Below are 576716 nucleotides of genomic sequence, written 5' to 3'. Positions count from 1 at the left end.
ACCTTTTTGGGAGACCCAACTAGGAGGCATAAAATCAGCTTCTTCGGAGACCTAGTTTGAAAGGAGGATCATTGTTCATGCTATGCACTCTACACTTGAATCAAAAGGTTGTTTTTAGAGGGGGTGGGTAAAAGTTGTCCTGAAATTGGCATCCCAGACTCAGCTTTGTTGACACCTAATTCATGGCTGGTGCTGGAGGAGACTCTTGAGAGTCCCATGGACTGCAAGAAGATCAAACCTCTCCATTCTTAAGGAAATCTACCCTGAGTGTTCACTGGAAGGACAGATCCTGAAGCTGAGGCACCAATACTTTGGCCACCTCATGAGAAGAGAAGATTCCCTGATGTTGGGAAAGATTGAGGGCACAAGGAAAAGGGGACTACAGAGGACGAGATGGTTGGACAGTGTTCTTGAAGCTACCAGCATGAGTTTGACCAAACTGCGGAAGGCAGTGGAAGATAGGAGTGCCTGGGGTGCTCTGGTCCATGGGGTCATGAAGAGTCAGACACGACTAAACGACTAAACAACAATTCATGGCCATACCCTCCAACATGTTGGGACCCAAAACTGGGATGCACATCTTTCCAGCCATGCTCCTGCACGAGTCACGTGACCTGCATGAGCTCACAGAGTCCAAATGATGCAATCTTTTTCAGAGTTGTGCTCTCACACAAGAGCACGGTGCCCCCAAAAATGTGCATTTTGGGGTGCTGCATGGGATTGTGGCCCTGAATAAAGGACTTTTATGGGGGGGGGGAGATTGCGGCACACAATCATGTGAGCTCATGGCACCCAAAATGGCCACTGTGCTCTCACACAAAAAAGGGGATGTCCTGGTTTTACCAGGACACTTGCAGGGTACGTAGTACAAACTGCCATTTCATATTTTTCTTCGGAAGTTTCCTCAGAAGGGTGTCAGGTGAGGACATGGAGCCATGCCGGCTGGAGTAGACCAAAGGCCCACTTAGTCCAGCAGCCTGTTCTCAGAATGACCAACTGGGTGTTAGAATTCCTGATCTATGATTGCAGTCATGGGATTTTTGTCTATCACATGACAGTGTATGTTTTGACTCCACAGAGTGGGAAGTGACGGAGACAGGATGTTTGTGTTACCGTGTTCCGTGAAGTGGGACTATTGTCCTTTGTTCTTTTTCTCTTTGCTGTCTGATGCTTGAGAGAGAGGGAGCCATGTCACAGTGCTCCGTGTGTGTTTATATGTAAATAAAGTAGATTAGCCAAAATGCTGAGTTGCTGAGGTCTGTTACGCAAACTGCTAACACTCTGTGGATCCCTAAGTGCGCTGGTGTCGTTGGCATCGGTCGCTGTGATGTTCGGGCTGAAGAAAGCTTATGAAGCTCCTGAGCAATCGACCAGGAGGGAGAGAACATGCCAGTCTGGCACGTGTCTCTGCCAGGGTCCTACTCGAGTGTAGGCTGAACACTGGGTGCCCCAAAGGTAAGCCCACAAGCAGGCTCTGAGTGCAACGCCACTCACCCCATTTGTGATTCCCAGCGGCTTGGTATTGCCTCTGATGCTGGAAGTACTTACACAGCCATTGTGTCTAGGAACCTTTGGCAGAAAAGGTGCTCCTACAACATGATGTGACTTGTGGGGGGAATGTCACCTGCCCAGTGCTGAGAAGAGCTCCACAGGCTCTGTTGGAGACTCCCCACTTCAGAGGGGGCAACTGGGGTCTGATGGCCAGGGTGGGAGCTTGGCTCCTCATCTGCTGCAAAGGTGAATGAGTATTTGGGTGAATGATGTGCAGTTTTTTATTGTGGTTGGTGGAGACCTAGATTAGATTTTGTTTAAGACTCATGGTTTTTGGCTGCTACTGGTGTGGAACTATCTTCTTCCCTATGTAGCTAAGAGATTGTCAGGATCAGTCATTGTTAAGAGTGCACAAGTGTGTGCGCGTGCAAGTGTGGGAGGAAGTGTGCAAGTTGAGGTATGGTTGTGTTATTGGGGATGGAATCTGAACATGGACTCTGGCTCGACCCTGCATGATTCAAATCACATTTTGTGCACTTTGATGTTACCTGTTTTGCTATTTCATATACTGTGTGTATTGTATTTCGCTTTGCTTGATTTCCTTTGTAAACCACTTTGTGGTCTATTCTGCTGAAAAGCAGTATACAAATACTTGAAATAAATCATAAACACAGAATAAGTTCATCCAGCTTTCCTACCTCTGAAAATCACCGGAATCAGCCTCCCATTTGGCCACCTGCAGTAGCATTTCAAATCAACCTTCGACTCATTAAAGAGCTCTTGGATCTATTAAACTAAATTGCAAAACATGTACCGGTATTTTTAGAACTTCTGTTGCTGCTACCTTAAGGGAACTCCTTTGCTTCCTTCTTTTCCTGTACCAGGGATAGGCAAATCTCCCATTTATTTGTCTCCATGCCTCTCCCCCCCCCCAGTCTTAAGTTATGTTCCCCACATGGGGAGCACATCAGTGTTGTTTTTAAGTCATCGTGAAAGTGCATTAGTGAATTTCTCCTACTGTACAAATTTTTGTATGCAGTTTTGCAGAAAACACACATTTCGGGAAACACCTTTCCCTAATAAAATGCGCCCTTAATGATATTTCCACTGATACATACATTTTAGGCATACTAGGATATGCATCATCATAAGGTATTTTTTAAAAAGGCAAAGGACTGCCGGACAGTTAAGTCCAAAGGCGACTATGGGGTTGTGCCACTCAACTTGTTTTTCAGGCCGAGGGAGCTGGCATTTGTCCACAGACAGCTTCCTGGGTCATGTGGCCAGCATGACTGAACCACTTCTGGTGCAACGGAACACTGTGAGAGAAACCAGAGCACACAGAAGCACTGTTTACCTTCCCGCCAAAGGTGTACCTATTTATCTACTTGCACTGGTGTACTTTCAAACTGCTAGGTTGGCAGGAGCAGGGACAGAGCAACGGGAGCTCACCCTGTCTCACGGATTCGAACTTCCGACCTTCTGATCGGCAAGCCCAAGAGTCTCAGTGGTTTAGACCACAGTGCCACCCGCATCCCAGTGAGAACAGGATGCTGGACTCGATGGGCCATTGTTCTGATCCAGCAGGCTCTTCCTATGTTCTCCCACAAAAACACCCCTTGGCAATAGACTAAAGAATGGAGCCAGGGCCATTCAAAGTAAACTGAGGGCTCATCCACACTTACCTGCCTCCACCCCGTGCTTTCTAGGCACAGGTCTGTGATTTCCCAGTCCTCATCCAAGCACTCCTCCCCCCCCCCTGCTTTCTGCAAGAAAACCTGCTCTTTGATCCTGAATCAGAACAATGGCAATGGAGCTCACCCTGGCTTGCAGTTTTGAACTGCACTCCTTGCTATCGGCAAGCTGAAGAGGCTCAGTGGTTTAGACCACAGAGCCACCCGCGTTCCCAATGTGCATCATCATACACATTGCTTGTTTGGGGAAGTGCATCAGAAAATGTAGAGAAGTGCAAATATTGAAGGACACCTGTGTTTCAGCTTGTAAAGAGACCCCTGAACATTAGGTCCAGTCGTGGCCGACTCTGGGGTTGCGGCGCTCATCTCGCTTTATTGGCCGAGGGAGCTGGCGTACATCTTCTGGGTAATGTGGCCAGCATGACTAAGCCACTTCTGACGAACCAGAGCAGCGCAAGGAAAGGGCCATTTACCTTCCCGCCAGAGCGGTACCTATTTATCTACTTGCACTTTGACATGCTTTCGAACTGCTAGGTTGGCCGGAGCAGGGACCGAGCAACGGGAGCTCACCCCGTCGTGGGGATTCGAACCACCGACCTTCTGATCGGCAAGTCCTAGGCTCTGTGGTTTAACCCACAGCGCCACCCATGTCCCTGTGCTATTGTTTAGGCAAAAGCAAATTAGGCAGGTTTGCCTTTAAATGTGCACTGTATTGAATTCATCCCCCATCACTATGCCACACCCATTATTCTGAACCTTGACTCCTGCCTGTCTCTGGTCTGTGTTTCCAGACCCTAAAGTTGCCCAAATATATCTCCTTCCCTCTAGCCCATCAAGGCCACCCACATCTCAGCTTGCCCTTCCAAACCTTCCCCAAATGCAGAAAATACGAAAGGCGCAGGACTGGTGAATTTCCAGGGAAATATCTTGGGAGCACAAGATAAACCCTGGGATTCCATCCAGCATCCTGGAAATGCTTGATCAAGTGCCAGGAAGCTTGAGGCAAGCCAAGCCTCGTATCTGGGACCCCTTGGAGGGCAGAAAGGGGGCACAGTGCAAGATAGCAGGAGAAACCAGCCTGGGCAGATTTAGAACACATCCCCCCCCCCCGGTCATTGAAGAGGAGCTGCAGTGGGGAGAGGGAGGGAGAAGGTGGTGGCTGGTTTATTTTTCTTTGACTAGCACACAGCACTCTTCAGTGCTTTCCACCATCCTCTTAAATAAGTAAAAGGTCATTTCTAATGCACCACTGACCATCCCATCGATTTGAATGAGCACTGAATCCCCAGCTCCCACTGGCATGTGGAACAAAGAGGATTTGTGCGTCTGATGGCCTGACCCTGTGCGTGTTTGCTCAGAGGCAAGTCCCATTGCATTCAGTGGATTTACTTCCACGTAAGTACGCACGGAGGTGCAGCATGGGTGTGTGTGTGCATGGGTGTGTGTGTGTGTGTGTGTGTGTGTGTGTGCATGTTAGGGGGAGAGAGACAGATCATGTTACATAAACCAACTAGCCTTGGAAATGAAAAAAATAAAAAAGGTGAGTTTCATGGTCAATATGCCCTTCATGCTCCTCTCATCATGCCGCCACCCCCCACCCCAAAAAAGATAACCAGTTTGAAAGAAACAGAATTACAAGATGGATCAGTGAGCTGCATATACCACTTTCTTATTCAGAAGCATTGCCATTTCCTGGTCATCATTGTTTTTGCAAGGGAAAGTGTTCCTCCAGAAGCCATACTCAAAGAATCATAGTTGGTGTAAGGCTTGTAGGCCACCAAGTCAAACTCCCTGCTGAAGGAAGGAGTCCCGGACTAGAGTAGCCTCCCCAACTGATGGCAGCCCAACTTTTGCTTGGAGACCTCCAGTGAAGGGAAGTCCAGCACCCACAGGTCAAAGTGCTCCATCCAGGAGTTTCCTCAAATGTTCAACTAAAATCTGCCCTCCTGTGAATTAGCTCCATTAGCTCCAGTCCTTCCCCTTAGAGGAACAGAGAATCCCACATAGGAATGGCTGCTCAGCTAGGAGGCAGAGGCAGATTTTACTCCAACCGTACTGGAGAAAGTTGGAGGACGCAGGATTAGGATGGACTTGGCTTGTCTGACTGCTGCTTGTAACAGCAGAGGAACAGACAGACATTGGCTCCCAGTACATTTCCGAGCACAATTCAAAGTGTCGGTGCTGACCTTTAAAGCCCTAAACGGCCATCGTCCAGTATACCTGAAGTAGCGTCTCCACCCCCATCGTTCAGCCCAGACACTGAGGTCCAGCTCCGAGGGCCTTCTGGCAGTTCCCTCACTGCGTGAAGCCAAGTTACAGGGAACCAGGCAGAGGGCCTTCTCGGTAGTGGTGCCAGCCCTATGGAATGCCCTCCCACCAGATGTCAAAGAGAACAACAACAACTTTAGAAGACATCTGAAGGCAGCCCTGTTTAGGGAAGCTTTTAATGTTTGATGCATTACTGTATTTTAATATTTTGTTGGAAGCCACCCAGAGTGGCTGGGGAAGCCCAGCCAGATGGGTGGGGTATAAATAAATTATTATTATTATTATTATTATTATTATTATTATTATTATTATTATTGCATCATATGTTCACAGCTGCCTCTCCTATCACCTTAGGGCAATTGGAATACATGTGCTTTTATTTTATTTTATTTTATTTCCTGAATATAGAACTTTGCATTTGGGCACCCTCATAAGGGAGAATAAGTGCACGAACTTGGCAGGAGCACTTTAGGTCCAATCTACATGCCTCTCCTCCGGGCCATCTTTACCCAGGGGTGCAAGGGGTGTGGGGCACCCAGGTGCTGAATTCTGGGGGGTGCCAGGCGCCTGCCACTGTAGCCACCTAAGCTCTTAACCTTCTACCTGTTAGGAAATAATAAGCACTTTTGATCAAGCTAGAAAAACAAAATACATATATACCTAGACATTAACGAAATGTATATCTACTGTTTCACTAAAGGACTTTCGACTTTGTGCGCTCATTTACCAAAGACGCGGTACACCAGCGGCGGCACTTGTCATTCAAAACGGCAGTGCTTGTCAGATGAGTCAATGATGGCGCTTGTCATTCTCAACAGCGCCGTGCACACAAAATTAACTCTTACATCAAAATATTGTTACGTATTGTATTGAGCTGCTATGGGGCAGCAGGGGCAGCGGCACCTTTGACACAACTGATGTTTCTCCTGAGTAGATGCCTAAACAATACTTATAAGTTTAAGTGTGGTGGTGGGGTACACTTAAGTATACGTATATTGTAAATAAATGAGCAAATAAAAAAGCTTGTTTCTTTTCCCTCCCTTCATTCGTAAACAAGAGATAAGGCGTAAGCGTGGTGTCTGACATAAGCATAATAAAAGTTCATTTGGGGGCTAAACTAAATTTGGGGGCGCCGGGCAGATCTTTGCACCCCGGCGGCACATATGCTAAAGACAGCGCTGCTCACCGCCCTCCAGATAAATAGAAGCAGCATTGGGTAAGATGCAAAGCTTTGGCTCTTCAAAGTCTTCCATTCCCAGCAAGCCAAAAGCTCTTTCATTGCAACTTGCAATTTCCTTATGCATCTCGACATTGGGGGAAAGAAAGCACCCAAACACCCTAAAGAATAACTACCCCTATGGGTCACTTATGATCTGGAACAGGGGTCGGCAACCTAAGGCCCATGGGCCGGATATGGCCCAATCACCTTCTCAATCTGGCCCGCGGATGGTCCAGGAATCAGTGTGTTTTTGCATGAGTAGAATGTGTCCTTTTATTTAAAATGCATCTCTGGGTTATTTGTGGGGCATAGGAATTTGTTCATTTCCCCCAAAAAAATATAGTCCGGCCCACCACATGGTCTGAGGGATGGTGGACCGGCCCACGGCTGAAAAAGGTTGCTGACCCCTGATCTAGAATCAGCTGACACAATCTCTTTTAGATGCACAAGGCTGCCTCCTGCCTGGTTGCTGGGTGGGGAGGGAGCGAAGAGCACGACAGACTGATTGAGACATCTCATCGATATTCCCAGTCCGTTAGTGTTCTGTTCTCCAGCTGGCCTTGCATCCTCCCCCCCCCTTTTTTCTCCTGCCTCTGATGTGCCCCCAGGTTCCCAAGCAATAATACAAGCTACGAAGAAGAACAAGGCCAAGCTTTTCCTCCATTTCCCCCACCCAGTGACTCTGTAGCTTACAGGGGATTGTGGCCTTGCCCAGCCAGCTTCTCTGGGAAGCCAGCAGGAAAACCTCAACTTCTTCTGATCTGGGGAGCAAAAGGAACGTCTTGAATGCTACATTAGGTGACTCTGCTACAAACAATTTGCTCTATGAGTGTCCATTATCTGGTGGGGCTGAGCGTATAAAAGTGTCAAAGGGCTGTAGCTCAGTGGAAGAGCATCCGCTTTGCATGCGGAAGGTTGCCGGTTCAGTCTCAGAGAGCATCTCCTGGCAGAGCTGGGAATGTTACCTTTCTGAAGCCTTGGAGACCTGCTGTCAGTCAGTGTAGACAATATTGAGCTAGGTAAACCGAAATGGCCTCAGACAGTATTAGGCAGATTCCTATGCCACTATGTTCTTCCAACAGATCAATAGATGACCAACACAGGTTTATATTTTTAATCACACAACCCCACCAATATCTATGCTGCCTTCAGGAGTCAAATGAGCATGGAGCATGCAATCAAAATTCTGACTGTAGGGTGATACCAAAAGCATCCAGGAAATTCATGTGCACACATGAAAGGTGTGGGACCCCTGACCATTAGGTCCAGTCGTGACCGACTCTGGGGTTGCGGTACTCATCTTGCTTTATTGGCCGAGGGAGCTAGCATATAGCTTCCAGGTCATGTGGCCAGCATGACTAAGCCGCTTTTGGTGAACCAGAGCAGTGCACGGAAATGCCGTTTACCTTCCCACCAGAGCGGTACCTATTTATCTACTTCCACTTTGACATGCTTTCGAACTGCTAGGTTGGCAGGAGCAGGGACCGAGCAATGGCAGCTCACCCCATCGTGGGGATTCGAACCACCGACCTTCTGATCGGCAAGTCCTAGGCTCTGTGGTTTAACCCACAGCGCCACCCATGTCCCCTAGTTGCGCCTATTTTGGCTTTTTTATTTGGGGAGCAATGTGGCCTCCAGACCTCTCTGTCTGGCCCTTAGGACTTTCCCAAGCCACATCCTTCAGCAGCTCTACTTTGCTTTCTCCTTGAGTGTATTTGCCTGGCCGGAATGTACTGTCAAATTCTGATCATGATTCTTGCTTGCCTGGTTGGCGGATGAAAAGATGGGAGCCTAGGGTATACAAGGGCAAATTTTACAGGAATTGCTCAGTCCAAGCGTGATGCTTATAGCTTGACAAGGAAGCACAGATGAGATGACTTTTGTCCAGTGTTCCTGCTGCCACCATTGTTCTTCCTTGCCATTCTTCTGTCTCCCTTCCTTCCTGATGTGGCCGTCGGACTTGCCTCGCTGCCAGAAAAGGGACCTGACACAAAGCACAGCTAATAACAAGGCTTTATGAAACTGTCATCGCTCTGGCGCCTGCCGTTCATTCATCTGATGGTAGCTGTCATCCACAACCCTGTCCTGCTGCTAAACCTCCTCAAGTGGTTACCTTGAAGCATGTTTCATAAAAGGCACCATTGGAACTGCAAGATGAAGACAAGAGCTCTGGGCTAGGCAGGTGGCTTCCTGGGTGGGCTGAAGATCATGGGAGCTACCAGGTCTGCTTTGGGATGGAGTGGATGGTTGTGGTGTCAAGTTCCGGAGCCCAGTCCTACTTCTAGCAACCAGCAGGAGGCCCTGGCAAACTTCCCAGCTCCAGAGGGATAGCGGCAATGAAAGTTGCAAGCTCCAGCAGTAGCTCTTTCTCACACCCTTGCCTGAGTGGCTGCTTATGCATCGCTAAGAGAGAGCACGCTAAATTGCATAAATGTATATATGATTGCCAACATGCCTATGCATCTGAGCCTATCTTATATTTGTAATTAATTTATATGTTGCACTTTATTGATAGTTCATTTTATGATGACTTTCTTGTGTTATAAACTTCATATAATCAAACAACCGGGTGGTTGTTAAATTCTGAAATGGTTCAGCATTTGACTGCTATCCTAACAATGTATTGATTTGCATTTTTGTTCTTCTGCTGCCGGACTCTTTGAGCAGATTTTTACAGAAAGGTGGCGTGCAAATTTATTTAATAGAAAGAAAGAGATAAAATTTGCAAGTGCTAATTTATATGCATTTAGGGAATGTTGCTCTAATTCACTGAGTCATAGAATTGTAGAGTTGGATCGGACCCTGAGGATCATTTATTCCAAACCCCCGCAATGAAGGAATATGCAGCTGTCCCATATGGGGATCGAACCTGCAACCTTGGTGTTATCAGCACCATGCTCTAACCAACTGACCTATTGAAACAGAAATACAATAAATTGTGGGGAAGACCGTGACCTGAAGACCTGTGTGCCTGCTGAGTCTGCTGTCCAGGTGCTGATAATTAAACTTCAATTCCCCCCATCCAACCACCTCTCTCTTCTTTGGGTTCTCTGTCTTTAAAGTGGAGTTCGACCAGGCAGCCCTTTGAGTAGTAGTAGTCGCCTTCCAACACCCTACAACAGGCTTCCTCAAACTTGGCCCTCCAGATGTTTTTGGACTACAACTCCCATGATCCCTACCTAGCAGGACCAGTGGTCAGGGATGATGGGAACTGTAGTCTCAAAACATCTGGAGGGCTGAGTTTGAGGAAGCCTGCCCTACAAAAACCAGGTAGCTCCAAATCCAATACACCAGGCCTCAGTTGAGGGTTGTCTGAGAGGGAGGGCAGGGGATTTGGATGAAGGCAACTCCATCCGCAGTGACTTCCCTCCCCTGAAGAACAGGGCTCTGAGATGCTGGCACAGAGGGTTTGCTTGGGATGGGAGCCACATCCTCAGAAGGCTTAGGCAGCTTTCGGTTAGTGGCCAGGACTTCCTGCGGGCCCCACAAAATGGCCGCTGGTATTTTATTTTCCCAGAATGCCCCAGTCTTTGTGTTAATCTAGGGTCGTGTTTCCCAGCATGGGGCCCATGCAGTGGCGTAGCGTGGGTTGTCAGCACCCGGGGCAAGGCAAGTAATTTGCGCCCCCTAACCCGTGGATTTCCGCCCCCTAACCCCCAGATGTTGCACCCGGTGCAGCCGGCCCCCCCTGCACCCCCCACGCTACACCACTGGGCCCATGCCCCACAGGGGGACAGTTTAATTTTAAGGGGGCAATTTGAGAATGAGTTATTAACAGCAAATGACCTTTTAGGGATCCTCCACATGAATAGGAGTTCACTTTTTGAATAATAAGAATTATATGTCATGGGCGGTGGCATCATGATTTTAGAGATGCTTAGGTGGGGCATGGCAAAAGAAGGGGGGGGAAAGGTTGGGAACCACTGATCTAGGGCATCCTTTGTGGAATGGTGGCGGCAGATGATGCACATTCCAGAAGAAATGACAGTCTCTCTCCCACTGTCTGAAAAATTAAGTAAAGAAGGGGCTCAAAACAGTGGTACACCTCACCGGTGCCCTGCAAAAGAAAAGCCTGGGTGGCCTTGCCTGCCTCTGGATGCAACCATTAAAAAGAAAAGAAAAAAAATCAAAAAGGTTAATAAATGGTTAAGTGGTTTATTGAATTGTTTATCAATAATTTATAGATCCCCATAAAGTCCACCAACTCTTTATTACCCTCCTTTTTTATAACCATCCATAACTATAATTCCTTTGACTCTTAGCCAGGTTGCTTTTCTTTCCCTCTCTGTATCAGGTATTAATGATCTGGAAAGTTCAAAAACTGCTCCACACACTCATTAACCCTTTAATACTTGCCTAATATCTCTCTCTCTCTCTCTCTCTCTCTCTCTCTCTCTCTCTCTCTCTCTGTGTGTGTGTGTGTGTGTGTATTTTAAAGTCATTTTGACAGTGTTACCGTTTATTTGGAGTTTTTCTACCAGTTCAACCCTACAGGAGATTTCACAGTTTAGGGAAATTAAGACAGGCAGAGGCAGGCAGGAATCTCCTGTGGGTGAGCCAACTCACAAAATTAAACCTTGCCAGTGTTTTTTGGAAAGGGAGTGAATTGCAAATAGGCGAAAGGAGTCATCAAAATATACAGGGACGTATCCCGCTCGGGATTTGTTTTTATTGCTCCGCTGCAGTTGCGGAGCTGAGCTCTATTTACTACATCATTCTTCTGTACCTTTTGATTATCGTTAAAGGAAATCCTTTATAGATTTTTGGGGTTCCAGGCATGGTGTGAGATGGCTCCATCTCTTTCAAAACTCTGCAATAAAACCAGTTTCATGCACATCCCTTGACCAGCAATCACCCAGAGAGACCCTTTGAGATGTGAGGTGGAATGACGACCATAACTCCCATCCCCTCAAATTGAGGGGAGAAGGTGTCAGGTAGGGGTAAAATGGAAGGGGCTACCCCAACACCTATCGTTTGCTTATTATAATGGTCACTTCTTCTCAATGGACCATACATCTCACAATTTTTAAAAAACCTTTTGGCATCATGACATCACAGTGAGGAAGCCAAAGGTGCAGCAAAAAAAGAAACAAACCCTGAAGTACATTTTTAAAAGGCATATTTCAGGGGGGCTGCGGGGCTTTATCGTGCGACACCACAGAAATGCAGGATGCGCGCCACGCCCCCTGGGATGAGCGCCCTGAGATGAGTGCCGCTTCGGGTACCAGAGCAGGTTGCTTCACCTCTGGGTGCAGGATCAGTCAGCTGCCTGTTGCCGATGTGCCCATCTGAGGAACAAGGACCTCCCTAGAGTAAATGGATACTTGTGAGGAAGTTGCTCCTCAGGGGTAGACCAGGCTCTCGGGCAATCTGCAGCTGGACTCTGAAAGCTAAGGCTTTAAAATGATGGGGAAATGTATTTTCACCAGCTCCTTCCCAGCTCCAGCTCTATCTCTCTAGCCCAGAGGTCAGCAAACTTTTTCAGCAGGGGGCCAGTCCACTGTCCCTCAGACCTTGTGGGGGGCCAGACTATATTTTGAAGAGAGAAAAAAATGAACGAATTCCTATGCCCCACAAATAACCCAGAGATGCAGTTTAAATAAAACCACACATTCTACTCATGTAAAAACATGCTGATTCCCGGACCGTCTGCGGGCTGGATTGAGAAGGCGATTGGGCCGGATCCGGCCCCTGGGCCTTAGTTTGCCTACCCCTGCACCAGCTGGTCACTGAACTCTTACCCCAGTGCCAGACCACCCAAGAACAGAGTGAAGCAGTCGACCATGGTACTTTCTCAAAACTTTCAATGTGCCTGTTGGCCCAGACAATGTGACCATCCTTGCATCAAGCCCTAACCAGCCTGGCTCTGGGTTAAGCTCCAATATCTGAAATAGCCCAGTTGGCAGAGCAGGAGACTCCTAATCTCAGCATCATGGGTTTGAGCCCCACATTGGGCAAAAGATTCCTGAATTTCAGGGGCTGGGATTAAATGACTGTCAGGGTCCCTCCCAACCCCAAAGTTCTACGATTCTATGACTTTGCCCACTTGCTAAACCCCACTCATGTACCCCACCTTCCAGAGGTGGGGGGCTGCTATGTTGTGGTTGCCCCCTGACACCACAAAGGCCACCTGGCTCCTCCTTTGCTGTCTTCCAATTGCCAGCCAAAAGCTGTATTACTCCTGAGTGCATTCAATGAAATTTAATTTCAGAGCATCTTAGCTCAGTTTTTTGGGTTGTTATTTAAAAAAACTGGTTATTCTGCTGCTGCTTCTGTTAGTGGCTTTTTGTTTGTTTGTTTTAATTCATTTTAGCTTATTAATTGCAACAGTTAATTGTAGATTTATTTCATTTAATTTTGGAAGCCGCCTCAGGGGTTTCAGGCAGAAAGAGGGTAATGCTTTATTGAATAAACCGTTAAGTCAATGTAAAACAGCAAACACCTATTTTGCTGGCAGTCTAATCTGTTTACGCTTTCTTGCGATCTAATAAATGAATCCTCTTTGAATTTGATTTCAGTGAAATTGAGAAACTGTCGGGAAGCTGGCACTTGTCCCCCTCCCGCAGTCCCCCCATGCTTTCAAATTATTTGGCTAGAACCTTAAGAACCAATGGTTTCCTGTCTTCCTACTGAGCAATTGCATCCAATGTCTTCCTGTAGCAAAAAGGTGAAAGGAAGCTGGAAATTCAGGACAAGAGACTGGCATAGACCTGTGGAATGCAGAGGGCAAGTCCCAGATGCCTCTTTCTTGCCTGCTTACTGCCCTGGGGCAATAATCCAGCCAGGGCTGTTGCTGAGGCCACTGGTGTAGTATGGGGACTGTCAGGGGGCTGTTGCCCCGGGCGCACAATGGGGAGGGGGCGTGAACCAGGTCCCCCTGAGATTCCCCCACCCAGTGCACAAGAGAGCGCCCATCAGTGGCAAGGGCTGGGCGATGTGCAGAGGGTCTCTTTGCCTTCCGCTCAACCAGCCTTCATCCCCAACGAGTGGCCAGGGAGAGAGTTGAGTCAGCGGCAGTGTTGCCACCCTTCTCCTTGGCTGGGCGACACCGAGCAAGGATGCTCCCAAGGGAGCATTCTCATGCCCGGCCAGGCCAGGTGCAGCAGGTTCCCTCTGTGCCCCACGTCCCGCCCCCTTCGAGGGCATGCCCCAGGCGCCCACCCTAGGTAGCTGGAGCATACACTCGTCCACTGGCTGAGGCTCCTGCCTGGGACCCTCTGAAATGAAAGCCAGCCCCACCACAGTGGCCTGCCATTGCCACCAGGTGCCCCAGCCTTGCCCGCTCTGCCCTGCCTCGCATATCCTTGGAAGCAGCTGCAAGGAGAGGCCTGTGTTGTGCCCCCTTCCTGCTTCACTGTCACCGTGGAGAGGCAGCCCGCCCGGCTGAAGACAGACGGTTGTCTCTCCACTTTAATTTCGCTGGGCCAAACTGCAGGATGGCAGCAGCTGCAGGAGAGAAAGCAAACAACACTCAGTGCTATAATTACATATGTTAAATATATACATATCTGTATCTCTCTCTGTGTGTATCCGTGTATATATATCTCCAAGTAGTCTTTCTTCCTCTAGGTGTTACAGATGTACCTGTCACAGGACTATTTTCTTTGCTTCCTCGCTGTGGATGTGTCGCCTTGGTAATGCAGTTTCCACTCTGCTGGAAAGGGGCAGGAAAGGGCACGCAGAATGATTCGGGGGCTGGTGGAGCAGCTCAAGGAGAAGCTACAATCTTTGGGGCTTTTTAGCTTAGTAAAAAAGGGCACGGAGAACATAACGGAGGTGTCTAAGATGATACATATGATGGAGAGGATGAATAAGGAGAATTCTGCCTCTCTCACAACACTAGAACCCAGTAGTGTAGCTGCATGTTGGACAATTCAGACCAAAGCAACACATAGATGCTGGTGTCTTTTGATTTCTTCCGGTGTTCATTTAAATTACCGTATATGTTGCCTTTATGGATAATTTTACCTCTTGTGAATCACTTCGGAGGTTTTCTACAATCAAGAGCACATACATTTTGTAATATACAATAAAAATAAAGGCAGGACTTCATCACACAGCTCATAGTTAAACTATGGCATTTCTTCCCACAAGTAGGGATACCTCTTAGTATAATTAGTCATACTCCCAAAGTCCAAATATGCAGACAGCTGTGTCAATTTAACACATATACAGTATAAAAGCAGCAGTGCATAGCATAATATCAAACTTATCAGGATTACCCTGTGTAGTTTCCTGAGCTCAGTGGTGCTTCGATCTGATTGCATAGTTTTGCTTAATTTGTAGATTTGACTTGTAAACCACATTGGGCTTTAACAAAACAACTCCAGCTGACTGAAATACAACCTTTAGCTTTTCACTAGAAATGCATGCACAATCTTGTAATGAAGTGTTATCATGTAAACTGTCGGTGTGAAGGAACCCCAACAAAGAAAAGGAAAGACGTGTCCAGCCTCTGTGTGATGGGTGCATTCTCTGACTTTAAAAATTGGTGACCTCTGACATTGGTATCTGGGCTGGCATGGGCATGGCAGGGCACACCAAGGCTTGTGGCACTGCTTGACGCAGATTCCTTTTGTTCTTCTTATTTTTCAAAGCTGTTTTTGGTCAGGGAACAGCCAGCCAGGCATGTGCATGCCCATACTCTTCCCATTTTATTATTTTTACTTTTAAAACCAGTCACTCTTTTCTACAATAATAAAATGGCGCTTGGTCCCAAGGAAATGCATTTAGCACCAGGGTGGCAGAGCAAACCCCTTTTTATTCCTGTAGTCATGATGGCACTATGATCTAAGTGAGTTTTAAATGCAAAACTGCATGTGGAATTTTTTAATTCAAAAAGTCAGGCTTGGAAAACTTTTTTTGATAACCTAAACAAAAACACAGCTAGTGACCCCTCAAAATTCACACTTCTCTGAATTTTGCTGCGCAGTTCTCCAACAGAAAGAAAGGGAAGGGAAAAATGAGGATGTTAGCAGAATGTGTGCATAAAAAGCGTGTTCTCACTAAAGGAGAGCACGTGTTGCGGATGGGTCAGACAAAACACCCTGTAGTAATTAGGCGGATTGGTTTGAGGGGCCTACTTTTGGCTGGAGTTGGTGTTGCTGGGGCAAATTTGATGTTGCAATTTTAGGGGTGGGGTCAGAGGTTATTTAAGTGAGGTCCACAGCAGGCTACTTTCTCTTTCGCTGTGGACATCGGATCTCCCGCCCGCCCTCCCTTGTTGGGCTTGCGCCTTGACCTTGCTTTGCCTGTCATGGGGTCATCTGCATTGGTGCGGGGGCCTAGTAGGAATTTTCCCAATTGGCTGATTCGTGTGTGCCTTTTGGGTTTTGCCTACTGCTTAGCAAATCGTTACAACTTGTAAGGTTGGCGATTAGGCATTGGTTTAAATTGGTTGGTGGAGGGGTATGGATTGGCTGTGCCTGCCCCTCCAATGAGGTTGCTGCACAGGAATTCCATTAAAGGAATTCAGGGGCTTACCATCCTTTCGTCCAAACCCCTGGAATCGGGTTTGGGCCGTGTAAGCCCCTAGGACACGGGTGTCAAACACAAGGCCCGCAGGCCAAATCCGGCCCGCCAGACCTTGTCATGTGGCCCGTGTAGCTGCCAGCCCGCTTCCTCCTGCGAGGCGGTGCGCTGTGGGCGGGGATGGGGGGCTGGAAGGCGGACGGTGGAGAAAGCGAAGGCGCTCCCTTCCTGCGCCATTACACAGCCGGCCTGAGAGAAAATTTCTGAGGCGCGGCGGCCTTCGTCCAGTTTCGGGGGGCCATAGCGGGACTTTGCCCTCCCGGTGGCCTGGAGCATCTGGAGCTGGGGCGGCGGAGTCGTCGCCGTCACTTCTTCTCCTTCTCCTCCGAGGAGGAGGCGGGCGAAGTGGCCAGGGTAGCTGGCGGGAGCGTGGCGGCGGGGGCCGTGCTGCAGATGGGCATGGTGGAGTGGGGCCGAGGAGGGGTGCCTTCGCCCTCGGAGCCCGACGCCCAGGAGGGCCCGCCGAGAGCGGGAGGCAGCGGAGGTGCAGGCGGCGCGGCGAAAAGGAGGAAGGCGGAGGGGAAGGCAGGCCAGCAGCTTTGCTCCGCCGGAGGCGCCCCGACGCTGACGCCGCGTTTCCCTCACGAGGAGACGGGCAAGGAGGTTGCTGAGCAGCTGCCGCCGCCTCGCCTGGGCCAAAGGGATGGCGCACCGCCTGCGAGGTGAGTCGCCGCCCGGCCGGGCCCTTCTGTCGCCCTTCCCGGCTCGCATCTCTCCTGTTTCACCTTATTACTTTTATGTTACTCGCAAGTCTTCTGCTCTGAAGACAGATGCAAATAATCCGTTCAGCTCCTCTTCAATCTCCTTTCCCACCTTTAGCACACCTTGTTGGCTAAAGGCTCTACCACAGACATGTCCAAAGTCCATTTCGGGGGCCTAATCCGGCCCCTTCGGCAGTTTATGGGGTAAAATCCTCACAAAACCCCTCAACAACTTCAACCCTAAAAAAAAAAAAGCTCAACAATTTCAATCCTAAAAAAAGCGCAACAACTTTGGTTGGCCCTCACGGCCCTTCACTTCATCAAATCTGGCCCTCCTTGAAAAAAGTTTGGGCACCCCTGCCCTAGGAGCATGCGGGGAGAAGCTGAGGGTCTGTGTCGCAGCTCCGCCTATCCCCGAACTTGTTCCTCCACACTGGCTTCCGCTGGAATCCGGGAGCCAGTGCTGTCCCCAAGGCGGGGGGGGGGGACAGCTAGTCGTAACCAATGCCTAAGCAACCACACACAATTTGTATGCTAATAAAGTTGTGGCCAAAATTATGCCAAAAACCTTAAACAAAAATTATGTGTGATGTGTGAGTTATTGGGGTTAAGGGTGTTTTGGGGACCTCAGCACGCAAATGCATGTATTAATTAAAATAGCATACAATAAAGCATTATTTGGGGCGAAAGTTCTTGCAAAGATGTATATTGGGCTCTGATCAGCCGTGTGGTGCAGTGGTTAGAGTGTCAGACTAGGACCTGTGAGATCAGAGTTCAAATCCCTTCACAGCCATGAAACTTGATTGGGTGACTTTGGGCCAGCAATGTATCTCAGCCTAACTCACAGGGCTGTTGCAAGGATTAAATGTAGGGGGTAGAAACTACATACACTACCTCAAGTTCATTGGAGGAATGGCCCAATATACTAAATATAATAATACAGCGGTACCTCGGGTTACATACGCTTCAGGTTACATACGCTTCAGGTTACAGACTCCGCTGACCCAGAAATAGTACCTCGGGTTAAGAACTTTGCTTCAGGATGAGAACAGAAATCGTGTTCCGGCGGTGTGGCAGCAGCAGGAGGCCCCATTAGCTAAAGTGGTGCTTCAGGTTAAGAACAGTTTCAGGTTAAGAACGGACCTCTGGAACAAATTAAGTACTTAAGCCAAGGTACCACTGTAAATACACATCATTTACTCTGACTTTTAAAATGCAAATTGAAGTAAGAACATGTCAAGCTTAGTTTAAGACCGAAAAACTGAGAAACGGAGAGAAATACCTAAATTATTAGTCAGTCCGTATCCTCAACTAGCTCCAACACAATCCTGGAAGGTGGAGAAAAAAACTCTCTCATCTCCATCTCTTTTGGGCTGAGCCTTGGATATGTGACCAACTGGCACCTGCACTGTTTGTTTCCATAATTTGGTACCAATGTCCTAAGAGTCTGTGGAGAGACATGGTGAACTCACCCCATCCTTGCTGTGCTGCTGGATGTGTGTGGAAAGCGGGGGGGAGAGAGCGGGGTTGGCGACTGCAGAACAGATCAGGCCTGGCCACGTTTTGTGGCTCTCCGATACTGCAGACTTTGTATTATCCTTCAGGTGGTAAATTGTTTTGGGTTCTTTTGTTTCCGTCGTTCAAGCAAGCTGTGAATCTGACAGAAGGACAGGCAAGCCCCTTGCCAAGAACAATATCTACCAAGCAGTCCATCATTCCTGTTGGGGATCTTTAATCCTGCATTGGAACAGCGCAGCAAATGCCAATCCACTCCACCCAGAGCAGAAACGGCCCAGGAAAGGTTTTAATGACTAATCTGCTGGTGCTGAGACAATATATTTATATACTGATTCATTATTATATGGATATTTTAAAATATTATCCTTCTTCATGCAGTAGCCTCTGGGTGGGTTACAATAAGGTGTGTGGGGTTTTTTGTGACGCCTCCTCGCCAGCAAGGAATACCAGTATCTTTTTTTCTCCTGCCTGTGGCAGCCATTTTGTGCTAGCACCCCAACACTTTTATGCAGGGATGGGTATCGGCACCTCATTCCCCACCCCACCCCCCAAGCACTGGTGACACTAGAAACAGAAGTAAGAGCCAGCGTGGTGTAGTGGTTAAGAGCGGTGGACTCGTAATCTGGTGAACCATATGAACCTGAAGCGTATGTAACCCTAGGTACCACTGTATTATTACATTTAGTATATTGCGCCACTCCTCCAAGGAACTCGAGGTGGTGAACTGGGTTCACGTCTCCACTCCTCCACATGCAGCTGCTGGGTGACCTTGGGCTAGTCACAGTTCTTTGAAGTCTCTCAGATGAACAAGGACCCCTTAGGAGACAAGTGTGCAACCCAGCCAAGACTACCAGTCTCTCAGCCCCACTCACCTCACAGAGTGTTTGTTGTGGGGGAGGAAGGGAAAGGAGAAGGTTAGCCGCTTTGAGACTCCTTCGGGTATTGATAAAGCGGGAGATCAAATCCAAACTCTTCTTCTTCTAACTGGAATAATCACAGCATCCAGTGCCCTTTTTAAATGTGTTGGTGGGGTTACTGGGTTGTTTTGATTTTTATTATGCATTTTGTGTTTTTATATTGTGATTTATTTATTTTTAGTTGTAATTGCCCTGAGACCTGTGAGTATAGGGTACTGTACAAATTTAATAAAGAATAACCACTAAACAGCAACCAAGAACATTTGCAAACATCACATGATCAGAACCCACAGCACATAGTGCCCCAACTAGTTTTGCAATCATAAATCAGCCCTAAGCTCCCTTCAGCCTACCAAAGGCCTGGCCAAAGAGGTCACTTTTTAACTGGTGCTTAAAATAACGCCAAAGCATCTGGGGCAGATTGTGCCCAGGTCCTGTCTGTCTCTGCAGCCTCCTCTCCTCGTTTCCCCGGACAAAGAATTCTCCTGTGGTGGCCCATATTCTGAAGCCACTATCTTTGTCACACACAGCTCAGCATCTCCCCAAATGGACGGGATCCCTTCCAGGACCGAGTTCAACCCTTGCTAGTCCGACAACACGTCTCTATGCAGGCTGCGGGCTGGGAACAAAAGGGCTGGCTTCATTATTCACAGAGTGACATCAATGTCCTCTCCGCAGCTATTTATAGACTGGCTCCTCCAGGTTGGCAGGTCACCAAGCCATCGCTGTGCATTGGCGAGTGCCAATTGTCTGATCATCTGTCTTTGGAGTCGGTCACGCTGAGGCTACACAAACAAGGGTGTGGCTGCTCACTGGGCCCCATTGCTGCCAGCCTGGTGGTCTTGGCTGGGTCACACACTTGTCTCCTAAGGGGTCCTTGTTCATCTGAGGGCTTTCTTTGCATGAAAAACCCATGCCATGCATGACAACTCTATCACCTCCATTTTCCCATCATGCCTTGAGGCTTCCAGAGGGGCACAGGGATGCAACTGTTAGTTCCAAGTCCATTCTTAAGGGTGGGGAAATGGGGGCACAATTCCTCTGGGGCCCCCACATGGAGTGGGACACAAGGACGTTGACAAGCAGTGCCCTAGAGAAAACTAGCACAGGAAGCACTGAGAAGGAAGGAAATTGTTGGCTCTGGGCATCACAGTCTGGCTAATACATAAAATCAGAGATGTGTTGCGTAGGAGCAACTGCAGAGGCTACACACTTTCTAACCTTAAACTTCCCACCAACAACAACCAATCCCAGATATTTAGAGGTTAGTTGTCGGGATGATTTGTAGCTCAGCAGTCCCAGGTTCAATCCCCATCATCTTGAGGTGTGGCTGGGAAAAACTCCAGTCTAAAATCCTGGAGGGTCACTGCCGTTCAGCGCAGTCAGCTAGATGAACCAATTGTCTGATTTGGTGTAACGCAGCTCCTTATATTCCTTCCTATGCTCCTTTGTGGTCATTCAGCAATGGCAGAAAGGAATTCTTGACAATGTCAGACAGACTCTACTTTTCTGATGCTCAGAGACTGTTCATCTTCAGCAGGGCAGCTGGCAACCACTTGTCCTGGCTTATCAGTCACTCAGCAGCTGGAAGTGTTCAATCAACAAAAGATTTGGATATGGCATATTACACACTTACACCTGGGAGGATAGGTGGGCTTAAGTTAGGTCGTTTGACTTGGCAAGAGGCCATAATAAAAGTCAATATCCTAAAATGCATAACACAACATCAAGGATCAGCAATAATGGCCACTCCCCACATCAAATGGGGGGCGCCTTTTGCGTGGTCGCACGCAGCCCCCGGATCCCAGTGTAGTACAGGCTGGCTTCACCCTCCCCAGGCTGGATACCTGGAGGTCTCCACCTACCTCAGCTAATCGCCCAATCCCACCTGGGGAGGCATTGCCAGGGAATTGGCCAGGTAGGGGGAGGGACCGCCCTGCCCACACAACAGAAGGTGAATCTTACCTGTGAAGCATCAGTTGGCTCCAGAGCTTCTCCCACCCTGCCCTCCTTCAGTGAAGCCTTCTTTTGCAGGTCAACCTCTTCTCCACAGGTACGCGGGTGCTGCTATGTCATGGTCGCTGTTGAAGGACCGGAAAGGAATTTTCCTGCATTGGCAGGTTTTGCCTTTCCCATAGCAAAATGTCACAACTTTGGCGGTTTCAGGCCTTGGGCGGAATCCTTTAGTCTATCTTCCTAAATGGGGGGGGGTGAAGCAGTGACCAACGCCCCCCTTGCGGTGGTGATCCCAGTGTTCCCCGTTAAAGGGGTCTTGAGGGGAGGCGTTGGCCATACGCCAAGAGGTTGTCATTGCTCTCCCCTGCGACGGTGGCGAAACGGGGAGTGGGTTCTCTGCTTGAACATATGTTCTCCAGAGTCAGCCCAATCCCCACACATTCTGGATAACCCTGATGTCTCCCAGATCCCCAGCTGGGGACCGGGAAGGATAAACGCCCAGTGCCTGAGCCAAGGTCTCCCTACATCTGAAACTTAATAAAGTTGTGGCCAAATTTAATCCCATAGCACGTTGACATTATTCCGCTCAGGGGTCACCTGGGGTTGGGGGGACTCCTCCTGTCCATGCAAAAACAAAACACACATCTCACATTTCCAGCATCATCTTACAACCACCACCAACACCAGTTGTCAAACTTACAAACTTAAGCCCTGCACAGTTTGGGATATTGTTTTGTTCATCGCTCCCATTCATTATCAGTCCCCTAATGTACGCAGCTTGTGTGCTTAAAAATACCTGCAGTTAGATGCAAAGACATAGGTGATGCCTCATGTACCTTGCCACTCCAACCTGGCACCGGCTGATTAATGTCAAAGCGCTCTCTTCTCTCTCTCCAGCAAAAAGGGTACATACTGTCCATGAGCAACTTTAAACCAGGCATTTGATGATGCTGTCATGGAATTCGATACGAGCACGAGGCCATTTTGGACAAGAGCAAAATGCAGACTCTATTTTTAAAACCCTTTTTTGGCAACATCAAACTGACAGCCATGCCAGGCAATCAGGAGGGTGGCTGCAATCAGTTGGTGGAGATATTTGTCCCTTAAGAGAACTCCCCCCCAAAAAAAGGTGCACATTTCAGGCTTCTAGAAGCACATTCTGTGTATGTATTTATTTCACCTGTATGACATCCTACCCCTCCAAGCTGCTCAGAGGAGTTTGCCAGCTGCTCTCCCCCCAACCTTTTAATTTTCACAACCAGCCCGTGAAGCTAGCTAGCATGATGGTTCCTGACGGGCCCAAGATCACTTCTTGCACTTCGTTGCTGAGTGGCTGCAGCCTAGTACTCCAACCGCTAGGCCATGCTGTCTCTCTGTGCAAGTAATAAATGGAATTCACTGAAATCTATTGGGGGGAATGATTTATGTGGAGTTTGCAAACCTATGAAATAATGCAAAACTGGTGTGCCTGAAAGGTTTTTGCAGCATGGAGGCTAATCAGGTGACATTGATGTGAAAAGCTCGCAGCATTGGGACTCCTTAGTTTGGAGAAACTTAAATGGCTTTAAAAGAGGATTAGACGAATTCATGAAGGTGAGGGTTATCAGTGGCTACTAACCCTGGTGGCTGAGCTCTGCCTTCACAGTTGGAGGGAGCAAAGCTTCTGAGTACCAGTGGCTGGAAACCACAAGAGGTTAGAGGGGTCTTGTGTTCGAATCCTGATTGCTGGTTTCCCATAGGCATTTGGTTGGCCAATGTGAGAACAGGATGCTTCACTAAGTGAACCATTGGCCTGATCCAGCAACCTCTTCTTGTGTTCTCAGAGGTTTCAGCGCTGAACGAGGGATTTGGGATGTTATCTCAGAGCCCGTATAAAGATGATGGCCTTCAAATTTCCACCATTTTTTAAAAACACCCTTTCCATTTTACAGCCTTTCATAAAAATTTCATTTTGGGATTTAAATTTCAGTTCAGCTGTAGCCGGGATTAGATGTTACGTCCTGTGGTTGGAAAGAAATATCGTGAAGAGGAGAGCGTGGAATTAGTGACTGGAACAGAAAAGTCCCCTTAAACACGTTCTTCTCAATTAAAGCTAAAAGGGGGAGGCTACCCCCCCCAGTCCCAGTGAGCGATGAGGGCGGCCTTTTGAACAAGCCAGGCGATGCCTTCATGAAGCAGAATGCCCAATGGTGGGGCTGGGGGGGGCATCGCGGGGGGAGGAAGTACGGAGAAGCGAGAGGAAAGCAATTAAAGCAAAATGAATTAAGAGAGAGAGATTTTTTGACTTGCCTGAAACATTAAATGGGCTTATTTCTTCAGCTGTGATAAATATTTAATTATCTAAAGTAATTGTGTTAGGGGATTTCACAAGGCGCCTCTTTGGGTTCTTTTTATTTCATTTGAATTTTAGACAAAAGGGAGTGTGTGCGTGCGTGCATACACACACACACACACACACACGACTGTTATAGCCTCGCAACTGGCAAACCTGCATAGCATCTTCTAAACTGACATCCCCTTATAATTAGGAGGAATTGTCTTTTCATACCACTAATCGGAATGGGCTAATTACTCAATGAATATTTAGTGTTTTTCATAGGCAAACATTAAGCAGGGGTGCAGGCTTTCTGGAATGCCTAATTCTGAACCTCGCCATGCCAATCCGAGGACATGGAAGCAAAAAGGCCAGCTCTGGGCTCAGGTCTTCCTGGCCTTTGACCCACGCCAAATGAGGAAGGGTTCCATGGCTGCTTTGTATTATCATTGGCCTGTGTCTAAAGCTCAGCCTACTCAGCATAGACCCTCTGAAGTTAATAGACATTCCTATTTTCATTGGAGACATGTTGGCGGGGACGTCTCTATTTTCATTGGAGAAATGTTGGAGGGTATGAACTTAGGCCCATTGATTTCAATGGGTTTGCCCTGCGTAGACATTTGCTGGATGTGATCCTATATTATTAGTAAAATAATATTAATGTTTGCGTCCTACCCTTCACCATAAGGTCCCAGAGTGGGTTACAGCTATAGAAAGATAATGCAGTCCAATAATACAAATGAAGACAGACCCAAATACGATACATAACAACAAAAGCAGAGAGTATATCGTAAGACACTCACAAGAGTAGTTCAGCTCTCAGAGGCCAGAGAGAAGAAGGGTGCCTTCCATGAATACTCAAGAGATGGTGCCTGGTGCACTTCTATAGCGAGGGGAGAGATGGTCCACAAGGTATTGAGATCCAGAGCCACCTAAGGTTTATAGGTTAAAACCAGTGCTTTGAACTAATTGGCTGCCAATGCAGGCAGGTCAGGGTCAATGTTATATGTACCAGTATTCTGGTCCCAGTCAACAGTCTAGCTGCTGAATTCTGCGCTGGCTGCTGTTTCTAAACTGCCTTCAAAGGCAGCCCAAGGTATGGTAGGTAAAGGTAAAGGACCCCTGGATAGTTAAGTCCAGTCAAAGGCAACTATGGGTTGCAGCACTCATCTCGCTTTCAGGCTGAGGGAGCTGGCATTTGTCCACAGGTGACTTTCCGGTTCATGTGGCCAGCACGACTAAACTGCTTCTGGCACAACAGAGCACCGTGTCGGAAACCAGAGTGCATGGAAATGTTGTTTACCTTCCCACCACAGCGGCACCTATTTATCTACTCACACTGGTGTGCTTTCGAACTGCTAGGTTGGCAGGAGCTGGAATAGAGGAACGGGAGCTCACCCTGTGGCAGGGATTCAAACCACTGACCTTCTGACTGGCAATCCTAAGAGGCTCAGTGGTCTAGACCACAGCGCCACCCGCACCCCTGAAGCAGCCATCCCTCTCTGCCTAATGCTAGACCACCCACCCCTTAAGACAATGCATTGCATCTCTGTCACTCTTCACATCAGTTTCATTGGGACATGAGATAAAAGGTATGGTTTAGTACATTTAAACCCTACTTTTCTCTTAGGGAGCTCAAATAACCATATGTGGACCTTGGGAGATGGCAAACTCTCCTTCAGTGGGGGTGTCCAAACAGAGGTTGGATGGCTATTTGCCAGGCATTCTTTATATGTGATTGCTGCATTGCTAGAGTTTGGACTAGAAGACTGTTTGGGACTCAATCCCACTCAATCCCAATTACAATCTGTGATTCTATGACAACTTACGGGTTTTTGCCACAGGTCACATGCCTTACCATTCAGCTGTTTTCACATACATCTTCTAAGACAGGTGTGATTATGGAGAAAGCTTTTGTTGTTGGGGGATGGGGTTGCAGAAAGTGGGGACTCAGGTCATCCATGTAGCATGTAGAAGTTCCCAGGTTTAATAGCCACTATGCAGGTGGGGCTGGGAGGATTAGAAACTTTGGAGAGTGGCTGCCAGTCAGTGTGAACAATGTTGAGTTAGATGGACCTGTAGTCTGGCTTGCTATAGAGCAGCTTTCTGTGTTCCTATTTGTTGATGAGAATAAGGGATGAGAGAGAGAGAGAGAGAGAGAGAGAGAGAGAGAGAGAGAGAGAGTGGCGTAGCGTGGGGGGTGCAGGGGGGCCCGGCAGCACCGGGCACAACATCTGGGGGTTAGGGTTAGGGGGCGCAAATCCACGGGTTAGGGGGCGCAAATTACTTGCATTGCCCTGGGTGCTGACAACCCACGCTACGCCACTGGAGAGAGGCCTCCATTTTAAAAACATTAATGGGGGAAGGGTTCCATTTCAGACCAATGCCAAAATGAAATTATTGACTTTTCAAAGTGTCAAACGTCAGGTTATGTTGAAGTTCAGTAATTGGAATTTTCTTTGGGAAGAAGACAGGAAGGGCTGGTTTACATTGGGTCCATGATGTGAAGGGAGGGACTTAACCCTTTCCTCCCAAGTTGCAGCTCCCACCCAGCCAACATTGCTGTTTGCTGCAGAACAGAGAACATATGGGCACAATTTTTCTAACAAAATTTCTGTCTTTCATAGCAACAGTCATAAAATAAACAATGTTGTTGCTACACGAGTTCCTTGGTTCCTCCAACAGTATCATAATTCGTGCTTCCCATGGGGATGTTTAGTGAAACAAATTATGTGGGTTTTCTTTTTTTTTCTTGTTTATTTATTCCTTGCTCCTCTAGTGATGAAGTTCTGTAGTCTTTTGTTGCTGTGTTACCTGGGGGGGGGGGGGAGGCAGTGTTTTCTTCTGTGTTCCCTGCCTTTGTACGAGCTTTTTAACCAGCAAAAAGTACAATGCAGGAAACCTGAATCTTTCAAAACTTTGGATCCACAAATGTAATTGCTTTCAAATATTTATTTGCTCAGGTGAATCTTCACAGAATGCCTTTCATTTACTAATATTACATGTTTCTGCAACGTTATAATTAGAAATGAAATGGTAAGCATTTGCTTAAGATGATGTGACACGCGTTGAAAGCTTTCGTTCATTCAAATTCCAAATGCAGCACCTGTTCTCTGATTTATTATTTCACAATATGTGTTGCCCTTGAGTCACAACTCGATACCAACACAGCACCTTCATTATCCCCAACCCTATCTCCCTGTCCTTAAAAGGGATCTCCATCCATAATTACTCGAGAAAACTCCCATTATGCCTAACAGAAATCTGTAGGACTCCGCGACCTCTCGTTTGGATGAACAGGACTTATGGGGGTAGTTGCATACGAAAAGGTTCAGGTTTGACAATGGCATTTATTTCTAGTTGGATTGCTAACTACAAAGCCACCTAAATGGTGTTCCACTACAGGACATGGGGCTTATGTATCATTATGAAAGGCGCAGCGCATCTTTGTGTAGAACGTGTGACAGTCGCTTTGTTTCATTATTAACAAGCTGTGTTCCAGGCAACAGAGACAATAGAGCCAAATTGTACGGTTGTATTGAGCTGTCTGAGTCCTGTCTCCCATTCCCCGCCAGTCTTGGGCAGACCTCATGTCCTTGAGGTGGCTGTTCTCATTTGGCTGAATCCATGGCTATACACTTAAACTTTCATCTCTGGATTAGAGAATTCGAGAGCTTGTCCGCTTGCGATTGTTCCAGCTAGCCAGGTTCTTTATCACAAAGCTTTTGCCACTGGATAGGGGTCCAAGATACAAGATGGTTCCAACTGGCTATTCTTTGCGATTCCATAGGTGGTGTAGGAAACCTCCTATAGGTAAAGGAAACCTCTAAATGCCAAATGGTGAAGATAAACAGTGGTTAGCCATCCCATCTTCATGGTTTGCTTGTGAGCTTCCAAAGGCACCTGTCTATCCGCTTTAGGAAACAGCAAGCAAGATGGACCTTCTGTTTTATCGTTAAAGGTGGTTTCTATGCTCACTCACACACTTCAGCTTTCTGCCCCGAAGCCTGTAATGAAGATATTGAACACAAGAGGTCCCAAGAGTGATCTTTAAAGAGTCTCTCTTAGTTTCTCTCTAGTTGGGGGGGGGGTGCCTTTGTCTTCCCTCATTTATCCAGCATCACTTTGAGCTGTATTTCAGGCATTAATCCTTTCCTCAGTAATCTTCAGAACGTTTTAATTCTATTTTATTTAGCAAGATTTATATGCCACTTTGAATATATCTTTTTTAAAAATCTCAAAGCAGTTTACACAAAATGTTGTAGAATATTCATTAAAATAGCAAGAATAACAGAGTAGGCATGATAAAAAAAAGATCAAAATATAGCTGAAATGAGCAGAATTTAAGAGCAAATGGGCCTCATAAAATTAGTTGTCTGGGTAGGTTTGCCTAAACGAAAAAGCTTTTATTAGCCTTCAGAAACAGTACGACAAAGTTCTCTGCCTAAAAGCAACAGGCGGGAAGTTTCAGAAAACAGGAAGATGATTTCTTGTAAGTATGAAACATTATGTGGTATTTGTAAAAGTGCCATTACCAAAGATTGTGGTGGCTCGGTGAGCATATTTGGAGTAGGGTGACCCCAAGTTTTTGAGGGGTTTAGGTGCTAACAGTCACTGTAAGGTTGGCAAGCTTCATTATCCCCAAATTACAGCTGGGTTGGGTGAGGATTACAGGACGCGGGTAGCACTGTGGGTTAAACCACAGAGCCTAGGACTTGCCGATCAGAAGGTCAGCAGTTCAAATCCCCGTGACGGGGTGAGCTCCTGTTGCTCAGTCCCTGCTCCTGCCAACCTAGCAGTTCGAAAGCACATCAAATGTGCAAGTAGATAAATAGGTACCACCCCAGTGGGAATGTAAATGGCGTTTCTGTGCACTGCTGTGGTGTGCCAGAAGCGGCTTAGTCATGCTGGCCACATGACCTGGAAGCTGTACGCCGGCTCCATTAGCCAATAAAGCTAGATGAGCGCCGCAACCCCAGAGTCGGTCACTACTGGACCTAATGGTCAGGGGTCCCTTTACCTTTGCGTGAAGATTAGTGGGCGAGATGAGATCATCCAGAGGGAATGCAGCCTTAAACCAGGTAAAAAACTACTCAGGCTCCATCTAGCTCAGGATTGTCTACTGCACTGGCTTGGAGTGGCTCTCTGGGATTCCAGGCAGGGTGTCCTTCCCAGCTCTACCTGGAGATGCTGCTGCCAGGGATGGAATCCAAGACCTTCTGGAAGTAGGTGGTTTACCACTGAGCCATGACCCTTTCCCATAAATGCATCGCTCACCTAGAAAACTGCCTTACGATGAGTCATTGGTCCTAACTACTCAGGGTTGTTTAATTCAACACGCTGAGAGGCTCTGCATGGTCTGAGGCACAGAGATTTTATTTCCCCCAACCATCCCCTGCTCCATGATTGCAGTCATGGGATTTTTGTCTTTCACATGACGGTGGATGTTTTGACTCCGCAGAATGGGAAGTGATGGACACAGGACGTTTGTATTACTGTGTTCCATGAAGTGGGACTATTGTCTTTTGTTCTTTCTCTTTGCTGTCTGATGCTAGAGAGAGAGGGAGCCATGTTGCAGTGCTCCAAGTGTGTTTATATGTAAATAAAGTATATTAGCCAAAATGCTGAGTTGCTGAGGTCTGTTACGCAACTGCGCAAACTCTGCGGATCCCTAAGTGTGCCAGTGTCGGTTGGCATTGGTCGCTGTGATGTTCGGGCAGAAGAAAGCTTTTGAAGCTCCTGAACGATTGACCAGGAGGGAGGGAACATACCAGTCGGGCATGTGTCTCTACCAGGGTCCTACTCGTGTGTAGGCTGAACTCCTGACACCACACACACAATTTCTTTCCGACAGGGTGAGGATTGAAGCGAGGTCCTTTTGAATACACGCTGTCCTATCTATGGTCCTTGGCCCATCTCACTATGGCTGGGTTGAGGTTTGAATGAAGGGCTCCCTGAGTTGCTCACAACTCCATCGTTTTACAATCTGCTAGTCCTCAGCGCATTCTCTACTCAAGCCCTGGAGCAAGCTACCTGCTACCTGCTACTCAAGCTACCTGCTACTCCAGGTAGACTGTACTGCACGACAGGGGCTCATGATCTGGCAGCAGCTTCTTCTCCCAGCCACCAGACATGGGAAGGAATATTGAGGGGGAAAACAAGGTTGAGCACCATTTCCATTGTTGTTCCACGCAGCTCTTCTTCTTCCATGAGCCCTTTTCTTTCACTCCACCCCTCCCCAAAGAAGCCCCCAGACAACCATCCCTTGCACGCTCCAGCTCTTGCTGCCGGAGGTTGCCGTGACCAGGGGGTCTCCTCCTTGCCTCGCGACTCAACGCCTCCAGAAGATAATGGGATGCTGGCTTGTGAGTGCCAGAACAGGTGCATGATAATGAGGAGATCAATTTTAATTATGATTTTAATTAAACACCCAATCCAGTAGGAAATATGACAAGCCGGCAAGAAATATCAAGTTTACAAGGGGAAGAAGAAATGGGAGGGAGAGGGGAAAATATTTCGTTTTTTTAAAAAAAGACCGAGGGGGAAAAAACAAGTTCTTGAAAAGCAAATGGGAAAGTGGGGCTTGTTGAAACAGGAAGCAACACTTCCCTCTCTGTAGAGAGTCCAGCCTTTTAGGAAGGTGACAATGGACTCGGGTGGCGCTGTGGTCTAAACCACTGAGCCTAGGACTTGCCGATCAGAAGGTCGGCGGTTCGAACCCCCGCAATGGGGTGAGCTCCCGTTGCTCGGTCCCTGCTCCTGCCCACCTAGCAGTTCGAAAGCACGTCAAAGTGCAAGTAAATAAATAGGTACCACTCCTGCGGGAAGGTAAACGGCGTTTCTGTGCGCTGCTCTGGTTCACCAGAAGAGGCTTAGTCATGCTGGCCACATAACCCAAAAGCTGTACGCCAGCTCCCTCGGCCAATAAAGTGAGATGAGCGCCACAACCCCAGAGTTGGTCACGACTGGACCTAATGGTCAGGGGTCCCTTCACCTTTTAATGGAGATTTGGTAGCCCCAGATGCAGCACTACCACTGGGCAGAGTGAAGCAGGTACCTCAGGCAGAAGCTGCTGGAGGGGCAGGGAGCAACAGTAAAGTGTGGAAAGGTAGGGCTGGCTGTGTCAATTGGTGGGCTATCCTGTACTTCTCAAGCCAGCCTACTGCATCTCAAGGGCAGGGGAGAAGGATGCTCCATTGGTGACATTTAAGTTAGCTTCAGTAGCCATTCAAGTGAGTTTCTGTACCTGTCTTTCATCCATCCATGGGCAGCCCCCCTTTGCCAGCAGGTTACACATCCTTCCAGGTCGTTGAAGGACCTGGATTGAAAGTGAAGGGAATGCCAAGGGTGAGAAGCTGGATCTCTCCTCTCTTTGATGCATGGCCCTCGCTTAGGTGTCTAATGTGGCCACAGCTGCTCAGAACAGCTTCGAGAAGCTCATCTGTTATCTGAACACGCCTCCCCCCCTTGAAGTGCCACCACCAAGCTATTGATTTAGCCATTTAGGCTCCTACCGCCCCTTTTCTCCCTAACTAATGAGGCCATTTGTGACATGGAGCGGGGGTGGACAAGCCCCTCACCTGACATCCATCATGCAGGGCCAACTGTCTGTCTAGACTGACAGCTGGGAGGGGAGCTCTCAGTGGAAATTCCACAACTGCCTCTCCCCCCGCCCCCCATGTTGTTCTGAGTACAATCCTAGACTGGCAAGGCTCCAGGTGGCTACAGATATCAGCTATGTTTGGAGGAATTCTGCGGAGCAGCAGAAGGCAAGGAAGCAGAGAGGAAGAGGTCACACTTGCGCAGATTAATGCAAGCATCTATGCACGCATACTAGGGGAGTGCGCAGTCCCCTAGATTCACCTTGTACAGTACTTGTGTTACACACACACACGTCCGTTCCTGAGTCACACTGTGCTCCCTCCACTTTGAACTGTGTTTCAGATTCTTAGCTGCTCTGTATAAAATGAAGCACTATATTTCCATTCACTATAATGGGGGGGGGATCTAAAAACAGCTACAATTCCCCCCCCCCCTTGTGCAAAAGTAGGTGGAATTTACAGGCACAGGAACCAGCCTGCCAAAACTGCAGACAGATCTGTCCAGGGGCTGTTTGTGGGGGAAGCAAAAGGGATTTACATTCTTCCATAATATTTCTTGCTGTGAAATAATTAAGAGGTGGACAAGGAGACACATTCTTTCTTGTACTAAAAACTCTGCAGCTTCACACTGGCCTTTCTTAATGGTGGTAGTTTATCCTCTGATACATCTCATGGGACTCCCAATAAACATTATTATTATTATTTATTATTATTATTATTATTATTATTTCCACCTCACATTTTTCTCTGGTAGGGACTCAAGGCGGTTTACAGATTATAAAAAGAATAGCAAAAAAAAACCCTATATTTTAAAGAAATCATCGCAATGGTGGGCTGTCTAGAGCTAAATAATTTAGAAAACCGTGGAAGTGGGGTATGTTGAAGCAGAATGAAACATTTAACTGTGCTTCAACAACAACAACAACAACAACTATTCAGTGCCTTCCAGGCAACATTTTGGACAGCCTCACTTCTTGCAAACCCACAGACCTAGAAAAAACATAGAGAAATATATGAAATACAGAGCAGAATGGCCCAGTAACATGTCATGAGGCTTTCTGGGAATTCCAATCTGACTCAGGAGAGGGTATTAGTAACACACTTTGCCTTGGGAAGAGGAAGGACAAACACCCCAATTTGCCTCGTTATTTGGCCCCAGACAGAGTTGATGCACACCAGCTTAAGCATGTTTTAACTGCCTTGGGTTCTCCACCCAGGAATCCTGGGAAGTGTAGCCAAATGATTGTGGCTGAGAACTCTGAGCTCGTTTCCAGAATTCCAAGCCCCAAGTTCACCTTGCAGGGGATGGCTGTGTGCATGGCATAGCATTTCAAGCCAGAATGATTGTGTGGTGAGGACATGCCCCCACTTGCTAAGTGTCACTGCAGTCTGCAAATTTTCCAACTTGCTGCCTTAACGCTGAATGGCAGCGGTGCAAACAAACCTCTTTTGCCTGGCTGTCAAGATTAGGTGGCTCCTTGATTTATTAAAGCCTTCCCTGCCATCTGTTTCCCATTGCAACGCGAAAGGTGCAACAGGGCGCACGTCCATCAGATGGTGCAATAGCCAGATCAGTCTTTGCCCTGGCCCAGAGCTTCAATAGGGTCACTCCATTTGGCACCCAGCTGCTCTCCACCCCTCCATCCGGCAATGGGGTTTGCTGCACTACCACATACATGGAGGACCAGTAATTCAAAAGCAGGGAAGATGGTTATTTTACTTGTCTGGGAGTGACGCTTAAAGCAAACGTCCAGAGCAGAGGGAGGGACAGATGCTCAGCTCTTTGAGTTTGGAGAGAGACCCTTTCGCTCACCTCTGAGGACAGGCAATTGTTACAGCTGAGAGATAACCCACGGATGAGAGAAGCAATTTGTCTGTGCGGGAGGCTGACAAGGGCTCCTTTTCTCCCCTTGCAGATACTGCTCACTCAGAAATAAAAGGGACGCCCGCTTACATGAAAGGCAGGGAAGACTGGTACTTTTTCTTGCTAAGGTCTCTCTCCCAGACTGGAGTTTGCTGGCAATTTGTACAAATGACACCGTTTCCTGCCAAAAGGAAAAGGAGAAGAATCTTCCCCATTTGCGCCCCTTCCATTTCTGCTCCATTCAAGTCCTTTTTGTCTCCCGCTTTCTGACTAATTTGCGATGCTTCGGGGTTGAGCTATGTAGCTGCAGGGCAGGACTGGTCTTCCACACTCAGACAGTCCACGTGCAAGGAAGGAAATGAGTGGAGTGCCGCCACAATATTGCATTGGGCTGGAGGCCCATTAGCAGCAGGAGGTTGCTAATTTAAGGGTCCAGACTGGTTGCTTGGTGTCTCATCAATAGGGGCTAACTAACTGTTGAAAGACCGTCTCCTTGCAGCTGGAGATCTCTTTGGGGTGTATTGAAGGAGATACACAATGGAGCAAAGAGAAAGTGACCTCCCTGGCTACAGTAACATTAAAATAAGGGGGTGGGCAGGGCGATGTGTGTATCTGAGAGAGAGTGAAAGTGAGAAAAAGAGAAAGCAATTTGAAGTTTGGAGCAGAGAGTCTGAAAACAGCTTGGCGATACAGAGTTCCTCTTGTTTTAGCTCCACATATATATATATTAGCAAATGGAGTAGATGTACACTGCAAAGGCACCACAAGTCTCCAGTGCTCCTTCCTGCAATGAACATGAAGTCTGATGGCACTATACTGAGAATAGTTCTTCACTTAGAGAAGAAGGACGCATGCAACAACATAATCAACATTAAGACTTCTGTCTCCAGCTTTTGAAACAGGAGTGCATGTGCCCTTTCTCCCCAGGGTCATCCCTCTGACTATAGGATAAAAATCCAAAAGGGGAATTCCAGGAGCTCCCAATGTTTTTCTTGATGGTGGCTTGGACCAGAGACAACCTCCATATGCTGTTGGCCCAGCCAGGATGCCCAATGATCTGAAGTGCTTGGAACTGTTATTCCAAACATCTAGAGCAGGCATAGGCCAACTCGGTCCTCCAGATGTTTTAGGACTACAACTCCCATCATCCCTAGCTAACAGGACCAGTGGTCAGGGATGATGGGAGTTGTAGTCCAAAACATCTGGAGGGCCGAGTTTGCCTATGCCTATCCCTGCCTTAGGCAATCAGTACTCAGGACAGCCCACCACACACCACCCTGATGAAAAAGATGTTATCTCTCACTAGTTTTTTGTTTTTTGTTTTGTTTTTAAGGTAACCTATCATGTATGGGCAAGCTCCCCTTTTCAGCCAGAGCTTCTATAGTGGTCCTTTCTCCCATTTCGCTTTCATCCATAGCCCCGCTCTCTGGGAAGTTTTTCAAAAACCAGCTACAGCAGCTGCTCCCCTGGTGTGGCTCTGAGTCCTATTTTCTGCACAAGTGATAAATGAAAGACTTTAACCTCCACTCAATCCTGCTGTTTTTTCTCCTTGGGAAAAGTCGCTCTAATAAAAAAGAAACTCGCCTCCTGCGTTTATTTTAAATACACCTCCTGAAATTTTGGGCTGTAATAGATGGTTTCTTCCTCATTTTTCTCCCTGGGCGCCTCTCTGCAGAAAGCGTCCTCCTAAGCCGCTTACGGAGTTCTCCATTTCGCCTGATTGAGGGATTAAGCAACAGAGATGGAGGAGGACTCTTTCTGGGATGCTCTCGTCAAAATTTCTGGGAGATAATGCTGTAGATCACAGGGTGAACAGGTGATGGGGAACAGGCTGCTAAAAGTCAAGGAGTGTTTGGAGGAAAAGGGGAACGACTGCAAAGGAACAGGACAGAGAATGGGGAAGCCTTTAAAGCAGCGGTTCTCAACCTGTGGGTGACCAGGTGTTGTTGGACTACAACTCCCATCATCCCTGAGCTCTGGCCTTGCTAGCTAGGGGTGATGGGAGTTGTAGTTCAACAACATCTGGGGGCCCACAGGTTGAGAAAGGCTGCTTTAAAGACAGGTGCAAACGGGTTTTCACAGAGCCAGCTTGGGTGGAAGAAACAGAGACTCAGGTCCCATCTGCACTATCCATTTGAAGCAGCATTGTACCACTTTAAACAGCCATGACTTACCCCAAAGCATCCTGGGAAATGTAGTTTGTTAAGAGTGCTGGGAGTTGTTAGGAGACGCCACTTACAGAGCTATGATTCTCCAAGACACCTGACAGCAGGAGGTTGGTTTATATTGCAGATATTAATATTGCAATTACTTATTATTATTATTATTATTATTATTATTATTATTATTATTATTGAAACAATAGGATGGATAAAAAATGACTTCTCTTAGAATAAATTTTTTCCAGACATAAAATATGGTTTCAAAGCTTTACTAACAGAACTTTCTTCAAACATACACAAAAACAATGATACATCCAAACAGATCTGAAATCAAAGGTTTTTCTCTCCACACAGACTCCATTACAGCCTGGAGCTGTTTCCTCTTCAGGACAGAGATCATTAGCATGTATTTTGTGTTCTGTGACTTGATAGAGAAAAGATTCTCTCAAAATGCTGATTTGCAACTGAATATCTTACTCATGTGATCTAAGGTTAAACACCATGTTACAGAATCAGCAGAGATGAATCAACAGTTAATCATCAACTTGGTGGCACTTAGAGAGATCCTAGTTTAGCTCTATGGAATTTCCCATGCCCCTTAGCAATAAACATTCAGACCCATTTTCCATTTAAATGTACAATTGAACAATTATACCTAACAGTTTAGAGGGCACAAGGGAGGCCATGTGGCAGACACAGCTCCACCCACTCACTGCTGGTGCTGTCCCCTCCCTTTGCCTATTGCCACTATTTCAGCTCTTCCACAGCTGAGCCATTGTTTCCAAAGAGGCTTTGGAGCCTCAGCTTGGGTACTTAGATTCAAATGAAGGAAGGGAAAGGGGACTAAGGGAGTTAGAGGAGGAAGCACCCAGCTCTGACATATTCTGCCCTACATGATCCTAAACTGGAGCATTTGTTCTTCCCTTGGAAGGGTCTTCTCTGCTTTCGGCCACAAAACACTAATTGATTTATTTATTTTTAATAGCTCATTAAATGTCTGGGTGCTACTTTGGCACATTTGGTCCCCCACCCCCGATAACTGCAGCATTTGTTGTGATTTGCAAGCGTGGATCACAGATGCAACACCACAGGGCAGAACTTTAGCTCTCCCAGGGCCACCTCAATGCCACACTTTTCATGATAGCTACTCCACACATTCATCTGCTGTTGCTGTTACGTTATCAGGTGGTTGCCGTTGCTATACCATATTTCTGGATGAAAGTGCTGAACATGGAGAGCTGGCTGAGATCCAAGACGTGGTCACATTTTGAGTAATTCATGATGAGAAACATTAGTGTACCACAGCTTGAGTAAACAGGCCTTCAAAAGACATGTGTTAACTGGATTTCTCCAAACGGTGGATGTGTGGGAATGCATTACTGCACGTTGTTGCTGTCCACTGTAATAGCCAATAAAACACCTGGGAGCTATAGTGCCTACCTTGGGAAAGAGTAGAGAAAGGGAGCAGTCAACACAGAGATTGTAAGGAGAGAAACCTGCTGAAAGTGAATCTATCTTCTCCAATGAATGACCTGTACACTGAAAGTGTTGACCTCCTCCCTTGGCACTGAGCGGAGGCTGCTGTTTAGCTCAAGGAATGGCTTCCTGCTGTGACTGTGTGTGCGCTGTGATGTACGCCCGAGGAGAGGCAGGTGCCCCTGCTGTTACTTCCATAAACTCTATGTACTGTAAATAAGTAATGTTGTTTTGATGGGGAAAAGAAAGCAGCCCGCAGCTTTGTCAGTTTAGCCTGCACCTTCCTGTCGATGTGTTGGCCCTGGCTACAAGAAACACAGAGCCCATGAGGCTGTGGTCATGCCGACCTGCTAAGGTTAAGGATCTGGTGGGTGGTGCAGAATTATTTATCAAGGGAGAAAACAAAGTTGTTACAGAGCCAGGTTGTTCCCTCAGTTATAGTCAGAGTCTACAGATTTGAACTGTGACAGGTAGGTAACCACTTGGCCCTCCAGAAGTTGCTAGATTCCAACTCCCATCAGTCCTACCAAGCAGAGTCAGTGGTCAGGAATGATGGCAGTCCAACAACATCTGGGCAGGGGATCACAGGTTCCTCATCCCTGTCAGGGACTGGCTGGACACTGAGGAGCGGGTACTGGGAGAATGGGGATGAAGACTGACTTGGAAGAAAGGATCAGTGATCTGGGGGAGCCTGTAGCAGCCAGAAGACAAGAGTCAGAGGCAGGAGAAGGGAGATAGGTTAGGCCCGTTTAAAGAGTTTCCAGACCACCTCTTCCTGCCCCCACATCTCTTGCTCTACTGTCTCCCAGGACCAGGAGAGCATTGAAGAATGAGAAGGAGAAGCAGGTCACATGCAAATGCACTCTTTGCCTGCTTGCGCAGAGCTTGGGTGAGCAAGACACATAAGCTGAGGTAGGGGGCAGGTCCTCTCTGTTGTGCCAACTACCTCATCGGTTGCACACCTAGGCAAAGCTGAGAGCCGTAGGACTGGTGGACATGTCTGTTGATAACTTGCAAGTGTAGTTTTAACAAGAAAGAGTTAATCCTTCACTCTGGACATGCCTTGCTTGACAGGGAGGTGATAATCCATGAGCTATAAGTTGGGGATCATGGGAAGGAGAGAGGATTCACAGGACCTTGGAAATGAAAAAATTAATAGATGATAGACAATCCTCACTCACCTGCAAAGGTGTGGGATGCTTTCCTTCAGAGGGCAACCCTAGTCTGATCTGAGAACCTGTGTATGAAGGAACTTTGTGGGTAGAGCCAAAAATTCTGATGTGGACATCATCTGGCTGGAGTGTGAGGCGGAAAGAGCATGCGCATTGCAGGCAAAGCCAGTCACCCCCATGTTTCTAGCAGAGCCTGCATCCCACTGTGTTCCTCACAGGTGACCCCCATGGTAAATATGAAATTCTGTTTTGAAGGCACACCAGCCTGGACCTACACTTATTTGTGTGGTTGTGGCGGCAGCATATGGCGCAGCAGTGTACAAGTGTGTGGGAATGTGCCCTCACCGTGCTTGGTGTGCAACCTTTGGAGGACTGGCAACAAGGAGAATTGGCCCTCAGGGTCAAGGGAATCTAAACTGAGCTGCATAAAAGTCCCACATCTGCATCACCAGCTCTTCCACCCCATCCATGACCTGTAGATGATACAAACATTGGCTTTGATTTGGAAACCGCTTTGTATAATTGGGCAGAAGAGGTTTAAAGGGGCAGGCTTATTTTTTTTTCAGAGGATGTGTCCAAAAAGTCAGGAACACCTGACAAAAGGGGGTTGAAAGGGCAGGATAATGGGCCTTGTAACATTATGGTCTCCCAGGACACAATTCAATACACTCAATTATCTCCTCATCAGGGCCATTTTGTCAGAGGATATTGCCCTGAGGAATCAATTAGATTATATATGTGTAGCATTAATATTTTCACAGAGAAAATCACTCAACAGAATGTGTTAAATATCATTTTTGTCATTCCCACCCCCCGCTGCCCCCTCCACCCACTTTCTCCTCACCCACTAGATCCCCTGAGGGCGATTTTCCCTTTTAAACCACATCAGAGATGTGAGGAATCCTCTCAATTTCTGTAGGGATTTTCAGGCGAACCATAGCCCAGTTCCTAGTAGCAAGCTCCAGGTTTTAGAGGACATGCTTCGTATGAAAGACACTGCAGTAAAATAATTTTAAAAGCATATAAGCAAAGCATGTTGCAATATAGGCAGTGCTCCTGTGCAAGCTAATGGTCTCGTTCTTGGAATGGTCTTCTGCTTTGATCTAGTAAGCTGCATCTGGTGGGATAATGGCCTCCTCCCTCCCTCCCTCCCTCCCTCCCTCCCTCCTTGACAGTTGTGACCCCTTGCTTCACCTAGGGAGGGGGGGCTGGGCACTCTCTTTTATCGATGCCCTCCTTCAGCCATGTCTGACAGTAGTATCTTTGCCTCAAGGGTAGCTGGGAGATGACATTTTCCTTTCTCACGAGCTTCCAGTGGAGCACCCAACTCCAGGGCATTGTGGGAAATTAAAATGGTGGCTCAGAGACTCTGCCACCTGGTGTTGCCAGGGGCCCAGGTGCCAGGGACTGGTGCAAAGTTTTTTCCTTCTTTGCTTCATCTGCTGTGGGGACAGGGGCAGAAATCCTAGGGGTTGGGTACACAACAGCATTGTTTCATACCCTCCAACATTTTGTGACAAAAGGTCACCATCCCCATCACTCGCCCCCCTCACTGCTGACCCCTTCCTCACCTGCCCACTCGCTGCTGCAACATGCTCACTCACCCACTCCTTCCCCCCCTCTTGGTTTTGCTGCCTTCTGCCTCCTACTCCTACTCTGCAGCCTCAAGAGACATGGTGTGGCCTAGAGTTGCCTCCAGGAAGGTTGCTCCAGCCTGTGCCACATCTGGAAAATCGGGGTGTCCTGAATTGGAATCAGAAGCCGGGGAAGCTGCTGTCAATTTGGGATGCTTGAACCTTCCTAGACCTCGTTAGGGCTGGGTCTAGACACATCAAAGAGGTGACTCGGTTAAACGCGTTGCCAACTTGTACAGGGAAATTCGTTAGGGAAAGACGGGACGCCGCAGCGCCATCTGGTGTCACGGTGTTGTATTGCATATACAACGCTTGTTTCTTTACCAATCTAGCTGAGTCCCAGGAATTCTTCCTGAGCCACTGTCAAAACTGGTATCGTTCTGGGCAGACTCTAAGTCATCATATATATTATTTGTGTGCGAAAGCAGAAAGGGGCCTTGTGTGCTGCTTATAGAGCCCCTCAAACCTCAAATTCCTGCCTATCTGCCAGTGTAGCAGGAGTGGGGCGTCTGATCTGGTTCTGGCATCAGCAGAGAGCCTCTCCAACAAGGGGGGGGGTTGCCTGGCAACGACACCTGTAGAATGTTAAGCCGTGGCCTGTCAAGGAAGCAGGAGGGAGGGAGGGGGAGGGAGAGATAGAGAAGGGAGGGGAGGGGAGAGGCAGCTGCTGCCACAAATGCTTTGGGAGGATGGACATTGACAGTTAAGAGTGAGGAGGGCAGGCAAGCAGACCTGCTGTTGGCAAGGCAGGTGTGACTTTGGAAAATTACCAGCCTGCACCATCTTGCATTTCTGAAGGCATTTCCCCACCTCAGCAACCCCCACCAACGTGTAGTGATGGGCAAATCTTCCTATTTCCATTTCTCTCCCTTTTCTGCTCTCAAGTTCAGTTTTTCCTCTTTGTTTTCATTTTTCAAGAAAAAGAAAAAGAAAGATTTCAAATGAAAGTGGGTAAGTCTTCCCATGTGCCTTTTCCCTGAAACGCACAATTTTTGTACACAATTTTGCCCTGTTTATTTGTGTTTGCAAGCAACCTTCCTCTGATTCTGTGCATTCTTCTGCATTACTTTCTGTGCATTTCTGCACACACTTTTCACCAATGTATGCACTTTCCTGCACATTCTTTGGTTGCAGAACAGCATTGCAAAATGTGAGGAAAGGGTGTTGTTCGGTGGAGATGTGTTTCGGTTTGCACATACGGCTCGAAAAGTGTGAATTTGGTGAGTTCGTATTAAAAAGCAAACCAAATGATTTTCCTTTCTCTATCCCTACCTACCAGTAGACCATATCCCTAAAGTAGGGCTTAATGTGAGCAAATGTGGCACCTCCACATATTTTCTGTATCAGGGCTGGCTAGGAACATAAGACCCTGACTGGTGGATCAAGCCAGAAGGTGCCCATCCAGACCCTCCAAATGCCCCTATTTTGCAAGCACAGCCCCAGATTTACAGAAGCCTTATTCTCCATTAACATGTCTAGGAAATGTGAGATAACAATATAGTGCTTTGCTGAGCATGTACAGAGCACCTTGCCCTCACCACTAAAGGTAAAGGTAAAGGGACCCCTGACCATTAGGTCCAGTCGTGGCCGACTCTGGGGTTGCGGTGCTCATCTCGCTTTATTGGCCGAGGGAGCCGGCGTACAGCTTCTGGGTCATGTGGCCAGCATGAATAAGCCGCTTCTGGCGAACCAGAGCAGTGCACAGAAATGCCGTTTACCTTCCCGCTGGAGTGGTACCTATTTATCTACTTGCACTTTGATGTGCTTTCAAACTGCTAGGTTGGCAGGAGCAGGGATTGAGCAACGGGAGCTCACCCCATCGCAGGGATTCGAACCGCCGACCTTCTGATCAGCAAGTCCTAGGCTCTGCGGTTTAAGCCACAGCGCCACAAGTACCCACAAATCCCCAAAGGGTCATGACAGCTCAGCTGGGCACAAAGGGCTCTATTTCAAGCAGCAGGCCAGCGTCCCTGCTCCTGTCAGTAGACCTACTCATGAGCAAACACCCCGGCATGAGAAGTTCTAATTAAGACACACACTAAGTGGGAAATCCACATTTTGAAGCTCCCTTGGAAATAATTTCTGATGTCACCCAAGCAATTAACGCAAACCTGTCCAGCTGAGACTTGCATTACAATCTGCAAAGGGATGCTCACTAGTGGTGCAAGATCTGCTGCAAAGAACCCTGGTGATGTTTGCCTCCCTGCCAGCCTTCGGCTTGTTGCGAAATTTACCTTTCAACAAAAGATACCTTCATTTTCAGGAAGGTGATTGGGGAATTGCAGCCTCCAAGAACAGAACCCCTCGAGCTGCCTGCCCTGTGTGAACTCCGGTCTCTTCCCTTTACATCTCCTGTGCCGTTATTTTTTACACTCCTAGTTACATTTAACTCAAGTCATAATATTTTGGAGCACGGAGCTCTGTGGCACTTCCACCAACGGGAAGGCATTTGGCTGTTACACATTTCAGGGATTTATGGTGTTGGCCTCAAGAAACTTTGCCTCACAGGCATTGTTGTTGTTGTTGTTGTTTTGGGGGGGGGGGGTGAAAGATGTGTATGGAGAGTCACATGGCCAGGCAACTATTGTGACATAATTGTAACTGTTCTGTACAGTGGTACCTTGGGTTAAGTACTTAATTCATTCTGGAGGTCCGTTCTTAACCTGAAACTGTTCTTAACCTGAAGCACCACTTTAGCTAATGGGGCCTCCTGCTGCCGCTGTGCCACTGGAGCACGATTTCTATTCTTATCCTGAAGCAAAGTTCTTAACCTGAAGCACTATTTCTGGGTTAGAGGAGTGTGTAACCTGAAGCGTATGTAACCTGAAGCATATGTAACCCAAGGTACCACTGTGTTGTGACATAATTGTAACTGTTCTGTACACTCTTTCCATTTGTTGGGATTTCTTCTTAAAGTGAGTGGCATCTGCCTGTTTCCTAGAGACAGAACAACTTGTTGCCTGAATTATGGTGCATGTTACCTTTTGAAGCACTTTTCATGTGGCTTCGCTTTTAAATATAGTCTAGGGTGGACTTTGATCCTTTTAAATCATTAACCCCCTTTGACACTTTTTGGGGGAAAACATTTTTCTTGCTAACCCTGGCTTGGGCCTGGGTACCTGCATTCTGTAAAATCCTCAACCTATTATGACTCTTCCTTTCCGGAACACAAAAGTGCCATAGAATCCAAATCTTCACACGAACCTTTGAGGCCGATCAGGCTGAGAGACTTTTCTCGGGGACACCCAGAGTGCTTTTCTTCCTCCGTGGCTTTTCAGGCCAATGAACGTTAGTTAAAAGTTTGCTCGGCTGGCTTTCTAAAATAATAATAAATAATAAACCCCGGCGCAAAGAGAGCTTTGCTCTCGGTGAATGTGCGCTGCTTTCCTGCAGATTCGTCTCTAAGGAGCTAAACATTCCAGGGAGCTTTCTTTCTTCGAAATTTGATGATGATGCTGCTGGTGGTGATTATTACAGCAAAATCAGAGGCAGGAGGGAGGAAGAATGCACTGGGAGAAGCTACTGAACCTGCTCTCCTCCAGGTTATTTTCCAGATCAAAATCACCTGCATTTCCAACCATCTGGGGAAATATATGCAGGTTCTTTCCAGTATCTTGCCACTTATTCCCCATTGCCTCCCCATTCAGACTTGCCATACTGCAGACGGCATCCTCAAGTCGTGACCTGAGATTCTATTTTGGGGGACACATTTCAGCATGGCACAATGCAGAATTATTCCCCCCCTAGTCTTTGCTGGACTGTAAACACAGATGGCAGCCCAAACTTTGGGCAGCCTGAGGGTCTCTCTCAACATCAGCAGATTTGGGGGCATCCTTAAGGGAAAAGACTCTCAGCTATTTAGCTAATTATATTAATACCGCAAAGGGCCATTAGGGTTTTCACTCTGTTCCATCTCTGTCTCAGAACTGTAGCTACACAAGGCAAGGATGGGCAAGATTTTTTAAAAAAATCATATTGCCATTCATTTTCATGATTAAAGATGGAATGCATTTCATTATCCAGTCATACCAATTGCATTCTCCTCCCACTTTTATCTATTTTGCTATTCGCATTTACTGTATATTTATATTGTTTTGTTCCCACCTGCTTCTCCTAGTGACCTCTATTCCCCACTCCCACCCCAGATGCCTTGGACTCTGCAGCATTCCAGGGAATTCCGTATTGGGGTTTTTAAAATGTATCTATACAAGCAATCCCAATTTTTCCTCTAATGCAAAGTTGACTCCACTGCTAGCCTTACCAGTTATACCGAGGACCTTCCGTTACAATGGGAAGGTTGAACACAGCTGTCCAGTCCAAAGTGCAACTTGCTCCCCAGCCCCACTTGCCTAACCTCAAGAGTTCCTGCCTTGAAGGACATTGTCTAATTTTCAAGGCAGTGGAGGGAAAGCCCAGGACTTCTCTCTGTGTTGGCTAAGGGACAGGGTCCAAATGTTTGCATATCTTTTCCAAGGATCCTGGTGCCTCCCTGTCTCATTACTCATTTGCTGGATGCACAAAATCCTCCCAGCTTTGCATTTTGCATTCATGGGAACTGACATATGGCATAATTTTTTTTTTTAGGAAGTTCTTGCGGTTCCCTAGGCAGCTTTGACGTGGTTATTAATACTAACATAATTTCGTGATGATTAGAGAACACAATTAAGGGCTATTAATAATGACACAAATAATGACATTTTAAGGCCTCATTTTAATTTGAGTAATATTTTGTCTGGTGGTATTTAAGCAGCTCTGTCTGGTGCAATTACCGCGGTGCCAAGGTGCAATTGCCTGATCACCCTCTCAATCACAGCCCCCTGTCCCTTGCAGAGGAGCTGACAGCTTGTCAAACTACCCAGTGGCTCTTAAAGGACTAGAGGACAATGGAGAAGCTACACTAATCAGGGTTGCAAAGGAGAAGGCATTTCCTCTTAGCCTGTTGCAAAGATAGAAGAAGGTGCACCCTGACATAATTTTCCCTGCTAATAAATCTCTTCAAAGCACAGGATTTGAACCTGCCCTAACTATAAATACCTCATTATATCTGATTCCTCCTGTCTCTTTCCTGGGGAGGCCAATATTTTTTGGGTGGTTTTTTTGTGTGTGTGTTTTTTGGTCCTGGCTAGGGAGCTCTTAAGTTGGGGAAATTGAGTCTGGCAGTGCGAAGAGCAGAAACTAATTGCAGAACATCACCCATAAAACACATGCCTCGTCTTTTTAAAATAAATGCCTTCAAAATCTTTCTGGCTTGGGAGAAAGCTGTGCAAAGTCAGGGGGGGTGTTTTCCCTCAGAAGACAGACTCCGGAGGAGCTTGTGCTCTTGACACCTGTCTGCAAGCTCTGCTCACTTTTGCACTTGCCGGAGAACTCTTTGCATGGCTGAGATTGTGTAACCCAGGTCTGGACCATCTTCCCTTCCATGGGAATCCATTGCAGCTTCAGTGGGCCCTGTCTGGCTCCATTCTCCTGGCAGCAGAAACCACCCATATTGCAACTGATAGGGATTGGAGGAGAAACTCAATTCAAATTTACATTTAAAGGTGAATCTATCAGATTCGCATTTTCTGAAATGGTATGAAAACTGAAACCCAGCCATCCTTCAAAATTATACCTTCTCTGAATTTTGCAATGCAGTTCTCCAACCAAACAGGGCTTACCAAAAAGCATCAGTTATGGGAATGTGTGCAGAATAAAAGACTATGTAAGTGAGGGGGGGAAAACCATACAAAAATGCAGCACAATAGGAGAAATCGCTTGCAAAAATGTGTACATTAGTCAAAACTGCATACAAAAATGTGTTTGTTAGGAGAAAGTCAAACTAAAATCCTGAATAATTTAATGAGGGTTTTTTAAAATAAGAAAGTACAATTTGCTGCAGAAATGCACAGAACTGAACTTAAGATTGGACAGTTGAGGATCTGAGAGAACCAAAACTGACAGATCCTCCCATCCCTAACAGCCCATGAAAACCACTTCTAGAGCTGTAGGTCATGGCAGTCCATTTTTTTGGCACCTTAAATATCAACAACAATTTTGCATTATAAAAAGCACCTCTGTTGTTCACGTGCAACAAAGTTTTTTACTGTGGTAGCCCCATGTCCTCCCCATGAGGAGATTTCACCCCTCCCATATCCAAGAATCTGCTGATGTGCTCTGCTGATTCTCCAGAGAGGAGGGGGCAGTTTCTGCTCTCTACTTATTCCGCTCCAGCCTCAAATCAAAGTGTCGGAGAGAGAGAGACTGAGTGTTAGAGAGAGATCGTGTGTATAGATAAGGTTGCTACTAAGAGCAGCTGCAGACACTCAGTGCAGTTCAGCATTTTCGTTTAGACCTCATTTAGCTCTGTATATAGTTGTGTATTATAGCTGTAGATAGAATAAACAAGATATTCTACAGAGCTGCTCTCTGAGTCGTTTATGCTCTGCTATACTCTGCTATACTCTGCTGTGCGACGACTGTCTTCTTGTTGGAGTGAATCCGGTGCTCACAACTCTAAGCTGTGAGTCCACAGCACTTTGACCTGTTCCTGTGTAGAAGGTGGTCTCTGGAAGTGCTACCCCAGCTCGCCTGGCCCAGTCGGGGCTGAAGTGGATGAGTCCAGTCGGTGGCACTGGCTCAAGGGCGATGCTGACAGTTCACGTGCAACAAAGTTCATTACTGTGGTAGCCCCATGGCCAGTGGCTGTGCTGTGCTAACATGTTCACCCTCCCCAGAAAGAGATTCAACACTGCAAGCTCAAATGCTGGAAATGGTCTCGCTCTGACGGGGAGGCGCATTGTGGCTCAGCAAAGAAGGGGTTAAAGGATGCTGCTTTTTTCCTATAGTCATCATGCGGCCTGTGCTCATCGCCCCAGAAGAGAGGAAGGCGCCAGGCTCAGCGGAAAAGGTTGTGCTACAAGCTCTCTGTCGGGACGGGAGCTGACGCTGCTCGATTGGGTGGTGGTTGGGCGTTAGTTTGTTGTGATAGCTCTGATTCTCTGCATTGTTGCTCATGTTTACTCTAATCCCTCAAGAAGTGTCACGAAAGCCTGTAGCACCAAATGTGGTGGGGAGTGTTGAGGCTGCCAACGTTTCAACTGGCCTCCATAGCTGTGGCTTTAACAGTGACTTAATGTGTAGACACAGTGATGAATGCATTTCTCCATGCCAGGAAAAGCATCAGTTGATTCCCGCTGTGAACAGCACAGGAGCAGGCCAGGAGGGCAAAGGGGGCATCACTTAAGCTTGCAGTAAATAAATAAGCGCAGCCCAGTATACCTGAAGGAGCGTCTCCACCCCCATCATTCAGCTCGGACACTGAGGTCCAGCTCTGAGGGCCTCCTGGAGGTTCCCTCATTGCGAGAAGTGAGGTCACAGGGAACCAGACAGAGGGCCTTCTCAGTAGTGGCACCCACCCTGTGGAACACCCTCCCTTCAGATGTGAAGGAAATAAGCAGCTATCCTATCTTTAAAAGACATCTGAAGGCAGCCCTGTTTAGGGAGGTTTTTAACATTTGATGTTTTATCGTGTTTTTAATATTCTTTTGGGAGCTGCCAAGAGTGGCTGGGGAAGTCCAGCCAGATGGGTGGGGCATAAATAATAAATTATTAAAGTTGTTGTTGTTGTTGTTGTTACTATATTATTCTTTTGCAAGAGAAAAGGGGGCTCATCTGTCACTGACACCCATGGCAAAGCCCTATGTGGGAATCTGGCCACAGAGCAGAAAAAGCAATTGTCGAGCAACCAGAAGTGACCCACAAAAGCGAGCCAAGCTGCATGTTACGAGGGCTGCATTGAGTTTACAACCCAGCATGTCATTTCCATTCCACAGATAGGAATTGGGAAGAGCATATTTGTCCCTGGCCACTGAAAGAATCTGGTTGGAACTGAGTCCACTGGTCCCTCTGGACCTAAACTGTTTCTTACGAGGCCTTTTCTTCCTTCTTTCCCAGGTAGGGCAAGGAAATCCTGGGCTCCGCATGTTCCCTGCCAGCAGTGCTGCTGTGGGTGGTGTGGTGGGGGGAGGATTTTGAGCGAGAAGACAAGAGGCTCTGCGATGGCAACAGGCTCTCATCCCTGTTGCTTAGGATGCAAGCAGCGTCGCCTCCAAAGCCTTGCAGCTGCGTGGAGCAATTCAGAAATTGCCTTGTTGGACGACAACGTGCCAATTTCTCAAATCTAAAGCCATTTCCAGTATTACAGGCTGTGCTGCCGAGCCAGGAGGGGCTGCTTCTTCGGGGAGCTGAAATTGAATCTGAGGTGGCTATTAACCCACATTAGCACAGCACGGTCCCTTCTAGAGTGCTTTGTGGGGACGTGCATGTTCTCTGAAGGGCTGGGCCAGATCCAGCAGGGTGGAGAGCAGGAGGGGGCGGTGGTGCCTGAGCCGGATTTCTCTTTGAGACAAAGCTGGGCTGCTGGGGAAATGGGGACCAAGCCTGGAATCCCAAAGGTTTCCTTCATGTCCCTCCCCTGGCGAAGGGCCTGCCAATCTGAGATGCTCCAGTTCTGTATCCCATTCCAATGAAATGAGACTGCCCTTGGCAGTCATTGGGCATGGCAGCACCCCAGGCTACTTTATGCAGCCATCCCATATGCCAGAGTCACCTAAGGATTTGCTGTGGTGAACATGGTTCTTCATTCTTTCAAAGTTTCATTTATACCAGTGCCGGCTCTACCATTGGGCAGAATGAGGCAGCTGCCTCAGGTGGCAGATGTCAGTGGGGAGCAACAGCATCCCTGCCATTTCTGCTGAATCCCCTCAGTTGCCTGCCCTGCAGCTTCTAAGCTAACCCAATGTCCTCAGGCATGGTGGAAGGTGTTGCTTCATTGAGAGTGTAGAATTAAGACTCACTTCCAGCCCGATTAGGTTTTGTATGGGGTCTGGGATGAGGAGGGTGTGGTCTTGCCCTTTGCCTCGGGTCCTGAATGGCTCAAAAGTGGCTTGCAATGGCATATAGAGGACTATATTGGTATCTCGTGGCAGCCACATTTGTCCCACAACATTTGATGGCGTAGTCTAGACTCAAGGGAGCAGAGCATCTCGCAGATGGGCTAAAGGGCTGATCTGCAAAAGAAGGTCCCATCCTTTGATCCGGCACCTCTACACATCCCAAGATGTGGGGTTCCCGGCCAGAGATTCCTAACCACTAATCTCTGCTGCTATCCTGCATGGGTTGACATGAAAGAGCGGTGGAGCACTGACAGAGACTGCTGAGGAATAGGTTGGATTCTTCCTTCTCCTCCCTGGAGAGCGTTTAGAGCAGGATGGGTGAAAATTTAAGTGGACCCAGCCTTTGAGGCAACAGGATTGGCCAGATGACCTCTTAAGGTCACCTTAAGTCATGTATGCAAGGGTGCCTATCACTGGAAAAGAGGGTTAAGGTAGGGATGGACAAATGTGTCAATTTTGGTTTCTCTCAATTTCTCATTTCCCCCGTCTTCGATCCAGTTCTCCACATTTCTGCAGCAATTTGCGAATTTAAAATTTTTCAGCATTTGAGCAGAATTTTCTCTTAATATAACCTTTGTCCTAACTTTTGGAGGCAGTCTTGGCCAGTATACATATTTTTTGCAAGCAGTTTCCCCAAATGTAATGACATTCTGTTTGCCATTTTCACTCCGGATGCATTCAGTCAGCACAAGGATTTCCACTTGTGCAATAGAGCTCTCTCTTCTCCTCCCCATCCCTGTGCCCGATCCCCTCTGCAAATCTGCTTCAGGAGAGTTGGGAAAAGCCCCAGATTTAGGGGGTGACGTGGGAGCAGATAAAGTGGCAAAGCTTTGTTGCCCAAGCACAAATCCTTGAGTTGATGAAAGTTGCCACGTAGCTCTACTTTGGACGTGACCTCCGATATGCAGTAGAACAATGGTACTCTGTGCTCTCCCCACTGTGCAAGCAGTTTAACAGAGCGGCTGCACGCATAGCTGGGCACCTCCCGCAGAACACTGTTGCAACCTCAGATCCCCACAACCCTTCCATCAGAAGAGAGGAGGGTACTGCAAATGGATTCCTGGTGCCCTGCTGTGCATATGGGATCCTCAGTTGGTGATTCCATGATCCAGATTACGCTAATCTGCACCTACCAACACTGGTAAAAAATGACTTGTGAAACTCCATCCGGACTGCAGAGCAATTACCTGTCATTAGGAGAAAACCTATTAGTGCCGTTTCCCTGTTCTGCAAAAGAGCTTCCCACCTGCTGTGAGGATGCTGCAAGAATGGGGAGAGGCCAGGAGAGGACCTCTTTAAGGGCTAAGGATGGAGGAGAAGGCCCATAACATGACAGCAGAGGCAGCATAAGGAGAACTCTCTGCACAGGCTGTTTAGGATGAGGAGCTTACATGGCTAATTGCTGACAGGGTGTTGCTGTCAGCAAAATGTTTCACTTTCGTGTGTGTGTATGTGTGTGTGTGTGTAGGCATATATGGAGAGAGGCACCGAGAGAGTGAGAGAGAGGTATTTAAGGCATCGGTTAGTTAATGAGTGGAGTTTGATTGATGGCTCAGCAGCTTTCACAGTAGGGGAAGCCTGGCCCAAGGCTATTACCACTGCGACTTAACTTGCTTCCTGGGTTTCTTTAGAGCCCAGGGCGTGTGCATGCATGTGGGTGTGCTTGCACACGCACACACAGATACTTTGCGCATTTGAATTCATTTAATGTAGCTCCTTAATCGGCTGCAATGTTCGCCAAAAGCGAAACACCATGGCTTAAAAGACAGGCTTGTTATCACAAGCCTTATAATGAGGGTGCAGAGACAAAGATGGACCCTGCTGTATGTTGAAGACTTCTGAGGTTACCAGCTTTTTCTGCAGCTATTAAAGAAATCACAGTTGCAGAAGGACCATACAGCTCAGAGAGGCACCTTATAGTGGCAGGGTGGGGGGAAGGAGCCATTGTCCCCCTCCAGTGTCTTCATTTTTAACAAGCCCTAACTTTTAGGACTGATAGTCCTCGGCACAGAGATAGTGGCCACAAATTTAACAGCTGATCCCAGGCAACTGGAAAGGATGCTACGAGGGCATCTCTCACCCCTTGTCTTCCACCAGCCTGTTCACCCATCCCCAGCCTGCTGTTGGGCAGGTCTTTTTTCTACAACAGGTGCGGGGAAGAGATGGGCAAGCACCTTGGCCAGTTGAGTTGACAGCGTTGGAGCAGATGGTCAGTAGAGCCAAATGCTCATATGTCAGAGGTCCATATATGTTGGATTTGTGATGGGGTGGGTCTTCATTCACATCAATAACTGGTAGACTCTTAGCCTGGCCTACCTTATTGGCTTGTTGTGAGGACAAATAGGATAAGCCTATGTACTCCTTGTGGAAGGGTGAGAAAAGAGAGTCATATATAGACATCTAGAGCACCCTTCCCTGAACCGCTGCCACCCAGATCTTTGGGGGTTTTAAAAAACAATTTTATTGAAGGTTTTTAACATACTGAGCACTAAACTAGACCCTCTAAGTGTCTCTATTTTCCAGGGACAGTCCTGGATTTACAGAAGCCATTCTGGTTTCTGATTTGATCCCAGAATGTCCCTCTTCTCCTCAGGATGTCCCTATTTTCATCAGAGAAATGTTGGAGGGTATGGAGTTATCTGACCCCTGAACCAAGGAGATAAGTAACCATTCAGCCTTTAGAAGACATCTGAAGGCAGACCTGTATAGGGAAGTTTTTTTAATGTTTCATGTTTTCTTATGTTTTTATATAAGTTGGAAGCTACCCAGAGTGGCTGGGGCAACCCAGTCAGATGGTTAGAGTATAAATAGTGAAATGAGGATGATTGTGGAATGGGACCTCCTGATTTTCATCAAAGAAATGTTGGAGGGTATGAAAACCCAGCACATTTCTGAAAAGATATTAAAAAGAAATATATCCAAAAAGAAGAATGACAAAAAAAGATGTTTTGGACTACAACTCCCATCAGGCCCAGTCAGCATTGTTGGGGAAGGCTGACCTAGATGTCCTGGGGCCAAGACTTGGAGACATTCTGCATATCCGTGCAATACCCTGATGAGTATTTGCAAAAGAAAATAGTTCTGCTGGTTTTGCATGTAGTCTTCCTGGAACCTGGTAGAACATGCTGGTAGAACTCCCCCCCCCCCCAATTTAAATGTCATAAATGAATACAGTTTTACTGCAGCCTTCCAGCATTTCACTCCCCACAAACATTAGAATGGCCTTCATTTTAAAATTCTCTATCTTCCTGCAGAGCTTATCAGGCCCAGTGGCGAGTTCCAAGCCTGATAGCATCATGCCAGACAACACGGCAACCTCTGCCAGGAACGCTGCAGTCCAGCTCCCAAACGAGACAACCGCATTGTCTCTGCTGCCAAATAGGTGCTGCTGTTGGCAGGCTGGCTCCAGGGCATATTACCAGCACACACCAGTAAACTTTCCACCTAGGCAGGCATGTACACTGCAGGGTCCCACGCATGCAAATGCATTCAGCAAGCACATAGTTTCCAGTGTATTTGAAGAGTCACTCCACATGGGGAAATGAATTGCATGCCGAACCTATTTTTCTTTTGCATCGTCAAGGATGGCGCACACAAAAATGGTTGCTCAGAACAACCCCGCTTGAGCAGAACCAGCCACTACCCAGTTCTGCCAGAGCCACCTCTTGGAGAAGTGAGCAGAGAACCAAATGCTTCTTCAGAAAAGATGGGGCTTGAAAATCCAAAACCCATTTAAGCATTTAGTTGGCTCCAGTGCCCTGCCTGAACAGCATCCCAAGTGCTGCTCTTGGATTCATGTACCCTGATCAAGATCACTTGGGGCTTTGTGTTGTTCTGTTTCGTTGCCTTAACCCTTGCTTTTTGCCTTCCTTGGACGTGGGTGGCACTGTGGTCTAAACCACTGAACCTCTTGGACTTGCTGATCAGAAGGTCGGCAGGTTCGAAGCCCTGAGACACAGTGAGCTCCCATTGCTCTCTCTCAGCTCCTGTCAACCTAGCAGTTCAAAAGCACACCAGTGCAAGTAGATAAATAGGTATCGCTACAGTGGGAAGGTAAACAGCGTTTCCGTGCGCTCTGGTTTCCATCACAATGTCCCGTTGCACCAGAAGCGGTTTAGTCATGTTGGCCGCATGACCTGGAAAGCTGTCTGTTGGCAAACTCCGGCTCCCTCGGCCTGAAGCGAGATGAGCACTGCACCCCATAGTCACCTTTGACTGGACTTAACTCTCCAGGGGCCCTTTACCTTTTTTCCTTATTCTGATCAAGATCACTTGGGGCTCTGTGTGGGTCTGTTTCTTTGCCTTAACCCTTGCTTTTTTGCCTTCCTGGTTCCTCCCACAACTCCATCTGGAACGGAATGGTTACCAGCTAAGAGCCCTGTAATAACTTCACCCAGAAGCAGGTGTTTCTCCTGCACTGTCCAAGCTATGACCTTGCCACAGTGTGTTGTGCCTTTGACTTTTGGGACCCACGATTTCTCTCCTTGCACATTAACACAAATCGCTGGTATCCTCCCATTTGGGCCCTTCTGTGTACAGATGCTCTACAGATGTGCTCCTGGGAGGAGAAGCTGCTTTCTCTTAAGTGCACACCTGAAGTGTCCTTTGGTCTATTGAAGCTATTAAATACCGTATTTTTTGCTCTATAAGACTCACTTTTTCCTTCCTAAAAAGTAAGGGGAAATGTGTGTGCGTCTTATGGAGCGAATGCAGGCTGTGCAGCTATCCCAGAAGCCAGAACAGCAAGAGGGATTGCTGCTTTCACTGCACAGCGATCCCTCTTGCTGTTCTGGCTTCTGAGACTCAGAATATTTTTTTCCTTGTTTTCCTCCTCCAAAAATTAGGTGCGTCTTGTGGTCTGGTGCGTCTTATAGAGCGAAAAATACGGTAACTGCAGGTGAATGGTGTGAAAACCTATGGAATTCTCTCTCTCTCTCTCTCTCTCACACACACACACACCCACACACACACACACCCCAAAGACCAGCTTTAATTTTTGTGGGGGGGGGAATCTATTATTGTCTCCCCTCCCCTCCCCTCCCCTCATCTCTGTCCACCTTATTCAGACAGGCCTTTGAAAACTAAGGTCACATAACGCTGATCGCTAGGCTGCTATTGGGGCAAACTATATATTAACTGCTGTTCCTAAATATGTTTTAATTATTGCTCGCTCGTCTGTTTTTATTCCCTTGAATTTTATAGCATTGCATTTAAATGTGGGAAGCCGCTTTGAATCCCAGCTTGGGAGAAAAGCAGGATATAAATACTTTAATTAATTACCGGTAATCAATCAATCAATCAGTCAGTCAATCCTCTCCCCCCACATGGTAAGAGCAGAAGAACTGCAGACATCCTGGCGTTGCCTGTTCATTCTGATATCCTGCAGTTCTTCGCGGGAGAAAATAAAGCACTTCAAGCAGAGCAGGAGAGAAACAACAAAATCCATTCCTCACCTGATTCATATTTATTTTAATAATAATAAAGATCTGACAAATGTAATCACTTAATTGTGCAGCTGCATTAAAGCATTGTGTGGAGAGAGAAAACTTATTCTCAACCCCCAATGTTGTCTGATGAGTTACGTTAAATTATGCAAATAGCTCTTAAACAGGAGATGGTTTCTCTGGGTTTTTATTTCATTTATTTCATTTAATTTCCCCCTTTTTCTTTTGGAAATGCAATTTGTTTTTCAAATGCTGTTAATGTACCTATAGGAGAAAATGCCCCTGAGGTGTGTAGGGAAGGGGGAAAGTCCACTTTTTGGATGCAGAGATTCCAAACTGGTTTACAAGCACATATGATTCATTTTCAGACCTTTTGAGTCCTCTTCAGATTATCTGTTTAATGAGCATTCATCTTGACTTGCTTACATGGAGGTTAGATTATAGTCAATCTTTATTGAGCATCTGTTCTGATTTGTTTGCAGGGAGGTTATACAGCAAAGAGCATTCATCCCACATTTATCATGATTCGCTTACAGAGTGTTTGTACATCTACCCATTAGTCATTTGTGCATCCCACACCTTTCAGTGCATTACTTGAAACCCTGGAGAGCTGCCACCAGTCAGGGGACACAATACTGGACCAGTGGCCTGACTCACTGTAAAGCACTATGCTCCTCGGAGCTGGCCTCTTCTGAAGGTGGCTATGACATGCATTTTGAGTACTCTTATTTATGCCCCATTAACAGATGGGACGGGATGTGGGTGGCGCTGTGGGTTAAACCACAGAGCCTAGGACTTGCTGATCAGAAGGTCGGCGGTTCGAATCCCTGTGATGGGGTGAGCTCCCATTGCTCGGTCCCTGCTCCTGCCAACCTAGCAGTTCTAAAGCACATCAAAGTGCAAGTAGATAAATAGGTACCACTCTGGCGGGAAGGTAAACAGCGTTTCTGTGCGCTGCACTGGTTCGCCAGAAGAGGCTTAGTCATGCTGGCCACATGACCCGGAAGCTGTACGCCGGCTCCCTCAGCCAATAAAGCGAGATGAGCGCCGCAACCCCAGAGTCGGCCACGACTGGACCTAATGGTCAGGGGTCCCTTTACCTTAACAGACGTGACTTTCCCCTAAGGAATCCTAGAAACTAGCTTGTAATGGATGCTGAGAATTATAGCACTGTAAGGCGGGAGGGGTGTCTCCTAACAACTCTTGGCACTCTTAACAAACTACATTTCCCAGGATTCTTTGGGGGAAGCCATGGCTGTTTAAGAGTACAGGCAGCAACAGGTTTGCCTGGGGCACCACATGCACGCTTATGTGGAACGGCACATAATCGGAACACCCGCTTGAATATGCCTGCAAACACTCCATTCTGCCCCTGCCCTGTTCCACCCCTTTTAGTGATGTTTTGAGTCATTTCTAGGTTGGGCAAGATGTGTGCATGCACAGTCACGCACCTATCAGATGCCCCTAAAACCATTGCTGCCTGGTGTGTGTATGAGAGAGAGTGAACCACATGTCTGGTGTCTCTGCTATCTGCAGCATGAATATGACTCTTCCAGTTTTTCTTTTCTCTGTTTCTTGTTTTTCCAGTCTTAAATTTAGTTCTCCACATTTCTGCAGCCATCTGTGATATTTTTAATCCTCTCAAAGGTTTGTCAGCATTTTAGTGCATTTTTTCCTTAATATGCCCATTTTTGTATGCGGATTTGACTAATATATGCATTTTTGCATGCAATTTCCCCCTAATAAAATGCATTTTTGTGTGTGTGTTTTTGCAACGGTATGCATTTTTATTCAGCCTTTTCGCTAATATGCATTTTTGTAGGCATTGTTTGGATGGAGTACTGAGGAAAGCGCATCTTTCGCAGCCTAATGGTGCTTCAAATTTGTGCATTGGTTCAAAATCTAGTTCCTCATTAAAATGTGAACAAGTAGTCCATTTGCCTGAGTCAGAGCCCCAAGAAAAGCAATCCAATAATACCAGCCGTGCATCAGGAGCATGGCTCTTCCACAACCCATGTGGCTGTTCTGTGGCACCCACATACCTTCCTTCCTTTACTTCCTTCCTCCAGGTCAGGAGAGCTGCTGGTACTTCTTCGCCTCAGCCCAGAGAAGCCGCTTTCTTCCTAATCATTTATGATCTGCCAGAGGTTCGGGTTTCATTTCCACCCAGCAGGAAAAATCAATCATGTTTAAATTATTCAATTAAAAAAAAAGAAAAAAGATGTGTTGGCTGACAGTTTCTCTTCCTCCGCTAAGCAAGCAGGCACCTGCGAGAGGGAAGGAACATCCATCGCACGAGTGCCCATTTCATGAGGAGGCATTGTGGGGTGAAGAGGCCACATAAAGAATTGCACTCGCTCCGGGCCATGAATGGGCAGGCTGGTTCCATTTGTCTGACAGGGAAAGGGATGTGCCGAGGAGCAAAGGGAGCTGTATCCTCCATCAGATTGCAACACTACCAATGATCTTGAGGAGCCATAAGTCCTGGACATCCCTGCCTCACCAGAGGAGGCCCCCACACTACCTGTCTGGGTCCCTGACCAGCTCTCAGATACACCCCATCTTCCACAGAAACAGAGGAGATGGTAAGTCAGGCAGTGTCCTGCTAGCTACCGGTAAGGCTTCTCAGTGTGGGATGTAATCCACTGGGAGCAGTCAAGTACAACATTCCTTGTTTTCCTAGAGTGGACATGCAAGGGAATGTTTGGTCCAACGAGTCGAAACTTCCTGTTCCTCCTGGCCTGGAGCATCCTTCCTCCTGCATGACCTTTCCAGATCTGGTAAAAGGACAAAGCAGGCTGCCACTCTCTCTCTTTTCCATCTTCCTTTCGTCCTGTGAACCGCTGGACTGCTAGCCTGCAGTCACTAGGTAAATCTCCCTTTTGGGGTAAACCTGTTTGTTTATGTTTGAAACTTTAAGCCTGCCTTCAGGGATCACACTGTGCTTTGCCAGATCGTGAGTAAACTTTCTTTTTTGTTACTGATGAATAAGACTGTGGTGTCTTTATTCTTTTAGGAGGGATCCAAGGGGTCTTACCAGGAAAATATTAGAACACATTTCAATCTGGACAAGCCAGATTGAATTGAGTATTGTCTTAAGGAACTCACACATGTTTGCAACACGTTTTCTGCGGTGTAAAGGGGAATGCACTCTGCTAAGAAAAGGAACTTGCTAGCACAATATATTCTCTCCTGCCACCTTGAACATTCCCAGACTCAGGAGGAAGGGAAAGTGCATGGCATCACCTGCGTGGATCAGGGCCTGGTTGAAAGCCAGGAAGGGGTTACAGTTTTGCTGAAGCAATGACTCTCGACCACGTTCCAGGCTTCCTAACCTGGTTCATTGGACGCCCGGCCCTAGCTCCATTCTCATCCCTTACACCAGAGGTTCTCAGACTGTGGTCCACAAGCTCCATTTAGGTGGCCAACAGGAAGAGGCTGCAGAAAGCCAGGAATACCTCTACATGGTTCTGAATATGATTCCACACCCCACACCCTTCTGACAACAGAGATAAGGCCATTTAGACCAGGGATGGATTTATCTGACAGCCTAGCAAGGATCAGGGCCTGTGATTTGTATAACATTAATCTTCCACCATAAAATGTGCCATTCTCAATGGTCTCCCTGAGGTCCCCTTGATTTTCATAATACACCCCCAGTTTTGACAATAATGAATGGCACTGGGAGGGGTATATTAAGCATTCTGCCAATTTCCAATAAGTCCAGGGTAGGAGGGGCTGGAGGGATTTTGAGACTCATTGCCTTACACGCCGTTCTTCCCTCTATGGGCAACTGGTGTGGTTTTTTTGCACCCATTTCTCATAATACTTTCTTCCTTGGAATCCTTATTCTGTTTGCCTCTCCTCTGCCCCACCCAGGTCTGGGCCATGTCAGCTTCATGTTGCCTGTGTCTCTACTACCTTGTGATTTCTTTCCTACTCCATCCTTGACTAGGAAAGAAATTCAATTCAGTTCTACCTAATTCTCATTTTCCGAAACAGTATGTAAACCAACAGCAGGTTTTTTTCTTTGTAATATTTGCACATGCAGTACTCCAGCTGAGTAAAGCATGCATTAAAATGCATATATTAGTGAACATAATATATCACAATGTGTTATACTAGGGGAAATATAAATAATAGTGGAAATAAGCTTTGCAAAAATGTGCATATTAGGCAAAACTGCATGTACAATATGTGTATATTAGGGGAAATTTGCACTAAAATGCTGACAAATGCTGTCTAGTTTTTTTTTTTTTTTTTTTGGAAATATGCAACCTGAGCATGCTAACTTCTATACCTGCATGGAGAACAGAACTAAAGTTTGGAATAATGAGAAGCTGGGAGAAACTGAAATTGGCATATTCGCCCTTCCATCTCCCCGATACACCTTCTAAATCCCCAATCCCTTCCTGCTTCCCTGTTTCATCCTCATAAACTGACTTGAAAGCTCCTTGAGGCTGTGACTCTGCCAGCCACTCTTCTGTTCTGTTCTCAATGACGAACACGCAGTTGGCTTTGCTTAGATCTGAAGAAGTTGCAGTGGACAGAAATGACTTTTATGTCTTGCATTATGTGGAGGAGACTTGAAAGAATCTTGACTTAGGGCAGCGCTATGCGATGGAATTTGAGACCATCTAGCAGAATGTCAATTATAAATGTGTAAGACTTTCCCTTTATGCCATAATAACACAAGACTCACAAGCCAGTCACTATCCCCCCCGCTTTGGATTCTCTCTCTCTCTCCTCCTGTGTTTCGTTCCTCTTCCTTTCCTGCCGGCTGTGATAAATCTGTGTTGAATGCTGATGAAGTCCGAAGTGCAGTCTGATCACAGGCACTCCATTCGTCTGCTAATTTCCTCAGATCCAGAGCTGTAATTTCTCTTGCAGATTGGGCAAGGATGTAATAAATGCTTCCTGCATTTCCTTCCACAATCAGATTCTGCTTTGCAAGGGTATGTGGCAAGCAAGACAGTTGTAGATTGTCATCTTTTCAGATGCATTTAGACTTGGAAGGTGCAGAACTGGAGGTCACTCAGGGAACAGCGTTGGAAGATTGCAGCCCAGGTGTGACTAGGCTCCCACAAGTCCTTCTGGGCTCTCATGCCAGCTGCTGTCAACATCAGCGATGTCTGCTTCTAGACCCAGCCAGAATTGCCATAGGATGCCGGGCTGATGGGGCTATGCCTGTGCTGCGCTGACATAATCCAATAATGATGGATTACTATTATTTTTATTATTATTATTATTATTATTATGGCTCCTTACCCGCCCTTCACCATAGGGCTGCACAGTGGGTTACAACAATTTGAAAATAGAATATTTAAAGCAAATTGCAGCTGCAGCAATAATGTGGTCTGCTCTGCAATAGCTATGCTTTGCCTCCACAGCTGGAGGCAGTGACGCTCCTGGGAAACCAGTTGCTGGAAACCACAGGAGGGCAGAATGCTGCTGTTGTGCTCAGGTCCTGCTATGGGCTCCCAACATGCATCTGGGTGACCACTGTGAGGGCAGGATGGTGGGCTAGATGGGCCACTAGTCCGATCTAGCAGGATCTTCTCATGTTATTATGAGTGGATATTGTGGGTGGGTGGGTGGGGATGCAAGTAATATAGTCAAAGGCCAAAGAGGTGTGTCTTCAGCATACAATGAAACTATGTAATGCAGATGTCTAGCACACCTCTGTAGGGAGGGAATCTTTAGTCTGAAACATCTGGAGGGCACCAGCTTGAGGAAGGGCAGTCTATTCATGTGCAATTTTGCAAGCACTTTTTTAAAAAAAAATTAAATTCATTTCCTTCCCATCCTTCTCATTATATGTTTGATATAACATTGTGCGGATGAGTACTTTTACTATGTAAATAACTTTGTCTCATTTAAAAAAATAAATGATTTCTTGGTTTCTTATCTTTGTTACTTCTTTATTTCTTTATAAATTTTCATTTTATATAATTTTCTCTTTTTTACCTGTTAAGAGATAGTACATAATGTTTGTATAGACATGCAAGTCTTTTAATTAATAAAGAATTGATAGTTCAAAAAAATTTTAAAAATTCATTTATTAGATTCCTATATCACCCCAGTGGCATGGCGTGGGTTGCTGGTGCCCGGGGCCACACTGAGGGAGGGAAACAGATGGAGAACCCATGCGTGTTCAGCTGCCCAACAGTGTCCCACTTCATCCAGGAGATCACAGCCACAGAGATAAGAAAAGAAGAGTCGTTCCGTTGTCTTGAGAGGTCACTTCCTGGTTCACATGGAGAAGCCATTCTCAATGGGGCCCAGCCATGGAAGTGCACAGCAGTATTGAGGAAGCACTGGGTGTTGAAATTTTGCACCCCTAACAATTTTGAGCCGAGGCAACCTCTCCTGTGCCCCTGCTACGCCACTGCACCACCCTTCCTCATAAGATCTCAGGGCGGTTCACAGAATAATTTCAGCTAAACATTTCCCACCAAATTTATTCAGCTCATTTCTGGGTCTCAATGGCTTGAGTAGAGCAAAAAGGTTGATGCCATGATAAGGAAGTTTTAACAGAAACATGCATTTCCACCCCAGGTTCTTTGCTGGGAAGCTGCAGTGCCTTCGCAGCACATTGGTGAATCCTTCCAGGAGACTTTGTTCTTCTTCCCAGAGTGCAGAGTCATCTCCCACTTTGTGTTGGCCAATTGGATCTTGCTGACACAAGTCTAAGCTGCCTGGGAAGGCCAGATGATCCGTACGCTGCTGTCCTGCCATTCTGAGGCTCTCTGGATCTCAGCAATTATTAATGTGTGTTGGTGGGCAGATGGTTTGCTTTCTCGACCAAGCCAAACTGAACAAGCCTCGCCTCTTGCCTTTTAACAGAGAACATCAAATCAAAGGCTCCTAAAAGCAGAGTGGGTTAAATATGGGAGCAACCTATCACGTTTTTGCCTCCACCGTTCCATATCGGTTTTTAATTCCTTTAATTAATGAGTTGTTTTCTTTTTATATGCTAGTGTTTCCACAGTAACAGCCCAAACCTAGAGCTCAGCAGTTGGGTGAATAATGCCAAATTGTGTTTAATGCATTCATCTCTCTCTCTTTCTCTCTCTCTCTTTCGCTTTCCCTCTGTGTTTCATTTCAAATACATTTCTCAGTCACAGGAATATCTTGGCAGCCTTTTCCTACAGCAAGACTGGCAAGCGGTGTTTCTTTATCCTTTTCCATTTGCATTGCCTTTAATTTATTTTACCTTCTGGGTGGAATAAGCCACTGCTCCTTTGTCCAAGCTCTGACCATCTTGAAACGGAGTCTGCAAGCTGACTCCATGACTACAATATTAGCCTAAATTTTGTATTCTTTTGCTTTCCTCCCCGCAAACCCCAAACCCACTGCTTTGTGTAACATCTTTCCCAATGAACAGTTCTGGCAAACTTGGATCCTTGCACACTTTTGTGACATTTTGGTTGGTTCCAGTAAAAGTAGTGCCCAGCTGTGGATTTGGCACTAATAAATAATGAAATCCTATATGTGTTTATTTGGAAGTTAGTCCCATAATGTTTGGTGGAGTTTACTTTCTAGTGAGCATTCTTGAATTCTGTGATAAATGAATAGATGTAAAATGATGTTTTGACACACAGGATGTGAAAACAAGAATGTGTGTGTGTGTGTAGCAGGGATGTCCTCACACACAAACAAAACTCACGGCAATCAACTAAATGCAACCAACCATGCTCTAAACTAAATGCAACCAACAAAAACAAATAGACAAACAAAGAGCCTATCCTCATAACACACACACACAAGAACTCTGCACATATGCTAAGCAAAAGAATGAAAGATCATTACTGACCTGTGGACTCTATGAACTGAAAACAGAGACATTGCATGTACCCTTGTAAACTATGAAAATCCTTTAATAAAAACAACTTTATAAAAACCTGGCAGGTATGCAGCCCTACTGTACAAAAGGTGCCTGTTTGGGTTTGTTTTGTTTTTATAAAAAAAAAGAAGATACAGTGGTACCTCGGGTTACATACGCTTCAGGTTACATATGCTTCAGGTTACACACTCCGCTAACCCAGAAATATTACCTCAGGTTAAGAACTTTGCTTCAGGATGAGAACAGAAATCGTGCTCCAGCGGTGCGGTGGCAGCAGGAAACCCCATTAGCTAAAGTGGTGCTTCAGGTTAAGAACAGTTTCAGGTTAGGAACGGACCTCCAGAACGAATTAAATACTTAACCCGAGGTACCACTGTACATAGGTAAGAGTTGCATCCATTGCCTTACCCACTTTTGCCTTTAGCCTTGCACATCCATGGCATGCAGCCTCCAGAAGGTTTCCCATGGCCTTTGACCTGAAAAGGCTTCCTCATCCCTGCCTTCTGTTCCTCTTACCTCTCCAGATTTGGTTCCCATCCTGCTTTGGCTCCTCTGAACAAACCACCTCTCTGCTTTAGCCACTGGATGCCAGCTAAATGGATTGCTTAACTCCCAGCTAGACTTGATGACAAATCCCACTTTTGTTGTTACTGGGCAGCCAGACCCCAGAACACTCCTGGGGGAGCAGGCAGGAGGGAGGGAGGGATATGTGCCTGCCAGCCAGGCTCTTGACAGGTACCTCCTTAGAAATACAAACAAGCTTGATGATCATGTCAGCATCCGGCTGCTCCTGCTGGTATCATCAACTCGCACTTATTACCTTCGTTAACCTCCACAAAGATCATTTTATCCCACTGCGTTGAGGAATGTGAAACTGAAAATGCCCAACTGCAGGAGGTTTTGTTTCAATGCCTTCTCGATATCTCTCTCCCCAGCCCTCTTCCTGTGGTATTGCTGAACATCTTAATCAGATGGTGTGTGCGTTTAATTATCCAAAGTATAGGTTTTATATATTTTTTTTTCATTCCTACGACTACTTAATCTAATGGAAACACATTAGGCCTTCCAAGGTCTGCAGTTTTTCATTTGTAATTATGACTTCTCTTAATTGATGGCGACTCAGAGGTTGCGACTGTGGGGGGTGGGGTGGAAGAAAGATGGAGAGGGCAGTAGAAACATAAGGTCCCCCCCCCTCAGACTTTGGAGTCTGGTCCCTGGACAGCACACCGTAAAAAACAAACACAAAAACATAAAGGACCCCTGGAAGGTTAAGTCCAGTCAAATTCGACTATGGGGTGTGGCGCTCATCTCCGCTTTCCAGCCAAGGGATCTGGCGTTTGTCAACAGACAGCTTTCCAGGTCATGTGGCCGGGCCATGATTAAACAGCCGCTGGCGCAACAGGACACCATGATGGAAACCAGAGTGCACGGAAATGCTGTTTACCTTCCCGCCACAGTGGTACCTATTTGTCTACTTGCACTGGTGTGCTTTCAAACTGCTAGCTCGGCAGGAGCTAGGACAGAGCAACAGGAGCTCACCCCTTCAAATTGCTGACCTTCTGATCGGCAAGCCCAAGTGGTTTAGACCATAGCTCCACCTGCATCCCTGAACACAGAGCTACAGGGGAATAGGCTTGTCCATGGACTGGGTTATCAATGACACCAGGCTGGGGCCCTGCAGTTCCTTTGGACTAGGGCTCCCATCAGGGCTCCTTGTTTGCAGGCATCTGTTTGGCCAGTGGGAGAAGAGGATGCTGGACTAGATGGGGCCCCCTTGGACCTGATCAACCTGCTGCTTCTGTATGGCTCTGCTTATGTTCTCAAGCAGCACCTAACAATGTTTGGAACCTCGCATCCTCTCCATTGGGCAGCATTGTGGGCACCTTGCCACCGGTCCATTCTAGCTCTTCTTTTCTTTTGTTGCCTCAGCTGGATTAAACCTTGCAGCTGGGCGCATTCCATTCCTTACCACTGGCTTCAGGATATAAACGGCTGGGAGGAAATGACCTGATTTCTCCACAATACAGTATTTATTGCACAAATAATCGCTAAGGCCAGGAGCTTAGTCAGGTTGCAAGAGGGATTAGACTAAAGCTGAAATCGATCCAGAACCAATAAGAAGCCGGGGGGGGGGTCAATGAATTAACAAATAATGAAGTAATTAATACTGAATTAATGGTTGCCTCACCTTTTGTTGGGAATGTGAGAAAATGAACAAGTGAATGGCTAACTCTTTACCTGCCTCGTTTGTGAAGTTCTGCACCAGGTGGATTTGCTGTAGTTTATTTATTTTATTACACTATTTGCCACATTTATATCCCACCTTCTTCTGCAAGGAGCTCAATGTGGCATACATGGTCCTTCTCCCTCCTCATTTAATCCCCACAATAACCCTGTGAGGTAAGTTAGGGTGAGAGGCAGTGAACTTCATGCCAAGGGAGAGATTTGAACCCTCATCTCCCAGGTCTTAGCATGACACTGTAATCGTCCTGATTCTCTAAAACTAGAAACAACAAAAACCAGTTAACAACATCTCTAAATTAGAACAGGATAATTTTAAGTGAGTACAACAAAGGACTTCTGGTGCATTTATGCAGACGCTGTAGATTCCAGAGTGGGGAACACACTCGTTTTGCAGGAAAAGAATACTTGCAAGTTCAGTTAAAATAGCTGATGTGGTATATATTTATGTCTCAGAAGTTAGGGTCTCTTTGTGCAGAGGCTGCTGCTTTCAGTGTGCAGAAATTCCAGGCCCACCAAAGGAGAAAATGACAGACTTCTTTTTTTCTATACCAGCATCGGTGGGCCGTTCCTCCTCGTCGTCCCTCAAACAAGTGACTCTGCTCTGACTTTGGCCGTCAGAGGAAATATGCACAATTGCTCTGTGAGTGCTGCTGACGTCCCCTCCCGCCTGTCTGCTCCTGTTAACGTGACGCTGCTTAGTCCAGGCAGCAGGTTGGAAAGGTGCTCAGCATGGAGGTACGGCGCTATCTCTGAACACTGGCCTGTCTCTGGAGTTCAGGGCCCACCAAGCCTCTTCCACGGCCTCAGCCATTAGTGTCTTGTGCTCCCTGCAGCTGCACTGGAGGAAGAGCCAAGCAAAGGGGCATCGGCCACTACAGAAATATTTCTGCCTGATCTGCAGCAGTGTAGTGCTACCGGTGTCTGCTTCCCACCTTTTGCAGGGTGACGGATCAGATAATGTACGCTAAGCAAACGCACAAACAGCATGCATCAGGGTTGGCACAGAGCAGTGAGGTGTAAAAAAGGCAATTTGAAGTGTTCTAGGGAAACGCCGGCCTCTCTGCGATGCTGATGGATTCTTAGGAAGGTGCAGCAAGGAAATGTCTGCAGCTGCCCTGGGAGCAGGGTGAATGCAAGCAGCCTAGGGCTGGGTTGACCATGATGTATGGAAGCTGCGGAGTGGAGCCCAGCCACATGGAAAGGGAAAGGGGCTGTTATAATGGGCTCATCCACACTTCTTCTTAACCCATATTTTGATCATAGTGTGTGCCAATTAATTCCACCCGGTCCAAGTGCTTTTCTTGTCGTTCTGCAGCTGTGCTTTGCGAAAAATCCGATCTTACCCATTGAATCAAATCTTATCAGGTGCATGAAAAATCCAAAGAGGTATTTTGCTTAACAGAGGTTCAATTCAGTGGGTAAGGTCAGATTTTCATGAGGTGCAGCTGTGGAGCAACAAAAAAAGCACTCAGACGCAGGAAAATTAATCGGTACACAATCCGATCAAAACATGGGTCAAGCAAAAGAGGGGATGAGCTCAGTGTCTGCAGCTGTGAACTTTCTCAGAAACGAAGCACTTCAGATGGGCCTTAAATTGTGTCTCTGGGAGTAATTCATCACAAGGCTGGGTGGACCATGATTTCAGCAATTTCTGTGCCAGCATTTCCCAAACATCCAATAACTGGAGTTAGAAACACCCTTCAGAGAAGCCTGTCCTCTATGATTCTGCATGAGCTGCAAATCTGAACTTGCTTCCTGAATGGAAGGAAGCAAACACACAAGAGCCTATGCAGAGAGGCATCAGGCAGCCTCCTCTCAGGCAAGTGATCATGCTGTGTGTCTGCATTAGAAGCAGATGGAACAGCAAAAAAGGGGCAGAATTACATATGCATACCAATGCTGGTTGAGAGGGAGGCAGCCAAAGCAAAGCAAGCGATCCCACAGAGACACAACGGGCAACCTCTGTTGTGGACGAGCCACTACAGGAGCCTTTATTATTGGTTTCTCAGGGCCCATTGGCTGTTCTCTCTGCATCCCATTTGCAGGAACAACTGTTGTCCTGTTCTGGCATCCTGAATCTAGTGTGGGGGATGAGGGTTTTTGGAAGCCTTGGCTGCCTGAGGACTGAGCTCAGAGCAGGAGAGGAGCAGTCCAGAAAGTAGGTAGACTAGGAGCAGTTTCAAGACAAGACATCCAATCAAAAGCAACTGGAATTGGGATGCAGGCAATGGGTAGAAGCAATACTAGGGAGTATTTCATTCCAGACTTCCATGCAAGTCAGGGGAGCTGTCCAGCAGTCGTGGTGCTAAGCAGGAGTTGTGCAGAAGGGAGCTGGACTAGGAACAGATTTAGAGAGGCTGTTGTTTGAGCTGGTTTCAGGCAGCAACCAAGAGTTTAAGTTTTGATCTCCTTGGCAGATTTGTTTTTATCTCTGTTGTCTATTTTTATTCGATTGCGCTGTTTGCTAGCTTTTAGCTGCAACTGGCTGCTGTTTCTTTTACCTATTCTTATGTTTCTATTTGTTATTTTATTGTGTTCTCGTGATTGTTAGCTGGTGGGCATTGGGGATGGAGAGGCAGGATATACATTCTCATAATGAAAGATGAAGCCTGGCTGCCCGTCATTCCTGGTGCATCAGCAGGTTCCCTGACAGCGCTTATGGTCATACTTCCTCTAAATGAGTAGGTTTATGACATGGTGGGGGTGCCCCATAGCGCCAAGAGAGCATGCATTGTTGGGACCAAGTTTTGGTTCGAGGACTGTTCAGTCTATTCTTGAAGATCCAGTAGGGATTGGGCAAGTGGCCAGTTCAGGGTGGCATGTCCAGTGGAGCACATTAGCTCCCCTGCCACATATTGACAGTAACCCTGGTTTGGTTATTTTTCTAGTGTCTGATGTCAGGGGTTCTCTGCAGCTATCCTGTCTCTCCCTAGCACTGGTTCAGGGTAGACTCCCCTTCTAAAGATGAGGTATCATCCAGTTCTGGTTCTCAGAAATGGCAGGTCCTGAGAGTTACACACAGATGGGTCCAAAGCATTTCTAACTCAGCGTGCTGTAGTGGTTAAGAGCGGTGGATTCGTAATCTGGTGAACCATGTTTGCTTCCCTGCTCCTCCACATGCAGCTGCTGGGTGACCGTGGGCTAGTCACACTTCTCTGAATTCTCTCAGCCTCACAGAGTGTTTGTTGTGGGGGAGGAAGGGAAAGGAGATTGTTAGCCGCTTTGAGACTTCTTAAGGGGGGTGAAAGGCAGGATATCAAGTCCTCCTCCTCCTCCTCCTCCTCCTCCTCCTCCTCTTCTTCTTCTTCTTCTTCTTCTTCTTCTTCTTCTTCTTCTTCTCCTTCTTCTCCTTCTCAGCCTCAGTGCTCTTGATTCTTCCCTGGAAGGCAGTATGTGAGCTAACTGCCTTTCTGCTCCTTGGCCACCTCCCTTTTCTGTTGTAATATTTATCAGCCACAGCTAGTGGCAAGGCTGAGCCATCAAGCCAAGGCTGCTTGCGATCCAAGAACGTTATGCAATAGTGCCGGTTCACAGAGATGTATAAAGATGAAGCCGCCTGCTTCTCCCTAGAGCAGAGAGGAGTCCTCAACTCTGTGCAGGCATGCACGCCACGGCCCCCTTCCATTGGATACCAAAGTTCCTTGTTAGCCTGGCAGAACCGACATCTGTCTCTTTTATGATGTCGGTTTACATTGGGAAATTTTCCGGGGAAGCTCTTTATTGTTAAAAATAAAAACCCTGCTTATAAGAGTCTTGGGATTTCGGCAGACGAAGCTGCTTATTATTTAGAAATCACACAACTTTCAAGTTTAATAGATTGCTCGCCTGCAGCCTTCATGGATTTTTACTGACACAATCTGAATGGTTGTTGCATATACTGTGCTGTTAACAGCATAAAACGGAAAAGGGAAGACGTGGGCTGCCTTGGCCAGCCAGGCAGGCAGAAAGCAGCCGCCTCATAGCCCTTGTTCCAAACTTAGACTTCAGGGCACACAAGTTTAAACACTTTTAATTATACCAATAACCTAGTTCCTGCTGGTCAGTTTCTCAGAGTCAGCCTGCAGCATGCAAAGCCCAACTAATCTCTTCCTCTTGCCCTTGCTCTTCTCTTGCTGAACCCTAGAAGGCATCTAGCTGATGATGCCAGCACATACCAATAAAGCTGCCTTTATTCATAAGTCTCCCAGGCTGAAAACAGGAACAGGTAGAGAGAGCCCAGGGTAAATGTACTAAAGCTGAAGGCATGCTTGAATAGGAAGACCAACAGTATCCCCAGGCCTCTTTGTCTGCAACATTTAAAATTAAGCATGGATGACAGTAGGCATTCCTGTTAATGTTGTCCCTAGAAATCTGACTAGCTAATCTGAATAATTGAGTGGATGCACCCCTGGTCCTAGGAACAGATGCGGTTTTCAAGATGCAGGTTGCTGGCTGCCAACACCATATATATGGGGGATATTCAGGCTTTCTTCTTATAGGAGCACAAGGAATTGAGAACATGAAGAATAAGATTTCGATGTGCAGAATTATGGGCCTAAGTAGCCAATGATACTGCTATTGCAGATCAGGATGCATTAAGAGTTTGACCCACATTATTACAAGGAAGGTGAGAAAAGCTTCCCAAAGCCTGCTGCAGTTTAACGTGGGCGCATCAGACAAATCGCTGGATATATGTTTGCAAAGCTCAACCATTTAAATCCACCTCATTTTAATTGCAACTCCATTGTTCAATTGCTGTATTTTATTCCACCGTTCCTCCAAGGAGATCAGAGTGGAGCAATGGTTCTTTCCCCCATTCCAATTTTATCCTCACAACAGTTCTGTGGTATAGGTTAGCTGAGAAAGAGAGATGTGTGGATACTGGCTAATGGCAACCCCACAAGCTTCATGGCTCAGTGGGAATCTGAAGCCAGGACTCCCAGTCCTATCCTAATGCTCTATCCATACAACCACACTGTCTCTCACCCGTTGTTTTTAGGATGGATTGATATTGATGATGATGATGTTGATGATGATGATGATGATGATGATAATTTATTATTTATACTCCAGCCATCTGGCTGGGTTTCCCCAGCCACTCTGGGTGGCTTCCAACCAAATATTAAAAACCATACAGCATCAGACATTAAAAACATACCTAAACAGGGCTGCCTTCAGTTGTCTTTTAAAAGTAAAATAGTTGTTTATTGCCTTGACATCTGCTGGGAGAGCATTCGACAGGGCAAGCGCCACTACCGAGAAGGCCCTCTGCCTGGTTCCCTGTAACCTCACTTCTCACAGTGAGGGAACTGCCAGAAGGCCCTCAGTGCTGGACCTCAGTGACCGGGCTGGATGATGGGGGTGAGGACGCTCCTTTGGGTATACAGGACTGAGGCCATTTAGGGCTTTAAAGGTCAGCACCTACACTTTGAATTGTGCTCAGAAACATATTGGGAGCCAATGAAGATCTTTCAGGACTGCTGTTATATGGTCTTGGTGGCCACTCCCAGTCACCAGTCTAGCTGCCGCATTCTGGATTAATTGCAGTTTCCGAGTCACCTTCAAAGGTAGCCCCACGTAGAGCGCATTGCAGTAGTCCAAGCAGGAGATAACTAGAGCATGCACCACTCTAGCAAGACAACATTGTGCTAACAGACTTCCTGCCTGCCCTCAAAATCTCCTCCAAACAGTCCCCCAACTATCAGGAGCAGATTTTGAGGGGTCATGGTGGGCTACATGGAAGAGTAGAGGAAAATGAAGTTCTGCAGTGTAAATGAAAGTATGTTCCAGTTGTCCATGGACAGCATTGGATAAAACCTTCAATCTCACCAATATAAAGCCAGGGTGAGTGCGGAGGGATGGAATATAACCAGTGCTTTTTTTCTTTAAAAATGTTTAATGGTACTCTCATTTTGACTCAAGAACATCACCATTTTATAGTTCAAATTGGGAAAATTAAATACAGTAACTGGACAAAAGTACAAAGACTCACAAAATGTTTAGGGGTATGCGTAGCCCTGCGTCCTCCCAGGGGGAAAAAAGCACTGAATATAACAAATATGATGACTAACTGGATTAAAATGTGGCAATTGGCCCTACAAATGGCATAATTATGAAGTCCAGCTCAGGCAGCTATTTGCTTAGATTTAAATTTCCATCATACTGATGTACAGTTTTAATTTTGTAGATAACTATGTGCCATAATAAAACACAGAACAATAACATCAAGATAATGGAAATGTTTTGGCTTCTGCAGTCCTATGTTTTACACAAGAAGGGAATGCAGTGGGACTCAGTGGAGGCAAGATTTCACCTCCATTTTCATGCTCTGTATTTCCCATTTCCAGTGAATCGCAAACAGTTTACATTAAATTTAACTAGCTTCCAGTCCCCTTTGCCTCTGCCTGTCTTCTATCTGAGTAGGAAGGAAGGTTGCAGACCCCGCAATTAGGAGGAGTGGTGAAACTTTCATGGGAGCAGTGAACTGAAAGGGACCATCAAGGTAAACAATAAACTCTCCTTTACCTGGCTGCTCTTTGGAGACATGGGTGAAAAGTTTACCTATCGTGTTAAATTTACATCACTGCATCCCTTGCACTGGAATCTGTTCTCGTTGAAAGTGCATCGCCCCACCACCATTGATTAATTAGGAGTATCATTCATACATTCTATTATGAAAACAACTTGCAGAAAAGGCTAATCAAATAAGAGAAGCCCTTTGAAATGAATGGAGGCTGCTCTTCTTAAGATTTATTCATAAGGCATTGCACCTTGTTCTGCCTTGGGTGTTTAGCGAGGATGATGGTTCCAGCTCCTCTAGCTAAGTCCCTTCGAGATAAAGGATGGGGATCTTGTGTCCCTTCAGATATTGTTGGACTCCCAGGAGCCTTCATGGTCAGTAGTCAGGGATGATGGTGGTGGTGATGGGAGCAGGAGTTCAACAATATCTGGAGGACCTTTGGCTCCCCATCCTTGTTCTAATTAAGGGGCCAGCAACCTTTTTCAGTCATGGGCCGGTCCACCGTCCCTCAGACCATGTGGTGGGCTGGGCTATATTTTGAAAAAAAAATATGAATGAATTCCTATGCCCCACAAATAACCCAGAGATGCATTTTAAATAAAAGGACACATTCTACTCATGTAAAAACACGCTGATTCCCAGACCATCTGTGGGCTGGATTGAGAAGGCGATTGGGCCGCATCCGGCCCCCAGACCTTAGGTTTCCTACCTGTGTTCTAAATAGTTGGACATCACCAACCTAGCTACCTTTAACTTCCTTCTCTGGGCATTAAGTAATTGCCAATATCAACCAGTTCCTTCAGTCTGCCTTCAGAGGACTTGCTTTCAAAAGTTCCACACCATTGGCCAGCTGTGAGTCCCAAATGAGCATAAAAACTTACCCTAAGAACAGAGGAAGACCTCCTTCTGGATCAGACCAAAAACCTATTTAGACTAGCATCCTGTTCCCACAGTGATTATCAAAATGTCCCTTAGGATGGCTGCCGCAACTGGGTAGGAACCTCTAGGTTCCTTTGCTCCTGTAAACAGAACCCAGCCTCCATGAACCCATAGAGAGCTCTATCCTCCAAGAATTTGTTTAAAAAAGTAATGGACCCCTGACCATTAGGTCCAGTCATGGCCGACTCTGGGGTTGGGGAGCTCATCTTGCTTTATTGGCCGAGGGAGCTGGCGTACAGCTTCTGGGTCATGTGGCCAGCATGACTGAGCCGCTTCTGGCAAACCAGAGCAGCACACGGAAACACTGTTTACCTTCCCGCCGGAGCAGTACCTATTGATCTACTTGCACTTTGACATGCTTTTGAACTACTAGGTTGGCCGGAGCAGGGACTGAGCAACAGGAGCTCACCCCATCGCAGGGATTCGAACCACCAATCTTCTGATCCGCAAGTCCTAGGCTCTGTGGTTTAACGCACAGTGCCACCCACGTCCCTAATAGTTTGTTTAGGCCCATCTTAAAGTTATCCAAGCCAGTGGCCATTGTTATGGTACATCCTGTGGTTGCGAATTCCACAATTTTACTGTGCACTGTGTGCAGAAACACACCCTATTGTCTGCCTGAATTTTCCATTTTTCAGTTTCACTGCGTGGCCTTGAGTTCTAATATTTTGGGAGAGGGAGAGTTGCTTTCCCTTATTCACTTTCTCCTCACCATGCAGAATCATGTGCACTTCTATTGTGCCCACCATTCTCACCTTTTTGCAAAGCAAAATTATTCTTTTGCAAACAGAGAGGATATATATATATATATATATATATATATATATATATATATATATATACTGTAAATATTATTTTTCCGCAGGAGAATTCTTCCATCCGATTGAGAATTTGGGTTGCCCTTTTCAGAAACTCTTCCAGCTCCAAAGCATCCTTTTTTGAGGTGTGGCAGCCAGAATTGTACACAGTATTCCGAGTGTGGTCACACGCCACAGATTGGTATAAAAGCATTATGATATTGGCAATTTAGTTTTCATTGCCTTTCCTAATGATCCTCAACATGCAAGAATGCTGTGATGTTTACCTGCACAACTTTTGCAAGATGAGCACAGTGACCATCCGCAGGAGTAGTAGCTGGCTGATAACACCATCCTTCAAGCTTTGCTATGCTAATTCAGCAAATGTAGCAGCACACACACACACAGATATACACACAGACCACTTGCTCCATGTGGAGGAGCCCTAACTTGAATAAATCAGTAGGTTTCAGAGTATCCACTTAGGACTCTCTAGGAATCAAGGTGTGGGTGTGTTGGGGGGGGTGTGCCCACTAATACATGTTGAATTAGCATAGCAAAGCTAGGAAGATTGTGTTTTATCACCAAAGTTTGAACTAGTGGTAGCACAATGTCCTACTCTTGCATCCATTTCATCTTTGTAGAGCTATAACACAGACTATAAAGTTAAAGGTAAAGGGACCCCTGATCATTAGGTCCAGTCATGGCCAACTCTAGGGTTGCAGTGCTCATTTCGCTTTATTGGCCGAGGGAGCCGGCATACAGTTTCCGGGTCATGTGGCCAGCATGACTAAGCCGCTTCTGGCGAACCAGAGCAGCGCACAGAAATGCCGTTTACCTTCCCGCCGAAGTGGTACCTACGTATCTACTTGCACTTTGATGTGCATTTGAACTGCTAGGTTGGCAGGAGCTGGGACCAAGCAACGGAAGCTCACCGCATCGCAGGGATTCGAACCGCCGACCTTCTGATCGGCAAGTCCTAGGCTCTGTGGTTTAACCCACAGCGCCACCTGCATCCCATGCACAGACCATACTTGTTGTATTTTATGGGCTTTTGACCTGGCCTTGACAATTATCCCCCCTACATCCCATTGTAAACTTGCGCCAGCCTTCTTAAACCTGGTTCATGGAGTTGTAATCCAAAACATCTGGAAGGCACAAGGTTAGGAGGCTGCCCTATAAACATCTGCCAACCCGTCATGCACCTAATGAACTGGGTTCTAGTTTACAAAATCATATGCCATTCTAAACCCCTTAGGCAAGTGTGGGCCTCCAAATGTTGCTGAACTACAATTCCCATCAGCCTTAGCCTGCAAGGCTAATGGCCAAGGGCAATTGCAGTTGCAGTTCAGCAACATCTGGAGGGTCAAAGGTTCCCCACACCTGCCTTAGACTTCAGTGTATTGTGATGGGAATGTTCTTATAGCTTTCCTATGTGGTTAGACTTTGAGCACTCAGCGAGCCCTATTGCATAGAGAATGAAGCATTCCATTCAGCTAAGTTCTACTCAGAGTCAGAGCAGACCTATTGCAATTAACGGACTTAAGTTAGCCATGCCCATTCCTTTCAATGGGCCGAGGATGCAACCCTAAGAATTTTACTGCACAGTGTTTTGGAATTGCAAAGGGGACCTGCTTGCATTGCCTGTGGTTTCTTTTGCTAGTCCTCTGATCACATGAGGAGCTTGTAAAGGAGTGGGGAGAAAGCATTAAGACTGGAGAGTTGGAAAGAGAAGCTCCTAGATTAGCTGGCATGGGAGAAACTCTTGTGTTGAATTTGCCATAGGAACACAGGAAGCTGCCTTATTCTGAGTCATACAATTGTTCCATCGGGTTCAGTATTATCTACACTGACTGGCAGCAGCTCTCCAGGGCTATTAGTTAGGAAGTCCCTCCCAGCTGTACTTGGAAATGCCATTGTGGAATGAACCTGGAATCTTCTGCATGCCAATCGGATGCACTACCACAGAGCTACAAAGGCCCTTCCGTTAGTCTCATCCAGTGGTTCCCAAACTTTGGTATCCAGCTGTTTTTGGACTACAACTCCCATCATCCCTAGCTAGCAAGACCAGTGGTCAGGGATGGTGGGATTTGTAGTCCAAAAACAGCTGGAGACCCAAGTTTGGGAAACACTGGCTCGTCAGTCTCAACTGGATCTTTCCTTCATTCCTCACTGCTTATTTCAACTCCGAACAATATTTGGCAGTGAAAAGTTCTCCTGCAAGAAGTGCAGACCACTTTTCCCAGGGACAGTCACAGATTTACAGAAGCTGTCCCGGTTTCTGATTTGATCCCGGAATGACCCACTTTTCCTTAGGATGTCCCTATTTTCATCCATGAAATGTTGAAGGGTATGGTAGGCTGACCCTGTTTTCATTGGATAAATGTTGCAGGGTATGGAGTTATGCAACTTCTGAGCCAAGGAGATAAGTAACTATACATCCTTTAGAAGACATCTGATTAACTGGAAGTCAGTTTTAAATTTCTCCTCTATAAGTTTTATAATTGTGTTCAGTATCAGGAGTATATATGATGATAATTCTAATAAATCTTCTTGTATCTTACAGTGTGGTGGTTTGATTTTTCTGTTATTTGTTTGTTTGATTGCATGTTTGTTTACTTGTATGTACGTCTGTTTTCTCATAAATGTATTTATTTTAAATTAATAAAGATTTATTATTATTTTTTAAAAAAAGAAGACATCTGAAGGCAGCTCTGAATAGGGAAATTTTAAAATGTTTAATTATGTTTATATATGTGTTGGAAACCTCCCAGTGTGGCTGGGGCAACCCAGTCAGATGAATGGGATGATGATGATGATGATGATGATGATAGAATAGCACGTCCCTATTTTCTTCGGAGAAATGTTGGAGGGTATGGAAGTGTTGGTTGTTGGTTTTCATCGTTACCATTTTATACCTGTGCCAGCTTTGCCTTGTCCGCTGAAGTTTCCAAAGGCCAAAACATTCCTCCGTGTGTGGTTTTTTTTTTTTTTTTTTTTTTTTGGAGCTGGCAGGTTGCTCTCCTATACGGGCTCCTCCTCCTCCCGGTTTCCTTTTAATCAGACACTTCAAATGGTAGCCAGGAGATGCATCTGCAAGTACCACTTTCATGTGAGGTGAAGACAGGAGTGCTCATTTTCAGAAGAAAGCATGTTTATGCAAAACATTTTCACAAGGTAAGGGCTACCTGGACATCAAAGGCTACATTTGAAGAGGTGGCCAGCTGGCAGTTAGATATCCGCTCGCCTGACTGCAACACAAACACGCAGGGGGAAAGAGATGGGGGTCTATTGGAGGGTCTTGGAAATCGGGGAGGGGGGAGATGACGGGTTGAAAGAGGAGATTAAAGGCACAGCAGAAGAGGATGAACACGGAATATTTTTAACTAACAGAAAAAAAGTTTTTTGTGCAATTGACAGACGATGAAAGGGAGACAGTGAGGAATTATTAGGACGGAAGATAAGGAAACAGTGGAGATAGGAAATAATTATTTTGTATCTGTCTTTATAAATGAAAATGAAGGGCATTAACTTAAATAGGATTTAGATATTTTTCAGGGACAGAAGGGGATGAATTAGGGAGCGTTCAGATAAGGCCGGAAAATGGTTATTAAAAGGTCGGGGGCCTTTGAAACTGACAAGGCCCCGAAGACCTGACAGAGTCTTTCCAAAACGTATAACAAGCTGTGTAGCAGGAATAAGGCTGTCTCAAGTTTCCAGGGGATGTTCTTAGGAGATTATGGGTTTGAACGATTGAAACAGGGTGATTATTACTGGAACATTCTGTGTCTGGGAGGAAGCAATAGGGACTGACACACACCTCACACACCCTTTTCCATGAGAAGGAGAGATCAAGTTACTGAGGAGGCCAATTCCAGCTTGAAGTCTCCAGTGCATGAAGGAGCACACAGAGAAAAGAACATCCAGGTGGAAATTGATCTCTAGCCATTCATGAACATCTGGTGTAGCCTTCAACATTTTTGCTTCTCCTCTTCTCACCTCTCAGCAGCCATTCCACCTGGTGGAGAGAGAGGACCAAAATGTTCTCTCCATCCCTTTGGTTGAAAGACTATCTGACATCTGACCGCCCCCATCCTTGGGCTGGTCGTTATAAGAACCACTTGGTGGTTCAGTGCATGGAGTTCTTGTTTTGTTTTCCTCTCCCCTCCTCACCCCCTTTTCCTTTTATGTCTTTCTTTTAAGATTGTAGATCTTCAGGTAGGGACTATCATGCTTTTTTAAAAAAGTGTAAATCACTTAGTATATAGTAGATGTTTTATAAATGATAGGCGGTGGCAATAATAATAATAATAATAATAATAATAATAATAATAATAATAATATCTAAGCAGATTTCAAAATAAAAGAGAAATGTGAATAATAAAAATGAAGGAGAAGGCAGTGATGTATAAATGATTACCCCATAGAAGGCCATTAGTAACCAGCCATGCCTGCTGTTCCTGGACTCTTCAAGGTCTTTCACTGTGACATGAAGTTGTGCTACCTGAGTCTGCAAAACAGGCAGCCAAGGGGGAACTTGGCAATGAAATTCACAGAGAGCTTTTTTAAAGCAGGGGCATATTTTAGACTCTCTGGAGCCCCAGAGACCAGCAATCAGGGATGAAGGGAGTTGGGAGACCAATTCCAGCCTGGAAGACCCGTCCTTGTTTTGTGTGGATGGAGACCAACTTCCTGCCCCTTCCCAATCTGCATGATGGATGGGACCAAAACAATGGGTGCAAAAGCAACCGAGCAGCTTTAAGCCATACACCAGAGGTGGGAAACCTCAGACCCAGGGACCAAATATGGCCCTCCAGGTAGCCTTCAGAACTCTCCCCAAGCAGTGCTCCTTCCAGTCCTGCTTTCCAGCCTCCTTGAGCATTTCTGCCTGGTTGGAACATGTCCTGATCGTTCCTTTCGCTTGCCTAGAACAGGGCAACAGAGAGCAGCATGCCTAGCGTACAAAGAGGAAATGCACATTGATTGCTCCACCCTCTCTTGCTCTGACCCTGCCCACCACTGTCATGTGGAGCCAGGAAGATTGCTCAGGAGGGAACATGGCCTTCCGGCTGGAAAGAGTCCCCCGCTCATCTTGCTCATTAAGAAAAAGTGCCCTTAAAAAGTGGCAAAAGGGAGGCCTTGCAGACAGTGATGCAGTCTGCGTTTTTGGTGCTTGGGGTGTGCATGTGTTCGCCTGGAGCGGGCAAATGTATGCATACCAGGGGCAGAGCATGGAGGGTGAACAGAGCCCTCCAACACTGGTGCCAGCAGATTCTGAGAGGGTGCAACCAGACGCCTCCATAGCAAGTGACCAGTGGGGAGGCAAGCCGCACCGGGACAGGCCTTTGGGGTTTGGAGGCTGCCTCCTTCTCCATGTTGGTTGGGCGGGCTTCTCCCTGCAGGGACTCTGGGTGGGCAGGCAGCACAGCGTGCTCCTGCTTGGCTCCAGTGGGGGGAGCCCTCTTGACCGACGCGGAGCCGTACTCTCTCTCTAGGAGGAGGCATTGTCCCAGCCCTCAGAATCATGTGCCTGGGGCCAGTGGCGTAGCGTGGGGGTGCAGGGGGGCCGGCCGCACTGGGCGCAACATCTGGGGCTTAGGGTTAGGGGGCGCAAATTATTTGCCTTGCCCCGGGTGCTGACAACCCACGCTACGCCACTGCCTGGGGCCACCACCCCCACAGCCCTGGTCCCACTATGCCAGTGCTTGCAGTCAGAGCGGGCAACCTAGACACTAACCCACCATGGCCCTTTCCACAGCTTTCCCAGGGCCCTGGCCTTCCTGCCCATGCAGAGGCCTCCAGCCATTGCAGCTGATGTCTGGCGTTCCAACAGCTGATCCTTCTTAGTCCATCCCCCTGCCTCTCTCGTGGGGCATCTTTGTCTGTCTGTTTGTCTGTCTGTCTCTCTCTCTCTCTCTTAAGGTGACCAGGAAGGGTTGCCTGGGGTGGGCATGTTTTATATAAAGCTTCCCCCCCCCCAACTTTCTGCTGACAGAAATAGATAATCAACTAATACCTTGAAGGAGGCTGCCTCACAATCCCTGCCTTGTTGAACAATTCAAAGCTGTTGTTGCTGCTGCTGCTGCTGCTGCTGTCCCCCATCCCGCTTTCTTCCGTCCTAAGCCAGCTTACTACCTGTTTGTGAGCCTTGCCCCTCATTAAGTGCCTGGCGCTTGTGTCCGTGCAGGGAGCTAAATGATGTCTTGGTGTAATCCTCCGCTTAAAACCTAGACGGGCAAAGCTAGCCACACTCCATATGGCTGCTTCTTTTGAGGCAACAGGATCAGCCTCGGAGTAGGTGACTCGGATACTTTTATTTATAATCTTGCCTCACTTCCCACACTCTCTGCTGCCCTGCATTTCACAGATACCCTCGATGCTTGCAGACGGAGCTGCTTATAAATAAATATGCTGCAATGGCAAATGGCTCGGTTACATTCAAACACAGGTGCATGTCATCCACAGAAAGGCCGTGGTGTATGGGGGAGGGCTATACTGGGGGTCTGGATTTGGGGGCCAGCCAAATGGGTTTTCTCAGGACAAATTGGGCTGCACAGACACTTCCAATTCCACATACAGAAGCTGGCCAGATTGGAAGGCGAAACTTTTTTTCAGTTAGATTTTATTGAGTTCCGACATTTTTAACATATACGTACAATTAAAGCAAGGGACGCGGGTGGCGCTGTGGGTTAAACCACAGAGCCTAGGACTTGCCGATCAGAAGGTCGGCGGTTCAAATCCCTGCGACGGGGTGAGCTCCCGTTGCTCAGTCCCTGCTCCTGACAACCTAGCAGTTCGAAAGCAATCAAAGTGCAAGTAGATAAATAGGGACTGCTCCGGCGGGAAGGTAAACGGCGTTTCCATGCCCTGCTCTGGTTCACCAGAAGTGGCTTAGTCATGCTGGCCACATGACCCGGAAGCTGTCTGCGGACAAACGCTGGCTCCCTTGGCATATAGAAGCGAGATGAGCGTGCAACCCCAGAGTCGGTCACAACTGGACCTAATGGTCAGGGGTCCCTTTACCTTTACTAATTAAAGCACAATTTCATCTTTTCTCTTATTTTCATTGACTTCCCACCCAGTTTTCCATGGAGTCGTAGTTTCTCCCCTTCTGCTGCACCCTATCTATTAAATCATAACCACAGTATTATAATCGAATGGCTTCCGTTGCTCAAAGCTCAAATCCTGCTCGTGAGTTCATCGTACTATAATATGGAAGGTGGAACTTACTTAAACAGGCCAGGCATCCTTTATCACATCTGAGAGTAGCAGGAGAGCTTAGCAGGCACAGAGCAAGCCATGCCTGCCACACACAGCTCTCTCGTACAACTTTTTCTCATCACTCCCGCTACATCCCACCCAACCGCCCTCTGTCCAATGTTAGCGCCGGCCCCTGCCTGGGTTGTTGTCACTGCCGAAACAGGATGACGCCCCTAGCTGGAAGAGTGGAGGGAAGTCAAATTAATTAATCTAGCTGTCCTTTCATTAAGATGGAAAGAGCTCTTTATTTTCCTTCCCATTTCAAAGATAGCAATCACATGTTCATATGCTTCAGAAAAACCCTTTGAGGAAATTAGTTTGTTTATTTATGTATTGGTTTTCAGCCTGCCTTTCAGGGCACAGCCCTCCCCAGACAGCTCTCAAAATTAAAGCAACATTAAAAAATAATAATTAAGTACCGTACATCAAAAACAGCTCCACCCTCAGTCTAAAAGCAGCAGTGGTAGAAAACCCCAGTATGTCACATTTCAGCAGCAAGCGGACTAAAAACAAAATGTCCTCTGAGTGAAATCCAGTACAGATTGGTGCCATACATACCTCTGGAGGGACAGAATTTCAGGGCTTGAGGGGTCACCACTAAAAATATCCTGTCCCTGGAAACTGCCAGAAGGATGGCCTTTGAGTGGCAGGCCATGAAAACAGGGACTCTGAACTGAAATAAATCATTCTGCTGAGTTGCTCTGAGATGACCCCATGGGCTATCTTTCACTCACATTCAAAGCTAGTTCACACCCAGGCAAGCACCTCCCTTGATTAGGACTGATTCACACATGCACATGCTTCACTGCAACAAGAAGTTATGAATGGCGCATGTGAATGGACCATCCACAACCAACAACATGCAAATGTTCACGATGTTGCTAAGCCTGCAGGTCACCGCTGAAACATATACTTTGCACCCAGAAGGTCCCAGGTTCGGTTCCCGGGATCTTCAAAGGAGCAGGTGACATGTAGTAAGGAAGACCTTCACTCCAGATGCAGAAGAGCTGCTGCCAGTCAGTGTAGCCATTACTGGCCTAGATAGACCAATGAACTGACTCAATATACAGTGGTACCTCAGGTTATATACGCTTCAGGTTACATATGCTTCAGGTTACAGACTCTGCTAACCCAGAAATAGTGCTTCAGGTTAAGAACTTTGCTTCAGGATGAGAGCAGGAATCGTGCTCTGGTGGCGCGGCAGCAGCAGGAGGCCCCATTAGCTAAAGTGGTGCTTCAGGTTAAGAACAGTTTCAGGTTAAGAACAGACCTCCGGAACGAATTAAGTACTTAACCTGAGGTACCACTGTAAGGGCAAATATCAAGGTTGTGCATGTTGCCTCATCCTTAGCCACCACACATAGGCTCCTGCTCACAAGCTTGCAAAGATGGGCTCTGTGGGTATGGCCCCCAACACCCCAGACTCTCACACACTTTCAGTTGTACCCTGTAACTGAAGAAGTGTGCATGCACACGAAAGCTTATACCCAGAACAAACTTAGTTGGTCTCTAAGGTGCTACTGGACAATTTTTTATGAGTATGTGAATTGAATGGGTGGAAGGGGGGTGGAGGACAGGCGGAAAGAAGAGCTAATTTGTCCGTGGCTAGGGGGCACAATCTGGATGGTTCTGCCAGGGGCGCAAGATCACCTAGCTATGGTTCTGGGTATAAGGCAGCTCCCTGTGTGATTTGAACCAGGAACCATCGCATTCTTGATGCTCTCTCACTCACAAAGAGGGAAAGATGACGAAACCACAACAGAAGGGATCTGTGAAGCACCGTTTGCAGTGTAGACATGCCCCGAGACTCAGATAAAGGATTTAAGAAGCTGGAGGCTCAGGGGACCAGAGTAAGCTACCGGTAATTGTAGAAATCCTACACCGTCTTCATCCCTTTTCCGTTAACAGGATTACTGAGTGCAAACAACATTAAGGGAGGTGCGCCGCTCGGAGAGGAATTGCCGCATTCGTCCTGGCGATGGAAAGCCGCCGTGCCGGGTACCCATGCGTGGTCTTAATGAGGCAAAAATAATACCATCTCAGCACTGCAAAGCTCTGCTCAGACCTGCTCTGGGGAGTGTGGGTCCATGTCCCCTTGCCAGATGGCGCATCATGTCACAACGTGATTGTCTCATGTCACGCAAATGAAAGAGACGCTCTTTAAAAATGCCATCTTTGCGATATCTTGAGGAGGATTCAGGTACGGGGACGTGGTTTCCGTAAGCCAATTATCCAATACAAACAGTTGATGAAGTGGCGTTAAATGTCAGACAAGCTTAAACTGGATTTAATTTTTTACATTTTGTTTAAATAAAAAAAAAACACTACATGAAACGTTTATTGCTTTTCGTGCATTTAACGGACTCGGTTCTCCTCCTCCTGCCCCATCCCCCTGTTTCCCTGCATTTAGCTATTTATGACAGTGTGTAACATTATACCATTTCCATATGCTGGAAAAGCACAAAAATACCAGGGGCACAGCTCTGTATGCTGGCTGAGAGATAGCTGTCCGTTTTTGTCCCACAAGGCATGAGATATGATGTTGTCAGAACATCCCAGGCATGCCACCGGTAGAACACTTTGCAGACAGAGCTGTTCTACCCGCCCCAAAATTGGGCAGAGCTGTGACTGGGATGTAGATTGAATGGGGGGGGGGTATACCCTCCACTATATCCTTGAAACCCTGGCCACCCCACCCACCCCAAGACCAGGATTTTACACCAGCCCCAGGCTGGGCTTTGGACACTTGCTTCCCATTGCCTTCAACTTACAATTAGTCCTGCTGAGCTAAATAGGTCTTATTTCAGACCCGCCAAGTGTCCCGATTTTCCAGGGACTGTCCCAGATTTGCAGAAGCCGCCCCGGTTTCTGATTTGTTCCCAGAATGTCCCGCTTTTCCTTAGGACGTCCCTATTTCCATAGGAGAAATGTTGGAGGGTATGGAGTTATCCCCAAAGGTAGCCCTCTATAGGGAAGGGTTTTTTTAATGCTTAATGTTTAATTATATTTTTATATATGTTGGGAGCCGCCCTGAGTGGCTGGGGCAACCCAGTCAAGACAAGTGGGATATAAATAGTAGCATCATCATCATCATTATGGAATAGTATGTCTCTATTCTCATCAGATAAACACTGGAGGGTATGTTATTTCCCTGCCAGCTCCCATTTGTTTTACTGGGTCTTATGCAAGAGATCCAGTTCATGCAATGGCTGATGCCCTTCATTCCTGAAGCACATGGCTGGTTGGTGCTGACCTTTAAAACCCTAAACGGCCTCAGTCCTGTCTACCTGAAGGAGCATCTCCACCCCCATCATTCAGCCCAGATGCTGAGGTCCAGCTCTGAGGGCCTTTTGGCGGTTCCCTCCCTGCAAGAATGAGGTTACCGGGAACCAGACAGAGGGCCTTCTCGGTGGTGGCACCAGCCCTGTGGAATGCCCTCCCATCGGATGTCAAGGCAATAAACAACTATCTTGCTTTTAAAAGACATCTGAAGGCAGCCCTGTTTAGCGAAGTTTTTAAGGTTTAATGCTGTCTTGTGTTTTTAATATTCTGTTGGGAGTTGCCCGGAGTGGGCAGGGTATGAATAACAAATTATTATTATTATTATTATTATTATTATTATTATTATTATTGCTGATAAATGGACTGGTACTCATTCAGAATATGTCATAATGGTCACATCCTTTCCGATAGAAACCGTCAGATCAACACTCCCCAGATGAGTGAAAGAGACCAAAAAATAAAAATGAGAAGCCATGAGAGGTTTTTGTACCCGCAAGCCTTTGCCACCAGAGTTCAAAAGACCAATCTTTACAGAAAAATAATTCTAAAGGAGAATTTTTGATGTATATTACAGTCTCTTGTGGACGACTAGAGTAGCTGCTGGCGAAATGTGCCGTTATGCAAAGGCAGAGCCCGATTACTTAAAAGTGTCTGCAACTCTTTGATTAAGCCGTGTGTGTTTTATTTTATTTTTCCCCTCCGTATGACACAATCACAGACCAACATGGAAAATATCTCGCCATTATTGCTGGGCGATGAGAATCCCTCTTTTTCCTGGAGAGTGTAACTAGATCCTTTCAAAAACAAAGAGGGAGGCATCTCTCTTTTTTCGTGAGCCACTGCCTGCATATTAAAAGCATAATTTAAAACGCTCTACGTGCAATCGGGATATTGAAACAGAGATTGGGAGTTAGCAGTGTTTTTAAGAGCCAGTGTGGTGTAGTGGTTAAGAGCAGTAGATTCGTAATCTGGGAAACCGGGTTCGCGTCTCCGCTCCTCCACATGCAGCTGCTTGGGTGACCTTGGGCTAGTCACACTTCTCTGAAGTCTCTCAGCCCCACTCACCTCACAGAGTGTTTCTTGTGGGGGAGGAAGGGAAAGGAGAATGTTAGCCGATTTGAGACTCCTTCAGGTAGTCAAATCCAAACTCTTCTTCTTCTTCTTGCTTCTTCTGCACTGTAGGTCCACAAGCCTTGGGATTCACCAGGATACCAAAGTTTGGAGCCTCCAGGAGGATGGCTTGGCTTGCCTCCTCCACCCCGGACCCCATTTTTGCAGCATAATATATAAAAAAGAAGAGTTTGGTCGCTGGATTAGGCCACAGTGGCCAACCAGATGCCTGTTATGGGAAGCCTCCAAGCAAGACCTGAGTGCGGCGCCAGCACTCTCTCACACTTGTCATTCTCAACAACTGGTCTTTAGAGGCTTACTGCCTCCAGCAGTGATGGTAGAGCATAGCTTTCTCCGCCATGGATTTGTCCAATCATCTACAGCCAATACAGTTACTGACCATCACTGCATCTTCTGCAAGCAAATTCCATTGCTTAACACTGGGCTGTGTGAAGAAGTCCTTTCTTTCATTTTCCCTGAATCTTGCAACATTCAGCTTTGCTGGATGAAGCTGGGTTCTAGGCTTCAGGGAACTAGAACCCTATACTAGAGTTCGTGGGTTCTGATCAGGGCCGGATTTAGGTTTGATGAGGCCCTAAATTACTGAAGGTAATGGGACCCTTTCTATGTCCAGGTGTCCTTTGTGAACAACAAATTACTGCTGTTTTTTGTGTTGAATATATGCTATATTGCAATTTATAGACCTAATAGGTCCATACACTGTTTCTGTATGTAGGCTTTATTTTATTTGTTTTTTATCTTATATTTTGGAAATGTACATCCAGGGGTTTTTTTCCTTTAATTTTTTTTTGGGGGGGTCCAAAAGAGTGGGACCCTTAAGCTATAGCTTGTTTAGCTTATATGTAAATCCGGCACTGGTTCTGATGTTCTGGAAGAGGGAGAAGAAGAAAAAGGATCTTTTTATTTTTATTTGATTTTACAAGTACAAAATTTTAACAAACCAAATGTGTCTCCATATATAGAGATTACTCTGAATCTCACGACTTTCCCCCACCTACTCCATGGGTCTTATTATCAACTTTTATAACTGCATATTATTCCATGATCTATATTTTATATCAATCTATATTATCCATGGTATTTGTTACATTACAAGTGAGATCAAAATCCTGCTAATGTTTCCATCTGCTTGCAGTAGTCTCCTAAGAAACTTACACATTTTTCTTTTTTAAAGTTTTTGTCTTCTTGGTTCCGGAGTTTTCCAGCCAGCTTGGCCATTTCAGCTTAGTCCATCAGCTTAACTTGCCATTCCTCTCTCGTAGGGACTTTATCTTCTTTCCATCTCTGGGCTAATAGCGCCCAAGCGGCTGTTGTCCCATGCATAAAAAGTCTTTTCTGATCCTATTCCTAATAAAAACACTTCTGGTTTATTTTAAACAAAGCTTATTTTAAGTATTTTTTAAAATTTCATTATATATCATCTCTCAGATGCACTTTCTGCCACTGTACATAATCTTGCACATCTCTATCATGTACCTCCCCTTATTCTGCCTTGTTCTAAGATAAGGTAAAGGTAAAGGGACCCCTGACCATTATGTCCACTCGCAGACGACTCTTGGGTTGCGGCGCTCATCTCACTTTATTGGCAGAGGGAGCCAGCATACAGCTTCCAGGTCATGTGGCCAGCATGACCAAGCCACTTCTGGTGAACCAGAGCAGCACACCAAAACACCATTTACCTTCCCGTCGCTGTTGCATTCCTGTTACATCTGAAAACCACAAACCATTGTTAAGCCACCACAGTGTGTTGCTTTACCTCAGTGGACTGCTGCTGTCAAGCAGAGATAGAAAGCAATAGTGAACATGCAGCTCCTTTGTACATACAGTATGGAAGCACAAACCATGGTGTGAGTCCATAAATATGGTTCATGCCTATGAGGGTTTGGCCCGATATACAAGTCACAGTGTGCAGCTTTAGGGCAAGTCAGTGGTGGAGGAAGGGGGGTGCAGGGGGTGTGGGTCGCCCCGGGTGTCACCGCTGAGGGGTGTGTGTGACAAAATGACAAAAATATGAGTTTTAAAAAAGAATAATAATAAAATTGGGCTCACGAAACTTTTTAGTTCAGTCCAGAAATGTAACGAAACACAGCTGGAACTGGGCGCTACACCACAGGGGACATCACCTACCATGGGGCCTACAGCGTGCCTGAGCCACGCGTCTCTCCTGGGAGTGATGTGGTGGCTTGGACACCTGCAGGCTCCGTGTTGCCTAAACAGCCACGGGGGACTTGTCTCTGCCCACCGCCTCTGCCTCAGCTGCCCCACAGCTGAGGGGGAGGCTCCACACAGCGTGCCCTGACCCCATGGGCAGCTGGCCCTGCCCCCGGCTGCAGGATGCACACGCTGCACTGGGCACCCAAGCAGCTAGCTACGCCACTGGGGCATGTAAGGCATCTCAGTTCTTCCATTTGCAAAGAAGAAATAAAAGTGGCCCTCCCGTCACACCAGTGATTTGAAGGTAATAAGGAATATAAAGTGTTTTTCTCCTAAAGTAAAAGAACGATATAGTTGGAAGAGGGAAGATGAGAGTCAGTTTTTACTATCGTCATCATTAATCTGCCCTTCATGCAAAGATCCCAGAGCAGGTTACAACATTAAACTACAATATTAAAAACAGTTTAAAGCAACCTACAATAACAAAAAATAATAATAAGGTGGATCCTAAAAATACACATCTCAAGCGTCAAAAGCCAGGGTAAAGAGATGCGCTTTCGGCATTCGCTGGAAGCTGTGCCAGACACACTTCTGCAAGGAGGGACAACAGGGACGACTGCAGAAAATGCCCTCTCATGGGTTGCCTCTGAGGGCAGAGAAACTACTAAGAGGGCACTTTCTGCCAATCGCAGCAGCAAAGAGAGTCTGTATGGGAGGAGGCAGTCCTTGCAGATAAATGTGAATTAGCCTTTAGCAGCTGAGATGTTTCATACTGTAGACTAAGACAATGCCCATCCAACAGACCTGTCAATCCATCACCAATAAATGTAAAATGTGTCCCTTCAGGCAAGACCCAGAAAATCAGCCTGGCCTTGGAGCCCACCCTGGAGGTCAGCACATCCTGGCTCTGTTCATCACCTGCCAGTTGACTCTCCTATCTCCTGTGTGCAAGAGGCAGTGAGGACATCTTAATTGCAGTTCCTGGCTGCCTCTCTCCTTCCCTCCGCCCCTCCCTACATTGCTTCTGCCACTCAGTCCGCTATCCAACTTGGCTGAGATAGGCAAGGGACATGGCACTCCGGATAAGTGTATTAGCAATATGTAATCTAGGCTGATAAGGCTGAGCGTGCCACTCTGTGTGAAAGCTGTCAAACCATATCCCCCAGGATGGGCAAATGGCTGCAGATTACGAGAACTTCGGGAACTCAAACTTGGAGAGAGCTGAGCTTTCCTGCACAGTTCCGCTTGCTTCGAAAGAGGCTTCGTGGCTCTGGGTGCCTCACCCTCCCGTTGACAGCTGCAGGGCTTGTTTAGATAGTAATTATCCTCCATTTGTGCTATAACACTTTCACATATGCTCCCATTGCTCCTCCAGCCCCTGTTTTCTGGTACTGATCCCTGGTAAATTATTGCCCTTATCTGCCCCCCTTTAGGAAACCGAGGGGAGTATATTTTGGAGAGGCCTTGTTAAGATTTTGTCCACATGAGCTAAACGCGTTGTCGGCTTTTAGGATTGTTCAGGATTTAAGCCCATCCCTGCCAAAATCTTCAGAGGAGGAACCTTGGCATGGAAAAATGGGGGCATCACCCCACAAGGGCATGTCTCTGTCAATGCAGGCACAGGAGCACATGAACACAGAGGTGCCACATTAGTGCACAGGTGCGCGACTCACCTTCTCACACGCTCCCACTTTTGAGCTCTATTTGGAATAGTCAATGGATTCTTCAGTCCGGTTAAGATGGCGTCAGTTCAGAAAGCTGGCTGCAGAAGCTCCGCAGATCACATCAAGTTTTAATTGGTTTGAACCAATTGTTTTATCGGCCTTTTATAACTATGAGCCAGGATGGCTAGATGAATGCTTCTGAATACCAAATACAGTGGTACCTCGTGTTAAGAACTTAATTCGTTCTGGAGGTCCATTCTTAACCTGAAACTGTTCTTAACCTGAGGCACCACTTTAGCTAATGGGGCCTCCCACTGCCGCCGCACTGCCACCATGCAATTTCTGTTCTCATCCTGAAGCAAAGTTCCTAACCCAAGGTACTATTTCTGGGTTAGGGGAGTCTGTAACCTGAAGCGTCTGTAACCTGAAGCATCTGTAACCTGAGGTACTACTGTATATGCATGTGATTCACACCTGGAGTGTGATTTTGATGGGAAGCAGAATTACACTGGCTGACTCAAGCTCTGTGCATTGAAGCAAAGGTGAGAATTAGGTGTCTGTGCATGTACATGTCTGGAACCTTCCATGCAGTTGAGATCCATGACTGATCAATGTTTCAGGTGGTGCTGAAGCATCTGTTCACATAAAGGCGGCAGTTGTTCATGGGTCCTGCTTGTGGGCTTCCCAAAAGGCACCTAGCTGGCCACACCGTGAAAGAGTATTCTGGGCTAGCAGGGGGCCCTTTGGCCTGATCCAACTGCAGCCATGCTCTTCTGATGTTCATTTGTTAGCCATCGATAACATATGGCAGGGCAACTGTGTTTTTCTAATATACCCTTAATCGACAGCAAAAAGGCTGTCTTGGCTTTTAAATTGGCAGAGGATGGGTTGTTGCAAAGAAAACTAATAAAGTGTAACAGCTGGAGGAGAGCCTGCAGTCAAGAGGGGGTAGTGGGTGGGCAAGAGCCTTTGGATGTTGCAAGCATTTTTTTCCCCTCGATCTGTGAAACATTGGACTATGCTCACATGCACAACATGCATTTGGAGCACATTTAAAGCCCATGGCTTCTTCTAAAAGAAACCTGGGAATTGTAGTTTGTTAAAGGTGCTGGGGGTATAGCTCTGTGAGGGCGTAAACCACATTTCTCAGGTTATTTTGGGGGAGAGAACACTTGGGAGCTTTTGTGAAAATGATTACTTACAGATCAAGAAAGGGCAATTGAGATGCAATAGCCAGCACATATTAAGTCAGGGTGGGAATGTCTCCAGCCAGGGCCTCTGTCAAGCACCCCCAGGGGTTTTGTTATTGTTTAGTCGTTTAGTTGTGTCCGACTCTTTGTGACCCCATGGACCAGAGCACACCAGGCACTCCTGTCTTCCACTGCCTCCCGCAGTTTGGTCAAACTCATGCTAGTAGCTTCAAGAACACTGTCCAACCATCTTGTCCTCTGTCGTCCCCTTCTCCTTGTGCCCTTCATCTTTCCCAACATCAGGGTCTTTTCCAGGGAGTCTTCTCTTCTCATGAGGTGGCCAAAGTATTGGAGCCTCAGGTTCAGGATCTGTCCTTCCAGTGAGCACTCAGGGCTGATTTCCTGAAGAATGGATACGTTTGATCTTCTTGCAGTCCATGGGACTCTCAAGAGTCTCCTCCAGCACCATAATTCAAAAGCATCAATTCTTTGGCAATCAGCCTTCTTTATGGTCCAGCTCTCACTTCCATATATCACTACTGGGAAAACCATAGCTTTAACTATATCTATGGCAAATGGCTGCAAAAGGGCTGCTCTCTCCTGTGCTGAGGCACCACGTATGTGTGAGGTCAGCCCAGAGCTGTCCAGAGGCAGGTGCTGAAGTTCCTTGTTCAGCCATTGTCAGGTGACTCAAATGGGCCAATAGGATATGAACATACATCCCCCACGCACAGGAGCAGCAGTACATAGTAATAGCACTCAATTTATTAGGATCACTTGACAGTCACAGAGCAGATGTTTATAGAATAAATTCAATTGGCAAAACGCGCTGAGCTTTAACAAAGGATTGTCAGCCAGCTGAACTGCAACCTTTAGCTTTTAATTAGAACTGCAAGAATCTTGCAAAAAAAAAAAAGTGTTACCATTTAAAGCGCTAGTGTGAAGGAGAAAACCCCCGTCAAAGAAAAAGAAAAAGAAGCCGCAACCAGATTCTGCTTGGTTGTTTTCCTCGTTCTATCACATGCTCTAGCTTAATCCATCACAAGCAGTAGGGAAACTTGAAAGCCTCTTTATCACCTCATACACTTGTGGGAGCAAGCGTGAATTAGCCGGGCGCTCTGGGCAGATGGCGGGGATGCAGGTGGCGCTGTGGGTTAAACCACAAAGCCTAGGACTTGCCGATCAGAAGGTCAGTGGTTTGAATCCCCGTGATGGGGTGAGCTCCCGTTGCTCAGTCCCTGCTCCTGCCAACCTAGCAGTTCGAAAGCACATCAAAGTGCAAGTAGATAAATAGGTACCGCTCCAGTGGGAAGGTAAAGGGCGTTTCCGTGAGCTGCTCTGGTTCGCCAGAGGTGGCTTAGTCATGCTGGCCACATGACCCGGAAGCTGTACGCCGGCTCCCTCTGCCAATAAAGCGAGATGAGCGCTGCAACCCCAGAGTCGGCCACGACTGGACCTAATAGTCAGGGGTCCCTTTACCTTTTTACCTGGGCAGATGACATCATTGCTCCTGGTCCTGGGGGGTGGGGAGGGAATCCCAGAGCTGTTCTCTCCTGTATATCTGCTCCATTGCACCCCTGTTCTAAATGACCCTTCCTGATAACACCAAGGCGAAATAAGTTTCGAGGGCTCCTTGCCTTGATGAAATGACCACTTAATTTATTCAAGCCCTTGCTAATCAACTTGGGCCTCCCCTCTACAACCAAGATCTCTGCCACAAAATAAAGATGAACACCCCCCCCATGCTCGCCATGTTTCAGCAAGCCCAGTCATACCAGTACGTGTTTGGGACGGGGGGCAGAGGCTTCTCACAATCCACACCACCAGCTGCCAGGCAGCCTCCTGAACTTGGCAAGGAGCCAGCCAGCTTGTTCATTATGAATGTGCGATAATACTCCAGCCTACCCTCCGACAGCTATATTGCTTTTGCAAGGCTGACAGCAGTAATAGCTTGCTCTTGCCAGTTGACTAAGCAGATCTGACTCAGGAGGCAGGGATGAGCTGAATCAAGGTGCCTTCCATCTCCTACCAAGCCTACCGGTGCCCAGGAGGTTTCCTCCAAATGGAGGCTTATTATTTTTATTTAAAGCTGTACATGTATGAGCCAGCCAGCTTAACAGGGATTGCTTTCCTAACATGTCTCTCTCTCTCTCTCTTTTTTTTAAGGAAAGGCGTGTTCTGTGTCACCGCACGGAAGTGGGACTGAATTGAATCAAATTGAGCCAGATTGTAGGTTTCCCTTTGCCTTGCTTGTGACTTTCTCCAGATCCTTCACAGTGCTTGCCCTGAAACAACTGTCTTCATATGACACCTTGACGCATTTGTTCCATCTGTGGGTTTTGTGAAGTTTCTCTAAGGCGCCTTAATCTTGATGCGCAATGGCCAGCCAGTTGAAGTAAAACTTGACTCATGGAAGCCTAGTCAGCTCATGGCTGTTTCTGAAGGCACCATCCCAGAAATACTCCTGATTCTGCTTCCTCCAGTAGCAAGAGCCCTATTAGTGGAAATGCAGCAGGGAAGACATTAAAGGCGAGAGTCTTTCCTTGGTATAGAGATGTAGACAGGGTTGGGCATGGGCAGAAGGTCTGAGCCAAGAACCAGGAGTTGCAGGACAAACCACAAGTTAGGGCCAAAGGAGAAACCAAGAGGTTGAGGAGACAGCTGGAAATCAAGATGCAAGAGTAGCCAAAGATGCAGGAATGGGCCAGAGCTCTGGAAGATGGTGTTGGCAGAACAAGTCTCAACCCTAGGTGGGTTGAGCTAGCCTAAGGCTGGATGAGAAGCTGCCACCTACAGGTCAAAGGTTCCCCAGATGGGAGCGCTGTACACAAATCCAGCAGATCCTTGTAGATGCTTACAGAGTTCTCACCGTCTCCATTTCTCACTTGAAAGGACTGTGGCTCAGTGAGAGAATATCTGGGTTCAGGTTCAAACCCTGGTGTTTCTAGTTATGGCTGGGAACTCCTTTCTGAAACGCTGGAGAGCCACTGTCTGTCAGTGTAGACAATACTAGATAGACCAATGAACTCGCTCAGTATTTGGCAGCTTCCTGTGTTCCTAGGAACTGAATTCACTGGTCTTGTTTCAGAGTATCTCCAATGCATGAGCAAACTGCTGGTCTTCCATGCTTGATCTCCAGATCTCTGTGTACAAGTAGTTGCCATGACTTTTCACTTCTTGCTGTTCAGCTGTGTCTCCCCCCCCCCCATGCAGGTTGCTACTAATCCAGACACAAGTATGCACTGTGTACATTGAAGGGACACAGTGCAAAAAGGAATCGTGATGCTAAGGTCATTTTCTGCATTGTGCTCCATTGGTGTGCCCCAAGAGACAAAGTGCGTTGAAAACCTGATGGATGGTTGTTCAAACGAAAGGAACAGATTGAAAGCCAAAGCAAACTGAGCAATTAACTTGAGAAAATGTGGTGTGTTAAATTGGAAGGAAGGTGGCATGAGACTCAAGTCACCCCATTTGGTATCAAGCTGGCTGGTTGGGCTTTGCCATCACATTCTCACCCATCTTGCTAGTCTGTGTGGCGGTTTGACTACAACCCTGGAGGCACACTCCATTGTCTCTCGAGATAGACAGTCGCCATCAACAACAACGTCAGAATGGGAACCAGCAGAGCAGAGCTTTCCAAACTTTTCATGTTGGCGACACACTTTTTAGACATGCATCATTTTGCGACACAGTAATTCAGTTTTACTAGCAAGCCGGAGGTTAAAGTAACCTCTCTCCAGCCCTGGGAGGAACACAGGGAGTGTTCACACAATACACCTACACACTGCAGCCGACACAGTAATGTCTCACGACACACAGTTTGGAAAGCTCTGCAGCAGAGAATGGGGACTGGCTCCAAGTGTTAAGTCTTTGCCTAAATAAATAAATAAATACCATTAAATGCAAATGTTCTAGAGCTTGGGAAAGTTCTGGAGCAAGTAAACCTCTGAAAGTTTTTTTTCTCAGTTGGTTTATTTGCTGAAATACCACCATATTCCTAAATTCTGCATACTATGATCACAAAACCATATGCTCTGTGTACTTTTGTTTCAGGAAATTCTGTGCCCAGGCAAATCCAAATTCTGAAATGGAGATAGTTTCCCATTCTGCACTGTGTACAATAATAGTAGTAATAAGACAATCAGAGGGCTTATTTGGTTATCATTTCTGGCTGCTGATATCTCACCACACATTTTTCAAGCAGCTGTTCTACAGCACTGAGGAGTAGAAACTTGGTCATTGTTTTTTAAAAAATGAAAAATTATGATTCTCTAGTGGAAATGATTCTCCCTCCATACTGTGGTTGAATCATGGCAGACGCAGATGATGGATTCAAGCAGACGTGGGGCATGGATGATAATTCATATTTATTTTTTGTCTTAGGGCTAGAAAGTGCATGATATTCAAGGCCAGGGGAGCAAGTGTTTCTCTTGGGCGGTGATGTGCAAAGTTTCCCACCAACATTTTAAAGCTTTTTTTTTTAATTTAAAAACAACAGCAGCAATTAAAACAATCTTTCTGAAGCCTTATTTGCAGTGTTTCTTCTACACTATCTGCCTCTCTCTGCCGTTTACTACTCAGAACCAACCCTTGATAGAGCAATTGATATTTGCATGCGATGACATGTTATTATTTTCCCTTCTAAATGACAGTGATCTCCGAAATTGGCGGCTGAAGACATTTTTGTTGAACTTTTTAAAATGACATGATATTTTCCATTTGCTCTAACTGGGTGCAGAACTGCAGGCAGACGAGCCGGGAGACGAGCCAGTGACATGCAGGAATGATTGATAGTTTGAAAGCAGGTAAAAATATCTCTGAGAGATTATTTTTCCCCAAAGTCTTCGAATTGTATTAATATTGTAAAACTATGAAGCAGAGTGATGGGCAAGCAGGAGAGCAGAGTGTCAGTGGCATCTTATTATGCCAGGAGAAAGCCGCCCGCTCTTGCAGGTGAGACTGCAGCAGGAGCCCCTCGACTGCACCCTGGCGGAATCAGTGGGTCACCTGGGTACTCAGAGCATCTCCTGCACAAGAATGGCAAAACAGCACCAGAATTCAAACCGCTTGTGGATGTGCTCTGCCCATGCAAGAAAAGCTGCCCTCTCAGCCCATTCACAAAGGGTGCTTTCACACATTAAAGGTAAAAGGTAAAGAGACCCCTGACCATTAGGTCCAGTCATGACCAACTCTGGGGTTGCGGCACTCATCTCGCTTTATTGGCCGAGGGAGCCAGCGTACAGCTTCCGGGTCATGTGGTCAGCATGACTAAGCCGCTTCTGGTGAATCAGAGCAGCACACGGAAACGCCGTTTACCTTCCTGCCGGAGCGGTACCTATTTATCTACTTGCACTTTGACGTGCTTTCGAACTGCTAGGTTGGCAGGAGCAGGGACCGAGCAACGGGAGCTCATCGCGTCGCGGGGATTCGAACCGCCGACCTTCTGATTGGCAAGTCCTAGGCTCTGTGGTTTAACCCACAGCGCCACCCACGTCCCCATTCACACATTGTTGTTGTTGTTTAGTCGTTTAGTCGTGTCTGACTCTTCGTGACCTCATGGACCAGAGCACGCCAGGCACACATTACATCACAGCAAACCTGGGTTTGCTACTGAATGCATCCCCAGCAGGGAGCCCCAGTTAATCCTGGCTCACCAATGAAGGAACCTGTGCAATGTTGCACATGCCTCTTACATTCACCTACTTGTAGCGTTTTCAGGAGCACACACAGGTGCACAAGTGAAACATAATGTGTGTGTGACAAAGCCCACCCAAAGAGCCTTGAGCAGAGGAGCAGAGATGCCAGCACTCCATCCAAAGTCTACTGGAAATCAATGGAAAGCCTCCCATTGACCTCAGTAAGTGCTGGAACGATGCCAAAATACTTTAATCAGGGAAAGGGGGATGAGAACGCAGCTCCATTATTCTGTCAATAAGAATCTTTTCCTTCTGGCTTTTAAAATCTCAGGCAGGTAAATAATGAACCTTCAGTACTTGAATACCTTTCATGAAATGACTCACTGCTTGGAGGGTTCTGGTATTCGTCAGCACCTGGTTGATATAGCACCCCTACCTGAGTGACAGGGAGCTGGCCCCCCGTCATGGTTTGCATCCTGGGTCCAGCCTGCCATGACCTCATCTAGCTATAAGGTAAAGGTAAAGGTAAAGGGACCCCGACCATTAGGTCCAGTCATGGCCGACTCTGGGGTTGCGGCGCTCATCTAGCTTTATTGGCCGAAGGAGCCGGCGTACAGCTTCCGGGTCATGTGGCCAGCATGACTAAGCCGCTTCTGGTGAACCAGAGCAGCGCACGGAAACGCTGTTTACCTTCCCGCCGGAGCGGTACCTATTTATCTACTTGCACTTTGACGTGCTTTCAAACTGCTAGGTTGGCAGGAGCTGCGACCGAGCAACAGGAACTCACCCCATCGCGGGGATTCAAACTGCTGACCTTCTGATCGGCAAGCCCTAGGCTATGTTGTTTAACCCACAGCACCACTAGCTATAGCCTGCTGTAAACGGAATCTAACTCAAAGCCATCTACAAGCCCAGCATTACCTTGACTCTTGAGTCAGGCCATTGGTTCATGTAGCCCCATAACTCCAGCAGCAAACAACATGATGCCCTCCAGAAATGGCTTGGCCATTGTCCCTGTGTGCTGGAGACCATGGGAGCTGCAGTACAACAACATCTGAAGGGAACTGTGTTGACTACTCCCAATTAACTCCTTTTGGCAGCTGCACTCCAGGAACGGCCCTTCCCCAACCAATCACCAACATGGTTGCATTTCTGTTTACTTTGAGATGGCCGTGGTTGGCTCTCCAGTCTTCTGCAGGAAAACCATACGCTCTGCTGCAGAATCTTCCTACTATGAGTGGAGGAGATATTAAGGGGTGGATAAATCCTTCATGTCCCCACTAAGCAATAACTACTTGCCACCTGTCCTGTATAATACAGGATTTTCCCATATTATAGCATAAAAGGCTATGCCTTGTATTGATACAGCTTTGTCTTGTTTTTCAGTTCTCTCTCTCTCTCTCTCTTTCCCTCTCCAAATTTGGGGGTTCTCTCCAAATGCATGTGTTTAAAAGGGTGTATGAAAGGTCATGTATTTAAGCTCTGGGTAGCCAAGCAAAGTTAGATATTCAAATTCATGTGTATATGTGTGCACAAGTGTGCGTTTGTGACAAAATCCAGAGGGAACATTCTGTTAGGCCAGTGGCGTAGCGTGGGTTGTCAGCACCCGGGGCAAGGCAAGTAATTTGCGCCCCCTGTGCCCTAGGGGCAGAGAGCTGCGAGTGCGAGCGCGCCCCTCCCCCAGATGTTGCGCCCGGTGCGGCTGCCCCCCTGCACCCCCCACGCTACGCCACTGTGTTAGGCTGAAATAGATTGTAATGGATTGCTTTGAAGTCACATCAGCACCAGAATTTATTTTTTAAAAATCACCAACCACCCCAACCATCTTGCTCCGTCTTGTCCTGTATTTTGCCAGAACAAAGGTGGCAACCCTAATTAAGAGGGGAGGAGACCCAGTAAGAAGCCACCCTCCAAGCACTTACTCATCTCTGTCTTTAAACCAGTGAGGTTCTTTGTTCCCACAACAGGAAAAAAACACCTTTATGTCTAAGATACTGCTCATGCCAGAGGAGTCTCTAAGAGATAAGTGGAACGGCAGCCCGCCTGTAACAAAAGAAAGTCATTGCAATACCTTTAACTACTTCTGTAACCGATCCTAACCACGATAAATATCTGCTGCAATTAATAGCCAATTGGTGTTTAATTAATGAAGAGATAACATCAGAGGTACAGGACATTGTTACAGGATAATGGTCTCCAGCAGCCATTACACCCGATCTGTCCTACTAAATCAGAATTAAGTGCGACGTTATGTATATTTGGAACACTTAGGATGTAAAGCGTCACCCTCCTGGCTGCCATGTGCTGGCTGGCCTCGAGCCCACCTTATTAGTGAGGTGTTTTCAGGACAAGCTGGTTGCACGTAGGCAGCATGTGCAGCAGTTTTGCTGAGAAGGTGTCGGGAGGAGAGGCTGGGCTGGGTTGAGAAGACTCATAGAACTGTCAAGTTGGAAAGGGACCCTGAGAGTTATCTAGTCCAACCCCCTGCAATGCAGTAATCTCAGCTAAAGCATCCATGACAGGTGGCCATCCCACCTCTGCTTAAAAACCTCCAAGGAAGGAGACTTGTCATCACTCTGCAGGTGATTATCTGGGCTGGCCTGAACCATTGTTTTGTTGGTTGGTTGGTTGGTTTACTTCTTATTATTTCATTATTATTTTACACCACTTGATTGTAAAGAACAAACAAACCTCAAAGTGGTTTATGAAAAGATAAAACAATAAAAGCAAGAACAATTTTCAGCCCTACTTTAAAACTTACACAAGTTAAAATTACAGTGGTACCTCTGGTTGCGAACGGGATCCGTTCCGGAGGCCCGTTCGCAACATGAAAAGCCTGCAACCTGAAGTGCCATATCTGCGCAGGTGCGTGGCGCGATTTAGCATTTCTGCGCATGTGCAAGCAGTGAAACCCGGAAGTAACCCTTTCCGGTACTTCCGGGTCGCCATGGGACGCAACGTGAAAAAACGTAACATGAAGCGAACATAACATGAGGTATGATTTCTATGCATCTAGAGAGGATCATCTAAGCAAGAATGTTTTCAGCTGGTGACGAAAGGAATACAGTGAAGGAGCCTGCTTTACATCAGTAGGCAGGAAATTAATAATAATAATAATAATAATAATAATAATAATAATAATAATAATAATAATAATAATACCCCACCCATCTGGCTGGGCTTCCCCAGTCACTCTGGGTGGCTCCCAATAGAATAATAAAAAGATCAAACATTTAAAACTTCCCTAATCAGGGCTGCTTTCAGATGTCTTCTAAAAGTCAGGTAGCTGTGTATTTCCTTAACATCTGATGGGAGGGCATTCCACAGAGCAGGTACCACTACCAAGAAGGCCCTCGGTGTAATGAGGTCTGTTGTCTGCCGACTTTTCTTCCCATGGTCCTTACCAACCAATGACTGGAACTGGATCCTCTTGACATTCCTGGGGAAACAGGGAACCCAGAAATTCCCACCTTGGCTTTGATGAACATGGTGTGCAGTGGGGGGACAGGGAACCTCAGTCGCAAGCTCAGTATGATTCAGTGAAAAGGATCTCAGGTGGTGCCAGGACTGGGGAAGACCCTTCCTGAGAAAAATTGTCAGTCAAAGCTGCACTAGATGGACTGGTGGCCTGATTCAGTGCCAGGCACCTTCAGTTCTTTTTTTTATAGTCCCAGCATTCTTATCAGCCAGAAGCATCTAGGCCAGCCCGTGGGTGACATTTATGCTGATCCTTTATAAATCCATCTCAGGCTTTCCTCTATATATAGATTTCTGCAGCCCACCCCCTCTAAAACCCATCACATTACACAGCTTTAGCCGGACACAAATCTAATTATCCTCAGTGTAGGGGAGGGCAGGAAGCTGCCTTCGCATTTCATCATCTATACCCCTCCATGGGAATCTGGGCGGATGATTGCCGCCGAGCCCCCAGAAGCGAGTGACTTCTTGGGAACCAAACTCCAGACTCCAGAGCTTTCCACACACTTTTGTTTATCTCTCTCTTTTTTTCTCTCTCTCTCCTCCTCGCCTCCACCCCAAACTTCCATTTGCTGTGCTGGGGGACCTACTGTGCATCGTTTTATTACTGCTTTCAGTTCAGCTCTGCAGCAGCGCTGGAGAAATAATGTCACCGTATCTCTGCTCCATATGCTCTGCGAAGCTGACAACCAGAACAACCTTTCCCTTTGTTTGCTCTGCTTACTTCCAGCATTATAAAGTCCCAGAAAGAGTCACAGGTGCTTATTCCCCTAATGCCGCTGCCACCCCCATCCTTCCCATCTTGGGTTCCTCTACAGAATGTGCAGGCCTTGGCGGCAGACGATGCCGTGTGCATTTCACACAAAGGGAGGAAACACAATTCTGCATGATGCTGGAGGACAACGCAAAGCGTCCTTTATTGTGGGGCGTATTTATAGAACAGGCATTTAACGCAATGGCCAGGAATCCCATTGAAAAGCAGGTGCCTTTTGGACTCTCTGGAATATTATGGGCTGCTGCTGGTTTCATTTAGAGCCTATTTTCCCTTGTATAGATGGCTGCATTTGGGGGCTGGCAATAACTTCATATTTTGCGTTATTTTTACCAACTTGACTTCAGCTTAAAATAGGGGTGGAGATGCACTCAGCCTTCTTAAAACGAAGATGCACTTTCTGAGCCATGTTAATGGTGGGGAGAGAGATGCCCTGGATTTAATAATAATAATAATAATAATAATAATAATAATAATAATAATAATTTATTTATACCCTGCCCATCTGGCTGGGTTTCCCCAGCCACTCTGGGCAGCTTCCAACAGAACACTAAAATACAATAACCTATTAAACATTAAAAGCTTCCCTAAACAGGGCTGCCTTCAGATGTCTTCTAAAAGTTTGGTACTTATTTTTCTCTTTGACATCTGATGGGAGGGCGTTCCACAGGGCGGGTGCCACTACCGAGAAGGCCCTCTGCCTGGTTCCCTGTAACTTGGCTTCTTGCAGCGAGGGAACTGCCAGAAGGCCCTCAGCACTGGACCTCAGCGTCCGGGCAGAACGATGGAGGTGGAGATGCTCCTTCAGGTATACAGGGCCAAGGCCGTTTAGGGCTTTAAAGGTCAGCACCAACACTTTGAATTGTGCTCGGAAATGTACTGGGAGCCAGTGTAGGTCTTTCAAGACCGGTGTTATATATTTAACAGCTTCGTGGCAGGAAAAAAGGCCGCAGGATTGTGGCGTGCAGGTGCAGTTACAGGACAAGCTTTGCCGGCTGAAATGTTATGGCTCTTCAAGGCAAATGTTCCTTGAAGGAATGAAGGCTGCAGAAACCACAGTAAGGAGGATCCCCTCTCCAGTCTGCCCACTTCCTGCCCATCTGCTTCCATGCTTGCTCTCCAGCTTAGGCAATTGCAGTTTTAATACCACTCACCAGCACAGGTTTCTCTCATTGTCCACCATATATATATATATGGCTGGCCCTTTCTCCATGCCCCATTGCAATTCCCTCTCCTGCACAGCCATTCAGAGACCAGCGAACCAGCTGCTTTCCCTTGAAACTGGTTGGTTTTTGTGTGTGTGTTAAACAGAAGAATACTCCATACGACTCTTGTAATCAAGCCAAGCTGCATACTGCCATTCCAAGACTCACAAAGGTTATTTGTGTGCATTGCTGTTGTTGCTGAGATTTGTTGGTTTTCCATCCTGCCTTTGTTCCTGCAGCAGCCAACAGCGGCACACAAAAATCGCAAGATACAGTCATTACAAAATCATGGTTGAAATAGGAATGAGAACCTCTATCAGAATTCAAGAGCGTGGAGCAGCAGACACAGCAAATACAATAATACTTGAGCCGACAGGCTTCTCACTCTGGCTATGCGCCAAAAGGCCTGAATAAACTGAGGCTTAAAAGTGACCAACGATCACTGGCAGATGAAGGTGGGGGTGGAAGGCAGTCCACCCCAGGTGCCATCTGGGGGGTGTGACATCTTGACCATCCCCACCCCTAGGGTGCTCAGTGCTCTCCGCGCACCCCCGGGATGTGCACCACTTGCTGTGCACCCCCTTGATGCATGTCACACACCCTGGGATGTGCGCCAGCCATGCCCCCGAATGTACGCCACTCCCGGTGCCGGAGCAGGTAGCTTCGCCACTGCCGACAATAGTGATGGCCAACCTAAATGTTGATGAATATTAGAAGATTCAGGACGGGGGGGGCAATTCTTCAGACAGAGCATAGTTGACCTGTGGAACTCCCTCCCACAAGAGGCTGTGATCAGCACCAACTTGGATGGCTTTAAAAGTGGATTAGACAAATTCTTTTTCAATAAATATTTTTATTCATTTTTAACAATTATCATCACATATAAATCGTAATCATATACACATAGGATTCTCTGAATCCCTGGACCTCCCTCCACACCTCCATGGTTTCCATTGTTATTCTTTTCCAACTGCATCTTACAATGCTCTCCATATTTTCTTAATACTCAGTTCTCACCATAGTTCTCGCTGCATTGCAAGTGTTTTGTTTATAATCCTGCCAAACTTTTTAATTATTTACAGTGTTCTTTGAAGTAACTTATAAATTCCCCCCATTCTTTATTAAATTTATTATCTTCTTGATCTCTGATCTTCCCAGTCATTTTCGCCATTTCGGCATGGTCCATCATCTTTGTCAGCTATTCTTCTTTTGTAGGTACTTTATCTTCCTACCATCTTTGGGCAAGTAGCATCCATGCAGCTGTCATAGCATATGTAAACAGTCTCTTCTGCTCCTTTGGTATTTGTGGACCTAAAATTCCTAGTAAAAAAAAAAGCTTCTGTTTTTTTCACAAAAGTAATTTTAAACATTTTTTTCAACTCAATGTAAATAATTTCCCAATATGCTTTTGTCACCTTGCACGTCCACCACAGGATTAGAGAAATTCATGGAGAAGGCTATCCATGGCATGGCTACTAGCCATGATGGGGGCTATGCCCTGCCTGCGCTGTCACAGGCAGTAATGCTTCTGAATATCAGTTCCTGAGAATCACAAGTGAGGAGAATGCTATTGAGAGCCAGCGTGGTGTAGTGGTTAAGAGCGGTAGTCTCGTAATCTGGGGAACCGGGTTCGCGTCTCCGCTCCTCCACATGCATCTGCTGGGTGACCTTGGGCCAGTCACACTTCTCTGAGGTCTCTCAGCCCCACTCACCTCACAGAGTGTTTGTTGTGGGGGAGGAAGGGAAAGGAGATTGTTAGCCGCTTTGAGACTCCTTCAGGTAGTGATAAAGCGGGATATCAAATCCGAACTCTTCTTCTTCTTCTATTGCCTTCAGGTTCTGGTTGTGAGCTTCCTATAGACATCTGGTTGGCCACTGGACAGGATGCTGGACTTGAAGGGGAAATGCTTCACCAATTGTTCAGTGCCGTTAGGGATATTCCTTCTGCCATCTCCATCTACAGCTGCTTTGCACATACACAGAGCCAACGACACAGACAGATCTTTCCTGGTTGGGGACAAACGTCTATCCAAATCTCTCCACATATAGAAAACCCTCTTAAACCCTCCTCTCTCTTTTGGTTTTTTGCATGTTTTGCCAAGCAGTCTTCTGGAGAGTTTGCTTGTGGCCATGAAACCAATATTTCTTTCGAAGTGTCTTGAGATGAGAAAGAAGGAGAGGAATGGTTTGCTCGACACTGAACCAAAGTGAAAACAATTCCCTGAACTCCTGAGTTTTTGCTTGATCACGGGTCATGAACTTGGCTAAAAAAATTCTTCCAGCACTGAATCCTGGAATTTCTTGAAACGTATACAAAGCATGTCGGAGGGAAGGGGGAGCATTCCACTGCGCCTGTCAGTGCCTCTCTAGACAGAGCTACGGTAACAAATGTTTCCAATTATCAGTGAGAGTTTGCATGCATGGTGTGTTATATCAGTAAATGCCGTAGGGTAGACTCAGTACTCTCCTGCTACTTTGGGTAAAGTCTGCCCTTAAACATTTACATCTGCTTAAAAACAACACACACACACACACACACACACACACACTCTTTGGGGAGTTTGCAGACTTTTGGATTCGAAGACAAAAACCAATCGAGCAGGATCCTCTGCAAGAGCCCGTTGCACCAGTGCAGGACGGTACTGAATTTATATATTGTATTATTGGATGTGTGCATATAATCTGAAAGCTGCCTGGAGGAGGGGAGCATTTGGAGACCAAAAGCTGGGGCATGTGAACAAGCAAAACATCTGCAAGTATCCAATATTAGGCCTGGCAGCCCCCCAGGACTGTGAATCCAGTCCTTTAGGAGAAGTGCAACCCTGTCTGCAATAGGTTGAGCACGGTCCATAATAGTTCTGTGTCTCAGAGCAGAGGAGTCTCAGGTTTGATCCCCTAGTACCTGCAGGTGCAGCTGAGAAAGACTCTCTTCTGCCTGAGATCCTGGGGAGCCACTGCCTGGTCAGTGTAAACAATACCAAGCTAGATGACTTATTGCAAGGCAGGTTCGAATCCCCACAATGGGGTGAACTCCCATTGCTCTGTCCCAGCTACTGCCAACCTAGCAGCTTGAAAGCACACCCGTGCAAGTAGATAAATAGGTACCGCTGTGGTGGGAAGGTAAATGGCATTTCCATGCACTCTGGTTTCCGTCATGGTGTTTTGTTGTTCCAGAAGCGGTTTAGTCATGCTGGCCACATGACGCGGAAAGCTGTCTGTGGACAAACGCCGGCTCCCTTGGCCTGAAAAGCAAGATGAACACCACAACCCCAGAGTTGCCTTTGACCGGACTTAACCGTCCAGAGTCCTTTACCTTTACCTGTGAAGCAGGTCCCTGTGTTCCCATTTGGGAAGGGCATAGCTCAGTGGCATTGCATGCAGAAGGTGTTCGTTTCAATCCCCAGCAACTTCAGGTAGGGATGGAAGAGAGTGGAGAGCTCAATGACCTCCTCTATCCATTCCCCATGTCTACCACACCATCTGAATTTGCTGGAAAGGAGAGATGAGTGTCATCAATATACTGACAAATTAAGTTCTCTCCTTAATCAAATGCAGTTGTGAAAGAACCATGGGGCAAATCAAGCCAAAGAAATGATGCACCACTCTAGTGCTCACCACTTTCCCTCCCTATATCTGAGGAGCATTTCCCCTCTACTCATTGGAGCCAGCAATGGAGGATGAGGCAGAAGAGCAGCCCTGGTGGTGGAGAAGATGTGACTCCAGCATGTCATGCTGTAAACTCCTCTCTTGCTGGGAAGACTAGGCACTGTGGCGAGAGGAGAAGGAGACACACAGCAGGACCCAAACACGTGTGTGTGTGTGTGTGTGTGTGTGTGTGTGGCTTCAGATCCAGCAACATATAACCACCCTGGGGCTGCCAAGGGGTGCCTGCTGCACCTTCTATCATCATTTGCTTGGTTCCCATGATACCTCACATAGGAGGCAACTCCTAGGGGTCAAGATCCCTTGCCCCCATATAAAATATTTGAGGGGGCTAGGCCTTCCCAAAGTTGCCATTCAAATGGTGTCCATGCACCATGTCATGTGATTGATTGTTTGGGGTGGGGCTTACTTGGACACCCCCCTCCAATATTTTATTCAAGTTGACACCCCTGGTGCCTCAGTTTCCCATAATGGGAAGGGCTTCTACTAGACCTCCTATTTAGATGGGTTGGACTCCATTTCTTATGGTTCTCTCTCTCTCTCCCCAGTCAGCCTTCGCTCCTCTCGGTAACACACAAAAAGCAACACCATCGCAACTCACACCTCTGACTCTGCCAACTTCCGATTCTCCCGCCCGCATCCTGCCTTTCACTCCTCACTCCCAAGCCCACCCCAGTAAGTACAACCACACCTTTCTTGGGTGGCATCATTAATGTGCAATGCTGCTCTCAGAAACCACTAGCACAGTACACACACACACACACACACACACGACTGCAGCTGTCTGGCATCCATAACAAGCTTATCAAAGAGTTTCTCTGCAGTGATATCCAAGCCTTGCAGGTTTTGAATCATAGCAGGTGATGGCTGGATGCGCTGAAACCAGGACTGAAATCAACGAGGTCAACAAAACACGTCAGGGAGAGCACAATAATTGGCAACTCAGCAGCATTAGCTTCACCTTCTCCCCCACGTGTGTGTGTGTGTGTGTGTGTGTGTGTGTGTGTGTGTGAGAGAGAGAGAGAGAGAGAGAGAGAGAGAGAATCTTAATCAAATCTGAATCTCAGTCAAAGGGAAGACTTTTTGTCTTGTGCCTTTATATTGTGGAGTGTACCTCCCTGATGCACCCCAGTGTTGCTTTTTCTAAGGGAGACATGATTCTCATCTTTTTTGTTTCTGTTCTTCACAAACTGACCCTCCCTCTCAATTATATCAGACATGAAAAGGGTTTGAACTGGGGTGGGGGAGGCACCAGAAAAGGAGAGCAGCCCACCAGAAAAGGTGGGCTGGCTTTTCTTCGGAGGAATTCCCATTTCCAGCTTTGTTCTCATGAACCACGAATATTTTGTAGGGGGTGGAAGAGGACTTTTTCAGCTGTCAAATTTTACTCCGGTATCATCTGCCCTGTGGCAATCAGCAGCGCGATCACCCGGTGGTGTTCCAATTAGAGCCTGGAGTCCCCTGAAGTTCTCCTCCACCAGAGACATTTCTTTTTCCTGCCCACTCATGTCTTCCTGGACTGCATCCAAGATCACCGTGGGTGGCTCTCATCTTCCAAGAAAACGAAAACAAGCCACTGCCACCAGACTGTCCCACATCTCTGTACTGGCATCGTGTCAATCTACATCATTAGTGTGGTCCTCAAGCATCCTTCTCAGAAATGTCATGTGGCCACTGGCCTATAGTGCAGGAGGAGGATGCATCAGAAATGATGGATGGTGGTCACCAAAAGCAAGTACAAGGTAAGGCAACTGTATCTTCCCCCTCTATCCTTCCCTTCTCGTTAGCTGTGTAGGCCTGCATCTCTATCATGTGTTGAATGTCTGATGGGCTACCTATTGCCCTAGCTCCATGGCCCCTATTCTTTTGAAGGACAGAAGGACAACCCTTTTCCGGACCAAAGGCTTGAATGTAATAACACAGGATTAAACAGAACAAATGGTCCATGTAGTTCAGCAGTATTGACACTTACTGGAAGTGGCTCTCCAGGGTTTCAGGCAGGGAGTTGTTTTCCAGTCCTACCTGGAAACACAAAGAACTGGAACTGGAACCATCTGCTTGCAACACATGTTCTCTGCCCCTGAGCTAGTCCCGGAAGAGCCTTTAGGACTCAGGTTCCCCACATCAGCTGAAATCAAAGTCCCCGTTTCTCTGCTAGGGTCTAGCATGTGAGTCAGAAGATGCACTCCTCCTCCGTTGATCCCATTCACTTCAATGGAGTTGGTGCAGATGGTGCTCTACAGGAAATTCCGACCCCCCACCTGCAGTGAAATATGGGGGGGGGGGATACAGTGTTCTGTATCGAGAGGCAGGGGGAGGATCTGGCGAGGGCCAGTTCTCTTCCGCGCCTCCGTATGCCAGCTGTAAACTATAATGCAGTTATGTATTATGTATGTAATAAATAATTCATGGAGAAAGGGGTAAAAAAAATACTTTTAAAAAAAACAGAGAAAGATTTAAAAACCGTAAAAAGCTAAAACCACAGCAATCTAATCCAATCACTTCCCAGAGGCATCAGCCCCGGCTAAAGTGATGGCTTTCGCAATGTTTCTTGAAGGTCAGCTTGTCAGGAGCTTCGAGGACCAAGAGGAGGTGGAGACCCAGAGACAATCCACTAAAATTAGGGGTGCCAAACTTTTATTTAAAGGGGGCTTTGCTATTGCACCTTTAACAACGGCTCAGTCTGGAGGCGGTTGCAGGTGATGACGGTTGCCTCCAGGCCATTGAAAGCGCTTCTTGCTGGGTTGCTTTTTCCTTTTTTTGCAGCCAAGCACAGCTGTCAAAGACACTCAGCAGGCAAAGCCAGGATTCTTCTCTGATCCGCTGCCCCAATGTTACAGCAAAATTCAAAGTGTTGGTGCTCACCTTTAAAGCCCTAAACGGCCTCGGCCTAGTACAGTGGTACCTCAGGTTACAGACTCTTAAGGTTACAGACGCTTCAGGTTACAGACTCCGCTAACCCAGAAATAGTACCTCGGGTTAAGAACTTTGTTTCAGGATGAGAACAGAAATTGTGCGGCGGTGGCACAGCAGAAGCAGAAGGCCCCAATAGCTAAAGTGGTGCTTCAGGTTAAGAACGGACCTCCAGAACGAATTAAGTTCTTAACCCGAGGTACCACTGAAGGTACCTGAAGGAGCATCTCCACCCCCATCGTTCAGCCCAGACACTGAAGTCCAGCGCTGAGGAGGGCCTTCTGGTGGTGTCCTCCCTGCGAGAAGTGAGGTTACAGGGAACCAGGCAGAGGGCCTTCTCGGTAGTGGCGCCCACTCTGTGGAATGCCCTCCCACCAGGTGTCAAAGAAATAAACAACTATCTGACTTTTAGAAGACATCTGAAGGCAGCCCTGTTTAGAGAAGTTTTTAGTGTTTGATGTTTTATCATGTTGTTGTTGTTGTTGTTGTTGTTGTTGTTGTTGTTGTTGTTGTTGTTATTACAGTGAGTATGTTGGCTGGTTGGAATTTTCCTGGGGATGTGTGAGGCTGGGAGAAGTAGTGGTTGGCAAAGAGGTCTTTCCAAGGGATTCTTCCATCTCTGTGATATGAATGTCCAGGTACAGATACTGGTAGCAGTTGGTCAGAGGTGGAGGGAGGAGAAGGGCAGGGTGTGCAAGCGCCAATCATTGAGCCCTTAAGCACATCCTCGACACTAGGGCCGCAGCATCTGCCTATGGGTCCTCACTGCCCAACAAGAAGAGCCTGCCTAGTTCAGCATCCTTTTCTCACAGTGGCCAACCAGATACCTATGGAAAACCCTCAAGCAGCACCCAAGTGCAGTAGTAGCAGCTGATATTCAGAAGCATACGACCTCTGGCCATAGGTGCAGAGCATAGCCATCAAGGCTGGTGGGCACTGATAGTCTTCTCCTCCATTAATTTGTCTACTCCTTTAAAACCATCATGGCTGGTGGTCATCACCGCCTCTTGTGTACTAAATTCCATTATTATGGGCCCTACTCATGGACTTGTGTTATTTATCCAGTGTAGCATAATATTAGCAGCAGTAGAATGCATTAGATCTGTCCCATCTGTGATTTCAGAGGATAGCATGGAAGATGCCCATCAAGCAAAGCCAGCTGGGGAGCCACAAAGAGCTGTAACAGAGGACATGCAGATAAGGTCACTGGTCAAAACCATATTGGAGCAAACAGAATAACTTGAGCAAGGAGGATGGGAGTCCATTGACCTGGTCTATTTCTCCATAGCAAATGTTCCTGGGTGCATTGTGCATGATGGACAGCAATTTGTGCAAGCCTGGTCTAATGGCCCTCTGGTTATCTTTCTACCACACATCCTTCTCCTCAATATACCCCAGCCTATCTTTCATGGAAGACATGCATTATCACTGCCAAATACAGTTTCCACTTCACCTTGACTTCCTGGTCTCAGTATCCACTCTAATGTAGCCTTTGCTTCTAATTTAGCCCTGTCTTTCTTCTTAACTGTCCTCCATCCTGACACTGACAATGCAAAATGAAACACCCCGTTGTTCCATTCGGGTAGGGGGGAGGTCATCCTTTCTGCTCTCCTGATTCAATTTGCTCACCTTGACATTCAGCTTCCTCTCCAGTCACCAGGGCAACATTTCTGCTTTAAGACACTGGCCCAAAGCTCAACTCCTCCTGACCCCAAAATCTGATCACTGCCTCTCTGCAGCTTCTCTAAGCACTTGGATCATCCCCAACTGGACAAGGGAGCTCTGTTCTCACTCTTGTAATTTACCAGAGGAGATTCCGCTTAGAAGGGCAACATCTGGCAGTGCACGGTGGCAGAGGAGGCATGACAACATCTGGATCATTGTTGCATCAAATATGAGCCATTCTGAGAGGACAAACACAGGGGAAGAAAATCCTGAGTCCTCTTGCTCATGAATGTACAAGAATAACAAGAACCTGGCTGCTGAATCAGACCAAAGGGGGCACATTTAGACCAGCATCCTATATGCACAGTGGCACAGGCTCCGAGTTGCCCCCAAAATTGTAGGGCCGTCACACATCACACACATGTGACACCATGCACGTGTCACATGCAGCCTTCTGCTAGGCCACACTGGTCCCTGCAACATCAGGAGACGCTGCACAGGCCAGTACAACCTTGTACAGGCGTGCTGGTCCCCACGGCATCTCCCAACACTGCAGAGACCCCAGAATATTTGAGGTGGCCCGGCAGCCTCCTTGGAAATTTTGGGGGAGTTCTCGGTCCTCCCTAGGTAAAAGGTAAAGGATCCCTGGACGGTTAAGTCCAGTCAAAGACAACTATGGGGTTGCAGCTCTCATCTTGCTTTCAGGCTGAAGGAGCCGGCATTTGTCCACAATTCCCAGGTCATGTGGCCAGCATGACTAAACTGCTTCTGGTGCAACGGAACACTGTGACAGAAACCAGAGCGCACAGAAATGCCATTTACCTTCCCGCCAGAGCGGTACCTATTTATCTACTTGCATGCTTTCAAACTGCTAGGTTGGCAGGAGCTGGGACAAAGCAATGGGAGGTCACTACATCACAGGGATTGGAACCACCAACCTTCCAATCAGCAAGCCCAAGAGGCTCAGTGTTTTAGACCACAGTGCCTCCCGCATCCTCTGGTGCCCTTGCACAGTGGCCAACCAAATGCCTCCTAAGGGAAGCCCAAAGCAGAACCTGAGTGCCACAGCAGTATGCTCCCCTCCTTTGTAAATCCCAGAGTGAGGCTCACTGCCTCCAAGGACAATTTAGGTATCACTTGTTTCATTCCCTGACTTTTAAAGCCGTGTCAGCTATCACTACATCGTGTGGCAGTAAATTCCATATGTGTGAACTGTTGCCTGTTCTTTTTCCTGCTCTGACCATCATCAGCCTCACTGGTTGACCCCACAATCTCATATTCCGTCTTTCTGTCCTGGTTTTCCATTTCATCAGACCACAGCCATGGCCCCCTTTAGTTGCAAATGGAAGAGCCCCTCCAAACTAAGGTTACCAGATTTTTTTTCCAATGAATCCGGGGACACTTTTCAACTTCAGTGGATTTTGTATGGGGACTGATTTGTAAATCCAGGGACTGTCCCTGGGAAACGGGGACATCTGGTAACCTTACCCAAACCCTTGCAGGGTTTGAGTTCCTCCAGCCAGCCCTCTGCTCATTTCACCTGCTCTTTTCTGCTGGTGCCTTTCCTGAACCTGTAAGAAGACATATTTTTTATTTTTTTTTTATTTTATTTTTTTTTGCAGCTCCACACCAGCTCCGGGAAGAAGAAACTCCTGAGTTGTGACAACTCCCTAGTTCTCTCGGCCCTCCCCACCCACTTCAGTGGAGAGCTTGTCAGGAGAAGCACGTGCGGACGCAAATCAGCGCTAAGCAAAATGTCAAGGGGCACATCCTCGTGAAATATATTGCGGCAGCAACACGCTTGTAGTGCCACTTGTGGAGCAAGTGTTATTGTAAGCCAGAGTGTGCCGCTGTGCTTGCTTGGAGCAATGCTATTCACCAGGGATGCTTGGCGCAGAATGCGGAGGGGCGAAGCGGCGCATCCCCACCCCCACACAGACCCAGTCTCATTTTGCCTTCCCATCATTGTTCTGTCACTCTGTTCTCTTCCTCTCCCCCGCCCCTCTTGCCCCCGCCCCGAATTCTTCCAGGATGAGTGCATTTCCCACACTGAGCCGCATCTATTGATCCCTTCAGTAATGCGGCTGGCTGTGTTGTATGACACCCACTGCACAAAGCCAAGCCAAGTCCGCTTGCCTCTTACAATAAATAAATAAATAAATAAATAAAAACCCAACCCTCCACCCCTTTCCCATTATAGGCCGGGAAGATCAGGCACGTCTTTGAAAGCATCTCATTGACCAGTGATAGTATGTTTAAAAATGCAGGGAGTGCAGTAAATATTGGCCAAAGGGGAGAATTCAAGAGACTTCCCCACCACCACCACCACCACTTAAAATAAGTGGTTTGTTTTTTTCCTCTGCCTCCCTCTTTCCTCCATACCTGAAAGTGAGAAAAGAGGGAGGGGAAGCATTTCAGCAAAGCTTGCAGCATTATTCCAGAACTCACCATTCCCTGCTCCCTTTTCCCTTAGCTAATAAGTAATTATGAGAAGGAGGTCTGTGTACTGTTTTATTATATTTGGCCTGGAAAATACATTTCCCCCTTTCCTTTCCCCCACCCTCCTTTCCCAGTAAAATGCTTCCCGAGATTTATTTGCAAGCCTGTAAATACAGAGTAAATAGCTTTAATTTAATTTACAGGGCTACTGTAGGAAACTACATCTGCAAAACGCAAATTCCATCAGCCACCACTGAACTGAAGAAGAAGAAGAAAAAGAAAAAGAAAAACCCAACCAAATCTTTCTCTTGATCTCTCGATACCACAGCAGCTGAGACCTTTTCTGATGGCATTTTTCTTCCTCCTTCCCACGTAAAAAAATAAATAAATCCACCTGTTTTTCACCCTTTTGTTGCCTTCATTATCATAAATTTCAAAGCTCTAGCAGCAAAGTTTAATCTCCAAATCCACACACGGTGCTGGGTGGAAAGCTTGCAAAAGTTGATTTCAGAGTTTGCAAGGAAGCCTTCTACTTTGTGCAAGACTCAAATTAGGATCCATGTCTGGGTGGTGTTCATGTGACTATCAGGTTCACATGCATCTAAGCCAACCCCACCCCTGCCTGCCCTCAAAGCTTGGGACCTCCCAAATGCACAGAGTGGACCTCTAGGGGCTCAAAGGATGAATGCCTGCCTGAGGCTGTAAAACGGAGGTTGACAGAGCTGCCACCAGCCATGTAGCTACGAAAAGCTAGCCTACCAGCTTGTTGGGAATAGTTGGTTTTCTAGCGGAGAGCTTCCACAAGCCATTGGAAATCAGGAAACAGAGACCTCCCCACGCCCACTGGTTTCAAAGAGCCACAAGGAGGGCTCAGAGTCATCATGTGTCGCCATGGTGGGGAACCCTGTTTGGCTGTAATGACTGAGCTGGCTGGTCCGTGATTCAGCCCTCTGGAGGAGGCAGCAATAAGGCTGGCACACACCTGCCAAAGAAGCTGGTCAGCAGCGGGTCCATCAGTGACAGACAGATGCCTTGACCAAATGCATTCTTAACTTGTTCCTCATCCTTATACATAGGGTGTGCAGGGACTTAGGCAAGGTCATTTTCTAAGGATTAGCCACATTTGTGGAGGGTGATTATTTCAACAGCTCACAACCATGGTAACTAAATATAGTATCCATGTTCAAGGGTAAAAAGGTAAAGGTAAAGGACACCAGACAGTTACGGTAAGTCCAGTCGCAGACGACTCTGGGGTTGAGGCGCTCATCTCGCTTTACAGGCCTAGGGAGCTGGCATTTGTCCGCAGACAGTTTTTCTGGGTCAAGTGGCCAGCATGACTAAGCCACTTCTGGCGCAACGGAACACCGAAACCAGAGCAGCTCATGGAAATGCCGTTTACCTTCCTGCTAGAGCGGTACCTATTTATCTACTTGCACTTTTGGGGCATGTTTTCAAACTGCTAGGTTGGCAGGAGCAGGGACCGAGCAACAGGAGCTCATCCCATCGCAGGGATTCAAACCGCCGACCTTCCAATCGGCAAGCCCAAGAGGCTCAGTGGTTTAGACCACAGCACCACCTGCGTCCAATGTTCAAGGGTTGCATACTTCAAATTAGCATATCCTGGAAAGTGGTGGCCGTTATCTTCATGTCCACCTTGTGAACTTCCCTGTCGTCATAAGCAGAAGATTGCATGCTCCTTGTACGCGACTGCTGTCATGACAGCAACTGGATGGACTGTTGATTAGACCTAGTAAGGTAGTGAAGGGATCTGAACCACACACCTTATTTATTCATTCCTACAGAGCTTGGTACTCTCTGTAGTAGGATATTTCTTGGTTGTGTTTTCAGTAAACCACATCTTTTGCAAAAAAAAAACAACAACCCACGCCTAAACAATGCTTCTGATGAACCTCTTGGGGGAACAAACCCATAGTAGGTTGCTGCAACCCTCTCGGAACAAAAAGCAGATCATGATGAAGAGAGCCAGGAGCCCTGTAAAGAAGACATTTTCTATTTCTCATTTATCTGTTCTATGTGTGTGGCTCATTATAGCACCACCTGACCTGCTCTCTCCACACATCACACGGCTTATGTGCATAGTAGCTCAGAATTCACACATGCCATGGAACACTGCAATTATGATCTCCCAGGAGCTGGGTTTTTAAAAAAACAAATGGAGGGGGAGCAGAGGCAATGATGCTGTCAGCTATTTGCAGATTGTGACTCTTTCTGTATATGTTGCAAAGCTATGAAATCCACAACAAACACCCAAATTCACCTAATCTGTGTAAACTGTCCTGGAAACTCTGAATTCCAACCTAAAAAAGAAAGCAAAGAATGGATCTATGCAAATATTGTATTTATTTTCCAAATCTCATTCTTTAAACACACCCAGTTACAATAGCATAACTATAATATGAACAGCTGTATTGTAAAAAGAAAAAAGAAAAAAGAATTTTTTCTCAATCTAGAAATAAAAATATATGACATAGACACAAAGAGCAGGAATACTAAGACATCTTTAGGACGGTAAATAAATGGTGCATCCATAAATAATGGAATGTGGAAAATAGATAATGGTCACATCTGAATATTTTGCAGGGAAACTGTGAGTGCCCCCGTTTTTAGGCTCGTAGGTTCTGAAAGCCTGGCTTCCCAGGGTCTCTGGATACCAAAGATCTCCGACTACCCAAGTGTGCTTGACAGCTTATTTAAAACAAGAGACTGCTTGCACATAAGATTTGCAAGCAAAATAATCATCTCTTTCCCCCACCCCACCCCTCACACACACACACACACACCAGTAATATGTTGGAGCAGAATAGATCGCAAAACTTAAGGGGGAAATACTCTGCACACTGTGATGCTCTCTGACAAGACTGTGACAACAAATATTTTGTCCTCATTAGGGCCTCCGCATAAAAGCACCCTGGCTCTGATCCAATCCTGATTGCATGTCGCTGGAACCCAGTTTCACCACACACTACTCTGTAGCATAAGGGAACATCATCTTTGTGCTGCACCTCCCTTTTCTTCCCTGCACCCCATATTCCTCCTCCTCTTCCTCTTAGCAAGAGACCTTCACCCTAGGAGAGAAGCTCATTTTTGCGTATCTAAACTGCTGGTGAGCAGTTTTGCATCTGTACCACACAAGACCTCCCCCCATTTTTTGGCTCCTAGTAAATCTCTTTTCCTGGGAGGGCCGGAGAGACCTGAGGTTATTCTTCTTCCTCCTTTGTCAGATGTGGCTTGGGATTTATGCTGCCTGCCTTTTAATCTTGAGCCAGTCTGCTCTTCTCCAAGCCCCAGCCCATATAAATGTGGACCTTAGATGACCTCCTCGTAGTCACAGCGTGTGTGTGTGTGTGGCAAGGAGCTGGCGGCAGAGTCTGCGACAAAGAGACCAGGCTTGCCTTTTGCTCTTCTGCCTCTCAAACAGTGCTTAATGAATGGTTTGGAGCATGCTTAACTGCTTCCCACATCAGCAATTAATTCCTTAAGGTGGGACATTCCAATCACCGGGGTCACACAGCCATCTACTAACCAAGTGGCTCTGGAGAGAGTCTGCCGATATGATGGCTCAAATGTTTCAGACAAAAAAGGTGAGTCTACACTCCGGTGTCCAAGCAGCAGACCCAGGAAATGGTTACATTCTTACATGGTTTTAAAAATTGGAGAAATAGCCATTATTACTTCTTTGCCCCCTGATACAACCTGAAATCTGCTTTGCACCTGACAAAGTCTGATCTAATTAAATCTGCCTAACAATACTTCCTACACTCTGTCTTAAGACTGTCAAACTGTACATCAAAAAAACATAGAAACATAGAATTGCAATGTTGGAAGGGATCCTGAGGGCCATCTCGTCCAACCCCCTGCAGTGCAGCAATATGCAGTTGTCCCATACGAGGATCAAACCTGTTGGTTATCAGCACCACGCTCTAACCAACTGAGCTACCGAACATGGTGATGATGCTGATTAATCTCCAACATCAGGCCCAGATTTTTTCCCCTCTGCCCTCTTTCCCAGTCACTGTTTTGCTTAACATCCAGACTGATGAAGAGTTCTGGAGCTCAAAAGTTCACTCACAAATGTACAACATTTTACGTGGTCCTAAGATGGGTATTGGAGGGACGCGGGTGGCGCTGTGGGTTAAACCACAGAGCCTAGGACTTGCCGATCAGAAGGTCAGCAGTTTGAATCCCTGCAACGGGGTGAGCTCTCGTTGCTCAGTCCCTGCTCCTGCCAACCTAGCAGTTCGAAAGCACATCAAAGTGCAAGTAGATAAATAGGTACCACTCTGGCAGAAGGTAAACAGTGTTTCTGGTCCGCCAGAAGCGGCTTAGTCATGCTGGCCACATGACCCGGAAGCTGAACACCGGCTCCCTCAGCCAATAAAGCGAGATGAGCCCCGCAACCCCAGAGTCGGCCATGACTGGACCTAATGGTCAGGGGTCCTTTTACCTTTAAGATGGGTATGTGGCTTTGGGGCTTGTTTGTTTTTCTACTGGACCAATGCACTGTCTATAATTTTGGGGGATGAACCAGGATCCAGCAACCACCCTGTGTTTTGCTCTGGGGTGTTGAGCTGCTGTGCCAAATTCCTCAATAACAGAAGCTAGAGAACCTGCCTTAAGTCACCCCCTTTGCCTTGAAAACTCTTGCCAGAGAGCAGTGTTAGTAAATGACAGGAGGGTAAAGGGCATGCCCAGCTCAACAGTTGCACCCTCAGTGACTCAGAATGACTCAGGTCACATCCCCTGTGCACAGTTTTCAGGCACTCTGCCCTGGTCCCAAGCAGATGGCCACACCTCTTGTATCTGTGAATCCCAAATGTTCATTATTTTTCTCCTTTATTTATTGTTATGTTTATATCCTACCTTTATATATTCCAAGGAGCTCAAGATGGTTTACACAGTGGCACTGTGGCCTAAACCACCAAGCCTCTTGGGCTTGCTGATCACAAGGTTGGTGGTTCTAATCCCCACGATGGGTGAGCTCCAGTTGCTCTGTCCCAGCTCCTGCCAACCTAGCAGTTTGAAAGCACACCAGTGCAAGTAGATTAAATAGGTACCACTGTGGCGGGAAGGTGAATGATGTTTCCGTGCACTCTGGCTTCTGTCACTGTGTTCTGTTGCACCAGAAATGGTTTAGTCATACCGGCTACTTGACCTGGAAGGCTGTCTGTGGACAAACGCCGGCTTCCTTGGCCTGAAAGCAAGATGAGTGCTACACCCCAGGGGTCCTTTACCTTTACTTTTACCTGCAGCTAAGAGACAGTGACTGTCCCAAGCTCACCCAGTGAGCTTCATTGCCAAGTGGGGATCGGAACCCTGGTTTCTGAGCTCCCAGCCCAACACTCTGACTACTGTGTCACACTGTCTCTTTAGAAACCCCATAAAGAAGATGCTACTCCACTCCCACCTAACCCAACCTTCCCATGTCTCACATCCAACTCACATCAATCTTTGATACAACACAGTCTTCACAAGAGATTTTAGCCACCAGATGAAGTAAATTGTCAAATGGTTATTATTTCATTTGAATGTTCCCTTCTGAGGTGGATGTTGGCTATTTATCACTCTTGAGGAAACCCCTGGCACTGAGGGTTTAGCTTGGCATGGAGAGAAGCAGCTCTCCCCACATGAGAATTATGTCAAATGAAATAATCACCACTTTAAATTGACGTGGACCATTCACCTTGTGGTTGTTTTATTGTGCGAAAAGGAAACAGGAAAATTGGTCTGGAGAGACATTCCTGGACAACAGCCAATCATAGCATGAAATAAGAGGGTTTTTTCAGGACAGGCAGCATGAGAGGTCCTCAATGTTCAGAATGTCCCAACTGGCCATTATAAGACAGCGTAGTGCGCACAGTGGACAGGGAATTGATCTTTTGTGATGGGAAAGAGAAGACACCTCTTTCCAACTGAGGGGCTTGACATGTGTTCCAATGAAGTCAAGGCCTCCTTGCCTGATCCAGGCCAAGGCACACACAGACTCAGTTTCTCACATGTAAAAGGAAGACAATAGCAACCTGCCTCTGACCTCACAGGGTTATTTCTGCAACCAGATTGTGAATCCCTTTGCAAATCAAAGAAGCCCTGGAATGAGTGGGTCACTGTAAAAACATTCCCAGCCCCTCGCTCCAGATTTTAATGCTATGCCTCTTGAGGCTTCAGCAGTTTACATTGCAAGAGAACAAATTAGGAGGTCCTGTTGCTGTTTTTGTCTTCTTCTGATGAGTCGTAATGCATCTGAAAGGTGCCCTGGGTTTTTTCGGGGGGGGGGGGCAGCATTTCCTATCTTTGACTGTTTCTGCCCCCCCCCCCCCGTGCACGTGCACGCAATGCACGGGGACCTTGGGAGCTGTCACTAAAGACTCATTGCGTGCTGCTGCAGAAGATTGACAGAATCACCCTATGAAAACAAACAGTTTTCCTGTTTGGGTGCAGGAAGGCCCCCATTTTTCCTAATTAGTCCTGATGTCTTGCCCATCACAGGAATAAATATCAAATGTCCCCTAAGGGCAGCAGATGAGAAGTGCTATTTATTGCCGCTCTCAGAGGAAGTTTGACAACATGACAGGTGAAATATCAGGAATAATTAAGAAAAATAAGGCATCGTGTGTTCTTTAGCATGCCAGAGGGAGGGACTTGCTGCTAACTCTGAGCCAGAGGATTTTTTTGTGAGCCAAACGTTTCCGGATGCTAAACGCAACCTTACAATGCACAAAACCTTATCTCAGGATGGTGTCAGGCTCACAGCATCAGGTCAGTTGACAGGGATGTGGCTTGATGTAGTGGTATTTTATTCAAGAGTTAATTGAATCACATTCAGGAAAAATTTAACCTTTAAAACAGGAATAGAGAACCTTTTGCAGCCCAAAGGCTGCATTCTGCTCTGAGTGCAGTGTAGAGGCCAGAGGCATCAGTAGTCCCAAGGACAGCTCCATACAGCTTCACCAAGGCAGAACTCAGATGTTGTTTCAGCACCAGCCATCCTCAGGCTGAGCCTTAAGCAGGAGTTGCAAGTCTATCACAGCTGCTAATTCCACCTTCTGTGAAAGGAGCCTTTCATTTAAAGGGTCCCAGCCTGCTTTAGCAGCCACCAACTCCTATATAACTAGAGAGCTGGTTTGAGCTTTGGAGGGGAAGTAGTATATAAATGTTTGAATACATTCAAAGAAACTTGTGGATGGAGGCTGGATTGGTAATGACTGACTATGGAAAGGATTTTGTGATTGTGAGGGAATAGCTCAGCTTGGGGGGGGGTCACTTAGTGTGTGGCAGCTGTGAATAGGGAAGGTTCCATTTAGGGAATGTATCAGAAATATATCTGTGAATATTACAGTACTCTTATACAAATCAGTGGCGAATCGAGGTATCTCAAAAGGGCTGGAAACAGTTCAGAAAAGAGTTAACAAAATTACCCAGAACCTGGAAAAACTCCCCGATGAGGAAAGGTTACAACATCTGGGCCATTTTAGTTTGGAAAAAGGCACCTGAAGGCAGGGGGGAAAGATATGATAGAGGCTTGCAAAAACATTAAGGAGGCAGAAGGCTATCAATGGCTATTAATCATGACTGTTTTATGCTACCTCTAGGATACAGGGCAGCAGCCTGTCTCTGAGTAACAGTTGCTGGGGAACAAGAGTGGGAAAGGATTGATGCTGCACTCATGTTTTACTTGTGAGTTTCCCATCCGGGCATGGGAAGACCCTGTGGGATAAAAGGATGCTGGGATGCTGGATTGGGTGGGCCTTTGGTCTGATCCTGCTGCAGGACCCTTCAGATTATTCCAAGTATTTCAGTCCCCTGACATTAGTAGAAAGATCCATTCACTACACACACACACACACACACACACAGAGAGAGAGAGAGAGAGAGAGAGAGAGAGAGAGAGAGAGGGATCTCCAGGGAGCTCAAGGCAGCATGTGTGCCTCTCCATTTATCCTCACAACAAGCCTGTGAGGTAGATTGGGCTTAGGTGAGAGAATGACTGTTGCAAAGGTCACTGAATGAGCACAATGGCTGACTCGTGCTTTGAACTTGACGCTTCCTGGTCCTCACCATTACACAACACTGCCTCTCAAGATCTAACCTGTGTCCATTTTGCATTGGGTAAAGTGAAAAGTGGACTGTTCAGGTTTTGTGTAACTCCAAGCCAGAGGCTGTGTTTAGGAAAGATGGATGAGAAGCATTTCATTCATCCATTTCATGCTTCAGACCATTGGTGATTATTTTTTTACGAGCTGCTATATTTCTTATTATGAGGTTTAAATTGTAACTCCAACTGATGCCCTCATAATTACTTTTTGTTTTGTTTCTTTGTAATGTAAGTTTGTCTATGTCTAAGTGAAGGCCTTTGAGCTTCCCTGGGAATTTCTCACTAACTGAAATTCCTTCTCCCAGTCTCCAGAACCCAACGTGACACTCTAACAGCACCAATACAAGTCAGCTACTGCTAAACTAATCAATGAGTCTAGCATACTTGCAGAGGTCTGTGCAAAAGGCTCCCTTGACTGTAATCACATTGCAATGAAACTTGACAAAACTCTTTCCACCCTCTCTCCCCATCTCTCACAAATGCATCCACAGTTCTAGTTACAGGTAGGTAGCTGTGTTGGTCTGCCGTAGTCAAAACAAAATAAATAAATTCCTTCCAGTAGCACCTTAGAGACCAACTAAGTTTGTTATTGGTATGAGCTTTCGTGTGCATGCACACTTCTTCAGATACGAATGGATCCACACTCACCCATACCCACACAAGGAATATTTACAGGGATTTGGTGAAAAAATACAAGGCACATCTGTATAGTCCATTGTCTTAGTTTGACTGTCATGGCTCATCCCAAGAAACACCTGGTATGGGTGCAAAGAAAAAATTATCTATGGAGGACACTAGTCTGTCCCAGTGCAAGAGTTCCCAACTGGTTTATGGCTTGTAAATGTGGGGAATTGTCCTAATTGAGTCAGATGGCCACCCAAAAGAGAAGGAGATAGTCCAGGCATGATAGAGACCCATAGCCCTAGGGTTCTGGAACAGACTATAGGCTTAAGGGGAGAATAAGCATGGACCTGGGTTAAGAATCAAGATGCTGGTTCAGTACCAAAGTCAGCAACCCTGCAGCTGAAGCAGAAAAAAGGTTAGTTGTCTCAGCACTTCCTAGAGAACTGCTTCAGCAGGGCGGGGGAACCTGTGGCCCTCTGGATGCCCTTCTGCTCCAGCTCCCACCAACCCCAACCAGTGTGGCCAATGCACAAGGCTGATGGAAGTTGCCATCCAACAACATCTGAATGGCCATAGGTTCCCCATCCCTGAGCTTCTAGTCCAGGCTAGGTTAGTTAAAATGGAAGCGCAATATACCTATTGTATCTGGCCAGTTAAAGGGTGCATTTCTCTGCAACTATTGATTTCTTCTGGGCAGCAGGATTTCAAGCTGTGGGGTCTTCTACAGAGAAGATTCTTAGGTCTTTCCTGACCACCCAAAGACTTCCTGGTCCAGCCACTGAAGCCTGGTGGCTAAGGTATCTTTCTGGGGTTCCTAGGACAAGATGCAGGCACCAGTGCCAGCAGATCCACATGGGAAGGACTGGGAAGGAGATCTGCTTGGAGCTACTGGTGTAGGTGGGCTTTTCATTTGAAGATTCCTGGTGCAAGACCATGGCAAGAACATGTCTGGTTGTGAGGAGGGGGAAATCAGTCAAAGCTCCCAGAGTAAGTGCAGCAATGTTCACTGTAAGAAGTGAGAAGATGACGAGTGAAAAACAGATAAGTGGTTCAATGGGTCAGTGCATCTAGTTATTAGCCAGATTGGTGGTTCGAGCCCACCCAGGGATGGCTGTGGGGAGGATTCCTGAATTGCAAGGAGTTGGACTAGATGACCCTCAGGGTTCTTTCAAACTCTTTCAATATCCAGCTGGATATTGAAGCACACCACAGAATCATAAAATGGTAGAGTTGGAAGGGAACCTAGGGTCATCTAGTCCAACCCCCTGCAATGCAGGAATCTCAACTAAAGCATCCATGACAGATGGCCATTCAACCATGAGTGCCAAAGGAAACACTGGGGGCCTGGTGCTGGACTCAGAGCAAGTGTGTGTGTGTGCATTAACATGCATGTTTTAGTCCTGGGGGGATCCTGCAGTACTCAAGTACCCTAAAGAATCAGAATGCATGCCGAGTTCTCATTTTTAGGTAATTCTTCTTAAACCTGCTGCTTTCATGTATATTTATTTGCTAAGAGATTACAAGAAAATGGAAAGCTTGTACATGTTTCACACCAGAACAGAGTTTTTAAATGCTCTCGCTCTCTCTAAATATATATAGGCACAAGGCTGAGTCCTGGGCATCCTTCCGGGATTCTATTCTGAGAAGGTGATAGATGGCAATTCAGTGAGAACCACAGGGCACGTTTTCTCTGCAAAAAAGGCAAATGCCTGAGAGCCTTCAAGCACTGGCTTCCATTAGCATTTACTCTCATACCATGGTCAAATCCCTTATTTGGAGCAAGGGGAATAAGACTTGACCGTACAAATTATACACAATTGTTCTGTCTCTGTAAACCCTACCTCCCCCTTCCATCCCGGGTGTGATGAAATGGGTAGAATTATGCAGCTATATTATGCAGGGAAATCTCAGAGGTATTGGAATCCCGAAGTTGCTAGATCTCAGCATGCAGGATTTTCCTACATTCCTTGTTCTAGTTTCCTCGTTATTCAAAGACCAGTATTCTCTCACCACCATCAGCCAGAGAAATATGGGGATGTGCTGCTAATTAAATGTCCCTGAATTTTTAACCTCCTCCCTAAGAGGCTGAGATATCTCTTATGCCCTGTGACTGAGTCCCTGCCTGGGCTGAAACAATTATGAAAGACAATTCCCTTCACTCTTCCTTTGTGGTATGTGTGAATATTTAGAAGACATGCTTTCAAAAGGATAAAAGTTTATGAAATTCACGCATAAACTAAAACTACAGAACAAGCAAGCAGAAGAGTTATATTTCACCAGTTCAAGAGCAAAAGGTGGCAACTAACAATTGGATAAACACTCGTTTTGTCCCTATATTCATACATATAAACTTCCTGGGTATTTTAAGAAGTAGACCCAAGAGGTGCAGTTAGTTTCTTTAATGTATATCATAGATTGAGTCTGAAGATGCATATCTAGGAACCTCCATCTTCAGAGCCGGATGAATATTTATTTCATCCCATGGTGCTTAAGAAGCTTGCGGATGTTATTTCAGAGCCTGTCAGTAATCTTTGAAAATTCTTAGCAAATGGATGAGGTTCTGGAAAACTGGAGGTGGGCAAATGTCGTCGCTGCTGTTGATAACAGGCAAAATTCTAAAAGAGATTACAAAGCAGTCAGTTTGTGAGCACCTGGGAAGGAATGCATTAATAACTAGGAGCCAAGATGGGTTTATCAGAAATAAGTCATGCCAGACCAACCCCCACCTCCCTTTAAATAAACAATTAAAAACATAGTTACTCATTTGATAGATCATGGAACTCACTGGACATAGTGTATCTTGATTTCAGCAACACATTTGTCAAATTCTACCATGATGAGACTAAGATGTCATACAGTGGTTCCGCTCCTTCCTCCTGGGCCGTGTTCAGAAAGTGGTGGGGGGGATGAGTGTTCAGACCCCTGGGCTCTCACTTGTGGGGTGCCTCAGGGTTCTGTCCTCTCCCCCATGCTTTTCAACATCTATATGCAGCCACTGCGAGAGATCATCAGGGGGTTTGGGCTGGGTGTTCATCAGTATGCGGATGATACCCAGCTCTACCTCTCTTTCAAATCAGAACCAGTGAAGGCGGTGAAGGTCCTGTGTGAGTGCCTGGAGGCGGTTGGAGGTTGGATGGCAGCTAACAGATTGAGGTTGAATCCTGACAAGACAGAAATACTGTTCTTGGGGGACAGGAGGCGGGCAGGTGTGGAGGATTCCCTGGTTCTGAATGGGGTAACTGTGCCCCTGAAGGACCAGGTGCGCAGCCTGGGAGTCATTTTGGACTCACAGGTGTCCATGGAGGCACAGGTTGAATCTGTGTCCAGGGCAGCTGTTTACCAGCTCCATCTGGTACGCAGGCTGAGACCCTATCTGCCTGCGGACTGCCTCGCCAGAGTGGTGCATGCTCTGGTTATCTCCCGCTTGGACTACTGCAATGCGTTCTACGTGGGGCTACCTTTGAAGGTGACCCAGAAACTACAACTAATCCAGAATGCGGCAGCTAGACTGGTGACTGGGAGCGGCCACCGAGACCATATAACACCGGTCTTAAAAGACCTACATTGGCTCCCAGTACGTTTCCGAGCACAATTCAAAGTATTGGTGCTGACCTTTAAAGCCCTAAACGGCCTCGGTCCTGTATACCTGAAGGAGCGTCTCCACCCCCATCGTTCTACCTGGACACTGAGGTCAAGCACTGGGGGCCTTCTGGCAGTTCCCTCACTGCGAGAAGCCAAGTTGCAGGGAACCAGGCAGAGGGCCTTCTCGGTAGTGGCGCCCTCCCTGTGGAATGCCCTCCCACCAGATGTCAAAGAGAACAACAACTACCAGACTTTTAGAAGACATCTGAAGGCAGCCCTGTTCAGGGAAGCTTTTAATGTTTGATGTATTAGAGTATTTTAATATATTTTTTGGAAGCCGCCCAGAGTGGCTGGGGAAGCCCAGCCAGATGGGTGGGGTACAAATAATAAATTATTATTATTATTATTATTATTATTATTATTATTATTATTATTATTAATGTGGGCTGATGACAGGTGGATCTACAGGTGGCTGGGCAACTGTATCCAGTAAGTGCTCCTTCATGGCTTTGCCTCAAGTGGTGTGCCACAAAGCTCTGTTCTAAGTCCTGTGCTGTTCAGCTTTTATATTACTGAACCCAAGGCAGCACACATGTGGTTCTTGGGCAAGTCCAAACCTTGACTAGACCCAGACCTGCTTGGCTTCTGTAAGGAGTGGTCAAATGCCTACAGACCATACCCAGGGACTTGGATGAAGTCACCGAGGGAATGCTCAGCAGATCTGCAAATGGCATGAGGCTGGGAGGGGTACCTAACACCATAAAAAGATGAAACCACGATTCAGAATCATCTTGACAGGCTGGAATCCTGCTCCAAAACCAGCAATATCAAATTCAACAGGGATAAATGTAAACTCTTGCATTTAGGTGTAAAGGTAAAGGGTAAAGGGACCCCTGACCATTAGGTCCAGTCGTGACCGACTCTGGGGTTGCGCACTCACCTCACTCTATAGGCCGAGGGAGCCGGCGTTTGTCCGCAGACAGCTTCCAGGTCATGTGGCCAGCATGACTATGCTGCTTCTGGTGAACCAGAGCAGTGCACGGAAATGCCGTTTACCTTCCTGCCAGAATGGTGCCTATTTATCTACTTGCACTTTTTGACGTGCTTTCGAACTGCTGGTTGGCAGGAGCAGGGACCGAGCAACGGGAGCTCATCGCCTAACAGGGATTCGAACCGCCGACCTTCTGATCGGCAAGTCCTGGGCTCTGTGGTTTAACCCACAGTGCCACCCGCGTCCCTGGCTTTAATTGTTCGTATATGTTAAAAATGTCAGAACTCAATAAAATCTAACTGAAAAAAAGTTTCGCCTTCCACTCTGGCCAGCTTCTGTATGTGGAATTGGAAGTGTCTGTGCAGCCCAATTTGTCCCGAGAAAACCCATTTGGCTGGCCCCCAAATCCAGACCCCCTGTATAGCCCCCCCCATACACCATGGCCTTTCTGTGGATGACATGACCTGTGTTTGAATGTAACCGAGCCGTTTGCCATTGCAGCATATTTATTTATAAGCAGCTCCGTCTGCAAGCATCGAGGGTATCTGTGAAATGCAGGGCAGCAGAGAGTGTGAGGCAAGATTATAAATAAAAGTATCCGAGTCACCTACTCCGAGGCTGATCCTGTTGCCTCAAAAGAAGCAGCCATATGGAGTGTGGCTAGCTTTGCCAGTCTAGGTTTTAAGCGGAGGATTACACCAAGACATCATTTAGCTCCCTGCACGGACACAAGTGCCAGGCACTTAATGAGGGGCAAGGCTGACAAGCATCTCGCTTTATTGGCCGAGGGAGCTGGCGTTTGTCTGCAGACAGCTTCCGGGTCATGTGGCCAGCATGACTAAGCCGCTTCTGGAGAACCAGAGCAGTGCACGGAAACGCCGTTTACCTTCCCGCCAGAGTGGTACCTATTTATCTACTTGCACTTTAACGTGCTTTCGAACTGCTAGGTTGGCAGGAGCAGGGACCGAGCAATGGGAGCTCACCCCGTCGCAGGGATTCGAACCGCCGACCTTCTGATTGGCAAGTCCTAGGCTCTGTGGTTTAACCCACAGCACATTTAGGTATAGACAGTGCTTTTTTCGTGGGGATTCTCAAAGGGTACGCAGTACTGGCAATTTCCCCAAAAAAATGTTAAAAGTGTGACACTTACTGTACCAACTTCATGATGAGTACCAGAACCCTTTTTTTCTACAAAAAAAAGCACTGGGTGTAGATATGGATCACAGTGGGTCAAAAGGTAAAAGCCCTCAACCACCCACATACTAAGGCCCTGTTCTGGATCAGGCCCCCTGTGGAGGAGGGAGGAGGAGTATTCCTCTGCACTCCAGGGTAGAACTTTGCAGTTAAGGTGTCATCCATAGTTTGGCCCTCGGATCAGCCACACAATAACCCCACACTGTATTCTCTGTGTTGCGATGAAGCATTTGCCCCAGAGATCCACAGTGGAGGGAGACATCCGTACAAAACAACACACTGGAGTGGTCACAAGGGGTTTCACAGGGCTTTGCTTCATTCTCTCTTCCACATTCTCACTTTGGCTGACAAGCCTAATGGATCTGCTGGACACATCTTGCACTGACAGAAAATGTCTAATAAAAAGTGCTTGAAATCCTGAAGTCTGGAGTTTGCTAATGATGTCATTACTTCGCCAGACCCACATTATTTTTAGGACCACCATTTCCTCCTGCATTAAGCCTCATTAAGATTATGCTGTAGTGTTCTAATGCAAGATGAGTGGAGTGTAACCCTTACTATCTGCGGGGGTGGGGAGAGAAGAGGACAGAGAGAGAGAGAGAGAGAGAGAGAGAGAGAGAGAGAGAGAGAGAGGACACTATCTCTGTTTCCTCATTTCTAAGCCCCAGCTCATTTGTCACCCTATTTCACCATCTATTGAAAACTGTCCTTGGGACATTTTTAGCAGACTGCTGAAACTGATCTTTTGTTTGTTTGTGTGGTAAGTGAAGAAAGAAAGCGAAGAGAAACACCTGACCCAGAAGAGTTCTGCATTTGTTATGTGTTATATTTAGATCTCTTGCTGCCCCACACCTTCCCACAGTTTTCTCCCCATCCTGGCCCCCAAGAGTGTCCAGAGTGGAAGGGAAATGGCATAATGGGAGCACCAGGCTCTCCCTAACCGGATTTCCAGCACGACAGCAGGTGAACTTACTTATAAGTAAGGAAATGATACTTTACTAAAGCAAATGAATGGTACAGACTCAGCAGCATGCAGAGACAAATACAGTCCAGGAGCTCTTCCAAGGCAAAGGGTGAGCAGAAGTAAGTCTGGTCAAGGAGCGAGGGTCAGGGTGCACAAGTCCAAGGTCAATAACAAGACTGAACTGGAGCTGTGATCCAACAAGTTTCCCCACCTACTTGCCAAGCTTTCAAGCAGAGGTGTAGAAACCAAGCTACTGGCCCCTGTGGGAATTTGTGATGGGAACATCTAGAGGGATCTGTTTCCTTCTTTCTCAGACCCTCCTCCACCTCTGAATCCTCCTACTCTGTTCCATCAAACCAGCCCCCACAATCCCCCCCATCCCCCAGAACCCTCCCCATTCTCCATAGTCTCTGACAGCCCACTCTCCTCCGCAGGTAGAAAGCCTCTGGGATTCCTGATTCAGCAGCAGAATCAGCCATGTCTGGAGGCTGAAGAGGGGGCTGCTCCATCAATTTCACTCTGTTCTATTGTCTCAGTCCCCTCTCCCCTCTCACATTCATTGAACGCTTCCTCTTGCGCCTGCCAATCTGAATCAGAGACCTCAAAGAGGATTGTGGCCTCACCAAGGAAAAGAAGAAAGGAGATGGCTCCCCCTAAATGGGAAGGCCAGAGGTAAGCAGTGTCAGGAAAGAGACTGAAAGTGGCGTGGGAAGCCCCTTGAAAAGTTTCCAGAGAAATCAAGGTGCTTTTGGGTGATGCATGATGAAGTCACCCTGAGAGACACTGTTGTCTCTTCTTACTTCAGATTAGCTGGGTTGGGCTAAAAGCAGGTGCAGAGGCTGAGCCCTGGGTGAATCCTGATGCAAGCTGAACCCTGTTGGGGTTCAATCTTTGAACTGAACACAAGCTGAGCAGATTGACAGCCACCGTGGGCACCAAGGGGCATGTGAACAGTCTTTGTGGAACCTGTGCCAGAGAGTGGCTCCAGACTAGGCCTTGCTCCATGGCTGCCTGACTTTGAACCACACCTGGAAGACCACAGGTTTCTAACCCAGATACTGGTGCACCGACCAGTGCGATGTTCTCCCTTCCCTTGCGGTTTACCTATCAGCAGTGGAAGCATGGAGTCAAGCTGTGTGAAGTGTTTGCCAGTTGTGAGGTGTGTCCAGGAGTTGTGATGCATGATCAAGCCATGGAGCAGTGGAAAGTGGAGCACTTTCAATCAACCCCCTCCATGTGCAGAGCAGGGCAAGAGCATCAGCAGTGTGCACAGATGGTGTGTGTGTGTGTGTTGAGTTGAGAGGCATGAAATGCAAAGGGGGGAGGCAGGAAACATTCCCCAGCTGAGCTCCCAACTTCTTTCGGAAGATTTCTGAGCCCAGAGAGAGCTATGCAAAGTGGGAGTCAGCAGTATCTTAATTGGCCTTTTGCAGGGATGCCTTTTGAAGGTTGCCTTGGAAAAGGGGCATTGGCCCCTCTCAGTGTGAAACACGATTGTCACAGGATTTGTTTAATGCTTCCTGTCCCTGCCACCATAATGGGAATTCCTTTCAAAGCACTATTGGAGCCTCCTTGACTCCTGGATCTCTATTCTTAGAGGGCAGAAGAACAGCACATCTCGGAAGTTTTAACAAAACAGACCCCATTTGTCACCACTCAGGGTTGAACCAGATCATTCCTGGCTCTTTGCTGACTTGCGTTGTCTGACAGAGCACATTGCCACATTCTGACAACTGTGGAGCAGCCTGCAGAAATCCACACACACACCCCACACACCCCATTTTCCTGCAAGTCTAATGACAGCACCCATCAGAAAATACCTGGATTAACAGCTTTGCCCTTCCTTGTCAGGAAAGTAGCATCAGCATGTGATCATACTTTGATCTTGCAAAATGGGCCTGTTTTAGCTATGATTGCTTTACAACACAATGCTATATATGTGCACTCAGAGCTTAAATCCCATTGGGTTCAATGGGGCATACTTCCAGATTAAGTAGGTACAGGATTGCAGCCTAACCAGCACACAAAGCAGGTTGCTAGTCTACAAAACAGGCACTTCTCCAAGTATCTCTTCCCCTGTGATGCGTTGTTGAAAACCAAACTACCCTTTCAGAATTCCAGGTACCTTGACATTCTAATATTAAAAAGTGGTGGTTTCTAGACCTCATTGATGCAAAGGAAAATGTGGAAATACAAAGCAATTCATGACAGCCATGTCTGAGGCTCATCAGCACCTACAGAGCCTGTCACGAATAAGACCGAGATTAAAGGAACATGATAGAAGTTGATTCTTCTGTGGTTTTGTGACCTCGTCACATAAACTGAGCTGGAGACAATTCTTTATGCCTCTCCCTTCCATCTTGCTGCCAGACATTTTGAGCAAAGGTGGTGAAATTAGAGCCCTGATGATGATCCCAGCAGACACACACACACACCACCTTGCCACATACACACCACCTGGAGAGAACCTCCATTCCTCCATTCTCTTGCTTGTGAACCCCCACCAAACTGCTTTGGGAAGCATAGAGAAGAGAAAGGGCCACAGTTCAGTGGTAAAACAACTGCACTGAATGTGGGAGGTCCCAGGTTCGGTCCTAGGCATCTCCAGCTAGGGGCTGGGAATACCTCATCTGAAACCCTGGTGAGCCATTGCTGCCTGTCATGTAGACAGTGCTGAGCTGGATGGACCAATCATCATCTCACTCAGTATAAGGCAGCTCCCTCTGTCCCTCTGCATGTTTGCAACTCCTTGAAGCATCATCACACCTGGCCCCAATGTGGCCATTTCCCTGTAGTGCCTACTGTGAGATATTCCATTGCACAGGCCTGTCTGTAAGTCACATAAAGTCCTGGGGCCTGGCTGATGGATGGAAATAAGTGGGAGATGAAATATAGGAGATCCCAGGCCTCAGGGAGGATGCTAGGGTTACAAACCTCCTGAGACACCAAACTGATGAACTGCATAGGGAGAATGGATTAGAGCAAAGAGCCTCTCAGGTTGCTGCAGGGCAGAGCAGGACAGGACAGGAGTGCAGATAATTTTGCAACTGGAGGTACTTTGTGGGGAGAAACTGAGTTTCCTAGAGGGGGGTAGCTCTTGGCTTCCTCCCCCCCCCCCCCCGCAAGCCTTACCCCTGTACAAAAGTGGACCATTACCATGGATACTTCCAAGGCCAGGGGAGAAAACGATTTGCCCTAATGAGCTGGGCCAACTGTCAGCTATTTTGTAAGCATTAGTGTATAATAAGGAGAAATAACTGCATTAGCCCGACATCGGCATTGCAATCTGTCATAGAACAAGGGAAGTATTGGCACATTGTTATGTTTCAGACAACACTGCTAATCAATGCCCCTTTAGGGGAAAAAATCAAATGTACCCAGAGGCGGTCTGGCAGCAAAAGCTCTCGCCTGAGAAGGTTGGCATTGTTGATGGAGCACAGAGGAAGGACAGTGGCTGGAGGAATCGATTAATGGGCACCTTCTACAGATCCAGTGACAGGGGCATAAATAGCATCCTGGTTGCTACTGTTCTGTTCTCTGCCCTCCCTTCATTGCACCCACTTCCCTTTGCCCAGAAGTGTCCTGCTGGGATTCTTCACCTTGCACACCTCTGCCCAGGCCAGCCTCCTGCCCTGCCTCTGTCCTTCTTCTCCCTAAATGGGCCAGCTGGTACAAGTGGGCTATATGCTACATAAGAATTCAAGTGGCGGGCAAGTGTGTGGCTGAGTGACACACATAGCATTGCTTTCCAAGCAAGGGGGGGAAGGCCTTCCTTAACACCAGAAAGCCGAATGCTAGTGTGCTAGATTTCTATGTGCAGGAAATGAGGCTAAATGCATAACAGCCCACTTGTAGCCGGAAGTTGCACAGACCAGGAAATACCAGTTTTGCTAGATGGCTAGCATGGACCTCCACATTTGACACATAAAGACTTTCAGGTAGACCAGGTGGACTCTTTTTTTTTTCTTTCTGCAATGATGGGAAGCACATAGTGCATGCACCTGCAAAGTCCCTCTCGACCTTTGCTTCTTTGCTGGCTGCCATATAATTTACCTTTCCGCGTGATGGAATCCTAGCCCACTCTCGTTCGCACACTGCGACTGCAAATGACGATTAACCAAGTGCTCTTTATGGCATTTCTCATAAAACTATGGAACAAGCTGCACCTTCTGCTGTGTTCGCCCAGTGCTTAGGAAATTGTGACACCCAATTAACACCTAATCAGACACTGGAGGGAATGGAAATATAGGGAAAAGCTCTTCATTACGTTGACAGGTGCTAAGGAAAAGGGTCTCCACTTGCATCTGGATTTGCAATAGAGGCAGGAAGTTGGAGTTCAAGAGGTCATCAAGCCCTTCTGTGGGGAACCCCTTTCACCGTAGAATATTTTATAGATCATAGAACCATAGGGTTGAGGGTTCCCAAGGGTCATCTAGTCCAGCCCCCTCCAATGCAGGAATTACAGTGAAAGAATCCCTGGCAGATGGCCATCCAATCTCTGTTTACAAACACCCAAGAAAGGAGACTCTGCCACCATTCCAAGGGAGCCTGTTCCACTGTCAAACAACTCTTAATATAAAAAACTCATTTTTTGTCATTTGAATCTATCGGTTTGGGTCCTACCCTCTGGACCAGCAGAAAACAAGCTTGCTCTATCCACCATGTGCCAGCCCTTCAGATGTTTGAAGATGGCTCTCATATCTCTTCTCGGTCTTCTCTTCTCCAGGCTAAACATACCCAAGTCCCCAAACTGTTCCTCATAAGGCTTGGTTTCCAGACCCTTTTATCAACTTGGTCACCCTCCTGTGCACATGTTCCAGCTAGACAGACCCCTGCCCAGAACCTTCAGTGTGGACGTGGGTTCAAATCCTTGATCAGCCATAAACCCCATGGAATTTCCTCCTTTCCTCTTTCATTTTCCCTTCCGCTTGAAAGCCTGGTTTTCAGCTTCCCTCTGAAGCCCTCTGAGCCTCTGTATGTGCAAGACCCTATTAATAAAGGAGCCCCTCTCGCTCCCTAGTCAGACAAGCACTCCTATTGTGCCCACACAGAAAAGGGGAATTGCCTTTTTTCCCAGAGTTTCATTACTGTGTTGTCAGCTGACAGGTTTGCAATATGGGATGACAAAAGTGTTCTTCACCAGGGGTTGTGATCCCTGTGCAGAAAACAAACAGAACAACACGAGGCAAGAGGATGGAGCACAGCAGTGGCTCTTATCCCAGCGTGCTGTGATCTGAGCTTATGCCAATACAAGATCGGCGGTCATATTGAAAAGGCAGCTGCCAGCCTCAGACAACAGGTTGGGCCTGAATAGGGCAAGCAACCGCCGTAGAGTAATAACACGACTCTGGGCTGGTGGCTGTTCATTCAAATTGGCCACCCCTAGGAGGCAGCTTCCCATTCAGAGGCGCTGTGGCATTCCCAAAGTCACCAAGTCTCAGCAATCACCCCAATAATACATAAAATCAGATACAGGACAAACAAAATTTGAAAAACACCACCACCACCGCAGAACAAGAGCTATCATAGAACTGTAGAGTTGCAAAGTACCCTGAGGGCCAGGTAGCCCAACCCCCTACTTTGCAGGAATATCAACTAGCTCATATGTGACAGATGACTATCCAACCTCTGCTTAGGCAAACCTTCAAGGAAGGAGAGCCCTCCATCTTCTGAGAGAGTCTGTTCCACTGTCAAACAGCTCTCACTGTCAGAAAGTTCTTCCTAACGCTTAGTCAGCTGAGTCAATAAATCTCCTTTCTTGCAAGTTTGAATACATTGGTTTGGGTCCAACCCTCTGAACCAGAGGGAAACAAGCTTGCTCCATCTTCTATGTGGCAGCCCTTTAGATATTGGATGATGGTTGTCATAACTCCTCTCCTCTTATCCAGGCCAAACATACCCAGCTCCCTCAGCTGTTCCTCATCAGGCTTGGTTTCCAGAGACTTGATCATCTTGGTCATCCTCCTCCGCACACATTAAATTAAAATTCGAAGCAATATGGTAAGAGATAGCAGCAACCAAGTCAGCAGATCTCAGTCAGCAGTATGTGAAGGTATTTTAGAGTTCTTTTTATAAAGGGTTTTAAGTGCCTGTGTAAAGAAAATAGGGAGGAAGCTCTGAGGATCCCTCTTCAAAGAGTTCCAGAGCATCAGGACTGCTACCAAGAAGTGCTCCCAGTGAAGGCCAATCCAACAGCTGCATAAGATGCAACTAGCAACAGGACTTTGGAAGATTTTCATCAGTGGGAGTAGTGGTGTATTCAGTTGCCAGCCTGGTCCATACATTGGATGGGCCAGGCAACATCTTGTAATTCCCCTCCTGCAGCAAAATGGCCCTGCAGTCTGTGCAGATTTTAAACAAGTGACATATGAGAATATCTGTCCAAACCCAATAACAGGTGGACCAGGGCGTTCGACACAAGATGACATTTCTGAACTGTCTTCAAAGACAGCCCCAAATAGACCACAATTTAGCCTAGTTGCAGACCCTCCTATTTTCCAGGAACTGCCCTGGATTTACAGAAGCCGTCCTGTTTTGATCCCAAATGTCCCTCTTTTCCTTAGGACATCCCTATTATCTTTAGAGAAATGTTGGAGTGTATGGAGTTATGTGACACCCGAGCCAAGGAGATAAGTACCTATACAACCTTTAGAAGACATCTGTATAGGGAAGTTTTTTAATGGTCAATGTTTTATTATGTTTATATATATGTTGGAAGCCACCCAGAGTGACTGGAGTAGCCAAGAATGGCAGAATTTCCCATTTAATTTGCATAGTGCATGTGATTTTACCCCCAAACATCAGTCTTGTTGCTTTCCCCCATTAAATTGAAATGTGCACTGTATGGGAATAGTCTGATAAATTCTGGGAAACTGGACACCAAACTGCTGCACTCAGAGTTGCAAATGATTTGTTTTGGTATTTTGGGGTGGGTAGATCAATCATCACTTTCTGCTATTCTCCCTTCCATACCCACTACATCCGCAATATTTCCATGTTTTTTTTTCACCAGCTGACCTTGTAACTATTTCAGTACACACCTGAACAAAGAATAGTCTCTCTCTCTATCACACACACACACACACACACACACACAGAGAGAGAGAGAGAGAGAGAGAGAGAGAGAGTTTTCTTTTGATCCCTCAAATTTGCACAAAACCAGAAAACCATGTAAGCAAACCACATTCAGAATTGTGCACTGAGAATTTACAATTGCTGCCAGTGTGCTTTTGTGCACTTCCTAGTGGGAAATAAATAAAATAAAATAAAATAAAATAACAACACCCAAGTGTGCCATGCTGCTATCTAAGCACATTCACTGTCAGTATTTAATTGGCACTACAGAATCAACTAATTAGAAGTTGAGGCAAACACAAAGGGGATGCCTACCTGTATAAATGGAAAATACCAAAGTTGTTCCTCATATACAAATACTTGTGGTCTAATGTGAAGGGGAAGATGTGGGTTAACAGCTAAGTAATGTTCAATGGCGCTGTGGGTTAAACCACAGAGCCTAGGACTTGCCGATCAGAAGGTCGGCGGTTCGAATCCCCGCGATGGGGTGAGCTCCTGTTGCTTGGTCCCAGCTCCTGCCAACTTAGCAGTTCGAAAGTATGTCAAAGTGCAAGTAGATAAATAGGTACCACTCTGGTGGGAAGGTAAACAGCATTTCCATGCGCTGCTCTGGTTCGCCAGAAGCGGCTTAGTCATGCTGGCCACATGACCTGGAAGCTGTACGCCGGCTCCCTCAGCCAATAAAGTGAGATGAGCACCGCAACCCCAGAGTCAGTCAAGACTGGACCTTATGGTCAGGGGTCCCTTTACCTTTACCTAATGTTCAAATGTGGACAAGCCCTTGTAATCTGTAGTGATATATTGCCTTGCCTTGCCTTGCCTTGCCTTGCCTTGCCTTGCCTTGCCTTGCCTTGCCTCACCTCCAACCACCTGCTCATCTTTGACTACAGCCATTTCTTTTTTATGCCCAACTGGTGCCTGATCACCAGCCCAACGTTTGACTATGACTTGCCCTGCATCTCAGCCCTTGATCCTTGTTTGCCTAATCCAGTGTATGACTCCCAAGCCTTCAGCCTCCAGTGCATTTTATGCTCATCTGCCTTTGCCAGAATCAGATCCCAGCTTCAACCTGTCAAAAATCTGGGCCCCAGACCAAGCATGTCTTAAAAACACACAGGTTGCCCGTGTAGCAAGCAAAGCAGCTGGCACAGATGGAGGTAATCTCAGCACACCACCAGTCCCAAGGCAGCAACAAAGAGGATGGCAATTGCCAGTCAGCTTCCGGTACTTGGAAAAGGAATGGCGGCTTCTTTCTGTGCTTGTATTCAAATGAACTTTTAGCACTCCTGACAAGACAGAGGACAAGTCTCAAACTCCTCCTTCACAGAGAGGCATGTTGCTTAAGAGTAGCTGAGGGCCAATTAAATGCACCCTCAGTTCCCTTGGGAGGTGTCCAAGCCAACATCAAACCTTCTGAGAGAGTCAGGTGTCATAATATGGCATGTTTGCAACACATGGAGTGCTGGGGCCACAAATCACCTTTGTTAGGCAACCTTGAAATTCTGTTGCAGTGCTAATATGTGCAACTGCTCCTCTCTCTCTCTCTCTCTCTCTCTCTCTGTCTCTCTCTCTCTCACACACACACACACACCCCAAAAACAATATTTCTGAGTGGGTGCGCTCTATGGCAAAATTGTACAAAAAGCTGATGGACCCTCATTCCTTGACACTGAAAAGCAGCCTTGCACCAATTTGTCTTAGTGACTAAAATAAGAGGGCTGAGTGGGCTGTGACCTCCATAATCTCCCATTCCTGCCGGTGTTTTGCACCAGAGGAATTGAGCTGCTCCAAAGGTTAGGTTTTTGACAGAAATATAGAAGACCGGTCTGTGGAATCACTTAGCCACTTATGAAATAATAGGTCTGAAAGTGCCCCGCGAAGTTCATCAGATTTTGCACAACTGAGGAGAGGAATTGTGATGAAGGTCAGGAAAAGCAGGAGGTCAAATAGTATCAATCTCCCACCAGGTTTCATCCCCCGGATGACCCCATTTCTCCCTGTTTTCATCTCCTTCCCTCCCTGTCTCGTGCCTCCGTTCCTACTGACAAGCGGAAACTACAGCTCGGTTGTTAATGTGCAACGCCACAACATTGATGTATGGCCGGCAATAGATTGCGTCGTCGGGTTTCCGGAGAGGGGAGCAGACCAACGGCACAGCCTAATCCATGATGCGCAAGCACATTGATCTTCCTGACTTGGAAAATATAGTTTAATGAACCCCTGCTAACACATCATTTTTATTCCACCGCACTTTGCTAATATCTAATGATCCCACCTTCCACTGAGATATGCAGTAATTGTATGGGAGTTGCAGCTTTCGTTCTTTGATGCACAGGGAGTGTTAACTAACTGTGTTTTGGCACTGAAGCTATTGGCATGTTGAGACGGAAGCTTAACCAAGCCTGTTATTAGGATCCAATGCAGATTGGGGGGGGGGGCAGAAATAAAAAGGAAGAAAAAGGAATGCTTTTGGAACTCTGTGATGAGGTTGCCCTGCTCTCGGTATGGAGCAGCTACAAACACACACATATCTTCAAAACAGCTGAGCATTACAAAGATCCTTGGAAACAGGTGCCCGGCATTGGGATAGTTGGACCACATCCCATCCAATTGGTATTCGGAAAATGAACATTACTTAGCAATGTAGATTATGCTGGGGGTTTTTTTCCCCCTGTAGCAATCCATCTGGCAATTTTTGAGACTCAATAATAATTATAGTAGGATTTTGTGTCTCCCCCCCCCCACAAAACTCATATCTCTTCTCAAGATCTTTTTACAAAAGCAAGACAGATTTCTGACAGCTTTTCAAATGAGTCTCTATGCACCCCCTGGATCTCAAATGTAGGCACAAATGTCCCCAAATCTTGCCTGTGAAGCTGGAAAGTGACATATGACCCACGTTATGTAACTTATTGTGAGTTGCCCTGGGCTTCCTTGAGGGAGGAAGAACAGGTGTTAAATTTGAAATTGTACAGACCGATTCTTATACCTGGACACAGAAAAAAGCCGATTATTAGTTGTAAACATGAAACAAATTGGAGTAAATTATATAGAAATAGCCCTGCTTTGTTCTCATTACATCTGTTGAAGTTTTAGTGTCAAATTTTATATATTTGCACACATGCGCTCATGTGTGATGATGAACATTATAAGAACAAGAACAATATCAAAACAAATAAATAACTTGGAATAAATAAAACTTTTCAGAGCACTATATCTGCCAACTCAGTCCTTGTGATCTATAGAAGATAATCTGATTTGGTTACTTTTTGTGTTCCCTCATTTCCCGATGCCTCACAGGATCCTGAAGAACTCTGAATTTTGTGACATCCTGCTTGTTCACTTTTGGGTTTGGGAGTTCTTTGGAAAAGGAAGACTTTTCATTGCCGGCAGCTCTACGATGGAGCCAATCAATGAGCTCTGCCAGGAAGCCTAGGCCAATCAGTGAGCCAAGCATCTCCCCCACATCATAAACTACTCGTAGGCTTGGACAACTCATTTCCTATGGGGGTGCCTACAAGTAGCCCCCTCACTTTGCTTCAGAGGCCTCAGAGACCTTGTCAGAGGCGTGTCATCACCTGGAATAGATGGTTAGCAGCCATCACCTTTAGATTCCCAAGACTCCAGTGCTAGGACAACTCTTCCCTCTGTCCTCAGCAAGCTTTGTGACGGAGCCCACATTTCTTGCTTTCGGAGCAGAGTTGAGGAGTGGTCAGGAAGAGAAATCTTTGAGAGGCAGTAAAAGGTGGAGTGATGCAAGGTGGAACAGTGCCAGGAGAAGATCAGAGCACATCACCAACACCAGCACATTAAAAGCTGTCTCACTTTAAAGTCTGGATGTGTTTGATTCCCCACTCTGGATTTTTTTTTTGGGGGGGAGGGAAATTAAACTAAAATAAAATCTCTGAAGTTCAGGGGAGATATTTTTTTCCCTCCTCTCCCTGGGAGGTAGCCGTGATTGAGTTAGGTTCAAAAGGAAGTCAGGCTTTTGCTTTTCTTCAAGGGTCATGGGGGTCCCGGCGCGGCAGGGCGGGGATGACAGAAGGAGGTTGGTGCTGGAATCCCATTGCTTTGGAAGGCTTCTCTTCATGGGCAGAGAGTGCCGCCGTCTCCTCTCCAACACTTATTTTGATAGCTCCCATTTCCTACCCATACTAATCTTCTTGACTTGACTTTCACTGACACTTTCCCTTCCGTACGAGTGCTAGATGCATTTAAAAAATACTTAAATGCTAATGCGGGGCCTTGAAAAGGGATGTCAGACATAAGAGAGAGACACGATGTCTCTACAGAAGGATTTGACCTCGGTAATCTAATTTGCTTTAAATTTAAAATGATATTTCATTCTCCTATTATAAGTCGCCGTGCCATTGGCTCGTAAAGATTACCATTTCTTGTCTTTCCAATTGTAATAAATCCAATTCAAGCACCCTCTTGATTTTGAATTTGTCACAACAACACGCTGAGGGCACAGCTCCGCGGGCGAGTTTTATAGAGAGGGGGCAGCGGGGCTACAGGCAAAATGGGATGATGCAAGGCGATCAAGTACTCTGGCCCTCTCGCCCTCTCTCTCTCTCTCTCTCTCTCTCTCACTCTCTCTCTCTCTCTCTCTCACTCTTTCCCCCTCTCTCTCCACTTCTCCATTTGAGCAGTGAAAATAATACTATGTCTAAATTATAGCTTATTCCTCATTATCCAGCCATTTTTAAAAAAGGTTATGCTTGCAGGGGAGCCAGGCTGACTACAGTGACGTCTTTCATCTTTGCTCTGGGGAACAGTTTGGTGCCTTCAAATCCATCTGAAAACATTTCATCTCATTCTGGCAGGACTGAGGGAAATATGACCCTTCCTGGTTATTTTTACTATCAGAGATGACTAAGTGAACTGGGAGCAACACAGAGGAGGTGTTCATATTTTCGTGACTCCACAGGGCTGGATTTCTTTCCCAGCCCAGGCCCAAGAAAGATCTGTATCCAACGGGGCAGCGGAAGATTCATGTATTCAGAATCAGGATGGGTTAATCTCTCCATTTGGCTTCTCTCAGTTGCTCAGTTTTTCACATTTCTTAACATCAGTTCATCACATTTCTGCATCAGTTTGCAATTTTTTAATTAAAAAAATGCTCGTGGAAACCCATCAGCACATTTTTGTGTGCAATTTTGCCTAATAGATACATTTTTTCCAAGCAATTTCCCCTAATAGAATGCAGTTGTGTGTGTTACTTTCACAAGATTTGCATTTGCATTTTCTGCTAATATATGCACCATCATACATAATTGAGGTGCAGCTTTGGTTGCAGAACTGCATCACAGAATTCCGAGAAGAGTGAATTTAGAAGAATAGCTACATTTTGGCTCCTTAGGGAAGCTTGGGAAATCAGCAAGGTTTATATTAAAACAGGAACCATACCAAGTTTCCATCCAGTCATATACTCTGATTTGGTATTTAGAAAACAGCCCAATACAGAGGCTGCTCATTTTGGTTTGAGTCTAAACTGGAATTCAGAAAAGCTTAAACTTCATTCTTTGCAGCCCTAAACAGTTTTGGCTCTGTATACCTGCAGGAGCATCTCCACTCCCAGTGTTCAGCCCAGACACTAAGATCCAGCACTGGGGGCCTTCTGGCAGTTCCTTCACTGCGAGAAGTGAGATTACAGGGAGCAGAATTGAATTCCACACCAAATTCAATGGCGATTCCTCCCATTGAATGCTGGCATTAAAAGTTTCAGTCCGTAGTAATTTTCTGCTTATGTCAAAAATCCCTTTGTCCTTGTGTGGAAAGAGCAACGCTCTTTGCAAAGCACTGCCAGTTGGAGAGGGAGGAGAGAAATCAGATCATGAAGACTGGCGCTGCACTGATGAGGACTAGAAACCTCCAGACTCACTGTAGGTTGCTATCCAAATCCAAAGATTTTGTTTCATTATCATACTTGGCAATAGTATGTGGTGGGGCGAATTGGCCTGGGTTAGAAAACAGGAAATGTGGATCAAAACTACCTTTTAAGGGGCTTTTTGTTCCTCCCAGAAACATAAAGCTATAAATAGAAATGCTAGGAACGTGCTTCAGTTTGATTCAATATAAAGAAGAATCCCATGTTCCTAAGACACCTTTCCTCTAGGGAGTTTAGGATAGTATACACGATTCTCCCGTCCCACGACAAGGTTAGGCTGAGAGAGGGTGACCAGCCCAAGGTTGCTGTGATTTTTACCTGGGTCTCCCTAGCCCTGATCCAACATTTTATTCATATATTCGTTTTCTTACATTTATATATTGCCTTTCTTCCATCAGGGAGCCCACAAAGGCTCCCAGGTGGTTCCCCATCCAGGCACTGACCAATCCCAGAGCTGCTTAGTTTCAGCAAGAGGTGGTGGCCTCCCTCACCTTCAGATCATCACGCCAAGGGGTTGCTGTATCCACTAGGGATTATACCATGCTGAATATGGGTCCTGAGGTCTTAGTCTGCCATGCAAAATGCACTGGCTGGAAAATAACTTCCATGAACTTCAGGGAAACTATACACAAGTGAGGGTTGCAAGACATTGAACAGCCCTCTGCCTCACACCAGGGATATGGGCTGCAGGTTCCCAAGAGGCCACCAGCCTCCTACTTACATTGTCCTTCTCCGCTTGGCCTTGTAAAAATAAGTCTCACCTTGAGCAATTTGTTTTTTGCACAAACACATAAAATGCTCCTTTTTTCCCTTTTTCCTTTTTTTGCCTGTGAGTGGGCTGCTACCTGTAGATTTGCTCCTCTCTGTGTTGGTGCTGACCTTTAAAGCCCTAAACGGCCTCGGTCCAGTATACCTGAAGGAGCGTCTCCACCCCCATCATTCTGCCCGGACGCTGAGGTCCAGCGCCAAGGGCCTTCTGGCGGTTCCCTCATTGCGAGAAGCAAAGCTACAGGGAACCAGGCAGAGGGCCTTCTCGGTAGTGGCACCCTCCCTGTGGAATGCCCTCCCACCAGATGTCAAAGCGATAAACAACTACCTGACATTCAGAAGACATCTTAAGGCAGCCCTGTTCAGGGAAGTTTTTAACGTGTGATATTTTACTGTATTTTTGGTTTCTATGGAAGCCGCCCAGAGTGGCTGGGGGGGCCCAGCCAGATGGGCGGGGTATAAATAATAAATTATTATTATTATTATCTCTGTGTAGACCAGAGACAGTGAGCCATTTGACTAGAGCAGGGCAGAGGAGTTTCAAAGCCCATTCAAGCACAGTGTCCCTATAAAACTAAGAGCTGGGGGTACCAAAAGGAGGTCACAAAGGTATAAGCATCAATACCATGGATGGAATCTCCCAAGAATCTCCTCCACTAGATGCAGCAATGTAGGAATCTGCCTGATAGTCAGACCTTTGGTCCATCTAGTTCAGTATGGTCTGCAATGACTGGCTGGAGTTCAAACAGGAGTCTTTTCCAGCACTCCCTGAAGATGAATTGAAACTGGGACCTTTTGCATGGAATGTAGATGCTCTGCTACTCTTCCCTTGCTGCCCATCCCTTGTTAAGCACTTGAGAGATGAGAGGCATAGCCTCAGTTTTCAGCTGTTTTAACTGGTGGCTACGACTGACACATTCCTAAGTCATTCCCCAGCTAAGAATAACTGGGGACATCTCCCTCTGCCACCCTTTCGCCTCCAGGGGCTTACATACAGACTGTAAGTTATGGTTGTTTGCCAGCAAATCTCGCCAAATCTTCTCAAGCTTTTTTGGCCACATAGGAGGCCTCCTAAGACGACTTCTGTATCTCCAGGACAGTTTCATCCTACCAGCAGCCTGCTGGTTCTCCTACAACACCCATTGCAATGAATGGAGACTGCACAGCAGTACGGCTTGATGAATTATAACACAAACTCAGTTTTCTGTATCTTTCTCAGCGATACCCATGACTAGTGCTACCCTCTGTTTGAAAGTGCTGCAGGGATGCAAGATGCTTCCTTTGGATTCTGCAGCAGAGTTCTGCATATTTCTCTTTGCAATTACCTTATTTGGTCCATACACCATTTAAATGTGGAACAAATGAGTTATTCATCTCAGAGCCAGTTCAATAAATTATATATATCGGGATCTATGAGCTATGCAACAGTACTCTAAAATCTATAGATCTGGGAGTGGGAGGAGACTGCGTCAACTAAAAATGTTGTCGCAGCACATGAAAAAGTAGAAATGCGGCTTTGTGTTTCTTTTTCTTGACCACTGAACAGCCCAAACCTCAGTTCTTCAGTTTGGGAACAGGTGAATGGGGACATTCAAAGGCCCCGCTTGAGTCTTGCAGAGGGGAATAGAAAAGCATCCTTGGGATTCTCCAATGTCTTTCAGAAGAAGGTGTTCAGTCTAAAATGCTTTAAATTGATTATTCTCTTCTCTGGACTCCTCTAGCAAACTCTGAAATTTTCAAAGAGTTACACAGGCCCCAGACACGCGCTCTTTCTAATGGGAGGTGTGTGGCTTATACACAGCAGAAGCCTTTGAAAATTTGCATGATGCATGGCTCTTGGGTTAGATGGGCAACTGTTTCATTTCATTTGGCAGAGCGGACTAAGTACAAGCGAATGGATATTTTGATGCACAGCAGAGAGGAGGAATTCAAAATTTCCCAGCAGTTCAGCAGCAATTCAAAAATGCAGAAAAATCACATGGACGGCCTTCCTGTAAATAAAGCATTTTGTTTTTGGAGGGTGTGGGGAGGATGTCTGAATGCTCAGACAGCATTAAAAACAAACAAACTCTGTATGCTCCAGATGATCGAATTGCTCACTGCCAGGTGCCCTTCGGCCTTTGGAGGAGTAACAAGAGACAGGTGGTATCTAGTCACTTCCCAAGGAATGTGTTTGTTCTATAGGATCGTTTTTCTCTTGCTCAGAGTGACACCAGTCTTCTCTGTGACAGCAGGGGAGCTACCAACTGGGAGTGGGGTGCCTCTGTCCCTTCCACCAACCTCTCTGCTTCTCTCAACTGCTTCAGGCAGTGGTGTCAACTGCAGGCACTGTGAGAAACCCAGATATACAAGCTAGGCACCAAATGGTTCCTTAAACCAATGTTACAGTCTCCAAAACAGAGTGTCTAGTTGCCATGCTGGAGCAAAACAGCTCTGAAGACTTACCGTATTTTTTGCTCCATAAGACTCACTTTTTCCCTCCTAAAAAGTAAGGGGAAATGTGTGTGCGTCTTATGGAGCGAATGCAGGCTGCGCAGCTATCCCAGAAGCCAGAACAGCAAGAGGGATTGCTGCTTTCACTGCGCAGCGATCTTTCTTGCTGTTCTGGCTTCTGAGATTCAGAATATTTTTGTTCTTGTTTTCCTCCTCCAAAAACTAGGTGTGTCTTGTGGTCTGGTGCATCTTATAGAGCGAAAAATACGGTAATTTTCAAACGATGGACTGACTGTGATTGAATCTCAGTTAAACATCTGGCTAGTTCAGTTGACAACCTTGAGCTAGCTTAAGAACTATGGGAACTTAAAGAAGAAATGTCACTTCATCCAGGGACAGTCCACGTATATATTGGCCTATTCCAACCTCTTTTTCTTAATGACGACTGCTCACGCTTAGGCTGCACAGAAAAAGCTTTTTGGTTCCAGAAATTCATTTTTGATTGTGTAGTTAAATATAAGTGAAAGAATTCTACATTAGTGTGTGGAAACAGTCCAGATCAAGGTATTCCCCAGATATGCAGCTACAGATGATGGAGATGTCAGGTGCCATCCTGGCTCCCAAGCATTTCCACTTGGTCGCAAGTGGTTGAAAACCAGGTGCAAAATGCACCTGGCGCCTGGCTAATTTTGAACACTGACTCCAGGGGGCTGAGGAGTCTTCAGCCTCCTTGAAATCTCTGGGCAAGGGGCCAGCTCCCCTCAATGTTGAGGGGGTGGAGGAGGCTCCCAATGGATGGTCTTCCCGACCGTCAACCTTATCCATTTGTGTGTGTGATGTGCGTTGTCACACGTCCACTGAAGATCCAGCACTCTGGCACAACTGTCAGGCTTCAGGGAATCAGATCCCTCCCCAGGTGGCAGTGAATAAGCAGGTCAAACGAAAGGCGTGTTCTTACCAGTTAGTTTCTTTAATAATCACAGCGAGAGAGAAAGGAATGCATTTCTCTCTAGAAATGGTGTTGCTCCCAGTAAAGGTTTACCCCCTCTGTCCCCATTAATCTACATCACTCCTACGTTGGGTAATCTGAGCTTGTTGCTGCTGCGCTCTCTGTTCTATCGCTTTCAAAGCCCGTCCAGTCTTAGGCGAAGGGGGGGGGTCAGGAATGCTTTCCAAGGACACTGAATCTGCCAGCTGTCTCTCTCCTGGTGGTTCCTCTTCTAGCTGTTCCCCGCTCAGTATTTCCCAGCTTTTCTCCTCTGGACTATGCCCCTCTGCAAACCACTGTTCTAAATCAGTACTGTCCTTCTGCCCTTGGGAAGCTTCGGGAGAACGGGGGGCAGCTCCCACCATCCCTCCTCAATCCAGCGGCTGACAACAACCCTCTGACAAGCCCAGAGCATCAGCACTGGAAAGGAAAGCATGCTAGGCTCATCAGAAGGGTCACGCCAGAGTACCAAAGGTCCAGCACTCTGGCATGACCCTCTGAGGAGCCTAGCGCACCGGTATTTCATATGTGTGATGTCTGCAAGCACTACGGCCCCTTCCCATGTTGGGCACAACTCTGAGCCTCTGGCTCCAGGTCAGCCACCTTGACCCTGAGGTAATGAACCTGTTCCCTGAGGGCCAGGAGCTCTTTGCACTGAACACACAGTCACAACGTCTACTGACCAAGCAGATAACCATGCATGTGACACTCTGGGCAGTACCCCAGGTGTTCCCCACACCTCTGATGGCTTTCCATCTGCACACCTGTGGAACCTGGGTGGCAGCAGCTTCTTCTCGCTGTGGAGCTTTGTAGAATTTGTAGAACAGGGATGGGGAAGGACAATCTGTGGCCCTCTGGGTATTGTTGGACTACTGGTCCCATCATCTTTGCCCCCCCCCCCCGGGTCATGCTGGCTGGGGCTGATGACATCCAATCCAACGACTTCCAGAAGGTCACTGTGGCAGAATCTACACATATTTAAAGCAAAGGTACTCGCTTGAGAATCCTGACGAGAGCTTGAAAACTTCAAACAAGAAAGAAAAGCGAGGCTTAATAAAAAACAAAAACCCAGCCACGATCAAATCCATGAAGCAGCCCCTCTAATGGATCTGCGCTTCGCTTATTATTTCATGAGGCAACATAAGCTGACAGTGCTCTGGTCCCATGTTCCCAAACCACTGGTGCTCTTCAGCCTGGATTTTAAACACAGCAGCTTGTTAACAGTGACAGAATCAAGAGATGTGTCAGTAGCTTCTTTCCAGCCCTGGGAGAGAGTTGCGGTGGCAGCATGCTTCGGCAAAAAGACAAGGAGCCCTGTGGCACCTTAAAGGTTATCTGGTTGGTTGTGGCATGAGCTCAGAGCTTGCACAGCCAACAGCCTACGTTGTGAGAGACAGGAAGTGGGTGCAAGTAAGGAATTGCCATCCGGCGACTGGAGGGCTCTGGGGTAAGCAGAATTGCATAGTAGGATGGCAAAATGCAGGAGGAGGAGGAGGAGGAGGAGGAGGAGGTGGTGGTTTCTGGGGATGGCGGAGACTAGCAGAGGGTGGCCCTGTTTCTCTAAGAAATAGTAAGGGCAACAGTGTCCATGCCACTTTGCGAAATAAGCTTCCCTTGTGTTTATTATTCAAGGCTCAAAGGTTCCCCCACCCCAGTGCAGGCAGCTTTGGGTCACCTTGAAATCTCCCCACACAGGGCTAGCAAAATAACATTCAGCCACAGAGACTGAGATTCCTGCCTTCCATGATGCCCTCTGGATCTCGCGTTTCCAGTGCTAACAATGACATAATGCCTTGATAGAATTCAAATTGCCAGGACTGTAGCAAAACCCTCCCTGCAGTAGCAGAGGCTTAAAAATCTATATTTCAGGGAGTGACATTATAGCCATGAAAAATGACCCCATAAAAATGGTGGGAAAACCCAGGGAGAACTTGCACGGCATTTCAATTGGGGGGAGTGGAGGATGGTGCAGGATCTGACTAAGGTAAATTAAGCAGGCGCCGGAACTGCCTCTGACTTCTCCAGTAGCCCAAGAGATCTGTTTTGCTGACCTGTTGAAAATAAAAATGGGAAGATTAAAGAGCCTTTAAAAGGTCTTTGTATACTAACAAAACTAATCACAGAACAAACATGGGGAAATGATTTATTGTCTGCATACACAAACAATATACATTATGTATTTATTCACTTAGATTTATAGGCCAACATATCCTCAGAGCTCAGGGTGAGTGAAAATGCAAACGCCCTGGTTTTGAGAATGTAACAGATGAGCACAAATCTGTTATGGGAAGCATAGAAAGAACTTGGGTGGATGCTGCATCAATCCAAAGAGGGCTATCTAGTCTAGCATCTTGCTCCCAGAGAGATACTTCTTCTGGGGAGCCTGAAAGCAGGACATGAGTGCAACAATAGCATTCCTCCATGCTTGTGGTTCCCAGCAACTGGTTTTCAGAGGTGTATTGCCTCTGACAACGGAGAGAGATCAATGCCATCGCGACTAAGGTAAAGGTAAAGGGACCCTTGACTGTTAGGTCCAGTCGTGACCAACTCTGGGGTTGCAGCGCTCATCTCGCTTTATTGGCCAAGGGAGCTGGCGTATAGCTTCCAGGTCATGTAGCCAGCATGACTAAGCCGCTTCTGGTGAACCAGAGCAGCGCACGGATACGCCGTTTACCTTCCTGCCAGAGCGGTACCTATTTATCTACTTGCACTTTGACGTGCTTTCAAACTGCTAGGTTGGCAGGAGCAGGGACCGAGCAATGGGAGCTCACCCCGTCGCAGGGATTCAAACCGCCAACCTTCTGATCGGCAAGTCCTAGGCTCTGTGGTTTAAGCCATAGCGCCACCCGCGTCCCTTCGACTAGTAGGCATCAATAGCCTTATCTTCCATTAATTTGTCCCATCCTCTTCTAAAGCCATCCACATTGGTCACCGTCACGGCTTCTTGTGGGAGTGAGTTCCATAGTTTAACTGTGTTCTGTGTGGGAAAAGTGCTTTCTCTTGTCTATCCTGAGCCTTGCAACTTGCAGCTCGGAAAAATGTTGGGAGAGGAATAATGGAAAACTAAACTCTGGCAACAGGGCCATAGTGCAACCCAGGCTGCATTCACTTGGCAGTTCATTCCGTTTTCACAACTTTTCCCTAACTGTTAAATTCCAAATAATAGTTGAGCATAAAAGCTGCTTCCAGTACTATTGTGGAACATAGCACAAGTTTAATGCTCATTTCCACATTATTTACAAACATATTTTTTTTCTGGAAGCAAATAACATGGAAACCAATGATAAACGTGCACCAGATCCCACTATAGGTCTGGAAGTGGTTTTAGTGTCATGTGAAAGTTCAAATAGAACTTAACAGTTAGGGAAAAGTTGTGAAAAGGGGGTAAATTGTCATGTGAATGAAGCCACAGGTTCACTGTAATTATTTCTCTTACCATGTCTATTTTCTTAAACTGGGTACATCTGCGAAGAGAATTATTATAGCTCAAAGCTTAAGTTCCCACAGAGCAAAGATGGAAACATGTGCCTCTTCCATATGGTAGTTTTCTTGAAGTGGCTTTTATGCCATGTGAAAGCTCAAGTACAATGCCAAAATTAACAGTTAGGGGAAAGTTGTGGAAACAGAATAAACTGCCATGTGTATGCATGGCTATACGTGAAAGCCAATGGACGCATTTGCTCACTATGTGCAATGCATCCTTGCTTCACGCATGTAATTTTTGCTGCTTCCTCAGTTCTCTGGATCATGCCCATTGCCTCTCTGATTAATCTTTGTGGTTACTTAAACCATGCACTTTAAGTAAAGAAGAGCTTTAGGCTGAGGCTGCATTTGCAGCAATTTGTCCACAAGCAAACGTGTCCATCGAATATAATGCAAACATCTCTGGTGACTTCCCTTCAAAAGTTTTGCTCGCATTTTCCACTGCTGCTCACAAACCGATCGCGAATAATTAAAATATATTATTTTTATGGCAATGTCAGTGCAAATGCCTCTTTACAGCATAAGCAACAACAAAAAAGGGGGAAGGAAGGAAGAAGAACGTCTCTGATTATCTGAGACATTTAGGGCTCAATGCAAGGAAGAGGACTGAGAAAGAGAGTAGGGATGAGAGGAGAAAATCAATTCAGTTCGCATTTAAAGGCAAACTTAGCTTATTCAAATTTTCCAAAAATATACTTGAACCAAAGCACAGCCATCCTTTGAAATTCACACTTCTCCAAATTTTGCAATGAATGTGATCGTATGCAACTATTTGGATGTATCATAACATCGTTTTATGTTCTGTTTTGCAACAAGTTCTATTAGTAAAGCTTGGAAACCGTATTTTGGGTCTGGAGCATTTTTATTCCCAGAGGAGTCAATTTTTATTCATCCTATTGCTTCAAGCTGCATAATATTGATATCTGCAATAGGGGAATCCCAGCATTACACGCCAAGAAGGTCTCTTGCATCTCCCATAGGTGCAAGAGTCTCAGATTTTAAAGGGGCCTCAACCCTGGCGCTGCATCTCTCTCTCCTGCTTGCCACTTCCAGACTGGAAAGGATTTTTCCTCCCCACTGACACTGTGCTCTGACTCCCCCCCCCCCACCCAAGCTTTCAAAACGAACACTTTCCCCCCATGTTTACTTACTTCAGGACCACAGTCATTCTGAACCCCCCCCCCAATTTTGGTATTTTCTTTGCTAGCTCTCCCCCATTTGTGTATGACAAAGCCTCTGCTGTCTTTGTTTCTTAATGACTTATCTCCTAGGGGATTCCTGGTCTGGGGAAAACCGGTTTAGCCTGTCTTTTTACCCTGCTAAATCTTAACATCCGGCAATACATCTTAATACTCAGGGCACTGATTAAACCACACCACCCAGGAATTTAAGGGGTGGAGAGAATCTGGCACCCAGGAATTTAGATTTAGGGCACCCAACACACCCATAACAATATTGTGAATAAATAAATACTTTTTAAAAATGCATTCAGGTTTAAGGACATGTAACTGAATTTGCCCACATTTGTACCTTGAAACTTTGGTTCCTAACTCCCACTCCTCTCTCCTCCCCGCTCCCCCACAGTTGTTTTCTCTATGGTCTACCTCAGACTGTAAGCGCTTTGTGGGCAGGGACCTAACACTTGCCAATCATATCCTGCAAAGTGCTATGCACGCTGACAGCACGGTGTAAAACAAACAAACAAATGGATTGAACTGAAGCATGCATCACGTGCACTTAAACTTCTCTTATTCTCATTTTGCTTTTTAAAAAATCGTTTTTTTGCAAACATTGATTATAAGTTATAAACTGCAAAAACACCATCTGGCTCTTTGCAGGCAGCTACATTAAAATATAAAGATATTAGCAAATGCCTGTTTTGAGGAATGTTCACTAGTGGCATTTTGAGAAGGGGGGGAAGTGTTACTGTCAGGCAGCGCCTTGTACTCATAACTTTCTTTTTTATTAAGTAGCTATGGCAACTTGGCACGTTTCTCAGATGTCGTATGCAGCGATAGGAATCTTTCTAGCCAGAGAAATGTCCTGCCTCTAATGTCTCCGCTGAAAGCTGCAGTTGCACAGAAAATGTTGCTGGGCTGCATGATTAGTGAGCTCTGCTTTGCCATGGAGCTACATCATCAGAGGAACTGGCCTTTGAGCAAAACACCCTGATCTTCAAATCCCCCCACACAAGCAATGGGGCAGCCGCCACTGCTGACTTTAGCTCATTTTTCTATCTTCAGTTTATCATGGTGCAGTCAATGGAGGTAGCTGGATGATGAGCATGTCCTGTGATTCAGTCAGCTGACCTACAGGAGCATCATGTGGTTGGGGTTTACCCGTTGTTTTGGACCGGCACCCAAAACCAGATTTCTTTGGCTCTAACCTTTGCAACACATTTTCAGGAGCAGGGTCTAATGTATGCATTATCAACTAAGTATCTGGCAGGTGGTCCCTTTGACCCAGAGGTGTGGCCCCCGGCTGGAGGAGTCAGTGACTACTCTGTGTGTGCTCCTAGGCCTCATTGAGAACAAAGGTTGATTTACCATGAACTCTGCTTGTAGTGAGTTCACATGGAAACAACAGAAGACAATACAGCACTATATGTGTTGTCAGAACATGGCGTTGTTGGTTGTTGTGTTATATACATCCCACCTTTTCCCCCATACTCGAGACAGCTTACACAAATTAAAACTCCACAGATAAAATACAAAAAGCTAAAAACATAAAGATGGACCCACAGCTGTCAACTTTCAGATTTGAAAATAAGGGATCAGCAGCCTCACCTGTCCCGGGGACAGTCTATGGGATATCTAACAATCTGAGACAGCAGCGGGAAGCAGCGGGAAATGGCGCTGGAATAAGGGAATCTCCCACAAAAAAGGGGAAGATTGACAGCTATGGACAGACCCTCCAAGTGTCCCTATTTGCCAAGGAAAGTCCTGGATTTACAGAAGCCCTCCTGATTTCTGATTTGATCCTGGAATGTCCCACTTTTCCTTAGGACAACCCTATTTTCATCGAAGAAATGTTGGAGGGTATGGGGTTATGCGACCCCCAAGCCAAGAAGGTAAGTAACTATACAACCTTTAGAAGACCTCTGGAGGCGGTCCACTATAGGGAAGTTTTTTAAATGTTTTATGTTTTATTATGTTTTGATATCACGTTGGAAGTCGCCGAGAGTGGCTGGGGCAACCCACTGAGATAGATGGGGTATAATAATAATAATAATAATAATAATAATAATAATAATAATAATTGAATAGGATGCCCCTGTTTTCATCTGAGAAATGTTGGAAGGTATGTAAAGATAAAATTAAAAAGTAATTAAACTATAATAGATTTTTTTTTAAAAAAAAGCAAATCAATTGACGTATGGGGAGTAAAAACAGCACAGCACTATTAAAATCCATTTCCTTAAGTTGTTAAGTCAGTTCCCCAAAGCCTTTCAGAATAAAGCAGTATTCACCTGCCGAAGGGCAAAAACACTAGGAAGGGAGTTTCAAAGCATGGGAGCAGCTACCAAGAAGACAATACAAGAAATGTGCCACCCGTGGATTTTGAAGCTGGAAGCATTGCAGGGAACTGGATAACATGGATTGAGTTATTGGAGCTGATATTTGCAGGACCAGAGGCAGAGGTGGTCTGCAGCTGCAAAAGCTGCTCATTTTCTAATACCGGTACATACTGGGCAAAAAGGCAGGGACATCTGTAGAGCTTGGCTCTCTAGTGGCCAGCTTACAGGAGCAGAAAAGACAGACCCAAGCAGGCTCTTTGAACCTGCTGAGACCTCCTGCATGCCAAGAAAAAACACATTTACGGAGGAAGCTTGTTTACGAGAGAAACCAGGGCCCAGCAGAAGCTATTGATGAGTGGGCAACCCAGTTAAACCTCAAAGACCGAGCTTTCACCCAACGGGGATGACATGTTAAGGGAGAGGATCCTAATGGGATCAGATTCAAAAGGCGTACAGGAAAAGCTGCTTGTGGAAGACAACCTCGCATTAGGAAAAAGCCTTAAGAAAAGCCAAAGTGCACGAAACATCTAAAGCACAAATGGAAATGCTTAACAATAAAAACCCCCAAGGTAGATGTGATGCACCAGAGAAGCAAGGGGGGGTGATTGCACAGGCTCTGGCTAAATAAATATACAGCAAGAAAGCAAACCTCACAGGTCTTTGAGGGATGTGCATGACAACATTTTCTTCATGCAGCACATAGTTAAACTCCAGAAGTCGCTCACACAAGAGACAGTGATGGCCAGCCACCTGGATAGCTTTAAAAGGGTTAGACAAATTCATGGAGAAGGCTACACATGGATACTGGCCATGATGGCTGTTCTCTGCCTCCACATTCGGAAGCAGTAATGCTTCTGCATGCCAGTTGCAGGAAACAACAGCAGGTAGAGTGCTCTTGTGCTCAAATCCTGCTTGTGGGTTTCCCACAGGCATTGGGTTGGCCATTGTAAGAACAGGGTGCTAGACCAGATGGACCACTGGCATGAGCCATAAGGTGGACCTTGGAGACGTGTACTTCTGGGTCAGAGCACTGTTGGTCTACCAGTCATTTTGCTCTTCAGTCATTCCCAGCTGTGCTGCCTGTTATCCTCTTGATGGTGGTGGTGGGTGTTCCTGGGATTGAATCACGCTAAGGGCTGTGCTGCTGAGTTATGCCCTCCTCCCAATATCACATACATACCTCTGAATGAAGGCTATGCCATTCAGAAGAGGAAGGTCAATCCTTCCGTTAGGGAAATTGCACCACTTGACTTAGCAGGTGGTGGTGGGGCAACCAAACACACCCACCACTGCTCCCCTGCTTGCTACTGGGTGATGGTCACACTCCCATTCAACACTAGGCTATCGTTCTGCTCTGCCACCAGGCTGGCACTTCTGCTAAACTACCATTTGCCCCAAAGTGCTCTCTCTCTCTGTGTGTGTTCATACTCATTTATTTATTTAGACATTTCTTGACCATTTATTAACAACGTCCTCTGGGCAATTCACACAAAAACTCCAAACAATAAAAATTATAACAATGAAAAAGTTAGAATCAGTACAACTATCCAGACTTTTAAAAAAAGAAAGAAAAAACCCTAGCAAAAAAAAAAAAACCATTCTAAAACCGCATTTAAAACCCAGCTAAAAATAATTTGTTCTGAGGACTAAAATACACTAGGGCGGTGTTCTAAAAGGGTCTGGGAGAAGAAAATGGCCTTTGCTGAGCGCCAGAAAGATCTTAATGCAGGCACCATCATAAGATGCCTTCAAACAGCCTCCCCGTAGCAGGAAGGAGGCAAAAATAGCGTTGTGCAAGCCCAACTGTAGACTGTTAACAAAACTCTCTGTAATAGCTCAGGTCAACCTTCATGAGACCTTCCCTCCCCTTATTAGCAAAGCTGCTTGTTCCAGTTGCAGGGAGACTGGAGCCCTGGCAGATTATTCAGCAGCTTTCAATCACTGTCAGGCAGGCCCCGCTTCAATATCATAATGATGAAATGTGCAGTGGCAAACACAGAGGGGGCTTGGCTTCCCCTCTGAACAAAAGAGGGGGCCCAGCAGGGCAGTGTATGAGGCATCCCTTGACTCTTCCGACAATGCCAAGCCAGTGTGGTACAGTGGTTCAGAGTGGTAGACTTGTAATCTGGTGAACCGGGTTCGCGTCCCCACTCCTCCACATGCAGCTGCTGGGTGACCTTGGGCTAGTCACAGTTCTTTGAAGTCTCTCAGCCCCACTCACCTCACAGAGTGTTGGTTGTGGAGGAGGAAGGGAAAGGCGAATTTTAGCCGCTTTGAGACTCCTTCGGGTAGTGATAAAGGGGGATATCAAATCCAAACTCTTCTTCCTCTTCTACTACTCCTCCCCAAGTGAAAGGTACAGGATGCTCGGAGGCCTTTGTGGAGAGTCCTCCTGGCGTTCAGGCCTTTGCAATTTGCATTCCGTAATCTCTTGGTCATTTAGCGGCAGATAATTTGTCATGGTTTGCTTTAATGGTTGCGATATTGATATTTATTATGCAAATTGTATTCCCCTACATCTTATTGTTCTGCATCCTATGAATACTTAAATTATTATAAACCTTTATCCTTAATGTGAGTCGTCCTTCAATTTGATGCTTGAGCAGTGTTGGGTCATAACATGCGGCAACTTACGGAAAGGAATAAAGTAAGTAATTAAAACCAGGCTGGCGAGGGAGCTGGGTGCCTAATCATACCAAGGTAAATGGAGTATAGGTATGGAGTCCCGAAACCCCAATTTGTTTACCTGGTCCAGGAGAGGAACATTATCCTGGACTGGAACAATCTGGAGTGTCCTAGAGGAAGACAATGTGCCTCCCTTTCCATAAATTAGATAAATCAGTTTGAGTAGCAGTTACGCTGCATCAAGGGAAGTCATGGTACTGCTCTGTTCTGGTCAGACCCCACCTGGAGTACTGTGTCCAGGCACCAAAGCTTAAGAAAGATATTGACAAGCTGGAACATGTGCGGAGGATGATTACCAAGATGATCAAGGGTCTGGAAACCAAGCCTTACAAGGTACAGTTGAGGGAGTTGAGAATATTTAGCCTGGAGAAGAGAAGACTGAGAGGTGATAGGATGTTGTTGTTGTTTAGCCGTTTAGTTGTGTCCGATTCTTCATGACCCCATGGACCAGAGCACGCCAGGCACTCCTGTCTTCCACTGCCTCCCGCAGTTTGGTCAAACTCATGCTGGTAGCTTCGAGAACACTATCCAACCATCTCGTCCTCTGTCGTCCCCTTCTCCTTGTGCCCTCCATCTTTCCCAACATCAGGGTCTTTTCCAGGGAGTCTTCTCTTCTCATGAGGTGGCCAAAGTATTGGAGCCTCAGCTTCAGGATCTGTCCTTCCAGTGAGCACTCAGGGCTGATTTCCTTCAGAATGGATAGGTTTGATCTTCTTGCAGTCCATGGGAATTTCAAGCATCTCCTCCAGCACTGTAATTCAAAAGCATCCATTCTTCAGCCTTCTTTATGGTCTAGCTCTCACTTCCATACCCATCTTCAAATACCTGAAGGGCTGTCACGTGGAAGATGGAGCAAACTTGTTTTCTGCTGGTCCAGGAGTAAGGACCCAAACCAATGGATACAAATTACAAGAAAGGAGATTATGACTAAACATTAGAAAAAGCTTTCTGATATTAAGAGCTGTTTGACAGTGGAACAGGCTCCCTCGGAAGGTGGTAAAGTCTCCTTCAATGGATGTTTTTCAGCAGAGGTTGGATGGCCATCTGTCAGGGATCCTTTAGCTGTGATTTCTGCATTGCAGGGGTTGGGCTAAATGACCCTTGGGTTCCCTTCCAGCTCTACCATTCTATTATTTTATGAGTCATGTAGCTGTAATAGCTCTGCCAGCCTTGATTCTGTATGTGTCTTGTAGAGCAGGGCACCCCTCGTGCTGAGAACAGCATGCTCTCGTTTATAAAATCTGTAGGGCAAAAATCAGGCTGCCTTTCCTGCATATATGAGAAGTGCACCGATTTGGAAGGTGAGAGTGAGAGGAAGAGAACTTTTTGCCAGAGATTTTGCAGTGGGAAGGCATGAGCTGGATTGCATGAGGATGTGAGCAACGGGATGAGAGCTGAAGGGAGCTCTATATTTGCAATGGCGCAAGCCATGCTAGGCGGAGCATACAGCAACTCTTAGCAGGAACAGAGGAGAAGGGGGAAAGAGAGGGAGAAAGAAAGAGAGAGAGAGATTCTCTTGTCCATGCTTGCAGCATGATTCAACATTTGCCGCAAGCGATTTTAGCTTCAGACTCAGCCAGAGAAGACAGTAGGGTAAACCCAAAGTGACAACTTACCTGGAGTGGCACCATTTGGAACAGCCTCGTTAAAAATGCTGGAGATAGTTGGTGAATTTCTCCCCTTCCACTCCAGCACATGTCAATTTGTTCAATGTTTAAGGGATAACAAGGCAAAGACTGTGTGTGTGTGTGTGTGTGTGTGTGTGTCAGAGAGAGAGAGAGAGAGAGAGAATGAGGCTCCAGGTTTCCCATCCAGTTCTATTAATCAACAGTTAGGTGTTGTGGTCAGTTTGCTAAGCAACATTTCTGCTGGGATGGTGCTCTGAGGAAGATCTGCTTCTGCTGCAGAAGGCTGGAGAAGAAGAAATAATCATGCCTTTGCTTTTGCATTAAAAATGAGAACACATGGAATAGAGGGGAGGGGAGGTAGAGGGAGATGTCATCCGCTCTCTTGACATACTTCCTTTCCATCAAGTTTTCTGCAAAGAATCAGACAGGTCACCTCTTGTTTGGATGGAATGCAAAAGATTTGGAGTATTTGTGCTGGTATGTGGGTAGCCCTCCTCTCTCACAAGGGGTTGAGAGCAGCATCTTTCGGTACCAGACGGTCAGCGTCACTCCAGAATAATGGGGCTGGGTTAGAAAACAGGAAACTTGGATCAAAATTATGTTTTAAGAGGCTTTTTGTCCCTCCTGGAAGAGGAACTGCAAAGCTATAAACATAAAGCTGTAAATATAGAAAGGCTAGGAATGCGCTTCGGTTTGAGTGTCGAACTCTTAGGACCTCCCCCCCCCCTGGAACCCTTAAGTGCTGCTGAGGCATTGCTACCAGGCACTTAGCAGGATGAACAGGTAAAATTGTAGCCCCACATGGTACTTAAAATAATGCTGCATTCCCTGTAAATGCAGGGCCCGCTCCCTGGGACAAGATTCCAGTAAGGATTTCTCAGTGCGAACCTCAGTGCAGAGATCTGCAATTACCCAGGACTAGGCGATATGGCATTTCCGTGTGCTGCGCTGGTGCTGGCTCGCCAGAGCATCTTTGTCACGCTGGCCACGTGACCTGGAAGTGTTTTCAGACAGCGCTGGCTCCCGGCCTCTTAAGTGAGATGAGCGCACAACCCTAGAGTCGGACACGACTGGCCCGTACAGGCAGGGGTACCTTTACCTTTACCTTTACCCCCTATGGAACACCTTTTATTTTTATTATTTAATTGAATTTATATACAGTGGTACCTTGGGTTACATACGCTTCAGGTTACAGACTCTGCTAACCCAGAAATAGTACCTCGGGTTAAGAACTTTGCTTCAGGATGAGAACAGAAATCGCGCAGTGGAGGTGCAGCTGTGGCAGCGGGAGGCCCCATTAGCTAAAGTGGTGCTTCAGGTTAAGAACAGTTTCAGGTTTAGAACGGACCTCTGGAACGAATTAAGTACTTAACCTGAGGTACCACTGTATTGCCCTATACCTGCAGGTCTCAATGAGAATTCCTGTGGTGTAAGAGCGTTCATTCGGAAGCAAGTTCAACAGGACATGCACCCCCTTGAAGGCATGTTTAGGATCACAGCTTTCAATTGGCAACTTTCCCCACTGGATTGTGCATACAACTCTTTTTGAAATTAGGAATGCAGCAAGCTGCTTTATACCAATCCTGACTGTTGGGTCCATCTACCTCAGTATTGCCCACACTGACCAGCAGCAGCTATCCAGGGTTTCAGGCAGGGGACATTCCTAGCCCTTCCTGGCTGGAGATGCTGAGGATCAAACATGGTACCTTCTGATTGTAAGGCAGATGCTCTACCACTGAACAACATGCCTTCTTCAAATGGTTACTGAAATCGGACCTTTAATTAAGCCATTGTTTCCTATTCTCTGCTGGGCCCTTTAATTATCACTTCCTTTTTAAAGAGAGCAATTGCTTGCTCTTTTTTTCCAATTTAATGTTTTTATTAGGACAGTTTTGGTTTAGCAAGATCCCCACCAACACCACCACATTTTTAAAAAGCGACCTAGTGGTTGTTTGCCTGCCAAGAGCCAGTGTGGTGTAGTGGTTAGAGTGTCGGACTAGGACCTGGGCGACCAGGGTTCAAATTCCCACTCAGCCATGAAGCTCACTGCCTCTCACCCTAACCTACCTCACAGGGTTGCTGTGGGCAGAACCATGTATGCCACCTTGGGCTTCTTGGAGGAAAAAGGTGGGATATACATGAAATAGATAAACAGACAGAAACAAGTAACTGCAGTGGTGAATCTCTTTGGAATTTCCTGCCCTCGTAATTAAGGCAGGTGCCAAGTATGGCTGACTTCCTTAACGGTGTGAAGGATAATCCTTAGCTGCAGGTGCATGGCTGGGGGAAGGGCTGGCCGGAGGGAAATTAAATGCAGGAAAGTGCTAAAGTAATACCGTATTTTTTGCACCATAACACTCACTTTTTTCCTCCTAGAAAGTAAGGGGAAATGTCTGTGCGTGTTAAGGGGCGAATGCCTATGGATGGCGGGGGGGATCTGCTGCAGTCGTGAGCAGAGGATCCATGGTTCCCCTTCCTTCCCTCCTCCGTGGCTCGCTTGGAAACAGCAAAGCGGGAGAAGAGCCCCTGCAGAGGTGCAAAATATGCTCACAAAGCATGGATCCACATGGATCCTCAGGATTTTTGCATTGGGCTACCCCAAACTCACCATCAGATCACATGTCTGTGCCCACAGCACGAACCACAAAAATCATACATCCATTGTTTTGTTTAGAATATTTTTTTTCTTGTTTTCCTCCTCTAAAAACTATGTGCGTGTCATGGTCGGGTGCGTGTTATAGAGCGAAAAATAGGGTAATTACCTACTTTAGTAACCACGGAAAAGTTGCTGCAAAGGACACAAGCATCCTGGGTGACCCATTGAAGACCTATAATGTGATTTGAAAAAACCCTTTGTCTTGCTTCAGTCCACAGAGGATGGTGCGGAATCTCTTGATGTATTGTGATTCAGCGGTTTCATGTTGCTGTCTCCCTTTGAAGTTCCTTTACTCCAGGACGGACCCTCTAAGGGGTTGCAGATAGTGTGTCCCGGGAGGTTGAAATGCCCCTCCGCTGGCGTTTGATGTCGCCCTTTCTGATGTCAGATCTGTGTCCATTGATTCTTTTATGCAGAGAGTGGCCTCTTTGTCCTGTGCAGAATGCTGAAGGGTATTGTTGGCAGGTGAGGGCAGCTTGGGACCAGGACACCTAAAAGATAATCTCACCCATTATCTACTATGCAGTGTAAGGACTGGGCCTTTAGTGTGGCTACAAGTAACCTTGGGAACTTTCTCCAGTGACGTATCCGGCAAGCACTGCCTCTAGTCTCTTTTTTGGTTGCCAGTTCAAGAAGGAGACTTTGAAGCAGATATTCTTATCCCTAGCCTGCATCTTTCATTGGGTGTGTGAAATTGTTTTCCTATTATTCCTTTTATTGCTGGTGGCAGGGCAGACATGGGGACAGAGCTGGCATCTGGGGCTGGTCCCTGCACCCGTATCTCTGGAATGTGAGGCCGATCCTCCCCGTCAGCCTGGCATACGAGGCAAAGCATTCCTGGCAGGGAGTTGAGCAATGGGCTGGACTCTCCCTGCTCAATTTCTAAGTGGCAAAAGATGCTGTCAGTGGCCCAAGACCAGTGCCAGGGGAAATGGTGGCAAACCTACTTTTGAGATTGGATGGGTGATTGTTTTCACATTATTCAGTCTGTTAAAGCCTAATGATTTCTTTATGAATCATGTGGCATTTTAAGCCTTAAAAAAAGCACTCTTAGAGAGATTAAATGGAGTCTAGGACTCTCCAAGACTGCGATTACTCACAAAATCTGGCTTTTGATTAAAGAAGCTGGCAGCTTCATTGAGATCTTGGGAAAATCAGCTTTTGTTTAAAAGGAAAAGAGCAAGTCCCCCACCTGTTGCTATGAAGAAAAAGCAAGAGCAGTTGCTGTCACAGGCTCAGAAACTGGGGGGGGGGAGCTTTTAAGTGAGTGAGCAGTGGAGGCTGCACTTTCCTCTGTGGTTCAGATACACTTGGTTGGGAAATTCTCCTGCACAATCCTGGTGGAGATAATGTGCCAGAGCACACTCGCTGCTAACATGGCCATAGACTGTTTGCCCTAGCTAGTGGCATGATGCTTGAGTGCTCACTGGAAGGACAGATCGTGAAGCTGAGGCTCCAATACTTCGTCCACCTCATGAGAAGAGAAGACTCAAGGGGCCACTAGGGGTGCATCGGAAGATGGCTGACTATAACATCTCTCCGACGCACAGGAGGTAATTAGGAGGCTGTGATGGGAGTAAATAGCCTCCTTACCCCCCCCCAAGTTTGGGGGGGGGGCTACTCTTGCCTGCTGTGCCCTATACCACCCCCGAATTTGTGGGGATGGGGGCACTAGGCAGAATGCCCTCCTGTGGATCTCGGTGCTCCTGGACGCTGTCTCTGATCCGCACCGCTAGCTGCAAGAACTTCAAAAGGAACAATTAGGAAGAAGCGAATGCCCATATTTCAAGGAAGGAGGGGGAGTAAAGACTGCTAACTGAAGAGTTCTCTGATAAACAAGACGAGTCGGAGGAACAAGAATCAATCATGAGAAGATATGCCAAGACTCGGTATGGCAAAGGGACTGGATGGGGGAGGGGGGGAAAACTTTCCTTTCTTTCCTCTATGTGCTTAAACAAGAATCCCCCCCCCCTCACAAGTCAGAAATGCCGTTTTAATGACTTAAGCTGTTGATTTACGACTGTGTGGAGATAAATTTTCTAACCAAAGCATGTTTTAAGAAGAGTGTGGAAAGTTTAAGAGCTTTGGAATGACGCAGTTAAAAATACCGTCGCCATGTTAGCAAGCTCTGTCGGAGGACTTGAGTCTGGGAGGAGGAAAAGAGCTGTTTTTATATTGTGGGTGAGACTCCTCAGTGGGACTTAAGAACGACAGATCCTGAGATTAATGATGGAAAGAGCAATGTTATTTTTGAAAGCGATGATATATGGAAACCATCTCGATATGAGGATTGGACGAACGGAAAAATTCACACAGGATATAATTGGTGTTTATCTGCTTAAGGAGATTATCAAAAGAGATCATAAAGAAAAAAAGAAAAAATATACGAACAAGATGAGACGTGGAAACAGCAAGATAAGACTGGATAGAATTATGAACTTTATTTGGACTGATTTGGATATTAACGCAGTAGCAAGCAGATGATCGGAATCCCCCTTCGGAACTTGAAATATGGGTCCCCTCAACAAAAATTTAAAATTCGGCTTTGTAATTCGGAATTTATGTGATGTGATTTGATTGGTCAGTTAATAAAAAATATTTTTAAAAAAGAGAGAGAAGAGAAGACTCCCTGGAAAAGACCCTGATGTTGGGAAAGATTGAGGGCACAAGGAGAAGGGGACGATGGAAGACGAGATGGTTGGACAGTGTTCTCGAAGCTACCAGCATGAGTTTGACCAAACTGCGGGAGGCAGTGGAATACAGGAGTGCCTGGCGTGCTCTAGTCCATGGGGTCACAAAGAGTCGGACACAACTAAACGTCTAAACAACAACAAGAAGTGGCATGATGCTAAGCTGATAAACTTTGGGACATGAATTATAGGGGCATGAGGAGCGGTTTAGGGTTCTTTTGTGCTACTCTCCTTCATTGCCCTGTTTGTAGAAGGCTACAGTATATGTGTGTTTGCATGTAGGTGTTGATTCGAATAAAATTGGGGGACACCAAGAGCTGGGGCTTGCAGATTACATTAAGGTCCTCTACTTGGGCCATACTTATCAAAGGGATGGGAATATGACATGGTGAGTAAACTTATTACTACAACTTTTACTTATCAGAACACTGTTAAAAGCTGCAAAATACTTCACAGTCTTCACTCTGCTCACAAGGGCCCTGAAAAGTAGGCCTTTTCAAATGCCGAACTGCATATCGATCCAGAGGCAATTACCTCAGAGCAGGGGTCAGCAAACTTTTTCAGCAGGGAGCCGGTCCACTGTTCCTCAGACCTTGTGGTGGGCCGGACTATATTTTGAAAAAAACAATGAGCAAATTCCTATGCCCCATAATAACCCAGAGATGCATTTTAAATAAAAGCACACATTCTACTCATGTAAAAACACGCTAATTCCCGGACTGTCCGCGGGCAACTGCTATGTACAGGTTTGAGCAATCTATGCACCAGTTTGGACTCGAATGCTGGAAAACTGACTAATAAAGCCCTGGACAACTGGAGATCTGGAGACTTTCTCCTATGGAGACCTGCTCATATGCTGAGATTTTTGGATGAGATTCTGTGATGGCACCCACTCTGTGGAATCATCTCCCCTCAGAAAGTCTTTAGCATGCAGTGAAAACAAAAGAAAGCACCTCTTTTTACTATAGATAGGATCAGACAAATCAATGAGACGTGAAAATAGATGTCTTATGGCTGCAAACTTGATCTGGTCCACTTTCCCATAGTCCTGCTAAACTCAGTGGGGAAAAGTAATCCTGCACAGAATCAGTTAGATCAGGGGTTGGCAACGTGGCGCCCGTGGGAGGCAAATGGTGCCAATGAAGGTCTTGGTAAATATCCTCAAAATTCCACAATGCACAAAAGACGGTTTCTTTTTCCTCTTGAGACCCTGTTTGTACTGACTCTGCTTTTCCTATACCTAACACGATATCTAAAATGTGCCTAAATTTCATTGTATGCCAGGATTGTACACCCACTCTCCATTCTGCTCTGAAGAGAGGTTCAAGGAACTTCTCTTGAGTTTCATTTCCAGCCATGAAGCTCACAAGAGAACTGTGAGAAATTGCAGTCAAACATAAATATGCATGAAGGGATTAAGACCACAGAATTAGATTCCTAGACTCAGCTAGGCCACACCCCTTTTTATGATGAGGGAGGAAGTGAAGCCTTCTCTTCCTGTTCTCTCTCTCTGTATCATGTAATTGACCAAGGAAGATGTGCTTCTGCAAGCTCCAAGCTTACAGTATGTTTTTGAAGCTCTCTTTCTGTATTTTTCACCCAAAAGTATTCTGCCTATGTTCTCCTTGCTGCTGTTTGGATAAAAGCATGAATTTGACCTCTGGAATATTTTGTAAGTAACGCATTTTAAATTTACTTATGTGGTCTGTTCATTGCAAGAGGAGTAAAAAGAGAAAAGCACTGTATGCAACTAAACAGAATAAAAAGGTCTAACAACCTATATTCCGAACTATACTGCTGTTTGACTTTAGTGAGTTTAAACTCTACTACTTGGGAGCTCTCTCCATCTGGAGGGCGAGCTTAGCCCCATGTTTTGAATTGAAGCACCCAACCAATACTTTTATTATTTAACCACATACATGGGACACAGGGATTAATATTTTCCCTCCCATATAGACTTCAGGCCAATCTCTCTCTCTCCCTCTAGCCTACCTTGCAGATATAAGTGGTGTGTGTGTGTAATTTGAATGTTGCTGCCCAGAGTTCCATGGTAGTAGGAAGAGATAATAATGTAATCAATTATAAGAAGAATATGACCAGGACCTAGGTATATGAAGGCTTTCTAGATTTAATTATTTCATTTCAGTTGCATACCGCTCCGTATTAAAGATCACAGAAGGCTCACAGCATACTACAAGAAACAGTATACTCAGATACATTTTTCAAAACAACAACATCCCCCAAACAGCTTTATTGATTCAAAATAAAGTATTCTACCCAGGTAGTGCTGCACATGTGGAAGTGAATCTTGAACCAAAGTGATGATGTTTTGAAAATTAACAACATAGGTTCTCAATATAAAACCCAATGGGACAAATTTCCAGGTGTAGTCTCTTTGGCACACACTGCCACTTAATTAATCAAAATCAGTCACAAGCTGTCCTATGGTAGCATGCCTGTTTTCCCAGCTAGAGGTTTGTTGTGACTTGGTATTCTGCAACAGGAGTGGGGAGAGCGGCAAGAGAACAGCCCACTGATAGGCCACTGGCCAGTTTCCAGGTGAACCATCTCCTGCCTTCTGATTACTGGGTGTTTTTTTTGTTTTGTTTTTCCTTTCTTGAAAGCAAAGCCGAGAACTGGCTATTTTCCATTGCTTTTTCTTTGCCTCACTTAAAAGGTGGGATGCTCCCACAGCAGCAGTTTTCTCTGGACTTGGCACTATTCTTTCACCAAGGGCATTTCCAGATGATCTGATCGGGGACAGAGGGTGGCGCTTGGGGGGGAATTGTCATCGCGTCACTCCTTGGTGTGTGGAGTGCCTCAGGATGCGATTCTCTCCCCGATGCTTTTTAACATCTTTATGCGCCCCCTCGCCCAGCTTGTCCGGAGTTTTGGGCTGGGTTGCCATCAGTATGCTGATGACACCCAACTCTATCTGTTGATGGATGGCCATCCTGACTCGGCCCCAGACACACTGACCAGATGTCTGGAAGCTGTGGCTGGATGGTTACGTGGGAGCCGGTTGAAGTTAAATCCTTCGAAGACAGAGGTCCTCTGGCTGGGGTGGGACGATATGGGATCGAGGGGGCAACTCCCATCTCTTGCGGGGGTGCAATTAGTGCCAGCACCGTCCGTTAAGAGTTTGGGTGTAATCTTCGATACCTCCCTCTCTATGGAGGCGCAGATTGCAGCTATAACAAAGGCGGCATTTTTTCATCTCCACCAAGCTAAGCAGTTGGCCCCTTATCTCTCTCGTCCTGACCTAGCCACTGTGATCCATGCGACGGACACCTCCAGACTGGATTATTGTAACTTGCTCTACGTGGGGCTGCCCTTGAGACTGACCCAGAAACTCCAGCGGGTGCAGAATGCCGCGGCGAGACTCCTTATGGGGTCTTCGCTGCGAGAGCACATTCATCCAGTACTATACCAGCTGCACTGGCTCCCGGTGGAGTACAGGATCAGGTTTAAGGTGCTGGTTTTAACCTTTAAAGCCCTATACGGCCTAGGACCCTTGTACCTACAGGACCGCCTCTCCTGGTATGCCCCACAGAGAAACCTACGGTCTGCAAATAATAATATCCTCAAGGTCCCAGGCCTCAGAGAGGTTAGGCTGGCCTCAACTAGAGCCAGGGCCTTCTTGGCTGTGGCTCCAAACTGGTGGAATGCTCTGTCACAAGAGACTAGGGCCCTGCGGGACCTGACATCTTTCCGCAGGGCCTGCAAGACAGAGTTGTTCCGCCAGGCCTTTGGTCAGGGCGCAGCCTGACTCCCTCCTCTGGCAACCTGCACAGAATTTTGCTCAATTGGTTGCCATCAATTTGATTTAATTAGTTTTTATAATGAAATATTTTTAGATTGTGCGACTATTTGATTGATTATTTGATTGTTGTTAGCCGCCCTGAGCCCGGCTTCGGCTGGGGAGGGCGGGATATAAATAAATTTTTTTATTATTATTATTATTATTATTATTACTGAGCCTGCATCCTCATTTGTTTGCAGGGAGGTTAGACGGTGTTGTATCAAAATATGTGTAATCCCATACTTTCCTGTGCATTTCCCTGGCCCTTTCCTTAACACAAAAAGTTGGTGTTTTGGGGACGCGGGTTTCATCATCATCATCATTTTTTATTTGTATAAAGGTAAAGGTAAAGGTACCCCTGCCCGAACGGGCCAGTCTTGACAGACTCTGGGGTTTGTGCGCCCATCTCACATCTATTGGCCGGGGGCCAGCGCTGTCCGGAGACACTTCCGGGTCACGTGGCCAGCGTGACAACGCTGCTCTGGCGAGCCAGAGCCGCACACGGAACGCCGTTTACCTTCCCGCTGGTAAGCGGTACCTATTTATCTACTTGCCCCCGGGGGTGCTTTCGAACTGCTAGGTTGGCAGGCGCTGGGACCGAGCAGCGGGAGCGCACCCCGCCGCGGGGATTCGAACCGCCGACCTTTCGATCGGCAAGCCCTAGGCGCTGAGGCTTTAGCCCACAGCGCCACCCGCGTCCCTTTTATTTGTATACCACCTTTCTATCTTACAGTACTCAAAGCGGTTTACAAGCTGAAGAAACAAAAAGTGTACATCTTATAACAATCTAATGCAATACAAAAATGTGATAATAAAACATAACTTTAAAATAGGCAACCTACATCAAAAAAGTAAAATTCAACAATCATTAGGATAGTATAAAATAATATCAACATATAAAAGTTAAACAGAAATCCACTCAACAATTACAATAATATCTAAACTATAATCAATATAACAGCAAGCCACAGTACATAAAACAATACAATATACATTGAGAAGCAGAGGGTAGAGCAAGGCAGGTGGAAGGGGGCCTTGCCTGATGGAGTCTCTCCCCTCTCAGTTCTTCCTCCAGCCACAGCTTCCTTATGAGGAGACCCAGGGCCGGAGGGTAGGGCAAGGCAGGTGGAAGGAGGCCTTCCCTGATGGAGTCTCTCCCCTCCCAATTAAGCGTAAAACCTCCCAATTATGCAACCTGAATTTGTTGGTGGTTGGATCCCATTTGAAAGTAGAAACTATGAAGGTCATGGACTACATAGAATTGGCAGAGATGACTGGCAGAATCCGTGACCAGGGAGAAAAGTCGGTGGAGGAAGACTGGAAGAAATTTAAAGATTACCTGCAGAAGCACTGTAAAATTAAGGAATGTTGAAATGACGTTTGGTTGAAAATAAGTGGTATTGGTAAAGAGATGCTTAAGAAAATGTAAATAGGGATTGATAATTGAAAATGGATATTTATAATAATAGGTTAATATATGGAGTAAGGATAAATGTTAGAGGGTAAAGATTTGCTGAATTTAATATTTGAATTGGAATACAAAATGGGAGGTGTGAGGAGGTCAAGAAACTAGTGAAGAAAATATAAGATTTGAAAATATTAATCTATCTTTTGTTTTTAGCTCTGAACTTTGGCTTTTTTTGTCTTTATTCTTTATTTTTCTTTTCTTTCTTCTATCAACTGTTTTTCCCACTGTGTATTTTTTATTGGTTTTGCTTTTGTAGTTTAAATGTTGGAATTGGTTTTTATTGTCTGTGAAACATTAATAAATATCATTTTTAAAAAAATGAAAGTAGAAACTATGAAAGTAGATAGTCCTTTGTCTGTATTATTATTATTATTATTATTATTATTATTATTATTGCTGTTGTTTCTGTTCTACATTTGTAGATTTCAGGGCAGTTCACAACATAAAAATACAAGATAAAAGTCTCAAAATACATAACAAAAACAAAACAGTAAGCCCCCTCCCACAAACACATTTAAAAGGGTTATTGTAAGTTAATCAGCCCAAGGCCTGGTTGAAGAGGAACATTTTCGCCTGGCACCTAATGGTGCATAATTAAGATGCCAGCCGAACCTCCTTGAGGAGAACATTTCATAAAAAGGGAGCTACTGCAGAAAAGGCCTGCTCTCGTGTTACCACCCTCCGGACCTCTCATGGAGGAGGCTCATGAAAAAGGGCCTCAGTTGATGATCTTGGGGTCCATAGAATCATAGAGTTGGAAAGGACCCTGTAGGTAGGTTATCTAGTTCAATTCTCTGCAATGCAGTAATCTTGCCCATAACTGTCCCTGGGTGGGCTCAAACCACCAACCTTCTGGTTAACAGCCAGATGCACTGACCCACTGTGCCACCAACCTGGTCCTTGAGGTATTGCAGTGCTGAGACACACTGACCTGAGAGTAAGTCCCACTGAATTGAGTGAGTTTACCGCAAAGCAGACTTGCATAGGATGGCTCTACTGGGTTGTTACAGAGAATCCAGGTGTGTTGCTTTAGACAAATGCAAGCTGGGAAATTTTATCAATGGAAGTGGTTCTTCTGATCAGCAGGTACAGGGGCCAAACATCAGGCAACAGTTGTCACCATCTCCTTGTGAGCTTCCAGTGGTGCAGTTGACAGGGAATGCAGAAAAGTGGGTGTGATGATGTCATTGCCTAACTGCCAGCATAAATGATGGGCTCTTCTTGCTCTGGCAACTGAATGCAGTTTGTTTGTGACAGATTAATCTAGAGGAAGTCAGAGAATCAGGAGCCATAATCCAGTAGAGCCTTTCTCTTTCTTTGGTGTGGTTTCTGCTTCACGCTAGGTGTTTAAAATATGATGCTTAGTCACAAGATTGCACACAGCTGCCTGACTGTTTGGGTTCACCTTGGAGGCAAAGCTGTAGATTCACCTTGGAAGTGTGGTGATTGGGGTTGCCATGATGAGCTCTTGAACTTCATTCCCCCCCTGCACTACACCAATGGGGGCTCTGAAAAAGATGGACAGTGAGGGAGGCAACAGAATACTAGACCAGAAGAGGCATTGGCTTGATGCTGCAGGAAAATTCATTGGCAAGAGTGCCTAATCAGGACCACAGCTAAGAAGCTGAGTATTCTGTGTTAATATATACTGAGCATGCAGTTCCACTGTGCAAATTTCAGGCAATGCTTGTGGCCAACAGAAATTCTATGAAGTAAAAGTGCGCCATACAAGCCCATCCTGGATTATAGAGTTTGGCAACAGAAAGGGAGAAGCTGTGTTTGCTTGGCCTTGGGGATTGCTTTACAAGCTTCTTGTTTCCTTCCCTACACATTTATTGTGTCTGCTTCACATTTCCTTTCTTACTTTAAATGCTGGTTTGATCTTCCTGCATGGTACATTATGCAATTATCTAATAACTTATAAATTCTCTATCACTTGGATCAGATAAAAGTTTTGTTTGTTTGTTCTTACAACACTTCTCGTGAGATCTTTCTGAAATCTTGCAAGATCTCACAGAGTGCACTGGATCTCAGAGGATTTCAGGGAGATCTTGCGGCATCTCCCAGGAACCTGCTGCCACTGCGCAACTGAGGTGAGGGATGGTTTGACAGGAGCGGCACAGGATTTCCTGTATCGCCTGCAACAGCAAAACGGGATGCACTGGCCCTGCCTGCGCTGCTGCTAATCCCACCACTGCAATTGCATCTTTGCCTGCAGCTGCAACCACATGGCCATGACAGAGTGGCGAGGGTCCAGAACTAGTGGTGAGGGTAAGGGTGCTGATGCCGTAGCAGGGCTGGCAGCAGCAAAAGGGATTGGCAGCAGTGAAGGCGTGATCTGCTGCCTGAGCCAAATTGCTTCACCTTGCCTCAGGCAAATGCCAGCATTGCATGCATCTGAAGAAGCGTATGGTAGTCCATGAAAGCTTAAGCCATAATAAATTTGTCAGCCTTTCAGGTGCTACAAGGCTCTTGGTAGTCTTTTTAAAATTATGATTGTCAGATTTTTTCGCTTGCATTCTTTTTTCTTAAGCGGCTCATAAATTGTATCGTCCGCTACCAAGAAAACGGTGACTTATTGGACTTATTGGGGGGCCAGCGGCTTGAATCCTCACGATGGAGAGAGTTCCGTTGCTCTGTCTCAGATCTTGCCAATCTAGCAGTTCAAAAGCACGGCAGTGCAAGTAGATAAATAGGTACCACTGCGGCAGGAAGGTAAACAGCATTTCAGTGTGCTCTGGCTTCCATCACTGGGTTCCGGTGCATCAGAAGTGGTGTAGTCATGCTGGCCACATGACCTGGAAAGCTGACTGTGAACAAACGCCAGCTCCCTCGGCCTGAAACAAGATGAGCGCCACAACCCCATAGTTGCCTTTGACTGGACTTAACTGTCCAGGGATTCTTTACCTTTTATATATACAGTCATACCTCGGGTTGAAATAGCTTTGGGATAAGTATTTTTGGGTTGTGCGCTGTGGTGGAGTGGAGTGTGTTACTTCCGGGTTTCGCTGCTTGCGCATGTGCAGATGGTCAAAATGCTGTCACGCGCATGCGCTGAAGCGGCGAATTGCGACCCACGCACGCACAGACGCGGGTTGCGTTCGCTTCTGGATGCCACTGTACATAGCAGTTGCCTGTAACATACCTGGATATAGATAAAAATGAATACATTAAATAATTGAAAGGTAATTGGTTAAATTAAGAAAACAAGTGAAAATAACACTTAATAAACCTCTCTCTACAGTTGACGTGTATATTTCTAGCACTCAACTTATTTCCATGAATGCAAGTTGTTTCAAACTGCTTTCAATATGGTGTTTTAATTGTTGTAACCCACCCCTTAGGGTGCATGGCGGGTCTTCAACACCCTCATCAACAACAGCAGCAGCAGCAGCAATGCAGATGCTCCCTAACCCGCTTCTCCGCATGTGGTGCCGAGCTGGAGACCTTGCCCCGCCCCCTTGTAGCCATTGGCAGCAGAAGAGGCGTGGCTTAGACTCAGGAGAGGGCGGGGCCTCACCTCCATGCTCGTCTCAGAGGAGGCATCAATCGGGTACAGTAATTCCATGGCGGCTTCGCCCCGCTGCAACTCGAGAGGGCACACACTGATTTACCACACAGACGGTGGCGCTGTGAGAGAGAACAGAGGTGTGTGTATGTCTATGAGAGGGGTGGGTTTTTGGAAGGTGCCTGTGCGTTAATTTGTTTTATGTGTGTAGATCAGTGCACGCTGACCAGCACACAGTCTTTGCAGTATGGCTCTATTCCGATGGCATGAGTATCACGACGAGTGGTAGATTTTTGTCTGCTGCAGGCTTCATCCGCCTTCACAGCCGTTGTAACATGCCACTTGTTGTCTTCCACCTGCTTTGCTGTGAAGGACATTGTGGATCACTTTGCCGACACTCATGGTGCACAGAGTTTCTTTAAAGCCACAAAGACCATATATGGGCCAATAAATCATGGCATATGCCCCCTATGCTCAACAGATGATATCACACTTCTAAAAGATAAAAAAAACTATTGCACTGAACTGGAAAGAACATTACCAGCATCTCCTTAACCACAACTCACCCGTAGCTGCTAAGGTCTTCTCACAAATTCTGCAAAAACAAAAACAAAGATGAGCTTGCAGTATCTCCAAATCTGGGAGAGTTGTGTACAGCTATTTATCAAGTGAAACACAACAAAGCCAGCGGACCTGATGGGATACCTTCTGAAATCTTCAAAGTGGGCAGAATTGAACTTATACAACTTCACAAACTCATTGAAAAAAATCTGGGAGAGAGAGGAGATCCCAGCAGACTTTAGGGATGCCAAAATTATCAATCTCTTTAAAAAAAGGTGATAGAACGGATTGCGGAAACTATCGAGGCATCTCTTCATTAGCTGCGGCCAGCAAAATTCTTGCAAGGATCTTTGCAAACCGTCTCTTAACAATATCCAAGGCTACCCTTCCTGAATCCCAAAATGGTTTTTGACCTTCTAGGGGGACAGTGGACATGATTTTCACTGCTTGACAGCTTCAAGAAAAATGTAGAGAGCAAAACCAACCCCTGGATATGGCATTTATTGACCTGACGAAGACCTTTAACACTGTAAATCGTAATGCCCTGTGGACTGTCCTTCTGAAAATTGGCTGCCCAGATAAATTTGTGAACATCATTTGGCTCTGCCATGATATGACAGCCACAATCACAGATAACAATGGCTCCCAAAGTGAATCTTTCACAGTGGGATCAGGTGTAAAACAGGTTGTGTTACTGCCCCAACTCTATTCATTATTTTCATTATTGCCATGATCCCACACTTTGTTGAAGGGAAACTCCCCACTGGAGTAGAAATCATATATCAAACAGATGGAAAGCTCTTTCATCTGAGCAGGCTGAAAGCAAAGAGTAAGGTTACCGTAACTTCCGTCATAGAGCTTCAGTACGCTGATGACAATGTAGGGTGTGCACACTCAGAGGATGACCTCCAAACCATCGTAAATATCTTCGCAGAAGCTTACAAAAAGTTTGGCCTATTGCTCAACTTCCAAAAAACCAAAGTGCTGCACCAACAACCCCTCTGCAGAGCCACAAATCCAACTCAATGGTGAAGCATTGGAAAGTGTTGATCACTTCTCCTACCTGGGCCAATATCTTTCCACAAGGGCCGACATTGATGTCGAAATCCAGCATCGCCTGCTTTCTCCCAATTGAAGTGTTTAAGGACCGGGACATTCGCAGGGAAACCAAAATGCTTGTTTACAAAGCTATTGTACTACCAACATTACTGTATGCTTGTGAAACATGGACCACTTATAAACGCCATCTCCAACTCCTTGAAAGATTCCATCAACAGTGTCTCCCAAAAAAATTACACATCACTTGGGAAGAAAGGCGAAGTAATGCCAGTGTACTGGAAGAAGCAGAGATCACCAGTGTCAAAGCAATGGTCCTTCAACATCAACTTCGTTGGACTGGTCATGTTGTGCGGATGCCTGATTATCATCTTCAAAAGCAATTACTCTATTCCGAACTTAAAAATGTAAAGTGTAATGCTGATGGTCAACAAAAGAGGTTTAAAGACTTAAAAAAAAAGTAGTATAAACACCGACAATTGGGTGCTCCAATTGGAGAACAACCTTTACCAAAAGTATCATGGACTTTGAAGGTGCTGGAACTCAGGACGAAAGGGATAAACGTGTTAAGAGGAAGCCACGTTTGGCAAACCCTCACCGTGATCAACTCCCGCCCGGAAGCCAATGTCCCCGTCGTGGAAGGACGTGGGGATCCAGAACTGGCCTCCACAGTCACTTACTTAACTCATTGTTAAGACCGTGTTCATGGGAGACAATCTTACTCGGCTACGAGCGATCGCCAAAGAAGAAGACCACGCAGGCGGCGAGGCTGCTGGCGAAAGCGAGCGAGCGCAGAGCTGTGTGCATGTCTATACGAGAGGCGCGTTATTACTATGCAGACCACGCCCTCTCTTTGCAACACTCCCCTCCTGCCCGCCTTCCCATTGGCCGGCGAGGCACGAGGCGGCCGGGGCTCTCTGGGCCCGCCCTCCGCGCCTCCGCCGCCTCCAGAGCGCCGTTGGCTCCGCCTCGCGCCCCGCCCACCCCGCGCTGACGTCGCCGCATCTCATTACGCGGCCGGCTCGCTCGCGCTGCTGTTCTGGGGGGTGCTGCCAGAGCCGAGCAGGTGCCCGAAGATGGCGAGTCGGAGCCGGAGCCGGACTCGGACTCAGGAAGAGCGGGAGAGGCGGCGGCAGCAACAGCAGCAGCAGCAGCACCACCAGCAGCATCACTGCTACCAGCCCGGCCTCGGCCCCTCCGCGCCCTCCTCCTCCTCCTCCTCGCCGCCCCTCGGCTCGCCTTCGCCCCCCGCCGCCTCGCCGCCCTGCGGGGCCCTCACGCCGCCCTCGCCCTCCCTCGTCCTCCTCCTCCTGGCCGCCGCCGCCGCCGCCTCGCTGCTCCCCACAGGTAGGCACGCAGGAGGGCGAGCCGGCAGACGGACGGCACCTCCTCGCTCCCGCACACTTTCGCCTCAGGGCGCTTCCCGCCCTCGCGGGGAGAGGGGCGCCCCCTCCCTCAGCCGGGTGTGTAAGGGGGGGGGCTCGTCTCTCTCTCCCCTCCTCCCCCAGGAAAGGGGTAGGAGGGTGGTCGAGTGCTCCCCTCCCTCTTTCTTCCCCCTGCCTCAGTTTCCCTGCTGGAAAGGCTGACTCGCTTTTCGAGCCTCTTTTCACTCACACGCAGACACACAACTCCCAGTCATTGAAGGCTGTCTCCTCCACACACACACACACCTCTCTCCGTTTCATTCGGCTCCTTCATTGCTCTCCTGCTGCAATCCAAACCTGATTGTGGCTTTTCTCTTTTATTTCTCTCTCTCTCTCTCCCCTCCTCTACTTTCCCCATGCTTCTCTCTCTTCTCTTTCCGTGTCTTCTTCGGCCATGGACTATTGTTCTTTTCTTCCCTTCTCCGTGCACTGCAATTCTCTCCACCACCACCCTCCCCCCCCCCAATTCCTTTTAGGATTTTCGGGTTTCTCCTCACTCCACCCCCCCACGGTGTTTCCCTCGTCAAACTGGTCCTCCTTTTCTTCTCTCCCCACCCCCATCCTCATTGCATCCTTTTTCTCTCTGTCCCCCTTTGCTACACACACACACACACACACACACACACACGAGTGTTGACTTTGCTTGTCCCCCTCCCCCCTCTCCTCGCATGTCGGAACTGGAGCTTGAATCAGTTCTTCTCTCTGCCTCTTCTTTCTGTTCTGCTACAACATAAATCTACCCTTCACATTCTTGAGCATTGTTCTTTCATTCACCCCCTTTTTTTGCTTCTGTTCTGTAGCTGCAATATCAGCTGAAACGTTCCTGTCTCTTCTTTCTCACCCCCCCCATTCATTGACATCCCTTGGAGTCTAGCCAAAAGCCTTTTCCAAGCCTCCCCCCCCACGAATCTGTCCATTTACCTCCCTGCCCGATGTGATTTGTGCTTTCTTTCCATCCCTTCTTTTTCTCTCTCTGCTCCCCCACCCCTGATTCCTGTTCTTGTGCCAGTTTCTACTTTTTTGCTCCTTCGTTCAGATACAGCTCCTGCTATCACTTCTCTCTTCCTTTTGCGTATTCCGTCAAGGTTCCCTCACATAGATCGTCTCCCTTTCTATCAACTCAGTGGAGAATTCCTCTTTTTTGCTTTTGCCTTTGTCACTAAAGTGTCCATGAGCCCCACACCAACTCCCCATGGCCCCTTAGAGGGAGCCAACTACAGTTCTCCCTTTGCCTTTCAACCTGAAGTTGTAGTGCCCTTTCATTTTGCTTTCATGCCTGTTGTCGCTGCCTGTCTCCCTCTCTGTCTCTTTTTCCCTGGTTTGAATGTGAAAACCTTTTCTCTAACCGCCGTTCCCCACTGAGATATGAGGGAGCTACGGCAAAAAGGGGGCTGCAGCAAAGGAGGGGACTCGTCTTGAATGTGCACCCCCCTGCCTGTGTGCATGTGTGTGTGTAAGTGCACCCGTGCTTCGATTTGCTTTGTGTAGTGATTCGTGCGTGTTGAATCTTCAGTAGTTGATCCATGGCTGTGTTTGGATTCAGCAACTGCCCGCCTCCTGAGGTTCTCCCGCAGGCTTCTCCAAACCTCCTGCCAGTCCGTATCTTGCAGAAAGGAAAGGATTTGAGGGGCTTGGCTTGAGGGTGGTGATGGTGGAGGAAAGGGTAGTGTGCGTGCACTGTCTCTGCAGTGGCTCCCATGTGTTGTGCTTTGGCAAATGCTGAAATTAAAAAGAAAAGAAAAAAAGAACCCTACACAAGATCTCCCTGTTTCCTATGTCCCTATTGCAAACATTTTCTGTTCCATAGCAGAGTCAGTCTTGGCACGGTTGGAAAAGAAGAGGGCAGTATTTGCTTTCAATAACAAAGAGGAGAGAGGAATCACTTCGCTGTCAGATCGCTCTTTGCTTTGGTTCAGATAATGCTGTTTGCTGATTTCTCTTTACCTACTCCTTTCCCTTTCCTCCTGTGGAAAGAATTGTGGGGCATAGAGAGAGCAGCTTGACGTTGCAGCTTGCCTCCGGGAACTAGTGGAGTGACAAGAACAGCAACAAGTGAGGGGGGAAGTGGGGTGGGGTAGGAGAGGAACAACCTCCCCCCTCCCAGCTTTGCAGCAAATGAGTCCTTGTCAGAGCTTGAACCTTCAGCTGGGATGTGCTCTCAAAAATGCTTTCATCTCTCAACTGATTATTGGCTTTTCTTGTTTTTCATTCCTCTCTCAATGCATTTTAATATAAATATAATGTGCAGTTGAATAAATTGTAATGGGGTGGGCTAAGCTCTTGTGATATATAGTCAATGAAGAGCTTTTGTTTTAAGAGTAAAATATATTACATGATCCAATTTGTTCTATACACTGAGGGTGGACTGAATTAATAAATGGGAATTCCCTTCAACCTCATTTTTCTTCTGCTTTGAACTGCAAAATTCTAAATTTATGAGTGAAGGTGGTAGACTGGTTTGGAAGCTCCTAATCTGTTGGTTTCTGTCTTGGATATATGCAAGTTCTGGTGATCGTAATAAAATACGTTCCTGAAAGAGCACCTTTATTTTTACAGAACCCCTGCCTTGAAAATAGCAGATATGTGAGGGTCTGTTTGTGATGTATAACCAAGGTGAGAGTGGGCAAATAGTGTGGGTGGGGAAGGAAAACCAGAAGGTGGTAATGTGAATTATCTGTTTTGCAGCCAGAAAACAGGAATGCACAAGGCCACTTAACTGGTAGCAAAATAGCCTTGTTGAGGAGTCATTCTAAGTAGCAGTAGGTCTTAAGTTTTTTAAATGAACACAAGAGTTTACCTCCTTAAAAGAGGACATGTTTACTTCGCAAAGGAGGGGCTGTGTGCTCTATGGTCCATGTCAGAGCTACATGAAAATTCTGTTGCCTGTTACCATGGAAGCAGCTTCTTTCTCTTACATATCTTACAGCCTAACACTCGTTTTTTAAAGCAAGATTTTGAACTAAACAGCACTGGTTGGTGTGCTTGTGGCATCTTTTTCTTCATTTTGGCATGCACCCAGTTTTAAATGCACACCAAAGTAGCAAAAGGCTGTTTTATTGAATCACAAGCCATGCATACATTGTCTGAATTGATGCATCTTTTTCTGCAAATTGCAGACAAGGCTTCGGTCAGAACTTCCTCATTGAGAACCTGTTGGTCTGGGGGCAAAACTTCCTATATTGTTTTGCTACTAATGGTTAATGGAAGCCCCTTTGATGTTAGCTGTTGGTTCTTTGTTAATACCAAATACTTTTTGCACAGTTGATCATTTTCTTTAGCATTCAGTGAAAGTTGGTTAACATGGATTTTCTTTGAATACAGTAGTAGGTGAGTGAATCTGAGTGAAGAAATAGCCCTGAGGCAGAAGTACTTAGCAGTGACTTGTCTCAGTTTTCTGGGTGCTCTGCAAAGTAACTGCCTTCTCATTGTTGCATCCTTTCTCCCTCACATCCCCATTCTTGAACTGGGTGGCTGCAGAGCAGGGGGGGAGGGGTGGGGACACTTCTCTTGTGTCCGATTGCATTGATAAAATATCCCTCATTAACGCCACTTTATATTTACAGTGTGTCACTGGAGATGTACAAGGCCTCATTTACTGACTTGTGTGACAAGAGCATCTAGCATTATTTGCCCAGGACATTTTGGACTAACAACAGAGCCATTGAGCGATCCATTGAATTTAACTAATACGAGAACGGTGGGGAATAAAAGCGCAGGCAGCTCTCTGGAACAAAGAGCTGTATTCATATGTATGTTGTACATGCTTTATCAAGTTCTGCAGAATAGCCCCCTTGGAAAGGGGTCGGGGAGGGAGGAAGAGAAGAAAAACTGTTGTCACTTTCTGTTCATTATGCTGGCTCTGCAAACCTTCCATTGGAACATAGTGCCTTCCAGAGTGATGAGATCGTCCTGAATGCTGACTGCAACAAAGGTGACACTTGCTTTTTCAAAAACCGGCAGTGTTCTAGAAGGCAGTTCTGGTGCTGGAATTGTTTTGGGTAGCTGACTGAAGAGTGGAGCGTAGAGAGACATGTCCTTGGTGGTGGCTGATCTTTTGATCATAAGATGGTGAAACAGAGATGTCACTTTAGCATGATGCCTGTCAGCTTTCGGTGCCAGACATTCAATATGCTCAGACTCGGAGGCAGTTTACGTAATTATCTTGCTGTCTTAATTTTTAAAGGATTTTCTGTCCCTCCTTCCACCAGCTGGTGATTCTCGTGTTCAAGAGTGAAACTATAAAACGGCCCCTGGTTTTATGGGATTGCGCTGTTCGTGTTCCCACTCTCACACCTCTTGGTTTTAGATAGCATAGCAAAACCAATTCAAGTCATTTGTTCTGGAGAACTGGACCACTAAGCAATAGCCACCTTCAAATAAAGTTGCTTTTTGTCATGTGGGCATGAATGCACAATTCCTTAATGCTTCATTCTGTCAGTAAAATAAGAACACAGGCAAAATTCACAGTGAATATAATAATATGGCAACTCTCTTAAATGGTGGCAGGTTCTAATACAGGTAACAATTTGGATGAAGTGAATTATGCTTGAAGGGGATACAAAACAGAGTTCTTTCTGTTGTTGATTTTAAAAAAGTTAGCAAGTTTACATTAATCAAAGTGTTTTCTCTAATGGAACCCTCAGCAAGATAAAAACGAAGTATCTGAACAGTGCCATAGAATAAACGTGACTTGCTCTTGCATTGGGTGTTTATTATCTGGAGAGTACCACAAAGAATCAACTGTTGCAGAACTGAAAATTCACCAGTCTCAGCCTAGAAGCCATTTGTCTAGAAAAAAAATTGCAATCAGAGTTGAAAGTGACTCTGTTCTAGAAATGATCTCTGGCAAAGCATTTGTTGCTTGTCTTTGTCTTTGTCAAGCACTTGCCTTTTTGCCTACAGTCTCTTAGTTCTAATGCTGATTAAACATTCCGTTAACAAGACCTGTGAATGGAATTGTCTTTGAGATTCAGCTCTTGTACTCATCTTCCTGACCAGGAAGCAGCCTTACATGTTTAAGCCCTGTTTTCTCTGGCTACTGCAAGGATACTGCAGTTCAGCAGTGGGTCTTGACCTATCATTTGTGAAGGCTTCAAAGCAAGTGGCTGTTTTCAAAGGAGACTTTTACAAGCTCTTTTCAGAGGTCGATAGTTTTTTGTGTTCTTGATGGCTCCTAGCATAGAAGAAATTTTTCCATGCTGAATCCTGGTGGAACATACAAATCTCCTGGGTTCCCATGGTCAGGTGGTTTTCATTGGCCTTCTTCCCATTTGGTTAACCTGGTCCTGAAGTCACTGCTGCATAAGTTAATTCTACAGAAGTTGTGTAAAGGAGAGAGCCTTTCCGATAAGCTCCTGAAATAGTACGATAATCAGGAGTGTGCTCTGGAGCATGTAGTAATTGCAGCACAAAAAACGATTCAAGCATGGGTAATTGTAATGGGGATAGGTAATGTTAAGACTTGGTTTAAAATAAGCTGGTAACTTTAATCTATGCATTTCTATAGCACCTTTCATCTGAAGATCGCTGTGCTTTACAGTTAATTAAACTTCACAATGCTTCTATGAGGCTGAAAAAGGAAATATTCCAAGTGGTATCGAAAAGCAGTCACTACTGGGGTGGAACACAGCTGCCGTTTAACAGTGCATGGTAATCCAACGTAGCACTTTAGGAAGAATAAAACTTTTTAGGTTGTGGGGCAGAAAGATCTTGCATACACAATTGGATTTTGGTAGTAGTTATGATGATACAAAAAATGTCCTTTACAGTGTGTTAGTAGCAGTGATTGTAGCCCTGGGAGAGGATGCTTTTAGGGCCATGCATTTTGGATGGATGGTATGCAATCAGTAACTAAACTTTTGCAGATGACATAATTAAACTCTTTGTTTTTCATCTTCTTGTGGTAGCTACTTTTTTATAATTGAGAGGTGCATAATTAACATTTTTTGTATCTGCCTTTGCTGTTAAGGTCCATTGAGACCTAAAAGCACCATATTAGCACCTCACTATGTTATTGTGTTCAGGTAAGTTTTATATTTCCCAAAATCTTTGGGTGTTTGCCAAAAGCTATGGACAGCTCACTTTCCTGGCCAAGCTTGTTACCTTTGGCTAGACTTGATGACAAAGTTATTAATTTTATGGCTTTAATTTCTGACTCACGTTCCACCTTTCTCTGAACAAGGCAGGACCACAAAAGTAACATGTTAATTGTGTCAGCATTAGAAGAAAGTTCCCCCATCCTGTTTTCGTTATGGAAGCGTGGTAGGGGAGATAACATACGAGTTTAGTTGTCTCTTGTCCAGTTTCTTTACCATCAGTGGGTGCAGTTTGTGTACTGTGTGGTGCAGAAATGTATTTTCATATAATTAACAGCCATCCCTAGGGACCGCTGATGTCCAGATACTCCAAATTGGTCATTTAATAGTGTACCAATTGTGATAGCATGGCACTCGGAAAGTGCTTTACATTTAGTGTTAGGTTGGCCTTGGTTCATTGCATTGAGGCTTTCGTTGTTGGCTTTGCTCTTTGCTGCTTGGTTGTGTAAACATTAAAGTGCTTTTGTTTCAAACATCTTTTTTGTTGCTTCAGTAGCGAATGGAGTCTTGCCCTTGTTCCCTCTGGGCAGGGCTGGTTCGATGATATGTTCTGCTGGGGCAGCAGTCTGTAGACATGGTCTCTGCCCTGTTACTAAATGACAGTGCTGTGTGAGAGACTGGGTCAGCCTCTAACCCAATGTGTGTGTCTGGTCAGAGTTAATAAAATGTATTTTGCCTTGGATCAGGCGTGCTGTTTCATTCCACATCAAAGACTGCCTATTTAAATGCTATTACCATCCTGTTTGTGTGCATCAGAAATGACTTACCTAGTAATTTCCTCAGTGTTATGCATATACTGTGTGCACTTTGTTGATGGGGTTTGGGCTGACTCGTCTGTAGAAACACAATAATTTTACCTCTCTAAAGTGCCTTTACATTTCTTTGGCTACATCTTGCATTTTGAGCAAAATAGGTTGGAGCACTCTGGTATTCACGTCTGGAATACAGTGGAGTGTCTTACAGCACAGACCATTTTTCTTCCACTCCTTGATGCTTGGAATATGAGTGTATTCTGAAAGCTTTGTAAATCAGTGTATCTATTTCAGTTGGGCTGGTTTCGGGTACTGTATATACATTTTCATTTATTTATTTATACTATTTTTATATCACACCTTTCCTGTAAGGTGCTCAAGGCAGCATACATGGTACTCCTCCCTCAATTTTATTCTCACAACAATCCTGTGAAGTAGGTTAGGCTGAAGGATAGTGAGTAGCCAAAGATCACTCAGTGAATTTCATGGGTTTGTACTGTCATCTACCAAGTCTTCTACTGACACGCAAACCATTGCACCACATTTATGATGGCTGTTAGAGGTACATAGATTGAGTACATTAACTGTTGAATCTTTGACTAAATCTTTTTGGTGAATCCTGACGACAGTACTTTGGTACAAAATAGCCAGTGAAACTTGCCTTTGTCTAGTACCCTACAGTATAAGAAGTTTCATGTTGTATTTAGGTGTGGTTCCGGTAACTTTAGCCTTGTGTTTCACAATTGGTTGGAGTCATAGTTCCTAGTTTCTTTAGCGCAGGAATAGGGAAACTGTTCTCTGGATGTTGGATTACAGCTCCCTTTAGATTAGCCAGCATGACCAGGGAGTTGTAGGCCTAGCAACACCTGGAGGGCCACAAGTCTCCCTTTCCTTCTTTGCAGAGCTTGAAGGAACAATTAGTTTTAATTTCTCCTGATAGTTGGTAGTGATTATGCAGTCGGTTATAGGCCCATGTCATGTTTAGCAGAGCTATGGGTGGTCGTGGCGGAGGACTGGGATTGGAAATTTCCAAATGCTTCATCTGAAATATGTAGGCATAAGTGGACTGTGCAAAGCATTTACAACCTCCATGGTCTGTGATGGAGTGTTGATATATGTCCATCTCTGTTTACTTGAATTCTGGTGCAACATATCTTAAGAGACCAAGTTCCTGGTCTATTGTGTGTGTAGTTGGGACACAGCAGAGACAACTGTAGAAACTGCTGTAGCTTCTTAAAGCTTTGGCATGAGTCAATGCAGAAGCTTGGGTGCTTTATAAAAAGCAGATTACCGTATATCTTAAAATTGGCAATTTAGCTCAATGGATGATTTTTTTACTCTGTTTTAAACCTTATATTCTGCTTTATACTGTATGCAAAATCCAGCTTGTCTTTCTATGCGATAATGTTTGATGGGGTCTAAATATTTTATTTACAAGTTTCCTGGTACTTCCAGGATTTTGTACATGCTTTTGATGGTAGCAATAAGTAAGCATGTGGATGGTGGTTGTCAAGGGTGAACTTCCCTTTGCTCCCCCCTTAAACTTTTAGTTCTCTGTTAAACAGGTTGTTTGTTGGTCACTGTAAGGGCTGTTCCTTTTGTTTGTCCCAGAGTATTTCTTCTGCCTTCTATCCTGTACACAGCAATTCACTCTTGTTTAGGAGTTTAATCAGGCTTCTGGAATATCGCCTTGACGATGCTTCCCAGCTGTCTATTGCACTTTCTCATTTGTATTTTTTCCTCCTACAGTACAATAAGTAACTCATGTTCTGCTGGGTGCAAATGCCTTACCTATGCCTCTTAACAAAGTGCAATTTCCACTTTCCCCAAAGTGATGCAGTTGGGTGATTGGTCAAGTTGAGAGTTTATCTCCTCTGTCAATCATTTGTGAAGACCAACTTGCAAATCTTTTGTATAAAAGGTGCAAAGCTGGTTTCCGCTTAACTACCTGTTCACAGAACATGGTGGAATAATTAGTAGGCTATTTTTGCAGGACATGTTGGATGAGCAGGGGAGCTTGAGGGGCTATGATTTCAAGGGGTGTATGGTATAGTAGGAAGCAGCAGGAAAATTAGTTGAACTGGCCAGTCACATTTCTTTGTGGTCAAAGATTCCACAGAGGATAGAGGAAGAACATACTTACTGAAATTCTTTATTTGAAAAATGGAGACTTCAAAGCTACCAAAAGCACTTAATTTTGCTTTAAATAGCTCAACTACATTTGTGTTATCACTTGAAAGGTTCAGGTAGTGATTAGCTTTCTTGACACTGAATTGTTCCTGCTTTGTTCCTTTCTTGTGAACATCTAACATCCCAAAGATGAGAAGGAGCTCTGAAAAAACAACCACCATTTGGCACTCATTCTAATATTGGCAGCCACTGAATAATCTCATGTAGGAGCAGGAGGAAACACCTTTTGAATATCTCTTAGTGGACACAGGCTTTATCCTACATTGGTTTCAGAGTCTGATACTTGCAGTAGACATAAAAAATTAAGTAGGTTAACATGATTTTTTGTTGGAGCCGTTCAGTTTTAATCCCCGTTTCCTGGCTTTTGGATAGGCAGTGCAAGCTTTTGAGTTTAAGGCTACACACTTATTGGGAGTAGGTCCCATTGAACTCAGTGGGGCTTACCTCTAAGTAAATATGCATATAATTGCATAGTAGGAATCATCAGGCAAAAAAATCAGCTAGGAGGTTAAAGGCAGCTTCATGTTAGAAATATGGAGATTTCTCAAAAAAGGGGAAAGACAGCAAGAATTAATGCACCAGTTGAGATAATTGGAGATAAACAGATAAGAAGTAAATCTTTTGATACTGTACTTTAGCACTTTAGTATGTGCATTGTTTTGGGATGTTAGTGAATTTTGTGATTGTTACCGTCTGTTCAGAAACTTATGATGGGCACTTAAGTCAAACAAAAGCTGCAGTAATATCCCAACATATTAGGAAGCTTTGCAGAATTGAGTGAAGCTTCTTCAAATATCTATAAGGAAAAATGTTGAGTTTTAAATATATATTGGCCAGTGAAGTGTATGGAACAACAACAAAAAATAGCTTGTTAGCACAGAAGCTTTGTTTTCTGCAGGCCCTCTCCTATTGATTCAGCAGGATGCAAGCTGGTGTATTGGTGGTTCTGATACATGCTTCAATGTCAATATTCTGCTGATTCCAGTAAATAAAAATGTTACTCAAATTACACTGACATACAGTAGTTCAGTATACCATAGTCCAGCCTTTGCCAACCTGGTGCTCTTTAGGGTTGCCATATGTCCTCTTTTTCCAGGATGTGTCCTCTTTTTAACGGATATGTAAAATAAGAGTCATAGCAGTCCATACTTAAAAGTAGAAGTTGACAAATGTGTCTTCTTTTCTGCTCTTAAAAATATGGCAATCCTATTTTCTGGACTACATCTTCTTTTAGTCCCAGTCTGTGCAGCTCTGCTGGCTGAGGCTCATGGGAATTGTAGTCCAGAGAATTGCACCAGGTTGGTGAAGATTGCCTTAGTCATTAATAGTGCTGCAAAAAACCCCTCCTCCAAAGGCCTTGAATTTGAAACATATTAGTCTGAGAAATGTGGACTCGGTAACTTTGGAATTCACAAAGTCCTCATGTTTTCCTATATACAAGCACAAAATATATATCTGAATACATACAGATCATAGATTCTAACAGCTTAATTTAGAAGGGTGGGGGGCAGTACTTTTGTTTCAAGTCAGAAACCCTTGCTCAATCTACCACAAATCATTCAGTGATTTAGCAGTAGATCCCAGTCTGAAGTGAGCAGAAGGCAATTCCTGATCACCAAACCTATCCATCTCTCTGTCACGTGCCTACTCTCTCTAACACTGAATTATTTTCCCCAAGCCAGACACCTTCATCGTACCACAATACTGCCACTTTAATGTACTCTGTTGGTGTTTTGTTGTTAGTTTGTATGTATGGTGACATGGAAGGCTGTTTTGGTAACTGAAGTGCTCTATCCTTTTGTGCCCCCATATTAATAAAGAGTTTGGCTGCAGCCCTGGTCCTTCTTGCTTGGTTAGACTCTGACAGATTTACAACAGTACATGTGAACTGTAAGTGTGGCTTTCTTCCAGGTTTGTTATCTGGCCTCACCTGGAGGAGGCATTGGAAACATTAGTCATACAGACAAGCTCTGTAATTAATTTGAAGCATTAGTGCCCCCCCGCAAACAACAACAACAACAACCCTCCTTATTTATGAGAGCTGTGTTTATACTACACTTTAAGGAGTGGCACTCTTGGGCTTTTGATTCCTCTCAGATAGTTTGTCATGTTGTCTGTATGTTGCAATTGCATGCGTCTTGAAAAACTGCTGTGACTTGTGACAGTGCCTTTAAAACAGAGCATGAGTTTTCTGCTAAGCAAACGGCATCTGGCACAAGTCACTGGCTCCTCTGCTAGCAGTCTGAGCTTACTTTTCATATGTCATTAGTAAGAATAAAAGGGAGATTGCTCCACCTACTCCAGGTCACATTGTGGTAATTAAGTGGCGTCTCAATTGTAGGGTATTTCACATCTGATTCAGCTTGTTTTTGTGTTGAAATCTGCTGCAGTGACTCACACACTTAGCTTTCCTTGGGGAAGGGAATGGGTCTCTACCTGCATGCCAGATGTGTCACCCCCCCCCCCCGTCCCCTGACAATGCCTCCTTGTCTTTTCACTAATCCTCCCAAACTGGCTTGACTGCCATACTTTCCAAATGATGTGCCATGAGAGATCTGCAAATTTTTGTGTGTCTAAAGCTTCTGTCCACAAAAAAACCCCACTTTCTGTATTTCTGCATTACTTGGTTCCCCTGGTCTTCGATTCCTGCCCTTGCGAGAGGTGGGGCATTTTGCAGGGTGTTGCTTCCAAGTGATGTTTAATACCGTCTTGGCTAGGGGCCTCTGTAAAGCTATATTTAACAGTGTTGGAAAAATTTGTGGAACGGAGCCTTGTGTTAATTATATTCTTTGCCATCATGGGTGTTGGAGTCTGCTGCCTTTGCTTGCCGTCTTTTGCCTTTTATTGAAAAATCATACACAGGGCTCCCTGGGCTTTCTGTCTGTCTACAATTCCCTCTGGTTCATGGCTTTGTTCTGCATGTTTCTCTCTCAGTTGTCTGACTTTGCTTGGATATACAACCATGTATTTCTTTGGGAGGGTGATTGGCAGCTTTGTAAATAAACCCCAAAAGTTACTAGCCTGCTGAAAAAACATCCCTAGCCTACTGGGGCCTGGAAGTGGAGGGACAGAGAGCTCTTGCTACACTATGCTGGATGTGAAGGAGGGAGCCCCTATATAGCCTACTTGGCTTCTATCCTGTGTTCAGAGCAGGGGCAGTCCATATCTCCTCTAACAGTCCTCTCCCTCTCCTGCATGCAGTTTCCATTCACCTATGGCAACCAGAGTAGTGCTTAAATACAGTGCTGGTGATGCGTTGCATCAGAACTTTAATGCTCAAGGCTTGTAGGCAGGCAGAGGTTGAAGGAATTTCACTCAAGAATGTGGAAGAAGCAGGGCACTTAAACCGAGTGTGCTTTAAGCCACCAATGACCAAAACCCCACAAGCTGTAATGGCTGACTGCACTGGGAACAGCTTACTTCAGTATACAGTACTTATCAAGGGAGATGAGATGCTTACGTGGGATTAAATAATAATAACAGTAATAATAAAGCTGTGACCTCCTTCAGTTGGTGGCCTCTAACATTATCCCATATATGGAGAAGCCTGGAAGAAATTCACAGCCAATAAAACTTGGAAGTGGCTGCTTCTCCCTGTTCAAAAATAGAAATATGAGCTAGAGTCGACAGCCTCAAAAGATACATCAGAGTTATCGGATTAAGCATGAGAAAGTGCTTGTTGTTGCATTTCTGTCTTGTAAATGAGCTTGCAATGCAGCCCCTCTTGCTGTGTGAGAGCGCTTTAAAATATTTGCGCTATTAATCTCTGAAGTTAGTCGCTGTTAAATGTTGCAGGGCTTTTTTTGCTAAAAATTTGTGTGGAAAGCAAATTGTCCTCAAGCAGCCTCCTGTGAATTTTGTATATGTCTCTAAGGTGAATAAATTACTAGCTAAAACTCTTAGAATTATATATTTTTATAACTTATTCAAGGAACATATTGTGATTTTTGCAGAGATGAATGTGCTGGACGCCTTTAGTTGCTGTAATATATCAGTCAGCCTCCAACCCCCTCCAACCACTGACAAGGTTCTCCTTTCTTTACTGCATAAGCCGCGTTGTGTCACATTCTGTATAGGTGATGTTATCGGCTTGGATGCTTCTGTTTAGTAACAAGTTGGTCATATTTCTTATTGTTTGTAGCCAATGGATATTACAACATCAACTTCTCCACTCCCAACAAAGTGAGGTGCAAATACACAGAGCAATATTTGTAAGCCTGTGGATGAGTTCTTAGGTCATGGCTTTGGCTGCAGCATTTCTCAGCTTCTTGCATCTATATTGTGAGGCGTGGTGAAATGGATCTGTTTTGGCCTTGAGCATCATGTATTCCTAAATTAACTCTCTCCTCTCCTCTTCCCTCCCCACCTCTTTCACCACAATGTCATAATGTAATGCTTTAACTATTTCACAGCAATTGCTGGACTTCATCTTAAATATCTTACTGATTCTAAGGACATGTAAGGGTAATTTAGGGATCAGTGCATGCTCATGGGGACTGTCCTTACTATTCCAGTGGAGAAATCAGATCTGATGGTGCAAAGGAATTGAGGATGTGGGTCTTGCTCCACTGGAATGAATGGAGAAGCCATTGCTGGCAAAGGAATTCTGTTTTTGTGTCAAGCTGCTATGCCCCAAATTCCGTAGCTGCCAACTGCCCACACTCAGCGGCCCCATGCCATCCTACAGTCCCCTGTGGTGCCCTACACCCCCCTGCCCGCTGCAGCCCACCCCTGCCCCTACCCCTACCCCTGCCCCTAGCTACCCTACTGGATGTAGGTTATTTAATTTTAGTTTATAGATGAAATCTGAGAGGTCTTGATTTCCCAAAGCTGCCTAATATGGCAGAGCCCCAAGTATTTTCAATTTGAATTTCTTGGATCTAAATCTTATACATTAATTAGGAGACATAATTGGAACTACCCATTAGGTGGGACTGAGGCAGAAATTGCTAATAAACAACTCTTCATTTGTGTCTGTGTTTTGCAAGGAATTGTAGTTTCTTCTTTCTTAAATGTCTTCTATTCATTTGACCTTCTCCTAATGTCTGCTGGAGGCATGCAGACTGTCAGCCTAGTTTTATTCTTAGCATTGCTCCCTATCATCCAAGTGTCTTGTCAATGTTTCCCTTGCAGTTGTACAGCTATAATGTCTTTGGCTCCGTGTCTGTATTTGCGTAAGCATTATGAACAGATTAAGTGAGCTCACCTGGTCCAGATTTTCAGAGGAACCACAAATATTTTTGTAGTTTTCCTGAAGTGCAAAGTGATGTCAGGTGCTGTTTCTTGGTAGACATTGCAGACAGGCTGGGGCCACTGTCATGTCATGTGAGCTGCATTAAACACTTGTCTGGCGGCATTGCTTCCAGCAAGCATTTATTTGCAAAGTGCACTGCTGAAAAATTGACAACAAGCTTGATGAATCTAGTTGGTTGGAAAGCACTGTGTTAATGAGTGAGATAAATGGCTTTTCCCATTGAACTGTGTTGAAAGGGACTAGTTGGCCAATTCTGCCTCCTATTTAAGAGAACCCATACTTTTCTCTGTCACTAAGATCTGTAGGCAGCTCTGCTGTTCATATTGAGGGATGAATCATTGCTCGGTGGAAGATCACATCCTTTTCTTGAAGAAAGCCACCAGGTTTAGTCCCTGAATTCTCCAGGCAGTGTGTAAAAATCCCCTGTTTAGAACTCTGCTCCCATGTTCAGTTCTTCCCATTTAATACAGAAGCTGTGCAGGATAGTTCCATAATGCTGTTGACCTTGATGACCCCTTGCTCAAGATGCCTGCACTCCATTGAGTGTGGTGCAAATGTAGCGAGGGTCATCTGAATCTAAAATTGTATCACTCTGAAGGTTTGCTGTTTGGTTAGCTTGTTCTATATTTTCAGGAAAAACCAGCTTGTCATAAACTAGGAAACACCTTGATTGGAGCGTGTTGGAGGTCATATCTGTTAAGTACAGTCATACCTTGAGTTACAGATGCTTCGGGTTACACACCACGTCGAACCTGGAAGTACCGGAACAGTTACTTCCGGGTTTCGGCACTTGCGCATGCGGAGAAGCGCTAAATCGCACTTTGCGCATGTGCAGAAGTGCCGAATCGCGACCCGCGCATGCACAGACGTGCGGGTTGCGAACGTGCCTCCCGCACAGATCACGTTAGCAACCCGAGCGTCCACTGTATGTCATTGCTACTGTGGGTGTGGGCAGAGACGGACTGCAAATCTTCAACAGAAAAACTATATAGCCATAATTGCCCTATGGAATACAGAAACTGCCATGGGTATTTGGGGACAGGTTCTGATGAGGGCTAGTCTATCTATGAACTTTTGGTTTCCTCATGTCCAGTGCAGAAAAAAATGGAGCCGGAAAGGTGGTAGTGTGGATCTCTTTAGGCAACAGCAACATTCCCTACTCTGAGTTACTCCTGGTGGAAGGCAAGCACTGTTGTGAGTCCTTAGCATTGTGAGTGAGTGTAGGCATAACCTGCAGAAGACTGGAATCTCGGGCCCCAGGGATATGGTTGGGGTTTCTGGAAGTTTTATTACTGTTATTACTTGGTATGTTTTAATCTCTCTAGTTGGCTTTCTGTTCTCCTAGTTTGAATCCCAGCTGTTCTTCCCCATACTATGAAACATAATTCTCAACTAAAGGAAGAAAATAAATCCATAAAAATTCTAGTGCATCCAAAATCATTTGCAAAATAAGCAAATGCACGCATCTTTTACCTTCATCACATAATTTTGGTTATGGCAAGTGGGCTTTCTATCTTCAAACTCTGTTTTTTTTTTCAAGTTCATAGCTCTCCCACCCCCGACCCCCCATTCAGAATGGTGTATTCTTTTAGTTTCTGAGGTGGAAGTAAAGTAATACAGTACAAGCTGTTTCTGAGCGAAATGCAGGCACTCTTCCTTTTTTTGATATGTCAGCACATCTTTGAAATGTTCAGTGTTTATGCCCACGTTTTCCCCCCTGATCTTAATTAAAAGAGAAAAGACCTGGGGTGTGGTGTGGCGGGGAGAAAGGAAAGTCTTCAAAATAAATTTGTAGTGCCGTTTAATATTGATATACTGCACCAGTGTCATTCTGTATAATTATCACATTTTTGAGAACACTCTAATTAGGATTCTTGGGGGTTACAAAGTTAAGTAGAAAGCTTATCCACAAACATCAGAGCTGTTAATGTTTGGTTGAATGTCAGCTTGTCAGGCTGCCAGCTTGCTTGGGGAACAGTTAGGTTAGAACTGCTTGTGGAGTCGGCCTGCTTGCTTAAGTGGGGTGGGGAGGACACCAAGAGACCAGCTTAGAGCTCCCTGTTGTAGGAAACCCTCTTAATGGAGCCAGAAAATCTAGGTCACTTTAGCAGCAACTTCAATTCTGTAGGCAGATTAATTTTTATTTGTGCCACCCTAGTTTTAAAGCATGCTGTGCAGAGCCCAGGAAAATGGTGTATGGATCCTTAGTACATATTAGTCAGTGGGGGAGCCTAGAATTAAATTGATGGGTGGGGGAGTTTTGATTGTAGTTTAGTAGTGAAAATTCAGCTCACTGCTAATATGACCACCTGCTGGGAAAGAAGGCAGCATTGATTTTAACTCTATAGCTTCCACCAAAAAAACTCTCCACCTTCAGCTGCAATAAGCAATTAGTGGCTTGCAACAGATCTTGAACATTTGGGATGGGAGAGGAACCAGGAGACTTTAGGGAGGTTTGCTTTTCGAGCCTGGTTGGCATATTGCCATAAAACAGACAGCAGTAAGGTGCGAAGGTTAAGGGTAACAGGACTGTCATCAAGCAGTGTCTTGCTGGTGGGCCATCTAACCCAGTGCTGCCTGTCCTAATTGGCAGCATATATCAAGCCCATCTTTATAGGGCCTCAGGCAGAGATCTTCCCAATCTGCCTTAATTGGGGATGCTAGTTAGAAAGTGCCCTGCAGTGAGCCAGGCAAACTGCATTTTGTCTCATACAAAGACCCTACCTATCCCAGCTCTGCTGCTTGAGATCTTCAGCTGGAAATTGATTTAGTTGTTAGGGAGGAGCAAGGGAGGTTTCCTCTCCAGTGCGCAAAGGTGTTGGCGGTTCAATGGGGAAGGTGAACCAGTCAGACTGGTAGTGACATTGTAGGGAGAGAGCAATGCCATCCAGCCTGATGGAGGGTAAAGGCAGGACTTTGAGACACCTCAGGTACAGGGTCCCATCCACTGAGAAAGCGAAACCTAATATGCAGGAAAGGAAATGGGAAAAATAGGAGCAGGAGCAGAGCGTGTGTGAAACCAGTGAGAGAAGGAGGGTGAAAGAGAGTGGCTTGCATGAAAGAAAAAGTGAAGAAGATAGACCGGATGGACTAGATAGGAGTACAGGAAGGGAGCATGAAAATGTGAGTGAGCTTGAAACGGAGGAGGAGAAATGAGCAGAGAGCCAGGTAGTAAACAGATAAAACACAAGCGAAGGTAAACAGTGTTTGGAGCAAGATACTGATTGAAGCAGAAATAAGGGGAAAGGGCGTCACCTGTGATGAATTAAGGGAGGAAACAGATAAGAAAGGAAAGGTGATGCTAAGGTCTGGAGGCAACATACTTCGGCGTCAGGAATATAAACAAACAAACATAAGAGCGTGCCAGCTGATGAGAAGAACATGAAGCCTGAAAAGTGGGGTGGGCGGGCTCTGCAGATGGTTCTGTGCATAGCAGACGTGCTGGAACTCTGAAGGCACTGGGGACTCTAAGGAAGTGAAGCAGGAAGCTTCACAGTGGCCTCTTACTTTTCAAGGAAGCATTCTGTCACTGGTGCCTGTTCCCTCTTTTGCATTTTGTATTTGCCAAGGTATTCCACAACTCGCTTGCAGATCCCGTTTTCCCACCCTAGACTAGGTTGACTGGCTGCTGCATAAATATAGGAATACAGTATAACAATGTCTTCTCTCTCTTGCCCCTCCCCGCCTCTTTCCCCATATGTCACCACATGGGTTTCTCATGTGATGATATGATAGCCATGTTCAAATGTGATATGATAGCCATACTCATGTGATATGATAGCCATGTTCAAATATATAAAAGGATGTCACATAGAGGAGGGAGAAAGGTTGTTTTCTGCTGCTCCAGAGAAGCGGACACGGAGCAATGGATCCAAACTACAAGAAAGAAGATTCCACCTAAACATTAGGAAGAACTTCCTGACAGTAAGAGCTGTTCGACAGTGGAATTTGCTGCCAAGGAGTGTGGTGGAGTCTCCTACTTTGGAGGTCTTTAAGCAGAGGCTTGACAACCATATGTCAGGAGTGCTCTGATGGTGTTTCCTGCTTGGCAGGGGGTTGGACTCGATGGCCCTTGTGGTCTATTCCAACTCTATGATTCTATGATTCTCCACTGCCACTATTGGAAATATTTCAACCTAAGCTTGCACTAGTAGTTTCCTCACCTGTTCAGATAAAGCAAGAGAGTCTTGTGGCACCTCAGGTCCATGAAGCTTGTGGCATAATAACTTCAAAAGCTTTGTTTTTGCTGCAACAGCCTAACACAGCTATGCCTCTGGAAACCGTCCACATAAATGATTTTTTTTAAAATTACTGTCCTGAACTAAGTGGTAGCTAAAGTTTTGATTGGCTCCCTGGCTGCTGAATTGGCTCATTCAGGCCCATTCCGTTCACCATTCACCTCCCCCCTCTTTTTCTTCTTGGCTCTTGAAGAGAACGAAATGTGGAAGAAACATCACTCATTTTAAGTAGTTTTGACTGCCAGGTTAATGCGACACCTAAGCTGGGCCCCATGAGCTCTGTCCATAGTAATCACTTTAGGTTGATTTAAAGTTCTTAAATATCTTGAATTGCTTCACATAATCTTTTAAAACAGAATGTACAAATTTAATGTAGCATTCTTTAAACCCTGTAGCTGCCAGATGGCATATTTTGCAGATTGTCAAGAGCAAGTGATAGAATAATGCTGACAATGGGTGGGAAGAGTTGTAGATAAATATTGGATAGGATGACATGGTTGGATATAAAAGATGCTTTGGGGCATTATATTTTGGAGTATGTTTTTAATCTGACATCTTAACAATGAATGTATGTGTGCAATTTTAACCAGTGTTTTTTTTTAATAAAAAAAATCATCTAGTGTGTATTGTGCAGATTATGGATTCTTGTGTCTCCAAGAGGAGGCTTGGAATTGGATGTGAGGCTTCTGTGCTTGCAGTGGACTGTAGAAAAGGGAGAACTGAAAGAGATGACTTCTTTTCCTTAATAGTATTGGATTGGTGGGAGAAGCAGTCTCTTCTAAAATCCTCCTTCCTGCAGTTGTTAATACAGGATCTGATGGGAAGGCCCTGGAACACATTCATTTTCTGAGATTAGTTGATGATTTAGTTTGAATCTGTTTCAAAGCTGTACTGGAGTTCAGGACTGCTAAAACTGTTAAAATAGTTTACAGTTATTTCACAAGTGGCTGCTGCACTGCAGTAGAACAGGATGGACCTGAGTATAGCACCAAACAGGTTAGACTTGACAAGCAAGCCTGGACTTGCCTGATGTATATGCTTGTGGGCTACATGGAGGCATCTGGTTGCCACTGAGAACAGAATACAGGACTTGATCAGCCTTTGGCCTGATCCAGCAGGGTTCTTCTTTTTTTACCTTTATTTTTAAAAATAAATTCGTTTCTTTTGTGACAGAAGCAAAGCAGTGTATCACATCCTAAACAAGCACAGCTCTTATGGTCTTAAAGTCCTTTGTACAGCTGCCACACAGAGGTGATGCTGGACCACAGAAAGATGAATCCCTTTGACTTTGTGCAATGAGACAGTGTTGATAATTGAAAGCGGCTTCATTGCTGGGGACAGAGCTGACAAATTCTTGCCGGCAACTCATTTACTGTTGCAGAGAAATATGGTTTGAGCATAATAAAATGGAGGACTTATTGCTGAACCAATGATGCAGCTTTTAAATCACCCCAGGAGAGTTCTGAATGCACAAATGCATAATGAATCTCCCATTCGTGTTCCTTCTTGTGTAAATGGAATCTTATTAAGTTTAAACCTGTTAATGCAATGAGAAATGTGTGTGCTACTAACAGCCTTGTAGTGGGGGCAGTTAAACAAGTTTTCTTCCACTTTCTTACTAGGTACACAACCTTTTGCTTTAAGCTGGTGTTGCAAAAATATTGCCCTGACAGTTCTTCCCTTGGATGGAGGTCCCAATCCCCAAAGGAAGGGAGCCAGACACACAAGGAGGATGCAATAATACAGATTCATTTTAGCGCTAAAGGTCAGGATTCTTGTGGTTCATGCCAAAACCAGAATCTGACCAAGACCCTATCCAAACATGCAGAGTTTTATACACTTCTGGTGCCAGAACTTCCCTAAAAGTACAGGCAGCTCACACATACCCAACACTGGTTACAGGGAAAGGCTTGCAGGTATATCTGATTGATGGTTTGCATTTGACATGGATGGAACTTGTTCATATAATCTTTTTGTGGTTATTTGAGGTTGTATTACTATATGCAAGAAAAAAAGTGCTGGAGCTAAAATAGAGGGAGAGGTTTTTTTTGGGGGGGGAGTTAAACCACAATTTAAGCAGACTTCTGAAGGCTTGCTGTCCCCCAAGTCTTAAAAGGGTAAAATGAATGTTGTTTCTCAACTTTGCAATGCAGCGTAAAACCAAAATACAAAGAAAGAAGTGTTCTGATGGGGTGGAATTTATTGAGGGAGATTGGCTGAAGGAAGGATACGTGTGAAAGTGTTTCTCACACAGCTGCATTTCAGGTGTCAAATTAAGTCCATCTTTGCACTGCCCTTGCAGAGGCATATCAAGGGTGAAACAGAGATGTTAAGAAAATGGTTTGGGATTTTAGAAATGGTGCTACTTTTCCTCTTAGACACTCTAATTCCAAAGGAAAGGGCAGTGTCTTTGGCACACCCAGCAGTTTTATCAGTAAGGAGTTGCAGCAGCACCTGTATTCTGTACTGCAGACTCCTTAAACTAGAGTGGCCATTGATATCATCCTGCACCAACTGATTTTCAAAGCTTTATTTTGTAGATTACCTATATTAACTTATTAGAATACAGCAGAGTAGTTCATGCTAACTTATATTTGAAGGTATTTGATGAAGGATGAAGGATGATTTGATGAAGGTATTTCATGTAGGCAAATGTATCTGTTTTGGGAAACCAACGAAAAGAACTAACAGGTGGATTAAAATGTTTACAGCTATGATGAAAAAACCACTTGGGGGCTGCTGTTGCTAAAATCCACTTTCTAGTCTATGATTATTCATTGTAATCACCTGTGGCATAAGACACTCCTTTATTTGTATATCTGTTAATTGATCTTGTTCTGTACTTAAAGGATTTCCCATAGTGAAGTTATTTGTCGTCACCTTCACATGGCAGCTTTAAAAGGGGTTGGTTGCTAATACAAAAGTATTTAAATTGAACCTGAAGGCAAGAAGCATTGGCCCTTTTATCTTCGGGGAGTAGTCATTGAGGCCTACCTAGACTTGCAAGCCAGCTTCTTCAAAATCTCGCTATATTCATTAATTAACACCACAGCAGTGTCTGATGAACAATGTGGCACTTCCTTTTCACTTTGGCTTATGGAAAACTATTTCCTGAGGACAAAGGTGTGGCAAACAACTCTTCAATAGCTTTTCTTGCATGACAAGATCATCCACTTCTCCTGTTTTGCAAATGGGAACCTGAGGCTGAGGAAGGGGACCTTGACCAAGGCCATCTGAATGAATTCACCCAGTTCTGTCTTTTTGCCAGCTTAATAAAATCTGAAAAATGGGGTATTAGTGACACCCATCACTTTTCAAATATGTGCACTTTAAATTTACTTGAATTACAACGTGGGATTTAGAAAGAGCTGGGGAAGTGACTTGCTCCTATTTTTCAGAGGGAAAACGTGTTTGTGGAAGGCAAGCTTTAAGGTACAAGGCATAAATTGCTGTTTGCTCAGTTTAGCATAGTGATAAAAGTAGACCTTTCCGTATGTTTGATCTCGCAGGTCAGTGCACTTTTCAAGAACTGCTTGCATCAATGTCTTTGTGCCTTCCCACACACTGATTTTAAGTATATTGAGGAATCTTTTCCATCTCATAGCCTTGTGCTGTTCATGCTATAGGCATAGCAGTTTGTTATCTCCACTCCACCCCACCTGCATTCATGTGCTCAGTTGTTTATATTAGCATGCAATGGAAACAGATTCATTGGCTGTTGAAGGACAGGATATGCATTTTGGAAAAATATACAATATGGTGCTTAATGTGGAGAGCTTGTAGCTGGATGTTGCAAGTGCTTGCGCAAGGCCAGCCCAAGGCATTTGGCTGCCTGAGGCTAAGATGGTGCCGCCTCCTACTTCCATTTGCAGAAACCAGCCAGGCTGGCTGTTAAATCTTTTTTTAACACAAGCAACAGGACAGAGTTGTCCACCCCATCTGAGGACAATAGACAAGTGTGGTGGGCAGGTAATGTATCCTTGGCATATGCACCTCAGTATCACTCTCCCTTCCCCAGAATCTTCCACCTGAGACATCCACTTCACTCTGCATAACAGTGGAGCTGACCCTGAGCTTATAGTTGGTGAAATTGATATCTCCAGAATCAGGTGCAGTATGCCTCTGAATGCTAGTTGCAGAATCAGGTGCAGTATGCCTCTGAATGCTAGTTGCTGTTGTGTTCATGTCCTGTTGGTATGCTTCAAATAGGCACCTGGTTGGTTTGATTTAGCATGGCTCCTCTTATGTTCTTATGACAGTTGGGAATGATAATCTTATAGTCAATTGCTAGCTGCGCTATTTTTTTATTTAGCCACCCATTAATTTAGTCAGTTCAGATTTGGTCAAAATTCAGGGTCCTTACTTTCCACTTCCAAATGCTCTTGATACTTCTGTCAGCTTTTTAACTCCACCAACCCTTCTTCAACACATGCTTTACAACCATATTATTTAGATTAACTCCATGAAACCCAGTACCATTCTAGGGGGTTATTCAAGTGGGGATTACAAATATATGACAAACCCTTCCAAAATGTGGATATTGATAATCCGCGGACTGATTTTTTCTGGAAACATTGATATGCTCTTTTTGAATTCATAACAAAGGGCTGTAGTTTGTTTGGCTTATAATGATTTCACTGTCTTGGAATGATGTCTAAATTTTCTCCAAAACTTTCAGTCACAACTGGAGAAAAGAAAAAAAGGAGTCTTGATACTCAAGACGTATCGGTAAATTGGGCCCTGTGAAGTAACACATCCAGATGGATTACATAAGGAACTTGACATCTTATTTAAAAACAAATCATTCATTATGCAGTGATGAATAATCAAGCATTACAGTTTCATCTCTGGAGATCCCTTTTTTGGTTGGGATTTTGATAGTTCTGTAATTAAAAGCTGAAAGCTATTACACCGTCTACATGCTGATCAATTGGTAATTAAAAAGTTGATGATAGATATGGCATTTCATGGGACTGCGTGGCTTATGAACAAATTTCCTTAGTCTCTTGAAATTTGCCATTTTAGTGTGTGTACAGTACTGGTGAGCTACTCGATTTGAATCTTATAAATACCATTGAATTATCAAAATTTGCATACTATAATTTGAGATGTTAATAGATCACATTACTTCAGTGCAATCCAATTTGAAAGGTTAGGTTTCTTTCTTCCGGATATGTAAAATACCATCTTTTTGAATAGCTTTTAATTAGATTGGTCTGTCCTATCAGGATTTAGATCTTGTGGCTTGTTTAATTAGTAGGATTTTAATTCCAGCCCAAAGAAAACAGCAAATGAATGCTACTTTCAAAGTGGGCAAGGAGGTGAATGGAATTAAGCTTTTTTCTAAGGTTCCCAGCGGAATATCTTTGACAGGGGAGAAGTGAGTATTTGTCCCCTTCTTTACTTTGTAAGGCCATTTAAGCCTTCCCTCAAACCTTGCTTACTTTTTGCCTGCCAAAAACAAGGTCTTGAAGGGAATATGGGCAGTGGCTGGCTCAAGTGTTTTTCCATTAAAAAATGCTGGTTTTCAGGTCTAAGCTGCTACATATATTACTGGCAGTAGGGCAGATGGTGAAGCAATGGGAGTTATGCTGGTGGAAATGTGTAGCTATCCGTTTAAGAGCCGTACCAAAGAAACTTAGTAGTTGTAGTCTGCCCACAGGGTGGAATGAGCCTGTGGCTCTCTAGTAGTTGCTGGACTACAACTCCCATCTTCCCTGATAATTTGCTTGGTATACACTTCCAGAAGGGCATGCTATTGAACAACTTCTGCCTACATTGGTAGACCATGGAACTGCGATGCAGCTACCTGAGGAAGGCTGGGCAGCTCAAGCATGACACCTCATCTTGTATTCCATTTAGAGGGGTCCTATCAAATGCACTGCACATGGGTGAAAATTCAGTGTTGCGGCACCAGATCAAGTTCTCTTAACCAACCTTGACCTACTGAAATGTGATTGCATAGTCAACAGATGTGTGATCTGAAGCAAGAAGTGTATCTACTATGCTTAAAGGAATGAATTCAGTGCTGTTACGAAAAAGGTAATGAATATCTAATCCTCAAGGCTTATTTTCAAAGTGTCTTGGTGTTTTTTTCTTCCACAGACTTAAATTCTATTTCTTCTCTCATTGGAATTAAAAGTACCCAATATTGATGGTCCACTGCTCTCTAAAGCAGATGCGTATAACTTTTTGTCTTGGTTGCATGATTGTTATTTTTATAAGGGGAATTGCAATGAGGTATCCTCCTGGTTGTCTGCTTAATGTGTCACCAAGGACAGATGCTTGGAGCTCACTCTGTGGCTCAGTGGGAGAATTCAGCAAACAGATGGATTTGAGGACAACAGAAGTCTTGATACCACATTCTTGAGTGGTTTGACCTGCTTTTTGCCTCTTGGCTTCTGTTTCAAAAGCATTTTGAAGAAGAATGAAAGGGAATAATAAAAGCATTTGTATCCCACTCTTTCTTTAAGGAGACAAGCGTGGCATATAATAAAAACAGTTAATAATAATTAATATAAAACAAAAACAGATAATGCAAAGCTGCCAAAATATTTAGGAGGGCTCAAAAGCCTGATTATAAAACAAAGTTTTAAATACGCTGTTAGATATGAGCAGTGAGGGACATCTGGAAATGGGGCTCTGCAGAAAATTAGACCAGAGTTTGGACAAAGGATGTTAATGTTATAGGGAAGTGCTGGTAGTTTGAAAAACTTAGTTCTTAAATGGGAACATGTTTGGAATTATGAAGTGCATCATCTTGGTGAATGTGCTTCTCCTTGTCTATCATCTAGCAAAAGGTGTTAAACTGGTTTTCATAAGAGCATGCACAGAGAATCCTCTTCTCACAGTGTCCACCCAGATGCCCATGGGAAGCCAGCTCAAGCAGGACTTGAGCAAAGAACACTCTGCTTTGCTGTGGTTTTCAGCATCTGGTGTTCAGAAGCATACTGCCACTGACTGTGAAGGCAGAACCTAGCCTCCATCATGGCTAGCAGCCATTGATAGCCTTCTCTCCTGTGAGGAGATGCTCTTTAGGCATCCTGGCCTCAAGAGGCATGGGGCATATATGTATTACATTTGCATTCCACCTAAACAAATTCTGGTGTGTGTGTGTGTGTGTGTGAGAGAGAGAGAGAGAGAGGTTTTCTTATGTTTCAAATAGATGTCATTCACAGGATTCATTAGTGCATATTTTATTTATTTTTTAAAAAAACTATTTATATGCCTCTAATTCATACAGAATAACATGGAAGTGTGGAACAGTGCATACAACATAACAGTGCATACAAGTATAAAACACGATGAAAACAGTACAAAATGATCATTAAAATGATATATACCACAGACATTTTGTCTAACAGACACTTTGTGCAAGTTGTTCTGTGCAAACATAGAAATTCGTATGGAACACATACTTTGGCTTCCTAAGAATGCCAACTTTCATCTTAAAAAAAATAAAAAACCAGCCTTTGTTGGTTACAAAGAGTATACATGAAAGTATGTGAACAATGCCTGGTAATCTCAGAAGCTGAGGAGTGACAGCAAGACACCAGTGATTATGGAGTTGCATAATGTAGTCAGGAGCTTGGGTTACCTCCTTGTAGAATTTAAGATTATTATTTTTTTCAATCAAAGGGTACAAGCGGGCATTGCAATGCCCAGCAAAACTCTACAACTCTACAATAATTCTTTATATATGAATGAGTCTACTATTTTTATACCTGTTTCATGGGTGATCAAAGGAAGGCACTGCAATTTGTTGACTGTTTCGGTTTATGAAGTGTGTTGTTGCATGATTAATGTGTATCCAAATAATTTTTGAAATGGAGAAGTGTGACACTCTCATATAGTTTTTTAGCGTTAGACTTTAGAGTTTTAAAATCTGATAAAGCAAATACGGAAGTACTCTCTGGCTGAAGCTTAATTTGGCAGCATCTGCTAAAGAATTAAACATGCTCCCACTAGTAGAGAACTGAAAATGATAAATGTATGCATTGGGGGGAAAAGACCTTCAAAACAGTCTTTCATAATCAGAAAACATTTTTTTTTAAGGAAAAATAAATCCCTGGAATGCCTTCTGATGTAGTTTATTTATAACCAGTGCATTAAAGTGAAAAAATGCTGAAAGGGTCTTAAGTGGCAGACTGCTCTTGAAATATTGCCTTATTTAAATAGCGGGATTATTCAAATTGATTTGTGGGGAGGACAAATAATAATATTTGTAGTTGATGCACTTAAAAGCATTGAACAGAATTGGAGAGGAGAATTAAACATGGAGACATGGAGGGGCTGAGTGCTCAACCAATATTTCTCTCTTGAATGCTCTCCCTACCCATAGGTGCATGTTGGGGCAGTCTGCTTAACCATAAGTATGCAAGGAATGAACCTTACCAGTTCCAAAAAATGAATAGCATTGTTTGTGAATGTGCAGTCTGCAGGTGGGAGAAACAGCGTTTTAAATGCTGCTATGCATCAAGAGCTTGTCAAAAGGAAAACAAAACTAGAGATAAAAGGTTGGGTTATAGGCTAGTTTTCTATTTGCAGGGAATGATTTTTAAAAATATGTAAACTTGTATTTCCCCCCACCTATCAGCTGAAATGTTGTGGTTATTGTGCTGTATGTGTTATACTCAAACTCTGATCAGGAAGCGTTAGGATCTTTCCCACACCTTGTGGCTCCTTGGTTTCAGAGATTGCACTGTGCTTTTGACATGGGATCTTTTTGTTGTGGTCAGACATTTAAAACTACCCAATACTTCAGATGTCTTCTAAAAGTTGTGTAGTTCTTTATCTCCTTGACATCTGAGTTTGTCTTAATCCCCTTTTGAAACCCATCTAAGGTTGTGTCTATCACTGCAACCTGTGGCACTGAATTTCATAACTCTGCATAGTACGCAGAAGTCCACATACACACACACACTTCCCAAACCTGCCTTTCCAAGGTCACCAGCATTGCAAGCCTCAGATATTTGAAAAGTGTAAGAATTTAGAGGCATCTGTTTGAATGTTCTTATGGTTTCCTCCACCTTGACACAGACCGACCATGTTTTAAAGATAGTCTTGATAAGCATTTGGGAGTTGAGGATGAAGATTTTATTGGCTTCTCTAAAAATGCAAACTTTAAATCCTGTGGAATCTTAATAAGAATCTGTGTTGCTTGTGACATTTATACAAACCTTAAGCTTGAACAGCTTGATATGCAGAATTTGCTAGGCCCTTGTATCGTGCTTAGGTTGAACTAATGATTTAAAAATCCTTACAACTGCTCCTCATTACCTCGTACATCAATAAAGACGCGGTGGCTGGTTTGTTGCATAGAGTGAGAGCAGATAAAGCAGTCTGCACTTCAAAATATTAATCAACTCAGCCACCGTCAGGTATTGGAACATTTTCTGGAGGGGAAAAAAGGCTTAAATAGCTCTGCACCCTTAGATGTGTTGGTGTGTGACAGCTGGTTCCAGTAATTTGGTTTTATAGGGCAGTTTGTTGTAAACGAATGACATGTTGACTATTTTACCACGATTTCAGATTATCTGAAGAATATTTTCCGGTTTACTAATTGGTAGCTAATGCTGAGTACATTGATGTTGACATGAGTAAATGGATTTAAAATGATTTTGAAGTGAGCTTCATTAGAAGATGCTCTAATTCAGAGTCAACAGGAAATGTCAGCCATTATGCCTACACTTGCTCTCACATACCAGATTGTGGCAATACTGTGATTCTTTCCACTACATATCTTGGCATACATGCAGATCATTGATATCCACAGTATATCTTGCTCAAAGGTGACGTGTATCCTTTTCCATTAATCAAAAATTAAATATAAGCATTAGAAAATAGGAGTTAATGTAAATGCCGGGGGAAAACATTGTATGCTAAGCATTGCAGATGATTTTCCTCAACTTGTTGGAATGTTTTCTCTTTTCTCTTTAGTTTATTGTGTGGAGTGATGGAGAAGCTCACATAAGCCTTTTGATAAGACCCCAACTTATCCATAATACTAAGGTGTAACCTTGGCTGCATGACAGTTGAGTTGGCTGTGGCCTGGTCTTTCCAACATCAAGATAAACAGTGGGAATGCTGTGCTTAACTACCAGTGTATATATTCTTAGGAGCCCTGAATGGATTACAGCTTCCCAAAGTGTGTATATGGAAATCTTACAAAACACTTTGCATTTGCTAGAAATGAAGCTGTACCTTTGTGCAACATGTCTGTGGCATATTGAGCTGCTTGCTGTAAATGAAGATTCTGGGTTCCAGTGTGAAGTCAGCAAAAGCGATTCTGCTGCAAGGATTGCTTAAACTTTGTTCTGTTTTGAATTGCCATAGATCTTGCACCAAAGGCTCGGGAAATAATTTTTAGAGCTCTGTGCAGGATTAAAGAGCCATCATTTCAGTGTCCAGTTTTGATGTAGCAAATAAAAAAGCTAGAGGAGTGTTTATAGGAAAGTTAAACGATAGCAAAGGTCAGAGGGCACAAGTCAAGTGAAGAGACCGAAGACTGGAGTCTTCTTACTTAGGAAAGATTTGCGGCAAGATGTAGGTGTGTGGGAGAGGGGATTGAATATCTGAAAGGCTAAGAAGGAATGAAGCACTCCTTTTCCCCACAGTTGATGGAAGGGCAGAATGAGATGGGTTTTAAGGTGCAAAATCATTAGCGGTAAACTGAACCTTATGAAAAACTGTAATAGTAAAAACAGAGTGAAACAGGATGCCCAGGGATAGAGAAGCTGTGAATCCAATTACTACAGACTTTTAAGAGACTTGTGCGGGTTGCTGTAGGTATTCAGTGACTCTGAGGAGGAGACCCCTGATCTTTTACATTTCTAGGTTGCTCTGTGAGGCCATGCCCAATTATAAAGGAAAGCATTGTGTTGGCAGATTATAAGGTGAACTGTAGTTTCCAGAAGTGATGACATCAAGACCTGGAATTGAGAATTGGACTAGTACACTGTAGGATAAGACCCCAACCAGACTTCAAGTCACGCTGTGGTACATTTCGTGGATCCATCTTTGTGTAGCAACTCTTTTTACTGAGATCCTCTCCATAACTTAAAAGTGTTTGGCACCAAGCAATATGCTTTCAACGCTTGTTATAGACAGTAGGGTTGGGATGCTACTTGTTGGTATGAGAGCAGTTGTCATGGGTCAGGTTGGTAACTGCTTAGCTGGTACCTCGAGTTACAAACACCTCAGGTTACAAACGCTTCAGGTTACAAACTCCGCTAACCTGGAAGAGTCACCTTGAGTTAAGAACTTTGCCCCAGGATGAGAATGGAAATCGTGTGCTAGCGGCGTAGCAGCAGCAAGAGGTCCCATTAGCAAAAGCATGCCTCTAGTTAAGAACAGTTTCAGGTTAAGAATGGACCTCCAGAACGAATTAAGTTCGAAACTTGAGGTACCACTGTACAACAAGAGTTGCCATACATGCTAGACAATGAATCAGCCTTGAGAAAAATTAGTAAAATGGCTAAATTTACTGGCTCTGAAATGGTGAAATAGTTAATGCTGGACTAGAACCTGGGAGACCAGGGTTCAAATCCCCACTGGGTGACCTTGGGCCAGTCACCGACTCCCAGCCTAATCTAACTCACAGGGTTGTTGTGAGAATAACATGGATGAGAGAACCATGTATATCACATTGGCAGCAAGGTGGGTACGTATAATTAGATTGTTCTGGAAGTGGATGGTGATAATTGTGTAATAGGAATGAGTAACTGTATAGACTGTATACAAGGTAAATAACTGTAAGGGACTCTGGTTCAACATAGGGTTCCCATGCCCATTTCCTGGATCTATTTGATATATTTGGTCATAGCCTTCAAAGTTTCATGCTGCTAATCAAAGTCTGTTTGGGTTGCATAATTGGGAATGCCACCACAGGCATAAAGCATAACTATTCATTTTTGATACACCATTTGAAAGCCCTAGTAAGTGTAGTGCAGGGAGAGGAAGAATTCTGCCTATTGCTACAAATACGCATTTTGGAAGAGTGGGATTATTCATGGAGGAGGTGAGCTCTGCTTGAGAAGCACTGCTGTCTTGTCATTCTCATAATAGGAGGGTAGGTGAGATCAGACTGTGTTAATAGTGTCTGCAAAACATGAACATCCTACTGTCAGAAATTGGTGTTATGCTGAGCTGGTGCCTGACTTGGCAAGCAAGAGTTCATGCTAAAGCCTTCTAACTTCAAAATGAATGCTAGAGTCTCTCTGCTCTTAGTTAAATGATGACAGGCCACATTGCTTACCATCAACCCAATTCATATTCTCCAGAGTTTGTAGCTTAAAGGGGAGTTTTTTTGTGGAGGGTCTGCCCTCAGATAGTGACCATGAGATTTGAATAATAGATGTGGTAATGGTCAATGAACTGCAGGCTTGGCCTTATTAATTTGCAAGGATAGGGTGGTGGTAGTCTGCAAGTAGTATCCTTCCTTAAGCATCATCTGTCTCATCTCTACCTCCAAAATCAAGAATCTAGGGATGAACAAATATGCCTATTTCAGTTTCTCATTTTTCCAATCTCAAGTTCAGTTTGCCACAGTTTTGTGCCAGTGTCCAGGTTTTTTAAAAAAAGTCCTCACAAAAGCTAATCTGCGTTCCAGTGCACATTCTCCTAATATGCATTGCTTTGCAAGCAACTTTCAGTAATATAATGCATTGCTCTACACATTTTTTGGTGGGAGAGCTGCATCACAAAATTTGGAGAAGTGTGAATTTTGACAGATAGCTGTGTTTCAGTTTGTGTTTTATTTCAGTAACTGTGAGTTGGGTAGAACAGAACCCTCGTGTGAGATGGTCACAGTCTGTATCTTAACCATATACTGTACCTCATTTCCAGGCAAATAAAATAGTTTCTAATGCTATGTTAATACTAGCCATAAAACATTTAATTTGTTATGGAAAAATACCATCCCCACCGTGATCTGGAGAGCCCCTTCTTTTCTTTTTAGACGTATTTGAAAGATATCTCTACTTCAGCTTTCTTTTTTAATGTATGAAGTTGCTCTGATAATCGGCTGCACTCCATGTTTTAAAAATCACTGCTCCTAAATCCTCTCTGTTGTCAAAGATGTTTGGATTGTTGTGTATTTAATTTTGTTGTTGGCTCTTAATACTTTGTAAGACATCTCTAATGCACAACCAAATATACCAAATTTTATAAAAAACAAATACCTCAATACATGAAAAATAGATAAATGCTTGTATTTGATATGCATATAAAAACAAGCATGTTCTAGCTGAACACTGATTGTCTTCAGTAGTATAAAAGTCAAACACAAGTTCTTGTGTTTCATACAGAAACAAGCATCTTGCCTTCATATTTGCAATCAGTGGTACTACTTGTATGTGGGCAGTATTGCCCACCTTTGACATGGGTGGATATATTTTGATCATGCTTGTTGTCTCCTAGAATGTTGAACGAAGAAGTGTCCCAAGCAAAATGGGATTGTACTGGTAAGGCAGGGGTGTCAAACTCAAATTCATCGGGAGCCGCATCAGCAGTTTGGTCACCCTCAAAGGGGCGGTTGTATCTGTAGGACTATGTGTCCACTCTTTATTATCATAAATTATTGTCACTGCATTCAATTATTACTGTTTTTTGTAATAATGTAAGTAATAACTAGCTCCCCCCCCCACATACATCATATGTACTTACAGTACAGGAGAGAAGGGTTCAGGCAGCCGTTGGATCTGTCACATAACAGGATGGCATGCGCTCAATATATAAATAAGTGGAGGTTTCCTGAATGCATGTAAAGTGGACGTTTCCTGTGTAGAACGGCTGGCGCCGCTAGAGGGCAGACATTCTCTGGCTTGTAGGCTGCCGCGCATGCGCTGAAGAGGCGGCTTTCTTGTGTAAAAAAAAAAAAAGCGAGAATAAAAGGTGAAGGCTGGCGGCCGGCAGCGGCTACACGGGCCACATGACGAGGTCTGGCAGGCCGGATTCGGCCCGTGGGCCTTGTGTTTGACACCCGTGTGCTAAGGTCTATAGCATTTCATAAGTATGGCACTTGCCCATATAGGAATCATTTTGCTCCAACTCCTGGGCAGCTTTGACTAGGCAATGCCAGGACCAGTGCTTATACTGACCAGTGGTGTTGAATTGGGATGCCCTTGCCCTTGATATTGTGCTATGTTTGGTGTAAAGTTTTCCATGTTGCAGCAGAGAATATGCTTGCATAGGTGTGCGTGGGAATGTAATGTTAATTATAGTTTGTTAACCATTGCAGATACTGGTCGGTAAAATTATGGCCCTTAGTCACTCCAATAAGTCAGGTCGGGGGCTATATTTCCTACCCTGTCTTGTAAAAGCCTTGTTCCCAATTGTTGATTGTGTGTGCTTGTGTATGTTTGAGGCAGAAGATACAGAAGCACCTCCAGCTTCAGCCATACTTGGTATTAAAAGCAAGCAAGCAAGCAAGCAAGCAAGCAAACAAACAAGCAAACAAACAAACACAAACAAACATAAACATAAACACAAACACGGAATGTGTCAGTGGGGTTCCTTAAGTGCACTATTGTATAAGTCTGTTACGTTTTAATTGAACAACCTTTCTGAAGATTCAGAAGATTTGGAGGAGTGGCGAGAGAACACACTAAGCAGGCATTTTTTCCAGCGAACTGTGACTTGCTCTTCTTTCTGTTTGTTGATATATTCATCTTAAACAAAGTGCTCATTTTGTCCCTGTTCACTCTAGGTTTGCTGCACTTCTGGTCCATTTCCTGTCTTGCACTTAACACTGCCCAAGCCTGGCTGGAAGATGTTTTGTGCAGTGGAATAAGACTAATGTGTTAAATATTTAACATTGCTAATTGATTCAATAGGAAGGAAAAATGAGCAGCCAGAGCTTGCCTGGAGCTGTGGTCAGCACTCTTTTTTCTCTTAAACTGCTGAGAAAACAGTAACTGTGCCTGTTGGATGTGCCAAGCCATTGTGATGGGGCTGGAGGCCAGGGTTGGGTCATTTCATGCGGAGGCTCTGGCAAATTTCTGATGCCATTGGCGGAGATGTGGAAGCTGGAGGTTGAGGAGTAGGTGTGTTGGCCACCCAAGAATGACCTTGGGGTGCTCTTAGCTTGTGTTGTGTAGGTGAAGGAATACAGAGGAGGTCTTTCAACAATTCAGAAACACTGAAGCAGTGCCAGTGGCTCTTTTTGTGTGTATTCCCTTACACCTTAAACTTGGTTCATGCTTTGAAGACAACTGGCCTCTCTGACCTTGATTACCATATCTCCTTGACCCTGAATCACATCGTCTGCTACTGCCATAGCATTTTGATGTTGTGCTAGGTGATGAGAAGCCTCCAACTCTTCATTTCTTTGCCTCACTGACCTCAAAATGCAGAGGGAAATCCGATAGGATTCTTCTGCTGGATTAGGCTGATTTTATTTGACGTCTCCGCTTTGCATCGTTGCTGCCTTTAGCTACATCATAACCTGCTTGGACTGCTGACAAGAGGAGTGTCCGTCAAACACCCCAGCTGTTGGCTACCTCTGCCATTGGCCTGCACAGCATTGGTCAACCTCCTTGTTTTTTCATTTGCTTCACGCCCAGGTTACGTTTCCTTGTACAGTACATCAGAAATAGGATGATGTTGTAGGCTGCCTTGAACTTGGAGGCAGGCTATAAATATTGCAGTAACTTGCAGTATATCTTTGCATATAGAGAGGAATCTGGCCGTGGAATTTAAAAATGTCAGGCTCTTAGAGCAAAGAGACTACCTAGTTTTTCGTGGGTGCTGTAGGTAGAGGAGAGGATGTGGCTGCCACCATTTATTTATCCATCTGTTTAATGAATTTCTATCCTGTCTTTTCCCCCCTTTTAAATGTTTTGACAACATGGATGAAAACGATGGGGTTTGATTTTGCTACATTGTATTTCCTAAATAAATGAAATCCAAGACTTTTGTGACCATGGAGGTAAGTATTCACATGCAGTCTGGCTTTAGAAATGTCTAGTGTGCTAGATGCCAAGATGCTGAATTTGAAAAACTTTGGTATGAAGGTGCAACAGCTAGTACAATTTGATTTAATGGGCTCCATTCCAAAGCACTATAAAATCTTTGTTGTTGTTGTTTAGTCATTTAGTCGTGTCCGACTCTTCATGACCCCATGGAACAGAGCACGCCAGGCATTTCTGTCTTCCACTGCCTCCTGCAGTTTGGTCAAACTCACGCTGGTGGCTTCGATAACACTGTCCAACCATCTCGTCCTCTGTCGTCCCCTTCTTCTTGTGTCCTCCATCTTTCCCAACATCAGGGTCTTTTCCAGGGAGTCTTCTCTTCTCGTGAGGTGGCCAAAGTATTGGAGCCTCAGCTTCAGGATCTGTCCTTCCAGTGAGCACCCAGGGCTGATTTCCTTCAGAATGGATAGGTTTGATCTTCTTGTAGTCCATGGGACTCTCAAGAGTCTCCTCCAGCACCATAATTCAAAAGCATCAATTCTTCGGCGATCAGCCTTCTTTATGGTCCAGCTCTCACTTCCATACATCACTACTGGGAAAACCATAGCTTTAATAAAATCTTTAATGTACCTTAAACTGAGCCTGGGTTTGGGTGTGGCTTAACTGGTGGCTTGTGCTTTATGACTCCTGCAATTTTTGAGTATTTGCAGCCCATGAAAATATTAAATAAAAGTGATTTGTGAATGCCAGGCCATTTAGGTTAATCTTCACCACATTGTGTATGCTGGAAGGTGGAGAACTGAGCTGGAGAGACTATGATTGCTTCAAGGTTGGTTTTGAAGCAAAGGGCTGCTATGAAGTGTGTGTGAGAGAGTAACATACACAGAGAGGTTTTTCTCAGGTCAGGAGGACATTTTCATATGCTGGCAAGCTCTAGTGGGGAGTTGTATTCACCTCTTGCAGCAAAAAAACAAAATTTGTGGCATCATAAAGATAGAGCAGATTTATTGTGACACAAACTTTCATGGGCGAGTACCTGCTTTATCAGAAACATGAGGTTGCCACCTAGGTGGGTTTTAGGTACTGGGTCTCTACTCTGGTGTGGTCAAAGAGAAGAAACACCATGGTGCACCTGTAGCAGGAAAACCAGATACCTTCATCTGCCCCACCTGCAATAGAACATTTCTCTCCCACATCAGTCTCTACAGCTACAGCAGGTGCTGTAACCCTTCAATGTGCACTCTTCCATTGTCTCCTGATGCAAACAGATGTCAACAATATCCTTTTGTCTCTCTATCCTGATGTCTCCATGCCTGATGTCCAAACTGCAGGTCCAGACCAATGGGGTGGCTCTCCAATGCTGCTGGATCAGCAGCAGCAAAGTGCAGACCCTCCCCGGAAGCTCCCCATACAAATAAATCCAGGACTAGAGCAGATGGTATCAGGGGTTGAGGTTCAGGATTATTTCTGCCTCATGGCTCTTCTGATATATATATACAGGCAACTCCCAATTTTCTCAGGGGTTACGTTCCAAGGCACCACACTTTTAAATGAAATCACATATATGTGAAGCACCATTGAGAAGTCTGCAAACATCCCCGGCCCATTCTGCCCCTTTTTGTGATGTTTTGGGGTTATTTCCAGGTTTGGTGTGATGCACGGTCATGCACATATCGGACACTCTTAAAATGGTTGTGGCCTGTATGAAGCTAGTTAAGGCAACTGACTACGGCACAAACAGCTAGAATTCTCATTTCCCAATGTGTTTTATTCAAATCTTCTGCCTCATCTCAGTCTCCTTTACTCAAAATTTGAGTCATGCATAAAGTTACAGCCTGACCTCCAAACTTGTTCATGTGAATGTAATATTCCTTAGTGCAGCATTTTCTAGTATCAATGTTCTTGGGGTGCCCGGGAAAAGGCACTCATTAACTAGATCATGACCACAGTCCACATATCTATGTAATACTTTGTGTTGAATTATGAGATTCAAATTCTGTTGGCTATTTGCAGGAAGTTTTGTTTGGTAACTTGGAATAGTTTGCACAGCTTTGAAACAGGGGCAAGTTAGGCATGACCAAATAGACTACAGCAGCAGCATTCTCATTGGATTAAGCCAGTAGAAATGGGTAGCCTCCCTCCCTCCCCCCCCCTCAGTTTTGAGTGAGCAACAACCTCCATGCTCCCACCAGTGTGTGTGGGTTGTGGTCAAATTGTCCCTTCTTTCTTATCCTCACCGACATAGTCTTCCCTCTGTAGATGATGTGGCTGCTATAAACTCTGAAATACATTTTTAATTCTGATCTTTTAAATTCTCATTCATGGGGAATCAATAGAGGCGTTAATAGAGGCTGGAAACTGTTCAGAAATATCCTGGCCAAACTGTGGAGGGCCATGGGAGCCTGAAATGCCATGGTAACATGCCAAGAGGTAATTTATTTTAAAAAACTTATTGGACCCAGTGAAGCATAAGTGTGAGGATAAGAGGAAGCGTATGCGCAAATGGGCAAAAGAATGAAATCCTTCAGATTTTCAGTGATTCCTGTAGCTCCACATGCAACTATCTTGAATTAACTTTTTTGTTACCCTTCCAATTTAATTTCTTCAGGTTGACCAGTTGTGAAGAAACAGCTGGTCAAAGCTCCCTTGGGCTGCCAGGGGAGGAAACGAAGGCCAGAGTTTCCTGCCTGCCAACTGAAATGGTGAATTGCTTTTGTAGAAAAAGAGAGTTACAGGACCAACATGGAATTTTATCTGTTTCTTTGGCTTTAGCAGGGGACATAAATGTTCAAGCCACTCTGAAATTTCATTAATGCTGCAGATTAATTGAATATAGTTACAACATTGTGCTTCTGCTACAAAATGCCTTGAACAGATTTTATATATAGGCACAATTCAAGGATGCTCAGCTTATTCTCCAACTCAGGTAATGTAATATTTCTTATTACCCTTTGAAAGTAATCTGCAGAAAGATCTGATACAAAGATGCACAATAGGTTAGTTGAAGGAAGACAGGAACTGAAGCATTGAACTGAATAGAAAAATTGCATTGTGGAAGCAATAATGCTCTTTGCCATTCATTATTGCAATTATAGTTATGCAACCTAAAAATTTAATTGGCATAGCATATTCTTCACAGTGAATAGATCTCATTGTTTCCTCTGGGGAAAACATCCACCCTCTTCTGCATCACAAACGCCTGTGTGCTGCTCATATGCTCTCAAGAGTCCCTTTGTTTACCTGATAAGTGATTAATGGAATCATGATTTTTGTGAGGTACCGTTGGCAGCGAAGGTCAAGTGAAGAAAAAGCTTCTTCCTAGACCCCAACTTTCAAAGAGCTTAATTGTTGAAACACTACATCTGTTCCTATTTGCATAGTTCTGCAAAACTGAGTGTTTGTGAGATAGGTTAGTGGAGGAAAAAAACTTGCCATGGGAGTTCCTTCTTTAAAACAGTATTCTAAACTGATACACTTTTGAGGGAGGTGGGGCAAGTGTTTGGAGGAGCAGTTTGCAGCTGCAACGCTTTTAACTGAATCACTTCTTTGATGTGTCTTGATCCAGCCTTTGTTCATGAAAACCAGCAAGGGTATGAGAGGAATGGTGTTCGGAGTCCCAACATGCGTCATGTGGAACTTGCGTCATACATGGCATTATGTCAGCAGAAGCTTCACTGGGTACTTGCATGTGTGTTGCAAGTACAACGAGTGGAATATTAAATATTCCCTATTCAATTTGTTATATACTCATGGGGTAGCAAATCAAGACTTGATCATTCTAGCATGCCTGTAACAGAACAATAAGTTTTCAAACAGTTAATATTTGACTTGCAAAACCTTAGATTCATAAGTTCTTTTGTTCCTGCCAAATTCCGGAATGCAGACTTTGTGGTTTGCATCTGAGTTACTCTCCCCCCCACCCCCGTCAACATTCCAATATATAAAAACAGGGAACAGGAAGCAGACTATTGGTCCATCTAGCTCTCTATTGCCAACATCGCTAGGCAGCAGTTCTCCAGGGTTTCAGGGAAGAAGAGTCTACAAGCCGTACCTGGAGATGTTGGGATCGAACCCGGGACATTCTGCATACAAAACAGACACTCTACTACTCAACTACAACCATTCCCTAAATGCTGCATTCTTTATTTTATTGATTCCTAGTTTCCGTACCAATTCTATTTATTAAGTGACACTAGTGATACATATAACTTTGGGAGACTCGCATTTCCACCAATGTTTATTGGTAGATATGCTGCTCTAAGGAAAGGGGTAGTGGGAGAAGTGGGATAGATGTCTTGTGGATTCCCTTCCATCATAAATTCTTAGAGCCTTTCTGGGTTTGCCCCAGTTTTTTGGAATCTCCTAAATGAAATATGCCTTAGTGCATATAAAACTTTTTTTAAAAAAGTTAACTTTTGATTTAGTTTTAGAGGACATTATGAAGCCTATAACTTAGGTTATGTTATATCGGTAATGGTAGATTACCAATAAATAGTAGTTTCCTTCTCCTAACTTGGCAGGGTATAAATACTATCACAATCTGTGCAAAGGAAGATTGTACTTTCAGCTTCCTGAAAGGTTCATCTGAGTTCTGTCAGCCATCAGCACTTTAAAAGCGCCATTTTTCTCTTAAGAGCCTTCCTATAATTGCAGGAGCTGAGGGGGTGGACTGGAATTGACAGTCCTTGCATTATATGTAAACGCACCTTCGGGTATAGATTTGCCTGTGCGTGTTGCTGGAAAACATTTTTAGCAGCAACCCTCCTAATTCTTAACTTGCTGTTGCTGATGGGTTATGAAACTTGCACAGCCCACAACACTGTCCATGTTCCAGGGTAGCTGTGAACGCATCATAAAATTAATGAAAAGACTTCAAAGTGTAGACAGAGTGTTAGAGGTTGGCTGAGCATGCTGGCTTTGAATGTACCTAGTTTCTTTGCTTAGAAGTGAGATGTGGCTGGCTGTGGTCAGTGTATTTTGAATTGGAGGCCTCCAAAAGAGAGCCTTGTTTGAAGCCTATCTAGGGCACCAGACTTTGTCAAGTCACAGTTGAAGGGTAAGCCTTTGCCTTAGCTCAGTGCACTAGATAGCTTGGCTGCTTTTGGATGCAGGAGGTTCCTGGTTCAATTTCTTGCTGGAATGAGTTCCTCACAAATATGGATAATCCTTCATTTGATGTTTACTCACTTGGATACCTCTCTGTATTCTTCACTGTCCACATCAGCCTGTGCAATTTTTTATTTATCCTTGCTGGAATGCGCTTATTCATTAGATTTTTTTATTAGAGTTATGGTTGAGATGGCACTTTCATTCCAAGTCCCCTTTTTCAAAGCCATATAACTTTGGAAAACAATTGTGTTTTTAGGGTACAAGGAGGTGTTCATTTTGTTCCTGTTTGTTGCAGTCTTAAAAAAAAATAGTGAAGGGCATTTGAGAACCTACAGGAGAATATGGTCAAAACAGGAAGTATCTGCACTTCAAGTTATGTGTGTGGTACTTTGATTTTGATGAGGCTGGCATTTTGTCTAAATGAGGACAGCTCTAATTGCCATGAGATTCTAAGAACACAAAAGCATGTCTGATTCATACCAAAGGCTATTCTTGTTATAGCATCCTGGCATTGCAGTGGCCAACCAATTTCCTATGGTAAGCCCATGAGTTCATCTTGAGGGCCATATTAGTTGTGTGATGTTTTTCCCCAGCAACTGACATTCAGAGGCATTCTGTTTCTGACACTGAAGGAAGCATATACAGTGGAACCTCGGGTTGCGAATGTGATCCGTGTGGGAGGCACGTTTGCAACACGCAGTGCTGCGTCTGTGCACGCACGTGATGCGATTCGGTGTTTCTGTGCATGCGCAAAGCATGATTTAGTGCTTCTGTGCATGCACAAGTGCCAAAACCCGGAAGTAACATGTTCTGGTACTTCCGGGTTTTGGCACATCCGTAACCTGAAAACGTGTAACCTGAAGCGTCTGTAACCCAAGGTACCACTGAAGCCATAATGATTAGTAGCCATTTATAATCTTACCCTCCATGAATTTGTCTGATCCCTAATGTAAAGGAACAGAGATCTCTAGCCTAGTTCATAAATTTGATGTCCCACTTTACCAAGAGGCTAGCATTGGGTATGTCTAAGACCTATGACACAAGCTTTAACAAAATCTATTTTCAACCCCACCTCTCCTACACACAGAATGAGCTTGCCTCAACTAGGAACACTGGGCAAGAGCTGTCTTCTCCAGTGACTCTATTCCAAAAGCTGAACTTTTAAACTGTGTATGAGTTGCTGGTTACAATCTTTTCCGAACTCTGTGTTTGCTGGAGGTATGTTGAATGCAACAGTTTAGATGTGACCATGATATCTGTTGCAACTCGAAAATGGTCAGTTAGTCCTTTCCACCCAACACGATTTGAATTTGTTGTCTTGAACAATGCCCTCCTTCTTGCCCCTCGCCAACTTCTCAATGCTCTTGCAAGGAAAGACAACCATGTTTTGCACAAGGTTGATTTGCTTTCTGTGTCTGATGGGAGTGCCAGATTGTGCAGCAGATTGGAGGCCTGCGTAGAAGGCCTTATTTAACACATAAATGGCCATCATGACACCCCCCCCCCCCGTTTCATTTGAATACTGGTAGTTGTGTTGATAAGAGGAAAATGCATTGGGGGAAAAGGGAAATAAGTTTAGCAGATGACGAAGGACCTTAACAAAATCGCCGAGCAATTTAGGGACCCCATTACACAACTGCTTCTTCTTCCTTGAGTCGGTCTGTCTTAAATTTGCCCTTGTTCTTCTGGGTCAGATCAGTCAGTTGTAAGGAGATAAAAATGACTGGTGCCTGTGACCCAGTACTTCATTCTGTTTTCAAGTAGGGAAAAAGCATTTTGCAGTGAAGGAAGAATAATGCTAAGTGCTGCTTGCTGTGCTGTTTTAAAGCAACCTTCATCTAGTATGTTCTAGGAGTTCCCATCAGCCAGTGGAAAGAATCCTGTGATTTCTAGCCTAGTTTATTCATTGGGGCTACCTTCTACCTCAGGTGGATGTTCTGTAGGAATGTCTTGTTAAATTGCCAATTGCCCTTGGAGTTCCATGCCTGAATAACAGCATTTGATGTTGAGCAGAGCACCAGTGGAAGAAAAGCTTTTAAAAATTCTTTGTCTTCCATTATCATTTATACCTTGATAAAGAGAACTTTAAATCCACCCATTATAATCGCAGAACAAGCTTTGGTTCTTGCCTTGGGGAGCCAAATGAGGATATAAGACTTGACTGTTCCTGTGGCTAGTTTTAACTCCTTCCTTTGCCTATAAGCAACACAAAAATGAAAATAAGAAACCATTCTATGAACAATTTGTGCTCTGTCAGTTGTTCAGAATTTGGAAATAAGATTAATATCTCAAAACAAATAGATGTACTTCATGCTGGGTCAATGAATGATTCACAGGGCTTTGCTGTGGAAACAAAGGTGTTCACTGTGTTTGGCATCAAGGATATGTGGATAACAATTTAGGGCTCAAATCATTTTTTTTCTGTAAATGGGCAAACCTAGCTGTAGTTATTTGTATACATAAATTCTGTTGCAAATATGTTAAAAATACAGTGCAACAGAGGGTCAGTGGAGTGGACGCAGTCTATCTAGGATTGTTTCATTTTAGTTGCGTTGACCGAGAGCCTTTGTGTAGGCAAGTTACTTTCCAGTGGCAATTTCAAACATAATGGTGGCTTTGCATTCAAAATCAGACTTCCGTAGTTCTGAAACTAGTTCGGGGTGACCAGTAGGGTGATAGAGTTCAAAGAAGATATTTCCAATTTTAGGAGATCAAATATTGTCTGACTGTCCCTTAGCTGCTTTTTCCCAAAGTTACAGTGTCATCAATAAGCATATTTCTGAGGTGGGGGAATTCCATATGTGCATCAAGGGAATAATTGGACAAGGAGTCCTGTGCTTGAGCATCCTTGATAATCCAGCCTTGTCCGTGATAGGCATAAGAGGCTGGGACATTGGCAGGTTTAGACTTTCAGAATGTGGACTGGAATACATGAATACATGCTTACTGCACACTGGGGCATGGAAAGGAATTGTGTTGCTGCTTTAGCAGTGTGTCATGCCTGTGCTCCCCCATCCACCTCTCTTGTGGTGACATGTTCCTAGCCCAGAGGGTTCACAACCCAGGTAAGACAGAGGACGCTTGATGGAGAAGCACTGAATAGAGGACATAGGGAAAATTACTGGTAGCAGAACAGGAAGAGGAGATGGGTTCTCCAGAATAAATGTTTCAGCTTGTTGGAATTCGGTACATGTTGGTTTCTAAATCAGTAGCAAAGACTGTGGCCAAAGTTCTTATTTTATACTAAGTCTCAACAAAGAGTTCAGAACAGCTGTTGGGGAGGGGTTGTTTTTATCCCCCATTCCCAGTGAAAATTACAGAGAGTTTCTGGTTACTGTAGTCACACTTGCTTTGAATAAAACTCCCCAAGGATAAACCTAAAAGCAGTGAAACTTGACTAACAATCCATTTGGGAATCATTGTCGGTATGAGCCAGATGAGTCAAATGTGATATTTGCAGCTTACAAAGCAGTTTGGGAGTGGGGTGGAAAAGAGCAGGGGAGAGAAGTAAGCAACAGAAAGTAGTTCTAAAAATATGTGCCAAACTGGTTGCTCAGAATAGGAAAAAAAAATGTCCATCCCATTTTGTGACTTCAGTCCAAAGTTGACAAGATGGTGGGTTCTATGCAACACTGCCACTTTTCCTGCCCTTTAAATACCTTTTGGCATTTAAAAGTTTAATTTCCAGTGAAACAATTTCAGATGTTTAGATTCTTGGAACTTAACATCTTGGAATGGTGATGGTTCTGGGAGTGTTACTGATCGTGCAGATTCAGTGCATAAGAAGATGAATTTTTAACAGAGCATTGACCCAAAATGTACAGAAACAAATGATTTATCATTTCACCATGCTAGTCATTTAAGGTGCTACAGAAAGTGTTTGTTTTTGGAAGTAACCAGAGCAACAAATTTTTAATACTGTAGTTCCTTCATTAAGATGCTCTCCACCCCTGTGACAGAAATATTCTAGTCCATAAATTTAAAAAGATTGTCACCATCCATCTAAAGGCTGTTTTTGATGTTGCTACTTATTCGTCTGTTGGTTATCTGCACCACAAAGTGGGGGGGGCAGAGAGAGAGAGAACTTGATACGCAGATATATTGTGTGTAACACTTGGCAGCAAGAGTTGGAATTGGATTACAAGCTGCTATTCTAGCAAGTAAGCCCAAATGGTGTTTTTATAGCTTATCTCTCTTCATCTGTGTTCTGTGGGCTTTGCTTGCCAAGTGTTAACGGAAACATTCTCTGCGGTATCAGTCCACCAGCCTCCTTGAAATCTCTGCTTCTCTTTTCCACGTACATTTTTTCTTAAACCAAAGAGGTTGTATGGTCGTAAATCAAACCCCAGCAGCCCTGTAGATGAAATGACTTTCCACAACTGCATGAAACGTGATCATTTAATGTCTAGCAGGATTTCCCACCTGAGTCAACAAATTCAGCACTGGATAAGTGGGCTGCCTTGGCCTGGAAGTTTTACCCCTCCTTTTGGATTTCATGTCCGTCTCTAGTTGTTTATTGGAGGGTGGAGAAAAATGCCTACCTTGCTGGGTTACAAAACTGTAACCCATCACCATGCCTTTTCAAAACAGAAGCATGCCCCAAATGGCATCTCTTGTCTAGTGCAGCCTTCTGTTCTCACAGTGTATGTACATTGCCAGCCTTGATCCTAATGAGTGCTTGTTTCTGACATTTAGTCATGTGCTGAATTTAGATGTGCATAATGAGAAGTGGCGTAGAAACTGTGTTGTTTGGCGTTACTTCAAAATCTATGAAAGTTGAGACAATAGGATCTAGTGTCCAGAAAAGCACTCCTATTTGTGGTTCCCACTTTCCTACCTGGTGTGGTAACTTGCATGCTCTCAGAAGAATGATTTGGGAGTGTTAACTCAAACTTGAAATTCAGTGATGATATTCCTGTTGTTGTTTAGTCATTTAGTCGTGTCCGACTCTTCATGACCCCATGGAACAGAGCACGCTAGGACCTCCTGTCTTCCACTGCCTCCCGCAGTTTGGTCAAACTCATGCTGGTAGCTTCGACAACACTGTCCAAGCATCTCGTCCTCTGTCGTCCCCTTCTCCTTGCGCCCTCAGTCTTTCGCAACATCAGGGTCTTTTCCAAGGAGTCTTCTCATCTCATGAGGTGTCCAAAGTATTGGGCCTCAGCTTCAGGATCTGTCCTTCCAGTGAGCACTCAGGACTGATTTCCTTCAGAATGGATAGGTTTGATCTTCTTGCAGTCCATGGGACTCTCAAGAGTCTCCTCCAGCACCATAATTCAAAAGCATCAATTCTTCGGTGATCAGCCTTCTTTACCCATGCTAAAAATGCAAATGACTAACTGTAGACATTGAGAAAACATGGGATAGAACCACAGTTACTTAGTTGTTATTGAACCCTTACCACCACTAATGATTATCTGTGCTTCACAGCAATTAAAAGAAGAGTTGTGTTTATTTTGTTGTCCTTGACAAGAGGTTCATCTACACTTATGCTTGCTCCCACCACTTTTACTCCAGGTAAACCCACTGTTTACTACTGAAGCAGAGTAAACATCAGTCAGGTTTTCTCCAGATCAATGTTTGCTCGATTCAGTGGTAAAGAGTGAGTTGTCCAAGGGATAGCAGTGGGGTGAAGGCAAAACCACTTAGACCCATGTCCAGAGAAAGCACGGAACAAGTGGAAAACCACTCAGACCAATGTTTTCTGGGCACAGGACAAGCGGGACTATGGACGAGCTATGGGGTAAACATCAGTATAATTGCTTTCCTCTCTCTCTCTCTCCTAAGCTCTCTGTAGCCTTGATCAAATCCAGTCCTTTTTTATGGTATGGTGTGGCTAACATTATGAACTGCAAAATTCCCAGTAAAAGGTAATTTCAGCCACATGGTATTTAGATAAATCTTCGGTCGCATTTAAATGTACCATTTCTGTTTCCCCCTAAAACCCCTGTGGCTACACAGTTCCTGCTTTTCTTGCTTGCTCAACACAATAGAGAGCTGTTTGGTTTGTTCCTGTTATAGGTTGCTCTTAAGTCTGACCATGCAGTCTTTGTTTGAAGCAAACTCTCCAGACCAGATTGCACACAATGGTTTGTACTGGTATACTTTATGGGTTTACCCTAGAAATAGATGAATCAGTATGTTTCTGTCTCTTTCAACTTTGCATATGTTTGTCCATAAGTTTTGTCCCATTATCTGCATTAAGTTATGATTTTTAAAAAATATGTATGAAGATTCATATTCAAATAATTTGTTTTATCTCAATATACACATTCCTAAATATATTTTATTCTAAAATACACTTTTTCATGAATTTAGATTTTAAAAAATCAAATAAATGTACTATATCACAGAATTTGGAGAAGTGCAGTATCTATGGGTTAATTAGGTTTAAATCCACACTGGGGAGTGCAAATTAGATGAGCTTACTTAAACATGTTTATCAAACAAAATTCTCCTTAGAAGAGTATTTAGGTAATATGTGAATTACTTTCTGTGCTGTTACGTATTTTGATACATGCCCCAAAGCAATGCGGCACTTTTCAGATTTAATCTTTATGAACCAATTAATATATCAATACATCACATGTATATGGAACTGCTTTCAAATATTAAAGATACAAATAGAATACACTGCTATATGGTGATTCTGCAGAAGTTTTTTCAGAATCTAATAAAGGGTAACCAAGTTAATACAGTGGTACCTCGGGTTAAGTACTTAATTCGTTCTGGAGGTCCATTCTTAACCTGAAACTGTTCTTAAACTGAAGCACCACTTTAGCTAATGCGGCCTCGCGCCGCTGCCGCGTGATTTCTGTTCTCATCCTGAAGCAAAGTTTGTAACCCGAGGTACTATTTCTGGGTTAGTGGAATCTGTAACCTGAAGCATATGTAACCTGAAGCGTATGTAACCCGAGGTACCACTGTATAAACATTTGCTTGCCCTTCTGCCATTGCTTTCTAACAACTGACATGCAACATTCACTTTTTTTTGAAGACTTGTAACTGTTTCATGATAACAAGCACTCACATAGGAGTGTAAGTCAAGAAAAATATGGGCAGTTATCTCTGATAGGATTAGGTGAAAGAAGAATTGGAGAACACATTGGATTATATGAGGCAGTACCCAATTTTGGCGTTGTGTGTTGCTTGCACATCCAGGCTTGAATTGCACATTAGACATTACTTATGTTTAATGCAGTATATAACATTTTAAGTCCTCAGCTGTTTAAAAACACTTCCAGTAAAACAGAAGCAACATTTTTATCATCTTGCAACGTTGTTTAATGGACGTTTTGAAATCCTAATTTCATGTAAAAGGGATCAGGCCAGCCTGTTCCCTTTACACAGCATATTGCCTTCTGCGGTGACTGAAGGATTGAGTGAGTTGATCCACCATCACAGGTGTTTGCATCGCACTTGAGTTCTTGGCAGCATTTCAGCAAATGACATCTAATAATTAACCTGTCCAGATGTTGACAAGTGGCAAGTCTTGCTTGGACAGGGCCTGGTTTCCAGCTGCTTGATTAAATGGAGGAAGATGCTGAAATCAATTAGTGTGGCTGGGAACCAGGATAATGGGAAACAGGCAGCTGCTAGATAGTTTTGCCGAAAGCATGATCATTTATTTGGGCAGCAAGATACAGGGCATCTGTGATGGGGGCCTTGTCTCATGGTTTGTGTATTATTTATTTAATAATTTTATAACGTGCGCCACCGAGCACTGGCATACAAATGGTCTTTTAAAAATGACACAGTAAAGACAAAATGGCCCATTTCTTAAAATATTATTGCAGCATTGTCCATCTCAACATTTGAACAGTTAAGGTCAAAAATAAAGTCACTAAATGCATGGGAAACTCAAAATATTATTGCGTCTTAGCATGGTGTCTAAATGGTGTCAGGGTCAGTAGGTCAGTGTTTCCCAACCTTTTTTGGGCAAAGGCACACTTGTTTGATGAAAAAAATCTCGCGGCACACCACCATTACAGCCCCGTGACGTCAGCGCGCAGCGTCACGCCGGGAGGGACGCACGAAAGTGAAAGTTTTCAATTTTTCCCTCCCCCTTGCCGGGGAACCTCCAAGCTTTGGGGGTGGGGGGGGAGGAGGCAGCAAAGCGAGGGACTGAGGGACCCTAACCCTAACCCTCACAGATCACCTGGGAAAGCATGCGAACGAGGAGCCCCCGTGTCCTGCTCCCGGCAGCGGACGGCACAAAGCGAGGAGGCCTGGACAAGGCAGCACGCTCCCCGCTCTCGCTGCATCGGGGCTTTTCTCCTCCAGGCCGCTTTCGAAGTCCCCTTCTCCGCTCCCAAGAGCCGGGGCCGCTGCTTCCAGGCCCTGTCCGAGCCCCGACTTGTGGCCTCACTTCGAGGAGCGGCTGTTGCTGGGGATGGGGCTGCATCCCCCTCAGCCGCCGCCTCGCTTCCTTCCAGGAGACCCGACGGCTCCCCCTCTCCCGCTCGCCCTCCTGCGCCCGCAGCAGACCGAGACCTCCCCACCCCCGCCCGGCTTGGCCCTACCTGGGCGCCTCCAAGCCCGGCCGGCTCCGCGTCGCGCTCCACGGCGGGCAGCTGCAGCGGGGGCGCGCGGCGGCCCGGCTGAGCGCGCCCCGGAGCCGCCGCGCCGTCGCTCGCGAGTCCCTCCAAGAGCCCTCGGGACTGACTCCGGAGTCGCGAGGCGGCGCGTCGCCCAGGGAAGGGGCGGCTTCCCACAAGTCCTCCGGGAAGCAAACGCCCTCGCCCGCCTCCCTCCAGGCAACATCTCGCGGCACACCAGGCAACATCTCACGGCACACTTGTGTGCCGCGGAACACCGGTTGGGAAACACTGCAGTAGGTGAGCGTCCTTGGAATTTCCCCCTAGAGGCAGGCAGCCACCACTGAAAGGAATCTCTCCCTCATAGCCACCAGAAGGTGAGGGCATCCAAAGGAAATCCTCAACGACAATTCAATAATCTGGGCTCCCAGGCACAGATTACTGCTTCCAGGCATCTATTCAGCTTTTTCTCTGCCTCACATGAATTGGGTGTAAAGGCTGATGATGAACACAGCTAACTGGTGGGAGTCGTCATAGGCAGGCAGAACATACTCACTTATCTTGTTAAGTACAAAGCCATATTAGGTAAAGGTAAAGGTAAAGGTACACCTGCCTGTATGGGCCAGTCTTGACAGACTCTAGGGTTGTGCGCCCATCTCACTTAAGAGGCCAGCGCTGTCCGGAGACACTTCTGGGTCACGTGGCCAGCGTGACAAAGCTGCATCTGGTGAGCCAGCGCAGCACACAGAAACGCTGTTTACCTTCCCGCCAGTAAGCAGTCCCTATTTATCTACTTGCACCCGGGGGTGCTTTCGAACTGCTAGGTTGGCAGGCGCTGGGACCGAGCAACGGGAGCGCACCCCGCCACGGGGATTCAAACCTCAGCGCCCTAGGCGCTGAGGCTTTTACCCACAGCGCCACCCACGTCCCAAAGCCATATTAGGGGGGGGGTACTTTAAGCCGTTGAGCTTAATTCGTTTTTATTTGAACCTGCCTTGTTTCCTTTTTGGAACACCAAACTTGTTAGCTTATTTATACAGTGCCCTTTAGTTTGTACACTGGTGTTTTCCATAATAATAGTAAAAACCACACAACTTTCTTTCCCAAGGAGCTTACAGTCTAAATTTAGATAAGTAAGGGACAGAAGGCAAGGCCGGGTGTCTGTGTGTGTGGAGAGAAGCAAGTGTAGCAAAGGAAGAATGTGAGCAAATGCTCTCTGGAGGTGCAAAGTGCTAAGTTAAAACCCTCTGTGTGCCTTATTTTAGTCAGTATATATGTGTTGCAACTTGCTTGCAGCAGTTAAAACAGCATAGAAAATATATATTGGGCTGCAGTCGCTTGAGTTCCGTATTTCATTCTTACATGGCTTTCATTGTGAATGTTGGCAGATGGTGAGTGTGTTAGTCTCCAGTTAGTTAATATGAATCCTGAAGTGGCTTTCAGTGCAGCTTCATGTGGCTTTGTCTCTGTGTTGGATATCTAGTCTCCATAGTTGTTGTTGTTGTTGTTGTTGTTGTTGTTGTTGTTTAAATAAAAAACCACATTTTTCTCTTCATATTTTGGTTTATGAATGCCACAGCACTCTTTTGCAAATCAGTAGGTTGCAAATTTATGAAATAACTCATCTTGAATAGGCCTTTGAAAAAGATTTGGTACATGGAATTAATCATGGAAGATGAAAAGCAATGGACTTGTCCTTTCCTTTAATGTTGCCATTGGATGTGGTAATAGGTTGCTTGAGGTCCAACCAACAAACACTTTGCAGACAAGGTTGGGGTACTATGAGCTTGACGGATCGCCTACTCAGCTGAGTGTTTTTCAACCTGTTCAGAAGGGATTGCACTTCCTTAAAGGATCAGGTTCACAGTTTGGCAGTGTGTTTGGATCTGGCATTGTCACTAGAGGCATTAGTGGACTCTGTTCTTAGAAGTACTTTTTGTCACGTTAGATTGATACAGCGACCATGTGGGACTGCCTTTAAAAATGCTGCAAAAACTTTAGTTGGCTCCAAAATGGACAGTAGGATTGCTAACAGGGATTAGGTGGTATGATACTTCCACACTCAGAGCTTTATCATCTGCATTGCCTCTCGGTTAGTTTACAGGGTTAATTCAAGCACCTGGTCTTAATCCTTAAAGTTTAAACAACGGGACCAGAATTCTTAAAGCAACTTTTGCCAGTCCAGTGCTCTCCAGATGTTTTAGACTGCATCCAGGTGGCAAAGGCTGACTGAAAGGATGGCCTCACAGATAAACCTTCCTGGACCTTAAGCTCTTCTGAATCCCTTCTCAAAGCCATCCCTTAATGAGGGATGGTGTGTAGCTTCCAGGGAGAAGGTCTGGATATGGAAGGCCCTCCCAAAAGAGGCTCCCCTGGTACCTACGCTTTGATCTTTTCTGTACTGGCTGAAGATCCTTCTATTTTCCCAGGATTTAAAACTTCTTTTAATAATTAATAGAGTTTTGCTATTTTTAGAGTTTAACATTTGAAACTTTGGTGGTGGCTGGGAACTTATTGTGTATGTTTTATTTTGCTGCTGGTTTTTATTATGTGTCAACATTTTCTGGCTGTGATTTTCAGCTTTTAATGTAACTTACTTCTTATTGTTAGCCCCCCCAACCCCCACACATTTCCTAACTGGGCAGTTTATAGGTGTATTTGTAAATAAGCAAATAATTGTGTAGTTCCAAAAGCATGTGAACTAGAGACTTCATTTAGCTGTTGTCTTAAAACAACAGCAACAATGTTTTGAAAGCTTGCTGTTTTTCCCCACCTTGAGAGCTGAAAAGGTATCTAATGAGCTGTTTACAATATAGCATCTCAACTTGAAACTCTTGGAAATTACTGAGTACACTAGTGGCTTCTGTGAACAGCTTCATCTTCGGAGCAGAGCCACCACCTGGAAGTATGTTAAGTTACAGCAGAACACAGAGCTCTTCCAACATGATTTGGCTCAGTAAGAAGATTTGCACCATGTGCAATTTGCTGCTGTTAGAATAATTCACTTTGTGTTGTGTATTCAGGTCTAGGCTCAGATGCCAGTTTTTTTTCTGCTTCAAAGAATCATTCTTGGAAATTTCTTAGAGGCTAGTAGTGATATCTATGTTTGCCATCATCAACAGAGTAAGTAGTAGTCAGGCACTCTCCACAGTACCTGGAGTACCAGCTCAGAGCCCCTTTCTTCTCCAGCTACTACGATCACTGAGACTGCCAAAGAAAGAGAAGATAGCAGCCATTCTATTAGGTTTAGATCCAGCTCCACGACCTATTGGATGAGTGTGCTTTTTTCCTTCTCTCTCCAATCTCCCTTTCCTTTTGTGTTGTCCTTTTACATTGTAAGCCCCAGGGCAGAGTCTGAGTTCTGATCTGATGTAAAAGTAGCTCTGGGAGCCTTTTTTTGACGGAAGAGTAGAGTTAAAAAAATATGCTTTAAATGAAATGAATTTGGTGCATAGCAATGCAGCATGACACGTCTTGAATAGGTTGGGGGGGTGGAGTAAAGAGGGCCGATGCTTTTTCTACAGCATAAAATACTGTTTTGATAACTGGCAAATGTATGACATTTATGCTAACGATCCATTTAATATTTTACTTTCCCCTCTGTGCATTGCTCAGCCAGAAGATGAGTGCAGTACACAGGGATTTAAGAAAAATGGTAAGCTTGGGGGCAAACTGGCATTGAGCATTGGAAAAGTAACTGCAGAAGGTTGTGCAAGCCTGGGGGATAGTGATCTTGAATGCAAAAGAACATCAAGATAAAGGAATGAAGCAGAGGCAAGGGCGTGGCAGATACTGCAGAAGAGGAAAGCATGCAGCCTAGTTAGCTGGCAAATCAGTACTTGCACGCAGGGCTCGCAGCGGTGGTGGTATGGGAGACTACCCTTTTGCACTTTAGATATATTATTAACACATCACTGCTACACACAAGATTTGCCATTGCCACAGAATTTGTAGGTAGCCTGTGCTTTAAACTCTTTGGAAAGAGTGTTCTTGAAAGATACATGTTTAGATTCAATATGTAGAGTGTCCAGTTTTGCTTCTGACTTGAGCATCAAAATGTTGTGCACCCTGCGACTTTCGGGTGTTCATCCAGGTAGTGGTTTTGTTTCATATTCTAGCCACTTGTTATTGATAGCTGGCAACCACCAGTGCTTTGCGGTTGCTCCCTATGGTGCTAAATTTCATTTTAAAAATATACTGTCTGGAAAACAAGGGGTTTTAGTGGAAATAATAGTTATGTTTAGGTGCAGTGCTTATTTACCATATGAGAACTCACCTCCATACTATAAAACAAGCATTAATATTTTTTTTTTGCATGATTTCAGTATTTTGCTATTCTCAAGGACCAACTGCCATTTGCTCATAATCCTAGCCAATACTGCATGTCAGCAACATTTTAGAAAGCGGTTCCTACTATATTGCTAATAGCATTTGTAAAATAGAGGCATTACCTTTGGCCCCTCCAATCTGTGTGGCAGATCAAAAGAAAATCTGTTATTTGACTACATTTTCTGTACAAAGTGTAGTACAGTGGTACCTCGGGTTAAGTACTTAATTCGTTCCGGAGGTCCGTACTTAACCTGAAACTGTTCTTAACCTGAAGCACTATTTCTGGGTTAGCGGAGTCTGTAACCTGAAGCGTATGTAACCTGAAGCGTATGTAACCTGAAGCATATGGGAACCCGAGGTACCACTGTATTTGTTCCCTGTCACATCCCTTTTCCAAACTTGTTTAGTTTTAAGGCTCTTTCCTCACTTAAACTTGATCTGAATGAGCATAAGTAAGGATGAAATGGCATTTCCACTAGTGGTTATTTAGGAAAAGCTTAAGAGATTTGAGACTATACAGTTATGGCATAAAATATTCAGTTTCATATTTAGCTGAAGGGAATGGATTTGATTGCATAAGTGCTGAGAGCATTATTGAGTTTACTACTAGGAAGACTGCAGTCTTCAGCAGCAGTCAAGTTTTGAAAATTATGATGGGAGATACAGAAAACAACAGAAAGCTCTTTTGTATTGTGGGTTCCCTTTCCTCTCAAACTGCTTAGAGCCAGAATAAGAATCTGGTGGGATCAAACCATGAACCGTTCTAGTCTAGTATAATTTCCCCCACAGCGGCCAAATATATGCCTCTAGGAATCATTAAGGGCAGGATAGGAGCTCAATAACATTCTCCCACTTATGATACCCTGCTACTGGTATTCGGATCCAGAACTATCATGTTTAGTAGGCATTGATAGAAAAAAATGTGGAAGCTAAAGTTTAAAAGTTACCCAATTTGGTGACCATCAGTATCTCTTGTCATAGTGAATTCCATAGTTTAAACTATGCAGTGTGCAAGTATTTCCCTTTTTCTTTATTCTCTAGTTCTGAAATTGTTATTCTTTGTCCCCACTGTGGATGACTGGATGATTTTATATGAATATCAGGGTTAATTTGGATTGCATACTTTAAATATGCACCGTGTAACTTCAGATATTATGTTGGTATGTCGGGTTACATATGCTTCAGGGTTACATACGCTTCAGGTTACAGCCTCCGATAACCCAGAAATAGTACCTCAGGTTAAGTACTTTGCTTCAGGATGAGAACAGAAATTGTGCTCCAGTGCGGCAGCAGCAGGAGGCCCCATTAGCTAAAGTGGTGCTTCAGGTTAAGAACAGTTTCAGGTTAAGAATGGACCTCTGAACAAATTAAGCACTTAACTGTATGCTGTAAGCTGCCCAGAGTTGTTATTATTAATTACAAAGAAGGTTCTGATCCAAGTACAGATCCTTGAGGGAACCAACTTTCTCACGTATCTCTGTTGTGATAACTTTTCATTTAGTCCTACTCTGCTTCCTTTTCTTTCTTTTTTTAAGATTTTTTTTTAATTTCAATGCAGAATCATAACAAAAATTACAAACATTGAATCCAAAATAATACTATACAAACAAAAATCCCCGGAACATATAGAAAAAAAAAAAACAGAAAAGGAAAAGGGGAAAAAAAACAAAGGAAACAAAACTAAACTAAACAAAAACGAAAAAGCACACATCTACAGAAAAAAACATATCATTACGTACATAAACACAAATTTTTGTGTCTAATTAGATTACTTCCACCTTGGTACTTTTTATTTTTTTACACCATTTTTCTTTTTCTTTTTCTTTAACCCTGTAAAGCATCATTCATTACATACCAATATACTAACTCCAGAACAGTGTTTTTTCATATACTCTTTAGCACAACCCCATTCTTTTAATAATTTCTGGTCCTATTGTCCCCTTATGTAAGCTGTGAGTCTTGCCAGATTTATGTATTCACATAATTTAATTTGCCAGTCTTTCGCTCTCTGCTTCCTTTTCTTTAACCAGTTACTGATTCATAAACCATTTTTTAACCTGTTGTATATTAGAATTATGTAGTATATTTCATTGTAAATATATATTTTGGTTGATACTTTTTTTAATATTGTATTAGTGTGTGTGTGTGTATATCCTCTGTGGTTGATATGACCATGATGGTTGAAACAACAACAATAAAATGAACATAAGAGAACCTGTCCTCTTATTGTCTGGCAGCTATATTTGCTCTGGGGCTTTTGATTGAGGGAGTTTGTCAAAAGCTTTTTGAATGTCCAAGTACATACTGTGATTTGGGATCATCCTGTCCTTATGTTCAACATTCTCAAATAACACTAAAAGGTCAGACAAGACTTATCCTTGCTGAAGCCATGTTGATTCTTCTTCAACAAGGCTTACCCTTCTATATTATTAATTATTTTTATATTTAATAGTGCCTTCTACCAATTTACTCAAACCAGACATTTTCCTAACTGGCCTTTGATTTCCTGCAAACAACCTCCCCTGTTCTTAAAAAATACATTGACTGCTCTTGTCACCATGAATTGCCTCAGTTCTTCAGTTTCCCTGAAAATGTCACTGTATGCATAGTTCAGGATAATCTTACACGTACTAGGATCACTTCTTGTTATTCCTTGCTTTGCAAGGAAGCAAAGGGATTAAATATATATGATTTACCTTAAGAAGACTGAATAATAACCCAGACTTCTACAAGGGCTTAAGAAAAAGTATGTTGTGTTTTGTATGAAAAAATCTAATTGATAGAGCACCAGTTGATCCAAACAACTGCAAAACTGGATTAGAAGCTCATGCAGATGTTTCCAAATAATTCACATTTTTTGGGTGGTACATTACTTTTTGTAAGTCTGATTTACTAGAATCTGCAAGGTTTTGTTTGGTACTCTTTCCCCACCTCCAACTGGGGACACTTCTCCCTCAAGTGCAAAACATTAAGACTTTTCTGCACAGAAGGAAAGCGACATTTAATATTTCAGATAGGAAAACTTCTGAAGGGACAAATTTAAGGGTCTGTAGCTGACAAGCTGCCTTGCTTTTAGTTACAGAAAATCCACAGACTCTTGGATTAAGGTATCAAAATAATGAACTGCCTAACTACTTCAAATGTTTTAATAATTCATTTTATGTGATGTATGTGGATTTTTCTTGAGGCACAAGAAAATGTTTTACCTAAAGAGCATACATCATTTGGGGAAAAAATTACCTCTATTATATACTGTGCATATTGAAATACAATCCATTTTACCATAGCGGGAAGACTGTGACCAGATGACCTTTATGCTTGTTTAGTATGCAATATGGTTGTAAATTTTTCTTGTTTTATCTTTTTATAAACTGCTTTGAGGTTTCTTTGTTTTTTCACTCAAGTAGTGTATTAATTTTATGAACTAACTAACTAACTAACTAACTAACTAACTAACTAACTAACTAACTACAGGGCTCCTGCTGCTCTTTTTTATGGTTACATCCCATTTGGTATCTGTACATTTGTGTGTGGTGATTGTGATAGTGTTGCTGTATGTAGATCTTTGCATTTCTCTGAAATCCATTTTGTTAATTTTGATGCAGTTTCCCATTCTGTCAACATAATTTTGAATTCCATTCTTTCTTCTGCAGTGTTAACTACCCTGCCTGCAGTGTACCCAAGTCTTAACATCTTTTAACACTGTGGATTGCCTTACATAAAAATCTCTATACTATACATTCTGAGTGAGTTAATCCTTTTTTTAAAGGCATTTCACTAGTTCCAGAATAACATATTTCACGAGAAAATAATATTTTTCATTGTTCCCCAGAATTTCAGTTTTTCTCACCAGAAGCTGATAATGTCCTGATTTTTCCACCTTCCTCCCTTCCTCCTGCTCCTGGATTCTTCATCTCTAGCACCAACTAAGAAAATGGAGCCATTTAAGGAAAAATTCTATATATGCATGTTTCCTTTTTACAGCAATAGACCTCCTGGTCAGATAATCATTCTTTTGTGATGATGATGGTGGCCTCTGGTGGGAATGAAAAAGGTTATTGGCTTCCTGTACCAAGTTCCTTTAGTTAATGGGCTTGATCAGGCAGCAACGCCTGGTGGGACACTGTTGGCAAGGAAAATAAGAACCACTTCTAATTTTTGGAGGCATTGTCCGTCTTTAGGTCAATTAAGGGAACTGCAGAATGAATTTTCTAAGCGCTGTGATGACGAAGGGAACCAGTGAACGTGGCTGCTAATAAGCACTTGGCACCAGGCTGGTGTGAGCTGTTGTAACAGTTGGGCGGATTTTACTGCAATCGTGCCGGCTTGCTCGTGGACACAATCTTAACATTTATTTCAAAGCTTGCCTTAAATACTTGAAAAGTCAGGTAACCACGTCTTGCTTGTTCTTAATAATGCTACTTTTTTCATAGACGTGGTTGGATCCTCAGCTGCAATACCCATCAGAAGGAATGGGAAGTATTTAAAATAGCCCTTTCAGTTCATTGGGCCTCTGCAAAAGAAGTTCATGGTTGATGTTTGGGGATTTCTAGTAGAAAGCATTTTTTAGAAAGCATTTAGAAAGCAGGAGTGAGAAACTTCAGGCACAGCGGCTGAATGCACCCTCCCCCGACCTCTCTGTCTGGCCCTTGAGACTCTGCCCAGGCTATGCCCCAACCACACCCTTCACAGACCTTGTTCTGTGGGCATCTCCAGTGATTTTACCTGGGATTTGTCCTTGAACTGTGAAAATACCCATTGCTTCCCAGGATGGAGAGTGGTGTGTTTCTGGCCACACCCATAACTGGTTTGTGGCCCCTGTAAGGTTGCCAATAAGAGAATTTGGCCCTTGGATGGAAGAAGCTTCCCTACCCTTCATGCAACAAATTTAAAAGAATTTCATTATTTCTGTAATCCTTTCTATGGCAACATTAAATAGGCCAATATAATTTATACCTATATTGCAGATGAGGCAAAGAGCAACTTGCTTAAAGCCACCTTGGAGTGGGGCTTGCTATGTACTTCCTTTGACATTTTGGAAACTTTACTAGTTTCAAATAGCTTGTAGCATCTTGAAAGTCTGGTATTCATCCTTTTCTTAGGTAAACCTTGGGACCCCATGCACCCTCCACAGCTCTATGAAAAATATAAGTGATCAGCTTTCATGCTGACAAATGGAAACTGTCATTTCATTTTTATCCCCAATTATACAGCTCCGGGACCAATTTTTCAGGTGGAATGTTGGAGCCATTAAAAAGAAATAAGTAAACTATACTGCATTCCATCATTTTTCTGGCAGCTGCCCAATGGTCTGTACCATTATTACATGTACACTTTTTATATAGATATTTTTCTCTTGGCTTCCTGTTTTTAACTCTCTGCTATCTTCTCCTGTGGGAAAGTGGGAACTTTATGTAAAAGCTACAGGTGACATTTTGAACAGAAAACTTAGGCTGCTTGCTTAGAAGCTGCCAGGTTTTCCAATGCACAAGACTTCATTTTTAAATTTGTATAACAAAATCCCATTAAAACTTGAGGATGTAGCTGTCAGTTTAGCGTATCCGTTCCTGGACTGCTACGCTAGAGCAGACAATGGACTGTGTTTGAATTTGGAGTACGTTTTGCTGGATTTTTTAAGGATGTGGCTTGGTATTTTAAATGTTGAGAATACAGTGGTACCTCAGGTTAAGTACTTAATTCATTCCAGAGGTCCGTACTTAACCTGAAACTGTTCTTAACCTGAGGCACCACTTTAGCTAATGGGGCCTCCTGCTGCTGCCGCGCTGCCGGAGCCCGATTTCTGTTCTCATCCTGAAGCAAAGTTCTTAACCTGAAGCACTATTTTTGGGTTAGCGGAGTCTGTAACCTCAAGCATATGTAACCTGAAGCGTATGTAACCTGAGGTACCACTGTAGCTGTTTTATTGACCAAAATGTTTCAAAAACTTCAAATAAGTGAAGCAGACATTTCACCTTTCCTTCATCAAGTGAAGTTTGTACTATTTCAGGCTGGGCTTGTGCAATATCTGGGGAATGAAATCGCTCTATGAACCTGGATACCTGTTCACTTGAATTTTTCTGTTCCAGAATCACTAGGTAAAAATCTCAATTGTATATTCAAGTGGATTTTTGTGTGTGTTTTTTTGCAGGGTGGGGGGCTCCTGGAGAGCTTCTTTTGGCAGTCCAGATAAAAATCTCCCACTGATACCTTTGTCTTGTAGTGTGTGAATGAAGTTATACTGTGGTTCTGTCCTGCCTTTGTTCCTCTCTAATTTATTGGCTAGAAGCAATCACACTGGATGCCAACTTGCCTTGTAGTGGAACATGGATACTCTAAGGAGGCTTGTCAGTTGCCTGTCTGGTTTCTTCCCACCATGAAAGCCTGTTGTCAAGGTTGGTCTCAAGCAAGGTTTGGCAAGTCTACCTTGAAGTGCCTACAAAACTCTAGGCCTCGGAGGGAATTGGATAAAACTTTAGCCTGCAACAGACTGGAGAAGATGAATTTGCCTTGGCAGGAATTAAAAAGGACGGGAGTCTGACTTAGCCTGAAGAAACAGTGTTCTGCTATCATAACACAAATACTTGGACAAAAGTTAACTGTTTCAAAAGCTGCTTTTAAAAACAAAACAAAAACCTGTCATTAAAAAACTTGGCCACTTCTTTTCAAGGACAAATACCATTCAGACCACATTCACCTGCCACTGTGAATGCTTCACACTTACTGGTGCAATGGTCAAAAATAATGTTCAGTTCATTACTATCTCCATTGTGTGTCTTTTTTTCCTGTTCTGTGGAGCCACATGCAGGATGTTGAATGATTTGTAATGCAAAAAGATTTTAAAAAGATTAAATACTTTTTGGATGAAGTCAGATGCACTGAAAGATTTAGTCATTTTATTTTTCAAAGAAGTCAGAGCTTCATACAGACATTACTCTGTTGGCTCAAACTGAAGGGCTGATTGTGATTTGCCAAAAATGATAACAGAATGTGGGCAGCTAGGAAGAAGCATCTGACTGCTGGTTGACAGTATAGCTCCAGTGTGGAACACACACACACACACACACACACACACACACACACACGAGAGTTTCTAGTGCTTCCCTTGAGTTTTTAAAAACCAAAATATAATTGTGAATTTTAAATGGATAGTGTAATTTGTGACTTAGATCTTGTTAAAGTCACATTTTAGTTCACCATCTTTGTTCAAAATGGTGCCTGGCATCCAAACACTGACAAAGATCACTGCCCCAATTTGGGAACTCTTGTGCCACAATTGATGATGATATCTCAAGAGGCATCCAAGCAGACAGAGAAACCACTTCCCCAAATATATTTTCCATGTATATATTGTGTGTGTTTTACCAAAAACACGGTATCATGATGTGCGTGTGAATTATCCCATTTTAAAATATCCAGGTGACATAGGAAGTTGCTGGGAGCACCACTCTCTTGTTTCTTAGGTTGATATAAAGAAATGCTGCTCTTGACTGAAACAGTTCCTGTTAAGGTTTATACCCAAAATAGGCATAAGTTACTTTTGTTGTCTCTTAGGGGAGAATCTCTGGCAAATTTGGTGTCTTTTTCTAAAGAAAAGTGATGATTTCTAAGTGAAATGATTAAAAATGAGGGTGGAAAATTAGAGGTTGCGCTCAGTTTCCTGTTGAGTTGTGATGAACCAGTTGGTCTCAATTGGGTATAAAAGCTTGAAGAGTGGACACCGCTTCTTTTCAGATCTTTCTCTTTTTTTTTAAAGGTGCTGGTACTCACCATGAAGTTGTTACAGTAAGTGCCAGGCTTTTAACATTTGGGTTGAGTATTCCCAGAAGAAAAGCACTGCTCCTTACTAAAATCTTCCTCCTACCTTTCATTTCCTAAAGTGGAAAAGCAGACCCTTTTGTTACTGAGAGTCCAGCTGCTCATAGTTATTGGCTACTATGATTTGCAGAATGCCTTTCATGGGGGGTTGGGCAGTGTTTTGCTTTTAATTTACCACATATTCGCTGTGAAACATTATCCTCAAATTTAAAAAAAGAAATGAAGACCACATGGTTAAGTTGAGCATCTTCATGTCATTAGATTTTAAAATCTCTGCCATAAGAGGGTTAAACAGTTCTCAGACTCTTGCAGAAGTTCAGACTAAATGTGTGATTTGAAACTCAAAGTGTAATGTGGGGTCAGTTATCAGGTTACTGCGTTTCTTTGATCCCCCCCCCTCCTGTTGTGTGATTTTTGCATTTTGCAAGCTGCCCATGAACCCATCGGAATGAGAGGTGGAATATAAATCTCTAAAGCATTTCAAAACGTTGGTCAATTTGTGCTTATCATACCCTGAAAAAATTGTTTCTGAAACGTCTAGTTCAATCCAGCACATATTACTATGAATAATTTACCTCTTTTAACTGTGCAACATCTCTTGAGGTTCCTCTTGTTCCTTCTGCCCTTGCACTGCAGAACCACCCACTTTTTCATGTGAAACATAACCAATCTGAATGGCAGATCAAACAAAGAAAACTTAATTTGGCTTTTAGATAACATGGTGCAGTTTAAATCTGCATGTTTCTAACTAGTGTCTTCCAAAACATTGCAAAGTATATTGAAAGGGAAAGCAGGGCTTTAGATGATATTTTAGTTTGAAAATTGCAAGCTGGGATTCACCCACACATGCCACAAATTGCTTATGGGATAGAATATGTACGCATCTGTTCTTGGTTTCCCCGACATTGACCTCTGAGAAAGTGTTCATAGACAAAAATGAAAATAGCTTAGTCTGACCTTAAAAACACTTCCTTTTTGCCCCAAACTCTACTTCATGTGGCCCATTGCTTTCACTTGAAAAGTGTCCCTGTTTCAACCTTGCAGCAACCATGTACTGCCAGGCAAATAGACAAGAATGCAAATGGGAGGCTGTGGAAGATGTTGCATGTTTCCTTTTTGGGAAAAAAAGGCAAATGAGATTGCTTTATCACAAGTGACATGTACTTAAGCCAGTGTGCCTCAAGGAGGGTTAGTTCTCACAATGCTTATCGCATTAAATTTGTACTTTTCTTTCAGTTCTGCTACATTATCCTGCTTTGTAATAATAATTCTTCTGTCGCTTTTACAGAATCAGCAAAAAATTGGGAAGGATGCATCTTGTATATACTGGTGCTTCTGTTTAAGATACAGTATTTTAATGCCTAAGTATAGGTTGGAAGTTCTTCAGAGCGCAGGGGTGGTGTGGTTGCTGGAAAAAAGATCAGCTGCAGCAGCCAGATTGCAAGCTCTCTCAGGCCCTATGAGCCTCTGTTCTCTTTTTCGGTTTCTCCAATATTTATACCAGGAGTTGCTGACCACCATTTTCTACTGCTTACAGTTGCTGTCATCATGCATATTCTAGCCACCATGTTGTGTATTGTCTGCATGCAACACGGTAGGCATGTCAGTTGGCCAAGGCCAGGCTGCTGGCAGGTGATACAGGACACAGGGGGTGGGGCAGGTGATAAATCTCTAGTGGCAGATCAGCCCATCCCACAATATTGTAGGGTACCAACCGTTCTCATGCTTGATTTATTTCATGCTAACCACAGGGTTAACAAGCATTACTTCATAACTAAATGTTGTCTAAACCCCAGTAAAGCAAACAGTTCTGTCTTGCACTATATATAAAAAAGTTATTCTCTCTGCTCCTCAGTACATTTTTATAGCAAAACCAGTGTAGATTGGTCACTGCCCACTGTCTTCCATGGACAATTTTGGCTATCCTAAAATGAGGTCTTGTTGTTTTATTAGGGGCTCCCTGCAGATCAATAGTAATTCTGTTATGGGCCAAATGTCAAAGAATAGAAATAGGCTTTCCAATCCCTCAGACTTGCTATGACAAGTAGAATGTTGAAAGGCATTAGCTTGGCAGTCACAGACAATAATAGTGGGGTTTTCTGGTGCCCACCTGTTCAGGGGAAGGTTTTAATTACCTTTTTGGTCACAGGCCAGCATGATAATACCAGTATGCGTTTCTATCTCTCCCAGTGGCCCTCTTATTTTTACACAAAGGAGCACTGAATCGCCTCTTAACCAGAATAAATGAGGCATTTGGAAGGTTCTTCATTGTGTGTCATGATTGTATCTTGAAACCTTTTTCACAAAAAGTAGTCAAGTGGAGTTGGTGTAGAGCTGAGTTCTAAATAAAGGCCCCCAGGGTAATTTCCCCAAATTGCCAAATGCCCTTGTTTTGACTTCTTTTTCAGGGAAATGTCCTCTTAGTTCTAGAACATCAGAGCCCAAAGAATGCACTGGAAGTACCTAACAGATTTAGAATATGGAGCATGTATTTAATTATAGAGGAAGTCAAGTCATCAGGGGAAGTCTAGACACAGTGCAGCAATCAAACATGTGTCCCAGGAGTTTGTGGCACTTCCTTCTTTGGAAACCCCCAGGAATTGATAGCAGGAATGCTATTGGCTTGTGGGGTAGTCAGCATGAAGGTGGGCGATGGTCAAGGTTTTAGTTTTTGGTCCTTTTAGTTCTATATAATTTATTCCCCTGCCTCCCCCCCCCCAAGAGAAAACACATCTGAATCCAGGCTTGTAAATAACAAATCAACTAGGTATAAGAATAGCTTTCAGGTGGTCAGCAGGGGAAGCTATTATAAACTGGCTAACATAAAGTTACTAGGCAAGTAACTCTTTGAGGCATGTGTCATATTGGAAAATGAACAGGTGTATGAAACCCTGATGCTGTAGATGACATTGTTAGGTTTTGTGATAGAGTAGTAGACATTGGCATCTTGTTCTGCTGCAGGAACTGGTCTCTGACTCCACTGGGTGGGTGTTGTAGTTTGAGGAAAGTTGCGAGTCCATCTAAGATGTGGTTGTATTGTAGGGCTTGACTGTAGACAGAGCATTTGGTAGTGCATTCTGTGTGGAAGCTAGAAGAATGTAGGAATGTGTAGTGGTCCATTGGTTTCCTGTATAAGGTGGTGCTTACATGTATGTTACACAGTTTAACAGTCATGAACAGAAAGTGAATGCGTTGCATGGGCTGGTCTAGGTTTAGATTGGTGGAGTGGAAATTTTTCAAAGTCCTGGTGGAAATGCCCAGATATATCCTGTCCATGAGTCCAGATGATAAAGATACCAATGTACCTTAGATGGAGGAGAGGCATTGCGGTACAGGAGCTGAGAAAGTGTTGTACTAAGTAGGCCACAAAGGTGTTGGCATACTGTGAAGCCATGTCAGTAAAGAGTGGTAGAGCATAGTGACTAGATGTGTTGTATACCTATTGGATATATTCCCAATAGTTTGTAGTCCATCTATATGAGGAGTGGTGGTGTAAAGGGGCTCAAAACACGCACACAAACACCACATTGTACAGTGATACCTTAGGTTAAGAACTTAATTTGTTCTGGAGGTCCGTTCTTAACCTGAGGTACCACTTTAGCTAATGGGGCCTCCCGCTGCCGTGTGATTTCTGTTCTCATCCTGAAGCAAAGTTCTTAACCTGAGGTACTGTTTCTGGGTTAGCGGAGTCTGTAACCTGAAGCGTCTGTAACCCGAGGTACCACTGTAGTTTCCTCACAGCCATTTTATGTGGGATTAAAAACAAGCCTGAATACAGATTCTGATCAACCTTCCTCTATGATTTTCTACCCATGCTTGTGAAATCCTTCTAAATACTTGACTGATAACACAGATCTGGTCCAACTCACAACTAGCCTAATTCTGGTAATTTAGGAGCTGGTTTCCTTGTTAGGTATAGGCAAACCATTTTTCTTTTTCCTTTTTTTGTGGGGAGGGGGAATGCAACTTGAAGTATTGTGCTTGAATGTGTGTAGATTGACAAGAAAACAGTATATGTTGAACATGGTTTCAGAGAATATAGAATTGTAGAAGGCACAGAAACAAACATGTTTTATAATCGTTATTTTCAGCATAGATTTATGCTTTCACCTCCATTTTAAAATATGCCAATCAAAATCAAGAAAGAAATCAAATTCTTAGACTCTGCTAAAGCATTAATCTCCTGAAATCTATATGTGATACTTGGAAAAAGAATTAAGTCCTAACTCTAACACAGCCTCGAATGTAGAATAATTGGCTACTATTTTCAGGCAGACAGGCTGATTTGAGGTCTAATGTTGTATAAGTTATATGTATAAATGATCTTCCCTTAATTCTGTGTAAGCTATTCAGTATTGATTTTATACTGAGCTTTATTGATCTGTTTTACTATTTTAAATTGCATCCTGCCCCAGGAGTCTTGTATTAAAAGGTGGCATAGAAATTTTACTAAATAAATACATTTTGTTAAAAGCCGTTACTTTGGACATTGTGGTTTAAATTACTGCTGATTTGAACAATCCAACTTTGATCTGCCAACCCTCTACACAGACACATCACTTGGCCTGACTTCTGGGGCTATGTTAAAGATCAGTCTCTCTGCCCACCACCTTGTAATTTCTTGCACTGGGAGGAAAGGTGTGAATGAAACACCAGCCAATTGGGGACAAAGACAACCAAGCACCTGTCTCCAACCATGGTTCAGAAGGTGAGGTTCAGGTGCTGTTTTCCCCTTTGTCATGATCTCAAATAATTCTTTGATTTTTTTGAATTTGCAAACCTGTCTTTCCTACCAAGACCTTGGGGTGGTCATATTATCTCTCACAACACCCTTGCAGGGTAGTTTATGCCTGGCTGTGAGGTGTGAAGGCTGCTCCATGCAAGGGACTCACCAGCTCTACTTAAAGAGGCGCCTGGGGAGAACAAAAGGACATCACCTGACAACAAACCCTAACCATTGGGTTCTTTTGCCCTATCTTTTTGTGCCTGCTCAACAGCTGTGTCATGCTTATGATAATATTTTATTCTCTTGTTTGTTATGCTGTTTTAAATGTGCATTTTATATTTGACTTCACTTAGCAATTTTTTTTTTTTTGAAATGTTTAGGATTTTTAACTTCGTTTGTAGGGTGTGTATTCTGTAGTTGACCTCCTTTGTAAAGTTTTATTTTTAAATCTTTGGGATAATATTTTAGTATTCTTATTTTAGTTAATTGTGTTGCTTTGACTGTGTACTCTATATTTGACTTTCTTCAGATTGTTTTATTGATGTTTTGAGATTTTTCTTAAAAATATAAAGCGGCATATTTATTAAACAAACAAACAAATAAGAGTAGCTCACCCAAGGTACCAAGTGAGCTTTATGATTGAGGATTTTAAATCTGGGACTGATAAATTACAATTTAGCCACTCTACTGGCTCATACTTGATAGGTGGCCCCCATTTGTGAGCTCCCTCTCACTGCAGTTTTTTTCAAGACAGGTGTCTTTAATAAAACCTGTTTGTTTGGCCTAGCCTTTTAGCCTCGGCTTTTCGGGAAAGGGCAGGGGAGTGTCAGTTAATGTAAATAAACGTTTTGTTTGAGGCTTTTGTTGTTGTTGCTATACATCTTAATAATGTAGGTATAGTCCCAGTAGAGCTGGTTCTTTGTTTAAAGTGGTGAAATTGATTTTATTTTTTTTGGAGAGTTTGAGAATAGCACAGTCTCTCATCAAATATTTATTTATTTTTTAAAAGAAATGACCTAGAAGAGTGGAAGGAACCATAAAGTGTGACCACATGTGTCTTGGGTCAATTCTCTTGCTCTTAAAAAAAGAGAGAAGAAAATAAAATATGATGCATGCCTAAGTTGCAGCTTCCTTTCGCTCCAACCCAAGCATATTTTGAGCTGGCCATGTACCCTTCTGGGTTCCCCATGTATAGGGCTGGGCGATACCTGTTTTTCAACATTGTGATATATCACCAGCTAAACATTGTGATATACTGTTATGTCACAGTGTCCGTAATAAGGATGGATCTGTGTAGAGGCACTGGCTGGCTTCACAGTTTTTCCCACACTGTGACTTTTGCATAGCACACAAGCATCATATTTCGTGATATATTTTCAGCTCAAAAATTATGAAACTGTTATCATGATACAGACTTCAAACAAGTGTTGGACGATATATCAATATATCACCCAGCCCTACCCATGTACTTAAAGCCCAGCATGCTCCAATACTTCTCCAATACTCATTGCACTGAATAGCCATATGTTTATGCTTGCGGTGCTTCATGCAACGGTTCCCCCATATACAAAATGCACCCCGCTGATCTGTGAAGAGATGCCTTTGAAGAGCAATTGCAAAATGGCTCCCCAATGTCCTGGCCTTGAATGGTGGAATGTATTCAGATCTTTTTCAGTGCCCGCATAGTTAACACTGAATGATTAAGCAAAGAATATTATCTCTTCGGTTATGAACTTTTCATCTTTCCAACTAGCATCTGTATTTGAGTGCTTTTTTTATTAAAGGTTATTCAGTGAAAAATTGTAGGAAAGGTTAGATGTTTAAATCCCCTCCTGTAGACTTTACCAGTCATTCCACAACCTTCTGTTTGATATGTAGGGTCGTATCTAAGAACCTCTCTATGAATCTGGAGGTGGGAGAAGGAATTGACTTGCTGCCAGGCGCTTACTTAAATGTAAATATGTTTGCATTGAAATGAATGATCTCGAGTGCTAGCAGGCTAATGAATTCAGGGGACTGTTTTAAACAGTCAGTCTAAAATGTAATCCTATTAAAATAATTGAGTACTTCCAGGGTAGAGAATTCCCTCACCCGCTTGCCCAAAGTACATGGGGGAAAGACATAAAAGGCTTGCTGGCCTGTCCTCTGAGCCACCTTGGACTAGTCTGTGTATGCATTCACCCTTCCAAATTGGGGGGAGGGGGCGTCAATCAGGAATTCTTTGAAGTGGCAAAATGCTGCAACAAGGGACTACTTCACAAATGACTTTATTTTGATTTTAATTGGGTTCCCCACCCCAATTGTGTGTCGGTATGTTCAGAGCTCAGAGAAGAAGTGATAACCGGAACAAATGGACATGTTGTAATTATGTATGTTGTGTGCCCTAGTTTTGAGGCAGTTTGCCTAGTATTTATGGCTTCTGTGCAGTGCTAGAAGAGGCAGAGCTTCCTCCTGGTATCCCTGTTGCACAAGAAAGCCCAACTTTCTTAGGTCAAACGGCAGCCCATTCACCACAACTTTCCATTATGTCAGAGGTAGCCAATGTGGTGCCCTCCATCTGTTGTTGAACTCCAACTCCCATGAGCCCTAGTCAGCATAACCAGTGACCAGGAATGTGAAGAGTTGCAGTCCACCAACAGCTGAAGGGCCATAGCAACCTCATCATTGCATTAAGTGTGCATTGATTGACCCTGTCTCAGGTTGACAGTGTCAGGGGCCATGACTTTGTTATTATGGGGTAGTTCTCTTGCAGTGTTCGAAATGTCCCAGGTGCCAGGCGTGTTTTGCTACTGGAGATTTCTGGGTTCCAGGTTGGCGGCTGACATCTCCATCGAGCCAGCTGATTTGACTGCAGTCCATCCATCATCACTGAGTACAGATCTATTTGATTATGCTGCAGCCTTTCCCCAGGCCACCTGAATGGAACTCGCAGTTCAAAAACTTCTGCCTTAGTCATGCTTCCATTTCCACTGTGTGTATTTCTCCTTCTTCCATACTGGGACAAGTAAATTGTTGTAGAGCAAGCTCCAGTCAGGGAATGTAGTTGAGATCATGGAGTCATAGAATCTTAGAACTGTAGTCCAGCCTCCTGGGGAATGGAACTTTCCATTGTGGCGACCGCGACCTAGGTTTAAGATATCATTTGGTGCAGAGCTTATATACCTGGTGGAATTTCTAACACTGCTCTCTTGTATGTTTTTAAATATTTATATTCTTCGAATGCTATAGTTTCACGCTGCTTCCCTCCCTCCCCTTACTCCATCCTATTCACTTCTATTTAAAAATAAAATAAATTGGAGCTAAACTTGTGGTGGCCTGGGAAGTCTGTTTTTGACTTTGTTGATAAACCTTGGGTTGGAGGCTGCTGTGGGTAGTACCAGAACTAGTTTTTCATGTACGTATAGCACATGGATGCATATTATGGTAAATAGTCTGGCTTTCTTAAGACTGCACAAGTAAAAACAAATGTTGGTGTTTTCTCAATTTAATTGGGGAAATATTCTTGCATTATAGGAGGAGAAGTGAAATCCCTTATTTTCTCCAACACCTAGTTGAAAAGAAGGCTTTGATAGATTGGCTTTGCCAGATTTGCTTGCTAGGTTTCTTAAGTGGGGATTATTTTTTCAAAAACTCCCCTCCCCCTCCAAAGAATTACCAGTCTACAAACTTCTGTATGTAATGGAAGTGTTGTTGGAAAAGGATAGACAGCTATGATTCAAAACGAGTGTGGCTGTGGCTTTTAAGGAAATAGCTGCACTGAGAATTTGTGTTAAAAGCAAGAGTTAGCAGCACCTGAGGAGATGGCTTGTACACAAAGCTTTTTCTAGCCTCCATTTTCAACTATGAGGGTTTTGTAATATTCTCTGTCTGTGAGGAATTGCTTGAAACCTGAAATGCCTGATCTTGTTTGTGTAGCTTTTTTTTTTTTTTTTAAAGCATCTCTCTCCCACACCTTTCCCCAGTTTGGATTTACCTTGGTTTATGATGTGCCATTTTCTATAAAGCGGTGAAAGTGTTGTCCATGTAATTCTGAAGGGTTTGCCCTTGGAGTGATTTAGTCATGCTGGATGATAAGCTGAGCAGCCTGATTGAGCTGGAGCTCCCTTTGGGACCAAATCCAGAAAGCTGTGCTGTTCGGCAGCACCTGCGAGACCCTTGCTTTGAACAGAGCTACTGAGAGAACGATTTTGGTTATTGGCATGTTTCCTAATGCTTCTTGTGTGTCAGTACCAAAGGGAGAAATGATGTGGTTATTGTTGAAGTGTGGCTTTTCAGTGGATGAAAAAAAAGGCACTTCACTGTGATATGTGTCCATTGTAGGATTGTGGTAATATTTGGGTTTTTACCTGGAATGGCAACTCGATACCACCTTGCTGTGCACATGCTTAAAAGCATCAAACTGGGAAGAGAATATGACAAATTACACTTCCTGTGTAGGCCTCTCCCAGCCATGAATTACAATTTGAAATACATACTTGCTATTTCGATTCAGCCTCCTAGCTGCTTACTATGCAGAGGTTAGGGGGGGAAAGCATATTACAGGTAGCTGCTAGAGTTCTTCAAACTATCTGTCAGCATCTAGGAGGTGCATCCCACTGAGTCATTAGAAAGGAGAGATGCTTGTTTGCAGCGGGACCTAGGACAAAACACAGCAGAACAAACAACTACCCTTGGCTTGTGGCATGCTAATTTTGTGTAGAAGTTGGAAACAACAGAAGGGAGGTGGCTTTGAATTGGGTATGGCCATGCTAAAATGCCTGCTCATCCGGACAGCTCACAGGAACAGACCTGTTTAGCTTTCAGGTGTGTAGGACAATGAGAAAATATTTTAAAGGTATCTAAACCACTGAGCCTCTTGGGCTTGCCGATCAGAAGTTCGGTGGTTCGAATCCCTGCGACAGGGTGAGCTCCTGTTGCTCTGTCCCAGCCCCTGCCAACCTAGCAGTTCGAAAGCACGCCAAAAAGTGCAAGTAGATAAATAGGTACCGCTGCGGTGGGAAGGTAAACGACGTTTCTGTGCGCTGCTCTGGTTTCAGTGTTCCATTGTGCCAGAAGCTGCTTAGTCATGCTGACCACATGACCCGGAAAAACTGTCTGCAAACAAGCGCCGGCTCCCTCGGCCTGTAAAGTGAGATGAGCGCCGCAACCCCAGAGTCGTCTACGACTGGACTTAACTGTCAGGGGTCCTTTACCTTTACCTTTTTCTTCTGAGGAGAGCAAAAATAAGGCTTAGGAATGAAGAGGTTTTTCTCCCCCACCCCTTTAAAATGTCTTTCTTCACGTGCCCCCTCCACCAGAGATTCATGGTGTGGCAACACAAGAACAGACCTTTTTAGTGGTGGCTCCCCATTTGCAGAATGCGCCCCCTCCAAGGGAGTCTCGCCTGGGGCCTTCATTACATATATTTAGGTGCCAGATAAAAACATTCCTCTTCTCCCAAATCTTTGGCTAGTTTCAAAGTATATGGCCTTTTAAACTGTGTGCGTTGGTGGGTGTCATTGTTTTGTTTGTTATTAAGTTATGTGTTTTTGTGTTTCTAAACCACCCTGTAATCCTCTGACGATGGGTGGTATATAAATTTAATAAACAATAAAATAGTAATGATTCTGCCATGGAGCATGTGGAATTAAACAACTGAGCTGCTTATTATCCTCCAGCTTGGCTGGGGCATTCCAGTTCTAGTATGCCATTTGGTGTTACTTCTGTCCTTTTCTCTCGCTTAACATTAGTTGAGTCTCACAAATGTGGCATCTGTTTTGTAGTTCTTTAAAAAAAGCAGTTATTTACTACATGTGGTTGCTAGGCAAGCGGGGATGAAATCACTGAAGTAAGCCCAAGTGCAAAATAGCAGATCTGGCCTGGCACCTCCTGAGTTCTGTATCTTGTTTACTCAGCTTTCCTCACCTTTTATTCTTGCTTGAGATGGAGTTTCATTTCTAATCACCATAATTGTGGACCGAGAAGTTCTCATGGGCAGATTGGCAGCTAGAGATGCCAAGGGGAAAAAAGGAGAGTTAAGCCAGGAGTCCGAATTGAGCCAGAAGAGGTAGCTTAGCTATCATTACCAGTATCTTGGCCATGAAATGCGGATTTATGGAATCTCACCCGCATTCCTTTTATTAGCCTGTCTCTGTAACATGCAAATACTACTTTTAATTGTTCACCTACTCCTTCCTTTAATGTGTATGCAAGATGCTAGACTCTCCCTTAAACACAAAGTAATAGTAATTTATTTTATCTGGGGAGCATTAAATTAGCTGTCAACCATGCTACACAGGTGAATGGTGATTTTTGAGTGAAATTACCAAATTGCTACTCCGGAGGCATTTTTCATCTCTCTTCCAAGATTAAAAGGAGGGGGGGGAAATAAAAAAAAAAGGAAACATTTAGATAGTGATAATATAATTCCAAAAAGTGCTTCAGTCTAGATTGTGTTTTCCTGTATTAATTACAGGGATTTGATAACCCTTCTGTTTTCATCTTGGCATGATTGGCTAGAGCTAACAGAACTATAAATCAGAGCAGCTGAGTGGTTGCTAGCAGGCATAGGGGCATTTGTGCTCTGCTTGTTGGCTTTTAACAGGCTAATTTCTTAAGTGACTGAACTTGTACCATTATTCTGGACTGCATGATAATTTATTGTATCTCCCGCACACATGGTAAATCCCCAAATAAGATCAATTATTAAATTCAATTTTTGAAATCATAAAACTAAACACATCTGAAATAGACCAGCTCAGTTGCGTAGTCTGGTGAGGTCAGGGCTAAGCATGTTATAGCATCAATACTGTGAGACATAAGCAATTAGAATGTTAGGAAGTTGTCTTTTGCATAGTCTGACCATTGACTCTGCATTGTCTACTATACTCATGGGGTGGTGGATCTTCAGATGAGGGTCCATCCCAGCCTTCCTGGAGATGCCAAGGATTGAACTTCAGACCTTCTACATATAAAGCAGGTTATCTACCATTAAGCTAATGCTGTTCTGTTGATACCAGGGATGCCATGGTGCTGATAATTGCAGGATTCATTTGAGGGACCCCTCTTCTTCCTGGCAGGGAGAAGGTGGTGATGGGTAGTAGCTCACTGTCTCCTTGAGGCCTGCCTTGGGTCACCTATAGGGGCTGATTCCAAATTCCTCTCTGTTTAAAGCATGTGAAGTTGCTGCATGACAGAATATGGTGGCATGCATGGGTGTGTCTTTAGCTGAAGAATCTAAACTGGGCCCTGCTGGTTACTTTTGGTGACATGGGTCTTCTGGGGAGTTAGGGAAGGAATTAATTGGAAATTCTTCCAGAGTCCTAAATCAGTGTAGTACTTATGTGGCATATTTATTTTACTTTTTTTTTTTAAAAAAAGTTTTGTTTACTAAAGTTATGTCTTGTTAATTTTGCATGCTGTATAAACATCTAAGAAACCCAAAGGCGTTAACTGAAAAAATTGATTATCAATAGCACATGAATAAAGTGCAGTTGCAATCCCGTTACATGCATGTTTACTCAGAAAGAAATCCCACTGTGTTAAGTGAGCCATACTGTTGTAAGTGTGTTTTGGATTGTAGTCTCAGCATGGTTTAAATGTTCAACCAAATTCAGAGGGTTTTTTTTAATGGAATACCTGTTCATATTTTGAAACATGAGAATATGTACTTCACCTTAGATATTGAGAAAATTAATGAAGACACTGAAGACTAGTAACATTCTGATTTTAATATATCAGAAGAACTATTGGGAAGAGAAAGTCACTTCATAAATGTCAGTGGCATGATTGATTTTAAATTTGATAGGTATCATACTGTTAAGTTGTGGGTGAACATATCAGACGAGACAGCAATTCTTCAAACAGCTCTTGTTTATTCAGAGGCCAGAACAGAACTGAACTGAAGGGTTCAGCAAGCCTGCTTATATAGAGCTCCACTAGAATGCAACAGTAACCATTTTCTGTAACTATCCAATCACTGAATGTCACTTTCGATCCCTTATTTGCATATGTGAACCTGAAATATCTACAGTATCCCCTTGCTGGCCCAGGGTGAGAACTTCAGTACATAACACGTACGTATTGCAATTGCCCAGTTTGACTTTCATTGCATCTATTTATTGTTACTGAGTCTATGAAGGACATTTTTAAAGTAAAAAACTTGCTGTGGAAAAAAATGTTTCTACCCGTTGCCACTAGCTCTGGTAATGAGGCATTTCAATTTTTTATAATGCTTTTTCTCCTGGAATAAAGCTGAAGGAAAGATAATAAAAACTTTATTTTGTTAAAACAGTAACAAAGATAGTATTTCTTTGCAGGTTTTAGCCTGTTTCCCCCTCCTCATTTTGCCATCTGACAAAAAGAAAAGAAAAGAGTTATTACTTGTAGTTGTTCATGCACTGTTTAATTAATTAATTGACCCTGTTTTTAGTTCTGTACTTCTTCTAGCTGCTTCAGCCAAACTTTTTAGAAAGCAGGACAGTTTCAGAAATATACATGCCTTTGGTTGCAGCAGCTTGTTGTTTAATGTAAAACAGATTATTAATATTATTATTAGTTGCTTTTTGCACAAAAGTAACCCAGAGCAACTTAAAACCACAATGTAAGTGTTTTGTTCAAGGGCGTTTATACTTTACAGTTTCAGTAATATGCCAAACTACCATTTTATGTGCCAAGTTATACATAATGCATTTCTGTTCTTAAAGTAGTAAATTAAATTGATGCTGCATATTTCAATTTTTCCTCAAATAAATTCATAATTTCTGGACACCCGACGTCTACACACAGCCTGAAAGCATATGCTTCATTGAGTGCCCTTGAATCACAAGGATTGTTGTGTGGCTGGCTACCCATGCATTAGGAGTGACTTTCATAGGCCAGACAGACATGTAGCTCCTCATTATGCTCCTCCACCTCCCTCCCACTATCTGCTGAGTACAGTTTCTCTTCTCTCTCCATTATTCACCTCTCTTTCAATTCATCAGCAGAGTCTGGTTCAAATGAGAACAGCTGGGATGGGCCTGGCAGCTGGGAAATGGGTCAGGTCAGGATTAGGGTTTACAAAACACTATCATTTTTGCTGAGCTGAAAGTCAGTACTGGACAGTCAAATGCCTATGCAATAATCTGCAGAGTTATAAACAGGGTCTCTATCCACAGAGCAGGTATCTTTGTGCAGAGGGGCTGCAAGAGCAGAAACACAAGAAATCTCTTAAGCCAGAGATTTAGCCAGAAGACCCCCAAACTAGTCGTTTACAGTATTTGGAAAGCAGTCAGACAATATGGACCAGGTTGCTATTTCTCAATCCATGTGAAAGGGTATCACCACTCTGGACCATGCAAATTCTTAGGCAGCCTAGGGCTTGTGTGCAGGAGGCCTCTGTATTTCCACATCCCTGACTCGGATGCCGAGGGAGACAAAGAGCTGGTGATGGGGATCTTTACTAAGTTGTTGGGATGGCAAGGTCTCAAACTGTCATGTTGCAAAATAGGGAATGGGCAATTTTAGTATTTGGCTTATTAAAGTTTCAGCGCAACACAATACTGCTTTTGTGCACCGGGTTTTGGTGTACATAAATTAAGCTGTGAGGGGAAAATACTTGAATTGCACTTGACATTTCAACATTCTTTTGCAAAGCAAGATTTAAGATGAAATATCTGGGTCAAGCAGCATGGGACTCTTCTCCACATGTTGCACTTGGTGTAGCTCCCTGCTGTTTGCATTTGCTTTGCGTTGGTGGTGGCAGTGCCTTAAGGGCTTCTTTTGAACTGTGGCTAATCATAAGGGTGCATAAATGTTACAAAATATAGTACATCTGCAAGTTTGAAATGACACCATCATTCTGCAGGAATAGATAGCACTCTGCAATGAGCTTACTCTGCTATAGACTCATGGAATTCCCATGGAACATAAGGCCTGTGCCAAAGCCAAGGGGCTTATCAGTTATTGATTTTAAAATGTTGCAGCGCTAAGTGCTGCAGTCCACACTTCCAAATGTTGTTGGCCTACAGCTTCCATCTTTCCTGACTATTGGTCACAGTGACTGGGGCTGATGGGAGTTTTAATCCAACAACATCAGGAAGGCACTGGGTTGGGGAAGACTGCTGTGCAAGAGTTTTCTGGTGCTGCATAAGGAGCTTCATTGATGGGACCCGAAACATGACTACTGAACATGACTAGGGAGAAAGAGAGGGGGGGGGGGTTCTGAGGGCTAAAGAGGACACCTTGGCAATCACCGTGCAAGCTGATGTTTCCTCTGTCAGATCAGAGCTCACATGTCCTTTTTTTTTGTATTTTCAACTTGTTCTTTATTTAAACACACACTTTCTATCTTGCAGCTCCTTGCCACAGATTTCAAAGCTATTGCTGCATAGAGCAGTGTGATGGGCAGATGTGTATCTCACCCAGATACACATATCAAGCCAATCCTATGCATATTTACTTAGAAATAAGCCCCATGCAGTTCAGTAGGGCTTTCTCCTGAGTAAGTAGGCATAAGATTACTACTTTAGTTTCATTTTAGAAAATACAGCACGGGTAGAGGTCGCAAGAATCTTAGCCAAAGCCTGCAGGATCATGAAAAGCACACTGAAGAAAATAACTGTAAATGTCAGATCTCTGTGCCTATGTGAACACAATACAAAAAGGGGGAAAAAATAAGTCATAACTTCACCACTCGCAACAGTAAATTACACACATCAAAGAATATAAAATTCATTTCTGTAAAACCACAGAACTAACAATATAGCAATGATTAGAGACATGTTTAGAATGTAGTATATAATGCCACGTTCTATTACTGCTTCATTGTTTGAAAAAAATTCACTTACATTTTGCTGGAGAAAAATACCGTAATGCCCATTTCAGATATACTGCATTTTTTACATGTCAAAGTAAGTGTCTGTGTATACAACATTTGCCTCTCAAAGGCCTTTGCTGACATTCGGCACTTCATTCCTTGCATTTATCATGGAGGGTAGGTTTGGCTGGTCAGACAATACTTAGTCCTTCTCTTTGTCTCTCCCCCCCCCCCACCTTCATACGAAACTGTGAATTCATCAAATAGTTTCCCCATGAAAATAGTCCCTGGATTCAAACAATGCGGAACATTGCTTGTATGTATCTACCCATAGAAGAGATCTTCATGTTTGTTTGAAGGTCAGCGTGGAGAGCCCTGTTTGGCTGCCCTGGGCAAAGCTACCCACATTCTCCGCTCTGGTCACCTTCAACATGGCAGGGCATGAAAGAGACATGGATTGCCTCTCTGGAAGTGCAGATTGCGCTTGGAATGTTAAGTCTGAACAAGGCACAAACAGGGTGCTCCTAACCAAACACAGCTAAGGAAGGTGGAAGGCTCTTACTCAAAAAGCCCACAGGGACAGGGGGTTTGGACAAACAAGGGAGGCTATTAATCCAATACCTCAGTATAAGAGGGCTCTGAATCGAGGGGCGAAATTTGGCTTTATTTCACCTGGGTCAATTTGGCACACACATCCCATGCACATTTGCGTACACACACAGAGGCTGGGAACCTCAATGGTGCCTCTCTGAAAGCTTCACCTGCTTCTGCTTAATCCATTATTGTCCAGGAATGGGGATGGCAGAGAAATACGGAATGTGGGATGAAAACCTGTCCTTGCTAATGATACATACTCTCCTGCATTATTAGTTTGAGGACTTGTTAATTTGTTAAATGGAGGGTATGCTGGAGTTTGGGGTGGGTGGGGTTATGTTCCTATTGTTGTCTGTTGCTTCTTGCTAACAGCCACAGATCCCATGAGATAGAGTGGTCGAGCCTTGCCTATACATCCTTTCACTGTCTGCCCACAAGCAGCTAACTTTTAGCAGTTGAGGCAATGGTGGCACATGGAATCCTGAGACCAAGAGGCACTACTGTTGATGTTGTTGCCTCGGTGAGACTCTCTCTTCTCAGGGCTGCACTGACAGGTGCACACTGCCATGAGCCAGCACATGCAGGGACTTGATGGGCAGCTGGAGGGGAGGACCTGGGCCCTTCATCCTCCCACACTACCTCCACCAACATCTTGGCACTCATCTTTCCAAGTGCACCACACCATCCAAACTCTATTCCACTGTAATTTTCAATTATAGATTGAAAAACATGGACTTAAAAGTGCATGGATAGTGTACAGCCCCAATATATATTGCTATATTTCCTTATTATAGCCAGCCACTGACTTGTACAAACTGGAAATAGAAGAAGAAGAAGAAGAAGAAGAAGAAGAGTTTGGATTTGATATCCCGCCTTTCACTCCCCTTCAGGAGTCTCAAAGCGGCTAACATTCTCCTTTCCCTTCCTCCCCCACAACAAACACTCTGTGAGGTGAGTGGGGCTGAGAGACTTCACAGAAGTGTGACTGGCCCAAGGTCACCCAGCAGCTGCATGTGGAGGAGCGGAGACACGAACCCGGTTTCCCAGATTACATGACTGCCGCTCTTAACCACTACACCACACTGGCTATCCACAAGTGGAAGTGTCAGGATTCTCTATCACCCTGGTTTTCATTTTGGTTGGGTATTGCATAGATTGTGCAGCAGGAGTGTTGTTTGGATGGTGCTCCAATGCAGGCCAACTTTGTTCCTTGGCTTTTGGATGTACTGCATCTTTGCGGGTGCTTTTGTTGCTATTTTGATTTCTTTAAGGGGCATGTTTACTTTTCAGACCTACAGTCATGAATTTGGAGCATCTGTCATCTTTTTTCTGCTTTAAATGCACTTTGCTGTGAGGAATCCATCAGAATTCACTTGGGATCCTTGCCTTGCTGTAGAGAGGTGCAGGCTGCCTCAAGCGTGTGTGAACTTTTCAGACCTCTTCCTGTGGGATCAATTAACTCCTGCACATCTTGTCAGAGGGCTAAGGCTTTGCTTCTCTTCACCGCCACCCTCCCAATGTAGCTGAATTTTCTCTCTTTATAAACTTAGCCACTATTAAATCACAATCAGTTTTATTTAAGATATTTGTATGCTGCTTTTCTGAAACCCAAAAGGATTTTTACATAGTAGAACCACATTCAAGTTATGTAAAAATGCTACAAAGGGTCATTCCATTTGAACAACTTGCCCAAGTGTGAAACTGGACAAAAGGTGGCACTTGAGGTGGTGGGGCTGACTGTTAAGTGATAAAGGACAGCGTTCAGTGGTTAGGGAGGCCCTGTCATCCTGGTTCACCTGGAAGATGGGAGGAAAATCTATGAGAACATTTGCTTGTTGCTGAATGATTAAGAAAGCCTAGATGGTCAAACATGACTTGATTTAGAACGGGATGGTTGCTTTCTGGCTATAGGTGGGAACTAGAGGTTGGTGAAATCATGATGGTGGCAGTGCTTAACTGCTTTCCCTGAAGTTCAGTGGTTGGAGTGTTCCTATGCTTGGGACACAATTTGAATGTTTGATCCTGTGTACCTGTATTGTTTAGGTAACGGTCATTTCAAAAGCCTGTGTGATGGAGAGAGCTCTACCGTTGTTTGTTCATAGACTCCAATGTTGCCAGTCTTCTAGGAAGAAGAGTGCTGAATCAGTTTAGTATACAGTGATAGTTCTAAAAATTATTATCCCCTGTCCCCCTTTTGGGCTGTTTCCAGCAACGTCTTAGAAAGTAATTTTGAATTCATCATGGCAGGTTTGGCAAGAGAAACTTAAAGTAGCATTAGCTGAATGGTTGGATGCATAAGGTGGGCAGTGATCTTTTATTTACCAAGCTAGTAAACCATCCTGACTCTGTGGTGGCTTCTGGCCAGCTGTTTGGGAGTCATTGTCCAGGTTTGAGCATTTATTGCTTGGTATACTTAGCACCATAGCTTGGTTCTCCTAGCACATTGCTTTTACATTCAGATGTGAATCTATTCCATTGCACCTCGGTTTGTTTTTGAGTCTGCTTTATTTCATGTCCGTGGAAATAGTGTGCAGTGTACCAGAACTCTTGTTCAGCCCCTTCATTGCTTTTGCACCTCTCAATTATTCATTCCTTTCCCTTCATAAATAATATTGCTCTGCTACTACTTCAGTAAACCGTGGATGGCTTTCCAATTGTAAAACAGAATTCCAAGCCCATTCCTTTTTATGGTGTGTGAAGTCAGATACCTGCCCGGTTTAAGGAAATCAAAAGAGCTTGTACTTCTAAGAATGCATGCCTAGCATCATTTGACTTTATCCCAAATACTTTAATAAATAAGACTTAGGAGATGCTTGAACCAGTGATATGTTTGCACAGGTCTACTCCCTACTTCATAGTTGTCTTGTATTAAGTGGCTTTGAGTCTGCATTTTTCCCTTCTAAATGAATAAAAAAATCCAAAACCACAGTTTTGGCAATACCTTTACTGGACTAACAGAACTGTCACAGAATTATGTCTCCAGAACTCTTAATCAGGCAAACTGTCCCTCAAAGTGGGATATTAGGTAAACTATTATTTATTATATTTTATAAAACATATACATGATTGTAATAAACTCTCTACACTGTTTACAAGAAATATTGAAATTATAAACAAAAACCAGTTAAGTAGTTGAAAACATTTAAAGATAATGGAAATTAAAAGAGATTGAAACATGCCTTCTCTTTTCCAGTGAAACATACCCAAATCTTTTGACTATATGCAGGACTTGATTCCATCACCAACTTAGATTATTCATTTAGAAAAATGTATAAGCCACTTCATCAAAAAATAAATCAATCAGACACTGCACATGAAATAACATAATTATCAATAAAAGACAGCTAAAAGCAGCAAAATTATTAAGACAAGTTTCTCTCCTCTGGACACACTCTACTTTGTCATTGTCCTCCTTTCAAATGTGACAGCCAGAGTGGAGGTGGAACTATTCCTTCTCATTTTTTTGGACACTCTGCTCCTATTTTAAAAAGCTAATGTAATATTCAGGCTGCATTAACATCTGCATCACACTTTTTCTGACACTTCAAATCAGTGGGCAATTTTCTTTTTGAAAGGCATGTATGGAATGATTGCGTTGGGCATGGGGCAAGATGATCTGCTGTCTCTGAGAAGATAGACTCAGATCTCCAGGAGCGTCTTACCTGTTGGCAAATACAGAAAAATGACTTTACAAAATGAGGGTAGCACTTCCTGAGAACACGAAGAAATGCAAATAATGGGCTGCCCTGTTCCTTGTGAAGACAATAATTTGCTTGCTACCCAGAGTAGCTTCGTGCTTTAGGGGAGAGGCAGAATTGCTGCATAATAGCGTGAACTGCTGAAGCCACATTTGTGGTTACCTAGCAACAGGTGGGAGCATAATGAGAACGAGAGGTGCTTGTGTCTCATTGAAGTGGGTGAAATACAACATGTTGCTTGCCTGTCTTGCTTATGCATGTTCCCCAAAAATCAAGATGAAACTGTAGTTCAGTGTGACATTTTGTTAGATGTCTAGTATTCTCCCCACCTTTTCTTATAAGGGAATCTACTGGGGAAGTGTTTTGTTAGATGAGTGTTGGCAAAAATGGGAGCCCCTCCCTGCAAACTTCATGGATTTGATTTGTTGTGTTTTCCACACTGGAGAGATTTATCCAGCATTAAGTGTTTAGTACTGACACAGAGACACCACCTTTGTTTTTATGACAGAGATGATTATCACTTTCACCATAAATGAAAGATGATGCCCTTGGGCCAGTTGTATTGGTTGGTAAAGGGCTGGTGAAGGTAAGTCATATTGCTACACTCATATGAAATGTTAACCTCTCCCAGGATTTGTATGTGGTGCATTTTCCAGGTAGGAAGGTTTCAAACCTAGGACAGGTAGCAGTGGCATGTCTCCTTGCTTTCAGTGCCAGTTTGAAACCTTTGTTTCTCCAGGCCTTTGGTGGGAATGGGGCAGGGATTTGAGATACTTATTTTTATTATTTATTAGCATTTGTATATTGCTTTTCATCCAAAGATCTCAGGGCAGTTCACAGCATAAAAACACAAAATACATAATAAAAACAGGAATAAAACAAACCAATAACCCCTCCCTTCCACAAGGACATACAAATGGGGAGCCTTCAGAAAAGGCCCAGGAGGAATGGCCTTCAATGATTATCACAGGGTCCAGGTTGGTTCATATCGGGAGAGTTGCTGTGAAGGGAGTTGCTGTGATCTACAAAAAATCACAATAACAGAGCCCGCAACAAAAAGCCCCAAGCAATACCCCAACTCAAGAGTTTGTTCCAGCTTTTTGTAGCTGTTGTTAAGTCTGAGCCCCCCCCCCCCTGCCAGGTGAAGAAGGCCTTCCAAGCAGGGAGCAGGTCCTCCAGCACTCACAGCAACCTATTCTTTTCATAGGAAGCAGATAAAATGACTCAGGTTGAGAAGCTTTTACAGTGGTACCTCGCAAGACGAATGCCTCGCAAGACGAAAAACATGCAAGACGAAAGAGTTTTCCATTTTTTGAGTCGTTCCGCAAGACGAATTTCCCTATGGGCTTGCTTCGCAAGATGAAACGTCTTGCGAGTTCGTTTCCTTTTTCTTAAAGCCGCTAAGCCGTTAATAGCCGCTAAGCCGCTAATAGCCGCTAAGCCGCTAATAGCTGTGCTTTGCAAGACGAAAAAACCGCAAGACGAAGAGACTCGGGGAACGGATTAATTTCGTCTTGCGAGGCACCACTGTATTGACTGATTCTATTGTGTGTCTTTGTATTGTTCTTATTTGAATGTGACTGGTCCAGAGATTGCTTGAGATGAAGTGCAGGTACAATCTAAATTTTCCCTTGGTACCCTCCAAAAGTTTTGGACTAGAACTCCCATCAGCCCCAGCCAGCAAAGTGGCCATACAGTGGTACCTTGGGTTACAGACGCTTCGGGTTACAGACGCTTCTGGTTGCAAACTCTGCTAACCAGGAAGTGGTTGTTCCAGGTTAAGAACTTTGCCCCAACCATTTCAGGTTAAGAACGGACCTCTGGAACGAATTAAGTTCTTAACCCAAGGTACCACTGTACAGTGATTTCTCCATTTGAGCATTATTAATTCAGAGCAGTGGAATGATTGCTTATTATGGGCTGGGAACATTGTCACCAGCCTGGCCTCAAGGTCATTTGCAGGTCATTGTGTAACACCCCCTCCCTGCACCCTAAAGGGATATTGTGGGACCTGGACCATGATATAAACTGTAAGGGACTAGGAAAAAACAAACAAACTTTCATAAACAACTTTGTGCATCCCTAATTTGTTGCAAAACTTTTTGTCCATGTATTTGAGGGAACTGGGTATGTTTAGCCTGGAGAAGAGAACACTGAGAGGTGATATGATAACGATCTTGAAATATTTGAAGGGCTTGTTTTTTTGCTGCCCCAGAGAGTAGAACTCAAACCAATGGATTAAAATAATGAAGGAGATTTCAACTGAACACCAAGAAGAATTTTCTGACAGTGGAAGAGACTACCTTGGAAAGTGGTGGACTCTCCTTCATTCAACAGATGTTGAATGACCATCTGTCAGGGATTCTTTAGTTGTGATTACTGCATTGCAGGGGGTGACCCTTGGAACGCCTTCCAACTCTGTAATTTTATGATTCTGTGATTAAATGTTAGCCATTTTGGAATCTAGTCTCGGCTGAAAAACTCTATATACATTTCACTTACTATTTCTCTGGAAAACTATTTGCAGCTCATTCTGCTCTACTTTTTTAGTTTCTTCCTGAGTTAAAGGGCTTCCACTGTATAAATTTCTAGCACTGTGTGACATTACATTTTTCATGTTTTGTTGTGTATGCAAAGCATTGTTTCACCGACCTTCTCTTGCAATCACATGTGGATAACTGACATGAATAAGGAGACACCACTGGATTGGATACTGCTGCTTTGCCCTTACACAAACATTTATTTAAAGCATTTGCATCCTAGTTTCCATTAAAAACAACAACAACTTGGACAGAGCAGGATGACTTTATAAATTGTGTATGTTTGCTAGAGAAGTTTTGTATTGGGCAACAAATAAGTATAATCTATTGACAAAAACATTTAAAAGCACAATATGAAAACAGTTCATCAAATCAGTGGCAAAGCATTAGCAGCAGCAAATAATATAAATCCATATGAGAAATCATTCCAGTCCAAAGGCATGCTGGAGCGAAACACTTCTATCCAACTCTAAATGATGGCAGAGAGGAAATGGGTGCATTTCCCTGGAGACTGTAGAATTCAGTGTTGGCACCAACTCTGATAAAGTTCTGTTCCAGGTTGCCCCTCACCATATTTGAGACAGCATGGGGGCAAGGCATTCAACAAATATCTTAGTATGGATAAGATTGTCTGAGTTGAGGCATTCCTTCAAGTATCTGGGGTGTCTATAAAAAAACTACCAACATATCAGGGGGAAAATGCTTTAGAAGTGTATTTATGGTGTTGAATCACATACTATTCACTCTGGTTTAGAAAGTGCTTAGAAACTGTCAATCTGCAGGGAAAAATCTTCTATGCCAAAGTTGATGGTTAGGCATCTGAATGTCTTAATGATTTGCCAGGAGGAGCATTGCAAAACAAGTCCTTGGAACTTAGTAAGTAGCCCACACGTAGTGTGTAACAAACTTTCATAGTCTTTTTTGTTTCAATTTTAAATATATTTATGGTAGCTACCAAGAGAATTCCAAACTTGGCAGGCACAACAAACCTTTTGTTAGCCATATCCTGGTGGTGCTTCTGGGGCCCACGGATGCGTTTGTATAGCAGATGGAGCTATTAGTTAGCTGTGCTATCTTGAAGAATTGCTTTCCCAGGTAATCAGCCTTGCTCATTTAGGTTGTCGTTTCCCCACCTCAATATGTCAGCTCAGAAAGTGGGAATGATTAATCGCTGCAGCCTGGATACTGCACTAGAATAACCACATTGGGGCTGGGGGGGGGGATTCATTCCATTGAGGGCCAGCACCCCAGGGAGCTTAAAGTGCTCCGATGCAAAACAAGCAAGATGGAAGGAATGAGATGGATCTTGACTGTTGGGCATCAGTATGTAGAGTTTCTGAGGCAACTGAGTACTTGCAATACAAGAGCTGAATGGGAAGAGCCACTGTCTGCTTTTAAAATTAAAAAGAAGTTGCTTATAATTTTATTGTCCACATTCAGTGGGCACCATCAGCGCCTGGCAGCTCTCCCCTCCCCCCTCCCCAAACTGGTTTCTGTCATGCTTCGAGGAATACATCACAAGGAAGATTAATACATAGAATGAATCCTGTTAAATATGTATGCCAGTTACATTTTAAATGAGTTGAAAATTCAAAAGTTCTTTTTTTTTTTTTTTCAAAAATCAATATAGGTTAATGGTGTTCCCAGTCGGTGATTTTTATCTGAGAACTTCTATTTTTGTTGGGCAGCAAAGCAAGGAAAGCAGATATTCTGTCAAAGTGAACAGGATTTTCTCCTAGTGAATTAGAGGGTTAGCACAGAGTAGTAACCTGCTCATGTTCAGGCTTGCTGTTTTTCAAATGATGTGTCTGAGGGCATACATTTTTGAAAGTTCACTCCAAAATATGGCCCTCTTGGCTTATCCACATGCAAAGGTAACTGCTACAACTCTGAATTTCAGCCCGATCTCTCTACAGTATTGGGTAGCTGAGATTTTTAATGGGTGCATTGAATTTAGGCAGTAGTAATCCTTTCCTCTGGCATTCTGCTCAGATTTATTAGTATGTAGTAAATCATAAACTGAACACACAAATTATCAGGAGGATTTCCCCCCTCTAAAGTTATAAAACAGCACGTCTAAAAGGAAGTTAATTCTTAAGTTTTACTGAAACAGAATAGCATGTCTTTTCTCCTACAAAGTTTTGACATATAAAACCCTGAAGTGTCCATTAATAAGGATCTTAAGTACTTGAGCATTTTCCCTTGTCTTTGAATTGCTGAGTTCACTTTTTCAGTTTGATTTATGGCCTCTGCCATAAGGGTTGGAAAAAGTAACAGAGGTTTAAAGCAAACCAAACATAGGTTTTGGGTCACCCCTATTGAAACAATAGGGTTTCAGTTTGCACAATCATGGGCTTGCAGCGAAAACTAAAGCCATCTGGTGCTAGCTGTTAAACAAATTCCAGCAAATCAGAGCAGCAAATGGTGTGTCGGAAGGTTGCTCAGATTTGGCCATTCTTTGGCAGAAGGGAGTTCCGAAGGGAACTCGGTGCTCTGTTGTAACCATCCCTCCCCATCTTTAGCCTTAAAGCCTTATTTTGCAGTAAATGGAATTGTTCTCTGAATTCTGTCATAGTTAGAACTTGCCCAGCTCTGTTGCTAATGGCAGCTTATTTGGGAACAGTCAAATTCGTCACATGGCAGCTCTTGGGGGGACTTCAGTATGTGTGCACCTGCAATATACTCCACTTACTGAAATATTTTCTTCAAGCGTTGACTTTTCTCTGTTTCATCATCTCAATGTATTTATCTACGGCAACAAATGTGGCAATATGTGTTGGGTTTTGGGAACGACTTGTGTGTGTGTTATACCATGGCACCACCACATTGTTTATTCCTGAGCACTTCTGGATACACCCCATAAATGTTGTGCGCTTTTGTTTATATGTTATCTGTATATAAATGTTTTCCATGGTAGTTCATTAAGCAATGACTTTGACTTAATGGAAGTTTGACTTCTATTCCTTTCGGCTATTTTGGTTTCCGTGCATTTGAGTGTTTCATGCAAAGGGCTTCTAGCAGAAGCCTCTGTGGAAAAGGATTACTTTAGGACTGTGTGTTGAAATTAAAGAGGTCCAGTGCATGCACATGTGTGTATGTGTGTGTAAAATACATCAAAAGGTCTTTAAAATATATAACAATAATATAGCAAAATGCAATATTCCATAATGAACAGAATGGACACTTAGATGTAATAAGCAATTAAGCGAAACGCATCATAGAAAGCATACGTATGCCTCCTTTCCATCAAAATTGATCCACTTGGTGGTTCACTGGTAGAGAAACAGCAGAACCATTATTAAAAACAAAACAAAATGCCTAAGAAGCAGCAGGGGATATCAAGCCCTCCTGTGAGCAGCTCCAAAGCGAGGCCTCCCACATTTGAATGCTCCCTGCAGAACTGAAGGCACTCCTGCTGGCAGCAGAACTCATGGGGAATACAATATGTACAGTGTTCTGACTTGGGAGAGAGTGGCTGCAATTCAGCCGCTTTCTCACTAAAGACCAATTAGACCTCTTGTGTTTCGCTTCGTTTGCCCTTGTGTGGGCTAGAAGTAATGAGGACTGTTCCTGTGGCTATCCTGATTTTTCTGGAGCTGTGGCTTTTCGGTAGCATAGTTGAATGATGACCCGTGTGTTGTGTACCAGAATCTGAGGACAGGAGAAAAAGACAGCCTGATATTGCTTCTACTGATTTAACAGCAATTAAGCATGATTAAGATTTAATCTATCACAAGGCTAGGTGGCTTACCTTGAAAAAAGCATGTTTTGTGAATTTGTGTAAACGTGTCACACACCACTAAACTAGATAAGGAGATCTCCCCAACCCCTCATTTTGATATTATTTTGGAAGAAACTAATGCCTGTAGCAAGATTTTGAAGTTTAATTGCCCAGATGTAGATGGCAGGCAAGATGAAGCGTTACAAGAAGACAGCTGTAGATGAATGGATTGAGAGAACAACCTCGGGGCATCTGCCTATGAGCAGACATGTATAAATGCATTAATTCTGAACTTCTGACATCAAATATTTTGTATAGAAATGTTTAAGTGGCTTTTGATCATTTTGAATCGCAAGGCCTTTCTGCGGTTATCGGGGCTCCTGAAACGCGCCATCCTTTCAAAGATCTCTGAAGCTGTCAAGTACATTTTGAGCAAACAATGTTTGATGGAAACTTGTACCATTTGCTCAGACAATAGCACCAAGCTAGCTTTACCCCCTCCCCACAACCCCTGCTTGGTAGAAGAGAAATTTCATTTTTTTAATATATTAAAAAAATCCATGTGGTTAACATTTTGATAAAGGCTAAAGCGCGGGTGGCGCTGTGGGTAAAACCTCAGTGCCTAGGACCTGCCGATCGTATGGTCAGCGGTTCGAATCCCCGCGACGGGGTGAGCTCCCGTCTTCGGTCCCAGCTCCTGCCCACCTAGCAGTTCGAAAGCACAATTAAGTGCAAGTAGATAAATAGGTACCGCTTTATAGCGGGAAGGTAAACGGCGTTTCCGTGTGCTGCGCTGGTGCTGGCTCGCCAGAGCAGCTTCGTCATGCTGGCCACGTGGCCCGGAAGTGTCTCCGGACAGCGATGGCCCCCGGCCTCGTAAGTCAGATGGGCGCACAACCCTAGAGTCTGTCAAGACTGGCCCGTACGGGCAGGGGTACCTTTACCTTTAAAGTGTGCTCATGCTTGCACATGAATGGAAATTTAATCTCAAACAATGTTCAAGTTATTCCAACTAGGTAGCAGTGCTACCTACAACCAAGCATATACTATATGATTAAAATGTGCTGCTGGAAGTGGAAATGTGCTGCCCACAAAAGTTACTAGTTTAGTAGGCTGTGCTTCCATGCTGGCCACGGAGGAGAGAAGCCTTCTTCTCTATTCCTCCTCTTGTTTAGGAACACTGGAATCTGCTTCATACTGACACCACTTGGCCCATCTAGCTCAGTATTATCTACACTGAATGGCAGGGAGTGGCTTTCCGGGGTTTCAGGCATGTACTTCTTAAGGAGGGATTGTTGCCAATTAATTTTGAAAGAGGTACATTGGATAGAATTGGACCATGTGGCATGCCCCTCCCAAATGCACAAGTATTAGATCTGGAAGTAATTCTAAATAACAAACCAGAAGGGTCTAATTTTAAACAGTTCACGAGTGCTTGGTTGTATTAGTAAATCCTTCACCACCATTCCTCCCATTCCTGTTTGCAAGGAGAAGTCCTATATGCAAAGTTAATGTGTAAAACTTTATGAACTCAAGGATCTGCCCTGTTAAAAGTTTTAGTTCTGCTGTAGGGTTCTGTTGTGTTCTCCTTTGGACTCTCTTAGACCAAATGGGCAGTCCAAAAGTGGAGGAACAGCAAATGTGTGAAGTGAGTTGGGAGGAAAGAAATTACTATAAGTAGTATTTTTTTCCTACTCAGTCTCTAAAGTTAAAAAACGTAAACAACCCACAACTCACGGTAGATGTGATCACCTGCCTTTCTCTTCAACTGCAGTCACAGCTAGGACAACTGTCTTTGACCTACAGAGTCATTATATAAAAGATACCAGCTTGTATTTTATGTCATTGGTGTGCCACCCTGAACTGTGGCAAATAATTCTATTCAGTGCTATGTAATATCCATACCCAAAGTTATGACGGCAGTATAACCCACTTGATATGGTTGAACAGAAGGTCCACTTGGAAATATTTGTGGTATAACCTTATACCCCTATAAAGCTCCTTTCTCCTAGAAACCTGGACATCTTTTTGTAAGACTTTTTTTAATGTGTGCTGCCTTTGTAACAGAAAGAAAGGAGGTGGGGGAGAGCCTGATGTGACTTTTGACACACTTGCTTGATATATGCTCTATGTTGTTGACACCCACCTGGTTCCTTTAAATTTAAATGCAACATTAAGAAAGAGGATTGACTACTAGAAGTGGACCTGGTAAGACTTCCCTCTTCAATCTCTCGTTCCACCTGCATGTCATATTTGACTTCCTTTGTGCACTGTTGCTTAGCTGGTTTGACAAGTCCTGAAGTATTTATGGAAAGGAGATGGGTTGCTCTGCATTGCTGATAGGAAATGCAGTGAGCAGAAGCTGTTCGGCTCTGTAATGCTAGAAGGGCTCCACGTGTGGGAGGGAACCCACTTTTGCATTCAGCCTTTATAGGAAATGGACTGGGCTAGATGGCAAAGGGAAACCCACTTTGCCGAGAGCTGGGATGGAAATGCAGCTGTGAGTTAAATCCAGTGAGAGATGTTTTGGTTCATTTACACACACACACACACACACACACACACTCACACCCACCCACCCACCCAACAGAACTGTGTTTTCCCCCAAGCCCCCAGTTCTTGTCATTTCCTTTGTCATGCCAGCCATTGGCCTTGACAGTTTCTAGATGATCTTACCCCATAAGCTCACGAAAGCTTACAATAACATCTACCATGTGGAATTATTCTATGATAAACTTTTTATATTTTCTCCTTTTGATCCAGTGCTGTACAGCAGAATCCTAACTTAAAAGCTGTGTCAATATTTCACAGGAATATCCTTCCCTGGGTGTTGAGAAGGAGAAAGATATGTGATTTTCTGTGGGATCAGGATTCCTCTCTCTCTCTCTCCCTCCCCCCATTTTTAAATGGACATATGATTGAATAGTTTTAGAGCAGATAGTGGACAGATGGGATTTAGCCTCTTACGTAATTATGAAATGCACTTTCTGAGACTAGATGGCTTCCTTGGGCTTTCACAGCTGTTCCTAAACATTGCAAGTTAGCATAGAGAGCTCAGTTGGAGGTTTTATTCAAATGACGTTTTGTTAGGCTTGTATTCCCTAGTTGCTAGTTTCTGCATCCCTTTCGTCTCAGTGAAAGATTAAGAGTTTATATCTGAGTGCTTCCCTTTTGTCAAATGTTAGATTGAACCCACTTTAAAGTATTCAAAATGCTAAAAAATGTAACAAAACATACATACACACATAATTTTATTGTATAACGCCTTTCCACAATTCAAACTGTGCTCCAGAAAGCTTACAACATAGAAACGACAACACATAACTGCAAAATAACAAAAGTAGTCACCAACAATAAATAAAATATTTAAAAAATCACAAATTGAACTGTTTCCACATAAATCACAAGATTTAAAATAAAGATGTAAAGAAACAACAGCAACAACCCCACCCTCAACAAAACTCTCCAAACCTCCAGCCCCAAAAGCATTAATGGTGACTTTTTGAGCTGGGCGAGGTACCTACCAATGGTGGCTAAGTGACAGACAAATCAGAACAGGTGCAACTAAGGCACACAGCACATGGGATATAGTACAGGCAACTAGCATATTGCACATGTTTGCGGAATGACGGCAGGGCAGGCTCATGCACACGATGACCCAGAAGGTAATGCCTGCATAAATGGGGGTTGCCTGTACTTAAAAGTTGGTCAGCCCAAAGATTGTGCAGTGGTACCTCCGGTTGCGCACGGGATCCATTCTGGAGCTCCGGTCGGATCCCAAGGAATTCGCAACCGGAGGTGCCTGTTCTGCGCATGCGCGCGGCGTGGTAGAATGCTTCTGTGCATGCGCGCGCCGCGAAACCCAGAAAAATACTTCCGGGTTTGCCACGTTCGCATCCTGAAGGATACGCAACCAGAGGTGTGCATATCCGGAGGTACCACTGTATTCTCAAGCCTCTTTCTCCACCAGATCACAAACATTGAGTTTGAATTGGTTACAGTTTTTGCAGTTTCCTGGCATGATCACCATTGGGTAAAGCTGTTTATTGGAAATTGTATTGTTCTTTGCCAGCAACCCTACGCTTAAACTCAGTTTAAGTATGATTTTGCTTTTACCAATTTACCTTGACATTATTTATTTATTTTTGTTTCTATACTTTCCTTCCTCCTGAAGGTGGTGCACAGGATAGCAAAAATACAGCCATTTGCACACAATAGTTAAAAACATGGCTATTCCTGTTGGCAGGAGCACAAGCAAGGCCTTGCATGCCAGTGTCAGAGATCATTTTGCTAGGTATTGGAGGAAGCGCCTCTTTAAGCATCTGGGTTCTGAGTCATTTGGGACTTCGTACCAGCCAGTACCAGCACCTTGATTTGGGCTTCGTAGCTCACAGGCAAGCAGTTCAGTGCCACTTTGAGTTTCAGGGGTATTCTTAGATGAAGATGGGAGTGGGTGGTTTTCAGTTGTATACCACATTCTGTTGCATGTGGAAGTGCATGTGGAAGCCTCCACCATCTCTAGACTCCTTCCCGAAGCCCTGGAAAGTTGCTGCCAGTCACCGTAGGCCAGTCTTCACCAACCTGATACTCTACAGGTGTTTGGGGCTACAGCTTTCATCAGCCAGCATAACAAAAGCATCTGGCATGTACTAGATTGTCAAAGCCTTCTGTAGATAATACTGAGCTAGACTGGCCAGTGGTCTCACTCTGTATAAGACAGAATCCTGTGGCCTTAGGAGGTTTGTGAAATTCAAGTGGTCCTAATAATATATATATATATATTTTAAATATAATAATATTTATTAGTTTTCCAACAAATTGAACACAACATTACAAAAAACTAAAAAAAAAAACATACAATAATACAATACCATACAAAAAAGAAAAAAAACTGCAAAACACTAACATACAACTAACAAAACACAACAAAAACCATTTAAAACACAGTCCAATTTCAATATCTTATCTTTCTTTCACTAATTTCCACGACCTCCTCACACCTCCCTTTTTGTATTCCACTTCTATTGATTGTTTCAGCAATTCCTTTCCATCTTCCTCTGTTTTCTATCCTGTAATTGTCTTAACACATTCTAACCTTATTTTTCCCTTTAATGCTCTAATAATCTATTTATACTTAATTCCTTATAACATTTCTACTAAAGCCATATAACTTCAATCCAACATCTTTCTAACATTCATTAATTTTACAGTATTTCTGTAAATAGTCTTTAAACTTTTTCCAGTCTTCTTCCACCGACTCTTCTCCCTGGTCTCGGATTCTGCCAGTCATTTCCGCCAATTCCATGTAGTCCATCAACTTCATCTGCCATTCTTCCCTGGTGGGTAAATCTTGTGTCTTCCAATATTTCGCGATGAGTATTCTTGCTGCTGTTGTTGCATACATAAAAAAAGTTCTATCCTTCTTTAACACCAATTGGCTGACCATGCCCAGCAGAAAGGCCTCTGGTTTCTTAAGGAAGGTATATTTAAATACCTTTTTCATTTCATTATAAATCATCTCCCAGAATGCCTTAATCCTTGGGCACGTCCACCAAAGCTGAAAGAATGTACCTTCAGTCTCATTACATTTCCAACATTTATTATCTGGCAAATGATTGATTTTTTGAAGCTTAACTGGTGTCATGTACCACCTATAAATCATTTTCATTAAATTTTCTCTTAAGGCATTACATGCCGTAAATTTCATACCTGTGGTCCATATAATTAATATAAATTAAATTAAATTAATATATATAATTTAATAACCTCCTGCTGTGGATCCCAAGACAGAGGCTACCATGATTCCAACTGTATACTGATACCTTGGAAACTAGGTTTCGTATAGCACTTAACGTTTATTTTTATTTCCTGAGATAGCTTTGGTTATGCTAATTTTAGCAGCATAATTATCTCTCCCCCTCCCCAATATCTATATCTTTTGAAACTCTGATTCCAGAAGTCTTTTGTAGATTGACATTTTTGAGCTTATGGAGATACAGCATTTAGAGCCTTGCCTTCCAGAAAATATCACGTTTGAGCAATTCCTGTTTCTGTCTTTGTTCTAGCTAAGCCATAATCTTCCAAGCTCTATTGTCAAGGTCTCTCTTGGCTTGGATTTAAAGCACGTAATGCTCAATTGGATGCTTAACTCTAGAGTTCCTAATTAATTTTTGGGTAGCTGATAAACTTTGGCATTTGGTCTGCACAATCTTTTTGACATTAATATGTATAAATCCTGCAATGAATTGGAGATCAACTTGAAACTGGCTCAGTGCATGCAATTTACAACATGGTTTTTATAAAGTAGAGAGAGTGTTTCTAGTTAAAAGCTAATCGTGACCGCTAACTGGGGGAGCATGGAATACTGGTTTCTTTTGCCTACAGTTTCTGTTGCCCAGTTCTTCTCTTCCCCCACCCCCTTTCAGATATCGCATACTGTAGGATATTTCTAAAAATAAATCTGGCAGTAAATGGATGACCAGAAGCAAAAGACCCATGAATGAGCTGTTCTTGTTATGTGGAGTAATGTAAGCTGCTTGAGCAGGCTCTTCCCATCCTTCATGCCTTGGGGCTGTATGATCACAGGGAAGTAGCATTTTTATCTGTATATTATCAAACTGTGCTGTGGGTAGCAACCGAGCCAGACTTCACTGTCCCTTCCCTGGATTCAAAAGGAGCTGCTTCCTCAATGCATGAGCGAAATTTTAAAACAATTAAAAAATATTCAAAGCAATGTAGTAACAAAAAGAATGCTGCTGGGACATTAAGATTTGTTGCCTTTATTCCCTCCTCTTCCCTTGAAGTAGTTCCACTTGGAGTTAAAATAAATATTTATGCTGCCTAGCAGAATATTTGTTTGTTTCAGGGCGTACCAGATGAATAAATTTAGTTTACACAACAGTTAACAAACCTGTAACTTTTTTTTATATTTGATAGTCTGGTTTATAAAATTATACATGGTGTGGAGAAAGTAGCTAGAAAGCCGTTTTCCTCCCTTTCTAAAATTCAAGGTTATCTAATGAAATTGACTGGCGGTACATTCAGGGCAGACAAGAAAATGTACTTCACACAACACATTATTCATGCAATTTGCTACAACAAGATGTCATTTGCATTGCTTTAAGATGGGAGTCAGCCTTCCCCTGCCTGGTACCCTCTGGATAATTTTGGACTGCAACTCCCATCAGCCCCAGCCAGTGTGACCAATGGCCGAGGATAATAGGAGTTCTGGTCGCAAGTATCTGGGGGTACCAGGTTGCTGAAGCCTGATCTAGACAATGTCATGGTTAAACTGAGCTGTGGTAAGCTGCCAGTGGCGTAGCGTGGGTTGTCAGCACCTGGGGCAATGCAAGTAATTTGCGCCCCCTAACCCGTGGATTTGCGCCCCCTAACCCCCAGATGTTGCGCCCGGTGCAGCCGCCCCCCCCTGCACCCCCCACGCTACGCCACTGTAAGCTGCTGAATGCTTCAGCTGCTAGGAGGCAAAACCCATAACAGCATGTGGGATTCCTGGAGGCCTCTGGGTAGCTGCTTTGGGGAACTGGAAGTTGGACTCGATGGAGCTGTGCGAAGCTCTAATCTTCTCATATGAATTGAATTGGGGATAAAAACAGGCACCTGGATTCCTTGAAAGAGTTGCACCCCCTAAAACTGGAATTTCCTATTTTGTAAAACAAAGCACTCAGAAAACTTGCTTCACTGAGGTTATTTCACTGAACATCGCCTTCTTTTTGCAAAACTGTTGGTGTGTTAATAGCTAGGGAAAATAGAAAATGTGTTTTTTGTCTCCTAGGCCTGAAGAACATAGCAAGAATATCATTCAGTTTGGATTTCAGGAGGAAAAGTTACAGACCCTTAATTCCCTTTAAAAATGATGGTCATGTTTTAACCATGTAGGCATTTCAGAATATCCTATAAGACTGATAATGAAATCTGATCTTCAGTCTGGAATGTTCTCCAGGCGCGGCTTGATGTGTGGAGGTTTTCTTCACTTCAAGTGGTGCTGATTGTGTTAAATGGCCTGAGAAAATCTTTCAGAAAGAAAATCACTGCTTGACGCAAAAGCGTTTGTCACAGATACGAGTTCCTATCCACATCTTATTAGCAAAATTACACTGGGTTTTATGCAAATATCTTTGCCTTCCTTGATTAGGTTTACATGAGTAAACTATGATTCATACACATTTGTGAGAAAGAGGCTTTTGATATTAATGAGTGGCAATTAAATGTGTAATTAATAAACGTAACCATAACCTTAAAAGGGGCCATTATAGTCCCTTTGTTCCTTCTTGATTTATGACCCAAGTTCTGCCCTCACAAGAAGTTGTTCTTGCTTTTTGTTCAACACTTTTGCCTCCTATAAATCTTCAACTTCTATGCAGGCACCACAAACCTTTGGTCACAAAGCCTTTAGTAGCTGTGGGCGGACTATGATTTTTTCTGCATATTATATGGGCAAGAATGTAGCCAGCAGTCTCTATTGATAGACCCAGCCTGAACATCCGTTAGCATCCCTGAGTTTAAATTGCACTTTACAACTCTGTGCATGCAGGACCCTCCATGATTGTTTGTGTGTAGTAAACTGCTGTTATTACGTCTTCAAAATTTCCTTCATTTTATTAATTTTTTTCGGGGGAGGGGTGTACACAATTTTGCCATGATGAAACCCATTCTGTGAGTTTTACAAAGTACTGTATGCAATGCAAATGAAAAGGATCTCCCCTTTCTGCTGATGTCAGGAGAGTTTGTTTGCTAAAAACATGGAGTACTTTGAGGTGTGTGCTTGCAAAAGAGATGCAAGACAGCATGGAAATGGCATTCTCCCACCATAAATTCACTAAATATAGTATTGGGCGTGACTATATTTTGATAAAATCTGCTTTGGCATCTTGCTTCTGCCTCTTAATGTCTCCACCTTATCCCAGGAAGTGATGTAGATGTACAGTACATAGTGTTGCTTCAAGAAAGTGTATATCCATTTTTGAAAATAGCAGCATGGGAAGCACCTCAAATTCACACACACCCCAACCTTGTTTTGGAAATCCACTTTTCCTCCACCTCAGTTGCTAATATAGAATTTCTCTAGGGAAGTGAGAACATTCCAGAATGTATTGTTAAATTTGGGGTATCTTGGCTCATTTCAGCCCCAGGATGTTCTGAGATGGTTTGGCGCAACCTTTCATCTGGTGCAGGAAATTTGTGTGGGTAAAAGAGGAACACCTTATGCAGCCTAGGCATGCCAATCTCCTACTTCATAGGATAACAGTGAGAGTGATGAAGTCTTCACCCTAACTCCTACATAAACTAAAGCAATGAAACAATGTCAGAGATGTGGCAGTATTTACTGTTCTGATTTGTACCCTTCTTGTAATGCACCAGTTTCAACAGAACACAAAAACGGTCAGTGGTGTGGGCGTATATCTTTGCACGTTTGCTGGGAATTTAACGAGGCCCATCCATTACTAAGAATACACCACCTGAGAATGAATCCGAAAGAATAAGAGTAACATGAACTGTGCTCAGGGACTCCATTAAAGCCTCTTAACGCTGCCTAGTTATTATCTAGAGCTCAAAATTTTCAGCCTTGTTACAAGCACTAATAGTTCTTTCTCCTGTGTTTTTTTTTTCTTCCTTAGGTAAGTGAATATGATGTTTGGATGTGCCAATTGATCTTTCCTGTTCTTCAGTCTGCAGCCATGTTACAGTGGGAAGGAATTAAGTGATAGAAAGGTGCTCCATTAGTAAGTGGGATTTTTTTTTTTGGGGTGTGTGTGTGTGTCCTGCAGGGTTTTATCTTGCACATTCTCAGTTAATTTCAGATGAGTGTTTGGTGGGATTCTTATCAGATGTGAGTCTTTTAAATTTACCTGATTTTGGTGACACCTCATGTGTGTGCACACACTCCAGGTATTGGTTTTATGAATTCTTAGCAAGTATGCAAGTTTAATGTCTGCATCACATTGAGTATGCTTTTCTGGGTAAAGCCTCATCATGGATTTTCATTCATGTCTATTTCTCACGTACTTATGTCTCATCTTCACTTAAGCTGACTTACAATATACCGACAACAATAAATATAAAATGCAGGCAACCCCCAGATTTGTGCAGGGTTTGCGTTCCTGGCCCCTGAATGTGTTGGCGGAGCACAGAGAAGCCAACTCCATTCTGCCTTCCCCACCCCCCATTCTGCCCCTGTTTTGCCTTCTTCCGGGTCCAAAATAGCCTGCAGGTTGGCGTGTGCACATTAGTTGAATGTGCACAAAATGGTTGCTGCCTGTACATTAATATCATAATGTAATATCAAACTAAGCCACAGCATAGCAAAACGCTATAACAGGGAAAGAGAAGATAAGTCAAAACCATCTCTTGGTAGCAAAAGAAGAAATAAGGCAAGTCTCTTGGGGCAGGAAGTTTCACAGTCTGGGTGCTTCCACAGAAAAAGCTCTTTAGCATGTTCTCACCAGTTGAATCTCTACTGGGGTTGGGTACACCAAAAGGCACTTCCATAGTGTTCATCACTTGATAATGATGGACACCAAGGGACGATTTTCATGTGTGGAACGCCCTAAAATGCTGAAGCTCCTGTCCAAGGGAAGAACATTTCCTAGGTGATTTATCCAGATGAGTTCATTGTTTTCTGTGTTAACTTGCAATAACAGTGTAATCCTGCAGGAATTCTTTTTATGATACATGAGAATGTTGGTCTGAAAAATTCTTCCATGACCACAGTTTAAATTTTAATAGAGAAATGTATTGGGAATGTAAGCCAAAAGGCTAATTTCCAGCTAGACTATATGACTAACTTGTCCCTCTGCAAGCTTTGGAATAAGAAAGACCAAATATTGAGAATATTCGTTGTTAAAAGGGCTCGTTTTCTGTTGCAATCGGCGGATGATGCAAAGAGTTGGAGCTGATTTAGTGGTGATGCATTTCTGGCTGGCAATCCAGTGCAGTGGGACTGCAAAGCAAATAGCAGTTCACTGACAGTTTGCACAAGGATTTCATGTGCACATAGGATCTGGGTTGACACTTATATAAAGTTGTCTTCAGACCTCTTTCATGGAAAGTACCTTTATTTTAAAAACCTTCTGTCTGTGTGAAATATTTTATATGTTCTCATACACATCCTTGTGTTCTGGGTGCTCCTTTGAATTGTTGTTGCTTTGCAGCTGGGCCCTCCAAGCACACTTAGAGATAAGCTTTGTTGTAATCTCCCACCAAAGTGGTTCACTCCAGGAGAACCAGGTTGTGTTTGGAGAGAGCTGCATCACTCTAAATTCATGATTCGGTTTCCATATTGCTCCTAATTTTAGAAATAACTAGCTTATTCATAATTTCTTCGCTGCTTCGTGATAGCCATAGTACCATGGATGCGCCGCTGCCATTCCCATGGTAACAGACTAATGTTTGAAGCAGAGGATTATTAAATAACAAGAGTGCATTAAAATAATGCTAATGTCCTGATTTTCAGCAACTTCAGCATATGGCCAGACCTCAAAGAAATTTATATAAACAGTTTTCCATTTCCAATAGTGCTTTTGTAACTATTCTGTAACTATTACTGAAATCAGTTCCCCAATGAAGTCTTCCTACTTTGTAGGACCCCCCCCCTTATGCTGTGTCCGTAAGTCGTCAGTCTGTTGCTATGGAAACTTATTTATGGATGTATCATGACCTCATCCCGAGGTGTGTGTGTAATTAATAAAAAAAGAGAAACAACAACCTAGTACTTTAGGAAATTACCACAAACAAGGGAGATTCCTGAGAGTAAATATATGAAATGGAGTCACTGTAAAGGGGATGATATGGAGGCATGGAAGAATCCCAAGGGCCTAGTTGCCCACAGGATGAGGCACTTGATGTTGGCATCTCAGAATTTCACACATCTTTCCTGATGCTGCTGATTAAACCGTACACCTTGCTGCTCTTGTCAGTAACTGTACTGCTTAGTGCATGACACGGATTTGTATGGGTTGTGATCTTATAGCATGTTCAGTCTGTACAACGGGGATGGGTGGGGGTCTGTGATGATGGGAGTTATAGTGTCACAGGTTAGCCTTGCCTTCTTTACAATTGCACCTCCCTCCCAGTTTAATTATGATGTCATTTTACTACAGCTGAATGCTGGGGGGGGGGCAAGTTGGTCTTCATTTGTCTATTCCAGAAGACAAAATTCCATGACAATAAACTCCAGTCTAAAACTTTAAAAATGTTTTTTTTTTAAATCTTACTGTTTTGAGCATGTCTTAGTTTCACCGAACACTGTTTTCCTTCCGCAGGCCTGCTTGCAAGAGAATGGGCTGAGGAGGGAGTGTAGTATATAGAACGTTAAGCAAAGTATGCTGCTTCATGTGTGGCCTTAAGATACCTTTAAAAATGCATTAAGGCTGTTTTTAGTTTTCTTTTATGTGTGCAGATGTTCCTTTCCAAACCAGGTTTTACGCTGAAGCTCGTGGTCAGTTCACTTTAGGGTAGTGAGCTTTTGCACAATTCCAAGGGCGCAAGCTAGCTGTCACATCACATAGTGTGTGTGTGTGTGTGTGTGTGCGTGTGCATGTGCATGCGCGTGCATCTGTGCGTTCATAGCCTTCAGAGCTGTCTTGGTGGCTACAGTTGCTGCTACTACCAAAGCATTACATAATATGCATATCCTCTGCAGCGTGTCTTCTCTGAGTTTTGTTTGCTGCTGCTGTGTGCCACTGGAAGAGCACAGAGATGTACCAGTGAAAAGCGCTTAAGAACATTTATTGTGTTAGCCACCTAGTGCATGGACTGCATACACTACCTGGCATTCCCCACCCCACTTCTGCTGTCCTGCATAGCAGCAAGCTGTGTGTGAGAGAGTGTATGTGCTCCCTGTTGAAAAGACCGAGTTTCATAACCACAACAGCCTTATTTGCATAACGAGAGGGAAGAAGTAGGACACGTTTGCTTTCCAGCCTTTTTGCAGAAGCTGTTAAGCCATTTCCTTATGGGTAATTTATGGTCAAGGGCCCTAGAATACTATATTTGGGTGATGGATTGAAAAGTCTATCTACTATCAGTGATTCTGCTTTATATTAGAAAAAGCAGATTTATAGGGTGAAGAATGGTGTAATTTTTAAATGCTCTTTCTCTTCACTCCCATAGCAGGTTTGTTCATAATCTGTCTCTGTTTGAACTGTTGCATTGTTGGTGTTCTGAGAGGTTAGGATTTGAAATAGTAAATTTTAACTCCTAGCTCGTCCTTAAGGGAAAATAGCCCAAAGGCATGGGATTGCTGTTAAACTCTTAGAATAAGAAATCCTTGTCTCAGAGAAGATTAACAGTGAGCACACAGTAAGCTTTTTATGATAGAAGCCAGAGAAAATGAAATGAACATGGAAGCAATGAATATTTTTATGGTGACTTTAACTTTCATTTCATTTCTTTACTTGTTCAGGGGTATGCAGAGACAATGGCTGCTTTAAAAATACTGCAGTAGCTTTTCTTTAAAGAAAAAGCCCCAAATAATTAAGTTCATATGTAGTGATCGCTAAAAGGCAACTGCTTTTTAAAAGGCCAATATAAATCAGAGTTGACTCTCTTCAGTAGCTCTAGGGGTAAAAACTGCATTTGGATGTCAGCAGTGGGAAGATGATGGTAAACCACAGGGAGGAATCTATACTGCTGTTTATTATTAATTAATTAAATTACCAATGACTGACAATTGCCCCTTTATGTAGATGGATACCTTTTCCCCCTCTGTTTAATCTCCATTGGATCTAATCCATGTCTGATCATAGCCTTGATCTATGTGTGATTTATCCTCAAATATCTTCTTCCACCTAGTGCTTCACAAGTCATTATTATTATCATCAATAATTTCATTTGTGAATTGCTTCCTATGAAGACTGTCAAAGCAATTGCACAATGCAATAAAAATAAGTTAAAAAAAATGAACAAAAAATGCCTATATAAAAACAAGTTGCACAACCACATATATCCAGCTGTAGTGCCCATTTGTCCTCAGAGGGCATATCTTTTATTCTGAAGCTAATGAAGACCACTAACATATTTGGCCTTTATTAATATGTTTCTTTGGACTCTGACACCCTCTCCTCATTTGCTAGCAGCCTGTGTAGCTCATTCAAAGTCCTGAGACCTCTGCCACAGAACTGATTCCCTATTATGTTGAACACAAGTAGAACCTTTAACATAAACCAAGACACATAGACAGAGAATTTAAGAGTAAAATCAAAGAAAAATAGTGTGTGATTTAATAACCTAATTATATATGCAAACCAAAATATCAGTACTGTACAACTGCATCTTGTGGTATGTTCTGGGGATGGCACATATACACAAATATGTGTATACCTGACCCTCCATCTTAGAACTCCCCCCACTCAGCTGTCCTTACTTTCCAAGCAAGTTCTCTGCCTTCCTTACCAGCCTCTGGGATGCTCTTGTGAGATCTCTTGGGAGCATCCCAGAACCTGGTATGCAAGGCTTAAAAGCTCTTTCCACACCAGGAAATCCCAGTGAAAAGCTTTCAAGCTTTCTGCCTTGCATTCAATTAATTTCTACAGTTTAAACTGCACCAGGTTAAAATTGATGTGGTCGTACTGTTGTACAAAATATAGCAGTGATAAGCCTGATCATACAACAGTATAGTGCATCATACAAGAAAATATATTTCTGATCCAGACATATTTTGACCTCAAAGGTTGTCTTCTATGGGAAATTATACATTGTTAAGATGGGTGCCAGTGGATGGTGTTGAATGGCTTTAATCATAAGCTGTACCATGCCATGCTAAGTTATTGTTCAAGAATAGCAAAGATGGGACATGCATATAACAGTCCAAACAACTATTGCCTTTTGGCTTCAGCTAGAATGCCAGATTTTTCTTTCCGGCAACTGATGTTGAGAATATTCATATTTCAAAAAAGAGAGCTGTGTTTCAGCATGCACAGCTTAACTCTGAGACTCCTTTGTAATCAGTTTGCTGATAAAGAATGAGTGCAATAAAGAAATTGGTGAAAAACTAGCCTGAAGTAAAAGCCCTGTCCCTTTTGAAAAAGAACATGATTAAAATGGGAAAGTTCTTTATTTTTGTTCATCCATTTTGATGAATTGTCTAAATTGTATATCTAATTGTGCTCAATTATTACAGTCTATTGCAGATAGGTTAATAGTTTCTAGGCAGTGATGTACATGGATTCTTTTTCTCAGGCTTTGAAACAATTGTCAATTCATTAATTTGAACTTCGTGTGAATGTCAATTGCACTAGGGGCATAGAATTCTAGTGTGTTCCAGCACGGTGGTGGGTTGGCCACTGGTAAACAAGCTTGATGTCAAGGCTAAATGACTGGCTGGTGTTGTCCATGTGTTGACATGCCTTCACCTGAATTATTAGTAAAGAGCTTCTTTTCCCCCATCTTTTTGGCTGGAACAACTTTAACCGTTTCACTGAATGCATAGACATATTTGTTACAAGTTTAGCAGGCCAGTGTTAAAGCTAAGTAGGCTTCAGTAAGTTTGTGTAATTTGTGTGCGTGTGTGCGCTGGGTTCATGAGGTTAGGGCTCTGAAAGAATAGAAGAAAAAATGACTTAAACAATTGCCTTTGTTCTCAGATTTCTCTGTCTTAATGGTTAGAACATGGGCACAAGTTACTGATTATGCCTCCCCCCCCCCCCCCGCTCTCCTGTTGACTTAACTAAAGAACCATCTGGGTTAAAGATTAATCAGCCACATTCCGGGCATGTATGCTTCCTTTCTACAAGCACATCTGTGTCCTTCTTTAGGGTCTATTGGACAGGGAGGTGTGCCATACTTGGTCATAACCCAAAACACTCAGGGAAGGTAATTAGTTTTGTTCATGAAAAGTCCTAGCAGACTGGGAGAGGGAAATATTTGTGTAATGCAGGGGTAGTAAACCTGTTGCTGGACTACAACTCCTGGTAATGACACACACGACGTAACAGGCTATATGTAACATTATAACTTCTATTTCAAAAAACAGTTCAACATATCATGTCACAATATGTAATTCCTTAGACCAAATTATCATATGAGCGGAACATATTCTGAGAGATTTAAATCCAGCTGATTGATCAGGAGATACAGTCTATTCAGTTCTTATATTAGCAATAAGCACGATGTGGAATGCTTATATTAATCTTGTAGTGTCCCACGTGTCGATGCTTTTGAGAATTCTAGCGTTCCTTGTAAGTAGGCATCAGATAAAAAACTTGAAAGTATGGCACATGCAGAAAATAAGACAAGGATTCCAGGATAATTCCTTGTTTCGTCCAAACGGGCTTCGTCAGCTGTGCATACTCTGGATTATATAAACGAACATAATGTATTGTATTTACATAACAAAAGGTTCAGCAGTGTTTTGTATGGACTACAACTCCTGCCATCCCTGAACATTTGCAGCGCTGGCTAGGGCTGCTGGGAACTGGAGCCCAACGACTTATAGAGGGCAACAGTTTCCTTATCCCTGATGTGATATATCTTCTCCCCCGCCCCACAAAGTTTTTACAGAATCCCCACTATGCAATGCTGCAGTCATTTGACTATTAGTCACTTTCCAACCATCAAGAAAGGCAACAAAGACAAAATGAAAACCACACTTATTCTTGGACCCTAATTCTCTGCCTACTTTTGTAAATGCATGCAGCAGTACAGGTAATACCTCTATCATCTGGCAAGTCTGCAATAAATCCCGCTGAATACAATACCAGCAAACATTTGATTATAAAAGCAAATGGCTTGTGTTGCCTGAGCAGCAGGCAGAGTGGATTGCAAGTTTTGTTTGCAAATCAGTACATATTCACATGAATACGGATACTCTGTAAATCTCACCTTCCACAGGGAAAGATGGGGATTTCTAAGTTTTGGTGTGATATGGGCAAGTTTACTTGCCTCATCCTGATACTTTCATATGCTTTCAGATTGGAAGGGATTTCATCTACTACTTGGTTACCTAGAAGATTGGTGGGTTTAGCTGCACAACACATTTGTAAAGCTTTAGAGCACACTTTTGCCGAAGGTATGGCTGTTCAAGGTTTTATCAAGGCTTTAATTAAGGTGTCGACCACATAATTTTGGTCCATATCAGTAATGGCCAGGGCTTTTTTCCCAGTCGGAACTCTCTAGAACTTAGTTCAGGCATTTCTAAGGTGGGCACCACTGCCATTATAAGAGAACAAGGGAGGTGTCCATGGTGAATTCCAGCACCTCTTTTTTTTGGAAAAATAGCACTGGTAATGGCAGCTAGATGCAAAATCCCAAAATCTGCCAGCAAGTGCTAGCTGCAAAGGTTTCCAATGTACCAGATCTCTGTAAACTTCACGCACCTCCCTTAGTAAATAAAATAAATTGGGGTTACCCTCCCTGTTCCCCAGGCCTTGTGACTGATTCCTAAAAGGCAGGCTGCTCTTCTGGTGCCAGAGACAGACTTGGTCTTGGCCCAGCGTGTTTTAGGAGCTCATAAAAAGAGGACTGCCATGTTATGGTGGTGGTGGGTCGGAGAGGGTCCGATCATTCCTTTAGACAGAAGCCTTAAGGCTGCTAAAGTAGAATACTGTCTTTCTTTTTCAAATGATTAAATTGATGCAGGTATTGAAACGTATGCAAATGTAAACGTGATCTATATAACATTAGGAATTTTGAAAGGATTTCCCTGGTTTATTTGGTCAGTATATTGGCCAGTCCATTTGTTATTTCTACAGTAGATTGTAATAGTTTGTAATTTTTTTTGTTTGTATTTTATATGTTTTAAATACTGTTTGAAACTGCCTTGGTACTACTATTGCAATGAAGTATCATTTGTAAATATGGTAAGTAAATACACACCTTTGCAATAGGCAGAGCATCATTCTCTGTATGGGTTTTTGACCATTCAAACTGGTCATAACCCAGTGATGAAGAAATCTGTATAAAAACAACTAGTGGGCTCTATATTTCAGTAACAAGTTCAAATGCATTTGGAGATCTATGGAATGCAATCTGTTTGACTAATAAATCAAAGGACCACAAATTTCCTTGTTATTCTTGTTCCAGTGACACTCATAAACCAGTCTAGTGACCAGTAGTGCATTTAATATGAACTTGTGTTTCTTCGTGGCAAATAAGGTTGCAACCCTAATCCCGCTTACTTGAAAGTAAGCCACATTGCATTCAATATAACTTCTGAGTAAACATGGCTAGGATTCTGCTGTAAATTGGGTATGAAATTTAGATTACAAACCAGATGATCCATAGGTACATTAATATTAGTAAAGGGCTATAAGTCTGGGACAAACATTTTGAAAAATGCCTGAGCATTTACACGTGGAAGAAGTCTGCTACATTTTTGCCATGGTACCAGCAATAACTTTCTAGATCTTATCTAATTTTGGAGGTATTAAATGCCATTGCATTGCCGGTTTTATGCAGGGCTTGTGCAACAGTAAGCTCAGAGTAAAGAGAGTTATTTTGTAGACCCCCCCCCCCATTTCTCTAGCTAATATTTTGCACCTATAGTATTAATGTGTGTTAAAGTATTTTTTATTTATATATATATTGAGAGAGAGAGTATAGTATAGTATAGTATAGTATAGTATAGTATAGTATAGTATAGTATAGTATAGTATAGTATATATACATATACAGTATATACAGGGGGAGGAGATTGTGCCTGGACAACATAGTTTTTCAAAATTAATCAAATTCCTAAGAAATGAATGTTTTAATTGGTATAGACAGGAAGTTCCTTGTCTCAAGATCATATAAGGGGATTTATGTGCTGACACTGTCTTATACAGTGGTACCTTGTTTGTCGAACGGCTTGGCTCCCAAACAAATCGGCTCCCGAACGCTGCAAACCCGGAAATAAGTGGTCTGGTTTACAAATATTTTTTGGGAGCCGAACATCCGATTTGGCTTCCACAGCTTCCGATTGAGTGCAGGAAGCTCCTGCAGCCAATTGGAAGCCACGCCTTGGATTTCAAACGGTTCCAGGAGTTGAACGGACTCCCGGAATGGATTAAGTTTGACAACCAAGGTACCACTGTACTAAGTAATTTAGTACTATAATCTAGCGCAATAATACTGACACTGACTGGGAGTAGCTCCCAATCCTACTCGGAGATGCTGGGGATTGAGCTACTACGCTCCCCCTGGCAAATATTTTTTTTAAAAAAGTCTATTCCCGCCTGCTAAATTTTTGCATCTTGTCTATAGAGCTGGATCTCTATGAACTGGAGTTTCATTGATCCCCAGCAGTGGTAGGCACAAGGTGGGGAAGGCACAATCTCCTATTTGCAGTTGTGGTGTGAGGCGGAAGAGAGGAAGCCGTTGGATGTATTGCCTTCTTGTCTAAGCTTGACTCCTTGCAGAGGGGGAATGTAGGGAAGAGCCTGTGCTTTCTTTGGCAGTACTCCACCTGTCCCTGCTAAGCTCACCTGTTGCAGACTCAAGGATTGGTAACTCTTCAGCTAAAGGCTTCTTGTTCCCGACCAGCCTCCTTACAGTTCAGCCCTTGGGAGTTATTGCTGGAAACCCTGACTGTGAAAACAGCAACTATATTTTGCCTTGACAGGATTGATGATTTGGTTTAAATCTGCAGTCTGTGGAAAGGCAGTGGTGTTCCACCTAGCTGCTTGTAAAAATGTTTGAATCTCTTAACATTTACAAGACTCAGGAGTAGAGTTCTCATTATTCTGAAATGTCCCGGCTTGCATGCCTGCTTATTTGGGGCGTAATGCTTTTGTTCCTCAGCTTTGAAAGAGTTGGAAAAGCCCATAACTTTGGCATGAGTGGATCTATATTAAAATATGTTCATGCTTCCCTACGTCCACGTGGTAGCTTGATTCATTCTCTCCGCGCCACACACACTCCCCAACCCCCAATACAATTTAGTTGCCCTGCACTGTAATAAGTATGTATGGTAGCGAGGACTGCAGGGGAGGCTAAAATAAGTATGAATTCAGGTTTTTCTGGAATGGGATCTGAGAGCCATAATAGGTTATATTTAAGCCATACTGTGGCAAGAAGGGGAGCTATCCATCACAAGCACATTCTTGAATTTGTGTCTTCTGTTTAGATTAGGGCACGTAAAGAAAGATGGATGGTGAATGTCTTTTTCCTGCATTGTCCCCCAAACACAAAATGAAATGTAAAGACTCTCAAAGAAGGCTTCAATTATGTTAGCAAATAGCTTGATCAAGAACTGGATAAAGGAGGCTTGTGGAACAGTAGAATGCCGGTTGCTGATTTATATAGTTTAAAATGAAAACATTATTTCCATTAACCCCCTCTTCTCTGCCCACAACCCCACCAGCTATTCAAGCAATTTGCTGTTAGGGTTAAGGTGGGGTGGTGGATATTGGTCGTGCTAGGAAGCCAGTTCCCTGGCATGCTGCAATATTCAGGTATACACAAGCATATTCCCTTCTTCTGCATTGCAGGAACAGATAATCTCTCCCTTTGTTGCTAATATGACAGATTGTAGATATGACTTTAATGAAATGATGACGAGCCTGGAGCCTTCCAGGTGATGTTGGCCTCCAACTCTCATTGGCATCACCCCCCCCCCGGGGCAATCCAGCATTGCTAATGGTATCAGAGGTACACCAAAGGTGACTGGAAGAAGGCTACATGTTTTCCTTCTCAATACAGTGGTACCTCAGGTTACAGACACTTCAGGTTGTGCATTTTCGGGTTGCGCACCGCACAGAACCCAGAAGTACTGGACCGAGTTACTTCTGGGTTTCGGCACTTGCGCATGTGCAGAAGCACTAAATTACGCTTTGCGCATGCGCAGAAGCGCCAGATCGCGACCTGCATGTGCGCAGACGCAACGCTGTGGTTTGCGAATGTGCCAGCCGCATGGATCACGTTCGCAACCCGAGGTTCCACTGTACTTACTAACTGAAATGTGATTCTTGTGTTTGTTTTCAAAACTTCAAGAAATATTTTGTTGCCCCGTGACATTATTTTTATTCATTTTAATACCTGCCCTTCACCCTAAGGCCCCAGGGCCGGCTACAACAATTTAAAATACAATGTTAAAAATGGTTCAGAACAAACAATACTCCCCATCTCAGGTGCCTGAGCACTGAAAACACATACGGGTTTGGCACCATTAACTGTCAGTAAGAATACACATTTCTAGACAATTGCCGGGATCAGGTAGATGCATGCCAGGAAGCCTTAGTTGGCTCATGTATACCGCAGTGTCCAGTACTGGCAAGAGCCCAAAGGGTGGGCATTTGAGGTGGAGGGGCAGGAGGATGATCCAGGGAAGGGGCCAGTGATCTGTGCCAGCCGTGAGGCAGGGGGAAGAGGAAGAGGCTGAGCAGTCAGAGACAGGAGAATAGGAGGTGGGGGAAGAGCTGCAGGGAGACACAGTGATGGAAGACACAGTTCCAGAGAGAGTTGGACTGTTAAAATTTCCTCTGTCTTTCCCCCCACTATCTCCAAAGACTAGGAGGGGCTTAAAGTGAATAAATGAGCTGGAGATGCCATGCAGCAGAATTTGCCAGTTGCTTGTGCACACAGCTTCAGAAGAGACAGATTAAATGGGTTGGAGGAGGTGTGCTGCACTGCTGCTCCACCTGCTAGGATGGAGCCCAAGTCTGAAGAAGAAGGTGCCCAGCTAGCTATTTGGCAGGAGCAATGCATGTGATTTTTGCACCTTAGGAGCTGATGTATTCAGGTGTTTTGCTGACAAAGAAGAAAATGTCCAATTGTGTGTCCTCCTTGTGGCGGCTGGGTGGAACACACAGGATGATAGCAGAAAATTTGTGTATGTGAGCATAGGGGCATATAAATAATCATTATAGGGAGTAAGGCTTTAATCCATGGTATATAGCAGATAAACGATTGCTTAGTCAACACCTAAAAACACTTGGCTTGGTAAAACAGAAATTAGGATGTAGCCATTTTCAGAGAATGTGCTTGGAAATTTATCTTGGGCCCCTAGTCCCATGTTGGCCATTTCTACTGGATGACAAAGGAAGTAGCTGTTTGCAACCCATGGCTAGCTATCCAGCTGAAAGTGTGAGGAGTCCTGGTCTCTGATGGCTGTTTGTCATCTAGTTGATTGGGGGGGGGGTGTCTCTTGTCAGAAAGTCTCCTTGAATTTGAATGGCATAATTAAGCTTATTACACCTTTGTTGCATACGGAAAGTAGTAATTGTTTGAGGGAGAAAGAATCCTGTCTTGTTAAAACCTTGCTCTTTGTTTCATTACCAAATGTGCATGTTAATTAACTGCTAATGCAAGCGCTTGTGGTGTGTGCTTTGAAACAGGAGAGCTGTTTGTTCACAAGGTTCCAAAAAAATAAAATCAATCAATGATGTACCAACAGCCAGAATTAATATGACAGTGATTCAATAATACTCTGAAGCTTTCTTCTTTTGGGCTATTAGCTAATATAGGAGCCTAATTAGCCATTAAGGTGCTTTTCACTTTGCACGCTCCTAACCACAGGAACATGTTCCCTTGTATATTGGAGAATGTCATTGCATGCTACCTTTGCGCTACTTTTTTAAAAAAATGAATTACATGTTGCACTGAAGTTTACCTTTTCATAAATCCCCTCCACCGCTTCCTGTGCTGAAGAATATATTTCATGCTTTTTCCATCAGTACACTTTGCTACTCTGACATGTCTGGGGGGAAATGGGATTGTGTTAAAACTGAGGGCTAGAATTGCTAATTTAAAATGTTGTTGACCCTCTCCAGGGGTTGACTTTGAAGGCTGAACTTTGGGCCATTCCCAAAATTCTGCAGCATGACGATTTTTCCCCAGCCAATTCTTCTGATAATATGCACCCCTGCTGCAGTAGTGGTCAACACTCAGGTGAGCCCACAAAGTTTTAAGTGGGTATAGCATCCATACAGTGTTGTTTCCACTTACCCTGCTCTTCTCTGGCTCCTTGAGAAGGCTAGGGTCTTATTTCTAACATACTCCTTAGCTTTGGAAGTATCTCAGATGGCTTCTGAACTTCTGACTTAGGTAAACGATGCGCCCCTACCTTCACCCCCCGAAGTTCATGCTATTGTGCTCAACTTGAGCGCCTCTGACTTATTTTCTCATGAAATTATTTGTACACCAAACATAAAACGCCCACAATTCTCCCCTGAAGCCTAGGAAACAGAGCATTGGAGAACCTCAGCTTGTTTCTCACATAGGGCTGAGATAGGCACTCTGCAAGGGAAGGGTGTTCCTTTCCAGCAAGCACATTTGTGGACTCTTTTATCTGTCATCATTGCTGTCATTCTAGTTTTGAGGTCCAATCGTCTTAATGACTTTTGTTATCCTGAGATCACTGACTTAAACATTCAAGGAGTCAATTAGAGGTAGAAATTAACTGAGTCTCTCTAAAACCCTGGGCAGGGACAGGAGCACTGGACATACCTCTTTGACTGGGATTGTTATATATATGGGGTGGATGCTCAACAGCTGAGAATGTGTTCTAAAATAGCATCCTGAATATCACATCAATATTGGGTTAAATATAGTTTGTCTGACAGGCTCAAGTGGCAAGAAAAAATATTATATTCTGTATTCCAGGGTCGTATGTGCTTGATTAGTTATTTAATCAAATTAATGTCCGGCTTGGATATAAGAAGACCTCTAAGCAGTTTACAAAAATATAAATAAAACATTAAAAGGATCAATTCAAAAAGCTAAAAACAGGAATTTAAAAATATTCAAAGGATAATTAAAACCAACAGTACCTAAAAAGAAATAAAACACATATAATTTGTACATGCCTGGATAGGCTTGCACAAACAAAAGTGTTTTAAGCAAACACTGAAAAGTATAGTGGAAGTGCACATTTCTGATGTCTGGATAGCTCAGTTGGTTAGAGCATGGTGCTGACAATGCCAAGGTTGCAGGTTCGATTCCCCATATGGGACAGCTGCGTATTCCTGCATTGCAAGGAGTTGGATCCTTGGCGTCCCTTCCAACTCTTTGATTTCAGAGTGTAGGTGCTGCTGTACTAAAAGATTGATTCCTTACAACTGCAGAATGAGTTTTATGTGGTACCTGTAGCGGTGCCAGTTCTGCAGATCAAAGTGGCTGAATGGGTACATATGGGGTAAGGCGATCCCACAAGTAAACTAGTTCTAAGCTGTTAAGGTCTGTATATACTAATAGTAAGACATTAAACTTGGCTCAGTAGCAAATGGGCAACCAATGTAGATCTCTGACCATAGGTTTTATATCCTGAGATGATCTCACTTCTGTTAGCAGCCATGCTGCAGAACTAATTGCAGCTTCCAGATCAAGCACGAGGGAAGCCAGATCAAGCACAGAGTGCATTGCAGTAATCCAGTCCTGAAGTCACCAGTGCCTGAACTGCTGTCCCAGTGCAAAAGCAGACATAGCGGCTGCACGAGTCACAGCTGGTAAAAGGCCTTTCTAGTCCTTGAGACTCCCTTGGTCTCCAGTGGCAAAGCTGGATCAAGAAGTGCGAGAGGCCCAGGGAGTCTCAACAGTTAAATTGCCTCTTACTGGCTGCGTCTGGAGTAGCAGATGCTGCTGGTTAGATCAGCTATTCACCTAGATCTCATGGAATTTGGCCATCCTTGTGACACAAGTCTGGTTGCCAGGCTCTAGGCAAATCCCTGTCACACATCTGAAGTGCATGAGTTGGTGAAGTAGAGATTGGTTGTATTGATCTAATTGACACTCACTGGTTGTCTAGTAGGGAGGAGGAAAGCTGTTTTATTGCTACCTCATAAAACTAATTGGTGCCCAACATAAAAAGTAGTAAAGCTACTCTATCATCTGCTGTCGCCCTTGCAACCTCATTTCCTGCACTGATAATATTTATCATAAAATACATGTTTTCCTTTTACATAAATGAAAGGAGACTTGGCAATTCTTCCTGAAGTGCTCTTTGAAACACTTTATGAATAGTCTGTTTAGTGATCTGTGCACACACCTTTTGAGAAAGGGCCTGCAACTGTGTATTGAAATCATGTCATTGGGAGATGCAAAACAGCCAAGGTGAGGCCTCTTAATTCTGCCACTCAAGTTAAACAGTATTCATCATTTGGCAGAAACAGTGGAAATGTGCACAGACACAGTGCAATTTTTCTAGAAAAAGAGGTGCCAGAATTCACCATGAACTCCTCCCTCATTCTGTTAGAATGGTAATGGCGCACACCTGAGAGGTGCTGGAACAGAGTTCCAGTAAATTCTGGTTGTAAAAAAGCCCTAGTATGAGTCTTGAAAGGGACCAAGGCTGCCATCAACCTGGCCATAGGGAGATGGGTGGTTCCTATCTGATCCTAGTTCTGTGATCCGCTGGGCTCCAATCTTTAACCAAAATCTATTAAAAAGAATTTATCTATGGACTATGCTTAATGCCCAGTCCTTCCTTTTGGCTGTCCTTGTGCCCTGGAGAAGTATTGGAACGCTTTGAATTTTGTGTGAGCTCTCATCACCAGAAACCCATTTGGGTAACAGGCACCACCTTATCTGCATTTGCATCCCTTGTTCTCAGGTGTCTGCACAGCAACAAACCTTCGTATTACCTGAGCTACACTATCTGTTTCTAAAGAACAATCTGTTCTTTTGAGTGTCTCTGAACTGAATGGGAAGCTAATCTTGGCTTGAGTGAAGATGAATATAGAATACTGCACTTCTATCAGGCAGATAATATTTTAATTATGCTTTGCATGCTGCTCTTTGCAAATGTGTTACATTTTGGTTTCTCATGAAAACCCACTCTTTGTCTGGCTTTGCCTTTCCTTATCTCCAAGCTCTGTAGTTTCCACAAGGCTAAATACCTGTCTTAGTTTCACAAATGTGGAGAAGGGCAAGCTGTGAATTTTTACACTGGCCTCCAATTCATTTGGGCACATTATTGGGAAGAGGGTTTCCTGTAACTAGACCTCCTTACACTTGCTAGTGTGTAGCGCAGCATGGGACAGTGTTGGCTCAAATCTTGCTGTGACTTCACTTCAATCCATTTTCAACACTGCCATCACCACCAGCCCCCCATTAGTGTGACTTCACTGAGCAACTGGTGTGAGGTTAATGCTTAGTTGGCAGCATGCCACCATATCAGCCTTCATAGAGCAAAATCCAAGCTTTATGTGATGTATCTTCTTGCAGAAGGGCTGTGCAGTAGTGCGCATTCAGAGCCCCTTCTGGTGCACTCTAAACAAATGGATGGCAGTGGGTGGGGAGGGTGGCTTCTGGGCAAGGCTAGCCTACACAGTACAGTGGTGCCCTGCAAGACGAATGCCTCGCAAGACGAAAAACCCGCTAGACGAAAGGGTTTTCCGTTTTTCGATGCGCTTCGCAAGATGAATTTCCCTATGGGCTTGCTTCGCAAAACGAAAAAGTCTTACGAGTCTTGCGATTTTCCCCCCTTTCCCCCCTTTTTTCTAAGCCGCTAAGCCGCTAATAGCCTTTTAGCCGCTAAGCCGCTAAGCCTTTAATAGCTGCTAAACCGCTAATAGCGCTAAGCCGCTAATAGGGTTGCTTCGCAAGACGAAAAAAACGCTAGACGAAGAGACTCGCGGAACGGATTAATTTCGTCTTGCGAGGCACCACTGTATGTAACTATTTTACCTCTTTTTCAACATGAGCCCTCTCAGTCTCTCCTACCTTAGAATTATGGCTTGTTGAATTTTTGGGAAGTCTTGCTGGGACACAACAGTCTCTGGCATATTGGAGATTATCCTTTTATCTTTTCTTCTTTCCTTCCTTTTGCATTCTCCTTCCATTTCCTTTCTTCTTGTTTCTTTTTTTCTTTGGAGTCGTGTATTCCAGGCCTTTGTTAAAGTCTAGGGATTGTGTACACATGGAAGTGGTGGTTGGTTAATGGAGGACCCTAGATGGGAGACAGGGTAATGTTGCCCCCCCCTCCAGGGTGAGAGGCAAAAGGTGGGATCCCAGTTGAGATCTTTGGGAGGGACTGTTACTTTTTGTAGGTGTGTGGGGGCAGGCGGGCTGATAATTGCCTTTAGGAGAGGACTCTGTATTCTACTTGTTTTGTTTGTATTTTTTGTAGTTGTTATCTTCATGTATTGTTAAAAACTTAAAGAAAATTTTCATTTAAAGAAGAAAAAAGAAGTTATCATGAATTTTAACATTTTAGTTTTAATATGTTAACAGACAGTGCACATGATCCACCCAAAGTTAAACAGTTTTCATTGTTATTAGTAGGAGAAACTTGGCATGGGTTTAACTCTCATTGAAGTCACTGGGGCTTAAAAGAACTTAAAATTGGCTGCAAATGTGCTCCTTGCTCCCTCACACCTTTATAAGGCTTTTCACACCCTTTACTGTAATGTGTGTGATTGCATGTGATTATTGCCCACTTCTCTTGCGTTTGTGGACCTGTGGCTAAGCATTAATCACTTACCTCCCCCCTCCCCTTCTTAAAAATAATAATGGTCAGTTGTTACATTCTTTTGAATTGTCCCTAGCATTGCAGGATTTTCTCTTTCAGTTTCAGATAGAAAGTGGAGACGCTATATGTACTTTTCCTTGTTTATTTGTTTATATTGTAATGCAAGAAAATCTTCAATAAAAACTACTTTAAAAAATTGTGCTTGTTCCCCATTACTTGTCTCACCCCACTGTTATAAAAAGCATGCTCTGGTTCTTGCATCTACATAGAGTGACTTGTTTCAGAGGCTCCCTTGTCACTCTCTCTATCTTTATCAGATCTGTTGGACTGATATGTGAGCAAAAGGGGAACTGTAGGTTATTTCCAATTAGAGTAATTTGACTAATCAGTTGCTTGTTGGATTTGAATTATCCAGGTGCTTGCTGTTCAGCTGAGATGACTTATCCTATCCTTGGGTTCTAAAGAAACTGGTCCCACAATTTTAATGGGTACTCCACATTTCTTAGTGATGCCCAATGCAATTCCTTGAAACAGTTCTGCTAGCCAGATGGAGACTAAAATACAGCTTAAGGATGGGAAAGTCCTTTTTCAACTTTAAATTGTATTGCGTTTAAACTTATGCTCCATCTTGTTCTGGATTCAAGTCCCTGGCTACAATAGTGAATATTTAGGAAATAACATCACACTTTTACATGTCAGTTTCATGCAGGGCTTTCCAGTAATGAATGGTGTGTATCTTCTCAGTGCCAAGAGCAGAAGGCCTCCAAGGAACCTCTGAGCAAATGTCTGAGCTTTCTAAAAAAGAAGAGTGTGGTATAAACATCATAAACAACACTATGATTGATCTTGTATGTTGATGCTTGGCTTCCTAGGATTTTTCCAGCTAGCTAACATGAAGCCCCTCTGGGGTTAAATGCCAATCCAGGCAAAGGTGCGCACTCATTTTTTGAGATTCTGAGGTTTCCAAATTAAGCTTATCCATGCTGAACTTAATACTGAATATAGGAAAAAGTCAACAATATCTTACAATCTCTTCTAGTGTACTAAGCATGCAAATTCCTTGAGGAGGGGACAGTCCCCGTTCTGTTCAGTGCTTAGAAACTGCTTATTAATAGTGGATGGAAATGGGTGGCTTGAACCTCTACATTAATTCATAAGGGAGTGAACTGGGGAGCTCTCCTTTTCTCTTCACTTGAAAGTTCAACTTGCTAATAAATCCTCTAACACTTTGTCAGCTGACATAATGAATTGCCTTCCCTTATAAATATAAAATTACTCGTTTAAGCTGTTTAAGCTTGCCACTGGCATCTCTTGCAGAACTGGACACCCTTAATACATCTTCCCCTTCATTTGTGCGCTCTCTCTCTCTCTCTCTCTCTCTCTCTCACACACACACACACACACACACACACACACTAAAGTAGCCTGCAATAGGCCACATGAGTTCATTATCTTCCTCTTCTGCCAACCTTGGGAATGATGGGCACCATGAGGTCTGCAAGTAACCACTGTCTTTGCTGTGAATATTTTTGATGGCTAGTTGCACCTTTTAAGGAATTGGAAGGTTAGATTGAGCATTTCACTTCCTTAGTTTCTAAATATGAATCCCCAGGAGGTTATTCTCTCGCGTGGAATCTTTCTGGGAGCAGCTGTGGTCATTTACAACAGAGAGAAACACCCTCATGCTTCTCAAATGCCAAAAGAGAAAATATATTTATTACAGCTGCTTTGAGTGATGTTGTCCAGACTTCTTGCCCCCATTCTCCAGATCAGGGGTCAGCAAACTTTTTCAGCAAGGGGCTGGTCACTGTCCCTCAACCTTGTGGGGGGCTGGACTATATTTTTTGGGGGGAAATAAACGAATTCATATGCCCCACAAATAACCCAGAGATGCATTTTAAATAAAAGAACACATTCTACCCATGTAAATATACCCTGATTCCCGGACTGTCCACGGGCCGGATTTAGAAGGCGATTGGGCTGGATCTGGGCCCCGGGACTTACTTTGCCTACCCATGCTCCAGATGCTATATCTAGTAATGTAGTTGGGACTTTCCTAGCTTTTCCTTTTTCTTCCCACAGCCAGCAGGATGTTGGGTGAAACAGTGTTTTTCTGGTGATTGCTTTAGGATATGTACAAAAGTAAAACACAGAAACAAAAAACCTAAAACGAACAAAGCATAATGTGTTTGTGCGCAGATTGGTGAGAAATTAATGTAGAAATAATTGCTCGTTGTGATTCCTCTTGATTCTCCCTTACTCCAGTTGTGATATTTAGGAACCCAGCGCTTGTGTAGAAGCACAATTGCATACGCTTACTTCCCGCCACCCCTCAATGGTTTCTCTAATTCCCTACTTTCTCAGGAAGCAAGTTCTTGGAGAAAACCAAATCTCTCCTACCATTTAACTGTAGAAAATGGGGTAAGCCCCCCCCATGGTTGCCATGTAACCACCGTTGCCATGGTACCCTCTACGTTCCACACCTTTCCTGCTGGTCCTTTGTGCTAGTACACAAAGTTCTGTAGGTCAACTGGCATTATGCTTGCAAAAAAGAAAAGAATTAAAATTGACTCTAAAGGACAACTCTGACACGGTCAATTAATAATTAAAACAGTTTTTTAATGAGCTCTGCAATTACCTGTGTGTCCCTGGAGATGATAGTTTATGGGACTATAGCAGCGTGCCCTTTCTTTCGTCATGGCGTGTGACATCTGTAATTTAAAGCAGGCTAGGCATTAAAGTGACAGAACTTTCATTAACCTTGTCTAAAGTTTGCTAGTGACAAATGCCTCTCAAAAGCGCTATTGTCAAAACATGCAGAGTTAAATTGAAAAGGGAGGCTTTCTACAAGATGGAGACTCATTCCTTCCCCTGACAAATGTACATGAATAGCTTTAATTATCAATGAGTGATACATTCTCTACACAAAACTTGGTTCAGATGTACAAGTGGCTCTTTGCACCTTGACTGTGGAGCTTGCAAAAAACTGAGCTGGCGAGGTGGTGATACCTTTTGTTTGACCAACTTGCTTTTGACATAGTAAGTCGAAGATGTGCATGGAAACAGCACTACAGTTCACATACTTTGGGATTAGGCATGTGCCTTGTCACAGAGGCATTTAGGCTAATTTTCCTTGGATCATTAGAAATGTAAATTGCCACAAGAAGTAGCTCCCAAGATCATAAAACATGGAGATCAGGTAACACCAAGACTTCCTTGCAGGTCTCTTTCTTGTAGCCCCAAATGACAGCTGGAAATAATCAGTATTCTACTCAGGGTAAAAACTAAACTGCTCAGATGCATGAGAATATCCCTGCTACCCAGATTGTTGAAGTGGAATGAATGGTATGAGATGTAGCAGATGGAATATTAGATTCTCCTGGACAGTGGTAGCTTGTCCATTTCCATCTATCCAGTCTTGGCAATGGACAGTCAGAGCATTTTATCATAAATGGACCTCTGTGTTCAGGTGTGTTAGTCACTGTGTGACCTTGACCCAATCATAATCTCTCGTCTTAACCTTCAATGCAATTGGTTAGGATGAAATTTGAGGAGGGGGGGAGGCTGGATAAAGATGAGATACCTGAAACAAGTAGAACTGCAATAAATGGTTACAGGGTGGAGTGCTGTTGTTCAGAGTGCAAGCCAGCCATGCCTTTTCCCAGGATATTTGTTTTCTCTCACCTGGTGCCCTCCCAATTGTTAAAAGTTCATTTTCTGTGATCTCTAACTCTTGGTCATGCTGAGTGGGACTGGAAGAAGTTATAGTTCAAAACACCGAAAGGGGTACCAGGCTAGAGAAGGCTGTTTCCATCCCATTGCTCCTGTTCATGGGTTTCCATTCCATTCCCCTCCCACCTCTAGCAGCCAACCAGCATTTTGTACCTCTTGAGCATGTTGAACATGTTCAATGCTTACTGGGTTGTCTGCTCCTATAGGGTTTTTCTCCAAACTTCTCCAAACCTTGGAATCCAGATTTATAGCCTGCCCTTCCTCCCAAACAAGCCCAGGGCAGCAAGGATGGTGCCATTTTGGCTACGTAATAACAGACACTCAGAAAAGGAGTTAGTATTAGTGCATCCGGCACATGCTACAATGGTTTGCCCTTGAATTGATGTGTTTTATGCAAGATACCTTTAGCAACAAATGGGGTTTGGTGTGTGTCCCTGCAAGCAAGACGAAGCACTCCATATTTGTGGGCAAATTGGGAGCCATTCCATTCTGTTCTTTTCTAAACTATTGGGAATTGTTTGCTGCTAGCAGCTTCCTGCTGTCACATTCTGAAAACCTGATGGAACTTAAAACTTCTCTACCTCAGTTGTGTCTGCAATTTGAGGCAATGAGAAGTTAATTTACTTTTCACTGGAGTCTGGATTAGGAAGCAAAAAAAATATCTGCAAAATTGTCAACAGGAAGGGGATGAACAGTGGTAAAGTCTGTTTGGGGAGTTTCATTTGCAAGGAAACCGTTGCAAAAAAGGCTATTGATCTTAACATTTTAGTATTTGATGTCAGGCAGTTGGGAAATTAATAATCAAGCTAGAGCATGGGTAGGCAAACTAAGGCTTGGGGGCCGGATCCGGCCCAATCACCTTCTAAATCCGGCCCGCAGACAGTCTGGGAATCAGCGTGTTTTTACATGAGTAGAATGTGTCATTTTATTTAAAATGCATCCCTGGGTTATTTGTGGGGCCTGCCTGGTGTTTTTAGAATGTGTGCTTTTATTTAAATGAGTAGAATGTGTACTTTTATTTAAAATGCATCTCTGGGGTATTTGTGGGGAATAGGAATTTGTTCCTCCCCCCCCCAAAAAAAAATAGTCTGGCCCCCCACAAGGTCTGAGGGACAGTAGACCGGCCCCCTGCTGAAAAAGTTTGCTGACCTCTGGGCTAGAGTCTTTTCCCCCTCTAACCTCAATTAAGGCAGTAGCAAAAGTTTAATGCGTGTTTGCTTGTAAAGTAGAATCCCAGGAGGTGAACTATGTTCAGTGTGTAATGCTACCATCTTAATTCCTGCATGTTTGCTTAGTTCCTTTTTGGAGAGTTGAACACATGGCATTTAAAAATATAGAAAATAGTGCTTTTGGGGGAGCAAGCTCTTGCAAATATAGCAGCAGATTTGTATTCATGTGAATGAACCTGCATTTCTTTTGATTGTGTGAAATGCTCTTTCCCTTTAAAAAATGTACAGTGAATAAATGTGGGTGACTGAGAATCTTTTAAAAAACCCCACTCTGTTCTCTTCTATGTGTTGTTTCAAATGGGATTTTAGAAACTCACTTTTCCTCAAGAATGTACTAATCCTTTCCTTGGGGCAAGTAAGTATTCCTTATGGAGCCTTGCATGGCTTTAGTATAAGTAAACTGACTCTTCTTCTTTTAATATTCCCTTCGTTTTGCCTGAGGACTTGAAATGTAGAAAGTTCAACAAAAGGTGTGTGTGGATTGATAGGGGTTATCCTCTTGTTGACTGCAGCTTTCCAGAAAGATTGCGGTATTAGCAGTAACTCTGTTCTTCTCTTATGTTGGCTACTCTGGGATTGGCTTTGGAGATTTCTCTGTAATGTTGAACTAAGCTGGACCTTTCTCAAGGTGCCATTAATATACCAGTTATAATTAAACATTGAGTTTGGAACTCTGGGGAATCTACTGGTTCTCCTGATTCCATGTGGTAGGCTTTACAGCTCATTTTTGTTTTAATGGGAATGTTTGAGGCTGTAACTTCAGTACTCATTCAGATTTTTAAAAGCTTGCTTTCTTATGCATACACAAATAGTTTGAATAAATTACAAGTGAGCTCAGTGTGTGAGTGAGAGAGGAAGAGAGACTTGAACCTGGATCATTTGAAACTTTAGGCTGACGCTTTCAGCTTGTAACTAATTTAGGGATCCAGGAGACTCCTCATGCCAATGAGCCTTATTATCTAAGCTTTATCAGTCTCCGATTATGGGCCTCTAACCCAGATCTTAGGCCATAGATGAGATAATCATCTGGCTAGTGTGTCAACATTCTGGTTCTGAATTTTTGCTGCTACTGCAGTGTCAAGACCCTATGGGGTATCGTCTTCTTCTTTTTTTGGGGGGGGGCACTAGCATTATCTCTTTAAATTCCACCATTGTTTTTGCCTGTGATTTACCTGACCAAGATCCCAGTCTCTAGCCTACAATTGAGCAACCTTGTTCAGCCAGCCAGCTATAATGCTGTGTTGCTGGTAGCAATCCTCCCAGGTGGTCTGGGTGTCTGGTTCCTTGTTTGACCTAATGCTTATGTGCGCTGTCAAAGCCTCTTGCTATTCTCAATGAGGGTAAGGGAGAACTGGTGCTTCCCCACCTGTCTGTGAACGTGTCCCCAAAAGAGGTTGGTACCAAGAACCGAGAAGGTATCGCTGTTGGTAAAATAAGAGGGCAAATAATGCCCTTGTTCCAGTCCATTCAGGAGTAGTTTGTTAGTTGTAGCATAATGTGGCAGAGTACAGATGTCGCCCAGCTGTCCTTTGTTACTTCCATTGAGGGATGCATTGGAAGGCATGTTCAGATGCACTTCCCAACCATGTTCTGCTGCAGCTGAAGAAGCTGCCTGAATATGGCACAGAAGCAGATATTTGCACCTGGCCGCAAACCGCTGCAAAAAGATCTGAAATCACAAAAGCCTTGAAAGCCTGCTTTAAGTGTTTTGAATTTGAAAATTTAATAGAATCATAGAATTGTAGAGTTGGAAGGGACTCTGAGGATCATCCAGTCCAACCCCCTTGCAAATCAAGAATGTGCAGCTGCTCCATAAAGGGATTAAAACTGCAACCATTGGTGCACCACACTCTAACCATCTGAGCTATCCAGGCTGCATTTAGTGGAGCATTGGCTGAAATGAGTGCTGTAGATGAACTTTAGTGGGCCCCGGCCTTTTAGTGATGGTAGCCCTCCAAATCTAAGAGGTCACATACACACCATATATTTTAAATGGCTTTTCTACTATTTAAAGCACTCTTCTGCCACTGGCGGCATCATGGCTTCCCCAAAGAATTTTGGGATCTGCCATTTAAGGGTGCTAACCTCACAGACCTACAGTTCCCAGAACCCTTCACGAAATGCAGTGTCCAGTATTCTCCATGACTACTATGAGAATGTTTTAAATGTACAGTGTAGCTGTGACCTAAGTGTAATATTCCATTCCATCTTTCTTTTGTTGGTGATCTTCATTCATATTCTTGCCGCATTCAAATATAAATAGGAAGTGGAATGACATTTAGAAGTTAAATGTGCTTGTCAAACCTCAAATAACTCAGTGCACGGATACAGGGGAAAAGTGTTGTTCCTTCAGTCTTGCCTATTTAGAATGTTGAGATCTGCACAGGGATGTGGTTTCCCAGGCCTATAAAGTACCACTAGCAATATCATTGCAGTAACTTTATTATTTTCTGCATCATCCCTAGATTCTGAACATAAAACTTTCACAATCCATGAAACTACAGTAGGAAAAGCAAATGATCTGTGCCAATAAAATACTAAGCAGTTACTCCACTCAAAACAAAAACACATCTGTTAAATTGTTTCTCTACTACAACACTCCAGTTCCTGAAATGCCCCACGGGGCAAAGTAATCCCTGGGATTCACCCCCTGGAAATGTTTATTTAGGCTACTTGTAATATGGAAGGAGCGGGACGCGGGTAGCGCTGTGAGTTAAACCACAGAGCCTAGGAATTGCCAATCAGAAGGTCAGCAGTTCGAATCCCCACGACGGGGTGAGCTTCTGTTGCTCAGTCCCTGCTCCTGCCAACCTAGCAGTTCGAAAGCACATCAAAGTGCAAGTAGATAAATAGTTACTGCTCCAACGGGAAGGTAAACGGCATTTCTGGTTCACCAGAAGCGGCTTAGTCATGCTGGCCACATGACCCGGAAGCTGAATAAAGCGAGATGAGCGCCACAACCCCAGAGTCGTTCACAACTAGACTTAACTGTCAGGGGTCCCTTTACCTTTAATATGGAAGGACCTACATGCGACTCTCTACCAGCAGACATTTTCAGGAAAAACATTCCACTGCAGCAGTTACTCCTGACAGGCACAATCTGCTGGTTGTTAACATTCCCACAAGTCCTTTTGAAACCAATCCAATATTTAACCCCACCTCTTTTATGAGGTGGTATCTCTTAACATGTTGGTGTATAACACGACTGGTGTATTGAAGATGCATGGACGGTATTGTGTTGTTGAGGATAGTAAGTCATTCTCATCCTCTGATTTGGATTAGAATTCTTCATAGCCCCTTGACTTGCATTCTTTTAAAAATCCTGCTGTTCCCCCTGAACCTACCATACTTGATGGGGAATGACTATACACACACTTGTCTGTACGGTCACAGGAGTGAGTCAGCTGCTTTAGAGTGGCACATTCCCATTTATGCTGCTGTTTTTATTAATTAAATATAATGAAACAGGCCCTTAGCTGTGCTATTAGACAGCTTCATAGAAGATGGTGGTAAATATGTTCTGCCTCTCAGGACATACCTGGGGTAGATTCTATTAATCCTCTGTCCTTTCCCCCTTGAGTTGCTTTGCAGCAGTTGCCTCAAAGTAGAAAGATCCATCTCTCTTTCTCTCTCTCCATTTATTTCCTATCTTTTCTTCAAGGAGCTCAAGGTGGTGTACATTTTTCTCCCCCACCCCTTTGCTATTCTCCCAACTACCCTGTGAGGTGGTTTAGGCTGAGAGACTATGACTGGCCCAAGGTCACACCCAGTGAGCTTCATGGCTAAGTGAGGATTTGAATCCTCATCTGCCAGATCCTAGCCCAACACGCTAACCACTACACCACACTGGCTGTCATTTGAACCTCTTTCATCGTATGGATTTGGTGCTGATCAACATGTTCTGAGTCAGCCTTCACCAGCAAGCTGTTCTTGACTTCCTGAACGTCCTCTGTGCAGTATGCCTTGGCAAGAAAGGCTCCCTTAAGAGGGTGTAATTCCAAGAAAGAGGATTTGTGGGTCACTGCACTTTTTCCTTAAGTTGCTCCCAAAGTTGTTCAGTGTAACCGTAACCCACAGGCCAAGCTGCTTCCAACATTCCGCTCTGCAGGACTACCCACACCATAGCTCACATTGGAACACAACTCTCCTCTGACAATAGCAGACTATGAGACCCTGAGAAAGCTTGGTCTTAGTTCAGACCGCTTGAGCAACCCTGGGATGTGTCTTAGGAGGGGCCAAGTGTGCATGCCCATCATGAGACAGCAATTCCCTTCCATCCTGACTAGTTTGTCATTGCATTAGAACTGGTATTACAGGAGTGGCAATATGTCAGGATAAGCCGTGTGTGTGTGTGTGTGTGTGTGTGTGTGTGTGGATGTGTGTGTATGGATGGATGTGTGTGTGTGTGTAAACACACACACACACATTTAATAAAAGGTGGATCTTGCATAGCAATTCCCACATCATATGCTAATAGAACCAATTATTGTGGTTTTAAAAGTTTGCCACCTATTTGAAAATGCGAGGAGTTTCTTTGATAATGTCAGTGTGCATCATTAATAATTGAAAATTATGCTGTAGTGTAATAAACACCCACTCAGAAAGACAGTTGTGCTGATGTTAGTGTATAGGCAATATAGATCAAGTAGGCACATTTTTCATACATAATGAACAGCTCAGTGGAATGGTTTCACTTTGAAGCCATTTGGGTGCCTCTGGCTTTGCTTGCAGGAAACACAGGCTACATACTTATGTCTACACTAGTATTTGCTTTTTGTGCATGTTTTTCCCTTTTTGGACAACACAGGGATATTTGAAGTATTGAGTTGTGGGGTGTGTGTGTGTGTGTGAGAGAGAAACAGACAGAGAGTGAGTCTTTTGGTTTGCAATATAATTGCAGTGGTGTGAAAAATGACAGCCTTTACTCACTTGTATGAGTAGCATATCCAAAGCAGGTTTTTATGTCAGTTCCTATAATAAGAGCCTCTGGACATTTTCATAGAATCATAGTCTGAAGATGCCAAGTTGGCAATCTGTTCCAACCCCCACATCCTTACAGGCAGGGAAGATCTCTGTCCTGGCCACTTTTGGACTACCTTAGGAGGAAGATTCTGCTGCTTCACTTAGCCCTTTTATTTTCAGTTCCATTTTCAGAATTTCCAGAATTATTGGATGAAAGAGCAGGAAAGGAAGCCTTAACAATCTCACCCTTTTCAGTGTGCAAAGGGGAAATGCCACATATATCCTTTAAGAACCATTTACTCAAGGGCAAATGTTTTGTGTGAGTGAGTATTCTAGTCTCAGCTAGGAGACATTGTGAGTATTTTCATGTGCTTTTAAATAAAATGGACTCGTATCTAAAGTGTGCTGGGAGTCATTCAGCCACCAGACTACCAGTTGTTTTGTATTTTTGCTAAAGATAAACTTTTAGGCTTGAGTCACAGTCTGTGTAAAAGGCCATTTGCTACCTCCCTTTTTACTATTAGGCCATTGTTATCAATGATGTACAAAGGAACTTTCTTTTCCTTTGTGAAACGTTTTAAGTTCCATCCTAGTCCATTTTGAAGGAGCAAATTATAAACTGTGTGTGGTGGCAGTGAGGAGACAAGCTCTCTTCAGAAATTATATTCACAATGGAACAGTTTTAATTTTTTGTATGAATAAGACTGACAAGGACACTTCCAGCCCAATATGCAACAATTTGGTAAAATATTTAATTATTCATGTGTCTGGGGAATGAAGTCCTTAAATCTTGATTAATATAACAGCAGTGATTGTCTTTGATATAAGACCCACAATGAGAGAGGATATTTTCGGTTAGCTCAGCTGTCATGCCACTGTAGTTGTCTGTCCTTTCTCTGGTCCAAAGATTGTTGATGTTTCTGTTTCAGACATGGAAATAACTGTTGTACTTAATAAAATAAACTAGAAGAAGTAGGAGAAAAAAATTAAAGGAATTGTAGCAGAGTGCCTAAACCATGATTTGTACAAAACATCCTGGAGTAAATGGGGTGGTGCCAACTTGCCTTTTGGCTATAAAATGCCATCCAGCTGGTACCACTCTCGAGTTGCAACTAGATATTAGTCATCTTGAGCAGTTGAGCTCATATTTTAAAGGGGAATAAAATAGGAAATAATTGGCTTTTAAATAGAGACAGGTACTTGGTGCCTGTAAAGAGATTCGGGTATCTGGTGTCTATCTAATATCTGATTATTGCAGCAGCTCAAGGTTTTTCATAACTGGAAAAATGTTAAATGCTGCACTTCCAAGACTTATTGGGGAAAATAGCAGGAGAAACAAGGTTAAATAGAATCTCACACCTTTCACTACGCAACTCATTATTCATTGCTAATAGAAGCCTGAACCATCTGTCTCAGCAAGGAGGATTTATATGCAACGTGTGTATTAGATATAGCTAAAAAAACCCAAAAAAACATTCTCTTCAGTCAAATGTTTATTTATGGCTTGTTCTGCAGTTGCTGTCCTGGAGCTTCATGCAGCTCTTTGGCAATGTCATGAATGAAGCCACTTCCCTGCTGCTGAAAGCAACTCAGATAGCTGCTGTGGTAATCTGAGGTTTGTAGAAGCTGCAAATGATCAACCTGAGCCACAAAATACTTGGGCTGATGCTGGTCCAGGCCTTGTTTTTGCTAGCTGATTATCAGTTGCCAGTTATGGGATGCAGCTGTTTCTGTTAAGTTGTGCTTTCAGTGGTTCTGCAGCTCATAGGCTTGCTAGACACATAGTCGTGCTCATGCTACATTGGCATGTAGTATCAGGCACAGATGCAGCTTTCAAGAGTGGTGCCTTTCCCTCCAAAATCAGCCTAAGAATCCAAAAAAGCTTGACTTTTGGTGATACTTTGATACCTGATGCTTTGGATCAACAATTCTAGTTAATACTTGACAGCTTTATTTCTGGTTCTTGATTCTCATGTCATGGTGCAGCCTGACCCAGACAAAAATATGTCTTAACAAGCCTGAAATCAGGGCTTGCTAGAAGGGCATTGGCTTTTATAGAATCTACCAACATAATCACCAGAAACAGTCTGAGGAAGTTTTCTTTTGTGTCTTAGATGCTCAGAAGTGTGCCTTGGATTGCAGTAAGCTGTATGTGCAACTGATCCCCAGAAAGACCCTATGGGAGTAGACACATGCTGAATCCTTCACACCCAAGGCTTGGATATTACAAGAGTATGGTGCAACTCCGTCTCTCCCCACCCCACCCCCCCCAAAAAAAGAAAGAAAGCTGGCTTGGAAGAAGTGGTGGGTGGCTAGGCTTTAGAAGGAGATGGTTGATAGAGGGGTCATTCCAAGCGTGGATATTTTTGGTTTAGGATGTGGCTAGGCCACTAAACTAGGCTGCTTGAATGATGAATGAGAGAGCCTGCTATGGAATCCTTCTCCTCTGCTCTCCCCTCATTTCCTTTGAAGGCATTTTAGGAGAAAAGCCTTCCTAAAGGGATTGAGGTCATCACTCTTCCCTTTTTAAGACCTGGTGAATTGCCTCTCAGACACTTTATTTGATCTTATGAATGAGATGGTGTTCAGTCAAGGGGTTCTGCTGACAGCATAAACCACCCGAGTACCATTCGGTTTGTGAGCATCAGCAGAACTAGAGATTGAAATGCCGCCGTAGTGTTGATGATTTAGTCATGGAATGTACGAAATTCGCAACAAGAGGTATATGAGGTTTTGAAGGATTTTCATCGTTTACAGCCTTTTAACCTCCATGCTACCCTGATGCCAGCCTCCACTCCCAGAATTTTGAAGAGGAAACACTTTGCCTCTATGGCTTTGCAGGCTTCAGAGTCCTCCTTTTACAGTTACTGAAACACTGCTTGTCAGTTACCTTCTGGCATATATTGCTCTGCTTTTTCTTACACAAGTAGCAGTTACTGGCCAAAGATCTCTCTGGGTCAGAGTTGGGGAAGCAGTGGACCTTCAAATATTATTGGACTCTACTTCTGTCAACTCCAGTCACCATGGTCAATGATCAGGGATAGCGGGAAGTGTAGTCCAGGAACTTCTGATAGCCCACAGGCTTGATATACCTGTTCTAGATATTTGTACCCTTGTAATATATGTATGGCACTTGCTTATAACCTGTCTCAGAGAGTCTGGGGATTGTTACAAGAATAAGAATAACTTTTATTGCATTAGTCCTTAGACCATCACAGCCCAGAGCAAGATAACAAAATTTAAAACAGGTAACAGAATTTACACAAACTTGCATTAAAAACCACTACAGTGGTACCTGGGTTTAAGAATAGCTTAGTTTATGAACAACTTGGATTAAGAACACTGCAAACCTGGAAGTAGGTGTTTTGGTTTGTGAACTTTGCCTTGGAATAAGAACACGTTTTGCTTCCTGTTGAGTGTGTTCCATTTGTAAATTGAGTCTCTCGCTGCTTTGGGAAAGAACATCTTGGTTTAAGAATGCTTTGGTTTAAGAACAGACTTCTGGAACGAGTTAAGTTCGTAAACCAAGGTACCACTGTCCTCAATAATTAAAATTAGTAATTAGGGTGAATTAAAATTCGCACACATTCATGTTAAAGCATAACACATATCACAGCATATTCTTAAAATAGAACAAAACATTATAAACTTATATCTAGATGCATTTCTCACGTTTTAAAATTTCCAGGGCAATTGGCAGGGTTACAAGAATATGGCCTGGCTTCTTCCTGCTTGCCTAAGAATAGAGGCTGCTAGAGAAAATGGTATTCTGGCAATGATCTATAGTAAAGCTGAAAAGAAGAATGGCAGCTACAATTAGCCCTCTAGAGCAAGGGAGGGAGGCAGCCTGCACGTCCCCCCTCCCCATTTTATTTCATTCATCAGCTGCTTTTTACAATAAAATGTCTTGGTGACTTAACAAAATTAAAATAATGGGAAGTACAGTTCTCATCAGTGCCATGGTCAGGGATGGTGGGAATTGTAGTCCACAGCATCTGGAGGGCACCACATTGGTGACTGTTGTTCCAGAGAATGGCACAAGAGATGACGGTGTGGGCGGGGGCTGGGTTTGGTTACCTGGAAGCAGTGCTTTTTTCTAGGGGAATGCAGGGATACGCATACCCCTAAACATTTTGTGAATCTTTGTACTTTGGTCCATTTACTGCATTTATTTTCCCCAATTTGAAATATAAAATGGTGATTTTCTTGATTCAAAATGAGACTACCCCCAAACATTTTTTTTAAGAAAAAAAGCACTGCCTGGAAGTGTTGGCAAAGAGGGCTTCAAAACAAACCTCAAATACACGAAGGGTTGCTTTAACACAGCAGGGAATCTATGTTCTCTGTGCCCACTGTGGACAGGTAATGAAATTGCATGGGCAGGTTGCAAGTTTGGCTCTGGCAAGAAAATTCTCTAAGAAGTCTGATCCCTTGGGACAGGCCCAGATATGCTATACTGGATATGCTTATTTTGGTATGCACCTGTCATACTTCCTGAGTTGCTTCTGTTGGCAAGCCAGCAGGAGAGCGACAGGTTGTCTCTTCTGAGGCTGCAGTCCTTCCCTGCTTACCTAGAAACAAGTCCCCTTAATCTCACCTACCGTACCTTTGGGTAGAAGATTGAGCTGTGATATCTGCTGTGCTGTGCAGTCCATTCTGTCCTGGTACTGAAAATGCCTTCAAAGCCAAGCAGGCTGAGTTGTGTGTCAAGGAGAGGCTTTCAGTCTGTGCCAAGATTTCCTTCTCTTCTAGGCAGAATTTTTCATAAACTTAACAGTAAACTAGGCAGGACTGAGCCTTTGGACACCGGTTGTTTCAGAGGCACGATGACCCAGCAAGTCAACTTCTCACTAGGCAAATGTGATTAATAGTTAGGCTGTGAGAGAAGTCACATCTGCTCGAGAGAAAAAAGATACCTCTGTTTAACAAGGATATTAAAAATAGATTATTAGAGCAGATGAAAAGCTAGAATAGATTTTTTCCCCTTTGCTGGATACGAAATGCCAGAATGGTTTCACTTCGCAGCGTTCATTTACAAAATATTATGGTGGCAAAGAGAAGTTTTAATAGGACAAGAAAGGAATTGCTAACCTTGCCATCTGCATCCAATCTCTGTTGGCAATACATGCCTTTGAGCTGTATATTCGACCACTCAGCTGGAAAATTGTCATCCTGACGTGGAAATTATATTTTAGTTTAGAGGAACATCTGTAGAACACTACTTTTTTCAAAGTTCTGCCATCTTTTGACGTGTAAGGCAGATGCGACTCTTTTTGCAATATGTAGAAAAACATTAGATCATAAAAAAATATGATTGCTTTATGTGGTTGGAAGAAACAAGAAATTACCGGGTTGCCCTCGCCAAACTTCTCTCAGCTTCGGTTCCCCCATCCGTAAAATGAGAATAATAGTGACCTTCCTCACAGGGGTGTTGTGACAGCTGGCAGAAATAAGTACAAGACAGTAAAACACAATAGAAGCAATTCTGTTTCTTCTGTCTGAACTGGGGTGGGGGATTTGTCTGCTGAACTCGATGTGTCTCTTCCCTCCCTTATATCATTAGTAGTCTCTGAACTTCTGGACTGCATGACTTTTGCTCCAGAATTCTAATGTTGCGTCAAGTTACCAACATGGTCACTTTTTATTTTTTAAACTAGCTTTTCTAGTACCGTTTTTTTTCTTGTTAGCAAGTGGTTGGAAGTATTCCCACTCATCATTGAAAATGCCTTTGTTTACAGAATCGGGGTGATGTTGCCTTTGTGAAGCCATGAACAATATTTACTTCAAATTCCGTTAGCTTACTTCACAAAAGACAAGGAGCGAATTGGCTTTTGTGCCCCCTGAGCTCCCTTGTGCTTGCAAGTCACTGTAATTTCCTGGGTAATGCGGAGTTTTGGAACACCCTGCTGATGCAGAATGCAGTTTGCGTAGGTGTCGGCTTGGTTGCTGAGGTGATGTTCAGGTGAGCTGCTGCGGAATCCGAGTGGAACCTTGACTTGAGCTCTTGAATTCTTTTACTGCTACAAAGCTGGGGGAAGAAAAGGTTGGTTCTTATTTTCTTCTCTTTTTTTCCATCTTGGAGTACTTAGGCTTGTTTAAATAGCTTTGACTATAATTTGCCATTGTGTTAATATGCTAATGTTACATTAAGGATTTCTCAGGAGTCAGCTGTAGTACTTCATTACATCTCACAGCAAAGTTGTTAAAGCACACTGCTACGTTTTGGGGAAATTGCAGAGTCCTACCTCTACTTAAAACGATCGGCCCCTTCTAATGCAAATAGCCTCATTTATTTTATTTCTGAAATTTGTTCCCTGCTTCTGCTCCCAAAAAGCTTTCAAAGCAGCTTACTGGAGGTAGAAATGGGCACAAATGGAGTAAAATTACAAGTTGTGGATGGACAAGACTTGCATTGAGCAAAGGTGACCTCCCCCCCCTTGCCTGGATGGGTTTTTCCTTTAAGTTCAAATTCCTATTTAGCTGGTGACCTGTACGTTAACTCAGGTCTGTTGTGTGCTTTGAACCAGATGTTTCCAATCCAGTGCCCTCTAAATGTTTTGGACTGCAATTTCCATCAGCCCTAGGCAGTGTGGGTAGTGATCAGAGATGAAGAGTCCAGTGATGGATCAAGGAGTATCCTCAAAGTATGTATCTACTTTTTCAAGGGGAGTACAACCCCATCAAGACCAGGCAGATCATTAATTTCCACACTTAGGGAACCATACACCCATGGTGTCTCCGTCTTAATCAGGATTCAGCTTCAGCTTCTTGGGTCCAGCAATTTCTTCCAACAATGTGTATCTGCATCTTCATGTGTGAGCACCACATTAAGACCTTGAATGTATAGAACACATCCAATAATCACATCACAAGAAGGTTAGCAATCCGAAGAAGAAGAAGAAGAAGAAGAAGAAGAAGAAGAAGAAGAAGAAGAAGAAGAAATAGTTAATTTTATTGGCTTATTTTCAATGCCTCCAGTGATGAACCTGATCTAGGTTTGGTGTAGGCTCTGTGAAGCCCCTCTGAGAGACAGACAATGAGCTGAAAGCAGCTGAGACCATGCCCCAAGAGCAGCTTCCTATTCCTTTTGAAGTCTCAATGGAATGAAGTCTTGGAAAAACACCTGCTTGCTCCTTCTAACAGGATGGTCCGTGGGGAAACCCCTGGTCACATGTAAGCAAACCAATTGAACTCTTAATACAGGATGCTGGTTTTGAAAGCTCATGTCACTCGACTCTCAAAATAGTAAGTCTGAAAATGTAATAGAAGAAATATTAAACCAATCACCTGAGGTGGCAGTCATGATGGAATAACCTATGACTTTCATTTATTAAATCGTGGATAATTTTTTTCTTTTCTTTTTTAAAAAACTTCCTCTGTGCTTATTTTGTTTGTTTCTTTACTTGAAACCATGTCTATCTGCCAACCTTTCTGAAATGTCATGATGTAATTATTTTAACAGGCAGCGTGTGTTCCTTTATTTGGGAGATATTAACCTTTGTAAACAAAAGGAGCGTTTTGAGCGTTTGGAGACACAACTAATGGGATTTCATTTTTCTTGTTAGGCGAGAGACATGAATTCTCTTAAAAATTATTGTAAAAGAATGCGGCAAGAGAAATAATTGCCTTAAGCTAATCCATGATAGCAATTTTAAATGTGAATATCCAGATCATTTATGTGTATGGATTGGAAAGAATAATGTGATTTTCTTGTTTGTGTTTGCTTTGGCTAAACAGTGCTGAAGGATGATATAAATTCATTGAGTTCAGAACAAAGGGGATGCTAATTAATGTTCTGAAGTTGGTCCTCCTCCCTTTTCCCTGTGCCATAAAAGCCTAGCTCTAAATTCGCAAAGACTGCTATGGCCTATATAAGTTCCAGCCACTGCATCTCAGGATATTTGGTGCAGGACTTTCTTATGCATTTATTTCCGATAGAATCCTCTTTTTTTCCTTTTCCATTCCTTTAAAAAAGATATGCTTCCATACCGTATTTCCTTGGTCTTTGTTTGCAGTGTCAATATCTTGCTTCCCTTACCTTGAGTAATTCTGTACAACAGGTTAGAGGCTAGGCCCTTGCTACTAGGGTTTTCCTCAGAGCTTGTTTTATTGATCCTTTCAGGCTTCCAGAACATAGTTTTGCTTTCCCAATATTAGCTAGTGTGCATGGGAGCTGGCTTATTTTTGCAACCTGGAGGTGTGGGGAGGGTGGAGGGAAGGATCAGCACACAGAAGCCACTGCCCAGTTCACCTTCTTGAATGCTACATATCAGGGCGGTCCAACCCCTCAGACCAAGTGGTCTGTGTGCAAGAGTAGTTTAATACAGAGCACAGAGGCTGCACCCACTCACTGCTGTTGGGAGCTGTCCGCTCGTGCTGGGGGATGAGCTAGTGCAACTAGATCCGGGATAAGGGGCGGGGAGCATGGCCACCTTGGCCTCCTCAAGGCGACTAGCCTATGGGCAGCCCCCTCTGGGCCCCTCAGCTCAGCCCAGCTGCTCCCGCTTTGTTCTGTATCCCTTGACTGAGTCAGGCTGAGCCAGCCAAGCGCAGCATTCAAGCTACTTACGCTGCAAGCGGAAAAGTGGAAGCAGCCAAGCATCGAGGCAGGGATGGGAACAAGACAGACTTCCTTGCATGTGAATTTAAACTCCTAGGATTATGTCCAGTGAAATAAGGGTGCAAGGAGAATGATTTCCCTTTGTTTTTAATGTTTAGTGCTTTATTGTGCTTTTATATGCTGGAAGCCACTCAGGGTGGTTGGAGCAACCCAGTCAGATGAGTGTGTACAAATAATAATAATAATAATAATAATAATAATGATGATGATGATGATGAAAATCTCTTCCCTCCCATTTCCCACTGGAGGAAGGAAAGGGAGGGGAAGTTATACTGTGCAAGTGGAAGTGGTTTAGTTCACACAATGGCATTGTTAGATTAAACTAGAGCTGGCCCAGCCATTAGGTAGGGGGAGGTTGCTGCTTCAGGCGGTAGAAGACCCCACGTGGCACGCTTGTGGGTGCTTCACCACCTCCACCAGTGATGGAGAAGTGCTGCTGCCATCATTGCCGATTTTGGGCTAGATCGTGTCCATTCGGGACAAGATTGTGTCCATTTGGGGCGAGATCTCACCCCCAAATCAGCCCTGATGATGGCACTGCTTCTCCACCATTGGTGGATGTGGCAGGGCACATACTGGCAGCAGAACAGACGGTGGCAGCAGGAGTAGGTAGGTGGTGGCAAGGCAACACAGCACTCCCCGTTGCACCTCAAGCGGTGAGATAGGACATGCTGCTGCTGGATTCAACCCCTTCTCCCAGGACAGAAGACATGATTGGTGCTCTCAGGTGCCACAAGTGATGTGCAGGGGGTTGGGCATGGACTAATGGGGGGGGGAGAGCCATTCCTCCACTGTAGACCACTGTTCTTCCTGTCTGTTGTATTTCTAAACACTGCTGCTTTTATGGGTTGATGAAATTGATTATGTGTGTGAGTTTAGCCCAATGCCTTGAATTTGAAATATAATCTGACTATCCCACACTCCACAGGATCTACATTTCAATTTCTCTGTTTTCTAACTTTCTAATCACTTTGTTTTTCATGCAAACCTAATGCATCTTTCTGGACTGCTGCTGTTCTTATACCCCTGGTGAACTTAAAAAGAGAGAGTGATGTGTGCTGTTAACACATGCTTAATGGAATTTAATCCAACTCTTGATGTAGAAAAGAGGATGAGTTGAAATCTGGGTTGACTATGTGTCTGAGAGCAGGGACGCGGGTGGCGCTGTGGGCTAAAGCCTCAGCGCCTAGGGCTTGCCGATCGAAAGGTCGGCGGTTCGAATCCCCGCGGCGGGGTGCGCTCCCGCTGCTCGGTCCCAGCGCCTGCCAACCTAGCAGTTCGAAAGCACCCCCGGGGCAAGTAGATAAATAGGTACCGCTTACCAGCGGGAAGGTAAACGGCGTTCCGTGTGCGGCTCTGGCTCGCCAGAGCAGCGTTGTCACGCTGGCCACGTGACCCGGAAGTGTCCCCGGACAGCGCTGGCCCCCGGCCAATAGATGTGAGATGGGCGCACAAACCCCAGAGTCTGTCAAGACTGGCCCGCTCGGGCAGGGGTACCTTTACCTTTACCTATGTGTCTGAGAGAATATTTGTGCTTGATTTATGCCCTAATTTTAGCACAGAGTTTCCCTTTGTACTGGTAAAATGTCACATTAGCATCTCCCTTTTTAATATAATAGAGTTCCAAAGAAAACAAATACTTGTGTTTAGTCTGCAGCTCAAGCCTGCTCAATCTATCGTTCTTTGACTTATTTCTGTTACAGGAAGGGATCCAAAAGCAAATCCTTTAACATTTGCCCCAGACACATGCAACTCTGCTGTCACCAGGAGGCAACAGTTTTGTTCAGACAGGCTTTCCATTCTTTTGGGTATTTTAACAAGAGTGCAGGACTAGATAAGTCTTTGGCTTGATACAGCAGACTCTTCTTATATTCTTGTGTAATACAAAACAAGATGCTGCAGGCAGTGCTATTTTTCTAGAAAAAGAGGTGCTGGAATTCACAATGAATACCTCCCTCATGCTCTTAGAATGGCAATGGCACCTACCTGAGAGGTGCCAGAACTGGGTTCTTGTGAGTTCCCCTTGAAAAAAAGCCCTGGCTGCAGGCATGGCCAGTTGGTCAGAAGGGGTATGTTTGAGTCATACAGATCACTGCCTCTGGATCAACAGGATCGGGCACAATTGAAGTCATGGGGGTTAGTTAACATGAATATGGTCTCAATAAAACTTTATCTGTGATGGTGTTTGATATGTTTTGCCCATGCTTGGAACTCTGACTGATTTCCCACCCCTCTTACATCAGACATGACAGTACGTACCTTAATGGCTTATATCTTCCCCTGTTGCTCAGCCTGTTGTCTGGACCTGTTCGAGTATGTGTCTGCAGTTTCCCTGGTCTTCGCAAAAGATTTCATTATAGTCTTGTGTAGGTTGACTGAGTGTTCCTGCTTCATGGCACAAGATTAGACTAGATGGCTTTACATTGCTTTTTGTGACGTCCCTGTTCTCATTCTATAAAACCAAATGTATACAGACACATTGAGGAGCCTGGATTTAGATATTTTAGACATGCTGTTTGTAGGTAAAGTGTTAATTTTGAGCTGAGGCTCTTCGTTTTAGTTTGCAGTGTAATTCAGACACATTTAAGATGTGTGTTTTCTAATCACAATTAAAAATTAATACAAGAGGTTCTCCAGGGCCATAACCCTTGATTTGCAATCCCAGCCATGGCGGAAAGTTCGTCTGATTCTTCTGCAGTACTAAAGTGTTCCTAATTTAAAACTCCACAGATCTAATCTTTAGCAGAATTGGAAGCTCAGAACTAATTATGATTTACAGAAATTGATAATTTGTCTTATGCAGCTGGAAAATAAGTATTACATTTGGAAAATAAGTATTACATTTGATTAGCAAATGACAGGTTTCAGCCCAGTCATTTACAACCTCTATTAACTTAGTTGTGAAATTTATCAATAATGGTGGAGGCCTTTTCATTTATTCAACTTTATTGACCAGTTATCTTTTGTATGAAATGGAGTGAGCAGCATTTATTATGTTTCCCCCCTTTAAAAATATTGCAGGTTTCTCTTTGGGAAAGGGGGGGGGTCTTGATAAAAGTGCATTTTAGTTGCATTTATTTATGTATTTTAATATTTATAAGCCACACTTACATGGAAAGCACAATAAGGTGCTGTACAACAGGAAAACATAACATTGCAATAATAAAATCAGTAAAGGCATCAGTAACATACAGAGTGAGTCTTTTAAAAGAGGCCCTGTGGAACATGTTTACTGTGTATCAATGGGGCCTTTTTTAAAGGACTCACCCTCTATAAATTAAGCTGGTTGGTTAAAAAAAAAAATCGAGTTCCAAAGCCCTGTCTGAAAAAGACAATTTTTAAAAAAAAATTTACATGGCAGTAAAAAGTGGGTGTAGATGAGTCCTAGTAAAGGAATATGAGTGAGAGATGTTTTTAAGTGGGGTTTTTCAAATGTCAAACTTGCAGAAAGGTTCTTAGCAGGTGAATTTTGATTAATGCAGCTCTGTGGAATATTCTGGACATGATACAATGCTGCTGTCATTAAAAAGGAAGAATCCTCTCTCCATTCTCCCCTCCTCTTATTATGAAACAAGTAAGAAGGTTCAGTTTGGCAAAAATCAGATGTTACACCGGTGTATCTTCTGAAGGCACGTGAGAGCACAACCTTTGAAGATGAGCAGGTATCAGTCTGATTTGTGCCGGAATGGTATAAAATATAAAATTCCATTCATAAAACAAGTATAAAATACATCACAATTCAGAAGACGAACATGGTTGAATTGCCCCTCAGGGAAAGCCTGGGTCATCAGATGAATTATAAGCAGCCACCCAAATGCCAAAACTTTAGGTATCAGCCTGATTTTCATTTGAAGCACATTCCAAAGGGCAGGTGTCACCACAGTAAAATGTCTTGTAAGAAGAGCTTTCACTGCGTAGCTTTCCTTGGAAAGTTTTCAACTAAGACTGGGTGACCATTTGGATGAAGTGCTAGGTTTAGGCCTGTGATAAGGAACATAGTTTGTCCTGGAAGTTGCATTTCCACTTACAATGTGGCCATTGTGTTACTGAACCACATAATGCCTATAAACGTTTGTATTACAATTAAAATCATGTTTTTCTTTTAAATGTGAGACTACCCTGTAAATGTACTCTGCATTCCATTGTGTGTACTCCATAACCTCTCAGTTGATCTTTCTCTGCATGTACAAAACTTTTTTCCTGAAGAAGAAAAATTTTGAAGTACGCAATCGTATTACAGTACAGTGGTACCTCGGGTTACAACCACTTCAGGTTACAGACTCCGCTAACCCAGAAATAGTACCTCGGATTAAGAACTTTGCTTCAGGATGAGAACAGAAATCATGCTCTGGCGGCATGGCAGCAGCAGGAGGCCCCATTAGCTAAAGTGGTTCTTCAGGTTAAGAACAGTTTCAGGTTAAGAACAGACCTCTAGAACGAATTAAGTTCTTAACCCAAGGTACCACTGTATTACAATTTTGTTTTTCAGTATCAGTAGAACTGACAAAAATGTGAATTGCGGACTGGAAATTAGAGAGGCTTGAAATAGGACTTCTAAATGTCAGCTAAGAACAGACCCCTCTGAATCATGCCAAAGACTAATCATCCTTTCCTCACAGTGGCCATGCCTTTTAGGAGGCCCACAAGCATGTCATGAACACAGTAGCAGTTTACCCAATACTTTATTCTCTCTCTCTCACACACACACACACACACATGAACTTGTGTTCATCTTTTTTTTTTTTGAGAGTGTGTTATGAATAATCCCACTTGCAGTTATTTCTGCTTTGCAACAGAGTCTTGATTGTCTTCTACAATAGTCTACTATATGTTCTGATCCACTCTGTAATTGTAGTAAATAACTTGGCCAACATGCCCAGATTGTTCATTGTTTAGCACTTCCTTACATTGCCTCCTCCGGCTAAAAAGCCAGACTTCTTGAATCTCTCTTGCTTCTTTGAAGATTCCTAGTTCGGAGTGGGATTGTGATGTCTGGGTTTTATAGTGATACTCAGTGGGAGTTATTAAACTTCAAATAATGGTTATGTTGGAAATTTATTTGGGAGGCCTGTTTAGCCACGAAGCATACTGTGTAACGGGACGGGGGTGGCGCTGTGGGTTAAACCACAGAGCCTAGGACTTGCCGATCAGAAGGTCGGCAGTTCGAATCCCCGCGACGGGATGAGCTCCCGTTGCTCGGTCCCTGCTCCTGCCCACCTAGCAGTTCGAAAGCACGTCAAAGTGCAAGTAGATAAATAGGTACCACTCCAGCGGGAAGGTAAACGGCAATTTCTTATGCTGCTCTGGTTCGCTAGAAGCGGCTTAGTCATGCTGGCCACATTACCCAGAAGATGTACGCCAGCTCCCTCAGCCAATAAAGCGAGATGAGCGCTGCAACCCCAGAGTTGGCCACGACTGCACCTAATGGTCAGGGGTCCCTTTACCTTTATACTGCGTAATCCTGCACCAGTCATTCTCTCATATCCTACCCCGTCTTAATGGGGGTAAAGGGGAACCATCCTGATCTCCTTGCAGAAAAGGAGGAATTAAAATAAAATGCAGCATGCAGGTTGAAGTGGAGGGGAGCTCAGTCAGTGTAGAAACAAATGCAATATTTTAATGCCCTGGAACCACAGTAGGTCTTACAACTTTGCATTTGCTAATCTCCATCAAAAGGCCTTGGTCTTTCTAGTCCCTGTTGTGGAGTTGCCTTCATAGATGGGAGTATATTGGTTTTGGTTTTATCATTTCAGAGCTTAAGTCTGTAGGCAGTTCTTCCTTATGGTTGAAGCAACTCCTGTTTTTCCTACTTCAGATTCCGCTGCTTCTAACAGTCCTTTATTTGGCTCTTTTAGCTACAAGATAAAGTAGCCTTTGATCACCTTGTCACACTTAGACCCGTTCAGGATGGAATACAGATATAGCTCTTCATCTAGAGAAATTGGGACTGTTTTCAGGTTCTCTAATAACTTTCCCTCTAAGGGATCGGATTAAAGTAATCTCTTACTGTAGTGTGATAGAAGCTGCACACATAGAGATATTTTACTGTCACCATAGTTCTTAAGGTAAGTTAAAGTTATTTTGATTGTTACTTATCTTGGGAATGACAATCATGACAAATGGCTGGCATAATTCCTTTGCCTTGGCAGATCGGTATAAAAATGAAGCTCTTTCTGGAATTCATCAAATTTTAGTTTGAGGAGCATTGCATTAGATACAGGAGCATTTAACTTGACAAGCCAGAAGTAAATTGCATTCAGATCTAGTTTGTTATAGTAATACAAAATTCAATTTTGGAAATGGTGTGTTGGTAACTTTTCATTGCCATATTAGTTAAGTTGCATGGAAGTCATGACAGTTATTTGATGTCTAGTTGTGACATAAACTCCCAAGGAATGAATATTGCAGGATGTTATCTTTAACATAGCTGTATTTCCCCCCTCAAAGGCAAATCAATCCAGGCAGCTACCAGGGGACCAGATGACTGGCTTAGAGTTCCATAAATCAGCACAAATACCGGACCTCACCATAAATTGTATGTGCTGTTACCAAGCAGAAGAGGGTTCAGTTTAGCAGATTGCCCCAGTACATGAAATGCATGTCCCTGCAGATTGCAGTTTAACTTCAGGCCTAATTCAGACAGCAGTTTTGGCATTGACTGTATGACTTAGTGCTTAACCAAATGTTGATGAAACAGCACCTGCAAAGAAATTCTAGGTTGTATGGTGGTCTGTTGCATAGTATCTTGTCAGTGTGCTATCCATCCTTATCCATCCATCGTCCCCAGATTGCTATTTGGTCTAGTAGGAATCAAGTGTTGGCTGGTGAGGTTGGGAGTATTGAATCAGTATTACATCACTCTTGAACCTTTTCTCTTGTAATAGAATGGAATGATAACTGTGAAGCAGCATAGGTTATATGGATTTCAAGAGCTGGGAAATAACAGGTCTACGTGTTCCAGTTTGCTTTGATTTGTCCTCCCCTTTGATTTGTCTGCTATATCTAGTGTGATTAAAGTTGTAGTTGTTGTAACCCCATATTCTTACAACATGTGTAATGTTCAAAAATGAACTTGTGTAACTGGCTATGCCTCTTTGGAAATATGATGTCATTCCATTTTTCCCATGCAGGTGTAAGAGCCTTTCAATGCAAAAACAGGATGCTATTGCATCATGAGATATAGTATGAATATGGAAACCAGGGACTGAAATCTATTAGAGGGCACAGAAACAATTGCTAGGAAAAGCTCCGGCAACATTCTTTCAAATGCCTTGTATGAAACTTCTGTTTGGCATGTCTCACACCCCATGGAGGCAAAAGCCAGCTGGGAAGAAAAGATTAGAGGTGATAGTAATTGCCAGTTCACTGAGAAGGTGCCCACCAAACTGCTGCATGGGATATTGTTGACACCAGCTTGCTAATGAAAGCTTCAACATACAGTGAACGAAGGAAGCAAACTGTGTGTTAATTAATCTCAAGCGAGGCTAAAAAGCTTTGAGTTGCAGACGCTGGGGAGGTGAGAGAGATGGCATAGGTAGTCCTACTAGGAAGATTATTAAAACTGTGTGGCAAGGCAAACTTGGGAAATCTTAGTGGTTTCATTTTGAGAATATTAATCAAATATGTATTTCATTGGTGAAGGCCCTGATTAGCCAAGAAGCAAATCTGGCCAATGAGATAGATGGACATCATTGCAGAGGAGCACATGGGTGTCCTAAAATATGTGCAATGTGCAGGATGCTTTTTTTGTTTTTGTTTGCCAAAGACAGACAGATTAGGTGTCTCTACTTTCACCTAGGGAAAGTAAAGGCACCTAGTCAAGTGGGAATTGAAAGGGATGGGGGCAGTTCCAGGACTTTTTCCAGGGCAGGGGTAATGATGAACCCACCTTGCACTACCAATGAATGAGGTGCTAATGAGGCTTTCATGTTTTACTGTTGTTTGACAGATTAGCATAGAAGTGTGTGAGAAAAGAAAATAACCAAGGCTCTCTACTTGCTTCCTTGAGATGGGGCTCCTATAGCATACTAGCTGTTTAAATGGAGGGGGGTGACTTCATTGCAAGATCTTTTACCTTTCTAACTGAAAGCTAAAGGTTGAATTTCAGCTGGCTGAATATCTTTTGTTAAAGCGCAGTGTGTTTTACAGCTTGAATCTATGTACTCAGATGAATGCACCACTAAGTTTCATGGAGCTTACTCCTGGGAAACAATGTGTAGGACTTAAGTCATGCCAGATGGCTAATCAGGGATGAGAACCTGGGTCTCTCCACCCAATTCCAACATGTTAACTATTATGCCACCCTTTGTCAACTTGCTATGGTCCTAACTGAATTGTAATGTTGTATACTGCTGCTGTTGAGTGTGAGAGTAAATATGTAATGGATCAATGCAACTACATTTTGGGCTCTCACTGGGGGCATGGTTCTGGTCTCTTCTTTTGGGTTGTGACCAGGGGGCTTTCACTATGAGCTCCTGCACTTTTGCAACATTAACCACTGCCCCACTGCTTTTCATCAGCAAATGAAAATGAAAATGTCTATCTGAAGCAACGGTTATGTCTCCATGACTGGAGAGTTATTGAGCTGCCCAGTGAGCTCCCAGCGCCTGCTCATTAGGTTTCAAGAAACCTTTTCTTAAAAGTGGTGAGGCATTTTCTCAGGCCTTGTGTTGACAGCGGCTCAGATAAAGGGAATCTGTTTGCTGCTGCTGCTATTATTATTATTAATTTTATTTCTATACCGCCCTATACCTGAAGGTCTCAGGGTGGTTCACATAAAGGAGGTTGTTCTGGAAATGATGGGATTCCAGTCAGTAGTCATTTTTAAAGTTTCATCTAAATGAAGTACCGGTACATACATCTTGAAAGAACCAATCCTGTGCTGGGCTGTGAGCAGGTTAGATAATCAACCTTCCCACCTGTATTTCTGATGTTGTAATCCTCAGTTCCCACTCCTTCAAGTTCAATATTTTGCTTACCTTTTATGTCTTGGTTGACTATTGAGGTTCTGGATGAAAAGTTACCAAAACTGGTTTTGTCTCTAGAGGGTTAAGCTCTAACAACATCACGGGGATGGCAAGGTTGTGCTTCAGTCACAATCAGCATGGCCAATAGTCAGGGAATTGTGTTCCGGCAACACCTGGAGGTCCTCCATCCCTACAATAATGCAACCCCAGACAATACTTCCTGCAAAATGTGCAGAGTCGTGGCAACTAGATGAAATAGATCTCTGTCTGTCTATTAGTTTGGGCTTGAAGAATTGTATTTAAAATGAGACTGAAGCAGTCAGACCAGCTAATCCAGGTGCTAATCAAGCTCTTTCTTACTTACTGCATTTTAAATGCTAATTTCCAACCATAACTGGTGTGTTAGTGCATCTTCTACTGCTGTTATACAGCAGCATAAGGCAGAGGTTTTCAATCTTTTTGACTCCACGGCTCCCTTAACCAACTGCATTCTTTCTGCGGCTCCCCTGTGGGCTCAGGAGCCCAGTTATGTCATCCCTTGCCTGCAGAGCGGGCAGCCCCTCACTCCTTTTTGAACACCCTCCCTTGTGGAGGGTTCCCTCAGCTTCCTCTCCTTGCGAGTCTTCCGGGCAGCTGCTGCTGCTGCTGTCCCTGGTCTCTGAGCTGCCCCCACCCACCCCAAAGAGAGGTGCCTCCCAGAGGCACAATTTGCCTGCAGAGCTTATAGCCAGGGCTGCTGCAATAAACAACTGTGCAAGCCTTTGGGAGGCAGAGACGTGAGAAAGCATCAGAGAAGGGAGGGAAGGAAAGAGGGACAGAGGCCAGTGTTGCCCACGGCACCCCAACCATCATTCAAGGCACCCAAGGGTGCCATAGCACACTGGTTGAAAAGCACGGGTGTAAGGAGTTGGAGGCCACTGTGGTGTTCTTTAGAGGCTGTTCTTGCTTAGTGCATTTTCAGCCTCTGACAGCTTCAATGGTCAGAAAGATATAATATGTTAGGAGTCCAATGCTTGCTTTAAAAATTCATCATTCTAAAGTGCCTTTGAGTGACGTGTAGGATGAAATCTGGAGCTTTACAGGTGCCCAGCAAAACAGAGAGAGGAGGCATGCATTGCTCATTCATATGCTAGATACATACATTAAATTAGTTGAATATTTTTTCTTTTCTTTTTAAAAAGTGGTTTTTAAATTCCAAGCGCATAGGAGATAGATTTGAAATTAATATTAATGAGGCTTAAAAAGATATTTAGTGAAATATTTGTGTAATTCAATTTTGTTCATAATCAAGTCTGGAACTTGTACAGAGATTGACTGTAGAGCCTAGAAGTCTGAGAAGGACTCATCTCAATGTGACTTACTTACTTTTGCATGTTTGTTGCCTTACCTGCATGGATGAATCAATTGATTCCTATTCTTTGCTGAATTCAGTGTTCTGAGACCTATGGCTGCTGTGTTTTGAATGAATGCCAGCAATTTTTCTGTAGTGGTGTTTAAAATGAATCAAGGCATTCCTTCTAATTTCACCTGGCACTAAGCAGGTCACCCATCCCTATCCTCAGTTGTCAAGTATCCTGCTAGATTACATTGAGGACTGTTCAGCTCGGGGGCGGAGGGGAAGCAGGCTATACATTCAGATGAACTCTAGATGAAGAGTACAATTTTCTCCTGCCCCCTCCCATCTGAACATAGTGTTAAGTTGTGTTTTTTTACGGTGAGTGCTTAGAATGGAGTGCAACATCTGAATATGACATTGCATGATTCCACAGTGGTTGGCAGCGGAACTGCCTTGTGATTGTTAGTTTAAAACACAAATCATTCCCAAGGCAGAACACAACTCCAGTGATCCCCAACCACCAATACCAGCTTTCAGCATTTTGCTCTGGAAGGGATGTGCCCCCCCCCCAAGATATTGGAAGCCATGGTTGTAACAGATCCAAGAAATGGATGGAGTTAGGATACCATCTTGTCATGTTTCTATGGATATATTTCACACTGTGCAAACTGCTTGAATGTGTGAGGGCAATCATTGGGCAGTAACAGCTATCCGAATGAGGCTCTGGATATTGGGGGTGTCAGTGCCTTGTTGAGGGAGGATGTGACCTCCACTGATTTAAAAGAGGCAGTGAGAAGACCACTATTTACGAAACCAAAGCTACTTACGAAACCAGAGCTGTGACATCCAGTTACCTCTAGGGAAAAGTGCCGGAGAAGGTGGAAACTCTTCAACCCCATGTGGGTGTGGATAATGCTTATTATTTGGATCTATTCTGGTTCAGTTTTCAGCCTGATTTTTGGGCAAAAACAGCCTTAGTCACCCAGGTGAATGACTTAAGATTGGAAACTAGGCAATGGATTGCAAATCCTGTTGATTCTTCTGGAACTCTCAGCAGTGTTCAGAACCATGAGATTCTTCTGGGCCACCTCACTAGGTTGAGTCTGAAAGGCACAAAACTGCACTGGTTCCACTCTTTTTCAGAAGATGAGGAGGAGGAGCTTTCATTCCAGATTATGACCTTCCATTCTGCCTCCCCCCCCCCATTAAACATTGGCATGAAACCGCTGAAAAAGTCATGTCGACGTTTTGAACTATGGTATCTCCAGTATGTGGATGATATGCTACCTCTTTTTCACCTCTAAAGCTCAGCAAGAATGTGGAACTCCTGAATCAGTGTTTGGTAGTGATTTGGGTATGTCTGAAGATGAATAAACTGTGCCCCGTAGTAGTTGCAGGGTGGGAGGGATGGTTGTGTGTGTAGGTGTGTATTGTATGACCACTGAGTACTTTTAGGTGACTAAATGGAGCTTTCTTGCAAATGCTATAGCTAGTTGTGTAGTAACAAATGTAGGTTGTGATAACTCACTTCTGGATATCAAATGAGCTTTTTATAGGAAGACGAGCTAAATTCCTCTTAAAATGCTAGCATGGTAACTTCATAATGGTTTTGTTGGGTGAGAATATATTTTAAAACCCCATGAAATGCACTCCTAAAACTTAATCTCCTGCTTATGTGGCTGGTAAAATGATGACATCCTTGTGGCTCTTGATTATTCATTGTCTTGGTGGGCACTTGGTTGGGTGAGAAATGCTCCAGTACGGCTTTGTCAGCACAACAAGTGATCCATAGCAGAATCCATTTAGTGCGCTCTGCCAGACTGTCGGCTTACTTGCTTCAAATGTGTCTTTGGCTTCAGCAAGGAGTTTGCTTCCACCTACAGGAAGCAGGAGGCAAAACCATTTGCTGTTAGTCTTGATAAAAGGCCGGCAAAAGTTCCCTACCAAACCCTTGGTTGGGCAGCTTAGCGGGCTTCATCTGAATGCACCATTTTAATTTGTGCTCCAAAAGCCTGTATCTCTTCAGCCTCACTCCTTTCTTTCCATCCACTTCTGCCTCACGTGATGAGAAACATGCAGCATTCCAGTGAGATGGCTGCATTTACACAAATAAACAGGACTTGTGCTTTTGTTTCTCTTGCTTTGACTAAAGCACGTTCCACTGGGGAAAAATACATAGTTCAGAAGAAGCACGGTGAACATTTCCGCAAGTAATGTGGGAAAAATGCCAAGTGGTGCATATAGTCAGGAATACTATAACCACAATAATTCATTGTGCGACTTAAATAGCGAATAAACCCTCAAACAACCCCATAACATGCTACATAAGAGAGCAGTAGTTAATTACAAACACATATTCCTTGAACTGCGCAAATGTTCTCAGCCCCAGTTTAATTAAGCAATGAGGCACAACAGATGGTACATTTCTGGGCCATCATTGTATGCCTTAGTTCACCTGAAGAATGTGGCAAAACGATGGGTAGACATTAGCTGGTGTGTCAGAGTTTAGTATTTGCGTAAGTGCAGTGTTCATACAAACTTCTAGTTCTTATCAATATGGCAACTCATGTTTGAGAGACCTTGAGTTGACACAGTTTTGTGTCAATCCCAGTTTGACAAATGCCAGCATTTGCAAACCTTTTGTCTGAAACATAAGATGGCAGAGAGTCACACACAGATTGGTTGTGAATATCATTTTTTTAAAAATGACCAGAAACTTGAAAGGTGTTTGAAAATTTCAGTTGCCAGCTGTCAGACTATTAACTGGTGCTTGCCATAGGGATCACATTTCTCCAATATAGTCATTGCTTCCAGATTCCAAGCACAGTTCAAAGTACTTGTTTTGATCATGCCATGCTGTTGAAGTCTGGTGGGAGTTGTAGTTCAAAACAGCTGGAGGCCACCAGGTTGCCAAATTGCTCTTCCTGGCAAACATAATTTCCTTGAAGTTCTTTTCTGGATACCTCATCCTTTGGAAGTTAGATAGGTAGCTATGGAAAGGACAATGACAGGGGCAGGTGCCAGGAGCAGGTCCGCAATAACTCACATGGCTTCAGTGAACTCTTTATTCAAATAAACAAGACAGCCCAGGCCAGGTCTAGTGTGCACAGCAACTATTCCCAGCAGAACTTGTGCCTATGAGGCAGTTGCAAGGACTGAAGGTCTCACCTTCCCACAGCTACCTAAGGCTCCTCCTTCCTTCCCTGGTTCCTTCCCAAGCAATCAGTGGCTCTGTTGTCTTGTCTGTCTTTGCTCCACCCTCTTCAGGTTCTGGGAGACCAGTCAGGAGGGGAACTGGTTACTGCAGGAGGGGGGACTCCCTGGCTTCTTCAGCAGCCTGCCTGCCTCCACTCTGCCTCTTGGACCCCCTCCTCTCCAGCCTCCTCTTCTGCCTGTGGTTCTGGACTGCTCTTTGCCACAGACTCTTCCTGCTCACCAAACCCTGTTGCCTCTTCAGCTTCTGACACCTCCTCCTCCCCATCTTCTCCCTCTGATCACTCATCATCTTCCCATCACCAACCCCCAGGCTCTGAGCCTTCTTCCCTTGCAGGTTCCCCAGCTGGTGCCTTCCACCACTCCTCTGTATCCAGCCAGTCTATGACAGACAGACATTTATGTGATGGCATTTGACTCTGGAATTCTTTCCCCTCTGAGGTGTGTCTCGAATTTTCGTTGTCATAGTCATAATTTAGGCACCAGATGAACTCCACCCTATTTACCCAAGCTTTTATTTATTACAGTGGTACCTTGGGTTACATACGCTTCAGGTTACATCCACTTCAGGTTACAGACTCCACTAACCCAGAAATAGTACCTTGGGTTAAGAACTTTGCTTCAGGATGAGAACAGAGATCGTGCTCTGGCGGCACAGCAGCAGTGGGAGGCCCCATTAGCTAAAGTGGTGCTTCAGGTTAAGAACAGTTTCAGGATAAGAACTGGAACAAATTAAGTACTTAACCCGAGGTACCACTGTAATAGCTTTTGTAAGGTGGAAGGGGGAAATTATTTAAAATTGGCATTGATTCACACTGTTTGTTCAATAGCTGACTTCTTTTAATAGGTTTTCAACATATATAAGCAAATGCATCTGCATTGGGGGGGCATTTTAAACCTCCATGTGAAAGAATGCTACAAAAATTCTGGGAGACAGTGGTGCAGGAGGGGGGTAGCAAAGCACCAGGCCCTTCAACCTGCCTCTTCCTCCAGTGCTCGACCCTCCAGCTCTCCTCCCCTGGCTCTGACTCTTGCCTCCTGGCAGGTACAAGTTCCCACCAATCCCCACCCTTCTCTCCCAAGTCAGACTCCAGCCCCCATTTCCCTAGTGCACACTCATCAACGTCCTGCCAGTCCCTGCCCAATGATGCTGGTATCTATCTTCAAACCAGCAGTAGTCCCATTACTGCCACCTGCCTCCTTTGAACCCACAAAGCCCCCAGTGCCCCCTGGAAATAATTAAAGCTGTGGCAAGGCAGTCATATCCACCACCTTAGATGATTGTATGTAAGGCTATCAATGGCTATTAGTCACAATGGCTATGCTAGCTTTAGGATTAGAGGCACCATACTTATGAATACTAGTTACTGGGAAACAACGGTGGGAGTGGGCTACTGCTTGTGGTCTTCAAGGGGGCATCTGGTGGACCACTGTGGGAAGAAGGGAGCTGGCCTAGATCTATGCATCATCTGATTCTGCTGCGTGAGGGAAATGGGAGTTGGCAGTGTAGTGCGGAGCGGAGCAGAACTAACTGACAAGCAAAATCTCTCAGACAAAGCAATAATAACTCCTTACCCTGCATCTGCAAACATTTTCTTTTTTTTGATTGGTTTTAAAAGCCTTTATTCTGGTATTTTATTTTATTTTTGCAATCATAGCTGACTATTAGGGGTGTTTTTCTAAGTGTGTCACTAAAGAAGAAATGCTGACTTTATGGCAGGCTTGTCTTATGATGTTTGCTTTCTCAGACTGTGAAGAGCCCCGTGAGTTTTCACAATAGGCATTTTCCGAAGTACTGTATGCTTACAGCTAACATGTTTGCTCTAGAGAATGTTAAAAACAGACCGGCACAGAAATGACATAGAATTAATCACATCAGCCTTACCAATTGTCCTCACCTCTGGGAGAGGGCTGGATGATTAGCTCAAATCATTGTAGTGGCTCCTGTTGATAGTGCCAGAGGGTATTGCTTTTGTTACTTTTGAGTTTTTGGTGGGTGGGGAAATGTTCTCAAAAGCTGGCACTGAAGATGCATTTGTCCAATGTGTTGGTTCATTGATGGACCTGCCTCAATTTTTCTCATTAATGCAGAATTTGAAATCATCAAAATGAAATACTTTCACTTACTGGCTCTAATGTTGATCTATGAGGAGTTTTTAATCTAGCTGTAGTTCCTTTGCATAAAAGCACCTCATTTGTCTTGGCCTGATAGTTGGTAACTGAGTTCTGGGGGGCGTTCAGTATTAGATCTGAACGCTGGAAGAAAATAATACTGAAACAAAAGTGCTTTAAACTTCATTTTTGGCCTTGGCCTGCAGCTCTTAAACTTTGTTTCACTGTACTAAGGAGAAAAATTGCTCACTGCCTTACGGAAATTGTCACCGTAACATTATATTTAGCTGTGGGCATCTTGCAAGGTTTAGATTGCTTGGAAAATGAATTAGTTTCTTATATTAAAATTGCTTTCTTCTTCCCTACATCACACACACACACACACACACACACACACAGCCATAGCACATGCAGACCACAACAGTCCCTGACATCCTTGGTTACAATACCTGTTGGCAGGGCTTGGAGGCCACTTCTTGAGACTTTTTGCTGCCAGAGTTCTGGAAAAAAGGCCTGCTCCCTGCCGCAAGAGCCATTTCCACCTGGCCTAGGGGGTGGGGCTGACACTCACCTTGAACAGCTAAAAGAGGCTCTTGGGAGGCCACTGCAACATGGCTGGAACAACTCTTGGGTTGGAGCAGCTGGCTAAAAAGTTTTATAATGTTTTAAACAGTTCTAATTTCGGTTCCTCTGTTTCGTTTTTGTCGAGTTGGTGGTGGTTAAATGTTTAGTTGGGGTTGGCAGTTGCTTTAATTTGGGTATAACTGTAAACTGTTTATTAGTATTGTTTTATTATTGTTGTTGTTATTGGTTTTATTGATTTATTGGTTTGTTTGTTGCTTGTATAGGATATCTTGGTTTTTTAAATGTTTGATGTTTTGTTGTGTTTTATATGTTGTAAGTCTCCCAGCCAGATGGGCTGGATATAAATTAAATGTTGTTGTTGTTGTTGTTGTTGTTGTTGTTGTTGTTGTTGTTGTTATAGCTTCTACCAGTGAGGATGGATAAAAAGTAAAGAGCAGATTTTAAAATTTAGCTAGAATCTCTTGTAGTGAATTAGTGTCCCTTTGACAGAGTACTGTTTTGTATAAATAAAATAACATAGAAATTATATATTTGAGGTGAAGTATTTTAGAATATGATCCAGTAGGTCTTACAGTATTGTCCATAAAAAAAGAATACACCAACAACTCGTTATGTGTCTTTACAAGCTTCGGGTCAATTTCATTTGCTACCAGCTCAGATTCTGATCCCAAGGAAGTACTGACGTCTTCAACAGCAGTAGTTACATCCACTTTTAACAAAATTATGTGTTGCTGTACTATTTATGCAATACCACATGGGGCAAATTGAACTAGTGCATCCCCCCATGCTTGACAATCAAAAACTTTATGGGAGACCAAGACACAACAGGAGAGATCCCACAGATGCTGCTGCAATTTGTGACAAGTGTGTCAAGTGTAGAGCAGTGACTTCCCCCACCAGGGATGTTTTGCTGTGCTGCCCAGACAATAAGACCGATGTGGTCCAAAGGAAAGCAGAGCAATACGCTTGGCACCAGCTTGGCTGCAGGAGTTGACGGAAGGAGGAGTACAAGATGCCATCCAACTGTATTCGGGACTCTATCCTGGATTTGTGTAGAGTTTGCCCCTTAGCCTTTTCTTCTCCCAGAGATATCCCATGTGGCAGCAGAGGTTTAGGATCAGAGTTTTCCGTTTCCTAGATGGGCTACCTTCCCAGTTTGATGAGCCGCACCTGCCCCTCGCTTCCCTCTACAGCATGTGCAGTAACTGCCTTATTAACAGTTGGACCCATTATTAGTTTCAGCCTCTCGATGCTCCAGAGCCTGTCTTCATTTGCAAGGGAAGTCCCTAACTCACCGAGGGTTTGAGACCCATCAACTACCCTCACCTGGTTTAGCTGGCCAGTCAAAGCCATTTCCCAGAGTGTGGCTGCTGTCGCATGCTGACAGCTTCTAGGAGCCCTAGGGGAGAGCTGAGTGCAGCAGGGGGACCAGAGGTGAACAAACTACCCCAGAAGAAACATAATGAGTCCCCCACCCGAGGTACTACTCCTCCCCTCACACCCTGCGCGCACGCTCTCTCTCTCTTTCTGGGTGTGTGTGTGTTTGTGTGCTTCATTTAAAAAGTCTGCTAGAATAATAATAATAATAATAATAATAATAATAATAATAATAATAATAAACTTTGGCAACTGGCAGAAATTAGTAAGGAGGGAAACTAGCCCCTTACTGCATTGGACAGTAAAGATACAGTATACCATCACCCAGGTACAGCCACTGAGAAGGCCTTTTCTCTTGTCCCATCCAGTGTTCTTCTACCCCAGGTGGGACACAGAAGAGGGTCTCTCCTTCTGATCTTAGGGAGCAGTCAGGCAGAGAGAGTAAAATTAAATAACTGAACAAATTGCAACAACTCAGATAATTAAAAGAGCATAAAAAATAAGAATACAAGATTACTCATGTGAACACCATGCATTATATATATATAAAAACACAAATGAGCACTGTCCTCCTCTGGGGCCAGAAGCTGCATCCCAGTGTCTGTGGTCATTAGCTTGCACTCCCCACCCCCGGTATCAAGCTCATTGTAGCAGTATAATATTTAAAGCCAGTCTGTGGTCAAAGATGAGCTGGCTGGGTGCCATATTCATAGACAGAATCCTACTTCAGATAGCTTGGATTGGGCTGAGAAAAATAATTGCTACTATGAAATAATTTTGCAATTACCTCTGTAATTAAGGGCAGTTTGTTAATGAAAGTGCTTGGTGAATAATGACTGCAGGGCACTCCATCTTGCAGTTTCATGCAGTGCGATTGGTTTGTGTGGTGGAAGTGGTTGGGGAATAAGTGACACAGCTGTCATGGTAACAGGATGGATGTAAATACTGAGGATTGTTGATGATGGAGAGCAGTCATTAGCTTCCTGCCCTATGGGGAATGGTCAGATAAGCAAAAATAAACTTAACAGCTCCTGCTGTCATATGTTACTTATGTCTCTTTGATGCAAACATTTAACGATTCCATACAAACAGACCCCTTGATCCGATAGCTTTAGAAAACACATTCCCATCTAAAGTATCAAAATCTGTATGGTTAGAGTTAGAATCTTGTCATTACCTGTGGACATTAAATCATGTTAAACAGTTCTACTGGGGTATGTTTGTATTCTAAATCACAGGAAACAATGTGTAATAGGCCAGGCACTCTTGGATAGAATGAGCATTAACACAGAGAGAGAGTGTGTGTGTTAAATCCTGTAAAAGAGAGAGAGAGAGTGAAGGAGACTTTTTAAAGGTTTGGGTTGGGAGAGAATATGGCAAGCAGGTGAAATCAGGAAAGTAGCGTGGCAGGCAAATTCAGCAGAAGAAGGACATTAACAGAGCAACTGGCATTTTATTACACAAGTAACTTGAATCTTATATGGGGCGTGGGTGGCGCTGTGGGTTAAACCACAGAGCCTAGGACTTGCCGATCTGAAGGTCAGCGGTTCGAATCCCCGCAACAGGGTGAGCTCCCATTGCTCGGTCCCTGCTCCTGTCAACCTAGCAATTTGAAAGTACATCAAAGTGCAAGTAGATAAATAGGTACCGCTCCGGCGGGAAGGTAAACGGCGTTTCCATGCGCTGCTCTGGTTTGCCAGAAGCGGCTTAGTCATGCTGGCCCCATGACCCGGAAGCTGTACGCCGGCTCCCTCGGCCAGTAAAGCGAGATGAGCGCCACAACCCCAGAGTCGGCCACGACTGGACCCAATGGTCAGGGGTCCCTTTACCTTTAACTTGCATCTTATGCTTATTATACCTGCATGATCACAGCTTTGCACAGGTGTCAGAGAGATAAATAAATGGAGAGCAAAGGAAACCGACTCTCCATTTATTTATTTATTCAGCTACCCATGCACAGCAGTGATAGTGGACTTTGGGAAGGTGACACAAGGACTCTGGCAGCATCTTAGAGCCCTTGCACCTCCTTCCCAAAATCGGACAAGTGTTTACCGGACTCTAGGAAGGCAGTGTTGCCTTCTCAAAGCCTGATGAACAGCCCTCCACCTTGCAGAGGCAGGGGCAGTGGTGGTTGTTCTGGGGGTTCCTAGCTTTATGTGATTTTGTGTTTACGCACAGACCCCCCAGAACCTTGCATGTGATGTGTGTTATCTGTATTAGAATTCTATTACTTTTATTATTATATTTTCCTGTTAAAGGATTTAGGGCAGCCTTCTCCAAATTGGTGACCTCTACACATTTGGACAACAGATGGCACAGCTGTGCAGAGTGGGGCTAATGAGAGTTGTGGTCCAAAGCTTCTGAAAAGCACCAAGGTTTTTCTGGGATATAGGAGGTGATATGTTGTGAGAGTTGTGGAAAGGGCATACATCTAAGAGAGGAAAACTAGTATTATAATTATGAGAATTTGTTGTTATAAAGTTGGCTGGCTGACGGTCATGCACAGACTGTCTTGATCACCTAGTGTCCAGTTAAAAATAATTAACTAGTGAATTTCCAGTTTTTAGCTGTGTGGTTCGTTGACTTTATATAAAAAAAAGTCTCATGTTTTACAACACCTTCAGAATTATCACCTGCCTAAGAACATTGCAAAATTTCCTTTTAATTTGCACATTAAAAAACTGGACCTTAACACATTCTCGATTCTACCCTCAAGCTTTTTCGCCTATAGGACAATGGTAGTCACTTAGAATTCTTCCAGACCATAGACCATAGTTTATGTTTGTCAGCCACCAATGAGCTATGTTAACCCGTGTTCAGGTTTAGAATTGACTTAAATGGTTGGTGTCTCTAAGCATTACAATGTTTCTGTGTGCTACTAAGAATGTTTTTGAAAATATAATTTTTATCTCTGGTAAATATCGTTAACAGTTGGAGCGAAGGCTTGAAACTTATAAATGTATATGTTTTCACAAAAGTACATCATCCCAAGCATCCCTTATTGAATTATTTTGATGATATGGAAACAAGATGCCAGTAAGTACTGTAATTTTCCTTTGCTACACAGTGGGGTGATTTTTGAATGTCTTTTGATCTGGCCTGGAGGTGGGGAATCAGTTTATAAGATGCCAACCTTAATAGACATAAACATAAAATCTTGGTTCTAGCCTTGTATATGGGTGGAACATAAATATATCCAGTAGTCTGGGTATCAGGTTTTAAACGCAATATTACTACTGAGCACATGAACTTCTTTCCCTAACAGTGATGAACAGTAATATAACTTACACCAGGTCCTTAATCTTTGTTTATCAGAACTTAATTAACTACTTCCTTACTAGGTCTGCCCTTGTTTAAGGCATAGCATTTGTTCTTGTATAGTTTCCAATATGCCCATGCTCAAAAGGCAACACAAATAGCCATTTCTGGATGCAGGAAAAATAGTCTTTATTCCTGCCGTGTTGAAAGGAGAGCTGCCTTGGCAAATAATTGCACGTTCTCCCTAATGTGTCAATGCTGCACTTCCAGAATGGGCAGGTGCTGTGACAATCTCTTTGTGGCAGTGTGATGATATCCTAAGCCCATGCTTTACTCTTTATCCTTTGCTTTTGGCATTTGTTGATTTGTGGGTGGAGTGAGAAGATTAAACCAAAACCTGAGAAACAAATACTAACATCAAATGCTACCCATTATGCAATAAGGGAGCACAATAGAACTAATAATTTGAGGCAGTTTGTGCGTGACTTCTGCATCTGTTGTGGGGGTTTCAGATAGATAGATAGATAGATAGAGAGATAGAGAGATAGAGAGATAGATAAATAAATGGCTTCACTGTTAGCGGTCTCCAAGAAATTAAGGTTTTCAGTCTAGTGTTTATGGGCACACAGCCAAAGGCATATGTTTAAAGTGAAGAGATGTAAGAGTGGAAGTGGTGATGCTAATTTTCTAAATGAAAGGATAAATGAGACCCAAAAACCGTATAATATAACCTGTGGTCCTTTTCCCACAGCCCCCACTCAGTTGATGGATGTTGTACATATGTGTCTTGTTTGCTTGTTAATAGAATACCTGTTCTAGATTATTCCATTGAACCTGGAACTTCATGTGAAGAACAGCACAAGGTGCCAGGAATGAAATAACACTGTGAAAGTGCCATGGGATATTTGAGGGCTCTGCATCCTTTTTCTCTCTGACAAAAGGCAGCTGAGGAAAGGGAGAGGGAGAGGTTTGAGTGCAGCAAAGTGGAAGAGACAGTGAGAGGAAAATTGTGGTTTTAAACAATGGCAAAGATTTGACTAGAGCAAGCAGTGGAGGAGGAGGTACTGAGGGGGGAAAGTGGGAGTTTAAAACAAGTTTCCAGTACATCAAGAAATAATTTGGGAAAGGCTCTCTTGTGGTAGCTTTGGGATGTTAGCTTCCTTGTTGTACACATGTCTGCTATTCCTCCTTGTTAAAATTTTGTTTAAAAACAACAGCTCCCTCTTCCCAATCTATTGAGATCTCTCCGCCTATGCATGTTGTGTATATGTACATAAATGCGTACTTGAGTGTGCATAGATAAGTGACCTGGTATGTGGTATGGAAAGAATCCCCCCCCTTTTTAAACTTTCGTAGTTAACTAATACTGGATACATATTTTCACTTAAACGTGCAGCTTCAGTGTTTGCTCTTTAAAGATTAAGTGCACTTCATTACAGCTGTCTTCCTTAATACAGTGGATGTTTTTTGTTTTAATTGGATTGCCAAACAAATTGAACTAGTTTGATTTACTGGGTCTGCTTAAATAAGCACAGCAGGTTGTTCCAGTATGGAAAAGTTCTTGTACCTAGTACCGTCTTCAGTTTGTTTAGGGAAGGTCAGGAGATGAGTGACCTTTCCTGCTAGTGCCATTTTTATAGAGTGTATGGGATGTCAAGCTCTGGCTCATATAGAATTTCCAGAGTGCTTCAGAGAAGAGACAGATTGCTTCTTGGAGCTTGTCAAGGTTTATAGATGGCAGCAATGAAGATGGATTTGGGCACATCTCAATGCCACTCATTCTATCAAGTAGCACTAATTAAAGCCATTGTTGGCTAACACCCTGCCACCTGATTTGGGAATGTAAAAACAGCGTATTGTGCTTTGTCATAACATGCTAGATTAATGGGTGGGCCTGTGGTTCCATTTGCTCCTTTTACTTTTGAGAAGTTATTAGTGAAGAGATAGTAAATTGATTTTGGTGTCACAGAGGATGTCTTGGACAAGTGTGTGCTCTGAAATGATTTGAGGCACCTGTTTGTCTTGTAACTCCTCGATGTGCTGCATCTAAACTTTAATACTGTGCCAAGTTGAGATGAAGACATGATTTACATGCCAGTTGCTAGGTTGTTCTCCCCCGACCCCTTGCCCCCTTTTCGTCAATCCATGCACTTTTATTAATTTACTGAACGAGACCTGTACCTGAGCAACCATTTTCCTGGGGCCTGCCTGGGTATTCAGATCACGTCTTGATGCTATCTGTCAAAACAGGCTTGGTTTTATAGAGTGTTTGTCTATGAAATGAATCCACTCCCTACTCCTCCTCCTCCCCCCCTCCCCCCAATCCCTGTAGCGCCTGGTGTTTTATAAACCTGAGACTTAATCCTGCTCCAAATGAACTTTGCAAGAGCAGTATCAGAGGTGAGCAGAATGCAAATGCAGGTTTTAACAGGCGGTTCTCTAATTCCGCATCGCTGCCACAGTGTGAAGAGGCATCCTTGCATAAGCTCCCTATTTGAATAGCAACATCTTTTTAATTCCCTTCATGAGGGTTTGGCTAGAAGTGATAGAATCATTCATGAAGGGAGAACCAGCAATATTTCCTTTCTGAGATTGTATGACCACCGGGTGAAAATAAGTGTGCTTTGTTGTTGTTTAGTCGTTTAGTCGTGTCCGACTCTTCGTGACCCCGTGGACCAGAGCACGCCAGGCACTTCTGTCTTCCACTGCCTCCCGCAGTTTGGTCAGACTCATGTTTGTAGCTTCGAGAACACCGTCCAACCATCTCGTCCTCTGTCGTCCTCTTCTCCTTGTGCCCTCCATCTTTCCCAACATCAGGGTCTTTTCCAGGGAGTCTTCTCTTCTCATGAGGTGGCCAAAATATTGGAGTCTCAGCTTCAGGATCTGTCCTTCCAGTGAGCACTCAGGGCTGATTTCCTGAAGAATGGATACGTTTGATCTTCTTGCAGTCCATGGGACTCTCAAGAGTCTCCTCCAGCACCATAATTCAAAAGCATCAATTCTTCGGCGATCAGCCTTCTTTATGGTCCAGCTCTCACTTCCATACATCACTACTGGGAAAACCATGGCTTTAACTATACGGACCTTTGTTGGCAAGGTGATGTCTCTGCTTTTTAAGATACTGTCTAGGTTTGCCATCGCCTTTCTTCCAAGGAGCAGGCGTCTCTTAATTTCGTGACTGCTGTCACGATCCTGGAGTGATCCTGGAGCCTAAGAAAGTAAAATCTCTCACTGCCTCCATTTCTTCCCCTTCTATTTGCCAGGAGGTGATGGGACCAGTGGCCATGATCTTCGTTTTTTGTTGCATTAGTGGCAACATATTTTACTGACTGTGTAAAGGGAGATCAGTTCCAGATTACTGTACAAAGAAATGGGCCTTCTGTGGTTGGTTTTGTGGGGCAAGGAGAAGTGTCCTCCTCCTCTTCTTTCTCCTCCCAGGGACTTAGGATACATCCTTTATTCAAAGGCACAACCTTACCTATAATTGTTTTTGATGTTACCTTTTTCTTTTCAGAGTTGGGACTTCCCTACAGACAAGGACAAATACTACTCTTGAAGCCCCCAAACCTGCTATTTATACCAAATGGAGTCAGGAAACTGAATGGCAAAGCCCAATCTAGTCAATTTATGTGGTGGGCAGTAGTGGATTGAAGATAGCATGATTTGGAGCCAATTAAAATGCTGGTACCAAACTGTATTAAAAGACAAAATTGTGTAGTGAAAAAAATTAATCTATCATTTAAAAAAGTTGATGAACAAAATCAAAGTATGTTATTATTTAAAAAAGAAACCTTACCCAAATTAATAACTTTTGTGTCCCTGCGTAACTTGTCAGTTGAGCATAAAGGAATATGGTAATCAGCTGAAATATTGGAAGGAAATTAATATGGACTAGTGGTCCACATAGAGTTCCAAATGAGTAAAGTTATTTACCATAACACCAATAGTAGAGCACCTCCTTTGCATGCAAAAGTGTCAAAGTTCAGTCCATGGAAGAATATCCAGGTAGCCCTGCCTGAGCTGTTGTAACACAGTCTTGACAATGCCATACATGAACTGATGGCCTCTCTTGTTATAAAGCAGTTTCCTAGGTTCAGTGGCTAGTAGCAGCGCCTCACAGTTCTTCACACAAGTGCTGGAAATTCCTTCACAGCCTTGACACTGTTGTCAACAGAAATTAGCTATCAGAAATGATAGAGAGAAAAACAGAAACGGTGCCATCAAAATAGTGCAGCAAACTGATTTACATCCTGGTTTTTATTATAATCATTTCTTTTTGCATTTTATAATATAAAATATTACATAATGCATATTTTTTCTTTAGGGAGAGGGGCGATCTGAGTAAAATACGCCTTTGAAGTGAATTGACTAATGCATTATTGGTTCTGCAGCTTCATCTGATACTTAGGGCAGGTCACACACTCTGGGCTAGTAATAAAATCCCAGTGTTGCTGAAGCTACTGCTAATGAATTGATGTGTTTCAGTGGTACTGCCCATCATCAACCCATCAGAACAGCTGACTGGACAGCATCTAAAAAGGGGATGAAGGAGGGTGGTGGCGTGGAAGAAGTTTTGGCAGGGCCAAATTTATATGAACCCTCATTGGTCTTTGGGCATAAGCCTGCTGGCATGAAGGCAATCCTCAAAATAGACTTACCTAGACTCTTTCAAGGATCCACCTCTCAACAGGTACAGCACTGGAAGCAATTTGACCCATCCTTTGCCTTCAGTGCCAGCTTTGGGGCTAGTGGGCTACTTTCATTGTAAGCCCCAAAGGATATGTCTGATACCTCCAACCCTGTAGATGCTTCCCCCCCTCCAAGGGCAAGAGGGAAAGAGAGGTGCCAAGTGGTTACATCTGAGAAGGCTCAGTCAACCAAAGGTGAACTCACCATGGCAAAATCCCTGTCCAAGAAGTGGAAGGTGACAGGATAAAAACTGAAAAGGAGAGCAGCTTCAAAGATCTCATTTTATGTCCCCTCTTTTAATAGCCCTTGCTGTCTTCATGATGTAGTGCTGGGTGTTTGGGGAGACGGGTGCCGTTCTTTGTGTGCTTGGCTGTTGTGACCTGTTCGCTTTCAGCACCTCCTGTGCTTCTAGCTTAAATGCACTAAAGTTGCAAATCAAACATTCATTGCCTATGGAGGAGCACCACAAGCCAGGATCAGATGGCATAGAGCTAAAAATGGTTGGCGGAGCGCCTGTCTGACCTTGGGCCCCTGCTCTCTAACTAGCAGCAGGCTTCCTTGTCTGCTATGTTGGCCTTTTGTGCCAAGAACAATATACTATTATGTGTTTTCCCCCATTTTTGTAATACTCAGCTTTTCTTGTGTGTTTGCTTGTGATTTTTACCCCTTCCTAGAGGGAAAAAATCTTGCCCTTGAAGCTTCTGTGAATCATGCTTGCAGCCTGGTATTCTGATGGTTTCTGAGCTTTTGTGACGATTTTAAAATAAAATTAGATATAATAGAATTTTAACTTCTCTCATATGTGCGTCTGTGTGTGTGTTCATGGGGAAAGTACAGTGACTTGGGTCAAATCTGCTGCCACTGGGAGGGCTTCAAGAGGAAGGGGGAACACTTATAGAGGCAAGATATTTATTTCAGTCATAATATCACCCAGCCTGTGATCTCTTCTCTGTTTTTTTTTGTGGAGGTGGAGGACTTCAACAAGTTTTTATGTATGGCCAAAAATACAGCATTGAAAGTGCTAAACTAGCATCAGCCTTTAGCCCTGCTTTCTAAGAAGAAAGAGTCCTAAATCTTTGTGAGGATATTGATGCTTTGCAAGGATGCATTCCTGAAAAGCAGGATAAAAACAAAAGCAAAACCCCATCAAGTAAATACATCTCTGCATGGAGGCATCGGCTGAACTTCCTTTTTTTATTTTTTAATGCTGAGGCTTCCACAGTGGCTCTTCTTCCTGTGGCTAGCCTGCAAGCTTCTCCTAGTGTTCACCATCTGCAGTGAGATTTATTTATTTATTCCTGCTTCCTGCGGTGGTTCTGGAGTTGGGAAATGCTTTCCCATGAGAAATCTGTATGTATGTACTGTTTTTCTTTCTTGGTCTCCTTTCATGGATAAGTGAAAACACTTTTTGGGGGGAGAGAAAAAAATTGCCCAGCATTTGGGCATGAGCTGAGATTTCACCATTTATTTATATATATTTTTGTTATTTTTTATAGTAGTTGTATGGATTGGTTTGTGTAAAATGTAAACCACCTTGTGGTGTTTTGTGTTCTTTCTCATTGAAAGGTGTGTTCTCTCTTTCTCTTTATATAAATGTGCCCCCTGAAACAGCTTACCATGTGAAAAACACATATGCATAGCAGTAAAAAAAAATCCAGCTATAAAAATAGGAAAGGAAACAAGCAAGTTGTAACTCTGCATGTTATGAACAGAGAAAGCCACCTTATATTGAGTCAGACCATTAGTCCCTCTATCTCAGCATTGTCTACCCTGGCTAGTGGTTGCTCTCTTACAGCCCTTCCTAGAAATGCTGGGATTGAACCTGGGCTTTCTGCATGCAGAAGAGATGCTGAATGGCCATTCCCTTACCTGAACATAACAGCTACCTGGGTACAGTAATGCACCATCTAAATGTTGAAAGCCATCCTGAAAATGAAGGTATTAACCAGGGACGCGGACTTATAAAAAATATTGGGGGGGGGGCCCCCGGGAAAGCTCATGAATAATAAATAAGCTCATGAATATGCAAATAAAGTGGCGCCGCCTCCTCGTGAGCGAATAGGGGAGAGCGTGCTGCACCTATTAATCAGCTCCAAAGGAAACTGGGTGGAGCTTTTGCTTGGGAGGGCAGGAGGCATGCAGGCAGCCCGACCCTGTGCATTTTGGGCTGGGGGAGGGGCGGCGATGGCACTCTGCTGGAGGGGCGCCGGAGATTATTGGGGGGGCAGAGCCCCCCCAAACGAATTTTTGAGGGGGCTCGGGCCCCCTCAAGCCCCATGGAGTCGGCGCCTATGGTATTAACAGTCCATCTGAAAACAAGAAGTGAGTGAAAACATCTAAAGACAGCCAGGTCTCCCTGAGTAGACAGTTCTACAAGGAGGGTGCTGCTACAGAGAAACCTCCTGATGAGGGAACCACTGTAACAGAGTCAGCCTTTACAACTGAGGAGGGGGAAACTATATGGGGCAGAGACTTTTCCCTCTTAACCAAGGCTTAGACCACTGAGAACTTTGAAATCAGCAGCTTCAGATGTACCAGGAAATGCCCTGGTAACCTGGTGCGTTTCCTGGATAAGATGTATTCTCTGCTGTCTTGGCACCTGCACATCAGTAATCCCACCAGAGCGATTCTGGCCCAGCTACAGTTTCCAAACAACTTGAAAGGCAGCTTCCCCGTAAAGATCATCACGATATTCTGCTCTACGGATTGCCAAAAAGTACATCATGGTGGCTGGATCTGCTTCTTCATCTTTGATATCATAATGCTAGGATAATTAAGAAGGGAGCAGGACCAGTCATACTGCCCAAGACTAGCTTTGGGAGGCGCTAGCACTGAAGACGTTCAACCCTGACGTCAGAGGAGTTGAGCCAGTCACAGGGGAGCAGTTCATCCGGTAGTGTAGCAGGTAAGGAGATGGCAGGTAAGGATGGGCATACTGTAGGACAGTGAATCTTCTGAACTGAGGGGCCTTTAGATAGTTGAGATACATTCCAAAGTATTCATATATGTCGTTGCTGCTACATAGTGCTCAGTCTGAGGGTGAGCTGCCTCTTCTGCCAGAAGATCTGTCCCTTTCGTCTTGATAGGTCTAACTATTCCTTTGGCACTAACATGATCTAGCATTGGTCTATTGGATACAAATTCAGAGGGAACTACAGGTTGCCCATACCCCCATTCATTAACAATGGAGGCTTAGTATCCAGGTGCAACCAATTTTTCGCATTGCTTTACCCCCTTAAAAGGCTACTGCGGGTTTTCAAGTACTGGTGAGACATTCTGAACCACAGAGACCTACTTCATCTTTATAGATAACATTGATTTCACAGAAGCTCAGAGTAGTGGATTCAGAGACGTAATATGCCGTCAGGTTTGTCCTGGTTCTTGCTCAGTTTTCATGTGATATTTGGTACGCCATCCCTCCCTTTGTAGCAGTCCAATAATGTGTGGACTCCTGACTGTCCAAGAGATTATTTCAATTCAATTTTTTATTTTGAAGCTGGAGATGTTTAAGATTCTGTCAAGATCCATTTCATTCAGGGTTTAGTTCCGGTTTTGGCACAGAAACTGCCTTGGTCGCCCTGTATGATGACGTCAGTCAGCAGAGAGACAGGGTAAATGTGTCCTTGTTAATTCTCCTCAACCTCTCAGTGGCTTTTGATACCACTGACCATGGTTTCCTTCTAGAGCAGCCATCTGAGTTAGGGGTGGGTGGCACTACTTTGCAATGGTTCTGGTCTTACTTGGGTGGTCGTTTCCAGAGAGTGGTCCTTGGGCCCCATGGAGCCTTCAAGGTGGAGTTCCTCAGGGTTCAGTTTTATCCCCTGTGCTGTTTAACATCTACATGAAATTGCTAAGTGGGGTTATCTGGAGTTTTGGAGCATATTGTCAGCAATATGCTGATGGCACAGAGCTCTACTCCTTTACATCTGCAGGTGAGGCAGTGGATATGCTGGACTGTTGTCTTGCCTTGGTAATGGACTGGATGAGAGCCAAGAAACTGAAGCAGAATCCAGATAAGCCTGAGGCACTGTTATTGGGTGTTCCCTGAATTGGATGGATGGGAGGTTGCTTGGCCTTGATGAGGTTACACTCCCTCTCTGAAGGTGTGGATACATAGCTTGGGGATACTTCTGGATCCTTTGCTGTCACTTGAGGCTTAGGTGGCCTTGGTGGTGCAGAGTGTCTTCCATCAGCTTTGGCTAGTGGCCCAGTTGCACCCCTATCTGGACAGGGATGCTGTTGCCTATGCTCTGGTAAACTCTAGGTTGGATTACTGCAACATGTTATATGTGGGGCTGCCTCTGAAGACAGTTCGGAAACCAGCTGGTACATAATTTGACAGCCAGGTTGCTCACTAGGGCAAGACTGTTTAAGTGTATTACACCACTCCTGGCTCAATTGCACTGGCTGCCAATTAGTTTCTGGGCTCAATTCAAATTTCTGGTTTTGACCTATAAAACCACAAATGGCTCAGGACTACAATACCTCAAAGACCACCTGTCCCCATATCAACTCAGCCAGACCCTGCGATCATCTCCTGAGGCCCTTCTTCATGTGCAACCACCATGAGAGATCTGGAGGGTGGCATGAGAATGGGCCTTTTCTGCAGTGGCTGCCCATTTATGGAATGCTCTCCCCAGGGAGGCTCACCTGGTGCCTTCATTATACATCTTTAAGTGCCAGACAAAAGCATTTCTCTTTAACCAGGCCTTTGGCTGATTGTCATTCTGTGTCCTTTTAAATGTGTTTGCCGGAGTGGGTGTTAGGGGTTTGTTTTGTTCTTGTACTTACTATACATTTGTGTTTTTATTGTGTATTTTTATACTGTGAACCAACCTGAAATCTTAGTATGAAGTGTGGTATGCAGATTTTAAATATATATATGAATAAAGAGCCCAACAGCTTCTTTAGACTGGAATGATTAGTTCTTGAATGCCAACAGTAGTAATACAGCCTGCTATCCTGAAACTATTCCCTGTGGTGGGAAAGTAGCCTTTCATCGGATGGAAAGGATTATGCTAAAACAGTTCCTTAACTTGGACAGCAAGCAGCTGTTCAATTTTTGTGGAGGCCAAGGAAGTAAAATAATCCAGCAGTCCTTAGCAAATGGTTTGTAAAACTCACTCAATACCTTTGGATTGAAATAGCAAGGCATCAAATTCAATCCTATTCCTTACTTCCAAATACCTGCTTTGATGCTCTTCCAACGAATGTTGGCGTCTGTTATTGCACATATGTAGTTTGTCCTTCATTAATATCATTTCAGAATTAGGGTTATATGTGTGAATGATTATATTTCTGTAGTTATAATAAAATAAGAATGTGGGGGGAGGGGGAATCAGCTGTGATCGCTCACCTGCAAATTTGTTGCCAGTACACAGGAGAAGAGCTTTTCTTTTGTGTACCAAAGTAGTTAAGACAAGGTGTCTGGGAAATGTTTTTGTGCATGCAACAAATAGGTTGGTGGTAGTGAATGAAGTTACTTTCCATCTGCATGTGCAGAAACCAGCACAAATCAATAGGAAGAGAGAATGTAGAGTGTGTTGAAATGAGTTTGATTGTCTTGCTTAATATATACTCTTTAAGTCTTTCTAATGCAACAGCATGATGCTAACTTCCTTTGACATTCTAACTGTGCATTACTCACTACATCAATCGATCATAGTTCTGCCCTGCATGGAGTATTGATGGACAACTTAAATACTTGGGGGTTGGGGGGGTTGGGGGAGGGGTTATTTTTTAAAGTGAAGCATGGGTAATTAAGCAATGCACTCTGCAAGTTGGAGGCTGTGTGTCTTTCATAAAAGACCAATAATGAATAAAAAGTGCATTAACCAAATTAAACTCTTGCATGCCTCTAGCTCTGTAACGATGGGCTCAGCTTTTATGAATTTCATTACAGGAGAGCAGAGTTCTGTTAATCAAAAGGCTATAGCAGGAAATGTTCATGGATTTAAGAGGTTGCTGCAGTTGATGGTCTCTGTTGTTCGAGAGGATATAAATATTATGGCAGCTGATTGAGCCACTCAAGTCATGTCTGCTCTCCTATCGTCTCCTTTACCATAAATAATTCTAATATAAATGCAACTGTAATCTACAGTTGTGCCTGCATGAGAGACCAGTGTCAAGATGCCCCGACTCACTTTTTCACAAGATGCTAGGACAGTGATCAGTTTGCCTCTCATGAATCCGGTGATTCATAATTTTATTTTATTTTACCCTTCCCTGAGTCTGATGTTACAGCACTTTAAAAACTTCCTGTCTGTCTGTCTGTCTGTCTATCTATCTATCTATCTATCTATCTATCTATCTATCATCTATCTATCTATCATCTATCTATCTATCTAATCTCCCAACTCTTCTCACTAAGTTTTGCACAACCTTTTGTCCATTGAAATCCACTCCAAACTAAATCACTTACTGTCCTGCAACATAGTGATGACCCATAAAAGTACCAGCAAACACATTTTACTTTATGGAACTTATTCAGATGTGCACTGGTAATCTCTCAATGGCTAGCCTAGGGCAGCAGGATATTGAGGTCTATGTGTTTTAAGCATAGGGCAAAAACCATCTTGTTGCTTGTTTCTGTCCACCACCAAGAAAGAATGTTGTCAGTCCTGTAGGTGACATTTAGAGCCCTTTGTAACCCTATGCCATCGTAGAGAAACTAACTACAATGATCAAAGCAGAGTCATGAGACTTCATTAGATTCAAATGATGTCAAACCTGTTGGATGCCTGGGTCTATAAATCAGAATCGTATTAGTAATTTAGTAGTTTTGGGTGTGTGTGATAGGCAGGCCTGTGGAATGCCACATATTGCTGGACTGCAGTTTCCATCAGCCCCAGCCAGCGTGCCCAATGGTCAGAGATGTAGGGTGTTGTAGTCCAACATTTGTAGGGCCACAAGTTAGTCACTCCAGCTTTACAGTCCTACAGGACTGATAAACATTCTGAATTGCATGGTGACCTTGGATGACTGCAAACACAGAAGAGACATCCAGTAAGCATCCTTTGACAGAAGTGCCCTTTTTGTAATACAAAATTGTTCCCTGTAGTTGAGAAGGAAAGCTATGTACAAAGGGTGTTCAGGGCTATCGTTTTACTATGTGGAGTGTTCACAGTATTTTTCCAGTGTATTTGTAGAGGGTCACCGTCCTTGATCATGGCCCACCTAATGTCCAATGAATGGCTGAAACTGGCACAGTTCAGCTCTGTGTTTTGCAGAGTCCTTTTGCCAAAGCTTTACTATTGCAGACGTGGACGCAAGCCATTTATTTCCACCATAGCGAGAGCTTCTGTTGAAGAAACCCATTGCCAAATTAGCGTTTACGTTGTGTGTTTCACTCACATCATTCTGATCCTTGTTTCTGCAAGATAATCCTAAGAAGTTCTTATTCTGAGAATAGAAGACCGTGATGGATTTAATTCATAAAGGGAAGCAGCCGCAAGGAATGTAAATGTAAGAGTCTGATAAGGTAGGATTTCCTAGTTGCTATGGTAACCCGTGGGTCATGAGCCTGAGAAAATAAAGTGAGTCCTGAAGCACGGAGGATGATTATAAAATTTAACTGTCATTCTTCATTTAGGCTTGATGGCAAACATTATTTACTTAAGTTTATCTCCTGGCAGGCAAAGATCCTCTTCTTTTCTTCAAATTGGGGATGTGGATCCCTGTGTTGGGCATGTTTGACATTAACTGAACCCTGTATTTATTATTCTAACCAGGCAATTTGTACATAATATCCCTGTAGATTTGGTCACTATTCTATAGAAACCAACAGTTTTATCTTGCAAATCCAACGCGAAAGCTTCCGTAATGCATCTCCGTGCTGCATAATGGTATCTCTTCCTTCCCACCCCCTCCAGTATCATAAGAGGAGCGGGGGTGGGGGTGGGGGTGCAGAGAGCGGGGGAATACGCACACATTCGTAACTATTATCATTTCTTCTTGTTGGAGAATGGAGTTTTCGTGAGAGTGGGGAGAGGAAATTTACTGGGCTAATTATTTGTGCAGTGCACATAGAAGACGGTGCTTGCTTGGCGTTTGGCTTCAGTTTCCTGAGAAGATGGTGCCGGGGGGGGGGGGTGGCGGTGCCGGCAACAAAGCAAAGTTTTTGTGCTCTCCATAAAAAATGCTCTTAATTGAGTGGGGTTTAGTTTTGGCCTCAGCAGCAGCATGCATGTTTTTTCAAAAGTATTGATTTAAAACCCATGCTTAAAAAGATCGCAGCATACTGCTGCAGGTAAAAATGTAGTCTTGAACATGTGCCTTGATTTGATAACTGCTTGGTTTGTGTGTGGTGTGTGTGTGTGTGGTGTGTGTGTGTGTGTGAGAGAGAGAGAGAGAGAGAGAGAGAGTGCTGCTGCATGTGAATAATAATCAAATTAGAATTTAATTTGTTTAATTCTAGCTCTGAAAGTGTTTTTCTACTAATTTACCTGGGGCAGAAGAAAGGCTGGACTGCAATTTCCTGAATTCTTTTGAAACGATATATAATTGTGAGGTAGCATTAAAAGCTGTAGGTTTTGGAAAAGGACCTGAATAGGCAGTTTTAGATAAGAGAGTAGGGTCAGTGAAAAGCCTTTTCTTAGGGAATTCAATTCTTAGGTTGGGCTAAGTGATGCAGTATTCTTTCCTTCAGCTATGTTTTTAGCTGTTCTTGCTTTTATCTGTAAGCCGCCTTGAGTACCTGTCAGGAAAACAGGCAGCGTATAAACAAATATAGCGGCAGCAACAACATCAACAACATTGCCTTCAGCCAATGCTGTGGGCCCCACATAATTTCATGCTGCATACTTCCAACATGCCTGAATTTTGAATATTTCCCAACAGCTTCACGCAGCAATACTAGGTGTCCAACATAATTTATCAGCATTTTGAAAGTAGCCAGGCAAAGGCTTCTAATGTCAAATTTAGTCCAAAGGTATTCAAACCCTTTCTGCATCTTAGGAAAAGATGAACAAGACATGGCTAGAAGCAGATTTATTTTCCAGATCCCACAGAAGAGGAATCTCAGCCAGCAGTAGTTCACTCCAGAAGTATTCACACATTATGAACAGCAAGTTATTTTTGTTCATTTAAATCATCTGGCATGTGTCTCTTTTACTATTTATAGCTTAATTTTAACTTGGATAAAATGAAAACTGTTACATTTGCCAGTAAAAATGCACTTAAACAAGCTAATCTGAAATCCCTATTTTCAATCAGGGGGAAATTATGATGGGTTTTATGGAACAGATTACTCCTAAACATGACTCTCTCTTTTTGTCTGATTTTGCTTGCCTAACTGCACTACATAAGTGTTTAAATATTAAGCCAAATGTTATTTCCTTCCATGGTTGGTAAAACATTTCCAAATCTCGCAGAGAAAGGTTTTCAGCTCCTATTTCCATATGAATGAGAATCCAGACTTAAGGAAAATTGTCGGCCAGCTTCTCAGTGCTCTATCTCACCTCTATCAGGGAGACAGATTACAATGTTGATAGCGATTTTCCATGGCCATCTTGCACTGTGCTTTTGCTCAATGAGACGGCATCAGGCAGTCCAACCCAAGAAGAAAATAGGTCAAACTGCAAAAGCGAGCAGGAGTGTGATACTGAATTACAAAATAATGCAGTCCTGAAGTAAGAAGCGTGGACGGGTCCATCATAATCCACTTGAGCTTTTTGTTAAACAAAATATAAGTAGTGATTACCAAGCATGACATCTCAAGTTGTTGCTTTTCATTTATTCATAATATCTTACTTTACTGCATCCTGGCCTTGCAGTCATTTTGATAGGCTTCATGGCTCTACCTATTGGCTTAGTCCAGCTGTTAATGACTGTTTTACCCGAGTGCTGGCGAATGACCCTCCAGATGTTGCTGGACTCGCAATAGCTCCAAGTCAGCATGTCCCAAGTGGTGGGGGACAATGGGTGTTGTAGTTATAAGTTTAATAATAATAATACAAGAAATAGTCCAGCAGATCTGGAAGGTCACTAGTTTCCTAGGCCCTGGCCTTATTCCCTAAGTCGCTGAAACCATTGTAAGTCCAGTTTTGAGTGTGTTTGGGTCAGGTAGACAGAAATAATTTGAGGTTGGGATAGATAGCAAATGTCACTTGGTGAATTTTCAGCTTTGAAACGGTGACATTTCTATACTTCATCTTGGCACATTCATTCACCTCACTCAGCACATTCATCGTGGCCTTTATATTCTACTGTTTAATTCATGGAAACCTACAGCATCTTATAATAAAACCCAACAGCAGTGATCCAACAGCAGTAAAGGAATGCACAGTAAAGCTCCAAAATGGAGAAAACGAAAGTCATTCGATATCAGTCAATACCTGAAAATCTTCCTGAAAGAGGTCCTTACCATCCTTCTAAAAACATGGAATAACGGACCTTGGCAGGCCTCCCTGGGAAAGGAATTCTGTAAGGATGGTGCTATGAAAGAGAGCCATGCACTCTTAAGGCAGAGTGGCATTTGGAACATGGAGTCTCCCAATGACAATGGATTATGTGGGGGAAAGACTTCTAAGTAATGCCAGGACCAAATTATGTATGGAAAGGAAGAAATCACAATATGTGCAACTTCATGCCTTTACTACTTTTATTTGAAGCAAGAAATTTGTCCAGTACGTTGCCTTTTGAGTAACAGCTTCTATATGAGCATCAAAGTCACCACCTTGGGCCGACGACTGGGGGGACGGAGCAATAGCGCGCCTGTGATATCACACACACAGTGTTGGGTGACTGCATGTCTTTTGGAGGAGGCTATGCCCAGTGCTTCTCATCTTCAATGGCTGTGGTTCCTCTCTTCTACTCAGAAAGAGCCTACTTCTGATGCCACACTGATGGTTCAGCATGGTGGTTCAGCCTCCTCCGATCCCACAGTAATGGAGGGGGGCTGAGCCCCCTGCTGAGGAATATTGAGGGGCTGGCGATACCTCCTCCCCTTAGAGTTGGCATGCTACACCATTAGGACTATTTATAAGTAGTATCATATAACAGGTAACTCACATCTTATGCTTATTTAACTTGTGCAATTGCAGCTTTGCACAGGTATGTGCAGGGAATTAACAGGTATGTGTGGGAAGCTCATTCTCCGCTTATTCATTTCCACCCAGATTGCAGGCTTCCCAAATGTGGAAAAGTGAGACGCTAGGCTTTCGGAAGGTGGTAAGAGGACTCTAAGACTCTGCAGGAGCCCTCACGTCTCCTTCCAAAGCCGGGCAAGCAGTCCTCCACCTTGCGACGGGGACTGGTTCCGGGAGTTCTTGGCTTTATGCACTTTTGTGTATACCAATCGACTCCTGGAACTGAACCCTTGCGTAAGATGCTAGTTACCCATATATCACTAGCTACCTTAGGACCCGAACGGATTGAAAGGCAGAAAATAAACATTTTAGCTTAATAAACAGAACAGAACTTATTAAGATTCATGTAGAAGTAGCTCTGCTCTCTCCAGCACTGCCAATACATTGTTTATTGTGCCACAATCAGTTCTGGGTGTTCCAGTTTGAACAATAACAGCAAATGAGTGAGCGGAAGGCAAAGCTTCACTGGGATTAGACAAGCTTAGATGTTGACAAGGTTGCCCAAACCTCTGGAGAAGTTCAGTAGGAAACAGGCCTGCCTTGAAAAGCTGCAGAGTTCTCATGTTTGGAGGTACACCTGATGAGAATTGAAAACACTTTAGGTGTGGGGATTTCTGCCTTAAAGGCAGACAATTTGGGATACATAATGCAGACCCTCCAAATGTCCCTATTTTCCAGGGACAGTCCCAGATTTACAGAAGCTGTCTCAGTTTCTGATTTGATCCCGGAATTTCCTGCTTTTCCTTAGGACGTCCCTATTTTCATCAGAGAAATATTGGAGTGTATAGTAATGCTTCAAGTTCATTAGAAGTCCAAGTCTCTGTGCCATCATTAGTTCTGCATTACGCAGGTTCACTTAGTGTTCAGAAGAAAATGTATCATTTTTCTTAAAAGAACAAAGGGTCTTTGAGATAATTAAATTGGGGCACAGAGGAGACTTGGTTTTCAAAACAGCCATCTTTATATGTAAGCAGCATACACCATGTCTTAGCTTGCTTTTAGTAGTCTGACCTGACAAGAATCAGGCCTGGGTCTGGGTTTTTCTCCTCTCCCCATCCCCTTTCAAACAAATGAAGATCAAAAGTACTGTGCAGCAGACTGCTCATGTAAATCTATTCCAGGAATAGCTGCTATCACCCAGACTGACATATAAAGCCAATTCATCTCATCCATTGCTTGCAACCTGCACCTAACGTGGCTGGGAGATTTGGCAAATACCTCCTGCTGTATAGCATCAAGCTGATGGATGAATTAAAGACCAAAATGCATCTACTAAGAGGTGATAAATTTGGGATAATTTGGGTAGCTCAAAGAGCTGTGAAGCTGCTAAGTTAGAGAGCTCTTGAAAACCAAACCAAGCTTTTTGTTTGATTCAGGTTTGTTAGTGGTGCCTTTGGTAAATTGATGTGTAAAAGTATTCAATATGTTGGGCCGCCTGATCTACTTTGCTGCTGCCGCCACCGTTGCAATCAATTATTCATGAACATATGGAGCTAAATTTGTTCACAAGATGAGGCGACTTGTTGACTCCAGAAGGAAAGTTTTCTGAGCAAGAGTGGTCCATCTGTCTTTGAAACGGTAATTAAGCTAGACAGTCACCTTTTGCCCAAAACACTGGGGGAAATTTTGTTGACGGGGGATGGAGATGAGGCTGGCAGTCCTGCTGCCCTTATTCAGGAACAGACAACATTAGATGAATGTGTGTGTGTGTGTGTGTGTGTGTGTGTGTACACACACACACACACACACACATACACCCTGTTCTATCGTATGCCCCTTAATTTTAGTTTGTCTTGCTCTCTTGATCGTAGTCTCATATTTCATGACTGCTTTGTGGGAGTTGCCCCCTTGAATCTTTCACATGCAGAGGATTTTAGCAGGAAAGTAGATCCTGAAAACCTTTGTGGGAGATGTGCAACATGCTTCGTTGTATGTTCATCTTTCTCAGGAGCAAATTCCACAGCAGCTTCAGCTTGTAAGAAGTTTTCTGTCCTGTAAGTTGTTTTTTTTCTATAGTTATCCATTGTGAAGCACACAAAGACCAAGGGATTAAGGAAGCTCTTTATTCGTACTTGGTGAGGACTGAGGAGAAGGAGATGTCAGCCAACTCCTACCGTTTATGTTCCAGGGGCCTTAACTCAGAACCCAGTTTGCATTTCAGCATCATATATGCCATTTATACCAAGCTTTTCCCTCTCTATATAGTCTGAGGCTGCAAAATTGAAGAAAGAGTGAATATATCTCTTAGACTGCCCCTGTTGTATTTCATTTCTCATCCCAGTTTTCCATGGGGTGGGGAATGTGAGGAGAGATATGTGTTGAAATAGGCCAAAATAGAACATTGTCAAGAGCAATGGGCTTCTTGTGATGTGCACACTTAACCCAGTTACTTGTAACATGGCCCCAAATTCTTCTAGTGTGGTCTTGGATTGCACACCTACTACTTCAAATATTTCAAGGAATGGCGGGGAGTGTTGCGGAAGAGAGCTATGTTTGGAGAAGGAAGAAACACAAATGTATGGGAAGACAACAAGGAATATTGTAGCACCTCAGTGGATGACCAATTTATTGTGACAGAAGCTCCTTCTCCTACAGGAGATGTCCATTAAAAAAACCATGTGAAGACAGATAGGCTGCATAGGTAAAGGTAAAGGGACCCCTGACCATTAGGTCCAGTCGTGGCCGACTCTGGGGTTGCGGCGCTCATCTCGCTTTATTGGCCGAGGGAGTTGGCGTACAGCTTCCGGGTCATGTGGCCAGCATGACTAAGCCGCTTCTGGCAAACCAGAGCAGCACATGGAAACGCTGTTTACCTTCCCGCCGGAGCGGTACCTATTTATCTACTTGCACTTTGACGTGCTTTCAAACTGCTAGGTTGGCAGGAGCAGGGACCGAGCAAGGGGAGCTCACTCCGGCGTGGGGATTCGAACCGCCGACCTTCTGATCGGCAAGTCCTAGGCTCTGTGGTTTAACCCACAGCGCCACCCGTGTCCCTTTCAGAGAGGAGAGGACGACAAAAAACTTTTATTCTTTGAGAATGCCGCAAGATTTGGTTCTGTTGGCTGCAAGAAACTAACATGGCTTCCCACATCTGGCAAATGTCTAGAAGTTTGGGGTAGATAGTGCTGGGTGAGTGTGCTCTGATGGTATCACACTGCCTTTAATTTATGAAGGGAAGGGGGGGGGAGCAAAAGAGAGGAATCTGTTGTTCTCTTTGTAAGTGAAAGGTCACGTTACTGAGCGCTTCAGGGAGGCTTTCTGAGCAGTGAGCTCCTGTTTGCTGGGAATTAGAATGAGTATATCTGATTTTCTTTCACTTGTGACCTTTAAAGATGTCGCTTTTAGATTGATAAGCAGGTTGATGCTTTTAGTAACCCAATCCAAAATTTGTTTCATATATTAGTCTCTCTTTTTTTTGTATCTTTCAAACCCAACTGATATTGCTTCCACAAAAGGTTTTTTTTTCTTCTGTGAAGACTCTGGAGGAAAGAATGCAATGATTATATCTTATCTGTTGCACAAAAGGAAAATTTGGAGTTACTTTAAGTTAAATTGGGGGGGTGAAAATATGCATAAATCATAGCGTAGTATTAATATCCTTTTCAGAAGCCTCTCTCCAATAAAAGCACTCCAGGTGTTTGTTCTCCACTGTTCCTTGGTTTTTCCTTGTGCTCCCCCCCCCCCCAAGTTTGCACAGCCAAATTATTACTTACCAGAGGAATTAACCAAATACATGGACCAGATACATTGCAATGTCTTACTTAGTCTGCCAAGTCAATGGCCTGGTTTGTACATGACAGTAAACCATGGTTTATTAAACTGAGCCTGTCTAGCATCTTAACTGTAGTTTACAGTTAACCACAAACAAACCATGGTCCTAAGCCAAGATTTGTTGTTAGTTTACAATCCATGCTATGGTTTAGTGTTTCTTTTGAATCTGACAAATGTCAGTAATTAATTAATGCAATGAGTGGGAGGTGTATTGGCTACATTGGTGCAGTTTATATACTGTAGTGTCCTAATAACGAGGTTGATGAACTTAAGAGAGGGCGATTTGCCCAGGGTATGAGGGGAGCTAATCAAATACCATACTATTTTAAATTACGCATTCCAATCCCGGTTACGATGTTTTTGTATGATGGCTATGCATATGTATTGTCACATTGTGGCCGGGATTAGGAAATCAGCCATCATAATGGACAAAAGCTGCACAGCACAGATAAAAACCCTTGCAGTGGCGCGTTGGGGAATGTCACTCCATAATTTGAGTAACCTTGATCTAGAAAATTACATCCTAGTTAGTGAACTGACAGAAGCCCCCCTTCAGATAACCTATCTGTTTAGGGATAAGATTTTTATAACTCTGTTAAAGTGCCCACTCAAAGTCTTCGCTCTTACTGAAGCCTAGCTCATCCTGAACCTTTAGCAGCGACAGTAAATGGAGTTGTCACAAAGCAGAAAATGATGGAGAAGCTGCTATGGCTTGCTGTGTGTTTTCTTATTGATTTCGTGATTGAGATTGAGGAATGATTCAGCATTATTTGGTGTTGGCAAAAAGCTGTTCGAGTAGCTTTTCAATTAAGTGAGCTGGGCAGTACTTGAAGGCTTCTATTATTCATGAAATATAATCTTTGGTCTTTTAGTACCATTTTAATCATTTGTGTCCTGGCAGTTGGTGGTGGAGTCACCTTTAAAGCTCCCTCCTTCCTTGCTTGCCCTTGATTCTCCCATCAAGCCTGGAGACACTGAAGCTCAAGCATGATGGAAGCATTCTTGATGTTCAGGCCATTGTGCCTTGCCATTCTACAGGAGTGAACTGTACTGATTGTGTGAGATGTCTGCCCTGAGCGGGTGCAGGAAAGAGCAAGTGGCAGGATTGTGTGAGTGGCTTCTGGTCAGGTCGAACTGGTCTTGAACCTAATCCTCAAAACTTGTTTCTCGCAAAGTTTATTCAGTGAGATTTCTCCCCTGCTCCCAAGCACTGCTTTTACCATTGTTGCCACCTGTTTCTGTTCCATAAAGAACAGTATATGTTGGACTGCATTAAAATCTCCACAGAACACCAATTTGATCGTTCTGGTATGGCCAAGTGCTGCCGGTCTTTTGCAGGTAAGGATTGAGGTGTCCTCGCTGTCTCTCTTGTGCTCTGGTCTTTCTGCTGTGCTCCCTCTCCCAGTTAGGTGAGGTGGTTGGCATAAATTTTCATTATTATGAAATTCTGCAAATAAGCTATCGATTCGCACAGTAATAAATCAGCAATAAGAAAAGGAAATGCTTAATGGGCAGGGCTCTGCCTTGCAGCCAGCTTCAGCTACCTCACCTCGAGCTGGTGTGTGACATGGTGATGAAGCAGGGAACATCGGCGCATGTACACACAGGCCTGCTGCCCACACATTATTAGCCTTGGCCCTGCAGTTTCTCCATGAGGAGGCTTTGCGAGGTTTTGTTTTTGGCGGCCAAGCTTTTGTACTTTGCTTCAGGCTCTGTGCCTAGCCTTAGGAAAATAAATTCAGCGTACCTTATCCCAAACTTGCAGCAGACTCTAGTAGAATGCCGTGCTTCTCGTTGTAAAGAAATTGGGCACAACATCAAGCCCGGGCTGCAAACTGGTTCAGTGCTTCTCTCATTTTTATGTAGCATCATATCCCACAGTGCCCCCCTCAACTGCCTCATCATGCAAGGGAGTGTTTCTATAACTGCATTATAGCAAAGACCAATTTGCTTTTCCTATCTCTTTATTGAAAGTGAGCCTGTTCTGATTTGTTGCTCCAGTCTGAAACTTGATTATATTAAGTGGCTCCTGGCAGTTTGCAGATGTGATGAGCGACAACTTTAATTCTGCACATTGTGTTGCAGCTCCTTCTTTTTTGCAACGTCCCACCTCCATATGGATCCCTGCGTATATTACACTGAACTCATTATCCCTAGTAACCCTTTCCCTCTTGCTGTGTAGCCAACTTGCCCTGCACTGCTGCAGAATGCTTGACTCCTGTGGCTGGTTTTGTAATGAGCAGAGCATAATTCTGTTTGCATGTGAGGAAGTGTTAAGGAACATCCGACCCGTAAAACCTTATGATTCATGATTGCCTTTGTTTTAATAATGCAACCTAAACTAAATAGTCATCCATCAAAGCTGTAAAAGCTGTTTATGGCTTTCTTAGGGTAGAGTGCCAAAGATAACTCAAACCAAACACCAAAAAGGAGGAGAAAAATCATCCTACATATTCATGATTGATCCCTTTCCAGACAAGCATCTGAAAATTGTGCTACATTGGGGGGGGGGGGGGAAGCCTCTACCCAATTTTAAATATGTCCATTTTGAAAACAGAAACATTATGTTTTGCATTGCTGATGTTCTGAATGAATTCTGGTCAGTTAGAATGTGTTCATGCACATTCTGCATATTCTGTTGTAGACACTGTGTTTGTGTTTGTGTGTGTGTGTGTGTGTGTGTCCCCATCCAGACAGATTTGCTTTTTAACCGTTATATTTACATGCAACCCTAGGGTTCTGTGCCCTGGCAAAACCTTAAGTTTCCATTGTAGACTTGAGATTCAGTTAGTCTCCCTTCCCTCATCACCTTCCATCCCCCCACACACTCCCATTACCCCTTTTTATGTTTTATTAGGCGGGTTGTTCCATCTGTCTCCCTCAAGGATTTAATTCTTTACTTTTAATTCTGATCTTGCAAGAGAGTTGGAGTCCATCTATCAGGCAGAATCCTTAAAATGTACCTTTGTGTAATCAGGAGGTACATAGGTGATTGAATGTTGTTTCTTTTATGCAGTACAATCTTTTATCTTTATCTTTTAATTTTGGGGGAAGTTTCACGTTAAGCTCACAACTGGAAAAGGGTCATTTTTATCTCAGTGCTGGTGTGTTTTCCTTCTAGATTATCTCTCCCTCTCATTTGTGTATGGAAATAAGCATTGGGCTGTTTTCTTACCCTAATTCCTGTTGCCTTACCAATACCCCTTCCTTTATAAGGACTTAGAATATTTTAAGCATACTCTACACTCTAAATGCATGCTCTACACATTAAATGTCAAATGAAAGGGAATGTCTGCATCATTTTACAATAGCCATTCCTTAACCTGTAAAAGGAAGAATTAATAAGCAGTTTCAGATACATTATATATTCTCTCTCTGCTTTGCTCTAAAAAAGGGTGAAAAGGAAAAGATAAAAACACACCAGGTTTGTATGTTTTCCCCCCTTCCTCCTTTAAAAGCTGTGAGTCAGAGAGCTTGAAATTAAATACAGTTAATGCAGATAAGTGTCTTTCTACACTAAGTTTGTTCATGAAACTGATACCTGTCTGTGTTTTTCGAATTCTATACTGGGTTTTTTTTTGGGGGGGGGGGTGCAAATTGAAAATTACTCCTAATCAAGTCAGTAAGGCTTTTTAAAATAGCTCTGGTGGATAAAAACAAGAAACATTGAGCTTTAGACAGAGGAGTTGCCATTATCTTTTAATGCACCATTCTTTTGTATACTGAGGCTGCCAGTCCTGTTTGTTTGAACACCTCAAATATAACCAAGAAGCACTTGGAAAGAAAACGTATTTGTTGGCTTGAACTCAAGAGCCCACTTGGTTAGGTGTAGAGATGGTCTAGAAGTGAACATGGGTAGGAAAGATTTTTTTTTTAAGCATAAACTAATAATAATAGCAATGGTATTGTGAATTAATTCAGTGGTATCATTTATGTACCTGACACTTTGCAAATAACGACAGGACAAATTCATGCCTCAAAAAGAGGAAGACTCAAGGGAGACAACAGGGAAAGGGGAGGAGAATTGAGTCAGGTATATACAGGAAGAATATGGTATTATTGTAGTTGCAGTTGGCCCCAAAGGACAGGAAAACACAAGACAGAGCAATAGATATTTTGCTTGTATTCTGAGCACAAATTGAGTACAATACCTGATTAAGAGTGTGATTAGCCCATTCCTAGCGAGTAGACCTAATGGCATAGCCAGGACCATTAGCTGGGAATAGCAGTTAGGTGGCAGAACCAATAACCTAGGGAAGTGATGCCCTATCCCTTGCTGGAGGTCTTCAAGAAAAGGCTGGAGAGCTCTGGATTTCTTGTATTCAACTGGATTCCTTGCAGGGGGCCCTCAAATTCTGTGACTCTACACTTGCCAAAACCTGGTGCTCACCTTCTATTGATATTGCTGTATAGTGGGGACACATTAACAATAGATATAGAGGTTTGTTTGTGCTGGTCGTTCTCCCTTCAGTTCCAGTTTTGTTTCTTTTACTAGTTTGTACAGTGAGGTTAAATGGACAATGTTACAGCCCATCTTGTGGTGTAAAAATCATGGCTTGGCTTAATTGTGTCTGTCAGTTTCCTTGCAGACGAGGTGACCCTAGATAGACTTTATTTTAAGAAATAAAAGACTTGGCAGCAAAAGGGTGTTGGAGTGAAACTGGGATGATAAAAGCAAAAATATATAGATTTCCACTGACACTTAACTGAACCCATTCAAAGTCCCGTAAATAGATAATTTCTGCCTGTTTTCCCCCTTTCTATTTGCAGAAGCTATAGAGAAGGACATGGCAGGTGTTAATCGGCCAGAAACATTGTTGAGGGAGATGTTAACACCAGGGCCATCATCACTGGGTGTTTTTTTATTATTATTAAGAAGTTACACAAAGAGTCTGGGGGCAGAGGCAAGAAGTAAATAATGCCTCTCTGCACCAGCTGTTTTGTTCTTCAAGGGACAAACCTCCCTGGGTGATAACTATTGGATTGTCGGGGTTAGAAAGACAAAGCTCTGAAAAGGAGGATGTGCCACAGTAGGGAGCCGAAGCTTAAAAGCTCATGTTTTAAGTACCACTGACATAGACTTGAGTTTTAGAGCCCAAACAAGGAAAAATTGAAGCCGGTTAGTAAACACACCCCTGCCTGGTCAGTGCACACTGAGTCTACTGTGAGTTTGTTTCTTCTTCTTTTTAAAAAAGCAAACAACTGAGTAACTGCAGCTCTGATTTAGGAGCAAAGTGAGGATCTCAGAAAGTTTTTGTATCTCAGGTTTGTGTGCAACTTGAGAGATTCCCTCACATCATGGAGTTTATAGATGTGGCCATCTTAGAAGTCAACAATGTTGTTGTTGTTTAGTCGTTTAGTCATGTCTGACTCTTCGTGACCCCATGGACCAGAGCACGCCAGGCACTTCTGTGTTCCACTGCCTCCCGCAGTTTAGTCAAATTCATGCTGGTAGCTTTGAGAACACTATCCAACCATCTTGTCCTCTGTCGTCCCCTTCTCCTTGTGCCCTCCATCTTTCCCATCATCAGGGTCTTTTCCAGGGAGTCTTATCTTTTCATGAGGTGGCCAAAGTACTGGAGTCTCAGCTTCAGGATCTGTCCTTCCAGTGAGCACTCAGTCAACAATATGTAAGGGCAATGGCTAAAATACATGAATGGGAAATCCAAATTGTTGACTAAATTCCATGTTTCACTTCAAACAACCTTCATATGTTGACTTCCACCATTCCCCACTGCAAATTGTACATGTCTTGTTGCATACTATTTCCATATAACAGTGGGCATCTCCACTTCAGGGTCATTCCTTCTTCACTATATCTGTTCCCTATTTGTGGAATGCCTTCCCCAAAGAAGTACTGGTATGTTTGGTACCAACATTGCCATCATTTTGGCACCAGTTCAAGCTTTGAAGCTGTTTTAAGTTGGTGATCATTCAGCCTGCTCTGTTGTTTTATGTGCCTCAATTTGTCCGTGGCAGTGATAATTTGGTTGATTTATTTATTGTGTGCTTTTTGCTGGTTGGTTTTATGTCTTGTACTCCACTCTGGTATCTGTATAGATTAAGGGTGGGTTATAAATACGTTTACTGAATAAATGATAACTCATTTGCCTCTAGGAATGTGTTTGGAGTGGCATTTGTGTGGTCAATGTAATCTATAGAGTCACCCTCACTCTATGAATAAGCCTCTCTTGTCTTCAGAAATCCTTGTTCAAGAATATGAAGTGCTTTTCCCTATACCTTTTATTACCTGTTGCAGACAAATGTTTCTTGATACTCAAGGCACTTATCTCAAGGGGACTGTTTTGGCATAGCACCAATGTTCAGTTCAGTTAACAAAACCCAACAACCAAAAACATTTATTTTGGTTTGCAAACTTGCATTCCACTTTTGTACTTAGGGAATTCCCCTGGTTATGTAGAAACTGCTCCCTTATTTTTGAGTGGCTAGTTTCATTTCTAAATCAGTAGGCACTCAACAACCCAGGTTTACTCTTAGAGGTAATGGTGTTATTAGTGTCTTGGGTTTGCTTACATACAGTGTCCCGTTTTCCAAGGACAGTCCTGGAATTACAAAAGCCATCCTGGCTTCTGATTTGATCCCAGAATGTCCCTATTTTCCCTGCCAGTGCCACCGAGCTTGTGGAGGCGGATGAGCCGGTGCAGCTGTGGCTGCAAGGGAGCATCTCATTGCCTCTCCATGGCCACCGCTGCCAGCCGCCATCCTTGGGCAGACGGCTGGACCATCCTGGGCCGGAAGAAAGGGGGAACGGAGCAGAGCACACAGAGTCTTGATTTTATTATTATTATTTTTAAGGGCTTTGTGTGTCCGCATCTAACTTTGCCCCTTTCAAAAATTTATTCATTGGTGTTTGTTTCTTTTAGTAAAAGTTCCAAAGAATAAAATCAGGATTCAGAGGTTTTGTTGGGACCATGGAGGGTGTGTGGTGTCCTGTTGGTTTAGTGGCGGTGGCACTCGCCCTTCCTCTGGTAGGAATTGCTCTGCATGGGGGATGGGGGGCGGACAGAAAAAGTGGGGGTCAATGAAAGTCAGTTGGGAGGGGGAGTGAGAACTACTGGGGGGGCCTGGCAGCAGAAACACAAATGTAGGGGCAGGGGGAGCATGCCGTCCAACATCCCTCACATGAAAATGTTTCTGAGCACAATTCAGAGTGTTGGTGCTGAACTTTAAAGCCCTAAACGGCCTCGGTCCAGTATACCTGAAGGAGCATCTCCACCCCCATCGTTCTGCCCGGACACTGAGATCCAGCGCCAAGGGCCTCCTGGCAGTTCCCTCGCTGTGAGAAGCCAAGTTACAGGGAACCGGGTAGAGGGCCTTCTCGTTAGTGGCACCCGCCTTGTGGAACACCCTCCCACCAGATGTCAAAGAGAAAAATAACTACCAGACTTTTAGAAGACATCTGAAGGCAGCCCTGTTTAGGGAAGCTTTTAATGTTTAATAGACTGTTGTATTTTAATATTCTGTTGAAAGCCGCCCAGAGTGGCTGGGGAAACCTAGCCAGATGGGCGGGGTATAAATAATTTTATTATTATTATTATTATTATTATTATTATTATTATTATTATTATTATCCCTACTTTCATCTGAGGAATGTTGGACGGTATGTGTCTGCCTTACTCATTTGGTGAAATCCAGAGTGAGGTAGTGTAAAGAAATAAGAGGCATCCCCAACTAATAGAGGGCACTTACTTCTGTTTCCATCTTGATTGTGAAGCAGTGTAGTTAGTGATTGTCAGGACCTCAGGCAGACAGGGTCAGACAAAATTCACACTTGGTGACAAGCCTAGAGAACCACACCCTGTGATTGCTAATCCTTGGAAACAAATTGTAGTTCATCTTGCTGATATGAACCATTTACTGTAAGTTAAAACCTCGGGTCAGGTGAACATATTCCAGCACCCCTTCATGTTGTATGCTGTCTTCTGCTCTTCAGGTAACAAGTTCCTTCATCTTCCCAGGGTGTCGGCAAATACTCCCTTCCCTTGCTGCAGACCTGTAAGAGGAAATTAACATTTCAGTCAAGGAGATGAGAATATGAAATGTGAAGGCTTTTTTTTGCTGTGGTGTTTTGCCTTAGAGCATGCTTTCTCAAAGACAGCGATGAACGTAAGTCTCTCGCTGCAGCCGTTTCTTTTCTTTTTTTTCTTGAGGCGGTGTTTTGATAAATGTTGATGAGTTTATAACTGTAAAACCAAATGACATTTCTAGCGTGGCACATGTTTTACCCATTGCATAATTATATCTAATGGTGGTGCATGCAAAAAGGCATTTACCGTTTACTTTGGTTTAAAACAGCAATTTAAACCTCCGGGCCTACACACTTCTTAGAATATGAACATAAAAGCTTAATTAAAAACTAAGCACAGTTTGGTGGTGTATCAGGTTTACAAAAGGTAACCACTGTTTTGTTTTATTATGCAGCAGAAAACCGTCAGTGTCTTATTCAAATCAGAGCATCACAGGTGATGCTGCAGTTCCAACTTTACATGGGTGATGTGGGTGAGGCGTATGGTTTTGTGGCTGCTGTTCATTTGTGGATTCCATGTCCTGCTCATTATATGAGTGGAGACCAGGAGTAAGGGTGCAGGATCCTGTCCTTGGGTTTGGACCCTATTTTTGATCTCCCTTTGAGGGACAGATAAGAGAGGAAGGGACAGTAAACACCTTGCCCAGAGCACGATATACTTCATTCCGCCCCTATAATCTACCATTTCAAGTCATGGGAGAGGCAAAACTCTGATTCTGCTGAAGACAGAATGGAGGAGTCATTCTTTTGCCACCTTTCCTTCCTCATCTGAAGGACAGAGTGATGGATATGAGGGGCAGAATGTGAAGCATTGTGAGGAGTAGTGTTTACTCCATGCATCCCCAACCTTCTGTCCTCTAGATGTTTTGGACTACAGCTCCCATCATCCCTGACCACTGTTCCTGTTAGCTAGGGATGATGGGAGTTGTAGGCCAAAACATCTGAAGGGCCGCAGGTTGGGGATGCCTGGTTTACTCCCTTGCTCTAAATAACTTTTGTATTTCCCTGATTATATAATGTGTGGAATGAATACTATTGTCATAGGATTTATTTTTATTTTGGTGGGGTGTTGTTCTGGGTAATATTGGTGCGTCCCTCCTAGACCTGTGATTCTGTATCTGTAGGTAAACCTGCTGTACTAGTCAAACCCAGTTTCTTTGTAATATAATGGACTTAGCTGGCCAGTTAAGCACCCTGATCAGCATCTTACAGAGTGGCCCATGTTGCCATGGCAACAACTAAGTGATGATGCTTTCCCCACCTCACCTGGCTGGATGCCACAGCCCTCCTAGGAAGGAGAAAAGTAGGTGGGGGTTGCTGTCTGCATGGAAGATCTTGGCTGGGCTAGAAGCTGCCTCTTCATTGTCCTAAATCCAAAGCTATAGGTGGGCTTCCCTCCGAACTTAATGGGAGGCAAGATCTGCAGCAGTGTTAATGTTGCAAGCCTGTCCATCTTATTTTGGTTGCATGTATATATGAAGCTGTACGCCGGCTCCCTCGGCCAATAAAGCGAGATGAGAGCCGCAACCCCAGAGTCGGCCACGACTGGACCTAATGGTCAGGGGTCCCTTTACCTTTACCTTTAAATATGCAGCAGCCTCCATTGACCTTTATTCCGATGGAACTGAGCCCCAGGTAAGCACTGGAAGTCCTGGTGTCTCTCACCGCTTGGAGACTGGCAAGTCCGTTCTGCCTTCTTATCGCCACTTTGTTTGGAGTTTTGTTTATGTGTAATATTATTTACAGTATTTCACTTATGAATCACTTCCCATAAGGCGTCCTGAAGCAATCCACTATATATATATATATATATATATATATATATATATATATATATATATGCAGGTTTTGGTGTCTTCGGGTGTCTTCCCGTGTAAGAGTCGGGGTGTCTGTGCGACGTTTCGACGAGGTCTCACTCGTCATCTTCAGGCTGGTGCTTTCGGCTTCTTGTTACTGGAACAGAGCAGAATCTGGTGTTTGAGTTCCTATAAATACTGTTGAGGGGTGTGGTGTATAGCCTCCAACATTCTGGGCAGAGAGGAAGTTCCTAGATTATCTAGGAACTTCCTCTCTGCCCAGAATGTTGGAGGCTATACACCACACCCCTCAACAGTATTTATAGGAACTCAAACACCAGATTCTGCTCTGTTCCAGTAACAAGAAGCCGAAAGCACCAGCCTGAAGATGACGAGTGAGACCTCGTCGAAACGTCGCACAGACACCCCGACTCTTACACGGGAAGACACCCGAAGACACCAAAACCTGCATTCCTGTACCCGTGAAAATCTACGAAAGCAAATATATATATATATATATATATATATATATATATATATATATATATATATATATATAAACAATGTAGAACAACAGCTATAGATAAACAATTTATAGTTTATTTTTTAAAAAAACAACAGCATATACATAAAGTCAATTCAAATTCAATACAGATTTGTTTATACCAAAGTAGCTTATTGTAGCCTAAATATTACCGAGTCTAAGGGAGACATTGTGCATTCTTGGCAAACAGCAACAGAAATGCCACCTTCATTTGCGTCTTTGTTTTGTGGAAAGCTACAATTTGACTCAAATGACACCAGCATATACTGTACAAATCCCAGGATTTTTAATGATTGACACAAGACTATTAGCAGTCTGACAGTTGGCCTTTGGCAACTGTTTTACCATGAAATTTGCTTTCTCTTATTATGTTTTTCCTATCTTAAAAGTAATTTTTTAAGGCTTGATAATTTGTAGCTTGAACACCTTTATGAATATCACAGAGTTCAGACAATTAAAAGCCTTGGGACGTTGAAAACCATTTCAGTGGGAATGAACAGAAAGTCTTGAAACATTCAGTTGTCCTTTGAGTGAAACTACTTGAGATATGCAGCTGCCATCCACATTTATATGTTTTGTGTAGCATTTAATATTGGGTAAGCAACATCATTGTGTTGTCACGTGTGGCTCTGGTTTGCCAGAAGCGGCTTAGTCATGCTGGCCACATGACCCGGAAGCTGTACGCCGGCTCCCTTGGCCAATAAAGCGAGATGAGTCGGTCACGACTGGACCTAATGGTCAGGGGTCCCTTTACCTTTATACTATTGTTCTAGCAAATTCTGTATTGTGCTCTAGGACACCCTTATCTGCAATAGGGCTATCACAAATCCCTTCTTTGTTTTATTTTGAATAGCCTCAGTTCTACAATCAGAAGTCTACCTTCTGTTCGTCTGCTACAGAAAGGAGTCTCAAAAAGCAGAACCTGGGGCCCTTCAGATGATATAGGATTCCAAATTCTCATCAGCCCCAGCTAGCCAGCCGGAGTAGCCCTCTGGAGAGGGCCACAGATTAGCCACTACTGCCATAATGAAATGGGGTCAATAAAATAGGGCCGTTGCTGCAAGTTCAGCCACCATAAAGCAACTAATGGTACCATTTATACATTTACACAGAGTAATCTTTTACAGTAAGACTACCTGTACTGTGGTCATTTTGTACATATATAGTATCTCATGTGAGCTGAAACTGCCCCCTTCACTTCACTGTGAAACTTGGCCGAGCTCTTTTTCGTCACCTCCTTCCTTGACTGTGACACTTCACAGCCTGGACTCTGCAGGGCCAGTGGGTGGATATTCTCCCTGTGTGGAAATTATTTCCTTTTGATGCCTTCCAAAGCACTGCAATAGTGAAGCCAGGGAAGGAATAGCACATTGTGCAGCAAATAGATTAATATGTAAAGGCGCCTGCATCGATCTCTTACCTACATTTATAACTCCAGCAGTGGCAGATGGAGAACTAAATCAACATTTTCCCGTCCTCTCTAAAATAATAAATACAGCAAAGTAGCTTTATGTAGCCTTTATCATAGGGATAAATCAGGACAGTTTGTGTCGCAACAACCGCTTAAAACTTATGAATGCGTTGGCCTTTAGGCTGCTGTTCATCATTGCCAAGCCAGATATGGTATCCAGATGAAAGCCTTTTGTTGTTTGTTTGTACCTGTTTTATCCCTTCTTGGAAGTATAGATTGGAGGGGGTTCTGTCACTTTCATCCCGCGGGGATTGCCAAGCTGCTATTTAACACTATCTCTGAGTTAGCAAAGAATTGGGTGACTGGGAGATGGGATTACAGCTGTTTAATAGTTTGCCTCATCTGATTAGGACTGGGTTCTAGGCAGTATGTGCAGCTGTACAGTTATTAATTTTACATTTGGCATTGCCCAGAATCAACTTCCCTAACTTGGTGCTCTCCAGATTGTTTGGACTGCAACCTCTATCAGCCTGGTGGAGCCTTTTGGTTGCCATGGACCCCATCCGCAGGAATTAGTTGAAGGAGGGGTGATGACTAATAACTCAGTGCCTGCCTAATTATGCCCAGAAGACTGTCTCTGCCCTTCCCGTAAGGCAGGCATGGGCAAACCTGGCCCTTCAGATGTTTTTAGGACTACAACTCCCATCACACCTAGCTAACATGACCAGTAGTCAGAGATGATGGGAATTGTAGCCCCCAAACAGCTGGAGGGCTGAGTTTGCCCATGGCTGCTATAAGGCAAGCTGTTACTTTGCTGATTCTAGAATAGGGAAGGGAGGAAGATCCCTAAGCAAAATATTTCTCCCACATATGAAGTCTCAGTTCATGTCATTATGGTTTGTGTCGAAATAGCATCCACTGAAGCTGTATCTCCTGGTTTTTGTTCATAGCCCAGAGCAATAGGCTGCCCGCTATTCCTCAAAATACAGGTTCATGGGAAAACAGAGTTTCATTCTCTCACTGCTTCCTTATACCAACATATTTAATTCTCAAAGCACTGTGTGGTGTTCATATTCATTGATCAATGGGAATCAAAAACAGGTGAGTTGCCTTTGTTAGACTTAGGTAATCTGATGCCGATGGGAGTTCTACAGGGCATTTAGCTTCCAAAGCAAAGGTGTTGATGACACAGCCAAATGTTTGGAGCCTTGACTTTGAATCTGCATCTGTATTCTACGAAAGGTACTTGGGATACATTGGCAACCAAGCCAGCGGAATGCTAATCAGTTTGAGTTAATCTAGTGCAAGAGGTTCTCCTGCACGCACTTAGTGTTTGGTTCATTAGAAATTAAAATTAGTAGGTTTTAATCATGGATCTGTTTGACTGGCATAATCATTCTTTTCCTTTCTACCACTGTTATGCAGTAGAGCCCCTAGCGAGGATCTGTGGAATCGTAACTAGTGCTTTATATAATTTTGAGGGAAGCGTAGCTATCAGAGAGAAAATTCATAGTGTGCCTGCTGGAGAATATGAGGCACCTAGAGTATGTGTTTGCCTGCAGGAAGGCTGCATCTTCAAATATAAAAGAACTGTAGAGGCAAACCAGAGTACTAAAACTGGGTGCATGCATGCTTTCACTCATGAAGGAGCAGGGTAGCACTTACCTTCAGCAGACAATCTGGTTCTATGACTCTCCCTCTCCAACCCTCCAATGCAGAGAGTTTATGTGGGCAGAAATGTAGGGGCATTCAGTCAGCGCAGGGGGTTGGAGAATCTTGATCAATGTCTCAGTGGTGGGTGAAGGGAAGAGTGAGTGGGACAAAAAATGCAACTTTTACCTGCTCTGCCCAAGGAAGCAAGAGGCACAACCATGGTCACCCCAAAGTACTCAAGGAGGCTGTGGAGCAAGGCTGGCGTGACCTGAGGAGGCGACATAGCCTAGATCAGGCATAGGCAAACTCGGCCCTCCAGATGTTTTGGGACTACAACTCCCATCACCCCTAGCTAACAGGACCAGGGGTCAGGGATGATGGGAATTGTAGTCTCAAAACATCTGGAGGGCTGAGTTGGCCTATACCTGGCCCAGAGAGTCCCGAGTGCTTCCCAAGGTTCCCCATCCCTGACTCAACATTTTATAAACATTCTGTTTTAAGCTTCCCGCCACGAAGCTCCCATAGTACTTCGCCTTACTGTATTGTGGCTTCATTTTATTTATTTTTTGTCCTGTGCTTTGGATGCTTCTGATTTAATTTTAAAAAATAAGAACGCTATACTGTCAGAAAGGAACACTTCTATAAACAGTCTCTATGTGGAGATAGTTAAAGAATCATCATCTTGTTTCTTCCTTCCCGTCTCTTTTTTTTTTTTTTTTTTTTTTTGTAACGACAGCTTGTGTTTTATCAGCATTCTATCTTGTAGCATCATTTGAAATAAAGATATTTGGGTTTTGAAAGATTAGGAAGCTGCAAAGGATGTACTGTCAGTAACATCTGTCAAACTTATGAATGTTAAAAGTGCTCAAGAAATGGGTTACATTTGTGAATGCATAAATTAGCTTGTTGCAGCCTGGAGTGGAAATGTTTTCAATTTCAGATGGTGGATAGGAGCAGGCCTTTCCAGTTCTGGAATGCAGCCCATAAGGCCTTGTTTGCTTATAGAAACAATTCACGTATAATCATAGAAGAAATTGCTAGGGAATTGAGAGGGTGAATGAAGTTTGTGCCAGATACTGATTACAGTCATTTCTGAAAAATCTGTGGTTGGCACACAGAAACCTGTCTCTCTCCCTAGTAATGGAAAGCTTTTGTCCAGATTACCATAACAGTACTGGCAACTGCTTCCTTGCTTAAAGACGCTAGTCCTCATGGTTGAAAATAAAATCCTAAAAACACAACTGCAGGATGAAATATTTCCCACTCTAAATGGCTGTGGCCTTGGCCCACTTATGTAACCAAATCTTGCTCCAAGCGCAGAAAGCCTTGTTAGGGGATGCAGCATTGCAGGAGAGAAAGGCATATACAGTGGTAAAGGTAAAGGTAAAGGTACCCCTGCCCGAACGGGCCAGTCTTGACAGACTCTGGGGTTTGTGCGCCCATCTCACTCAAGAGGCCGGGGGCCAGCGCTGTCCGGAGACACTTCCGGGTCACGTGGCCAGCGTGACAAAGCTGCATCTGGCGAGCCAGCGCAGCACACGGAACGCCGTTTACCTTCCCGCTGGTAAGCGGTACCTATTTATCTACTTGCACCCGGGGGTGCTTTCGAACTGCTAGGTTGGCAGGCGCTGGGACCGAGCAGCGGGAGCGCACCCCGCCGCGGGGATTCGAACCGCCGACCTTTCGATCGGCAAGCCCTAGGCGCTGAGGCTTTTACCCACAGCGCCACCCGCGTCCCAATATACAGTGGTACCTTGGGTTAAATACTTAATTCGTTCTGGAGGTCTGTTCTTAACCTGAAACTGTTCTTAACCTGAAGCAGCACTTTAGCTAATGGGGCCTCCCGCTGCTGCCGTGCTACCGGAGCACAATTTCTATTCTCATCCTGAAGCAAAGTTCTTAACCCGAGGTACTATTTCTCGGTTAGCGGAGTCTGTAACTTGAAGTCTATGTAACCTGAAGCATATGTAACCCGAGGTACCACTGTATTGTATATTTAAGTGGCAAGTTGGAAACTAGATAGAGCCAGGAAAGAGGAGACAGTTTTTTAGCCTCAATGCAAATAGCTTCCTGAACTAGCATTTAGGATGCAAAACAAGGTTTGTCCAAGTGATTGCACCCCAACCCTGTTATCTATTAATTTAATGATTTATTTTAGAAAGTTCTACCCCACTTTTCACCATCTGGGTCCCAAAGTGGCTTACAAAATAAGCACATAACCATACTTAAACTTGCACAAAAATCTTCTCTAAAGGATAGGGGAAATAGGTTGCATTCTCTTTGGGGTTGTTTAGTGTGGATATTCATTTCTATCCTTGGATGTTATAAGGACACAATTGTGCTTTTTGACTCTGGTAGCTTCCTTGACAGGGCATAGTTGGGGACTCAGAATAGCTGGCAGTGCGGTCTGCTTGACAAACCTTCTCATTAAGATCCATTTCCACAAGCGAGAAGCTGACACAGCTGCCAGACCTTTCAATTCAGGAGGAAAAATGAAGGTGATGCTGCAGAGACCTCAACCCTGCAAATACAAATCCCCTTTTCTTCTTTCCTTTTTCACCCCCTCCCTCCGGCCTCCACCTCCCCACGTTATGTTCTGGGTATTTTTTTGTGGGGGGAGGCACTGCATTGTTCGCTTGCTGTGACGAATATGGAAATGAATGCAGGGCTCTGGATGTGCCATTAAACAAATTTGTTCTAATAATGTAAACACGCTGAGTGCTCTTATTGTCCATGAAAGCTGAATATTTCAGCCACGCTTCTCCCCACCTGCAGGAGCCATGAAGCAACCTTCAGTTGCTAATAGAAACAAGTTGTGACTGACAAATCCAAGGTGAGCTTGTTCAGGTTTAACTCCTGCTGCATGCTCTCCCAACATAACATCCGTGTTGAATGTCACTCCAGGGTAAAGTATAGAGAAGAGATCTGGATTAGAATGGCATTAATAACAAAATATTGATTCTAATTGAGTGTTGCAAAAAAAAAAAGGGGGGGGAGCCCATGATGTTAGAAGGCTGTTCCACTGCAGAGGATAGCTGATGCTATCTAGATTAAGGTTACCAGATTTTTTTCAATGAATCCGGGGACACTTTTCAACTTCCTACTAAATAGATGGATTTTGTCAGGGGACTGATTTGTAAATCTGGGGACTGTCCCCGGGAAACGGGGACGTCTGGTAACCTTAATCTAGATCCTGTTCCTTCTCTTGGGTGTCCTCCTACAGTGGTACCTTGGGTTAAGTACTTAATTCGTTCTGGAGGTCTGTTCTTAACCTGAAACTGTTCTTAACCTGAAGCACCACTTTAGCTAATGAGGCCTTCTGCTGCCGCCGCGCCTCCGGAGCATGATTTCTGTTCTCTTCCTGAAGCAAAGTTCTTAACCCGAGGTACTATTTCTGGGTTAGTGGAGTCTGTAACCTGAAGCGCATGTAACCTGAAGCGTATGTAACCCGAGGTACCACTGTATTTCTTTCCTTTGAGATCAGTTCCTTGGCAGCTCCCTTCTGCTTGTGTGACTAGCCTCTGGTTTATCATCCATTCATGGAAAGAATGTCAGAAAATAACTTCCAAATCACGTGAGTTATTCCTGAGGATTTGACATTTAGGCTTTGTATACATGTGCTAGATATAGAATGGGACCTTTAACAAAACGTTGCTGTGTGAAGTGCTCCTGTTCAGGAGTCTAGCCAGCCATTCCTCCTTTCAAGGTACTTAGTTGTCCGCCTGAGGTGTTCAGATCGTAGTAGTACAGTCATACCTCAGGTTACAGATGCTTCAGGTTGTGTTTTTTCGGGTTACAGACCCACCGAAACCCGGAAGTACCGGAATGGGTTACTTCTGGGTTTCGGCGGTCGCGCATGCGCAGAAGCGCCAAATCGCAACCCATGCATGTGCAGATGCACCACTGTGGGTTGCGAACGCTGCGGGTTGCAAACGTGCACCCCACACAGATCACCTTTGCAACCCGAGCGTCCACTGTAGTTGCCCCTTTGGAGTTCAACAGGTCATTGGTTTGTATCCATTGTAGCATTAAGTATCATGTCAATGCAAAGTTTTTTTAGTTTCTCCTGTGCGCACCCTAAATATATTCTGGGGGTTCCCCAAAACTTCCAAAGCAGATGTGGGAGGGCCTGGTGGGAGGTGAGGGGGAAAGTGCCTTTTGAGCAAACTGATGGGGACAAGGAAGTTGCCCTTTGTGCTTTTGCAGGGGTTCTGTGAGCATACTGATCCCCCCTTGTTTCTCAGTGACCCCCTTTTAGCTACAGTGGTGCCCCGCAAGATGAATGCCTCGCAAGATGGAAAACCCGCTAGACGAAAGGGTTTTCCGTTTTGGAGGTGCTTCGCAAAACGAATTTCCTATGGGCTTGCTTCGCAAGACGAAAATGTCTTGCGAGTTCCTGCGGGGGTTTTTTTCCTCCCCCCCTTTTTCCCAAGCCGCTAAGCCGCTTATCAGCTGATTCTAAGCCGCTAAGCCGCTTAACAGCTGATCTGCTAAGCCGCTTATCAGCTGATCCGCTAAGCCACTAAACCACTTATCAGCTGATCCGCTAAGCCCGCTAAGCCGCTAATAGCGCTAATCTGCTAAGCCGCTAATGGGCTTGCTTCGCAAGACGAAAAAACCGCAAGACGAAGAGACTCGCAGAATGGATTCTTTTCGTCTTGCGAGGCACCACTGTATGTCCATGTCAGCAATCGTTCTGTTAGAGGGAGCAGTTTCCCCACAAGGCTCATAATGATCATAAACATTATGGAAAGATGCTAGTGAGTTTTTCTTCTTCTTTCCTAAGGCCTTGAGGCAGAATAGAAGGGATGTAATCCTCTTTTCCGTGGTTGATGGTCATAACATGAAAGGAAGTGGACCCTACCCCAGCAGTGGTCACATCAACAGCCCAGGTGCAGACTTCATTCTCTTCCTGAAAGAGGAATCCCCCGACACTCTTTCATTGAAAACAGAGCAGGACAGCTTGCTATTTATTTATATTAGTAATTTGTTTGCTTCCCTCAGCTAAGGAAGTCTCAAAATGACCTACTGCAGAAGTATAATACATAGTAAATACAATACATAGCAAACATGTCCATTAAAACAATACTACACAATAAAAGCGTTCATCCACAATAGTCAGTTGTAAAATAAGAATATGCTTCCTCACCCAAGAACAAGATAAATGCAAAAAATAGCCCCCAAACTAGAACACTATTATTGCCCAAAGGCCTGGGAGAATATATAAAAAAAATCGCATTGAAATAATGAGTGTTGGCACCAGGCAAACTTCCACAGGTGAAGAGCTACCATTGAAAAGGCCCATTCTTTGGTTGCCACTCTCTGAACATCTTGTGGGTGGGGTACACAGAGTAGTGCTTCAGATGGCTATTTTAGGGTGCCAATAGGTTCATAAGGGGAAAAGCTGCCCTCAAGTTACTGGAGTCAAAAGCTTTATAAGGTTTTGTAGGTCAAAACCAACACTTTGAACTGCCTTGGAAACAGCCAGGACAGTTGGGCCAGAATCAGGGTTCTGTGCTCTGATCTCCTGGTCTCACTCTGGCTACCAAATAATGTAGTAGCAGTTTCTGAACTGTCTTCAAAGGCAATCCAACTTATAACACATTGCAGTAATCTAACCTAGAGGTTTGTGAAATCACACACCCCACCCCCGCAAAATATGAGCATGTCTTCGGAGTTTGATATATATGTAGTGGCAAGTGCCAAAAGATGATGTGCATGGTGCCAAGTGTGTTTTCCCGTGTAAAAATAAAAGTTGGAGTTCAGCCTACTGGCTCTTGTGCTATTGATTTGCTTTTCTAGCCGAAAAAGAAACTGCTTGCAACAGGCTCTATTTTCCATATGCCAGTGGTTTGTGAGTGATTTTCAATGCTGCTGTTGCTGCTGTAATTTGATATGCGCTAGTAAATCAATCGTGTATTAAATCAGGTGCCCTCTGTCTTTTTTGTTTGTTTTTTGGTGCTTTATACCTTAATGGGTTATGGGTTTGATTGGGCCTTCTTTAGCCTACTTATGCAGCTGCACTTTGATTCCCCAACCCTAGCAACCTTCCTATTGGAACAGAGGGCCAGGTCTGGCAGGAGGGGAGTCCTGGTCTACCTTTTGAGCTAAAGCCACATCCACAGATGATTCCTGCCTTTGCTATGTTTGAACACGAAAGACACAGTTTTTATATTGAAATCCTTACAGGTAGGACAAGAACGTCTCTTGGAACTTGGGCAGAGAATGGGAGCTGTGTGAAGACACATTTTCCTTTGTATTTTTTCTCCCTCTTTACTCAGGTAAAGTGGGCTGAAAAGCGACTTTTGGAATTGGAAATGCTAAAGATGCAGATGATACTTCCCCTAGCCAGCCGTAATAATTATAGCTATCCTTCTGCATCTTCTTTAACCTTGCAAGCGTTGCTACGATGGTTATGAATACTAGGATAAAACCTACACTGCATATTTTGTTAATGTTTTCAAAAGACACGAGCTTGTTAGCCACTGTAAAATACACTTCTCTTCTTTCAGCTAGAAAGGAAAATAAAGGGTTAGCTAGTTGGTCTTGCAGAGCAGAACTGTTATGTTTGCACGAAGTTGCAATTTCCCAAATCCATGCTGAGTGCTTCTGTTTGGTCAGTCTTCCTGCATTGTGGTGTGAATCTTGTTTGCTGTGTTTTTCTTGTGGTTTGTGACAGATAAGATCCATATTGATTTTAGAATATCTACTGGCTGTAACCTTTGAAAGGGCAGACAGTGCACTGCCGTAGAATATTATCTATCAATATCAGAGGAACAGAAAGACAGGGATGACACCTAATCACAACACTGTTGATGGGTCATAAATCTGAACTTGATATGGCTTGATACTGGTAATGGACAATTGTGGCAGGTATGTGGTATGTGGATTAATGTTGATGTGGTTGGGAAATACTTATGCAGTGTGTGGGTTCCCACAATGCTGGTGGAGGCTTTGAGGGAGGAGGAACATTATGATACAGACTGAGGCCCCGAGAGGCAAAAGTCCAAATGGTACATGCACACACAGACACACACACACCTCTTTACCTCTTTATAAGTAACACGGGGTGAAATCAGCTGGGAATTTTACCTACCAGAACTTGATCTGAAATAATGGGTGTTGTCCAAGCCAGTTTCCTGAAGCCAATGTCAAATCTCTCTCCTCTGTCCCCTAACTAGGAATAACACTAAAAAAGAACAACCCACCTTTTTGTATCAGTCAGACTGCAGTCCCTACCTTCATCTAGCTCCTTCTCATGGTGCTACAAGAAGCAGGTCATTCCATGGTGCTGTATGGCAGTGCTGCCTTTGGAGGGTGTGATGCCCAGGAAGCTGGGGGCAGAGGAGAATTAATGAAGTGGTATTTGCATCTTAGGCCTTCCCTTGGTTACACCTCTTTGACCTCAGATATGCTGTAGCAGACAGAGTGGAGTTCCCTGCATGCGCACAGTGATAAGCATATGGAATTCGGAGTGCCGGTGGGGATACTCATGAGTGCAATCTAGAAGGTTAGTGTGCCAAAGTCGCACTGATATACATGGGATCTGGATGTTTAACTGTGTGTTTTAAGACCTGTGAATTTCAGTGACAGCTATGGCTTTTTTATGATGCTGCTGCTGCTGTTGCTGTTTAATATGCTGAATTTTATGGAAATGATCTCTTATTGATTTTATGTTTTGTTAGCTCCCTTGAGGGCTCTTTAAGCCATGCTAGGATAGTATAAATCTTTACATAAATATAGTCAGACCTAACTTTTCTCTCGACCGCATGTTGTGTCTACAGCATTTTGCACAGCCATGAAAATCCCTGATCAGGTAAGACAAGAGTCAGGATCTTGGTCTGAGTGAATAGGAAACCAAGTGCTTAACAAGCACCAGCTGCAATGTACTAAAGTGGTCTAAACAGTTTAAAGAACGTTCTTAGGGAACTTGCAATTAAAGCAAGTAATGCTCTTAACGTGAACTTGCTTTCAGTAGGAATTTAGCAGAGTTGAGTTACATTTGCAAGCAAAAGAATTGACAAGGAAATAAGTGCCCTTTTGTCACATTAATTTCCTTTAAAATTAGATCATTGTGGGGGAGTTAGGGATGAGTGGTACCCATTAAGTCTGAAAGTACAAATGTTAGCACAAGGTGAACTTTGAGAGTTTGATTTGATATACAGTCTTCAGTTCTTAAGGCTTGCGAAATTATAGAATGTGTTCTGGTCCTCTCCTCTTCTATTTTCTTCTGGATCTATTTAACTGTCAAAGCTTTGAGTCAAAAACTTGTACTGTAGTTCTGTAAACACCAAGTGAGTGATATGGAAGCTGATAGGTCCAGGAGAGGTTTTTGTGCATTTTCTTTCTTGATGGGGTGGCCTTTTTCACTCATGTGTTGCTAAGAAAAAACAGTGTATATTGGGGACGGATGCTGTCCTGCAGCTTGTGCCCTCTTTGGCCACAAATTGCCCACACAGGTGTCTAATGCCCACAAGAGTCTAATGCGGTTTGGGATTCTAAAGTGGGGTAAGCTATTTTTAAGCTTTTACCCCCTGTTGTGGGCCTGATCTGCATTGTGCAGGGGGCATATCTGCAGTTTGCCTGGGGACAAACAGTGGTGCTTCCATTCTCTTCAGTAATAAGTTTTTTCCCCTATGTAAATTGGAGGCATTTGGAACCCAATCCAGAGCAGTACCCTAATGGAGAGGTTTAGGGTTAAAGTAGGGTTACCAGGCGTCTCTGTTTCCCGGGGACACTCCCCGGATTTGCAAATCTGTCCCTGGACAAATTGCGTCCCCGGAATGTCCCCAGATTTCATTAAATGTCCCTGGGAAATGTAACGCCCTGCTCTCCTGGAGTAGTATGCAGCTGGAGGGGTGGGAAGATAGTTTTTTGCGCAGGCAGAGACAGAGGTGGCGGGGGGATCGAAGAGTGAAAAAGAAGGGCTTTGTACCTTCCCCGGCAGAGAAACTGCGCACCTTGCACCCCTCCTGGGCAATGGCCACTCGCCTATGACTCCCGAGCCTCCCCTGATCTCCTGCCCCCTTCCCACTTCATTTTGAGAGATCGCAGGTGGGCCCGGGAGGGGCGCAAGGCGCATGGTTTCTCTGCTGGGCAAGGTGCAAAGTTCTTCTTTCGCACCCTGTGAAACTCTTAAAACGAAGGGGAAAGGGGGCAGGAGATCAGGGGAGTCACGGGGCACCTTGCCCAGCAGAGAAACTGCGTGCCTTGCACCCCTACCAGGAAACGGCCACCCACCCGCGACTCCTGAGCCTCCCCCAATCTGTCAAAAGGATTGGGGAGGCTCGGGAGTCATGGACGGGTAGCAGGCTGTTGTCCAGGAGGAGTGCAAGGCGCACGGTTTCTCTGCCGGGCAAGGTGAAAACCCCTTCTTTCGCACTCTTTGATTCCCCCCACCCACCTCTGCCTGTGCAAAAACTATCTTCCCACCCCTCAACGTTTTTCTAGGGACGGGTGGCAACCCTAGGCACAATGCACTCTACTGAAACATAGGGTTCGCTGCCTCCCCCAATCTGTCAAAACAAAGGGGAAAGGGGGCAGGAGATTGGGGGAGGCTCAGGAGTCTCGGGCAGGTAGGTAGCGTGCAGTTGCCCAGGAGGGGCACAAGGTGCACTTTCTCTGCTGGGCAAGGCACGGAGGGGTGAGATGATTTCAATCCCCTTGGCCAACTGGAGCAGTGTTGGAACTGGCGCAGAGCCGGGCAGCTGCACGTGAATGAGATTGTGTCCCTGACGGCAGGGAACTGCAGAAGTCAAATTGAAACAGGGAAGGCTTGAGTTGAGGTACCTCCATTGCAGTGGGTTGGCCTAGATGCCTCTCAGAAGTCCTTTCCAAATCTGTGATTCTGTGATCATCCCACAGTCGTATTCTCAAACTCTGCTTCCAATTCTACCCCCCAGGTTTGTCTCCTCCTCCAGACTTCTCAAGACAGCAAAACAGCTGATGTATAGATGTAGTTAGGGATAATAAAGCATGTAAAAAATAATAATTTAAAGGTGTCCCCGGATTCATTGAAAATCTGGTAACCATAGGTTAAAATCTCTCTCCCTACCATTTTAAATTCCCAATATGGGTCCCCTGTGCTGTTGATTTGTGAGTGGGTGGGGTGGAAACAGTCCCACAAAAACCCTGCACTTATTGGCACAGATTTGTAGCTAACTTATTGTCAGGTGTGACCCCGAGTGCCCCAGATCCAGACTATAGGCCAGTTTCCCAACTTTGCCCTATTAACCAAGTAGATAGTGTGCTGGGCTCTGGCTTAGGAAAGCTGAGCTCAGTTCTTGTGCAGGTGCTCTTATACGGTGGCCTGAGCAGGTTGCATGCCTTGGTGGCCTATGTTTTCTCCACCTGAGCTGTAGGAGTAACGGCTGCTTTACTGAATAGATGATGAGGGCAAGCAAGATAGAGGGGAGAGCACTGTGCACATTTCAGTTTATGAAAGTCAAAGCAACAGCACCTAAACTTTATGAGCTATTTAGTGTTTATCGAAGGGGACAGAACCTCTTGCAATCCAGAGCACTGTGTGCCAAAAGCAGGGAGCTCAAAAGTGGCTTGATGGACTGGGCCTTGGAAAGAGAGGTAAGTGGCAGGAAGGGGGGGCTGGTGGTGTGCAGATTAGCAGCCGCCACCTCCTCCTCAGCCATTCCTTTGAGCCTTGTGGCCTTGGGAGCTCTGCAGCCATCAATTTTATTGCCTGCGTTTAGCTAACAGTTTGAGGTCACATCTGAAAAGAAAGTTGCAAGAATTGGCCCTTCCTATTAACAGTTTCTGCATTTTTGAGTGGCAGCTGATGGAATGAGTAAGCCATCACAATAGACTTGCAGGACTGAGTCACAGAAACCTAATTTTCAGGTAAGAAATTGCCCCTTCACATAATAATCCAGACCCACTCGGCTTCTTTATGAGAAGTGTGAGTAATTTTCACCTTGCAGTATTATTCAGCATGATTATTATCATCTGTTTACAACTGTCTCATGAACGAAATGTATTCTTTTCTGCCCCCTCAGAGCGTGTTCGTTCTCTCTCTCTCATACACACAGTGTGAGTGCTTGTTGAGTATCCCTTTCCTATTTTCCTCCCCTCCCCCCACTTCTCTAGTAATGTCAATGGATGGTGACACACTCTCCAAGAGCGTATCTGATGTGTTCCAACACAGATCCTTCCTGCTCATCATGTCAGATCTAAGCTTCAATTTGGAAGGCTTTCAGCATCTCTCGTTGGCAGGAGAAATGAATTGGGAGATGCAGAGAGACTGCTCTTGCAGCCAAATTTCAGTCACGCAGGCTGTCGGTCCTAATGAATGCCCTTGAAGCAGGTACGGTAAACATCTGAGGCTGGGGTTTTGCTGCTTTCAGAAGGCAAAATCATTGAGCTGAATGCAGCCCTTTCTGACTCCACTGAAAACATTGAAGACCCCACCCCTCCCCCAACACATCTACTTTATTACCAGTGCTTATTAGGGGAATGTTGAATGCTAACGTGCAGAGAGCCTTTAGTGGTCTGCACTTGAAGTAGCTGCTGTATATTTATTATGGTTCATAAAATACATTCTGCATTGTTTAGTAGTCCCTTCCCTATAGTTTACCCTTTGACGAACACTTCTGACTTCACATCTTTCCAGTTTTAAAATGTTTTCTCAAATATCTGCAAGGCACTGGGCAGTGGTGCAGAGATTTGCAACGCTTGAGGCAGACACAAAAGCCATGTTTGACACAGTTTCCAAAACCATCTCAGGAGCTCAAATGTCACGACAAACTGTGGGTTACCAAATGTTGTTTTTATGAGTGGTTCTTGGCTCTCACTGTCTGTTTTTGTACTGATTGGTTCTCAGGCTCAGATGAAACGAGGGTGGGAGGAACAATTGAGGTACATGTTGCACCTCTTAAATCAGGGGTCACCAACATGGTGGTCATGGGTGCAGTGGCCTTCTTCTGCTGCCTACAAAGCCTTTGAGTCCCCTCACTTCCTGCCGCATTGGTCATGAGGGTAGTGAGGGTGGTTCCTTTTCAAGGGAGAAAATTTTATACTGCTACTACACAACTCTATACAGTGGTACCTCGGGTTACAGATACTTCAGGTTACAGGCGCTTCAGGTTACAGACTCCACTAACCCAGAAATGGTACCACAGGTTAAGAACTTTGCTTCCAGATGAGAACAGAAATTGTGCTCCGGCGGCGCGGCAGCAGCAGGAGGCCCCATTAGCTAAAGTGGTTCTTCAGGTTAAGAACAGTTTCATGCTAAGTACGGGGACCTCCGGAGCAAATTACCGTATTTTTTGCACCATAACACTCACTTTTTTCCTCCTAAAAAGTAAGGGGAAACGTCTGTGCGTGTTATGGAGGGAATGCCTACGGGTGGCATGCCTACGGATTTTCCTCCTCTAAAAGCTACGTGCGTGCTATGGTCGGGTGTGTGTTATAGAGCGAAAAATACGGTAAGTTCATAACCCGAGGTACCACTGTATCTGTGTGGCATGTGACCATACATGTCCTGCCCAGATGCAGTCATGGGCTGAGTGGGGTTCAGTAAGCTACCTGTAAAGCTTAATTCTGAGAAGGTGGAGGTCTTGTGACTGGGTGGGTTCCAAGAGATGCGTAATCGATCTGTTCTCTTCTAGAAACGGTTGCACATCCTGCAAGGGAGCAGCTGTGTAGTCTGGGGGTACTGCTTGGGACTTCAGTGTCAGATGGGTGAAGTGGCTAGGACCACCTTTTACCAGCTGTGACTGTTCCGGAACAGAAGCAGCCTTGCCAATGTGACCAATAGATTGGTCACATCATGATCAAATTATTGTAATGTGCTCTGTGTGTGGTTGCCCTTAAGTCAGGTCCAGAAACTGCAGCTGGAGCAGAATGCAGCGGTTGGGATGTTGGTACAGGGCATCCTTCTTCCCACATGCGATAATACCACTCTGCAAAGAACTGTACAGTGGTGCCTCGGGTTACATAAGCTTCAGTTACATACGCTTCAGGTTACAGACTCCGCTAATCCAGAAATAGTGCTTCAGGTTAAGAACTTTGCTTCAGGATGAGAACAGAAATCATGCTCCGGCGGCGCAGCAGCAGCAGTGGGAGGCCCCATTAGCTAAAGTGGTGCTTCAGGTTAAGAACAGTTTCAGGTTAAGAACAGACCTCCGCAACGAATTAAATACTTAACCCGAGGTACCATTGTACTGATTGCCAGTATGGTGCTGGGCCAGGGTGAAGGTTTTAATTTTGCACTGTAAAGCGCTAAGTGGTTTGTGACAGGGCTACGTGAAGGAGCACCTTTTCTGTTGTGGCACCCTCTCAGTGGAATCACCTCCCCTCCGAACTGCAGCAAGCATCAGCAGTTATGTCATTCCAACACATGCTAAAATTTCCCATCCTTTATTTTCCCAAGCCTTTGTTGGAAACTATTGCCAGTTGCTTTGAATTAATGTTACTGCTCCACTGGCTTGTGTATGCTGCTGTTTCATTTTGTGGCTACAGTTTTAACGTATTGTTTATTGTATGCTGCCTTGTAATTTCAAGGCATTATAAAAAATATTTTCAATAAACAAGTATTTTGGACTTTCCATGCTGTATACTTTTCCTCCTGGCCCTCAGTCACCACCCCTTTTTATTCAGCCTTGTGCCTCCTCTTCCTTTCTGTGCTGACAAAAGTTCCTTCTTGTGTAAAGGCAACCAATATAGATTATATACAGTATGTGAGTGTATGCTGAAAATATTGGGGTTAATTGCCTTGCAGAACTTGGAAGACCAGCACAGCATTTTGATTCCAGAAACATCCTGTCTTTCTTCATATTCTTACTGCTGTGTGTTTGAAAAGGCTGCTGCCATGTGCAAGGCGTGTTTGTTCCCCTTTTCTTAGTATATTGCAATGATTTTGGCCGGAAGAGGCTAATCGAAGCCACCCAGTGTTGATGTTTTCTTGCTGACAGCCTCATCTTAAATAGTCCCTTTTATTCTCTTGGCCATGAACAGATGTCACTAAATTAACTCCATTGAAAGTAAATGTCTTACATTGTCAGCACAATTAACATACATTGTCCATTCTTCTCAAAAGTTTCTAGCATTTTTTTCCCTAATTGAGCATCATTTTAAAAGAGTCTAACAATTTTCCATCCAGATGTGGAGTGTTCCAGTATCTTGTAGTGATAGTATTAAACAAAACTCACAAAATGGTGCTGGCCTTATTCTGCTTTGGAAGCAATGCTTTCTTTCCCCTCACTCTTTCCTCTATCCAGTCTATTGGATCAGTCCCATTTGATCAGCTCATGAATAAAGGCTGCAAAGGAAACATTACTTGAGTTGATTGCTGTATTTTGGCACCACAGAGACCATGGGATTACAAAGATTCAGGGGAGGTTTAAAAAGTTAGAGCCTCTAGTTTTAACATATGAACATATGCATGAATATTTGGGGAAAGAAAGTAGTGGAAACTTGAACTTGAAGTAGCTTTTCACTGGTTGTGTGTGAATACTTAGAGGACTAAATAGAGCTTATAACTTAGTAGTAAAATTACTGTCATTCTGATCCCATTAGTGATCAGTACTAACTGTTGTGGATTTTCTTCCCAACCACAATAAGCAAATTGGCACATAATCATTGGCTACTGCGTGTGTATATGAAAAGCTATCATGCACAATGAAAGAACACTCCTTTGAGAGACACATGCTTTTTCTTTCTTATTGCTGCCCATCTAAGGTCAAATGTGAGATCTCCAAGAAAGGGTTGTGTAGCCAGGTTTTGTTGCTTTCTTCTAACACTGACGTTCGATTTTGGGGTAAGACGTTATTTTCATTGCATAGAGTCCTATTAGTGTAAGCAACAGGTCATTCAGTTTGACCCGAAGGGCTGAAATGTTTAATGTAAAAATACGTCTTCATACACACAGAAATATGGATTCCTCTCTGTTACAAGGAGAAGAAGTGATTGATTTATGAGCTGGGATTCGATAATTTCCAGGAGTTGTTTTCCCTTTCTTTTATCATGGGTGAGTGTGAGTGGTATATCTGCATTTTGCCAGAGCATCAAAAACCTCAAAGGTATTTCTTTGTTTTATAATTGTATTGGGAAGGAGGAACGTTTGGTTAGAAGAGGAACTGAAAGCAAGAAAGGTTACATTGCTTTCAGTAATGGTGGATGATGAGTGCCTAAGACAGTGGTTTTCAACCAGTGTGCTGTGTCACCCTGGGGTGCCTTGAATGATGGTCAGGGGTGCCACGTGCAATATTGGCCTTTGTCCTTCTTCCTTTCCTTCCCTCCTCTGATGCCTTCTCACGTCTCTGCCTCCTAAGGGCTTGCACAGCTGTTTGGTGCAGCAGGCCTGGCTACAAGCTCCCCAGGTGAATGGTGCCTCTAGGTCTGGCTGGGGGGGGGGCTTCCCAAGCCCCTATGGAGCAGTGTGAGGAGGCACCTCTCTTTGGGGTGGAGGGGAGCAGCTCTGAGACCAGGGATGGCAGCTGCGGCTGCCCAGAGGACTCTCAAGGAGAGGGGACAGGAGAGGAGAGGAGGCTGAGGGAACACTCCACAAGGGAGGGTGTTTGAATAACGTTGAGAGGCTGCCAGCTCTGCAGGCAAGGGGTGACATAACTGGGCTCCTGAGCTCCACAGGGGTGCCACTGAAAGAATGTAGTTGGTCAGGGGAGTCGTGGACCCAAAAAGGTTGAAAACCTCTGGCCTAAGAAATCTTCTCCTCAGTCATCCTGAGGTAGCTCCCCTCCCACAATTGCTATCACTACTCTTAATTGTTAAGTCCAGTGTCTTTAACTGCTGTAACCTCTCATAAAACTTAGAAAACAAAACTTTTGCAATTGCTTCAACACTTCCTGTATTTTATAAAAGCCTGTCTCATTGAATCATATTTCAACAACAACAACAACAACATACCGCAATTGCAGATGTGTATCCTTCTTTTCTGTTTCTGCAGTATTTGGGGATGGTAGGAGAGGAAGGCAATACAAAACATTGAAACCATGCATAGAAAAAGTAGTACTGAGGTGGTTCACGTAACGCCTACTTTCCTTCTGATCTCATTACCCTGTGGACATTTTGGTGGTCGAAGATTTTCCACACCTCTAACTTTATATAGCCTTGCCTATAATTCTGATTTTGAATAAAGGCATTATATAAAACAATATATGAATAGGTAAACGCATTTGCTACATGAAGTCTCCCCAGCAGTGCATTGTCACATTACCCACTGGTAATAGCTTTGCAAGCTACCCTCAAACTTGCCATTGATTTATCCCATGATTTGAGAGCCTGCAGAGCTATTCAAGAGAAACGGGAGCCATGGAGTTTGAGGATCAGTTCAGGTGCATCAAAAGCCATTGGTCTCCCAGCAGCCAATAAAGAAGGGTTGTAAATCACTTGAGGCTCTATTTTTAGTTCTGCTATATAAACAAAACCTTTAGTTTCTCCAACTATTTAAGTTCGCAACCCATCTCAGTCATAATATGCCAAGCAAGATAAGTGCACAGGCCTTTTAAAACCTAGCAGCTATACTGCATTTGACAGTAATTTACATTAATTTATTTCATTTAGTGATTAGAGCTTCTGGAATATAAACTGCATCGTTTTACCAAATAGTGCTTTGGAATACATAGGGCTTCTCTTCTGAAGCTAATGGGATTAGATTAGAATGGGATTCTTGCAGCTCAAAGTACATAAAACGGATACTTCTGAAGTGTTCGATACCTCACAATTCAGCATTTGATGGACTAATTAAGCATCTAAACATGTCTTTGCCATTTTTCTTGGCTCTAAAAATATCTTCTTTTTACTGCTGAAACTGAAACGTCTCTCAGTAAAATTGCATAAAATAGACTTAAATACATGAACCATCTGCCAAATAAATTCCATCTTCCCAGGGTGTGCTGGCATGTAAGGCACAGGAGCAAAATAGACTTATTTATTTAGCATATGTGTACCCCAGTCTTTGGCCCAAGGGCTTTCAGAGCAGCTAGTAGCCATTAAAACACAATAAAACAATATACTAAAACAGCAGAAGAGCATAACATGACATGAAAGGAGCAACAAACCTAAAACCAGAAGATCAAAAAAAGAGAGAGGCCAGGGCAGATAAACAGTTGCCCAGTGCTGAAAAGACATCAGATGGAGTGCCAGTGATTCTCTTTGGGGAGGACATCACCTGGCTCAGGTTGCTGACCTCCTCACCTCTGAATGCACGGGGTCTCATTCTTAACTTCTAGGCATGATCATGGGGGAGAATGTTGCCTTTAAGTTACATGAGTCCCAAGCCATGTTGAGATTTAAAGGTGAAGTCCAGCACTTTGAATTTTACCCAGAAAATAACTAGTAGCCAGTGCTTCCTGGGAGCATATGTTTCGTACACCTGGTCACAGTCAGTAACCCAGCTGTATTTGGAACCAGCTGTAGACTGCAAAGCCTTCGGAGGCAAACCCAGGTACATTGCATATCAGGGAAACTGTTTCCCTTTAAAACAGCTCCCATAGTACGGAGTTTATGCTGAACAAATAGGTATTCGAGGACCCATTGTTCTCATTTTTAAAGAAACATTGGAAAGAAGTCGTGCATTTGTCTTGCATTGAGGCAGGGCCATGAGTGCAGCCTGCATTGCCAGCTATTGATTGATGGTAGGAATCCAAAATCTTAAGACTATCTCTCTTAGCTATGTCTAAGATCCTTTGTGTCTATGCCAAGGACCGAGTCTTTACATACCTTCTGTATGTAAAACAGAGGTGAATAGATAAACAGCTCTGTTCTACTTTTGATAAGATATCATTCTGGTTTCTAGAATTTGATGTTGCGAATGGTCTGAAAGTAGATTGTTCTCTAAAGCTAAGCAGTTGTGATTTTAATTTGTTTTAAACTGTTTTTATTGCTATCTTTTATATTGTTACAATCCACCCTGGAACCTTCTGGTGCAGGGCAGGTAATAAATTTAACCATAGTAATAGTAGTCGTTGTTGTTGCTGTCTTGACCCTTCCCAAACTAATGAGGGATTGCTTGGAGCTCTCATATTCTCTGAGCTTCTTGGGCAACACATAAGCATAATAACAAAATCCTTTATTTCCTGTCACTCTGATTATCTTAAACTGGTTTAGATTTTAATCTAAACTATGAATTTTGGGTCATGGTTGATTTGAAGCAGACTGTATCAGTGTAAACTCTCCATACCAGTCAGATGTGCCATAACTTGCTGGGCAGACATATATAAATTATTTTCCCCATTGATGGAGCCAAATGCTTTTGAAACCCCCTTGTTGGTGCGTTAGCTAGGATGGTTCAGCTATGGTGATGCTACTGTAAAGGGAAATTTAGAAAAAAAACCATGTTAAATTTCACTTTCATTATGAGCAACTGAAGAAGCATCAAGCATCAGCATTTGCCACTGAAATAAAAAGTTGTAGGAGGCCCTAAGAAGTGTTGAGAGGAGACTCTCTCATTGGTCCCCCCCCCCCAGCATTTTGTGTGTATTATAGACAAAAATAAGGAGTGGTATTTCATCCACTCAGTGCTGTGTTCTCCAAGATTTGGCAGCTTCCTGAGTTTATTTTAACATCACTTATTTTGTATTATTTTGTCCCATTGTTTTGAGCACCATACCCAACCAAGAAGATTCCTGAGACAATAAATTGAGACAATAGACCTTAACTGTTGTCAAGGAGATATTATTATGATCTATATGTAAGTGCCCATTTAGCAGATAGAATGCAAAGTATCCACTTGTTACAAAGCTATCATCTGAGTGTGTATTTAAACTATTGTCATGCTGCATCGTATTTACTATGTGTTCTAATGATTCCAAAGGAGCCATTATGGTCTATTATGTGGCTTACATATTTAAACTGCATAGTTAAAAAGCTTTTGGAATTTAAAACTAATCAGAAAGCCTATATAGTGGATATCTAAGCTTGCAAGATAGGATTCTAACTTAACATTAAACATCACAATAGCAGATTAATAATAAAAAAGAAGAAAGCACACAGATTATTATGTGTTCCATTTGTGGGTAATTAACTTTAATTGAGGAAAAATCTGTGCATCATGAATATCAATCAGAAACATTTCAGTTCTCTCCCCAAATTTGCTTCTCTTACAAGTTTGTTATAATTCTCTAGAGAAACCAAGACATTTCATGTTCCCATTTCTTCTCTTCCTTTTTTGCCCACATTTACTCTCTAGGTCAGGTTAGATGTTGCAGGTATGGACTAAAGCCCATCTAAAAGGCTTTGGTTCAATGTTACAGCTCCTTCTTTGTATGCAAAAAGTCCCAGTGCTCTGGATCTCTGGCGAGCTGCTGGTGGTCAGTGTAGACGATATGGAGCTAGGTGACCCAATGGTATCATTCAGTATAAGGCAGGCTCTTCTGTTCCTGAATCATTAGGCTGAGAGGCAAGAGTTGAGAGAAACCTTTAGCTGACAATCAAAATGGTTTACCAAGCTGGATAGCAGAACCTAGAAAATGCTGGTACAGAATTCTGTGTTGGTTAATTAGACTCTTTCTGACACACTGATTTTACATGTTTATTGCCAGCTCTTCCCCCTAATTGCTCCCATACCCTTAACTGGATGTGTGAAATCTTCTCCTGTGAATGCTTTTGATGTGCTTAGCAAATACAGACCCTAAATACTACATCAAAGACACTGATTTGGGCAGAAGACTTTGCATGTTTCCTTATGGTACAGAAGTGTTAGTCTGCTAGTGGGAGAGGATAGAGGACTAACAAGAGTCAGTAGAAGATTGGGGGTTGTGGTTTTAAGAAAGAAGGGTGGGTAAAATTCATGCCAAGCAGTCTGCTGTGTGGAATTATTGTTCATAGTATGGCTAGAAATGCTATTGTGTGTCATTGTCTGAATCCACTCAGTTCCAGCTATTTTACCTGCAGGCCAAGTCTGCATCTGGGAACTATGAAGTGTTGGGAATTACCTTTAGACTTCAGCTCCCTTGAGTTTCCTCTGATCCAGCAAATATTTACTTGAGAATTTATTTGCTGCAGGTAGGTAAATTCTGAAGTGCAGGAGCTCATTATGATGTCCACCTTAGCCATTCCTCTAAGGTGAGCCCCAAAATCCAAACAGCTGTGTTGATCTATATACAGCAAACATGCAGTACCCCTCTTACAGAGCAGCAGTACCATGCATGAAACCCAGGTTATTAGGCTCACCTGACAAAAGAAGAGTATAATATTCACAGAACAAATTCAAGTTGTAAAACAGATTGAGCTTTAACAAAAGATCTTCAGTAAGCAGATATGCAATCTCCCCCTTTAAAACGCCCAACAATCCTGCGAAAGGAGGGTTACCATTTGAAGTAGGGCCCCCACCACCAAAGAAAAGAAGGGGGAGTATCTAGTCTTTCCTAAGCTATTTTTCTCATACTCTGGCATCCTCTCTCTCCTAATCTGTCACAAACAATAGGAATTCCAGAGCTCCCTCTTCCTCTTCCTTCACTGCACCACTAGCTACAGGTCCCAAAGCAAGTGGTGAAAAGGGCAGGGTTCTTGTGGCCTGTCTACTCATATCCTAGTCCCTAGCCCTCAGTGCCTGACACCTAGTCTTCAGGATATGAAACTCAATTTTCTGTTAGGTATGGTTTCTCTATATTGCAGTAAAGTGAAATGTTAACAGAGTTAAATGAAAATGTAGCCCAGTTGACAATATTATTTACCATGATTACATTGTCTGTTTAATAATGCTGATTTTTTCCTTTAGCAAGTAGCACCCATAAGAGAGTGCTGCTGGCTATAATGTTGACTGTCTGGTTCAGATCTGTCTAATACAATTTAATCATTTTTAATTCTGACGAAGTGGCTGCGGGTTTTAATTTGATACTTAGAGTGCAGGCTGGGAACAACAGATTCCATGAAAGCAAGCAAGGCTTTTTAATTCCTATTCAGTGTCCCAGTGTACCTATGAAGGTAGAATGCTCTGCCTTTGTGGGCTAAATGAGAACACCATTAATGCGCTTGAGGACCTGAAGACCCCTCCTGCATCCTGACATATGCCATCGCATTGGTGATCCACATCTTTCATTGCGAGGGTCCTGCAGAAATCCTTTGGTTAGTTTTAACCGTACAGTATTTCATAATCAAAAGCTTCAGTGGTTTGAACCTCAGATCATTTATTTCTAAATTACTTTTCCCCATAATTCTTATTAATTCAAATAGGATTTTGATTTGATATAGAACTTCGTAAATGGGAGAATGAGCTTAATGAATTGAAAGATAGGATTGTCTTAAAGTAAATGTTAAAAAGAATATGCTGATAATTGCTGAGATGGAAATCAAATCTTAATGACTTTAATTTGTCGGGAGCGCCGTGTTTATGAAAAAAATATGGAATATGTTTCCAGCAGACATTTTCCTTCTGCAGTAGTCAGTATTTTTAATTTGATAGTGCTTGCTCTGCTCAAGAATGTGTCTATGGGTTCTGCAGCCTTATATTGAATAAATTATTTCCTCTCTATTCGTGAACAATAAGAGCATAGGTATTGCTGTAGTGGATCAGACCAAAGGTCGGTCTGGTTCAGCATTCTAACACTGACCAGCTAGTTCTCCCCCCCCACCCCACCCCCCAAGTTCACAAACTAGGCAGATAATAGTGATTTCCGTCTTTGGACCCTGCCATCCGGTTATCAGTTCTGTGCTGCTTCCCAAAACAAATGTGATTTTCTTTTTAGGTTCTACGCAGCCCTACATTTGTGAGAGTACTATGGAACCTGGTTAGTTTTGCCGCAGCCTGATAATCATTGGCCTTTTCACTGGGGACTTCAGTGCTGTGGAATGCTCCCCCTGCTGAAATAAAAGAGGTCCCATTTTTCCTGGCATTCCACCAGCTCCTGAAGACACACCCATTTAGGCAAGCATTCCACTGAACCAAACTTGCAGTTTTATTAACTGTTTTAATTGTTAAACTTTTTAATAGCTCCTTTTAATCGTGCATTTTAATTAAGGATTGGTTTTAAAGTTGAAAAATGCTCTGATGCCATTCTGGCATATAAGCAATATATAAATGAATTATTGTTGTTGAGTTGGCTACAGAGATAGGACATTTTAGAAAATTCTGGGTGATTACGAGTGCTGGCTTCCATTGCATTAAGAGGCCTCCTGGGTCATATCTGTGGCCCATCTAGTCTAGCATCCTGTTCTCACAGTGACCACCCAGTTTCCCCAGTGAGAAGCCTACAGTCAGGGCCTTTCTTCTGTGGTTTCCAGCAACTGGCATTCAAGAGCATACTGACTCCAATTATGCAGGTAGTATCTTAACTAAGATACGCAGCGATGTCACGCTGGCCACGTGACCCGGAAGTGTCCCCGGACAGCGCTGGCCCCCGGCCAATACATGTGAGATGGGCGCACAAACCCCACAGTCTGTCAAGACTGGCCCGTTCGGGCAGGGGTACCTTTACCTTTACCTTATCTTAACTAATAGGCTTCAGCAAACCTCTCTTCCATAAATTTGTGAAGTATTTTGTTTTGTTTAACAGTTATACTATTAAACCACACAAAATCCCGTGACAGCGAATTCCATCAATTAATAGAAGCTTTGTGTAGAGTACTTCTTTTTATTAGCTCTAGACGTCCATGGCCTGGAATATTGATGGCATGCAGATTAATATCTGCTCACAGTAGTTTGGGTGCCTTTGCAAAGTCTTTCTGTACATTTCAGTCTCCATAGTACTTTGGCTTGGTTGATCTAAGAGAGATTAGCCTAAATCAAGTGTAGAATTAAAACTGGTGTTCTGCTTAAACGTTACATGATGTTTATTTTTATTTTTTTTAAGCCACAGGTTTCTTACAGGTTTGTTCTGGTTGACCAAACATTTGCACTTAATGTATAAAATATGAGTCATTAAAATGTTTTCCTTGTTGACATGTAGAAGTCAACTGAAATGATACAGTCTTCTGTTTCCGAAAATGTTCTTAGCTTTTGGCAAGTCTCCAAGTGAAGGAAATCCCACAAGTGTGAAACAGGTTCCAAAAACATACCAGGGCATTCATTAGTGGGCAGGTTGAGTTCTGTCTCTTCTTGATGACTTCAGGCCATTTGGCTCAAACCAGTCCTCAATATTTGAGGAGGGAGGGTTCCCCGCCCTCATATAGCTGAAGAGGGTGCATTCATTTTGTTTAATTTATTTCATTTGCCAATGTTGTGTTTCCAGTGCTGTCGGTGCTTAACAGTATCTTTAACTGAAAAAAATGTAGTAGGTGCTGCAAGACCAGGGGTCAGCAAAAACTTTTTAGCCGCGGGCTGGTGCACTGTCCCTCAGACCTTGTGACGGGCTGGAGTAGCGGCACCGGGGGGGGGGGAATGGAAGAAGAGGCGAGGGGGGCAAGTACTCCTCCTCCCCAGCCCCCAGCCCCAGCCCCAGCTGCTGCGCTTACTTTCCCAGGGGCTGCCACCACCACCGCTGCTGCTGCTGCTTCTCATGGAGAGGCAGACAGGAGCACCAGGGCGGTGGTGACGCCGGCGGAGGGAAGATGAGCAGCGCAAAAGGGCTGGCTCCGGAGAGGGGCTGCTTAAAATGGCGCTCAGCCCAGCCCCCTTCCTTCTATAGGCAGGGCGGGGAGAAGCCAGGAGGAGGGAGGGAGGAGGTGCAGCTGCGATGTGTGTAAGGGAGAGGGGGTGGAAATGGCGCAGAAAAAAATGGCGCAACCCAAACAAACAGAATCCCCACGCCGATCCACAGACAGTCCACGGGCCAGATCCTGAAGGCAGTTGGGCCTGATCCCTCCCGCAGACCTTAGTTTGCTGACCCCTGTGCAAGGCAAACACCAACAAGGACTCAAATGCTTTCCTGTGTAATCCTAAAACAAAGCTAGACAAAGGGCGAGAGCCCGTAATCACAGAGGTTCCACGCCTGGGAGTGTGGGGAATAGGATTAGGGCTATGGCAGTTGGAGAGTAGGCTTTTTAACCTTTCCCTCTGCATTGTGTTCCTGATTTAAAATAACTTTTTAAAGAGCAAAGCTGCCATTTGCTTCATGGAAGGAGGAAATTAGAGGGCACCTTTGAGAAGAAATTAGTGGAGGCATAGTTTCCTCCTTTATATAGGCACAGGAATGGATGCATAGATAGATGGTGTTTTCAGCCAAGTGTTGCCTTACTTTGTTGGAGGGACCCTTTATCTACTTTCCATCTCTCACCTGTCCCAATATAGTCATCACTCTGCTTACCTTTTTCCTCCTTAACTCCTAGTTGTTTGTACTTTTTTTTTTTATTTCATGCCATGGGCAAGTGAAAGATTGCACTTGGTGTCTTTGAGCTGGCTCAAAAGCTACACTGGAGCGAGAGAAGCAGAAGCGGCAGTATGCAGAACGTAGAATGCAGAGCTGTGCTTCTTTTCCCCCGCCCCGCCCCCCATTTCTGCATTGTTTAATACTCTAACCTAGATATTGCTGCTGACACACTGGCTTCAGTTCATTAAAAGGTGTAGGAGGGGGGAATTCAGAGCTTCTGACAGTAAAATATTACCTAGCTCACTGGGTAACTGAATGGAAGAATTTATTTTGTTCTCTGCTTTTGGACTATCAAAGCATCACCTGCTGATTTAAATAGAGTAAGTAGAAGTTGGGCTCTGAAAACAAGTGCAATCAGATGGAGCTACCTTTTTTACTCTGTTTTAGGCAATGTCTTGTGATAAGTTTTCCCTCAAATATTTTGCACGTACTTCCTCAGTGCCTGCCTGCTGCCAGCAAAGTATAAATTTAATCTTGGTTCCTTTGATTTGAGAATTTGCTTGGCTTTGATGTACTGGGTAGCCTGGTACCAACTACACGCCAGTCGTTGTGCTCAGTGCAATTGCTACATCGGTGGTGGTGATTCCTCAGCTGTGTACAGGGAGTGAGGCTGAAACACGGAAGTGCCTTGGAAAATTAAGCTGTCATGTCGAATGTATCTATTGCACTTGGCTTCTAAGAGCAGGAAGCTCCCATGCCTTACTGATCCCACCCACTCCTTCTTGATAGTAAGCGCACCATAACACCTTCCCAAGATGTCTTAATAAAGCTTTTGGGTTTTCCTTAAAAAGCTCAACAACTTTGGGGTTGTCCAAATTTTTCCACTGGGGTTACACATCGCCCCCCAACTGCCTCCAGTGTTATAACGGGGAAATGAAGCTATCAAGGACTGTAGGTCTCTTCTGATGTCCTTAGCTATTGCTTGGGATGAACATTGAAAAAAATTAAATATGTCTGCTCTAGGAAATTCTTTGTAATCTTGGATTTTGCTGCATTGTTGTCATCGAAACTAGTAGCCATTATAGCCGTTTTCTCCATGAATTTGTCTGATCCTCTTGTAAAGCCATCCAAGTTGGTGGCCATCACTGTCTCCTATGGGGGGTGAGTTCCACTGTCTCCTATGGGGAGTGAATTTCATAGTTTTAACTATGTGCTGCTTGATGAGTACTTCCTTTTATTTACCCTGCATCTTCCAACAATCAGCTTCATTCGATTACCACAAGTGCTAGTGTTATGAGAGGGAGAAAAACGATCAACTTCCCCCATGCAGTTTTCAATGCGTACCTGACCCCTTTTTATTTGAAAATCTTACTCAGTGACTACATAAGGCCCATCGCTAACAGGCAGGTGGGGGCTGTTGAGTTTTTTGACTTGACAGATTCCTGCTGTGAACACAGAGTTGGGCTTCTGCAGCAAAATGTGCAGAGCTTTCAGGAAAGAAGGGAGCCGTAAACAGGGTACTTAATAGTCAGTGCTAGGTCTAGAAGTGCATAATTGGGTCCTCGATAAACTGCTGGAATGAAAAAAATAAATAAAGGAATGTACCCAGTGTAAAAGCACATTTACATAAAGGTCTATGTTCCATAGTAAAGGAAATGAGGCACAGACAATGAAGGCTGCGGTAACTAAAAGAGACCAACCAAAAATGCTTTGTGAGGTGCAACCTTCTGCCTTTTAGCCCATCACTGAGACACACAGTTAAAAGCTGTGGCACCCTGGAAATGAGCTCTCTACTCTTCTGCCCCTTCCTTAGCCTTGATTTGTGTTTTGCTGCAACTTCGTTAATCAGTTTGTTTTAGATTTTTCAGTCTGTGGTGCTTGAGATATTTGTGTGTGTGTGAGGATATATGTTCTCATATGCATAGGAGCCAAGGTCCCCTCAACCCCAGTAAAATATTTGAGGGGGCTGGGCCCCCCAAAGTTGGTGGGCATTGCCATTCAAATGGTGTGTGCTTACCTGTGCCCCCTATTTCATTCAAGTTGGCACCCCTGCTCATATGCATGTCTTGTTGGGGTTTTTTGTTTTGTTTTTAAGTCTCAAGAAGAGATCTGCTCGTCTCACACCCACCCCTCCGAGGTCTCTCCCAGGGGTTATGTTTTCACAGCCAGATGGGATTACCTTTCAGGTGCTTCCAGATTTAGCCTGTCTCCAGAAGCAGCATCTCCTATTTTTAGCAAAATAATTATGGTATCTGTGTCTGTCTTTCCACTCATCTTTCTAATGAAGCTTTTCCAGCGATATCTGTGGTGTCCAATGCATTTAATAGTTCTGTCCTTGAGAATATGGTTTTTATTAGAAAGGCCCATACATGCACATCTCCAGTTTTAACATGTTCAGCTTTGATTTGCTGAGCTGCTTTTTCTGCTCAAACAGCAAGTGTTGCTCTGTCACAGGTGACTAGTGTGTCATCAGAGCCCCTGGCATGTGCAACAGGAGGGGTCCCAATTGCCCCCATCCTCTTTAAAGCAGAACAGCTGCCTTAGGATGCTGTTGTTGCACACAAGGTACTTATCAGGTGTGTAATGTATGCATCTGCTGAAAGGAAAGTACAAATAATGAACTGAATTTGTGTTGTGTGAGCTACTTTGAACTCCATTTTTGTCTGGTTAAGTAGTGTATAAATTAAAATTTTATCTAAAATCAATAGCGAATTAGAATATGAATCTTTAATCAGCAGTCTCTTATGAAAGGGTCCTACTTGCCGTTTTAAGATTTCTGACTTCCAACGGATAAAATGGCTGTAATCATTTAGCTGGGAGAAGCTTTTAATATCCAAAATGTTGAAGGTGATAATCCTTATAGTAAGACACTATGAGAATTTGTCCTTGGTGTGTTTAGGTTGTTTGGTATAATGCAACAGATACTAAGTTTTCAATGAGTTTTGATTTACTGGCAGCCTTAAAATACCAATATGATAAAGTATTGCACAGTTCCACTACTTCCTTAGCATGTTGTTAGTCTAAGACCATTGCAGAGGGAATGGCTGCAGGGAGAGGTGGTGCCAGACAGGGCTGTCTTAAGTATATGCAGCACCGGGGTGCAAAGATTTGCTCGGTGCCCCCTGGTTGCCCAGTCCCAGGCACGCAGGAGGGTGGAGCCAGCTGGCTGCCTCAGTGTTTCACTGGCTCAGTCACCCCCAAACTCATGACACAGAGCCACCCGCAGAAGAGCCCACTGCGGTGCTCTGACCGACGGGTGGGCTCTTCCCCCAGACTCAACTCTCGAGCCCCAGACTCTCGGTCTGAGACCCCTGAGAGCCCGGCGCCCAGGTGCCCCGCACCCCTAGCGCCTATGGATAAGATGGCCCTGGTGCCAGACATGAGAGGCAAGCATTCCTGCCACCTATTTCCCTGAGGCAAGTTGCTGTTCACCCCATCCAGCAAAAGAGTTTGTGTCTGTGTGTGTGTGTGTGTGTGTGTGTGTGTGTGTGAATGCAACTGACAAATCAGTGTTAGTCAGGGGTACTGTGCACCATGTCTTCACTTAACCACAGGTCTTCATGTGTCCAGTTCACAACTAATTTGCTGCATTTGCGTGGGGTGAGAGGGTATTTGGCTTCCATATTGACTGAATGTGAGTTGACCTGTCCTGTCTTTTTCTTTTTCTTTAACATCTTAAGGTGATGGACAGAATTTGGTTACAGAAGATGTGACCGTCGTAGAGGGGGAAGTTGCCACCATCAGCTGCAAAGTCAGAAACAGTGATGACTCCGTGATTCAGCTCTTGAATCCCAATAGACAGACGATTTATTTCAGAGACTTCAGACGTGAGTTCTGTGGTGTTTGGCAAATCTTGATAAAGAGGTTGCTGAAGGCTCCTTTTAATTTAATGTCAGACATTTTAAAGGTTTAGTCAATTCTTCAGTAAGTAGGCAAAGGCAGGCAATCATAATCACTTGCTTTAATGGAAAGACTAGCTATAGACCTTTTTAAGAGTCAGACCATCTTGCAGTGCAAGAGGAATTGACCACAGTAATTCACTCTGAATTGCAATTAAGTGCCAAAATATTTAGTTGACACAAACAAATCGAATAGGGCAAAGCAGGATGTGCTTACCATTGGATAAGGAGATGTGTTTGGCTCGGTGGTTGGAATGTTCAAGCCAATCCTTCCTTAATCCAACTGAAGAATGATGTTAGGATGGTCTTGAACATGTGTTTAAAACCTTATCAATAAGAGACGCTGTTATAATTCAAATTGAGTGCTCTTGGAATCTTTGCCTACTTTCTAGGAAAATATAACTAAGATATACGGGGTCGTTTATAGCCCAAGGTTAGTAGACACAAGCCATCTTTCTCCTGGGAGTGCCCTGTCTCCCATCCTTTTTAAAATGACATTTATAGTTAGGAACAATATGTTCCCTAATATTTTGGAGCAAATTGACATGGATATGTCAGCAGGCCACAAAACTTGGTTCTTCTGAGTGCTTCTTTTTGCAGGGACACATTTTTTTTCAAAATTGGAAATCATGCATCAGGTGAGGCCAGGAATAATGGGGCAGAGATATCCTTCTGCAAACAGCCATGTGCCCTAAGCAAGGAGGGGAAATCTGGAGACATTTTCGTAATTTGTCTGGAGACTAACAAAAGGGCTGATAGTGAAACATGGCATCATGGAGGAGCTGGTGAGGTATATTACCTAGCCCTTGGAATGGTGCTCTTCTCCCACCACCTCTCTTTATTCTTTTGATATGTTGGGATAGGTGGGGGAGATGTAGGTAGTAGATTTCTTAGGGGTTAGTAGAAGTAGGAATATGCCTGTGTTTGAACTGATGCATGTTCTTCTGGTCCCAGAAATTACTTGGTGTTGTATTAAAAACATCAGAAAACTTCCAACAATTTATTTGATTAATATGTTTTATCTAACTTTCTAAACTTCTGGACCTCGGAAGAGCCTGCAATGCATCTCTCCAGCTTTGTGTTGCTTGATTAAATGTTTCCGATGAATTGGCAAAACCAAAGTTCTGCTGGAAGTTGTTTGCTTAAACATTCTCCCCACATGTCATAAACCTTCTCCAGTTTAATTTGTGAAATCTCTGTTCATGGGCTTTCCGTCCATCTATCCTTTGGCAGCCTGCAACCCTCCAGATATTGCTCCCCACCCAATTTGTCATTGGTCATGCTGGTTGGGGCTGATGGGCCTTGCAGCCAAAGATATCTGGAGGGCATCCAGTTGGGAATGCCTGGGAAACGGGGCTCCGTATGTTGTAGCAGCTCATTTGTTAAAGGCTTCTTGCAGCTTTGAGCAAGTAGACAGGAAGGGGGAGAGTAATTATCAGTACTTGATATGGGGCTTTTGTTTAGATTATTTGTATTGATTGATGAGTACTAGTATTGTTTATTTCCAGATTGTAACATAATGAGCCAAAATAACAGGATGTGAAAAAGAGGGTGGTATTGCTACTGCATGTCAACGCTGCTGCCACCTCTCCAGGCTTCTGGTTTTCACTGTTTTATCTGGGAGGGAAGCACTGTATGTCTCATAACATTGCCGTTTCTAATTGTATCTTTGTTCCACAGCTTTGAAGGACAGCAGGTTTCAGTTAGTGAATTTCTCTAGCAGTGAGCTCAGAGTGTCACTGACGAATGTCTCCATTTCGGATGAAGGAAGATACTTCTGCCAACTCTACACGGACCCCCCACAGGAATACTTTATGACGATTACAGTGCTTGGTAAGGACCAGTCAGCCCCAGACTCCATCTTTAGTTCACTTGGGAGTGGCAAGGTGGTGGGAGGAAAAAGCAGATTCTTGGACATTTTTAAAACCTGCTTTATAGCCATCTCGCCTTCAACACAGGCACTGAAATAAATCCTCCTTACTGGGGCTGTTTCTCATGCAATGTTCTGTAGACAGCGGCACACCTTTTCATGTCTTGGGATGGATGAAGATAGTGTCAGAAGGAGAAAAATCCAGAAGATTTGTTTGTTAAAACCTTAGGACCCTAATCCACAGAATTGTACCTGGGAAAGTCAGCATGCAGACACACATTAAGATTTCTTGGCTTCACACTCCCAAAATGTACTACTTCATCATGTGTTCCAAGTTGCCTTCATCTACCACACACTTGTATTGCCTTACATGCATGTACATAAGGCATTCTCCAGACATATGGAGGAGAATGGCAGGAGGTGGGCAAACCCATAAATTCTGGAGGAAGCTGTTGCAAATAACTGTTCCCCTGGCAACAGCTGTCTGGAGTGTCATTTGTGGTTTTCCAGGCAATTACTTTAGCTCATATTCTTCTGTGCTCCCCCAAACCCTTACATTTGCACCCATGAATCCAAGCTTCTATCAAAACCCATTACAGAAGTTAGAAATATTTGCCAATTAGGGTGTGAGTATTTAGTCCCTTGACAAAACACTCTTGGCTGCACTCATTGCTTTATTCCAAACCTCTCTGTTTATTTTTAGAGTTCTGAGACTATCTAATAAAGGGCATGATGGGTAATGTAACAGCTTCTGTGTTACAGTCTGTGCTACAATGTGAAAAAATCAAGCATTATATGCATGTGCAGGAAGTTACACCTCTTGGCAGGGTGATGATGCTTCTAAGGATCTCTGTGTGCTTAATTGTAGCCCACAAATGCTGGACCATATTCTCAGTGTACAATAATGGGCAATATTTATATTGTTCTTAGTTCTGTTTTTTCCCCCAGCTGGGTATGTAATCATATTGTCCCCATATATATACCATTGCACACTTCCATCTTTTGCCGAAGTGTTAAAATTATTAGATGTAAAATGTGTTTACTCAAAGCTGTTTTTCACTAAAGGTTGTATTTCATATTCTTGATGGAATTAACAGGAAGGAAAACTGAGGTTGCAGTCACCTTGCTTGGAAAGGAATATCACTGAACATAGGCTACTTACTTCTGAGTAAACGTGCATTGGATTGCACTGTAAATCCATATTATTACTAATTACAGTCATACCTTGGAAGTCGAACGGAATCCGTTCCGGAAGTCTGTTTGATTTCCAAAACGTTCAAAAATCAAGTTGTGGCTTCTGATTGGCTGCAGGAAGCTCCTGCAGCCAATAAGAAGCCGCTGAAGCCCTGTTGAACGTTCGGGTTCCAAAAGAACATTTGCAAACCAGAACAATCACTTCTGGGTTTGCGGCGTTTGGGAGCCAAAACGTCCGAGTTCCAGGGCATTCAGAATCCAAGGTACGACTGTATAGTTATTATTAGTTTTATTTATGAATTGTTTCCTATAAGGCGTCTTGAAGCAATTTACAATACAATAAAAATAGCCTTAAAACAAGTGTATATATAAAAATATTTTTTAAAAAAATCCAAATTCCATATGAAACAATCTCTAAAAACCAGCCACTGCAAATGTAAAATCATTTTCAAACCTAGAACTGATACTAAGTAGCATAACAATCACCACTTTCCTCTTTCAAGAAAGTCTTAAGCAAGTGCCTAAAAGACAATAGAGATGGTTCCGAAGGGCAGAAATACCTAGGTTACACCAATCTGGTTTCCTGCAGGTGCTGTTGAACTGCAGTTCCCATAAGCTTCGGCCAGCATGGCCAGTAGCAAGGGTTGATGGGAGCTGTAGTCTAGCCTCATCCAGATTCTGGAGGGTGCTTTAGCACATACCCATCTTACGTGAGGATGCCAAACTCTGGTATGGATGGCAACCCCTTTGGGTGTTCTTTGATATGCCTGGTACCCTAAACCCTCACCCTATTTTGTTGTGCTCCCTATTGCCCAGTTGGGGCTGGGATGGTAACAGGTTTGCCACTGAAATGTTATAAGGAGCTCCGTACAGATGTACATTTGTTTGGATGGATGGATAGATAGAATCAAACCCCATGACTCCTTCATTCCTACTCTGTATAATTCATGGAGCAGCAACTCTCCAGCATATGACACAGGAGAGGATTTTCCTGTCCAGGCTTCTGAAGATATTCAAGTGATAAAGTGGGGGATTTGAACCCAAATGCAGCCAAATTGTTGCTTCAACCCCTACTGCAAATTATACTCAAGAAACACCCTCCCCCTCCTCTCTTCTTCGTGGCATATGGTGTTTGTCAGACACCAGTCCTTAAGTTTGTTGTGTGTGTATGTGTGTGTCATTCCATTTCTCATAGTTCAGAAGATTACAGAACAGGCATAACTATGGGATTATCATATCCACTGATAATAGTTGCTAATACCATAACAGCCGTAGCTCCAGATTAATGCTGTCTCCTAACATTCCAGTAACGAACCTGAATTGCAACAAGCAATCACCAAGTGAGATCACACTTGCTGATTAGGTATATAGGTTCTCCGCTCTTACTCATCCCTCTCCACCCTCCACCCCCACAATTTAATGAGTTCCAGTTTGTAGTATGTTAATATGTGTTGAAAAGGTATTTAAAATTAGCCTTTAATATGAATTTCAAGTTCGGCTACCTTCACTCTTGAGAGTTGTTTCCTAACACCGCTGCATTAAGAGAGCTTTTTATTCTCATGTTTCCCAAACTAAGATAGCAAGTGTGTGCGCATGTGGGGACACACACACATTCATTTCTGCTGAGGTGCTTCCAGGGATGCTCTTGTGTTACTCCTCTCCCCTGACTGAACGATTCGGGTGGAGGAAGGAGCAACATGGCAGTGTGTATATGTGCAGTGCACACACACATACACACTTGGGCTGACCTGTCCAGCATGCATCACATGGCTTTGAGTTCCACCTACATTCGTGGGGGTAGGGACTTATTTGCAAATGGGGGGGCAAGGGGAAGACCAGACATAAGCTGCTATTCCACAGGGGACTTGCATGCCTTGTTGACCTTTGTGCTTCCTCCTCCCTTTGTTTTTTGAAGACGCCGTGCCATTCACTTGTTTATGGACCAGAAACAACTAATTTATTATCTGCACAATTCATTTTGTGCATACTTCCTTACCTGCGTTTTGGTGGGTGGGGAGAGAACAGAACATATTATTCACACCTGAATCGCGCAACTGCTTCATTAGTACAATAACAGCAAAAACAATGAAGAAAATGTGTCCACTCATTTATAAACAATATCCATTTAAATCTTTATTTTAATGCTTGATTTAATAAACACAGTACCATCAGGCAACTGTGTTAACATTGTCTTTACTGATTATAAAATAGAAGGGGGGGGAGCGCCTATCCCATCCATTCTCACCCACCCACCCTGTTAGCAGGGAGGTGGGGAAGAGGATAACGGAAAGATCTACACATTTTGGTGGACTTTGTGATACTGTAGTTATGCTCAGGGCCAGCCTGCCCATGAGGCAAGGGTAGGACACTCCCTCATGCGGCAGGATCCTCAGGGGCACCAGATCCAGCCTCCAATGAATGTTTTGCTCCCTGCTGCTTCCACTGCCACAGTGGCATCAATGACTGTGGTGTGCTTCTTGGAGGCCACATCTGCCACCTCCTCAGCACTCCCCTCATACCACCTCTACGAGGGTCTCTAGATGAATAGGAGATGCTGCTGGTCTACTCCCAGCATCTTATCCCCCCCCCTCCTTCTTCCTGGTTTCGATCTTTACTCACCTCTTCTTCCCTGGCGGGGGTGGGGGTATCAATTTTTGTGGTTCGCCTCAGGTGCCAAAATGTCTTGGGCAGGCCCTGGTTATGCTTCAGATTCTCTTCTGCTCCAGACTCCACCGGATTATATTTCATTGATCAATTCAACCCTCTGGCTTTGGATTTCACAAAAAAATAAAAAAATAAAAAATGACTTAGCTGTGCTGAACACATGCCTGAAAGGAAGGAAAGATGCTCTCTCTGTAATAATGCTCTCTGATGCAAGAATCTATTATTCGTGTTGGGTTGCATTTCATTTATTTTCTTTGGAAAACGACCCTCTTCTTTCCCTCTTGGTCTGAAAATCCTGAATCTCCCTTAGTTTGTTTTACTCTATTTTTTGCTAATTATTTTTGGAATAGGAAATGTGGAATTTACATTCAAATAGAGGGCGAAAGCAGGGTGCTACTTTAAAGATGCATTTATAATATGTTTGATCTGTTAGAATTATTGCAGATGGTGATGCATTTAACAAAGTGTTCCCTTAATCAAAATTGTAAGTTGAAGAGGACCTTCTATCCTCTTCAGCAGCTATCCCACATGTTCAGTTTCTTGGAGGTGTCATGAAAGACAACAACATGCTGAGATCTTTATATATCTGTATGCTGTTTCATTCTAGTCCCACCACGTAACTTGAGGATCGAAGCCCAGAAGGAGACCACAGTGGAAGGAGAAGAAATTGAGCTGAATTGCACATCGTTGGCCAGCAGACCACCCACAGTGATCAGATGGTTTAAAGGCAACAAGGAGCTATTTGGTAGACCCCTTCTCCCTCAATCAACTTAATGGTGTGGTTGTGGTTTTTAGAGATGGTTTTGCTGATAAGCAGGATACCCTCGTGGTGATGTGAGAGAATAACTCAAAACAGCAGAAGGGAATCTTTTTCAGCCTGAGAGCTGCATTTCATTATGGGCAACCTTCTGTGGGCTGCATGCCAGGGGTGGGTGAGACCAGAGACAGCAAGTGGGCAGAGCAACAGGTGTGACTCTTACCCCCAGTAGGTCACATTCAAACCACGCAAAAGCCAGAGATTCCTATGTCTCCCCCACCTCCACTAACACACATACACCATCTCCATCTTCCAGGCAAGCAAGAGGCACTGCCATAGCAAAGGACACATTCCAACCAGGCAAAATCAGTTCAGAAGGGTGCAGAGCAGCGAATGGTGTGGTCTTTTTATAATGTGCTTTGTCAGTTGATCTGGAGCACGAGTTGAGGTTTTGTGATAGACCCCTCCTTGACAAGTAAGCCAGGCGTCTCAAATTTTTGGGAAGCCTTTCCACTTTAATCCCAGGCGTTTCCCTGCTCTCCCTTACCTTTTGCTGCCTGTTGAAATTGGCTTCCCTTTGGCAGGGTGCTTCTGCTTCTGCTTCTGTTTCAGCCCATTGCTGCTGTATTTTGCTGGGTCTTCAACAGTACCACTGTTTAAATATTTTAATTACTACTTTTAATTATGTAAATCCATGGAGTCACTTTCCCTCTTAATTATTGATGATGGCTTTTGGCAGTGGCATTGGAGGAAGAGGGTGGAGGATTTCTGGCTCCATTGACTTAAGTGTTTGGAAGGCATCCTGGAATTCCTAATCCTCGCTGCCGAGCGCTGTAGATTTTGTGTTTAATATCATGAGCAGGAGATAGCCCCCCCCCCTTTAAATCTGGAAGCGAATAAGAGAATAAGAACTCACAGGCTTCCTTTCCTTGTGATTGACTTGAAAAAGGGCCTTGCCAGCCCTGCTCCATTGCAAAACTGTTTGCTTAACTTTGATACCAGCTCTCCTCTTTTCCCTCTGTATCCCTGTATATACCAGATGTGGGAAACCTCTGGCTTTTCAGATGTTTCTGGAATCTAACGCCTATCAGCCCCAGCCAGCATGGCCAATGATCTGGGATGATGGGAGTTCGCCATCTGTGGGATCATAGGTTCCCCACTCCTGCTGTATAAGGCAGGTAAACATCCACTCACCTGGCCACCTTTACCAACTAAGAATTTCCTCCTGACCCACCAGGCAGAGAAGCTGCTTGTCAACTAAAAAATGAGTTGTTTCCCTTTATTTTGTGCAGGTCATCAGTGTGCCACAAATTAATCCAATAAGTACGTAGGTAGGAAAGTAACAATGAAAGGCAGGTGTTGCCACCCTACAAACACCCACAGATTATAGGAATGTGCAAATAAAAACAGAGAATAAGGTTGCAAGAATATGCCTGTTGGAGGGTTATGAATAGGTCAGCATATGCATAGTTGAACTATTTAAGAATTGCAGAAGTGGAGAGAAGCTCTGGAATAGATAAGCTAAACAAGGCAAGTCACTACTAGATGAGTACAGATTGCAGAAGTGACTTCAGTTGAAAACGACAACACAAATGCAGCGATGGAGGATGGTCTTGGATAGATATGGCATGGGTCTAGTCATTTACCATTTATCTGCTCTTTTTCCTCCCCTTTCATGTCCATTATGCAGGTAAAACAGAAGAGGAGCAGTGGTCAGACATGTTTACAGTGACCAGTCGCCTTTCGTTGAAGGTCAAGCGAGAGGATGATGGGGTTGCTGTTGTCTGTCAGGTAGACCATCCTGCCGTCAAAGACTTGCAGACCAAGTACTACCTAGATGTAATGTGTGAGTACCAGAGTCACAACCCTCCCCTCCCCCTTGCCCCACACATGGACGTGGCTTGACCAAAGCGATTGATTAGACAATTCTGGTTCGTTGTAGCATACAAAAGCTGTTTATCTGATTTGATTAAATGAGAGGTTTAAAGTATTGAATTTGGGTTTAAGGCATTCTTTCCCTGCTCTTTTTGAAGACAAACTATTTCTCATCATCTGTTCTTGTGCTATCAGTGCAGAGCTGCCTCAAGACATGTGAACTAAGCATTTAAATATTAACATGGAAGTGTGTCAAGGTTTATTATTATTATTATTACAAAAAACAAACAAACACATGTATCAATGCCGTCTACAAAGACATGAAATCCTAGAACAGATTGGAGTGCCGGTAGATTCAGTGGGTCTAACCATCAGAATAAGAGAACAAGAAGATAGAGTATATCAGGAGAATTGGAAAATGCATGTAGAGTATATGAAAAATTACAGCAAACAGGTTAAAACGTTAGCAGGATTAGAATAAATTCAGCAGTATAAAATACATGGAGATAAAGTGAGAAAGAGAAAGTATGGAGGGACTGCAATATGCAGGAAAAAATGGAAAGCTAGAAGGAAACCATGGATAGGCGGAAGGGAAGTCAAAGTTTAAATAATTTGTAAAATAATTTTATAGTGAATTGGAAAAAAAATGTATTGATGAAAAATATAATTATTTTTAAAATGGAGTGCCAGTAGAGTCTAGTGACTACGGCTCAATTCCGCACACTTCTTCATCTACTCTAGAAGCTGTGAGGCAGAAGCCCCTGTGTTACCTAAGCCCAGGTGACATTTAGGTAAGCCATTCTGGTTCTGGTTATGAGCTGCTTCAAGCATTGTGCAGCAGCAAGTACAAGTTAGCAACCAAATTATGCTGGGGTGGGTCCATCTGTCCCTCCGTCTGACAAGATGAATATGTCTCCTTTTTTAGGAGTACCACAGAACTCCACTTTTGGAAGCTTTGGGTATCTCAATCCTGCCCTATCTTGATAGTGTATGTGCCGTTATGTAAGAATTGTTACTACAGGATGCTTTAAAGTAGATCCCACTGGCTGGATTGTTGATCTGCTTAAGCTGTGTCTTTCAGTTTCAGTAAGAGCGCCAGAGGTCTCTTACCGTTCCGGGGTGCCTTGGCACCTGCATATTCCTTGTTTGTTTCTTATGCTGAAATAATGCTGAGAATTGTGGCAGAAATGGCTGGCCTCTTTCTGGGATGGGAAGGGACCCATGCAGTGTGACATCATTCATTTGAAAACAAGGAAGAGCAGCAACCTGGCATCAGTCCCCCAGTACCTCTTCAAGTTCACAGAGGAGCAGAAATGAAGCAGGGCGATCAGGAGATGGTGATTCAAAACATCTTTTGTATATGCAGCTCAACCATAACATTACACAAAGAAGCCCCTGTGTTAATTTATTTCTTCTACTTCATTATGTTGTTCCATTATGAGCATTCTGCTTACAATTTTCATATCGCCCAAAAGTATTGGGGGAGTAATGTCCCCATAATGGGAAAACAAAAACCATCAGATACTGCCTAAATTGGCAGATTGTAGCTGTCTTGCTACTGTGCTAATGTGTAATTCATTTATGCAAACTTAATGTCCATTAACATTTCTTGTAGAGCTCCATTAGCTTTAATAATACATTAGCACCTTTGTTAGGTCTGATCAAAAAAGCTTAACCACACACACACAGACAGAGACAGACGCATGTACAGGCGCACGCAGGCAAAAAAAGGGAGATGAGCAAAGTTGCTTGAACTGTTGCAAGGCTGCCTGCTTGCTTAGGAACAAGGCTGGTCAGTTTTGTGAACAAATGTTACGACAAACCAGCTGCCTCAGGTGACAGCTTTTGGGTGCCACTGAGGCACCCAAGGGAGATATATATATATATAGATGTGATGCAAGTTACCAGAAGGGTGGGCAGAGAAGGTATGTGACTGAACCATCTACCAACGGAGCATGTTCTGCCAGTTTCTGACACGACAAGAGAAGTTGACTCCCAGTTTAGTCTGTTTAGAATCCCTGGTCTTATAATAACTCATGATGATGCAGATTTTGTTTATATAAGCCTATCCAGCCACATAAATGCCAGTGCATTTTTAATCTCTTTCACTGTTAATTTTAATTATTATTTTTAATATTTTGAATTGCTTTAGCGGTTTTATGCTGATAATTTTAACATCTCTTGTAAACCTCTTAAAGATCTCACTGCAATCAAACGGTATATAGATTTGGTTAAATAGATCTTTTAAAATAAGATTTCTATACCGCTTCTTATTTGCAGAAGGCAGTACCAAAGTGCTTCACGCAACAATAATAAAACACAACAAATCCAAACAAAATAAGCATCAAAATGAATCCTATTAAAGAAAGCCTGGATGAACAAGTATGTCTTCTGTTGGTGGTGAAACCTCTGCCCAGAGGGCGGCATATGCCACTTGCATTTTCAGACTGCGGGATTAGAATATATTTGGCACCCCTGTTAGTGAGGAATGTGTGATCTTGGAGCATAGCAATACGTTCTCTTGTTTTCTTTTTCATAACCGACACTAAGCTGCAAGCCTTGGCTTAGGTTTCCCCCTCCTTTGGTACCGCCAGTGCAATGGGGCTACAGAAGAAATTGCACAGCCCATTCATCTGCTGCCTGATGTCCAGATTGCAGCAGCCTTTTGAGTCCACGCCATGCCTTTCAGAGAAATAGCACTTGTAAAATCAGGTGTAATTGTCTTACGCTCTCAATAGCTTTTTGGACTCGCAATCAGAACAAGGTGTAGCCCTCCCAATCACCGTTTCAAGCACACCAGCTGACCGTTCTGTTAGGTTGCAGGCAGGCAGCGGCCTGAAGTGGTGCTGAGAAAGGGGTACCTAAGCATTGGCATGTCAGTGGTGTATCAGAGGCCACATCTCCTCCAATAAGCCTCCGTGGAGAGGATGAGGAGAGGCAGTCCTTGAGGAAGGGGGGGGACACTAAAGAACCAGGACGTTATCCGCCGCTTCACAGTTCACGCGTGACCTGACCTAGCCATTCCCTTTCCAGCACCTGCCTCTGTGATCAAGAGAGCCGCGCCAATGAATGCACAGTCACAGCGAACGATTTTCTCACTTTGGTGTACTTAGTATGAGATGGAATTTCAGCAGGAAGTGGCTTGTAATAAAAGAGAAGGTATTAGCAGGAAAAATTCAAATTATCTACAGAGGTATTTCAAGGCAGTGAGCTAATTATTGTTTGCTCAAAGTCCTGAATATGCAGACACGCTAACGTTTCAACAAAAGAGAGGCGGGGGAGGGGGGAAAGCTAAATCGGGAAGAGACCTTTATTATGGCAACATAGCAAATTTGGCAACCGTTTTTGGAGTCTCTTCCCTCTCCCCACCCCCCGGCTTAGAAACTATGAAGAACACTTAACAAGACCTGTAAGGAGAGTACTAAGTTAAGGTCTAGAGTCAGATGTAACAGCAGAGCATCCTTTTTTTTAATGAGAAAGAGCAGAGGCCTGCCTTAGGATCATCCCTGCCCCCCCCCTTCCAGCGCATTATGGGGAGGAAAAAAGAAGCTTCCATTTGGAGTTTGCAACAATATGGCAGATGTTTGTTCTGACCCTACCAGAGTTCTCCAACCAGGATAAATTGCATACCAAAAGTGGAAGCTCGCAGTCTTCTCCCTTGCATATGAAGGAAATGGGAGGAAGGAGCATGCCAGCCCAAGTTTCATGCCTACTCATTCTCAAAACAGCCATCAATGGTTGCTTCCAACATGTCTTGTTGTATCTGCAAAATGCTGCACCGCCACCTGGCCTCAAAGCAGTGGCCTTTGATTCCTGCAGCTACAGAGGGCCACACAATGAACAGGGACTTGTGGTTTGATTCTTGGTTTGTTCCTCTCCAACTTTGCTATAATTTCAGGAATGCCTGTTTAGTGTTGAGAGACAAATAAGCCACATATTAACTCTTCTATGCAGGGCAAATTCCAGGCATCAGAGAAAAATCTACTGTGAGGGCAATGGTCAAACAAAACAGGATAAGAAGAGGGAGGGAAGTATAGTTATGTGCTGAATTTGGAGTGCCTTTGCAAGCCATTCAGGATGTTTCTAACTCATATGCACATTTGGGAGCAAAATGGGGGAGGAGAAGGGAACTTTAAATTGGTACAGTAAACCTTTCCTTAGATGACTGAGCTTTGTGTCTGCCACAGCCCCTTGAATGTGGTAATCGCAGTGTTTGCAAGTAGAGATTTTGTCCGCATACCTGCCTAGCTATTGTTCTCCACCCGTCAGTAATTCCATTAGAAGCAGAGCCTCCTGCAGCGCAATTTCACTTTGTTGGAAGTTAGCATGCGAGATCTCCGCCTGACAAGTCTGACCTATTTAACTTAAGGTTTTATGAGCATTTCATTTAAGCTGAGTTTTTTGTGCGGCTGCTCAACTGAAATTATGGATTTGGGTTTTGTTTTGTTATTCGCATCGATGCCACTGTGAGAACTTTGAGAACTTAGCGAGTGGTTTCATTGGCTGTTTCAATGAATGGCTGCCTAGTGGAAACCAAAAGTTGGCTAAACATGTCCACTCCAGGCTGGGTGGTGGGTTGCTAGAACATGGTGCAAGCATGCTAGTGAAACTGAAGACAATTGTCTCTCACCTGCATAGTCAGAAGCCTAGGAGCATCTGGTGCCTCTGAATTATTATTATTATTATTATTATTATTATTATTATTATTAGCCTTAACTAATCATGACTAGGATGTGGGAGGCAGGACACTGGCTTGAAAACAATCCTGAATACACCTTTTCTGTATGCCCCTTAGAGGGGCTATTTTTAACAAGTGGTATAAAATGTTGTAATATAGAAGCCATGCAAGGAAACCTGTGAGCTAAATGAATAGACCTGCAGTTATTTTCAATCTCCTCTTGCTCTCATGTTTGGAAGCTGTTAAAATATGCCCTTCTCAGCAGCAAAGTGTCTGGATGTTTGTGGTTCTCTTCTTTTGTCATGAGTTGCTTCACATAGAAGGAGAAGTGGGATGCACATTGCCTTTAAAAAAAAAAAAGTACCAAGACTGTCCATACCCCATGAACAAGCCCCATCAAAGTCTGAGAATTGCACATGCTGATGGTTCCCATCCAGTTCATTCGGACTTGTGCTGAAGATGTTCCTAGCTGAGTAGGCATGCCTTGTCTCCCTGGTTTTGACCTCTGATGCTCCCAGATAGGACCACGGTCACACATTCCTAAACGTGACTATCTTGCTATGGTTATGGACGGTACGTTCCTATGGTGGAAAAGTCCTCAGAAATCTGGCTTTCTGTGTGTGTTGAGGAAGATGCTTCCAAAGAACACCCGAGATGTGCAGGATCTTATGTGTCACCAAGCACCCTGTAATGTGAAATGGAATATCGCCTTAATACCAGGAGAACAAAGCTGAAACTGATGTGTGTCCGCTGGAAAGGCACATAGCCGTAGCTGCCTTTGCACTTGGGTGGCAGTCACAAGCCAGTTAGTTATGCCATGGGATTGGACTGGTGCAGCATATTGAAGAGATGGTTTGCCCCCAGTGATGGCTGATCCACTGTATACTCACAACTCCTTATGTTGCTTGAGAAGGAAGCTGTGGGTAAATGTAATTTTAAAAAGGGAAATGGAGCATCAAAATACATTAAGGCATCATTAAGGGCTTGAGCTAAACAAACAGGAGAAGGGGAAAGCTCAGTCTTGCATGCTGTGTGTGTGTGTGTGTGTGTATGTAATCCCCTTCCCTTGCCTTTGTAGTACCTACCTCCTTCCTTTGTTATGTAACACTAAGGGGAAGGCAGACAGGCACAGCTGAATTTTTAAGCCCCAGGAGAAGTAATGCAGAGTTAAGTCATAATTAATGGAACACAGATATTTATAATGTCTACATGCATGTTTATAAAAATATATACCCAGGGAAGCTGCTGTAACCTCTGTTTGTTGTTCATAACCAAGAGAATTCCCTGTGCTCAATTATGTTTAACAAAAAAAAGAGAAAGAAATAGAGGGAGGAAGGAGGCTAGCCATATGTGGGTACCTCGTGCTTTAATAATCTGTTTGCTTCTGGTGAGTGCAAATATTAATTGCAATAGTATGCAGTGAAGTGATTAACATCAATATAATTTATCATCTGGAGATTTCTGAACATAAATAAATGAGTTGTTTTGTTCAGCGAGGTGTTGACCCTTTCAGAATATGTGATTTAAAGGGGTTTTATATTATTATTACTATTATTGTAAATATGAAAGGCACTACGATCAACCGAGTGTTCAGTTATTTGATTTTCTGGAGCATTAGCCACTCTTGTTTGTGACATTTCCCAGTTGGGTGCTCGTTTGCGAGCTCATTAATAAGGCTTTCTCTGAGGAATGTTGCTGCAAATGAAGAACAGTATAGCAGAGTCTGGCCCTGTGAGCATAACTCCCAGTCACAGCGAGTGTGCTGTTAAAGGGTTTAAAATGGGAAATAATTACACCCTGGCCTAAACCCAGAGGCCCCTGTTCTTTGCTGTGAATAAAAAGGGAAGCTTTTGTGCTTTGGAACAAAAAGAAAGAAAGAAAAAAGAAAGAAAGAAACCTAATATTTTGGTGCAATCCTTTTTCGGTACCAAAATGGATTCTTTCATGATTTGGGCCTCTCCCTTTGTTGGCTGGGCTTGGTTCCCCCCCCTACCCCCTTCTCTCAGCTGTGTTACACCAAACAGTAATGCAAAGTATAATTGGTAGCAAAAGGCTGTAAGATTTATAGTTCCTAACAGACTGTTTTAACAGGAACATCCAAACAAAAAGAGAGAACATGAAAACTCATTCTGTACATAGTGATTCAGGATTTACTCTTTTTTCATCTTGAAACATGTATCACTGTGCGAGAGAATAAGAGAACGGTGCAATTGTGTAAGAGGAATGTGGTGCTTCCTAGCCTTTACGTTTCATACCTGAATAGTAATGCTAGGTTAGATTATTTTTATTTCCTTTCTTACCCACCCACCTAACCACTGCAGTTCATTCTAGGTTTGAATTGGAAGCGGCACTAGCCCAAAGCATACCTCTGTGTCAAGTGGATGCAGTGAGTAATCCCTGGCCCTGCCACAGAGGACTTGGGGACACATCTCATGGCTCAAGTGACTACTTGAGTTGCTTGTGTAGTCTGGCTGTCCTTCCTTGGGAGGTTCCATCCCAGGTTGGAGCAGCTTCCTCGGCCACCGAGGAAATGGCACAACCCAGGAAAAGGACTGTAGCTCAGGGGCAGAACATCTTGCATGTGGAAGGTCTCAAGTTTAATCCCTGGCTTTCCCAAGTAGGACTGGGACTGTCCCCATCTGAAATCCCGGAGAGCAACTGCCAGTGTATTTGGGTCATCAGGTATCTGTTGCAAGCACCACATGGCACTTGAACCTCAGAATAATCAATCCAGCTGCCCAGATAGGATGAGAGGTCAGCCATGGTTCTATTTCCTGAGCAACTGCGCATTGTAGTCCTTGCTTCCAAATGAATTTGTTACCTCTCATTGCTAAGTGACTTGCTGTGAGTGTCGTGGAGTGCTGGACATAGCATCCTGGGACAAGCCAGCTGCCTCGGGGCCCCATAGATTACTCTGAGATCCCATAGGTTGCTATGGGATCCTTGGTCTGCTAACATTCCATAAAAACCCACGAGATCCACAGCTGAGTCTTTAGGTTCCATTGATTTCAGGGGGGCATTTGCGAACCTGTCGTCTCTGTGTTGTTCCACTTCCCAACGCTGCGTGCATTAGAAATTGTGCCGTTTCAGAAAAGCAGGCAGGCAACTTGCTCATAACAGTGAAAGAAATGTCCTTAGCTGGGTTCCGAGGGCAGCCAGAACTGCAAGGCTGCCCACCGTCCGACACGCCTCCCGAGATGTCATCAGATTCCACACATGCCTTCTATTTGAATAGGCTGCCATATTTCCTTACGGTATTGTACAGGCCTATGCAGCTGCATGGACATTGAAAAAACGGCTGCAATGAGGCAGAGGCAAGAGAGAGACACAGAGAAAGCCGTGATGGGAGATAGAGGCTTAGAGGACTGTGGTGAGTTCCTCTGACCATCTACTGGAAGATGTGTTTCTGCAGCTTAGCCCACAGCAATACAGTCAGCTGCCCCCTAGCCGGTACATGGGTTATTCACCGTGTCCCCTGTCCCACCCAAACAAAGCCTCTGGGAAGGAGAATATCCACTGAGGCAATTTTGATGTAGTGACATGTGTCATGGGTTGTTCAATAATATGGGGCAGGACTAAAGCCAGGAAATCGCAGTGACTTTACCCCCTTTCTGTAAAGAAACTTTTAAGGTGCAATTCAAACTCACTTTACCTGGGATTAAGCCCCATTTAATTCAATAAGACTTGCTTCTCGGTAGGATTGTGCTGTAATTCACCAAAACCAATTTTCTCTGCCTAAAAAGCAGTAGCGAGATTCAGTTTTGCTGATGCATCCTCATAGGAAAAACATCGGCAGTGCCCTTCTATTGAGTCAGAGCATTGGTTCACCTAGTCCAGTAATGGGGGTCTGGGAGAGGATTTTCTCTGTGGCCTCCCGTAATTGTTGAATGTCCTCCCCATAGAGCTGTGTCTAACTAGACCCTATCACTGTCATTATTCAGCTTCCATTATTTGCTGAAGATTATCCTTTTTACCCTGGCGTTGGACATTTAACGTATTTTATGGGACCAATCTCTTCTATTCTGGTTGACCTGCACTGCGCTGCTTTTGTTTGGAATTGTTTGGCTTGGTTTTAATTGCATGAATATATTTGTTGCAATCCACTCTAGGACCTTATGTTGAAAGGTAAGAAATCTTATAAATAAACAATATTGCCTGCACTGACTGGCAGCCACTGTCCTCTGCTTTAGACAGGATCTCTCCTAACCCTACCTTAGAGATGTTGGGCACTGAACCTGGGACCTTTTGCAGGTGCTCTGCCCCTGAGCTATGGTGTTTCTACTTTCGATTCCATTTATCACTCTTTCCCCTTGCCTTCCCCCAATGGTCTTGGTTTTCTTAGTACTGTTCTTCCTTGGTTTCCCTCTTATTTTGTGAACTGTAGTTACCTTGTATTGGTTAATGGTTCTTTTTCTTTTTTTCTTTCCCCAATTGGGGTTCCACGAGTTTCAGCGCTGGACCCTTTGCTTCTCATTCCCATTCCTTTATGGTCTCTTATTCACTCCTTTGGTATGTTGCCATGTCTATGCTGATGATATTCAGTTATTCTTTACTATCTCTGATCTGTCGTCTTGTTTAAATCTTTGATCTTGTCTTGCTATTTCTTCACAGCTGTCTGCTTGTTCTTTAAAGCTAAATCTTTCAAGGACAAAATTTCTTATTTTTTCCCCCCTTTGGACTTTTCCCTTCCCGTCTGTTTTTGTCAATGATGCAACTATTTTTCTTTCCTTTCAAATCAAAGATATTGCTCCTCTTTTTTTTCCTTCTGTGATTCCATCTTTAGCCAAGCCTTTTCAAGCCTTTTTCAGTTGTCTAATATTGATAAGATCCTCCCCCCACCCTGTTATTTCTGCCCATTGTTCCATCTGTGTTCTCATTTTGCCCAGATTGGATGGTTGTAAGACTCCTTAGGTAGTCTTCCCATTTTAAGCTTCTTGTTTCTTAATTTGATTTTTTTCTTCCCCTGCCCCATCTTATTTATTTTTTTTCGACATGCAAATACGATCATGCATCTCTGCTTATGATGTTGCCTTTTTTTCCCTTTTCACATTCAATTTAAGATTATGTTACTTCCCTCTAGCGCCTTTCATTTCTGATTTCTCTGTAGTCTCTTTTGGGGTCTTTGTTGCTTCTTACATCACATCTCTTCCTTTGATTCATGCTTTGGTTCTTCTTTTCCTTATCTACGAAACTCTTTACCAGCTGATATGTGATTAATTTATTCTCTTCTTTTTTTAGCAAATGCCTTAGGACTCGCTTATTTTTGCATTTGGCCTGCTCCGGTTTTTTAGTACTAGTGCCTGTGTGTGTGTGTGTGTGTGTGTGTGTGTGTGGTTTTGGGCGCGCCAGTTAAGCACTTCACAATTAATCAATATTATTCTCTCTCCTCTTCCTTTATTTGTGGTTGGTAACTGTGCAGGAGTAAAGGGCATCAGGACCAGCATGACATTCCTGTTGAAGGGGAAAGAGGGAGGGTTTGACTTTCATTTGCTCATGAAATTCAAATATGGGTTATAAGGCTGTGAGGTACAGGGACGGAAAAAAAACCATTCCTCATCTAATATTCTGACATGAAACATGAAAAGTTTTATGTGGTCAAGCCAGCACAGGCTGATATTGACTGTTATCTCCCAAGAATGTGAAGAGAGCGGGCATTCTATGCCTCCGGAAATGTGTGCTGCACAGTCTTAGTCTGTACTGAAAATATGTGCAATTTTATTTTGTGCTAAAAAAAAGAGAAGGGAGTGTCCATCAAGCCCTTAGTGGGCTCTACCCTAACTCCCACCCCCCAAAAAACCTGGTTGTTGCTATTTAATCTTGTGTATGCCACTCTTTCTGGGACGCGGGTGGCGCTGTGGGCTAAAGCCTCAACGCCTAGGGCTTGCCGATCGAAAGGTCGGCGGTTCGAATCCCCGCGGCGGGGTGCGCTCCCGCTGTTCGGTCCCAGCGCCTGCCCACCTAGCAGTTCGAAAGCACCCCCGGGTGCAAGTAGATAAATAGGTACCGCTTACCAGCGGGAAGGTAAACGGCGTTCCGTGTGCGGCTCTGGCTCGCCAGAGCAGCGATGTCACGCTGGCCACGTGACCCGGAAGTGTCCCCGGACAGCGCTGGCCCCCGGCCAATAAATGTGAGATGGGCGCACAAACCCCACAGTCTGTCAAGACTGGCCCGTTCGGGCAGGGGTACCTTTACCTTTACCTTTATGCCACTCTTTCTAGACCATATGAGAAAATAAAGGTACTTTATTAAACTATGTCAGATTGTGGAGTTAACTATCTGGATGTATGGATTTGTGTTTTCTCTTAACGTGTGTGGCCGACCCAAGACTCACGGGCATCCAAGGCAGAAAATCCAGATAGCATTTGTCTATGTCAGTAACCAACGGCCCACAAGTCGTGTCGTTATTTCTTATCTGTGGGGATTGCATAATGATTGGCCCTATTGAACTCCCACTGCCTTCTAAGAAGGCAAATAAATTTTGTTTTCTGAAAGCATTCTATGAATTTTGTTTTCTGAAGGCAGCCCTGTATAGGGAAGTTTTAAATGTTTGATGTCTTACTGTGTTTTTATATTTTGTTGGCTGGGCAACCCAATCAGATGGGCAGTTTGTTGTTGTTGTTGTTGTTGTTGTTGTTGTTGTTGTTGTTATCATTATTATTTTCTAGTCTGTTGCCTCTGTCTTAATAATAAAATAATCAGTCAATCCTTATTGCAAAATGATTCTAAACATTATAAAATAAACATTATAAGCATTATAAAATAATACTTGTTGAGTACGTCGTAATTAGTGCAAATGTCTTCTTAACCTTGTTTATATCCCAGGATGAGAAGCAATGGTAATATCACTAGCAGAATAGATAAATTAATAAATAATATAAAAATGTATTCTAAGCTGTTCTTTATTTCAGATTTTTGAGGGGGGGGGGTCCCCGCCGTTAGATGTAACTAACTTCTCTTACCTGCCACCACCTTCAGATATTACAGTCTTGCATTCAGTTCTTTCATTTAGTGCAGATTTGCTGCCAATTCCAGGAATTGGATGTGGGATTGTGTGTAAATCAAAATGGATAAAGCGGTGCTCAATTGGCTGCCTTGAGCTGATAGCATTCTGGTTAGATTGTTTGTTGCTCCGCATGTGCCGTTGTCGAAGGCAATGGACTTTGTAACTGCGGACTTGGGCTCTTGTTCCTACAGGGTCTTTCCAAAGGATTTCTGAGCTGCCTCCCTGAGTGCAAAATGCCTTTAATCCCTCGGTGTGTTTGTGTTTGGGGATTTACGAGATTCATCGGCACGAGCAGAAGTCTCTGCTTTGTTCCAACAAAAGGCAGCGGCCTGGCATTTCTTCCCTTAAGCTTTTCCTAGCACAAATGCACCCATCGGAGCCTTGGCGTATTAATATGCCACGGCACAAAGTATTGTCAGCCCATAAAATATGATACATGATAAAATGTATCAATTCTGAGCGCCACAAATCTGCCGTTTCACCTCAGCATGAAGGCAAATGAGTTTCCTTTAGCTCGAGTGAGTTCAGAGATAAACTTCAATTTAACAAAATTTCATTTTGCAAGAACCAGTGGGGCTGCTGCCCTTGGTGTGCGGATTCCTTATCAGTGCGTTAGGCTTTGGAGGCTATTAGTCAACTTAATTTGGGAAAATGCCAGGATAATTTGCTGATTAGATGGGTGCAGTGGAGAGGGGCAGGAGGGTGAAGCTGTGTCAGTACAAAGTTTTTGTTTCACAATCTGTTTAAATGCGCGCACACGCGGTTGCTTGATATCATTCGTATGTTGTTTTGTACGCAGACGTATAAATTGATGTTTGTATTGTGTGTTTGATGTGCAGATAAGCCTGAAGTGCAAGTCCTGCAGAACTCCCCTGCGCAGCCTCTAACGAGAGAAGGAGACCTCCTCGACCTTCTGTGCCAAGTGAAGGGCAAACCAGAGTAAGTGGAGGACCTGAGACTCTGTCAGAACGTGCCCATCCATGTTACTGGGCTGTTCGAGGAGAGTGCCTGACTCCTTCTGGTCTTTTTCTTGAGCAAGTTCAGCACCCAGTCCTGTTCTCCTGCGTTGGTATGACATTGCATGTCTGAAGCACAAGGCCATGAGAAAGCACCTGCAGCCATGGGGAACCCCATGGGGAACCTGGGGTGGTGGGAACCTGTGGCTCTCTAGGCATTGTTCGACTCTCTCCAACTCCCATCAGCCCCAGCCCATGTGTCCAGTGGTCCGTGGTGATGCGAGCTGGCATCCCAGAGGGCTGCAGATCCCCCACCCTTGGTCCACTTCCACTCTTTGACTAGCAGATAGGATTGTGTGGCTGCAGAAACTTGGAAGTGCCCAAAGGAAACATTGGCCGCAGTCAGACTGCAGATAAAATGCTAAGGAAAGTTATCTATTTGAAAATGCTAGGGGTGAGATTCTAGAAAATATAGGTCTCCCCCACCAATACTAAATAAGAAGGGCTTTGCCCTTACATTTTCCCTCTCCTCTGATTTTGTTTTCTACGGTGAACGCAGCTTAGATTTCGTTCAGTTTTAAGTTGACCTTCCCCTCCAGTATTTTCCTTCTTTGCTCCTGAGCCTGCCCTTTTTTCAGTGTCTGTTTTAACACGTGAACCCTAACAGAGACATCTCTGATCAATATGCTCCTGTTTTGAAATTTTTAGCTACAGAAGACTGATCCTTTCCTCTCACCCCAGGCTCAGTCACTTTTTATCCATCATCTTTTACTATGAATTCAGATCTAGGGCTGAAATCCTAATGTATGCTTACGTGAGAGTAACTCCCCTTGAACTGAGGAGAGCTGACTTCCAAGTAAATGCATAGGATTGAACTGTGCGCTGCTTTCCCTCAGCTTTTCTTTTTTCTGTTTAACTGTTGTATCTTGCAGAGCCCTTTTATTCCTGCGTGTGGTATATTATCCTTCACTTGGTATGTGTAAAGCTTTGCATATTGTGGCTTTAAACTTGTTTTTCCAAATCCTGTGTGAGAAGAAGAAGAGAGAGGGGATGATTGCTCACTTGGAAATTATGTCTCTGGTGTTCTTTGCAATTCAGAAAGCCAAAGGAAACCGAGGACATTATGGACTGGTTTACCTTAGTTATGTCTCTCTCCAACAAACGTTCTGTGTTGCTTCCAGAAGATGCTAAGACTTTGATGGAAAAGAATTTCAGAGCTGAGAAATAATACCCAAGCATCCTCCTGTGTGTGCCCCCACAAAGAAAATGCTGAGCCTCCCTGCTTTTCCAATTGCATATTCTCTCTCTCACTCTCTTTCTCCCTGCCCATTAAAGTTGGATATTTGTTACTGAACTCAACTATATCACAGGAAGAAAGAAATGCTACTTATGACAGTGACTTAACATGCAAGTAAAAGGGTTAGTAATGCTTTTGGGGTTATTGTTTTGTTTTGTCTTCTCCTTGCTTAGGCCTACAGATGTGTCATGGTTAAGAGTAGACGACGAGATGCCTCAACACGTTATAGTGTCAGGTTCAAACCTCCACATTAACAGCCTAAACAAAAGCGATAACGGCACATACCGCTGCAAGGCTTCCAATGAAGTGGGGATGTCCTTTTCCGATTACACACTTTATGTATACGGTACGTGAGACAAACACACCCTTCTTCCAGATGTCTTTATGCTGAATTGCTGTCAAATATTCTGGGCAGGGGGTTGTGGGGAGGGGGTGGAATAAGAAAGCAGTTTGATGGAGAAAGCAGCCTCTGATAACTCGGCACGTTAAGTGAGTGGGTTGTTTGAAACACACACTGAAAACCCCAAACCAAGCTTGTTTACTTCTGTCTTCTTTCCCCCATCTGATTCAGACTGTGTTTTCTTCCCATGTCAAGTAAGCAACTACTGCCTGCACTGTCATTAAGTGCTGGCTTGGAGAAGGGGAGTCGCCAGATGCAAAGAGGGGCAGGGCAATAAACATCTTGGAGTCATCCTGTTTCATTTCACAATCCAGGACGGCTTCAGCCATATTCCCATTTGTATTCCAGTGAAATCTTTTCAGAAGCATCTGAAAAAATGAGCACGAGAGTTTGTTTGTTTTTATTATTTTAAGCCAGGCCTTCTTTAGCAAGTTAAATAACTGAAGATGTGTGCAGATAATGTAACCCAGCACACAGTCTGGAAAGGCAAGTCTCATTCTGCCTGTCTTCAGCTGCCAAAGAGGCACTAAAACATTTGCTAAGGCATTTTCTTAAAAGTGCTGTTTATGTACCTGCTTTAATTCTGTTTTCCTGGGTTTCTTTTTACCATTCCTTAAAATGTTGTGGCATAAATAGCAGTAATCCTAGCCTGCGAAAAGAAAAATTAAATAATTTCCCACCCACCCCGGAGCTACCTTTCAGAATGCAGTCCTTTCAGCCTTGGGAAGACTGGTGTGTTCTGTGTGACATGAACACATTGCTGCTCTGTAGGCTGTGGTTCTGCCAGTGTGGACAGATAAATCAAGGCGTCTAATAATGAGAGCCACTTGTTTTCAGATCATTGTGTTCCTGAATCCCCTCGGTTCCAGAAGACTCTTTCTAGGAAAACTTTAGGGGGTGATTGTTGGTTGCAGTCCCATTCCATGAAATGTCACTTCACATGTGTAGGGCATTCAATTTATATAGCAGGCTCTGTCGTAAATGTTGCAGCTTCAGAATGTTTAATGGGTAAGTTGCCTTCAGTCATTCCTTTCCCATGCATCTAACCTCCCCGCAGCCCCCCGGCCTCCACGTCTGCCCTCTCCAGCATGCTCTGCATATTAATGCTTGTGATGCAGCAGCTCAGTCTGGGCTTCTGACCCTGTGCACTGTTCCAAGTTGTTATAATCTGCCAACCGTCATGGGCCTCCATCCTTGACATTAGTTTGCAAGTGCAGAGTTGGAGCAGAGCAGTAGATTTGTTTGCTCGGGGCACAAAGCATGAAACCCACCAATTGCAATCTTCACCCAGGGAGAGGCATTGTGAGATTCCCCTCTGTACTTGTATAGGTCAGCTAACTGCATAGTTTATTCTTACCTTGCCCATCCATCAAAATTATGCGTACATATACAGGTAGGAACCTTTTAGTGGTGTAGAGTAGGAGAGTGCCCTCCTGATGATGTTACCTTTGTGTGGTTGCTCCAGAGAAGGTGTTTTGACTTCCTTGTGTGGTTATATAGGCCATAGCTGCCCCTAAGTCTAGTGTAAGAGAAGTGAAACTTGTGTGAATGGAAGTTAATTGGGCTGGAAAGATTAGGAGGACAGGGCATATCAGATGAGGTGTACAAGTCTTAGGAAATATTGGTGGGGAAAAAATTATTTTTAAACTTAGGATTTAGAAAAGTAACATTTCCAAACAATCTAATCCTTCCTACAGAACAGCTTCTCATGGGTGGGTTGAACAGACGGTTGTCCTTGCCATTGTTACACTGAAAAATGTTTAAATAGTAGGATTATCACTGAAAACAACCAAATGCTTTCAAAGAGAACAGGAGAGATAAAATTAATAATGGAATAATGCCCATATCCCTCAAATTCATATGCACCGTTCCACATACGTGCCACCATTTCCTTGTATCTGAAAAACTTTGGACTGATACTTTCTCCCCTCAACCAAAAACCAAGGCTTTCAATCAAAACTGAAATATGTTACCGCCTGTACCCATTTTCAGTGGGAACACCTCAGGGGAGACTGACATGCCTGCCAAATCTTTCAAGTTTAGTTGATGAAAAAAGTGGTGAAGCTAAAAATTGAGAAGGCTCAGGAGACAACACTACGACCCCACATTGGTCACCAGATCACTCAAAACCTGTTAGGTGTTTGCTATTGTTAATCAGGTTTTCTGTTGCATGAGCCACTTAGAGGACCATGGATCTGAAGATGTTGTACCATGGAAATGCATCAAATCAAAGTCTCTTTCAGTATCTGCCTAATATAGTCAAATGCACTGGCAGTGGAAGCTGGATATCTGTACTGTGTACAGTGTACTATGCATTCTTTCTTTGACCTGGGGGGGGGGGGTTACCTGGAATCTCCTCTCCTGTGGAAAGTTACAGCAGAGGTCAGCTTTGCTGACATTATCTGAGGGAAGGAGCAGCCCTCATTTTCTTGATGATCTCCTGACCTGAATTGTGTATCAGTCTTGGCTAAGTTCCTGGTCTCAGGCTGAGGCCCATCAAACCTCTGCTTAAAAATTAACACGCAAATATATTTAAGCAACAAAGGATCTAAGAAATTATCAGCAGCGGAGCCAACCTTCGGCACCAAACTTGCAAAGCCCAGCTAACAGCTACTCCTCTGATGGCATCTTATGTTGGCATCTGATTGCATATGGGAGAATGCCGTCTATAAACACTCACCAGGCAAAACTGGTTTCCGGCTTCTTTGCCTGCTTGGAATCACCCATTTCAACACAGTCTGGCAGCAGGAAAAATAGGTAGTAAACCAACCACACATTGTTCCTAGTCAAACATGACTATGTTTGTAGAGTAGCCCCTGTCATGTACAGCTGAGTGGGAGACATAGAATCTTACGTACCAGGCACAATCGACCAATAGATTCTTCTGCATCCACCTCAGTTGAATAAGTAGGATCTGCAGGTAGCACTCATAGAATCATAGAATTGGAAGGGACCCAGGGGTCATCCAGTCCAACCCTCTGCAATGCAGGCATCTCAGCTAAAGCATCAATGACAGATGGCGTCTAACCTCTGCTTAAAAACCTCCAAGTAACCCCAGCCCAAGTAAAGTTTGTGTGAAAGGGAACTGCATCCTTCATAAATGTGTTAGCAACAGGATTGGGAGGCACCAGACATGTTGCTGTACATAAGTGTAAATTCCTTGATGACATTTTGAAGCAGATTCTTGGGTGGAAGGGGGAGAGAGATCTACCTCAAAATGGCACCTCTGTGACGAGAGACAGCCTGACTCTGAGTATCAGGCCCTGGACACAGAGATTGGGCATCACCTTCAGCATCTGACTTGCCCCATTTGAAGGGTGAATGCAGGATTAGATCAGTTGTTGTTGGGTTGTTGTTTTTTTAAAAGATAACTAGATAAAAATAAATTGTACTGGCCTGCTAGGAGGCTACATACCTTATGTTTTTCATGCTGGCAAGAGAGGAGAGGAAGCTTAAGCATGCGGCTTCTATTAAGCTTAGCATACTAGTTTTAAAATGCCTTTTACTGGCAGACAAGGCTTGAGACGGACCTTTCTACCCCTTCTCTGCTGGCCTGCTGTGTTTCTGTGCTGCTTTCAAAGGAGATAGCTCAGAAACCAAGTGGTCTGGTAGAGGATCCTTCCTTTCTCTGCTAGCTAGCTCACTCTCCTGTGTGTAATCCCTGGCCACATTTGGCTTTCAGGGAAATAGTTAAATACTTGATTGGACTAGATGAACCTCCAGTCCAATCAAGCAAGGCGATTCTTATCAAGTGTCAGATGTTGTAGGAAAAGTTATTGTGCCAGTTCCCCTAGTTAGCTTCCAAGTCTTCCAACCGGAACATGCATTGGGGGACACATTTCTTTTTCTGTTTTACCATATATGTGTGCACTGGTGGTGGTGCTACTGTTGCTGCTCATCTCAGATCAGGCTGCAACTCAGGAACAGGTACTAACCTACCTGATGAAGACCAGTGCCATGGGGAGCACCCGACCCTTCTGATTCCTGATTCCTAGACCAGGGGTCAGCAAACGTTTTCAGCAGGGGGCCAGTCCACTGTCCCTCAGACCTTATGGGGGGGGCTGGACTATATTTTTTGGGGAAAATGAATGAATTCCTATGCCCCACACATATCCCAGAGATGCATTTTAAATAAAAGGACACATTCTACTCATGTAAAAACATGCAATTGCCAGACCGTCCGTGGGCTGAATTTAGAAGGCGATTGGGCCGGATCTGGCCCCCGGGCCTTAGTTTGCCTCCCCATGTCTAGACCATCAGCTCCTTTAATTTCACCACTTAAGTGAGCGCTGAATTGATTGCCTGAAGGTTTTCCCAAACAGAGGCCTTGACCCCTTGGTATTGCAGTTGCTCCAGACATCTTGGTGGTTGCAAACATTCTCTCACTCAGTGACGCCGCACCCAAGTGATGTTTCCTATCTCCTGAGGAAGTTGTGCCAAACACAATAAAGGTGAAGCACATAATTAAAGTTTGGATGTATTAATTAGAAAATCTGAGAGCTCACTCGGAGATGAAAGAGTAGCAGATGTGTCAATGATGAGAAGTTTGACATGCTCGAGATAAAATTTAAAATCAAAAGCCTCCGAACTGTTTCATGCTCCATTATTGTGGATTCATTCCTGAGTTCAAAGTCTGGTGCTCTACTTAACACATTCAGTTTGATCATTTGGGCACAGATATGTGGTGGGTTCCCCCCCCCTCTCCCTTTTTCTTCCCTCCACCCAGTAACTTTTTATGAAGTCGTGATGCTGTCTCTTCTGGATAAATATTTGATGCTTCTTGAGATTGTTTGCTGTTGGCTTTTGCAGGTCAAGCGTCTTCTATACATGGTGCTCCCCCACCTACCTCTTTTCTTTTTTTTTTAATGGCGGAGGGAGAAATCCCCTTCATCTTTATCTGTTGGGACCATTAAGGGATGTGATATATTAAACAGGAGGAAAATCTGTGAGCCCAGACAGAGCATTAATATTTATAAGTCACAAAGACATTGACTTTATTTTAAAAGAAATCTCACTAAAATCTTCCATGCATCCAACTTGATATTTAGTCGTGACATTCTCGTTCCCTTTTGTATTTATTACTGGCTTAGAAGTAGTTTTATATCCTGCTGGGATGTATTGATGGAGGGAGAATAATGAAGTTAACTGCTCTGGAGAAAGGCAGAGGGAAAGACGTACTCATCTGCTGTTGATATTTAGTCTGTTAAGCGCAGCAGGGTATCTCTCGCCTGCCCCACTCCTAGCCCCTAATTTTTAGATTATTATTTTTTAAGACAGAATAAAGACAAAGCATTATTGTTCTTAATACATTGCAAACCGTCCTCTTAGCCATAGAAAACATGCAACTTTTTTACTTGCTTTGTGTTGTTGTTTTTCATTTGTATTGGTTCCCCCCCCCCACAGGCTTTTCCCATACCATGTCACTCACGTATCAATGACTAATTTTGTGTTGTGTGTTGCTTCTCCCCACCCCACTGCCACCAATTTGTCCTAATGTTTGAGGGCAGGGAAATGTGTTGCTTTGCTTCAGTCATCCTAATCCAGAGCTTCTCCACCAAATGAATGGAGTCCCATCCTCGCATTTTAGCCTGCCCTCTTCTCCTGATACTTAAGACCTACTTCATAAGGGTGTGCAAGAGGGTATAACCGCCATCCTTTATTTTGCTTCTTTGTTAATTTATTGACCAGTTTTATGTTCTGCTCATATTTTTTAATTTGCTTTTTTTCTGTTTCCCTTTTTATGTTTTATCTAGATCCCCCCACAACTCTCCCTCCACCCACAACAACCACAACCACTACCATCCCTGCCACCACCACAGGTACGGTACCTTCATAAACCATGGATAAAAACAGAAATGTGTGTTACTTTCTATGAATAGCAGATGGGCAGAGGTTGGGGGAGGAGATAGAGGAGAGAAGGGGAGCTGTCACCACATTTTTTACTGTTAATTTATTTTCTTTTGTAAACGGCCTCGGTCCTGTATACCTGAAGGAGCGTCTCCACCTCCATCGTTCTACCCGGACACTGAGGTCCAGCACCGAGGGCCTTCTGGCGGTTCCCTCACTGCAAGAAGCCAAGTTACAGGGAACCAGGCAGAGGGCCTTCTCGGTAGTGGCACCCGCCCTGTGAAACGCCCTCCCACCAGAGGTCAAAGAGAACAAGAACTACCAGACTTTTAGAAGACATCTGAAGGCAGCCCTGTTTAGGGAAGCTTTTAATGTTTGATGTATCACAGTATTTTAATATTCTTTTGGAAGCCGCCCAGAGTGGCTGGGGAAACCCAGCCAGATGCGTGGGGTATAAATAATAAATAAAAAATTATTATTATTATTATTATTATTATTATTATTATTATTATTATTATTTTGTTTTGCTAGCACTGGAAAGTGGGGCCCACCAATAAATGATCCTCTGATAATGGAGGTCCCTGAAGTCTCAAACATCCTGCTCAGGGAGTCCATAAATTAGCATTGCCCAGCGCCCCCCACCCCCAGTTTGAGTTATTCATGCTTTAAAACGTAAAGCACTGATTCTCACTTTGAACTTTGGCTTCGGTAGTATATTTGCAAGCATCTTTCTTTATACTAGGCAATTAATTTCGTTTTGATTTTCAGTTATCATAATCAGCTTCAGTATCCTGCAGCCATCAGCACAGCGTACACAAACAGAGCTGCTTCCTGACGCTTTCTAAACTAGTTCCCTCTGAATTTTAAATCCCTGCCCTGCCTTCCCACCCATCACTTTGAGCCAAGATACATTCTACACAGTCAACCGCCATCAAACATCATTTGTACCACCCACCCCTTCCTGTGAGCTGCTCTCTCCCTCTTCTGATAACCGGGCATGGTTGCCAAACCCATCTTCCATTGTCATCACCACCCCCTGGATGCTTCTGTTGCAGCTTTTTTATTTTTATTTCGATATGAAGAGATGCCAGACAGAGTCCTGTACGGAAGGTGAGACTGCACTACTCTCTTCACAGGCAGCCTTTGATCTTGTTACAATCTCCCCTTTGCTTAACGCGAAGTTTGCCATTCACCTTCAAGGCAGTTGTTGTGCCTTCACTCTCTTTATGTCCCTGTCTTCCGCTTTGCTTTCCCAGAGATTCAGAATTAATGGATCTGTACAAATAACAAAAAACTTTCCTTCCAGTGTGCCTTAGCTATCATTTTCTGTTGCCTTGTCTAGCCTTTTGCCTCATTACATTTTTCTCCTTCCAGGATCTTAAGAAACCAAAGCTCCTATAGGTTTCTGTGTGTTCTCAGAGTGCCTGAGTGGTTTGTTTTGTCTGCAGCATTATGGAGTGGGTCTGCCCACACACTGACCCACCATTTACCTTCTAGCACTTTGTGATGGTGGTCCACAGGTTAACCTCAACATGTGCCTTATAAAGCTGTGCAAGGAGCAGACTTGAAGACTCCAGATAAATGCAGTTTGAAGGGTGGAGGGTCTCAGCAGGCTACCTGATGAAGAGAAGAGCTCACTTTCATGTGAAGTGACTTCCTGAGTTTAAACCATCATGGTGTGAGGTGTCTTTCATGGGAGGCAAGTTAAGTTGTGGCAACTGTATTGCTTTTATAATCCCTAATAGATGTTCAGACTCGACTAACTTCCCCCCACTCACTCCTTAAGACTCTGTGTTCATAGGAGGTCTTGCCATGACCTCAGGGTAGAATCTCGACTTATGGGGGTTTGTAATATGAGGTCTTTTTTTCTGCATGGCTAGGGGTTTGCATCTGATGTTTCGGACCAGAAGACATTCATCCTGCTTTGTTTTGTCACCACCTAAAATTGAAAATGTAACTTCGATGGGAGAGGACATCTTAGGGCGACTGGGTATCAAGCTAAACTCTCCTTCAGGAATAAGTGCTCAAAGCAAAATATGTGTGCATTAAAAACTGCACCCAAGTTGGTGCTGGACAGCGAAGCAGAGTGCTTTTTAAAACTCAGAGTAAAAATAATGTAAGTTGGAATGATAGGGAAGGATTCTCTTGCTCACATGGGGAAAGACAGTAATAAAGCTCTGGCCAGCAGTATTTGGATGGGTGGGGGAATTGTCTGTAAATTAGCTCTCTCTGCAGCACCATCCAACCTCTGAGGGACACCGGGAAGTAGGAGGAAGATGACTAGTCACTGACAGCTTCTTATCCATCATTTTGTTGTTCCTCTTTGTTAGGCTCTGGCTCCTCAGTTTTTCTTTAAAACCAGCTGAAACCAATGGGATTCTTTTAAAGAACTGACTTATCCCTCTTCTTCACCCGTCTGTTTGCTTCTATGGTTGCTGTCATCTATGAATATAATAAGACTACTTCTTTATGCCATTTCCATGCCAATTATGTGGATTTTAATTTCACAACATTTCCCTCTGGGTGCTGCTAATTTTGTTTGTAATTTTTTGTTTGTTTTTTGTTTTTTTAGAAGTATTTCCCCCTTCTTTTTAAGCTTTATCAGTCTAATTCCACATAAGCTGGTAATATGGCTCAGTTTCATTGCAGGAAATGTTGCGGATAAGATGCAATCTTCTTCGTGATTGGCTGTGTGGTGTGTCCTTCCCTTCCTCTTTTTTCCACATCACTCTTTATATTACCTTCAGCCACAATCAGGAACCCAACAGACCCTTTCCCCTGTAAGACTCTTCTGATGAATTGGAATCTTCCATCTTCCCAGAATCCACAGGCTCCTTGTGTGTGTGTGTTAATTTGTGTGTGTGTGTGTGTGTGTGTGTGTTTGTGTGTGAGAGAGAAATTAATTGATTACTCCTATGAGTTGTCCATTGATTAATGTTTCATAAACTCACATATGGGTGAAAACTATATTTATGAAGCAAAAATCTCTTTCTTCCTAGATAACAAGTGTGTGTGTCACAGCACGCATTTCCTCCTATATGTCCAAGAGAATGGACATTGCCTCTTTTCAGCTGGTGTAATTTCCCTCTGCAGTTTTTATAAGCACTTACATTAAATATATTTGGTTCTTCTTTTTTTAGCTGATGGCATTTTAGGCAATTAAAGGTATTAAATACCGATTAATAAAAATGTTGCAGTCCTTCTATACAAATGAGTTGGAGGGCTTCGGATCATTTGCGCACTTCAAAGTAGATATAATGGTGCTAGCTTAGGGCCTGTCAGCATAATGGGTTCCAAAACTCAGGTAAGTAGTAGACATCTTTGTTGAAATGTGGGTTTTGGTATTTTATGCTTTGCTCTTTCAGCAGAAGATCAAAACAGTGAATGGGACCAAATGAGGCTCCTGATTGTGGCCACAGGTAATCCCTGGCTTTTAGTTGGATTTAAGCAACTGTTTTCCCCCACCCCACCCCTCTTCTTTAAGCCAACGTCAGGCCTCCTCAGAGGGTAATTCTGGACCCTTTGCTTTAACTCAAGGCGTTTCATCCACGCACCAGCCATTTTATATCTTCTGCATACAGTTTCTCAAGAGCTACATCTTCCCTAGGCACAAAGTGCCCTTGTGGTGGTAACAAATGATCTGGCACTGAGGCATAGTTAAGCTGAGATTGCCACTAGGACAACTTTGTCAAATCCCTTCTTTCATTCTTCTCCCCCTTTTCCGTGATGGATGGGATCTTGCAGAGTTGCTGTGTCTTAGCAGACAAGCTGCGTACGTATTTATCTTATCCTGAAGGCTTGATATCTTCCTGCATGGAATTTAACTTGGGCTCTCTCTCTTCAAACAGATGAAAGGTTAGAGAACCGAATGCCCCCCTCCTTCTCCTTTTCCGCAAGAGAGTAGGCTGCCTGCTTAAATTTGCCTTGTATATTATTGCCTGACAAATGGGTACAGAAATGAATTTCCGTTCTCTCGCTGCATTCTGTAGTACTTTAGAGCCACCCATTAGCCTTAAAAGCTTCAGCAGCCAAACACCAATGATTAAATGTCGGTATAAAACTCCAGGAATGTATTTTCTTCCTTCCGTGCTAAAGGTTTGTGTAACCGAAAACCATTCTCCAAATGAAATTAGCATAATTACCAACATTTTATGCAGTAGTCACAGGGAAAAATGCTTTCCTAAAAGCCTCAAGGGGCAACAGATCATTTCTGCTGTTGCTCTTACCCATTCCCACATTGCCACCTGCTTAAAACCTATATATACAAACACATAGAGGCTTGCAAAGTCCAGTGGGTGTAAATTACCTCAGATTCATGCTTGGGTGCTATGGGTGACCTTCATAAAGCCCCAAGCTCTTCAAATTAAAATGGGCAGGTGATAATGCGCCCACTGTTCTTGGCAGCCCCTTGCCATAGTCCCTGGAGTGGGGGCAATCTAACAGTATAGTTGCAATATCATTTGTTTTATGCCAGAAGCCTGCAGTTATCAGTCCCAAATGCCTTCTTTCAAGCCTGACCCCAGTTAGTTGTGCCTGCAAAGGAACTCCAGCACTGCTGATGAAGCACAGTAAATCTTGCCCACATTGTAATTAAGAATGATTTTTCCATTGGCCTTTGATGGCTAGTCTCTGGATGCTTCATGCTCTCCCCACCAAGTTTCCCCTAACTAGAGATCTGTTTCCCAGCATGTCATGTGATAATTTGACTGGGTATCCCTTTGTCTATCACGGGTTCCATTCGTTTTGTGTTTGGCCCTCTCCCTGGCAAGCAGCACCGCTTCCCCCCAACCCCATAAAAAAACCCACCACCCTTTTATATCACTTCAAAAATGTCCTTGTGGCTTTATTCATTAAGACATACAATATGATATGGCAGAGCAAGCTGCATAATTTAAATTGCCCCTGGAGTCTTCCCTTGAAATGTTCCATTTGGACAGCTGTTATTTTCTGCAAGATAATTAAAAAGTTCTTAATATTTGTTTAAAAATAAACCCTTCTTTTCTTTGGGGCAAAGCACATTGTGTGTGTGTGTGTGTGTGTGTGTGTTTTCAGTTTATCTTTCCTCCTCCTCCTCTGATAGACCAATTGTTCTTCCACCCAAGTACATTGGTGCATGTGCATGTGTTGCAACTGCAGGCATGGGCTTGCAGCCTCCCCTGTTTGTCTCTTGGTTTCTGTGCTAATAGAACAAAAGACATCTTCAGCATCTTCCTATGGAGTCCCTAGTGCTGGAACTGGCATGTTGGATCATGCCTAGGATGGAGATTCCATTATGTCTTCAGCAGGGGCACCAGCACAATCACAAGCAACTTCGTGATTCCTCCAAAACTCACTCTCACTCACAGCCTGAACATGTTATCTGTTTTCCTTCCTGTAAAACAACATTATGGTGTTAAAAAAAACAAAAAACCAGACTGAGATGGCGTGGTGTTAAGACAGCAAGAAGGTTACAAAAATGTTCATGTACTAGTCTTCCTCCCCCCACTTTAAACAACAGATGCAGTGGAATTAATGGGCAATAGATTCAGAGAATGCATCATTAATTTGTGGAATCTGCTGTTGCAAGATGAGCTTTAAAGGGAGAATTAGACAAATTCCTGGAGGACAATTGGTCTGTCATTGGGTATTGGGCATGGTGGCAGAGGAGCACCAGTGGCAGAGAGTTATTGCTTTCATGAACTTCTTGCAGGCTTTTGGGGAACTTCAGGTCTTCCATTGTGGCTAGCTGCCAGATGTTGGAATAGATGGGCCCACCTGGGTTTCATCTTGCAGGCTTTTCCTATGTTTTTAGAGATGTACTTCAGCAAAGGACTTGAGGTATTTCACCCGAGGATCTAAAATAAGTATTTGAATGTCTTGTAAATCAAATTAGTGCCAGCCTGTCTAAAATGTTATATTTGACCCAACACAACCCCGCATTTGACTCATTGGAGGCCCAAACCTGCTCACGTCACCTTTTAATTTGGTGCTTACTGTCACAATATACAAGGGAAGAATCACATTAGCGTTATCAAAACCTTGCTTCAGACATTTGACTCAAGCTTCTTCTTCTTTTTGGTTGTGAGACGTGGATAAATTTGTTTGAGAGTTTTTTGTGCATATTTGCACTACAAATATTTAATGGACGTAAATGTTTGGAAACACTCCTTCCCATTTTTCAGAAATTCAGGAGAAGCAACCACTGTTCTTCTGCCAGACTGAATTTTGCGGTGTGGCACGTTTCCTTCTCCACAGCAGGTTGGCCAAGCTTGTTTCCTCCAGATGGTTTGGTTTGTGGCTGCCATCAGCCCCGAGGTCATCTTACGCCCCTGCTGGCTGGGACTGATGGCTGTTGTAGTCCAAAACATCTGGAGGGCACCAGCTTGGTGAAGGCTGCAAAGGTGGCCTTTCTACATCCCCCGAGACAGGCGTTTGGTTCCCAGGAGCATTTCACAGACTGGCATAACCTTCAGTTCCCGCAAATTATTTATTGTATCATCTTGGCTTTCTGTGGAGGCTTCCTTGTGTCTCTGGTAAAATGTCAAGTTAATTTAGAGTTGATGTTGCGATCTCCTGACATTTTCATCCACTGTGTGACCACATTAAAAGGGAAGAGAGGAGGAGGTAGAGCCCCCTACACCTGGGAAGAAATAAGTAGGAGAAGCTGTTTCTGCTGCCAGTGCACAGCCAAGAACCAGCAAGAGCATTTTTTTCCTTTTTATGGAATCAAACCCTTGCTCTGAGGAAACCAGTTTCACTTATGCATTGAAAGAAAACTTCTCGAATTGAAGGGGGAAAGGCAGCTTGAGTAATATTAAGCTTCCATGTATTCTGATGGCTTCCCATTTCATTCCTAGCATACCTGGAAGCTCCTGGAGTTGTAAAAGAAATGTACAGTTTACCTTGGCTTCTGCTACCCCACTTCTGGTCAGTCAGCTGTGTCAACAGGATTGGTCCCACCTGTCCTCTTGGATCAGCTGCTGAGGACAGCAAATGTTGGGTACACTGAACTAGCTTCATCGTACCCCTCTCCCCTACAAAAAAAGGGGGGGCAATTCTTCTAGGTTCATTGTGCAACTCCTATTTGCTGTGTTGGGACTTGCACAGGAGACATTCCAGCTGGGATTGGGTGACCTTTGATTAAAATTGCTTTTTGTTTCCCCCAATGCCAGCGCTAAGGTGCTTTTGCATGTTCACTCAAGGATGCTTCATTTCACTAGGCTGGAGGCCTGGATGGAGAGCTGTGTGGAATGAAGCGTTAAATCTCTGCCCAGTATGCAGTTCCATGCTTCAAAAAATAATTTTCTATGCTACACAAAACTACTAAACGGATCCTGATTATTTTTGTGAAACATCTGGTCCGCAAATGAAGCTATCTCGTGGGTGTAGTACAAGCAGGACGCTGTACAAAGCGCCACTTCCAACGCTCTCGCTTGGAAGTGCTGTTTTGCATAGTGTGCTCTTCTTCCGGCAGCAACGTGAGACAGGGCACCTCCTGCCCCCTTCCTTTCAGGGTGGTTCCGCTCGCTCTGTCTAGGCCTGTTACATCCCTGCTTCTGTGTTCTTTCTGCCCTGCAAATCCTGCAGTTGTCTAGTTTAACTGAAACATAATGCAGATCGAAGGAGCTGAAGCAGGTGGGAATAAATGGAAGATTTTGACTGTGTCCTGCTTTTTACAGTCACCTATAGATCTGTTTCCATCATGCATTCTTCTAAGCATCCCAGGGGCAAATGCCCGTCCAGCCATAGGGTGCTTGAGCTCGATAATCTTGACCCAGAACGGCAGCTCTTTCAGCTCTGTGTGCAAATTCTACCCGCTTTTTCTTCTTTTTAAAAAACAAATAAATGCAAGATTATGTCTTAATAGCATGCTTTGATTGCAGCATGGCATCTCAGGTAGGTGATAATTATACAAACAGTTACTACTCTGGGGGAAAGCATAGTTTCTCAAAGCAGGAGCAGTTAAGTTGCCTGGACTCTATAGGCTGGCAACAGATTTAGGACTTTTTAAAAAAAAAAAACTGTCCTTGGATTTTCATTTACGGAACCCATTCTGTTAGAGACTGTGGACTAATTTTATGGATTAGTTTTTAAACCCCCCAGTCTGTCACACTCAGTGAACAATTTTAAGTTGGAGAGAAGCCATCTGAATGGATTAGAATGTGCCACCGAGGAGTTTGAATGCCACTGTTTCAACTTAATATTGCCCAGCTGTCTCAGAGGCTGGCTTGTTAGGGGGGTGGGTAGTTCTTTTACATTGACCATGTTAAATGACTGATATCCAAAGGGATAGACAATGCCACCTCCACCCCACTTTGTAAGAGAACATCATCCATGACAAAATATTAATGTATTTGGTATCTGGTTATGTTTATTTTTATTATAAAGAGTTTCTAACACTTGAGATAAAAAGCAACTTGATACTTAGAATGCAGTTTTCCTGCAGCTGGGCTACTCTTTCCCCAGTTACAATGTTTGGATTATATTTGAAAAGCAAACACATAGTTGGTATACATATAGATGGGGTGGTGGGAGGGAAAGAAGGGAGATGCTGAGAAATGGGGGACATGCTTCTATTATTATTTTTACTCCACATCCTCAGCAAATTTTAAGTTTGTCACTGCTCTTTAAGACCGGACAGACAATTGATTCACTCTTGTGTTGTTGTTTTTACATGAACTAGTGGCTTTGTGGACGGGATATGCCATAGTATTGTTAGCAAACTGACTCCTTTTGTCCCCTCTGTCACTTGTGGGACCTACAGAATTTCTGGCAGGTTATTTTTGATCTGTCCCTTAGTGTTTTTACCCCAAGGAGACAAATCAGGTGGTAATTCCTCCTCCTTTCAAAGTGGGGTGGGGTGGAGTGGGGGAACCATTCTTCTTCTTCTATGTGTTACTTTCTGCTTTTGAAAATGAAGCCATTTGTTCCTGGACATCACTGTAAAGTGCCTTAAGAATATATATATATATCAGCATGAATGTCATTGCTAAACCAGGAGCTCATTTGGGAAGATGGCCTAGACTGAGTTGGACTTCGAGGCAGTGCACCTTTTAATCATTAACTGCTTTATTTCCCGCTGTGATCACCCAGCCCATCTGCTAATCATAACTTTGCCATTCCAGCTGCAGCCAACATGATGTTGTTTGACTTTGAATATTTGTTCGCCTTTTAACTGCTTGAGAACTTTGTGTTTCATTTTTGTTTGTTTGTTACCTGCTGATCTCTGTCCCTGGATGGGAAAAGCGAGCTGCACTGTCCACACGGAACACTGTTCCTTGACTAATAATCTTTTTCCAGCATATGAGCAGAAGTTCTGGTTTCAGCACGGTTTAATTTTGAACCGGAAGTTCACATAATTTCCCCCATACATAAACAGACACATAGAGGAAACAGGTTAGTCGATTATTCTGGGGAGAGCATGAAATTTCAGGCGTTAACACACAGCTCATCCAATTTAATCCTAGCATCCCCTCTGACCTTTCCTTTACACCTTTGAATCCCCCACCAGTTAAAATGAGACATTGTAGGCTATGCAATTGAGGATGAAAGGGGCAGGCCTCAAACTTCTGTTTCATTAACTGTCAAGCATTTTTGATGCTTTAATTTTGCCAAAGCTCCCAATGTGAGAACAGGAGCTTGGTGGTCCTGAACTGTGTGTTAGATTGGATTGCAAAGTGGAAAACTATCTGTGTTAGAATGGAGGATAAGATGTGCCATAGGTGAATTGCTGTCATATAAATCTTGATAAAACACCTATTTCAATTGTGCAAGGGGGTGTTGCTTTTCCTTCAATATTTTAAAATGTGCCAGCCTGTAAGTATCATGTATTTCCCCCCATGTGGATTATGTACCTGTATTATTATTATTATTATTATTATTATTATTATTATTATTATTGTCTAATCCTTGCTCTGGAAAGTTAAGTATGCATTGTCCTCTGTTTGATTGCAAAGGGGAAATGGCCCCTGCTTTCTGTTAAGTGGAAAGTCTGGCCGTCTCTGGATTCTGAGGGTGGCATGTCAACTGTGGAGAAACACCTCCATGTGCTTGTCTTCTGTAATAATAGAAAAGTTCAAGTTCTAGGGTAGTTTATGAGCTCAATTACATGTTGTGGAGCCTTGCAGAAAGCTATTCTTTTGTTCATTTAAACATTGCCTGTGCTGAACTAAAGAGGAACCTCCCAAACCTTCTTTTGAGGTAAATGGCCTTGTTTGTGCTGCGCTGCAGAAACTCTGAACACTTAGCACTTTTCGAGCTGCTCCCCAAACAGCCATCTCACCAATCCTATGGCCCCAACCCACATGTGTGGAGCTAAAGGTATATCAGTTTGTTGCTGAAATGGAAAGGGGGACAAGACCCTTTATGTCCAACTCCTCCAGCACAGATGGCAAAGCGCTAGCTCACGAGATCCTATGGCCAGCGTGGCATAACATTCTTCATCCTGCTCATCATGGAAGCCAAGCAAGCTGCCTGGAGAGGGACAGAGCAATCTGTCCATCCTCAAGCAGCTCACTTCGTTTCCATGCTAGCCATGCGCATAACCATATTTTCTGCAGAGTGACGGGAGTTGGGAGAGTAGAAAAGAAGTTGAGAGCCTTTGCCTGAATCGACTTCAAGCATTTTTCTTCCAGTGAATTAACTTTCCTTCCAGGGTCTGTCCCTGTTGAAGGCAAGCCCCAGCCCCCCAGAGAGAGAATAGGGGGTTGGTTTACTCATGGGTGCTGGTTTACCCATGTGATAATTTTTGTTGTCATGGCTGAACTGTGGGCAAAACTAGGCAAAAGCAATATGTCTAACGTATGTTTTGACATATACAAATAGTCTTTGAATAAGAACTCTACACCCTTTGGAGATGCTTCAGAAGGTCCAGAAACCCAAGACTTAGGAAGGTAGGGAAGACCTTTTCCAGCGAGGTACATGGAGAATACATAGCATCCTCTACACCCAAAGAGACACCTGAGACCGGGACTGGGCTCCCTCAGTAAAGCTTCAGAGGGCAAGGCTGCCAGAGGACGTCCCATCTAGGAATGTTCCTCTCTTTGGTGCATTCACAGCCCTAAGGTAGGAGTACGTTTGACAACCCACTTAGTTCCACAAGCACTGGAGTCTGTCATGCTTGTAGCCTGCATGCTGTTAAAATGAACTGAGAACAGCACAGTCTGCTAGAACTGGGGTGCCCTTTCATTTTCTAGTTACATCCCAAGCAACAGGAAACTTGTGGAAACATTCACAGTTCTTCTCAGTATCTGGTCCACAGAGCACTCTCTAGAGATTGAGATCTTTGCAGAAAGCTTTTCTTCAGTTTGCAAAGATGGAATCTGTTCTGTCGTCTTTATATATGTATCTCTTTATCTAAACTATGCATGACTTGCTAGAGGCAAGGCTACCTCCTCAATGATGACCTGTTTTCAGCGTGAATGCAATGGCGTTGTATGCATTCATTCTTGGGAGACTTCCTATCATTGGTATTCCCCGGGATCAGGTGGATGCAGAATGTTGCATAGCATCCACAGGTATTATGTGCATGACAAAAGGGAAAGGAGACCCCGGCAGCCAGGTAATGCACTGACTCCTCTGGCATTCCCCCATAGAAGGGAATGTCTTTTGCAAAGGCAATGTTTGAATGTATGAAAGCTTCTTCAAGACTTGCCTCTGCTTTCATAGCCTGGAGCCCTTTGATGTCCCTGTGCTCACTTCCCCACGGAGCAGGTGGCTCTGGTGTTTCTCCCCACTTTGCATGTCTCCCTAACTCTTGACCACCAGAAAGCATCCCTGCTGGCAAATCTCCAGAACCAAAGCAAACAAGGGTTCCCCCCCACCCCCCCTCAGGCTCACAGCTTTTAAGCTCAAGGCATGTCTCTTTAAAACAGTGCAACTCACTTCAAATGCTTTTTGCCTTTCATTTTATTATTGCTTGTCACGCAATGTTCTTTGAAAGCTTGCTCATATATTATCTGTTCCATTTTTTCCATTTCCCTTTTTTTGCATGCTGTTCCTCCTGTTTCTTCCCTTCCTCCAAACCTCTGTTCCCGTGTGTAGACACAACGGCGACGACAGAACCGGCAGTTCACGGTTGGTATTGCATTCCTGTTTATCTTTTCTCTCAGCAGCGCTGTGCTGAGTGGCAAGGCAAGCCTGGGAGGAAAGGCAGGGGGCGGAGGGGGCGGGCAGAGAAATGAGGGAGCCAGAGATAAAGTTTTTTTTTTAGGGGGTTGGAGGACTAATGCTTCAAGTGGACTGATCTCATAAATATGCCATGATTTTTAAGACTCGAAGGGATGTCTAGCCTTGTCGTTTCTGCTGCGAATTTAGCATTCAATTGTTGCAGGCCTGGGCATCCAGCTATTCCCCAAACCCAGCAAAAACAGCAGGCATATCAGAGCAGAACAAGAGGAATGGCTGCATTTCAGCAACCAGTATTTCCGACAGTCGGAACAAAACATTCCAGAGGAATCTGGCTTTGGAAATTGTGGCCCAAATGTTGTTTTAATTGTAATGCCTGCCATTCCCAGGGAATCTCTCAGGTATGCAAGAGAGGCATAAGACATTTAGTATGCTGAGGCAGTTCCACGGAGTAATCTGTCGTGTCATAGGTCACCAGGAAGCCTTTCATTAGCAAGCTTCCAAACACATGCTCCACTGCAACGGGCTCTCCCTGGCCATGGTCAGAACAGACGAGCAAGCTCGCCCCACTCACCTGTTTTGCGTCTCTTCCTTCAAACAGCTTGACAGCTTTCACGTCCCCCAGATTTTAAAGTAGGATCCAGTATCACAGACTAGCAACTGGGTTGATAAAATAACTTTAATATACAATTTCCAGTTACCTGACCAAATTTTAACCCATAACCTTATTGCTAAAAGTGCACCCTTTCTTTTTCTTAAGAAGCACAAGACTTGGTGAAACTTATTGGAATGATTGCCCTGAGTGAAAGAGCTGACATGGTGTCCTCTAGATGTTGTTGGACTACAGTTCCCATCAACCCTGGCCATTTGCTTGGCTGGCGGGGGCTGGCGGGAGTGGGAGTTCAGTAACTTACAGAAGGCCGTACATTGGCTTTGCTTGTGAGCAGCTCTGAGTTTGAGACTGGGGTCTTCCCCGGCCTTTGCCACCCGATATCCTTTTAAAGTTCACTCACTCCCAATCTATTTTATCAGCCTTGAGGGAGACTTCTGTAATAAACATCACATTATGGTTATTGTGCAATTCGTAATTGGCTATCCAATTCATACATAATCCAAAGGTTCACAAGGGGTCTACTAGGTCAAATTCTTCATGACACTATAACATTGGAATGCCCTCCCCAAGGAGGCTCGCCTAGCATCTTCATTACGTTTCTTTAGGTGCCAGGTGAAAGCATTCCTCTTTTCCTAGGCCTTTGGCTAATTAAACAATCTATGGCCTTTTAAATGGGGAGGGTAATTGTTCTTGCTTATTATTACGGTATTTATCATTGTGTTTTTATATTGTGAACTGCCCTGTGACCTTTGGATGAAGGGTGGTATAGAAATCTAATAAATAACAATATTAGTTTAATGTGGGACGCGGGTGGTGCTGTGGATTAAACCACAGAGCCTAGGACTTGCCGATCAGTAGGTTGGCAGTTCAAATCCCCACGACGGGGTGAGCTCCCGCTACTCAGTCCCTGCTCCTACCAACCTAGCAGTTCAAAAGCACGTCAAAGTGGATAAATAGGTACCGCTCCGGCGGGAAGGTAAACGTCGTTTCTGTGCGCTGCCAGAAATGGCTTAGTCATGCTGGCCACATGACCCGGAAGCTGCACGTCGGCTCCCTCGGCCAATAAAGCGAGATGAGCGCCGCAACCCCAGAGTCGGCCATGACCGAACCTAATGGTCAGGGGTCCCTTTATCCATTTACCTTTACCTTAGTTTAATGTAAAACAGATTTCCTTGTTGCGTAGGGTGCCAGGTCTTCCTTTGCAGTTGCCATTTGGGAATTACTTGAGCATGCCTAGTGTCTTCACTCTGCATGCTTCTAATAGAGATGGACATAATATGTTGAGGGCCTGTCATTGCAGAGACATGGAACTGGTATCTGCCTGCCTGAACATTTTTCAGGATAGCAGCCACTTGTTATCAGACATGGTTGCCACCGTGTTGGAAGTCCCCAGTCACATGCAGTTGGGGCACAGTGCATGCACCAAAGGCGTTAGAAGCATGGACGCGAAACATTCCTGCACATAGTCCTGCTGTCCTATTTCTCTGTATTCTACATGTGTGGAAAGGAAGTCTTTGAAATTCCAAAGTCAGCCTTCTCAAATCCTCAGTTTTCGGCAAATGCTGAAGGAAGAGATGACAAAGTGTATTAGACAAATACACATCTTGGATGTCTATTTGGCCTAAGAGAGTCTGCATGTTGTATTTTCATACTCAGCAGTTGATTTGCAGACTGAAGAGCCCACTGTAAATTGATAAAATCCCACTGGAATTAGCTTGATTCTGTTTGCCTCTACATTTCTAATTATCATACTATTAGGAATTTTGGCTCAACGAGTAGACATTTTAACTGAAACCTTTTGACTGTCACTGAAGTGTTAAAGCTCTGTGTGTCTGCTGCTTCAGGCCCATAGTAGCAGCTAAAGCTACCTTCTGCTAATAAACAATTATTAGTGATGGGTTTATAATTGAGCATTAGTCCTGACTCACTTGCTACTGAAATAAATGATGAAGTCTGGAGAATTGGCTAATCCGCCCCCATCCCATTGTCCACTCTTATGTCAGCAACATTTCTGTCACAGAAGCCACAAGCTAGATTGGATTTGAGGGTGGAGAGTAACAGCCTAAATGAACCAAGGGTCTCAGTTGTACTCAAGACTCATTAGGATCGACAGTACCAACATAGATGATCCATTATGAAGCACCTTGTATCCACTTGCCACGATTGCTAGCACTGTGTAAACAAAAAGATATTTGAGACTTACTGAGGTCCTATTGGTTGTGTGGTTCCATTGAGACCACCATTAATGACAGAAGCATCTGAAAACTTGTAAAGAAAACATTATGGTAATGGGCAAAGAATTCCAGAACAAGAGTTTTACAAAAGTAAAAGCTGGGACAAAACAAAACAAAACAAAACAAAACAAAACAATGAATTAGATGTTCAGTTGTTGCTGCCCAAAGAGGAAACTGTAGCTTTTGTTTTAAGGAAACAGAGGCATGAATGTTGTATGGGTATCCCTAATCTTTAAAATAAATAAAACTAATATTTTGAGGTCATTGCACTTGAAGTCACCTCAGGTTGCATAAGTTAATTTCACTAAATAATTTCAGTGAAATTACTAATATGTACACTTGGACATTGTTCGGCCCATTAGATAGCTGATACTCATTAGAAAGATAGTTGGAAAATATTTTGGAAAGTGGACTGTTAATGATGCAAGAACACACACATACATGCACACATTTTAGAGGTATACAAGACCCACAAATCAAGTCAACTTTAGCCTTGATATAGCCCAAAGTAAACTGGGGAACAGATCAGATATTTAGCCAGAAATGCCTTGTGCATTGAAAATGGTCAGCATATTGACTGCAAGCATCCCATAACTTCCAAACTGGAGATGAGAAAGTTGTTGAGCAAATAAATTACTAGGCATGTCAGGCAAATTGACCTATGATATGCTTTCTGCTTTAAAGTAATAATAAAAGATCCTGGTTCGTTTGGCATCCCTTCTTTGTCAAGGTTGCCCTTCCCCCATTGAAGCTTCTTTGTGGTTTCCTTCCAAGCTTGCATTGCCAGCGTGTGTATGAAGTTGACCAGATATTTCTTGTGTGTTGGCCATTTTGTTCTGAACAATGTCCAAATGAAAGTGAGCATGTCTGTGGATGGTGAGAAATGCATGATGGGCATGATGGGTAACCTGTCAAACCAGATGGATTGCCTCCAAAAATAAAAATTTCAAATTAAAACACTAGCGGAAGGCCCAATACCCAAAGTCTCATTTGAGGACACAGGCTGCTTTTCGATATGAGGGAGGTGCTTGATCACTCCATGAATTTTTTGGAGTGTATCCGTAAGGACTGGAGGCGGGGGAAGGAGTTCGTCTGCATGCAAAACTATAGCAACCTCCCGCCATCTCTCTTCTCACAAGGCAGGACTTAACAGCAGCTATGCATGGGCAAGTTTAAAGCACGAGCATTTAACTCTTCAACTGCATTTAAAGCTGAGATCTTTAACTTGCGGGTTTCCAGGTGTGCTTCCCCCCTCCCCCCACTCTTCTGCATTCATTGTCAGAATTCTAATAACAGCATGCTGTTCGTGGCTGATGCTGGGGCTCTGGCTTTGGCTGCACTTCAGTGCCTTTTTTCAAGAATCCCATTTCCCTTTTAACTTTCACCTTGCAGTGCAGATGCCTTTTGGAAAGTTTCTGTTCTCTAAATCAGTAGAACAAAGCAGGGCAGCTGCACGTGCTGGAGAGGTGGACCAAATGATTCCTACAAGCCAACCCCTTGCTATTTTTGGAGATTTGATTTTTTTTTAATCCTTTCTATCCTAAAAAAAGTCATTCCAAGAATTTGTCCTACAAAGCTTGACTTGAGAGTACACCTACCCTATTTTGGCTAATGATGCTAACAATGCCCTTTATTCCCCAGTGAACCACTTACCAGAGAAAGGAAGAGCAGAAGAGTGTCATTTTTAAATCAGATATGCATTTCAATAATGCAGTTCAGACAGAGTTAGGATGTTAAATGCTGCTCTCAAATATTTCCAAGTGTGATGCTAATTCCCCAGGACAAGTGCTTCTGAACAACTTCACAATAAGTTCTCTAGTGGGTTTAACCCCCCCCCCACACACACACACAGTTATGTCCACATTACACTGCCTCTTTTAAAAAAAATAAATGAAGTGAATGTGTATTTACTAGCACAGGGATAACCAACATAGTGCCCTGCAGAAGTTGGACCCCAGCTCCCTTCAGCCCCAGCCAACATAGCCAGTGGTCAGGGATGATTCAAGCTGTATTCCAACAGTACCTGGAGTGTGCCAGTGGCTATGTTGACCCCAATGCTAACATCTCCAGTAGAACGCTTTGAACCCTCAGTTTCCTCCTCCTTCCTGGTTCATCTGAAACAGAAACCATATGCCAGTTGTTAAATGTATGCATTGCATTGAAGTTCAGACATTGTGCAGCATTGCAATGCACACACGTGCTGCTACAAAAATTGAGAGAGAGAGAGAATTATAGTGGCCTTCAGGTTATAGATGCAGTTGACCAGTTTAGGGACATCTCAAATGGAGCATCTTTTCAACAGCAATTCAGTCTGGAGATTGGGTTTCAGCAGTCATATCATTTAAACTGGGAACAACATATCCCAAGGGAGATATGGGCAATCAATGTCTTTTTCAAAGTTGATAAAGCAGACCTACGAGCCCAGGAAGTGAGTGGGATGCAGGATCCACGTGGTGAGTTAGACTGTACACCCACACCAACACAACCTAAAGTAGTGCTCTGTGGCTCCTCTGAAGTAAGCATGCTGCCCAACCATTCAGATGGAACAGAAAGCTATGTAGAACAGCCTCCCCACATCTGAAGACATGCTAAAATATATATAACTGTTATTGAAATAGAAGAGAGAGAAAAACCACAGCAGTATCAAAGGGGAACAGCATCGGCAGTCACTAAAGAGCCTGAAAACTATTTTTTTTTTTTGGAAGCAGCAATTATTCCTTTGTCTTAGCCCAGAAGTTTGTGCTGTCTCTGCCCTCTTCTCACGTGGTCCAGGATTGGCTCAAAAAGAAAATATTCACCAAGCAAAAATCTTGGCTAGCTACGTTTGAAATCACAATTGTGACAGCAATAGAATAAGAAATAAATAACTGGAAATTTAAGATGGCAGGATGATGGGTGTAATTTTTCTGCAGCATTTTTATATATATAAAAAAAATTAAACATCTGTATGCTACTTTTCAGCCTGCAGTATGACTCACAACAACAAATGACAAATGATAAAAATGACAAATGATAAAACAAAAAAAACACTACTAAAACAGTCATCAGATTAAAGAGAGGCAGCAGCAGCAAAACATTAAGCAACAATATCAGGTGAACAAATTCTGGGACTGAACCAGCTTTTGGCATGCTGGTGGATGACCTATATCAAGAGTGGGACAGGCAGAGTGTGACTGCTTCTGCTTCTTGATCTCAGCGACTTTTGATACCATTGACTATGGTATTCTCAGGGACCGACGGGCTCTGTGGATGGGTCTTATGGGCACTGTTATGGGCACTGTGGTTCAGTTCCTACCTCCAGGGTCATGTGCAAAGAGTAGAACTGGGAGACTGTTTGGGCTCCATGGTCTTTGTGTTGTGATGTACAGCTGGGTACAATTTTGTCCCCAGTGCTGTATTTAACTTCTGTATGAAGACACTGGATGCAGATGTTCAGAGATGGAGGGCAAGTTGTCGTGAGTACGCTCAGTACTTTTTTTTCTGACTAACTGTGCTCACACAGTATGGGACGCGGGTGGCACTGTGGGTTAAACCACAGAGCCTAGGACTTGCCGATCAGAAGGTTGGTGGTTCGACTCCCCGCAACGGGGTGAGCTCCTGTTGCTCGGTCCCTGCTCCTGCCAACCTAGCAGTTCGAAAGCACGTCAAAAGTGCAAGTAGATAAATAGGTACCACTCTGGCGGGAAGGTAAACGGCGTTTCCGTGGGCTGCTCTAGTTCGCCAGAAGCGGCTTAGTCATGCTGGCCACATGACCCGAAAGCTGTACGTTGGCTCCCTCGGCCAATAAAGCGAGATGAGCTCCGCAACCCCAGAGTCGGTCACGGCTGGACCTAATGGTCAGGGGTCCCTTTACCTTTACCTTTTTACTCACACAGTACTGGCACCTTTCCCCCCCAAAAAAAAAAAATATCTTTGCTTCGAAAGTGTGCATGTGAGCAGGGCACAGGGTCTTATTTTGCAAGTGTTAAAGATTGTGTAGATTCATCTGGGAGAGCAATTACTCATCCTCTGAGAGACATGAAAATTCAGGACAAAAACCTTGCAAATTTTACTAGAAATACCATTGCATACAAAAATTAGCAGTAAAAAACCATATTTCAAGCACAATAATAAAAGAGAGAGGTGTGAAATTAAACAACCTAGTGCCTCCAAGCAATACCTTCCATTGCCACAGACCAAGACAAACCGGCTTCTGAATGACATAGTATGGTTCAATATACATTGCAAAACAGAGGGGAAATGCATTTGTTTATTGTTATTTCTCCAGTTTGTAGACAGCCCTTCATCATGTCAATGTGATCTCAAGTTAGTTTCCAACAAAGCACAAAATATAATACATAAAAGAAAACAAGTTATTAAAACCAAAGTTATTAAAAACAACCCAATTAATAAAAAGAAGCAGGGGAGCAACAGCCTGGTGACAATGTAATCAAAGAGAGGTTACTAATTTACTCCAAATTCCTTGGAGAATAGGATTGTTTTAAGGCAAATGCTCTTTAAAAATAAAGTTGTAAAATAATTTTATATTTGCATCTTACTTACTTATATTGCTCCTTTTTTTGGTTAGGCACTGAGTAGGGGTGACGCTGTGGGTTAAACCATAGAGCCTAGGACTTGCCGATCAGAAGGTCGGCTGTTTGAATCCCTGCGACGGGGTGAACTCCCGTTGCTCGGTCCCTGCCTGCCAACCTAGCAGTTGGAAAGCACATCAAAGTGCAAGTAGATAAACAGGTACCGCTCTGGCGGGAAGGTAAACGGCGTTTCTGTGCTCTGCTTGTACACCGGTTCCCTTGGCCAATAAAGTGAGGTGAGCGCCGCAACCCCAGAGTCGGTCACGACTGGACCTAATGGCCAGGGGTCCCTTTACCTTTAGGGGATCTTTTCAGCCATAATGTTGATTGAGCTCACTATATAATTAGGGGAAATATTGTGCAGGACTCCTCTAACCAGCATCTGACAGGGTGAAGGGTATCGTGAGTGAAACTTGCTATGATTAAAGTGTCCAAGCAGTAATTATACATGTATTGGAATATAAATTAAAACAATTTTACTTGTGAGCTTAGACTATATAACCATGCATCTTATTTGAGCCCCCTCGGTTATCAAATGTGGCAGTAAAATATCCATCTACCTTCAGAGAAAATGTATCCACTGACCTACCCTGTTATCCTTCTGGAACCATCTTGAGTAACTCAAGAAATGTGTTGTGAAAGACATGACTAATCAAGGCTTCTCTGTACAAGGGAACAGAATTTGTCTTAGGTGAATGCCCTCCTCTCTTTAATATTCATAATGTAAATAAAGTAGGGGTGTTGCTACTCACAGCATTTATAGCAAACTTTAATGGACATAAACAACTGTGGATCAGTGTCTGATTATTGTTTACAATCCCATTTAGTCAACACTTAGATAATAACAAGGATTTCCAAAATGCCCCTCTGTCCATTTCATTCTATTCAGATTTACCGTATTTTTTGCTCTATAAGACTCACTTTTCCTCTCGTCAAAAGTAAGGGGAAATGTGTGTGTGCGTCTTATGGAGCGAATGCAGGCTGCGCAGCTATCCCAGAAGCCAGAACAGCAAGAGGGATTTCTGCTTTCACTGTGCAGTGATCCCTCTTGCTGTTCTGGCTTCTGAGATTCAGAATATTTTTTCCTTGTTTTCCTCCTCCAAAAACTAGGTGCATCTTGTGGTCTGGTGCGTCTTATAGAGCGAAAAATACGGTATATCCTGCCTTTTGACAGTATTCTTCCAAATCGCACACTGTTATCCAGACATGATTCAGCACCTTAAACTCCCCTCTGGACTAAGTTTGTAGTGCACAACTGTTCTCCAGACCTATCCATGAGACGACCTTTTGAGTAGTATTTCTAAGCTTATTTTATTTCTTTATTTTTAAAAATGTGTTTGCTGCTCTGGAAATCAATTTAGGAAGCAGTGTGCAGTTGTGTTGTGCAAATACAAGTCTTGGAAAGGAAAGCAGAGTGCCCATTAGACACAAGTACGTATTTAGACACTTGCTGTTCTTATGCAACTGATTCCAGCTTCTTTAATTCCAAGTGACTGAACAGTTGCATGCAGTCGGAAAGTTAACTCTCATCTCTCTCTCTCTCTCTCTCTCTTTCTCTCTCTCTCTCTCTCTCTCTCACACACACACACACACAGAGAGAGAGAGAGAGAGAGAGAGAATTTGCAGGAAAATGGGAATGCTTCCTAATCAAAAATGAAGAATAAAATATTTTAACAGCCAAATGGGAAGTATAATGAGAAGAAACCAAGACATAATTGTTCTCATGTTTCTTGACTACTAAGAATGCCATTCGGTGACATTTTTAAGTCTACCGGGATTCTGATATAAATGGACTGGTTGAACTGATCAGTTTCCTTTGTGGAGTGGGCGGAGGAAATAAAAAACCATTTGCTTCATAAAAAATTCAGCATTGCCCTTTTTACTTTTCAAAAAACAAGGTTTTCTTTAAGTGAAAGAAGAAAATCCTCTGAAAAGAAACAGATTGGAGGAGATAAAAATAGCTTTCTAAATGATGCTTTTGAGGAGTCAGCTTGCATTCTTGTACTACAAGTGTGACCTTAGGGCCCAGAGATGCAGTCTTCTGAATTCCAGTAGTAGCTTCAAAGGCATGTTTGTTGTCACTAATCAGTAATATTTCTTCCTTCAGCATATAATTTTATCAGTAGTGTCCACTTGACTTGGTGATTATCAGCCAGCTGCAGTCTCCACACACAAATGCACAATCTAGTTACGATCCAGACCCAATTATTTGGTTGGGTGCGGGGCGGGTTAGAAGCTCCTAATTCACATCAGACTGCTGCTGACACACTGCATTAGTGCAAATATTTTCTGAGCCAAACTCCCCCCAACCTGGACAAAAACAGTGGCAACTTGTGAACACTGACACACCTCGACTCCACAATGGGCGCAATTCACTGGGAGCTACATTTGCGTCAACTTGATTGGAAAGAGGTGTTGCAAATGTGCATTCAATGGCACACTGGTGCTGTTAGCAAAATCCCATTTCTTTCACTGAGCTTGCACCAGAGACGTTTCCAGTGGACCATGTCCGTTGACCTTTATATTTGGATATTTATAATTGACTCCCTATGCCTCTCTAATGTGGGACTTTCCAGGGTTATGGCTGCCTTCGTGAATACATCTCAACATAATTCTATTCCAGTCAAGCTAAAGCAAACCTTTATGCAAATATACTAACTAAATACACTAATATACCAATTCTGGGTCCCCTTTATCTTTGTGCAGTGGGCTAAGCCTCCTTAGGGAAGTTCACAGCCTCGGGCTGCGATGTCTCCCTAAGAGATAGCAGTTATTCATTCCCACCTAAAAACTGCCAAGAGATGAAGTTGCAAAGGTATCCCCACAAGCCCCAGAGCTGCAGTGTGCGACAGTTTCATTAATGTGGCCGGCAGAAGGCATAGCTTAGTCAGGGCCACTTGCAGCTCAGGCATACAGGTAAATGTGTGCCTGAACACTTTTCACATTCTCCATCAAAGTTTGCAAAGCCAGCAGCTCTTCCTTTGCTATGAGAATGTGCACAGTTTAGCTATTAACAGAAGCACCTGCAAGCTATTGTTTACAAGCTAAAGCAGCTGACACAATTGATAGTGGCTCCTTCACAGTAAAATGTCAGTGTGTTTTCTCCAGCATCACAGAAGCTGCGTTCCCAACTACCCACGGAGCCTTACCTATTTCAGATTAGCATTCAGACTCCTGTTCAATCTTAGCAGAGCAGTTCAGCAACTGCAGCCCAGATATTTTGCGAGGAAAGGTACCAGCTCAAATCTGGGCAAGTAGTAGCTTGGCACTCTGCATCTTAAAATTAATTTTTTGACTGTGCTGTGTTGTATAACGGGTGGTTTTGGAAGCCGGTTTTACATTGGCAGTCAGTCATTGGGTAGCAAGTATTCTTTAGAACAGCCTTTGCCAAACTGGTGCCTTCCAATCGTTTTGGACTATGACACTCGTGCTGACGGGCTGGTGGAAGTTGTAGTCCGAAACACCAGGGCGCTAGGTTGGCAAAAGCTGTTTTAGAGCCAAGCTAGACATTACACAGAGGAAAAAGTGTTTTCCTTCACCTTTTTAAAAAAACCACAATTATCCTTTGCAGCCTATCAGCCTGAGCAATATAAGGGGAGCATGCACCTACTACCCTCTGGCCATTTCCCAGTTCAAAAACAGCCTCTCTAAATCTATGTTTCATACACTCCTTCCTCATGGTAGGAAATAAATCGGGGGGGGGGGGCTGCTGTTGGAAAGAGACAGAAAGTAGGAATAGGGTCAAGGAGTCACTTCCCACATTGTTGTTGTTGCTGCTGCTGCTCTTCTCTTCTCTCCCCAGTGCAGTTTTTTGGTATAAAAAACACACCATCGGTAGCAAAAGGCAATGGGGCTTCACGTGACACCCAGCTTTCTCCATCAACTGCCATCTCCTTGCAGCCTTTGGCTGAGAAGCACCCAAACTTTCCCGCAAATGAATAATTTTTTTAAAAAAACAAATTGAAAAGTGGCAGCTGTAAAAACCAAACGTCATGTTTTGCCAACAGATTTTGCTGAGAAGAAAGTTCCAGGCAAGGGGGTTTCTGCCTCGCTGCATTGTCAACTTTGAGATGGCTTTCCATAAAACAGATCACGCCAGAATATTTTTAAATGCAAGAACTCTCAATCTCCATGTGCTGCTGCTGTAGTTTTGAAAAGAGCACTTCAAGATAGTCCTAAATCTGACTCCCCAACCTGGTGCCCTTCATATTTTGAATTTTAATTTTGGACTGCAACTCCCAATGGCTACAGCCAGTATGAGCATTTAGGTGATAATGGGATTGATGGGAGCACAGGCATCCTGGTTGAGCCTGATGAGAGCTGTCATCTAAAATATTTGGAGGGCGCCAGTTTGGGGCAGGCTGCTGTACATTGACAATAGACTGTCTTAGCCAGCATTGCCAGAATGTGCACCAAAAGCTGGGAAAACGTTTGCATTTTAAGTGTGTGTATAATCAAAGCAAGAATTGTAAACGAAAGTGATACAGAAAATTTAACAATGTTTGGTGGGGGAGGGACGTGTTTTTGCATGCAGTTATGAATGAGTGATTTCTGAATGTTTTGTTCATGTTTCATGTGTTTTCAATGGTGCAGACCTAGACATCTTTCTGACAGTCTATTGGTTGTTTGGTTTAAAAGAGGCAAAAACAAAACAAAAAACCACCCCAAAATATATTAACTGATTGGAGAGCCTCGTTTGCAAGCTAATCTGAGCAAAAAGCTTTTGTCAGATGCCAAGGGATTGACTTCTTTCGTTATTCTTTTCCCTGAGAAATTCATCCTCTGTTCTTAAGTGTTTTGTTTTCTCATCCCTTGAGGAACACAAAGAAAAATGAGTTTGTTTTTACTTGTAAGGCTTTACTCAGTTGCCAAATTCCGCCGAAGAGCTGGACTATGGGGATCTCTCAGGTAAGGGCTAGTTCTTAGGTTAAGCCAATGTGGTTGTTCAGTCTGTGGGTTTGTTTGCTTTCCACCTTGTTTGCATCCTGGCTGCTTTAAAACAAAACGAAACAAAAATCCATTGTGCAATTGCTGTGCGGCAGAATCGCAGCTAATCAGATGCAGAGGCCCATTATTCAGAATGGCTGCTCCTCTCCTCTCCCCTCTTGCCGTTGGGCTTTTCCTCCTCCCAATCACTTGATAAGGACAAGAATTTACCAACGTGTATAGCAGCACTCGAGAGGGGGGGAGGTGATGGGAGCGTAGAGCGCCGCAAGTTATATTACAGGTTGTCTAGTAGCTGCTGTGAGCTCAGTTGCTGGAAATAATTTTTTTGAATCCTAATTAGAGAACGGTTCGGTTGAAATTTTGTTGCATTTGTAAAACACTTAAGGATGCCAGGTTTGTGTGGGGAAAAGGGGTGAGGGGTGTGTGTCTCCAATACAACCTTGCTTGGACTCTGGGTTGCCTGTTCTGTCATGTGCTGCTGTTAAATGGATGTGGCAGGATTCTCTTAAGTGCAGAGAGAAGAGGGAAATTATTTCATTGCATACCAGACTCTAAATGAATTATATGCCAACCTTACTTATTTGTTTCACAGCAGATTGAATATCTTTGCCAGGAAAAGATGTAGTCCTTCTTATTTTACTATCCTATGTTGTATCCTGTCCCTTCCCCTGCCCCATTCGACTCAAGGCAGTATACATGGGGGTTATCCCATTCTTACCTTCTCGACAGCCCTTTGAATTTGACTGGTGTTTTGTCCAAGAGCCCACAAGTGAGTGGAGATTTGCTCTCCACATTCCCATAGTGGAGATCTAATGGAGATTTAACTAATCCAAGTTAAGGCTTGGCCCTTTTTTCCGATTGAGAAGTTAGGGTTCAGGCAACCGTAGTGTTTGTTTGGATATGCCATTTTCTTCAGGGAGTATACAGGGCTGGGGTTTATATGGCCTATATTTTATAATGGATAAAATGTGTTTCCATTTTGACATAAGAGATGTATACTGTACTAAGACGGAAATTACACTGTTGACTGGAGACATGGAGAGGAGTTTGTGCTATTAAAAAAAAATCCATAGCTGTGTATTCCACTGATACTCACAGCATGAAATGAATCCTGTGTTGGCAGATCTGTTTTTTGTTTTTTAAGGTAATCTTAAAAAATACCTATAGAACCAATAGGGGGGAAGGGATTGACAGAACTGATATTACTAATAAAAACTCATAAGTGGCAGAAATAAAAAAGATCAACAGTTACAACATAAATTATAAAGGTGAATAACATAAGAAATGTTGGATTTTACCTGTGTAGGAACCAATTGTTAGATGTTTTGATTGTTTTATCACGTGTGTTTGCCATCCTGTTCTCCTTTGAAAGGATGGGCAGGATATAAATAGCAATATTAGTAGTAGTAGTAGTAATAGTAGTAATTGATAGAAGCATCTAGTTGGCTGTATAAAATGAGAACAGAACCAATAATTGCATTTGAACGAAAATACAAAACTGTATTTTACCTTGATATTTTTTGTTCAAATTATATCAACAGAGACCATTTTTTATCAAATCTTGCAGCAGCAAATAAATTAAATAACAGTTCTAAAGCAGCAGTTTCAAGCCATCCTCTTAAATATCCCTAGAGAATTATCTTTGGATTTAGCAAGGTACTATAAACTGCATTTTATTTAATTCTGTCCAGAACTGTGTTCTGAAATTTTAGTTGGTACAGGCAGAAACAAAACATATGCATAAAATCTGCCTTAACAGAGCTCTCAACAATTGTTAACACTGGACAGGTTTTAAATAACCTCTGTGGTTTCTCTGATAAGGTATCTTGAAATAATTTTCTTTCATGTCACCTCATCTGATAATGACACTGTCCCAAAAGGTTCAATCTTTCCCCCATTATTTATTGTTTTTATTGTTACTGTCTTTTGTATACTACTTTTGTGGGGGGGGGGAATACCACAGCTGTTCACATATTACAACCCTCAAATACAGCAATAACAGCAGATAGGATGAAACTCACTCAAAGCTGAAATAGGCTTGCCATACGTCCGGAAAATTACTGACATGTCCTGGTTTTTGAGTGTAAAAATGACATTGGGGGAATTTTGCTGAACTGGCTGTACTGTATGTCAATGTGATAGGAAAAGCAATGGAGACAGCTCAAAAAAATCTAAAATCAGTATTTTTGGGTTAAGTTTCCCCAAGAAGCTCAGCAATCTGGGTTTGTTCCCCCCAAAAAAGAGCTGAATTTTGGAGTCAGGGATTTTGCTTTTTGAAATATGGCAACCCTAGTTGAAATATATGTTGAGAGTGGGGTCTGTTTTGGCTGCATAAAATTGCAGATTGGGTCACGCACAATGGCAAACATGAGGGACCTTCCTCTTCATTGTTTGACACCAGGCTACAAATCCAGATTGGCTTGGCTTGATGGTTTGCTCATGAAATTCTTTCATGGCCCATCAAAGCACTTTATAAGACTCATGAACTGATTTCTCCTCTCCCCCAAGCAGTCAGAGGCCCACAGTTCTTCCAAATTGAGGCCTCCTGTCGCTTGTTTTAACCTCTCTTTCTACAACACTGAACTGCTCTAACCAAGTAGGATGGGAGGGGTGCAATCCAAAGGTTCATTCTGCGTCCGTGAAACAGATTGTGATTGTGTAAAAGCATGATGGCATTCTAGCATAATTCCCATTCCAAGGTTCCTCTTGGATTCTGACCAGTATTTCTACTTCTAAGTCTGTTTTGAACTCCTCTTTATAGCGTCAGGTTGAATGAGTAGGAAGAGAATTAAAACTACATCCCATCTCTTGCTCCTTGCCTCGGTTTATTTGGTAATGTGACAAACCCATACATTTGTGCACAAGTGAAGCAATCTCTTTGCATTTATTCACCATGTTCCAGCCGATCACATCCCATTTTTAAGATTGTGCTCCTGCTAACATGTGTTGTAGAACACGGCACAATCAAAAAGGACCTGTGTAGCCCTTCCATGTAGTTTGATTAACTAATCAAAAACTGATTAGCACCTTTGTTCATGGGGGATGCTGATTAATCAATTACTATTGATTGTAAGCATGGCTTTGTTCTCTGGCAAAGGGATGCCTAGAGAAGCAGCCAATAAAAATTGAGCACCTGTCATAGCGATTAAATTTATTAAAACAAAATACATTATTTTTTATGAAGCTATCTTGAAATGGGTCACTGAAGGGGAACATATTGATTGAGGAAGGATGAACTTCTTGAATTTCGCTCACTTAAATTAGAGACCAAATTCAATTATAATGCAAGACAAACAGGTTAACACCAGCTTTAAATAGCCCATCAATAAATTAGAATAGGTGCAGTACACTTAACGCTAAACTAGGGCAAAGAATAATATTGTCTGTCCCTGGCTCTTCTAGGCCTTGGTTTTAACCTTTCTGGGTTATTATGGACATAAACATGGCCTGCAATTCACAGACACAGACACCAGCCCTTCTGCCACTTTGCGTGGCATGTCCTTACACAGTGAATCCGATTCACTTGACCAGACCTGGGTGCCGTTTGAAGCTCTCACATGCCTGCTCAATATCACAGCCTCCTATGTCAGTGTAAGAAAGCCTTTCTCAACCTGTGGGTCCCCAGATGATGTTGAACTACAACTCCCATCACCCCAGCTAGCAAGGCCAGAGCTCAGGGATGATGGGAGTTGTAGTCCAACAACATCTGGGGACCCACAGGTTGAGAACCGCTGGAGGCCTTCTCCAAATTTCATGGATTGGGCTGTGATCTAACGTGCATATTTCCATAACTGCTAGTGCTGGAGAAACAAAAGCTTACTCCACACTCCCTTTCTCTTTGTGGCTTGTGCTGATCTCCACCCAAAACCCAGCTCCTTGTGGTGCACCTCCCATTCCTTTCAAATGCGATTTGTGTTCTTGCAAAAAGCAAGTTGTGTTGCTCTGCTTGCAAATTAGCTAGAGATAGCTTTGCTGTATGGCTATTTTTGCTGAACAATGAGGTTGAATAGCTAAATGCTGGGCCCTTTAGATATTGGGGGGGGGAGGTAATTATCTAGGGATTTTGGCAGGGTGGGCTCAGGATTATCATAGAATTACAGAGTTGGAAGGAGCCCCAAGGATCATTTAGTCCAACTCCCTACAATCCAAGAACATGCAGCATTCCCATATGGGGATCAAACTTCCAACCTTGGAGTTCTTAATTGATGATGTCCAAAGTGGGCTTTCCAAGAGGAGTTCCCAGAGGAGACAAGTCCTCATAGGACGTCTGGTCCAGCATATCAGCCCTTATGGTCTGTGGTTTCACAGGTAAATTCAGTTCCAATATAGGCAAAAGCTGATGCCATGGTCCTTGAACCAAAGCTTGATTTCCATGGCTTCCCTTACAAATTTTGAAATAAAACACCTTCTCCACGGTGATGTCTAAAGATAAATCACCTGGCAGCATTAAGCAAAGCATTTATAGATGCACACGGGTATGTGTACGTATGTGGTGGAATCATCATAGTATTAAAAATTCATTCCCCTTTAGAAATGGTGGAGCTTTAAAACTTATGTAGGAGGGAGCCTTAAATCGAAATGTGCCGAAATTAACAGTCATGCTGAGCCCACACAGAAGAGATCTATCAGCCCTTTGGTTTTATAGCAAAAATGTGCACGGCAGAAAATTCAGGCTTGCTAGTATAGCATTGCCCCCCCCCTTTGCAAATAGAGTGTTTTATTACCTTTGTCTACATAACTTAGTCACACACACACAAAAGTTAAACCAGGAGCAAGAAAACAAGACCCCGTGGAGCAAATGTGTTAAATCATAGCAATAAAGCATCCTGTGTCTGGAGTTCCTTAAGTACTTTTCTTCTATTGTGCCCCAGGTATTAAAAAAATAGAAGCTTCAATGTATTGAGTACCCTGCTGCCAGAGCTAGAGCAGCCCACAAAGAAGGAAGTTGAAAATGATTGGAAAGTTAAGAGTTCAGAGGAAGGCTTTGACCCAGCTGCTGAGCTCAACAGCTGCCTGCCCATCTATCCTGTGCTTTCTAACTTGTGCATGAATGATCTAGACTTGGGGTGAGCAGGGAGGTAGCCAAGTTTTACTGGGGGCAAAAACAAAAAGGGATTTTGAGGAGATCCAAAAGGATCTCTCTGAAGCGGGTCAATGGGCAGTAAAATAGCAATTGCTCTTCAGTGCAAGTAAGTCTAAAGTGATGCACATTGAGGCAAAAAATACCCTAATTTCACACATATGCTCACAGGGTCTGAATTGGCCCTGACTGACTAGGAATGAGACATTGGGGTCATAGTTGATAGCTGTTGGCTGCTGTGAAAAGGGTGACTTCCATGTTAGGGATCATTAGGAAAGGAATTGAAAATAAAACTGCTGGTATCATAATGCTATTCTACAAATCTGTGGTGCACCCATGCTTGGAATACTATGTACAGTTCTGGTTGCCACTCCTGAGAAAGGATATTGAAGAGCTGGAAGAGGCTCAGCAAAAATGATAACTGGAATGAAGCAACTCCCCTATGAGGAAAGCTTACAACATCTGGGGCTTTTTAGTGTAGAGAAAAGGCAAGCAAGAGGGTATGTGCTAGAGGTGTGTATGATGATGCAGGGCATGGCAAAATTGGATTTCATGAATACTTAATCCAATGAAACTGGATGGTGGAAGATTCTGGACAGACATTAGAAAGTACTTCTTTAGACAGCACATTGTTAAAATGTGGAATTAGCTTCAACCAGATATAATGGCAGCTTTAAAAGAAGACATTGAGGATAGAGGCTATTAGCCACAGTGGCCAAGTTCTCTGTCCACTGTTGACTGCAATGGGCCTGTGAATACCACTTGGTGGGAATCACAGATGAGACGAGTGATGCTGCACTCAGGTCCTGCTCTGTGGGCTTCCCACAAACATGTGGTTGGCTGTTGTGAGAATAGGATGCTGCACTGGATAGATGTGGTCCAACAGGGCTCTTGTCTCTTGTAGGCTTACTCCACCCCAATAAATACCCATTTCAGAAAGCCCTGGCTCTCTGAGGCCCATGTTCGATCTGCATGCCTTCGACTCCAGAGGGAACAAGAGCATGGAAACTTCATGTTGCATGACCCCTGCCAAGCCTGAAGCTTCCATGGGAAGCACTTTGCATAATGGCTACTCTAGCCCTGTTCCCGAGGAAGATGCAAGTGTGAGGTTGTTCTCCATAATAGGCCATTAAGCCCACCCCAAAGCTTCATTCGCTCTCTGTTTTTTGTATGTTATGTAATATTTTTATTTAGGTCAAGTCCCAGTCAGGCAGATTTGATGCGTATCTTAACAAAGTTGAGATATAATCTGTTAGGATGTCTGCATCATTTGGAGCGTGCATGGGTAACTTCAAAACAGTTTGTTCTAAGCATCAAGTGTCTCTTTTACACAGGGTAATTGCCAGAATTTTATTTGCTAAAATATTGGGAAACCAAGTAAAATTGCATGGCTAAATAAGATTAGGAACAGCTAATTTTCATTTAACTGCTTTTCAAATATCAGCACTTACATTAGACCTGGAGATCTGATTTTACACATCACACATGAATAAACTGTCAATGTCCCAAGTCAAATCAATACGCTATGAATTTATGGTGAATGTTGCTTCCTTCTGTAGATATTTGGGGAAGTGGATGTATGAATTCTCTTTTTTAATTGAAGTGCCATTTAGTTTTAATGTTTTTTCCCTCTCTCTCTCTCTCTCTGAAAGCCTAACATCCTGCCAATCCACATTTTTTGAGAATGCCAGGCTTGTGTTGGGCTCTCATTGGCAGGAGATGAATTCACTTATTTGAAGCATTTCTAGGGCAAATATAAAAGCAGCAGATAGGGTGCAAGTGTTTAAGGCAGGAATTTGCAAACTTGCAAATGAGTCAAACTCAAAGTACTCCTCTCATAACAGCCAGTCAGGCCCACAAGCAACACTCTCCCCACTTGTGATTTCCAGGAACTGGTTTTCAGAGGTGCATTGCTCCAACAGTGCAGGTAGCATTTCTGCAGTTGTGCTATTGCAATGGGGAAAAAATTCTCTTTTGAAGAGCAGCAGCTCTTGAGTCTTGTTGCCAACACTGTACAGGCACTTCTGCTGGTATCATGACCTTTTGCAGTACTGGCCAGTGTTCAATGTTCGGACTGCAGCAGCAAAGGTAGGGGGTCTCAGTGAAATCAACATCCCCCCCCCAACCCAACTTGCCCATTCACTCTAGCCAAATCATTCCCAGCCTAGTAGGTCTTTTTAAAAAACAAAACAGTGTAGTTACAGGATCTTCAGAACAGTTATGGGGAGAGTGAGCCCGCTCTGCCCCCTGTAATTTGAGCACCTGTTCTACTTGACCCTATGCATTTGGGAGCCAGCCTGCTTCCGCAGTTCCATTTCTCCTTCGCCCACCTTTCCGGAGGCTCCTTGGTGGAAAGGCCGGCGTGCCCCAATGTATATTAACATCTTAATGGAAAAGCTGTACATGTATATACGTTTACTGCTCTCTCTGACAAGAGGGAATTACATGTCAGAAGGATTTGTAGCATCTGTAATTGAATTGCTGCTGAGAAAAGCAAATCTTAAGGAAGAATAACACATTAGGATTAGCAAATAATGTGGCGTTTTGTCAGAGCCTGCCATCTAGCTTGTCCCTCTTCAGTACTGTACCGGTGACTCCCCCCCTCCCCCCCTCCCGCTTCACTCTTTAACTAAAGAGACAATGTTAACTGGGGCAACCATTTCAGCTGACACTTACTTTTAAGGTCAATATTTGTTTGCAAAGCAAATCCGTCACACCCCCACTCCTACCACTGGTTCTGGCACAGGTCGATAGTCAATGACACACACACACACACACACACACACACACACACACACTGCATACGCACACACAAACACATGCTGAGTTGGGGCATGCTATAACATCTAATGGTCACTGTGAGTTTGCTTTTACAATTAGCCGTTAACTTTACATACAGAATTTCTGCAAAGCAAAAAGATTATCTCAGCCAGCAGAAAACTCTGCACTATGCCGTCCTTTGCGTGTCTCTTAATTCCATGTCCTGCTTCACACGTGTCATTTCTGCAGGGCTGCTGTACGTCTGGGTTTGTAGATTGTAACTTTTTAAATTGCCAGCTCGATAAGCAGATAAATCTCTATTTCAGCTGGCGATACTTTTTTTTTTTTTTTTGCACTTGGAAGACTTCAAAGGAAAAGTGTTACATAAAGAAGTGAAAACGCCTGATCTAATATCTTGTGACACTTTGAAATAAAAAAAAAATTGATTTGCTTCCAGAAGCATCTAAAAATAGCAAGGCTCATTCCAGTATTGCACCCCAGCCAGCAGAGACCACCAGCTGGTAGCACAGTGTTTTTTTGTGGTTGTTTTTTTTTTAACTTCAGAAATCACTCGGGTATACGAAGTCAAATCTAATCTTTGCATTTTCCTTCTTTCTTTCTTTTTTTAAAAAAAATCTAAATCGCAAGCATAAAATGTCCCTGAGGCTTTTGCTTTTCTCCTAAAAACGGATAACCAACCAAAATGCGCTTAGAGACTGCAGAGAAGTAGAAGTCTAAGAAGAGATGCGAGGTGGGTGCTTCTCTGCAGATGTGGCATCTCTTCTCCAGCTTCCAGCGCCCAAGAGAGGTGGTTTGCGGAAGAGGATGTGGGAGCGTCACTAAAGAATCAGACAACTGGACAACTTCTGTTTGCAACAAAGTTTTTCTGCAGTATGAATCTCCCACCATTAAGGTCAACAAGCCATAGACCACCACCTCTGCTATATACGTAGATTGAGTTTTCCTGCTCTCCTTTAATTACAGTAGATCTAAGAGTGCCTTTGAACAGTCTTAAAAAAGCAAGCAAATGACTTGTGACTTGTGGCCTGTGAATGGAATTGGTATCAGACTCTTGTGCCCTTCAAAGAGTGAAGAAGTCTTCTGTCTTCAGGGCAGAGACTGTTGTAAAGGCACAAGTAAGGGTTCGAGTTCCAAGAATCCTTCCCTAGCATGCAGTGCAGAAGTGGGGGCATTCAGACTGAAATGAAACTCAAATATTGATCAATGTTAGCAAGCTTTCTGTAGAATAACATCTGCAAACTGACTTGAAAAGGAACGGCTCCCCTCGTTTGATGATCTAATAGAGGAAGCATGGGCTTGTTATCCTTTAAGGTGAGGAAGGCACTCTTGACTGTCTTCCACAGGTGCAATGCTCATTGGCTTGCAAGCACCGAGCATCCTCTACACACTGTAGTTAATTTTTAATTAACATGTACCCTCAAAGACAGGATACTTAGCCATGCACAAAATAAAATAAACTCGGAGCGTGCACTCTGCAAAGCTTCTGTTTTCGTAGAAATAATTAAGAAAAATGTGAGTGCAGATCCCAGCGGAAGGAATCGCATTTAATAAACTCGGCTGGCCAAAAGCGTGTGGTAAGCGGCACACAGGCTTCTTTGGGGAAGAACAGGCTAGATGAGGAGCTACTGCTGTTGACTTAATTGCAAATTGAACAGCAGCCACGAGAGCTTGGCAAGTGAGTGACATTGACACAATATTTCAGTTGGTCTGTTGCGGGACAGATGCTCAACTGGCGTAAATCAACCAAATGCCAGAAACTGTCACTTCAGCTGTGCTGGGTGTATATCAGCTGCGGTGCCCGTAGTTTTGTTGTCCCCCCCCCCATGTGTGTCCCATCTGCAGTGGACAACCTTGGCAGAAAAGGATGTATTCTCTCCAGGCACTGTGCAAAGAGCCTTGTATTGTTTCCCCTAACATCACTCAAGATCATCCTAATGTCAGAAGGGTCTCTAAACAATGCTTCTATGTATTCTGTAGAGGGCTTTGGAATTGGTGGGAGCAACCACAGAAATAAAAGCCCTTTAAGGTTGGGGACATAGACCCATTGAGAAACCTGCAACTTCCCAGCTGGCAGGTCAGGGGTTGAATTTTTGCCTGTGTGCTCCTCCCTCTGCTCTGCTTGTACCATTTCCCTGGAAATTTTGGTGACTCCACCTGAAAATCCATGGGGACAGGACAGGCGGAACCAGATCTTACCAGAATGTGATAGCATCTTTAATTTCACACGGATTTAGACCTTCCCTTGGTAGCTCAGTAGCATATAACAGTTATGACAAGATGCTGCCAACTGAGTCAAGCTGTGATCACAGAGACACTGGGAATGTGATTGTTGATCAAGCAACACGATAAGCCTGTTAATTGTGGGAAGCATTAAAATATCTTTCTCATTTAAATATTCATGCGCAAATTTTTAAAATAAATGTTTCCTTACTCCGGATCCTGGTATTATGGAAGAACTGCAATTTCCCTTGTGATCTGAAGCTATTTGGCCATTTGGGATTTGATCATTCTCCTCCTTGAGAAACTTGTTCTTAAGAGCTGTCCTACTGAGGCAATTTTTTGTCGCTCTGCCTCTGGGCCACATTTCGACCCTGCATAAACACCGCTCCCCCGGAAACGAGAGATAATCTGGAGCATCCTCTTCTTACCGTATATTAAGAGATGCCTTATGCCGTCTACCTGCCAGTTGCAGGAGATGGTCATGCAAACCAGTTTGCATCCTCTCCATGTTTCGCCTTTTGGGCTTCCCTGGGGAATGGAGTCTTGGGACCTTAGTTAAATATCTGGCAGGCAAGTGACACAAGAGCTGTCCCAAAAGAAACTCATAATGCAGAGCTGAACTCATAGGGTGCATTGCCAAAGAGCACTTTTACCTGGCTCCCAGCAGAGCAGTGGTTGTGGTCCTGTTTTGTCCGGACTCGCAAGCTTGCCAGATGCTCATCCTCCATTGACAGTGCGCAGGGCCCTTGAGTTGCACGGTAACCGTGTGTGGTGGACTGCTGCTGACCTTAGCCCACTTCTCGATGCCCCGACGTGAACCTCGGTTTTTCCTCTTTGCGGTTTGAAAGGTGGTGGCGGCGGCGGCAGCAGCGAGGAACGCTCTGAAGGACCCTTCTCCTAATTGAAACTGTTTTTAATTAAACCGTTTTACAGCGCTCTCAGTCACGAGTTATTTACTTACATCCTTTGGTGCTTAATCTTGGAGCAGAATTGGAAATATCAATGGGAAGCATAAATTCCCAGCCCCTGCTGCAAGCATTGTATCAGGTCTCGCCTCCAAAGAGCACCATTACCTTTAGCTGTCACGGATCTGTACACTTGATCGATAAACTTCAAATATTATTAGAGTTGGAGGCTTCAGAGATTGACTCTGTTCTTTGGAGAGAGGCTGAGATAAATCTTTCTTAAAAAATTGACTGGAATTTGCACACTCGCTCTTCCTGGTGAAACGCATTTCTCTTAGGTGCCTGGGCAGCTGCAGGGGGTGGAAGGGCAGATTTATTGGCTGTATGCTTCTTGTAGTGAAAGATTTAAATGGTAAATCCTTCACATATGACTTCACAAATCATGTAAAGTTAAAAGAATTTTACCGTTTCTGTTGCTGCTGCTGTGCTTAAATTGTAAGGGATGGCCAGTAAATCATTTTAATGGAGGTGTCACAGTTGAACTCAATAAAAAAAGGGGGGGCGGCGACAATGGTTTTAGCTTCCATTCCAAAATGTTAATGTATTAATCAACGAGAGAATAATTGTTTTTTACTACATTATAAATCTCGGTTGCCATTGGAATTGCAGCCAGGGCTGTTGTAGCTGCATTCTTAAATTAAAATTGTTTACATTGCTATACATTAATTTTACACAGCCATCGCTCATTCCGGGTTCGTTGTGGGATTTCTCCCCAGCCGCGCAAGTCCTTCCTCCTCTCCAGGTGGAGGGAGGGAGGGAGGGAGCAGCAGCTTATAAAAACAAATTAATTGTGTGGCAAGTTGTTAAATAAATAAAATAAAGAAGCCATGTCATGATTGCTTGCTATCTTCATTTCAGAGAAATCTTGCGGAGGGGATCAACATCCACAGAATTTGAAATTATCAGGCTAGGTTTCGGAAGTGTTTTCTCCTTGAGACAGACAGCAGTTTGAGAACAGGGTCCCCTTTTTTCCTTTCCGTCCCCCCCCTTTTTTTTGCATGCACAGTTTGGCTGTGTAAATGGTTATTTGAGATGACATCATCTGGGTTAAGTGCTGGGGACATCGGCGTGGAAGTTTTTGCAACAACAACAAAAACGATTCAGGGCTCCATGTGCTTCCTTCCTCTCCCCTTGCCCCAGCTTTGCCCATCTTGACTTGCCCACTGCATTTGGAAATGTCTCTTATTGCTGCTCTGGGTGAGCCGACTAGGCTGGCTTGCTTGTTGTTCTGCCTGAGCTGACTTGCCTGGGTACTCCTATTTTCCCCCCTTGTTAAAAGAAACAAAACCAAAAAGCCACACACACTCACATAAAAACCCAGGTGGAAGCAGAGGAGGGTTGCCCTGATTTGCAAGTGGCCATTATTACGGATATTAATACTTACTGTTTTCTAATTGTGGCAGATTCCCGAGCAGGTGAGGAAAGTGCCATCACCGCTGTGGACCATGCCGTGATTGGTGGAGTCGTGGCCGTGGTGGTCTTTGCGATGCTCTGTCTCCTTATCATTCTGGGACGGTACTTTGCAAGACACAAAGGTAAATCGGCAAGAGTAGGGCTTAACTGAACTCCCCCACCCACCCTACAAAAATGGAGAGGAGGAGTCTATATGCACCTCACAGCCATCACCTGTTGAGAGTTTTGCATGCGAGAGAACGAGCCGCTTGGTGCCTGTTTGCAGCTCCTGCTTCCCCTAATCTGTCACTTGGCTGCCGTTTTTTAAAAGGTGGCTCTTCCTGAGAAAGTCCAGCCATACAGGTATCGCACAAGTTCAAATCAGAGTGAGGAACCAGGAACCAGTGCTCTCATTCTCTGTATGGGATTGTCAGGAAGCCCAGGCAGATGACTTCACAAAGTTCAGAAGAAGGAGGCAGTGCCCTCACTCTGATTTGAACATGTTGTGCATTTGTTCCTTAGGTGCTCCTATGAATGTTCATGGGTGTTTGTTTCATGTGGACTGATTTTTTTTTTTGCAAGATGTACCCTTGTTTTAGCTCGACAGGGGCTGTCTGCAACAGGAATGGGACCCAGGTTCCAATTCTGATCCATGCCATTCTTTTTTAAATACAAGAAATACATAGAGTTACCAAGCTGGACATGCAAGTATTACTTCTCTAGCAAAATGAAAATTTGAGAGCATTTGGAGGGCTATTGGATATGGAGAGGAGAGGACAACCCTCCGCCCATGGCAACCATGCACCTCTCAAAGGCACAAAGAACCCTTTGCAATTGATGGGATTTGCAAGTATCCAATTCCATAACCTGTTTTGCTTTGATGCTTATTGCAGTTATCCCAGTTTGCCATCCTTCAGCAGCAGGGTGCGTGGACAGGGAGGGCTCTTAAAACAGTGGCAGGGCACATGCTGTGCATTCAATGCTCAGCATTTAAATGGAACAGGCAGCAGTTAGGTGCTCTGCTGCCTACAAGTATATGCAGTGCAGATAGTTGGTGCCACCACCATGGAGCCCCTGTCTCAGCTCCTGCGGTTGCTCCTCTCTTTGCAGGTACATACTTCACTCACGAAGCCAAAGGAGCTGACGATGCGGCCGACGCAGACACAGCTATAATCAATGCAGAGGGAGGACAGAACAACTCTGAAGAGAAGAAAGAGTACTTCATCTAGATCCGTCTTGATTTCCATGAGGTGTCCAACTGCGGACAGTTACTGGCCCTGTGTAGAAGATACAGACTGTGATGTTGGAAGTTGCTACCAGCTTATGGTTTTGGTTTTTTTTTTAAACTTTGTCTCTTTTCTGTCTTTTTCTTTCTTTTCCCTTCCAGTGCTGTTTATTTTTATTTCTTTTTTTTTATTATTGAATGGTTGGCAAAGTGTGTGGGGAGCATCGAGGATTCCCTGTGTAATAGAGTTCTTTGTAAAGTGCATTCTGCTGTTTGGCACCTCAGTTCCTTTGGGTTTTTGATTCTCGGGCCAAGTCCAACTTGGATTTAGTTTAGTTCCATCATTTGCAGAAAATTCTGTGCCTTGTTTTATTTCTTGTTTCGTTGGGAGGGGAGGGGTGGAGAGCAGATGGTTTCATATTCTTTTTTTTCTTCCTAGCTTCTCTTGGAATTGCCTGCTGGGATCCCTTGAAAGTAGACTTGGTTTCTTTCTTTTCTTTTAAGTGTTTTACCTTCATTTTTTTAAACTCCTGGGTTGTTTTTGGTTGTTGTTGTTGTTGTTTGAAACTGTGTCATCAAAGGAGAACTGGCACACCTTAGATTCCATCGTTTGAAATTCAGTGTATTCATCATCCACCCTACTCCCGTGTCATGAGAGCTTGGAAGAACACACTTTTTAGGAGAATGGTTTGCAGCTGCCCAGGTTTCCAACGCAGCGAAGACTAGCCGAAATAGGCTGAAATGTCCGGAATATGCTCTGCTTTTCATTGAGACCCAGAACCATGCTGAGTTACCTGCAAGCAAAGTGGACCCTGGGAGAGAGCGGAGTCTGTTCTTTATTCTAGGTCCATAGACTGACTCCTCTTTGCTGGACATGCCCATATTGTCTGTACAGGAACAGGGTATTGAGTGCATTTCCCCGGTTCTCGCCCTAAACAGCCGTGACAGATGAGGGCTGCTCCTTTCGTGCAAGTAGGCAAATTTGAGTTGTCGCAGAAGGGAAAGCGGGGAGGGAAGAAGTGCGAAGTTCTGCTCTAATTATTTTCTGTTGCAAATGATCCCTACGCTGGCTCCCAATTGGCCTCGCATCGCTGTAATTTACAGGAAACAGGAAAAAGAAAAAAACTTTGTGATGTGAAAGGAATACGAATCGGCCGACTTCTTTTTCTTTTTCTTCATTATTATGTTATCTGTCTTGGTTTGCCCCCTTCTTCTTCTTCCTCTCTTCTTCTCTTTTGTATCTTGCTAAAGAGGGCACAGAGGGTGAGGCGCTATGATTGCGGCCTGCAGGTACTGTACATTACAGGTATTGGTCATGCTGAGGTATCCGTCCACAGACTGTGTGGAACTTTTCATTCCTTCAGATTTGACTTCACAAAAGGCAGGAGGGAAGAGAAGAAAAGACGCCTTGTTTTCATGCTGGACTGCCCTGCATCTCTGTTCCAGAAAGGTCAGAGAAGAGGTGGAGAAATCGGCATGGAAGGTTTTTTCCCCCCACCTTCCAGTTACTCAGTCCAAACTCTTAAACGCTGAGTTTGTATGAGGAAATCAAGAATACACACACATATATATATATATATATATATATATATATATATATATATACTTTATTTCCTTTTCCCTGACTCTGTACCTTCCAAACGCAGCCCCTGGCCTCCTTCCTCAGCCTTAAGAGCCATCTGCCAATAAATTACTGATCCTTGCATGATGGTAGTCATGGTGAAGAGATAACTAAAAATAAGTTTACCTTGTGAGCGTTGGAGATCTGAAGCCTCGGGAGGAAGAGAGCCAAGTCTATGTGTCTGCCACTTCCTTTCCTTTCCTGGGGAGGGGGAAGCATGGTACCCCACCCCCTTGGGGATAATACGCTGCTTCTAAACCCTTTTACCAAAAGGAGAAAGCGACGTGTGATGTGAATCAGGATTTTATTTTTTTTAAAACGAGGCACCAGATAAAGGGTTGGCATTAAGAAGAGGCTAGCTCATGAGGGAACCCCTCAGTTCATTACGGAATTAAGGAATTTGAAGGATCAATTTTAGCGGCAGTCATGTTACGTACATGCCAAGTTTTATTAGGGGAGAATATCATCTCTAGATGTATTTTAAAAGGCTTTTAAAAAATAGTTATATTTGTGAGTTTTAGGTTTGTTTAATTGTTGGCAGAGCCATTCAGATGCTACCTTTACACACAAAATAAAACCCCTTTCCCCCCCTTCTTTTTCGTACAGTATTTTCCTTCCCCGCCCTCCCTCTCCTTTAGAACCATGAAAACGCAATTGACCTCTTGCAAAGTTTTGTAACGTGCCCCTCTTGTTTCTCTGCCTTCTGTACTGCTTGAGACAACAGGTCAACCCCATGGAAGGGCAAAGACAGTGATTGAAAAATTGTGGGGGTGGGTTTTGGGGAGGGGGCTTTTTTCTACCCATTGATCACAGAACTGGCATACCGTTCCCTGAGCAGCTCATCCTTGTTTTGAAAAGTGTACAGTCGTGCAAGTGTTCCCAATGTAACTTTGACTTAATAATGTTGACATGTCTCAGGTTCATGTGTTTTGATTGGTGTTTTCCGTCTCAGGTAGATCGCAAAAAGTTTTTGGCCCCACACGTTGGAAGAGAACACAACGAGCAACCACAACAGGAACTGATGGGTTTTAGTTGTATATCAAGTTTTAAAGGGTTTTTACTTTTCTTTCCCCCTGCCCCCCTGCAAGTATACAGTGCACTGTTTGAAATGTATTGTTAAGTATTGATTTGTACAGGGTTAGATTACAAGGATTTTGTTAAGAGTGGAGAAAGAACAAACTTGTTTCCCGGGGGTTTGCAGCTTGGAGATTTTTCTTGGGCTTTGTGGTTGGGGAGTTTATTTTTTATAACATCAGCAACAGCAAAATAGGAATGTTGCCAAGAAAAATATGGGATGCATAACTGATGCCAGATAAGCTTGTTCTTTACTCACCGCCAGTGACATTTCGTTACTTCTGCCCCCTTAGGCCGATTCTGTTTTAAGGTGTCCATGGACAATGTTGCAGTGTAAGAAAACGCATATTCATATCTTCCCATTCACATTTTGTATTGGTTCATGTATACCATTTTTACAAAGAAAAAGAAGTACTATAAAGTATCTGTCTTCTTAATAAAAACAAATTAATGTTACAAAACTACTTTTCTGTCTCGTTCTGCACTCTTTTGCGGCAGCATCTACAAGAGTTGCTCCTAAGTAGGAGGCAGGCTGCCATGTCTTCAGCCCTGTTTTGGGAGCCCCACCAAACACCATGTTTGTGTGATCAACCAGTCCTCCATCCCAAAACACACAACTTGGCTTCTCAGCTTTTCTTAAACTATCTGTGCCAGTCGCAAGTGCTTCTCTGAGGTCTGCCATGGCTCCCATTCATAAGCTGCTTACTGTGTGATGCAATGTGGCACCCTCCAAATGTAAACTACAACTCCCATCAGCCACAGCCAGCATAACCAATGGAAGTTGGGAGTTGTAGTCCACCAACAGCTGCAGGACCCCAGGTTGGCTAACCTTAGTGTGGGCTCACAAGCCCATCCCAAACACCACAGGCAGCTGGCCTTTCACAAATTAAAGATACCTGGTCTGTGCCCTTCTCTTGGTGAGACTGTGGGTTGTGTTCTTAATTTCTGGCCTCCCCAAAATCCAAGCACTGCTTACCTTCTTTTTCACCTTTCCTAATTGTAACAATTGCTTAAGGGCTAACGATGCAGCTTCTTGCCAGAAAGGAAGCACTTATCCCTCCATCTGCTTGGTGGCTGTCACGTTCTTGAGCACACCCTGGCAGGTAGGGAAATGTCTCTGTATTCTAGGCTGGCAGAATGGTGTTTGCTTTTTCTTGCTCGCCCTCGTATTTTTAGAGTTTCCTCTCCCACGAAATTATTTGTGCAGAAATGCCCTCCAATGTAGCTGTTAGGGGAGGCTTTCCCCTGAAGCCCCAGTGGTTTCCTTCCCTTATTTGGAAAGAAAATAAAGGAAATCTGTTTCCTGAAGGGCAGGCGATGGAGTTATTAGTTTTTCCACTATTGTTGTTGGCTGATGGCATCTCCCGGTACATTGGCGGGTGGCCCTAAGGTGGTGTGTGGGCTCTAATTGGTGCCATTGTTCACCATCCTGCACAAGCAAGAAAAGGGAAACCTTGCTCAATAGAAGAGCCTGTTTTCCTTGGAGAAAAATTGTGCTTATGCTTTCTTCTGGAACACTAAAAACACAGCACCGTTGCTCTTCTCAACACCTTTTATTTATTTATTTTTCTTGCTCTTCAGGCAGAAGAGGGGAGCTGGCCATGGACTTGCCTAGCTTTCAGGAATTGGTCCTCTGCTCTGCCAACCTTGACTGAGGCACAGCTGATGCTTTTTGGGTCTCTCTTTCCTTCTTGATTCCAGCCTCCCAGCCACTTCTGGGAAAGACGGCAGGAAGAGGTTGCTAGCAGCCTGCTGAGCAGTGCTTATTTTACCCAGGGTGGCCTGACAAGCCTGCTTTTCAACCCACAATTCTACTACTCCTTTCCCTCAGCAAGCCATTATCCTGAGCCTTACTGTTGTGGCTGTGTGTGTGTGTGTGTGTGTTGGGTTACATCCTGTCTTGATTTTGACCCGCATCTGATTACACCCTAGAACAGATTTTACTCCATATTACCTTTCCAACCCATGTTTAAAAATGTTGCTTATGTTCTGGCTAACCCTACTGCTGCAGCAGTAATAGCTGCATTTGACAATGGGGAGAGGCATAGAAACAGCCTTCCAGGGTCCCTCCAACCCTGCTAGTGGCCAGTTCAATGAAATAGTCACGTGGTTCCCAATTGGTGGTTTGCAGACCCTAGGGGGTCCGTGGCACCATTCACATAACAAAAACCAACCCAGAGATATCAACATTTTCAAAAGTAAGAGGTCTATATCTTGGCCTTTGGAAAACGAGGTTTACAGTTACAGATAGGTAGCCGTGTTGGTCTGCCATAGTCAAAATAAAAAAATTCCTTCCAGTAGCACCTTAAAGACCAACTAAGTTAGTTCTTGGTATGAGCTTTCGTGTGCATGCACACTTCTTCAGATACACATGCACACGAAAGCTCATACCAAGAGGTTTACAGTGTTTAGCTAACTGGGAACCACTGGTATAGTCTATTGTAATACTTCAGCCCCTACCCATTGCCTCCAAGGTTTGAGGGAGGCACTTTTAAGGATGATAAACTTCTGTAGCTCAGCAGTAGAGTATCTGGTTTGCATGCAGAGGGTCTGAGGTTCAATGAGTGGGATCTTCAAGTAGGACTGGGAAAAACTCCTACATGAAACCCCTGGAGAGCCAGTCAGAACAGGCAGCACCAAGGAAGATGAACCAATGGTCTAACTCTGTATAAAACAGCTTCCTATATTTGGAGTGGAACCCCAGAGGTAGAATGCTAAATAATTTTCTTGGTGATCAGACAGCAATGTATTTCCACTGGCAATTAAAAACACTTTTGTTCACCCAGGCATTCGTGAATTGCTCTTGGTAGCTTCTTTGCTCCATTTATCGTGTGATTTTAGTCTTTAGATTTTTATTTGTTTGGATGAAAGTTGTGGTATGATTCTGTGATGTTGTCTGGATTTTGCTGCACACTGCTTTTGATCTAGAAATTGCCAGCGAAAGAAAAAAGACAGGGAATGTTTGCACAGATTGAGGTAGCCCTTTGTCTCTGGTTTGTGTCCAAACCGATAACCCTAAAATCATAGAATTATAGAGTTGGAAAGACCCCCAAAGCAATGCAGAATCCTCTGCAATCCAGGAATCACAGCTGAAAAATCCCTGGCAGGTGGCCATCCAAACCTCTGTTTAAAAACTTCCAATGAAGGGGAGGCCACCATCTTCTGTGGTATAGCCCATTCCATTGTTGTCAGAGAGTTCTTCCTAATGTTAAGTTGGAATCTCCTTCCTTGTAATTTGTATCCATTGGTTTGGGTCCAACCCTCTGGAGCAGCAGAAGACAGGCTTGCTCCATCTTCCATGTGACATCCCTTTAGATATTTGAAGGTGGCTATCATATCACTATAGGGACACGGGTGGCGCTGTGGTCTAAACCACTGAGCCTCTAGGACTTGCCGATCAGAAGGTTGGCATTTCGAATCCCCGCGATAGGGTGAGCTCCTGTTGCTCTGTTCAAGCTCCTGCCCACCTAGCAGTTCGAAAGCACATCAAAGTGCAAGTAGATAAAAATTTTACACATCACTTGGGAAGTGTACTGGAAGAAGCAAAGATCAGCAGTGCTGAAGCAATGATTCTTCAACATCAACTTTGCTGGACTGGTCATGTTGTGTGGATGCCTGATGATCGTCTTCCAAAGCAACTACTCTATTGTGAACTTAAAAATGGAAAGCATAATGCTGGGGGTCAACATAAGAGGTTTAAAAACTTCTCAAGTCAAATCTAAAAGAATGTATAAACACTGACAACTTGGAAACACTGGCCTGCGAGTGCTCCAGTTGAAGAACAGCAGTTACCAAAGGTGTCATGGGCTTTGAAGACACTTGAACTCAGGACGCAAAGGGAGAAACATGCTAAGAGGAAGGCAAGCTTGGCAAAACCACACCGTGATCAACTCCTGCCCAGAAATGTCCCCACTGTGGGAGGACGTGTGGATCCAGAATTGGCCTCCATAGTCACTTACAGACTCATTGTTAAAACTGTGTTTATGGAAGACAGTCTTACTCGGCTATGAGGGATCGCCAAAGAAGAAGATAGGAAGGTAAACAGTGTTTCCATGCGCTGCTCTGGTTTCGGTGTTTGGTTTCGTCAGAAGCATCTTAGTCATACTGGCCACAAGACCCGGAAAAACAGTGCAGACAAACGCTGGCTCCCTCAGCCTGTAAAGCGAGATGAGTGCCGCAACCCCAGAGTCGCCTGCAACTGTCAGGGGTAGTTTACCTTTACCTTTTTATCATATCTCCTCTCAGTCTTCTCCAGGCTATGTGCAAAGTGTGTATAGGCTCCCTGGTTACTACTCCAAAAAACCCAAAGGTGAGCCTCTCATTTCCGTGCGTTCCGGCGAAGCAGAATTTAGGATGTTTCAAAAGAACGCCCCCAGTTTCCATACAATAGCAGCTGAACAATGAAAGTAAGCCAGAGGTCAAGAATGTCAGTCAGACTGAGGAGCCGTGATGAATTCTCTGAGAAGAGCTGTGTTATGTTTCCATCTCTCTCTGAAAGCAACCAGAGGTGAGTGGTGGGTTGCTCATCCTTTTCGCTACCTGTTGGCTCCACAATCTGTTTGTCAGTAAGCGGAACAGCATATTTTGATATTGACCAAGAAGGAGAAAAACAATGGAACATGGGAGTCTGTTGCATAGCGCAGCCTTGCCTGCTCTTGGGCAGCTCCCGAGAGGATATCTAGCCGTCATTATTCCCACATGGAGTCCAAATTCATGTTTCTTTTCTCAATTTTTTTGATTTACTGCATTTATATACCACTTTCCAGATAATTTGCCAACCCAAACCAGTTTGCAACAAGAATTAATATGCTGAATACAGTGCAAAACATGGTGCCCAATTAGCATCACAGTTGGGATTAATTCCTGGCCAGAGTTGAGCCCCTGCAGGAAAAACATTTGTTTTTGGGCCCTCCCTGTGGAACGCCCTCCCATCACATGTCCAGGAGATGAAGAACTACACAGCTTTTAGAAGACATCTGAAGGCAGCCCTGTATCAGGAAACCTAGCCAGATGGGCGTGATATAAATAATAAAAATTATTATTAATATATTATATATATATATATTAGTAGTAGTAGTAGTATTAAAATTGGTCAACCCCCATTTAGAATATATGTATCTGTTTTAGTAGCCTAAATCCATGTCACCTAAAGGTTCCTTGGCCAAGCTGAAGGCTGGAAACAGGTGTGGGGAGATGAAATGACTGAAGTCCCAGCAAATGGAAGACCCCACAACTCATTTCAGTCAAGAAGTGGTCTGCATCAAATGGTGTCATGGTGTGGAAGCTTTTGAGGTTCCCACAACGATTCTAATCATGGACTAGAATTACTTTGGTGGCCTGTGGTTTTACAGTGGCTTAGCTATAAAAAGAGAATTCGCCCAGTTTTTGAACCTAATCCTTAAAGCCGTGTTGAATCGGTGCTGGGGAAAACAAGAACCTTAACCGTGGGTGGTGGGTGGGGAGGGAATCAAAGCTCGCTGCTCCTTTCTAGAACTCGCCTGCCTCCTCCTTAACATGCACGGCGCCTCGTTGCCTCATATTCCCAACCTGATAGCCTTAAATCTTCCTTAAGTGATATCTTCTCAGGTTAATTAATCTCCAGGCTTAAACTTGCTGTGAGCAGCAGGCAGTCTGTCCTGAAGTCAGCAATGTTACGATTGCATCTCCTAATACTGTTTATCCTGCATTAGTGTTTACTTAAGGAGAAAATTGATCTGTAATTGATATTTCAATCTTCCAGAGCTGATGTTGGGAGAGACTTAAAAGCAGCCTTTTAGCAGCAGACAAAATATTCAAATCTAGGAATTGGGCAGGGAATCGTTGCATGTGTCTCCTTCCTCCACCTCGCTTGCCCATCAAGGAATCACTAATGGTCTGGGGGCCTGGGGGTGCACGCACACTTTTACACGGCTTCAAAAAGGGATGCAACAATCGCAGAGAGGGAGAGAGGTTTGTCAGTGGTTGCTGGTCATGACGATGATGTCAATTCTCCATGTTCAGGGACTGGGATTCCCCTAGCATGCCGGTTGCTTAGGAGAAGGCTGCTGTGCTCACGCTCTGTTTGGAGGCCCCTACTCTGACTCCTCTGGGAAACTAGGTGGATCCCCTTTGGTGTGATCCAGCATTGTGTGCTTTCCTTGCTTGCCACTGCCGATGCCTCTTTTCTCATTTTGAGCCTGCAACGGAGCAAAGCGGAATCCTAATTCAGAATTGCTTGCTTGGTTCAGCAAGTGCTTCCCTGCCCAGGAAGCTTTTCCACACTCACAAACTCTTCCATTTAGTCAGATGTGATCCCCCCCCCAACCTATTTCTTCAGAGCCTGCCTCTCTGGAAATCAAGCTCTGGGGAAGCTTGAGGAAAAGGAAGACTAAAGCCGTTTTGTGCCTACAGAGATAAATGTTGGGAAAGGGCTGCCGCGCTTCTGAGATAGCCATTTAGAAATGGAATCAACAACAACAACAAATGTTGGCAAAAACAGATGGGGGAAGAGACTGTGGATTGCCAGACTTCACAGGGCACCAGAACACACTGGACTGCTGGGGCCCATGAGCACGAAAGTTCATGAGAGCCAGTGTGGTGTAGTGGTTAAGAGCGATAGACTTGTAATCTGGGGAACTGGGTTCGCGTCTCCACTCCTCCACCTGCAGCTGCTGGGTGACCTTGGGCCAGTCACACTTCTCTGAAGTCTCTCAGCCCCACTCACCTCACAGAGTGTTTGTTGTGGGGGAGGAAGGGAAAGGAGACGTTTAGCCTCTTTGAGACTCCTTCGGGTAGTGATAAAGTGGGATATCAAATCCAAACTCTTCTTCTTCTTCACTTCAAGGCTGGCTCAAGGAAATGGCAGTGGAGGAATGCACTTGCAATCTTAGCATTGGCAGCAAGGAGCACACAGCTGGAGCCTGTGAGCGCAGGTGGCAAGTCCTGCTCTTAAATCAGGGCAGGGCAAAAGGAGGCCTGGCTCATTCATACTTGCACCACACCTATACAATAATGAGGCTTCATCCGGGCTGCTAATCACATCGGCTGAAGTTGCCTGTCCCTTTTCTCTTGTGCTTCTCACCACATTCAACTCCAAGCAGCTTGCTAGGCTGAGTTCCATTCTTGGCCCATGAGATTCCAAATGCAAGCCTTTCGCATCTCTCGACACCTCAGCCCAGTGGATGTAGAAGTGCCCGCAGAGCGATCGTGCGCCTCTGTGCTTCCCTCTTTTGTATGATCTCATGTCTTAATTGGCATTCTAGGATGATAGCTTGGCATTCCACAATTTAGACACGAGGTGTTGTTGCATCGTGTAATCCTGCAATATAAAAGGTGGATTCAAATATCAGGGGACAGACAGCAGCAACGGCGCAGAGCTGTTTCTGGGATAAAACAGACAAGAACTCTCAAATCCTCATATAATGCACCAAATCTGCAACAGTAAAGCAGGTTGAGAAAATTAGCTGGATCAGAATTGCCTCTCGTCTGGAAGTTTTTCAGAGCTTGGCACAGCAGCCGCATGGAGAAGTGTCAACTCCCTAAAACCACAAGAGCCAAGTGTATTATGATGATGCTATTCAAAGGGGGCCTGTGTTCTTTGGCAAAGCTACACGGTGCTTCTGCTCTGAGCCCAGATTCTTAGAAATACCTGGAGCTTATGTGGCTGCCAGACCTGAACTGGAAAAAAACCTTTCTGTAATCTAATCTGTCTGCAATATATCTTCTTTGGATGACCTCCACCAGGGCTGTATAATTCCATTAAAGCATCCCTACAGATTGCAAAATCAGGAACAACAAAATGAAAATTACTCCCTATAATGTCTCAGACTCTTGGATTTAGAAAGTTACTGCCCAAGAAGATTAAATCAGTGGTTCTCTGCTTGTTGGGAACCCTGGCAATCCTTGGTAACATGTTGACGGTTAACTAAAGGGCTGTCCCGCTGGTGACCTTCACCTGCAATGTATGGCCACAGGTGGGACGACTTGGATGTCTCCCATAATGTGCAGTCAGCTTGTGTGGCTCTGTCCTGTACTCCATGTAAGCTGCACCCATGGTTATTCTCCTGGTTCTACAAAAGAGACCAGTAGACCAAGTGTGATATGGAAAGATTCTTCAAATATAGAGCGTTAGAAAGCCACTGGACCAAATGGCAACGATAGCATGGGTGTGTATTTTTCTGAAGAGTCCCTGTGAAAAACAGCTTTGGCCAAAGAGGTGTGGTTTTAAAACTCTTTCAGGGTGCTCAGTGTTTGCCCCATTCAAGGACAAAGTAAGGTAAAGGTAAAGGGCCCCTGGACGGTTAAGTCCAGTCAAAGGCAATTATGGGGTGCGATGCTCATCTCACTTTTAAGGCTGAGGGAGCCGGTGTTTATCCACAGACAGCTTTCTGGGTCATGTGGCCAGCATGACTAAACTGCTTCTGGTGCAAGGGGACACTGTGACGGAAGCCAGAGCGCACGGAAATGCCATGCACCTTCCCGCCACAGCAGTACCTATTTATCTACTTGCACTGGTGTGCTTTCAAACTGCTAGGTTGGCAGGAGCTGGGACAGAGCAACGGAGCTCACCCCATTGCGGGGATTCGAACCACCGACCTTCTGATCGGCAAGCCCAAGAGGCTCCGTGGTTTAGACCACAGCACCACCTGCGTCCCCTAAGGACCTTACCTAAGGACAAAGTGCAGCCTTAAAAGGTGATGTCTTTGCTTAGCTGAGCCACCCAAGGGACTCCACAGCATAAGTACAGCATCTAAGAAGTCTTCCGTAGGGTGGGATCCAGGTTTGAGGGGCTTTGGGCAAAGTGGTGGGTGGCCTCCAATGTCAGCGGGGTCCCTGGTGAGCTCGCCTGGGAGCAGCACTCCAATCAGTGCTGGGCAGCAAGCTGTTGTTTGGCTTCCCTACCATGCTCCAAAAGGTCATGGGAGTGGTGGACTCTGCCACAGTCATAAGGCCCTGACAACTCCGGGCTAATGTCAGACTTGGCTTCCTAGTAAGCTTTTCAACAGGACATGTTGTTGCCCTCTGGAGCAACTCTGGTTTCTGAGGCATCCCGTGATATTTTGTACAGGGCCTGTCTCTGTGTGTGCATGCATGTGTGTCCGTGTGTGCGCACAAAAGAGTGCACATCTGTTCACAACTCACATCTGTTTTAAGGCAAAATGTGACAGGCCTGCATCGGATGCAGTGCAGGTCAAATCAGAACGGAAAATGGATTATAGATAATAGAAAATAGTATTGTAGAGTTGGAAGGGACCACAAGGGTCATCTAGTCCAACCCCCTGCAATGCAGGATTTTTTTGCCCAGTCTGGGGCTCAAACCCACGACCCTGAGATTAAGAGTCTCATGCTCTACCAGGTGAGCCATGGGTGGAACTGCAGTGTTGGCACAATGAGGAGTATATATCCCAAGAGCAAAGTTGGCTGGGAGCAGTTGCATGCAGCGCCATTCCTGCCACATAAAGTATTGCATTAAAAATGCATATTTCTTCTCATTATGGCTGATGAACAAACTGCAGTTCGAACTTCCACAACTTCCTCTAAATGCTTTGGACTTCAGCTCCCATCAGCCCCTGCATCAACCAGCCATGTTGGCCGGGACTGGTGGGAATTGTGACCCAGACCATGTGGAGGGAAGCGGGTTGACGAAGGCTGCTGTAGCCTGTGAAGACACAAATCCACCCTGAGGGACTTCTGCCCATCTATCTTGGCCAGTGCTGTGCACGTCCTTTATTCTGATCAAGCAAGCAACAGTTTGAAACTGGCCTGGCTCCATCCACCGCAGTCTAGCAACGAACACTTTTTGAGTTTGCAGCTCGCTCTTTTGTATTCTCCTTTGTGTCTTGCACAATGCTTCCAGGGTTTGTGTGCTTTACCGCGGAGGCTGCTGCTCTTGTGTTTTCCACCCCTGACACACACACACGCACAACCCCTCAAGGTGTGCTTGCTCGCCCTACAAGGCTCTGGATCAATCTGCCGGAACTGGGAGCTATGATTAGCACGGCAGCCTTTCTTCCACACAATTGTCCTGCTGCTTTTAAGCCACAGATATTTTCATAATTTGGAGCTCAAAGAGGCCAGCGAATTCAATGCCTTACCAAAATAAAAATAAAAAACGAGCGGGAGGGCCGTCTAATAGGGGATGCAAACACATAACAACCTTCTGCTCTTAAAAGCCACTGTTTGCTTCCATAGCTTCACTGCTCAAAGTTGGATTTGGAGTGTTAACTGCCCCATTAAGAATCCGGTACTTAGCGCGAAGCACTCTGCCAAGCCTGGCCTTTGTGGGGGGAAATAGGAAGCATGATAGAGGATTTAGGATCTATTTATGGACTTGTGTTGTTCGTCCCACCCACCGTAGGGCTCTTTTGCCAACAATTCTGGCTAAGGACGGCTTGCGCAGTATGTGTGTTCTTGGGCTGGCTCACCTTTCTGGAACTGTGGAGCCCCGGTCCTTGCCAGCATATCAGGGCTTGCTTCCCAAGTGCACAGATACTCCCTTTACTCCTGGCGGTTGCATCCTGCATGTGCCATCTGTTTTGCGCTGTTTGGAGGGGAAAACAAATGTCCTTGCAACAATGATGATGATTGTATGGGCCCTTTTTGGCTCAAAGGACGCTGCACAAAAGCCTTTGATGAAACATCCACCAGAATCATTGCTGAAATAACCAGCACTGTTCAGAATTACTTGCTCGTGGGGTTGCACATCCAACAATATGAAGCCCAACTATTGCAAAGCGGCGTTGAAGCCGTGTCATTAAGAAGATGTGCGCTAGCTGGGGTGTGCGCACATGCTGTGCTGTGCTTTGCAATATGAGACGATCTGCACACATGTTCACAACATCTTTGTGCATGATAACCTTTTGGGGGAATAGCACCATAGAATTGTAGAGTTGGAAGAGGTCCCAAGAGTCACCTAGTTCAAGGTAAGAATCACAGCTAAAGAATTCTGGACAGGTGGCCAGCCAACCTATCTTTAAAAACCTCCGATGAAGGAGATGTTACCGCTTTCTGAGGTGGCCCATCCCACTGTCCAACAACTCTTACCATCAGAAAGTTCTTCCTACTGTTTACTCAGAATCTTGTTTCTTCTCATATGAGTACATTGGTCTAGGTCCTACCCTCTGGAGCAGCAGAAGACACGCTTGCTCCATCTTCCATGTGGCATCCCTTCGGATAGTTGAAGATGGCTACCGCATCACCTCTTGGTCTTCTTTTCTCCAGGCTAAATACAGTGGTACCTCGGGTTACAGACTCTTCAGGTTACAGACTTTGCTAACCCAGAAATAGTACCTCGGGTTAAGAGCTTCAGGATGAGAACAGAAATCGTGCAGTGGCAGCGGGAGGCCCCATTAGCTAAAGTGGTACCTCAGGTTAAGAACAGTTTCAGGTTAAGAACGGACCTCCAGAACGAGTTAAGTTCTTAACCCGAGGTACCACTGTATACCCAACTCCCTCAGCAGTTCCTTATAAGAGCAGAGTATTGAAGTGATTTTCTGATGTCATTATTGCTGAGCAATGGGGCTTCAATTAATTAGTAGCTTTAAGGTAAAGGTAAAGGGCCCCCTGACCATTAGGTCCAGTCGCGGACGACTCTGGGGTTGCAGCGCTCATCTCACTTTACTGACCGAGGGAGCCGGCATACAGCTTCTGGGTCATGTGACTAAGCTGCTTCTGGCAAACCAGAGCAGCGCACGGAAATGCTGTTTACCTTCCCGCTGGAGTGGTACCTATTTATCTACTTGCACTTTGACGTGCTTTCGAACTGCTAGGTTGGCAGGAGCAGGGACCAAGCAATGGGAGCTCACCCCGTCGCGGGGATTCGAATCGCCGACCTTCTGATCAGCAAGTCCTAGGCTCTGTGGTTTAAACCACAGCGCCACCTGCGTCTCTAAGGAGGCAAAAGCCTACGGCACCCGGTATTCCCAGGCGGTCTCCCATCCAAGTACTAACCAGGCCTGACCCTGCTTAGCTTCCGAGATCAGACGAGATTGGGCGTGTTCAGGGTAGTATGGCCATAGAAACTAGTAGCTTTAGGGAGAGGTTAAAGATTGCCAGACAGGGCTGTTAAGTTCCATATGCTGATGGGCTCCCAGCTTCCTTCGTCCTGACCATTGGCCATTCTGACTGGGGCTGATGAGAGCTGATGTTGTTACATCTGGAGAACCACGGATTAGCCAGTATTGACCTAAAGGAACACATCCACCTTTGGAAAGCTTGCATCTTTATCGTAAAGATTGTGCAAAATGGTGTGTTTTATTATGCAAATTTGGCTGCCCAAAAAGAGCACGCTACAGAACATTGCTATACTGGCTTTGGGAGTGAGGAAGGGGCATGAAAGCATCTGATAATGAAAATGCAGACATGACCCTGAAAGAGAAATGCCCAGCAACAGCCTTCACTAGTTGACCTCCGAGCACTTTTCTGATTATCTCCCGGTCTACCATATGGAAAGACACCGCTAGGTCTCATTAACTGGAAGCATATGATCTTTGATTTAAAATACATTGTTTGCAGTAAGTTGAGCACTTCTAAAAGAATAAGTAATTTGCTCCTAATTGTGCAATTATTTTATTATGCTAGTAATGGAATCCATGGAATCTTAACCGCGTCTGGTGAGGAATTACTTTAATTTACTAAATGATTTTGCCTCGCATAATTACTGCCTTGACTTTTCTGCAAACTTGATATTGCTAAAAGTCAAGGCTTCCATCTCTGGTGCCATGTGAAGTAATTGTGCAATTAGTGATAAATGTTGCTTTGACTTGTGGCATGTTAAAAAGAAAAAAGAAGGGGCCATAATTTTTAATGCGCAAGTCAAATGTGTCAGTGAAAGGAATCAGGAACAAACGCCATCTCTGATGCACTGATCTGAGACAACTCATCAGTTATCAAGAGGAGAGCCTGACGGTGGATTAATAGCTTTCTCAGATGCTCCAATCACAATTCCCAACTATTGGTTTGAGCTGCTCCTCGGGAGACATCATAACCCTCGTATCATATTGATCCGACTCTGATCTGGGATTCCCCCCACTTCCCTGCTACACCTTCTGGCTTTCTGGTAGGATTAGATCCAACAGGAAAATAGGCTGGACCCTGTGTAGAACCCAAATGAGCAAATGTCCCCAAAGGCCTGTAATCGCCATCTTGGTAGTCAGTATAACCCAAGGACTAATTGGTGTGAGCTGTAAAATGGAGTCATTTATGCTTATCTGCTTGCTTTGAAGCATCCATTTGGGTTCAGCTAGTTAGGAGAGGGGAGACGTCTCATGCTGCCTGCCCGTCACAAACCCTCCAAGTGTCCCTATTTTCCAGGGACTGTCACAGATTTACAGAAGCTGTTTCTGATTTGATCCTGGAATGTCCCACTTTTAATTAGGATGTTGGAAGGGGTGGAGTTATGCAATCCCTGAGCCAAGGAGATAAGTAGCTATACAACCTTTAGAAGACATCTAAAGGCAGTCCTGTATAGGGAATTTATTTATTTAATGTTTAATGTTTTATTATGTTTTTTTATATATGTTGGAAGCTGCTTAGAGTGGTTGTGGCAACCCAGTCAGATGGGTGGGGCTTTATTATTATTATTATTATTATTATTATTATTATTATTATTATCAGTAGTAGTAAAAGGTAAAGGACCACTGGACAGTTTAGTCCAGTCAAAGGGACTATGGGGTGCAGCACTCATCTCATCTGGGACATCAGTCATTCCTTTGCCCCAGACTGTATTCGGACCTGTGGGTCAGAACAGACCCTGAGAGCTGTTTTGCTGTGTTGGCAGCCGGTATTCCTTCTCAGTCTAGCCTAGCATTACTGTCCCTTACAGTGACTGCCTGCCTCTTTCCTTTAGGTCCCTCAATAAGCATAAAGAAAGCCTCCCTTTAGAGTTTGTGTCTTCAAAACCCAACCACTAACTGGATTCAATTATACTTGAAATTATAGGCTGCCTTTCCACAAAACAAATTGCCTTCATGATAGCTCACAATATACAAGGTAAATGATTACAGCAACACTGGACTAGTCTAGAGCATTTCTCTGCCTGACTCTGAGGACCCCATCGCCCTCACCGTTCCACAAAGAGAAGTCGGGCCAGGTAGCAGTTACCTCCTGTTCCAAAACTGGTGATAGGGCAGCCCCCCCCCCCAGAGCAGCTCTGCCCTCCAACACTTTATCAGTGCATCTGCTGCTTAGGGTGGGTTTTCCACTCCACCTAATGGTAGGGCCGGCCTATATATAAGAATAATCACCAACAAGCATTTACATAACAATAAATTTCTAACCTAATGTCAGCTTTTCAATAACTCTCAGCATTTTAATAATCTCTCAATAACAATGATTAAAAACAGTTCAGAAAGAAATCAAACTAAAATCTCTGCACATATAATGAAATCTATTCATACAAAGGCTCCATCAACCATCGGCACCCATTGCTCCACTTACATTAGGAAATGTTTTCAAGCAGTTGATCAGCTGCAAAGTATGGAAACGCTTGCTTGCTTTCCCTGTGTACGGAAGCAATCTGTTAAAATACATGTAAACTAACTAAAACGGGTTGTCCCCGGAGACATTTGTTTCTCCCCTTCCCCCTTGATGCTGCAAATTTCAGTAAGATTTGTTTAGCTACCATATGACATGTCAGGGAGAGAATGGATGCATTTCTGAGAACCAGTTGCACAGAGAGCACCGAGCACCCAGGAAAATATTTGGGAGCTGGGTGCTCTCTGTGCAGTTGGTTCTCAGAAATGCATCATCCAGTCTCTCCCTGGCATGTCCCTAGCACTTAGCATTACTTTGTTTGGGATGTGAAATTCTGGCTTTTGCTAATGAAACGTTATGGCAGGGCTTTGAGGAAGTTGGATCCCAAAGGATCTGGGATTGGCAGTGGCAGGGCGGATTTGCAATCTTTTTTGGCATGTAAGATACACTTTGTCCCAAGACTGCTCCATAATGCTATCTTCCCTGCCCCACAACCGTTCTCAAGGCTGGCACGTAGGGGCAGGGATGGGGGAATTTTCCCCGTCTTGACATTCAGCTCACCACATTTCTGCATCTGTTTGAATGATTTTTTAAAATAAAATCCCCACCCAAATACGCCATCGCTTCAGTGCACATTTCTCTTAATGAGCACGTATTTGCAAACTATTTCCTTAATCTCCCCCACACCCCGTATAATGCATTTTTCGGTATGGTTTCATTGCTGTGTGAATTTTAATGCATGGAGAACTGTGTCACAACATTCAGAGAAGTGCAAGTTTCAAACGATGGCTGCGTTTTGGTTTGTGCATTGTTTTGGAAACCACAAGTTAGGTAGATCCACATTAAAATGTGAAGCGAAATGAATTCCTCTCTCTCCCTACTTATGCCCCAAATCAGGCATGAATCCTGCTGGTGTCCCTGATGTCTCCCTGATCTGCTCTGCTCCTTCCTCTTCAATAAGTACATTGCCAGCCTCTTTCGTTTGCACTGCTGCTTGTGAAAGAGCCTTGCTCTTCCAGTTTGTCTGCCGTACCTCCAGTTGTCCTAAAAACTGGAAGATGGTTGTGTTTGCTTTCCTTTTCTCCCTCCCCCTGACCTTTCCAGCTCCGGATCCCCCCACTGTTGCACAGGAAAGATGCATCTCTGCAGCAGGAAAGTAGAGGTGTCCCATCACCGTTGGAGCAGATGGTGGTGAATGGATCCAGCATGCAATATTTATGGAACGGCAGCTCCGAGTGAGTTGCGCTTTTAACTTCAGGACTGAGCTAAGCAATTCAATGCAGTGCATCGAACATGATTGTAAGTGTGCCATTTCCAATTTACTAACAGCTGGCAAAAGAATTACTTCTCTTGCACATGTTATCCTCTTCTAATCTGCTTCTAATGAAACTTTCTCTTTCTGGCGCCTGAATCTGCAAGAAGTAGCAGAGAAACTATTCCAATCTTTGAAGGATTTATTTAATGTTTTAATATCTGACAAACCTCGGAACTGGCAAGGGTTTGACTCTGCAAAAGGGGGTTAAGGTATGTACACTTACCTGTGCATAAGCCCCACTGAACGCACTTTATATGTGGGATTGCACTGCTTGAAAAGGTATTTTGGGTCAAAATAGTCTTGCTCCTATTTTGAATCAAACGAACTTGAAACAGATGTCAGACGCCCACTTGATTTTCTCTGAAGTGCAACATCTTTTCAAGTCTTTCCCTCCCTTTTTTGTTATTTTATGCATTTGACAATTCTATAGCCTGCTTTTAAGCTATTGTTCTCAAAGTGAGTTGCAATTAAGCTTAGGGTTTCTTTTCTCCAACTGCAGTAATGATTTTGGCTGCAATTTTTTCACCTTTCGAAAGGAAGGCGAAGGTACTCCAAAAGGAGGAGGGTATTAAAGACACCTGAGGTGTGCTGATGGTGACTCCTTGGCCCAGCACATGTTTCCTTTCAAAATGAAATAGCTTTGAAAAGCATCAAGCTATTATCATGAGAAAGATATATTGTAATACATTATGAAATACTGGTAGTGTTCAACTACGTTTTAACCAGAGCAGACCTATTGAAATTAATGGACATAACTTGGTCATGTTCATTAATTTAAGTGGGTTTGCTTTGAGTAAAATGTAGTGGGATACCACCTCTGGTCATTATGTGAAATACAATTTACTCATGTGAGCTCCATTTGTGGACCTTGGCAAGGGAGAGGTCCCGTTTCACTTCCAGCTGCCTGGGAAATGTAGGAGAGGGAGGGGGAAAACATGGGTCCTCCAAATGCCTTTGGACTCCAACTCTGGAGCAGCCAGTATGGCTAGTGATCAGGGATGATGAGGGCTGAAGTCCAACATTTGGAGGGCAACAGGTTTCCCCAACCCTAGTCTAGAAGGAGGTGACCAAAATCAGAGTCAACTGAGGTCCCGTTCCCTTGTTGCGAGAAGTGAGGTTACAGGGAACCAGGCAGAGGGCCTTCACAGTAGTGGTGCCTGCCCTTTAGAACGCCCACCCACCAGATGTCAAGGAGATAAACAACTTGACTTTTAGAAGATATCTGAAGGCAGCCCTGTTTAGGGAAGTTTTTAATATTTGATGTTTTATCACATTTTTAATATTCTGTTGGGAGCCACCCAGAGTGGCTGGAGAAACCCAGCCAGATGGGTGGGGTACAAATAAATTATTATTATTATTATTATTATTATTATTATTATTATTATTATTATTATTAGCATGTTTTACATGCAGATTTCCTCCCAAATGGACCAACCCTACCCCCCATACATTTTGAAAGAAATACAAGAACTCCAACTTTATTCTATTTTTTTTGTGAAACTGAACTTCAGTCATTCTAGATAGCTCCAGTATCAGTGATCACTTGTCCCTATAAACATTAATCCTTGTAAAAGTCCTAAATGTGCGGTGTGGATATTACTGCTTGGTAAATGGCAGAGTTATTCCTGGGGTCGAGTCTCTGAGTCTTTATTCCCAAATGGTGGCTGTTCAGCTTCTGTTAAGCGTAATTACCAAACCATCAACTTCAGAGATGGACAATTACCCAAGAAGGCCCTGGACACTTTATGGGTTCATCTCTCTAGCACTCTTTTGAGAGGAGCAGTGTGGGCTGGAGGAAAGTTGAGCAAAATCCAACAAATCGGCTGCCATATCATGCTTAAGAGATTGCTATGGGGCTGATCTCTAGATCAATGGCTCAGCCTTCCTAGAAAGCTTAGAGTGGTCTTAAGGTATCCAGTAATTAAGTTATTTAGGGATTTGTACACTAATATAAGAACCTTGAACCTGGCCTAGTATGCAGTCCAGGCGCCCTGGAATTTTTGCCAGCACCGGTTTTCGAAGCTAGGTTTCACCCTTGGGAAATGTGATGTAGAAAGTGTCAGACCATCCTTCTTCCTTCTCAAGCTTAGGCAGAGTACTTCTGTTTTCAACGTGATTGATTTAATCAGTTCGTTACATTTATGTCTTGCTGTCCGTTCATGATGGAACTCAGGACAATGTTCATGTGTTTTCCAGGTGGGCATGTTGAAGTGAGGGTAGCAAAATCACAGCTAAGAAGCTCAAATCATATATATGACTGGCACCCCCTTTGGAAATTAAGCCAATATCCAAATTTTAACATTCAAAAACTTTACTTGCAGAAACTTATAGTTATAGATGAATTAAAGCATAATCTTTACAGTCACATGCTTATCCAAGCATGGGCTTACAATCTCTTCTTCTAACTTCTAAACAACTGTATTTTCTTCTCTTTCCAGAGCTCAGCACTTTCAGCCTTCTGTATCTCAATTAGGCCTTGCCTTGAATCTCCTATGAGAGATTTCCACTTTTACCTTCTCCTGCGGCTTTGCTCTCTGTCTTCCAAGCAGAGAAGAAGCGCTCCGACAGTCTATTCAACTCAGCAGTGTTCACAGTGGATTCTAAAACACAGCCATCTTGCTTCATATAGAAGGTGAAGCCTCTCCTTCACTAGATACCTCCCATGTGACTAACGTTAGCCAATCACATGAGAACTACTAGAAAAATTGTATTTAGTTACCAACCAATCAAATTCAAGCACATGGTAATTCATACAAGTGTTTACAATTTCAGTGAATTAAATTACTACACTTAACAAGGCACTGATCCAGACCCAGCTTCAGCTTCAAGCCATTGGCCAGCCTAGTCCAGCTTCCTGCTCTCACCATCCAGATGCTAGGGGGGGGGGAACCCACAAGGAGGACTGACGCACAAGGGCACCTTCCCCTTCTGTGGCTTCCAGCAACTGCTATTCAGAAGCATTACTGCCTTAAACCATGGACAGCCTCATGGCTAGTAGCCTTCTCCTCCATTAATTGCTGTGATCCTCTTTTAAAGCCATCCCAGGCCCTCACTACCTCCTGTGGGAGCGAGTTCCACAGTTCTGCTATTCACTGAGTGGAGAATTACCGTATTTTTCACTCTATAATACACACCAGACCACAAGACGCACCTAGTTTTTGGAGAAGGAAAACAAGAAAAAAAATATTCTGAATCTCAGAAGCCAGAACAGCAAGAGGGATCGCTGCTCAGTGAAAGCAGCAATCCCTCTTGCTGTTCTGGCTTCTGGGATAGCTGCGCAGCCTGCATTCGCTCCATAAGACGCACACACATTTCCCCTTACTTTTTAGGAGGGAAAAAGTGAGTCTTATAGAGCAAAAAATACGGTACTCTCTTCTGCCTGTCCTGAATCTTCCAACATTCAGCTTCACCGAATATCCCTGAGTTCTAGTGTTATGGGAGAAAAAGAAATCCTTTCCTCTATCCACTTTTTCTATGCCATGCCTAATTTTATAAGCTTCTATCAAGTTGCTTCTTACTTGCCCTTTCTCTAAGCTGAAGAATTCCCAAGAAATGCAAGGTGCTGGCAGAATGTGCCCAGGTCCCTGAAAAACCAGAGGTAGCCAAACCTTTTGCTTTTCATCTCGGAGAGAGTGCAAATACAGCCGTCCACGCAACTGATACCAGTAGCGACGATAAACGTCTCTGTAGCCCCGAGCAGGACTCTGTGAAGGGCTCCCACAAAGGCCTCTGTGCTTTCCAGCTCCATTAATGTAGGGAAATAACAAGTGCCCAGGCCTCAGCTGTTCCCATTTGCCTCGCTGAGGCCCCCACGCCAATCTGTCCCTCTCAGCTGGTCTCCCTTTGCTATTATTATCAGATGGCATAGCTGCTGCTGCTGCTATTCCCCAATTCCTCAGAGCCCTGGCTAATTCTGCCCAAGCTGGCACTGGAGTGGACTGGACTCGGGGAGACTTGAAACAAGCGGAGGGGAAAGCTGAAAGCTGCTGGCAGTCAAAGGAATATTTGATCACAAGCTCTCCCTCCCCTGCTCTCTGTGCTCTGCACTCCAGAGTCCCCTGGGGGCCGCCACCTTCCCAGATGCAAGGGCCGCCACGCTCCTCTCATCTGTGCTCCGACAACTGCCTTGGCAGGCACCGCTCAAAATGGTGGCCGACAAGAATAGCAATCAGCCCAAGATGGCCACCTAACGACGACTCGCCTCCCGATTGGTTTGCAGCTCCCCTCTTCCCCTCTTCTTTCTGCCTCTGCCTCCTGCTTCCTTCCCTCTTCTGCCTGGGGCTACTTCTGCCTTTCCACTTCCACTTGCAGCTTTGCTGGCTGATTAAAAGCCTAAATTGTCCTGGCAAAGGGGCATCATGCAAGGCTGTGACAGCAGCTGATGCAGAACCCTTTGGTTTTCCACTGTGGTGTAGCATGGGGTTGCCAGCGCTCGGGGATGCGTTTAAGGGGGTGCGTCAGAGGGAAATGGATGGCGTACACATGTGCATTCAGCTGCCTAATGCATGGGTAAGCAAACTAAGGCCCGGGGGCCGGATCTGGCCCAAGCACCTTCTAAATCCGGCCCACGTACAGTCCGGGAATCAGCGTGTTTTTACATGAGTAGAATGCATCCTTTTATTTAAAATGGATTTCTGGGTTATTTGTGGGGTCTGCCTGGTGTTTTTACATGAGTAGAATGCATCCTTTTATTTAAAATACATCTCTGGGTTATTTGTGGGGTATAGGAATTCATTCATTCCGCCCCCAAAAAATATAGTCTGGCCCCCCACAAGGTCTGAGGGACAGTGCACCAGCTCCCTGCTGAAAAAGTTTGCTGTAAAAAGTTTGCTGTCCCCTGATGGCATCCACATCACCCAGGGGAGCGCAGCTGCAGAGATCAGAATAGTTGTTCTGTTGTCTGGAGAGGTCACTTCTTGGTTCTCATGGAGAAACTGTTTTCAACAGAGCCCAGTGACGGAAGCACTCACAGCTGTATTGAGACAGCACCGGGTGTTGAAATTTTGCACCCCTAACCATTTTGCTCCCAGGGCAACTGCCCCTGTGCTCCCCCATGCTACACCACTGGTCTTCTTCCCATTGGGAGTGACAGCTTGCATCTTCCAATTTTTGTGGACTTCTGTGCATTCCCATTGGAGGGAAGCACTGCTTTAAGCCCAGCACACCTTATTATACCCTGTTTCCATGCCTCTTCTTCCACCTGCCTTTCAAATATCGCTGGTGAGAGGTCTGTGCAGTAGCACTTGGGTACCACAGCTAAACAAAAGCGTGAGGAGGCTCCTTCTACCAAGTCAGACCTCCTGCTCTCATAACTCTACAACTTGTAGAGATGAAGGTTGGAAAATTCAAGCCCAACAAAAGTAGGACGTCTTCACGCAATGTAGAGTTGACCTGAGGAACTTGTTCCCACAGGGGGGCAGTGAGGGCCACTAACCTAAATGGCTTTAAAACAGCATCAGACAAAATTCATGGTAGAGAGGAACTTTGGAAGGCTACTAGCCATGATGTCTCACCTACCTGCACAGCTGGGGGTAGCAATACTTCTGAATACCAGTTGCCAGAAACCGCAGGAGGGGAGAGCTGCTCTTGCACTCGGTTCCTGCTTGCAGGTTTCCCACAGGCATTTGGTTGGTGACTGTGAGAACAGGAAGCTGGACCAGATGGGTCATTGGCCGGATCCAGCAGGCTCCTCTTATGTTCAGCACACTCAGTATTGCCTACAATGACTGGCAATAGCTCTCCAGGATTCCAGGCAATGCAACTTCCCAGCCTTACCTGGAAACACTGGGGATTAAATTTGTGGCCTTCTGCATGCACTGAGCTATGGCTCCTTGTTCAACCACTGCTCCCACCACCTCCCAACTGCTGTGAGGGATATTCCTCCCCTGGAGATCTGCCAAGGGCTGTTGGGAGCTTTTATTTTCATTTTGGGGGCTGCATTCAGCCGGTTGAGTTCTGTGTTTACCAGGATCTAAACTAAATAATAATAATAATAATTTATTATCTGTACCCCGCCCATCTGGCTGGGTTTCCCCAGCCACTCTGGGCAGCTTCCAACAAAGATTAAAAATACATTAAAATATCACACATTAAAAACTTCCCTGAACAGGGCTGCCTTCAGATGTCTTCTGAATGTCAGGTAGTTGTTTATCTCTTTGACATCTGATGGGAGGACGTCACTACCGAGAAGGCCCTCTGCCTAGTTCCCTGTAGCTTTGCTTCTTGCAATGAGGGAACTGCCAGAAGGTCCTCGACACTGGACCTCAGCGTCCAGGTAGAATGATGGGGGTGGAGACACTCCTTCAGGTATTTATATACTTACTTTTGTCTGCTCTAGCACTCCATCCTGCTTCCAGGCTAGGTAGGTTATTAACAGTGGGCAAAGGGTCATGAACACACACCCAATTAATGATGGCCCATGAGTGATTGCTGCCTTAAGCATTTTATGCGCCACCATAGAAGGACCTGCATCCCACCACCCTCAGTCCCAGGGAATCCTTGCCCAACTGGAGAGTGGGATTGGGAAGTGCTATGTCCCTCTTTATCCCTGCTTTGAGAATGCCATGCTTTGCCAGAGAAAGGTGCCCACCCAGTTGGAGTTGTGTGATTTAAAGCCCACCCACCCCCTTCACTGGATTGCAGGATTTTTCCAGCCTTCTTAAACTGACAGCCCATTTTGCAGGGGAGCAGAAGAGGCCTAAGCTAAACACGTTCAGGTGGGGGAAATAAAAATTAAATCCTAGCACTCGTCTGACAAGTACAGATTCCAGCCTCTGGGGTGCCTTAGCAAACAGTTACACAATAATAGGGAGTGAAATGAAGAGCTGGTCGGGAGAATCACTACGGACACTCAATTCTTTACTTATTCAACGGACCTGTTTTACGTTTTCATTACCAAGGTCGGCTGGTCTCCCTCCCGGGGCTGCCTTGGCTTGGAAAGTTACTTGCTCAAACTGTGTCAATCAGCAGTCCATGAGGTTTGAAGGGCTTGTTGTTAGCTTGCAGTGCAGAAGTAAATACATCTCATTCCAGTCTATTCTGGTCATTTCACTGGCCTTCAGGATTAGGATTGTCACTGAGGCTATGCAGGCTTCCTTTGTTTTCCAGGCTACACCAGCAGTTGAAATGGCTGCTGATTTTGGCCACCTTAGAGGCGCAATTGGCTCTTGTCTGCTACTTGGACACTCCCACGAGCCAGTGGCCACCTCTTGGGAAAAGGGGCGGCCTGGCAACCAGTCATGGACACCACAAACCCTTAGTTGCATCTGACAGCTCTGAACTGAAATAGCTCCTAGGGATGAGAAGTCCCAAAGCAAAATTTGCTCCCACATCATCAAATGATGACCACCAGCTTAGGTAGCATTAGAAGAGGTTTAGCTAATTCATGGAGGATAAAGCTATCGAACAACTATTGATCGTGATGGCTATGTTCTCCTTCCACCATCAGAGCCAGGATGCTTCTGAAAACCAGTTTCTGAAACTGCAGGAAGGGTGAATGTTGTTGTTCTCATGTCCTACTTGTGGACTACCCACTGGGGCATCTGGTTGGTCACTGTGAGAACAGAATACTGTACTAGATGGGTCCCCCTTTGGCCTGATCCACTTCTGGAACTCTTCTAATGAATCATCTTAACCTTCTGCAATAAGGTCTGTCTGAAGTTTCCTTAGGGCTTGGGAAGCTTGGACTAGTTTACACATGAATATAGATTGGTTGAGGATGGCAGCAACCCATGTGGAAACAGAAGTGAAATGGAAAGCCACAGACCAGTAGCTATTTGGGCGAATTTGCTGGTCTAACTGAAAGGAGGTCTGTGAAAAGCAATGGCATCATCAGTGGTGGGTGGACTGAACGGAACACACCATATTGCAAAGATCAGAACTAAATATGGACCTCAGGTGGCTCGCTTCATGAACTGGGAGCCCCAGCATGTTGTGAAGCTAAGTAAGTGTGGAGACAGTGTGTAATCTGGAAAGAAGACTACTAGCAAAACCATGGATTATATTGGTGGTGGGAACTGGGCATGGCATAACATGCCACTGGCAACACAATTCTCCCTCTTCTTCCCAACAGAAGGAGTTCTTGAATTGCATGAGGTTGTCCTATGGAGGAAGGACTGTAGGTGAGTGGTGAAACATCTGCTTAGCAGACAGAAGGTCCCAGGTTCGATCCCCGGTGTCTCCAGGTAGGGCTGGGACAGAACTCCAGTCAGTGTAGACAGTGCTACGCTGTGTGGACCAGTTGGGCTGACTTGGTCTAAGGCAGCTTCCTATTGCTTCACCTCTGTCCTATATTATGGGCTGCTGCAAGGCAGGGCAACCCAGAGTATCACAATGCACACAATGTATCACAGTGCCAAGAGTGTATACAAGAACTGGATTCAGAATGCTGTTTTTTGTAGAAAAGCTGCACTTGCCACCTCTTCAAGTTTATTTTATTAAATCTATATCCCACCCTTTCTCTCAGTGGAACCCTGGGCATTAATGCTTCTCTCTAGCTAATGAGTCTTTTGCTTACCTAGATTTCTTCTGCTTTGTCTTGTGTTGAGCAGCTGAGGCTAGTTAGCTCCTGAGCCAACCATATTTCCTAACATCAAAGGCCAACTCCCCAATTTCTCATCCATCTGTTTCATTAACTTGTGCTTCTGTTCCCTTCTAGTCTGGAAGTCTGAGGCTCTTTCCTTCTGCTAAATCTTTATTCATTGAAATGATTCCTGCAATACTTAACCCGTATCGGCAACTTGTAAGACTGGTATTTATTTTATGGGTCAGTCATTTGTCCTTCCTCCCCTTTCCTCTTGATGCATTTAACTCGGGTTGGCAAAATGGGAGGGGAGGGGGGGAATCTTCTTGCTTCTGCCCATCAACATTTGTCCAAATGACAGCCAAACAAATCAGCACTCTGAAGGCTAATAGCAGGAAGATAAATCTGGCAGGGACTAAATGGTTGCATGAAAGGGACATCAGCAAATTTTCATCCTGTATCCAAGGAGGACAAGAAGATTGCAATCCATTGTTGTGGGGTCAGGGTAGAGTGCTTCTCCATTTACATAATTTTGCCTGTCACCCAGAAACGAGAGGAAGATTCTGAATCCTTAAGCCAAGGAGAGGCAAGGAAAGGCAAAGCAGGAGGGGGGTTATCCAAAGCTCTTTGCTCACACAAGTCCATGGAAGGTGTTGAGCATAGCTTGGGACAATGTGTAAGAAATGGCAGGATGCAGGCATCAAGCAGCCACCTGAGAGAATCAGTAGCAGGCCCTGCAGGACCTAGGACAGCTCCTGAGGAACACAGATATTACTCTGTTAAACAGCTGGCAGAACACAACCGAGTTTCTGAGGTATGGAGTAGATGAAGTCTCTTTCTAAGCCTTGCTCACCAGCTGTGATCTGAAAGGGCTCACAACAGTCTCAAAGTATTATTGCTCTGGCTTCAGTAGCTGACTCTCAAGTTGCCGGCCAAGGCAGACCCAGATTTGTGGCAGTGTTCTTGTTTGTTGTTTTAATTTATTACCCGCCCCTTACTCTAAGGTCCCCAGGGTGAGTTACAGCAAGCTTCTGACCATACCCCAATCAATTATGTATATGTGTGTGTGTGTGTGTGTGAGAGAGAGAGAGAGAGAGAGAGAGAGAGAGACATGTACACACTGATCTGCCTATACATTTCACACATCCAAAGTCTCCCAATAGTGACCACCTTTTCAGGCTGCTTTAATCTTACTGCCCCACAAGTCAACCCCATAAGAACTCAAGCAGAGCCTTGCTGGATCAGGCCATGGCACATCTAGTCGAGCATCATGCTCTCACAGTGGCCAACCAGATTGCCTGTAGGTAACCTGCAAGCAGGATCTGAGCCCAAGAGCACTCTTCCCTCTAATGGTTTCCAGAAACTGGTATTCATGAGCATTACTGCCTCCGACAGTAGGCAGAACATGGCCATCATGGCTAGCAGCCCCTGATAGTTTTTTCCTCTGTGTATTTGCCCAGTCCTCTTTTAAAGCCACCCAAGTTGGTCTCCATCATTGCCTCCTGCTGTAGTGAGTTCCATAGTTTAATGTGTGCTGCCCCAGAATGCCCCAAAGACCACAATCCCCTCTTTCTTCTAAGGTTTGTGATCTTGCTGCATTGCCCTGTGCATTTCTGCACCATCAGCTTCATTTCACAATAATATAAAAGAGAGAAAATGTGGTGTCAACAATATGCAATTGCTCATGCTATTTGCAAAGACACATTTGTAAATCTGTGTGCTTTTTTAAGTAACCTTCCCTCCCCCTTCAACCCCCCCCTTTTCCTAAGCTTTGCCCCTCTGGGAATGTGGCTAAGGTGGATTTCTAGGAGGCTGCACTGCTGAAAGAGAGAGAATGTAATGAATATTTCATACCTTTCAATGTAATCGCATCCTTGGAAGAGCTAGGGAGTTTCTCTGTGTGTCTTTCCAGAGTCGGGAAAATCAGTCAAAACATTTATCAGAAATCTGTATAAATGGGCTAAGCGCTGCTGAGAGCTAATCTGTGCAGAGCTAATAAGACTGAACAAAGTCACCGTGGACTTGCCACCGGCGGTTTTGATAAGGATTTGTCATAGGAATTGCAGGTGAGATCTGAGCCGCCTGCAAGAAGCTGGATGCAAATGTGTTGGTTTAAACATCCTCGGACCTTGAGGAAACCTGCTGCTGATGGGCTGAATAGCCAGAGCAAGGAGACCCAACCCCTGGCTGTGTGTTCAGGTGAGGCCATGAGGAAAGGTCAGCTTCTGGGTCATGCCTGAGCAGCAGCAGCGCTGCTCCAGCTGCCACCACCCCACTTGGAGTGTATATGCATTGAAGGAGAGGAGAAGTGTGGCGAAAAAGATGCGGAACAACAAGGAGGGAAAGAATCAGAGGCAAGCGATTGTGAAGGGGAAAGGGACCCTCTAGATCAGCCTTTCTCAACCCGTGGGTCCCCAGATGTTGTTGGACTACAACTCCCATCACCCATAGCTAGCAAGGCCAGAGCTCAGGGATGATGGGAGTTGTGGTCCAACAACATCTGGGGACCCACAGGTTGAGAACCGCTGCTCTAGATCATCTAGTCCAACCCTCTGCAGTGCAGGGATGATTCATGTGGCATTCCTTACTTTTATTCTATCTGAGTTTTATTGCTTGCAATGTTACATTGAGGCTGAGGGCAAGTGGCTTCTCAGGGGTGCATAAGATTCTATGGAAGTCTGGAACTGACAGACACTCAGCCAGCTGACAGACGCTCAGCTCCAGGCTGAATGAAGCCTAGGTAACTTGGCCCTTGAGCAGTTCCAACAATTTTGCCTTTACACCATGCCGCAGAGGCAGAAACTGGACTGAGGCAAGGATAGGTCGTTGTTCTTGGTAGTTATTCTGGCTTCACAGTAAATGAAACATAAGCTCCCTAGCATGTGCCTTTATGGCGAGGTTTATTGTAAGCCTGATGTATTTTTTATGGTGTCTCTTAAATGCAGCTACATTTCCATCCCTCTCCTGGAAATGCCTCGCATCTAATTCCCTACTTACCAAGGTTAGGTAAGCAGAGTAGAAGGGAAGCTGGAGATGCAGCTGGGTCAGAGCTGGTGGGCCATGAATCTCCTTCCAGCTCAGTGGTGGCAGCATTGCTAAAGGCAGCAGAGTCTTTCCTGCTGCCTCTGGCTGAGTCAAACTGTTGCTCCATCTAGTCTGGTGGCATCAGCTGTGGCCAGCGTCTCTTCTTCAAGGTCCTTCTGAGCCAGGCTGTCATCCTTGTCTAAGCAGAGCTTGCGACCTTCTGCAGTTCAACTTTGCAGCCTACCACTTACCTTGTTTCACATAAGAACATGAGAAGAGTCTGCTGCATCAGGCCAATAGCCCACCTAGTCCAGCATCCATCCAACCAAATGCCTGTGGGGAAACCCACAAGCAGGACACAGGCATGAGAGCACACTCCTCTCCTGTAGTTTCCAGCATGCGTTATTGCCTCTGACCATGGAAGGGAGAGCCCAGTCACCTTGGCTAATAGCCATTGATAGCCTTCTCCATGAATTAATCTAAAGCCACCCACGTTCTGCTGCGGATTGCAGCCAGCAGAGGAAGCACTAATAGTTATCAGGGCCACATTCAGTGTACAGGAAGGGAGATCTGGACAGCTCCTTGTGGCTGAGTTAGGAAGGATGTCCCGTCAACCAGGGACCAGAATCATTGGGAAGTTTAAGAAGGCTGGCAAGGCTTGACCTTCCAATGGCTCCACCTCTTTGGTAGAGCAGGTGGCCACCTTTAAAGGGCCCACATTGCCTATGATTCAGCCATTGGCTAATGCATATTTGTGGAGCAGGAAAGGCTGCAGGGGAGTCCTCTTCAGATGCTGATGGGAGAGTCATGTCCTCAGGCAGGTTAGAAGGGCTCCCCCTCAAGTGGAGTGGCTTGTGCATTATCTGAATCTGAGTCCCTGTCAGGAACCCCGACACAGGGGAAGTGACCCCACCCAGCTCTAATAACCTTGCCCTCTTAGGGGGTACCTCAATGCTCAGGTGAAGCTTGAAGCTGCTCCACCTTATTGCAGGGGTAGTCACTGTGGTGCCATCTAGATGTTGTTGGATTCCAGCTCTGGCAAGCTCCCATTATAAAAGGTCAAGGGTCACTGGCAAGCTGGCCTCCATCTCAAATTGAGAAGGTAGACCTGGGGTTATTTTGTGTGTCTGCCACCTCCTTCACTTAACTTCCCCATTGTAGGTATTATTACCCCCAGGTAATAATGGGAGCTTTGCATCCAGTGTCCTAGGAATTCTGCCTTGCCCTTTCCTTGCAAGCAAGATTACCCTCAATCATACACCTTGGGGGAATCTCCTTCAGGCTTCATATTCTAACTCAAAATGTAAATAGCCTAATTGGCATCCTATTAGTACTTGCTAAAAGGCCCATTGTTCTGGAGGAGAAATCTCCTGATCCCCTATCAATTAATCTTATGCTACAGGAGTCTGACGTGTGCAAGCATAGCGGTGGGGCGATTGGTAGATCAGAGAGCGCAATGCAAGAGGCATGAAAGAATGAAGCTGGTGGCTTGGAGGAAGCTCCATCTGATTAGCTCGGAGGAATCTGGTGGTATTCTGTGGTGGTCCTGTATCACAACACCTCCCCGCAACCCTTTCCTCTATCATGGGGGTTATGACACAATTTTTGTTATTGCAAACATGTCCTTATAGGCAAGAATATACAACATGCTTATGGGTTGCATATACCTCCCCCTACTTTATCCTGCATTTAATAATAATAATAATAATAATAATAATAATAATAATAATAATAATATCATCACATTTTTGCACTCAAGTGCCTTCAAATGACCACAAAAAATAAAATAGCAAAGACATGAAAATCAGATTAAAAATAAAAATACTCATAGAATCATAGATTATAGAGTTGGAAGGGACCCTGAGGACCATTTTGTTCAATGCCTTGAAATGCAGGAATATGCAGCTGTCCCATACAGGGATCAAACCTGCAACCTTGGCATTATCAGCACCATGCTCTAGCCAACTGAGCTATCTGAATATATATTGAAAAGGAACAAGTACTATTGGCCATTTTTTTTATTTAAAGCACATCTTGAAGGTCTTCCTCTGGGTTGGGGGCCAGATCAGGCATGGTCCTGGGAGGAGAAGGGCCATAGCTCAGTGCTCTAGTGTCTGACTTGCATGCAGAAGGTCCCTGATTTAATCCCCAGCATTTCCAGATAAGGCTGGGAAAGTCCCCTGTCTGAAACCTGGTAAAGCCACTGCCAGTCAGTGTTGAAAACGCTGAGTTAGATGGACCCAACGGTCTGGCTTAATATAAGACAGCTTCCTATGCTCATCTGGGCACCCTGTGACATGTCATTGTATTCCGCCCAGGTAGCAACATCATGGAGTCAGATGCAGTTCAGACAGAGTGCATCTGAAAATCAATCCAAACTTTAGAAGCTTTGACTTTGGAAAAGAAAACTGTAGGATTTCCTGGTATGACATTTCCTTTCTCCCAGGACCACAGCCAGTTCAGACCCCATCAGTGAATAAGTGAAATGAAGGGTTTTTTGTGGTGGTGGTGGTGGTGGGGTTGTCCCAATGTGCAAAAAATGAGAAAGCATGTTCATGTACATCCACTTTTTGTTGCCTTTGAAGTACCCTGTTTTGAGAGATCTTTCTGGAGTTCCTCACACCCTACTTTGAATTTCTCCATCTGGAATATTTTGGTAGGCACCTCACTACTCATCCTTGATTCTACAGCATTTTAAGAGTGTTAAATAACACTAGTTCCAATACAGGTCTTTTGGAAATCATGGTGTTTTCTTTCTATTTGTTTCTATCCCCTGCTTTCAGATAAATAAGGGGGCCTGTACTCTCATCCTGTTTTTTGCTTAGACCCCTCGAATGACTTTCTCAAGAGGCTTTTGAAAGTCTCAGGAATCAGTGAACATACCAGTTCACCTCTCTCCATTATTGAATATTCTCAAATCACCCGCCGGTGAGGCAGAACTTACCTGTGTAGAAGCCATGCTGATTCTTCTTAAGCATGGCTTGTCCCTCTATTTGCTTAGGAATTTGGTTTTTTTTAAAAATAATAACACGTTCCATTTCTAGGACATGTATTAGGTTAATGGGCTTATAAAAATAGGTTCCCTCATGAATCCCTTTGAAAGGAAAGGAAAATAAACTTGTTCCATTGGATACTTTTTAGTTGTTCTCTAGTAAAGAGGTTGATATTGTTGGCAAACTATGTACACACACAATTTGAAAATCAAGTGGTTTCATATTTGAGTTATTTAAGAACTCCTGGATGTGTGGCATTTGGGCCTCATTTGTAATTTGTCAATTAGCTCTAAAAGCATCATCTTTTGTGGCCTGTTGTTTGACATATCTTCTCAGAAACAATGGTTCATATGTGGGTATCTCTCTAAAATCTTCTGCAGTGAAGGCCTATGCAAAGGATTCATTCAGCCTCCAGATTCCTCCTCCTTCCCTGCTTACCGGGAGCCAAGGCTGAGGCTAGCAGAGTGTGTTTCATTTTCTGACTAAATGAATCTCGCTCGTACAGTACCTGCTAGAGTGTTGTCTGGAGATACGACGTGGAGACAACATTTAAAACCTCATTTAAGCTAACACAAAGAGAGGACTCTAGGGTGGATGGAGAATTAATTAATCTCACTCCGATGCAGATACTTTTAATTAAATGTAAGTGTATGTTCTTTTTAAAAGTATCTAAAATAACCCAGGACCTCTATCTTTTGTGTTACTTTGTTGGATAGTAAGACACAGATTTAGGCAAATTATTTGGTGGATGGGTGGGGGTGGGGGCAGAAATTAAAATCCATTAAGGCAAGAGGAGAGATATTTGAAAACAGCTCAAATAGATTTTGCTTTTATGGATATGAGTGCTTTATAAGAAGAAGAAGAAAGCCTGACTGAGGCTTGATTCCAGCAGGATCATAAAATCATAGAGTTGGAATAGACCACAAGGGCCATCGAGTCCAACCCCCTGCCAAGCAGGAAACACCATCAGAGCACTCCTGACATATGGTTGTCAAGCCTCTGCTTAAAGACCTCCAAAGAAGGAGACTCCACCACACTCCTTGGCAGCAAATTCCACTGTCGAACAGCTCTTACTGTCAGAGGCTCTGTTGGTAGATGGTTTGTCTGGCCAGAGCGATGGTGTTTCACATCTTCTGGGTGGTTCACATTGATGCTTAAGACTGTTTTTAAAGGGGTTTAGACAGAGCCTTTTTAAAATAAAAATAAAAGGTACAGGTACTCACCAGGTTCATGGCGATTCATGGACACGGAGCAATGGATCCAAACTACAAGAAAGAAGATTCCACCTAAACATTAGGAAGAACTTCCTGACAGTAAGAGCTGTTCGACAGTGGAATTTGCTGCCAAGGAGTGTGGTGGAGTCTCCTTCTTTGGAGGTCTTTAAGCAGAGGCTTGACAACCATATGTCAGGAGTGCTCTGATGGTGTTTCCTGCTTGGCAGGGGGTTGGACTCGATGGCCCTTCTGGTCTCTTCCAACTCTATGATTCACCTTCTGCCACTGCTGCCCTTTTCACAGAGGGTGCATTGCAGGAACCCCCCCCCCATGTCCACCACCCAAGGAGCCAGCCAGCCCTGTTCTTCCCATCCTCTCACAGTGGCTGGGCTGACCTGTGCCTACGCCGCTGCCCACAAATGCATCTTACATAGTTCTGCTCCCCATGTTATCCTCACAACACCCTCATGAGGTAGTTTGGGCTGAGAGGCAGTAACAGGCCCAAGGTAACCCAGAGAACTTCATGGCTGAGTGGGGATTTGAACCCCGAGTCTCCCATGGCCTAGTCCTACACTCTAGCCACTACGCCACCCTGGATCTCCTTTATGTCAGGGACCGTGCTGAGGAGGGTTGCACTGAGGAGGAATGGTGGGAGACACCCCCTCCTCCTGATAATAATAATAATAATAATAAATTTTATTTATATCCCGCCCTCCCCAGCCGAAGCCAGGCTCAGGGCGGCTAACAACAATAAAACAGTGCAATCCTGAATCCTGATCCTGAATCTTCCCAGGAGCAGGAGATTTGGAACAGCATAGATTTGGAACAGTGGTTTGCAGAGGGACATAGATCAGAAGGCAGAAGCTGGGAAATACTGGATGGGGAACAGCTAGCAGAAGAAACACTAGAAGAGAAAGAGTTAACAGATTCACAGTCTCCGGAAAGCATTCACCCCCCTTCCCCAAAATCCCGGAGAGCTCAGAAAGTGGCAGAACAGAAAACACAGCGGCTCCAAACTCAGATTAAAAAGTCAAGGTTCGAGGACAGGAATCTGGCTGAGTCTAGAATAACCTTGTGAAATGAAAGGATAAGAAAGAGGGATTTATATTTAGATGTTAGGATAGAGACGATAAGGAAAACAGGAAGACACAATGAGAGATAAAGGAGGTGCTGTGGGATTGGTGGAAGTCAATGTTTGTTTTTCTTTTTAGTGTTTATATTATTAACTTGTAAGATATGGATTATTATTTTTTGAATGTTGGTTTTTGTGTTTTGTGTATTGTTATCTTTCTATATCTTCCGGGTTGTTGTTGTGTGGAAAAGACTAATAAAATATTGAAAAAAAGAAACACAGTGGCTCCAAACTCAGATTACAAAAATGTAGGAGTGACGTAGATTAATAGGGACGGGGGGGGGGAGTGAACTTAATTGGGAGCACCGCCATTTCTAGGAGATGGGTTCTTTGTTCTCTCGCTATGATTATTAAAGTTTTTAACTGGTAAGAAGACTCCCTTTCCTTTGTTCTGCTTATCTACTGCCACAGGGGAGAGAGGAAGCCCATTCCCTGAAGACTGACACTTTAGGAGCCACATCCATTGCCCCACCCATTTCTCCTTCTGACCCCACCTACGGCTGATATGCAACCCCTGAACCTGCGTCCTTCAGGCAATATGGACCTTGGGCTGAAAGAAAGGTTCTCCGCCCAGGTTTCCTTGCATCAGAACTTGGGTATATATCACAATCCTGCTTCCTATAGGAGAAGCGGCTGTTTGGCGGCGGGGGGCGGGGGGGAGAGAGAACAGGCCCCATCCCTGCCCAAGCCAGTCAGCTCCACACCCTCCCCTGGAGGTCTCACACGTTCCGCATCGATTCTTCCGTGTTGCTGTCTTTGCTTCCTTGTTGAGGAAGCGGCTCCTATAATTTGAGCTGTGAAAATGCACTCGGCAGATCGAAGAGGCTGCTGGTGCTTGATTCCTCCCCACTCTCCACAGCCGGCAGCCCTTTTCTGATATTAAGTGGGTTTTGCAAACTAGTTTGGGCAAGCAGGAACGGCAGGACACCAAATGGAAATGGGAGCGGCGGGCAGGAGGGGGAGGGAGGGAAAGAGAGAGAGAGAGAGAGATTAGGAGGACCAGGCCTCCATCCCAGCATCTTACACCTCTTGCAGGAACTGGAGAATGTACATTTCCCAGCCGCTACTAAATCTGCAGAGGGTCTAGCCTCCAGTCTAACCCTTGTCCACACTTCCAGCAGGAATTTCTGCAGTCATGTCTTCTCCCCTTGGGGTGTGTGATGATGGGAAATTGCCAGTCTCAGCACCATAACATCTAGACCAAGGACACAGGAGATCTGGGGATGACCCCCCCCTTTGGCTTTTTTATTTTCTACTTCTCTCTCTTTCTTTCTCTCCCCCCCTATTCCCTGAGCGGTCAGATGTTCCATGGGTAAAGCTACTTAGGTTAAGTTCTTGGTTTAACAAGATTGATGGAACAGAAGTGGAGACAAATGGCAAGCACTCCTGCAAGGCAGCAGGTCCAGTTCCTTATGTCTGACCTCCAGAGAGAGAGAATGAGAGAGATCCAGATTACAGGAAGTACAGTGGTACCTCTGGTTACATACTTAATTTGTTCTGGAGGTCCGTTCTTAACCTGAAACTGTTCTTAACCTGAAGCACCACTTTAGCTAATGGGGCCTCCTGCTGCTGCCGTGCCATCACCGTGCACCCTGAAGCAAAGTTCTTAACCTGAGGTACTATTTCTGGGTTAGCAGAGTCTGTAACTTGAAGCGTATGTAACCTGAAACGTATGTAACCCGAGGTACGACTGTACCATATTTTTTCATTTATAAGACTGGGCTTTTCCCCTAAAAAATAATGTCCAAAATTTGGGGGCGTCTTATACCCTCCCATCTCCTCCCATTTTCTTAAATTGGAGTCCCCCAAAACAGGGGGTGTCTTATACATGGGAGCGTCTTATAGACGGGAAAATACGGAAATTGATTTTTAATGTGTTGAATGTTCTATGCATGTGTGTGTGAGAGAGAGATTATAGCAGTGAATATGAATGTGTGTGAATATAGGCAAACTTTAAACAAGCAACAAAAAAACCCCTACAACTCCCAAATGTTAATAAAAAATCGGTCTGAGGAAGGAAGGAATGCCACTAGTGTGCTGTACTGCCTGGGATTTATGGGAACTGTAATACAAAACCTCCTGAGAGCATCCAGTTGGGGAATGCTGATAGTGTATACAATAATAGTACCTCTGGAAGTAATGCCTATATAATACCTGGGGAAGTCGGGAGATGCCATTTGTTTTCTTTCGCCTGCCTGCCCTGCTATGCTGCTGGAATGGGGGCCTCTCTACCTCAAACTGCCTGGACAAACTACAGGTATATCCATAAATGCTGGGCTGGGGACCTCTGGCCCTCCAGAGGTTGCAGCTAGACTCCAACTCATAATAATAATAATGTCATGCCCTTCACCCCAGAGGTGCTCAGGCAGCAAACACAGAGACAATAAAGCATTAGACACAGGCTGGGAAAGATCTCTCCTTAAAGAGGCTTGTTGTACTATGCTGAGTTGAGGGCTTTATGTAGCTTTGGCCCAGTCCTTTGGCTCGGGGGTGTGTGTGATGGTAATACTTCTCAAAGAAGAATCTAACCCTTCCTTGACAGACTGTTGACACCAAAGAAAGTTCAGATGTGGAACTGAAACACTAAAAGGTTCACTCTCATCTGTTTCACACATTAATATTCCCACTTTTCTTTTTCACACAGTAACTGGACTTTGACTTTTGGGGATAAGCAACTTCTGCATTCGGCAGAAGGCAGGGTGGAAAATAACAGATAGCCAGGAGGGGGAAAAACATATTTTGTGGTTTCCTCCCAACCTCCCCATCTTCCCCTTCATCCCTCCCCACTCTCTCTCCTGCATGAGGCAACAATGAGAAACCAGCTCTTACCATGTAAGTTTAGAATGCAAAGGCAGACTTGTAAATATGAAGAAATTATAATAGACATCCCTTTGTTCTCTTTACCAGTGACATTTCTGTTGTGTTGTTGTTTATACTTACAAGCAATACTTGTGTGTGAATGAGACAGAAGGGGTTGGGATGGGACTGGGTAGCTGCAGCACCCAAGCTGCTAACTGCTGTATAAACCAATTTAAAACCCAAGACTGGCAGCTATTTTGCATAACAGCCAGTTGTTAATATAGACCAGTCTTTCCCAACTTTGGTGTCCTCCAGATGTTGTTGACTGCAGCCCCCATCAGCTCCAGGCAGCTCAAAAACATCTGGAAAGCACCAAGTTGGAAAAGATTGATGTAGGCTCACAAGTTAACTTGCTGTGAATGTGAGGCTGCCTTTTGTATATTCACCAGCATAGCTTGCTATTTTGTAAAATAATTGTTCTACATATATTAATTACATTCTCCCTCCATCTCTCTCTGTCTCTAAGCCAGCACAGATGCTGTTTCCTTTCATCATTCCAGTCCTAGAAGTGAGTAACTGTGATATTTGAAGCCATTTCTTCTGGGTGACCCCAAAAGGAATCGACTGAATTACAAATGGAGGCACATCTCAAACTCTCCCCTGTTCACGAAGCAACCACGGTGACTCAATAGTGTAAGCTGAATGTCTAAAAATGCATCTCATCCTCTATTTCTGTTGCTTTACTGAACATCTCAGAGCACTTAGAAGCTACTAAAAAAAGAAAGAAAAGGGAAAGGAATTTAATTCCACCAGATATGTCGGGGATGGGGAGGTCACAAGATTATTTGGGGTGGGGAAGCGATCCCATGCAATAAGACTGAGATATGTGGCCTGTATGGCATTATTATGTTGGGCAACTGGGCAGCAAAGGAACAAGGAAGAGACCCCAGACAGCCTCTCTTGCCTTGCATGTCCACACATCCATTCCTTTAGCCCATGTTTCAACCTGATTTCAAGGTCCTGTGATTCCAATGATCACATCCCTATTCCCCATGTTTAAAGGCATTAGTTGTGGAAAGCCCCATTTCACCGCCCCAGTCAGCTCTGTGTAGCGTGCCAGAGCGTATTTGCAGCCTACTAGGCTGAGAAGAGTTTGGCTCCCTTACGTGACTGCAACATCATGACTGTTGTATGTGATGCAAGGGTGCAGGGAGCAGAGCTACCTTCATCTTCAAGAGGCTGCCCCCTGCCCCAGTCTCACTCTATTTTCCTTCAGGCCACACCTGCCCTCCCTCCCTGACTCTCAATGTGATCCCTGGCATCTTCAGGGCCAAGTAGGAATTTCTAGCCCACCCACTGATTGGCCTAGAATAGTTTGGTTTATCCATCTACTCCACAATGAATAGCCAGCAGGAGGAGACAGTGGTCTGTCATATCTAAATAGGTTCATTTGGTCACCTTTTTTTGGTTAGGTACAGGAAGCGGATGGGACGCGGGTGGCGCTGTGGGTTAAACCACAGAGCCTAGGACTTGCCGATCAGAAGGTCGGCGGTTCGAATCCCCACGACGGGGTGAGCTCCCGTTGCTCGGTCCCTGCTCCTGCCAACCTAGCAGTTCGAAAGCACGTCAAAAGTGCAAGTAGATAAATAGGTACCGCTCCAGTGGGAAAGTAAATGGCATTTCCATGCACTGCTCTGGTTCACCAGAAGTGGCTTAGTCATGCTGGCCACATGACCCGGAAGCTGTACGCCGGCTCCCTCGGCCAATAAAGAGAGATGAGCGCCGCAACCCCAGAGTCAGCCACGACTGGACCTAATGGTCAGGGGTCCTACCCTTTTACAGGAAGCGGGGCAGGAGGTTTCAGCTAGATGACTGCACCTTAGACACATTTCAGGGTGAGAGATGGGCTCTTTGGACTGTGGGATCCTGGAGTTGGCTAGGTACTGCCTCCATGGCCAACCTGCCACATTCACCTGGAGCTGGTGGTATGGGAAAAGCCACCTACTCACCTTCAAGGTGTGGCCTAGGAAGAGGGGTGGACAGTAGTCACCTTTTTCCAAGGCAGGGGTTTTGTCACCCCATTTGTCTGGCATTGAAAGTTAATCCCCACACTTAAAGAGGTTTTACCTCTGCACAGGCATTTTTTGGCTTGGTTTGTTCAAAATCAGTAAAGTGGGCCTATTTCAGCCCAGCCCAATGCACCTGACTCTTTATTTGGCTATCAGGTTTCCAAGGAGAGAAGGATGCCAGAGTTTGTCAGTCCTGTTGCCTCTGCACCAGCCAGACACCCAACTGTGCTGAGTGCCCTGTTGCAAGCAGATGCTTCTCTTTTAAAGTGTAAAATGTGATTTGTGCTTTTTTTAAAGTGAATTTAATTTAATCACCCCAATCAGAACTCTTTGGTCTCTGGACAGATGGGGCCTAACTGCCCAGTGTTATTGCTGCAGTAGGGAGAAACACTTGATCAGTTTTGAGCCTTATTTTAATTCTATTACTCTCGGAGTGCGAATGACGCTAGAATTGTGACCTTCAGAAGCACGGGGCAAATACAGCAATAAAAGAGAGTGAGTAATCTCTTGTCACTGCAACCTTTTACAATATATATAATATGTGAGTATGTATGCATATGTGTGATATATGAATAATAATCTGCACTTCCAAACTCTCTGATGTTAATTGCTTGTACAGGGGCCTCTTATCTTCTTTTTCTTCTAGTCTGTCTTCAGTTTATTATCTGGAAAACATGCTGTTGGCATCATGTGAACTACCGATTCGTAATATAGCTCCAATTTGAAAGCAAGAACTTGGCTTGCAGTATTAAAGAACACTTCGTATCCAGTTTTAGTTTAATTGATTTGGCCTGATTCAAGATAAGTGAACTTCAGTCGGAATATGTTGGTTTACTGCTGCTCTCCCTAACGTAGCACGCTGCTTAAAATAATTCATCAGGAATCTGGTGGATTTTGTAGCTGACTTTTTGACAGAGGCTCACAGCATATGAGGCCTGCAAAACTGGTGTTCTAGGCCCAAACTGGGAGAGGACTGAATGAAGATTACAACTGGCATCAGTATGGTAGCAGAACGCAGGAAGAGACCCTGAAATCATCATCTGAGGACCTTCTTTGTGTTTTTAGAATGGGCTTTGTAATAGGTATGAGTTACTCGTGCGTAAATTGGTGCCTTTCTCGGTTAATTTGCTTTGTTAAACCTTTCTGACTGCACAGCCCCTTCTCATCGTGGCTGCCTCAGTCACTGGCAGAATCCGTCAGTGGGCGTTTCTTGAACCTCTTCCAACATAAAAGTTGTTTGACACCCAGTCTCCTCCTCCTCTCACTGTGCGGGAGTCTTCTGTGCAGGGAAGGCGTGGATAGCGGAGGACCTGGGCTCTCCTCACTGATGTCCGGTGAAGAGTCCTGGAGCCCTCTCTCCAATTCCCCCATCTGCCCCCCTTTATCCCTGGTGTTGCGCTGATTGGCTTCCCCCTCTACTGAGCTGTTTCTCCCCCTGCTGCTGGGTCCTTCGCCAGCATCATCTGGGAGCCTCCCCTTCGCCTCTCGCTCCGATGTCAGTTCCCTGACAGGCCTTTTCTGCAGTGGCTCCCACTTGTGGAATGCTCTCCCCAGGGAGGTTCATCTGGCACCATCATTATATATATTTAGGATCCAGGCATAAACTTTTCTCTATAACTATCTGGAGTCTTTTAGAAGTGGATGGGATGTTTTAAATGTATTTCTTTTTCTTACTGGTTTTAATGTATCTATGTGGGGGTTTTTTTTTTGTCTGTTTGGTTGGTTGTAAGTTGGCATGGACAAGATAAAGCAACTAACAAATTCAAGAAATAATTATAATTAATAGTGTACCTAGCTGAGTGTTGAAAACAGGTAAAAGAGGAGTATTGCAGCACTAACTACTCTGAATGAATGCAAGGCTTCAAGGCCGAAGGAAGTGTCCTAGGATACTAAAGGGATTTGCATATGCAATCTCAGAACATCTGTCTATAATTTTTTAAGAGTTTTTGGAGAGCCAGTGAACTTTTGGGAGACTGGAAGCAGGCAAATGTTGTCTCCATCTTCAAAAAGGAGGGAAAACGGTTCTAGACAACTACTGACTGATCAGCATTACCTGAATACCTGGGAGGGTTCTAGAATAGATTATTAAGCTGCTGATATCTGGGCATTTAGAAAAGATTACTGTGATTGTCAAGAGCCAGTATGGATTTCTCAAGAACAAGTCATCCTAGGCTAACTTTAAATCTTTTGTGTGTGTGAGAGAGAGAATTGCTACATTGCGAGATTGGAGAACCGTATACAGTAGTATACTTTGATTTCAACAGGGCTTTTGACATTAAATTCTTATCAGAAATCTAGTAAGAGGTGGAGTAGATGATGGCATTGTTGTCGTATAGAGCTGTCAAATTCATCTTGTGTTGCTCCAGATGGTAGAGCCCACCCAAAGTGGGGTTGACTTTCAAGAAAGTAGACTTCAACTTTAGAAGAAACCTCCCAATGGAAACGGCTGTTTGACAGGGTAGAAGCTATCTCTGAAGGTGGCAGACCCTTCTTTGACAATGATTTTTAATCACAGTCTGGAATGTCTGCCACTTGGTGGTCCTTCCAACACTAAAATCCTGTGGCTGCCAGCTGCTCTCTAGGGTTTCAGACAGGAGTCTTTTTCTAGCCTACCTGAAGATGCCAGGGTCAAAACCCTTTGCAAGCAGGGCAGGTATTCTAATGCTGAGCTACAACTTTTCCCCAGTGTGAAAGTGGGACTACATTGTTGTTTAGTCGTTTAGTTGTGTCTGACTCTTCGTGACCCCATGGACCAGAGCACGCCAGGCCCTCCTGTCTTCCACTGCCTCCCGCAGTTTGGTCAAACTCATGTTGGTAGCTTTGAGAACACTGTCCAACCATCTCGTCCTCTGTCGTCCCCTTCTCCTTGTGCCCTCCATCTTTCCCAACATCAGGGTCTTTTCCAGGGAGTCTTCTCTTCTCATGAGGTGGCCAAAATATTGGAGCCTCAGCTTCAGGATCTGTCCTTCCAGTGAGCACTCAGGGCTGATTTCCTTAAGAATGGATAGGTTTGATCTTCTTACAGTCCATGGGACTCTCAAGTTACATGCTAAACTCCCCAATGATGATCCCACTGCACAAATAATTATTTATGACTTAATTCAGAACGATCTGATATTTGGGTTGAGGAAACCATGTTGGGTTGAGGAAACTATCTAAGCCAGTAGTGATGGACAGGATGGTAGCCTTCACCTGCCTTCCTGTTGCCCATGACACTGCTGTTTACTGGAATGTAGAGAAGGAGAAGGGAGGCTGCACTGAGATCGGCACGGTGTTCATGCGCCAGCAGAACTCATCCAGTGCTCCTGCCATGTGCTTGCACCTCTCAGGAAGCAACAGCAAAGCAGGCTGCTGCATACCCTCCAACATTTCTCTGATGAAAATTGGGATGTCCCATTCCATAATTTTACTATTTATACCCCACACATCTTACTGGGTTGCCCTAGCCACTTTTGGCAGCTTCCAACATATATAAAAACATAATAAAACATTAAACATTTTTAAAAAACTTGCCTATACAGGATTGCCTTCAGATGGCTCAGGGGTCGGATAACTCCATGGCCTCCAACTTTTCTCCTATGAAAATACGGACATCCTAAGGAAAAGTGAGACATTCCAGGATTAAATCAGAAACCGGAATGGCTTCTCTAAATCAGGTATGTCCTTGGAAAATAGGGGCACTTGGAGGGTCTGTGGCTGCCCCACCCCATCAGCTGATCTAGGCACTCCACTGTCCCTGATGTTTCTTAGGTCAAGGTACTTGAGTGTAAGCAAGTGCCCAGCAATCATACAAATGGGTCTACTTGGTCTCTTTTCCTCCTTCCTATTGGGACAGATTGCATAGCATCCAGGAGGCAAAGGTTGGCATGGGCTGGTGTGTCAGCTACCCTTGACTGTATCAAGAAGCCTTCATTAACAATGACTATCCAGGAAAGGTTCCACAGGTCATATGGCAAGGAGGCTGATCCTTGGATGTCCCTGGCCTGCTTCTCTCCTCACTGGGGAGAACCACTGGGCCTGATACGTACAAAGCCCCAGGGAAGCAGGTATAAAATTATCTCAAGCATGTATTGTTGCCACCCAGCTTAGGCAAATGTCCTTAATATATTGACACCTTCAGCTGGCTTGACAGCCACTTTACTGGTGTCGTCAGTTTGGTTTGAAAGTAGAAAAAGTTCCCAAAGTAGCTGGATGTTGAGAGCTGCCAGGACCTGTCCATCTGTCACCTTTCAGGATGTGTTGAATTAGATGGAACTTTGTCCAGGCGCCCACGCAGGTTTGCACTGGGAGTCTTCACCACAATTACTTGTTCATCATCTGTACGAATAACTGAGTTTTGCAGTGAAGGGAGAAGCTGTCAAGGCCATTAACTAGGATAGTGGAGGAGTTTGGAAGACAGAAGAGTTATAAAAAGCTGGATGTTTTCCCAGGAGGACCTCTCTACTTTTCACATTGTCTGGGTACGTCTACATATCTAGTCTAGGCTGGATTTGTATTAACCTTCCATTCCAGAAAATTGCACATAACTCTGGGGATGGACAAACCAAATTGAGGCATTCCATCAACATTTCCATTTTCTCAACCTCACACAAGGGCTTCCTTCTGGAAAGGCCACTGACTGAGCCTGCATTTGCCGGATTCCCTCAGGGCTCCCCTTGCCCTGGCCTGACAAAGAACTCGAACTCCTGTTTCAGGTTCTGCAAAAGCCTTTAATGCATAAATTGGATTGGTGCATAGGCAAGGCACAGGTTACAAGGTGCAGCAGGTACATAAGAGGGGTCTGTGCATGGCTAAGCACAAGCTAAGACATTGATGCAACAAGCAACACACACCCTGCACCGCCCTTTTGAAGAGCAGGGCAGGCATAGCTTTTTCTACAGCGAGTGGCCAGGGTCCCAGGACTGGGCATTCCTTTGAGTGAGCTGGGTCTGCATAGTTAAGGTTTGTTTGCATCCTCACTGACAGGAGGAGGCATCTGACTAGGCTTGTCTGATGCCAGAGGTCTGCAACACTCCTCTGCCAGCCCATTAGTTCCCTTTCCTGGATCCAGCTCTCCATTCTCTAGACTACTGGCCTTCTCTGCAGTTCTCCTGGGCAAATTGGTATGTTGTGAATGCGGGTTGGCTAAGTCCAGGCAGCATTACACAAACTTGCACACCCACCATGCCCCATTCAACCCACCTATGTGGTTGCTGGCCAGGGATGCAGTGTGGTCAGAGCCTGCCCTACCATTAGATACACCGAAGCAAGTGCCTCAGGTGGCAGATACTGGGGGGTGGCAGCATTCTCCTAGACGCGTCTGCTGCCGTCAGGTGCCATGGAAGACGCTGTCCCATTGCCAGTTCTGAAGTAACGTTCAGCTGCCAGTCTAGTCATCATTTGTATGTGGAATGGGGTTTGTGTGTTTGTGGTTGTGCTCTTTGCCTCGGGCAGCAGAATGTCTTGGGCCAGCACTTAAACTGAGGGTGCCGTTTGGCCGAAGGTGGATTGCAGCGAATGGTCATGCCTAGCACTAAGGAGTGCAAAGAATTCAATTGTTTCAACTGCTAATTACTGCCCAGCAGGACAAGGGCAAAGAATAACCACCTGCCAACTTAAAAATGCTACCTGAGTTGCCATAGCAACCATCCCTTTTGCAAAGGAGCCGAGCAGAGGCCTGCTGAGGTTTACGCTGCGTGGCTTAGCCCGCTGCTTCCCAAGTGCCTTTTGTTAGCGATTTATTAGCCATTTGTTGACCTTTCTCCACTTCTGGGATCTCTTCCTCCCCCCTCCCCTGCCCCCACTTCTGCTTGTCGCTGGAAGAAAGTTGGAATTTAACTATTTTAATGCTTTGGTTTAAAACGCTCAAGAGCTGCTGCAAGGGGTGGTTCGTGCCTTGTGAATTTCTCCTGCAAAACATGAGCCTGCGTCGAGATTAGCGTGGATGTTAAAAGGGCATATGCAGCGGTTTCCTGGTGCACCCCAAAGGCCTATACAATAGTTGCAAAAGGGCCAGAGTGCGGGGTTCAACTGAGTGATGGGAGTGACAAGTCCCTCCAACAAGATTCTTCAGCAGGAGCAGCAAACACTTTTCTCCTCTGCTCCATTTTAAAGGGGATATCATTATCTTGCAGAATGTCTTTTCCTGTACTATCCCACCTGGGTCATCAGTTCATCTTGGGAGGAGGGCCTTCTCTGAGTCCCCCCCTCCAAGACATGAATAAAAGGGCCTTCTCTGCTGCGGCTCCCCATCTTTGGAATGCTCTTCTTAGGGAGATGTGCTTGGCCCCAAGTCTTAACATTTTTTTCTGCACCAGGCTAAGACTTAAAAATAAAATAAAATACCTGTTATGAGAATTGTAAGGTCTAAGATATAAAATAAATGTTCATAAATGTACCAGGCACATACATAAATATATAAACCACATGTCTGAAACAGTCCTAAAGCCATCTTGACTCTTTCAGTGACCTCAAATATTCCTCTACTGTTTGAATGGAAATGGGAAAAGCCTCCCCATTGTCTCTGTGCTCACAAATCCTGCCTTAAAGGCACATTTGTGTATGAATAGGGTGAGCCTGTGACCTGGACTCAGGAATTAAGTATTTATCATCACAAAAGAATGGCCAGGCTGTCCAGGTAAACCCATTAACAGGTTTCCTGCCAGATAGGATTCTGCTGTAGACTGCCCCTTCTGTGATGTACCTATGATGTATTGGGGGGGTGGTCTTGAGCTACAGGGTGGCAATTTCAAAAGTCTATATAAGGGCTTGCACACCATTGTTCTGGGTTGCTCCTCCCTCCTGCGTGGGTGTGTGAATACCCCCAATCATTTGGATACGGATATTTGTCTCTTGAGTGCTCAGTCTATGGTTTTGAGCTACTCTCTGTTGCACGGTGATCATTTGTGATAATGTTATGGTGGGAAATGTACAAACTGGGGAATATCTTTGGGGTGATCAGCTCTATTGTTGCATGTTAAACTATTTGTTTGCTATGTAAGTTGCCTTGAGACCTTTGAGTGTACGGTGATGCATCAAATTGAAACAACAACAACAACTTGGGGCTGCTAACGCAGCAGTTTAACTTCACCCCCGGAGGCCAACAACAAAATTTATTAGGGAAGATGGAGAAAAGCTTGCTCTCTGCTGCTCCAGAGGGCAGGACCCCAACCAATGGCTTCCAATGGCAAGCAAGGAGATTCCAACAAAACATTAGGAATAATTTTCTGGTGGTGAGAGCTGTTCAGCAGTGGAATGGATGAGACAAATGCAATGACTGTTAACTGTGATAGGTGAAAGGTACTGCCTCTGAACACAGAAGTGTGAAGACCACATGCAGAGGACTAATAATAATAATAATAACAATAATTTATTTGTACCCCACCCATCTGGCTGGGTTTCCCCAGCCACTCTGGGCGGCTTCCACAAAGACCAAAAATACACTAAGATGTCACACATTAAAAACTTCCCTGAACAGGGCTGCCTTAAGATGTCTTCTGAATGTCAGGTAGTTGTTTATCTCTTTGACATCTGATGGGAGGGCGTTCCACAGGGCGGGCGCCACTACCGAGAAGGCCCTCTGCCTGGTTCCCTATAGCTTTGCTTCTCGCAATGAGGGAACTGCCAGAAGGCCCTCAGCGCTGGACCTCAGCATCCGGGCAGGACAATGGGGGGTGGAGACGCTCTTTCAGGTATACTGGGCCGAGGCCGTTTAGGGCTTTTAAGGTCAACACCAACACTTTGAATTGTGCTTGGAAACGTACTGGTAACAGGAGAGGGCTGTTCCCTCTCTGCTTGTTAGTGTCCCTGGAGCATCTTGCTTGGAGAGAGGATGTTGGGTCAAGGAGACGTTTTGGTCAAAACCAGTAGGGGCTATTCTGGCATTTCCCTGTACTGGCATACCTTATAAGGATGGTGTGGACGTTGTTGAGATAATGTGTGAGAAGCGCTTTCACCACCCCCTGCAGATCTTGAACTTCAACTCCCACCTTCCCTAATAGTTGGCTGTGTCAGTGGGACTGATCGGAGCTGTCGCGTGCCAGCATATGGTGGGCTCACCTGTTCCCCACTCCTGATTTAAGGGGAAAAAACAACATTGTGGCTTGCCAGGATTACCTGCTGTGCTGAAGCTGCTTGTCACCAGGTTTTCAGACTGCCTTGTACTCAGCAACCCCTTCTCCCTGTAGTCTGATTCAGAGCTGCCGTCCTGCCAATCACTGAGCTGTGTGTGCGTGTGCATGTGCGTGTGTGTATCTCCATCCTTTTGTCCAGGGTAAAAATTGAAAGCCAGCCCTGGAATAGATCTCGGGGGCCCTGCTGTGATTTCCCCACTGCCACGGTGACCACACACACACACACACACACACCATCTCTAGCACAGTGTGTTCCCCAGCTGTGATCTGGCAGCCAGTTAAAAATAAACCCTCCTTTAATTTGTTAAAGAAGACAGCTCATGTGTAAGATTTGAGGCACTCTGGTCTCCGACACTTCCATGTTATATAACAGCTTCGAATTCTCACCCTGGACTCTGGAGGAGGGACTTTTAACGAGTCTCTCACTTTCTAAGGAGTTCTTATTAGACAGCTGGGTAAAAAAGAGTCGAACCTGTTATACTGAAACCACGCTGGAAAGGGGACCGCTGGCTTGTGCAGCCTGTTTTTTCTTCTTTTCATATGCCAGGGCTGCTTTCTCCTTTCTCCTTTTTCTTTTCCCTTTCTCCCTCTGCCACCTCCTTTTTTTTTCATTCTTTTGCAGCAGGGAAAGGGTGGGGAGAGAAACAAATTTGTTGTACATGACATTGAACAAAGGAGGCAGAAGTTGCAGGAAAACAGCCACAGGATGACTTTGATTCCTTTCCAAAAATGGTTTCTGTGTGTTTTTACCTGCTTTCTGCTTTATTATTATTATTGTTTTAAATTCAGTCTAATCAAATGTGGATTTGCTACAATCACATCGCCTGCTAACCTTCACCTGGAGACGATTAATATGCATGGTGTTCATTAAGGGCTTGTTTAATTCTTATTTATGGAAACGAGAATCTGATATAACCGGCGCTGAGAAGGAGGCACTTAAAAGGCAACCTGAAGGAAGATGGCAGTTTCCCAATGTGGAAGAAACACAAGTCTTCACGCTGTGGTTAAAGGTCTCTCCAAGACTTGGTTTATCAAGATGAGGCCATGTCATTGAAGAAGACCCCACCAGCCAGAATATCTTCCAAACTGATCAATAGGATGTTCTGCCTACATACAGAGCTAGCAGCTTTTTATAGGGATGGCAAAACTGTTGCATCCTAGTTAATAACAAACCACGAGAAACCAGCTTTGCAGGATAAACAGCACTGCAAAAGTCAAAGCCACCAACATTCCTTACTTCATTCTTCCACCTTCTCTCCCACCTTCATGGCCTTAAGAGAGAAGTAGGTTCAGGCCTATTACAGGCCCATTACAGACCCATACATTTTGCTTCCACTCCAAAAAGATGTTGTTATGAGAGAGAAAAACCTGCTCCTTTTCCCTTATGGGGTACCCAAGAGCCCATATAGAGTCCTCTTTTTAGGTTCTCTATTGGTAGGAGGAAATAACAGAGACCAACAAGAGAATATTGAGAAGCAAAGCAGCTAGTAAACCTGATATTTATTAAAGCTGTTGCAGCAGGGTGCTCCCCACAAACACACAGGAGGGAGGGAGGGTACCCGAGCCATGTGTGCAAGCCCTTATATAGACATTTTAAATTGCCCACCCTGGAGTCCAAGACCACCCCCAGAAACTTCATACATACATCACAGAAGGGGTGTGGCCCAAGACACCCCCTTAATACAGCAGAAAAGGGGTGGAAATCCGGGTGTGTTGTTTCTTCCTGCCTGCCAGGTTACCTGATTGGATTATCTGGGCATCCTGGCCACTCTTTTGTTATGAAAACTACTCATTCCTGAATTCGGGTCACAGTTCACAGGCTCACACCCTATTCATATCTTAAATGTGCCCTTAAGACAGGATTTGTGAAAGAGGCAATGGGGAGATTTCTCATTTCCTTCGACCTTGCAGCGAAATATTTGAGGTCATTTTGGGAGAGAAAAAATGGTTTCAGGTCTTTTCTGTGGGTTTGAGACATGTGGTTTACATATTGTATGTGTTTGCTTGGTACATTTATGAACATCTAATATATATATATATATATATATATATATATGCAGGTTTTGGTGTCTTCGGGTGTCTTCCCGTGTAAGAGTCGGGGTGTCTGTGCGACGTTTCGACGAGGTCTCACTCGTCATCTTCAGGCTGGTGCTTTCGGCTTCTTGTTACTGGAACAGAGCAGAATCTGGTGTTTGAGTTCCTATAAATACTGTTGAGGGGTGTGGTGTATAGCCTCCAACGTTCTGGGCAGAGAGGAAGTTCCTAGATTAGTGTGCCTTTTCTTCTTTTGTTCCTTAATTACTTGAGGGATATCTTGTGTGATTTCATGAGTGATATTCTGAATACCACTGGGTGGGTCATTAAGTGTAGATTAGTTGCTAAAGCTTTCGTGTCTTGACCTCTTGAGCTTGTGAAGAGTTTTTCTGAGAAGATGGCTGTGCTGCATTTAGTTGTGCTCTGGCTTGGCTTCGTGTATAGGGGCGAGCTGTGGTTTTGTGCCTTGTGCCAGCCAGATCTGTGTAGGGATTGCAGGGGGGTGCAGCATCCGGAGGTGCCACTATAGTTTGGCTACTGGATGGAGTCTGTAATATGTCTGTGGAGAGGGTCTGGGTTTGGGTCTGGTGTGGTTGATTGGTGACGGCGTTCTGTGTGCCTCTGGTTCTGGTGTCGGTTTTTGTGGGGAGGGCTAATTTCCAGATGTCTGGCAGGCGGGACGTGTCGTCACGCTTGTTCATGTTGTGAGGGTGTTTCTCTATCTCGATGGCTTCCATGATTATTCTCTTGTGGTGATGTTCCATGTTAAAGAGCAATTTGGAATCTGCAAAATTAATTTCGTGTCCTGTTTCTTTCATGTGTTGGAAAAGAGAGGAAGTTTTTTCTTCTTTTTTGACGGCATTCTTGTGTTCTGCGATGCGTGCATTTATTCGTCTGTTTGTTTGTCCAATGTACGTGGCTGGGCAGACTTTGCAGGGTATTTCATAGACCCCTTGGTTTTCCAGCTGGATTTTGTCTTTTGGGTTTCTGAGGATATTGGCTATTTTTTGGTTGGTGCAGAAGGCTGTTTTGATATTGTGTTTATGGAGGATTTTGCTAATTTTGTCTGTAGTGCCCTTGATATAAGGAAGGAGGGCCATGCCATTGTTTTCTTCTGTGTCTTGGTTTTTGGGGGGTGTTTCTTTTTGGATTAGCTTCGTAACTCTGTTTTTCTGGTATCCATTGGCGATTAACACATTTGAGAGATTCTGTAACTCAGTTGTCAGATGCCCCAAACTCTACGGTCTCCCCAAGATACACAAAGAAGGAACACCACTCAGACCAATAGTCAGCTCCATAGGCTCACCTCTACAAAATCTCGCTAAATTTCTCGCTAAGCAACTTCAGCCCTATGCAGAATCCATCGCTTCACACGTTACCAACTCCTTCCAGTTCATAGAAACAATAAAGAAGCAATACCTACATCCCGATGACCTACTTGTGAGCTTCGATGTTGTATCTCTCTTCACTCAAGTGCCCATTAATGAAGCCTTGACAGCCATTCAAAACAAATACAACCCCCCCAAATACATCCTGGACCTGACCAACCACTGCCTAACCAACACGTACTTCATCCACAATGGACAAAGATACAAACAGATAGAAGGAGCACCTATGGGATCACCCCTCTCACCGGTCATCGCAAATTTGTACATGGAACACTTTGAAACCAATGCTTTAGACAAGTCAGAACACAAACCCAAACTTTGGCTCAGATATGTTGACGACACCTTTGTAATTTGGCCACACGGGAAAGAAAAACTAGATAGCTTCCTCACACATCTCAACAGCCTACACCCCAAAATACAATTCACTATGGAAATAGAAGACAACAACCAACTCCCCTTTCTTGACGTCCTAATCTACAAAAAACCTGATGGCTCCCTAGGACACACTATCTACCGGAAAAAAACACACACCAACCGCTACTTACATGCACAATCACACCACCACCCTGCACAAATAAACTCCGTAGCCAAGACTCTCATCTCCAGAACCAAACGCCTGGCTGACAAAGACCACTTGACAACTGAGTTACAGAATCTCTCAAATGTGTTAATCGCCAATGGATACCAGAAAAACAGAGTTACGAAGCTAATCCAAAAAGAAACACCCCCCAAAAACCAAGACACAGAAGAAAACAATGGCATGGCCCTCCTTCCTTATATCAAGGGCACTACAGACAAAATTAGCAAAATCCTCCATAAACACAATATCAAAACAGCCTTCTGCACCAACCAAAAAATAGCCAATATCCTCAGAAACCCAAAAGACAAAATCCAGCTGGAAAACCAAGGGGTCTATGAAATACCCTGCAAAGTCTGCCCAGCCACGTACATTGGACAAACAAACAGACGAATAAATGCACGCATCGCAGAACACAAGAATGCCGTCAAAAAAGAAGAAAAAACTTCCTCTCTTTTCCAACACATGAAAGAAACAGGACACGAAATTAATTTTGCAGATTCCAAATTGCTCTTTAACATGGAACATCACCACAAGAGAATAATCATGGAAGCCATCGAGATAGAGAAACACCCTCACAACATGAACAAGCGTGACGACACGTCCCGCCTGCCAGACATCTGGAAATTAGCCCTCCCCACAAAAACCGACACCAGAACCAGAGGCACACAGAACGCCGTCACCAATCAACCACACCAGACCCAAACCCAGACCCTCTCCACAGACATATTACAGACTCCATCCAGTAGCCAAACTATAGTGGCACCTCCGGATGCTGCACCCCCCTGCAATCCCTACACAGATCTGGCTGGCACAAGGCACAAAACCACAGCTCGCCCCTATACACGAAGCCAAGCCAGAGCACAACTAAATGCAGCACAGCCATCTTCTCAGAAAAACTCTTCACAAGCTCAAGAGGTCAAGACACGAAAGCTTTAGCAACTAATCTACACTTAATGACCCACCCAGTGGTATTCAGAATATCACTCATGAAATCACACAAGATATCCCTCAAGTAATTAAGGAACAAAAGAAGAAAAGGCACACTAATCTAGGAACTTCCTCTCTGCCCAGAACGTTGGAGGCTATACACCACACCCCTCAACAGTATTTATAGGAACTCAAACACCAGATTCTGCTCTGTTCCAGTAACAAGAAGCCGAAAGCACCAGCCTGAAGATGACGAGTGAGACCTCGTCGAAACGTCGCACAGACACCCCGACTCTTACACGGGAAGACACCCGAAGACACCAAAACCTGCATTCCTGTACCCGTGAAAATCTACGAAAGCATATATATATATATATATATATATATATATATATATATATATATATATATCTTATAACAATGTAAATAACCTAATCCACAAATTTGCTCATCTGGACCACTTTAGGAAACACTTTAGGTAGCCCTGTATAGGGAAGCTTTTTAAGGTTTAATGTTTTACTTTGTTTTTATATATGCTAGAAGCTGCCCAGAGGGGTACAAACAATATTATTATTATTATTATTATTATTATTATTATTATTATTATTATTATTATTATTATATTCTAGAGCCCAGTTGACGTCCAAATCTACCCCCTCCCTGCCCAGATGTTTCTGGGTAGCTCATAGCTACTGATAGTTACTATCACCAAGGGATTCCTCTATAGCTGCTGGGTAAGTAAGTAAGGGGATGTGGGTGGCACTGTGGTCTAAACCACTGAGCCTAGAGACAGTGGTCTATCATATCTAAATAGGTTCATTTGGTCACCTTTTTTTGGTTAGGTACAGGAAGCGGATGGGTGGCGCTGTGGGTTAAACCACAGAGCCTAGGACTTGCTGATCAGAAGGTCGGGAGTTTGAATCCCCACGACGGGGTGAGCTCCCATTGTCCTGTCCCTGCTCCTGCCAACCTAGCAGTTCAAAAGCCTGTCAAAGTGCAAGTAGATAAATAGGTACCGCTCCCGCAGGAAGGTAAACAGCGTTTCCATGTGCTGCTCTGGTTTCACCAGAAGGGGCTTAGTCATGCTGGCCAAATGACCTGGAAAAACTGTCTGTGGACAAACGTCAGCTCCCAAGGCCAGTAAAGCGAGATGAGCGCTGCAACCCCAGAGTCGTATGCGACTAAACTTAACTGTCAGGGGTCCTTTACCTTTACCTTAAGTAAGACCTAAGACAGATGCTTTGCGGGTATGAGCAGAATGGAATGTCACCAAGTGTCGTTAGAGTAGATAAACAACACAATTCTAGGCCAAAAGAAGTTCATTTCTGGAACCACCACAATGTGAAAATTCTCAAGAGGAGTCCCTGCTTCCTTGGTCCTTAGTCCAAGTCTGGGGCAGTCTTCATGTCTGGACACCCCAACAGAGAAAGGCACAGGGAGATGCTCGGGCGGCAAACTGAGGCCATTCTCTCTGACAAGCCCCTTGAGATCCTTCGGGATGAGAGGTGCTGATGGGAATGGGAAATGTTATAAAAATATCATGCATTCCCCAGCGGTTGTGCTGGTATTTGAAAGCGGAGCGCTGAATTAAGCAGCCTCCCTCCCCCCCACACCCAAAAGACTTTCCCTCCACATTTTTCCAAAGGTCAGCTGCACCAGTCACCTCCCCTTCTGTATTCACTGCTTGCCTCTATCGTCCCATCACTCCTCTACCTCATTATCTTCCTTTCTCTCTTATCTTTCCATCGAGCCAGGTCTCTCCCTTCCTTCCTGTTTGAAAGAAAGGAGAGAATAGAAAAAGAAAGGGTACTCGATTAGCGATGCAGTCTGAGCTGACTTTGGATCTCTCCTCCTCCTCTCTTAAATATTAAGCGGTGCTTGGAGTATCCATGGAGAGATGAAGACAGCAGCCTTCTCAGAAAGGTTGCTTGGAGTTGTGTGTTGTTGTATTTATTTTTTTGCAGAAGGAGCCAAGCGGTCAATCAAAAGTACAAATAGTTGTGTTGTGTTTTCATTCTGGGTGACAATGAAGGGGGTGGGGAGGAAACCCTGTCCAGGAAGAGATGCCTGTTTGGATGATGACCTGCACATCTCAGCATCAGCTCTTCAGACACCTTCTCTGCCTCCTTCAGTGATTGGGTCAGGAGGTCCTCCTTTCAGATGACCCATCCCGGCGAGCTTGTGGCAAAGGATGACTGGAAGGTGACAGCCTCTGCTTTGTGCCGCCTTCCCGGCAGCCTCAGATATTGCTCGCAGAGCGGCGGTAAACTCTGGGTAACAGATGAGGTGTTTTGCATCCTCAGTGGGCCACTGTGGCAGGAATGGCCACGGGGGCTGTTCAGATCATCATCTGCAGATGCAGTGTTTACATTGTGCTGCCGCGTGGAGGTCCCGCAGGAATACGGACTAGGCATAGTTTGGCTTTGCAGCTTCAAAATAGCTTTTGTGAGAACAGACAGAATAAATATTCTTGGTGGAGGCAAGAGGCCCAAGCCGCCGCCGTTGAAACAGAAAGGAGCAGTCTGATACCACCCTGAGACCTGTGGATATAGGGCAGTACAGTGGTACCTTGGGTTAAGTACTTAATTCGTTCCGGAGGTCCGTTCTTAACCTGAAACTGTTCTTAACCTGAAGCAACACTTTAGCTAATGGGATGTCCTGCTGCCGCCGTGCTGCTGGAGCACGATTTCTGTTCTCATCCTGAAGAGAAGTTCTTAACCTGAAGCACTATTTCTGGGTTAGCGGAGTCTGTAACCTGAAGCGTATGTAACCTGAAGCATATGTAACCTGAGGTACCACTGTATATAAATTCAACAACAACAACACCACAGGCCCTTCCAGGATGGGTAGTGGGTCCATGAGAAGAAACCTTCTTCAGCACAAAAATATCTGCAAAGCAGAAGACCTTCTCCAGTCTGCAAACAAGACATAACTGATTACAAGTCATCTCCCCAACCCCAATTCTGAACGTGATTTCAATTCTGGGCATAGGATGAATAAGTGAACACTGGCCATTTCTGCTCCCGTTTCCACTTCTCCAACATCCCTATGCCTTGACCTAAGGTTGTTTTTTAAAAATAATAAAAAAAAGATCATTGTAGGGCAAAGATGGCTATTCTATGAAATCTGATATAAGACTTTCCCCTGCATTGCGGTACCACCTCCGTTGTCTTTGCTGCATATTAAAATGAATATTCCCACATAATTTTGCAAAAAGAGGAACTGAACTTGAAATCTGCAGTTGTGGGTTTTTGTAGTTTTTTAAAAAAATTAAATTAAAAAGCATAATACGGTTATGAAACAGCTGGTGGACATAACTGAAATTTGCCATTTAACAGGAATGTGCCAACTGTTGATTCTGCTTCCACATTCACCCATCCATCCAGAAAACATTCTCTCTGTTTTCCCATGCCATGACGATGACTGTTCTGTAACATCGCAATAGCTTCTTTATACTCCACAATAGATGTATTTTGTGCCGAGCTGATTCCTGCAGTCTCACTGAATTGTGTGATAGCTCTTCAGACTCGTTCAGTGTATGTTTGTTGATTTGTCCTCTGCAGCACAGCAGTAAAGCAAAACACCACTACATAACCCATGGTGCAGTGTGTGTGCATGAAAATAAATGAAAGGCAGGACATATTGAAATGGCTGCCATTAGAATGTGTAGCACCCTGCTTGTGGTTAACGCTTAGCTGGAATGAAATATTCAACGCAGCAATAGAGAAATTAAAATACTAATTTATCTGTTAGACAAATAAATGAGAGACACAGTGGTATATGGATACCAAAGCTCTGCCCACTCCAGCCCTGATGGCCAGCACTTATATTTCCTTAGCCCAGCCCCCTTGCTCCTCCTTTGGCTGCCTCTGTCCAATCAGCCTGGTTGAAATTCCTATTGGCTGTTTGCTAGAACCAATCATAAAAGATACACCCATTCCCTATTACCTTTTATGGGTGACAAAGAGCCATATATCTTACATTTGCCTTGACCAGGCACCTTAATTACCAGATAACCTTTGCTCCTGCTGCCCTATTACCCTATTCACTCCAAAACAGATGGCTAAAACAGATGGTGCATGGTTTTTAATTTTTATCTTAAACAGAGATCTTGGGTTCACCTTCTCACACACCATCAATGAAATAAGAATCTAACATAAGAATCTAACATTTCTTACTTTCTAGATCCTTTGCATAATTACATTTAAGCCAATATATTTCATACATAACATATATAGATTTTTAAAAGAAAAGGAACTTAATCAAAACACTTTCGGTTTACAACCCTTCTTTCCCTAGCCAGCTGCTGTTTCTATTAGCTCTTGCCCTTTTTAACCTTATGAAAATATGACTCGAGTCTTCTGTTAAACAATAAAACTTACTATTTACCAACTCTTAATTTGGGTTTTTGCAGCTTGATTGTATTCTGTAATTTGTATGGTCAGTGTGACCTTTTGCTCCCAACCTGTAATTTCCTTTTACAACCCTGAGGCGCTCGTCTCCTGCTTATAGATCAGTGGGGCCCTGTTTAGGAAGATAAACATCTGCCAAAGCACCCAGCTGGTTTCTGCCTGGCATGAGAGATACAAAACATTTACAAATATATATATTTTTAAGCTCATTTTAAAAATGCAGGTCTTGATCAGATGCCTCAAATGGGCAGCTGGACTTTTGTTCTCTGGAAACCTACATGCCAAGGGATGGAAAAGCAATTTCAAAATGAAATTCCTCCTTCAAGCTTTGCACACTCTAGGAATAAAAAGGGGACATTTCCTGCATATTTCACGTTTTCAACTCTACGTTTCTGTAAGATCCTTCCCTCTCTCCGTTGCCACTCTGAAAAGAGCCCCCCCCCCACTTTCCATGGCAGCAGACACAGTGTTACGGCTCCTTAAGTGAGCTGGGGGAACATCTTCGATAGATTAAAAGGACGGCATACAAGGTGTGGATCATTAAACACTAATCCAAGGCCAGAAGTCAGCCATTTCTCTTTAACAACCTCCTCTGGTTGCAGGCTCCCTTTGCTTGCCTGCCTGGCAAAGAGATCCTGGTGGCTGCCACTTTTCGAGGATGGTGGCTTTTAAAAAAGATAAAATAAATAAATAAATAAAAATGTGTTTCTTCTTCCTCTGGCAGCTGCCTTTCATTATTAAGATGAGATTTCTGCATTGCCGCCACCCCCCTCCCCACCGTATTAGCAGTGTCCCTCAACCGCTACACTTGATGTCACAACAATACATTAAACCATTGTAAATGCTGTCCAATTAAAACTGAGGCGGCTCAAGCATAACCCTGCCATCTCTGTCAGAAGCTGGCAAGAATTAAGAAGAGTCTTTGCAATACTTCTGAAATATGCTCCAGTTAGGATTTTGGAGAGCAGGAGAGCAGGTTCACCAGGGGTCACCAAGGTGGGGCCCATGGGCACAGTGGTGCCCTTCAGGTCTTCCCTGGGAGCCATGAAGCGTCTCTCTGTGTGTGTTGCCGCCCCCATTCACTGCCCCCTTAGTGAGGGTAGTTACCCTTTTCTCCCTGTAAAGTACTTAAGAGCTGAAGGAGGAAGTTGGAAGAGTGACGCTCTTTCCCACTTCCTCTTTCAGCTCTATGTACTTTTCAAGGCTCAGATTAATTCTACTGGATTTGTTTTTTATCCCAATTCTTTGGGAAAGTGGTGTGTGTGCTTGTGTGTGTGTATGTATGTGTGAAGGGCTTCCTCTTTGCAAATGGATGTTGCAGGTTGCTAAAGGATACAACAGAACCATAACAGCTTCTCTTGTCTTCCAGACCTTCAAAACTCTTGCTTATGGAATCTGACTGGGGTGTATCTGGAGTGGCTTCTCCATGACAAAGTGGGGGAAGGCCAGTGACTTCTCCACTCACCAGCTACTTCACTCTTTGTCCCAGAGTGCTTTGCTGTGTCCTCTCATTTAGATAGATCCCATCCCCTTGTTGTTGTTTTTTTAAGACTTGAGACTGAACAGGGACAGTACTTTGCAGTAGGCACTGTCTGTCTTGTGCTCCTTGGAAGAAGACTTGGCCGATAGGCTTCCCTCTGGCTGGAGGTGAGAGCTAGGCTGAAGCCCAAGGCATGGGACAGCTACTCTTTCTCTGCTGCTCCTGTGTGATCTGAATAGCCATGGAAACAGTGTGCAAATTAATCACCCATAATCCCTACAAGGAAACACACAAGGAGGTGTGGGAGATGCTGTGCAGTGAGCCCCCAGCACTTGTGTTCTGGGGAGATACTTCCATCAATGCATTCTGGAATGCTATGTTTTTAGGGGCTTATGCAACTTAGCAACCTAGCTCTTATCAGAATGGAGGCTGGAGCTGCTATGTGCATGTCTTTTATTACATGGTAGCCTTCCACCCCACTAGATGCGCACAGGAATCCATGTGTCAGCTTTTGCCGAAAGAATTGAAAGGTTCTGTGCATTTCCCTCTGTGTGCCTCTGTCTCACTCACTCACTCACTCACTCAATACATGCCCCTCTCCTGATGTTTTATTTGCTTTCGTGCATCCCTTGTCTTAAGGACATAGAACTCTACTGGATCAGGCCTAAGGTCTATCTAGACCAGCAAAGAGACCTCTGCTGCCCCTGATCCTGGATGTAGCTTATAACTGTAATGGCCGGTAGTAACTGATAACCTGATCCCATTCCATGAATTTGCTTAACCCTTTTGTAACAAACACAGGGTCCATTCGCCCTGTTCTTCTTCAGAGTCTCCTCCCCAAAGATGTCCTCTGTTCATAGTCCTCAGTGCCACGCCTCCTGTGCACACTGTGTGTGGAAAAGCAGTTCCTTATCTTTACACTTGGTAGAGTTTCTTGCATGAATTCAACAACGAGCTGGGCATTTTCCTCCAGAGGTGCATATTTGTGAATCCTGAGACAGACAGAATCTTAAATTCTTGAATCCTTGACACTCTGTGGTGGGGAGGAAGCATTCATTCATTCATTCATTCATGAAGCAGTTTGTCTCAGTCTTCAGTAACTCATTTTGTCTGTCCTCTTCCACCAGGAGAACCCAAGCTTAGCTTACAAGAAGGCTCTACCACATTGAGTGACGCAGCTATTGTAGGATTTTAGTTAAGTAAGTGTTAGCCACCTGATGATAGTGCCTTTATTTTTCTTTCAAAAGCAACATCACATTTCTTCTCTCACTATCTTAACACTTTAATAAGAATACCCTAATTGGAAGTACCTGGTGCATTATAACTCAGAAGCTGTCTTAACCATTACTCATCCACACTTTGAAACTGGAAAGGAGCGGTGCTGGAGAAACCACCACTTAAGCTCTGACTGCTTATAAATAAGTGAGAGTTTAGTAGGAGTGTCTTCCCTCCTGCTTGGATTTTACCAACAGTGCAAGGTTTGGATGACTTGTTTGCCTAGGTGGCTTCCTGATGAAGTAGGGAAGGGCTGTAGCCCAGTGACTGAGGATCTGCTTTGTATGCAAAAGGTCCCAGGGTCCCCCAACAGCATCTCCAGGTAGGCTGAAACCCTAGTTGCCAGTTGGTGTATACAATAGTGAGCTAGACGGAGCAAGGGTCTGACTTAGGATAAAGCAGCTTCCTATGAAGTAGTGGCAGCAGGAATATTATATAAGTGCACAAAAGGTTCTCTCTCTTTCAGAATGCTAGAACTAAATGGAGTCATCTAGTGAAACGGAGTGTTGAGAGATTCAAGACAGATGAAAGGAAGGACTTCTTTTTACGCAGAAAACCAAGGATCTAAATCAGGGATGGGGAAAGCCGGTGGCTTTCCAGATATTGAGGGATTACAACTCCCATAATCTCTGGACATTTGATGTGTTGGGTGCTGGGGCTGGTAAGTTTGGGAAGGGGTGGCAGTGGTGTTGGTGACCCATCAGCCCTGCCTGCCTGTGCCTGTGGATATGCTTCCTTCCACATCTCTTCTAAGTGTACTGGAGAATTTGCTCCTCTGGAAGCAGAGGGCATATCTTGCATGCAATTTAATGATTTAGCATGCTGGTGGGATCAACACTTGCTTGTTGTTGTTTTTTTAATCGTGTGTGACTGCTACAAGGAAGACCATTCTGGAACCAAGTTTTAATACACAAGTCCATTTGTCAAAGTCATTGGAATTCCCAAACAATCAAGTTGGAAACACAATTGGTGTGGGCCGCATGCTGGCTAAGTGATTGCAAGCATCAGAAAAATGGTCCCCTATAAACCCATCTGCCTGGTTATATTAATTAGCAGGGCATTTGTAGAGGGGATCCTGCCTCCAGCACATTAATTACATCCCAGACATATGTTATTTAGGGTAGTCTATTTAGGGTAGACTCAAGGCTTCCACCTCCCAGGAAGAGACTTCTATGTTCGAAGGAAATAATTGACTGAACTGAAATGGACCAGAACTCATTGGGTGTTGGTCATGGGCCTACATATGCCCCTTTGAGCCTACTGACCGTTCATTTGTTTAGCTTATTAAAAGCTATCAAATAGATATATATATATATTTCAAATGCTAACCTGGATGCTCTGCCAAAGCCGATTCTGAATGGTGCAATTGGTTATATAGTCAATATTTGCCGCACATTTCCTTATTGTTATTTATTTAAGAAATCTCCTCCAAGAAACTGGTATGTGGCATTAACTTCTAATGCTATTGTGTCCCCTCACCAATACTAAGTAAACTTTATCCTCACATAATAGTGGCTTTTGTGAGTGGACGCAGTATCTGCCTCTCTCACTCCAAATCTTCCAAGCTGTCTCCTAGATACCCATAACAGATTCATAACCCCAGTATTTATGTAAAGAAAGGAGCGAGAAAAGCTCTTTTCTTTGGAGGGAAAGGGGGGCACGAAGGGAAGAGAAAGAGGGCAGAGAGAGATGCATTTGTGAGAGGGAAGGGAGAAGATCTGTGGTGATTAAAGACAGCTCTCTTCATATGAGCGGCATTAAATACAACTGGCATAATGACGACTCTGTGATCTGATAGAATATAGAAGGCTGGAAATAAAAGGGCTTGTATTTTTCCCTGATGCCTCATAATGGTCACATTTTTCTTGCACAATGGTTTTTCTGAGATAAAGAACAAATTAAACTGATTTTGATTGCTACTTAGAAATACTTAAAATTGAAAAAGGCAGCAGGTGGGCCTAGCTGGGAGCGATGGTTACTTTAGCATAACAGATGCTTGCATAAAACATCAGAGACCTTTTTTTCCTTCTTCATCCCTCTTCTTCCAAAGGGGCTAAACCTCTCGGGCTCCAGATGAGTCGAGGGCAGAAAATGCTCAATGCGCTGCACCCAGGAATGATCAGGGGGTTTGTGGGGAGATGGGATGCCCCTCGCTTGCCAAATGTTCTTCACAGCTTCTCCTTTCCATGGTGGCAGCCTACATACAGCAGGAAGAGCGGCTGTGTTTAATGTACACTGAGGTGTTAATTGCCTCTCTTTCTCTGTGTGCGTCTGCCATGCTTCAGCTGGGAGCATGGAGCATCTCTCATAACAAAATGCAAAGAAACTTGTCATGGAAAGGCAGGCGGATTCACGACACCACCTTTATCTGGGGACTCTGCAACGAAACTGATGTTGAGCTGGTGGCTGTCCACGGAGGAGCCGGCTGGAGAGGGGAATTGAGGTGATGGAATCAACAGAGCACTTAAACTGCCTTGCTCCTCTGTCTACAGACCATCTCTGAAGTGTGTGTGAGGGGGTTAGGAATGGAGATGTTGGGTAGCTGTGCTGTCCCTGCTATGGTTCTTAGGTAGTGTGCAGCTGCATCAAGGTTGTTGTTGTTTAGTCATTTAGTCGTGTCTGACTCTATGGACCAGAGCACGCCAGGCACTCCTGTCTTCCACTGCCTCCCGCAGTTTGGTCAAACTCATGCTGGTAGCTTCGAGAACACTATCCAACCATCTCGTCCTCTGTCGTCCCCTTCTCCTTGTGCCCTCAATCTTTCCCAACATCAGGGTCTTTTCCAGGGAGTCTTCTCTTCTCATGAGGTGGCCAAAGTATTGGAGCCTCAGCTTCACGATCTGTCCTTCCAGTGAGCACTCAGGGCTAATTTCCTTAAGAATGGATAGGTTTGATCTTCTTGCAGTCCATGGGATTCTCAAGAGTCTCCTCCAGCACCATAATTCAAAAGCATCAATTCTTCTGCGATCAGCCTTCTTTATGGTCCAGCTCTCACTTCCATACATCACTACTGGGAAAACCATAGCTTTAACTATATGGACCTTTGTTGGCAAGGTGATGTCTCTGCTTTTAAAGATGCTGTCTAGGTTTGTCATTGCTTTTCTCCCAAGAAACATCAAGATAGTCTTCCCATTTCATCCTGTCACACTGCACACTCTCCAACATTTCTCTGGTGGAAATAAAAGGTAAAGGTACCCCTGACCGTTAGGTCCAGTCGCGGACGTCTCTGGGATTGTGCGCTCATCTCGCTCTATAGGCCGAGGAGCTGGCGTTTGTCCGCAGACAGCTTCTGGGTCATGTTCTTCACTTGGGAGCTGCAGTGATGCAGTTCACCGCACAGGGCAGTGGCCAGCAGATCCTTTCTTCCACCTCTTGTGTATAAGCCTGCTTTAGAACTCAGTTTCTGAGACCCTTCCCCTTGTTCTCCCCACTCCAGACCAAAGTTCAGACTTGGCAGGGATGAGAGGAAGGACCCTTTCTTACAGTGGCCTGCAGATTATGGAATGCTTTTCCCAGAGAGATTCAGCCAGCATCTTCCTTGCTGGTTGTTAAGCCAGCATTGCGAACTCTATTATCTCCCCAGGTATCTTTTGATAATTTCCCCTCCAATGTTCCTTTGCTGTGCTGTTTTAATGGTGGCATTTATTTCGTTTATGAATCACTTCCCATGTGGTGCCCTGAAGTGATTTGCACTACAATCATATATAAAACAAGTTACATATGCAGCCATCTGTGAGGTTCTTTAGCTGAGATTCCTGCAATGCAGGGGGTTGGACTAGATGACCCTGGGGGTCCCTTCCAACTCTACAATTTTATGATTCCCAGTCTAACCTATCTCACAGGGCTTTGTGGGGATTGAATGAGGGGAGGGGAGGGCCATGCAGATAATAATAAAATAATGTAAAATAAAATAAATGCCAAGGCATATACAGTGGTACCTCTGGTTGCGAAAGGGATCCATTGTGGAGCCCCATTTGCAACATGAGCAGAACGCGAATCTGCGTCTGCGCATGCGCGGGTCGCGATTCGCCGCTTTTGCGCATGTGCGTGACATAATTTTGAGCGTCTGTGCATGCGTGAGCAGCAAAATCCGGAAGTAACCCTTTCCGGTACTTCCGGGTCACTGCGGGACACAACCTGAAAAGATTTAACCTGAAGCAAACGTAACAAGAGGTATGACTGTACCAGCTTAGATGACGGTTTTAGATGGTTTGTTGAAAGACTAGCATGAAAAAGATAATAGAGCAGGCACCATTATTGTGCAATTATACTTCCTAATGCCTTGTGCCGCTGTTATCGTCATGGTGTCTCGTTGCGCCAGAAGCGGTTTATTCCTGCTAGCTATATAACCCCAAAAGCTGTCTGTGGGCAAACGCCGGTTCCCTCTGCCTGAAAGTGAGATGAGCGCCGCAACCCCATAGTTGCCTTTGACTGGACTTAACCATCCAGGTGTCCTTATTTCTTAAGATATTGCATGCTGCCTTAAGAAAGCATTTCCACAATGAAACTGGGACATAAATTTTAATATAAACAAACAAAAATCAATTTGTTTGAGCTAGCCCTCCCCAGGTAGACAAGGGCACAGGAGTCTGAACGCCGCAGCCATATCTGCCTGTCTCCGATGAGCTTGGTGGTAGCGAATCTCTCTGTGGCATTCCATCAGGCAGTGACTTCTTGGCAGGATCCAAGTTGATTTCCAGGCAAGAAATAATTCCACCTATAAATCATAACTTATCTCTGCATCCGAAGCAGGGAGAGTGCTCTCGCTCGCTCGCTCTCTGACGTTTGTCAAAGAGCTGGGCACTTACAAAAAACAACAACAGCAAGAACTCTGCTTTGAGCAAAAAAATGAATTCTGTAGGAACGGAATTTCGTTAGCCCTTTGCACAAACTGAAAATTTATGTGAACTGAAATAGATGGAGGGGGAGAGAAAAATTGCACATTCTGCCCCTGCCCTGGCTTCCCATGCATTTATCATGGGAGAGCCTGCCTTCTGGATCAGGTCCATCTAGACCAGCGTCCTGTTCTCACAGTGGTGGACTAGATGCCTGTGGGGAAACTGCAAGCAGGACCTGAGCATAAGACCAGCTCTCCCCCACTGAAACTGATATTCAGAAACATTGATGTCCCTGATCATGAAGGCAGAGCATGACCACTATGGTTAGTAGCTTCTGATACCCCTGTCCTCCCTTAACTTGCCTAATTCCCCTTTTCTCTCTTTCTCTACAAGCTTGGCGCATCAGGGAAATGTTAGGGAATGGCTTCAAGTTACAAGAAATGAGATTCTGACTAAACATCAGGAAGAACTTTCTGATGGCAAGAGCTGTTCAACCGTGGAATGGACTCCCTTGGAAGTTGGTGGACTCGCCTACCTTGGAAGTTTTTAAGTAGAGGTTAAGTAGAGGCCTTATATCATGGATGCTTCAGTTGAGATTCCTGCACTTCAGGGAGTTGGACTAGCCTTGGGTTCCCTTCCAACTTTACAATTCTATGATTCTCTCTTTCTTCTTTATTACTAGGTGATTTCTCCCCTCCCTTCCTTCAAGTCACCCTTTAAGACACACTGTTTTAACACAGTCATTGGTTCCACCCACTCGACTGAATCATTTGGTTGAATCATCAGAACCCATCTCCTCCACTGGCATCTTCCCGTGGTTGACTCATCTTTTGCTTGTGGCACCTCTGGGGTGACCTGATGGGTTGGAGGTCAGCGGATGTTCCCAGCCTGCTACAAAGGGGATGGCTGGATAAGAAAGGAAGAGTCATTTGGCCCGTTCCCAAAGAGTGCATATAATCGCTGTGATGTGCTGGGCTCAAGTGCTCACTATGAAAACAGCCCACATTAATCTGATTTATTGGCCTCTTCTCGATACCATCCCTTTATTTTTAAGCCTTTTATTTCTGGGGAGTGGTGGAGAGCAGCGTGTTGAGCTCCCCAGGAGGAGAAGGAGGCGAGAGAGCTGGATAAAGTGTGGTGATTAATTTTCCCCATGCCTCGGTAGCTCACGGTAAGCCGCCCAGGTAAATCACTCCTCCTCCCAAGATGCAGAAGGGCGCTGTTCATCCCCCACAGGAGGAGTAAACTTAAACAAGATCAATGACTGAAGCCAAGGAAGTGGCACGCTGGCGGCTGCGGGGAGAGCAGGACTTTGCAGGCCTGGCTGTTGCTGGAGTCTAGGCAATTTGCTGCATCTTCTACCTCCTTGCACTCTGTGTGGTCATCGTCTTTGTTTGCAGTAACAAGAAAGATCAAGGAACTTATCTAGGCTCTTTGTCGATGTAATCATCTGGCTTTTTAATCAATTAATTGATTGGGTTTTAAATACATTTGTGCAACACTGGCTTTGAGCTTTCCCTTTTGTGTGTGTGTGTATGTGTCCTTTGGAAATGTAATAAGCAAGACAATTCCTCCAAGAAAGAAAAGTGGGAGGTGTCTAAAGAAACCGGTGTGGCTGCATAAGGAGCTTACAGTTGAGCTGAGATTTAAGAAGGGCATGTACAGAAAAGGGAAGAAAGGGGAAATCATGAAGAAAGAGTAGCCAAGAGTAGCCAACAATTGCAGGGAGAAGGTCAGGTGGGCCCAAGCTCAGAATGAGCTCAGGCTTGCAAGAGAGGCTAATAATAAATTTAAAAGGTTTCTTCGGCTATGTTCAAAGCAAGAGGAAGAACAGTCAAGTAGCAGTTCCTCTGCAAGGAGAAGACAGAGAAATGCTGTTGGGTGACAGACAGAAGGCAGAACTGCTCAACACTTTGTCTCTGTCTTCACCCAAAAGGAAAGCCGTGTCCAACCTGGTGATAACAGCATAAATGATTCAAGAAGAGAGATGCAGTCTACTATAGGAAAAGAGGTGGTAAGGGAACACCTAGCTACTTTAAATGAATTCAAATCTCCAGGGCCTGATGAGCTGCACCCAAAATAGCTTGTGGATGTAATCTCAGAGCCTCTGTCTATGTTCATCAAGAATTCTTGGAGAACAGGTGAGGTCCCTGAAGACTTGAGGCAGGCAAAGTTTGTCCCCATCTTGTCCCCATCTTCAAAAAAAAAAAGGGGGGGAGAGAGAAGACTGGTAACTACCAGCCAGACAGCTTGACATCAATACCAGGAAAGGTCCTAGAACAGATAATTAAATGGTCTGTCTGTGAATACTTAGAAAAGGATGCTATTCTGCCTTGGTCGGACCACACCTGGAGTACTGTGTCCAGTTCTGGGTACCACAATTTAAGAAGGATATTGACAAGCTAGAATGTGCACAGAGAAGAGGGACCAAGATGACCAAGGGTCTGGTTCACGAAGCCTTATGAGGAATGGTTGAGGGAGTTGGCTATGTTTAGCTTGGAGGAGAGGAGACTGAGAGGAGATATGATGGCCATCTTCAAATATCTGAAGGGCAGTCACATGGAGGATGGAGCAAGCTTGTTTTCTTCCACTCTGGAGAGTAGGACCTGAACCAAGTTGCAATAAATGAGATCCTGACTAAGCATCAGGAAAAACTTTATGATAGTAAGAGCTGTTTGAGAGTGGAACAGACTCCTTCAGCGGGTAGGGGGTGGACTCTCCTTCTTTGGAGTTTTTGAAGCAGAGGTTGGATCCATCTGTCATGGATGCTTCAGTTGAGATTCCTGCATTGCAGGGGGTTGAACTTAATGACCCTCAGAATCCGTTTCAACTCCACAATTCCATGGTTCTATATGAGCTACCACTCATAGCTGAGAGCAGCACTACTTTTAATGTACACTTTTCATCAAAATGGAGAACAGGGTGCCTTCCTTATTACAGGAGCTTATACCAGTCAAACTAGATTTAGGGGTGTGTGTGAAATTAATCAACTGCAAGGCCCTCCAGGATTGTGAAAACTCTGGGTTAAAAGACTATATTGGCATGGATTTTTTCCTGAGCAACTGAACTTCAGCTGCCTGCAGGACTAGCAAAGGCAGTGTGGTGGTTTCACCCTGAAATTCAAACTATTCTGAAAATGTGATCTGTGGTTCAATTGAGACCTCGCTCATCTCGGTTTCTCACTTCCTCTCTCTCTCTCTCTGACCATATAATGTTTCTTATAAAATAATATTCAACTACGATCTTATTTTGCATTCTTCTGATGAGCTCTCACCATTCTGCCACATATTATTTAGTTTATTTATATACTTACTTGTTAGATTTATATCCTGCTCTTCCTACCAAAAGATCCTAGGAATCCTGCAAATGCTAGCATTCCCAATAAACAAGTCATGACCCTAAATCACTCAGTTCATCAGCGACAGGTGACATAGTTAGCTCTAGGTATTCCCCTTTTCTCTCCCCCCCCCCCAGGTGAACAGATGGTAGTCACTGTGATGTATAAGAAATTTGCCTTGAAGGGGGAAGATGTTCACACACATGCGTGTCCATGCACGCACACAAACTACCCCTCCCCATACACCACCACCACTTATCAAAATGGACGACCTTTCAAAAGTGGCGATATTACTGCTATTTAATTGATACTGGCACTACTCGGTTCATTGTTTATTTGTACCCCATTTTGTGTTCATGGAGGATACAAAGCATACAAACCTGTTTAATAACATGACCATAAATGGACTTGAAACTTGCCTTCTCCTTTTCCGATTTCTGACCTCATCCTTTTGACGTAGGAGAGCAAATTCATTGCTGCTATGCAGTCACATGCAGGCTGAGCTGAAATGTGATCCAGTTCACAGGCTGTGAAATTGGGAGTTGGGGCATTGTAGACATTTTCAGGAGTGGGTGTGCACAAGAGCACTGGCACTTCTCCTGGCTGCTAGCCACCATTTTTTCGTCTTCTCCCAGAATGCCCTGTGACAATTACATATCATGACGTAGCATCATCTTTCCAGGGAAACTTATGAAAACTGTCACGGCTAAAAATTTGCTGCTGTTTCTTTAATGCTAAAAGAACTAAGTCAGCATGAGTCAGCGGCCTACAATGACTCATGCAACCTTTCGCCAAATTGTACCTGTATATATAGAGTGGTCAATGTTAGTGTTGGGTGTGGGTTGGTTGGATGGTAGAAAGCTGGTTGCGTTTGGTGTGTATAAAAGCTGTCGGTTGTGGTTGGAGAAGAAGACTTTTTAAGAATAAAAGCAGCAATACTCTGCAAGAGTACTCTTTCTCGAAGACTCTTTTGTGTCAACTAAGGTCTGAGGACTACCAGTGTTTCCCAACCGGTGTTCCGCGGCACACTAGTGTGCCGCGAGACGTTGCCTGGTGTGCCGTGGGAGGGAGGCGGGCGAGTCGGGCGGCGAGAGGCGGGGCGGCGAGGAGAGGCGGCCCAGCGCGGGGCTCTCGCCATCTGCCTGCCTGGCTGCCTGCGTGGCACTGACGTCACGGGGCTGTAATGTGCCCCACATAGGCACACGCGGGGCGGCGAGCGAGCGAGCTCCCACATCCCATCGCCGCTCGCTTCAGCCGGCCTACTGGGCTGTCACAGGCGGAAGGCCTGCGCATGCACGAGGTTTTCGCGCCTTCGGGGTTCCCTTCACGCCTTCCTCCTCCCGGGTCCTTGAGAGCGCGGGAAGCGGCAGCGCGAGACCGGCGTTGAGCTTGGTAGGTATTGCGCTTGCCAAGGCAGTCATTTGGGAAATGAAAACTTGCAAAGCAAGCAACCAGTTCAATCTGAAGTACGTGTATGCTTAATATCCTGTATCTGAAACCTGTTCTGCCCCCTCCCCCACACTTGGTGCCATTTTCATCTACACATGCAGCAGAGTAAGTTGACCCAGAATAGTACCAATTCAGATGGCAGATGGGAGAATGACAGTGCTGAATGCTTTCCCATGTAGAACAGTCCCTGCAAATAAAAACCTAGCATATTTGGAAGAGGGATGCTAGCCTAACCATTACCTTCTATGCTGTTACAATTTTTTATTTTTTTTTACATAAGTAAAAAGTGACCTTTCCCCATCTGGCATGGTGGTGTGCCTCGAGAATTTTTTCATGAAACAAGTGTGCCTTTGCCAGAAAAAGGTTGGGAAACACTGGACTAGGCAAAGGAGTAAAAAGGAGGTCAGAACCTTTTCTTTTTCAAACACTGACAAAAACTGCCCCACTCGTCCTGAACATGCAAAAGAGGCAAGGTAGCTCACTCCCTGGCTCACCCACCGACTCTCTTCAATTCAGCCAAAATATCTTGGGGAAGATTCTTTGACCCAGCCCTACCTTGGGACTGGGATGGGTTCCCGCCTATCGGAGGATGACCACCTGGAATCCAGGTATCTGAAAAGCTGAACCAACTCATAGTGTGGGGCACTTATACATCACGCAAAAGAGAGAGAGGATGAAATATGGTACAGATTTTCATTAAAAATGTGCATGTGCTGATTTCTATGTAAAGCTGCAAATTTAGAAATCATTGCTGTAATTTACATACAAATGGGGACCCCTGGGGGAAGCTGTGTCCATGAGACCCATGTGCCTGTTGTGCAGATGTTAACAGCTGATCGGCAGCTCTGAAGTCTTGCTACTCTCCCTTAAGAGCATAAGAAGGATCAGGCCATTGGCCCATCAAGTCCAGGATCCTGTTCTCACAGTGGCCACCAGATTCCACAAGCAGGAGCCACGCACAAGAGCACTCTTCTCTTCTGTGGTTGTCAGCAACTGATATTCAACAGCATTACTACCTCCAACCACGGAGGAAGGAAATAATCAACATGGCTAGTAGCCAGGGTGCCAACTTGTAGGGGCTGAGGTGACGTCAGCCCCACACACCATGTAGTTGGTGGGGCTGAGCTCCTCCCCCCCCCTAAGTTGATGGGCAGTTGCTGGCACAAGGCATACCAGGCCGTCACCACTGTTAAGCCGCTGCCGTGAGGCCTGCCAGACTCGCGCCAGCACCACAAGGATTGCCAAACTGCCGGCAGGCCTGCTAGGCCGCCAACGCCAATGTACTTCCGGAAGTGGCTAGCGGCAGTTGCACAAGCCAGGAATGCAGTGGCTCCTCCTCCTTTTCCTTCTCCTGCTACGGAGGGGAAACAGCTCTCAGCCCGTGGCAGAAGGAGGAGGAGGTGGAGGAGCTGCTGGCCATGGAAGCTGAGCTGATGTAACATCATGACATTGTGTGTGATGCACGGATGCACATTGGGGCTTTGTGTTGTCATGTGTGACTTCCGCCACCCCATCTCCTACCTGAGTTGGCGTGCCTAGTTAGGAGCTATTGATTAATTAATTTGCCTGAGCCTCTTTTAAAGGCAACTTGGTGGCCATTACTTCCTCTTGTGGGAATGAGTCCCATGCACACTATATGGAGGAATACTTTCTGTTGTCTGTCCTGAATATCTGTGAGTTCCGGTTTTATGGGCAAGGGTGAAGAACTTTTCTCTATCCATTTTCAGTATGAACAAGCTCTTCTTCTTCTTTAGCGATCCTTCGTAACCGAGTAAGATTGTCTTCCATAAACATGGTGTCAGGGGCTCAGGAGCAGAGGCACAGGGGAGAGAGGAGAGCGAAGAGGAAGGATCTTAGGGCAGCATAGGGGAGTATGGCAGTGATCCGAGAGATTCCATGAGCTTCTCTAGCGAATCAGAAGATTCCCAGAAGGAGGCGCCGATGGTCAGGGCAAGGGGGGTCCCAGGGAGGACACACCAAGAACAGGGGGCCAGCGGGGACTCCCAAAGCAGCAGCTGGAGATCAGGACCAGCTTCCCCACCAGAGCATAGTGGGGGGGGGAAGAGCCTCAGGTGTCAGGGGCAGCATCTCCTCCAGCAGGGAGAGAAGATGAGTCGGAACTGACCATGCCTCTGTCAGAGAGTGGGGGAATGGAGGGGAGGTCAGGTCCAGCTAGCCTCCCCAAAGGGGGAAGCAGTGACAGGAGCAGTGTAACGGTCAGGAGGAAGGTTGGCGGCTGGGCGCGTGCGCCAAGTTCAAATGTACAGGCGCACGGGACAGCAGAAAACCCGGATGGGGAACCAGGTCCTAAAGCCCGCCGGAGGCAGGGGGAAGACTCAAGGGACTCAGCGTCAGAAGAGTCTAGAAAGGGCGAGACTCCAGCTGACAGGAGGACCCAGAGGCGGAAAGAGCAAAGGAAGAGGTGGAGCAAGGCTAGAGTCTTAAACTGGTGTATGGGGGGAGGAGACTCAGACGGAGCTTCAGCGGTCTAGAGTTTCAGACGTAGAGCTGCACGCTGCTGATGTGAAAGACAAACTGAACTTCAATAAAGACTCTTGTATATAACAACGAAGTGGCGTTGGTCCTTTGTGAGCTGGGACCTAGGGCAGCTCTGACACATGGTTTTAACAGAGAGTCCGTAAGTGACTATGGAGGCCAATTCTGGATCCACATGTCCTTCCACAGTGGGCACGTAGATTTCCGGGTGGGAGTTGATCATGGTGAGGGTTTGCCAAGCATGCCTTCCTCTCAGCACGTTTCTCCCTTACATCCTGAGCTGGAGCGTTTTCAAAGCCCATGACCCCTTTGGTAAAGGGGGTTCTCCAATGGGAGCGCTCACAAGCCAATGTTTCCCAGTTGTCGGTTATACTAAATTTAGATTTGCCTTGAGAGAGTCTTTAAACCTCTTTTGTTGACCACCAGCATTACGCTTTCCATTTTTAAGTTCGGAATAGAGTACAGTGGTACCTTGGGTTACATACGCTTCAGGTTACAGACTCCGCTAACCCAGAAATATTACCTCGGGTTAAGAACTTTGCTTCAGGATGAGAACAGAAATCGTGCTCCGGCAGCGCGGCAGCAGCAGGAGGCCCGATTAGCTAAAGTGGTGCTTCAGGTTAAGAACAGTTTCAGGTTAAGAACGGACCTCCAGAACGAATTAAGTACTTAACCCGAGGTACCACTGTAGTTGCTTTGGAAGATGATAATCAGGCATCCACACTACATGACCAGTCCAACGAAGTTGTTGTTGAAGAATCATTGCTGCAACACTGGTGATCTTTGCATAAGTATATACATCTCTGTCATGCTTCCTCTTACTTGCCCTTTCTCTAAACCAAAAATCCCCAGATGCTGCAACCTTTCCTCACTGGGGGGGGGTTAGTTTGCTTGCTCCACCCCCTTGATCATTTGTTTGCCCCTTTCCCCCTTCTTTATCTGTATCTCAGCTTGGGCCATTCAGCTGTTCAGAAGACTGCCTTTTGCAAAAATCGACACATGGCCACCCTACCAGCTCGTAATATTTTTTTTGCCTGCATTGCCTACATGAAAGAGCACATTAGTGTGCTGTCTTGGGCCAGGGCGCGCATGCCTCCACAAAGCAGGTGGGAGATCAGAGGTCTCTAAGACGGTGCCCTTCGAGACCTAACATTTTGGGGGCCATTGAGACGGCATGTTTTACAGCTTCTCACGGCAAGATTGGCGCTTGGCTTTGAGGTGACAAAACCCTCCGACGTGTGCGAGGGAGCTAATTTTAGCTCTTTGTTCTCGCTTTTCGCTTTTTCAAAAACCCGGCCTATCCGGCTGCATTCACCGGGGCCTTCGATGAAAGTGTGGATTTGTCTGGCATTTTGTGTTTAATCCCAAATCTGTCAAGGCTTGTTAAATTTGATGGGGCCTGAAAGGTCTGGTGTTAAGCAAATACACAGTGACCAGAGCCTTTGATGAGAATCAAACTGAACTGTAATCCTGTGGTAATGGCTTTTGCCGTAAGCCTGCAAGGCCTCAGGATAAATAGGCGGAGGGGAGGGGAGAGGCTGGGAACCTGAACGACTCTTGCCTGTTGGGCAAAAGTGTGGACATCACAGCTTCATCTCTGGCTCCCTGTCCCCATGGTTTTTAAAAGTGACAGAATTCGCACTCCCCCCCTGGCCCCTGCGAAAGACTGACACACTCCTGTTCTGACCCTTCTAGTGACACCTGCCACTTCTGACTTTCTATCTTTGGAAAGCAGGGGAGCGGAGCCCTTTCTGTGGCTGGAGGAGAACCTGAGTGATTACCCTGGGATAGCCGAGGGCATGGAATGAATTAAGGAACCAAAATGCACCATTCTTTCTTAGCTGAGGTTCACCCCTTTAGCTGGAAAGGGAGAGAGAGAGAGACTCAGTGAGAGTCAGGTCACGCTTCTAAACAGCTAAAACTGACTGCACCTGAAAACTGCGTCCTGGGAAAATTCAGAAGCCAGGTAAGGAACTTGAGGCATAAATAAATATTTCCAGCCACTGTAAGATCATGCCCTCCAACATTTCTCTGTTGAAAATAGGGACGTCATCATCATCATCATCCTATTTATTCCCTGCCCATCTGACTGGGTTGCCCCAGCCACTCTGGGCAGCTTCCAGCATATATAAAAACATTATAAAACATTTTTAAAAACTTCACTATAGAGGGCTGCCTTCAGATGACTCCATACCCTCCAACATTTCTCCAATGAAAATGGAACATCTTAAGGAAAAGCGGGACATTCCGGGATCAAATCAGAAGCTAGGACGGCTTCTGTAAATCCTGGAAAATAGGGACACGTGGAGGGTCTGTAAGATCTAGTGGATAGAAGTTTGGCTTGACAGCAGCAGTATTGCCATTTATAACTGCATAAAAGGAACCCCCAAGCTTGCAATGAAATGACATAAACAACTGTAAAACTGAAATCTCCAAACCATGGTGGGAAATGCAGTTAAAAATGAAAACATGGACATCAGTAGGTAATCTATGGGTCCTGGATGTCCTCTGACATATCAGGGCCTTCCTGAGTGGTGAGAATTATTTCCTCTGCAGTGACTGGCCTATTGCTAGGCAGCTTTAAGGAGATGGTGCATGAATGAGGAGTGAGGTGCTTTCTGGGTGGAAACATCCAGTGTCTTTTGAGCAGGGATGGGGAAGCTCCTCAGATGCTGTTGGATTCCAGCTTCCAGCAGTCTCAGCAGTCAGCAAGTTGTAGTTCAACAACATCTGGAGGTTCTTCATCCCAGCTTTTGATGGAATACATTGGGTTAAGACACTACTTTGAACAAAGTTTTTTGTTCTTCATCCCAGCTTTTGATGGAATACGTTGGGTTAAGACACTACTTTGAACAAAGTTTTTCAGAGAAGGGCTGAGCATTAATTATATTGTTTACATTGGGGTGGTGAAAAATGGCTAGGGGTGGGGAGAAAATTGTTCAGTTTGTATTGTAGAGCGGACAGGACTCATTTGAGCTTTCCAAACCAAACCACATTTCTCCAAACTTTGAGATCCATTCCTCCAGCCGAAAAAAGGGTATATGTTTGGGGTGACATTTGCATGGCAAAAATGCATTGTTAGCAGAAATTGCTTGGATACAATCAATGTATACAGTGGTACCTCAGGTTACAGACGCTTCAGGTTACAGACGCTTCAGGTTACAGACTCCTCTAACGCAGAAATAGTACCTTGGGTTAAGAACTTTGCTTCAGAATGAGAACAGAAATCGCGCAGCGGCAGCACAGCAACAGTGGGAGGCCCCATTAGCTAAAGTGGTACCTCAGGTTAAGAACAGTTTCAGGTTAAGAACAGACCTCCAGAATGAATTAAGTTCTTAACCTGAGGTACCACTGTATATGCAAAGAAATGTGCATTAAAATGAATATGCATTTTCCACATGGGCTTTTTAATCATTCTCAAATTGATATGCAATATGGAACAAACTCTGACTTAAGACTGGAGAAATGTGAAACCGAGAGAAGCTGAAACTGACCATTAATCCCTAGATCTGGCAAGGGAAGAGGAAGCACAGCTGGAAGGGAGCTCAGGAGCCTCTGAAGCCTGGCTACAATCAGGGACAAGTTGGGGTTTTTTTAGGTATAAGAAAAAGAATAATGTTACCCATAGTATCGAATGGAAGGCAAGTCAACTCTCCTTATGAAATTCACCCCACTCCTGTTTTCAAGGCTGTTTTGTTTTTGGTTCCCTCACCCCTTGGAAAGTGTCAAAAACAGCTTGGCCATATCATAAAAAATTGCAGAAGAGAATTATTGGGAGCAGCATACGTTTAAAACAGTATCATACCATTTTAAAATAGTTGGGGCTTCCCCAAAAGCACCATGGGGACTGTAGTTTGTTAAGGGTGCTGAGACTTGCTAAGAGACCCCATTCCCCTCAGAGAGGTACAATTCCCCAGTTGCTCTAACTATTGATCACTCTTCCCAGGGGAATCGCATCTCTGTGGAGGGAAACAAGAGTCTCTTAACAACTTTCAGCATCCTTAGCAAACTACAGCTCCCAGGAGCCTTTGGGGGAAGCTATGACTGTTTAAAGCAATAGAATCCTAGAATTGTAGAGTTGGAAAGGACCCCAAGGGTCGTCTCATGCAATGCCTTGAAATGAAGGAATCTCAACTAGATCACACATGACAGATGACTATCCAATTTCTGCTTAAAAACCTCCAAGGAAGGAGAGTCCATCACCTCTTGTGGGGGTCTGTTCCACTGCCGAACAGCTCTTACTGTCAGAAAGTTCTTCTTGATGTTTAATCGGAATCCCCTTTCTTGTAAATTGAAGCCACTGGTTTGGCTCTAGGATAGTGCTTGAAATAGATGGCGCAGAGGTAGCCTTAGTTGCCCTTTGATTCTAGTCTGAAATGCCCACCTTGGTCTGCCATATGAGATGGAGAAAGGTCATTAAGCCTCACAAAGGCTGGATCTTTGCAGGCCGTGGTATTTGGCCACAGAATATAAATGATCTCTTCTCTCTTGATGAATTTTTCCAAATAAAAGAAGAGGGGAGTTCTTCGTTTCCACATCTGCCTGTTTCCCAAGAGTGCGAGCTGCTTTGCTATCTGATGAAACATTCATGGAAAAGATATAAACACTTTGCAAAGAGATGCTTAAGCAATCAAACGCTCCAGGGGGCTGGGGGCTGGGTTCCTGCCTGATAACCAGAGAGGGGATGGCACTGGCAGACATGAAAGGCTGCCTTGTGCCTACCAGGTCCCTTTGCTGTGTTTACATATTCAAGCTCCTTTCCCCCAGCGGCCTTTTGCCACCAGAAGGCAGCACAAAATAGGCTCATTTGTTCAACCCCACCCCCTCAACCTTTTGCTTTGTATTTTGTTACTGGTTTAAAGTTTAACTTAATGGAAGGAAGAGAAAAGACATCACACATACCTGCCAGTTTCTATGAAGAAAGAGAGTTAGGTTTGACTCTTCTGCCTTCATTTGATGCTTCCACTTGTTCCATTTGCAAGACAGTTTGGGGTGTAATTTGATTCATTTGATTTAATATATTTCTATGCTGCTTTTCATTCCAATGGACCCCCAAAGTGGCTTACAAACAAGAAATAAAAGTAACATTATAGAACATAATAGAACATCACAAATACAGCACAAAGTATTATGCCTATAGGGACGCGGGTGGCGCTGTGGTCTAAACCACAAAGCCTAGGGCTTGCTAATCAGAAGGTCAGCGGTTCAAATCCCCGTGACGGGGTGAGCTCCCATTGCTCAGTCCCTGCCCCTGCCAACCTAGCAGTTCGAAAGCACATCAAAGTAGATAAATAGGTAACGCTCTGGCGGGAAGGTAAATGGCATTTCTGTGCGCTGCTCTGGTTCGCCAGAAGCGGCTTAGTCATGCTGGCCACATGACCCGGAAGTTGTATGCCGGCTCCTTCAGCCAGTAAAGCGAGATGAGCGCCGCAACCCCAGAGTCGGCCATGACTGGACCTAATGGTCAGGGGTCCCTTTACATTTTATTATGCCTATAGGATAACCAACAATTTATCAGTTATAATCTATAAAACACAGTTAAAGAACACATACACACATACATACACACACATCAATACGGCGTTTATAATCTGTAAAACAATATTAACAACATTAACAAAATAGCAAAATATACCAAATGGACGGGGTATAAATAATAAATGATGATGATGAATATGGTTATATAAAAAGAAACTAAGCTCTGTTAAGTTCATTCACACACACTCCCCACCCCCATGACTCATAATCTTTCACTCTGTTCATCTCATTAAAATATGGATATACATAATGCCCATGGCAGCAACTCCCATTTGAAGGTTCCTTGGGCACAGATGAAACCAACCACCCCCTGATGGCAAACCAAGTCTAGAATCAGCTCCTAAGGCTGGAGGCCGAGACAAGGCAGATGGAAGAAGCTATTGCCTGCAGAGTCTCTCTCCCCTCACAACCTGAGTTGCAAGATCAGAGCAGAGTCCACACATTAGCCCCTTTACAAGTGAGCTGATTACACACTTCAGTGAGCCTAAGCTGCTAGATAACATTAAGGTCCTTCACACAGATCTCACCCATGTCCAACTCAGGCTTACAAAGTGGATAACAAATCTATTTGCAAGGCAGCTTTGAATTACAGCGGTACCTCGGGTTACAGACGCTTCAGGTTACAGACTCCACTAACCCAGAAATAGGACTTCGGGTTAAGAACTTTGCTTCAGGATGAGAACAGAAATTGCGCGGCAGCAGCAGGAGGCCCCATTAGCTAAAGTGGTACCTCAGGTTAAGAACAGTTTCAGGTTAAGAACGGACCTCCGGAACAAATTAAGTTCTTAACCAGAGGTATCACTGTACTTGCTCAGGTTCAACAATGCTTGCTCTAACCCGCTTACAGAGGAACTCCCTTGTAAAGTGCTTTGCTTTTATCTAGGAAGCTCAGCTCTTGCAAAGCTTAGTTTAGTTGCCTATAGCTTTAGTTATAAAAGGGGGGGGAGTAACCAGTGGCTCTCCAGATTGTTGGACTCCAACTCCAATCAACCCCAACCAGCATTGCCAATGGTCAGGAATGGAGTGAAGTATACTCCAATAACCAGTGCTTTTTTCTAAAAAATAAATAAATTTTTAGGGGTACTCTCCTTTTCCTAAAAGGTAAAGGTAAAGGACCCCTGGCAGTTAAGTTCAGTCACAAACAACTCTGGGGTTGCGGCGCTCATCTCGCTTTACTGGCCAAGGGAGCCGACGTTTGTCCGCAGACAGTTTTTCCGGGTCATGTGGCCAGCATGACTAAGCTGCTTCTGGCGAAACCAGAGCAGTGCATGGAAACACCGTTTACCTTCCCGCCGCAGTGGTACCTATTTATCTACTTGCACTTTGATGTGCTTTTGAACTGCTAGGTGGGCAGCAGCAGGGACCAAACAATGGGAGCTCACCCTTCGCGGTGATTCAAACTGCCGACCTTCCGATCGGCAAGCCCAAGGCTCAGTGGTTTAGACCACAGCGCCACCCATGTCTTTCCTAATCATATTTCCTTTTTCTACTCATATTGAAATACTGCCTTTCAATGAGGCCAAACTTAGAATCATAGAATCATAGAATCATAGAGTTGGAAGAGACCACAAGGGCCATCGAGTCCAACCCCCTGCCAAGCAGGAAACACCATCAGAGCACTCCTGACATATGGTTGTCAAGCCTCTGCTTAAAGACCTCCAAAGAAGGAGACTCCACCACACTCCTTGGCAGCAAATTCCACTGTCGAACAGCTCTTACTGTCAGGAAGTTCTTCCTAATGTTTAGGTGACTTAGATTCACCAAATGTTTAGGGGTACCCTTGCATCCCCCCAGAAAAAAACACTGCCAATAACCATTTTAAAACATGCTATATTGTTGGTTCTGTTTCACCTATGTGTTTTATCTTCCTTTTTGTGTAAACTAAGCGGTATCATTTTTATTGATGGTCCTTGTTTTAATGAATTTATGGAAACAACTTCGTCTGCCTGGAACATAGTCTATAAATATCTTAAATGCATATGTTTTTTACCTTTAAGTAACTTCCTAGCTAAATATGTGAGTCTTGGGAAGCCATGATCCTGGTGGCTGAAGCCAGTGGTTTGACTTCCTTTCTCCGCCACGTTGCCTTATTTTAAAGCCTCAGCTTGCTTGTTTGGTTCAGTGAATGGATGGTGTCCCTACAGTTGCTTTTGCAAAGCCCATTATGCTCTGCATGTCAGAGGTGTGTGTGTGTATGTGTGTGTGTCTGGGAGCAGTCATTTGCTGTGTGGCTGTTGACAAAGGAGACCAATTTGCAAAACCGAGTGAAAATGAAGATCTATCTTCCTCCCAACCTTTGCTAAAATAGTTTTTGTTGCAAATTAAAGTAATTCATTGTACTGTACATCTTGAGAAAAAAGTTATGTGCCTTTTGTTTTCTTGTTAATATGTCTTCTGCTTTTAATCGGCTCCCCACCCCCAACCTGTCAGTGAAATAATGATCTACTCTTTTCATCCAAGTATGAAGATGAGTAAAGGGAGGAATGTTTTGAGATTCTCAGGGGACTCGCTCAGACCCTCCGAGTGTCCCTATTTTCCAGGGACAGCCCCAAATTTACAGAAGTCATCCTGGTTGCTGAGTTGACCCTGGAATGTCCCGCTTTTCCTTAGGTAAAGGTAAAGGGACCCCTGACCATTAGGTCCAGTCGTGGCTGACTCTGGGGTTGAGGTGCTCATCTTGCTTTACTGGCCGAGGGAGCCAGCGTACAGCTTCCGGGTCATGTGGCCAGCATGACTAAGCCGCTTCTGGCGAACCAGAGCAGTGCACGGAAACGCCTTTTACCTTCCCGCCGGAGTGGTACCTATTTGTCTACTTGCACTTTGACATGCTTTCGAACTGCTAGGTGGGCAGGAGCAGGGACGGAGCAACGGGAGCTTACCCTGTCACAGGGATTTGAACTGCTGACCTTCTGATCGGCAAGTCCTAGGTTCTGTGGTTTAACCCACAGCGCCACCCACGTCCCTCCACTTTTCCTTAGGACACCTGTATTTTCATCAGAGAAATGTTGGAAGGTATGGAGTTATGTGACTGCCGAGCCAAGGAGGTAAGTAACTATTTAACCATCAGAAGACATCTGAAGACACTGATGATAGATAGATAGATAGATAGATAGATAGATAGATAGATAGATAGTGTTTTATTGTGTTTTTATATATGTGGGAAGCCGCCCAGTGTGGCTGGAGCAACCTAGCCAGATGGGTAAGGTATTATTATTATTACAGTGGTACCTCTGGATGCGAACGGGATCCGTTCCGGAGCCCTGTTCGCATTCTGAAGTGAACGCAACCTGTGTCTGCACCTCTGTGTGTGTGCAGGTCGCGATTCGCTGCTTCTGTGCATGCGCGTGATGTCTTTTTGAGCGTCTGTGCATGTGCGAGCAGCAAAACCCGGAGGTAACGCACTCCGTTACTTTTGGGTCACCACGGAGCATAACCTGAAAACGCTCAACCTGAAGCACATTTAACCCGAGGTATGACTGTATTGTTATTATTATTATTATTATTATTATTATTATTATTATTTGAATAGGATACTCCTATTTTCATCAGAGAAATGTTGGAGGGTATGAGAATATGGGAGGGGGACAGGGAGAGGGATAAAATTTGCTGTGTGCATTTAATTCTACACAATCCAATGTGGCACAGCGGGACACCCGGGCCTATCTCCTCCACTCATCACCATGATGAATGGGATTCATATCACATCCCCATTTAATATTTTCCCTGCTCCTCCTCACATCTACAGAATTCTGTTATTCAGAGTGTCACAGCAGCAGCTGAGTTTAACACTTTCTGTGCTGAGCCTGTTCCTAAATTTCATGGGGGTAGGAGAGAATGAATCAATTGGAGCTGAATTCAGAGAGGGATTCGGATTAGACCATGGCTGAGAACAGGGGTCAGCAACCTTTTTCAGCTGTGGGCCAGTCCACCGTCCCGCATACCATGTGATGGGCCAGACTATATTTTGGGGGAAAGAATGAACAAATCCCTATGCCCCACAAATAACCCAGAGATGCATTTTAAATAAAAGGACACATTCTACTCATGTAAAAACATGCTGATTCCCGGACCACCCACGGGCCAGATTGAGAAAGTGATTGGGCCGCATCCAGCCCCCAAGCCTTAGGTTGCCTATCCCTGGCTGAGAATGAACACCAACTATCAAATACTTTTGCTAGTTTATTTGGCTTTGTCTTGAGCCTGGGCTAAGAGAGTGTTGTTTCTGAGGCTAACATATTATCATCCAGGGGGTTGTTAGCCGCAGGCACACAGCAGACAGAGTGGCTTCCAGGAACTAGGCTGGAGAATCAAGTGCTATTGGATTCATCCTGGCTCTGGAAGTTTTTATTTATTTATGTTTTTTCTGTTTCACTTTTCCCCAAAACAGCTTTGTCAAATGGCACAGTCATGTCTTGTGCAATCATGTCCCTTGCACCACTGAAAACCTTCATACCCTGAGGGTAGGCAGAAACAAGAGGGAGCCCAGGCAGGGAACACGGAGACCATCATCTCCCAGTTGCCATGCGAGGACTCTGTCAGTCTTCGTTTTATATAATGCATTGGCAGGAAGGCAGAATATAGATCCAGTAACTAAATAACACACACCATACATTTAAAGTACATGACATCCCCCCAAGTGGTTGCTAAGTGCACTGAGCATAGCAATTCCATGAGAAGTAAATTACATCATTATTATTTCTTAAATTTGCACAGCACCCTGTACCCGTAGGTCTCAGGGTAGTTCACAACATGGAATAACAACATAAAAAAGCAGAAAATATGTAATAAAAAACAAATACAACCCAATAATCCCCCCTTCCACAACACATTTTCAAAGGGCAACAGATGTCCATCAGCCAAAGGCTTGGTTAAAGGGGAACGTTTTTCGTCTGGCGCTTTAAGGTGAAGAATGAAGGCTCCAGCCAAACCTCCTGAGGAGAGCTTTCCACAAACAGGGAGCCACTGCAGAAAAGGCCCATTCGTGTGCTGCCACCCTTCGGACCTCTCATGGAGGAGGCACACAAAGAAGAGCCTCAGAAGTTTATCTCAGGGTCTGAGTAGGTTCATGTGGAGAGAGGCGGTCCTTGAGGTATTGCGGTCCTGAGCCATTTAAGACTTTGTATATCACCTGCAAACAGGGTAGATGACCCATTCAGCTTCCCCCAAGGGTCTCTTTAAAGAAGTCTTTGCCATGGACCAGAAGGCATACAGTGATGGTGGGCAGGTCTGGTGTCAGAATCCTGTATTCAAGGGCAAATGCTGGGAACCGTATGCCCTAGTGGCGCTCACCGCTGACGTCCGCCCTGCAACCATGTTTACACACCGCCACCCTCCCCATCACTCTGCTTCGAGCAGCATCAAGCTGGTGATGGATGTAGCTGCCATTGAAATTTCCCACAATGACAATGTGTCGTTCCGAGGGCATTACGGGAAATGAAAATGTCAGTGGGACCCAGGGTTCATGCAGAGCGTGCTCCCAAAGAAGGCAGTGATGGTCACCAACAGGAATGGTTTTAAAAGATATTAGACAAATTCACGTCGGGTAACTACTAGCCACATGTCAGGGACCGTGCTGAGGAGGGCTGCACTGGGGAGGAATGGTGGGAGCCACCCCCCCTCTGATCCTGAATATTCCCAGGAACAGGAGGACAGCTTGGATTTGGAACAGTGGTTTGCAGAGGGGCATAGTTCAGAAGGCAGAAGCTGGGAAATAGTGGATGGGGAACAGCTAGAAGAAGAAACACTGGGAGAGAGAGGGTTAACAGATTCTGGACAGCATTCCCGCCCCATCCACAAGGACAAGGAGAGTTCAGAGAGTGTTAGAACAGAAGGCGCAGAGGGTACAAGCTCAGATTACAAGACGTCGGAGTGATGTAGATTAATAGGGACGGAGCGGGGAGTGAACCTTAATAGGGAGCACCGCCATTTCTAAGAAGACATGTTCTTTGTCTCTCACTGTGATTATTAAAGAAGCTAACCGGTAAGACTTTCCTTTTGTTTGATCTGCTTATTTACTGCCATGGGGGAGGAAGCTGATTCCCTGAAACCTGACATCACAACGGCTATTCTCCAGCTCCACAGAAGAAGGCAGTAATGCATCTGAGCATCAGCTGCTGGAAACCACAGTGAGCAAAAGTGCTCTTGTTTTCAGATCCTCCGGTTGGACTTCCAATTGGGGCATCTGAGGGGCCACTGTGAGAAGAGGGTGATGGACGTGAGGGGCCATTGGCCTGACCCGGTAAACTCTTCTTATGTCCTTAAGGGTGGAGTTTTAACTCCAACCCATAAGCATCAGATACAGTGTTTAACTCTGCCATTACCCATTACTACAGATCCCACTTTTACGACCTGGCGTTAAGGGGTGGCTGTGATTATTCGGTAGTGTGGAGGAGAGTGTGTCCCATAGCCTGTCTGAGCACAAGACAAAGAACGTATGCACATCCCCGCAACAGCTCTGAGATTCCCCCGCTGCACCCGCTCCTGCCTCGGATTCCTCTGATGGATCCATTACATATAAATGCTCTGCGCTCAGCTCCTAGGCCTATTTGCTTTTGGAAACAGCTTAGAACCTCATCGCAAGAGACGCAGCTTCCGCTGTGTGTGTGGTTTTTTTTTTTTTTTTTGTAGAATAATGTAATTCTTCATATTTTATTAACCATAATAACCACAAGTCTCACCGGCCCTAGTAAATCCATATTGAGATTATTATTTTTTCACCCCCTCTTTTTCAGCTTTTGGAACAGAACTCTCAGAAAACGCATTTGAGCTCAGTTAGGCTGTTTGGAGCACAACGGAGACTCTCGCAGCACATTAAACATCAGCAGTGATGCCATAAAAAATGCGCAAGCCAGGTTCCAAATGGCTGGTATCCTCCCATGAAAGACTATGAGCTTGGCAACATGCTTCTGCCACCTCCCCTATACACACACACACATTATTATTATTTTGCTTTTTTTATTAACTCCAAGTATTTTGTTTTATCACAAGTTCCCACAGCCCAATAAATCCACTCCCCCATCCCAGCTGTGGTCATGTTGGAGAATGCTAGAAAAATTCCAAGTGATTTACCCTCCATTTTTAAAAGAACTGTTATGTCAAGTTGCTGCGTTCTGTTCTCTTGTCATTTCTTTTAACGGGTGATAAAATTGATGGACTCGCACAGCTCCCAGCATCTTTACAGAATATTAGGTGGGGTGGCGATTGATTGTGGAGGGCCCTTTTTTCCTTCCTCTCCTCCCTTTTTCTACTGAGGACACCCCTGATGGCATTAAGTTATGAACTTGCGTGTTAAATTATGAAGCTTTTAGCTTTGCATTAGAAAAAGGATCTGCGCTCTGGCTTGCTACTCCGAACCACATTAGTTGTGTTATGTTATTTTCCTAAAAACACATTTCGGAGGAATAACTCCAATCTGTGTTGCATTTTATAGAGCAAAATAATTGAATGGCGGCTGTTTGTAATTTTAGCAATCTCTTAACCTTAATCATATTTAATGGCTTTTCACTTCAGGCTAACAGGAGGGGGAAAATATTCCTGCACCATTCTGCGCAGGCACTTCAGCCGTGCGCTCCCCGTTCTCTGGCAGGCACCGTAAATTCCTACTATCTGAATTGTTGGTTCAGGACAATCATTCAGGAGGGAATTACTTTCTCATCTATGAAATAAATGAGATGTTAAACTAGTTTTCTGCTTCCTGTGGTACAAATGTGGCAACGCGCAGCCCCATGGAAGGAGCAAACAAATGCCAAGTTCACATTATGTCGAGAGAGGGGAGTTGAAAGGCACCCGGGGTGAGTCAATCAATGGCAGCTAGGGGGAGAGGAATCGAAATGAAACCCAAATAGATGAAATGGTCAGGCAAGCCTGGGAGGAATGAAGCCTTCTGACTCTTTGCAGGTGGAAATTGCAGTAGGGCTGCCCCTGGATTAAACAGATCTTAGTCCATTAATCAAATGGATTTTAAGTGCTATATCAAATGTACACAATATGGCACTTTATTCAAAGCAAAAGGGATGAGAAGCATGTTCACTTTCTTTCTACACGGCGCTTGAATATGTGGCACAACAGACCTTGTCTTAGAGCAGGAGTGGAGAACCTGGGTGGCTCTCCAGAAGGTTGCTTGACTCCAACTTCCATAACTCCTAACTATTGGGCCTGCTGGCCACTGGGAATTGGAGTCCAGCAACCTTCTGGAGAGCCAAAGGTCATGGTTCCCCCTGCCTATGTCTAGCTTAGAAGTGGCATTTCTTTCAGTGGGGTGAGAGTGGAAGAGGAACTGGCTCCTTTAAGCTGGTGCCAGGCACCTGCACCTTTGATAAACACATTGGAAATAATATAATTAAAAGTGTTGCCCAATTAATTGGCAATGCCCTTTTAAGCCAAGGGAAAAGCCACACACACCCCCACTACAAAGAATCACTGAAGCTGAAATTCAGCAACATGGATATTCCATTTTCCCAGTGTTGAAAGATTTGCCATGGCGGGAATGTTGGCACAGTGGAATCACAGCAGCAGAAGTGCTGGGTTGGCTCACCTGGTGTGTTTCAGTGGCATCTACCTGCCTGACATATGGTCCCCTCCCCAAATTTCTCCCAATAAAATACAGTCCGTCCCCCCTGCTAGAAAATTAGAGGAGCAGCTATTCCCCTCCTGATGAGCTGCCTCCACTCTCCAGAAATATTTCCTTGGTGCCGACTCTTTTATCCTCCAGCTGCAAGGTGAAAATTACTGGATTTGCTCAACCACACTCTTGCCACTGTTTGTCTTTGTGTAACCTGCATTTTGCGGTGTACAGTGGTACCTCGGGTTAAGAACTTAATTCGTTCTGGAGGTCTGTTCTTAACCTGAAACCGTTCTTAACCCGAGGTACCACTGTAGCTAATGGGGCCTCCAGCTGCTGCCACACAATTTCTGTTCTCATTCTGAAGCAAAGTTCTTAACCCGAGGTACTATTTCTGGGTTAGTGGAGTCTGTAACCTGAAGTGTCTGTAACCCAAGATACCACTGTATTATTGTATTGCATTGACCCATGACAGGGCTTTTTCAGTGGTGGTTCCCTGGTTGTGCAGCTGCCTGCATCTCTCAGGAGGAATGGGAAGGCGTTCCTGTTTACCCAGGCATTTTGTGACTGAAGAATATTGTTCCCCAATGTCCTCTAGGATCATTGGATGGAAGAATGGTTTTAAATAGAATTTAGGACTTTTACATTGTAAATTATTTCTAGAATTTTGGCTTTGTTGTTGTTCTTAGTCTGTGTATCCGCTTGCTACCCTGAACTCCTTGGGGAGGAAGGATGGGTTATAAATTCTAATAATAATAATAATACTTATAATAACTACAGGGCTTGAAATAGGCAGAAAATGTTATCTATTATGTGACCTGTGCATTTTGATAAATACCTGGTTGATCGAGATGATGGGTGCTGCTGCAAATGGCCAGAATACAGTGCTCTGCTACAGGGATTCTTTGGCTAGATTCAAGCATTTTTGTCACACACACACACACACACACACACCTCCACCAGCAGGCATTCAATCAGAAATTAGTCTTAAGTGTTTAATGGGATCCTTTTTCTTAATGGGAAAAGTTTTTCTAGGGATGGACTCAGATGCCAGCAAAATGCCAGGATGCTACAATTGCTATTTATTGGGTCATTCCATGTGGATTTATTTCTGCAATTTACAAAGTAATTTTTCCCTGCAGAAATATTTACTTCCACAGTATGTGGAGTAGATATGAGGAAGGTGATTGCTGTTGAAACGGTTCCAGACGCTTTGGCTGAAATCCCTCGTGGCCGTAATGTGTCATTCCTAACTATTAGAGGCATGTAATTTTAGAATAGCTCCCTGCCATCAGAGCAGTTGCAGGAGCAAAGATCCTTGTTGGATGTGAAGCAGAGCGGAATATGAAGATTACGAACGGTGATTTATTATTATCTAGATACTTCGGTCAATCTGTTGTACTCAAAACGGGATTCACACAACCCTCAAGCTTCCTGAGCAGAGATGTGTTAAGGCTGTGCCATGTGAAATTGGCCCCAGGTCTCTTCCTCAATCAGGCAATCCTGGAAGAAAGGGTTTGGCAGGAGCTACTGAAGATGTTAGGGACACGGGTGGTGCTGTGGGTTAAACTACAGAGCCTAGGGCTTGCCAATCAGAAGGTTGGCGGTTCGAATCCCCGCAACGGGGTGAGCTCCCGTTGCTCGGTCCCTGCTCCTGCCAACCTAGCAGTTCGAAAGCACGTTAAAGTGCAAGTAGATAAATAGGTACCGCTCCAGCGGGAAGGTAAACAGCATTTCTGTGCGCTGCTCTGGTTTGCCAGAAGTGGCTTAGTCATGCTGGCCACATGACCTCTGCATAAAACAGAGCCCCCTGTTTTCCATTCATTGTAATGGGGAATGTGATTGTAACTTTTCCTATGTTGGCCAAAATAGATTAAATTTGCAGGCACAAAAGCCCCTTCAAAGTAGAGTAAGCCTGCCAAATGACAGACAAGGAGCTTGTGTGTATGTGCGTAGGGATTCACTTTCTTCCACAATCCCTTACTGGGAGGGGAAGAATGGGCTGTGTGTCTGCTGCTCTTTCTTAATATAGAACAATTAAGAGGTGGCCAAATGGTGTGTATTCCTGCCTGCACTCCAGTCTTACTTTTCCTGTGTCCTCTGATAGGCCTAACAATGTGAGGCTGTCTAGAATGCTGCCTGCAGAGTTCTGCTGAGCTCTGGTTTCATTTTGTTTTCATTAAAGCTGAACAAGGCAGGAAATTTTTTTTTAAAAAAAGAAACCACAAATGCAATTTTTAACTTAAAAGCAAAACAGTTGAGATATACAAAAGGTCAAAAGGGAATGCACTACCAATGAGCTACAGCACTCCCCAAATTCAGACTGTTTCACCAAATCCCTCAGAGGGAGGAGAAATTATCCCAGCAGTTGCTGGGGTTTTTTTTGGGGGGGAGGGTGCAGGTGACGCTCGCCATTTGGGGTGGTAGTCACATATCTTCAGTTTTCTTTTTGCTGATGCTGCAAGGAGTCATGACAGCAACGTGTGGGCAGCCTAGGCATTACTTAGCACTTCCCCCAGTGCAGAAGACCTGGTATTGCCCAGTGGCATTTTTTTGGGGGGGAGGGAGTAGTTGTTGGGGAGGGTGGGGAGAACAACCTCACAACTCTTCTCTGGGAAGAACAGCCAAAGAAATTTCAGCTCAGTTCTGCTTTCCCTATTCAACCTCCTTTTGGCTCCAGTACTAGAAGTGACCCAGTTTTGGCGGGTGGAGGGAAAACTTCCTGAAGTGACAGTGTGTGGGGGGCAGTGGCGTAGCGTGGGTTGTCAGCACCCGGGGCAAGGCAAGTAATTTGCACCCCCTAACCCGTGGATTTGCGCCCCCTAACCCTAACCCCCAGATGTTGTGCCCGGTGCGGCCGGCCCCTCCTGCACCCCCCACGCTACGCCACTGGTGTGTGGGGGGAAGGGAGTTGGAGGATTCAGCTCCCCCCTGCATGCCTCCTTCGGTGTAAAAAAAGGATGCCCCACCCACTATGTCATAAGTGAATGGGCGCTGGATCCCTGAACAGATGTGCCTGCCTGCCACCATTGTCTGAAGAACCTCCCTCTGCTTACTGTGTTTTATTCAGGATCCGGTTGAAATAATTGTGTGTTGTTACCAGTACACATGAAAATACATTGAGTGTTTCAGAGGTGGCACCACTCTGAAGGAAGGGTGGAAGGGGAGCGGTTCCTCTTTCTGAATTCCCTGCCGCTTTTCAGTTTAAGCCAGAATATTAATGCTGTTTTAAAACACTCTTTTATATTCCATTTCTATAGCAATTCTTTAAAGGGAAAAGTATGGTGCCATTAAAAGGAGAAATAATGTCCCTCATTTCCCCTGCCTTTAGCCTCTCCCGTCTCCCATCATCAGAGGCCTGCTAAAGGGCCCTTTGATATATATATAATACCCACTAACAGCTCCTGAATCAATCTGCAGCAGAGAGGAGTCAATAAGCTGAGAAGTCATCGTGTTTCTCATCTGGCTGCTGGGCAAAGCTGTGCTGAGGAGCAGCGAAGAGGCAAAGGTGCAGCAGGGATGGCCAGGAGATGGTTCTCGAAAGCAAAATCAGAGCCCCACTGTTCCGCCCCACCTCACACGTGTGACATTTCCAGCTGCTGTTTACTTAGGGGCCTGAAGGGTTCAAAGTTATTCCAAGTCATAGAATTAAAAGGGACCATAAGGGTCATTTTAGTCCAACCCCCTGCAATGCAGGGACCTTTTGCCCAATGTGAGGCTCAAACCCACAACCCTGAGAGTCTCATGCTCTACCGACTGAGCCGATCCCTTGCAGTCATGGAAGTCATGACGTTGGGTTGCAACCAGTGCTAGTCATAGTACGAAGTCTCATTCATTTGGGTCCATTCATTTCAGTGGGTCTGCCCTGAGTGGACGCTTGTTAGAGACAACCCAATGAAGTCTTCAATGCAATTTTTTTTTGCATTGTGGGGAGTTGCCTCCTTCTTTGGAGGTCTTTAAGCAGAGGCTTGACAACCATATGTCAGGAGTGCTCTGATGGTGTTTCCTGCTTGTCAGGGGGTTGGACTCGATGGCCCTTGTGGTCTCTTCCAACTCTATGATTCTATGATTCTAGACTAAGCTTGCATTCAGACATGGGGGATACTGCATTAGTTTTCCTGATTATAATGCTTGCATTTCTGTCCCATTTTCCAATGCTCCTTTCACACTGCAGTGCCTGTTGTGCCATGGAACTGTAGCCTTTTGACCTACCGTATTTTTCGCACTATTGGACGCACTTTTTCCCCTCCAAAAATGAAGGGGAAACGTGTGTGCGTCCTATGGTGCGAATGCAGGCTTTCGCTGAAGCCTGGAGAGCGAGGGGGGTTGGTGCGCACTGACCCCTCTCGCTCTCCAGGCTTCAGGAGAGCCCCGTCGCCAGCCCCGCAAACTCGGGAGACAGCGGCAGGGGCGCAGCGTGCCTTTGCCGCTGTCCCCCAACTTGGTTAGAAGGCTGGCGGGGGGGAGCCTGCTCCTCCCCGTCGCCAGCCCCGCAAACTCGGGGGACAGCGGGAGAGGCGCAGCGCGCCTTTGCCGCTGTCCCCCGACTTGTCTAGAAGGCTGGCGGGGGGAGAAGCCTGCTCCTCCCCGTCGCCAGCCCCGCAAACTCGGGAGACAGCGGCAGGGGCGCAGCACGCCCTTCCCGCTGTCCCCCGACTTGGCTAGAAGGCTGGCGGGGGGAGAAGCCTGCTCCTCCCCGTCGCCAGCCCCGCAAACTCGGGAGACAGCGGCAGTGGCGCAGCGCGCCTTTGCCGCTGTCCCCCGACTTGGCTAGAAGGCTGGTGGGGGGAGAAGCCTGCTCCTCCCCGTCGCCAGCCCCGCAAACTCGGGAGACAGCGGCAGGGGCGCAGCACGCCCTTCCCGCTGTCCCCCGACTTGGCTAGAAGGCTGGCGGGGGGAGAAGCCTGCTCCTCCCCGTCGCCAGCCCCGCAAACTCGGGAGACAGCGGCAGTGGCGCAGCGCGCCTTTGCCGCTGTCCCCCGACTTGGCTAGAAGGCTGGTGGGGGGAGAAGCCTGCTCCTCCCCGTCGCCAGCCCCGCAAACTCGGGAGACAGCGGCAGTGGCGCAGCGCGCCTTTGCCGCTGTCCCCCGACTTGGCTAGAAGGCTGGTGGGGGGAGAAGCCTGCTCCTCCCCGTCGCCAGCCCCGCAAACTCGGGAGACAGCGGCAGGGGCGCAGCGCGCCCTTCCCGCTGTCCCCCGACTTGGTTAGAAGGCTGGCCCAGCCCCGCAAACTCGGGGGACAGCGGGAGAGGCGCAGCGCGCCATCCCGCTGTCTCCCGACATGGTTTGGAGGCTGGCGGAGGGCTTCCTCCTCCCCCAGCCCCGCAAGCTCCCAGAGCGATGCCAAAGCTGCGCGCAGTTTCGGCATGGCTCTGGGTCCCGTTCTGGGGGAGGGGGAAGCTCGGGCTTCCCCCGCCCCAGCCCCGTGCCTGGCGGGGGGGGGATAATTTTTTTTTGCCTTTATTCCCCCCCCCCCAAAATCTAGGTGCGTCCTATGGACCGGTGCGTCCAATAGTGCGAAAAATACGGTATATACTGGCATGCTATGCTTAATTTCATTTGCGCCAGTGGGTGTGCACCAACAAACATGATTGGACAACGTTGCTGCTCCCCCACCCTTTCCACATACGCATGCTTTTGTTCCCCCATGATTCAGTTAGATGACCCAGCTATGAAGCCCATGGATGAGGAGATAATGGAGTGAAAGTGCAAAGTAAAGTGAGAAAATGGTCCAGGAGCAGAACTGCCAGTGCTAAAGAGCTAGTGTGGTATATCTGCACACTGAGTCAGGACCACTGCTGGTCCATCTGGGCTACTCTTGTCCTCTGTGCCTGGCAGCCACTCTCCAGGGGCTTTCCTAGTCCTGTTAAATGGAGATCAGATATGTTATCATTTGCATGCAAAGCTGTATCATTCAGCTGCCTTCGACCAAGACTATGGAACCTGCTATTGTCTCTACACTGATGGTTAGCAGTAATCCAGCACCTTGGAGAGAGGTACTTCCCATAGCTCAGTGACAGGAAGGACCATAACTTAGTGGCAGAGCACCTGGTTTGCATGAAGGAGGTCACAGGTTCAACCTCCAGCAAGGACTGGGACCATTTCCTTTCTGACATCCTGGAGAGCCACTGCCAGTCAATGTAGGCAGGATTGAGCTAGGTGGATTGATAGTTTAACAGGCAGCTTTCTATGCTCTTATCATTCACTATATGATCCTTTTAACAGGAGATGCCAGGGGTAGAACCTGGGACCTTTGACATATAAGGTATGTCTTCCTCTTCCTCTTCCTCTTCTTCTTCCACAGCTACTGCTGCTGAGCTTACCCTGATGGCTGGTAAGCTCTGGGTTCTTAACTTTCCCAACTCATTCCTCCACCTTTGGCTGAGCATTGTGCCCCCACCTTCCAAAATATGAGAAAACTGACCTACTTCATCAGTGAAAGCAGAAATGCATTTTGAGAAACAATTCCCCCCTGCAAAATCTCCTTAGCGGAACTTGTTTGCAGAAGGTTGCATTCATATGTAGCTTGAAGCTTATTTTGTACCGTATATTTCCCCCCCCCCCCATTCGCCTTCCCAAAAGTGGATGCTGTTGGTTCTGGGGGGGCTCGGGTAGGGCAATCCCAGAGAGTCACAGCCTGAGTTTTGCAAGCCAATCTATGTTAAAGGACCAGGCTGAGATCCCTCGTGAATGTAAGAGCCTCTGCCAAGGCACCTGCAACAAAGCAGGTTCCATCTCGACACCTCTGGAGCTCCTTTCCCATGAATTATTGAGTCCTCCTCTGACAGAAACCCACAAACCCTCGAAAGCAGACGGCGTGGCCAATGACAACTGTGTGCTTAATGCCTCCCTTGTCCAGCCTCCACTCTCTTCTCTTCCTGCTGATTCTTTAACGGGCAGCGGCGTCTGACGCTGTGCTGAAGGAAAGCAGTAATTGCCTTTTATTCATTTTGATAGCATCATGAAACATTAAAATTGGATTTGATGGGTCACATGGGAGCATCCTTCATCAGTGACTCGGCATACGTGCCACGTGCAGGATTGCGTGGCGAGAAGGGCTGGCGCCCCCACCCCTCTCACTGCTGGCAGAAAGCATTATTAAAAGAAACTAATCATTTTCCCCAAAAAGTACAAATAACCTAGTTATCTGGTGAGCCTAATGGCCTTATTTTTCCGTTCTGCGGCATAATGAGTGCCGTCGGAGCTGCTTGAATCTGTCTCTCCGAGAGCCTAATTGTTTTTAAATGTCTTTCCTAACCACTTCACATTGAGACCATAAATCTGGTTTTCGGGTAACTGAGAGCCACGGTTTGGAGCTCTGTTTTTATGATGACACATTTTTGTGTTAATTAAAAAACACACTTAGGAAGATGCAATCCCTCAGCCTTTAAAGGCAAGACTCCTTGCCATGCCATGGAAGGGTCACGGTCTTTCCTCTTTGCCACGCTGAGGATCTCCGCCTGCCTGCAGGGCTTCTAACAAGGAGCGTCGCTCACCCTGCCACTACCTTCTCAATGCCACCGTCCCTGATACTCACTCCTTGCTCCGATCTATCTGATTTATTATTTCAAAGGAGTCTGTGGAGGTTTGGCTGCCACAGTTGCTGTCTATGCCCCTGCAATTGCTTGCTGTTCTCGGCCACTCTGTCATTATGATGATGACGGAGAAGGCAACTTTACTTAATGGTGCCCTGTGGCACGACTCCAAAGTCCCTTGAACTCCTCTATTAGTTCCAGAAGTGCCTTCTGTTTCTAAATAGGGCCTCCTTTCCAAGCAAAAGGGATCTCGTTGCACTGCTTAGCTCACTGTAGAGACAGCTCCTCCCAGCCCTACAGGTCTAGAGATACATGCAGAGAGGTTGACTTCACATGGCCAATGGGTTATGGGGAAGCCAAGATCTCCCCCAGAGTCCTCCGCTTTTGTACAAACAGAGCAGCTTAGAATCATAGAGTTGGAAGAGACCACAAGGGCCATCGAGTCCAACCCTCTGCCAAGCAGGAAACACCATCAGAGCACTCCTGACATATGGTTGTCAAGGCTCTGCTTAAAGACCTCCAAAGAAGGAGACTCCACCACACTCCTTGGCAGCAAATTCCACTGTCGAACAGCTCTTACTGTCAGGAAGTTCTTCCTAATGTTTAGGTGGAATCTTCTTTCTTGTAGTTTGGATCCATTGCTCCGTGTCCGCTTCTCTGGAGCAGCAGAAAACAACCTTTCTCCCTCCTCTATGTGACATCCTTTTATATATTTGAACATGGCTATCATATCACCCCTTAACCTCCTCTTCTCCAGGCTAAACATGCCCAGCTCCCTTAGCCGTTCCTCATAAGGCATCGTTTCTAGGCCTTTGACCATTTTGGTTGCCCTCCTCTGGACACGTTCCAGTTTGTCAGTGTCCTTCTTGAATTGTGGTGCCCAGAACTGGACACAGTACTCCAGGTGAGGTCTGACCAGAGCAGAATACAGTGGCACTATTACTTCCCTTGATCTAGATGCTATACTCCTATTGATGCAGCCCAGAATTGCATTGGCTTTTTTAGCTGCCGCGTCACACTGTTGGCTCATGTCAAGTTTGTGGTCAACCAAGACTCCTAGATCCTTTTCACATGTACTGCTCTCAAGCCAGGTGTCCCCCATCTTGTATTTGTGCCTCTCATCTTTTTTGCCCAAGTGCAATACTTTACATTTCTCCCTGTTAAAATTCATCTTGTTTGTTTTTTACCCGATTCCTTTCTATTTTTTTAAAAATATTTTTTTTATTAACAATTTCAACATAACAAATTATAAAAACAAATTATCTTCATTATTTCCCCCTTATTTGTCCTCCCACCTCCCAAACAAACCCTCTCTCCCGCCCCCTCAAAACTTCCCTCAGCTCCTCTTCTGATTTCTCAACTCATGTTGTTCTCTGCATATTGTAAAATTGTATACATCCTTGTATTATCTATCTACTATATTAACTCTCAACAAATTTGTATATGTTTATTCAAAACTTGCCAAGGAGTCCAGTTCATTTTGTTGTCTTTTTAAATAATTTGTAAAAAATTCCCATTCTTCTTTAAAGTCACAGTTGTCTTTATCTCGCAATTTGCATGTCAGTTTCACCAGTTCTGCATAGTTCATCAATTTCTCCTGCCACTGTTCTTTTGTCAAGGTTTCCTCATTCTTCCTTCCTTGTGCTATCAAGACTCTTGCCGCTGTTGTAGCATACATAAATAAGTTCTTTATTTTCCTTGGCAGGTCTTGTCCTACAATCCCTTACCCGATTCCTTTCTAGGCCCACAGAGAGATTAAATGCACAAGAATTGCCCCCCCTATCAAAACCCATCTCCACAATTCTGTTTCCCTGTTGTTGTTTAGTCGTGTCCAACTCTTCGTGACCCCACAGAGCATGCCAGGCACTCCTGTCTTCCACTGCCTTCCGCAGTTTGGTCAAACTCATGCTGGTAGCTTCGAGAACACTGTCCAACCATCTCATCCTCTGTCGTCCCCTTCTCCTTGTGCCCCCAATCTTTCCCAACATCAGGGTCTTTTCCAGGGAGTCTTCTCTTCTCATGAGGTAGCCAAAGTATTGGAGCCTCAGCTTCACGATCTGTCCTTCCAGTGAGCACTCAGGGCTGATTTCCTTCAGAATGGAGAGGTGTGATCTTCTGGCAGTCCATGGGACTCTCAAGAGTCTCCTCCAGCACCATAATTCAAAAGCATCAATTCTTCGGCGATCACCCGAGCTCAAAAGAGCAGAAGAAGAGGCCTGCTGGAACAGGCCAAGGTCATATCTGGTTCCACATCCTGTTCTCACAGTGGCCAAAAAGGTGCCTCTAGGAAGCTCACAAGCAGCCCTGATTTCAACAGTACTCTTTCCACTTGTAATTCTCAGCAAATGGTATTCAGAGGCTGATTCACTTTGCCTGATTCTAGAAGCCCTGACTTTTACAATGTGGAAGGAATGTGGATGTTATTGAAGGTTTAGTCTGAGGAAGGCAGGAGAGCTACATTCAGCTGCCTATTATTATTATTATTATTATTATTATTATTATTATTATTATACCCATCTGACTGGGTTGCCCCATCCACTGTGTGTGGCTCCCAACAGAATATTAAAAACACGCTAAAACATCAAACACTGAAAACTTCCCTAAACAGGGGCTGCCTTCAGATGTCTTCTAAAAGTCAGATAGTTGTTTATTTCCTTGACATCTGATGGGAGGGCATTCCACAGGGCAGGAGCATCTACCAAGAAGGCCCTCTGCCTGGTTCCCTGCAACCTCACCTCTCACAATGAGGGAACCCTCAGAAGGTCCTCGGAGCTGGACCTTGGTGTCCAGGCTGAACAACGAGGGGGTGGAGATGCTCCTTCAGGTATACAGGGCCGAAGCTTTTTAGGGCATTAAAGGTCAGCACCAACACTTTGAATTGTGCTCGGAAACATAGGCAGGTCTACGGTGTGCGCTTCAAGTCCTCCACCCACCCAGCCTATCTTTCTTCCACATCACAGTTCCTCAGGGACCTGGTTTAGGAGTCACGACAGTTCTGAGCATTTTCAAAAACCACAGCAACGTCTTTTAATTAAATAGATCCTGTCTTTTTCCCTGTGAATGAGCTTGGAACTTGGGTAATGTTGGATCTCAACCAGCATGAAAACACCACATTTCCCCCATTATTGCTGCAGTTGTTATTATTGTTATTGTTATTGTCAGGGGTTCAGGAGCAGAGACGCAGAGAAGGGAGGAAGCAGAGAGCGAGGGGGAGGAATCCGAAGGGAAAATGAGTGATGATGACGACCCGAGATCTCCAAGCCTAAGCAGTGAGTCAGAGGACTCCCAAAAGGGAGCCCCAGTGAGCAGAGCAAGGGGGGGATCCGGGGGGACACCCCAGGAGGAAGGGAACAGAGGAGATTCAGAGAGTAGCAGCTGGAAGTCGGGACCCACGCTCATAACTGAGGGCGGCAGCAGCTGGAAGTCGGGACCCACGCTCAAGACTGAGAGCAGCAGGGAGGAAGGTAGCCAGGCATCGGGTTCCGGAGGCTGTCAGCAGGAGGGAGGGCACGAGTCAGGGGTGGTCACGCCCTCCTCAGAGAGCGAGGCAACGGTTAAGAGGAAAGTAGAGAGTTGGGCGCGCGCGCCAAGTTCAAATGCAGCGGAAGCTGGAGCAGTAAGCAGCCCGGAGAGTGAGCCAGGTCCCAAAGCCCGCCGCAAGGAGGCAGAAGGATCAGGGGGGTCAGCGTCAGAGGAGAGTAGAAGGGAGGAGGCCCAGGGGGGCAGAAGGACCCAGAGACGTAGGGAGAGGCGAAGGAGGTGGAGCAAGGCTAGGGTATTAAGCTGGTGTGCAAGAGGCGGGGACTCAGACGGGTCTTCGCCGACCTAGGGCAGAAGGTGTAGAGCTGCACGCTGCAGTTCGGAAATGAAACCTGTAACTTAATAAAGACTCTTATAAAGTGAACGCTGGCGGACTTGGTCCTATGTGAGCTGGGACTGGGTGGCAGCTCTGACAGTAAGACCCGTCTCAGAAAAGCTTCGGACACCTGATATCTCGCAGCGGAGAGAGAGGCAGCTGGAGGAGGGGATCGGTGTTTGGGAGCAAGCTCACGACGGTTAGCAGAGATGACGGAAGCAGAGACAGTTGCAGCGCTGCAACAGGCAGTTACCCAATTGAACGCGGAGGTACTGGCATCCAAGAAGAGGGAGGAGGATGCGGCAGCCGCCTACAGAGATCTCCACGCCAGGTTTGAAGCATGGGTTAAACACGGGCAGCCAGGACCCAGACCGGAGGGGGTTGGGTTGGCACGGAGAGCAGGAGGGCTTGTGGCTCACTTCGATGGGAATTTACAACAGTACCCCAATTTTCGAGCAGACGTAATGTGCGCACTGCAACTGCTGGCAAAAGACTTTAGAGATGAGGAAGAGAAAGTGGGGTTCATACTATCCCATTTGCATGGGGATGCTAAAGCGTGGCTACGCAATTTGTGGAGGGATAAAGATCCGGCGCTTCAGAATGCAGATGCCTTTATCAAAGCGATGGATGCGTGTTTTTTGTCTACTATTGATGTGGATCTTGCCCGACGGGAGATTCATGGACTAAAACAAGGGAGGGCAAGCGTCCGGCAGTACCACGCCCGCTTTTTTGCGCTGGTCAGTGCCTTAGAGTGGGACCGGGATTCGCCCCCTGTCAGAGACCTGTTCTGGGAGGGTCTAAGCTCTGCGGTCAAGGATGAGATTGCAAGGGGGGAGAGGCCCCGAAGCACGCAGGAGGTGGTCCAAAGGGCGCTGACTGTGGGGGTGAGGCTGGAAGAACGTCCATGGTGCAGAGATGAAGGACGTGGAGGGCGCGAAGCAGCGAGAAGTTTCTCTTTCATTCCAAGAGAAGCAGCGCGTGCGCAATCCACACCTCCGCCTGGAGGGGGAGGGGAACCGATGGAGGTTGGAGGTGCAAGGGCTCAGTCAGCAGCCAGAGCCCAAGCACCGACAGCAGTGAAAGCGAAGCCTCCTAGAGGGAACAGGAAGTGTTACATCTGCGAGGATCCAGGCCATTTGGCGAAAGAGTGTCCCCGGAGGCTCCACAAGCACACTGCAGCCTCAGCAATGGTGACTGCAGCAACGCAGCAAGGAGAACCACAGCAGGGAAACGACGATGTCTGGCTGGAGACAGAGGCACTGGGGCCCAGCCAGACGCATCAGTGAAGCAGTCCCCAGCGATCTTGCAACCCACGGACCCCCTCCCACCCAAACCAGTAGTGCAGCTCACAGCATCTCTCCAGCTACCCGATGGCGTCACTATCGAAGTGCCGCTTTCTGTGGATTCTGGAAGCAACGCAGACTTTATAGCGCAGGATTTTGTGGAGCAGCACGCTATACAGCTACTGCCTGCCACTCTGCCCCTGCAAGTCGTCACAGTGGATGGCAGAGAGTTGCTAGGGGGGCAGGTGGTGAAGCAAACGCCACCGATGGTGATGCGCCTTGGCAACCACAGGGAAGTCATCAGTTTTAATGTCACCCAACTGTCGGACACGCCCATTGTGTTGGGCATGAGTTGGCTGGACAGGCACAGTCCGACACTGGCTTGGTACCAGAGACAGCTGATCTTCGGCTCCTCTTATTGCGCAGAACACTGCATCCTGCCCAGACAGGAGGGAGAGGAGGAGGAATCACAACTGCAGTTGGGAACGTTGCAAGCAGTCCCCCACAAATACGCAGACTTTCTGGAGGTCTTCTGCGAGAAAGAGGCTGACAAGCTACCACCGCACAGGCAATATGACTGCAAGATTGACCTCCTACCAGGGGCGACGCTGCCGAAAGGGAAGCTGTATTCCATGTCTGAGGACGAATTACAGGAACTCAAGCAGTTCATAGATCACAATTTGCAGCGCGGTTTCATCCGGGAGTCCAGGGCAGTAGGGGGCAGTCCTGTTTTCTTCGTGAAGAAGAAAGACACGCCCCAAAAAAGACTGGTGGTGGATTTTCGCCTCTTAAACAAGATGACCAAGCCTTCTGATTTCCCCATGCCCAGGATTGACGACCTACTAGCGACGGTGCGCAAGGGACGCGTGTTCACCAAGTTGGACCTGCGAGGTGCGTACAATCTCATCCGCATGAGGGAGGGCGATGAGTGGAAGACAGCCATGTTCACGCCTCTGGGCACCTACGAATACAGAGTGATGCCGTTTGGATTGCAAAACGGTTCTCACTGTTTCCAAGCTTTCATGCATCATGTGTTGGCGGGACTCCTTTACAAGAAGTGCGTCTGCTTTCTGGATGACATCCTGATATTCTCCGAATCGCAGCAAGCCCATGACCAAGATGTTCGGGAGGTGCTGAAGAGGCTGCAGCAGCATAGACTGTACGCCAAACTGGAGAAGTGCCAGTTCGACACGACGGAGGTGGATTTCTTGGGTTACAAGTTGTCGGACAAGGGGCTAGCCATGGACAGCGCCAAGGTTCGTGCGGTGTTGGATTGGAAGAGCCCGCGCAACCGGAAGGAGGTCCAGCGGTTTGTCGGCTTCGCCAACTTCTATCGCAAGTTTATCAAGGGGTTCGCGATGCAGACGGCGGCCATTACGGACACGCTAAGCTCCAAGAAGAAGAAATTCATCTGGACGGAGCAGGCGGAGCAGTCCTTTCAAGCACTCAAGCGTCTCTTCGCGTCGGAAGAGCAACTGCTGCATATCGACCCCAGCAGACCGATGCGGGTAGAGACAGACGCGTCCGATAGAGCAGTGGGAGCTGTCCTGCTGCAAAGGGACCCACAGGGGGTCTGGAGGCCGGGAGCGTTCTACTCCAGAAAGCTCAGCAAGTCGGAGCAGAACTACACCATCTGGGACAGGGAGTTGCTGGCCATTCATGCAGCTTTCAAGGCGTGGAGGCACTTCCTGATCGGCGCCAAGCACATGGTGCAGGTCTGCACGGATCACAAGAATCTGGAGCACTGGCGCACGGCTCAGTTCCTGAACCAGAGGCAGATACGTTGGGCGGAGTTCTTTGCTGACTTCAATTTCCGAATAGAGTACGTCCCAGGCGACACCAACGTCATGGCGGATGCACTGTCCCGCAAACCGCAATACCTCGAAGAGGCGACGCCAGCGGCAGCCATGCACATCTTCGCGCCAACAGCGTGGGCGTGCGCTTCAGCCACAGTAGACCTGGATGCGGTGCGGCGGGCGTTGCAGGACGACTCCTTCGCGCAGGCGAAGATGGCAGAGGTGCACAAGGGCACGGCGAAGGGCGACGAGTTCCAGATACGAGACGGCTTGCTCTTACGTAAAGGGGCCATCTACGTGCCGGGAGACGAACTTCGCGCCAGGGTACTGCAGCAGCTGCACGACGCACCCACGGCCGGGCACTTTGGCACGGAAAAAACGGTGGAATTAGTCGCAAGGGATTTTTGGTGGCCCAGACTGAGAGGGGAAGTCGCGGACTACGTTGCGAGGTGCGACACCTGCCAGAGGGCCAAACCGGTGCACAAACCACCGGCGGGACTGCTGGAACCGCTGCAAACGCCGTTTGAACCGTGGGAGAGGGTGGCCCTGGACTTTGTTACGGATCTACCCAGCTCGAGAGGCAAGACAGCTGTACTAGTGGTGGTGGACTTGTTCACCAAGATGGCACATTTCATTCCGTGTGCGAAGGTGGCCACGGCGGAACAAACCGCCAAACTGTTCATAGATCACGTGTTCAAAGTGCATGGTCTGCCGCGGTCTGTCCTGTCCGACCGCGGGCGCCAGTTCGTCTCGAATTTCTGGCAGAAGCTGATGAGTTTTCTAAATGTCAAGGTCGATCTGGCATCAGCAAGACACCCGCAGACCAACGGGCAAGCAGAGAGGGTCAATGCCATCATGCAGCAGTACCTGAGATGCTATGCCAATCAACAACCTGCGATCTGGGTGGATTACCTGCCGCTCGCCGAGTTCGCTTACAACAACACGAAGCACGTGTCCACAGGGGTGACGCCGTTCTTCGCCAACAATGGGAGGAATCCCAGAACCTTCCCGGGACGGGAGAGAGTGGGGGACGGAGAACCACAGACGGCGGACGCGTTCGCGTCAGAGTTGCAGGCGGTACACGATCAACTCAGACGGCAGCTGGAGCTAGCTAAGCACGCCTACAAGGTGCAAGCTGACAAGCACAGGCGGGTTGGCGAAGAGATCCAAGTGGGAGACTGGGTCTGGTTGGCAGCCCACGCAGTGCCGACCAGGTCACTAGCCAAGAAGAAGTTGGGGCACAAGCAAATTGGTCCGTACCAAGTCGAAGCACAGATCAACCCGGTGGCCTTCCGACTGGTGCTGCCGGAGGGTTCCAGAATGCATCCGGTGTTTCACAGGTCGGTGCTCACTCCCTACAAGGCACCTCACAGATTCCAGGAGCCAGGGACGGCACCGAGTCCGTTCCGGGAGCGGACGGAGACGCGAGGGGTGACGCAGCAAGACCCCATCAACGAGGTCACGGAGATTTTGGACTCCAGATGGGGGGAAGAGGGAGTCGAATACCTCCTAGCCAGAGAGGGCACCCGGGCCAGCGCCAATAGCTGGGTGCCAGACTACGCTTTGGAGGAACCCCTGCTCAAGGACGAGTTTCATGCCCTTTTCCCACACAGACCCATGCCAGCGAGCTTCTTCGACGACTGGCTGTTCACGCCCACACTTTCTTCCAGCACGTTCCATGGATTCGAATCGGACGGGGAACCCGCACTGAGCACCCGTTCCCCAGAAGGATCGCCGGCGGGTTCGGCGTCAGACACCTCGTATTGGTGGGACGATCGACCGGAGGAGCAATGGCGCCGGAAGTGGCTGGAGATGCCAGGTCGAGCGACCGACGCAGAGACTGACATGGAGGTGTTCGGGGAGGACCTTGGGTTCGAGCACGGCGGTACAGAGATGGAAGCGGAACAGGTCAACGTCGGCGACCGCGAGGAGGAAGACTCGGAGGTCTTCAGTTGGCGGCCAACCACGGGGAGCGAACTGTATCCGGCATTCCCTCCCGTGATGATGGAGCACCCAGCACCCACACCTGAAAGCGGGGAGGGGGGAAGGGGGGGCTTCGAGGGGGGGATGGATGTCAGGGGTTCAGGAGCAGAGACGCAGAGAAGGGAGGAAGCAGAGAGCGAGGGGGAGGAATCCGAAGGGAAAATGAGTGATGATGACGACCCGAGATCTCCAAGCCTAAGCAGTGAGTCAGAGGACTCCCAAAAGGGAGCCCCAGTGAGCAGAGCAAGGGGGGGATCCGGGGGGACACCCCAGGAGGAAGGGAACAGAGGAGATTCAGAGAGTAGCAGCTGGAAGTCGGGACCCACGCTCATAACTGAGGGCGGCAGCAGCTGGAAGTCGGGACCCACGCTCAAGACTGAGAGCAGCAGGGAGGAAGGTAGCCAGGCATCGGGTTCCGGAGGCTGTCAGCAGGAGGGAGGGCACGAGTCAGGGGTGGTCACGCCCTCCTCAGAGAGCGAGGCAACGGTTAAGAGGAAAGTAGAGAGTTGGGCGCGCGCGCCAAGTTCAAATGCAGCGGAAGCTGGAGCAGTAAGCAGCCCGGAGAGTGAGCCAGGTCCCAAAGCCCGCCGCAAGGAGGCAGAAGGATCAGGGGGGTCAGCGTCAGAGGAGAGTAGAAGGGAGGAGGCCCAGGGGGGCAGAAGGACCCAGAGACGTAGGGAGAGGCGAAGGAGGTGGAGCAAGGCTAGGGTATTAAGCTGGTGTGCAAGAGGCGGGGACTCAGACGGGTCTTCGCCGACCTAGGGCAGAAGGTGTAGAGCTGCACGCTGCAGTTCGGAAATGAAACCTGTAACTTAATAAAGACTCTTATAAAGTGAACGCTGGCGGACTTGGTCCTATGTGAGCTGGGACTGGGTGGCAGCTCTGACAGTTATGATTATTATTATTAAAAACTTAGCAAGGAAAACCAGAAATTTTATTAGCTGCTTGCATGTTTTTGTTCACTCTGGATCCCTTGGCACCCTGTAGTGAAATTCTCTGGTGAATCTAATACAGAGGGATGTAAGTCAGATTTAGCTTTATTGCTGGCAGCCCATTAGACGTTGATCTCTGAGACAATAATGTGTGTCTTCAAAGTGATCCCGTTTTTCCCCTTCTCAGGAAAAAGTCAAATTAACATAAATTTCTGGGAAAGAACAATAGGGGAGAAAGAAAAGAACAGTTAGTCATTGTTGAATGAACAGGTAAGTTTCATTAGAGTGATCTACTAAATATTAATGCAATAGGGTTTTTGACATTTCAGAACTCAATTATTGGTTGATTAATCAGTATTTTACAGCACATTATGTTTGCGATGGAAAAGGAGGTGCCAATAAGCCCTGGAGGAGAAAGCTACTCAGACAGATTTTGAAGATGGAGTGCAAAGAAAACCACAGGAAGTTTTGTAGAATGTTGATGATTTGGTGATCACAGTAATAATGGCCCAAATATGACTTTAGCCTACTGTGCAAGGAAATTTTCCATCTGTTTCCCTAGTTTGCACAGTGCTCGTTTTTTTTAATTTTGGAGGTGGTGCAGATGGGTGTTCTCTCTCTCTCCCCATATCTCTTGGAACATGGTGGAGGAGACACAACTTTTGACTCACAGATGAAATTCTCAACAACTTTAACTTTCCAGATCCATCTGCATATACCATCTTTCTAAATGAACTGAGAGCTATAGGGCTGAAGCTAATTCAGAGTGCTGTCCTCTTCATGTCTACTCATGTCTTGGTTGTCTTTTATATTCTCTTGGAAGCCGCCCAGAGTGGCTGGAGCAACCCAGTCATATGGGCAGGGTACAAATAACAACAACAACAACAGCAATTACTCAAGAGGAAGCCTCATTGTGCTCAGTGAGACTTACATCTGAGTAAGAATGCTTTGGGTTTTGTTTGCTTTATTTCTACCCCACCTTCCAGGAATCTCAAGACAGCACACATGTTTCTCTCTGAATCTTAGCCTCACAATAACCCTAGGCAGCAGATCAGACTGATGAAGAGTGACTACTTCAAGTTTGCTTGGTGGTCTTTATGGCCAAGGGGATTTGAGCCTGGTTTCGCCAATCCCAGGCTGACCCGCTAACTGCTATACTAGGGTGGCAGCAGGACTGTAGCCTACGTCTTGTTTTCCCCAAATACCTGGTCGCTCAACATTGGATGGTCAATGTACCCTTGGCTGCCAGCTATGGTCAATGTGATGGATGACAGACTTGGTCTTCTTTTGCCTGGACAAAGCAGTATCTGTTTGCCCCTCTCTCAATTCTCGGGGAGCAGAGTGACAGGCAAAGCCAAGGGGTTCCTGGCCTGCACTAGCATCCTTCCTCATGCCTCTTAGTTACCTGTATGCTTTTCAGCCTTGAAATGCTAATCTTTCTCCCCCATGGGCTTCTCCTGTTAAATTGCAAGGAAATAATTGGGAGTGTCCTATTCTGCTGATGCTCAGTTTCTCTGAGGCTGCCGAACCCGCAACTTAAGAGCAGCATTTAAACTGGCTGCCAGCTTTAATAAGTGAATGTGATGAAGCCTCGCTGTAAATGGGAAAAAGAGGCACCCATGTTGACAACCCTACTCATCTTGCTTCCCAAACACTTTGTCCCCATTCTGCAATGAGCCTTTCCTGCTAGGAGCCTTAATTGACTCTCTTTTCTGCAGCCCTGGGCTTAATCACAAGACCACCCGCTGGGTTTATTTCCCTTTTCCCAGAGACAATTGTGCACCATGGTCTGCAGTTTCCATGAACATGCAAGAAACATTAACTTCCACCCACCCGTTTTCTCCCTACTGGGCAAGCAAATGGTATGAAAGAGATCTGGAGTTGGCAGGAGAATGCCAGGGGCCCCAAGCCTAAGCTTATTGACTCATGAGTAAGCATCACTGAAATCAATGACATTTGCTCAGAGGAGTGTGTTTAAAAGATTGCAGTCCTATTAAGGATATTTCCAGCAGAAGCAAACAGAAAATGTAGAAGCCCTCAGGCTCCATTTTTTTAATAATAAAATCTTACCATTCTCTATGACTGCAATGAATGTTCACCCATTTCAGTTTATGGGCCAAAATGCACATATTCAGAGAAGCAGGAATAATTCCCTCCAAAAACTTAAATGTAAGAACAGCACCTTTTCTGAAGCCATCTCCAGCTATTTTTTCTCCTGCCTGCTGCTGGTTCTGTGTCATTTTTCTCCCCTTGGCTATGTCGTCTTTCTTCTTCTTCCTTGATGGAACCTTGCCAGTCAGGAGTCCTGTGCTGAATGTGATGACATCCCAACATAATGTACCTAATGAGGTTCAGCTTTGTTCCGACATCAATGAAGACAAACAAAGCTGATCTAAAACAAGAACAGTGCTGGGTCACAGAGGTAATTCTAGCCAATCAGGGATCACACAGTGAATGAAATATCTTCACTAAGGGTAAACAAAGCCTTATCGGAGAACACTTTCATTCCCATTGAAGCCCTTAAAAAACATATCAACAGGTGACAATTTTTTTGGAAGGAATTACATTCGTACATTATATTAGTGCATGGTGATGGTTTTATTGCTTTCAGTACATATTCCTCCAAACCATTTCTGTTTGCTAATATTCTGCTGACACATTTTTTCAGAGCAGGTGGTATTGTCGGCATGCAGAGGGCCAGGAGGCCAGCTGACTAGCCCCGGCTGGGCCGTCTCCTTCCGGCCATCCCGCTGCGAAGACCATCACCTCTGCTCCGACGTAAATCAGCGACCTGGGCTTCACAGCTGGGGCGCACTATTAGCAATTCGAACTGCACACACAGAATAGGCGTGAGGTTTGTGGAAGCATACTACAACTACAGATGTATTAATCATAAATCAGGACAAAGAAACATGTCGTCCCTCTCTCTCTCGTCTTCTCAGAGAGAATAGGGAAAAACAAAAGCTATACACAACGGAAGTTCCCAGCAAGCTGTGCTGGAATGTAAACAGACATATGACACACAACAGTTCCACACGTCTTCTCCTTAAGGTGGAATGGAAATGTCAACAGGAATGTGAGCATCTCGTGTCAGCCCAAACACTCAGCCAATGTCTCAAAGGGGCTTGAAAACGTGCGGCATCCTGTATCTCTTCCATCCTGTGTGATGCCCTCCAGACAGTTTGGACTACAACTCCCATGAGTCCGAGCCAGCTGAGGGGTGTTGTTCTGCTATTATTATTATTATTATTATTATTATTATTATTATTATTGAAATTTCCCTTAATCCAAAGATCACATGACAGTTTACAAATAAAACCACAAAAATACATGCCGAAACAGCAAACGAAAACAATAACCTTCCACCCCTGCACACACATAATTTAAAAGGCCATAGATTGCTTAATCAGTCAAAGGCCTGAGAGAAGAGTTATGCCTGGCGCCTAAAGTTATGTAACAAAGGCCAGGGGAGCCACTGCAGGAAAGGCCCTTTCCTGTGTTGTCACCCTCTGAACCTCTCATGGAAGAGGCAGGCAAAGAAGGGCCTCAGATGGTGATCACAGGGACTGGTTGGTTCATATGGGGACAGGTGGTCCTTGAGGTATTGCAGTCCTGAGCTGCTTAAGGCTTTATAGGTCAGCACTTTGAATTGTGGGACAAAAAGCTACAGTTAGAACTGGATATGGAACAACTGATTGGTTCAAAATTGGGAAAGGAGTACGGCAAGGCTGTATATTGTCTCCCTGCTTATTTAACTTATATGCAGAATTCATCATGCGAAAGGCTGGGCTGGATGAATCCCAAGCCGGAATTAAGATCGCCGGAAGAAATATCAACAACCTCAGATATGCAGATGATACAACCTTGATGGCAGAAAGTGAAGAGGAATTAAAGAACCTTTTAATCAGGGTGAAAGAGGAGAGTGCAAAATATGGTCTGAAGCTCAACATCAAAAAACTGAAGATCATGGCCACTGGGCCCATCACCTCCTGGCAAATAGAAGGGGAAGAAATGGAGGCAGTGAGAGATTTTACTTTCTTGGGCCCCATGATCACTGCAGATGGTGACAGCAGTCACAAAATTAAAAGACGCCTGCTCCTTGGGAGAAAGGTGATGGCAAACCTAGACAGCATCTTAAAAAGTAGAGACATCACCTTGCCAACAAAGGTCCGTATAGTTAAAGCCATGGTTTTCCCAGTAGTGATGTATGGAAGTGAGAGCTGGACCATCAAGAAGGCTGACTGCCAAAGAATGGATGTTTTTGAATTATGGTGCTGGAGGAGACTCTTGAGAGTCCCATGGACTGCAAGAAGATCAAACGCATCCATTCTGAAGGAAATCAGCCCTGAGTGCTCACTGGAAGGACAGATCGTGAAGCTGAGGCTCCAATACTTTGGCCACCTCATGAGAAGAGAAGACTCCCTGGAAAAGACCCTGATGTTGGGAAAGATGGAGGGCACAAGGAGAAGGGGACGACAGAGGACGAGATGGCTGGACAGTGTTCTCGAAGCAACAAACATAAGTCTGACCAAACTGCAGGAGGCAGTGGAAGACAGGAGTGCCTGGCATGCTCTGGTCCGTGGGGTCACGAAGAGTCGGACATGACTAAACGACTAAACAACAAACAACTTTGAATTGGGTCCAGAAACTAATTGGCAGCCAGTTCAGTCAGGTCGGGAATGACACTATATGCTCAAACCATCTTGCCCCTGTGAGCAACCTCCTAAACATCGGGAGGATACCAGTCTGACCAAGGCTGATCCACCCCGCAAGATTGCTTAAAGATGTGTGTTGTCCAACTACAAGGAATTGGATCTAGAGCAAATTAGTTGAACTTAGTTGGTCATAATTCAGTTCAATTCAATGGAAAACCAATGGGAAATCAGTGGGGTTCAAAGTCAACTTTCCCCTCTCCTCCCTCAATAAAGTTATGTAAAGGAAAGGGACAGGCTATAAAGAACCTTCTTTCCTGCTTTAGCATAACCTTCTTGCCTGAAAGCATTAAAAAGCAAAATCCAATACATTATTTTACCATCTTGCAAAGTGACAGATATTAATAACCCCATTAAGATGATCATATTCTGTTCTGTGTAAGTAAGGTGCTGCCTGAATAGTCTCTAGGAATCAAAACGGCTACCCCTGATTTACAAAGTTAACAAGATGTTGGTTTTGCTAAGTCCTATTTTCCTTCTGTCCTTGGAGTTTTTGGGGATTTTTTTTTCAAACTGAAGGGACAGGATAGAAATAGAGCAGCCAATCTGAAGATTCAAAGGCTCTATGTCTCTGAATACTAGTTGCTGGGAATCACAAGTGGGAAGAGTACTGCTGCACTCAGGTCCTGCCTATAATCTTCCCATAGGCATCTGGCTGGCAACTGTGAGAACAGGATCCTGAATCGGATGTACCTTTGGTCTGATCCAGCAGAAAGGCTCTTCTTAGGTCCTTATGCGATTGCAGGAGTGTTGATAAACTGTAGGGCTGATAATGAACTAAAACCAGGATAGTAGATTTAGTTCCCCCATGTCAAACAATCTTCAAGGAGCTCAGACTCTTTAGGAACTAGCCTCCCAGCTAACCTGCGCACAACAAATACAGAAATCAATCCTGCTACTCCATTGCTGTGTTGATAATATGACTCATTTGATTGGCATGCTTAGATGACAGCAAATCAGGGTTCTGCAGGTGAATGCAAACTTGTTGAAATGTTGTGCCCAATCCCAGCTGTCTGATGAGTGGACCTGTGTGATTAAGGTGGTTCTAAACAATTACCGTATTTTTCGCCCTATAGGGCGCACTGGCCCATAGGCGCACCTCGTTTTTTTGGGGGGGAAATAAATAAATAAATAATTATCCCCCCCCGCCACGGGGCTGGGGCGGGGGAAGCCCGAGCTTCCCCCGACCCCAGCTCCCAGAACAGGCTGCTATCCGCAAGCCTTGCGCGCCCGCCGGGAATTCCCGCTGGGCGCGTAAGGCTTGCGGACATCTGCCTGAACCATGGGGTGCGCTCCAGAGCACGCCCCATGCTTCGGGCTGCAGGCTGCTGCCCGCAAGCCTTGGGAGCCCAGTGGGCACTCCCGCCAGGCTCCCAAGGCTTGCGGATAGCTTCCTGAAGCCTGGAGAGCGAGAGGGGTTGGTGCGCACCAACCCCTCTCACTCTCCAGGCTTCAGCAAAAGCCTACATTTGCCCCATAGGATGCACACACATTTCCCCTTCATTTTTGAAGGGGAAAAAGTGCGTCCTATAGGGCGAAAAATACGGTAATGTGCTGCATCTACACATTACATTGTTCAGGTGAACCTTTTGAAAACATAATGTGCAGAGAGTCCATTTGAATGGCAGACCCTCCAAGTTTCCCTCTTTTCCAGGGACAGTCCTGGATTTAGAGAAACAGTCCCAGTTTCTGATTTGATCCTGGAATGTCCTGCTTTTCCTTAGGCTGCCCCTATTTTCATGGGAGAAACACTCTGTGAGGTGAGTGAGGCTGAGAGACTTCAGAGAAGTGTGACTAGCCCAAGGTCACCCAGCAGCTGCAAGTGGAGGAGCGGGGAAGCGAACCCGGTTCCCCAGATTACGAGTCTATCGCTCTTAACCACTACACCACACTGGCTCTCAGTGTGTTCCACCTAAGTCACATGGTGCATACAATGACATCCCTTTTGCAATTTCCTGTTGGGGAGTAATGGCAAAGGGGTGTGTGTGTCATAGAATAATAGAACTGCAGATTTGGAAGGGACCTCAAGGGTCATCTAGCCCAACCCTCTGCAATGCAGGAATCTTTTGCCCAATATGGGGCTCAAACCCACAACCCTGAGAGTCTCATGCTCTACTGACTGAGCTATGCCAGTAGTCCAGGTTTGGGCAACATCTCAAATGCTTCCCTGCCTATGTGCCTCTTTTCTCTCTATCACCAATGAGAAATGCCCTCCATCTTCTCCTTTGCAGGGAGTGAAACAAGCACCTTTCCCCCTTGCAAATATATTTATTGTGCAGGAAGGAATCAAAGCACTCTTTATATGAGAAGATTAAACTCCCGTGCTATCAGGAGACCCTCATTTGGGGGCGTTTATTTTCTTTACACACACCATTCTCTCCTGATAGAAACAGCCGCCTGTTTTTCTTCTCGGAAGCCAGACCCCTTGACAGACATCCTAGTGCCATTTCGTTGTCACATTTTACCACTCGGATGAACGGGAGGCATTTAGCAAAATAGTGTCCTCAGGAGCAGGAATTGCTATTGTTAGCAAAACAGAAGCGGCGACATAATTTCCTCCCAATTCCTGCCTCATTTCTCACACCAGCCAGGAAAAAAAGAGGGACAATTTATTATTTGAAGGTAGGAATGCAGGGTTATGCATTGGACCCTGAAACAGATATCTCCAGGTAGCAAAATGTCTTGGAGGTGGGGCAAAGGGTTCCAGAATAAAGAGCCAAAATGACCCCCTATGTAATGTTTTATTTTGAAAACTTTATGATAATAATCTAGTTTTCTGTTAATTTTGTTGCTTTGAATGTATACTTTATATTTGACTTTCTTTGGTAATGTTTTATACTTGATTGCTTTATTTGATGTTTTAATGTACCATATTTTCCGGCGTATAAGACGTCTGGGTGTATAAGACGACCCCCCAACTTTCCCAGTTAAAATATAGAGTTCGGGATATACTTGCCATATAAGACTACCCCTCTTCCAATGCACACCAAATAAAAATTTAAAAAACCAGTCTCCAGTCCGGCTTTGAAACCCGCTCCACTTCCCAGTGGACGGGGGTTTCTGGGGCCAATTTTCAAGCGTATTTCTTCTAGAGAGCTTGGTGTCCTCTGATTTACTTCAGTGTTTCCCAAACGTTTTTGGGCAACGGCACACCTGTTTACCGGAAAAAAATCTCGCGGCACACCACCATTAAAGCCCCGCCCCGTGACGTCAGCGCACAGCTTCACGCCGGGAGGGACGCACAAAAGTGAAAGTTTTTTCCCTCCCCCTTGCCGGGGTGGGAGGAGGCAGCAGAGCGAGGGACTCAGGGACGGCGGCAGCTGAGGCGGCCACCCCTCGACGCCGTCCCAAAAGCCGCCAAAAAGCCCTAAAAAAAGAGGAGCAGCACAAAAAACACACCACACACGGGGGGCGTGTTCTAATTTGCTTCTAACTCCGGGTTAGAGCGCAGCACGTGGAGGATGGGTGGGGAAAGAGAGAGGAGGCGCACTGATAGAACGCCAGGCACGGGGGCCGCCAGGGAGAGCCAGCGCGCGCCCCACCCCGGACGCTCGCGGCCACCGCCATCCCTCCCTCCCAGGGAAGGCGGGATTAGAGCAAGCGCCCGGGCAGCAAGAAGCGCGCGCGCGCCGGCCCTGCCCTGGATCCCTCAGAACCGCCAGTCTCTGGGAAAGTGGGCGTGGCTTCAGAACTCTCAGGCAGCAGCGCCCGCCGCCCGGCAAGGCTTCCCATTGGGAGGCGCGAATGCTTTAGTGGGCGGGGATTGGTGCAAATATAGGCAGGGAGGGCTGAGAGGAGGAGCCGCCGCCGAGGAGCAGCGACACCAGCAGCGTTTCCTCTCCCCCCTCCCCTCCCGTGTCAACAAGCGGGGCGCCTGCGCCGGGGGTTTGCGCGTCAGGCAGGCAGCCAGGCAGGCAGACGGCGAGAGCCCCGCGCTGGGCGGCCGCTGCTCGCCGCCGCCCCGCGTCTCGCCGCCCGACTCGCCCGCCTCCCTCCCACGGCACACTAGGCAACGTCTGGCGGCACACTAGTGTGCCGCGGAACACCGGTTGGGAAACACTGATTTACTTTGCTGTCGTTTTAGCCTTTGGTGGGGAGTTGCTGCAGGAGCTGCTGCTGTAGCCGGCGTATAAGACAACCCCCCACTTTTGAGAAGATTTTCCTGGGTTAAAAAGTAGTCTTATACGTCAGAAAATACAGTAGGTTGTAAACTGCTTTGAGATCCCCCCCCCTAAAAATATAGAACAGTATAGAGATGAAAGGAAAACAATAGCAACACTTTCTAATGCAATTGGCTTTGCATGCAGAAGATCCCAGCACCTTCAGTTAGAAATATCAGGTTACACAAGACAGGCAATATATCTGCCAGACTCTAGAGAGTCACCACTGGTCAGTGCTGGGGCCTAGATGCTGGCCACATGACCCGGAAAGCTGTCTGTGGACAAACGCTAGCTCCCTCAGCCTGAAAGCGAGATGAGCGCCGCAACCCCATAGTCACCTTTGACTGGACTTAACTGTCCAGGGGTCCTTTACCTTTTAATTTTACCTTTAGTAATGGGTTGGACAGTTTTGTATTATGCAAACGTAAAAGTAACCAAGTAGCCTCAGTGAAGGCCTTTTCTATTACAGTGGTACCTCAGGTTACATATGCTTCAGGTTACAGACTCCACTAACCCAGAAATAGTGCTTCAGGTTAAGAACTTTGCTTCAGGACAAGAACAGAAATCGTGCTCCGGCAGCACGGTGGCAGCAGGAGGCCCCATTAGCTAAAGTGGTGCTTCAGGTTAAGAACAGTTTCAGGTTAAGTACGGACCTCCAAAACGAATTAAGTACTTAACCTGAGGTACCACTGTATGCTACTTGCACTCTTCCTCATGACCCAAGACTGTGGCTGAAGCCACACACACACACACACACACACACACACACTGAATCCACAAACTTTCCTGATAGAAGCATCACTGTTCGTTAACATTCTGCTGTTGACAGCTTGCCGTAGCATCCCCTGTGATCTTACAAGGATTTCTGCTCCCAGATTATGCGTCGTTTTACTGGCACCTCAAACATAGCGGTGCCCCCAAACTGTCCTGACAGCGCAGGACTTTAATCTTCCAATATAAAGATAGCTCCGGTTCCTTCCTGCACAATAAACATGTTTGCAAAGGAGTCTCTTTCCTTTGCTGCAAAACAGGGGGATGGAGTGCACCTCTCGTTTGCAATAAAGAGAGAAATAGGTAATTGTCAGAGGAAGAGAAAGCTTTGGAGGTATTGCAGTTCTTTGAATCATTCCAGCATTCTGGGGGGAGGGGGGAATTGCTTGTATTGTTGGGTCAACCTTCCATCACCTCAAGATGCCTTAAAAGTTTGCTTATATTTCTGTTACCATAAGACCTCCCTCCCACATGCACCCACCACATACGGAGATAAATTTGTGTGGCTTTTCTGAATATGGAAAATGTCTACCCTTGCTATAATACCAGCATCTCTTAAGAACCTGTGATATAATACACTGCATCTTCTAAGAGACCAGGAGTGAAATTGTAAATGCAAATGTTGCCTCGCTTTTCAGGAACATGGGGGCGTCAAAACTCAGCGCTGCCATCCAGGAAACCTCAGCTCTCAGAAATGAGAGAGGAGGCGTTAACCTTCCCCAACTTGGTGCCTCCAGATGTTTTAGACTACAACTCCCATCAGCTCTGGCCAGCAGAGACTGATGGGTGTTGTAGTTCAAAACATCTGGGTTGGGAAGTTATTGTCCTGACAACTGAAGGTGTTTTGTTTTGTTTTGTTTTGAACAGCAAACACCAAAGTGTTTCTTTTGAAATGATGTATGTGTTTCCCCCGAAAGGAATCCTGGATAAAAATTCACAGGATTATAAAAAATGGAAGAAAATTGCCTACTTATGTTGTAACATAAGGGATTGAAATTGGGGACAGGAAAACATTGAGGCATAGGAACACTTACCCCAAGGGCACACTCTACTGGGAGAGAGAACTTCTCAACCAAAAATGATAATTTTAGACTCTTGGATTCAGCAGAAGCAATTGGAATCCAATGGCCACATTGAGCAGAGCTGGGCAGCACTTTCAATCTCATTGACCCAAGGAAGTTGGGATATCTCTATAATGATCTTTTACAGCTAATGAACTCCATCCTAAGGTTTGAAACTGGTTAAGACTTGCACTGATTTCAGCTGCTGGACCCCCACCACCACCCTTCCAAAGACGTTTGCTTTCCCATAATCAGCATGCTGCAATTGAGCGGGTGGTTTTGTTTTTGTTTTGTTTAGTATGGACTGATTGAATGTGGATTTTGGAATTTTATTTTATATTCCTATATTTTTTAAAAAAATTATTCTTCCATTTATTGTCTTTTCTGTTAAGCAGGGTATGAAATTTGGTCATTGTAAGCTGACTTGATGGTTATATGGTGGAAATGCAGGAGTTCCACATACGTTAGGTTGCCATCTGGTAGTGGTGCCAGCCATTTGGACTGAAGGTGGATGAATCACCTTATCCTGATGGTCTCACATTGATAGTGCAAAAAAGCACTCTCGTCATTTTGTGACTTTTTAAAAACAAGAATGCCACTATTTTAAAAACACTAATTGGGATCAATGGGAGAGAAACCAGAGTTCATAAAACCTGGCTTGTGGGCGGCCCCACTCTGTCCACAGCCTGGTTCCAGTTCAAAATGTGGAAGCAGCTGACATTACCTTCAATAGGGTTGCAAGAGCAATACTGCTCTGGCCCAGTGCACGAGGAAGTGAGGGGTTAGGATTGGGTTCCATTGCTATGCCCATTTCTTCCAGGAATGGGGGAGGCGCTGTGGTCTAAACCACCGAGCCTCTTGGCCTTGCCAATAAGAAGACTGGTGGTTCAAATCCCTGCAATGGGGTGAGCTCCCATTGCTCCATCCCAGCTCCTGCCAACCTAGCAGTTGAAAAGCACACCAGTGCAAGTAGATAAATAGGTACTATTGCAGTGGGAAGGTAAACAACATTTCCATGTGCTCTGGCTTCAATCCTATTGTGCCAGAAGCAGTTTAGTCATGCTGGTCACATGACCAGGAAAGTTGTCTGTGGACAAACGCGGCTCCCTCGGCCTGAACGCGAGATGAGCACTGGACCCTACCCATGGTCACCTTTGACTGGACTTAACTGTCCAGGGGTCCTTTACCTTTACCTATTTCTTCCCCCTCGACATCCCCCTTGATCAAAACCTGCTTGAAATAAACTTTGCACCCAGCTATCAACCCTGGGCGGCATCAGGAATAATCCCCTTGGCACACACTATAGTTGAGATGCTCTGCAAAACCCCTGCTATCAGCTGTGAAAATAAGCTGCCCTCTCAGTCGATGCTGCAATTCCCCCTTCATTCCCTTTCCCCGGAGCTCTAGGGAGCAATCATTCGAACATGTGCAGAGTGCCTTTTCTCACTGCCATACAACCTCAGCCTCCCCTGGAGCAGAGATTCTAGAGCAGATGACATGGCAGCTGTATGGGCTTCTTTCCTCAGTCCATCTCTTGTTTATAACGTAAGCAGCCTAGAGAATGTTCCTACTTCCGCCTGCTGGAGCTCGAAGCCCACCCTGCTAAGGAGCAAAGCGTGCTTAGCATCTGAGATCCTTCCCTACCTACACAAGCCTCTCTGGGGGGTCTCTCTGGCAGTTTCCTCTGATGGTCCGACCACTTGAGCGCATCTTCAGTCATCATTAACAATTGTAATGTCGCCTGGACTCGGGTACCCCTCTCTCTCTCTCTCTCTCTCTCTCTCTCTCTCTCTCTCTCTCTCTCTAAGTGTAAGCTCCCTGATTTTAATTTTATTCATAGAGCCACTATTACTCCATCCAGATCATGTGGGATGAATACTAATGGCTCTCTGGATTGTTTTAAGTGCAGATCTGAACAAGATACTTCCTTTCATTTTGTCAGGAACTGTCATTTCCTACAGAGGTTTTTTGGAGTATTCGTTCTAATAGATTCAGTTCTGCCTCGGCGCAGAGGCCTGTTGTGCATTTGTCAGGGGCATGTGAGCGCTGTACAACCAGGCAAAAAGGAAAAAAAAGAAAGGAAGAAGGAGGGAAAGTCTTCTGTAAGATTTATTCGGCTTGGGAGAAGAGTGTAACTTGTAAAGGACGAAGGAGGGATCCTTGTGGAAAGTCAACAGCGCTGGGTTGTGAAGATGGTAGCGTCTGCACCCTGCCAGCGTCTAGGGAAGAGAAATTTGATGCAGCTCACTTTTAAAGATGAACTTAGAAAATTTGCACTTTTCAAAACAATCTGCAGGCTGAGACAAATCCATCCTTTGGAATTGGCACTTTTGAGAATTTTGAAAAAGAAAAAAATGCAGTTCTCCAGCCAAACAATATGGGGGGGAAAGAGAGTGTATGTTGAGGGAAAGTGTTCATATCAATGCATATATTATGATTTATTCCTGATCTTAGCCCAAAGGCCAAGAAGAGTGGAGGTTCTTTTCAGAGGGGGAAAAATTATAGTCAAATGAAATCGTGAGCAGGATTTGAATAATAGGCAAGGAAATGAGAATAAATAAATGACTGCAATGTAAGTTATAATACAACAGAAAACAAATGGCAGTTATGGCAGCAGATAAAGGAATACAACAGGAATATCATGGATGTAAGGATGAGATGTCAAAATGAAAGAAATTATGATACTGAAAGTGAATTAAATATGTTTTTTTAAAAAAATGATTTTCACTTTTACACATTTCAATAATTTTACAATCATTTTAAAATTTTGAAACTCTGCTTCCTTCCCCCTCTTTCTGTGGTTCCTTAAATTTATTTTTTATATTTTCTGCATATCTCAAATTAACTTAATAATTTTTTCATCTACTTTAAATGTATACTGTTATAAAACTGCAGGTTATTACAATAATCCCGCCAATGTTCTTATCTGCTTACAGTTTGTAAATATTCAGTAAACCATTTCCATTCTTTAAAAAAAAAGTTATCTTGATTTCTTATCTTTCCAGCAGGTTTCGCCATTTCTGTGTTTTCCATAAGTTTTTGTATCCATTCTTCTTTTGTCGGGACTTCTTCTTTCCATTTTTGGGCAAATAACATTCTTGCCAATGTAGTTACATATGTAAATAAATTTCTATACAGTTTGGGTAGTTCTGTCCCTATAATTCCCAAAAGGAAAGCTCCTGGGTTTGTTTTGTTTTTTACAAATGCTATTTTAAACATCTTTTTCAATTCATTATATATCATTTCCCAGTAAGCTTTAACCTTACTACAAGACCACCACATATAATAAAAATAACATTCTTTCTCTTTACATTTTTCAGTGTATTTCAATGTACTTATTTGATTTTGATTTATACATTTTTGCCAATTTACTCGGTGTTAGATACCATCAATATAACATTTTCATATAATTTTCTCTTAAACCATAGCATGCTGTGAATTTTATATCCGTATTCCACAATAGTTCCCATGCTTCCATATCTATATTATAGCTAATATCTATTGCCCAATGTATCACTGAGGATTTCACTTGCTCATCCTTTGCCTCCCATTCCAACAGTATCCTATACATTGTGGGGAGTGGGTCTGAACTCTGGTCAGATGAAGAGTTGGCAGAATGGTGCTTTCCCCCTGATATGTTCTGGGCCACTCCAGGTGGTTTACAATTCAGGTAGAGAGCAATAAAACAGCTGCAACGATTTAAGACAACCAATAAAGAATTTGTCCCTAGCAGCAATAACACAAATCCAAAATTGCTTGCTTTCCCCTATAAGAGAAAACGGACCGAAGAGGGCAAATTATTTTTCATCAGGTTATTGAGAGGAACAAAAAAAGTGTGAATTTGGCAGGTTACACGAAACGGGCTTTGTCTAGAAAGGTCACAAAGACACACACAATGAGAGCTGCAGCAAACAAAGTGATAGTTAACAAAACCATTTTTAGAAGCATTTTAACAATAAGAGCAGTGAACTTCTGGAATGACAACAGTTGTATGAGTGGAACAAAAGCCTTTGCTGGGCTCCAAGGCAGAGTGAGATCATTGATGAAGGGTTTTGTGCGAGGTGATTGCTTTTAAGAACAGCAGGTCTGCTGGATCAGACCTTCCTAAGTACCTACAGGGAACCCACAAATGGTACATGAACACAATGGCACTCTTCTGGTCTTTAAACTCTGCCACTTTTATTAATTTTGCATTTCTTGACCGCAGCATAAAACCATCAAAACAGGGTACACAGTGAAAACAGACCAAAACCCAGAAGTGCAAGATCTAAACAGAATAAATTTAATTCCATAAACTCTGAAACAAAAACACAGCCATAGAAGCCTCTAAAAACAACGAAGCAGTTTCATCAGATATAAAATTAATTAAAGAATTGCTCAGGGAAAGCCTTCCTAAACCCACTATTGCCACACTGAGTCATAGCTGTCAACTTTTCCCTTTTCTTGCGAGGAATTCTATTTGGAATAAGGGAATTTCCCTTAAAAAGGGGGAAAAGTTGATAGCTATGTACTGAGTTCAGCTGGCAATTGTTTCCAGAAGGCAGGAGCTGTAACACTAACAGCCCAGTTTCTAGTACAGGTTAAGCATACCTCTTCAGTTAAAGGATGGGTAAACTGGACTCAGAAAGAGTTTTCCTTCTTTCGAGATGACTGTGGGTATAGCCCACTTTCTAGACATGCCATAGGGAGTGGGGAACCTTAGGCCTGGGGGCCAAATGTGGACTCCAACTCTCTGTTTGGCCCTTGAGACTCTCCCAAAGGCACGGTCTTCTGGGTCCTCCTGGAATGCTTTTGCATGAGCTGTGATCATGACTCTTCCCTGAATGGATGAAGAAGCGATTGTACGTGTAGAAACCTTTGACTTTTGAATGGCCGGCATGTACCCTAGTGTACAAATGTAAGGATTACATCTATTGCTCCACCCTCTTTTGCCTCTAGTCCTACCCACCACTGCCATGTGGCCCCTGGAAAGTTGCACACAAGGGAATGTGGCTCTCGGTCCGAAGATCCCTCCCCCACATCACAAGCCATCTAATTAGCTGCAATAGGATCTTGAGGAAAGCACAGTGTGATCTGACAGATTCACCACTTTGCAGAGGACGTGCGGCCTCAAATCTGCAATCAGTTGCCCCTTTGGTCTTAAATCATGCTTTTGAGTCTGGCTGGGCATCATCTCAACCCAGGCAGGGGCAGCCTATTTCCTCCCTTCCATGGATTTAAGCAAGCAGAATGAGAAAGAAGGAAGGTTATTTATGGCTGTGTCATATATATGGGATTGAAGCTCCAGAAGACTGCAGGCGCAACCCAATTGGAAGTGGGAGGTTCACAGGAAAGTGCACGCTTGAACAAATAGCCTTTTTTTGTTATGAGACATTAATCTTATTTGCTTAAATGAATTAATTCCCATCTTGTAGCCATTCATTGAGCATCAGAGCACCCTCAGCACAAGTGTGTGCATCTTCCGCTCATTTCATTAGGCTCTGCACAAGAGAATTGTCTGCTAGATGGTGCCCATGGCCTTCTGTAGTTTCCATCTCTACCTTCGCTCATTTTATTTGCCTAACCTGCATTATCTTACTTCAAAGGTTGTTTTTTTTTAAATAAAAAAATTAATTATCCACAGCAATATTTCAAAAATTTACCCAACAGCCTCCTGGGCATGTCTCCACCATAATTCAAATGAAGCCCAGAGTAGGTCATTACTACTAGCACAAAAAAGGGTAAATGATAAAATATTAAATTTGCAGGGAGTTAAACCGCAGAGATCCACCCGCTGCTGCACACTGCCATCATTTGCAATTACAAATTATTTTATCTGAATTATTTGGATGCAAGTCGTAGATGTGAGGTGTTTGCCGAGTGATGCCTCTAGGAATAGTGTTTGCCATCCTTATTTTATTATCTCCATTTTATATATAATTCAACAAAATGGTTTTAATGTGCTTTTAACGTTTTGCAGATACTCTGTGATTTCTCGCCCTTCTTGGTGTCTCCCCCCCCCATCGTTTCCTCGTCTTTGCTCTCTGTATCTCCAGTGCCTTTGACTTGGTGACCTTTGTAGACCTTTGTATGTTATAGGCAACTCCTTGACCCGGCATCGCTCTGCTTGCACAATGACATGTTCTCATGTTCCTTTGGTAATTACGCCGAGTAGATGGATGCCTCTGAGCTTGCTCCAAGGCCACTCCAATACTCACGAACAGATACGAGGTGGGAATTATTCCATTTAGCAAAGAGGATTAATGTTTCATAACAAAAGGTAATTTATTCAATTGTATGCAAAGAGAGGTCTTGCGTTAATAGCGTGTACAAAGCTTGCTTATTTCCGTCTATTGTATGATAAGTTTAATGCCTGTGAAAACACTAGCAGCTCTATTGTGTATCTTTGGGGAGGACTTGACCAGTCCCAGAATGAATTGGACTCCGTTAATTAAAGACACTTCAAAGGAAACAGGCAAGGTGTCTGGCAGGAGTGCAGACAGACGAGGACTCAGAATTCCTTTGGGAATTTTAATGAAGAGGGTCAGTTGTAATAGTGTCCAATGTGATGATGAGCCTCGCTCATCCTATTAGTGTCAGGGCTTCATTTAGCTCAAATGAGACCCACATTTTACAGTTACAGATAGGTAGCCGTGTTGGTCTGCCATAGTCAAAATAAAAAAATTCCTTCCAGTAGCACCTTAAAGACCAACTAAGTTAGTTCTTGGTATGAGCTTTCGTGTGCATGCACACTTCTTCAGATACACTTCTTCTGTTTCAGTGTATCTGAAGAAGTGTGCATGCACACGAAAGCGCATACCAAGAACTAACTTAGTTGGTCTTTAAGGTGCTACTGGAAGGAATTTTTTTATTTCCACATTTTACAGTTATAGCAGAAACAATGGGCAGAACTTTGGAGCCATTACATTAGCCTAATTCATGAAGGGCAAGGCTATCAATGGCTATCAGCCACAATGCTATGTTCTACCTCCAGTTTCAGAGGCATCATGTCTGAATGCCAGATGCTGGGAATTGCATGAACCTGTGCCTGGAACGTGAGGAGGAAAAGTGAGTGTGGATTAGCCCTAAGTGGTTTACAATGGCATAAATATTTAGGTGCTCAGGTTTGTGAGGGACAGACCATGCGTCATCATGTTGTAGACCCTTAACCAATCATGGCAGGGAGGAGAAATGGCCAATCAGGAGAGAGTGAGCATGGTAAAGACAGAATTTGGCAGGTCAATGGGGAGACAGAGCCTGGCTCCAGACGTAGCTAGGTGTGCTATGGGGTTTGTCAGGCAGGATAAACCAGTTTGATTTCTTTATGTGGCGGGAAAGGACCCAGAAAGGGTTGAGGCATGCTTTTACAGGAAGAGTAAAAATGGATAGTCATTCTACGGGGAGACTGTTTAAATACAAACAGTTCTGCCGTGGAGAATTCAAAAGTTCTTGTTTAAACCTGAAACAGAAATTCAGACAGAGAATAAGTGCCACTTCTTTAATATTGAAACCATCAGGCTTTATCCCGCTTTGAGTGTTTGTCAAGAAAAATAGAGTTTTGGTTTCCATCATGAGTCAGCTTTAATTTGTACCTACTTCAGGGAATAAGCTTTCACAAGAACCCCAATATCAAGAGTCCTTGCTGAAGGTTTATATTGGGTTAAACCACAGAGCCTAGGACTTGCCGATCAGAAGGTCGGTGGTTCAAATCCCCACAATGGGGTGAGCTCCCGTTGCTCAGTCCCTGCTCCTGCCAACCTAGCAGTTCGAAAGCACGTTAAAGTGCAAATAGATAAATAGGTACGGCTGCAGTGGGAAGGTAAACAGCGTTTCCGTGTGCTGCTCTGGTTCGCCAGAAGCGGCTTAGTCATGCTGGCCACATGACTGGGAAGCTGTACACCGGCTCCCTCGGCCAATAAAGCGAGATAAGCGCCGCAACCCCAGAGTCAGCCACGACTGGACCTAATGGTCAGGGGTCCCTTTACCTTTACCTTTACCAGATACTGAGAACCCCAAATTCTTGGTTGTTTATCGACAGGGAGTTGCTAAGGTTAAATCACCCCAGACTTAATCATGTTACTCCACTCCCGTCTTTGCTTAAGGTGTATGTGTCACAGGGTTCACTAATTTGGGGCAGACTCCCACACCATCCCTTCTTCCCACCTTTGGGGAACTGCTGCCTGAATTTCCCCAAGTATCAAATCTGAGGCTGCATCATTGGGGCAGCCTTCACCAATCTGCTGTCCTCCAAATGTTTTGGACTACAACTCCCATCAGCCCTAGCCAGCACAGCCATCTGTACTGAACAACTGTTGGGCATCAAGTCGGTGGAGGCTACCCTCTAGTTTATCTCTTAGTGGCTTTCCTGATCTGCTTTTTGCTTTCATGACTAATGCAATTAAATTGCCTCTGTTTAAGAAGCCAGCGAATTTTTCACATCTGTCTTTCCCTCTCCCCTCTCTCTTATTGTAGCCATAAATTTTGCACCAGATGTGAACACAGCCAAGATGAGCCATTTACCATCAACACAGTCCTCATTCCTGATGATGATGACAACATTAAAGAGGCAAAAGGTGACAGCTTACTTGGTTGTTAGAATGGCAATTCAGACAATCCCTTTTTTGATTAAGGCAGAAAGAAAGAGTGTGTGTACATGCTCTCTCACACACATACTCTCTCTCTCTCTCTCTCTCTCTCTCTCTCTCTCTCACACACACACACACACACACACACACACACACACTGCTTGGTTGGCAAAGACAAGTCACACTATCTGTCATATTTATGGTCATCTGGCTGGTTATAACCAGAAGAGCTGGGAGGATGTCTCCTTGGTGAATAATATGTTCTGTTACTGTACCTTAAGGACCCATTCACACACAAGCATCTACCCTTTACTTGAGTGTGTGTTACTCAATTGGCCCACACTTGACTGGTAGTTCAGCAGCACTCTACCTTGTAGCAACATCTGGAATACAGGCACAAGGGGCTGTACCCAGCTTTCTTTGTCCACTAGGGCAAGGGCTCTTGACCTTGCAAACAGGTAAGTTTTAATGTTGTGCAACGGAGGAACCCTACGCAACAATTGCAATAGCCAAAATTCACGTGCATCAGATTGCGCAATCCATTATGCAACAAAGTTATCAGTAGACTGCTTATGCATTTTCTTGGGCTATAGTATTCTGCTGGTACAAGACATGTGTACCAGCAAAACATGTGTAACATTAAGTGATTGTAACATTGGATGCAATCCAGTATACTGGGGTGACTTACGTCATGGGTGTCAAACCTCCAGATCTTGCTAGACTCTAATTCCCATCACCCCCAGCTATCCAACAGGGCTAATGGTCAGGTGTCATGAGAGTTGTGACCCACAACAGCTAGTCACCCCAACTTAAGGCCACAATCTTATTAACTTTGGTTGTCCCTCCAGCTGCCTGCATTTGTCCTGATTGGCTTTCACAAAGTGTGCACAGTGGTTAGACGATGGCTGGTCTTTA

The 576716-nt window shown here is 44.5% G+C and overlaps 1 protein-coding gene and 1 long non-coding RNA gene across 9 annotated transcripts; one reads left to right on the top strand and one right to left on the bottom strand.

Moving 5' to 3' along the window:
* Nucleotides 1-164451: 164451 nt before the first annotated feature.
* Nucleotides 164452-171127, bottom strand: LOC309519610. Its single transcript, XR_014213871.1, has 4 exons — nucleotides 170942-171127; nucleotides 169293-169321; nucleotides 168147-168363; nucleotides 164452-164503 (listed from the first exon to the last, which is right to left on the bottom strand). It is a non-coding gene; the product is annotated as an uncharacterized lncRNA (long non-coding RNA).
* A 251-nt stretch (nucleotides 171128-171378) lies between these two features.
* On the top strand, nucleotides 171379-455668 carry CADM1 (cell adhesion molecule 1). 8 transcript variants are annotated; one of them, XM_082200487.1, is made up of 12 exons: nucleotides 171380-171690; nucleotides 385617-385763; nucleotides 387516-387668; nucleotides 392171-392308; nucleotides 394011-394166; nucleotides 406716-406815; nucleotides 408303-408475; nucleotides 414283-414348; nucleotides 426398-426430; nucleotides 438754-438807; nucleotides 451296-451427; nucleotides 452395-455668. In XM_082200487.1, the coding sequence occupies exons 1-12, from the start codon at nucleotides 171420-171422 to the stop codon at nucleotides 452511-452513; spliced, it is 1542 nt and encodes a 513-aa protein (XP_082056613.1). In that variant the 5' UTR covers nucleotides 171380-171419; the 3' UTR covers nucleotides 452514-455668. The 8 variants fall into 8 exon arrangements, with proteins under 8 accessions (XP_082056618.1, XP_082056613.1, XP_082056615.1 ...); XM_082200489.1 differs by lacking the exon at nucleotides 414283-414348; XM_082200488.1 differs by lacking the exon at nucleotides 438754-438807 and having other exon boundaries at nucleotides 171381-171690.
* Nucleotides 455669-576716: the final 121048 nt, after the last annotated feature.

Source organism: Podarcis vaucheri, assembly GCF_965113315.1.
Source record: "Podarcis vaucheri genome assembly, chromosome: 15".
Classification (NCBI taxonomy): Eukaryota; Metazoa; Chordata; class Lepidosauria; order Squamata; family Lacertidae; genus Podarcis; species Podarcis vaucheri.
The sequence above is the reverse complement of the archived record's forward strand: the minus strand, read 5'-3'. Positions and strand labels throughout refer to the sequence as shown.

Bases quoted from the DNA above. Each gene is read 5' to 3' on its own strand.
- CADM1 (XM_082200487.1), top strand. From the start codon at position 171,420: ATGGCGAGTCGGAGCCGGAGCCGGACTCGGACTCAGGAAGAGCGGGAG. The intron at 387,669-392,170 runs GTAAGGACCAGT...GTTTCATTCTAG, and splicing joins TATGACGATTACAGTGCTTG to TCCCACCACGTAACTTGAGG. The intron at 408,476-414,282 runs GTACGTGAGACA...TGTTTTATCTAG, and splicing joins TTACACACTTTATGTATACG to ATCCCCCCACAACTCTCCCT.